The sequence below is a fragment of the Emys orbicularis genome, chromosome 1, assembly GCF_028017835.1.
Source record: "Emys orbicularis isolate rEmyOrb1 chromosome 1, rEmyOrb1.hap1, whole genome shotgun sequence".
NCBI classification, from domain to species: domain Eukaryota; kingdom Metazoa; phylum Chordata; order Testudines; family Emydidae; genus Emys; species Emys orbicularis.
In genome coordinates, this window is record NC_088683.1 from 167,961,590 (window position 1) to 168,538,305 (window position 576,716).

Genomic DNA, 576,716 nt, shown 5'->3' on the forward strand with positions numbered 1-576,716 from the left:
CAGCCGGTTTCAAGCGGAGTGCCCCAAGGGTCGGTCCTGGGGCCGGTTTTGTTTAATATCTTTATTAATGATCTGGAGGATGGTGTGGACTGCACTCTCAGCAAGTTTGCAGATGACACTAAACTAGGAGGCGTGGTAGATACACTAGAGGGTAGGGATCGGATACAGAGGGACCTAGACAAATTAGAGGATTGGGCCAAAAAAAAACCTGATGAGGTTCAACAAGGATAAGTGCAGAGTCCTGCACTTAGGACGGAAGAATCCCATGCACTGCTACAGACTAGGGACCGAATGGCTAGGTAGCAGTTCTGCAGAAAAGGACCTAGGGGTCACAGTGGACGAGAAGCTGGATATGAGTCAACAGTGTGCTCTTGTTGCCAAGAAGGCTAACGGCATTTTGGGCTGTATAAGTAGGGGCATTGCCAGCAGATCGAGGAACGTGATCGTTCCCCTTTATTCGACATTGGTGAGGCCTCATCTGGAATACTGTGTCCAATTTTGGGCCCCACACTACAAGAAGGATGTGGAAAAATTGGAAAAAGTCCAGCGGAGGGCAACAAAAATGATTAGGGGTCTGGAGCACCTGACTTATGAGGAGAGGCTGAGGGAACTGGGATTGTTTAGTCTCCAGAAGAGAAGAATGAGGGGGGATTTGATAGCAGCCTTCAACTACCTGAAGGGGGGTTCCAAAGAGGATGGAGCTCGGCTGTTCTCAGTGGTGGCAGATGACAGAACAAGGAGCAATGGTCTCAAGTTGCAGTGGGGGAGGTCCAGGTTGGATATTAGGAAACACTATTTCACTAGGAGGGTGGTGAAGCACTGGAATGCGTTACCTAGGGAGGTGGTGGAGTCTCCTTCCTTGGAGGTTTTTAAGGCCCGGCTTGACAAAGCCCTGGCTGGGATGATTTAGTTGGGAATTGGTCCTGCTTTGAGCAGGGGGTTGGACTAGATGACCTCTTGAGGTCCCTTCCAACCCTGATATTCTATGATTAACAAAATCACAAACATTCCAACCTAGCAAAGTAGATAGAGATAAAACAGAATGGTCAAAATGTCCGGCATTTAGAGCATTCATATACTCGCGTCACCTTTTGCAGAGACCTAGAACCGGGGAGACAGGTGGTCCACAAGTGGTCCTATTGCTGGCATACCAAAAAGATCCCAACGGCTTAGACCGGGGTAGGCAACCTATGGCATGGGTGTCGAAGGCGGCACGTGAGCTGATTTTCAGTGGCACTCACACTGCCCGGGTCCTGGCCACGGGTCCGGGGGGCTCTGCATTTTAATTTAATTTTAAATGAAGCTTCTTAAACATTTTTAAAACCTTATTTACTTTACATACAATAATAGTTTAGTTATATATTATAGACTTAGAGAAAGAGACCTTCTAAAAACATTAAAATGTATTACTGCACGCGAAACCTTAAATCAGAGTGAATAAATGAAGACTCGGCACACCACTTCTGAAAGGTTGCAGATCACTGGCTTAGACTGTGCTCAACCCTTTTATAGGGTTAGAGGGCCACCACAAATATTCATAAGGATGTTTGGCTTCTTCTGTCCTAAACCTCTAGTGCTTCTCCTCTTATAGGTTATTAAGCCATTTACCGCAAACTTATTAGCGTGCACGTGTGTGTGTGTGTGTGTGTGTGTGTGTGTATATATATATATATATATAAAAGAATGTTATGGTAACCAATTGTACATACATACATTAGATATATTTATATCTTAAAATATCCAAAGCTAGCATTGACTGGTATTCTGTATGACTAAACGGCTGATAGGTAAACCACTTATTACAATATTCTGTCTTTTATGATCTAAGGTTCCTCGTGTTTACCTAGTAACATTAAGGCTGGCTAGGCCTTATGCTTTAATTTGGCTAAACAGTTGTCTTACAGGCTAGAGGTCTGTAGGCTCACTGTGTTACTACCTTCAGTTTTACCTATGCTTCCCTAGCAAATACCTATTCTGATAGGCTACACATCTCATAGACTCATAGACTTTAAGGTCAGAAGGGACCATTATGATCATCTAGTCTGACCTCCCGCATGATGCAGGCCACAAAAGCTGACCCACCCACTCCTGGAATAATTCTCTCCCTTGACTCAGCTGTTGAAGTCCCCAAATCATGATTTAAAGACTTCAAGTCGCAGAGAATCCTCCAGCAAGCGACCCCTGCCCCATGCTGCGGAGGAAGGCGAAAAACCTCCAGGGCCTTAGCCAATCTACCCTGGAGGAAAATTCCTTCCCGACCCCAAATATGGCGATCAGCAGAACCCCAAGCATGTGGGCAAGATTCTCCAGCCAGACCCGCATTGACCATTGATACATCTGAGAGCACAAGTGACCTAAAACGCTACTGCAAAGCTCTGACTGTAATGGTATGCTAAAGACTCAAAGTGCTTTTGCTGGCCTTTCTCAAATCTTGGGAGCTACAATGTCTGACTAGAACTTTCAGTGGGCTAGCTCAATAGGAGCCTGCCAACTCTGCTGCAGATATGGGCTCGGTTGGATTAACAACCGGTCTGGCTCTCTGGTGGCAAATGTAAGGGGATTTGGTGGTCCGTCAATTTCCTAGCAAACATGTCATGTGACAATAGTAAATCGTTAATTGTTTGTTCAGTGTTAGAAGTGAGTTGAGTAAGGAAAATAGCATCCTTAAAGTCATTCTATCTCTCCGTTGGACTACAGTGACTCTGCTTATAGATTTCCTTGACCACCTCCTGCTTTTCCTGCTATAGTTTGAAACAGGTAGTATACATTCTTGTCAAGTATCTGTGTGACAAATACAGTCACAACTGCCACTCTTATTGTTTACACTCTTGAAGGATGGAAATTGATTTTTCTCCTTACTCCTAGCCCCACTGCCTCAACCCTAAGGAGAAGAGCCAGAATGCCAGGACAGTAGGAGAGTAAGGAAGGGGGAATGCCAATCAATGCATATAGTGGACTACTCAAGAAAAACCTCTATTCAGCGTACAGCGGTGGGCACAACCAGTGTTAGGATGTCTAAAGCAGGGTTTGCCAAACTTCTGAAAGCTGAGTACCCTCCACCTCCCCTTCAGGAAAATTAGAACCATGTGTTTTAAAGGCTTACCTATTTTAATTTCTCTCCTTTCTGTGCTCTGCCCCACCTTACCTCAAACACTGCAGAAATGCATAAAGAACAATGAAAAATGATTGGAAGCATGGAAAATTTCCATATGAAGAATGGGGGAAATTAAGCCTGTTTTGAGAGGAGACAAATAAGAAGGGATGGAATAGACGTACGCACCATTAATGAACAGTATAGTGAAGAGTAAGGAGTGGGCTTTCCTGCCCCTATATGTGCAAACAAAAGCCCTTTCAATCCAACAAAGGTAGCAATTTTTTAAACTCTGTGTTTTTGCCCACCCCTGCTAACCTGTGGAACTCTCTGCTAACATTAAGGCCAAAAGCTTAATGGAATTCCTAGAAGAATTGAACGCTTGTGTGCATGGGAACATCCAATTAACTAGAAAGAAAAGATCAGAACCTTCAGGCTTTGGCCAGCCTCTAACTGGGGTTAGGACGAAACATTATTGTTCACTTTAGGGTTTCTTGAATCTTCCTCTCAAACAGATAGTACTGGCCACTGTCATATGAGATACAGAACTGGATGGATCACTGGTCTGATATGGACAGTGGCAACACAAACTTTGATAGGAATTGCCATACCTACCCTGGTCTGTGGATAGATAAGTATTTCTGACTCTTCAGCTGTCAAGGCATGATGCACAAATCCACTTTAAAATTCTTTAAAATGCAAAGAGTATTAATGCTAAGCATAAGTGTGCAGGTGGGGGATTCAGAATAAAACTGTGGTGTTAGTTGCTGGGCAAGTGCTCCAGCTGATCTATTTCATTCATTCACTTTAAATTGATGATCACAGTATTTAATCCTTTTACTGACTGTCTGTTAATTTGAGGAGGTTCTACAAAATGCCTAGCAGTTGTGAACCTCTGCTGCTCTCTGCTGGCATGAAGCAAAGTAGATTACACAAAGTGAGGATTCTCAGAAGGGAGTACCTTTACTGTATAGGTGCTCAAAACAAAGTTTGGATCTGTTTTTCAAACATGCCAGTATTCAGTTGTCTTTCTGAGTATATAATGTTTCTGTTGGAAGGTCAGTGAGATTAGGTGTATTTATAATCTCTCCAGCACGCTATATTTATTCATACTACAAACCAAATATTTTTCTCCCTTTTATAGCAGTGTCAGAATGAGCAATATAACAAACATAACTAGAGCAATTCAAAAACTGAATTAGTGTCAGTTTTGGATAAGTATTCAGAATGATATAAATGGATGTATAGAATGCTACCGCCAAATTACAAAGCAGACCTCTTTCAAACAGGTGTACATTTAATCTAACAAACAAAAGCCTTTGTCCATTAGCCCTATGCATGCATGTATGTCAATCAATATAGGACATCGTATGAAGTGTACAATTCCACAAATTAAAAGCTAGTTCAGCTGTGCTGACCCAATAGAAAATAATCAAGCCACCGGAGCAATGGGGCAAACTAACCCTATTTTCCCCAAAGTCCCATTCTCCCCAAATGCTATGGGGGGTAAGCAGAACTTTGAGGCAAGCAGCAAGCCATCACAAGTCCAGGCGATTTTATCTCAAGATAGGGAAGGATATCCAAAATCTTGGGATCCTCACAGAAGACATCAAGCCAGCAGGAGCTTCCCATTTAACTCAAGGGGTTCCTGCTCTAGTTTCTGTGGTGCTCCCAGCTGTGGTAGTATTTGTCGTCAGATGTTCGGCTGCGTGTGTGTTTTCTCTGCTTGCTGCTCTGGCCAGATAGCCCGTACAGCAGGCTTCGATTGAACTGCCCAATGACCACAAGACTTGGTTTAGTAGCGAAGGCGCCCAGCCAGGTTTATTGCTAATGAATCATGGTCTTAGCTCCCCGGATCATTGTCTATAGTTACCCTAGCACATGTATGCCCATGACAATGGACGCAGCTCGGTCAGTGGCGGGACTTTCTGCTGCCCCCTAGGCTAGATGAAGGGTTAAGGCAAGGTATTCTAACGTTTATAGACTGAGACAAACAATCTAGGATAACCAGCTTATGTATCACCTTTACGCATTTCATGACATGTTTGTTACATCCCTTTGTACTTTCACTCCTGATGTTTCAGACAAAATATCACTATTCATCACCTTTGTCAAACCATTTCATTGTGTGCTAGGTTGGGGTGTTCTTGTGCTGGCCTGCTGGAATGTGTTTACGTATTCAGTGTGTTTTAGCAATGCTAGCAATACTAGTGCCGAGTTCATGTACTGGACACTGGCTTGCAGGCAAGCATCTGCTTTTGACAGGGCCTGACTGTTGCTCATAGCATAACTTTTGCTGACTTTGATTCAGGCTTGCACCAGGCCCATGCTTCAGGCTCTTTTGTTCTACTACAATCAGGGTGGATTTGATTTAAATCAATTTGATTTAAATCATGATTTAAATCACTAGTCAGGAAGACTCAATTTAATCATGGATTTCTACATAAAAGTGCATTCTTGTTGGTTGTTATAACCTTAATACATATTCTTCACAACTCAGAGATAGATGTAGGTTTCATTTTTAGAAGGTACACACTATACATTTTTAAGTGATTTATTTTTAAAACTTTTCAGATTAGTTGTACAGCTATATCAGAAAATGAATGATTGTTTGGTTATTTCATTTACCAAAGGTAATTGAAGCAAATATTTATGAAGTCATTGGGAGGTGAACTATCTCCAATTCAACAGGTTAATCATTAATATTTGGAGGATTTTCTTGCCATACTCTATTAGGAGGAGAACATCCCCAGACAGACATTTAAATTGTTTTATTTAACTAAAACAACAACATTATGTATTCTGGATTTTTTTCATCAACAGCAAACATATTTTAGCAAAATAAGCATATGAATTTTTTAATTTAGTTAAACATTCAATTTTTTTTAAATCAGGTTTTTGTTTAAATTGTTTAACTAAAATAGTTAAATGAAATATTTAAAAAACAAAAACAAAAATTCAATCGACTATGTCAGCCAGGTCAACACGAGAAACTTAAAATATTGGCTTCTGCAGCTAACTGAGTCGTCTTCACCTTCATTTTACTGTTTGTTCATAATCTGGAAAAGGAAAAACAAGCTTTCCTGCTTTTTCAGGACCCAAATGATTTTCTCAATTTGGAATGAATTAGTCCAAAGAAAGAAAATATTCTTTCTACACTGGCAGAAGAAGCTACTGCTGTTAAAAGTGAGATTATCACTTCAACAATCTCTGAATCCAGGTGCTTAAGTGACTTCCACCAGTTCACTGGTGTGACTTTCTTTAAAACATCATCAGCAAACATATATTTCTTGAATGGTTCTTATTCCCAAACTGGGTCTCTTTTACGGCCTGCTGCCATTATAGGTTTTCCCTTCTAGTGAGAGACTGGTATGGTAGATCTCAAATCAATGAAGGCTACACTCAGAAAGACCTCAAGACTTCTGGAATATGCTGCGCAAACAGTTTCAGTTTTGTTTCTACTGCCTGTCCCTTTCTTCTCACATTTATCTCCAGACTTCTTCTCCTTGTCCAGATCTATTCCACCCCCAACAATCTTCTATTCATTGAACTTTTTGAAACTTTGTACTTTTAGAGAGAGGTAAGGGATTGACTCTGTGTACACAAATTTGTAGAGGAACAACAGGGTTGAGGTATGTTATCTCACCTCTATATATTATTTATTTTAAAACATTTTTGCCGTTAACAAGCATGTTATCTCTGGAGACACAAATCCGCAGTTTGAGAACTGCAAAACTAAGCATCTCTGATAGTATCTTCTAGACTGAGCACTGAGACTCATTGGGTAGATAGAAAGATTAACTTAAATAATCTATACAGAAGCCCCTGGAACCCAATAAGATTGGGTCTCTAATCCATGAACTATTAGAACTCATTTACAAACTTTTCTTAAACATTACATGAATATATTGTCTCATACTATAGAATTAGAATTTATAATCCCTATTCTTTGAGCTATAATGTATCTTAATTAAAACTATCTTTAGATAGTTTTTTCCTCAAAAAGCGTTTTATAAAAAAAATCCGATTTTTTTTTTTTTTTTTAAACATTGAATTTTATCCACCCTGACTACAGTATTGCATGGTGAGAGGTGGTCTCTCAGGTAGTCACAGACTATATAAGACTTATTCTTCTTCGAGTGCTTTCTCATGTTGATTCCATTTTGGGTGTGTGTGTGCCCGTGTGCAAAGTTGCTGGAGATTTCTGCCTTAGCGGTATCCATAGGGCCGGCTGTGGCGCCCTCTGGAGTGATGCTCCCATGCAGCAGTGTATCTGGCACCGCCAGCCCTGAGCCTTCTCAGTCCTTCTTACTGCCCGTGACGGTTGGTTGGAGCGCCTTGTCTTGCATCGCAAGAGCAGTAGCGGTTTTCCTCGTAGACTTTGTTCTGTTGGTTGATGTATATAGTTTTTAGTTAGAGTCCCAGGGCTTCGAGTATATGTATACTCATCCCCCTGCAGCTTCACCGGTCGTGTCCGCAGTGAATGAGAGGGACGGACACAGCTACCCCAGGGAAAAATAAAGAGGCCAAAAGACTAGACTTGTTTGGCAGGAAAGTTGATTCCACGGCTAGCTTACAGTTTAGGGTCTCTAACCACCAGGCCCTGCTGGGATGTTATAACTTTAACTTGTGAGGCTCCCTTAATACGTTTATGGAGGCCCTCCCACGGGACCATGCCCAAGAGTTCGCCGCATCAGTGAGCGAAGGCATGGCAGTGGCCCGGGGAGTCCTCCAGATGGCCTGGGATGCAACGGACTCGGCTGCCAGGGTGGTTGCATCAGCAGTAGCCATGAGATGAAGCTCCTGGTTGCAAGCTTCTGGGCTGTCCCAGAAGATGCAGGCCTGAGACAGGACCTCCCATTTGAGAGTTCGGGGCTCTTTTCTGAGTTGACTGACTCTAGACTCCATGGGCTCAAGGATTCCCGAGCCACCCTCCGCTCCCTGGGTTTGCACACCCCTCAGCGGTCCAGGAAGGCATTCTGACCTTCACCGCTGCCACCTTGTCCATCACAGTCTAGGTCCTGGGGGGCTCCCAGGTCTGGCTCCTACAGAAGGAAGGATAAGGGGCCTAAGAGACACTACCTGTCCTCTTCCTGCCTGGCTGCCCAACCTGACCCTCCCAGAGGCCAGAAGCAGTCGTTTTGAGGGTGTGCTCAAGGACGGCGCCCAACCAAAGTACTGGATCCAACCCTCCCTTTCCTCAACCGCTTCCGGTCGGCCTGGTCCTGTGTCACCTTAGACTGCTGGGTGCTCGATTCAGTTTTGTTGGGCTACATCCTGCAGTTTATAGACGACCATCCCCCTTCCCTGTCCCTCTTCAGGGACCCTTCTCACCTCCAGCACCTGGGGGCAGTGAAAAAGGTTCCTCGGAACATGGAAGGGAGAGGATTTTACTCCCGCTAATTCCTAATCCCAAAGGCAAAGGGGGGGGCCTCAGACCCATCCTAGACCTGCGTCGCCTCAACAAGTCCCTCCCGAAGTTGTGTGTGGTCTCCCTGGCCTCCATCATCCCCTCCCTGCATCCGGGAGACTGGTACGCCACCCTCAATTTGAAGAATGCATACTTCCATATTTCCATCTTCCCAGGGCACCGGCACTTCCTTCGCTTCATGTGGGGCTGGTGCCATTTCCAGTTCACGGTGATGCCCTTTGGTCTCTCGTCAGCCCCGAGAGTGTTCACAAAGTGTATAGCGCCCATGGCAGCTTACCTGTGACATCGAGGAGTCCAAATACCTGTACCTCAGTGACTGGTTGATAAGGGGCCGGTCCCCGGATCAGGTGCGGCGACATCTCGACCTGGTATGTTCCACCTGTCAAGACCTGGGGTTGATAATAATTGAGAAAAAGTTAACCTTAATCCCAGTACAATGCATAGAATTCATCGGAGCGGTCCTCAACTCCACTCAGGCCAGGGCCTTCCTCGGTTCCAGGCCACGGTGGACCTTATCGTGGGCCCACCCGCTCACCACCGCCCACACATGCCTGAGGCTGCTGGGCCACATGGCAGCATGTACTTATGTGGTCTGGCACACACGACTCTGCCTCAGACCCCTTCAGGCATTGCTGGCATTGTTCTATGTCCCCAACCGTCACAGCATGGACTGGGTGATCAGGATCCCGGACAGCGTATTGTCATTCCTCCTCTGGTGGCAGGATCCCACGTTGGTGTTGGAAGGAGTTCCCTTCTTAGCCCCTGCCTTGTTGGTGACCCTTGTCTCTGATGCCTCGGACCTGGGATGGGGAGCCCACCTGGCGCTCTCAGCACTCACGGTTGTTGGTCAAGCAGCATTCGCTCGCTGCATATCAATGTCAGGGTACTCAGGGCGGTTTGACTAGCCTGCCAACCCTTTCTACCTCAGATTCAAGAAAGGGTGGTTCAGGTCCTGATGGACATCATAGCTACGGTCTTCTATATCAACAGGCAGGGCGGAGCCAAGTCATCTGCCCTCTGCCAGGAAGCCCTCTGGCTCTGGGACTTCTGTCTGCAGCACAACATCCATCTCGTAGCCGCTCACCTTCCAGGGACAAAGAACGCTTTGGTGGATCACCTCAGCAGGACGTTCTCATCTCTCCACAAGTGGTCCCTTCATCCAGAGGTGGTCAGTTCCATCTTTCACAAGTGGGTAACTCCCCGGGTGGACCTGTTCGAGTCCCGGCAGAACAGGAAATGCCACATCTTCTGCTCAATCTGGGACACAGGATCCCTGTCAGACGCCTTTCTGCTCCTGTGGTCAGGAGCTTTGATGTGCGCCTTCCCTCCGGTGCCATTGCTACCCAGAGTCCTCACGAAGATCAAACAGGAGAGGATGAGAGTCATCCTCATAGCGCTGGCGTGGCCGTGCCAACACTGGTTCAGCACTCTGCTGGACCTCTCAGTGGCAACCCTGTTCCAGCTACCGCTCAGGTCGGACCTGTTGTCCCAGTACCAGGGCCGTCTTTTGCATCCCAACCTGGCAGCATTACATCTGACGGCCTGGTTGCTGCGTGGCTAAACACGCAGGAGCAGCAGTGTTCAGCTGAGGTTCAGTGCATCCTGTTGGGAAGTAGGAAGCCCTCCACCAGAGCGACCTACCTGGTCAAGTGGAAACGGTTCACCTGCTGGATTGCGGACAAAAGTGTTCGTCCCGAGTGAACTTCGCTGCAGCTTATTCTGGACTATCTCCTGCATCTTAAGATCCAGGGTTTGTCCCTCTCATCGATCAAGGTCCATCTAGTGGCCATCTCAGTTCGAGGGCAGGTTGGTGTTTGCTCAGGATATAACAGCCAGTTTCTTTAAGGGCCTAGAGCACCTCTACCCGCAAGTCAGGGACCCCATCCCGCCGTGGGATTTGAATCTGGTGCTGTCGCAACTCATGGGTCCTCCTTTCGAGCCTCTGGCTTCCTGCTCTCTCCTTCTTCTTTCCTCTAAGGTCACGTTCCTGGTTGCAGTGACGTTGGCCTGCTGAGTATCTGAGATTTGGGCGCTCACCTCGGCAAGGACAAGGTCCAGCTAAGACTGCACCCAGCTTTTCTTCCCAAGGTAGTCTCTCAGTTTCATTCAAGCCAGGACATTTACATACCAGTCTTCTTTCCAAAGCGCAGGCTACATGCTCTGGACAGGACATCAGGAGAGCGCTGGCCTTCTATATTGACAGGACCAAACCGTTCCAGAAGTCGATGCAATTATTTGTCTCTGTGGCCTAGATCAAAGGTTGCCTGTATCTGCTCCAGAATTTCTTCTTGGATCACTGCCTGCATTCTCTTCTGCTATGACCAAGCGAAGGTGCCATCCCCAGAGATCGTCACCGCTCACTCTACCAGGGCACAGGCCTCTTTGGGGGCCAGGCATCTGTAAAGCGGCCAACTGGTCGTCCATACCTTTACGTCCCACTATGCGCTGACACAGCAGGCCCGGGACGATGCTGGCTTCGGTAGAGCAGTACTACAAGCTGCTAAGCTGTGAACTCCGAGCCCACTTCCGTGGATACTGCTTGTGAATCACCGAAATTGGAATCGACAAGCACTCGAAGAAGAAAAAACGGTTACATACCTTTTTGTAACTGTTGCTCTTCGAGATGTGTTGCTCATGTCCATTCCATTAGCCACCCTCCTGCCCCTCTGTCGGAGTTGCTGGCAAGAAGGAACCAAGAGGGCGCAGGGCCAGTGGTGCCTGATATACCGATGCATGAGCGCGGCTCTCCAGGGGGCACCACAGCTAGCCCTACTGATACCGCTAAGGCAGAAATCGCCAACAACTGTGCACATGGGCGCACGCACACCTAAAATGGAATGGACATGAGCAACACATCTCAAAGAACAACACTTACGAAAAGGTAGGTAACCATTTTTCAGTCAAAAGCAATAGGCAGTGAGTGCAGATCATAACTCACTAGTGTGATATGCCCCTGTCAAGATGTATTGCGTTAAAGCAGGCAGCTGCAGAAAGCTTCAATGCAAACTGCAACTCTGCACTCTGTGTGTGTGACCTGACTACCGGGGACTAGTTCTGCACTCCACGTAGAGTAGCTCATGTTCCTGTTTCTCAGATGTGTAACTTAAGTTTTAATTAAATATCTGTAGCATCTGCAGAGTTTGGGGCCAGGGGAAGAGAGGAGTGAGTAAGTAAACTTTTGCGGGGAACATTTTATGGTATGTCTGGTGGCAAAATGTTTCATAGACTGTCAAAAAGGCTAAGGTTGGCCAGCAGTGAGTGTATTGCTAAAAGCTAAGGGTGCACAAGATATCATGCTAGAAGGCATGAGAAAAATTGTCTAAAACAGTGGAGAGATCAAGGAGAATGAGGATTGAGTGAAGACTATGAGATAGATGCAGGAAGATGTTGTTAGACCAGGGTGATAACAGGTTGAGTGGAGAGGGCAGAAGGTTTGACCTGCTCACCCAGTGAACTTGCAGGTTAAGAGAAGGAAAGTGAGGTCAAGGATGGCTTCTGAGGATGTAGAGGCATGGTCGTGTTGTAATGTGAGGAGAGTGATCTTGTGGGCGGGGCTGCAGAGGGCAATGGAGAAAATAAGATCACTGGAGCAGGTGGAAGGATTGAGAATGAGTTTCCTCGCCTGTTGTGCATGCCTTCTTCGTACAAAAGCATAGGTCTTTCAAAAGCATTTGCTCTTAATTCTTTATGTTATCTAGTAAAATAGCTGGAACTGCATCAACGTTCAATTGGGCTCCATCTTTAAAGAGAGAGAATGTAGGGATTACCAGACTGGATTAAATCTGTGGTTCATCTAGTCCAGTATCCTGTCTCTGATACCAGTACCAGATGCTTCAGAGGAAGATTCAAGAAACCCACAGTGAGCAGAAGTGGGGGATAATCTGCCCTTCCTCCAAAGGCTGCATTCTAATCCCTAATAGTTGGGGATTGGGTTAAAACCTGAAAGATGAGGCTTTTATCCTTTCCAACACATTTCCCCCCCCCCCCCCAATAACCTGTTAACTCTGAATGTCTTTATTCATATAAACTCCAGACCCTCTTTGATTCTTACCAAATTCCTGGCCTTAGTGATAATTGTATGGCATGGAGTTCCACAATCTAATTACTCATTGATCAATTTTTAATTTGCTGCCTTTTAAATTTCATCAAATGTCCCCTGTTTTGTGTTGCGAGATGAGAACAAAAGCTGTCGCTCTACCTTATCTAAACCATTCATTATTCTATATGCTTTTATCATGTCTTCTCTTAATAATTTCATTTCTAAGATAAACAATCCCATTTTCATGTGAGGTTTTCCATACACCAATCATTCTCTGAACCCTCTCTAAGCCTGCAATGTCTTTTTTGAAATGGGATGACCAATACTGCATACACTATTCTAGGTGGGGGTGTATTATTGATTTATATAACATCCTTTATAACTTATACATTTATTGTATCTAAATTGCAAGTTCTGGTATAGTTATTTAACTGTTCTACAATCCTGAAAACTGGGTAGTAAGCTTCAAATATTAACCTAATCTAAATTAATTAATTAATTAATGGAGATATCCTATCTCCTAGAACTGGAAGGGACCTTGAAAGGTCATCGAGTCCAGCCCCCTGCCTTCACTAGAAGGACCAAGTACTGATTTTGCCCCAGATCCCTAAGTGGCCCCCCTCAAGTGGCCCCCTCCATCCACTGTTGCTACTGTGAAGCTATGATATGTTTAAAGTGGGTTATACTTCAAACAGACTAAAGATGGTATTGTGGTATCCTGTATTTGTTGCTGTCAGTTTTGCTCAGTTACCAATAGGTTTTAAATCTAACTGAAAACCCTCCCTTCTGGTTCTCGCATCAAGAAGAACAAGAATCTGGTCTGCAGAATCTTTTAGTGAGGTAGCATAGGTGTAACTGGGCTCAGAATCTGGTGTTGCAGTTGGAGCTTTGTTATCAAAACATGTTGCATGAGAGAGGGTGAACTAGATTCTAGTCCTATCACTGGGTTGGTTCTGCACTCACATATAATAAACACTTCTTTGCAACTAAAGCAAACAGGTAAACTTCCAGATACTCTCAGAGAGCAGAGCTGTTGATGTAATAAGGTATCATCTTTACTGTTTAGCTTTTTATACTAGAACTGCACCAAGTCACTTCCTGAGTAGTTTGTGGTAACCAATTACGTTTAATCTCAGAGTGAGTTAAAGAGCCTTCTCCCCAAAGGCAGACTGACACACACTTTAAGATTAATGAAGGTGGGCTTAAAGCCAACATGGCCAGTTGGCTAGAATCTAGAAGACTTGTGTTTGAGGTTTATATAGTGCCTCTATACTCTCACATTAAAGAAATGTAGTAAACTAAAGTGACAGCCACAACCCCACAGAAAGAACTCCCTCCACAGAGGACATCCCTCCCCCCATTCAACCCACCATGTGTGTGTATGTGTGAGAGAGAGAGACCCTGAAACTCACCATACTGACCTAGATCTTTAGGTATGGCTGAACTCTGCAGGACCCAAGGTGATCCTGGGGATAGCTGGGACTCCGTTTGGCCCCTGGTGTTACTTCTAGTAGTCCTGAGACTGCTCTAATTAGTACCCACATGCAACAGCCCAGGGGGCCATTTGGCATCTGCGGATGGATGCCATGCCCCAACCTGACCCTTGAGCTGGGGATTATAAAGAGGGTGTAGAGCTAGCTATGCAGGCTCTATATACCCCTAGAGGATTACCTTAGGCAAGGGGAATCTTCAGCTAGCCACTTAGGCCAGTTAAGACTGCTTTGCATTGCTGACGCAGCAAAGACTTGACCAGTTGTCAGGATAGTCAGCTCTGCTATGTTGGACCAAGGAGGTGGGAATTGGAGGTGTGATGAGAAAATGCCAGAGTAGAGGCATTCCGTTAAAATGCCCTGCCCTAGACTACTCTAGAGACTCATCTCAAGTGCCCAGCTAAGCTCAGTTGCTTCTTTAGAACACTGCAAAATGGCCTACCTCATGTACCTATGAGGCAGAGTTACTACCAGTAGAATGACTTCAAGACTATGAGTGGTGGGTGAGCATTTAGCTAAATAAGCCAGTCATGATCTGGTTTAGAAGTAAACGTGTTCACTAGTATTGATGCTTTGCTTGTCTTAAACAATTACCCTTGGGTCATTGTTAAAATTCTTAGCTTTGTCGCAATTAACAGAGACAAGGTAGGTGAGGTAATATCTTTTATTGGGTCAACTTATATTGGTGGAAGTGACAAGATTCTGTGAAGCTCAAAAGCTTGTCCCTTTCACCGACACAAGTTGACTCAATAAATGACATTACCTCACCTCCCTTGTGTCTCTCATATCCTGGGACCAACAGGGCTACAACAATGTTCCAAATAATTAGGACAAGTCTTTTTGCAAAAACTGTTATCTTGTCCCCATCTTTGAGATGGAAGCATTAGAAACTGATTTCAGAGCAAAATGGAAAAAATGAAAATTTCAACCCATAATTGTAATATAATCAAAGGAATGAGGGGATTTAGACACACCTTCAGTTAATTTTAATGAACCACACTGCTCTGCGAGCAAAACACTTAAAGTAATAGTAAGTTTTGGGATTTTTTTAACCTAGCCACATCATTTAACTGAAAAGTTGTATTTTAACTCCTGTGTTTTATAGTGCCTAGAATAATGGGGCCATTATCTCATCATCGTTGGGCATTTCTATCCAAATTAATCTAGATGATGTTAATTCCTTGCCCAGAACCTCCACTGTCAGAGCTACTATATTCCATCACTGATCACAAAATTAATATGGAAGTTGGGATACAAAAGGCTCGTTGTCAATCAGAGGCCTTTCCTACAATAGGAATTGTAGGAAAATCTCCAAGTAGTGTTCTAGCCTTAGTGCGGCTACACTGGTTCTAATAACAATGGTCTAAATAGCATGATGGCAACAATGCCAGTGGTCAGACTAGGGGTCTACCTTTGCTAGACCCACTGGGAGGCTTCTCCAAAATGTTCAGTGTAGGCAAGGTCAGATAAAACCCTCTTATTTGTCACCACTTGGTAGTATAGACTGATTAAGCGCCCTCTTTCCCCCACTGCACTCACACGGGTCTGAATATGATTGCCCCAAAGCCCAGTAATGCTGCTCCAATAGTTGGTCAGAAGGTAGAGTGAGGTTACTCAAAAGCAATGTGAGATGCTCTTCCCCTTGCTGCTTGGGGCAGAGCAGTATCTTAGCAGCTGATCCGCCCCTCTCCTGGCCCAGGATGATAGGACTTCTGATCCCAGCATTGCATTGCCACATTGGGCTATCCCAGTGGAGCTCGTATAACCAGCAGCAGTATCAGTGGAATTTGAGATGGGTAGCAGGGGCTGTATGTCAGCTTTACTTTTTCTCCTCTACCTTAAAGGCTCTTGTGTTCTACAGTTGTCTGGCCATGATTAGGCTACACGTTCATTTGAGCCTCATCAGCACAGATATAGTAATCTAGTTTGATTGCACGCAGCTCTGCAAATAGGATCAGTAGATCCTCATTGCACTTAATAGAAGGAACAGCATATGGACAAACAGCAGGTCTCAGGCTAGCGGAAAGTATGTACTACCCATGTCCTAAACTGTTCTTGTTCCTAACACATGTGAATTATAGCATCAGACTGGGAAGCAAGCAGCTCCTGTTTTCACTTGATCATCTTTCAGCTACAGATCTGTTTTTTACTTGTATACACTTGTCATTACAAATCCCCCAGAAGCAGCAAAATTTATATTTAGGAGGAAAATGATTAAAAAAAAAGAGACTCCTAAATATTGTTGAAGATCTCAGTTAACAAAATACATGTTTGGACAGAGCACTGCTTAGCAATTTTAAAAGTAAAGTAAGTTTCTCCTTCACCTAGCTGCCAAAACCTGAGTTCCGACGTTTTACATTTCCTCTGTTGCATAAAGCAGGACAGGGAATGCACTGTCATAAATTGTGCATCTGCAGCTTTCTGCAAGGGGGTTATTGCCACATCAGGATTTAGTCAATTCCATAGACCAATTCACAACTGGGAGGATATTCTGGTTAATTAACAAAACAAGTACCTTTCTACATGGTAGCAAAGAGGAAATGTAAAACAGTGCAGCTCCTCTCCAGGGCAAAATGGAAAAACATCCGGTTTCCCCTCCACAAGCAGCTGAAAACTCACCTGGTGTGTCTCAGTTCTCCACTCCTAGGTCTTCCTACCTGGTATTCTGGTGAAAAAGCAACTTTGCAAAAACTCTCAGCAGTCGTTCCTTTCAGCAGCCATTGTCACCTGGAGTCTACCATCCCTTCAGAGACTGTAATAAAGGATTGAGGCAGACACCTGGGGACTTTCCCTTGCCTCTGAAGAAGGATTTGACTTTCACCTCCCACTGTAGGGTGGGGTCTAGAGACTTTGTTGCACTCTCGCAGACTGGCTGCATAGTCTATACTTTGACAGCAGAGAATACTCTGTTCAGAGTACTAGGGCCAGATTCTCCTCCCATGTGTCTTCTGCCTGTGAAATGCCATTAGCTTCTGTGGAGTTACTCCCAATTTACACTCATAGGAGATGAAACTCTGTCCCTTAATGTATCCGAGTTGGTAAATTACTGATAGAAAAGAGATGGAGATAATACATTCCAAGTAATTTTGAATTGTTCAGAACGTCCAGAGGACCCAAGGGTGTAACTTGCTTTGATGATTCTGCTTTATATCTCGGCATGCACTGGACTTAGTCTAAAACTAGGGTGGATTCTCTGGGGCCAGTTGTTGCCCTGATTGCTCTTAAATTCAGATGACATCCAAAGGTTCCTGACCAGGATAGTATAATAGTAAGCGGGTGCTAGGATGTCTTTGGTAAAGGCTGGGACCTTAACTATCCACAGGAATTCTTTCTCAAAACCATTGGGGCATTAAGTGGTGTAAATGAACGAAACAGGCACCATTTCTCGGGCTCACTCTGGGAAGTCTGGCATTTTCCTCTGGGAAGTTATAACGCTCATTCAAATCCCTCTTGAAAATTCTTTCCACGGTAATCTGGACACCGCAATCCAGACAGTTAATGGGGTGTAGAAACAGAGATACCTACAGCTCCCTGAACTTGTACCCTCAGCCTGTGCATGATATGTCCAAACCATACTGTCCATATTTAATTAAATTACAGGTTCTTTGAAGGCACTGCATTCCCGTTTGGGAGGAAATTGTCTGTCACACGTTCAGTGCTTAGCAGTAAAAGCAACAATAATAAAACCTTGTGTCCATTAAAAAGGTAGTGTTACCTTCTTTGAGAATCAAGGGCATTAGATAATTGAAAGTGTAAAACAGATGCTCAGAGCATAAGTTACAGTAGAGACTTGTATATACTGTAGGTTACCTATCTATGTAAATATGACCAAGGGTTGAGGTCTCTTTCTATGGGCCATATCCTGTGGTCCTTAAACAGATCTTACTTAGGGTATGTTAACACTGCAATTAAAAACCTGTGGCTGGTTCGTGCCAGCCGACTTGGGCTAAGGGCCTGTTTAATTGCAGTGTAGATGTTCAGGCAGCAGCCCGAGCTCTGGGACTCTCCAACCTCGTAGAGTCCTACAGCCTGGGCTGCTGTCCAAGCCCAAACATCTACACTCCAATTACACAGTCCCTTAGACCAAGCCCCGCAAGCAGAGTCAGCTGGCACAGGCTAGCCGCAGGTTTTTAATTGCAGGGCAGACATACCCACAGACAAAACTGTAAGGACTGTAGGAATAGGTCCGGTCCCTGTCTGTATATACACTAAAACTTTCAGAGATTATGCTTTAAAAACACTGAAACAGGTCTGTGAACACTCACATTTTCTATAAAACTGTTTCAAAAAGGTTGAATGCTGCCTGGAGTGAGCAGACTGGATTCCAACGTTGAGACAGTGGAATTGCAGCCATTTAAACTACTTCTCACAAGTCTGGCCAATTCAAAGATGACGAAAGGGTAATACCTGTACGTTGATCAGAGAACTTGGGCCTACCATATCTCAGTTAATTGCTATCCTTACTAAATCTTCCCTTCTGCCCCTTTGGTATATAAGTTGCTCATTTGGCACATCCACTGAATGCCAGATATATGCAAACTAAGCTATGTTGCTTCCATTTTTTGACCAATTTACACTGCTATTCTCCATGCTCAGTCTGTTCCTCAGGATTGGGTCCATGAACTGGCCTAGTTGCACTCATGCATTAGAGCATATGTTTTAACCTAACTTACTTTATAAATGCGCTATGTGGCCGGCATTATGATTGGTGCGGCAATTCTGAATTTGCTGACTTTGACTCTATATATTCATTCAACCATAATGTCACATTTTTATAACTTTCTGTTCTGAATTTCCTTTTGCTCCTTCAGTGAAAATGGACCTAACCTAACTTTTATCCCAGGCTTCCCCCCCCCCCGCCTCCCCCCATATGCCTGCCTGAAGAGTTATCTACCCTTCTTGCAATGGAAGGAGGTGGGAAGCTGTGCTGAACCTAATATTGACTTGAACCCCTAAATCAGGGGTCTCAAACTCAATTTACCTTAGGGCCAGGGCCAGTCCTCACATCCTCCCAGTGGGCCAATAATGTCACTGAAGATGGTGTTCAGAAAAGAAAATGTTTATCTTGTATTTTTTATTTCGAATTTCTTAGAAATAATGAAACGGTCATACAGCTTTATACAATTCACCTGCCAGAGAGTTTTTAGTGTTTGCCAGACAACCGGCAACACTTCAGTTCTGTCAGTTTGTTGATGTTTGGCCTCAGTGACTGAGCAGTTGAAACCGTCAGGATTGCAGCAAGGTGTGCATCAGATAGTTGTGTTCGGTATTTTGACTTGTTTATATTCATTGTAGAAAAAAGTGACGCTGCCTCCATGGCTGACTCTGCCCAGCAACTAATGATTCTACCTCCATGGCTGACTCTGCCCGGTGACTAGTGATGGTATCTCTGTCCCTCTCCCCCAGCCAATGGGAGCTGCAGGGGGCAGCGCCTGCAGCAGACATTGCTGGCAGCGTGGCTGCATGCGTCTCTCCTCTGCGGGCCACAGTGGGGAGGTACTTGGGCCGCAGATGGCCTGCAGGCTGGGACTTTGAGACCCATGCCCTAAATTGTCCAAAGTGGGGATAAGGTGGCAGAAAGGTCACCTTGACCCATAAGTATGTTATGTAAAATAGCTGAAAGAAAACACAGGGCAAAGCCAAAGGAATGATGTAAACTGAGCTCTTCCTGAACTAAAAACTGTTCACTAGGGTTTTTTAAGGGTCTTGCTGAGTCTACAGAATTGTGAGTACCAGACTAAAAGGCCCGCTAGCTCTGGGACTGACTTTGCTCAGAGGAGTAAGAATATGTGTACAGCTCACCAGATGCTTCCTTTGATGGGACAGGGTATCTACCCTTTTTGGACACTGCAGTGATAGTTATATGGCTAGGCACTTTGCCAAACATAAGCAGTTGCCAAGTGCCACCTATTTATTTTTATATTTTAAAAAAAATCAGCCGCACATGTTAGAACTCAGGGATTTGCATTTGTGCCATTGGGCCTTCCCTTTTCTCATCCTCAAAGATTCCCAGACAAGGGGAAACCAAATGACAAGAATGAGATGTGAAGCTCCTGCTACATCTCCACCACTTGTCATTCCCATTCACTTTCTTCTTCCTACTTCATTCCTGACTTCTTCGCTTTGCCATTTGCCTAACAAGAACCCAGCTTAAACAGCCAGGAGAGGAAATAAAGAAAATTAATATTACAAACATTTTACCTTTTTTTTTTTTTTTTTTTTTAGTTTTTTAAACAGGTTTGTGTGTTTAATAAATGTTCGCATGTTAAGGCAAGGAGTTGTTTTAAACAAGCAAACCAAGACCTTGGCAACAAATCCCCAAACCAAAAATACTATCCATTTTCTGCTGTGGCAGTAAAACTTCCATGTTACCCCATCTAATATTCTCAGAATTCCTCCAGTCCTTGTAACAATGCCTGCGGGGCACTCCCTCAGTACCTGACTGCAAGCTTTTTACCTGTCCCTCAGGTCAGTTACCAGGTTAAATGAGGTGCCCAGTGCACAAATGGTTTTTCTGCCCACTCAGTCTGGGTTGTATCTGCTGATTGCCAGCTTCCCTCTGCTATGAGTAATGTGTTCTTGATGTTAAATTGGTGACCCTCTCTAGGAAAGGAACTTGCCTTCAGTGATAAAAATATCACTCGAATATCACTGACTCGATAACTTTGTGATAACTGGCGAAGACCCATCTGCCAAATATAGGCTGGTAGGGTGGGTGTTGCTTATGTCAATGTCTTGGGGGTCAAAAAAAAAAAGAGAAATTTTTTAGAAAGTCAGAAGCATGTGAAAAGGGGGGTTAGGTTAAAAATATTGCCTTGACAGAAGGGATGTTTGTAATATCAGTGGGAGGGGTTTGTTGTTTTCTTTTTAAAGGAGCTGGAGGTAAAGACAAATCTCCCATTTATTTTCTATGCTGTTGAAAGTATACTCCTGTCTCTTCCAAGCAGCAATGTCCGGCTGAAAAGTCATCAGCTGATTAACTGGTATTGAGATCAGTCCTTTCTGACATGTCTTTCAGTCTCACACTTCCTTTGTCAGATGGCAGTCTGAAGGGAGGCAGCCTATATTTAACAAAGGCTTGTCTGCCAAATGGGATAAAGAGGCTCATCTGACGGGAAAGCTTAAACTTTTCCAGGGCTCTTAGGGAAGTGTTCCTGTAAGAAGGGGAAACCTTGCAATAGACTGTTTCCCAATCACAAGGCAGAGACAAGGAGGAGAAATAAGGATTAGTTTAATGGATTAGTTTTGTTTACTCAGCAGTTATATGGGAATGTCACATAATACCATCTGTTCTCCTGTCTACCTTTAAAGTACATAAAAACTGAAGTGAAGTTTGGCCAATTTTCTCCTGTATCCCATCTAGCCCCACTCATCTGCTAGCCCTGGAGAGTAGGCACATGTGTAGGTGGAGTTTCAGGTTGCAGGTTTAAACCAAAGATCATTATTGACCCCCCCCCTCTCCAGGACACTAGGTGCTGACAGCACACCTAAAAAGGTAGAATTACAAGGTTAAATGTCTGGGCAGAAAGGAGAACAGCAGAGGTGAAAAGCATGAACTGTAGTATTTATTAGATAATGTTACATAAGAGTAAAGATCATGCATGTTCTAGGACTGACAAGATCTTTCACATATTCCCTGCCTCTCCATGTTTTAAACCTTTTAAGACTAAATGTATTTTATTTATAGGCATTTTACAGCACTTGTATACGCGCTTCTCAAATTTTAATTATGTTTTTCAACAATCATTATTATCCCCATATTATAGATGGAGAAACTGAAGAACACCGAGGGTAAGTCTGATTTTGCAGGAACGCTGAGTACTTATAGTTCCCAGAGATTTCATTTGGAGTTGCACATGCTCAGAATTCCTGAAAATCAGAAACTAAGTAACTTGTCCAAGATAACACAAGAAACCTGTGGCAGAACTGGGAATAGAGTCCAGATCTTTTGATCTTAACTGCAAGAATGTCCTTTATTCCCTTTTTGAAGTACAAGGATTTAAACTGGGTTGCAAAACAAATTGTACAACACCAAGGACAACTTCAGAATATACTAAAAATGAGAAATAGTTGTGTTTCTCAGTACTTTATCACAGGGAACTTTTAAAATTGATTTCCTTTTTCCCTCTTGTATTTTTCAGGCGCTAGTAAGCTCAATCAAAAATCAGAATGTTTCAGGAAAGCTGGATTCTAAGGGTATGTCTACACTGCCGCGCTAGTTCGGCGGCTGGGGATCGAAGTTCCGGGTTCGATTTATCGCGTCTGGTGTGGACGCGATAAATCGAACCAGGAAGTGCTCGCCGTCGACTGCGGTACTCCAGCTAGATGAGAGGAGTACCGTGGAGTCGACGGGGGAGCCTGCCTGCCGCGTGTGGACCGCGTCTGAACCGCGGTAAGTTCGAAGTAAGGTATGTCGAATTCAGCTACGTTATTCACGTAGCTGAATTTGCGTACCTTACTTCGACTTGGGGGGTAAGTGTAGACCAAGCCTAAGTGAATAGCCACAAATTTTCCCAGTTCTTATTTGTGGAAAGTTCCCATGTTGCCCACACCTTAGCCACTATCAGTTGGCCTCGTGGGAAAAATGCATCTTGACAACTGATTTGAAGGAGTACATGGTAGCCTCTTCACTGACTAGCTCAACCGAGGGCATTCTTTGTATGGGAGTGGCACAAAGGTGAATCAGACAACTGAGCAATGGAGACTGGCATTACTAATGGACTACAGGGGGCCAGGGTGATGGGGTAAGATGCAGAAGCAGATAAGCATATTCTCAGGGGAGTGGGGTGTGCTAACTTGAGCCTTGAAGGAACTCTGAGTGATGTGGTCAAAACTACAGGCCAGGAAAATTGTCTTAGTAGAACTGTATTGAACCCGAGGGGGTAAGATGAGTGTCAGGAGATCAATGATGAGCAGCTTGGAGCAGTCAAGATGAGCGTTAAGGGCCTTGATGAGTTTTTGGCTAGGAGGATAGAGAAGGCTGGGTCTTGAAAATATTGTGTAATAAGTAAATGCAAGATTCATACAAGGTCTAGTAAAGAGAGTCTGATGTCCCCATGGTTACAAGCCTGAGCATCTGGGAGGATGGTGTTAGTTGTAGTAGGGAGAAGAGGGGAGAAAAGAATAAAAGCTGACTTCTGGCCATATTGAATTTACTCCATGGCAGGTCGTAAATTAGGAGATGCCAAAGCGAGGCCAGGTTACAGGGTTGGATGGAGGGAGACGGAGCAGAAGTACACGGGTAAATTTGTGAGTCAAGGGCATCAAGGTATTTAAAACTATGGAAGTGGACAAAGGTGGTGGAGGGGAGGGAGGCGAGGAGGGAGCTCTGTAAGACTCCTACTAAAAGGGAGAGAGGAGGACTTTGAACTGCTGAAGAAACTTGCAGTATATGTACAGGCTAATATCCCTTTTTTAATTGTTTGTGAGCCCTCTGGAGACCCTGACTTCCTTCTGTGTTTTAGAAGTCGCCAGAACCCCATCAGAGCAGCTGTGTGTATGTGTAGGTAAGCCATGCGTGTTGTATATAGTTAGTAAACATAGTTATTTGAATACCTCTGTGCCTATATGGTTCACTTGCTGTGTAAAGAGCAAAGATACAATAGAACTGTCAGAGGTCGGAGAAAACCAAAGGAGGACCAGAAGTAGCCAAGAAGCTTGAGGATGGAGCACAGGCCCTGAAATTTAGCCAAGAAAAGGTCATTAGACTTCAGTGAGAGCAGGTTGTGTAGAGGAGAGGGTCTAGGGTGATGGTAGAGAAGAGGAACTCAAGACAACAGGTGTGCATGTGGCCTCCAATGAACTTCAAAGTAGAAAGGAGACAGGGCAGTATTGGCAGGGGTGACATCAAGTGCCATTTTTATGAAAGGAAAACGAAAGCATGCTTGCCCTGTGAGAGAGAGAAACCCTAAGGAGAGTGGTAGTTTGAGAAAGGTAAAGGAGGTCAAGAGGTGGGGTGGGGTCACTGGGGCAGGCAAAGTGAGTGCTGTGGGAAAAGAGGTCCCATGGTCATCCTGTCAAACTTTCTTCTCTGAAAAAGTCATTAAGATCCTTTTTGAAAAGGAATGGAGAGAATAGGAAGCAGTGAGGGTTATAGGAGAGAGTCAAATGTAGTGAATAAGCATGCAAAGACGGAGGGTGTGGGATTCAGTTTCGGTATAGAAGTAGTGCAGATTGGTTTGGAAGATGGCAAAACTGAGAGGATAGCGCAAACTTGCAGTGAAGGAAGTGTGTATAGTCACTGACTTTTTTTTCTCCTTGGGCACTCCAACGGTGTGAGAGCATAAACAGCAGAAGTGAGTGCTGAGTGAGGAAGGATTGGAGGCTGGCTGAACCTTGAGGTAGATGAGGCTGAGTGAGTGACCACCACGGTAAGTGGGAAATGTGCAATCTGGAGTTCAAGGTCAAACAAAGATGCCAGGGAAAGGACGGAAAGTGCGTGAAGCTCACTGACATGGAAGTTGATGTCCCCAAAGAAGAGGATGAGGGATTGTGATGAGGGGCGGGGGTCAGAGGAAGATGGAACAGGAGCAATCAAACCCATACATGTTCTGTAGTCCTCACTCAATTAGTCCCATTGACTTCATTGGGAAATATATGTGTGTTTCCTAATATAAACTGTACTGTTGTAAAGCCACCAAATTTTCTTCCTCTAAACAAAGTTTCCAGCCAATTAAGCAATGTTTGTCTTTAAATAAAGATGTGTTTCTGTGTCTTATTTATCATCCCAATCACTACCAAACTAGACTCTTACTTATTCAAGGACTGACTTTTTGGTGCTCTTATCATATATGAATTGTTGTTTCTCACACATAAGATAATAAGGAAAACTTGAAATATAAAACTTAAATAGTTTGTCTCCAATGTGTTTTATTGTGATATGTCAGCAAAACAGATGGAGGAAAGTCTATGACCTCTTCAATTTTATAACTGAGAGGACAGTTGCTTAAACTGATGATCCAAAATGATGTTCAGGTTGGCTTGACTTACTTGACCGTCCTCTATTGCCTTAAACAAAGAATGCTAGAAGTATTTTTAAAAAAACAACCTGAATTCCCAACACCTGGTATCCATCTGCTTTCAGTCTTGGAAATCAGCTTTTGAGTATAACCCAAACATCTTTCCAGTAAGGCTCAGATCCTTGTTAGTGTTAATTATCTTACCGATTTATGTTCAACCGTCTGTTTAAGAACGGATTAACAATTGCAACCAGAAGTAATTAGTAGCAAGTTTTCAGATCTTCTCACTCCAAGCAGTGTGGGGAGAAGGTTTTTTCTAATGAGTGATTTCTTGGTACAGGGTAGAGATGAACTGGGATGTGTGGTGGAGAGGGGCTGTCTGGAATGCTTTTTCGTGAGCATGACTATTCCAGCACAGGGCATGGATGCTCTGAGGTCACATAAAATTGTCAAGCCAAAATAGCTCCCAAGTGTTTTATAAGACTATCTTTTTAAATTCAGCAGCTCTCTTTGTGCTGCTGTCCATTAGGAAACACTTAAGTGGTATTGGTTCTGCATTGTACTTTCTATGATGCGTAACTCCTTTTGAAATGATAAATCAGAATTCACTGAATACTTTCTTTGTAGTTCAAATGCTGGAATATCAGGAGTGCACAGGAATTAGAAACAAGCGGAGGAATTGGTGTTCAGATCTGGATGCATATTAAGCTTAGACTAAATCTTGGGGTTTAAGGTTGAGGCCAAATCAGAACAATGGTTAAAAGTCAGTTTTGATCATGCTGAAATTTCATGAGCTTTCTTCACTGAAATTAATGGAATTACACTAGGGATGAAAATGACCCAGGGTGTTTAACGACTATTAACTGAAGGAATGCTGTACCTGATGTATGTTTGGTGCTGGATGACTTTTCAGTGGCAGCTGGAAAAGTCCAGTACATGCACACAAAGGAACATGAAGGACATCTACTGGGATTACATTAGACGCTGTTTGTAGGAAACCAAAATGGTTAGTCTGGGGAAGCAGTGTGGTTAGTCTATGAGAACAAGAAATGGGATCCGTAACATAATATTTCTGGAAAGATTTTACTGGTATTATCTAGCATCTCCTTATTCATACCCATGTTAGTGATACTGACCAAGGAGCCAATGGAGGCACAAATGGACAGTGAGACTTTTTAGACTCTGGACTACATTGTCAAACTTTTATCGGTATCTCTTCAAAGTGTGGGTGGGTGTGGTGAAACAAGAACACCTACAGCTTTTCAACCAATAGGCTTGCAAAAGACACAAATATATAATTTTAAAGAGACCAAACAAGTTATCTAGCAAGTGAGTGGTCCAAAATCTCTTCTTACTCAATGTGCCAATCTAACCGAGGGGGAAAACACACACACACCATGGTACATATAGGCTGGAATTCTATAGTCAGGCCAGCTAGATCTGAAGAGAAAATGAAGGGAGAGAACCTAGGATATTTGTACTTCAGCCATAAATTTTTCTTCAACATTTTTTTTTTTTAAACTAGCGATTAGCGGGCAGCTGTAGCAACTTGTGAGATGAGCTGCACACAGTTTTTGGCCGAAACTTCGTAGGGCAAAAAATGCAGATTTGGCAATACCAAAATGTTTTGCCTATTCATGTCAGTTTCACCAGCCTGTTAGTGTCCAAAAAAACCCCAAAATCTGAAACGTCTAAACATTTTGTTCCAACATTTTAAAAACATTTCAATATTTCAATGTGAAGTGACTTTTCATTTTAAAATTTTCTTCAATTTTATTTTTAACCAAGGTTTAAAAGATCTCAAAATCTAAATGAGACCTTTCATTTTGGATTGACTGAAACTTTGTTTGATCAAACAACATTTTTTTAAAAAATTCTGAACTACCGGTAAACCCAGAAAATCAGTTATTCACACAGCTGTACTTGAACTAAAACCTAAAAATATTACATTTTTTGTAATAAATTAGTTTGTCATGTCCTTGGAAGAGTAAGTTTTAAAATGAACCACTGAAACCAAACTTAAACTGTATTGTTGCATATAAAACTTTTAACTGATATGCAAAGTGAAATTCAGTGGGATTCGGGCACTTAACCACTTTAGGGTTTCTTGACAACCACAGTCTAGACAATGACAATTGTGAAATCTTCTAGATTAGAAGAACTTTAAGGTAAACTCCTGTCATTAATGAAAAGAGACTGAGGCTACATAAAGCTCTTACTGTAGTTTTCAGTGCTGACAGGGGTTACAGCATGGTTAGTAGTATGCTAAGTTCAATTTTTCTCATTTCTGACCTAGAGAGTTTGGGGGTGGGAGGAGGCAGCAGGATTTCAGCCTCTGGGGCCCATTTGGTCCTTGAACTCTCTACTGAGAGTACTGTCACGGACTCACAGATCGTGCCCACTCTTGGCCCCGTGCGGTCCGTGGGGGGTGCCCCTGTTAGTGAGACAGCCCTTCGCGGGGGTCCACTCTCTCCCAGGGTCAGGCCCCTCCACCTCCTGGAGCTGCACCTCTTGGAGCCTTAGCACACCTGTTTCTCGCCATGGGCCCCCTCAGGGAGTCCACTCGCTCTGGACCCCCCGGGCCTCCACCCCCGCAGGGGTTGATGCCACTCTGTTCTCTAGACTGGAGCGACTCTCAGCCAGCATAGAACAGGAGGGTTTATTGAGAGTTGAACACAGCACAGGAAACTCTCAGGGCCTCAGGCCTGGCCTCCCTCAGCCCAGCACACCACAGTCTCTCTGCCTCCAGGTGGGCTCTGCCTGCTCCCCCTCTCCAGCCCAGAGCCCCCCTGCTTCCCAGCTGGGCTTCTGAGATCACCAGCCCCAGGCCCCGCCTCTGTCCATTGTCTTCTCCTCTCCAGGTAAACAGGGTCGTAAACCGGGGCCTCCTCTCCCCTCTTCTGTCCTCTGGCTGGAACCGGCTGGTTAAGTCACTGGGTCCTCACTCTGCAACCCATTGTCCGCCCACTGGCCAGAACCAGCTGTGTCTCCTAAGCTGGGCCTCCGGGTTGCCAGGGGAGCCATCCGCCAGGCCATCGGCTGGGGCCCCAAGTTCTCTCTCCGGTCCTCTGCAAAAACAAACTCCCTCTCCCCTCACCTCGTTAAACCAGTAACACCCAGGGAAACTGAGTCCCACCCCCTCCACATGCAAACCATTGAAACGCCACAGAAAACAAGAAAACCCCCCACTTCGTCACAAGTACCAACAAGATTTCCAATTGTGATGATTTTGGGTGTGTTTTGTGATGTGAACAGGTGTTCACAGTAAACTGGGCTGGGACCACTGGTTCGTTTTGTATAAACTAGTAAATCACCAGATGGCAAAGACTTTCAGTCATGCTGCTCTAGCTGGATTTGAGCCAGTAATCAGGAGGTGAAAGGCACCATATGCTATTGTTAATCCCCAGAAGCATTCAGTACCCCTAAAATAATTATTTTTCAACAAGCTTTTAATGCCACCATCTTTCTGTTACTAATACCTGTGTGTCTTTATTCGTGTAGGCAACGTTCTAATCAAGCAAGGCTCTATGAGAACACTGCTTTTCATCTCTGGGGCTCCTGTTTAAAATCTAGTATTGGTCAGTGGTGACCAAAAGTCCTTACCATCTAATGGTGGATTGACGGCCTATGGAAATGAACTGGTGGCCTCAGGCCAGTTTCCAGTGGATAGGTGTCCACCCACCACAACTGGTACCCTGAGTGGCAATCTCAGCACAGAGAAACATGCTTGGGTAGGCATACCGGTCCAGAAGTGGTGCTTCCAGAAAAGGACTGAGTCATGTTAGTGTGACAGTGTGAGGGAAGGTTACATTGAAGCTGCCTGTGCTGTATTTGTTCTTGTGTGGCTCTTAGTACTGAATTCAGTGCTGCTGGCTGAAGTCTTCCATTGATCTGTAGCAATGGTTTTTTAAAGAAACCCATCAGTCAACAAAAGACTGTTCTGAAACAAATACATCTATTTTGCTTTTCTATCTCCAAAAACATTTTTGTGACTGTCCTTATCATGGAAAGACGCCAGTATTATAATTAGCAGCATGGTCCTTTAAATTGGTAGGTTCAGACATCTAAGTTCAAGATTTTCAAATTAGCAGTCAAAGAAAAGAATTTAGAGTAAAAGCAAGAAAAATGTAAGTGATGGAAAAACTTCCCAAGCTCATACTGATGAACAGGAGGCATTTATAATCATGACCATATGTTGTTGTTGTTTTTTGTTTTAAATCTCTCTCTTATGAGGAAAAGATCATACGAGCTGTTAACATCTTGTGAAGCAGGGTCAGGCCCTGGAACTGTTGTCTATAGAAAATGTTTAAGGAAAGCTATCTTCAGACTTCTAAAATGAACGAGACATTTAATGGAGCATTCGTTTATCTTTATCACTGAGTTTGAGCTTTATGGTGCTGTCCACACAAGGGACACTCTGGATACATTTCACAGCATTCCAAGCAGTGGTTCAGCTCCGTCAACCTTGGAAGCCCTACAGTATGCAGCCCACGGGCAGCAGCCACCACTGTTCTAAGCATTATCATCACAGATCTGCTCAGAGCAGGTGTTCAAAACAGCAGCCCACCTACGCTAGGGCACCTAAGCCGAACACTAGTGGAGCTGAACTAAGGTTAACAAAGGTGGGAAATACAGCACAGAGCCTCTTTGAACTCTGTAGTCTTAGCAGTCACTTACCTATTTAACAGATACCTTTATCAGGAGTTTGTCATTTATTGCAATGTGGAAGCTAAAACACCTTACAACAGAAGGAGCATAAGGCAGATGTTCTCACATGCGTTAGAAAATTCTGCATGAGCTAGAATAAGGAACTGTAATAGTTCTTCATATTTAGCCTAAGATACATTGCCCCTAAACCTGAAGTCCCTGCACAGTACTTACCAGACAAAACTCCAAGGCCAGTGGGAGTTATACCAGAACAAGGACTCAATCTCTTGGCTCATGTTCAGAATTCCAGTGTGTGTAGCCTGGGAAGAGCTTCAGATATGTTTGTATTAGTGATAATTGGATGCTTTAGGGGATTTTTATAATACCTCTAGGCCAAATGGCGTGAATTCAACCTACTTTGATAGTGACTGGCATTTATTTTTGCCTATTTATGGCCTATGTAAAATAGATTGGTCTTGCTCCACTCTAAACTGGAATGATACCTACTCCACAGGCTGCCATCACAGTTGGCTCCTTGTTGGTGCTCAGGAGAACCAATGAGTGACTCAGCCTAGAGACTGAACTATTCTCTTACCCACAGAGGGGGGTTCCTTCAAAACACGGTTGAACCTAGGGTTGCCACCTGTCTGGGTTTTACCCAGACAGTCCGGTTTTTGGTGTCTCTTTCCATGTGCCATTTAGAGTTGCCAGGTGCCCGGTTTTCAACTGAAAAGTCTGGTCGAAAAGGGGACCTAGCAACCCTAAATGGCACCTGAACCAAAAGTCCAGTCACCATGGGATGGGAGGAGGCACAAGGTCATTAACCCGCACCAGCCCCTGCTCAGCCAGGGCCGCCTCCTATCTGCAGGCAGGGCTCCTTGAGACAAATCCAGTGAGCTACAGGGGCAGGGCCTTGGGTGAAGAGGTGGAGCAGGGGCGGGGCCTTCGGGGTCCAGTTACCAGCAATTAGGAATGTGGCAACCCTAATTGAACCATGTAAGAGGAAGGAACTTTCAGTATCACTGTCCTGTGCTGCATCTGTAGATAAACGTCAATAAGCTCTAAGACTGTCAACCTAGAAGTACAAAAGATAGTTCTGTTTAGTTAGAAATATATTCATTGCCCAACAAAAAAAAAAAAAAAAGCCTTCCCCCACTACAGGTCCATTTGTCTTAGATTGCCATAAAAATCATCAAGAAAGTAATCCTATATTGTAGAGGTCCTTAGCTGTGCTTCTGATACAGTGCAACTTTGAACAAAACTCTCAAGCAAGCTCTCATAACATTTTTATGAAAGGAAAAATAGATAAGCTGTTTGGACAGAGGAGAGAGACGCACACACACACAGAGCTATTTTCTCAGTCTTTGAGTAAAGGAAGCGTAGAAACAGCAGTAGCTGGAAAGTTTCTCATGACCAAGGATTTGTCAGAGTGACCTGATTCTGTGCATTTGTGAGGGTGACTTGAGTTTGTGTTTATATTTCAAGGAGTAGGATTTTACGTTAGTTAATACAATGCTCTGTATAGTCTTGTTCGTCAGTGGTGCGATTATAAATAGAAATGCTTAATTATTAGAGCTGGTTAAGAAGGTAGACAACTAAGATTATTAAAACTGAAGGAATTTATGTTCTTCCTTTATTTTTTGGTAGCAGTGAGCCCAAGTAGTGAAAAAACAGACTTTTCAAAGTTTTGAATTTTGAAACCAATCTGAACCTGAACTCCACCTTTTCTCTTTCCCACACATCCCCAAGATCTGACTCTACTCTGGTTCAGCTCTTTATAGAGAGGTTTGGTTTTAACTTCTATTTTCCTCCATGCATAGTTCATTGTAACAGAACAGATGATTTTAAAGCACATGTTTGCTAATATGGATCTGAAACTGCTCTTCCTCAGAACCAGATTGGCACATTCTAGAGAGCTCCAGTCATGCAATTTAGATATGGATCTGAACTTCCCCAAAGTTCAGAGGCATTTTGGGTCTGGTATTTCTGTTTTAGGAACACATTTACCTTTTGCCCTTCACTCAGCAAGGAGTGGGAAAGTAGTGTTGGATTTAGGGCAGTGAACTAATCTAGGCTCCATCTGTTCTGAAATGAACAACTCAGTTTCTGAGAACAGTGGCTTCTGGCCAATCTAACACAGTACTAAATTTCTGGTTGCTATCACTGACACAAACTCCAGCCAAGTTTCTGGCTGTTGTCAGTTTCCCTCTCTAACAAAGTCCCCCTGCCCCCATACAGAGATTTTTACCAACGTGGGACAGACCCTAGCAGACCAGTTCACCCCATCCTATCTCTGCTTGTATGACTGCCAGCAGAGAGGGATGAGCCTTTTTTAAATTGAATTGTTCTACATTAGGGGCTTTAAAGTTAAACCCCTCTTAATATAGTTTCCCTAATAAGAAGGGAGAAAGTTCAAAGTGGTGGGGTTATGAGATAAGACTAATGCAGCTGAACTGATGCCATGTGCCTACTAAGTGACCCTAGTAAGGTGGGAAAGTCTAAGAACTGAAGCGATCCTTTAGAAAAGTAAAAGTGTAAGTATTGCTTGCATCTTAACTGTATTTCTTTAGAAGGAGTTACATCGTTTCCATTGAGGCAAGAGTACAGACTAGTATTGAAAATTGGACAGGTAAGGACTCTTGAGTTCTATCCCTGCCTGTGTCACTTACTTGCTGTGCGACTTTGGACAAGTCTTCTGTTCCTTTGTTTACCCATCTGCACAATGGGTAGTCTACATGCCTACCTCGACAGTGTAGTGAGGCTTAGTTAATTGGTTAATTTATCGTTTATCAGAAGCTCTGAAAACTCAGTGTGAAAGAAGATGTGTAAATGCAAATTATTTTATTATGGGAATTTTCTTTGACTTAACGTTACAATGTTAAATATTACTTTAGTTTTTCACATTGCCTGCCATTGCACTCTAGCTTTTCGCGTTATTAAATTATCCATTTTGGGAGTTCAGTAAGCCCAGAGAGGGATTTTGCTGCCCATTCATGGACCATGTCATCCAGCACAGCTGAGCAGTTTGTGTTTCATGGCAAAAGCTTCATGGAACATTGATTTCCTCCATTAGTGAACTTTTTGTGTAATTCAGTGCTGTTCCTAGAGTGGGCTATGTAATTACCAATTGGTCCCTAGTATTTCAAGACCCAATCAGACTGATCACTTAATAATACAGGAAATAAAATAAAGGCCGTTAGTTGACCATATGTTGGTTGTAGCCTCAATGGAGACATCTGGAACAATTTAGTAGGTCATCAGATTCTTGTATCCAGTTTTCAGTCTGAGGTATTCTGCTTAAGTGGTTTTGCTCAGACACCTCTAAGCAGGTCCTCCTCAGATGCCAAGAATGGCCCATTAAACATTGCACTGAGGAGGAGGAGCTGCAGGAATATTTGCAGTGGGTATAGATAAAAAGTATTCCTGTGAGCTTTTGAGGATTAATTGGGAGTGGTTAATGGTCAACACGTGAAATAAATTGAGAACCCTTGACATCGACTATTCATCAATTTACAGAGCAACAAGTGCTAAGCAGAGACGCTGCAAAACCCAGTCAGGATTCAGGTCTAGTACATTCCTTATCACTAACATCATAGGAGTCATAATTTGACCTAACCACCTTCTCCTTCATTCACCTGAACTAGACCCTCAAGTCATGCCTTCCCTTTTGCAATATGCAGATATGCAATATGGTCACTAAGGGCCTGCAAGGTGCCAAGTACTCCCTCTCAATAGGGTGACCAGATGTCCCGATTTTGGGGTCTTTTTCTTATATAGGCTCCTATTACCCCCCACCCCTGTCCCAATTTTTCACATTTGCTGTCTGGTCACCCTAATTCAAAATACTTGATGGTACTTTGAATTGAGCAGGGAATTGGGCTTAAATGCACATAGAACTACCAGCAACTTGTAAAGAATTGTGTGGAGTGCTCCCTTTCTCATCCTGTGAGGCAGAGTAAAGGGGAATGACTGACCAGTTAATACAGTGCACTTCATAAATCTTGTCTCCCTTCATTTAAGTTTACTGTTCTCCTTTCCAAGCTAAATAATCCCTCTTTAGAAAGTGAATTATTCTGCCTTCAGATTGTGGACTGATTCTCTACTCTGACAGCCATATCCGCAACTACTGTTTCTGTTCTTAGCAAGCATGCAAAGATGTTACACAGTTCACCCTTCAAAGTCAGTAGGATCCTAGGGAAGCTATGGGGCTCTGGGAGTAGTCCCGAACACTTAGACGACTCCTGGTGGAACTGAAATTATCTGCTGAGTCTGTTCTCATTTAGTTGTGTGTATCGAATATTAAACCTAGTGTCTGTCCATTAACTACTTCTATCTGTGATGTAAGCACATGAGGCCAGACTCTCCAAAGACCAAATTCTGCCCTTGGATGCACAGATGAGGTTCCCACTGATGTCATTGCGAACATGATGAACATGTCACGGGGGGCAGAAAATGTGGATGGTAAGCAGGAGATTGTACTTCCCGGCAGTAGTCATAAGGTGAAGAGAAAATCATCGAGCTCTGTAGGAACACCATAATCCACTGTTCCGCAGCAGGTGCTTATGGCAGAGTACTTAAAGAAACACATGGAAGATGAAGTCAAAAACAAGTAATCTGCAGCTAAGTTTTACTGGAAGTTTTATGGAACCTTAACAACCCCAAAACAGGCCTTTGATTTTTAAAGGTGCTGTAGAGAAACAGAGAGCTGAATTTTTTTTATTTTTTTTTTTTGAAACTATAGAAAACATTCCCTCTTATCTTTATATCCATCTTCCCTTCTGACAGAAATAGAAGGGAATAACGGAGCTGCTCACTTACTGAACAAACTAAAATGTAAAAAATACATCCAGCAAATGGTTACCTGCCAGTCACATTAGGGAACTCATCCATTAGCCCTTTACAGGGCTTGAGCCCCCTCCTTCTTTGTGAGAGGCCATTAATCATCTGCAATATGCTTTTCTGTAATCCTCTTTAAGCAAAGCCAAGTGAGTTTCCTTGTAGCTGTTTCTCTAAGACTGCACTGAGAGATGTATGTCCCTTTGACTGGATGGGATGTACGTTCATTCCTGGATGGCTCCCTCTTCCCTTTATCCTCTTTCACCCATCCTTGTCCTCACTTTTCTACTTGATCTTTTCATCACTGTTTAAAATGTTGGACCTGATTCTAAATCCATTTGATAATCTTGCTGCTGCTGCCTCAGTTCAGAACTGTCAAGCTTTCCAGAGGGACGGTGTTTCCCCTTCTGTGCTTGGGGTAACCAGTTGCTGATGTTTAAAGATGGAATTTAAAGTCAGTTTATTTAACTGAAGCAGAGGTGACCCTGTTCTAAATATCAACTGTCTATTGTGTCCTGCAGGCATCAAAACCATTACTAGCACTGTGTGGATCATTGCCATTATTCTAGAGATGGGCTGGCCCTAGACCATACAGAAAGCATACTAGCCTGTGTGGTTAAGAGCCTGAGCTACAAAACTGGGTGACTGGACAACAAAATGGCAGATGAAATTCAGTGTTGATAAATGCAAAGTAATGCACATTGGAAAACATAATCCCAACTATACATATAAACTGATGGGGTCTAAATTAGCTGTTACCACTCAAGAAAGAGATCTTGGAGTCATTGTGGATAGTTCTGTGAAAACATCCACTCAACATGCAGCAGCAGTCAAAAAATCGAACAGAATGTTGGGAATCATTAAGAAAGGGATAGATAACAAGATAGAAAATATTATATTGCCTCTATATAAATTCATGGTACACCCACATCTTGAATATTGTGTGCAGATGTGGTTGCCCCATCTCAAAAAAGATATATTGGAATTAGAAAAGTTTCAGAAAAGGGCAACAAAAATTATTAGGGATATGGAACAGCTTCTGTATGAGGAGATATTAATAAGACTGGGAAAAGAGACGACTAAAGGGGGATATGATAGAGGTCTACAAAATCTTAACTGGTATGGAGAAAGTAAATAGGGAAGTTTATTTACTCCTTTTCATAACACAAGAAGGTAGGGATCACCAAATGAAATTAATAGGCAGCAGGTTTAAAACAAACAAAAGGAAGTATTTCTTCACACAACACAGTCAGTCTTTGAAACTGTGCCAGAGGATGTTGTGAAGGCCAAGACTACAACAGGGTTCAAAAAATAACTAGATAAATTCATAGAGGATATGTCCATCAATGGCTATTAGCCAAGATGGACGGGGATGATGTTCCTAGCCTCTGTTTGCCAGAAGCTGGGAATGGGCAATGGGATGGATCACTTGATGATTACCTGTTCTGTACATTCCCTCTGGCTCACCTGGCATTGGTCACTGTCGGAAGACAGGATACTCAGCTATATGGACCTTTGGTCTGACCCAGTATGGCTGTTCTTATGTGCTGTTGTGGTAGGGCACGGTTTGGGTTCCGCAAAAGGCAGCTATGGTTTTTTAGAATGTCCATTTTCCCCTTGACCTTAGCAGTAGGTGAGGTCCCTCTGCCCAGGGCCACCCAGAGGATTCAGGGAGGGCCTGGGGCAAATTGCCCCATTCCCCCCCCGAGCGGCCCTGCCTCTGCCTTAGAGGCTAAGAGCATCTTGGGGGATGTAGCTCTTAGCTAGGTAGTGGCACTTAAGCAGGTGGTTGATGAAGAATCCCAAAGTGTGAGTGTGGGAGGTCCATTTTTGACTGAGGGTGGGAAGCAGGGGAATCTGGTTTGGATTCTTTGGAGTTAAGGAGAATGAACTAGTGCTGGGGACATACGTTGTGGCTTGGCTGAGAACTGCTTTTTCAGGTGGCCAGCATAGCAATGTAGCTATGTTAGGGTTGCCAAGAGTGTAGAAAAATGGAGGCTTGTGCTGGAGCTATGAAAGCTGAGGTGGGTGTTAGTTGTGAGAGATTCAGGTCCTTGACTCCTGTGGCTATGGGCAATGGAAGTCAGGCAGGGAAAAAATGTCGAATGGAAACCTAGTAAAAGATGTCACCTTGGCCCTGCTGCTTGTATCTGATATCTCAGGAGGATTGCATTCACTGAGAGCAACAGTCTTTGGTTCATGTTTAATGCAAGATATTTGGATAAAAAACTTCATCTGTCCATCCATTCATGATCTGATAAAGCCTCTGACTTCGCTTGTATAAACAAGACCCAGCTAAGTACCACGGCAGGACAAGTTTTACTGCAGATTGCCCTGTGAATCCAGTGCACTGAGACAAAGGAGCATTGTCCACAATCTGTTATGCCAGTGTTTTTTCACAATGGAGCTGGTCAAACATCAGGAAATTGGAATATATCAATCTGTCTTTGTCTCAAATCACAACGCACAGAGTAAAAATACCAAATTTTTTGCTGAATGAAAAATCTAGAAAAATTTCAATTTGGATACATGGAAATTTTCTTTTGGCCAAGTCTAAAATTAAACTGTCTCTACTTGAGCTACCACAGTTCCTCGTGGGAACTTGTGCCTTGTACCTCACTCTCCTCTGTGGGCTGGGGGCTCCAGCTGGGCTGAATCTCCCATGATGCACTGAATCAGTTCAATCAGAGGGGAGACTGTGGTGCATTATGAAGGATGTAATCTGGCCAGGGAGCCCCCCGAGTCCATAGAGGAGAATGGAGACATGAGGGACCCAAACTACAGCTCCCATGAGGCATAAGAGTATTACAGGCAGACACAAATTAATGTGGAGAGTGGACCTGAAATGAATTAATTTTGGTTTGACATAACCAGATTGTTTGATTTTTGGTTAACCCAACCTAAAATAAAATATTTCATTGAGATTTTCCTATGGAAAATTTTGATTTTGTAGAAATAGCATTTTCTGCTGGAAAACAGTGACAGAAAATTCCTCATTAACATAAGCTTTACATATTATCTAAATGTAGGGTGCCTGTCTTAAAACTAGGTCAGATCGCATCATCTACTAGGCAAGTGCTGGGTAAAGGAAAGATGGAATTGAGCTGGTCTACAGACAAACTTGCGGCACCATGATGCCTGCACGTTAGCAACTAACACTTTCACTATAGGAAACCCATTGTTATAGGTACTAGACAAACAAAGTCAGCGAGTCTCTCCTGGAGAGTTTACAGACTAAGGTGTGGTGCTATCACACAAACTTATGAATGTGGTGATGACTGGCACTCTTGTTGCATGTTTTGCTAGGTTTTTGATTGGATAAGTGAACAAAGTTCCTCAGTACTGTGGCAATGGAGGCACAGAACCTGTATAGAGGGTGAGCCACTTCAGTCTGCTTATGACTTCTTGGTTATAATCATGATCATGGCATTGGCAGGGGAGTTGCTTCTGCCCACTAACTGAAGCTGCATTTTGACCCATACCAGCCAAGAAATTTATAGTTGACCTGAAAAGGAATGTGAGTTGAAGTACAATCTTGAGCTTACAGTGTGTTGTCCTTTCTGCTTATGCTTTGGTATTTGTTCCCAGTTGTCTTTTTTTTTTTTTTTTTTTTGCAATTAATTTAGCAATTGATTTATAAACTGATTACTAAAGCCCAGGCTTTACCTATGTTTCCTAAAGTTGGGAGAAGAAACGTTGTTTGTTTTTCATCAGCCTCCACTAGGACACTTCAGGACTCTAGTCAAGAGGATGGTTTGTTTCAATTCTTTGTGTTCTGATCTCAGTATTAATAGGAGGAGTCAGGAAGTTCTACTCTGGCCAGCATGTTGACCGCACTGAATTGGGCCCCTACTGACTGGAAAACATGGGATGCATCTATTGCCCAATAAGGAGAATCTGTTGTCAAAAGACTGGGATGAAGAAGCCCTTTCTTGATCATAATCACTGAAGTCTGCCACAGATAGAGAATGTCTAAAAACTAAGATGTAGCTGAATGAGTTTTCTGCAGACCGGTTTGTAGGCAAAGATTCTGCCATCAGTGAGTGGCCCCAAATACATCGCTTGATGGAATGCCTGCAATCCCAGGTCTAGCTCTGAAATGTTAAGTGTGTGGGTGGTGGGAGAGGGACCCATTTGAGTATGCATCCGTGACTGTGATTGTAGAGATTCTATGAACGCTAACAGTCGCCTTGAGATGTAATAGTGGGGATCCATTGAGGCCTTTGGTGACCACAAACTAAGCTCCCAGTCAGCTTAATCCACACCCTTCAGTTTGTTGTGGCTGTAGCTGTGTTACATGATTCTTTGGGTATAGCTACAGTGCTAGCGCAAGTAACAGTAAAGCTGTGGCTGCATGAGCGCGTTGTGCCTACCCAGGACCCTGAGTCCATACTTGAGCTAGCTTTGATCCATTGAGCTCACGTATGTTTACATGGCTGTAGTCACACCTCCTGATTGCAGCGTAGACATACCATTTGTCTTTAAATTTCTATTAGTCTGATGTTTGCAGGGGAAGTTGACATTTTGTAAGGCAGCATTATACGGTTTAGCACATGCTGATCTTTCATGGACTGCCTGATTCTGATTTGACTTTTACTAGTGTAAGTCCGCAGAAATGCCTAGAATTACCAGTATAAACAGCTACTCTTGATTTACACCATTGTGAGACCAGAATGAGCCAGCTGCTTTTTTGGTTGTCTGTGTTTAATTAAAATTGTCATTCAGACTGGAAAAAAATAAGCTAGTCTGTGTGACAATATTCATATTATCACAGTATTTTATATATGTGATCCATAATATACCAGTTAGGGTTCTAAAAATTTACTTAGGCCAGGGATTTGGAGCTTTAGTATGTAAACTACATATTTTGCTACTAAATTTCCATATTTTTGCAAATTTAATCTCAGGTGCATACTTATCTATTAGTGTTTAATATTAAAGATAACACGGGGGAAAAGATCAGGTTATTTATTTATTTTCCTGTTTATTGGGTTTTAGAGTCACAGCCTCAGAAATTTTAACCCAGCCTCCCAACTCTTTCTTTGTGACAGCTAATTAAATGGTTGCATTAAAAAGGAACAAACCACGTGTGTTAAGTGAACTTCCTACTGATGACAGAAGCTCTAATAGAAGTCCGGGAGACTTGGGCCTAGAGCTGGATGGAAATTTTCCAATGCAACAGTTTTGTCAGAAAACGGGTCGGGTTTTGATGGCAACCTGCCTGGCAGGCTGCTAGGGCCCTGGGCTTCCCGGGTCTGTAGCAGTCTTGTCAAGCTCAGGTTTTCAGTCTCTCTGCTCCAGTTTGAGCCAGCCTCCCTGCTGCTGAGCCAGGAAACAGAAGGGCTGTCAGCTGGGAGTGTGGATGTCCTGGGATGTGCTTCGTGGGTGCGGACCCATCATACCTACTGCCCTGGCTCAGGGACTCCAGGGCTTCCATGCTCCTGGGCCAACTAGCCATCTGTATTGCCTGATTTCTGAACAGGGGAGCCCAGAAGTCCCCAGACAGTGCATGGAAGGGCTGCCCTAGAGTTGCAGACCTTAAGAGCTCCAGCCGCAGCTGACTGAAATAGACATTCCTGTCACTTTCACTGCTGCTATTGAATACTACTGAATAGCTGTATGAAATAAACAAGGTCAATTGCTGTCAGCCCCAGCTTGTCCTGGGGAGCCTATTTTCTTGCAGAAACACCATTCATTAGTGTTACTGAAACAAAACCTTTTGGGGATTTCTGGTTTGTGAGGAGTTTCAAAAAAAGTTTCATTCTGACTAAACTTGAAATTTCCCATAAATTGGAAATCACAAGTCTCAGCCAGCTCTAGTCGTGCTTTTGTTTTCTCTCCCACCCTCCCCCATCGAGGTGCTTACAGCCCACAGCTGCCGGAGCAACAGGAACACTGGCAGCTTTCTACTGGTGGCTTGAAGATCTTGGTCTCTACCCTCTCCTCTGGACATAGGAGCAGGAGGCTCGGACGTCCGTGGGGACTGAAATCTGAGAGGTTTTCATTGAATAGCACCTCAGTACTATAGTGGCTGACTCTGTAAATGATTGGATAGGCAAAAGCTAGTCAAACTGTTCATTATGAGTTTTTACGGGATAACAAATGCCTGAACTCCTCTTGACTTATTTTAATGACTCATTTGTCAAACTGAATGAATAATTTTCAGACTGTGTTTGTGGTCACCGAAGAAACACTTTTTTGCTCTGATTTCTCACAAACCAGAAATCCCCACAAGTTTTTGTTTGCTATTCTTCTGTTTTAAAGAATAAATCTGAAAGAGTTGTGCACTGGCCAGTATACATTTTCAGGCTAATATGGTGCCACAAATCGTTGAGAACTACACTTGGCATTTTTATTAACAAATGAGTTTAACAGTTCTACTAGATTTATTAAAAACCTGTTCCAAGTAGTGCAAATGTTCACTTACAACTTTATAAATTAAATACCTTTGGCATTCCATCCCATTATGTTTTCATAGTCTCCACATCAATTTTAAAAACTGGTCAAGATTTTAAGGTGGCAGGGGTGCGGGGGGGGGGGGGGGCGGGGGGAGATACAGACACATTTTTGAAACAAAAACGTTTATTGCAGTGAAGATAAGACACATTATATACAAAAAGAAAAATATTCCCTGTATGTACAATGAAATACCATGTTCAGTGTGACCAGGACCTCTTCTAGGCTACTGCTTATGGATGGGACCACTAGGCTAGTGTTTAGCTTTAACTAGAGATGGGCCCAAGATTCAGTTCCTAATCTCAACCCCCACCGATGCAATTTTGTTTCAGATTTACTATAGGGAAGGGATTAACAACCATGAAATTTAGATCCAGCTTTAGGTTCAAATTTCAACCCCCCTAATCCTAAACTTTAGTACTGTTCAGATCCTGGATTCAGACATGTCGCTCATTTAACCTGAACTTGCATCTGGATTGTGAAGTAAGATGCCAGTACAGCCATAGGAAGGCATGAATCCTCAAGGTTGAGGGGAGTGGTTTATTCCCCGGGCACCATATTGAAAATGCCCCTTTTTATATCAGAATAAGTTTTAGGGCCACATTCTTTTATAACCCAACCTCAAAGAAACATAAGTGCAGGGGTACTATGCAAAGGTATCTTAAAGTTTAATTTTGCACCCATGCTGATTCTGCTACTCTTAACTAGACTAGATTACAGGGGCCCAAAACAGGTGGTGAGGATTGGGGTAACATAGGGATATCCCAGCAGGTAGGGAAAGTGGTACATCTTTACAGTGCCAGAGGATCAGCTTTGCAGTAGGGCCACAAAAGTCATCTTTAAAAACAGATTATGCAGCCAGTGCAGCACCCAGGGATCACACTACTCCACAAAATCTGGCTCATTGACTACAACATTACTAAGCACCACCCAATTACTGTTCAGGGGCTGTTAAAAGTGGATTTCCAGCTTGACACTTAAGCCATGAGTCCTTACCCCTGGCATTGAAATTGAGGATAACCCACCAATCTGGTGAAATGTTCTCCCAGACCAGCTGAGGACCGCTAAAAACATTTGGAAGAAGTGTTTTTCTTCACAGGAGTCTCCCCCATCTTGTGCAGCCCGGCTGTCTAAGTTAGGAAGGCAAGTAGCTCGCACCATGACTAAACTGTAATATGCATTGGAAGTGGGGAGGAAGGGTTTGTTGGCACCAGTGGGCCTCTGGACTGCCACCTTGGTTAAAAAACTAGCTTCATTGTTCAGTGGGTATTAAATCAGGTGGGAAAATGTTACTGTTTAGTATTAAATACTAAAGATGTGAACATCCCTGAGCTTGGAATTCAAACCTGGATCCAGATCCAAATTTCATGCTGGCACCTTTCCTCTCACTAAGCCATACCAAACCCATAGGAACTTTTGAGGGTTCAAAATACAGGTCCAAATTTGCATTGGAAGCATATCTTTATATAATATCGGCTCTTAAAAACAAATTATTTTTATTTCTAAGTAATTAAATCTGGAAAGTAGTTTAAAGATTTAACATTAGGTTTCCCCTAAGCCAGAAGTGAGGTCACTTTTTTCCCCATTAGAGGTTGCTGACATCTGAAACTGGGGAGGCAAAACTATAAAATATATTGACAGGTAAATACTACAATATCTGACTCAAATGCGGAAGTAAACAGGGCCTGATTTTGAAATAAAGCTAGTGATTGACTAGTGTATTATTCAAATATGTCAGCTGAATTTTATCTGGTATTCAATTGACTTTAGTTTGAATGATTGATGTATACAATTCTAAGAAGAGCAATTCAGTGCCAAAGGAATAAATAACAAGAATGGTGTGATAAGTCTTTTTGTAGCACAATTAAGCCCTTATGAAAATAACCAATCATAGGGAACAAAATAACTGTACAGTAAATAATATATTCATTAACCTACAGAAGCAAAAATAAAAATTCTCTACATTTAAAATAATTTAGGATGATAGAGTTAGTAATGTAATATTCTAGAAATGTTCTGTAAAGATGGGGACGGGGTCTAGCCCTTGTTTGCCCCAGTCTGGAACTGGGAGAGAAGCAGAACAAACTCTCATTCTAGTACAGGTCTGTCGCATCTTACGCGCATTCAACATGCGTGATTTCAGCTTTACGCGGTCGGCAAAAACAAAAAAAAGAGAAATAACAATTTTAATACTGTACCTGTCGTGCGGGCAATTCTGCCCGCCCTTGAACTCAATGGAATTTTGGCTATACGCGGTTTTCGCTTTACGCACTAACTGCGGAACGGAACCCCCATGTAAGATGAGACAGACCTGTATTTCTTTTGGTGTAAGTACTGCACCAAGCTAACATGTGGCAGTTGAAAGCCAGCAACATTAATTGCTTTTAAGACAAAGAATTCAAAGAGACATGAGATTTGTCATGAGAGCTGCAAGCTGAACATTATGAAGTATGTGACTATTTATTTTAATCGGTGAGCAACAAACAAGGGTAAATCAGCCAGCCACACAAAACACATTTCTCTAGCTAGACAACAATACATTTTGTCTGGGATTAGTATTAGGCCATATCAAAATAATGCTAGGATCACTTGAGCAGAACCAGTATCATCCTACAAACCTCTCACCTGCAACCCAAATATTCCCCCCCACACTAATATTTTACTTTTGAAACCTCTAAACATCCATGGTGAGGGGGGGAAACACCAGAGTAACATTAAAAACTTGTATTTCATTTCAACTTTTTCTTTGCATACCAAGCAAAAAATCTTTGAGATTAGAAAATACATGCATAAACTTTCAATGTCCAGTTCAGGAAATGCTTTTTCCCTGATTAAAATAAGTAAAAGCGAATTTTCATGACCTCTGGTCACCTTCATAACTGTATTCAGAAAAGCCAGAGATAAACATTCTTACAGTTAATCATTCACTTAGAAAACATCTGCATCCAACCAGCAGTGTTTAAGATCCATACAACATAAAGACTATACGTAACTTTGCAGTTACGTCTGTGCCCTGTTACTAGGGCAACAAGGTCATCTTCCACAAGACTTCTTCTGGTTTCAATTTTTTTTTTTAAAGCAGCTTCCTGAAATGAAAAAAACAGACAAGTAGTGATTACATTTTTCTCTAGGCTTTGTTTCAAAGCTCTTCTTACTTTCCAGCTGTGGAAAATTTAAAAGATGTTCATTTTAAATACAGGCCATAGTTATTCCAAATTAAAGGAATTTCAGCATTTGAAATGCCTGACTTGTCGGTCCCACAACATTTTGCTTCTGTAGCTGACAGATCTTTACTTTTAATCTATTCCCCTGAAATATTTTACTCCAATATTCTTAAATTACAGCTGTTGTTTTAGACAAACATTCAGATAGCTAAAATAGCACTAATACAACAGGTAGAAATTCATAATCTATTAACTGATTGCATCAGTTCTCAATCATTGTAAGCCCTCTTATGTGTTTAACTACACTAATTAGAAATCTATTGTACCTTTATGAAGGTTAAAAACTCCTGCTGTAATAAGTTGAATTGCAAGTTTTAGGGTAGTAGTAGATTATCAGTGTAGTACTTGCCTTCCTGGAATTCCCATAGTTTTAGCAGATTTTGTGCGTCTTATCTACTAGTTTTTGTTGTGAACCAGAAAGTACTATTTAGAACACATTTATAGAAACCCTAAAATCTGATTATTAAAATACATTTAGCATGAGTTAGAGATAGGAATCAGTAGGTTGCTCTATACTAGAATCGGCTGAAAGTAATCTAATAGAATTTCCAGTAGCAGGCCTTGAGTCCCCAAAGCTGTGGAGACTAAGTTCAGATGTTAACATGACAGGTTTGTAATTTTATGGCACCCACGATTCCAGATAATACTCTCTACCAGTGACTACGAGTGAGTTCTTCAGATTCAGCACCGCAATGAACTAAAGGAGGACAAACTGGTAAGATTTGCTTGTCTGACAGTTTTCAAACTCCAATTTTGAAGAGAAACCACTGAATATTAAACAGAGATACTGAAAAGGCTCTGTTTGCCTGTGTTTTTTGAAACAGATTATTATTTCGTGTCACATGCCTCTCTGGTACCCATTTGCTTCTGGTACCTGATCTACTTTTTTTCAGAAATGACTAATGTTTTTGGATGCCCAACTTGACATCTCGGAGGGACTTAAATCTTGGGTGCTGCGCTCCCAAAATCACTAGCCAGTCCTGAAAATTTAGGCTTCTGTGCAGATACAGACAAAAGGCCTGGCTTCACCATTCCCTTTCCGTGAAGAATCTCTGCCTCTAACAGTTGTTTTTCTGGGCGTCTCATCCTTTGACATCTCTCAGGAAATTGCACTGGTCAGAGTAAACTGCTGAACTAGAGGGAAATTCTTCCTCTGATCCATATATGCAGATCAAATGTACATTTGCAACAAACCAGTTCAATGGGCATTATGCACAATATGATCTGTAGTGTGGCTCAATAACTAGTATTTTACCCTGGGACAGCAAGTATATTATTGATTTAATCATTTCTTCTTAGGAATAACAACAACCTTTTGAAGCTGTTTGTGTTTGTCAAGGACTATTCCCCCATTAGTACATTGTATTACTCACCTTAGATATAAGGTCTCACATACCCTGCTCTAGTACCCACTACTACTTGCAGGGGGGAATAGGCCAATGTTTATCTGTTTTGAGTATATTGTTAGTTCAAGGGCCAAGTAATAAAGCAAGCTCTATTTACAGTAAAACAATAGATTGCTGGTTACTGAAAGGTACTTGGGTGAAACATTATGAACATAACACAGAGCTGGTTATGCCTAATATGAATATGGCTTTTGGATTACAGTATTAGTATCCCTTTTAATGTTGTCTGTTTGCACCTTATAAGATGATGAATAATTAGAGTAACACAATTAGCTGCTAACAAAACACTGCAAGAGTTCAGTGCCAATGATTAATGACTAAATCTAAGAGGAATTAGGGCTAAATATTAGTATTTTCATACCGTGTACAGACTGTCTCGATCATGCCATCCTTATTCAGGTAAGATTCTCACTGAACTCAAGGGGAATCTAGCCTGAAAAGGGAGATTGGATCAAATCTAACTAGCTATGCCATTCGAATGGTGTATGGATTATCATCATCATCCCCACTTTTCAGATGAGGAAACTGGGACAGAAATGTGAAGTGCCCAACATCCCCAGGTACATCAGCAACCAAACTGTAATTCCCATCTCTCTCCCCCACAGAATAGCCTGCCTTGCTTTAGAAAGGAGACTGTCACAGAGAAAACTGCCAGAATGTTATTCAGAGAACACATTTCACTTACATTTGATGTTGTCTAACAAACTCTGCAAACTGCCGATCTTTGGCATAAAGCTCTATAATCCGTATTCTGTCCTGGATTTCCTGTAATACAAGACACACAATAATATTACAAGAACCAAAATAAAGTGCACAGCTCTAAATACTAAAAAACAACACTGAAAAGTTGGACCACGTTTACTCTGCATTACAGCTGACTAGAAGAAGAAGTGGGCTGTAGCCCATGAAAGCTTATGCTCAAATAAATTTGTTAGTCTCTAAGGTGCCACAAGTACTCCTGTTCTTTTAGCTGACTAGTATACTTTCCTAGTAAAGGAACAAACACTGGAATTGGGCACATTTTATAAATTATTGAGCATGTATAGCCTTCCGTTTAAATAATTTGCAGAACACTTTAAAAAGGGATTCTAGTCATTATTTTCTTATTAAAATTGGAGCAACTCTTCAAAATTAGTGTATGTCTGCTAATATCGATAGAAGCTATTAATACAATTTAGTAAAAATCAAGAGATTATGAATGGAGAAAATCTTTTACCCTTGTGCATGTACGCAAACAGAATGTCCAATAATGTGGGTCTGATTCTCATCTTTACCAGTAACTATACAGACTTCAATGTAATTATTCATAATTCACAGCAGTGAGAGTGAGAGAATATTATGCTCTACATTGATAGAGACTATAGGAATAACAACTGTCGTTTATACAGTACAATACTTATGACAGCCATACAAACCACTGATATACTACTGAAAATACAGCTTAAAAAAACCCTTCATGGCTGTGGGTCACTGAAAGTATATTCCATTAGATATGTTCTTTTAAACATGACAAAAACAGCTCTTTCTAGGGTGTGTATACATATGCTTAAATTGGTCAACACTACTGGTAATCCAAGATGCTAAAAATGGCTGTAGCTTTATCATTTTAGACTTCTGAAAGTTCTATATAGATTTAAAAACTGGGGGAAATTAAAGTAAAAATAATTTTACTCAATTAAACATAGAAAATCAGTATTTCAGCTCAAGGCCTCAACAATGAAATCAGACTCCACGATAACATCCTTCCTGGGACCTGCTCTCTCCCACATTTAATTATAACTATGACTGTTACAGAGCACCTTTGAGATCTGCAGATGAATATTGTACAGAAGGGCATTAGTAGCATTTCCATCATAGACCCCATTTCCCCATCTGTACAGTAGCGGCAATGTGACTTGCTCAAGGCTTCAGTGCCAGATTGCTGGCACAACTGAGACTAGAACCCTCATCTGCAGGCTCCCAGACCAGCATCATAGCTGCTGGTTTACACTTTGTCTGTCTCCATATAAATGTGGAAATGGGCCAACACTCCCAAACTTTGCAGAAGATTCTATTAAGAACTAAACATTTAAAAGCACGTGCGCATCCTTGGAGGAGATTCTAGCTATTTGACAGCTCTGAAAGAAGGCTCTGCTTCCTCCAGGGATGGAGCTGGCAGCCAAGACAAGTGGCTTTTTGGGAGGACACGAACTTAAAAAAAAAACTGTCCCGTTGTGTGCCTCGGCTAGGACAGGACTAGCTTTAACTGAAGCTCCATAAAAATATCCAAGTATTTAAAAGTGCAGCTGCTCAACCATGTGAAACTCCTTACAAGCCAGAATCTAGCTCTACCTGTATGTACACAAAGGAGGCAAGAAGCCATCTCCCTCTCAAACATCTGCACAGGGTGCAGCCACAAGTCTAGTATTTGTATTCTGAGCACAAGTGCTGGGAGGAGTTGTATAGTTACCAGCAGTTTTAAGATACCTCACAAGGCTCAGTCATAGTCCCATCACCTGGCACTGCAGGGAGCAAAGCTACAAAGTCACCCACCTCCTTTGTGAGCTCACTATGCTCATAAATGTGCCTTATCTCTTCACTGCTGTAGTCTGTGGATGTCTCTGCACTGGTAGAGCTGTATGAGGTGAGCTGTGGGTATCTCCGATAGTAGTGGCTGTACCCAGTGGTATCACTCTCATACATAGGGTTGTACTTCACTGCATTCTCAATGGAGGAGAGGCTATCGCCCTGCCTGTGAGAGAGAAAAACAAAATACAGAGGTCAAGTGTTGCAGTCTTTCAGAGTGCTCGTCAAAACATAGATCAAAAGATCTTCAGGGTATTTTAGGCAAGAGCTGTGGAGTTCAACTCGTCCCTCTGGATTAGTGAGGCCCTGGGAGAAGTGGGCTTGCTGTCTGTGTAGACTGCCACTGCCACTGCCTCCTTTTGGGGGTAGGCTGCTAGCTATCATTAACAAAGCTATTGTAAGGCCTCTGCTCAAAAAACAGTGTTTTGACAACTTTGTCAGCTAATGACCTGCATCCAATTTCCATTTGTGAAGGGAGCTTCAGAGGCTGTGATGAGGTAACTTGGAAGTCCTGGGATTTCTTTGACCTCAGTCAATCTAGTTTCAGGCCTGAAAGTAAAAAACCTATGCAGGAGGTGGCGATGGTTTAATCTTATTCTAGGAATGGATGAAGATCAGCTTTTCATGCTGTCTTTGGTGCGGTTGACACAGCTGCAGTCCCTAGCAGGAGCAGATAGGGTGATGGCCGTGAGTGGTTACATTTCCTTCTCTACAAGAAATCCCACAGAGTGGTTTTTGGACAGATGCTCAGAGGATCTTCGGGTTTGCTCATACAAGTTCAGGGCAAACCCATCCCTCTTATGCAGATGATGCAGTTAGAAGGGTAAGTGAGGCGACACAGGCTTTGGTTTCTGCAATATACTGATGACATCCAGCTCCATATCCTCTGCCTCATCTGACCTCACTGGTGCTTTGGACATACTTACCCAGTGTTTGCATGCAAACTGAGCTTGGAGGAAAGCTAGCTGGCTGAAGTTAAATCCTCACTTGTAGCAATGTTGGCAGGTTAGAAAATCAACTAGAAGGAGTGGTGATTATACCTGCAACCCTTGAGCACATCCACCTTTTGTTACTCAGGTTTGTAATTTGGGGTTCGCATTAGAGCTGTAGCTGCTGGCCAATAGTGCTCTACAACTTTAGATGCTCTACATACCCTAATGAGTCCTCAGTGTCACTTTTTGAGTACTGGTCTCGAAGGGTCCTGGCCAGGAAGAAAATGACAGCAGATGCCACAAGAAGGAAGCCAGCCACTGAAGCAATTGCGATACCCACAACCAATGGCTCCGAGACGTACTCTTCACAGTGCTCTCCTCTGTACCACCAGTTCTCACCTACACGACATCTGTAATCCCCCACACCAGCAAAAACACAAGGAAACAAGAAAGTTAAATACTAATACCAAGAGATCAATAGAAAAAAAAATCAGATACTTTACTACTATAGCTGCCTTGAATAATTACTAAGCATTAAACTTTCTGTTGGTAACATGCCAATTAAGGTTGTTTAAGAATTTTACGGGAGTGCCATTTAGCAAATACAGGGGGATATCTTTTGTAGGGAATTTTAAATGTTAATTATTATTTGACAAAAGTGTGGTATGTGCGTATATTACAGATGATCTCATTAAATCTATAATACACATCTATGGTTAAAAGATAGCTTTAAAACATCCCTTTTCGTAGTTTTAAAATGTATATTTAATTTCTCTGATGTTGGTTGTTGTAACGCTTATGTGAGTTAAGTATGGATCCTAATTCCTGAGACCTTAATACTTATTGCAGGTGATTTTTTTTCTAGTCAAATAATAATTAGTATGTTAATTTCCTTTTTCTTGCATCAGCTCTCCCTACCCAACCCCCTCCTTTGAAATCCGTGGGTTTTTTTTTAATATTATCATGGTTTCCCATAAGAAAATTACATATTTTTAATATTAGCAAGAACACTGGAATTTGGTTGAGGAGCAAAAATCATGATGGGCCTAGTTCTCCTCATACAGTTGTATAAATCAGAGTAATTCCACTAAAGTACTTAGACTTACACCAGAATCAGGCCTCAAGCCTCTGGTACCAAAAATGTACTAAATATCTAGCCTTCATCATCCTATTGTTCATTTTGCTAGTCACTCTCAATTACCTGGATAATGGTGTAGGTTATCATGCCAGCATAGACTGCTTGTCAGAGTAGGCCAGTGTCTTTCAAAAACTGAAAACAAACGGCTCTGTTTGTTCTGGTCTTTGATCATTTGTACAGGATTTCCCCCCCCCCCATTTTGATATTTGTTCATAATGGTTTCTCCTCAATTGGGAGTACCATTTTTAACTCAGGTATATTGGATTTGCCTTACAAATCTGAATTTTGTAAAAGAACCAACAAAGTGACCTTTTATGATGATTTGTAGCATTTTACCACATGAATACATCAAACAATGGATTGAGTGTTAATCATTAGGGACCTCTGTCATTACACTCAACATTATGCCTTTTTTTGTTTCAGTTTTTTGGGGGGACGGGGATATAGAATAGGGAAACAAGGCTGGTACTTCCTGTTTCTGAAAGCCACTAAGACAAAGGATAACATACCTACATATGGCCCCTTGTCCTGGGATTATGTCGCATTTCCCATCATTTTGGCAAAAGTCTGGTTGCAGGTCACAGATGCTATTACAGGGCAATCCTTCAATGCTTAGATAGCCAGGATAACACACACACTCTGCCTCACCACTCCAGCGATTTACTAAGCATTCGGAGAACTCATTGCAAGCCTGGAACTTGCAAGGATCCGCTTGATCTCCTGAAAACAGAGAGAGACAGAGAATGTAGATAACAGATTGGATAGTTTTTAGCTACCTGGTCTGCTCTACGTCAATGAGCATTGTTACCTACCACACTGAAAACCAACCAAGGAGATCATTCAAGACTCCTGGTCATTCTTAGTACAAATATAGCATTTCTAATGCATAGATCTGAAAGAGCTTTGCCAAAGAGCATACGTGGTGTTAACCTCTTTGTACCCCACTTTCCCATCTATAATATAGGGATAAGTGACTTGCCCAAGGCTAGACAGTGAATCAGTGGAAGAGCTGAGCACAGAACTTAGGTCTCCTGCCCCCCATTTTAGTTCTCTAGCCACTGGACTATGCTGCCTCTTTCATGCTTTCCATCATTGGAACTTTTGCCATTTCTCAAAGTTACTCTCTGCTTAAAATACAGCTGAACTCCAGCACTATCCATTATAGAAGAGCTGTATTACGTAGTGAGGTTTGTATGTATCCTTGCAGTACGCACAGTGTGCTAGACAATGTGTGCACACAGAGGAAGAGGCTGCACTTTCATTGATCCCTTATCTATCACCACATTCCACTGAAATCTGAACCATAAAATGACATTAATTATTAAGGACAGTTTAAAAATCAATACTGAAGATTTTTCTAACCAAATTAGATCTCTCCCCTTTCTGTTGGGAGACAAGCTACTTCAATGCAGTAATCACCATTTGCCAATACATATCGCAGTTATTTCCTGTTTTTAGTATAGGGGAAAATATTTCTCCGTTGCTAATCTATGCTAACTATTGGCAAATGCTGACTCCTTAATTGCAAGCATTGTATTACGGTGAGGTATCTCCTGGAGATCATGTTTTTGCACAAATATCTCTGGAAACAGAGTAAGAGAAATATAGAAAACAGATTTTTCCCCCCCTTAACCAGAGGAATTGATTAAGGAAAGGTCTTTTTCACTGTTACTGAGATCAGACCCAGAATTCCAGAGTAAAAATTCACCCTCTTTTGGGAATTAGATTAAAGACGCAAGAATGGCCAGAAGATAGAAGTCCAACTTGGAGTCAATCTACAGTGATAAGTTATGTAATATTAAAAAGTGACCTGAAGAGTCATGATAATTAACATGTTTGTTATAATGAACCAGGAGCAGCTGCTAGGACATTAACCCCTATTTACACAGTGTGTTAATGCCATGACTCAACGTTGTGTTCCAACGGGAAGCAATTTCCCAGTATATTTACACCCTTGAATGAGTTATTTCTGTGAGGAAGGATCTTCTTGCCTAGGAAGAACTGCATGGAAGAGTCCAGCCAAATGAGGGAGCCAGGAACATGAGCGTGCTGGAGTGGGAGGGAGGCTGGGAAAAACAGGGGCCAAATTCTATGTTCTAGCCTTCCCTCTGCCTGCAACCACAGTGAAGATGGTGGAGTCGCATAGGATGCAAGTCACCACCAAACATGGCCCCGAACTTCTCTAGGAGGCCGTAAAGTTTTGGTGGATATTGGTCCCACTTTGCCTTAATCTGCCCCGCTAAACAGATTGGTTTTCACAGTTTTAAAAACTCTGCTGACACCAAGACTGAGAAGAGTGATGGTGCTCTTCTCTAAGATGCTGAGATACTGAGAAAGTCTGCTCAGTTTTTGAACCCCAAGCATATTTGACTTAGCAGACGCTACTCACTGCACTGGCAGCACTCCCACACTGTCATTACCTGATTCCACGTCCAGGGAGTACTTGTCAATAGCCAGGTTCATGGTCTGGTAGGCAGTGTTGCAGAAGTCTTCCAGAATGATATAGACCGCATTCGTGACATTACGAGGCACAGGTTTTTCAAACTTCATGCGGCTGTTCACTACAATACTGCCATTCCTGAAGTTCAGGATTTCGAGATTCTGGAAACCTGTTAGATTGGACTGGAGGTAGGGAACCAGCTGCAATGTAGGAAACACAATATCTGTACTGATATATAAATACAATGATAGAAGATTTATTTCTGAATCTATTGTCTAGGCCAATTGTAATGCTATTACATCACACACAGAGACTAGATATTTCGTCCCAATCACATTCAAAAAAAGGTATCAAAACTTTACCCAGCTGAGGCCCTACTGGCAGCTTATCAGGAGCCTGAGAGATTCACATAATTTTCATAATATAGAGCAAATCACTGCACGCTTCCTGTTCTATAATAGAAGTGCATCCCACTGGATGCAGTGCTCCATCTTGATCCAAGCAAGCTCATACTGCATAACAGGACTTATCTCTTGGGTATCACCCTTCATACTCCAGACAAACTATTTGATTTTCAGTTTAAAATCTGATAATTACTCCTGTGGCATTCTGCTACCCATTGGCTATTTAAGAGATCAGTAGATCCATAGGCAGTTTAATTCACTGAGCTACAGATTTAATAAAATAGTTGCTCTAAATAAAAAAACATCTTAAAACAGGTGAGAGCATCCAGTAACATATCATTCTGCACTCCCAATTATTTTACCCATTGATAGATCAAATGAAGACACTGTTTGGAAATGCGTGAACACAAGGGGCCAGTGGAGCCGATTAAAATACATGATTTACAGCAGCCAAGCATCTGTCCCCGTATTACTAAGTATTTAAGAGACTTATTTTTGCCTTGGTAAATCTGTCCCCCACACAAGTGAAATGTCAAAATTTGAGAGACTAATATTCAAATAAAAGCGTTACATTTTCCAACCAAATTCTCCCACTACAGGATAAAAATAACATCCACTATCATAAATATGAGCTACTCTCAACCTGTGGGATGTAGTAGGCTGCTATAATTTTGTTGCAAACACTTTCTCTCTCTGTGTGTGTGTCTCTCTTTCCCCCCTTTAATCACATGCACTGTAAGAAAAGATTTTAACTTGGGGCTTATAGTAGCTGCTAGTAACAGATATTAATTATAAAGTGAATCTTACCAGTTCTAAGAATCGTTGCTCCAGTGCCTTATATTCTGGGGAATTTTTATTGAAAAGGTCCTCTGAAAACATCATGTTGGTAACACGGAGGCTAAAGAACACCACTAAAGCTCGTGAGGACGTGGTAGTGTTGCGATTTGCATGCGTGGGCCAAGCTACGCTGGCCATCTCTGTGGAGTGGACATTAGTAGATACCTCCATGCGACTATCAATCACACTTCTTTCTTCCAGGTTCATCTCGTGAGGATACAACATTGTGCCCACATGATCCAGATCCACTGAAGTATCCTGTACTCTCGTAGTCATGTCCTCCCCCAATTTTGTTGAGCTAACCGTAGGCTGAGATACTGTATATTGTGTAGTAGGGAAACTGGACAGAGAACCAATAGGATTCTTCGTTATAGTCACTGTTGCAAAAGAACCCACTGCCGTATTTAAGCTACTAGGGGTACTAGTATCATGGTCTGTACTAGACCGTCCAGTAAAATCCTCTGAACCAGTGGCCAGCTCCAGTAAATAAGGAGCTATGGTTGAAACTTCAACCCTAGTCGGTGCTTCAAATTGCATGTCTTCATCTGCAGGTTTCTCAGATGCCCTTTCAGTGTTGTGAGTAGGCCAAATATTTATTGGTTTCACAGCAAGTGATCCAGAAGCTTGTTGAGTTGTCAAGTGCAAATCTGGAGTTTGCTGCTCCTCCATTAAAACATCAGTGACTATTTTTTCCATCATAGGAGTTGCTGTCAGGACTATTTCTGGCTTGAGGAGCCCAGTCCATGAGGAATCCATGTCTTGATGTCCTATTGTAACAGCTACACCTGACTGGACCATTGTGGATGGTTCTTCTGGCTTTGTCCCTTCCCTGTTTTGGTTTCCTACTGCTTCATAAATGATTTGATGATCCTCACTGGAATCTTCAGCTTGTTTTACATTGAATGTCCCTGTAGATGTAAGGAGATGACCTTCTATAGAGCTATCTTTTTCATGTGGTGAGATGGAGGTCTGTTCATCTGCCATATCTAAAGAAGAATAGTCCACTGAGGGCTCATTTGCAAAGGATGAAGAATAATCAGACATGCCTGATGCCTCTGATGTTTGCATGGACAGTTCCACATTCAAGGTTTCTTGTGTCCATAACATAGGCACCTGCTGAGTTGCAGTTTCTGAAAGTCCAGGTACATTTGATTCAGAGTCATCAGTGAATTCTCCTCTTGCATTGGTCATGCCTCCATCCTCAGGATTACCATTTAATTTCTCTAAAGAATCAATGATATAATCTAGGATCTGTTCCTCAGGAGTATCCTGTGCTCTGATTAACAGAGAATCATTTTTATCTTTCAGCCAGCTTTCAGGAAGATGGTAGAAAACTGGCTCTAATGTTGCTATGCCCCACGGCCATGCCTCTTGACCTGAAGCATCAAATGCTGATCCAGATCCATCCTCATATATAATTTCTCCTCCTGGATACAGATCGGGTTGCAGAGGGTTCACCTCTAAATATACTTCTCCGTCCTCCAGACTGTCATGGGATATAGAGTCTATGTCAATGGGCGTGGCTTCTCTTGCCTTCTCTGTAGAGATCACTCCCTCATTATTAGGCTTTGTTTCTGATGTAGAGGCCATTGTTGGTATAGAAGTCGGAGAAACCACAGAAGTGTCTGTGGATGGCATTTCTTTTGGCGCAAGATGAGGGTGTAGACTGGAAGGCAGAAGAAAGCCTTCCGACACTCCAGCATCTTCAAACACAAAGTCAACAATTTTCATTTAGTTGCAGCTTATGCAATTTTAGCTTGTCAGACTCTATTTCTCTTATCTCCCCAAGGATCAGTAACTCTGTTTTTTCCCATTAAATACCTTGATCTCCTTACATGCCAAAGTTAGAAGTATCTATTGCCGATTTATCTACTGCTGTATCCAGCTAAAACTACTTGGCAGTGTTTCTGTGAAATGGAATAACGGGGATCATGCATACACCATTAATCTCTTTAGGGACAAACAGGTCTTATTAGTTGCTATAAACATTTCAATTTAGAAGTTGGTTCTTTTTAGTCACATGCACACTTTGAAGGTGAAGCTGACTGAATACACAGGAGTTTCTAGGAAGTTGTTTTGGAGGGCCCTGGCTCCTGAGCACAATGTAACATTGTCACCCAGACTTCAACTGTTGTAAATGAAGTGAAGTAACTTACCATCTTCTAAAGAAGCAGGGATAGACAGCCATTCCTCAGAGTCCACAGGGGAGCCATTTTCTAACATTGATGGGGTGCCAGAATGAAGAGTCTGGCCCCCTTCCTCTAGACTCATCCCACCAGGAGAAGAAGTGAGGACAGCCTTTGGTGTTGAATTCAAGTTGTTCTCAGAGTCCAGGTTTTCGGATCTTAACCAGATTTCATTGCCATTGGACTGTTCGCTATCAAAGGTGAAACCTGGTTTGGTGAAATCAAGTGGCAAGATATTGCTTGCAGTTGTTGCATCTGCAGAGGGCCACTCAGCTAAAAGGGCATTATCCTGAAAGATAAATCCATAATAACCTATTATGGTGGGACTTGTGTCTGCATAAGGACTGCACACAATATGCTAAGTAGTACAGTAATTGTTAACTAGTGGCAGCTTCTGCTTGATGGGCTTCTGTTTCCCTGATTAGGGGATAACATGCAGTATCCAGAGGTTCCAAACTGTAAGGATTAGCAATGAGTGCCTCTGTTAATAAGTTATAGGGGCAGGGCTGCATATGCCTCATCAAGCATGCGGCCTACATTTTAAGTCAGCCCATGTTCATTCCAAAGGATAGGATCATATACAGATTCTTTAGAGGAGAACAGCAGCATTCTTTGAAAATGATAGTCAATAGCAGTGGGATACTGTGGATTAGAACTACTTATTCCCATCTGTTTTCCTTTTACCAACTGAAAGAATTTACTGATGTGTTATAAATAAGGTTACGATTTTGTCACGGTTATTTTTAGTAGAAGTCAGGGACAGATCATGGGCAATAAACAAAAATTCACGGAAGCCCATGACCTCTCCCTGACTTTTACTAAAACTAATTGTGACAAAATGGGCCAGACAGGGGATGAGAGCCCAAGCCCTGCTGCGGGAGGGATGGGGGCCCCCTGCCACCAGTGGTAGATGGGAGCTGTGGGGGCCCTATGGCAGCTGGGAGCTCCAATCCCGCCGTCCCGAGGCTGAAGTGGAAAATGTCACAGAAGTCTCTGGAAGTCACAGAATCAATGACTTCCATGACATAATCTTATCCTTAGTTACAAACCAGTAATATTCAATTAAATTTTTCACAGGTCAGATAAAGGAACTTGCGTATCTTGGCAGGCTAAAAGGCTCTCTCTAGGGTCACAGGGCTTTCCGGGTGTTTGCTCTCTAGGGAGCCTGCCAGGGATCGCAGCCGTTCAAAAGTGGTGTGCCGGATTGTATTTATTTATCTCAAAATAAAAGTCTAAGCATGCCAGCCAGGGCCGGCTCTAGGCACCAGCAAAACAAGCTGGTGCTTGGGGCGGCACATTTTCAGGGGCGGCATGGGCGGCGCCAGAATGCCACCCCTAAAAATGTGCCCCGGCCGCCCTAGCTCACCTCCGCTGCCGTTCACGTGCCGCTACTCGCCCTCCCTCCCCCTGGGAGGGAGGGGGAGAAGCGGCGCCCGCGCCGCGGCCACTCGGAGTCTCCCCCTCCCTCCCAGGCTCTCAAACCTGGGAGGGAGGGGGAGATCCCGAGCGGCCGCGGCGCGCGAAACAGTTGTTTCGCGCGCCGCTGCTCCCCGTCCCTCCCTCCCAGGCTTGAGAGCCTGGGGGGAGGAGGCAGGGAAGGGGCGGAGTTGAGGCGGAGCCGGGGGTGGGGGGGGCGGCCAAAATTGTTTTTGCTTTGGGCGGCAAAAATCCTAGAGCGGGCCCTGATGCCAGCGTCTTGCAAAGAAATAATTATACAAATACACCACAATGCTATTAAAACAGCATGCTATTCATATTAATTCTATTAAAACTATTAAATTAAAACTGGAAATTAAACTTATGAGAAATTAAATGAATGGACATCTAATTTCCCTTTCTTATAGCCTGATATTTTGACAGCTGCTCTGTGGGGTTTTTCTTCTTTTTCTGAAAAACTACTGCGCTGGATGCAATCAAGTTAACTGATGAAAGCACGTCAATTAATGATTGCTTTACGTTACGTAAGCACCTGATTAAAAGTGTACCCCTGTAAATCAAAATGTATCAACAAAATCTAGCTTCAGTGTGTTTAAATATAAATTAAAAGTTTATAAATTAAATCCATAGCATGATTATAGAGGGAAAATAAATGGAAGTGCATCTGCCCAGCCCCCATTAGTTCTGCCCTCTAGCTCTTCCATCTGCCCAGCACTCTCACCCCTGAATCTGCCCGGCCCCCCCCATTAGTTCTCACCTCTAGCCCCACCCTGCTCTCAGCCCCCCTCCCCTTATCTGTGGCCTTCCCAGCTTCATCTCTGCTCTGACTGGGATTCTTCACCCAACCCTCACAGCCCAGGTTGGGTGGAGGTTGCAGTAGGGTCCCCCTCCCCCTTCTGAGGCCTGGTGGGAAAGCTCCAGGGGTTCTTCACCTCCCTCTTCCTTCTCACATTGGGCATTACAGGGAGTGGGGCTGCCCTGAGCTGCAAGGCTCTTTCTGCTCCCTCCTTCCCCTCCTGTGAGCTGGGAGGGCTCCCCTCCTCCTCCTCCCCCCACCCTTCCTACAAGAATAGGCTAGGCTGCTGAGGGGTGGGGAAGAAAGCTGTGCTGCTACTTCCCAGCAGGCATGAAGGATCAGCTGATGCTCAGTGGCGGGCCAAATGGGAGGTCCTCATGGGTTGGATGTGGCCCACGGGCCGCCAATTAAAGAACAATGTTATAAGCTACCCATCGGCTGACTCAAGAGCCCCTGACTCTAGTATAGAAACCCATCCATCTCCTTGTAGTTCATAGTCATATTTGGGTAACAACACACACTTTTTTAAAAAGCCTGTTAAAACAGTGGAATCTATAAGAGGAGGAAGAATGCTTAGAACTTACATAGTGCTTTTCATCTCCAAGCTAAATGAAATGCAGAAAGTAAACAAACAACATACATGGTGAAAAGCAAATTTGATTTCAAAGCTTTTCTTTTTCTTTCCTACACTATACTTGTGTGGACATCATAACAATCATAATGCTTAGCACTTTTCATCCTCAAACATTAATCTATCCACACAGTACCTCTGTAAGATAGGGTAGGTATTGTCTCCATTTTGCACATAGAGAAACCAATGCAGAGAGATTAATTTAACCAAGACCAAAGAGGGGGTCAGCATATCGTCTGTGACTAGAATTGAGGAGCCTGGCTTCCAGTCCTTGGCACAGAAAAATAAACCACGCGGGCAATGTGCACACCAGTGCTCATTCCCCTAGCATGAATACTCGTCAAAGACTCGTTTAAGCTCAAATTGTCAATGTCAGATTGCATCTTTGGTTGTAAAACTTGCTATCTGTGATGTGTGGGCCCCTATGCTGTAGTGTAATTCACTAGTGCAGGCCCTTGGACGCCACCAAGGAGAGGGGTCCATGCTAGCAAATTACACTGCAGGACACGTTAGTTATATAATTCATCCAATAAGGGAATAGAAACAATACCATACAATTTATGTAATGAATCTATAGGTGTGTGAATTGTGAACACTCACAATGGACTCTTCATAGTCTATACCTAAGAATTATTCTGAAGTAATTTGCAAATGATGACTAAATCTGAGAATTTAATTATCTGTGTTTGAACAATTTGTGAACAGGACAAAAAAAATGCGAATTTCACAGAATAAGCTGTGAATTATTTGTTCAACTCTTTAACAAGTATTTGCCTTTCCTGTTTTTATGACTAGCCATTATTCCACTCCTGATATCTTTGTAGGCTGTTTTCATTTTAGCAATTGCAAGCTATCAATGAATTGAAAATTAATATATACGAGTTATGTGCTTCAGAAGCAAAAATCATCAATGTGTGCAAAACTATCAGGGTTTGTTTTGTTTTTTTCCAAGATTAGCGAAATAAGTATTAAAAAGAACAAACACAAAAACTGATATCAATAACTTTTCAATGCAAATTTTTTAAATGTTAGCATGCAGGTGCCAGGAATTGCACTTCATCATTTATTTAATGTGGAGAGGTGTCCCTATGACAACTAATGCATTTCAAAGATTCTTGTTATGGTACAATGTTATATTAACAAGTTTAATATTAGAGTGGCAAGTTCTGTTTTTGCCAATATCATTTGAACGGCTTACTAATATGACAGATCACTGCAAAAACAAAAAAAATCCCAATTTTCCATTTCTTGCTGCCAGAAAGACATTACATTCAATAATCCAGCCTATTACAACCACCACCTCTGGTTCAAATCTTATCTGCAGGATTTGAGAGAGATACAGTGATGAGGATTTGTAAAATTTAAAGAGAGGTGGATCTAGAGTTAATTGATATCTGCTACTGATCAGTTTGTGAAGTCAGGATAGTCCCACAAAAATATGATGAAAGTAAAATAGAGTCCTTAAAATTTTAACTATTTCTACAGAGGGGCTAATACAAAATATAGCAGGACTCATTTTCTCACTGGCACTTAATTTCTCCCATATAGCTTTAGCTGTGTAGAACAGATATTGCAACTGAGCAATTAAAAAAATTCAGCCTTGTTTTCTGTTTGTAAACTGTCCATAAGCAATTTGATTTTCTTATTGAAATTGTTTCCTAAATAATTTCTGTATTGTTCATTGCACATAGCAGCTTGCTGCAAGTATTCATTATCTAAAATTGAAGCTCTTGATTGGAAATGTAGGTCACATGCTATTGTTTCTATTCCTTGACTGGATAAACAGAGCTATTGGAATCAGGTTTCTGGGTGCAAATACTTGCTTTTACAAGTTCATAATTCCCTTCCAGAAAATATTCTCAAAAATCCAGTTAAAGTGAATTGCTACAAACTTTCCTGTCAATAAATTCATTTGCTAGAATATCTGCAGAAAGTGAACATAGAAGGGATGTAAGCACAGCTAAAGTTATTTCTTTTATTAATGCATGTATGGAACATTTTTAAGCTATTCACTCATCTTTAGTAAGTATACAATATAGAAAACCAATCTCTACAAATTAGCCAATACATTCATGCTGTTCACCATAATCAATCTGTTATGGCAATTCCATGTAAATTTCTAGGTTGCATAGGTTTATTTCTGAAGTTTTTATTCAGCCAAAGATTCCCACTAAAGTCAGTGATACTACACATATTAATATACTGTATATTAATATAATGTACATCATAACATACATTCATATGAAGTCAATGGGAGTTTTACTTGAGTGAGGACTTCAGGGACTTGGCCTGAAATTAAATGTGCCCAGTCTCTCAAAACTATCTGCATAATGGGCCAGATAAAAACAGATTGGATCAGCACCAAATTTAGGGATGTTCAGAAGCTGTGTCTGAATTTTGTGGCTTAATTTCAATTTATCTCAATACATATATAGTCAGGTGTTGCCTTTAACGCCTTCAACTTTGGAGCAAGCTTGGACATATAAAAATGAAACTACTGGCCAATATTTTTCTAGATTTCCTTTGCTGTTACTGAGACATAGGTTTGTTTTTATAAAAACTGAGCCCTGCACTTCTCAGTGATAGCAGTACAGCTGGAAAGGAGGAACAGGAGTTATATTTTAATCTAATCTCTTCCATGGGCAAAATTTCCCCTCACATCTACCTCTTCTGTTCCAAGAAAAGGCTCAAATGATGCTCTTCAGTTGTGAGGACCAGCATTTCCCTATGAAGCCATCCATAATCAAAACATTACAAGAAACCAGAAGGGAATCCTAAAATGAAGAAGTGGTTAGACAGGCTATAACAAGTACACAGTACTGGCTTGTACTGAAAAGAACAGATCAGCTTCTATTGCAGGAGGCGTGCCACTCTCCTAAGACCAAATATTTCCCAAAAGGAAGACTTTCAAAACAGAGCTCTCTCATCAGACAGTATGTCTCTATATTGTGTGTATTTCTGAGCATTCATTCTGTATTTCAAACATGGCAGAGAGCTGTGTTTTTGGATTCTGACTATACTTCCACCTTTTAGAGTTAAACTGTTCGGTTGTGTTTGTAAGTAGGCAGCTGGAGGACAAATCAGAGTCATTAGAATGAGAATGCAGTGCAGAAATGTACTTACAACATCAGCTTCTGGAGACTCAAGAACAGTTGGATTTTCAGTAATCCTGGATGTGTCTTCAGGTGCAGGGGAGAGAACTTCTTTCACTGTGGAAATAAAAGATACGTTGTTAAATCACAGTTCATTTGGAATGGTTATTGTAGTTTATATGATGCCAATTGTGTTTTGTTGTCTTTTTTTCCTCCAAATGCTGTCACAGCTGGGGGTGCCTGAAAATAATTAAAAGCAGAGGATAAGAAAACATTCAGCATTTGAAGGTGTCCACTGTCCAATTTATCACCCCAATTTGCACTTAGAGAATCCTGTGAAAGGTTGCACTAGCACTGCAAGGACATTGTTTGTAGAAGCATCAGGGTACTCTGGATAAAACCCTCACTCATTTCTCCTCTCGCCATCTCATATTTGCTTCCAGGATCTTCTCAAAGTGCTCACCAGAATGATTGAGAGTCTGGAATGCCCTTTATCAGTCACACTTAAAGCAAGGATAGAGGAAGGATAACGACCTAGATAGATAACAATTTCCACTGGCAACAGGGAAGTCATCAAGAAGACAGCACTTACCAGGCACTGGTCTGTGCTGCCAGGGTCCAACTCAGCATTACTAGGCTGAAATTCATCCTAGTACAGAGGGCCCCTATGCTTCACTTGAGCTCCATTTAAGTGGCACATAGGGCCTTGTGCAGGCCTTCTGCACTGAGCTGAATTTCACTCTTACAGAATGTCATCAGCATCATCCTGCTGTAAGAGGACATACAATATCATACAAAGTATATATTTTGGGTGGAATTTGTATTTCCTTTTAGTTACTGACGTATGATTGAAACCATCAATGCACACCTTAAAAATTATACATCACAATGTTAAATTAATTTGAGAGTGGCTAATCTGGTGGGTTAGGGATAGGATCCTACCAGTATTGATCTGCTTTGATTTTGATAAAATCAGGAGAAAAGGAGGAGCCCTGTGGACCATACCACTACATATAACTTCCTCCTTTTGAGAGAATAGCTCCTAATCCCTCACACCACATCCTTCATCTTTTTTAAACATAAATTCTGATTAACAGACCACAGCATTTCTTAAGTAATACACACCATTAATGAGCTGGAGAGAGTCAGGGTCCAAGGTCAAAGAGATGTTTTCAAGCAAAGAGTTCTTTTGAAGGATTTCAGCAATATAAGTTCTGAAGTCACTGATTGTGTAAACAACAGTTGGGTTATCCTCAAGTTCTATGAAGGAGTTGTCCTCCACTTTGTTGGAATGAAGGTTAATAAGGTCCCAGGTGGCATTGCTGATGGCTTCCCCAACAAACGTGACAGCATAGTGAACCTCCACACCACTGTGGTTTTTTAAAGAAAAAAGGAATTCTAGATCAGAGCTAAACAGTTGGCCAGCTATATCATGCATTCTGGTTGTTTGAGGAGCCAGGTCTCACACTTAGAAAAGATACAACAGTTTAAAGGGGGTCTTTGGTAAAAATATATTTAATTATTTTTATGTTTATCTAGCTCTGTAAAATGTATCACAGTTCTAGCAAAATCTTCAGCGAGAGCGCCACCCAAACTCAAAATCTCATAGTTCCAACACCATGACAAGACTAAATATTTGACTTTATGTCATCGTCATTAATAGGGCCAACCAATATCCAGAAGTGGAAATATTATGTGTGAGGAGCCCAGGTTTTTACCAGATCTTGTCAACCCCATGAATGGCTTTGAGACATGGAATCAGCCTGGGAAAACGTAAACAAACAAATATAAAAATTTGAGAGTCCTTGATCATCCCTAGTGGACAGGTTGTGCAATTTAAACCTGCTTTAAATGGTGCTCTTGATAGATCTAAAGATGTGTTTATATTATATGCCCAGAAAAGTGCCTATTTATAAGAATGTAGTTGCTCTCATTTATTTTTATTAAGAAGCTTTTGTTTTGTAAATTTGTACAGCTGAATTATTTGTGCCAATCCTACTCTATTTTCTGAATTTTCTTCTCATGAGCACACTTGGATTTACTTCCCCACAAGACAATGCAGTAATCAGAGTTACCATACACAGAGCGTAAGCACCAGGGAGCTTTAGTTAGTGTTTCACACTTTGACTGTACAAAGTGCACAATGAGAAAATGGGGTTGTCTATGAAGTACCAGGAAACCCTGCTCCAAAGATAGGTTTTCCTCCTGCGGTAGACCTGGAATGCATTCCTAATCAATGGCTGGGCTTAGAGAGACCTGCAGAACTAAGCGCAGTTCAGATATAAGCAGCAAATGAAGCTGCACTAAAACCACAACTCTGCTGGAGTTTTGCTGTTGCCACCTTGGCTGAATTTCACCTCTTGTAGGCACATCATGGACACTAAGTATCACTGTGAGCAATGGAAACAGAGCACAACAATGAAAAGACAGGGCAAAAATCAGAACCCAATATGCTGGATGAGAATAATATCCGGATTTAATAAAGCCATGCTGTCAGTTGCAGCTATTAACTGCAATTAATAACTACTGTCATCCACCTGAAATGGACCCAAACATCTGTTCCTTGGAGCAGAGTTTCTCTGAATAGATTCTTGTGCATCCTTTCTTGCAGAAGTGCATGGGAGCAAGGGGATGGCTTTAATACTCTGCGGTTTTTAGAGATTTTTTCTTTTCAATCCCTTCTTCTAAAATCAAATGCTGCTTCTCTATAAGATTGTTTATGGAAACCAGCTTTTATGTTAAGATGTGTATTAGAGGGAATTTATATTTGACCTTTAATGGATTAGGAGCCCACAGTTCATTGACTTTTGGGAACTTAGCTGACATAAAAGGTATCAAAGAGAGCACTCTTTGAAGCCCGTATTAATTGGAAATTACTTCAAAATTCTTCAAATGAATAAGGGCTTCAAAGAGTGCTCCCTCTTTGATTGTATTTTAGGAAATCTCTAACAAAAGGTCAATAAACTGTGGGCTCCTAATCCATTAAAGGTCAAGTATTAACTCCCTCTAACGTGTGTGTCTCTCTCTCTCTCTCTAATATATATATAGCCCACAATTTATTATATATATAAATGTTTATTATATATATAAACATTCCCCAAACAGGCCCAGTCTGATCTCTCCTTCCAGCTGAAGAAGGTTGATTACAACTTCTACTCAGGTTCACATCCACACTGGCCTTCAAACAGCTAAATGGGGTTTGCTTGAGATGTACAATTGTCTTAATGTATTTGGCTTTATACAGTAATAAAAAAAGAGGTGCGGTACCTATCAATGGCTCTAGGTGCCCTGTCACAAATTGCAATGCAAAACCAGTAAACAGCAGTCAAGCTATTTTATTTGCTTTCCAACTAGAGAGTCCTACAAAAAACATAGTCACTAACTAATTCATGTTTAGGCAGAGTTTCCTATGTAACTCTTTCTGATTACCAGTTAAATAAGAAAATTGGATTAGACTATCTGAGGCCTAAAACAGATCAGCTACTTGTAGTTTAAAGTAAATCTACAGCAAGGGATACATTTTTACTGGATGTATCCTTAATTGTGAAGCCATAACCACACTGTCGTAATAACTGGTAGTCTCATGCAATTAGCAAGCCTGTCTAAATTTACACTACGACAATAAATATACATATGTTGCCTTTACCTGTCATCATCAGGAGACCTAAACATTAAAAAAGAAATAAATATGTTAAATGAGAAACAGTTTTGTCCTTCCATTTAAGTGGTTCTCAAACTGTGGGTCGGGACCCCAAAGTGGGTCACGACCCTATTTTAATGGGGTCGCCAAGGCTGGAGTTAGACGTGCCTGGGGCCGAAGCCCGAGCCACACCACCCAGGGCCAGGGCCAAAGCCAAAGTGCAAGGGCATCAGCCCTGGGTGGTGGGGCTCAGGTTGCAGGCCCTCGGCCTCAAGCCCCTGGGCTTTGGCACCGCCACCTGGGACAGTGGTGCTCGGGCAGGCTTAGGTTTTGGTCCCCCCTCTTGGGGTCGTGTAGTAATTTTTGTTGTCAGAAGGGGGTCACGGTGCAAGGAAGTTTCAGAACCCATGTTCTCGTTTACTCCTTACAGTGACCGCTCTGACATGATACAGAACAGGCAAATTTGAAAATAAATCAAATTAAATAGCTTACAAGTAAAAAATGTTATTCTGCAATAGAAGGGACCAAATTCTGGTTTCACTCAACTTAATGGGAGATTCACTACTGGCTTCAATGGGACTAAAAGTTGTTCTACTAAGTCAGTGCAGTTGTACTAGCATATATCAGGGGGAAAAACAGGCACAATAATGTTACTTAGGGCTACTTTACAAACATGTTTACTTATCAGAAATTAGTAGGATATCCTTGCTGGAATATTTTGCCAGAACCAGCAAGGCCTTCTCCACAGGTGCAGCCGCATGTAGTGCACGTGTAGCTACACATCACAGTGAAAGGCAAACTGTCTACAATGCGGCATTAGCTACATGCAGCAGTGAAAGTCTCTGGCAGGGGAAAGGCCCTGGCAGCTCCCCAAACCTTTCCCTGCTGCCTCCCCAGTGCCAGAGCCTTTCCTCAGTGCTGGAGTCTTTCGCTGCGATGGGGAAAGGCTCCAGCAGCAGGGAGGCAGTGGGACAGTGTAGACAGGGGAAGCACTGCTTGGGCATGAAACAGACAGCTGTGTAGGCAGGGCATATACTCTAGGCTTCTGGCATGTCTTTACTCTACATGCCTAAGCCGTACACACTGCTGCTTATACCCATGCTAGGGGTGTGTGCAGTGTACGTACTCTGCACACTGCTGGGGCTGATTGGAGGTAGGAGAATGGCATTAATGGAGATGGAAGCCATTTCTCTACAGAACTGGTATGACATACGCTGAGACCGTGCGGGCTTTTCTACGCCACCACATCTGTGTGTTTTAATTCTGACTTCTGCTAAAAGTGAGAACTGAAAGAGCTGTTTCCATGCTCCTGCAAAGCTTAGTTTCCCTTGCAGAGACTGCAAACAAGGATAAATATTAGGGAGAATGTGATGTGGCCATTTATCAACTACAATCCATTTTATGAGACCACCACTGCATTTTACACACCTAAAGATCAACTAATAGTTGCCAATTATTAACAAACCATCGCACACTGGGCTAGATTTGAATTTGTCACTACACAAATGGGCAAATCCTACCAAAACAGGCCCACAAATAACCTTTTGAATGTTTTATTATTTCATTCTGTAACAGCTTTTCTATGGCACTCATAACCATAGCATTTGAACCCCATCACAACCCCCCCTCCCCCAGTATTATCCGTGTACACAGGGAACTGAGGCACAGAGAGGGTGAGTGACTTGCTCAAGATAATCACAACAAGTCTGGCAGAGCTGAGAACTGAACCCAGATTTCCTGATTCCCAATCTGGTGCTTCAAACACAAAAGTATCCTTTGTCCCTTGCCATTTTTGCTTCTGGTGAGTATTGTAGCAACTGAGTTTACTGGCAGGAATATTCAGAGAAACGTTGACTTATAAATCAACAAGTGCAAAATGTTAATGGCGGATAAATTTCAGATTCATACTCCTGAGTATTCACATCAGAAACCTAATCCTAAAAATTATCTTCAATCCAATCAGGAAACAGAAACATGTCATGTGACCTGTGCATCCAATCAAATCAGCTCAAATCTCAATTTCAAGTACTTGCTACAAATCACTTGGAAATAATCTTTACAAAAAAATGACACTGTGAATCATTTTGAAGAACAAATAAATTGGAGAAACTCCATCTTTTCACAGAATATTCATGAACAGAAAGACAGGCATAATACATCAAATAAACAATTTGTTACAAATTATTCATCTAGTTCTCTTTGTGACTTAGAGGTGAAATGTTAGATATTTCATCATTAACCTTCTGAGCCACTCAATCTTCCCTAATAGACTGGATAAAAAGTTAAGTACACTCAACCTTTTCCCAAAAGTGTTTGGATTCCTCTGCATTTAATACTAACCTGTGTCAAATTATGAACATTTGAGAATCTTGGAGAATTATCAAATACATATCTTAAATGGCAAGAGATATGTTTATTGTATTTAAATCCCTAGAACAAAGAAACAGGGGCAGACATCATGAGAGAGGCTTTAACTGACTTCAGTGGCAGAAGAAAGAACAGCTGATCAAATTTGTCCTCTGTGGCAGTGATCAGTAAAAGCTGTGTAGGTCAATTATGAGAGCACTAGTGTTAGGTGCGTATGCCTTTATAAATCTATTTACCTGAATTCCAGCACATGGATATTATTGTATCCAGGTAATTCTTCAAATGCATTTTTTACCTATTTGGGAAAAATAGAGACATAAATATGATTTATGAAAAATAATACAGTTAATTTTTTTCCTATGGACTTATAGCATTAGATAGAAATGGAAAAACTGTTTAGGAAATATTTGCAGCATTGTATAAAATGATGAGTTATGTATTTATAATAGAAAAGGACATAGGACAGCATAGAATGTTTTATCTGTATATATAAAATGAGCTGAGATGGCATCTCTTTGTTGTTACAAAAACAGAAGGAAATTGTTAGTACACCCAGCACCGATAGGAAAGCTACAGACATTTGACTGTACACTGAGAAAAGGGAACTATAAATCTGCATGGTCACAATGGAGCTCTCTGGCATCTTAATTCTGTAGTGGCCTTTCAACAGACATGCATGAGGTTAAAACAAATAAACTAATAAATTGGCAGAAAAGGTGGGGGAGTTGCACTGTATGTAAGAGAGGAGTATGACTGCTCAGAGCTCCAGTATGAAACTGCAGAAAAACCTGAGTCTCTGGATAAAGTTAAGTAGTGTGAGCAACAAGGGTGATGCCGTGGTCGGAGTCTGCTATAGACCACCAGACCAGGGGGATGAGGTGGACGAGGCTTTCTTCCGGCAACTAACAGAAGTTGCTAGATCGCAGGCCCTGGTTCTCATGGGAGACTTTAATCACCCTGATATCTGCTGGGAGAGCAATACAGCGGTGCACAGACAATCCAGGAAGTTTTTGGAAAGTGTAGGGGACAATTTCCTGGTGCAAGTGCTGGAGGAACCAACTAGGGGCAGAGCTTTTCTTGACCTGCTGCTCACAAACAGGGAAGAATTAGTAGGGGAAGCAAAAGTGGATGGGAACCTGGGAGGCAGTGACCATGAGATGGTTGAGTTCAGGATCCTGACACAAGGAAGAAAGAAGAGCAGCTGAATACGGACCCTGGACTTCAGAAAAGCAGACTTTGACTCCCTCAGGGAACAGATGGGCAGGATCCCCTGGGAGAATAACATGAAGGGCAAAGCGGTCCGGGAGAGCTGGCTGTATTTTAAAGAATCCTTATTGCGGTTGCAGGAACAAACCATCCCGATGTGTAGAAAGAACAGTAAATATGGCAGGCAACCAGCTTGGCTTAACAGTGAAATCCTTGCTGACCTTAAACGCAAAAAAGAAGCTTACAAGAAGTGGAAGATTGGACAAATGACCAGGGAGGAGTATAAAAATATCGCTCAGGCATGCAAGAGTGAAATCAGGAAGGCCAAATCGCACTTGGAGTTGCAGCTAGCAAGAGATGTTAAGAGTAACAAGAAGGGTTTCTTCAGGTATGTTAGCAACAAGAAGAAAGTCAAGGAAAGTGTGGGCCCCTTACTGAATGAGGGAGGCAACCTAGTGACAGAGGATGTGGAAAAAGCTAATGTACTCAATGCTTTTTTTGCCTCTGTCTTCACAAACAAGGTCAGCTCCCAGACTGCTGGACTGGGCAGCACAGTATGTGGAGGAGGTGACCAGCCCTCAGTGGAGAAAGAAGTGGTTCGGGACTATTTAGAAAAACTGGATGAGCACAAATCCATGGGGCCGGATGCGCTGCATCCGAGGGTGCTAAAGGAGTTGGCGGATGTGATTGCGGAGCCATTGGCCATCATCTTTGAAAACTCATGGCGATCGGGGGAGGTCCCGGATGACTGGAAAAAGGCTAATGTAGTGCCCATCTTTAAAAAAGGGAAGGAGGAGGATCCGGTGAACTACAGGCCAGTCAGCCTCACCTCAGTCCCTGGAAAAATCATGGAGCAGGTCCTCAAGGAATCAATTATGAAACACTTAGAGGAGAGGAAAGTGATCAGGAACAGTCAGCATGGATTCACCAAGGGGAAGTCATGCCTGACTAACCTAATTGCCTTCTATGATGAGATAACTGGCTCTGTGGATGAGGGGAAAGCAGTGGATGTGTTATTCCTTGACTTTAGCAAAGCTTTTGATACGGTCTCCCACAGTATTCTTGCCGCCAAGTTAAAGAAGTATGGGCTGGATGAATGGACTGCAAGGTGGATAGAAAGCTGGCTAGATCGTCGGGCTCAACAGGTAGTGATCAATGGCTCCATGTCTAGTTGGCAGCTGGTTTCAAGCGGAGTGCCCCAAGGGTCGGTCCTGGGGCCGGTTTTGTTTAATATCTTTATTAATGATCTGCAGGATGGTGTGGACTGCACTCTCAGCAAGTTTGCAGATGACACTAAACTGGGAGGTGTGGTAGATACGCTGGAGGGTAGGGATCAGATACAGAGGGACCTAGACAAATTAGAGGATTGGGCCAGAAAAAACCTGATGAGGTTCAATAAGGACAAGTGCAGAGTCCTGCACTTAGGACGGAAGAATCCTATGCACTGCTACAGACTAGGGACCAAATGGCTAGGTAGCAGTTCAGCAGAAAAGGACCTAGGGGTCACAGTGGACGAGAAGCTAGATATGAGTCAACAGTGTGCGCTTGTTGCCAAGAAGGCTAACGGCATTTTGGGCTGTATAAGTAGGGGCATTGCCAGCAGATCGAGGAACGTGATCGTTCCCCTTTATTCGACATTGGTGAGGCCTCATCTGGAGTACTGTGTCCAGTTTTGGGCCCCACACTACAAGAAGGATGTGGAAATATTGGAAAGAGTCCAGCGGAGGGCAACAAAAATTATTAGGGGTCTGGAGCACATGACTTATGAGGAGAGGCTGAGGGAACTGGGATTGTTTAGTCTCCAGAAGAGAAGAATGAGGGGGGATTTGATAGCTGCTTTCAACTACTTGAGGGGGGGTTCCAAAGAGGATGGAGCTCGGCTGTTCTCAGTGGTGGCAGATGACAGAACAAGGAGCAATGGTCTCAAGTTGCAGTGGGGGAGGTCTAGGTTGGATATTAGGAAACACTATTTCACTAGGAGGGTGGTGAAGCACTGGAATGCGTTATCTAGGGAGGTGGTGGAATCTCCTTCCTTGGAGGTTTTTAAGGCCCGGCTTGACAAAGCCCTGGCTGGGATGATTTAGTCGGGAATTGGTCCTGCTTTTAGCAGGGGGTTGGACTAGATGACCTCCTGAGGTCCCTTCCAACCCTGATATTCTATGATTCTAAAACACAATCCGATTTATATGAGCCCATTTAACTGACAGTCTCCATGTCTCCTGACAGCAGTGCACCCATACACTACTATCCTGCTTATCCAACTCAAATCTTTTTTCCCCACCCAAAGGTTCTGACTGCCTCTAAAATTCTTTGGATTAAATGTAGGACAGATTAAGACAAAAGTCTTAGGCTCTAGGCCACATTGTAGCAGATCCCAAGACACAGCAATGAGTCAGCGTACCAGGTGCTAGTGCAGAACGCAGCCGATTGCTACTAGGCTAGCTAGGCTGCTTTACCTGGGTGGAATTATCAAGGGTTCAGGAGTGGGAGAAAGATAACAGTCCATTGGGTGAGGGTGCAGCTAGGAGGGGAAATGTGCAGGTGGTAAAGTGCTGGTGTATCCGGGCCTAATTAACTAGGGGACCGTCCTGCAATAGTGGGCCACAAATAGGAGAAACCACCAGTAATTGTGTTCATGTTGGAACAGAAAATCCCTGTGATCTGTCATCGCAAGATTTTTTACTCCCCAGATTCCACTCCCCAGGCCTGTTTTTAAATGGTCTCTGGTGAGACTTAAACTATCCCAAGTGCCGCTGATTTTCAAAGGCTTCTTTGTCCAAGCAGAGAGAGAAATAGGCAGTGAATCAAAGGAACGGAACATCCAGATGCCAGGTGGCCCCTATTCCATCTGACATTTCTTCCACATACACTAGGGCACTATTTGGCCACACAGCTAGGAAATTAAGACTCTGACCTAAACTGGCCATACATGACAGTTTGGTGACACCCTTTGGCTGAAGGATAGAGTATATCTATTTCCCACCTCACTCAGAATCTGGCATAGAGTTAGCCCCAGTATATTGGTTTCAACAGACTTTGCCAAGAAGAGCTCCAGCTAATAAGACTGAAAAGGGAATAAAGCTAGAGAAAAGAATGCCATTATTGTTTGTTATTTTATAGCACCCAACATTGTGCTGGGTGTCTTACCTAATACAAAAGAAAGACATGGTCCCTGCTCCAAAGGGCTTATGGTCAAAATGTGGACATGTCAATGAGTATGGGTGAGAAATGGAGATGGGACAAGGAATGTCCAGATTTACAGTGATGTGATCACACAGATGCTCAGTTTCAGTGCACACATATATATCAGTGGCCCAGAAACTATTTTTTCTTTAAAAAAAAAAAAAAATGATAAAAATACAGCTCTAGGACAGCAAATATTATGGACTCACTAGTTGTGGGAATTGCAGAAGAGGTGCATTTTCAGGAGGATTTAAGGCCCTGATTCAGCAAAACACTTTTGTGCTTAATTTCCATTTACTTCAATGGGATTTAAGCATGTGCTTGAGTACTTTGATGAATAGGAATAGATTTAGGCAGGTTCTTAAACGCTCTGCTGAGCTGGGGCCCAAGTGAGCAGTGAGTTTGGGCTTGGTGGCTCAGGTTACAAATGATGTATTACATGTAAGAGGTGTCCACGCATTCAGGAAATGTCACTGCTCCCAGATGGTACTGAGTAGTGCTCTGTTGTTTTGTGACCTTCATAAACTTTTCTAATGTATTATTCACTCTCTTTGGAAAAATTCACTGCACTGAAGGTAGTTGCTTTTACAGTCATCTGAAGGTTCATTCCACTTGTTAAGATTATTGAAATTAAGCTGGGAAGTCTTTCTGCTTTAGCAGTTGGGACTCAGTGTTGTCCTTCTCACATATTCTGGATCTTAAAACTGGCTAGGTTGTACAGGAGCTCAAACCTGGCCAAAAATTTAGAGAGCTCTGAGGTAAATTTAGGCAGGCCATTCACTAATAAGGAAGCATTAAAATTTTAAACAGCTTTTCCAAGCCCTGAAGTTTTATTAAGATCAAATGGAATTCCCTCACAAGACAATGAGAATCTTGACACTTCTTGAAGCCCTGTCTCCACAACCCGATCAGTGAGTCATTGAAATATTCAGGAAGAATAGGGCCAAACTTAGTCCTGGGATAAGCAGGTGTGTAAACTGGCAGAACAAAATGCAGTTGCTATCAGCCAAGCCTTTTCCACTAAGCAATAATGTTTTTATAATAATAAAGCAAAATACATTAGTAAAAGCAGAAAAGGAAACAGAGAACTTCCCAACTCAGGCTTGAACGGAGTCCCTTTGCCCCGATCAGGGGCGGCTCTATGTTTTTTGCCGCCCCAAGCACGGCAGTCAGGCGGCCTTTGGTGGCATGCCTGCGGGCGGTCCGCTGGTCACGGGGATTCGGCAGCATTTCTGCGGGTGATCTGCCGGTCCCGTGCCTTCGCTGTACCCGCTGCCGAGTTGCCGCCAAAGCCGCGGGACTGGCGGGCCTCCCGCAGGCATGCCGCCTAAGGCTGCCTGAATGCTGCCCTCACGGCAACCGGCGCGCCACCCCCTGCGGCTTGCCGCCCCGGGCACGCGCTTTGCTGCGCTGGTGCCTGGAGCCGCCCCTGGCCCCCATGTATGGAGCCCTGCCTTCCCAAAAGCACCCTCCCATCTCTACCTGCAAAAAAGACAAATTATAGTCCTGTACAAAGAGATGGAGAAGCTCAGCTACTCACTACTGCAGGAGCTGTTGAGCCGGCATTCTCTCAGGCATTTCATAAAGCATAATTTTGGGGAGTTCTAGTGTAAAGGGAAAATCCCACAGTGCTATGCTGACAAGATATGGTGAGTGTATGTCCCAGCATTCTCACTGAGTTAGAATCTGGATCTCAGAGCAGCAGCACTGGTTTACCATTCAAGGCAGAGCAGGCTGGCATAGATGAGGACAGCAAGGATATTTGAGGCATCAGATTTTTAATGACTGGACAGTGAGGAGATGGGCATTTCCCAGCATGCCTCAGGCAGCAAAATCCCTAGCTAGCTCAGGAGAACCACATAAGGAAAAGCTGTCCCTAACATGGTTTTCACGTTCTATCATTGCTACCGGGAGCTTGTGGGAAAAAGATTAGAGAAGGTAAATTACCTGGGAAATAAACTGTTCTGAGAGTAGCTGATGCTGCATGGTGGATGGGTCACTCAATTCTTCAGTGTATTTCTCTCCCAAAATAAGGATGCTGAACTCAACCATCTGGTCAGGAACAGGTTTCGTCAGCTTCCCATCCTCCTTCTTTATCTCATTGTTGATCTAGGAAAAAAGAAAACAATGGGATTTAGTGACCTGTATGATTTGCTCTTGGGTTATTTTTTACATGAAGATCAATCCTTGGGGCCATTCTACGCTTTGTGGGTTTTATCCATGCAGAGAGCAGGAAACACACAAGTTTCTTATTTGTTTATTGTGTCATTTTGGGGGCAAGTATCTCCCCTTTTCTCTCAGTGAAATAGGATGGGATTCAGCTTCTGTAACCAAAGGATCTTATGAGATATGCATGGATATAGGGTGATCTGCAGAGGCCTCTGCAGAACTACCCAATTATATCCCCTTTGATCTGGGGAGCTGCACTGTAATTTCTGAAGCAACCCTGGTGCCAATGGCTGATGCCTCAGAAGGCTGTGCAGCAGGGGAATTTGCACGCATTACTGCTGATTCAGGAAGCAAGCAATATCCAATCAAACCTCAACCTAAAATATGCAGGGTCAGCAGGGCAGTGTGCCCTGAAGAACAGTTGCTTCTTAGCTCTGCCTCACTGTGATCCTACCTACCAGCCCCAGCCTACACATTTTTGGTGTTGTAATGTCAGGCGTCCCACGGGATCCCAGGGGGAACATGCCACAGGATCAGTGCTCCCTCCCTTTCATGCTCCCCAGCCCAGGTCAACTTAGACTTTAAGGCCAGAAGGGACCATCATGATCACTCAGACTGACCTCCTGCCCATTGCAGGCCACAAGACTTCACCCACCCACTCCTGTAACAAACCCTTAACCTCTGGCTCAGTTACTGAAGTCCTCAAATCATGGTTTAAGATGTCAAGGTACAGAGAATGCACAGGTTATTCTAATTTAAACCTGTGAGTAACCCGTGTCCAATGCTGCAGAAGAAGGTCAAACTCCTCCCCAACCCCCCACGATCTCTGCCAATTTGACCCGGGGAAAATTCCTTATCAGCCCCAAATATGGGGATCAGTTAGACCTGAGCATGTGGGCAAGACCTTGCCAGCCAAACACCTGAGAAAGAATTCTCTATAGTAACTCAGAGTTCTCCCCATCTGGTGTCCCATCACCAGCCATTGGGGATCTTTGCTGCTAGCAGTCACAGATCAGTGATATACCATTGTAGGCAGTCTCATCATACCATCCCCTCCATAAACTTATTAAGCTCAGTCTTGAAGCTAGTTAGGTTTTTTGCCCCTAGTGCTCCCCTTGGAAGGCTGTTCCAGAACTTCACTCCTATGATGCTTAGAAACCTTCCTCTAATTTCAAGCCTAAACTTGCTGATGACCAGTTGATATCCATTTGTTCTTGTGTCCACATTGGTACTTATCTTAAATAACTCTTCTCCCTTCCTGTTATTTACACCTCTGATGTATTTATAGAGAACAATCATATCTCCCCTCAGTCTTCGCTTGGTTAGGCTGAACAAATCAAGCTCTTTGAGTCTCCTCTCCTAAGGTAGGTTTTCCAATCCTCTGATCATCCTCGTAGCCCATCTCTGCACCTGTTCCAGCTTCAATTCATCTTTCTTACACACAGAACTGCAGCCAGATGAGGTCTCACCAATGCCTTGAATAATGATACTAACACTTCCCTGTCTCTACTGGAAATACCTCGCCTGATGCATCCTAAGATTGCATTAGCCTGCTGTGGCTCCCCTCTGCTGACAGAAACAAAATGGAGAATATTGCCCTATACTAAGTGATAATCACAAGGGGGGGAAATTCATTGGATTTGGAGGCTTTTTTGTTTTTTATTTACAAACCTCTAGGATTACTTTTTTTAGGTTTGTATAACTTGAACATCTTTTTCCTGTTATTTAAACTATTTTTTCCCAAGGCAGATTAAAATAATAATAAAAAAACCAAAAGAGACTTTTGTTTAAACTAAAGAACAGCCTTTGCTATATCTGACATGAGGAACAGAAACCTTCCCCCATCACACCTTCTCCAAAAGCTTCACTGCCATCAGCGAGTGCCTTCTATACTGTTTAGAGCTTGTAATTATTTTTTAGTTTAATTCTCCCTCCCCCCCACAAACCCCCCTATTCACAGGCTGCTGGTGGTTAAAGAAAAAGAGAGAGAGAGAGAGAGACAGATCTTGTTAACTGGCTTGGGGTGTGTGGCTCCCTAGTGCTCTACAATGTCCTCCCTCCCGTCTCAATTTTGCAGATATCAGTGGTTACACCTTGAGGGGAGAGGATTTCCATTCCCCTGAGGCTCAGAGTTCTGAAGTCTGATCTTGGACTTATCCTGGTAAGAGGGGTTCTTGTATCACTGGGTAACCATCAGTGGTCAGGCTCATTGGTAATAAACCTAAAACTGGCTGGCATCCGAAGGCAAATTGACATGTAGTGGACGGCTATTACTACCCGATTGTTTGTGTTCTGTGCAGTTTGAACCACTGACCAGTCACCCAAAAATAAAGGTAAAGGCAGCGTGTGAATGTATAAGATGAGAAATGCTGGCTTTTGTTCTTGTAATTTACAATACAGTTTGGCTGCACTGAGTAGTGTTACTTTATAAAAAGAGAAAGCACTGTCGCAGCAATAATCTAATTTTACATAGCCCTCTGAATTACTGAGTAGTCCCCATCTCTGCTCAGCTACACGTCTAACACAACCCAGGCAATTCTTTTATAAAAAGAACAATGGTGAAGGTGGGACCAAACCAGAGGCACTGTCAGTCAGTAATTTAGAACTACAGCCATGATAAACTCAGGGGAACCAGGTTACAAGGGGTCACGTAAACTTCGTTGTCAGGGTTCCTTCCTCACTCTGAACTCTGGGGTACAGATGTGGGGACCTGCATGAAAGACCCCCTAAGCTTATTTTTACCAGCTTAGGTTAAAAGCTTTCCCAAGGCACAAATTCCACCTTGTCCTTGAACAGTATGCTGCCACCACCAAGTGATTTAGACAAAGAATCAGGGAAAGGACCACTTGGAGTCCTATTCCCCCAAAATATTCCCCCAAGCCCGACACCCCCTTTCCTGGGGAAGGCTTGAGAATAATATCCTCACCAATTGGTACAGGTGAACACAGACCCAAACCCTTGGAGCTTAAGAACAATGAAAAATCAATCAGGTTCTTAAAAAAATTTATTTAAAAAAAGATAAAAGAATCACCTCTATAAAATCAGGAGGGAGATAACTTTACAGGGCAACAAAAAGATTCAAAACACAGAGGATTTCCCCTCCAGGCAAAACTTTAAAGTTACAAAAACAGGGATAAACCTCCCTCTTAGCACAGGGAAAATTCACAAGCTACAACAAAAGATAATCTAACGCATTTCCTTACTATTACTTACTATTTCTGCAATATTAGATGCTTAGTTCAGATATGGCTTAGGGAGATGTATTTTCCCTGCCCTGGTTCCTTGCGGACTCCGAGAGAACAAAGGAACACAAAAACAAAAACCTTCCTCCACAGATCTGAAAGTATCTTCTCCCCTTATTGGTCCTTTTGGTCAGGTGCCAACCAGGTTATCTGAGCTTCTTAACCCTTTACAGGTATCTAACGTTAGGTATTCAAGTTTGGAGAGTTTTGCCTTAGATAGATACCAAGGTGATGGATGCTTATAAATACTACCATGTAAATGAAATCCATCTATTATATAGGGAGTAGGATTTTCAAAAGTACCCAGAGTGACTCTGGAGCACAAGTCACATTGTCTTCTATTAGGAATTGTGCTCCTAAGTCATACAGGTGCTTTTGAAAATCTCACCCAGTGTCCAGTCCTGCACTACTAGCAAAACACACATTGACTTCTGGGTTGAGTCCATGTTTAGCATTGTGTGGAAGCTTCGCTATGAGCCCTCTGTGACTGGGATAATCTCTTTCTGCAGTGAACTAACTAAACACTTTGCGTAATTCATCCCATTGGTTCAGACATTACCCTCATCAAGGCAGTGCTTTATCAAGTCCCTCCAGTAAATTCCTTAAATCCTGCCGACCCTCAGTCATTACTATCTTTTGTTTGAAACTATTGGAAATCCTGTGGCAGGATCAGAAAGAAGAGATGAAAGAGAGAGAGAGGCTGGATTAAGAAGCAATGCAAATCAAGGTAATAGCAGTTACGAAGGGCAAATGAAGAACTACTTACGCTAGCATCTGAGTCTTCATTCTTGTTGAAGGTATAATCTGATGGACTCTCAATGGAGACCTCATGAGGGGGTGGGACATTGGCAGCTGCATCTAAGAATGAGAAGAAACTTTTTTTTAAATAATACAAACACCTACACACACTTCCTGCTAGACTGTTCAACAACTAAAATATGTTTGCAATTATTCCTGCTCCCACCATCCAGAGAGGAACAAAGCAGATGACTCATCTGATGGGGCAGAGAAAAAATAAATCAAATATGTTATTCCCAGGACTACACAAAAATTTGGTCTGCCTAACAAGGATGTGATACTTTTGAAAGTATAAAATCAAAGATATTAAAAAGTGTCCCAAGCCAATTTTAAAATTAGGATCTTTCAAGATGCATGCATGTTAGGCATTGACAGCATCATTATTTGTATTACAGTAGCATCTACAGGAACCAATCAGGATCAGCATGACCTAGAGGTTAAAGGATCCATGTCTAATTACCAATCCCAAGCCATCAAGTTCCCCAAAGTTAATGTTGCAATAAATTTAAAACATCAGTTTATACAAGCATAAATGGATAGAGATAAATATAAGCAGATGAGAACAAGACCTCTTAATGTGGTAGCATCAGCAGCTGGAGAAGGTGTTGGAATTCCAGAGCTGAAAAACAAAATCAGAAACTGGATTAAAAATATGAAATTAAGGGTGAGAATGTGAGAGTTAGTTTTTTTTTTTTATCTAGTTACGGTTCTATCACCCTGTTTTACCTGAGTAACTATTACCAAATCAAAAGGCACATTTGCAGAATAAATTCTCCATGTATTACTTTACTGACAACTTCATAAAAAGCAGATTTTACATTTTAATTATCAGCAGCAATTTGGTAACGAGTCACTTGCATCTGCACAACACCTATCACACATCATCTTAGAAAGCTTAGCAACACAAACCTTGCTTTATATTATGGGCCAGTCCTCCTTGCCTTACTCAGTCTCGTTGTGTATGTTTACACTGCAGCTGGGAGGGGTGAGTCCCAGCACTCCAGCTAGCATGCTAAAGCCAGCAGTGAAAACATTGTGGCATAGGTGGTGGCTTGGACTAGACACCCAAACTTGGACCCAGGGGGTCAGGAAGGCTTGGAATTAGGCAGCTAGCCTGAGCTGCCACACACATGGCTATTTTTAACGTGCTAGCTCAAACAGAGCTAGTTCAAATCTGTTTACCTGCACTGGGAATCACACCTCCCAGCTGCAGTGTAGACGTACCTACTGACTTTAAAGCTAGATTTAGCCAAAGATGAGTGAATAAATATATCAGAAATCAAATCTGGCCGCAATTGCAAACCGCGCAACCTCACTACAGTCAGTTATGGTTGCAGGAGTCAAACTGTGCTCATACAGTGATGATGTTGAGTTGCAGCCTCAGCAATATTGCCTGACGAGAATACAACTGTTCTAACTTTCGGAAGAGCAGAACACCCGAAGTTCCCATTGATTTGAAATGGAGCTATGGGTCCTTAGGAGTCCTGAAAATCAAGTGACGTCTTATGTTATTCGGACTTTGAGCCTGATCCTGCAAGATGCAAAGTGCCTCCGGAAAGAAGTTAAATTCCCTTCATACCAACTGACTTGATTTACAAAATTAATTGCATCTAGCCTTTTAATGTCTTTGCAGGAGAAACAAATGAGAACAGCACACAGAGACAATGTGAAGACACCAGCGACAGCCTGTGAGGGTCTGCAAACTTAAAAAAATGCCTCTCACAAGGAAGTTAACACTGTGAGGCTCAGGAAAAGGTGTCACAGTCTGCTCTTTTCTACCACAGCTGAGGAAATAAATAGATGATTGAAATAACGTTGCACGTTTACTGTATGTTGAGTGCTGAAAAGTTCAAAGATGAAGATGTTGTCCATGCCCACAGGTCTTAGAATCTAAGGTCTCAGCTTGCAAGATGAAGAATGCACCATTGATGTCAGGGGGATTTGAGGGTACTCAAAACCTTTCAGGTATAGACATTAGAGACCAAAGAGATGCCAAAACCCAAGAGGTGCTGAGCACTAGCCACTCCCACTAAAGTCAATGGGAACAAGTACAAGACACTCAGCACCTCTCCATTTCATACATCCGTTATACATAAGACTGACAAAAGAGCAAACTTTAGGTAACCCATTGCAGTTAGGGAGCTGGGCGGGGGGAGGTGAGGGTTTGATTTATTTAATGAACAGATAAGTTATACAAATCAGCCAAAGACAGATGAATTCTGCTGGAGAGACCATGTTTAATTTAAAACACACTGAAGTTTATAACAAAGATCAGAACTGGATTAAAGTCATGCAGCAAAACGGAAGTTGCTCGTATGTCTTCTGTCCCAGTCATTTGCGGTCAAAATTATGTAAAATTCATCAGTTTCAGCTGAGTTTCATATTCAAATTACTAGGGGGGTTCAAAACCAAAACTTTGGCCAAACATGAAAAACAAAACCACCCCAAACAAAATGAGATGAAAATTTCTCAATGTGAAAGGGAACCAGCAAGTTTTGCACGGCTCTGGTTGTAAGCCGGAGCGATTTTGAGTCTAATCCTGCAAGCTGCTGGATCTGTACTGAAGCTAATGAGAGTTTAGGGTATGCTCAGCATCTCACAGGACCAGGCCCTTAGTGAATACAACAATACTTGATTTGCAGGTAAGGTACTTTTTTGGATAAATACAGCAAATCTTTAAGATTGGGCTATAAACTCTGAAGAGAGCTTCTAATTCAGTGATCAATTTAGGAAAATCATGAGTGTTTATTGGATTGCAATATTTCTTTCAACTGAAGGGAAAAATCTTATTTCATTGGTTGTAATATCTGTGCCATAAAATGAACATTGCAGCAGGAAGAGTTCATCCTGATATACTTCTAAGACATAAGACACTACCTGAGACATTTTTTCTTGATCATCTTGCTGTTTACAATTTTCAATTGAGAAAATTCCCTTCAACAAGAACATGCTAAGAGTTCAAAATTGTGAATTTTAATGCATTTTAATGTTTATTTTGAGAACATCCTTTTCCCCCCCCATATTGGTTTTAACCCCAAAGATTCTATGACTTACTTGGGGCTTTATCCTGCAGTCTTTACTCAGGCAAAATTCCCCCTGAAGTCAGTGGTTGTTTTGCCCGAATAAAGATAAAAAATTGGACCTTAGATCACTCCTCAAAGAATGGCAGGACTCTACACTAAGTCATGATTCCATATAGGCCCTTAATCAGCAAGGTTCTTAAGAACATGAGTAGTCATTAAGTGAAGTCATTAAGACTCCTCACATCCTTTAAGTTTATGTTAAATACGTATATTGAAGTATTTTGCTAACTTGAGGTCATAATGGACAATTGTAAAACCTGTGATTTTTCTCTATGCCAACCCTCTTCATTGTTCATCTTTCAAACATTTGACAAGAAAAAAATTGAGTTCCAATAGGTTTTTTTATTTAAATCAGAACTATAATATACTCTCTAAATTTAGGGGAATCAGAACTATAGTGGGGCTCAAGTAGTTGAAAAAGAATTGGTCTTCTTTGCAGCTGCCTGCCTGGAACACCATTTCCCATTTGTTCTATTTAATACCATTTCCATGGCTGGGGCATCTGCTGCCACTGAACTGGGAATAGTCCTGTGAGTTTGGAGACAATGCTGAAAATTCTCCTACACACACACACACACACAAAATGGAGCCTGACTAAATGCTTCAAATTATGCAGCTATACTCTAAGCTGAACTTTATCAAGATCAAACATGTCTTTGTTGCCAACACTGCTGACGTTTGGGACGTGAGAAGCCCCTGGGTCCACTCACACTAATAATGGAGGAACTAGAAAGTGAAAAATCCTTGGCTTTCTTCCTTTAATTTTTAATGTGTCTAATCCTTTTCCTGGAGAAGATAACCTTGAAAACATAAAACTGATGTGAACAGGTTGCTAATGTTAAAAAACACAAGCAGCTGGGCTTCACTTCTGCAGCAGGAGACTGGAATTACCTAAAGACAGACAGACAGACAGACACACACACAGTGTTGTAAAATGAGTACGTTGAGTTTGCTGTTTATCCCAAGGACTTATCTCGCTAAAGCTTCCCAGTATCCTTAGGCCAGCTCTGTGCAGTTGTTGTGATCATCTTAGCCCAGAAAACATTAAATTTGGGGTGTGGCAAAGTAACTGTTTCTCATGCCTGTTCAGTAACATCCAGGCTGTCTTTGGATGGCACTTCTTAAAAAAATCCTGGTTAGAAAAGCAAAAAATATTGATTAAACAAGACTTCAAAATATTTTCCTGAGCAGTAAGCCAATGAGTCGCAGAAAAACCCTCAAAAGTGCAGGTTACAGACATGAGATACAGCTGTTTATATTTGCTTCCAAGTCCTGGTATTTGTCACCTGTTTTCAGCAGCAGGCAGAGGAACCATTCCCACTAGCTACAAATACAGTAGACATTATCACTGAAATGATCATTAATCATATTATAGAAATATTGTGAAATGTTTAAGGGGATCAAATCAATGCACAGTCCAGAGCTATGGACACCAGCCCACAAAGTGATCTAACAAAGAGATGAAGTTTGTTGAAAGTAATATAGTCTGGTGATGAGAGCAGTAAGTACAGTCATTTGTGGATCTGTTGATTTTGACTGGTCTTTACATAAGGAAGAGTTGGACAGATGCCCAGACTAGAGATAACATTTCCTGGTAGTGTAGAAGAGGTGTTACTATAAATAGCCTGCAGGTAACAAAGGCAATGATTACAGACCGAATGCTCTTGTTCTTAACGTGGACAAAGTCCCAGGTCTACATAATCTATGGATTTTAAAGGACTTAAGGTCAGATAATTTGCGACTTCTTTTTGATACATTTAGAATTTCAAGAAAATAAGTGGCAAGATTCCTGAGATCTGGAAAGCTGCACCTGGTTAGCATACCAAAACTATTCAAACAAAGGCTATAAGATAAGTGGTGATTAGAGCTGAAAGAATAATATATAACGTAATTTAGTCAACAAATTTTGCTTCTTTTTCTGTTCATGCAATGTCAGTGAACAAATTGTGACTTTCTTAATTGCAATTGATAAATTTGAATCAATTTTGTTTATTTAGTTGCTTCCTATTCTAAATCTGAAATCGGAGCTATCTTGTTTCCTGATCAAATGCTTCTAATCTGTTCAGGTTCTGACTCCCAATGACTTCAAAGGGCATTAGATCAAGTCCACAATCAGGTTTCTTTCTAAGGCACCTGTCTCTATAGCATCTAAATGTCATATTTCTCATGCAGTGTTCACAGAAAGCAAATTTGAAATTAACTTTCCCAAAGTATTGGATGGAATGTGCAAACCAAAAATTCACTTCCCACAAGTGTTCAAGCCAGCGGTTCTCAAACTGTGGGTCGGGACCACAAAGTGGGTCGCCACCCCATTTTAGTGGGGTCGCCAGGGCTGGCTTAGACTTGTACTCTTGAGGGCATTCTGCGCCAAAAAAATAAAAATTCTGCTCACAAAATTTTAAAATTCTGAAAATTTTATTTGTCAAATAAATTTGAAGGCTCCAGTATGGCATTGGGGAGCACAGGCCACTGGCTGCACAGAGGTGGCAGATCACTGTGCAGCTTCCCCCCGGGACACGGACTGAGTGGTGAGGCTACACCCAACCCTGACACAGCGCAAGGACTGGGCTTGCCCCAGAAACACCTCAGGCCCTGCCCCTCCTTGCCAGGTGCACCAGGTGTGGGCAGGCAGGCTCAGCAAGGCAGGATCCAAGTGTGCAGGGGCTTATTGTGGGGGGGATCCAGGTGTGGGTTGAGAGGGTTGGGTGTGGGGCAATCTCGGTGTGGGCAGGTCAGTGGGAGGATCTGAATGCACAGGGGATTGTGGGGTTCTGACTGCAACAGTAATGGGACTCTGCAGAGGGGTCCAGATGAAGATGGTTGGGGCTCAGCGAGGGGGGAGGGGTCTGTGTGTGTGGGGATAGAGCTTGGCAAGGGGGTCTGGGTGTGTAGGGGGGGTCAGTGGGGAGTCCAGATGCTTGGGAGTCGGGCTCAGTGGGGTGGGGATCCAGATGCAGCTGGTTGGGGCTCGGTGGGGTGGGCCAGGTGCAGGGGAAGTTGGGCTCATCAGGTGGGGTTTCTGAGGGCAGAGGGGGGTGAGGCTCAGCAGGAGGGTCTGGGTATGAGGGAGTCTGGATGCACGGGGGTTGGGCGGATTGGGAAGCAGCTCCCTGTAGCTTCCTCCCCCCTGCAGCTGAGGAGTGATGGGTGCAGGAAGTGGGTGGGAGACAGAGTTTGCAGAGCTTCCTGCAACTGGAAGAGAAATCTGGGGGTGGGTCTGACCCAGCCCCAAATGCTGTGCAGGGGAAGAGGAAGTCCCGTCCTCCCCAGCCCAGCCGGGACTAGAAGCTGAGCCCAGTGCAGAGTAGGAGCCACCAGCTAGGTCTTCCCCAGTCCCACCCTCTGCCCCATAGTGATTTACCTCTCTGCTGGCTGCCCTGGGCACCCAAAACATACTGCTGGGGAGGGTCAGATGACCACTCTTGCGGCTTCCCTTTGGTTCCCCATCAGAAAGTCATTTTTCTGTGGGGAAGCAAAGAAATTTGTGGGGGACATAAATTCTGTGCATGCGCAGTGGCGCAGAATTCCCCCAGGAATAGACTTGCTGGGGCCCGAGGCTGAAGCCCAAGCCTAAACCTGAGCCCGAGCCCAAACCCCACTGCCTGGGTCACAGGGCTCAGGTTACAGACCTCCTGCCTGGGGCTGAAGCCCTTGGGCTTCAGCTTTGCCCCCCCCCCCCAGGGTGGTGGGGCTCAGGCTTTGCTCCCCACTCCACCCGGGGCAATGGGGCTCGAGCAGTCTCAGGCTTCAGGGTCATGAAGTAATTTTTGTTGTCAGCAGTGAGTCACAGTGCAATGAAGTTTGAGAAGCCCTGCTCTAAACCCTTTACAAATCTTAATTAAGCCTCACATCAACCTCGTTTTACATAAAGAAAGCAGGAGCACAGAGAGGTGAAGTGACTTGCATATGGTGACAAGGCAAGTCAGTGGCAGAGCAAGGAAATAAGACTATTTTATTACTTTAATCCCCATGATTTACTGGAAGATCATTTTTAGCTGATTTGCTGGAGTTTTTGAAGACATTTTTCTCAAGGGAGACCAGAAAAATGCAGAGAATGCTACACTATAAACTCTACTTTTATTTTTCAGTGGCCAACATTTCCAAATTGCAATTGCCTAAAATTAGGCTTCTAAATGCTTACACAGGCACCTAAATAAAAGTGGCCTGTTCTTCCTCTCAGTAGCAGCTTGTTCCAACTCTTGCTGCCACCTCCTCTCAACTCCAAGGAGCATGGGGGCAGATGGAGCCAGCTGCTGCTGAGAGAAAAAAGCATTGGGAGGGAGTGGAAGAGGGGACTACACGGTCAGAGGGGGAAGTCTCTGGTTTGCAGGCACAGGGAAGCAACCATGAGGGGAGAAAACAGGAAGAATGCTGGAAGCAGCCACGGTGGTGGTGGTAGTAGATGGGGAAGATGGCAGTAGCTCTTATTTGTAAAATGGTCACTGGAGGAAATTTTCAAATGACATCTAGGTACAGAGCCTGGTATTTTCAACTACAGAAGTTCCCCAAATTGTAACTCTGACCTTTGTCCCCTTGGTTAGAAATCATGTTGGTGCAAGCCAGAGTTTATACTGGAGCAGCACATCTACACAAGGTGCATGAGCTCATGAAGCTCCACCAGTGCAGAAAAGGCCTTTCTCTGTTAAAATATAGCCAATGAACTCTCATTAAACACTAACTGGACAACTCTCCTTCCAAGACTGCACAATTGATAACATGAGGACCAAACAGACTCTGTAATGTCAAGATCAACTTCTATAGCAACAACAACCTACTTTATGCTAAATTTTTAAATTAAAGTGCCCGTGACCCAGACATGCATATTGACAAGCAGAAAGATTTGATTATTATAATAGGAAATAAATGGTCTTGTTACACACACAAGTTTCACTCACAACTGGCTGAAAACGCAAGTCAGGGTCCAAGTATATCTCGGGTATGACCCTACTGAAATCAATGAAGTAACATCAGGGATGAATTTCGCCCAGCTAACTAATGCGGTTTTTCACATCAGAGGCCTACAACACTGGTTTTAAGAACAATGTTAACCAACCACATTGCATATGCAAATTTGTGTTTCCTGATTGATTTGCCAGTACTCAATATTTATTTCTGGACTCCTATCTTAAAATGTTAATTTAATAAAAATGGGTACTCGAGAAACTCCTGGCTACAGTGGAGATATTTCCAGATGCTTCTGATGAAGACATTTAGAATGTACATAACATTACATATATTGACTCAATGTTTTAGTGACCATCAAATGTATATTGCCCTTCATGGTAAATATAGATGCAAATTCTCCTTTACCCTTTTTCAATCATTGGATCAATACATGCTGAAGTTCACCCAAACCTGAAATCACTGGGACAAATTCTACCCTTAGTTATATTCAGGCAACCCTGTGACTTCAGTGGGAAGAATTTAGGCATTTGTTGGGCCATTGTGAACTTGAGAAAAGAACACATGACAAAAATGTAATTTCTGTTGTCCTACCTGCACAAGTGAAGCCCTGGACCAGCATGGCTGAGCATTAAGCAAAATATACAAATATATAATGTATGTATGGAGAAACAGGAAGGAGCACACAAACAGAAGTTTAAAATGAAGGATGAGCAATGCTGCACTATGGTGCCTTGGCAGAAATAACTGGTTTCAGACCATATAGTTCTGTTAACTACTTGATCCTAGACAGTGATGGTCCAAAGGCACAGCCCTGGGGGCATCCAAAAGCTGAACTGGGGCTAAAGAAAGTCCTTTTAAGCAAACAGTTCTCATGAAGAGTGTACCCCAAAATAGGTTCTTTTTCTTTTATGATACATCAGTCATGTCACAGATTTTCCCCCTGCCTTCTGAGAGGGTCTAAAGAGGTCTTCTGTGTATTTATAGGTCCCAAACCAGCAAAACACCTAAACATGTATAGACCCACTGAAGTCATGAGATGCACATACTTGAGTGCTTTGCTGGATCCAGGCCTCTAGTTAACGGCAAAGCAACACTTTGGATCTGTCATATGATGGTGCATCTGTGATACCATTGATGTCTTTTGTGTCATTTTAAAAATAAATTAGTACTTAAGATTTTTCTCTCTCTCTGGGTTTTTTTGCTTGTTTGATTGATTTAAGAATAATTAAGTGTCCCATGTCCCCAGCTCTCTAATATGAAATAAAATGATCCCAATAGCTCTGTAAAGGTCTCCGCTCAGGGTCTGGTTGGGAAGCGTGGCCTAGTGGTCACGGCCACAACCCTGGACTGCCAATGGGCTTGTGGGGAGGGGAGCCCGGGCCCTCCCCCTCTACCGGGCTCCGACCCAGGGCCCTTTTAGCTACCAGTAACCTGGCAACCAAGACTACTTAAGGCTGTCCTCTCTGGGCCTCTTCCTCTCATCTCCCCCCTGGGAGATCCCTTAATAGAATTATCACAAATTTTCTGACTCATTTTGAACCTCATAATTTTAAAAAGTTAAGAAAAAATGTGCATATTATGAACAATTGTTAAATATATATGAATGAATGAATGTTATGTATATGGCTTATGGTTGTTGCACAAGTTATATATATTTTACAGTTGTTCATACTATGCACTTTTTTTCTTTACTTTTTAAAATTATGAGGCTCAAAAGGAGTCCAAACATTTTTGATCGTTCTGCTAAGGGTTGCTGATCTAGACAGCAAAAAAGCTGAATGAACCACTAAAAATAAAAATACTTTCACATAAGAAAATAAAAATAATGTTTGAAAAGAGGAACAAAAGTTCCCGTCCGAGTTTCAATTTGGAAGGGTTACATATTTTTGTAATGGTGTATGGGATTTAACCACGGGACTTCCCATTAATAAATGTAGGAGTCATGCAGCTAAACACAGGGAAACAGCAATGGTGGAGTGTTAGTGTAGAAAGGACTTGGGCATTTTTACACCATGGTTACATGATAGGGTGGACTCAAGTCCTATTTATTCTATAGTGTGAACCATTGCTACCACCACTGATGGTTAATCTTACATGACTGCAAGTGGTAGTTTTACTGGAACCAACTTTCATCCTGGCATTACATAACTGTGTGTAATGCCAGACTGACTGCAAGCTATTCCTGGAAATAAGTTATGCAACAACCATAAGCTACCTTTTCTGTTGGCTCCACTAAACTACCCAAGCACTTAACTTGCTGAAACCAGTTTTTTTCCACCCATATACACTCACTTTTTTTTGCAACTACATGAGATTATACAAGGTATCTTAGGAAATTTAGTAAACTTCAATTTTACAGCTTTGTTTAAAATTTTCTATGAAAGTATGTGGTTTTTTATTATTATTGAATGCTGTTGGAGTTAGACTTATAGAAGATATTACTGTAGGATTAATGAGATTCTGATTTGAGCTCCATTTTTCTCCCGAAACATAAATATGAATGTAAAGCCACAAACACAGGAGCTTTTTGTTTAGTGGAGGGAAGATTGATCAAAATTCACAAAAATATAACACTGTTTTAGTTTCTTGTCCCCAGAACAATGCTTTGGAAGTCACAATCAGAAGAACGGGAACCAATAGAAAACCTCCTTACATTCTTAGCCATGAGTAAAAAAGACCAGATTGCAAAATCTAAGTGACACTATGTGACAAAGAAGAAGGATGGTCCAGTGATTAGAGCACTGGCACAGAACTCAAGAGACCCGGGGTCAATTCCCTGCTATGCTACAGATTTCCTATGTGACCCCAGGCAAGCCGCTTAGTGTCTCAGCTTCCCATCTGTAAAATGGGGATAATAGTATTTCCCAAACTCACAGGTGTTGTGAGATTAAATACTGCAAGATGCTCTGATACAACAGTAATGAAGGCCATGTAAGTATCAAGACAGATAGAGATCTGGGGTTAGGAAGGAATGTTCCCCCAGGTCATATTGGCAGAGATTCTTGGGAGGGGGGGTTCGCCTTCCTCTACAGCATGGGGCACTGGTGAATTGCAGGTTTAAACTAGAGTAAATGGTGAATTCTCTGTAACTTGAAGTCTTTAAACCATGATTTAAGAACTTGAGTAACTCAGCCAGAGGTTAGGGGGTCTATTACAGGAGGGGGTGGGTGAGGTTCTGTGACCTGCAATGTGCAGGAGGACAGACTAGATGATCATGTTGGTCCCTTTTGGCCTTAAAGTCTATGAGATCCTGGAGTAAAATCGAGCCAGGCACACTGAGCGGTTTATTAAAATACAGGATACTTGTTACACCACAGACCTTCAACCTAGACTACCCAGGTTGGTAAAGGAAGTGCACCGCCTATTCCTATACCAAAGATGATGTACATGGGGGCGGGGGGAGAGAGAGACAGTCATACAGGTTACAGAGGATGTCAGCCTGTCTGCTTCCCTTCTCCCCCCAGCCAAGAACAAAGTCCTATCAAAAGTCAACAGGGAGAATACCACCACTTCTTTTTCCCAAAGCTTCACGCAAAACGAGGTGCTACTTATGTCATAATATATACAAGTGTATCTTGGCAGGAAGCTGCATCCAAAAATCAAGCACACAAGGCAAGAAACCAAGCAAACCTCAGAGATATCCTGACACGTATGTCTGCCCAGAAACAGACTTAACACAATAAATATACATTTGTATCACAATGCAGGGACTTAGCAATATGATCCAGTAAAACTACATAGTGAACTCTCTATGGCTGCTCTGTAGGTTTACACTAGGTACACCTGACCTGAGGCGGGTTACTGGCCCCCCTATATGCATGAAAGTTACCTCAAAACATCAGCTGAGCCAGGGATCAATAGAGAGAAATGTGGGACAATAGCCAACAACATTGTGGCTGGTACCTCAACCACAGCACAAGACTTTTGAGCAGAAAACATTATGGATAGGGCCCTTCCAAATTCACATTCCAATTTGGTCCCTTTCAAGGTCATAGGATTTTTAAAATCGTAAATTTCATGATTTCAGCTATTTAAATCTGAAATTTCTTGGTACACCTCTACCTCGATATAACGCGATCCGATATAACGCGGTAAAGCAGTGCTTCGGGGGGGCGGGGCTGCGCACTCCGGTGGATCAAAGCAAGTTCGATATAACGCGGTTTCACCTATTACGCGGTAAGATGTTTTGGCTCCCGAGGACAGCGTTATATTGAGGTAGAGGTGTATTGTAACTGTAGGAGTCCTGACCCAAAAGGGAGTTGTGGGGGAGGGTGGTCGCAAGGTTATTGTAGGGGGTGTTGTGGTACTGCTACCCTTACTTCTGTGCTGCCTTCAGAGCTGGATAGCGGTGGCTGCAGGCCAGGAGCCAAGCTCTGAAGGCAGCTCCGCCACCAGCAGCAGCGCAGAAGTAAGGATGGCATAGTCTGGTATTGCAGAGCTGGGCCCTCAGTCAGCAGCCGCCACTCTCTGGCTGCCCAACTCCGAAGGCAGCAGCGCAGAAATAAGAATGGCATGGTATGGTATTTCCACCCTTACTTCTATGCTGCTGCTGGCAGGGAGCTGCCTTCAGATCTGGGCGCCTGGCCAAGAGCTGCTGCTCTCCAGCGGCCCAGCTCTGAAGGCAGCACAGAAGTAAGGGTGGCAATACCAAAATCCCCCCTAAAATAACCTTGCAACCCCCCCGCAACTCCCTTTTGGGTCAGGACTCCCAATCTGAGAAACGTTGGTCTCCTCCATGAAAACTGAAAGCACACAAAAGACCAGGTTTCACAGGGGGAGACCAGATTTCATGGTCCGTGACGCGTTTTTCATGCCGTGAATTTGGTAGGACCCTAGTTATGCACCAAAGTCCTTATGTGCACAAAGGACTTGAGTACAGAACAACAGTTCCCCTCAGCAGGCAAGATTGAGTCCGCCTGCTGACTCCTTCTGAAGGCTGGAGAGGGTTGGGGCATCTGCTCTTCCTAAAGGACCACTAAGGACTCCCAAGATAACCACTTAGCTCCTTATGTGCAGAAGTCATTAGGAGAGCCAGCCAGCTTGTGCCTTCAGTGGGAGACATCAGTGGAGGCATCCCATTTGTCTCTGCAGTGGGAGATGATCAGCTCTTCTTGTTAGATGCTTATGAGAGCTGGATACCATGCTATCCTGCCTCTTAATCTGAGTGTCCACATCAAATGTCAGTGAGTGTCCAGGCTAAATCATGGCCCACTTCAGAGGTCAACAGCAAAAGCCATTTTTTGTCTTGTGACCAACTGAAAGCTAACCAACATTGGTTGAAAATATCTACATGATTAATACAATACAATACAATAGACATATGGAGAATATGAAGAGAAATTGTGTGTTTTGAGATGGGATTGAATCACAAACCCCATTCCTAATTCAAGGGTATTTAGAATTGGTCTTCTGGTTCTGGCCCTTACAAAAGTAAGCCCACATCAAAATTCTGATCCAAAGTTCAATGAAGGCTTCAGGTGCCACATTCTGGACTTGGTTCTCTAATGCTTAATAAAGATTTTGTGTATTTTGAATATACTGAAGTACATTATAGTGAATCTCTTCCTGCTGACACCTGGTCCACAACAAATCTGTCTAAGACAAATTCCAAATGCAAATTCATATGACATGTGCCCCTTCACATTATCACCTAGTACAGTGGTTCCCAAACTTGTTCCGTCGCTTGTGCAGGGAAAGCCTCTGGCGGGCCGGGCCGCTTTGTTTACCTGCCACGTCTGCAGGTTCGGCCGATCGTGGCTCCGGTTCGCTGCTCCAGGCCAATGGGAGCTGCTGGCAGCAGCGGCCAGTACGTCCCTCGGCTCGTGCCGCTTCCAGCAGCTCCCACTGGCCTGGAGCAGCGAACCGCGGCCACTGGGAGCCGCGATCGGCCAAACCTGCGGACGCGGCAGGTAAACAAACCGGCCCGGCCCGCCAGAGGCTTTCCCTGCACAAGTGGCGGAACAAGTTTGGGAACCACTGACCTAGTAGTTAGTTGACTTAATTCTTACATCACATTTTTGTTCTGCCAGACTAAGTTTCAATACATTGCATCATCTCCAAATGCAAAGTAAACTACAAATTTGAGGGAGGGGTGAAATGTTGTAGAGTTAAAATGTTAAAAAAGAAAGTTAAATGAAAAAAGTACAAAAGGAGAACACTCCATTGATTCCAATAAGAGACATGAGAAAGCCAACTCTAATTTTCTGCTGTGAACAGCCTCAGAGTAAAAAGAACAGGAGTACTTGTGGCACCTAAGAGACTAACAAATGTATTTGAGCATAAGCTTTCGTGGGCTAAAACCCACTTCATCGGATGCATGCAGTGGAAAATACAGTAGGAAGATATATACACACAGAGAACATGAAACAATGGGTGTTACCATACACACTATAATGGGAGTGATCTGTTAAGGTGAGCTATTACCAGCAGGAGAGAAAAAAAACTTTTTGTAGTGGTAATCAAAATGGCCCATTTCCAGCAGTTGACAAGAAGGTGTGAGGAGCAGTAGGGGGGGAAAATAAACATGGGGAAATAGTTTTACTTTGTGTAATGACCCATCCACTCCCAGTCTTTATTCGAGCCTAATTTAATGGTGTCGTTTGCAAATTAATTCCAATTCAGCAGTCTCTTGTTGGAGTCTGTTTTTGAAGTTTTGTTTTTGTAATATTGCGACTTTTAGGTCTGTAATCGAGTGACCAGGGAGATTGAAGTGTTCTCCAACTGGTTTTTGAATGTTATAATTCTTGATGTCTGATTTGTGTCCATTTATTCTCAGAGTAATTTACACTGGGTTGACTGCAACATGTTTAGTACACCTACTTTAAAAGACAGGTTTCAGAGTAGCAGCCGTTTTAGTCTGTATCTGCAAAAAGAACAGGAGTACTTGTGGCACCTTAGAGACTAACAAATGTATTTGAGCAAGCTTTCGTGGGCTACAGCTAGCCCACGAAAGCTTGCTCAAATAAATTTGTTAGTCTCTAAGGTGCCACAAGTACTCCTGTTCTTTTTACTTTAAATGAGACACAGTAAATCCATCCGATGCACTCAATTGTATTAGCTAGCTAGCTGGTTATCAGTCTCCTTTACAATGCCTATGTCACAGAGTGCTACTTAAGGCAGCTGTTAGTGTAAAGTTCACATTAAACAAAACATTATGCACCCCCCTTTCTGCCCTCAGAAACAAGCAGTGTGAGGCAGAAGTCATCACCGTGCATGGATCCGTGTATCCCAGGGCAGCATTTAACCCTATTTCATTAGCAGTTATTTCTAGTCCTGTCACATTTCTCTGCTTTTAGTACAGTTTTGTAGAGCAATTATTATGAAGAGATTTTTAATTTCTTTTAAATCAAAGCTTCCCATGCAGATTTTATTTTTTCCCTAAAACTTCCAACCTTCAAATTGAGACAAATCCCATTACCTGATTCTGAACTCTTTCATGCATGTGTAAATCAGAAATAACTCCATTAATGTAAGAGCTACACTGGGATAAAACTGATGTCAGTGAGAGAAAAATCAGGCACACAAAGTTTAAGATGCCTAAAATGAATTAAATTGGCCAGAATATTTGTTTTACAAAAATGAAATCTTCAGTGGCACAAGGGAAAGCAGGATGGCAAGCCAATTCTGAACAGATTTACAGCTCCTGAAACATCACTGAAGTCAGTTGGTTTTTATGGGGTGTATGTCAGAGCAGCCAAGTGCGCGGGGGGGGGGGGGGGGGGGAGGGGGAGGTGTTCTTTGAATGTAGAGACTTTGATTTTTAGTTTAAGTCCTGCCATTATATTCACTTCTGTGTTATTACATTTTTGTGTGTGATATTGTGGTTATGCCATCGTTAGGAGAACAATTACCTTTGTTTTTTTAAAAAGTCTTTTCAGTGACTCATTTCCCCATCATGTGCACTATTTATATTTACCATAAAAATGTCATTAGCATTACACAGAGTTTTAAGTGAGAGATCCCCCCCCCTTAAAATCAACAGGAGCCATGCAGCTAATTTCCCTGTAATAACATGCTTAGAGCACACCTCTTATGGCATTTTAAACATATATAAAAATATTAAACAGAACGTTAATGGATCCAATTTTCAAGGGTGCCCAGAGCCATCTCTAGAGTTTCAAATCTCCCAGCATGAAGGGCTCACCAAGTACAAACTGGCTGAGTCACTGGCCAGAGTACTATGCTACAAAAACAGGCCACACTGACATGGCTCTTTCCCCAGTTCAGATCCCGCACTAATCTCTTCACCTCTCTGGTAAAGACACTATATTTGCCTGGCTGGACACAACTAAGTATTGTGCTCATTCGGCCCTTTACTAGGCAGGCTGAGATGCTCTGAGCATGCCAACTATGCTGGGACACTCTGCCTGTTGCTGTCACAAGCGATCCCCATACTACTTAAGTCCTTCTGAGTCCTCTGCACTAGGGTGAATTTCACCCTTTATCACTTAAGACTAAGAACAAAATCTGCAGTGTGTAAACTAAATTAAGCAGGGTCTGGCCACAAGCTTTAAAAAGTAAAAATGACTTACCCACAGGACCAATCGCTGCAGGCACTGGCGAGAAACCAGAACGAGAGAAAGATTTACAAAATGTCACGACTCAGCTTTATAGCTGTTACCTGATAGTATAAAGTGCAGGGCAGTGTAAATACTCACCTGTCCATTGCTTCTTTCATATAGGACAGTTTCTGAAAAAAAAAGAATATTCCAAGTAAGTTGAGGGAAGAATTAAAATGGAATTTATTTAATATCCAAAAATTTTAACATTGATAACATAGACAGCAAGTTGTATATTTATTATTAAAGCACCTGATGAAAATAAACTGGCCACATTTTTCAAGAGTGAATAGTGATTTTGGGTGCTCAACCTGAATCACCTTAAAGGGCACTGATTTTCAGATATATGCTCAGCGCTTTCTGAAAATCAGGACCTTTTAAGCACTCTCAAGGACCCAAAATTACTAGTCACTTTTGAAAATCTTGACCGGTATCTTTTCAACAATCTTGTAGAGATTTTTTTAATATACACACACTGAATACGACAAAAGTGAATCCAAAAAACATACATTAGATTCAATCTCTGCTATCCTACAGAGTCCATGCTAGAGATCAGATGAGGGTTATAACTAATTTTTCCTTTTCACTCTCACATCTCAGGAAATAAAGTGTTCATTCTGCTGAGTTTGTGAATTCAAAAATGCATGCGTCTTTTAAATACAATTAAAGATTAAATTCACTTGGTTCTGATTAGATTACAATTCTTGGCTGGTTTGTATGAGTGACTGACGTGGGACGGGGAGGAATCTTCTACTTGTATCATATTGGAGGCAAGGGAGTATCTGCACTCCACAAGCAGCTCCCCTGAGTATTTTTCAGATTTTTGAATGGAAAAATCACATGGCATTATCAACATTCGCTTCTGTGATGTAGTCACAGGAGTTTCTTCACTCAACGCTGCAGGTTTGTAGAAATGGAGAGCAAACCATGCTGCTAGCATAGCAGCGTGGTGGGACAAGCTGTCCATGTAGAAGTTCGAACAAGCAACACCAGACAGCAGTTTTGGAGCAATGCTGTATCCCAGTGGATCTGCTTGGTAAGGTATTTACCTGGGCACATTATAATGTAATTACCTATATAAGAGCACCACCTAGAAACGTGGAGTTTCTTCTTTCATTATCAGTGTAAATAGGAACAATTACACTTTTCAATTAAAAAGCTATGATATCATTCTTTACTGTGCAGTATTAGGATAGCATGAGACCTGTTTTAAGCAACCATCCAAGAGACCAACAAAAATAGGTTGCCTAGTACAAGCAGATCTAACTTAAGGTTAAAAAAAAAAGTACTGGAAACCTTAGGGATTCTTTAAGATGGTTCCTTAAGAGAGAGGGCTGGCCTAGAGGAGGTGGTACTCAGTACAGGTTACACTGTACAGTACAATGTACTAGGATGTGCAAGGGTTTCCAAGGTTGATTATAGCTAGGTTGTGAGTACTTGGAAATTTTATATTATAAAAAAATAGTTCATTTTATTATTAAAATGTATTACCAAACATGGCCAACTACCGCCATGACCATTTTACTTAGTGTGGGGCCCTTTGTCTGTTTGTCTTTTAGGACAGGGGGACTATGTCTTATTTCGTGTTTAGAGGTGTCTAGCACATTATGAGCATGACTGAAACCAAATACATCAATAATGATGATGGTCTATTGATTCTAATGGAATATTAATGAATGGCAGCATCACAGCAAGGGCAATGGCAGGCCAGCAAAGAAAGTGTTAAAATATGATGTACAATAAAGTACATTTATTACAAATAAAAATGATATAGGATCCAAACAAAATACTGTGCACCTTCCATGCAAAGGACTGGGGTTTCCCAGCAATGGATTTAATAAGGCTTTACCAATGCTACAGCATGACTACACAGAACGGATCCAATCCCAGTGCTAACCAATCCAATCCTAGCTCTATCCCCAATACGCAGAGCTTAACATGGTGCTGAGTAACGTGTGGGATACCAGAATTATACATTTTCTAGGTGTTAGCTTTACATTTGTAGGATCTTTTTACTAAATTACTTATTCACAAAAATATTAGGCAGACCAAATCTTTTCTGGTCTTTGTCAGTTTGTTTCACAGCCTTAGCCATTTCTTGTATTTAAACTGTGTTTATGGCATCTTTTAAAGTATCTTTGCGACCTTCTGTCATGCAAACATGAACGTTGGTAGTATTTTAAAGGTACAGAGAACATTTTAAAGATGCAAAATCTGCCATTCTGCAGTTGGTGCAGTACATTAGGAACCTTGTGCAAAGAAAATTGAGTTTTTACTAATGTCACTATGTATTGATCCAGTACATTTCATGTGTTTAAAAAGAGCCAGGTTTTGAAAAAGAAGAATTATAGTTCAGCCACAAAGAAGTGACAGCTCTAGAAACAGCTAAGTTAGAGAAAGGTTAGCTAGCTGTTTAAAAAGTCAATTTGCACTAGGTCATTGCAGCTATTTTGCTGTCCTCCTCCACCCTGCCCTCCATTTCTTCCTAGGGTTCAGAAGCCCTTAAGTGGGACCATCCCTTTAATTCTTTGAGCTAGTGCCGAGGGAGAAGCAGGGTCACAGCTCCCACCTTCACTTCCTGTACCTTTTGTAGCACCATGGAATGGCAGGTGTACACTGAAGAAGTAGCGCACGGGAGAAGCACAGCAGCTGCTAGCAAGGACAGCTTATACACTGCACACATGCCTCCCCATCACACCTACATAACTAATGCTAACTTCCTATTCCTACATGGACCATGTGTGCACACTGTGATGTGCGGAGATGGTCTGAAATCAGATAAGAAGACTCTGAACATTAATACTTCATAAATTCACAGAACAAATAATTTTCAGTAGCCTATTAATAATCCCTCTCCCCATTCCGAGTGGCTAGGCAGCAGTTCTGCAGAAAATGACCTAGGGGTTACAGTGGACAAGAAGCTGGATATGAGTCAGTGTGCCCTTGTTGCCAAGAAGGCTAACGGCATTTTGGGCTGTATAAGTAGGGGTATTGCCAGAAGATCAAGGGACGTGATCATTCCCCTCTATTTGGCATTGGTGAGGCCTCATCTGGAGTACTGTGTCCAGTTTTGGGCCCCACACTACAAGAAGGATGTGGAAAAATTGGAAAGAGTTCAGCGGAGGGCAACAAAAATTATTAGGGGGCTAGAGCACATGATTTATGAGGAGAGGCTGAGGGAACTAGGATTATTTAGTCTGCAGAAGAGAAGAATGAGGGGGGATTTGATAGCTGCTTTCAACTACCTGAAAGGGGGTTCCAAAGAGGATGGATCTAGACTGTTCTCAGTGGTACCAGGTGACAGAACAAGGAGTAATGGTCTCAAGTTGCAGTGGGGGATGTTTAGGAATGGGTTACCTAGAGAGGTGGTGGAATCTCTTTCCTTAGAGGTTTTTAAGGTCAGGCTTGACAAAGCCCTGGCTGGGATAATTTAGTTGGGGATTGGTCCTGCTTTGAGCAGGGGGTTGGACTAGATGACCTCCTGAGGTCCCTTCCAACCCTGATATTCTATGATTTAATCATTTATTATAAGGTGACACATGAATGCTGTATCGCAAAAACGTATTTTACCAAAATGCTTCTCTCGTTAGATCGCTTAAACCTGGTCAAGGCCAGCAGGCTTAAAATAAAACCTACCAGCAGTATTTTGATGTGATGGCACATGTACTATATGCTGTCACTCTGGATAGAGCGCGCACACACACACACACACACACACACTCTCTCTCTCTCTCTTTCTGATACAGGACTGTAAACAGGTGGCTTTCCCAACCTGCTCTAAAACATATTGCGTAGAGTCAAAAACTCAACCCTTTCCTGTGATATGGCTTTATGAACAAAACATTTAGGAATAAGATAATGAAGTTTAGTGCAAGCCCTCTCCACCCCCTCCCCACGCCCCCAAAGCTTAGCTGCTTAGAGCAGTGTTTTTCAACCGGGGTCTGCGGACCCCTTGGGGTCCACAGACTATGTCTAAGGGGTCCACGAAAGATTGTCATTACCATAGAACAGTGGTTTTCAACCTGTGGTCTGCAGACCTCTGAGGGTCCAGAGCTTATATCTAAGATTTCCAAAGGGGTCCGCACTTCCATTTACATCTGAAGAAGTGAGGTTTTTTACCCACGAAAGCTTAAAAAATCTGTTAGTCTTTAAGGTGACACCGGACTCCTTGTTACTTCCATTTGAAAATTTTTAGGGGTCTGCAAATGAAAAAAGGTTGAAAACCATTGGCGTAGAGAGACTGCCCAGCCCCATCCTATATCTTTGCTCCCTTTAATTTCTCTAGAAAGCCACTCACACTCCTCTTATATCCAGGTGGGGAAACAAGCCCCCTGTCTCAGTGAGTCAGCAGAACCCACTTAACTCTTTCCCAGCAGGATCAACACACGCTAACAAGGCGAAGCGTTTCAGAAAACCACTGCCAGCATGGTCAACACCCAACCCAATTGTGCAGCTAACACGCTGTTTAAGACACTATATATGTTTTCTAAATTTAGAACAGTAAATAACTGCAGCATGTCAGATACCACTGTGTAGTAACTACTGGCAAATGATGACTTTTGAATAGTAATCTCTCAGTAGTTTTTCTGGGCTTGCAATTTTAAAAATCTTTTCTACTTTACAAAATATAATCATCATCAACGGCTCATAAATGTCAAAATCTAAAATTAGAAGCATACCGTGCCATCCCCCACCTTCATGTTTACATTTTAAAATGCAATTTAAAGCCATCGACCTCTCATTCAATTTTGTAGCAAACTTGTGGAGCTTAATACTTCATGATTGGCTTTAAACTGGAATCTCAGTATGAAGCAGCTAGATTATCCCTTAATCCACCCTTGGTTAGGAGACCCACAGTAATACATACAGGAATATCGTCGTGTCATTACAAAGACATCTGCATATCCACATTTTTATTATGGAATACAGGCATTAAATAATTATTTAGGATCTGATCTTGCGGTCCTTATTTGGGCAAACCCTCCATTAGCTTCAATGGGAGGTTTGCCTGAGTAAGGATTGTAGATTGATGGCCTTAAATTAGGCTACAATATGCTCTGGATGGTTATTGTAAAAATAATAGATTGACCCAGTCAATGAATGAGTATATTCACTAATACTTAAATTGTAAAATTAGTGAGTTCTACTCACGGAGTTTATTACTACACTTGTAGCACATCTACTACAAAAAAAGAAAAAAAAGAAAAGCCTACATATTGCCTGTGTGGAGATCATTGATATCTTGGAACATTAAGGAGATAGATAAAATCTGAGATTTGATTGTAAATCCTAAGAAGAAATGACCTTCTAAATGATATATGGCCCAACCTTCAGCTCCTAAAAACCCATGGAAAGTTCAAGTACATTACTTCACAGTCATTTTGAAGGTCCACACATTATGTACAGAAAGTAAAGCGTATCAAAGGGCCAAGAAAAGTTGGTTGTTTAACAAAGATTATTGTCTACTTAAGGGCAAGCAGAACACTTATGATGTTTGGAATACTTTGGGGAGGGGTAGTCTTTTAAAACAGAGATTGACAGAGAAGAGTGATCTCTTAATACAGATTTTACAGGGTATAACGGGGTGGGCAAACTACTCCTCGGCTTCAAGCACCAGGTTTGAAGCGACCCTTTTTAAGAGCTCTTGATGAGTGTGGGTGTCATCCTGAGGGACTGGGTGAGAGGGCCCCGTAATCGCCTCGTCAGGCAAGCATGGAGAGGAGGCGGGCACCGGCGGTTCTGCCACCTCCGTCGTCTCCTGCATGGGCACCTCCACTGTGGCCGGGTAACTGTGGGGTTCTCTCTAGGGTTACATCTGTGTTGGGGGGCGGGTGGGAGACCATCACTGACTGCTTGTCTGATGCCCCTGAGACCAACCTATGCCCCTGCATGGGCTGTGGAACCCCCCAGGATGTTTACCAGAGGTGCCAGGGGGCAGGCCACTGGCCCTGAGGCCACACTGCACCAGGAGGAGTTGTGGGGGAAAACGGTGCCTCTGATGGGTGGCCTTGACCCGCTGGTAGGGACTCTTCCTCGCTATCGGAGCCCAAGGAGGAAGGTCCACGTCCGGGGGACCAGTATGATGTCGAGGCCGTCTGTCGATCCCGGTCCCGTCGGTGCCGACCCTGGAGCTCCGCTGAAGATTTCCATGAGAGTGGTGACCCTCGGCGCTGCAATTCTGGTGACCGATAGTGGCATTCGGCAGATCAGCGATGGTAACCTGGCGATCTATGCCTGACGCTTAGCGAGCAGTCCATCGAGTGGGAACAGGGGCGAGTAGGCCTCCGCACAGGGGAACGTCAGCACAGTGAACCATACTGGTGTTCCGGCAACCAGTAATGGGGCTCTCTGGACCGGCGAGTTGAACGTCTCGTCGGCCCTGTTTAACCAGTCCGCCCTTGCTGGGGGACCCGAAACATTTTTTTCACCAGGACCCGAACCCGCTCTCGGCGGCCCTGCTGACGAGTGGGCCAGCCCGTGTCCAGAGCGTGGTGGCTCTGTGCAGGTGAGCACTGGTGGGACACTCCCTGCGGTGAGGAGTGGTGCCGCACTGATGGGGACCATTGGAAGGGTCCCAAGGCAGGTTTTCCCCTGGAGCTGGGCACCTCTGTGGCCGGTGTGGGAGGCACTGGTAGGGACAAAATTTCCTTCGCGGCCTGAAAGGCCTCCGGGGTGGATGGCACCATCAGGTACTGAATGCCTCTGCTATTTCCCAGGGTGGGTCCTGGAGTGGGCTAGCCCGCTCAGCGGGAGATGAGGCCCAACCTCCATCCGGAGGTGAAGAGCTGCCCCTTATGGGTCTTTGCTCTCCTCCGGCCATTTCCTTCCCTTTACGAGATGCAGGAGAAGGTCCCCTCCCGGCCTTTCTTTGCTTTCTAGCCGGTACCGGGGAAGGGGATCGACGCCGGTCCAAAGTTGGCGCCAGCGGCACGCGCTGCACTGAGGCCACAGTGCTAGGAGCAGTGTCCGATCTGGATGGCTCGGGTGCCGCTTTAAGTGCCGACTCTATAAGGAGTGCTTGGAGGCGAATGTCCCGCTCCTTTTCGGTCCAAGGTTTAAAACTTTTACAAATGTGACACTTGTTGCTGAGGTGGATTTCCCCCAAGCACCTCAAACAGCTACTGTGGGGATCACTGCCTGGCATGGGTTTTCTGCAACAGTCACAGGGTTTGAAGCCTGGGGACTTGGACATGCCAAGTCCCGTCCAGGACTACAACTAACACTAAACTACACTAAAAGGGAACTAAAACTATTAACTTTTCAACGACTATATACAACCAAGTTCCCAACGAGCAGCTGAGAGGAGAAAGCTTGCCGAGGCAAGGAGACGTTCCAGCACCATCACTGGCGGTAAGAAGAAACTGAGGGGAGGAGGGGCCGGCGGTGCCCCTTATACCGCGCCTTACGGGCGCTACTCCAGAGGGTGCCAGAGCCAGTCCTCTATGGATACCACTGAGGGCAAAACTTCTGGCATTGGTGCATGTGGCAAGCACACACACCTACAATGGAATGGACATGAGCAAGCATTTGAAGAACCCATGGTGCACATGCTGTACAAACACAGAATAAAAACACAGTCCCTGCCCCAAGGAGCTTGCAATCTAAGAATAAGACAAGAGACAGACAGAGATACAGAACTAGACCAGGCAGCAAGAGGAAAGTTTCAGCATAATAGAGAGTGGTAACAGCACACCATCAGTCTTACCACTGATGTTGTAGGCAACATGGCAAAAGAGTTTTAAAGAGAGATTTGCAGGAAGATAAGGAGGTAGCTTTTCAAATGTTTATGGGGCGCTCCTTCCAACCAGGAAGGGCAGCCTGGGAGATAGCACAAAGGTGCTTGTTTTAAAATTTTAACAAGTGGGCAACGAAGGCTGACATCATTGGCCAATTGGAGGCATGAGTTGACATTTTGAGAGTCAATGAGAGCTGATAGCTAGGCAGTGAAGGGCCTTGAAAATGAAGACAATCAGCTTATATTTCATGAAGTAGGGAATGGGGAGCCAGTGAAGGGATGCAGCAAGAGGGGTGACGTGGTCAAAGTGACAGGCTAGGAAAATGATCTTTGCAGCAGCATTGTGAATGGATAGGAGCAGGGCAAGATGGCATTTGTCAAGACCAGAGAGAAGGAAGTTGCATTAACCAAGACGTGAGATGATAGAGCCAGGATGAGAGTTTTGGCTATGTGGAGGGGTAGGAAAGGCCGTATCTTGGACATGTTATGCAGAAAGAATCGGCAAGATTTAGACAGTCTGGATGCTGGAACCTAGAAACAGGTCTGAGTTGAAGATGATGCCCAGGACCTGAGTGACAGGTAGGGTGGTGATGGTGTCCACAAGTGATTGAGAGAAGGGGGGGCAGGGCTTGGGGGACTGATTAGGAACATTGTTTTAGCCATGTTGAGCTTGAGCTAATGGCTAGACATCCACAAGGAGATGTTTGAGATATAGGCCAAGATTGTAGATTGGACAGAAGGAGACAGATATGGAGTATGAAGGTATATCTGTGAGTCGTCAGCATAGAGATGGCAGTTGAATTTATGTTTACAGATGAGATTGCCCAGAGATAAGGGATAGAGGCAGAAGAGAAGGAGACCAAGGACAGAGTCCTGTGGAACCCTCGCAGAAAGTTGGAGGGCAGATGAGGAGGATTCCTCCAAAGGACACACTGAAGGAGCAATTAGAGAGGTGGGAGGGAAACCTGGAGAGACAGAGTCATGGAAGCCAATAGAGGACAAGATTTCAAGAAAAAGAGCATGGTCAACGGTGTCAGATGCAGTTGACCGGTCAAGGAGGATGAGGATGGAGTATGCGTCCTAGCCAAAGCTCAGACAAGGTCATTAGATACCTTGGCAAGAGCTGTTTCAGTGGAGTGCCAGGAATGGAAGCCAGATTGGAGAGGGTCTAAAGATGGAAATGGAGAAGAGGAATGCCAGGCAGAAACCGCAGACTGCATGTTCGATGAGCTTAAAGACGAAAGGGAGGAGGGATGGGAGTGGTAGTTGGAATGGCAAGTGAGGTCAAGGGTGGGTTTTTTAAGATGGGAAAGACTAAAGCATGCTTATTTTGTAATGGGAAAGAGCCAGAGGAGAGAAGTTTAATAAGGGAGGGAATCGGAATGGGTGCAAGGGAGACCAGAAGATGGGATGGGAGAGGGTAACTGGAGCAAGCAGAGGAGTTAGTGAAGGAGAGCAGACAAGCATCTGTGGCAGGGAAGGAGGAGAGAGTTGTAGGAGGGGAATGGGAAGGTCACTTTAAAAAAAAAAATTATTAAAAAAAAAAAAAAAAAAAAAAGAAACCAGCAAGATCCTGTGCAGAGAGAGAAATTGAGGCAGGAGAAGGGGAGGGTTTGAGGAGTGAGTCAAAGGTGGCAAAAAGGTAGCTGGGATTGCCGGCAAGAGATTCAATTGAGTTGGAGGAATAAAGTTGTTTAGCTAGGAAGATGGCAGCACTGAAGGAGAGAGAATAGTACTTCCCTGACTCTCACTAGAGTTGTGAGAATAAATTCATTAATGTTTGTGAGCGGGTCAGAAACGACAGTAAGGGGATAAGCTGTTAGATATCACCCTCATGGGATACTAAATCCTAAGTTTGAACACTGAGTTCACAATTTAGGCAACGTAAATGTACATTTAACATGTCTAAGTGTCTATTTTAGCACGTTAATGGGGACTCGGACACCCTATTAAAGCATCCTGTGGCATGTTGCTTACTTCACCAACTGCCTCCTCAGTTTCCCTCATTGTCAGGGTAGTTTATCCCTCTGACCAAACCAAAAAAGCTGCCACTTCTGGGGGTAATGGAAGCCAAAAAACAACTAAATGAACAGCCCTTTCAACAACAAGTTTAAGCCTTCACCACATGGTCCAGGGGCTCACACAAAGAGTCCTTTACCAGATAAAAAACTCTCCCCACTCTGGGATTCCTTGTTTTCCTTCCTGCCTCTTGGGCCTGTTCACACGTCTCCCTCAAACTTATACAGTCCTGCCTCCTTTCCTGACATGCCTTCCTACATTTACCTGACTCCCTGAAACTACAACTCCCAGAATGCCATCTTCCTGGAACAAAATCTGTAGGAAGGCCTGACCTGTTGTGCCAGGCCTGTTGCCTGTTTTTCAGGGCTAGCACACCATGTTACACACATCTACGTTTGAAAACTGTGCCCACAAAAAAATATTAAGATAGAGCTATTGCAATGCCCGTTACATTTGCATTATATTCTGAACTCAAAGTGGGACTTCAACCTCTGTTTTACAAAAAAAACAGAGTTTATCTATCCAAAATTTTCATCACAATCTCTGGATAAAGCTTGAATTTTGAATTTTGACACCAAGCTGAGTGGGGTTGCAAGCACTTTGGAGGTCAGGATTGGAATTTAAAATGACCTTGATAAATTGGAGAATTGGTCTGAAATCAACAAGATGAAATTCAGTAAGTTAGATGCTTTTAAGTTGGTAAGGCCTGATGGAAACAGCCCTCGGGTACTTAAGGAACTAACCAAAGCAATTTCAGAACCATTAGTGATTATCTTTGAGAACTCATGGAAGACAGGTGAAGTACCAGAGACTGGAGAAGAGCAATCATAGTACCGATCTTTAAAAAAGAGAACAAAGAGGACCCAGGGAATTATAGACCAGTCAGCCTAACTTTGATTCCTGGAAGGATACTGGGAAAAAATTTTAACAATCAACCTGTAATCACCTAAAGGAGAAGCAGGTGATAAGTAATAGCCAGCATAGATTTGTCAAAAAAACCCTCATTTCCTTCTTTGACAAGGTTGCCGGCCTTGTAGATAGAGAGGAAGCAGCAGATGTGTTATATCTTGATTTTAGGATTTTGTAAGGATTTTGACAGTCCCACATGACATTCTCAGAAGTAAACGATGAAATTACTATGAGTGCACAACTGGTTGAAAAAATTTACTCAAAGAGTAGTTATTAATGGTTTGCTGTCAAACTGGAAGGACACATCTAGTGGGGTCCCATAGGGATCTGTCTTGGTTTCAATGCTGTTCAGTATTTTCATTAACAACTTGGATAATGGAGTGAAAAAGATGCTTGAATTTTCTGAGTTAAAAAAAAAAAAATCAATTGGTTAGTTTCGGTTTCAATTAAAATTGGCCACAAAATAAATTCACATTCTGAGTCCCATGATATTTTGGTCCCCTCTAGCCCCAAAACTACAAAAAATGCAGCCGTTATGAGAGGTTTGGGGCCTTTCGTCAGTTCTGTAGCCTGTTTTGTTTTTAAAAGAATGCAAAAATGGTCAGCACTGTTCATCATATCTGAATCGTATGTGCTGGGAGAGCAGGAGGTTTACAACAACCAGGATCTTCTGTGAAGGAGCTGTTGGCTTTTGACAGAGACCAGGAACTGCATGAACTTCCCAAACCTGCTCACGTGACAAAACAGTGAAGTGAAGGAATAACAGCGGGACATTTGGTCTGTTTGTGATGGAGGTGGATGGATGGAATTTGGGGAAAGGGATGCTGGAAGGCTGGTGTCCTTACTGGGGCATAGTTAAGGTTGCGGTGCATTTTCTGTGGTGGATCGTGGTTGTGCTAGTTGTGAGGTGTTCATCTCTGGGTGGGGTAATAGAGGGTGTGTACTGTGGTAGACTTCATTTTTCATTGCTTTCCTTTTTAGGTTTTGTGTCAGGTACATTCCACAGAGATCACCGATACACAGCAGTGTTTTTGTGTACTGGTATTATATATACTTGCAGTGGGCCTCATCAAAAGCCCAGTGGAGGGTTCTAAACAAGAGATGCTGACAGCCCAGATGACAGTCCCAAAAATTAGGACTCTCAGTCAAGATTTAACATTAACAAGTCTTATGTACTAACAGAACTTAATACTTAGTCCTGCCTCAGTGCAGGGGACTGGACTAGATGACCTACTGAGGTCCCTTCCAGTCCTACATTTCTATGATTCCATGGCTGCTGATGATTGGTAACAAATGTTCTGAAATGTACATAATGCAATTTTCTTGGCCCCTGCAAGTCTGTGGGGCCACCACACACACATGCCATGCCAGCCCATGCCATACTATTTTAAAATTCCTGTCAGCTACCTATATTGTGGCAACTAACAGAGTGTACTATTGATTTATTTTTAATTGGACGTTAAAATTGTCCACATTCCTAAATTGTTGTGCTTCATCATGAGTGTGAGCAGAGACTCCACACAGACACAAGTACGGTTAAGTGCCAGGCTCCGCACTTCATGGAAATCAGACTCATGCCTCCTGTCCCTCCAGGTTTCTTACTCTGAAAAGATCAGGGCCGGGCATAGACAGTTAATGATCAGGTCTGAGAAGTCAAGGGCTTAAGAGATTCTCAGTCTGCTAATGAGGCATACCCTATCCAGCTACTCTATCCCATCCCATCTCCTGGTCTCCCTTGCAAATCTCATCTTGCAAATACCCTCTTTGGCCTGCTTCCTGCCACTGGGCAGCAGTGACTTGGCAGCTGCACAGAAGTGCTCTCATTAATGCAGGACCAGTCTCCCCTGTGCTCTGAGTCCTGCTCATCAATCTGCTTTAGCCTAGGTTTATATGTGCAACACTCCACATCTGTGCTTTGCTGGATCAAGCCTAATGTGTGTTATCGCAGGTCTGGCTCATGGGTGGGAGTGGGAGGATGAGAGAATTACAGATGAGAAGGGCAGAAGAGACACAGATTGGTTAACTGACCAAAGTGTACAGGCAACAAAATCCACACCTCACTAGCCAAATGCCACTTCCAATTTCAGATAAGTGAACATCATCTGGATGTTACAGCAACAAGTCTGGTGCCCATTTCATTACTCCTGCATTTCTCCACAGTAGTCATACATCTACCCCTTTCCACACTTGCCATGACACAATGTTGGACCAATGGGGAAAAAAAATGAAGAAGGTTACTGTCATAACTATAAAAGGAAGGGTAACAGCTCTCTGTGTAAAATCCCTCCTGGTCAGAGACTCCAAAATCCTTTTACCTGTAAAGGGTTAAGAAGCTCGGGTAACCTGGCTGACACCTGACCCAGAGGACCAATGAGGGGACAAGATACTTTCAAATCTTGGGGGGGGAAAGGCTTTTGTGTGTGTCCTTTGTTTAAGGGGTTGTTCGCTCTTGGGACTGAGAGGGACCAGACATCAATCCAGGTTTTCCCCATCTTTCTAAACAAGTTTCTCTTATTTCAAAATTGTAAGTAAAAGCCAGGCAAGGCGTCTTAGATTTACTTTGTTTTCTCAGCTTGTAAATGTACCTTTTACTAGAGTGCTTTATCTTGTTTGCTATACTTTGAACCTAAGACAGAGGGGATTCCTCTGAGCTCTTTAAGTTTGATTACCCTGTAAAGTTATTTTCCATACTGATTTTGCAGAGATGATTTTTACCTTTTGCTTTAATTAAAAGCCTTCTTTTTAAGAACCTGATTGATTTCTCCTTGTTTTAAGATCCAAAGGGGGTTTGGATCTGTATTCACCAGGAGTTGGTGAAAGGAAGGAGGGGGGAAGGGTCAATCTCTCCTTGTTTGAGATCCAAGCAGTTTGGATCTGTATTCACCAGGGAATTGGTGAAGGGTTTCTCGGGGCTTCCCAGGGAGGGAATCCATCGAGAATGGTGGCAGCGGGACCAGAGCTAAGCTGGTAGATAAGCTTAGCGGTTTTCATGCAGGCCCCTACATTTGTACCCTAAAGTTCAAAGTAGGGATACAGCCTTGACATGGTGGCAGAGGTGGGATCGTTTTAAACCCAAAAGCCAGTAAGAGATTTTTTTTTCCTTCTAGCTGCTTGGAGAGCAGAGCTGAAGGTAGATGCATATCTTATCTCTCCTTGCCTGAAGGCAGAGGTGTTAAGTTTTTTTAACAAGGTCCTTTGTTAAGAGAAGGGTTCAATTAATGAGCAAACAACTGGTAAAGATAATTTACAAGCTGAATTGTGTTTTTTTTCTTTTTTACATCCTCGGAAGTAGCTAGTTAGAAACTCTCTGTTAACTCAGCAGCACTCAGCAGGAGCCTGAGCTAAGTACATCCCAGTTTCAGTCAACTGCAGAGGGGTGTGTCCCAGCACAAAAAAATCAGTATGGAAAATAACTTTACAGGGTAATCAAACTTAAAGAGCTCAGAGGAATCCCCTCTGTCTTAGGTTCAAAGTATAGCAAACAAGATAAAGCACTCTAGTAAAAGGTACATTTACAAGCTGAGAAAACAAAGTAAATCTAAGACGCCTTGCCTGGCTTTTACTTACAATTTTGAAATAAGAGAAACTTGTTTAGAAAGATGGGGAGAACCTGGATTGATGTCTGGTCCCTCTCAGTCCCAAGAGCGAACAACCCCTTAAACAAAGGACACACACAAAAGCCTTTCCCCCCCCAAGATTTGAAAGTATCTTGTCCCCTCATTGGTCCTCTGGGTCAGGTGTCAGCCAGGTTACCCGAGCTTCTTAACCCTTTACAGGTAAAAGGATTTTGGAGTCTCTGACCAGGAGGGATTTTAGTACTGTACACAGAGAGCTGTTACCCTTCCTTTTATAGTTATGACAGTTACTTACTGGTTGCTGGAGTTCTTTGAGATGAACTCTGCATATTCACACTCCCAATCCACCTCCCTCTCTTTTACAGAATTGTAACTGACAAATACACTAAACTGCATTAGCGGTGGAAGGACCTGAGGTGACAACCAACACCATGCTCTCTTTTATAGACACACCCTCAGCACATGCTCGAGGAATGGGGAGAAGGGGTGTGTGAATGCTGTAACAGGCACTGCTAACAGAAGGTTCCACTATCCAAGCTGGTCCATCCCACAAGTGGGAATATGCAGAGGACACTCGAACTGAAGGTCACAAAATGTTTTATAAACATTATTTAAAACAAATTATTTCTTCTCCTGGAAGGCCAATTTTTTTTTAATCTAACCACCATATATTGATAGTCTGTCTTCTTGTGCCTAGAGCCAGTCATGTGATTCATGATATGATCATGGATGTAATATACCACTACTCATTCAGTGTCTGAGTCTGGAATGTGCAATCCTAAAGTGCCACCAAATATTAGACTTAGGTGATGGTTTGAAAAACTGATACTATACTGTAGTCATGAGGCTAGAATTTTTGCACCGATTTCGAGTGTTTATTCTATAGTTTTTACATGGCCTCGTCTTGTTGTCAAGCATTGTAAAGTAATTGTGGATATAATTGACTCTACATCTATTTTGAATCTCATCTGGAAACATATTTTTTCCCTTGCCTGTACTTTATTACATTTCTCTCCCTCTATGTTCTTTTAACTCTGTAACTATATACTTAACACTTCTGCAAAGCATCTTAGGATACAATTTGTACGAAAAGCCCCATTACAAAATATTGTATTAGTTGCACTGTGTATGCTACAGATGGGGGAGTCTCAAAATGTATGGATTTCAGTTCAGAAAAGCATCACAAAAGCCTATCCGTATTGCTTATCTGAACTCTCCACATCTCTTAAATAAGTGAACTTTGGTTGGCTATCTGACCAGTGTTGCAGCATTTCCAGTTCCAGTCCTAGCCAGAACATGAAAAAACAGGAGTCCATGAAGCTGAAAAATAATAGGATAACAGGACATTTCAGAGCCTTCAAAGAAGTTGCTCTTAAAGTGGGAAAAGGAGGTGGGAGAGGAGACATTTGGAAAAGGGGAGAAAGAAGAAAAAGCAAGAATGGAAAGAAAGAACATAGGAATTGCCACATGGGATCAGACCACTGATCGGTTCATCTAGTCCACTTTCTATCTCTGGCAATGGCCAGCATTAGTTGCTTCAAAGGAAGGAGCAAGAATCTCCATCAGGGACAATTACGGCAGCCAGCCCACAAAGGAAGTGCCTTCCTAACTTTTAGCTAGTACAGTAGAACCTCAGAGTTACAAACTGACCTGTCAACCACACACCTCATTTGGAACCAGAAGTACACAATCAAGCAGCAGCAGAGACCAAAAAAAAAGCAAATACAATACATACAGTGCTGTGTTAAACGTAAACTACTAAAAAAATAAGGCAAATTAAAAAAAAAGATTTGACAAGGTAGGGAACCTGTTTCTGTGCTTGTTTTATTTAAATTAAGATGGGTAAAGGCAACATTTTTCTTCTGCATAGTAAAGTTATAAAGCTGCATTAAGTCAATGTTCAGTTTTAAACTTTTGAAAGAACAACCATAATGTTTTGTTCAGAGTTACGAGCATTTCAGAGTTACAAACAAACAACCTCCATTCCCAAGGTGTTTGTAACTCTGAGGTTGTACTCTAATTAGCTTCTGGCCTGAAACATGGGGGTTTCCAGAGCCTATAAATGTTTTATAATACAAGCAAGGAGAGGAGGAGAGGGAAGTGTGTCATTTTTTCTGACCCGGTTCACTCAATCCTATACTATATCTATAAAATAAAGAATGTTGTGAATCTTATAAGTGTTGAGTGGGCACAGTTACAACTAGGGTTAGAATCATAGAATAGATATAGAATCATTGAACATCAGGGTTGGAAGGGACCTCAGGAGGTCATCTAGTCCAACCCTCTGCTCAAAGCAGGACCAATCCCCAGACAGATTTTTGCCCCAAATCCCTAAATGGCCCCCTCAAGAATTGAATTCATAACCCTGGGTTTAGCAGGCCAATGCTCAAACCACTGAGCTATCCCTCCCCAAGAGTCCCTTATTACAAGAGACGTCCCTTATTTTTTCATCTCTGTACAACAAGATCGGGAGTTGCTGAGTGCTGCAAAAAGCAGCAAGAAATACCCCTGGTGAATCTAGATAAGTACTGCTTATGTATTTATTATTATTATTTATTAAAATATGGAGTGGGGAAGGATGAAGGCTATTATTAAATCAGGAGGAGGAGTGGGTTGGGGGTGCTAAGAGAACAGTCCCTTATTTTTGAAATACAATGTTGGCAACCCTAATTCCAACCTAGTACCTAAATAGAAGTTAGTTCAGAAGCAGACTGCATATCTCCTGGTCTCCTAGTTGCATGGCATATAAGCATGTTCCAACAGTTAAAAGGAGAAACAAGGGAAGTACTGGCAATTAGCTCACCTCTAATCTTCTTAATATAGGACTAGAGAGAGGCCTGATGTTAATTCAGTGATCCAGGTTCCTTTGCATGTGATTAGCAAATTATAGGGAATTGAGGAATAAACGTAGAGGAGACACCACATCATCATATTTTTAGAATAAAAAACAATACTCTGAAGATTCCAAATTGCAGCGTTTATGTGAAATAAGAAATGTCACCTTTAAATGAGAAAAATGAGCCAGAAAGGTAAGGGTCGCAACAAGTGGCTAAACCAGCAGCTAATGCTTAGTTGTTTTGGTAATTTAAACAGCTAAAACAAGTCTCCAGGACAATGTCAACTATTCAGTACAATACAAGTCACCAAAAAGTTTAAGCAGACAACTTTAAATGTACAGCAACAAAGACTATGATGGCTTATTAGCAGTGTTGCAATTTTGGAGTAGTAAAAGTGTAATCCTCCTGTGGTACATTTAGGTGACCACAGCTATATTTCCTCTCTCATTCACTGCAAAAATGATCTGGTAAGAGAGTCAATACAGCAGTGAACATGTGTAGTGGCAAATTCTGGCAATCCAGGAGCTCTAGGCCTTCCTACTGAAATATGGGGAGATGAAGTGGGGAAGGATGAAGGCTGTATAGAGAGCTCAATGGAATTCAACTACAAAAGGTTAGCAAGGACCTAAAGGCAGATAATTTATTTAGAGTACAATGTGGATGGAATAGAGCTTTAGAAACTATATTGTAGGAAACTCTCCTGCTTTGGCAGAGGATGGATTAGATGAAATTTATTCCATTTCCAATTTTTATAATTCTATGAAAATTTAGAGGAGGAGGAAGAAAAGGAAAAGACGACATTTAAAATTTTGCAGGCTCTATAAGTAGTGGCATGGAGCTCCAGAGAAAACAAAATCTGACTGGAAGCCGGTTTTCAGCACACTGAATTGTGTATTTATTGAGCTGTGTGGTGGCACAGTCAAATACAGAAAGTGCCACTAAAGAACACAACAGTGATCTTGGGAAAATCAGCTGACAAATTAGGGCCAGATCCAGACCTGGTGTAAGTCTGTATAGCTCTGTTGACTTCAATGGAACTATGCAAATTTAAACTATCTGAGAATCTGACATGTGGTGTGCAATATAAACCTGATCAAAAGCCCTTTGAGATGAATAGAAAAACTCCCATTGACTTCAATAGGCTTTGGAGTGCGGGAGGGAACAATTAGGAGGAAAAATGTTCTTGAGAATCATAAAGCGTGTCTCTATGCAGACTAAAGGCCTCAGAGCTGCTTTAAAATGCATGCATTCTCTGAAAACCGATTGAAAATGGTAGGGTAGGGTTCCATGTTTATTTTATCCTAATGATTTCTAGATCAAATGCTCAGGGGGAGGCATTTGGATGTATTGGGAAGGTAGGAGGCAGTGAGGAGCCATGGGGAAATTTCAGAGTGGAGCAAAGTAGTCCAAGAGCTCAGAAGTAAGTGGTAGAAGGCAGCAATGGGAACAGAAACACTGTGTGAGTGCATGCACACGAGAGAGAGAGAGAAAGAATCATCCTTGTATAGGAGAATGGGCAACAAACAATTCAACCTACATTAATTGCTGGACTTAAAGCGCTTCATTCTTTAATGATTTCACATGTAATATTCAATACTCTATCCAAAACATTGAAGCAACATTGGGCATTAAGATGCATCAGAATGTGCCTGCCTTTATATGTAAAGGCTAGAAGACAACAACCTTCAACTCTCCACCGCCCATACCACTATAATACTTTAGGTAGCTCAACAATACACTCAAAATGTAAATAAAAAACTAACTCCCTTAAAATTTTCCATTAAAACTTCATTCATTATCTAGTTGCAGACTTTTCCAAGGATAACTGCAACACTACCAAATTTCTTACATGTTTATGAAGGTTAACAACAGGACTTTGCCAGCATCCATCTACAAAAACCAACACATGAGCACAGATAGAAGCACCATTAGCTGTAGTGCTGTTCAGGCTTATATCTCCTATGGGTCAGTCACTAGCAAGTGACCATGACAAATACTTGAGCCAGTCTCATATTCTGACCAGCAGAGGAACACACACACACTAACCAATACATTAAACATCCTATAGGCTTGTGTTCCTAAGCTTCCTCAAAGTCTACCCAACCATGAACTTACTCATTAGCACACACAAATCTCCAATCTTCAAAAGTAATGGAGATTTTTGGCTTTAAAAAGATCATAGAATCCACCATACATCTTAGAACAGCCTTCATCATTAATGAAAAACTGTTCTGTCTTAAAGAAAAATGGCCTCTTACATTCCACCATCAACTCCCTTCAAATAAGAAATGTAGTAAGAGGAGGCCCTGAGATATAAACCTTGGTATCAGAGGCCTGGTATGAGGCCTAAGGCCTGAACTAAAGTAATGGTCAAGACTTTGCTAACATAAAGCAAAGTTAAGCTGTGAGCCAGAGGCAGGCCCTGCTCACAGAAGCTGGCAAGGAAAGGGCTAATGCTGCAAAAATAGACATACCTAAAAGGTACTGGACACCAGATATCAGAACATACACTATACTGGAACGTTCCACAGATAACATGGAACAGGCAGACCCATCCCAATGACAGGGGCAAAAGGGTAAAATGATGGATAGAGTTGTTTTGATCGAACCAACATGTACAAGGTGAGAGGCAGCACCTTACTACGTAGAGGGGTTGTACCTTGCTACGTAGAGGGGTTGCACCTCAATACGTCAGGAGTGATGTGTAACTTGTTTGTACCTGTGTATAAAAATGTATCCCTGGGGTGGTGACTTTGTCCAGCCGAGGGGGCAGTGGAAAGTCCCGCCACTTACTAAGCTGAGTCCATTGCCGAGCGGCACTTTCTAGCAGTATGCCCAGTAGACTAAGTAATCTACGGGGAACTGAAATTGTGTCAGGGTCGCAATAAACCTGGCCGAGGTGCCTTCGTACCTTACTAGACTCTGTGGTTATTGGGGGTTCTCGTCAGGTTTGCTGTGTCAGCTATCTGCAGAGCTGGGACCGCACACAGAGGGAACACACGCACGCAGCCGAGTGATATCAACACAGGAGAAAGCAGAGCACCACACCGGTAGCATCTGACAACAAGAAATATGTGCCTGGACTGCAAAACCATTTTAAACAAATATTGTTACAGAGACAGATGTTGTATACATACAAACTTGCAATGGTTTAGTTAAACCAGTGCAAACCCTTGGGATGACATGCCAATTTGGCTTATTTCAGGTTAGTTTAAAGCTGTGCCAAACTGATTTCAGATAAAATAAACCTGGTTTAAACCAAAATAACGAGTGTTCACACAGGGGTTTGCACCAGTTTAGTTGAAGTGGTTTATAGTCACACCCCTTCGTTAAATCTGTGTAAACTCTCCATGTAGACAAGGCCACAGACTTTCTAGGCAGGATATTGAGTCTAATGTCTACAAACACACACATTTGCAAATCATGCACACGTGCATGTCTGTGTAGCAAATACGTGGTGACCGGAATGTCAGTGTTGTCATTGTGCTGTTCAGCTTGGTAAGAGCAAGAATTCAACTGAGGCTCCTGCTCTGAAGCCCCAGGTGCCTACCATTTGAGCTGAAATAAAACCTCTATTAGCTGTAGACAGCCTATGATGCGCAGCTGAACAAGTCTGATTCCATCCAGTAGAAGGCAATGGTCCCACATACACACTAGCCAGGTCATTGCAGTGAATGGCACTGAGGTACTCATTAAAGCAATAGCCTCTGCATCATAATGTTTTGCTCTCCCTCAAGGGAGCATAGTGCCTTATTTTCATAACACAGTACCTCTACATTAATAATCCAGGCACCACAAAACTCAGACATGTACTTTTAGAAAAAATCCATCTTTTTCATTGTCATTTGAAGTCGCACACTGGAGCATAACAATCCATACTGGTTTCCTGAAAAAAATTTGGTAACCAGACCCCATCTTACTGCACTTACCTTCTTAATCAGGCTCTGGTGCTCTTCAGACTGACTGAAGTTTGTGCCCATTTCAAATATGCTCATAGTTCCTTCCTCACACAAACTCATCCAGTACTGATATTCTTCACGTGCTGGAAGTCTATCCCAGAATGTCTTGAAGACCTCCCAGACTGCTTCCTGGCACACTAGAGAAGCAGAAATACACAATATAAATACAAGGTGGAGGGTCTCTGTGGGTGTAGATAGCTATAGTTCTATTTTCTGAGTAATATGTATGACGTCTGTCTGCCTGTATGTGAGTGGGCAGGGCTTTGAAGGGGATTCAGAATGGAAGATCTTATGTATTAAAAGACACACATTGTTGCCTCCCTAATAGAGACTTTATATTTGTTCTTACTTTGCTTGCTGTTCTCCTTAATCTAAAATAAAAGTCACATTGACATGCTATGTTCTGGAAAATATAAACATCTCCAGTATTGCCAACTCCAAGTATTTGAAAATCAAGAGTTAGACCCCAGAAACCATTAAATTGGCTTTAAAAAATCATTTATTTGCCTTCTGGTTTTTGAAACACTAAGGTTCACATTTGCAAGCTTTCACTGCAACCAAGAGAGCTAGAAACTTAAATTAAAGCTGAGATTTGCATGTATTCACATGACTTCAGGAGCCAGTGGGGCTTTAAGAAAAACACCAAGTTTCTCAAGAACAGGCAACACTGCATCTCACACGATTCAGGGCCTCTTTAAGTAAAGAGGTAGAACGTGAAGCAAATTGTCAGATTCCCAAAACATGCAGTGTCACATAGTCACTCCCATGACGTATTTTCCCTTCCAAAGTTCCAGAAAGAATGATACCTTTTCAGAAAAGCTGGTGGACCTTTTCCTTTGAAAACAAGCCCTATCAAAAATGAATATTTGAACATTTTGTAAAAAAGTAATTCAATGGAAATTATTGATGAAAAAGTTAGCTTGGTTAATTATTTTGCATTTTTGCCTTTCAGTTTTTGCATCACCAATTTTGATTGGTAGTTTAGTGTCATGGCAGAATTCCCCCCCTCACGCACCAAAAATTGAATTTTCAATAACAATTGCGAATTTAAAAATGGAAAAAAAACTTTCAATAGAAAAAATTCTGCAGAAAATTAAAATTTGGTCCATTTCTAAAAGAATGAGCAGGCATGGTGTTAGTGGGTGGCACTTTGTTGCTGGAGGCAATGCGTACTGGACAAGAGAGGGGAGAAAGGATGATCCAGTGGTTTGGGTGCTAATTTGGGACTCAGGGGACCCAGACTCAATTCCCTGATCTCCACAGTCTTCCTGTGTGACTTGGGCAACTTACTTAGTCTCTCTAGTCCTCAGTTCCCCATCTGTGAAATGGACAGAATGGCACTTCCCTACTTCACAGGGGTGTTGTGAGTATCATACATTAGAGGTTGTGAGGAACTCTCATACTATGGTAGTGTAAGCCATTTAAGTACTAGTACAACAGAGGTTCAGGTCACTTGAAGTCATGAAAGACTCCATATCTCTTTTCCCAATAATATGTTAACCCCAGTGTCCTATCCAAATTCCTACTGGGATAATTACATTCTACCTTCACCTTTCATCTGCATTTTCTCACCCATAAACTATTGTTCTGCTAAACAGCTGCCATGTTGCACCCCAGAAGCAGCTGCATTTCAACTGTGGGTAAAGTTATCTCACTGTGCTCCTAATTTTAAAAAGTGAGCACCTACACAGAAGATACACGTTAACTGCAGTATTGTGGTACCAAAGGTAAAGTGCAGCCAGCATTTAATTTTACCAGTATTATAGTTAGTTTGTACTGAAAAAGTTTCTAGAGGTTCAATTCTCAATACAATTCCTTTGAAGGCAATTGTGTGACTGACTTAAAATAAATATTGGAAGCTATCATTGTGTTAATGGCTACCGAAAATTAGGGCTAGAATCATGAGATGAAAATGTGATGTGCTTAAAAAAATAAAGAGCTATTCTAACATTACTGTATCTATGTATTTCCAAAGGGCTGACTCTGAGCTGTAAGCTGAGGTTTGTGACCACAAGGTTAAATTCTCTTCCTGTACTGTTCACGCTCTAATCTCTCTCTGTTTTCCAGTCAGAGCAGTTGGTCACATAATGCTCATGCAAGAACCTCTCTTTGACCCAGGATAAATGGAGGAGAGAGATTTATGGGATTTTCCTCCACCAGCTATATACAGTAGTTTGGCAGAGGAATGCTTTGCTTTCAGGGAAAGTCTGACATACTCAGCCAGACCCTATAGGGAACTGACCTTGAATCTTTCTTAAGAAAGTCGTTTTCTTCAAGCAGCTTAAAAAAAAAAAAAAAAAAACCTCTCTGTGCTGCCAAGATCCAAAACTCGATTACGATTACCTCTGGGTGTCAGATGCTCTTTGGGTTAAACACATTGCACTGGTTTAACCAAGAATTTAAAAAGTCTGGTGTCTTTCAGAAATACTGTTGGGAAATTTTTATATGCACGTTATGTCTCTCCATACATGCAAGGAATGGGCATTTCCTGGATGTACTGGGCTTATAAATTATAACTTTATGAAACTGTTTCACAATTTAATGGTGCTCTTAGACATCTGACTGATCATGGAGTCCCAGATGGCACTGGTAGGCAAGAACACCTTTTTCTGTTGCTGTCTGGTAAGGCACTTTTAAGTATTTCTCTCTGATGTGGAGCTTGCCAGTTATCCAGATCTTTGTGACTTCCAAGATGGATAGTTGCAGTACACTCTACAGAGTAGTAGTTTTGGAGATCGCTCAGAAGCTACAGCTAGTGCAAAATAAAGTACTGTATATACTGTATATGCAGTGTTAGCTGCATGAAGTATATACCAATTTTCTGGTACACCTCTACCCCGATATAACACAAATTCGGATATAACACAGTAAAGCAGTGCTCCAGGGGGGCGGGGCTGCGCACTCCGGTGGATCAAAGCAAGTTCAATATAACGCGGTTTCACCTATAACGCGGTAAGATTTTTTGGCTCCCGAGGACAGCGTTATATCGAGGTAGAGGTGTAGTTGCACTGAAATCTTACCAGCTTCCAGGTTGATTACTTTGGTCTGTAAAGCACTATAAAAACTGGGTAATGACTACTGAAGACTGCCTCATATCTGTTGTGATGTCTATGCAAAAATCAGTCAATTTTTGCTTAAGTTGAAGGGCAAATTGAGAGAAGTGGCACTTAATTTTATCTATTCATAAGTAAAAGTGGCAAATGTACATATATTTTTTGAAAAATGTATGCATTTGATTGTGTGTGTCACTTGCCTTCTTAGATAGCAAACTCTTTGGTAGGCAAAGACCATCATGGGGCCTGGATCCTGACTGGGACCTCTGGGCACTAACATAGTTCAAACCATCACCACTAACCTCTGCAATGTTTCCTCCCGCTCTCCCTCAGATGTGAGGGTTTAGGAAAGGCCTGAGATCAGCCTCAAATCCAGAACACTATTCTAATAGCACAAGATAGAAGTAACTCTAATTGATTTCATTGGGAGTTATTCGTATCCTATGGTGGAGTATAGGGCCCTCCCAGGTATCCAATGCAGTGTAGTATCTATCCTACTCCCATTCCAAATGACTGGGATGAGTTTCCAACAGGCTGTAATTGTGACATGAAACAGACAGAAGTTGAAGTGCAGACACACATCTCTTGCAAATCTTTGCAGAGGCTCTGGCTGACCCCACAAGGTTTTCAAACAGCAACAGACCAAGTATTGGCTGCCCAGATGCAAGTAATAACTAGTGGTAATAATCCCAGGCAGTTTTCTTTAACAGTCTTAAATATGTTTAAATCTCATTTTTAAAATTAATTTGATCAACAGTATTTCCCCTGACTACTACAAGCTGCTGCAGCATGGACATTTGCTCCCAATCAGCTCCTGTTAGATTAGGGATTTGTTGTGTCTCCTTTCAATTAGAATTAGTCGTCCCCCCCCCCCACCAACCCTGAATCCCAATCTCACAGGTGCTGCGCCATCTGTGGGTTCTGATGCCATTAACCAAACTTAGCTGGAAAAATATGGTCACATTTTTTCCGTGGAGGAGGGAAAGAGATGGGGAGTCAAATTCTCCCCTCATTTACACCTAGTCACCTCCAATGAAATCAATGATATATGGGGGTAACTGTGGGGTGGAATTTAGCCTGTTGTTGAAAAACGCTATTGCATATCTTGATTTGAAATACATTAACTAATACTTATCTAACGAAGCAGAGAAGAGCCTCACATTGCTGACACTATTAAGAAGCCGTACCTCTGTTGACAAGAAATTATTTCTGGCTCCTAAATAGTCTGATGAGAATTCACTCATGTGACCCTGTGGATTTGGGGAGGGATAAAAGTATTGGACAAATTTGTACTGTGATTTCCATTGGTGTTCATTCGAACACTACGACTGCATGTGCTGACTGCCAAACTAAACAAACTAGTCATTCTGCCAACCACGTTCCCACTGAGTAGTACCTTATTCTGCGAATTACCCTATTTATTTAAATGGGTCAAATTGCAAAATAAGGTGCTACTTTCTAATTCCTGGTAACTGGACCCCCAAGGCCCTGCCCCCTGCCTCGCCCCTCCCCAAGGCCATGCCCCTTGCCCCTCCCCCCAAAAAGTACAAAATCATTTTTATGTATAAGTATCCCTCCCTTCTGCCTTTCCCTCGCCTTAAGTATTCTATACACTGCACAACTTAATGAAAACAAATTAAAATACAATAAAACCTAAAAAAAACTACCCTTTTCAAATTCGAAGGTGATAAAAGCAAATGAGGTAGGAGACCAAAAAAGGAAAACAGGAGTTTAGGAAAAGATAAAGATATGGCCAACAGTCTTCATAATTAAAAACCCAACTTTAAAGCAAAAGACTTGGGCCCTGTCTACACTGCCAAGTTTCTGTGTAGTAAGGCAGCTTTCTGCGTTGTAACTCCTGAGGTGTACACACTGCCAAGCCACTTAGTGGGCAGAAACTGTGCAGTTGCAGCACTTTAAAAAAAAAAAACACCTCAACGAAAGGCGCAGAGCTTTCTGCGCCGGGGCTACAGCGCTGTAGTGCCAGTGTAGACACCCAGGTCGATTACAGCGCTGTGACTGGCCTCCGGGAGGTGTCCCACAATGCCTGTTCTCACCTCTGTGGTCATCGGTTTGAACTCTACTGCCCTGCCCTCAGGTGACCAACCTTCATCCCCACCCCGTACATTCCTTTGGAATTTTGCAAGTCCCCTTCCTGTTCGCTTGGTGACACGTGCAGTGGTCTCAGCGCATCTTTCCAGGTGGCGACGCCTGCTCCACGCACCAGGCGATCCCCCGCTTGGAGCAATGCCGAACTGCTGGACCTCATCAGCATTCGGGGAGAGGAGGCAGTGCAGTCACAGCTGCGCTCCAGCCGTAGGAATTATGATACCTCTGGACAAATTTCATGATGCATGACAGAAAGAGCCATGACTGGGATACACTGCAGTGCAGGGTCTAAGCGAAGGAGCTACAGAACGCCTACCACAAGGCATGGGAGGCAAACCACCACTCCAGTGCTGTGCCCACGTGCTGCCGGTTCTACAAAGAGCTGGACGCGATACTCGGTGGTGACCCCACCTCCACTGCGAAGACCACTGTGGATACTTCGGTGGCTAGCATGCCAGTCAAGAGTCGACTGAGCCAAGAGGAGGAAATCTTGGACGAGGATGTGGAGGGGGACCCAGAGGCAGAGGATGACTCGGAGGAGGCTAGCCAGTCACAGCTGTTGGATGTTGGCGAAGTGCAAACAGGAGAGGAGGCCCCTGGTAAGTGGATTTGATTTTGGGAATCGCTGAAGCGAGTTGTTGGGGATAGGAGGGTTGCAGAAAGCAGGCTTATCTCCCACTGCATGCCTAGTCTGAGCGGTGGAACAGGCTGTTGATTGACTCCCTCACTTCATGGGAGTCTCCCTCAGAGATCTCCAGGAAACTCTTGTGGAGATACTGGGCAATCCGCTGCCACAGGTTCTTCGGCAGAGCTGCTTTGTTTCTTGCCCCATTAATGGTAACTTTCCCGCGCCACTGTGCCATCACAGTGGTGGTGGTGGGGCACCATTGCTGCACACAGGTGAGCCGCATAAGGGTCAGGGCGGAAGCCGCAGTCTTGGAGAAGACCCTCCCTTGATTCCCTGCTCACCCTCAGCGGCAAGATATCTTCCATAATGATCACATCCTGTGGAAAGTCTGGGGACAGGAATGATTATCAGGCTCCCCCTACAGTGCTGGATCTCCCCAAGAGCCACGTGCCCAGTGTACAGCAGGTTCCAGGAAGAGTGATTTACCCTGCCTCTGCAGCTACTAACCATTTTGGGGGTCTTGTGGCTCTTATGTGCTTGCCTGGGGTCAGCCAGTTGGTGACAGGTATGTGAAGAGTGGCTGTGTTTTAAAACACTGAATCAGTGTTCTCTGTGTTGCAAACAATACTGCTTCTGTAAAATGTTGCATTTAAACTTCAGAGAGATGACCTTGGGAGCCCAGCCTTCCTCTTTGTTATCGGCAGCTGAATGGCTGAGCAGAATTAGAAAGCAGCCAAGAACCACCAAGGAGGACTTTCTCCGTGATGTTATGATGCACTCCGCCGCCAAGAAACAAGAATTGAAGGATTGGCGGGACTGCGAGACGAGGACCCGAAAGGAGAATGTGGCACGCAAGAATGAAGCCACGGAGCGGCTCTTAAACATTATGGAGCGCCAAGCGGACACGCTCCAGGCAATACTAGCTCTTCAAACCGAGCAGCTCTGCGCCCACCCTCCCCTGCACCTGCTGTTGCAAAACTCTTTCCCATGCTCTCCCCAGACACCGCCAACACACTCTTATCAACCTCCTGGCTCCAGTCTATACTTGCGGCATTCCACTCCTCCCCCCTCACAGTCCAACAGTGTGGACTCTCACTACCAACTGCACTCAACACCCATCCCTCTGCAATCTGGCCTTGCTGAAGTACAGCACCCACTGCATTGTACTCCAAAGGAGAAAGCTGGGTATGATCCCTGGACATACACAAATCTTTAGCCATCCCGGGATACCACCTCCTCCTGGGACCTTTCCTTCCCCCATCCCCCTCACTGCTGATGCTTTTTTGGTATGATTCTCTCCTCCGGTTATTATCTTTTAATAAAAGAACTGTGTTGGTTTGAAAGCAATCTTTATTCTATTAATTGAAAGCACAAACAGCCCTGCAAAGCAACATACAATTATGTTAAACCCACATATTGCATCATCTGCACTAATCACCTCCTAACATTACAAGCACTGCACTCCCGAGCACAGCAACAAATATTAGTGGCTTTCAGCTTCAAATTGCTGCCTCAGGGCATCCCTGATCCTTATGGCCCCATGCTACACCCCTCTAATAGCCCTGGTCTCTGGCTGTTCAAACTCAGCCTCCAGGTGCTGAGCCTCTGCGGTCCAGCCCTGAGTGAAGCTTTCACCCTTCCCTTCACAAATATTATGGAGTGTACAGCACGCGGCTATAAGTATAGGAATATTGTCATCGACCAGGTCCAGCTTCCCATAGAGGCAGCACCAGCAGGCCTTTAAATGCCAAAAGCACACTCAACAGTCATTCTGCACTTGCTCAACCTGTTGTTGAACCACTCCTTGCTGCTGTCAAGTTGCCCCGTGTATGGCTTCATAAGCCATGGCATTAAAGAGTAGGCAGGGTCTCCCAGGATCACAATGGGCATTTCGACTTCCCCTACGGTGATCTTCTGGTCCAGGAAGAAAGTTCCTGCTTGCAGCTTCCTGAACAGGCCAGTGTTCCGAAAGAACACCCATACTTTCCATCCTTTAAATGGTCATAGCCCATACTGGAGGGAAGGCAGAGAGGCTCTTCCCTCACCTCCTCTGGGTAGGTTACTTCCCCACGTCAACTATGACTGGCCCTTGCACAGGGATATAAGGTGGGGAGGCTCCTTGCTTCTCTATCTTTTTTTACTCAGTCTGACCCTGGGTCTCCACTTTGGGGTCCTTCAAAGCTATCAGGACAAAAGCCATTCTGAGCTATATTTTCAAAGCCATGCATAGCAATTCCCTTCCACAAACAGGAACATAATGCCTGGTTATTCAGCTTTCAGCTGTCAGGTGGCCTTGAGGAGACACACGTTAGTCAACAAGCATCATGCACTGTTCAGTCAGGTCCCACAACTTCATCTTGCTTCCTGAGCCTCATGATCCCACTGTGCTGTCAGTTTCCTATCAAAACTGATAACTCACTTAGGCCATGTGTACACTAGAGACCTTACACTGGTACAGCTATGCCGCTGCAGCTGCACCGCTGTAAGGTCTCCTGTGTAGCCGCTCTCTGCGGCGCAAGAGACCTCTCCTGTCAGCATAATGAAACCACCCACAATGAGCGGCGGTAGCTATGTTGGCAGGAGAGTGTCTCCCACCAACATAGTGCTGTCCACACCAGTGCTTCTGTTGGTATAACTTATGTCAATCACACCCCTGACTAACAAGAGCTTTACCAACAAAAGTGCTAGTGTACATATAGCCTTACCAAAGGTTTTGTCTCACTTATCGCTCTGTACCCAGGGCCACATTCTGCCCTCACATGTGCAAGCCCAACTCCAGATGGTTTCAGTGGGAGTTGCCCATGCATATCCTAGGGAAGAATTTGGTGCAAAGCAAACAAGGGTCGTGATCAAGCAATTGAATTAATTCAGGCCTTCAACAGGGAGATGTTAACTGCCACTCAAACACCACTGATTAAACTGTAAACTGAACAGAGGAACACAATGAAAGAAGATAACAGGAGTCAGTGTTTCTCAACCTTTTTGATACCAGGGACGGGCTTGCTGCCTTCCTAAACTGTGTCAGGTAGATCTCAGGGACCTGCGTTGGTCCATGGTCCAGTCTTGAGAAACTTTGCTCTAGGCTTCCAAACCAAGGCAGAAATTCGCTTACTCAATCAGAGGAGCATAACGAAGGGAAGCTTTCCTCTTTAAGTGTTTAAATTAACACTTAATGAGGAAGGCTTCTCTTCTTGTTCACTTAGGGCCAAACAGAGACAAGATCTGAGATGGGGTGAACCCAGATGGTTAGAAAAGGTATCAATCTAGTACACATTAGCAGAGCATTCTGTTTTAATTTCTTTACGTTTACAAAAGAGTTCACTCCCCCTCCCACCCCTTCTGGACACTGCTTACCCTGTACAAATCTTGAACTAAATCCTAACAGGTGCCAAGCTTCTGCAAATTCCCAGTGAAATCAATGGAAACTGCATATGCTGAGCACCTCTCCGAATTTAATCCTTTATGAAAAGCAGCCACCACTCAGGCATTGCAATCACTCTGCAAAATGCAGCATCACAACCATTTGATATTGTCCTCTTCCTGTATGTTCCATCTACCTAGGATACTGTATGGCCTACATTATCAGAGTATCTGAGCACCTCATAAACATTAATGTATTTATCCTCACACCACCATGAGCTAGGGAAGTGCTACCATCCCCATTTTACAGAAGGGGAACTGAGGCTCAGAGAGATTCAGTGACTTGCCCCAGGTCCCACAAGCAGTCTGTGGCAGAGCTGGGTACTGAACGCACTGCAAATCACAGTCCTGTGCCTTATCCCCAAGCTTCCTCCTTTCCATCCACATTCTCAAGACTTTCTGGGACAATATTATGCCATCATTCATATCGAAGTTCATTGTTGAAATCAAAGCCATTTTATAGATTTGAATGCAAAAAGCAGCTCAGATGGCTGAACTTCTTAGTTGAACTCCCATTGCCACGCCATATATAAAATGTGGAGTAAAATAAAGAAAGAGAAGTCTGCTCATACACCAAGGCCATGAATGAAAAGTTTAGTCGGGAATGAAGTTCTGCAAGCGAGTTGTGAATCCCTGAAAAACCATGGTATCAACAGAAATGCTGACACAGCTTCAGATGCAGTGACGCTGCCAGAAACCATTTGAGTACAAATGCTAGCCCTCAACACAAATGGAAAGAGCTCACCCATCTGGCTAGATCCTGCAGTCTTCATTAGTCCTTGCCCTGGAAAAACATTTACTGGACTTGTATGGGATTATACCTGGTGGTGTTTGCAGGATCAGCCCATGGAGGAGACAGGATTTCTGATCAACCCCCCATAATCCCTAGCAGATGATACTGATTAAAAACCATCACTAAATCAAGACCAGTCTTTCAAGGCAGTTAAAAAAAGAGGCTAGAAGTTGTATGTGGGTGGAAAGGGAAGCTTCTACTGGAAATGACTTCCATCCATACCTGGTGATGGTAATTCAGAACTCTTGAAAGAGAGAAAATATTAAAATAATAATACTTTGCACTTCTATAGCACCCTTCATCCAAAGAACTCAAAGCACTTTACAAACCTTAATGACTAAAGCCTTACACAATACTGCTAAGGAAGTATTACTCTCCCTATTTTACAGATGGGGAAAGTGAGGTACTGAGAGGATGTGTGACCCTAGTAAATCACACAGCAAATCAGTGGCAGAGCCAGGAATGGAAATCAGATAGCCCGTCCCATCCTCTCTCTCAAAATGGAGGTCTTACATTTACATAGCATCTTTCATCCACAAGGAGTGCTTCAAAAATCATTTAATGCACCACTACAGCCCAGCTTGAAGGGGAACAACCAGTTCGCTGTACTAAAGGCACAAGCAGGAATTTTTGCTCAGGACACTGGTGCAAACTCGCACTCTAATGAATAAAAGTTCCATGGGCTGTTAATGCCCACGCAGAGCCGACAGGGCCTTGGTTTTAAAGGTTGTATCAGAAAGCCCTATACACAGTAAAACCATGTGAAACTCAACTGATCTATTGTGAAAGGAAGAAACTGAAACTGCCAGGATTCTAACCTGGGGTGAAGGAGTGCAGGTGTTTCAAACCTGATGCTTACACCACTGTGCGTATGTGAATAATACTTAGCATTTTTACAATATGTTTCACCTGTAGAATTCAAAGCCCCTAACAAAGGCGGTTAAGTGTTACTATCTCCACTGAAGTTTTACATAGGGTGACCAGATGTCCCGATTTTATAGGGACAGTCCCGATTTTTGGGTCTTTTTCTCACATAGGCACCTATTACCCCCCACCTCCTGTCTTGATTTTTGACACTTGCTATCTGGTCAGTCTAGTTTTACATCCAGTTTGAGAGTGCACTGACATGGCCAAATCTTTCGGAGGGGAAAAAAGTCTTTGTTTAAAATTCCCTTCCCTGCAGGCTGCACTGTTCTTTTGAAAAATAACCATTTAAGACTTCCATGAGTTCCTCTGTCTGAAATCCTATGTTGAAACTTTGCCCGTAACATGCCCCTCACCCATCTGTATGGGACGCACTAATTCCCAAGGAACTGTGGTTTTGGCTCTGGTTTTAGCATTTAGCTTTCTGAAGAGAAAGAGTCACTTAGCCTATTACATCTCACTTGATATGAAGGGATTTGTGAGGTTAACAGGAGGGACAACATATGACAGTATTGGATACCTAGTAGGGGGTGGGGTAGCTTGCTGGTCATTTGTGTAAGTGGGCAGTGCTGAAGTTTTATCCCCATTTAATCCCATTAGTGCTTCTTAAGAGTTGAATCGTGTACGGTTGACTAGGAGTTCTGAATCAGGCAGGATAGTCTATTCTGAAGCAGCAGGATGTCAATAGCTTCTCTTGTTGCTTCTGCGGAACTGCATGGCTCAGTCTGTAATGATGTGAGACTCAGGGTCATAGTAATAAAAAGAATGATTGACACTTCTAAGGTACTTCTCATCCAAAGGTTTCATTAACGCTTGCCAAACAGATTATAATATATGTATATGCACACACACAGATCCCTTCCTCTGCTGTTGAAATGCATATGGGGTTGAACACGGCAACCTTTAGACAGCACACAGAAACAATTAAAGATAGAATTCACAACAACAGCACTAAGTCTTTAAACAGCACACAACCCACCTCCATACAGCACTGCAGTACAGACAGAAAAATCTCTCTGAAGAAAATGGAGCTTTTTAGCTGCACATGCTAACACCTAAGTTCTCAGATGAAGGAGAGGCTGAACCACTGCTTCCATCACAAACCCCAGAATGTGTTGTCTGTGTATTAAACCAGGCATGAAAATTTGCTTGGCTGAAAACAATGCAGAAAAGGGCAAGCAGAGAAAATGATGCACTGATTTACTAAATTAGCCCCTTTGTTTAATTAAAATGCCTTTTATCAGCTTTGGCCACTCAATAAAGTTGATTAATTTTGTTTTGTTTTTAAAGCTACTTCCGTTCACATTTAGTTAAGGTTTGAGTAACAAGTTGAAACTTCAGCCTTTCTGTTAGGGTCTTTCAATCAAACAGACACTTTGATTTATTTTTGTGGTTCAATACTAATAATTATTACTGAAACCATTTCATCATTAAAATCCTTTTATTTTAATAAGAGATAGTCCTGAATCAAAACTTGATCATCCCAAACTTTGAGGGGAGAAGGTTTTTCAAAATCCAAACTGTGATCCAAATTTTATAGCACCAATCCCAAATAACTTTGGATCTGAACCAACCCAAATTTTGGAAGAAGAGGATCAGAATCTTGATCCACACCTAAATGTGGATGGCTCAGTCCCACCTCTGGAATAACCAAAGCCATTGGCCATAAATATGGATAAAATCCCTAGGATTCATTCCCCTAAGAAACACTTTTCTTTCTCAAGTACAGCGTTGAAAATCACCTCCAACTCCTTCATTATTAACTGTTATACCCAATACATTGACTAATTCCCTCTTCTGTGATCAGTATTTTTAGATAATATATTTTAAGTACAGGCTGGCCAACACAGACCTGATAGGAAGAATGTATACCACTCCAGCCATCTGAAAGTTCACATTAAGAGAAGTGCTTTTGTCCTAAGGAATAAACTCTGAAATGTATACGAGCATACAGAGCCAGATTGTGTATGGCCCTACGTGGGAGAAGAATGCACAAGGAACTTTGGAGCCTGCATAGGAAAGGCAGCCACCATCACAGTGCTTAAGCTCAGACATCCCAAAGAGAGAGAAAGAATTTGGTACTGGTGAATGGTGCCAGGCTGACAGTGCTAGCAACCAGACTCTTATATTTACCCACTGTGCAGGTACAGCACAGGGCATAGCAGTGCAAGCTTCCCCATGCTGCCTTCACCCTAACTCCATTTACACCTCCCACTGGGAGGGTAGTTCAATTTGACTGATCCAATGCTTGGCCTCTCTACTGAGACCGGCCAACAGGACTGCCCATTTGCGCTGGTTGCAGTGAGTTTTGTGAGGAAGTGGAGAGAAACCATGCAACATCCAACAGATGGCAACAATTTTCAGTTAGCACTAACCTGGGTTCTCATTACCAATCCCCTGAACGATAAGCACTAACATTATTTTCAATATGTTTCACAGTGCATTCATGATTAGAACTTCTACACTCTTAGGCTTCCATCAAGTCAATCTTGTCAAGGTGCATCTCAGTGCTGCCCAGTGGACACTGTGACCTTTAAATAATAATTTGATTGCAAACTACTTTCAGCAGCAGCAAAGAAGTTAATCTTAAAAGAGCATGTGTTAATAATCCCACCCATATACTCATATAGGGCCTGATCCTGTGATATGCCAAGTGCCTTTAACGCCCAGGACAGCACCTGTTGCATTTAGATTTCACAAACACCCATTTAACCCTGTCTAGAAGCTCAGTAGTTGGCAGGATCAAACCCAAACTGTGTATCCATATCAACTCTACAGGTATTCATAGGTATCTACTAGACCATGAACCTAACTCTTCTGTTACATGTTCAGATATTACAGTGATTAACATGATATAAATGTCTAGATAGATTGGCTTCCATCTGTAAATACTCTTTTTAAAAAAAAGTCTCTTTATGACTATCACTACAAAGAGCACAGAGGGGTATAAAACACTAAGGAGTGTAGAGGCAGTGAGAACCCAAGATTGGTCAGATAGTGCTGCTAATGAAAGTAAAAATATGCTAACCCTATTCCAAGTAGTGGGTTGTTTTGCGATTTAGGTATGTGATTAGAGTGACTACGGCACTGGAATGAGACACAGAAGACCTGGCATGTATTTCTGGCTCTGCCACTGACCTGCTAGGATGACCTTGAACAAGTCACTTCCTCCCTGAACCTCGCTTTCCTCTCCCACGCTGTGCATCCTTCCTTTTTAGACTGTCAGCTCCTTGGTCTCTTACTATGGAGCGGTACAGCACAGTACAACGATGCCTGTAATCTTAGATGGACCTCTCGGTATTACTAGACTGCTAATAATAATAGATTTGAAAATGCAGACATAATTAAGTGTAGAGAATACTGATTTTCTATATGCCTCATTCAGTTTCACTGTGAATTTTTCATGTTTCATCATATATTTTTAATACCTCTTGTGTTGTTCTCTATGTGAATTACAGGCCGTCTAACACCAGGTGCCACATCATGCCTTTGATTTGTAAGTAGAATTTCCCCATAAAAAGTAATGGGGAAGTTCTGTTTAAAAATCTCCATGGAGTGATCTAGTCACAAGAGATGAGAACTCAGCTTGCAGCCTATAACAAAAACACCCAAGAGGCAGCATCTACTTCAAGCAGAGGCAACCTCAGCAGCTCTCACAACCTCCCAGAAGCCCGTAAAGCTGTCTTTAGTTGACGTGTGAGGCTCGTGTTGGGCTCAGATGAGCTTAGCTATAAAAGAAAACATGAAGTATTCAGTGGCTATGACTTCTGAAATGGTCGCTGTGAATTGATAACGAACTAGTAAGTTTCCCAGTTGTATACTTAGCAACTGGAGAGAGAGTGCTATGCAGAAACAGAGAAAATCAATGTATCAGATGGCAGCAATGCAAGAGGAGAGGGAGCTAAGGTGAAGAATGAAAAGAGAGAGCTTCCCAGAGAGCTTCCACATACCTCTCGACAGTCCCTTCTTAAAGGGGGACAACTGTCATTTTAGACCCAGATTTAAATAACAGGAACCTGACATGATCCAGCCTAATTTGCTTATATTGGCAATGCCGTAGCATGAATCTGAATGGACAGAGTATTTAATTTATGCTGCAGAAGTCATCCCATCATTGTTCCAACGCTTCCAGTGCTGGTTTTTTCGTGCTGGAAGTTTGGCACACATTTAGACCTCAGGAATTTTATTGAGAGAGAGTTTACATTACAGACTAGCACCACTACTGACTGTGTGAGAGAGGGATTCTGATTCCAATAGGGCTACACTACAGGAAGTCCTTCATCTGGCTACTACTTCAAAAATTGAGAGGGGGTAGGGTTGTGAGACTGTTGAGCATAGAAAAAAGAATGGTCCAGTGGTTAGAGAGCTAGCCTGAGACTGGGGAGACCCACGATCCAATGCCTCTTCTGCCACAGACTGTGTGTGACTTAGGCAAGTCACTTAGGACAGAATTTCCAGAAATGTCTATGGCCTTGTCTACAGTGAAGTGCTGCACCTGCACCACTGTAGCATTTTAAGTCAAGATACTATCTACACAGACAGGAAGGATTCTCCTGTCAGTTTGAGTTTTCCACTTCTTGAGAGGCAGGAGCTAGGTCGCTGGGGGAATTCGCCAGGGGTTAGCTTAGTTTAACTGTGTCGCTCAAGGGAATGGATTTTTCACACCCTGAGTGACATATAGATATACTAACCTAATTTCCCAGAGTGTAGACCAGGCCTACATAACTTAGGAGCCTAACTTTCCCTACATGGGTAAGTAATACCAGTTATACTGTTATAACTTCCCATATGGACCCTTATCCGGAAAAAAGTGTCTGTTTTTTTCCAGTTAAGTTGAAACCCCTGTCAAAGCAACATTAATTCAATTGAAAAAGCCCCTCCTATTCTGGAATAAGGATGTTCACATAGGAAGTCACACTGGTATAGTTGTCTTGGTTATTATGGAGGAGCTTTGATTGCGGGGACTGAGAGATCGCCAAGCCAAGTGTGGCTAGCCGGGGTTGTTAGCTCATATGTAATTATTATGAGTTATCAAGGAACAAAAGCAAAATTTCATAGGTAATGTACTTAACCTAGGGCCTCTTTGTATGATAAGTATTAATGTTTATAACAAATACCACACTTTTTAAAATCAATTATCTATTAAACATGCAATGGTTGCATCCTTACTTACCGTAACACTGCTATAAAGCACTGTGTCAGCTTCCCTGCGCTCACTTACCTCGGAGTTTGAAGTATTTCAGATGGTTGGCAATGGCCTGCTCACCAGTCTCATCTGGACAAATTTTAACTCCACTAGGAAACAGGATGGACCTCTTCCTTCGAAACAATACACGCCTGTTGAGGTGTTCCTTTCCTGTGAATTCAGTATGTTGTCTTGACTCAGGAGACAGGGAAGTGTTTACTAATTGCCAGCCACTGGGTTGAGTTGTTGGTCTAGCATCCTTACCTTTGATTTCCTCTGCAGCGGAGTAAGTTTCTGCTGTAAAATTAAACCATATGCAAGACTCAGCTGACAGAGTTACACCATCTATATATCCCAACACCACTGCCCTGGATTTCTGGGCAGTACGGTTATAGCTGATATCCTCCAGTCCTTAACTTGGGCAAACCTCTAGTTGACTTCAGTGGGAGTTTTGATTAAGAACCATAGAATTTGGCCAAAAGGGATTTGGTTTTTCATTAGTCATTTTAAAAGGGCCCAATTCTCCTCTCAGACGCATTGGTGCAAGTGGGCAAGGTAGCAGAGAATGAGCTGCATTTATCATAGGAAAGGTGTTTGTGATTTCCCCAGCTCCTCTGAATTTACCATGTTATCAAGGGAATGTATACCTTCTAGCTGAATTTTCATTTGTTTGGTTCATCGTGCAATTAGTTTCACATGATCACTTGGCAAAAGTTTAAATCAAGGTAAGCCCAGGGTTTTACCTCCTGAGGGAATGGTCTCAACTGAAAAACTGCTTACGAATTTGTATTTAAATGTGAATTTAGTGCTGGCATTGTGGAAAGTGCTATATTGACCACCATGGAAACTCAAGTACTCCATTTACACACAGCACAGGCAACAGCATAGGCCATAGCAGCAAAAGCCTCCCCAGCATTGCTGCTCCAAAAACCTTCACTCCTCACCGGGAGAGACCAGGTGGGGGGAGTTCGGTCTTTACAGCCCATTCTGTCCTTGGCCTCTCTCATGTTGCCAGTTAAGGTCGAAATCTAGTTCCAAATAGGTAGGCGTCCTCAAAAAAGCTACCACTAGAGCTGGCAACTTTTTATGCCCAGTGGTTTTCTGACACACTACAAGTCATCTACCCCAAATATTCTGTCCTGACGATGGCTGGCTGGACCTGTCTTTATTTTAAATAATTTTAACTTCTTTGCAGCATCTTGATAATGAATTATCAGCACTATCACCCTGATCCTGCAAACACCAATGCACATGTTTAACCTTTATATATATACACACACGAGTTGGCCCATTGAAGTCAGCGGAACTACCCCTCTGAGAAAACTGACGTGTGCTTAAAGGCTTGCTGATTCAGAGTCTAAATAAGGAAAGAGAACAATTAAGCTAAGGGGTAGAGATGTGCTCTCTATTGCATGCTCCCTTTCTACACAAATGTTGTTTGATCTTCATATCTCTGGATTGAATTGTGAAGCATATCAACAGTCAGCCATTATATCTCCTTCCCCCATGTAGTTCATCAACACATGGCACAGTAAACAAAGAAAAAGATTATCCTAAAGGCTTTAACTTGTTTTACTTTTATCTTTAATTAGCTCCCAAATACAAAAAGCCCACAACCTCATGGGGGGGGGGGGGGTGTTGGAAGAGACCTGTCTAGTGGTAACCATAGTCAGCAAAGTTCTCTATCATATAGTCAGATGACCCAAAACTATCCAATTCTACAAGTCCAGGGGAATATCGTTAGCAGACAAAGTGAGGTAGAGGAAGAATAATAAGGTATCAGAAGCATTCACTACAGGAATAGTGGTGATAGATAGAGTACTTTCAATCCAAAGTGCTGTTAAAACCACGGCCCTGACTCTGCACCATTAAAGTTAACAGGAACTTTGCTTTTTATTTCAGTGTATGTAGGAGTAAGCCCCATATGCTGTACATACCCACCAAAATTCAGCCTCCTCTGGGGTGGAAAGCCACAGCCAGATTGTGCATAACCATGAGAAAGAAAAGAAAATGTTGGCTAGGTTCACGGGGGTAAACCCCTATTCTTTCTAAAGTACAACAACATCTTAAACATCTATGCAAAGCTGCAGGATCTCCGATATTAAGACCTTCCATTGTAAGTTATTAAGAAAAAGCAACAAATAAAAAATGCTTTCATTGGAATTTCATGCCGGTCAAAACCTGGAAAGGGTCACATATCAAAATTTAACAGTCTGTAGCTACATGTACTCAGTTACCACAATGTAAATCTAGAGTAACTCCATGGAAGACAATGAAATTACTTCCGATTTACACTGTTATTACAGAGCAGAACCTGGTCACATGTAGTTCTCCATATTATCATACTTTAGTTAAACTAAAGAGCTGTTTTCATGTTCATATAGTGCTATCATTAAACCATTGAAAACAAGGACATGAGAATGAAGATAAGAGTTGTGTTACCTGTAAATACTGGAAGATCCCCTTCAATCAACACAAAAATCAAGACACCCAGATGGATTTTCCAAGGAAAGTTCAGCATATTTATTTTGGCTAAAAAACAAAGGCAAGGGGGGAAAAAAATCCCTTTTTAACACACAGTCAGTTGCCTTCCCTTCTCGAAAATTTACTGACGTCACATGTAATTGTCTTTGACAAAAGGATTATTATTATTAAACCACAACAAAAGTCAGCCAAAATGTCTCGGAGATTATTTTCTTTGCAAAGGAAGTACAGTATTCCACTTCATTTCAGAAATAACAAAAGGTGCTGAAAGCAAGCTCCTTGGAGTTAGCAGATGGATTGAGGAGACAATTTTTTAGTTTTAATCTGGCCAGCTAAGCTCTTTACCGGATCTTGTCATGTCGTTAACAAGGACAGTACCTTTCACACTTAATTAAGCACGTTTTTCATTGGCTCTTCAATTTCCTTCCATTTTACACACGCTAGCCAAACAACATCAATCCATATTAAGAACAGTTCCTCAGTGGAAGGTCTTCATCATTAACATCTTTGCTCCTCCTCCACTTGTATTAGTTACAAATATTTGGGAAGCTTTAAAAGAACATGCTAATTGACTTAGATCCTCACCCCCCGCATAGGTAGCAATGAAGCAATGTGTCTCTACTCACTTCTTTCTTCAGGTGACAGAGCTAGCAAAGTACTGCTACATCGGATTATAGCAATGCACAGACCTTACTCAGTAATATCCCTGTCCTTAGCATAGCAGAACGGCAGCTCAGTCCCTGATTCTCTCCTCTCTTTTTAAACATTAACCAACCTATGAATAGTATAAACAAGGCATCTGTACAGACACCAAGTCTAAACAGCTGTTTGGTTAACAAGTCAGCAACTTTAAATGTAATAAGGAACTAGAGTAGAGCAAATTGGGATGCTGCCATAGCATGGTGCAATGAGAGAGACCCAGCAACAGAAGCCATCTCAGACTGTTTTCTGGGAGAAATGTGTCATGGAGTGGCAAGGTTCACTATGAGGACTTACTAAATGGGCAAGACATCACCACCAATCCAAGTATCCTGACCACAATCTCAATTGCTCCTAACACATAAGCTCCCAAACTGTGGTCTGTGGAGTACTTGCTCCTGGTCCAAAGAGAGTTGGCTGGTCCTACTGTGTTGGTTCTTCTTGTTTATAGCTTCTACACTGCATTAAAGCCACTAAAAAAACATTACATAAGTTCCGAATGTTATTTTTTCATATAAGGAAATTGCTGTGATCATCACAAGGATGTTATGCAATCCTGAATGGAAGATCATCAGCATAATCACAAATGGGAAGGGAGTTGCCCATAAGACAATCTCATTGTTACAACATCGTCCACATTATGAACCAATTTGAGAAACCCTGTCCTAAGAACATATTCTACAGGCAGAAAGGGACCAAGAACAGCATATGGGGAGGGAAACAGATGGCTCCTACTAGGGATATGTGGACAACACACACCAAACACCACCAGAAAACAAAAAAGTAGGTCGGTTAGCCCTTCAATGCTTATTTTTATCAGGGCAGAGTGATTTTTGAGCCAAATTAACGTTAGGATATTGTAGTAAGTTCTTATGGGTCAAATAAGTCACTTTTGCTTTTGTACGTTCCTTATGCTAAGTAACAGAGGTCATGATATTACAAAGCAGTGAGATTTTCCTCATATCTTCCTTTAAAAGTGCAGATTAGAAATTTTCAAATTATAGATTCCTGAGTATATTAGACATTTTCTCTTTTTGCAACAACACTGGTGTTTGTTGGCTCCCATAAATACCTTATCTACACAAGCAAATGTTGTTCCCATTATCCACCACTGTGCAGTTGGTCCTAGACTATCAACGCTACAAACGCTAATGCAGACAATGGCTCAGGTACTCCCGCCACTATGACCATCCCAACAAAACCCAGTCTGAGCACATCTTTATGACACAGTGGTAAAAATGCCTGAGCACTGTCTATGTCTTAGAGCTTGCACTCTGGCTGGAAAACAGGTACAAAGTTTTCTCGCACAGATACGACGGCAGAGGGGCAAATTCTGAGTGGTGTTGAGGAGCGTCAGGTACTCAGCTCCACTCACAGAATTTGGATAATACAAAGCTTGCCTACCTTTAACCACAGCCTGCCTTAGCATTTCTGATGGCCATTTAAGTTCTAACACGTTTTTTATTTTCCTTTTAACTATCTTTGTGTCACTGCTAAGAAGCAAGTATATTACTTGTGTTACAATTTTTCTGCAGGGCAACAGAAACCTGTCGAATGCATAATTTTAACACACAGCGTTAAAATAATTTCTTTACTGGTATTTGTTGTGCATACAGAAAACAAACAAATATATTTTCTGAATTAAACAGACCATAGAAACATAGAAAAGTTTCAACCACAATTTTTGCTGAGCGTAACAGGGAAAATCATTTATCAGAAAATAAACAATGCAAAATAAAGATATGTCCAAGGCAACATGTCAACGATTAACAGTTCTAAGAAAGACTTAGGTGTCTGTAGAATCCTCCTGTCTTTTCCCTCTTCCATGGTTCAAATATTAAGCTTCTAAATTCTCTTGTGATTTGATTGCTAGGAGTCTGATTACACTTTAAACAACATCTTAATCATACGACAATCTCTCAGCAACATATTATTGTGCATTGAGTAAGCAGCAGCAACTCGGAAATGAAATAGTCAACTAAATTAATCTAACACTTCTAAATTTAATCTGCTCACAAGCTTTCCAGTGTAGTAGTCTTAGTCTTCCTCCTCTTTGGAGCGGTTGATCTAGAGCACACATTTTACCTTGCTCAGTAATTTGAGTGAAATCATGATGCCAGGATGCCTGCACTTATCCTTTCACAATATTTAAAGCCCATGAGGCCTTTTTCTTCTGACTCTAGGTTGCTGATCTTAAATCTGGAAACAGGAGGATTTGGATCCCTGGTTGCCTAATGCAGCATCCCCTGCCTCTGCCATTATCAAGGTAAGAGTGCTGCCTGTCTGATTTCCCCAATCTTTTTCACTTTTGGGGTGTAGCATGTGTCTCCTAAAATGAGTTAATTTCAGGGTCAAGACCTAGAAGTTCAGTCTCAGATAAGATAGGTGAATTACTAGAGGTCTATGCCTTCCATTCCAATGGACAAATCCAGGAGCCCACAAACACTTTTAAAACACACACTTGATGTATGACTACCTCAATCCTTTGATGCTTACTGATGACTAGTCATTTACACATTTTAATCAAGGATTTACTTCCTACAGCCTCTCATATCTTCATCTTTGTTTCTGCTGGGTTGCTCTTGTGGTGAGTTTCTGGAATTGACTTTTCTGTGACTTGGTACCAAAGCATTCTCTTGGTACTCAAGCAATCTTCTGAAACCTGCTTTCACTGCTGGCCTGGCACTGCCAGAGTCTGGCGACCTTCAGTTTAAATAGACCAATATTTTGTAAACTATAGGTTTTTAAATAGAGTAAAGCATCCTGATGCCAAAGTTGTACACGCAGTTATAAACTTTACTATGAACTGTAGCTTTTGAACTAGTGTTAAACTCTATGCCCTCAATCCCCTAGTCCACTATACTGTGCTTGACACAGGACCTGGAGGGTTAGGGAACATGTGGGCAAAGTTGGTTGTACCAGTTTGGCCCCTGATGCAAGTCAGAGCAGTCTCAGGGTGGTTCTAATTTATGTTGCCTTCAATGGCCCCCAAAGTGCCACTGCAGAAAGCAGGGATCTCCAGAGCTCAATGCTTTCCGGCCATACCCCCCCTCACTCACAGTACATCCATCACGCAGGGAAGACAAAGGGGGAGGCAATATGGTTGGTTGAACCCGGCAGAAAACAGACTTGTTGGGGTCAACAATCTGGTTCAAAAATAATTAAATGCTTTTCACTCAAGGAGTTGTGAACTATTAAAATGTCTTTTTAAGGGCTGAATAGCAACAACTAGAATAGCCGTGTTCAAAATTAATTAGGTAAGTTACAGTACTCAAAAAACAAAACAAAACCAAAAAACCCCACATGGGTTAACAACAGATATGGTAGGTAAGTGACAAGTTGATAAAATACTCCAGCTTATATTGAACTCATTGGTTATATAAAAAAAAAAAGGGAACAATCAAGTTCAACAACTTTTAAAGATTTTTAATATCAAACAGTGGCATTCTCAACACACATTTCCATCATCAATTTGTAAGGAAGGTCTCAATGTCATAAAAGTGATTTTAAAAGATTGCCCCTTCTTTTATGTTTTAAAATGTACAAACAAGCCCAACTAAAAGAGCACTAGTACTATTTTATGATGAAAACCAATTTTACTGTAGTAAAAAAAAACAATTTATAATACAACTTTACCAGGCTCACGAGAAAAAATATCCATCAACTGAAAAAGCTTAGTGTGACCATATACATTTATTTACTTCGTCTTTTATCCATGTCTACAATAAATACAAACACTTACGTCTATAATCATTCTGATGCTCTGGTTAAGGTAAGGAAAGCAACACATGTTCATGGAGGCTGAGACTGATGCTCTTAACTCATGCAAATAAGAAATGAAGTTGCTATAGTTTAAGCTTGAAAAGGTCAACTGAAAAATTAAAAAGGAAATGATGTGAAGCCCAGAAATGCATAATGACTGCTCCCACTAAGTTGGCTGAAGATAGGCAGAAGGTAATGGCACTCAGCAAAGAAACTTGGTTTAGAAATATTTTTCCTCGCCCCATAAAATCATCCAGCACTTCCTGGTTTGAGACAGAATGCATTTCTGTGCTGAGTGCACTCCTACAGTGAAGGCCAGATCCTCCCAATGATGTAAATTAAGTCAACTGAGTTGCACCGGTTTACACCAGCTGAGGATCTGGCCCTGAGCCTCGGTTCTAGGAGCATTCAACACATTTCTGGCCTTTTAGTTCTGCAATTCACTTTCAGCTTTGAAGGCTCCAACTTTTTCTGGTTCTCAGCTGAAATGCTGCTTTAAAACATAGAAGTGTTGTTGATTAATTGAAATACAATTCTTTCAAAGGCAGCTCTGAAACATGTACTGACTTACCACAGAGAACAGAAGAAAGCTCCTTCTCAACACAGCCACATAACTCCCATTAGTGACCATGGGAGAAATACACATATATTAAAGGGTCATTAAACCTTTCTGTGACTAATGTCTCTTTGAAAAACTGGCTAAATATATATACACTCACTTGTTCTAGCTTATCAAATAAAGGCCCAGTTCAAACTCGTAAACATCCAAGTATCTTTACTCAATAGGATTCAATAGGACCAACTCCCATCAGTAAAGTTATGTACAGACCTAATTGTTTGCAGGAATGGACACTGGAATATGTATGCAGTCTCTTAAGACGTATTACATATATGCATATAAGAAGTTTTTTTGAGTGAAGGTGTGTGCATATATTTCACATTAGAGCCCCTAAAACCAACATACTGGGCCAAACCTTGCTTGTCTTATACACATGCAAGTCATCCTATCAGAGTCAATAGGACAACCCACAAGAGTAAGATGAGTAGGATTTAATTTACTGTCTTTGCAACCAGCATGTATTTATATTTTAAAATCAAGACCATTTTCTAAAAATTTGGTTAAGGAAAAAAAGGATCTAAAAATATAGAAGAAAGTCCACTTTTCACCTTGCAAGGCTTCAAGCTTCACCCTGGAGCAAATGTTTTCAACTCCTTTGAAAATAAGTTTTATGATGGAAACACTTAAACAGCAATTTCAACTCTCAACAGGCTGATCTCCTGTTGGGTGCAGGTTACTCCTGATTCAGTTTATTACAAAATATACCACAAAAGGCATCTCTAAAGAGATTCAGTACTATATTCTCAAACTAAAAAATACATAGTATTCATACTATACACGAGAATTGCAAAATTGGGGAAACTTACAATAATAGGTCTGAGATCATATTATCAGTCGTCAAGTTAAACAAGGAGGCATCACATATGACACCTATATGCTTACTCAGCTCCCAGAGTTACATGAATGTAACAAATGGTGAGGAACACACTCCTTAGAATTAAAATATTTTCACATCTTTACGGCACATACCTGTATGCTGCTTCCAGATTCCAAGTGAAAATTCAGTTAGCCAACAAATATTAATTTTAAATTACATATTTACACTTTATCTACACCCACCCCTCCCTGCACCCACTAACCATACAATTCAAATATAAAGCCTCAGAATAAATTTACAACAAACGAACAAAAATACTATGTGGCATTTTTTCTTTCTCTTAAGGAAGAGGATAAATGCTCCTAAGCAGCTTTCCAGCAATTTTATTGTAAACGTTTGTGCCAGGTTTGGCTGAACAGATTCATTAGCTGCTGCTGCCGCTTTGCTGTTGCAAGTGCAGTTGCAAGATCAGGTCTCGAATTTCTTCCCGTTTGCTCCTCACCACCCGACGAGGGAACCACCGCTCCAATTGCATTGGTAGCTCAAAGTTAACAACAGGATCCTGGTGGCAAAAAAAGTAGTTTTTAAAAAGATATCTTTGCACTTCCAGCTTTTTCACTAACTTCCATGCACACTATTGCTGAGACTGGACAGCACTATCCTAGCTTATACGCCATACAATGTTAAAGACTGGAAATGTACAATAAGACATAAGCTACACAACGTAGCAGTTTGCCTTAGGAAACTGGATAAGACCCTTTTAAAGGTTCAGTTTTGGGAGATACATTCTGACATCTCTTGTGCCCAACACTCACATAGGCAGAGAAAGGGAGGAAGTCCCATCTGAAAGGATAGCATCTGTAGAACCATGGCCCTTTGGGAATGTATCTTAATTCATGGAGAGGGAGGAAACAACACTCTGCAATTAGCAAGGAGGGGGAAGAAAGCAGGATAGGAGGGGAAAAAAGTGTGACACTGGGGGGCGAGAGAGAGCACACATGCGCACATTATGCACACTAGCTAATTAGTCACACGTGGCCCTGAAAATTGTATGTTGCAGGATGAAGTTTTCTAACAGCATAACAGTCCCACCTGTCTCCCCTGCCAGATTGTCTGCTGGTGAAGAAATGACAAGCATGAAGAATGCCTTTACAGGGTTCAGCAGGACACCAGAGGGGGAGATTGCAGGTTAAGCCAGGACCTCTTTCCCTGTGGCATCAGACAAGATGGCTGGGACAGAATACTTGCTCTGGCACTGGGACCACTAAACGACATTAAGCTGGTGGAGAAGGACAATGGAGGTGGGGGCAGAGAATGTGCTTGTCCTAACTAAACCAGATGCTTGGATGCCAAAAATCAGCTTCCACAAGCCCAGCCTGTGGGCAGATAAAACGAGATTTTTTTAAAACCAACTTCTTTGAATTACTTATTTAAATGATCACACATTTAATCATTCAGAGGAAGAAAAATGTGAAATCTAAACATTAAGTTATAATGAAGAGAAAAAGGTAAGAATCAGAGTACCTCACCAGGTGGCTAGAAAGTGAGCTGTTCAGAAAGATCAGTGCTGAACTTTGGCTCACATCTACGGAGGAGCTTATCATGCTCTTCTGCACAGAGAAATTTGCCCATGGGCTGAGGCCCCTCACAAGACTGTCCATGCACAGGACTTTGGTTCAGGGAATGTAGAAAAGGGGCAGTAAAAATATGCCAGGGTTCCCTCTTCCCCTGCCCCCACATGCCAAAAAAGCATGCTCTGCACAGACGTCAAATACACCAGCAAGGTTGACAGGCTGAGGGTAGAAGCCACACTGGATCAAGTGGCCAGAAAACTCTACACAAGGGAGGTAGAAGGGGAGTTGCCTATACTCCAGCTGCAAAGGAAAACAGAGGGGGCTGCCCTGCAGCCCTGCCTCCAGGTTAAGGGTAGATCTTCTCTCCCTTTCCTCAAGTGGAACAATATATTATGCCTCACCATTAGGCGTTCAGAGGGATTTGAGGATTTCACCCAGAAGAAGGTTATAAGCAGACATTTGTAATATTTCTATACTGTACCTGGAAGAAGGTTTCCACATACTGCAGTAAATATACCCCACAATCACTGCTGTTATCCTGTTTCGGGACTCTGGGACAGAAATCCATCATCGTTGATTTGCTGAATTCCCGGTGTGTTTTTCGTTTAGCTTCCCACTCTATTTCCAGGTATCTGAAATAAAACAGAGTAAGTTAAATACTCAAGACATGGCCTCCTAAACTCTCACCTTTTTGGGGTATTGCCTGTTTTAGGACAGTACTGAGTAAACACCACAATTTTCTAACCAACTTGCTTCCACAACCTCTCACAAAAACTCACTTGAAAATGTACAGATAATTCCATGGTTCAGTACTGTGTTATACCCACACGTGTCCGTACCAAATAATTTATATCATGCATGAGATAGCCAAGGTAAGTTTTAATGGGAAGGCAATTCTGACCAGCCGTCTGTGCAGGGTTTCCTCAAGCCGTCAGAAAGACGCAACGGCCCTTCTTAAACTTGAACACTTGAAGGAGCTACAGTTATCCTGCACGATTATTGTGCAGAGTGTAAAATTTGTGAATTAGGTTCATGTTGTGAAATGATTCTCACACACAAAAATAAATAAAAAGCATCTTGTTCACGCTAAGCAAACCATAAAACTAACGTCATAATTTAAATTAGGAACAAACTGAACTACTTGCAGTTAGATTCCAGCAATTTCAACTCAACAGCGTACCCTATCTATGGTAAAGACTAAATGACAGTCTTCAGGAACAACCTTTGTAACATGATGATGCCAGGCATCCACTGGGCTTCGGGGACTGCTCTTACCATTCACTGGAATTTACAGGTGTTCGATTAGCCACCAGAAGGCTCCCCTATTGCCCTCTGACTGCAATAGCTACATATCGAGCCAAATGTTCAAAAGTGCCCACTAATTTTGGATTCCTTGAGACATGCTGGGTCTGATTTTCAGAAGTACCAACCACCCACAGCTTTTGCTGGACTTCAGCTAGAGCTGCAAGCATTCAATGCTTCTGAGGCCTCTCAGAAATGAACACCCAAAACCCATACTGCTCCTGAAAAGGTAGGCCACTGAGAAGTACAAGGTACACACCCAATTGAATGTAAGGCAGAGGTTCTCAAATTGGGGGTCGCGACCCCTCAGGGGGTCGCGAGGTTATTACATGGGGGGTCGTGAGCTGTCAGCCTCCATCCCAAACCCCGCTTTGCCTCCAGCATTTATAATGGTGTTAAATATATTTTTAAAAGTGTTTTTAATTTATAAGGGGGAGGGGGGTCGCACTCAGAGGCTTGCTATGTGAAAGGGGTCACCAGTACAAAAGTTTGAGAACCACTGATGTAAGGGCTTTAGAGTTCAAATGAAGCCCATTCCCTAGTTAACACAAAGATCTGTGCGCTCATATTTTCATCCAGTTTAGAGTTAATTTACCATGGGCACGACTGCCCTCTCCTATGGGAAAACCCATTAGAAAAAATGTGGGGGGAAGGGGAGAATCTGTAGAAAGAGAAGTTCACCAGGTTCCCCTATTGGAGATTCCTCCAAATTTTAACATTGGGTGTGAATATGATGAGCTTTGCCTCCCCTGACTGGAAAAAGTCATAGATGCAGCTCCCAAACCTCACAGATGGCAGGACTCCATAGGAGACCTCTTCCACTAAACCTATTTCCTGGTCCCATGCAGCCCTCCTCTGGCTTACTGTCTCTATGCTCCAGTAGAATCATACTTAGAAGATTTGTCCTGTCAGCAGCAAGCAACCCTTGGACTTCCTTGAACAGGAAAATTCCATGCACAGAGGGAGCTACACTGCCAGACTCATTCCTGCCAGGAGACTGACAGGATTGTAGGAGGATATTGCTACACCACCTTCTCCCTCCACACACAGATCCTTGGACCTAGGCAGAACTCTCCGCACAGCCCTCTGCATGTCCCAGGACAGGGAGAAGACGGAGAAGATAGTACTGCAAAATTCATGGACCCTGGACTGCTCTGAAGACACTGTGTGAACAGGGACAGATTTACACATGGAGGATGTCCTCTATGCTATTCTCAAATTTGTACTTTCCAAGGCCAGAAGGACCATTGTGATCATCTAGTCTGACCTCCTGTGTAAGGCAGGCCGTAAAACTACCCCGAAATAATGCCTAAAGCAGATCTTAGAAAACATCCAATCTTGATTTATAAAGGGTCAGTGATGGAGAATCCACCACAACCCTTCGTAAATTGTTCCAACAGTTAATTACTGTTTTTAACCACCCGAACAATTTACCACGGGTCATGGTGGAGTCTCCATCACTGACCATTTTTATTAGGTCTTCTGCATTTTGCTCTTTTAATTAAACACAATAAAAAACAAGAACCACATTCCAGTTGGCCCCAAGTACTTAATATTGTCAATAGGGCACTGATTCAAAAAAGATTTTTTGTATGCTATGTTAGTCATTTGCTCTGTGCAACACTACTCAAAGAATGACGCTGCAATTCTTGAAAGGGCGACACCAAGGATTCCTCATCGAGTTTTCTTCCCTACAGATACTTACAGTAGTGCTTTTGTTTTCACTGAGCTCAAGTTACTACTCCAACTCAAGACAACAACTTGAGAATATGATCATTTAAAAATTATATACATTTATATTTCCCCTAAGTACTTTTATATAAGGGCACTGAGTTTGCATACATTTCAGGGTTGTTCTTATTCTTGCCTTCTAAGACAGCTACTAATATTTTAATCTGACTAAATCAGTAATACCAAATTTTTAGCCACCTTCAACCAGGTATCATACTTAATCTGTGTGCAAAAATGCAGTAACTGCATGCTATTGAAATGTTGTAATTGTACACTCACAAAACTGAAGGCTACTCTTTGAAAAACTGGCCATTTAGAAAGAACACTTTCAGGTTTAAAAGAATTACACAGCAACATTCCTGACCTGCATTATCACAACACCTTGGATAACCGAAATGATTTTTTTTTTTTTTTTAAAGTCTAGCATACCTCTCACTTTTTTCCCACTATATTTAGTTAGAATATTGAAGCAGGCCTGTAATTGTGTCAATCCTGCAGAGAGATGTTTACAACTGAACAACAAACATTTGCATTGCAGGCTGTTGTTTTGTTTTTAAATAAATCATGGAAATTTTTCTTAGGTTTTGCACAATTTTTTGAAAGAATGTAAGTCATACATTTTGGGTCTAAAATCTGATTTGATAATGTCGCTGTCTAACACAAGAATAAAACTGTTACTTACTCTCTCAAGATCTGAACTGTGTTCTGCAGAGAACCTGCTTTCAAAGAATCCAAGATGAGTATACAAGGCCTGTTGACAGCAAAAACAAAAATCAGCTTAATCTTTCATTAGGCATATTAGTTGAGTGGAAAAAAGAGGTTTTTATTTTGTGACTTAATTTCAGTGGTAATATGAGTAGAAAGGTCAAGGAATCAATGGGGAAACGTGAACAAAGCACCCTTAAAGGTAACCCTTATTATGTGTAAAGCTGAATCAAGTGCTCCGTGTTGCTGCCAAATTGCTGAATATGGACACTTAAGTGTTGTTACATTATCATGAAAGCATAAACCTACCTTTTACAAAGTTTCTTTAATTTGGAATTACTTAAAGAGCTCTGAAAAACATAAAATACATTTTACAAGCTGTATCCAGAAAAAGCACAAAATGACTTCATATTTTTATTAGGTGACACCTGATGGGATAAATTAATATGTAACAAAGTGATCAAGAAAACTGAAATACCTACGATACATTCAAAGCAATCAAATATTAATGTATTTCACTGAGAGGTAAACAAAAAAGGGACTTCAACATGAACTTTGAAATGATAAAATTCTAACAGAGGACTCAAATAATATTTCTTGTTTTTAAAAAAATCCTTTAAAAAAAAAACAACAACAGTGTTTTTGCTGCTCCCCTGTTGATGTTTATAGCGATCATTTCATAAAGAGAGAAATTGACTAGCTAAGTAGTATACTGGGGAATCAATGAAACCCCACAAAGTGCTATCAAATGCACAAAGTACACACTGAAAAAATAGAGAAACTTTAGAGAAACGTTTTTTTCCACTAACTTCTTGTCTACTAATTTTAGGTACTGTAACAGGGAAATCTTTTTCAAATTAGTGAGATTTTCAAGGTAACTACATCCTTTTAAAATATTCTCTACTGTAACTGCCACCAACAAGAACTGGAGGTTCCTTATCTGTAACTGGAGGTTCTTCAAGATGTGTGGTCCCTATCCGTATTCTACACATGGGTACGCATGCGCACCATGCGCCTGACTCTGGACATTTTTAGTAAGCAGTATCCTTTGGTCTGCACCTGTGTAGTGGAACTCCTCATGTTCTGAACCGAGGGCATAAAGGGCAGTGTGGACCGATGCCTCTCCAGATCCTTTTCTTACCATGAATCGAGAGATGGTCTGTAGCAGCAGGAATGAAGGGCAGTAGTGGAATACAAATAGGGACCACACATCTCAAAGAACCTTCAGCTACAGGTAAGTACCTCCACAGATGGCAAATTCATTCCTCCCGAGTTCAGGGAGGGGCACAGAGGCAGATGCTGCACTTGATGGTGATATGAGGCAGAGCTGGTGGCTGTGGGTAGGGGAGACAGTTCTTGAACCCAGAAACTCTTGGCATAGTCCCTCTTTGGAGGAAGAAGCTCACTGGGTTGGGGAGTAACTAAACTAACTATAAAAACACTAAAATATTACGCCATTAAACAATTTACAAATCGTATTCACAGGTTTACAGAAGAGGAAGGTCGAAGCAGACATGGGATTCTGACTCAAGCCATGCAGCAGTAAGAAGGAACTGGAGAGGCATCAGTCCTCACTGGCCTTTATGCCCTTGGTTCAGAGCATGAGGAATTCCACTGGATGTGTGCAGACCAACGGACACTGCTTACTAAAATTTTCTGGACTCAGGTGCATGGTGCACATGTACACCCATATGTGGAATACACACAGGGACTCGAAGAAGCACTAAGGGCTAGATGGAGAGTTTACTCTCAAAGAGGGAGTGAATGGCCCAGAAGAAACTGCGGAAAGGAACCGTGACTCAGACGCACCTCTCTGGGTCAACTTCGCCAGAGCTCCTGTTTCAGGTTTGGGAGAATATACTGCATCAGCCCATTACTAGCCATACATTATATTACCGTCCCTTGCATCCAACCAGTTCTATTGGCTGGTGCCTGGGGGAGGTACTTCCCCTTCTCATCCAATTACTTTCAAAGAGGGAGTACCAGGCGCTCAGGCTCTGCTTTCCATCTTGTGCCCAGACTCTAGTTCTGACCAAGTCCTATGCAGTCACGTGGGGGGTGGGGATGGGAGGAGTTCACACCCTTTCAATTCTTTCTGCAGCTGCATTAGACTGAGCCACAATCTAGCCCATACCCTTTCTTAAAATCAACAAAAATCCGCCTGCCTGCATTTCCCCCCCTCATTTTGCTCTCCCTGCCAGTCCCAGAGGTGATAGCTCTGTAGAACCCAACCATCCTAAAGACACTTCTGATTCATAAAGAAGCTCATCTTCCATTACCCCTCTGTCAAGCTTTAAAAGAATAAGCAGAGCCCAGCAGCTTAAGATTGGGCTCAGAAGATGCAGAATCAAGAAGCTACAGGGAAACATGTCTCAGATACTATGAAAGCAATAACCCAGCCTAAAAACAATACTGATTCAGATACAGATTGTAAACCTTGCAAAACAGTCATGCAAATTTACCAGCCCAGATATAACACATACTCCTCTGCTCTTCACTAGACATTGATAATGAAACAAATCATTATATTTCATTCAATGTTCAAAAAAACTTGCTCTGAGAGAGTAAAATTTTACAAGGTTGAGCTGTTAAAAACATTAATGGAAATTATTACCCTCCTCACCACATGTAATTCACTTCTCTTGGAAGTCAACCTACTTTGCTAATGAAGAGCCTGATGGCAAATATCAAGTAGAATCATAGGAGTCAAGTCAATTTTATAAAAATGTAATTTTATTTTAAAGCAGTGACATTCAAGTAGTCTAGTTATGCCAAGCAAAAATAAAACCCAAGCATTTCCTTGTCCAATACAGCCAATATATACCGCTACTTGTTATTGTTTACCTAAAGGGACATTAGCAGATACTTTTGTCCTAAATTTTATTTTTAAATGCAATTTTTAATCTGACAGTGTCAGATTGTCACTAAAGACTTCACAGTTTCTTCCTTGTCAGTACAGAAAAGTACTTACTTCATAATGATTTGACTCCAAGTTTGGAGACGAAGCATGATGATCTTTACCTAGTGTGAGACAGTAAATTGAAAATAACAATTATTTTCTATTTTTTTGGCTGAAATATTTGCATTTCTTGATCAATGGCTCTATCCGCATTGTAAAGAAGACGGCATGAGCATAAGCTAGCTTTAGTTCCCTTTGGTACAAACATGTCTGAATGGCTGAATATTGCTGAAGGACTTCACTAGGGTTCTGATCCAACTCGCACTGAAATCAATGAGAGATTTTTCATTGACTTTCATGGGAGTTCGACCAGGATCCTAGTATGGAAACCTCACTTAGGACTATATCATGCGTGGATCTGCACATGCCACTTCCATTCGTGTCTAAGAAAGTTGCACACAGGCATCAAGAACACAATACAGCCCCTAATATATTAGGAAATTTTACTATATATGGTAACCTAAAAAATCCACTAAATCAGTCTTGCAAAGGATTAAGTTTTCTTTGATAAGTGCCTCATTAAAGCATTCAGGTATTACTGAAGCTAACCGTTTTTCATCATTCTCTCTTTAAAAAACCCACTACCTTCTGAGTGCAGATTGCTCTTTACATCCAGTTCTTCTTTATTCTTCCAATTATCATTGAAGACCAGCACTGTGTTGGTTCTAACTGTTTCTCTCTTCTTTTCGGACTGAAGTGGAGATTGCTGAGTCTGGGACCACAATGACCCCTGATTTGGACAGTCCTCATATACCACTTCTTCTAACCAAGGAAAGCAAATAACTGCAATGTACCAGTGAGACCTGTCATAGGGATGAGAGAAAAAATAAAAAAAGAGGTCAGCAATTCAGTATTCAAGAGTCCTTTAAAAGTTGTGGAAAGCCTTTGGTACTAGTGAGCTAATGGAACTAATGCATTGTTGCTCCACTGTAATGTCTATCAGTTCTGACCTTTACGATGCTCATTTAGAAAGACACAATGATACACATATCCTCCTACTCATTTTCACCTCTGCAGCAGGACACTGTTGCAAAGATAAGTCTCACTTTCCTAGTTCTCAAGTACTTCTCCTATCTGGTTCTCAACACACACTCTCTGCAAACAAAACAAAACAAACAACCAAAACAAAACCCTCAGGATACCCTAATCAACTGATCAGTGCCAGGTATGAAAACATGGAGATAGTCCACAATATATTCCGCCAACCTGAACACATTTAGATGACCTCACTCTGCAGCTGCTCTTTTGTATACACAGCTTCCACTGATGTCACTTATCAACTTCAACGGGACCTCCATGGTGCGGGGCAGTATAGAATCAGGCCCACATATTGGTTCCGGTACTGCAGTACTATGTATTGTTCTACAGGGAACTGCTTACAGGAAAGTACCCAAGTTCATAGGGTATATAATGACAACTAAAAAAAACTCGCCTAAAAATAAAACCCTTTCTGCAATAAAGACCCACAAAGCAAAGCTTACTGGAGGCAAGGAAATATCTTTCTTCAAACCAGATGCACATGAAATGCAAAATTTGGAGGAACTTTATTTTAACTAATTATATTTTCCGCACAACGAATAGGATTGATCTTTATTTTACTTTTAAACTCAGAGTCTATGTAATTATTTTCTTGCTGACCAACGAGCCAGTATCAGCACGTGGAAAAGCTTAACAGTCCTGGGAGTGTTTGTACTGATCAACCAAAGCATTTCTAACCCTGGTACATAATGAGAGCACACCCTAAAACTATTTAGATTACTATTTAGATTACTACCCCACTTCAGTTCTGACATTTTATCCAATCTCCTACGTTGCTAGAGTTAGAGACTAATCTGTTACACCACTGGAAATGCAGGCTCTTCATCTAGATCGGGGTGGGCAAACTACGGCCCAGGGGCCGGAGTCGTTTTAAATGGCCCGCGAGCTCCCACTGAGGAGCGGGATCTGGGGCTTGCCCTGCTCTGGTGCTCCAGCCGGGGCGCTGGGTCAGGGGGCGCACCATGCAGCTCAGCCCCGCTCTGGCACTCCAGCCGGGATGCTGGGTCAGGGGCTGCTCTGGCGCTCCAGCCGGGGTCCTGGGCCTCACCACGCGGCTCGGCCCCGCTCCGGTGCTCTAGCTGGGGCACAGGGTCAGGGGCCACTCCATGCGGCTCCCGGAAGCTGTGGCATGGCCTCCTCCAGCTCCTATGCACTCCAGTGGCCACCTCCGGCACTCCAATGGGAGCTGCAGGGGCGGTGCCTGTGGATGGGGCAGCGTGCAGAGCCGCCTGGCCACACCTCTGCGTAGGAGCCGGAGAAGGGACATGCCACTGCTTTCGGGAGCCGCTTGAAGTAAGCGCCGCTTAGAGCCTGTACTCCTGAGCCTCTCCTCACACCCCAACACTGTGCCCCAGCCCTGATCCCCCTCCCACTCTCTAAACGCCTCGATCCCAGCCCGGAGCACCCTCCTGCACCCCAAACCTCTCATCCCCAGCCCCACCCCAGAGCCCGCACCCCCACCCAGAGCCCTCACCCCCTCCCGCATCCCAACTTTGTGAGCATTCATGGCCCACCATACAATTTCTATTCCCCATGTGGCCCTCAGGCCAAAAAGTTTGCCCACCCCTGATCTAAATAGACAGCATGGTGTTTAGTGCTTTAAATCGATCTAGGATCAGGAATCCCTAGCTTTCTAGTGGCACTTATTTCTATTGCTGGTGGACCATAAAATATTGGACCATGGATATTTCACTGCTCCCTTCAAGAATAAATTTCAAATCTTTGAAATTTTAAGATTCAGAAAATGGCCCCACAAAAAACTGTTTCAAAAGTGTGTGTGTCATACTTACTCCTCATTAACAGGCACAAAGATGTAATCTTTATTAAAGATGTTTATATGTCGAGTCCATGTTCTTACTCTTTTATGTCTTCTTTGTGCCACTCTGTGAATACAAAAACAACAATTACCGTTGGTTTGTTTCTTTGGGTTTTTCTCCTGAAGGATTTCAGCGTTGCCAATGTTCATTAACTTATCGCAAGTCTTGCAATACGTGGTGTTCCTCTTAAAGCTGCAGGTACTGGAGCCATACAGTTATGTGAGACTCTCAGCTGACATTGAAAAAACGTTCCCAGACTTCCCTGTTGCAGAGAAAATTTTGAACATGTGACCTCCCACCCTCACTGTATGCTCAAGGTCAAAAACCACAATGTAAATAAAATGAACTCTAAATATCTTTTTTATGTATCATGATTTTTGGGGCCAGACTCATGATTTCTGAATGCTTAGGGTTGGCAATATAGCTGTGTTAACTTAAAACCAAATCAAAGCAAATATTTTGGAATAATTTCTTTTTCTGTGTCCGAAAAGAAGGGCTCTGCCAATTTAAACATCTTTAAAGGGAATGTATTTTAAATGCACTGAACATTAATGTGGCAGGCTGGAAATTAGCTCCCCAATAAACTCTACTGCTTCCCACCTTAAACAAGTCCATTTTTTAAAAAAAATCTCAAGAGCAGTTACAGAGGGGAGATGCAGAGGCTGGCAAAACACCTCATCAAGAATCTATGATAAGTCACTTACAGAACAGGTGGACTGATCTGTATACTGAGTAATTTTCTGAGTCTTTTCAGTTAAACTTTTTTGAGCTAGGTTATCCATAGATTTTAAGGCCAGAAAGGACCTTTATGATCTTCTAATCTGACCTCCCGCATAACACAGGCAATAGAACCTCATCCACTAACTCCTGCACCGAGCAATTGCCCATGGAACAATTTCTAACCAAGGATCTTTAATGATTTACAAACAAACATTCATGAACTAAACCTCACAACACCCCTTTTGAAGACCAGTATTATTGACTAACCCCATTTTATAGAGGCGAAAAATCTAAGCAACAGAATGTAAGTGCTTTGCCCAAGTTCACACATTGTGGAAGAGCCAGGAATAGAACACAGATCTTTCCTGGTTCTATGCTCGAACTACTAAACCATACTTCCTCTCCAATTTACAGTCAAAAAATAGAGTTCCATTTTTAAGGGAGACTGTCAAAAAATTTTCAGGTTTTCTAATTTAGCACAGGATGATGTGAAAACTACTGAATGATTTGTAAAGTGCTACATATTAGTCAACTTTGAGTGGAATACACCCCGTTCCAGAAGCCATCTGTATTACAACCTGAACTGTGGCAGTGTCTGTGCGAAGGTACGGACAAAGTGCTGAGGAGGGGGATGGAACAACTCTGCACCCCCTGCATGTTGCTGTGCTGGCTCTGCACAGACCAAAGTAAAGAGAAGGTTTGGGGGCAGGTTAGGGGAGGGGCTATAGGATCCACTACTGTGCAGCTCAAAACGAGCACAGGAAGCATGCAGTGGGAAGGGGTCCTACTGAAATCCGTAGGCAGGAATAGTACCTGTGAAGGGACTACACTGCAGCCTTCCAGTCACCCTAGGATCTGGGGAGAAAGGAAGTTACACAGCAACTTGGCTATTTTGGGTGGGTGTGTTAGGAGAGAGAAATTTCATTCTCAATGAACAAAGAGGGCAATTTCCTCAGCCAGGTACAGCAAATTTCAGAGAACTTGACTTCTCAGGAAAGAATCTGACTCCATATCAGAGAACTGCCCTTACACAATATGAAATCTTATCTCACAAAAAAACATGCGATTACCATGTGAACTTTATAAATAAAGGGAGTAGCTATATGTGCTACGCTTAAAAAGAACAATGAAAAAAACTGAGGTCCGTCCTGCAAAACTGCATGAATCTTCAACAGAGGGGTAATCAAACTAAGTGAAGGCATATTAAATTCCAGACTCAGAAAAATAATCTGGAGGAAGGCGAAAGCACTGTTCGTATTTATAATCAAATGTTCATCACAGACAAACTTTAATAAAATCCACCATTACCATCCTATGACTGCAAACCTAAACTGTGACTTGCAGCATATCTGGAAGATCTGAGAACACTCAGAATACTACATGCCAAGGACACTTTATTGAAGATTATGAGTGATCCATGGAGAACATTCATAACAGGAGAACACTGTATGTTACTAATTTGTTTCTTCCCCCTTCTAATTAAAACCATGACTGTCAGTACTTGTCTGTTAATGTACCAAATCCTTTACTTGTAAACAGTGACATTATGGCATCTGGAAGTGAACTTACGACAGTTTGGGATCTTCTTCGGAGTTTTTTCCTGTCCTGGTCAGGCACTTATAGAAGAAGCTGCTAAAAATATGCGACCGCTCAGCAAGCTGCTTTGGTGCTTTCTCCAACAAGAGATATCTACCAAAGAAACAACAAATGCAGCTTTTTATTTTATGTGGAAATTACCTTCCCCCTCAACAAAATAATCTTCATAAAAATATTAAGATACATCAGGGTTATCTTACATTTTGTAATCAGTTATCTTCATAGCTGCTAGCCATGTCAAAATTTTCTATTTAACCTATTTTAATTGTGTATGGATGATTATCACGTTAGTATCTAAGTGCCAAACACAGTTATTAAGAGCACAGCCCCACTGAATCCACCTTCTGCCTGAGATTTGTGCTCCAGAATCAATGCTTTCATATTTAAATAATTAAGTTTCTACTAAAATAAGCTTGAAAACATGAAGCAACTGTAAAACAAGCCTGCAAAGAGTATGAAATAACAGGTTACAGGTGTGTATTGTCCCATTCATTACAATTGTATTATTCAATTTCATAGTTAATTCATTAAGTAAAACCCTTCAGTTTTTTTAATTAAAATTAAGCTGCTGCAGAATCCAGGTACCCTGCTGCAGAATTTATTTTTAGTTTATCACAGAATACTATTCTTCAGCAAAGCTCCTGAAAGGTGGCAGGATGCATAAAAGCCCACACTCCCACTAGCAATTCCTGGAAGCTGGAACCTCCAGCTGGGGGTGTGGGCTATGGGGTGCAGGAGGGTGCTCCAGGCTGGGACCAAGGGGTTTGGAGGGCGAGAGAGGGATCAGGGCTGGGGCGGGGGGCACGGTTCCTGGCCAATGGGAGCTGCGGAGCTGACGCTTGGGGCAGGGGCAGCGTGCGGAGACCCCTGGCTGCTCCTATGCCTAGGAGCCAGAGGGGGGACATGCCGCTGCTTCCAAGAGTTGTGAAGAGCCAAGGCAGGCGGGGAGCCTGCCTTAGCCCTGCTGCGCCGCTGACCAGACTTTTAATGGCCTGGTCAGCAGTGCTGATCGGAGTCGCCAGGTCCCCTTTTCGACCAGACTTTCTGGTAACAAATCAGGCACCTGGCAACCCTACTTCACTCACCATTAAAGTACGTTCATTTCTGGAGTGGAAACACTGCAGGCATTCTGCTCTATCTAGAGATTACAACAGTATCTTTGGGGAGAAGTGAAGAATGAAATCCAGCCAACTTTAACTGCAGGGGAATATAGATAGGCTAAAAATAACAGCCAAAATTGGAACTAAGCCAAGTCTTTGCTCTATTGTAATCATCACAGACTGTTTAAAGATCACTATTTTAGGTTTCATTCAAAAATAGATTATCAAAACGATTCTTATTTCTCCCTTTTATTACTTACTTAAGATAGAAGTCAATGATGACATCATTGAGGAATTCTCCATACTCCAGACACTCTAGATCCTCTCTTGTGACACCTAGTCCTCCTTTTGTGGGTGGGGCAGGATAAACAATCAAACTAGAAAGCAAAAGTGATGTTATAACAAGATGAGCTGTGGTTTAACAAGCCACTTACAAAAAATTCCTAATGCCCATGAAATTATGGTTCAGAAGGTGGTGAAATAATGCGAGGGTGAATCATAGATGTACATTATCTAAACAAAAATCATTATGGACTGTTTTATGCTAGTTCAAGCAGATGTATTGACATGCTCCTAAGATATAAATGATTCTACTTGTCTAGTTATCCTCACTCCCATCTCTTCACACAGCTACTATGAAGTTCACACTTCATGAAGACCTGACAAATCTCCACCTTTTCTTCACTGTTTGAGCCTGACACATTAACCATTGCTATGGATTCCAATATATGCATCCAAGATCTTTTGTGATCAATACAAAGTGTGCAGCATTTGGCAGAAAATTACAAAGAACTTAAACTAATACATGTTTTGAAAGGGAATGATGAAATAATAGGAATAGGAAATGTGTCATTAGAATGACCACATCCATGGAAATGTTCTAAAAGAATGAGAGCACTTTTGCTCAATCTATGCTCAATCTCACAGTGACTCTAATTAAACACTTGGAATTATATCGGTACTCTGTTCCTAACACTATCATACATGTGTAAAATTGAGTATTTGCACTACTACAGTAATATTGCACATAATGTAACACTGCAAAACCTGAGTCAATAATATACAGAAATGACTGAAACTGACAGTTTCCAAAAATCAGGGGAAAAGAAGTATCGGTATTCTGGTTTTGTATGCAACTAAAGCCAGCTATAAAATCGTGTCCCTTATGTGTCCCATGTAAAAGCATATGGCAGGCAGACACACGTTTCTCAGATTTCAGCAGCTTTCTATAAAAGCTGGTAAAACAGTGGCTTTCTAAACTCGCCATAACCCAGATGTACAGTGTATGGTCAGTAACTTAGCACGGTTCTGAACTTGAAACATTTCACCATTACTCTCTCAAATAATAATAATAATAATAATAATTAGAGGATCTACATTTCTTCCACCTAAGGACATGGTACACTTATAGCCTAAGGCGTTATTTTTATGCGTCTGACGAAGTGGGTATTCACCCACGAAAGCTTATGCTCCAATACGTCTGTTAGTCTATAAGGTGCCACAGGACTCTCTGTTGCTTTTTGCAGATCCAGACTAACACGGCTACCCCTCTGATTTTTAAATAAATATTTGTTAAAAATATTTGATGATAATTGACTGTGTTAAGTGGGGAAAAGATACAACCAGCCAGATTCTCAGGTAATTTAAATCAGCGCTGATATCATTTACACCATCATTTACACCAGCTGAAGGTTTAGCTCTGCAGTTTACATTTACAATGTAAAAACTTGATTCCAGGCCAATACTCATGCTACCTGATTTGAACTGTGCACTGAGCATTTCCACTTTTAATCTCTCAGACAAAAACAAAACAGTGTTAAACTTTCAGCTAAAATGGAGTATATGTAGGAATACTGGCCCATGTTAGAAGGAGGTGAACTATGGTTTTAAATTGAGTTGGGATATTAGCATGAGTCACAGGCTGAAAGCCTGTGAAGAAAAGGATGAAATCATGAAAAAGAAGAGTTGTTGTGTTAAGACTTATAGTAACCCTTTGAAATGTTTAAGTATTTAATACCAGTATTTAAGCATTTAACCTTATTTAAGGTTTGGACTAAAGAAATCAAAATAAAATACTGTTAACTGGGTTCTACATGCAGTAAATAAATTGGTTATGTAAGAAACTCCTTCATCTGGCCTTAGCTAAGGTCCAATAATTTGCAATGACATCACTTGTTTGTTAAGGGTATAAGCGTAAATTCTTCAAGGTTCATTGCTAATATCTGCCTGACAAAGTTTGAGCTAACCAATATGGGTCTAAGCACCCCAGGGTTAGCCCAAATTTAAGTATCTTAATTAAATGCTTGTGAATGTTTTGTTACTATTTGGATGTAGTAAATTGCTTATTATTTAGGATTTTTTAGGCATGTTTAAAGCAATTGTATAAATACCATTTGGCCTTTGGATTTAATAAAGATATTTATGGTTGAATTAGTGCCATGGTAATAACCTGCATCAATATTAATAATTCCAACAGTGTGTAAAACATAAGGCCTTAAATGCAATTAACAAAAATCTGCCATTTAATATTGAGAGCAGACATAGATACAGCAGGAGCTCGGTGCTAGTTATCTTCTAATATATTGCTGCATCCTGTTCTATAATTGCTGTATTGACTGACAAAAAAGATCTTGTGATAAATAATGTGGCTTAAGACACTCAGAGAGCTAAGTAGCTCAAACATGACAGAAGGAACAGTGTTTTACAGTGAAACAACATTATTTAGAGTCAAATCCTGGTCCCATTGAAATCAATGGGGGTTTTACTGGGACAGGATTTAGCCCTTACTTCACGTATTAACTTTTAGTGAAATTATCTTAACTTTAATGCATGGAGCATAGACCCGCTTCTCTCCCATTGGTGATGAGAGCTGAGAGACTGAAGTAAAGTGCAGATCTGGTTAACTTACAATAGAAATACTTCACATGTAACACAGCACCTTTCACCCAAAAATCTCAAAGTGGTTTACAAACATTAAATAAGTCATTAATTTATTCCGTCTATTTACTTATGTAATTTGCAATCATGGGCTTTTTTCTTAACTGATAATTTAAATAAAGCATACATACTTCTGAACTGGTCCAGTTTCTCTTATTTCTTTCCACTCATCATCTGACTTAGATGACAGAGCAATGGAATAACAACCACCATTTTGCTTCTGCAATAGAGCATAACTTGGCTTGGTGACATTTGCTTTTGGTTCCTGCTGGTGGAGAGAAAAAGAAAAAATCTAAAGAAAAAAAATCATCTTTATACACAAGTGAACACACAGCAAAGGCCGCTAGACGTAAAACAAACCTAAGTAAATTTTGCTATCTACAATAAATCTTCATTTATTATTCAATGAATTCATTATTCATTAAATCTTCATATTTTGACCCTTTCTTCTCCTGCCAAAACCTACCTGCTGGCTAGCAAAAACAGAATTTAACACTTACATGCAACATAAGCAGTTCAGCGGTAAATGTACCTGCGAGCCAAAGCACACATACAGACAACAAAGACTAGGTGACACCTACATAGCCCTTTTCTCTTCAAAATGGTTTACAAACATTAGTCAGCCATGTGAGTTGGGCAGTATTATCCCCACCTTTTTGAAAAGGAAATAGAAGCAGAAAGGATAAGGCTAGAATGTCAGAGGTGCTGAGTACCCCATTGGCTTCAATGGGAGCTGCAGTTATTGGGCACATCAAGCCTTTAGTGACGTGGCAAAGGCTACAGAGCCATCACAAAAGCAGCGAGCAAAACAGATGAACTCTTGACTTCTAGTTTTGTACTCAGACCAACCCACCCTTCCTATACCAATATTGTTACTGAATAGAACAAATATGTCTGATTATGGAACTGACCAATCCCCCAAATGTCAGAACTTTCAGCTTCCAATTTTTCCCTCTAAGATGTGTATCAGGGCCAGACTGCGCAATAAACCCAGTGCCCTACAATGGCTTGCACACCTAGAAGCGGAAGGCAGGAATGGGATCCTTGTGCTTCTCTGAATGCAAGAAACATGGTCTGGCTGGCTCTTGCACAGGTTTTGTACCATGGCAAAGGGCCCCTTGAATCCTCCTCCTGTGCATCCTAACAGGGGACAATCTAGCACTTAATGCAGAATGTAACTATTGCCTCATTATGAAGGATAAACTAACAAAGGTTATCGATTCTTAAGTATGGAAACAGATACTTTTATTTTCTGTGGTTAACTGAAAATGGCTTGATTTCTCTACTGGCAGTAAGTGACTTGACTCCAATGAATCATCTGAGAGTCATTTATTAACCTGAGGTAGGGGGTTCACAAGAACTGGAGCGCTGTCCTTCTGCATCTGCTGCTGAAATGAAGCCTGGCAACAATTCATAAAGGAGCTTTCCTCAGGCGACAAGTCCTTAAACAAAGGTAATGCCTGCTTCCAAGACAAGAAGTCAGAGAGATCTGGTGACCTGTTTTTCTTGCTCACTTCCGCAATCATCTCATTCAGCTTAATCTGTTCTCTTTCCGTGAGCGGTTGGACGAGTTCAAGGAAAACGAATTCGCTAGATTTGGCTGTAAGAAGAAAAAAGGCAGCGCATTAACTGAGACTGATGAGATATGGCAGAACTTCAGCAATAGTTGCATGGACTATAATTGTCAGATCACAGCACTGATTTGTTGAAACAAGTTATTATTTACATTTAAAAGTTTTAAATTAAATTTAACAGGCACAAAACAGCCAAGCATAAAAAACCTAATAGTGCCTCCTTAAGGTTTCCTATTAAACAATAATGCAGGGGTCGGCAACCTCTGGCACGCGGCTTGCCAGGGTAAGCACCCTGGCAGGCCGAGCCAGTTTGTTTCCCTCCCGCGTCGGCAGGTTCGGCCGATCGCGGCTCCCACTGGCCACGGTTCGCCGTCCCAGGCCAACAGGGGCAGCGGGAAGCCGCGGCCAGCACATCCCTCGCCCGTGCCGCTTCCCGCAGCCCCCATTGGCCTGGGACGGCGAACCGCAGCCAGTGGGAGCCGCAATCAGCCGAACCTGCTGACGCAGCAGGTAAACAAACTGGCCTGACCGCCAGGGTTCTTAACCTGGCGAGCCGCGTGCCATAGGTTGCCAACCCCTGCAATAATGCCTCAAAATAATTTGGGCTGATAGTCACAACTGCCTACTGGATTAGATTTACAATTACCATTAATTTCAATGCACGTGAATTCCCTAAGCGATTTAGCCTTACTAGATCTGGGCATCATTAATGCCTAACTCAATTACAACCCGTACTCGATAGGGACTACATCCTGAAAGAAATCTTTCCTGAGTCCCCTCTTCTGGCCTTCAAACAACCCCCCTACCCTCATCATCAGAAGCAAGCTACCCACAGAACAGGATACACCAACTCAAAGCAGCACCAGACCTTGCCAGAACAAATGCAAAACCTGCAGACATATCTCCACTGTTACGATGATCAACACCCCCCATAACACATCCTTCAAGATCCCTGAGTCCTACACATGCCTATCATAACATGTGGTGTACACCTCATCCAGTACACTAAATGCCCCAACAACACCTATGTGGGTGAAACCAGACAATCACTATGCTCTCAAATGAATTCACACAGAAAAATGATGAGAGACAAGAACACCGTATCATCTACAGGTGAACACTTTTCACAAAGCGATCATTCTATATCTGACCTCTCAGTCCTCATTCTCAAAGGAAACCTACACATCACCTTCAAAAGATGAGCGTGGGGGCTTAAATTCATAACTTTACCGGACACTAAAAATCGAACTGAAGGGAGACACTGGATTTATGTCTTATTACAACAATCTATCCCACTAACAACCTCTACCCCCCATGGTGCTCCCTCCCCCCGCCCCCCCAATGACTGGAGGGATGTTATCGGGCCACTTCACCTTGAATGGCCCCTTGAAATGTGTGTTAATGACTTATGCTAAACAATCAGTTCCGCCTTCTATTAGCTGTGACACTATGTTTCCTAGAAGAGCTCTGTGTAGCTCGAAAGCTTGTCTCTCACCAAGACATTGATCCAGTAAAAGACATTACCTCACCCACCTTGTCTCTGTAAGGGTATGTCTACACTGCAATTAAAATCCGTGGCTGGCCCCTGCCAACTGACTCAGGCTCGGGGGACTTGGACTGCAGAGCTGTTTAACTGCAGTGTAGGCTTCTGGGCTTGGGCTGGAGCATGAACTCTGGGACCCTCCCACCTTGCAGGATCCCAGATCCCTCTGGGTACCTCTACACACAGAACACTACAGCGACACAGTGGCACTGCTGCAGCTGCGCTGCTGTAGCACTTCAGTTAACTCCTCCCGTCAGCATAGGTAATCCACCTCCCTAAGCGGTGGTAGTTAGGTCAAGGGGAGAATTCTACTGCTGTCTATGGCAGTGGTTAGGTCAGTTTAAAAAATGCGTCACTCAGGAGTATGGATTTTTCACACCTCCAAGTGACATAGCCCAGGTCTACACTAGCGGGGGGGAGGGGGTGGGTCAACCTAAGATACGCAACTTCAGCTACACAAATAGCGTAGCTGAAGTCAGCATATCTTAGGTCAACTTACCTGGCCGTGAGGACGGTGGCGAGTTGACCGCTGCCGCTCCCCCGTTGACTCCGCTTCCGCCTCTCGCGAGCTGGAGTTCCGGAGTCGACGGGGAGCGCAATCAGGGATCGATTTTATCGCGTCTACACTAGTAGACCTGCCCATAGTTAAACCAACCTAATTCCCTAGCGTAGACTAGGCCTCACTCAATTTCTCACTTTACAAAACTCCCATTCCATGCATAAAAGCTAATGCTTACCCTAAATTCTCTCTTTAAATAGAAGAAAGCACATTTATGGGTTAGAAGTACTACTGAATCTCAAGGACTACTGACACTACAGTTTTAATAATGGTCATGCGGTTGCTCATTAAAATATTGTGGGCTCAGACCAGTCGTGAGAGATTCTCCATGTCACTTCAATTATTGACTTTCATCCTGTTTCCTATTTTCTCTCTTTTAACAACAGTAATGTGGCTCATCATCTCCAAGTCAGAGCTGCTACATCAGACAAATTATTCCCTCATTCCTGCCTAATTTATAAGGTCTCTGAATGTATGAAGGAGAATTATATCCCCACATTATTTCTTGCATGGCATTATAGATGTGCTCGGTGCTTTACAAAACAAAGACAATCCCTGCCTAAAAGGCCATATAAACAAGTTAAATAATCTATCTGCATTTGACCTCTTGTGGGATTTTTCTATTTGATCCAACAAGACTGCACCACGGTGTTACATCACATTTTGGAAAAATCAAAATATCTCCTGCTGTCTTCCAAGATATTCTTGCACATTCACCACCAGAAGATAGAATCCCTGGAGAACACTATACCTGCTCTTAAAGAGATACTTATTATAGTCAGCCTGATTTTGAAAGCCATCTGTGATAGAGCAGAGAAACCTCCCACCAGCAGAAAAGGAGTTAAAGAGAGTGTATAGGTCCAGCTAGCCCCCACATACCTACAGCCAATGACAGGTCTAGAGGGAGAAGGAGAGAGAGAACCTGGCTCAGTTCAGGATTGACCAGCAAAGAGAGGCAGGGGGTAGCTTCAATACAAGCCTGACAACCGTGACAGCTGCTGGGGGAGAAGCACTGTATCCCAGATCAAGAGACTGTTGAGGAGACTGAGGACCATCTAGCAGTGAGTGAAAGGTTATGATTTGACTGTAAAAGATATTGTGGGACTAGGACACTCCAACCTTACTCAGAGGGACCTGATGCCACAAAAGGTCCACAAGGGGGTGCTACTCCAGGTGAGCCACTACAAATTGTTTGGACTAGAGAGGCCATGCCCCAAACTGAAGGGACATAAGTAGGAAGTAGCTCAAGGCAGCAGACTTGGACTCTGCCAGGAGGACCCTGCCGATGTTGCTTCACACACGGCCCAGGACCCCCTACCACACTCCCTTACAGACTGAGACCCAGATGCAAGTTGAGGCTAGAAGTTTTCCAGTCTAAGGTGAGAGAACCAGACACCTCTACAACCTGGTCAGAGAAGAAAGGGGCCAAAAATCAGGTTGCTAACCAGTTGGCTGCCTGGCCTTCTGAGCACACTATCACACCATCCATATGCAGAATTCAATGTTGCACAGTTCAAAGGGGCACATTTATTTCTGTACTTTTCACATGACTTCCCATCAACTTCACTGAGCTTTAGACTATGCCATTAATCTGTTGAAATTTTGCACTACATTAGATTAATTTTACTTCCCCTTTTAGGGAAAGCCAACTAAACAGATGAATTTTGAGAAAGCAAAACTGACCACTTTTTACCTTTAAATAATTAATGGTCTCCTGTTTCTCAAACATTTAAAATCTTTAATAGCCACCTGACTGCACGCTTATATATAGCAAGCAAATTTTTTTCATAATGTCTTAAAGGGGCCCGTGAATAGCCCTATCATATACTCACATGGCTTGCTTAAAACAGACTTTTCTAATTGGGTTTCAATCTTTTCTACGTAGTCTGCAGACAGCCAAAGGAAAATGAAAGTGCTACTCCTTGAAGAGTGACAATCTTCATTATTCCTCCACAGGCCAAACTTTCTTAGGTGTATGGTATCCACTGACAACTCTATGTTCTTATTAGGAGCCACTGTAGGAAACAGGGTTTAAAATAAGCAGATCTTACCACTGAGATACACACACAAATATATTGCATATTAAGACACACAAAATAAAAGTCAAATGCCATTGTATCAAACTTGTGTAGCATGAGTAGTATGTGAAGACACCTACTTTTCTAAGACTTGCACTCTAAACAGAAAGTTACAAAGTTGTAATACGAAAGCACAACTGCACAAAAGTGGGTTTATAAAAGTTCTAACTCATTTTCCCTAAGAATAGCTGTAGTTATATTAATTCTCTAGCTATTACATTTAAATTCAATTGTGTCAGAAACCCAACTCCCCTTCTTTCAGTCAATTCATCTGTCATCAATTAAAAATGGCAGAGTAACCCTTTCTATTGAGTAGTGGTTATATGCTCATTATGTTATAATACTCTGAACAGGTGACTTAACATTAAAATACTGGTTTATACTTCCTTATCTTTAGTTGATAAGGAATTTCCTTTAACACCAACATGTAACATTTCACTTGGACTGCAAAAATTTATATATCTGCTAAACTTCAAGTACATGACTAGTCCCTTTTACTTCAATGAAACTACTTGCTTTTACAATTAAGCACATGCTGCCAAGTCTTGGCAAGATCAAGGCCCGAGATAGAACAGTGATGGGCTCATTATAAATATCACAGATGCTACTGAAATAGTTGAAAGCTATTAAGCTATTAATTACTGTATCATAAGAACTCCCTCACTTTGGTCTAAATGCCATATTGAAAACAATTAAGGAGGGAAAGCGCTTGCAGAACAGTAAGTTATACAAAATGTTTTCATAGAAAATGTGTTAGTGTTTTGCACATGGTTTTGTTAAGAAGAGGCCATGATGCAATACAGTATCTTACCTTGAAATGGGATCTTAATATACCTTGTAGTAAACTTAAAGGAAAAATTAAAACAGTAAAAATTAGTTTATTTTTCAATATTATTGCTCAAAACAATTAAACAGCAAATATTTATTTTCTGTACATTCCTCTTTCTGCTCAGCTGAATAAGCTGAAAGAAAAAATATTTGATTTGAAAACTTAGGCAAAATTTTTTGACCAGGGTGCCTAATGTTAGGCTCCTAAATCCATAATAAGGCATCTAAATAACTCCGATCTGATTTTCAGAGATGCTTCAGCATCTCAAATCTCCATGGAGTCAATGGTAGCTAGCAAGAGGCCCAGCTCCCCTAAAAACCTCGTCACTTTTAAATAGGTGCCTAAATATGAATACAGGAGCCTAATGAAACTTAACAATTTTGGCAGTTGTTTTATACAGATAATTTAAGAACTTTTGTATTAGCAATCACATGGTGGTATAGTTCTGCATCTTACACGCATCTTAGGGCAAGAAGTCTTAAATCTACTGACAGAATTAAACTGTTAAACTGTTAGGATACAAATTTTAAATTCTGGCTGTTGATACTGATTCTACGAAAGTCACAAAGTACAGTTTGAATGATTTTGGCAAGTCTTTATTTCATTAGACTTTTACGATACATTTTATTACTGTATGAGAATCTTTTTCACAGGGCACACTAGCAATGGAAACAGCTGAAATTATTACTAAGGAATGTCCTGAAGTATGAATCTATAAACCAGAATTGAAAAATGTGTCCAAACAAAAACTTGGATTTTTTTTAATTGCAGTATGTACACCGAGTCTGGTCTGGGAATTGCAGAAATCCCAATACCTCGTAACATACCTGGGCTATGGTTTAATCTCTTTCTTGGTTTATATTTTTTTATAACATGATATGTATGTTGCCCCCTCTGTCCATATTAAGATTTTGGTGCTGTTTTAATGCTCTTTGTTTTAAAACTACGATATAAAGCGCATCTCTTTAAATGAGAAGTTTTGGCGCACACTGTCCATCTGGAATACAAACATTAAGGGTTACTTTGTTGTAAGATCGGCAGTATTCCAGTAAAACACCATTGCTCTTGGTTTCAAGAGATGTTACGTCCGATCAGGCCAGTTTTTGCTTTCCAGCTGTGATTTTAAAAAATTGTCCCAGTTTGATTTATGATTGAGAATGTAAGTACCCTGCCTACTCATATTAATCTTGCTTTCTGAAAACTTCAGAGCATGTATTCCTTGGAAAACATCAACAGCCTTCCAGCTACTGAATGGTACACATCTGTACAACAGATAGGAGGTGATGAGTTACATGGACACCTCTTGATCAAAACAACTGGTAGGAAGGGGGCAGGTCTAATTTCAGAGTTATCAGTCTTCTTTCAGGACTTTTCATCCTTTGAAGTCTATTTATAATATGTGGAACTTGGCAGAAGTTTTGTTTTTATTTTTAAAGCCAAAGACCCATCACAGTAATCAGAAGTCAACTTACCGTAACACAACCTGTTGACGTTCCTTTTATGTTTCCTATATACAGCGTAGTAATCTTAATATCTAATGCTGGCCCCATCTGTATACTGGATGTGTTACAGGAAGGTAAGTCTATGGAAGAGTTATCTTCAAGTGGTTCAGTTGAAATCTATACAATTAGAAATATTTTAATACAGTGCTTGAAATGAGTTTTTAGTCCTAACCTCAAGATATTTTCCCCCTGCAGTTGTGAGAGTTATTTATATGAGTTATTTTTCATACAGGTTTTCCATATTACAAGATACAAATGTTATTATTACTAAGGAACTAGTTCTGGTGTTTATCCTCTCAGGGGGTGAGAGGCAACTCACTCTTCCTAGTTTGTGTCACTTCGTCAAAATGTAACGGTGCTCTTTCAACTCCATCCCTTTGCAAACTGATCTAACCCAAAATAAGACCCATACAGAAGAGTAGCAGCAAATATCCCTTTTCCCACATCAAACCCACACAATCCAACTTAAAACCAATATTCATGGCATGTTGCAATACTTCATCTATAGGAAAAGACAGCAATGTCTCTTCTAACTCGATACAAGACTACATGCAGGGATGTTAGACTGAGTACAGCAACACAAAACCCAATGGTATAAAATTGGTCAGTGAGTTACTGAACTTGCTTTTACCATGAGCTTTAGATTCAAATCCCATTTTTAGGCATAAAGGAAATGAGCAGTTTTAGCCTATGTTATTGTAGCCGTGTCGGTCCCTGGATATTAGAGAGACAAGGTGGGTGCGGTAATATTGTTTATTGGACCATCCTGTGTTGGTGAGAGAGACAAGCTTTCGAGCTTACACAGAGCTGCTCTTCATCTTCAGTTACATCTTGCAATAGCTCTTCTGCCAAAGGTAACTCAGGCTCTTGCTCTGTTTCTTTATTATCAGTTGTGTCATCATACACAGGCTGCAGATCCAGCTTTTCTGGATCTTTTGGTTCAGAAGATCCTTCATCGTCGCTGGAAAGAACAACTAAAGAGGAAAATGCATTTTTATAAGACTCAGATTTAAGAATAAATTGTAACTCCTATCAAATCACAGATTTTTGGTAAGAAAAAAAAAAAAAGCCTGTCTGCAATTGACACTGGGGTTTAATTAAACCCCATTAAACAGGATGTTATGCTGACTTGGTAGACCTGGGGTTGAACTATGCACTACCATGTAAGCAATCAAGTTACATACATTCATACACACACAAACATACGTGTATGTATCTGTCTCTCTCATTGGCTTGGAAGGGGTAGAGAAGACTGCGAAGAAACTACTATAATGCAGACTGACCTCCATTGCTCTGCACAACCCCTACTGGCTAATTTAAGAGTGGCATTTACAGGCTCCTAAGAGTTCCCCCCAGTCTTCAGCTAAACAGATGTTAATGTACATCTGCAGGGATACTAGGGAGGCAGGAGAGTAAAACACCAAAAAGGACACTGAATAAAATAAGCTTAGGTTTAATGCAACACTATGGTTCTGACTTAAATGATCAAAAAAAGGAGATTCAAACTTAAGGTTGACACTGTATCCTTTACTCACTCCAATATAATTTTTTACATAGACATGCACACTTACTTTCAACAAGATTATTGGCCTAGTAGATGAGGCGAAGCTGTAGATGTGATATATCTTGATTTTAGTAAGGTTTCTGACACAGTCCCACATGACATTCTCAGAAGCAAACTAGCAAAATGGGGTCTAGATGAAAGTACTATAAGGTGGGTGCATAACTGACTGAAAAAAACATACTTAAAGAGTAGTTATCAGTGGTTCGCTGTCAAACTGGGAGGATTTATTTAGTGGAGCCTCACAGGGGTCTGTTCTGCATCTGGCACTATTCAATATTTTCATTAATGACTTGGCTAATGGAGTGGAAAGCATGCTTATAAAATTTGCGGATAATACCAAGCTGGGAGGCATTACAAGCTCTTTGGAGGAAAGGATTAGTATTCAAAATGACCTTGACAAATTGGAGAATTGGTGTGAAATTAACAAGATGAAAATAAATAAAGACAAGTGCAAAATACTACAGTTAGGAAGGAAAAATCAAATGAGGAATAACTGGCGAGGCAGTAGTACTGTTGAAAAGGATCTGGGTACAGGGGATCACAAACTTAATATGAGCCAACAATGTGATGTGAAAAAGGCGAATATAATTCTGAGGTGTATTAACAGAAATGTCAAAGCTAAGACACAGGAAGTAACTGTCTAGCTCTACGCAGCACTCGTTAGGACATAGCTGAAGTACTGTGTCCAATGCTGGGCACCACACTTCAGGAAAGGTGGATAAACTGGAGAGAGTACAGAGGAGAACTACAAAAAATGATAAGAGTTTTAGAAAACCTGACCTATGAGAAAAGGTTAAAAAACTGGGCATGCTTAATCTTGCGAAAGGAAGACTGATGGGGGACCTGATTATAATCTTCAAATATGTTAACGGCTGTAATAAAAAGGAAGGTGATCAATTGTTCTCCATGTCCTCTGAAGGTAGGACAAGAAGCAATGGGCGTAATCTGCATTAAGTGAGATTTAGGTAAAATAAAAATATTAAGAAGCTAAGATATTAGGTAAAGATGTTAGGAAAATCTTTGAAACTATAAGGATAGTTAAACGTTGGAAGAGGCTTTCAAGGGCACTGAGAAATACCCATCATTGGAGGTTTTTATTAACAGGTTAGACAAACACCTCTCAGGGATGGTTTACATATATTTGGTCTTGCCTCTGTGCAGGGGGCTAGAGTAGGTGACCTCTCGAGGTCCCTTCCAGTCTTACTTTATATGATTTTATATATTTATATAGAACCTTTTACCAAATGACAGGTTTCAGAGTAGCAGCCGTGTTAGTCTGTATCCGCAAAAAGAACAGGAGTACTTGTGGTACCTTAGAGACTAACAAATTTATTAGAACATTAGCTTTCGTGGGCTACAGCCCACTTCTTCGGATGCATATAGAGTGGAACATATATTGAGGAGATATATATACACACACATATCATGCTCTCTGTACGTGTGTATATATATCTCCTCAATATATGTTCCACTCTATATGCATCCGAAGAAGTGGGCTGTAGCCCACGAAAGCTTATGCTCTAATAAATTTGTTAGTCTCTAAGGTGCCACAAGTACTCCTGTTCCTTTTACCAAAGGATCTCAAATCAATTTTCAGGCATTAATGAATTAAGCCACAACACATCTCCTTAAGGTAGGTAAATATTTCTCTCATTTTAAAGATCAGAAACAAGCAGAGTAACTTGCCCAATGTCACACGAGTCAACTGCAGAACAAGGAACAGAACCCAGAAATTCTGTCTCCCCATTGCTGTTCTTTAACTACAAGACCATCCATTCCAATAGTACACATCATGCACTGTTCTGAGATTTGTGCAATGTTTTAGTGACAGTGTGATCTCTGATCCATACATTCTACTTCAAGTATTTACATTAGTAAGTCATGCCTGCCTCTTCTAAGTTTCTAAAAAAATCAATAAATATAACTATTGCCTACACAGATATATTACATACTTGGCTCAGCTGAAACAAATGACTGATTTCCCTTGCAGATTCTGTTGCGCAACTTGCTCAGATACTCTGACATGTCCATCTTTGGTTTACCAGCAGTGCCAACTAGTGGGGAAATCCTCACATCCTCACTGGTGGCAGAATACTGCTTCTGCAATGAACTCCTGGGAGGAGCCTCTGAGCAGTGTTCCTTTGCACAGCTGAGAGCTGGTTCCAAATGGTCATGGATGGATGTTTCTTTACATGCTGCCTCTACAACCAGGGAAATATTTTCCTGAATCAGGTCAGATCTGTGGCCCTGGGTTGAAATTATTCTTCGTTCTTTCTAGAAAACAAAAATCCAAGATTTAATCTTTTCTGGGGTGCAAAATATACATTTATTTCCTGACCTTGCTGAGAGATGCTGCTTAACATTTCAGATGGAGCTAAGTTTAGGACTCAGACTGGGGTTAATTCTTCTTCCCCCCCATCCTATGACGATGCAGAACATTTACCTGACATATAGTAAGCAGAGAACAACCTTTCAGACCATGATTATTTTCAAACTGAACAAGAAACCAGTGTCTAATCTTTTGGCAGCTGACCCATGGGCTGCCACAGATAAGCGATGAGCACTTCTAACTCCCATCAAAAGCAGAGTTGGGGGTACTGAACAGCTCTCAGATTCAGCCCATTGGGAGTTCAGGGCCTGATCCAAAGCCCACTGAAGTCAATGGGAGTCTACTCACTGACTGCAAGGGGCTTTGGATTAAGTGCTTACAGAGCACCTATCATTGGTGCATTCAGGTGCTTGAACACAGATGACTTGTATTGGACTCTGCTCTTACTTTCTGCAAGTTCAGTTTCTCAAACTTGGAATTCCCTTTACCCCTTTTTTTCCTTGCTTAACAACTGATCAGAATAAACTGTTTATCATCTCCAGGACTCTAATAACTGACTTGCAGTTCATAATTTTAAAATATGTGAAGGTTATGGTTTATTCTCTTCTATTAGTGAAGGAAGCTATGCTACTGAATTTATGCTATAATTAGCTTAGTGCTTTGAAATAAATTTTCTCCTCTGAAACGTTCATTTGCAGTGTAATAATAATTAATGGTTCCAAAGCGCACTTTAAGCCATGGTTTAGCACAGGCCTGCACAACTCATAAAGCGGCGAGGGCCATATTACTCCAAAGAAAACAGCTGAGGGCCGAAACCTCCCGGCCCCCGCGGAAACACCCCCCCCCCCCCCCAGCACCGCCCAGCCCCGCGGAAACAAACCCTCCTTCCCCAGCACCGCACCGCCGAAACAGCTAAGGTTTGCGGGGGAGGGTGTGTGATACTTTATTAAGAATTTTTCAATTAAATCAAACAATTTTTTAAATTCTTTTAAATTCTTTTATTAATCATGGAAAAATTAAAAACATCTGTTCCGTTGAAAGAAAACATTTGTACTTTTCATAATTACCTTGCAAGTTTAATGAGAAATATTACATCTCTTTTCGGCAACAAGCTTGTCGCATTTGGGGGTCATATTTGAAGTGGATATTTTCATAATGTCTTCCAAATGGTCGTCAGTCAGAGAAGAACGTTGCTTGTTTTTATTCATGTTCATGATGGAAAATGTTTGTTCACATATGTAAGTGCGTCCAAAAATGCTGAACGTTTTCAGTGCAACTTCATTGTCCAGACTTTTGTAGAAGTCCCGCAAGCTGCTTTCTCTGTGCTTATTTCGGTAAACTGCTGAACACTGAAGTTCAATAACCTCCAACTGCAAATCTAGTGGCACTTCCTCTGGATCCACAGAAAAGGGATCTTCAATCAGCTTCAACTGGACGTCTTCTTCTTTAGACAAAGTAAGTCTTCTGTCAAATTCTTCAATCAAAAGAATGATGTGCTTTGCGTATTTTTCTCCTAACTCGGCGTGTTTGTGCTGAGGGATACACTGTGCACAAGTGGGAAAGTGACACATTTCACCTTTTGACAGCTGACTTCTGAAAAGTTTCAATTTCATTTTGAAAGCTTTCACTGCTGCACACATTTGAAATATAAGTTGATTTTTTCCCTGAAGTTGAATGTTGAGATCATTCAGGTGTGCTCTAATATCACAAAAGAAAAAGAGATCTTGATTCCAGGACTCATTTTCAAGCTCTGGGAATTTTATTGGCCCATTTTCTAGGAATTTTGCTACCTCCTCTTTCAAAGCAACAAAACGCTGGAGCACTCTTCCTCGACTCAACCATCTCACTTCTGTATGGTAGATTAAGTCATTGCACTCGGTGTCTACCCCTTCAAGAAAGGCTCGAAATGTCCTATGTTTTAGTCCTCTAGAACGGATGTAGTTTACAATGGAAACTACCACTGACATTACATGCTCAAATTTTAAGACTTTGCTACACAAAACCTGCTGATGCATAATGAAGTGATGTTTGGTTATTTCTCTCCCGATAAATTCTTCAAGAAGAGTAACTGCTCCAACATTTTTTTGGCACATAGCTGGAGCACCATCAGTACAAATGGCCACCAAGTTTGTGAAATCTAATCCCGACTTATCATTCGTGCACTTTATCACTTCACTGGAAATTTCTTTTCCGGTTGTGCGACCCGTCATGGAGCACATGCCAGCAAGTTCTTCAGTAATTTCAAAGTTTTTATCAATACCTCTAATAAAAATAAGAAGTTGGGCGGTGTCTTTTAAATCGGTGCTTTCATCCATAGCTAGGGAGTAAAAGCAGAATTCACTGACTCTCTGCTTTAACTGATCACTTAAATTGGTAGAAATGTCAGCTATTCTTCTCCGTACAGTCATGTGTGATAGACTGACATTCTCAAATATTCCCCTCTTTTCTGGACATAACTCAGATACAGCAATCAACATACACTTTTTTAATAACTCGCCTTCTGTCAAGCATTTCCCAGCAGCAGCAATTTCCTTAGAAATTTTAAAGCTTACTTTAGTAACTGTATCGTTCTCAGTGCTCACTTTCTTGAAAATTTGCTGTTCTCTACTAAGGTTTTTCGCTAAACTGGCTGCTTTAATTATTTTTTCATTTGGGCTCAATTTGGCGAGATTGGGATGCTTAGTTTCAAAGTGCCACCAAAGGTTGTATTCTTTCAGAACGGCTAACGTTTCGCGACACACGAGGCACAGTATTTTGTCTTTGGAAATAGTATATAAGTATTTATTCGTCCATTCAGTGTTGAAAACTCTGTGCTCTGATTCTATTTTTCTCTTTTTCTTTTCACTCATGGTATCCATTATGAAGCTCAAGATTTTGTTGAATAAATTCACACACAAGGGAAACACTCACAGTCACACACAAAGAGAAGAGATATCTCACGGCGCATGGCACACTAGCAAGGCACTGACGGTGTGTGGAAGCCTGTAGGTCCAGGGGTCACTATATTACTGCACACAGCAGTCAATCAATGCAGTTGTAGATAAATCTCTGCATTATGCATTTTTGTATAACTTTTATATGACTTTGTATTGAACCTTGGTACTATGTTATAGCGGGCTCCTAAGATAGTATAATTAAGGTAAAAGAAAAATTTCTTCTGTGCAAATTTTTGAAGCAGAGTTCAAATTTGTGTGCCATGAGGCAAATGCGCCCAAGTGAGTAAAATGCTTATACATTTAAAAAGTTTTAATTTGCAATTTGTGTCAATTTATATGGGTTTTCAGATAGACATCATAAGTAAAAAAAGAAAAACAAAAGTTTGTGTTTTAAATTGAAAATTTTCCTAAAAAATATCAATAAATGATTATCAGCCAAGAATAAGATATGTAATTACAAATGCATTTTAATGTCCTTATTGGTCGAAATGTCAAAGGCGGCTAAACTAACCTTACTGTTTTTCCCTGCGATCTTTTTCATTTGCCCATTCAATATAAACTCTGTCCAGATCTATCAGTCCTCAATCCAGCTGGTAACTCTTAATACACATCAGCACCCCACATAGAACCCCCCACTCGCTAGTTTCCCAATACACACAGATTTCTCCTCCCTCCCTCCCAGTGCCCTTCCCCACAGCCCCACCACCACAACTAAACAATGCCCCACACAGACCCCCAGTGCCCTGACACACACAGATCTCCCTCACTGCCCAGCACCCCCCAACAGGCCCCCACTGCCTAGCACCCCAAAACACACAAACCTCCCCCACTGCCCAGCGCCCTCCACACCCTCACAGCCCAGCACCCCCCGCACATCTCCCAGACACTCACTCCACCACACCCTTCCCCCTTCCCTGGCCGTACTCACCAGCCCTGCTGGGAGGTCTCTGGCTCCTAGGGTGAGAGCGGCAAGGGGAGTCTCCAGTGGTGAGCGGGAGCCGGTTCGCGGGAACCAGTTGTTAAATTTAGAAGCCCTTTTAGAACCAGTTGTCCTGCGCGGGACAACCGGTTCTAAAAGGGCTTCTAAATTTAACAACTGGTAAGTTGAAGTGACCAGGACCGTAGCTGGGGGGGAGCAGAGGGAGCGGCTGCTCCCCCTGAGCACATTATCCAAAAGTGGCGCCTTAGGAGCCGACCCCATGGGTGCTCCAGCTCTCCGCCCCGCTCCCCAGCCCCAGCTCACCTCCGCTCCGCCTCTGCCTCTGAACACTCTGCCCCGCTTCTCCCCATCCCGCCCCCTGCTTCCCGCGAATCAGCTGTTCGCGTGGGAAGCCTGGGAGGGCAGAGAAGCAAGCGGTGGCTTCGCGCTCAAGCCCAGGGAGCCGGAGCGGAGGTGAGCTGGGGTGGGGGGAGCCGCCCGCGCCACAGCAGGTAACCCGGGGGGAGGGGCGCGGAGGGGAACCGCTCCCCGCCCCAGCTCACCTCTGCTCCGCCTCCCTGGGCCTGAGCGCGAAGCCGCTGCTTGCTTCTCAGCCCTCCCAGGCTTCCTGCGTGAACAGCTGATTCGCGGGAAGCAGGGGGGCTGCAAGCTCAGCCTGACCCAGTGCTCCAGGCACTGCACGGTGGCGGCGTGGCCCGGCTCCAGCCGAGCGGCGTGGCTGTAGCGCCGCCAGCCACCTCCAGGCAGCGCGGTAAGGGAGCAGGGAGGGGGTGTTGGATAGAGGACAGGGGAGTTCAGGGGGTGGGGTGGGGGGGTGGATAGGGGTCGGGGCAGTCAGATGGCAGGGAACAGGGGGATTGAATGGGGGCAAGGGTCCCAGGGGGCAGTCAGGAAGGAGCAGGGGTTGGATGGGGCGGTGGGAGGCAGTCAGGGGCAGGGGTTCCAAGGGTGGTCAGGGGACAGGGAGAAGGGGTGGTTGGATAGGGAATCAGGAGAGGAGTTGGATGGGGCGGCGGAGGGCAGTCAGGGGACAGGAAAGGGGGTGGATGGGGCAGGGGTCCCGGGGGGGGCATCAAGGAACGCGGGGGGGTGGATAGGGCAGGAGTCCCGGGGGGGGGGGCAAAAAGCGCTCAGGACGGGGGCGGTGGCTGAGCCCCGTGTCCCTGCTGGGGGCGGGGCGAGGGCTCCGTGCCCGTGTCCCGCTTGGGGCAGTGGGGAGGGGCAGCGGCGCGCGAGGGCTCCCTGTCCTGCTTGAGGCCTGCGGGGTGCGGCGCCGCGCGCGGGCTCCGTATCCCGCTTGGGGCGGGGGGGTGGAGGCGCGGCAGCGCACGAGGGCTCCCTGCCCGTGTCCCGCTTGGGGGGGGAGCGGAGGCGCGGCAGCGCACGAGGGCTCCCTGCCCGTGTCCCGCTTGGGGGGGGGCGCGGCAGCGCACGAGGGCTCCCTGCCCGTGTCCCGCTTGGGGGGGGGGGGCCGGTTTCGCGCGCCGCGGCCGCTGTGGATCTCCCCCCCTCCCTCCCAGGTTTGAGAGCCTGGGAGGGAGGGGGAGACTCCGAGTGGCCGCGGCGCGGGCGCCGCTTCTCCCCCTCCCTCCCAGGCTCTCAAACCTGGGAGGGAGGGGGAGCAGCGGCGCGTGAAACAGCGGCCGCTCAGGATCTCCCCCTCCCTCCCAGGTTTGAGAGCCTGGGAGGGAGGGGGAGACCCCGAGCGGCCGCGGCGCGCAAAACAGCTGATTCGCGCGCCGCTGCCCCCCCTCCCTCCCAGGCTTGAGAGTGAGCCCCCGCGGGCCGCACAGTGAGCCCCCGCGGGCCGCATGTTGTGCAGGCCTGGTTTAGCATTTTAGATTACAATAAAAAGGGTTAAAACTGAAATAAGTAAAAAAAAAAAGTAATTTTGGAAATGAAAAAAAAACAGTGAAAGAGGAAAATTAGCACACCAATACATTCTGCTACTTAAGCACCAATGCTGGAAACACTTACACAAGTAACTCTACATACCTGAGTAGTCACACAAGTTCAAACTGGATAATAAGGAGGTGATATTTAAAATACATCAGAAACATAAAAAAACCTAAGAGTATTGGGCCATTATGAGACAAAAATGGGGGAATTAATAATAATGCAGAAACGGCAAACGTGTTCAATAAATATTTCTGCTCTGTATTTGGGGAAAAACAAATGATGTAATCATATCATAACACTCTTTCCATTCCACTAATATCTAGTTAAATATCAGCTACTAAAAGTTAGACATTTTTTAAATCAGCAGTCCGGATAACTTGCATCTAAGAGTTAAAAGAGCTGGCTGCAGAGCTCCCTGGACCATTAATGTTGATTTTCAATTAGTCTTGAACATGGGGGCAGTCCCAGTGGACTGGAAAAAAACTAGGGTGGTGCCAATGTTTAAAAACAGTAAACAGGATGACTCAGGTAATTACAGGCCTGCCACTCTGACATCGATCTCAGGCAAGATTATGGAGTGGCTGATACAGGACTCGATTAATAAAGAATTCAGGGTAATATAATTAATATCAATCACCATGGGTTTATGGAAAACAGATCCTGTTAAACTAACTTGATAGCTTTTTTGATGAGATTACAAGTTTGATTGATAAAGACAGTAATACTGATTATAATATACTAGACTTTTGTAAGGCATTTGACTTGGTAGCACATGACACTGATTAAAAAACTAGAATGATATAAAATCAACATGGCACTATGATGGGGTGCTCACCCCATACCAGCCCTGAAGGGGTTAAGGTGGCCCCAAAAGGGCTAATTAACCTACACAGTTGCATCTCTTGGGAGGCACAGGGATTTATAAAGAGTAATTACTGATGAAGCCCAGCTGGGGGAGAAGCTGGGAAAGGATTATAAAAACAGGAAGTTAGTAGTAGCAGGAGGGCTGCCGGGAGAGAGACTGTAGTCATTCTCTAGGAGCAGAGAGGTAAGAAGGAGGAAACCCAGGATGGAGAATAAGTAGAGCCCTGCACGGATACAAAATATATATCCATGGATGCAGATATCCGAGGAGCTGCAGGAATTGCATGGTGAAAGCAGCAGCATGTCGGGCCACCTCTCCCAGGAGATAGCGCCCCACACTGGCAGCTCCTCCGGCATGGCTGTTCTGCCTCCAGCCCTGCCCACGGGGTGGGGAGAACCAGGCTCACTGGCAGCTGTCCTTGGTGCTGCTAGTGTGTGCAAGCAGCTCGCATGCCTCCAGAGAGGAGACGCAGAACGTTGTGTGGAAGGGACTCCTGTTCGGAAGCCTGTGAGCCGCTTGCACACACTAGCACGACCAGGAACAGCTGTTGGTGAGCCTGGTGCCCGCCCCAGTGGGCGGGGCTCAGGGTGGTACACCCATGCTGGATCTGCTGCCGGAGTGAGGCGCTGGCTCCTGGAAGCAGCGGCCTGACATGCTGCTGCTTTCGACGCTGTGGTTCCCAGTAGAGCCCTGCAGCTCCACAGATACCGATTTATATCCACAGATATAAATTTTGTATCCACGCAGAGCTCTAAGTCCTGGGATCCTAGCCCTGGAAGCAGGGTCAATCCCAGAGAAGTTGTGGGGAAAGACAGCCTGAGAAGCCCTGGTAGGAAGAAGCCCAGTGAAAATACCAGCAAGGATGGGGACTGTGTAGACCTTGGCTGATGTTCATAGGATTCCAGGGCTGGAACACGGTGTAGACGGAGGGCCTGGGTTCCTCTACCAGCAACAGGAAAGTGGCAGAGGACTGTTGGAGTTACCATCCAGACAGCTGGTCTGGTGAAACTTTAATACCCTGGAAAGGGGCATTATATAGTGACTAGTTGGAGGGGTGGGTCATGAAGAGAGAGCACTGTGAATTACGGGAAGAGGAATGACTACACCAATGGAGTGACCATCAGCAGGGGGTGCCTAACGGGAAGAAAACAGCTATACCATGCCTGGTCACAAGGAGGCGCTCTTACGGTGAGTGAACCCCATTACAGGCACACATTAGATGGACAAAAAACTGGCTAACTGATAGGTCTCAAAATGAGACTATAAACAAGAAATCATCATTCAGCACATGTATGTCTAATGTGGTGCCATAGGGATTAGTTCTTGGCCCTACCCTACAACATTATCATGAGTGAGGTGGAAGAAAACAAAAACTCATCACTGATAAAGATTGCAGACAACACAAAAATTGGGGGAGTGGCAAATAATGAATAGGACAGTTCACTGACAGAGCGATCTGAATCGCTTGGTAAGCTGGGTGCAAGCAAACAATATGCATTTTAATAAGTCTAAGTGTCAATTTATACATGGTGGGAACAAAGAATGTAGGCCATACATACAGGATGAGTGACTAACTTGGAAAGTAGTGAATAAGATTTGGGTGTGGTGGATAATCAACTGATCATGAGCTCCCAGCAGTCTGATGCTGTGGCGAAAAGGGCTAATGAAATCCTTGTATGCATAAATAGGGGAATCTCAAGTAGGAGCACAGACATTATTTTACCTCTGTATTTGGCACTGGTGTGACCTTTGCTGGAATATTGTATCCAGTATTCTGGTGTTCATAATTCAAGATGGATATAAATAAATTGGAGAGAATTCAGAGAAGAGCAACCAGAATGATTAAATGATTGGAAAACATGCCTTAAAGTGATAGAAGGATCTCAATCTTCTTAGCTAAACAACAAGAAGGTTAAAGGGGGCTCGATCACAGTTTATCAATATCTACACGGGGAACAAATATTTGATAATGGGATCATCAATCTAGCAGATAAAGGTATAACACAATCCAATTGCTGAAAGTTGATGTTAAACAAGTTCAGACTGCAAATAAGGCATACATTTTTAACAGCGAAAAATTAACCATTGAAACCATTTAACATGGGTCATGGTGGATTCTCCATCATTGGCATTGTTTAAATCAAAAGTGGATTTTTTTTTAAAAAGATACACTCTAGGAATTATTTTGGTGAAGTTCTATGGTTTGTGTTATATAGAAGATCAGACTAGATGATCACAATTGTCCCTTCCGGCCCTGGAATCTAAAAATCTACTCACATATGTAGAGTTACTCAGGTAAATGTTGCAGGGTCAAGGTCTTAGTGTGTTGCTATAAAGGAATGGAAGGAAAGCTATCAAGATTCAAAACATCACTACTTAGCCAACAGGTGGTACATAATGTCTTTTAAAGACAATTTACTAGCTACTGGTATAATCTTTGGATTTAGTTGCTGCTATTAAAGCGAGAAAATACGGTAACACAACAAAATTGTTACTTACATATGACGATGGTACTTTTCCAGGGGAACTTGCATTACACGGATCAGGAAAATGGCCACTAAATCTTCTTTTCCTCTTCTCAGAATTCAGACAACTTGCTTCCCTCAAACCAAAAGAGGTATAGTTCAAGATTTTGCTTTCTTTATCTTGTTGATCGCTTTCCTTGTTTTCTATACCAAAGATTTTAATAAAAACAACAACAAAAAAGAAGAGTGACTTAATAGGGCACAATACGGTAACATTTCTATTAAAATTGCTGCTAGTCATCCTTAAACATCTTCACTGTTTTCAAATTGTGGTCACAGTGACAAAAATTTAAAAAGTGCATCGATTACCATATTTGCATCCACACAAGATTTTTCTCTCTCTTTCTTGCATGTGTTTACTAGATAATTTCCCGCCCAGGGGAAATGGCGATATACAATGAAAAATTATTTTAATTTCAAAACCAATCTGAAATCTGAACAAATCTGCAATCTACAGGAGCAAGAAAAGGATGTAACTGAACTCATAGCTCACCTCAGAGTAGGAATGTTATCCTCAGTACCTAAGCCAGTTCTAGCCTTGGTAATTAACATTCTGCCTCCCTAAGTCCCTCCTGCAGTTTCAGGTGGATACATTATACTGCCCCTCTTGTAAATATTGCTAAGAAGTGTTAAAAAATGTGTGTAACCCACACACCTCCTGGGTGTGGTGCTCTGCCCCCTCTAGTGGCACCCGGACCACTTATAGATTAATGAGTCTGCTACAGCCTTAGCTAAGGTCCATGTGGCTCTTAGCTCATGCAGTACAGGCTCATGCCTTTAGCTTCAGAGGTCCTAAGTTCCATCCCACCTGCCAACAACTGGGGTCTGTTGGTGTTACACTTGCACATTACACCACTACTGCAAGACAGGCAAGCTGGTGAACAAAATCATTGTGTAGCATTTGTACAACAGTTAAGTTCATGTAACATTTTAACATCCTTTGAGACAAAAGGCTTTGTATAAAGTTGCGATATTATTGTTAGGGTTGTCAATTAATCACAGTTAATGCATGCGATTAATACAAAATTAATTAACTAGATTAAAAAAATAGTTGCGATTAATCACAGTTTTAATCACACTGTTAAACAATAATAGAATACCAATTTACATTTATTACAAATATTTTTGATGTTTTTCTACATTTTCAAACATTGATTTCAGTTACAAAGTTACAGAATATGAAGTGTTCAGTGCTCACTTTATATTATTTTTTATTACAAATATTTGCACTGTAAAAAAGATAAACAAAAGAAATATTATTTTTCAATTCACCTCATACAAGTCCACTTAGTCCTACTTCTTGTTCAGCCAATCATTAAGACAAACAAATGTATTTACATTTACAGGAGATAATGCTGCCCGCTTCTTATTTACAATGTTACCTGAAAGTGAGTACAGGCATTCGCATGGCACTGTTGTAACCAGCACTGCAAGGTATTTACATGCCAGATACGCTAAACATTCATATGCTCCTTCGTGCTTCGACCTGTAGGGTCTAAAGCAGGGATGGCCAACCTGAGCCTGAGAAGGAGCCAGAATTTACCAATGTACATTGCCAAAGAGCCACAGTAATACGTAGCAGCCCTCTATCAGCCCCCCCCCCCCAGCGCCTCCTGCCCACCGGCAGCCTTGCCAATCAGCGCCTCCCCCTCCCCTCTCTTCCTGATCTGCTGTTTTGTGGCATGCAGGAGGCTCGGAGGGGGAGGAGTGAGGGCATAGCAGGCTCAGGGGGAGGGCGAGAAGGGGTGGAGTGGGGGCAGGGCCTGTGGCAGAGCCAGGGGTTGGCCAGTGAGCACCCGCCGGCACATTGGAAAGCTGGCGCCTGTAGCTCCAGCCCCGGAGTCGGTGCCTATACAAGGAGCCACATATTAACTTCTGAAGAGCCGCATGTGGTTCCGGAGCAACAGGTTGGCCACCCCTGGTCTAAAGTTTTACATTCTTTTGTTTTTGAGTGCAGTTATGTAACAAAAAATTCTACATTTGTAAATTGCACTTTCACAATAAAGAGATTGCACTTCAGTACTTGTATGAGGTGAATTTACAAATATAATTTCTTTTGTTTATCTCTTTTACAGTGCAAATATTTGTAATAAAAATAATATAAAGTCAGCACTGTACACTTTGTATTCTCTGTTGTAATTGAAATCAATATATCTGAAAATGTAGAAAAACATCCAAAATATTTATAATAAACTTAAATTGGTATTCTATTATTAACAGTGCAATTAAAACTGCAATTAATCATGACTTTTTAAAAATCTCACGATTAATTGCAATTATTTTTTTAATCGTTTGACAGCCCTAATTATTATAACTGAAAGTAGAGCCTGAGGCTTCTCTCTCAATTTCCTTCTGTTTGTGGGTTTAAGTTATTGCCTTAACATTATTTAAAATTTAGCTTTGGATATTTGATACCATATGGATATTTTACCCCCACACACTTCTGACAAAATGTACATACTGTTCACAAAGCAAAACCTTTATATTACCTTCTTTTTCTTACACTCTGCTTGTAAATCTAAGGCAAATATCCAGTTATTCAACTGTAATATCCAAATATTTAAACGCAAAACAGAACTGCTCTTCATCACCAACCTTTCTTCTGCTGGTCATATCGTCTTACAGTAAACAGAGCATTATTGCTTTCTGCTTCTTTAGAAGGTTCAGACAATTTCAGAAGACTGTCATCTGTCTTCTTCTGGCGCCATTCATTCCTGTAAAACAGCAACTATGAATTCTCCTTAATTCTGCAAGAGTACTGACTAACCCTCTCTATGGATATCAGAGTAGGATCAGACTACAGAATCCTGCTTCACTAGTAAGTGTTGTGAAGCACAGCAAAATACAATGCAGACTAATTCAGTTTCCTCCATGGAAATACACTACTAGACGTACTGACATTAGCAGTGTTGATCGCTAGTGAAAAGGATGCTTCTAAGAAGGTGCACAACATGAGAATCTGATTCACTGGTAAAGGTCATTTAAATATTGTTCTGCCAGTGCTGCCTGTGAAGCACTGTTGAGACAATGATCAGAAGCACTGACTGCAAAGAGAAAAGCCATAGTCAATTAAATATCTCCTTCCCTTTGTCATTAACATCAGGTATAGGGGCAATATAGCACATTTCAAATTATTTGAGACTTTAAATGGGCACAAGATTCCAAAGTATGAGTTGTTCCCAAGAGAAAAGGTTTTAAACAGAGAATTCCAGCTAAAAGGGTCTTGAAAAGGATGTGCTTAGCACAGAGGGGCTGAGGGAAGATTACTGGAAACCGATAAAAGGAAAACTATGAGTCTTAGGCCTGGTCTACACTAGGCGTTTATGTCGAATTTAGCGCCGTTACATCGAATTAACCCTGCACCCGTCCACACCACGAGGCTATTTAGTTCGACATAGAGGTCTCTTAAATTCGACTTCTGTACTCCTCCCCAACGAGGGGAGTAGCGCTAAATTCGACATGGCCATATCGAATTAGGCTTGGTGTGGATGGAAATCGACGCTAATAGCTCCGGGAGCTATCCCACAGTGCACCACTCTGTTGACGCTCTGGACAGCAGTCCGAGCTCGGATGCTCTGACCAGCCACACAGGAAAAGCCCCGGGAAAATTTGAATTCCTTTTCCTGTCTGGGCAGTTTGAATCTCATTTCCTGTTTGGACAGCGTGGAGAGCTCAGCAGCACTGGCAACGATGCAGAGCTCTCCAGCAGAGATGGCCGTGCAATCCCAGAATAGAAAGAGGGCCCCAGCATGGACTGATAGGGAAGTCTTGGATCTGATCGCTGTGTGGGGCGATGAGTCCGTGCTTTCCGAGCTGCGCTCCAAAAGACGGAATGCAAAGATCTATGAGAAGATCTCTAAAGCCATGGCAGAGAGAGGATACAGCCGGGATGCAACGCAGTGCTGCGTGAAAATCAAGGAGCTGAGACAAGGCTACCAGAAGACCAAAGAGGCAAATGGACGATCCGGATCCCAGCCCCACACATCCCGTTTCTACGAGGCACTGCATTCCATCCTAGGTGCGGCCACCACCACTACCCCACCACTGACCGTGGACTCTGAGGATGGGATATTGTCCACGGCCGGTTCCTCAGACATGTTAGCGGACGGGGAAGATGAGGAAGGAGATGAGGAGGACGAGGCAGTCGACAGCGCTTACCAAGCTGATTTCCCCGACAGCCAGGATCTCTTCATCACCCTTACAGAGATCCCCTACCAACCGTCCCCAGCATTTAACCCGGACACAGATTCAGGGGAAGGATCAGTCAGTAAGTGTTTTAAACATCTAAACATTTATTTTTAACAGAACTGGAATATTAACAATAAGAACAATGTGTTTTTCATGATTTGTTTGCCCTAGGCGCTTAACTATTCAGTCCCAACTATTTAAAAAAAAATCTAACAGTGTCCGGTAGTGCATGATTCTGCTGCCAAAGACGCTCCACTCTTTAGTCCCTGCCAGTGCAGCTACATTAAAATGCGGTCTATGTGTCCGGGGATAGAGCTGAAATCCTCCAGGGACATCTCGAGGAAGCTCTCCTGGAGGTAATTGGAAAGCCTGTTCATCAGGTTCCTGGGGAGAGCGGCCTTATTGGGTCCTCCGAAGTAGGAGACGTTTCCGCGCCAGGAGATCCTCAAGTACTCCGGGATCATGGCTTGCACAGCATGGCGGCATACGGCCCTGGTCTTTGCAGGCTTTCCCGAAGCATCCTTTCTTTATCGCTGTCTGAGATCCTCATTATTGTGATGTCGCTCATGATGACCTGCTTTGAATTAGGTAGGGGACTGTTAGTATTGGGACTGCTTGCCCGTTCCTTTACAGAACTGTAACCGCCGGTTTACAGCCACGCGGTGGAGGCGGGAGAGGGGCAGCATACAGGGATCTTTCCCTGGGACAGCCGCGAGGGGGTGGGACAGGGGCAGAGTTCATGCTTGGCCAATTGCTGGCAGCAGAGACTGGCATTGCTTTCAATGTGAAAGGAGGCCAGTGCTACTATTAAAGTTTTAAGCAGCCACAAGTCTACAGCTTACCATGTCTGCCTGCTACAGAAATTCCGGTGTCCTGCCCCGTTTCCCAGATCGGCAGTGCAAGACCCCAGGCACTGAAAGCGAGGTCCGAAAATTCGACCTTGTCCTGAGTGCGCATGTGATAGGTGCAGTGCATGGTCTTGTTCACAGAGAAAGACTATGTTCTTTGTTCACAACTACATTTATCTTTTGGAGGAATTCACTACCTTTTTCTCTTTCCCACAGCCACATCTGCGACTGTCTCCCAACCCAGCCTGGCATCACACTCCCAGAGGCTAGCGCACATTAGGCGGAGGAAGAAGAAGACGCGAGAGAACATGTTCTCAGAACTAATGGGCTGCTCCCGAGCCCAGGCAGCACAGCAGAACCAGTGGAGGGAGAATTTGTCCCAAATGCACCGAACACACATGGAACGTGAGGAGAGGTGGCGGCAGGAAGACCAGCAGGCGACTCAAACGCTGCTTGGACTTATGAGGGAGCAAACGGACACGCTCCGGCGCCTTGTTGATGTTCTGCAGGAACGGAGGCAGGAGGACAGAGCCCCGCTGCAGTCTATCAGTAACCGCCCTCCCCCGCCACCAAGTCCCATACCCCCCTCGCCCAAAGTCCAAAGAAGGAGGGGCGGCAGAGTCCGTGAAAACTCTCACTCCACCCCTGCAGATTGCTCAAGCACCAGAAGGCTGTCATTCCCCAAAATTTGAAAAGTCCTTTCCTTCCCGCCTCACACAAGCCCCCGTCGAAGTTTCACCCCCCAGTTTCATGTGTGGTTGTTGTTAAAAAATACGTTTCTGTTCATTACTGTTTCCATCATGTTCTTTTGGAGGAGAGTCTGTCTGAAGGGGGGGAAGGAGCTTGGTAATTGGACAGGACAGTCACCTTTAGCAGGGTACAGAGGCGGGGGCAGTCCAGCAGCAGGGCACATACACAGTGCAGTGACTAGTTACCCTGGTCAGTCTGGGAGGTGGTTTTCATGTTCGGGGGGGGGGGGGGGGGTTGCTCTGTGACTTTGTGGCGGGGGAGGGCAGTTACAGATCTTATGCAGCGGTCCTTTTCCTGGATCAGAGCCACGCAGCAGGGGATCTGTAACCCTCCTCCCCCTGCCATACAGTCACATAGCCCCCACATAAACGCAGTCCCGCTCAGGAGGGCTGGCAGGCTCCGTTGAAACAACCAGTCCACCACTGCGAATCCTGTCATTCCTGGAGTTTAGAAGCATCATTTGCATCAGTACACTACACCCGCTCCCCACCACAGTCTGCGTCCCACGTTTAAAACATTCCCGCGAAAACAGTAATAAAGACAACGGTGTTCATTAACAAAATAAAACTGATTTTATTTTTTTGGAAGGGGGTGAAGGAGGTATGTAGCTGGATAGGATAGACAACATTAACCGGGTAAAGAAACGGGGGCAGGTTCAGCTTCTCTTTAAACAAACTTAAAAGTCACTGGTTACCCTGCTCACTGAGGAACCTAGCTTTCAAAGCCTCCCGGATGCACAGCGCGTCCCGCTGGGATCTTCTAATCGCCCGGCTGTCTGGCTGGGCATAATCAGAAGCCAGGCTATTTGCCTCAACCTCCCACCCCGCCATAAAGGTCTCCCCCTTGCTCTCACAGAGATTGTGGAGCACACAGCAAGCTGCTATAACAATGGGGATATTGGTTTCGCTGAGATCACAGCGAGTCAGTAAGCTTCTCCATCTCCCCTTGAGACGGCCAAAAGCACACTCCACCACCATTCTGCACTTGCTCAGCCGGTAGTTGAACAGTTCTTTTTCAGTGTCCAGGGCGCCAGTATAGGGCTTCATGAGCCAGGGCATTAGCGGGTAGGCTGGGTCCCCGAGGATCACTGTAGGCATCTCCACATCCCCAAGAGTTATTTTGTGGTCCGGGAAGTAAATACCTTCCTGCAGCCGTCTAAACAGACCAGAGTTCCTGAAGACGCGAGCGTCATGAACCTTGCCCGGCCATCCGACGTTGATGTTGGTAAAACGTCTCCTGTGGTCCACCAGTGCTTGCAGCACCATTGAAAAGTAGCCCTTTCGGTTGATGTACTGGCTGGCCTGGTGGTCCGGTCCCAGGATAGGGATGTGAGTTCCATCTATAGCCCCACCGCAGTTTGGGAATCCCATCGCGGCGAAGCCATCTATGATGACCTCCACGTTTCCCAGGGTCACTACCTTTGAGAGCAGTACCTTAACGATTGCGTTGGCCACTTGCATCACAACAACCCCCACGGTAGATTTGCCCACGCCAAAGTGGTTCGCGACTGACCGGTAGCTGTCTGGCGTTGCAAGCTTCCAGAGGGCTATGGCCACTTGCTTCTGGACAGTCAGGGCTGCTCGCATCCGGGTGTCATTGCGCTTCAGGGCAGGGGACAGCAACTCACAAAGTTCAAGGAAAGTCCCCTTCCACATGCGAAAGTTTCGCAGCCACTGGGATTCATCCCAGACCTGCAGCACTATGCGGTCCCACCAGTCCGTGCTTGTTTCCCGTGCCCAGAATTGCCGTTCCACAACATCCACATGACCCATTGTCACCGTGATGTCCTCGGCGCTGGGTCCCGTGCTTTCTGACAGGCCTGTGCTACTCTCAGACTTCAGGCCCTCACCGCGGTGCCGTAGCCTCCTCACCTGGTTTATCTGCATCTGCCTCTGGGAAAGGTGGATGATAAGCTGCGAGGCGTTGACAACGGCCACAACTGCAGCGATGGTCGCAGCGGGATCCATGCTCGCAGTGCTGTGGCGTCCGCGCTGTCACTGACCAGAAAAGTGCGTGAACTGATTTCCCGCCGGCGCTTTCAGGGAGGGAGGGAGGGCGGTAGTGACGGACGGATGACGACAATTACCCAAAAGCACCCTAGACACATTTTTTTTACCCAGAAGGCATTGGCGGCTCGACCCAGAATTCCAATGGGCAGCGGGGACTGCGGGAACTGTGGGATAGCTGCCCACAGTGCACCGCTTCCAATGTCGACGCTTTCCCCGTTAGTGTGGACTCACAAAGTCGAATTACTGTCCTTAGTGTGGACACACACGTTCGACTTTGCAATATCGATTCCACATATTCGATTTAAGTGAAATCGAACTACCCTCGTAGTGTAGACATACCCTTAGTCTGTGCCTATTTCTCAAGCTGTTGGTTTTATTTTAAAAATGGAAGCAACAATAGCAGAACCAAGGCGTTTACTCCCCTCTACAACTCTTTTTTCCTGTACAAAATGTACCGATAACAAATTGATGTCACACTTCAGTTTTGAGGGTCTGATCTTGTGAGCTGCTGATGGCCCTCAACTCCTATTGAAGTTAACGGGAGCTGACAAAGCTTAGTACTGTACCAAAAAAGGAGACACCACCTAGCAGGAATGGGACCTGCCAGATGTGGGTGCTTAAATGCATTTCCGACACCAGCAAAAAGGATGGTCACTTTGGACAATAAGCCATATTAATCTATTTTATATTTTCCATGCCAGTTGTTTGCTTCAACCTGAATTTTTTGGGAAAATTTCAGACAAAATAGTTCAACCATTTCAGAGAATGAAGTGAGGGGAAAATATGTTCATTTGCCTAGGTTAAAAAATTCTGGAGACCTTTTCTTTAAAAAGCATTCCCTTGATTTAGAGCAGTGGCTTGAAATTTGGCACAAGAGTTGCCTTCGAGTCAGGTAAGTGCCTTTTGCTGTCCTTGTGAAAATCCACCCAAATCTGGCCAAGTTAGAAGACCATGAAAAATTATAGTTTGCACATGCTCAGTAGAGACTTCTTATATTCTATCAGCTAAACTCCTCAAATTCCCTCCACACCAGTCCAAGGCTGAGCAGGACTGTCTCTGCAACTGCAGCTCTGGATTGCTGCAGGCTGCGCCAGGTCAGGGTCCAGGTACCTGAACTGAGAACAGGGAGACTATTTCTCTGGCTACGTCTACACTGCACACCACTTGCGGCAGCATGTAGGGGATGTGTAGCTACATGCCAGGCTGCGTTCACTGCAATGTGTAGCTACAAGTATCAGTGAAAGGCTCTGTCAAGGGGGAGGCAACGGGAAAGAGATCTGGCAGCGGGGAGCCAGAGTTTTTCTGTGTGGCAAGAAAAGGCTCAAGCAGCAAGGAGCCGCTGGAGCCTTTCCTCACTGCCTCCCCTCTGCCAGAGCCTTTCCCCACATTGGGGAAAGGCTCTGGCAGTAGGACATTACACTGCTAAAAACAGCATTGTAAATGGAGGAGGCATTGTTTGGGTGCGCAGAGAGCTGTGTAGGGTATATACCCACCGGATTCAGGCATGTCCTTACTTTAATCGCCTAAGCAGTGCTTCATTGTCAACACTTCTATTTATACCTGGGCCAGGGGGCAAACAGTGTATGTACTCTACATGCTGCTGTAAGAAGTGAGCAGTGTAGACGTACCCTCCCTGCTCTCAACGACCTTCCTCCTGGAAGGCAGCATTGAGGAGGAAGCTCCAATTCAAATATAGATAGGATACAATGTGGACAAAGTAGGTGTAGGGCAACATATTGGATGAGGAGCTGAGGGGTAGGGGAGAATTGGGATTTGCTCAAGAGACTGGGACAAGAAGACAGAGGAGACACAAACTGGATGAGAGCCCAGAGAGAGTGACTGGGCCTGGGAGCCAATGGGAACAGGAAACATCGGGGTCGCAGGGGTCACGACTAGAGGAAGGGGGAGAGAAAGATGGGATGAGGAGCCATGAAGTGGAGAGAACTGGGATGGGGAATCCAGAGAAGCAAGACATATTTCCTGGGCAAGGAGACTGGATCTGGCAAAGTGAGGAAAATAGGCCAGGGTGAGGAACAGACAGGACTGGAACAGGGACAGGTTGGAGGAGAGGAGGCAAAAGAGGTCACTTGTGTGGAATGGGTAGAAGAATCTGTGCCCACTGAAGAACACTGGCTCTCAAAGCCTAGAATGGAACCCAAGATTCCTGAGCTTCCCGACCTCAGCTGTTAGCAAATATCTATGATACCCACGGGCAAAGTGTATGTCTCATCCCCTCTAGTGCTGTGCCACAAAGAGGATAACAACTTACTACTGCTATCAGTTACTCCATCAGCTCAAGTGGCAGAAGTCTGCATGGTGGTCCGCATGCCAAGAAAGATGTGGAGAAACTGGAGAGGGTCCAGAGAAGAGCAACAAGAATGATTAAAGGTTTTGAGAACATGACCTATGAAGGAAGGCTGAAAGAACTGGGTTTGTTTAGTTTAGAAAAGAGAAGACTGAGAGGGGACATGATAGCAGTTTTCAGGTATCTAAAAGGGTGTCATAAGGTGGAGGGAGAAAACCTGTTCACCGTAGCCTCTAAGGATAGAACAAGAAGCAATGGGCTTAAATTGCAGCAAGGGAGGTTTAAGTTGGACATTAGGAAAAAGTTCCTAACTGTCAGGGTGGTTAAACACTGGAATAAATTGCCTAGGGAGGTTGTGGAATCTCCATCTCTGGAGATATTTAAGAGTAGGTTAGATAAATGTCTATCAGGGATGGTCTAGACAGTATTTGGTCCTCTCGAGGTCCCTTCTAGTCCTAGAATCTATGAATCTATGAAAAGGTTCTACCCCTGCTGATGAACCATACAGGTGTCAATATGATGCCACAATAGAACTTCTGTCTTTTCAGTTGGCTTTTTAAAAAGCCTATGAAATTATGCCCAGGTGCTACGTTAAAAGGACATTGATTTTACAATGTCAAACACTCAAAAGTTAGGGCCAATCTACACTAGAAGTTCTACGGCGGCACAGCTGAACCAATGCAGCTGCACCACTGTAGCATGTCTGATGAAGACGCTTTATGCCGACAGGAGAGAGCTCTCCCATCAGCATAATAAAACCACCTGCCCGAGAGGCGGCAGCTATGTCGGTGGGAGAAGCTCTCCCACCGATATAGCATTGTCCACACCGGCACTTAGGTAGGTGTAGCATGTGTTGCTCAGGCAGGTGGCTTATTCATACCCAGGTTAATACCAGAGTTAAGGCTCCCTGTGCAATCTTAATTCGCTCCCTTGTGCGCATGCATGATACTATCCTTTCATTACATGATCACAATGTTTTTTCCACCTCTGCCTCCTTTAGTGCACAGGATGGACCTGCTCTGGCAATGAATCAGGGTTGTGTAGCGAGGAACACTGCTGTCTGGAGGATCATTGCTTCATTTGCTGTAGATGCTGGAAGGTATGGCGTGAATGATGCAGTGCATTGCCAGAAAAGAGAGGAGGGACTCGTGGTTAAGGCACTTGAATGCTACCCTAGGGAATTGGATTCTATCCTTGGATCTGCCACAGAGTTCCTATGTGATTCTAGTCAAGTCACTTAAACCAAAGCTTTTACAAGTGGTCATAAGCTGCACATTCCTCATTTTGTGGGTGCCTGACCAGAGATCTTGGGGTCTGATTTGCAGAATTGCTGAGCACTCACAGCTGCAACTGAAGTCAATGGGAGCTGTGCTTTGAACATATAAATTACTCTATAATGCTAAGTACTCTAAAAACATCTGATCCTAGTTGTCTCAAACTGGGCACACAGAGTTAGTGGATACTTTTGACCTTAATCTCGCCATCTCTCTTCTCCATATCTGTAAAATGGGGATACAACTCCCTCATCTCACAGGTGTGTTGTGAAGATAAAGTAATGTTTGTGAAGCACTTTCATACTATATCAATGACTGCCATAAAAAAATCCCATGGAAAAAATAATTCTGTCTTCAGAGCAGAATTGGAATAGCACGCAGTAAGTAAGGCATGAGAGGGCTACACATTGAACTATCAGGATAAAACAAAATATTGAATAGCTGCTCATTGAATAAGTACTGTATGCTGAATGAAGCAGGGGGCCTGTGGAAAAAAATAGTATATGATCATATAATTGAAGACTATCATAATGCATACAAACAAAGGGGCCAAATTAAGGTTGCACAGGCAACTTTAATTCTGGCATTTCCTAACTTCTGAGTGCTTGACTTTCCCATCTTAAATAATGTTATTTTAACCTGTGTGGGTATGTTGTCTGTCTGTCTGTTTGTCAATCACACAGAGTTTCCCATTTTAAGAGACCCTGCAAAAGTCATCAGGAGTTTCTGGCATTTAGTTTAGTACCACTAATCAATCTTCCCCAGACATTTGACACATACCATAAACCAAACATTTATATGCAAACACAAACATTTCCCCTTTACATAAATACAGATAAACTCAGTTCATCTTATTTTCACTGATAGTACAGTACTGATAGTGAATATTACTTTAAAAGGTGACCTGCATGGATATAGGAATAATCAAACAGCTGTGAAAATGTGCTGAATCCTTCAAATAGCCAGGAGGGCTGGTATTCAACACACACAACTTACTTTCCCCAGGTTTCTATACAGCTATGATCTGCCCAGGATCACCATGGTGATGGGTCACCTCTGGAGATGGTCTCAAGGTGTAAGGTAATTCAAAGGGGAGGATTCATGGGTTTGTTTTTGAACACACTGCAAAGCTGTCTCAAGGAATATTTTTTAAAATATTCTTACACCCTGTGGAAAATAAATGAGATTCCTAATATAGTGTTAGAATTACAAATAAAACACAGTTACTTTCAAGGCAAATTGGTGGGTACTTATGGGGCTTAGTTTCTCACTTCTTTTTCCTGTTTACTAATTGTAAAATCTGATTAGCTAGTAGTTAGTAATAATTTTTCAAGTGTGGAAAACACTTAAAAATAAGATTTTCACACTGTTGGATGGGGATTAACACATGGAAAACAAACAAATTAGCAATTACCTTATCTATCTTTTATGGGAGTTCCAGAGACTTCATAATATGCTTGCAAATTTCCCACCCCTTATGTCCCTCTTCCCAAATTCTTTTGTATAACAAATGCTAAAATGAGGGAACAGTTAATTGTTCAGCTCTGGGCTATCAGATGATCTGGGAATATTGCAAGTGGCTCACAAAAGGAACTCTGTGATTTGATGAATTCTGGGTGCCTCTGCAGCACCCATCAGATCTCCAAGGGAATGTCTACACTGCACTCAGAGATGTGATTGAAGCACGTATAGACATATCCAAATCCAACCTAACTTTGATCTAGCTAGCTTGAGTACTAATACCAGTCAGTGCAGGCTAGCTGCTCCGGTAAGTACTTAGGGTCCTGGGTAGGCTTGTACAGCCCATGCTGAAGCATGTGATACTTCAGTGCTATTTGTGCTCTCACTGACTAAATTAAAGCTAGCTTGGGTATGTATTCAGGAGCTTCAGTCACAACTCTGACTGCAGTGTAGACATACTCTGAAGCAATTAAAAGGGCTCAACATCTAGCGCTATTTACTAATGTTTTCATCTTCTAGTCTAAATTTACTACTTTTAAAATCCCAACCACGGTTTTTTAGCTGGCTGAAATGGGAATAAGACAAGACAGACGGCTGTGATCAGACTATGATTAGAAGAAATATGTTTTTGTGGCGTGCTGGGTATGTCTATGTAATACTATTGTAGACGAGTTATTAATTCAGGTATAGTAAAACAGGAGGTTTGAGTTATTTTCCTTTAATTCTTAGCTGTATCTTCTTGTTAAGGTTACCTGCACATTTATAAACATCTTATTTTGTTATTGTAAATATTCGGTGAATAGATTTCCCATTCTTCATAAGAGTTTCAAATCTGTTTTTAGAATGGTGAGGTGTGTGTGTTAACATCTGAAGTAATGCTACTTACAACAATGACAGAGGTCTTATAAAAAGGTACCTCATAAAAATTCTGAGATGCATCTTACTGTAAAAGCATCTTACTGATATGAAAGATTCAAGGTGACAACCTTAAAGAGACAGGAAGACCATCCATTCTGGCGGGCAGATAGGCCAACTCAGAAAAATCAAATTAAAAATACAGTATCATGAATGCAAACAGACATGCAGGAAAGAATGGGGGTCATTCTGTATTCAAATTTACACCAAAATTTTCCTTGTTAAATTCATACATGGTCACAACACATCTAAAATAGGAAACAGAACTCTGAATAAGGCTTTACACACACACTGATGCATTCTGATTAAATAATAAGCCACTCTGGGTTTGCTCATCACCATGTGATACCTCTCCACATGGGAATGGGCCACTGGAGCCATGTGGTGGGCCTAGATATAGGGGTTGTTGCTGGGAGCTCAGCCTAACTCTCTCATCCCCCTTCACGGAGAGACTGTCCACTCATCGGGTTCCCAGTGCACAGTGAACTGCTGCAGCTGTGTCTCAAAAATGGGTTGCAAGAATATTTTATCATAGATATTATTATGAAACTAACATAAGGGTTGCTCCCAACTCCCCCGATAATACACACACATTTAGTTACCTATGTAATATCTTGTCTATTCAACTGACAAGAAGTTGCAGTTTAAATTACATGTCGGAACTGGAGTGAAAAGCATCACTAATCTGACACCAGAACCGCTAGATTACAAGGCTACTATATACACTGGGCTTAATTCTCCATTGCCTTGCACCTTAAAGCATTCACCCCGGACAGGTATCGAGACAAAATAAGTTATTTATACAGTATCAGTGTGGGGAAAGCGGTGTATTCAGAAGGTAAGAAGTGATTTAATACGAGTACCTCAGTTTCTGCTTTTTTCCCGAGTGCTACAAGCAATTCTCTAATACCAACCATTTGAAAAGTACTGATGCATTTTTCATCAAATGGGGCCTGATACTGCATCACCTACTCACATGAGAAATCCCATTAACTTCTCATGGGGTGCAGGATCAGGCTCTATCGCCACTTGCAATGGACATCTCTGGCCTTTCTACACGCAGTGGATTAAAATTTCTCCTGCCACTAAAAAATTATGCTTCCCTACTACAGACATTGGAGGGCAGATTTTCAGAAGATGGTATCAATTTCTACACCCACAATTTTAAGTCACTTGGACAAGTATATACCTGATTATACCCACAAATCAGTTATTTACATGTTCAAGTGAATTAAATGGCAGGCATAATAACTGACTGCCCTGTGGAGGCGCAAGAATGGAGAAGCCCAGCTAAGGCCTCCAACATGTATTATTATTATATAAATATTATAAATTAAAATATATATTTATTGGCCCTTTATATCCACAGTACAAAACTGGATACTTTTTCTACACCAAAGGCATGATTCTCATTCATACTGAGGCCCTTATTCACTGCTCTGGTTATGTCAAGGAACCTTAATGAGGATGTACATGTATTTGAACCCACTATAAAGGCCTTGTTACTCTGCCAGAGCTGTGTAAATGAAAATCAGATTCCAAAGGTATCCTGTACAAAACTACCAGGTAGAGTTTGAAGACTAGAAACAAACAGAGCTTGTCTAGAACAGTAACTTCACTAGCAAGATGTGCAAGATGTTTCAGCATTGCTACTTTTACATCACACATTTTAGACAGACTTCTCAGGTTTGTAAGCAGTCTTATCAGCATTTACTCATCACCATTAAAAGTAACATTTGATTCCAGAAAATTGGTTTCTCCTATTAACATGCCTCATCAAACAGGTCCAACATTTTTACTTAATGCCTGGGGTCAGAGAAGATTATTACAAAATAAACATGAGAAATTAATCCCTCAAGCAACAAAGAAACCCTGCTACAAAGCAAGCTGAGAGAACCAATTTCTGAAACACTTAGTTTCAGTGAATGTAACTGGAGAAGATATTGAAAAAACATGTTCATGCTTGGCTTGAATAAACTAATTTTTAAACATAGCGCCACCTTCATTCCCATCTAAAAACTTCAGTAGAGGGAGCCTAAAGTTCCTTCATCTCAGTTTAACACACTTCACCTGTCGCTCTGCAGTGTCTTCACAAAGCATGCACTTGCTCATGCTTATTGTGACAGATATGGCAAATTCCTGCAATATCCTAGGCAAACCTTACTGAATTAAGTTTAAGTAGTTTAAGAGTTAATTCCATTAAAAATGCAAATTTGATGTATTATTGTGGGATTGTATGTAATGTCTCTAGGGAGGAGACATGGTTAAGTAAATTCTGGGAAGTGTTACGAGAGCTTCAGAGAGTTATTTGAAACAAAATGACTTTTTAAATTAAGCGGGTTTCCCAGGAAATCTCTATGGAGAGATGTATGCCAATGTAACTCTGTTAGTTATGAAAGTACCTACCCAGACTTTTGAAGGAGAAACACATTGTCTACAAATTACCTATTTCCAGATCAAAGACCCTGGCTCTATAAAGGAGGGACTAATCTTTTCATGGGTGTGCTTGTTCTGATCTAATAGCTATTATGAACTTGTGAACACAGAAAATCCCCTCGGTGGGGTCTGAAAAACTGTATACCTGCCAGAGCCCTTGTTAAAATTGGGGTGATCTCTGGTATTCTTATTAGCATGCGTATAGGTTCTTTTATTATTTTAATATGTTTTCTCTGTAATGCGTTTGCCTTAAGAATAAACATGTATGTTTAGGAAAAGCTGTATGGTAATTTATACATATGGGCAACTACATTGTTTATAATCTTTGAAGAGAAGGCAAAGCAGCCCTGCTTAGTCAGTCTGATTTGCTGGGGAATTCACAGTGTAGGCTGGGAACTGTGCAGCCTGGAAAAAATCTGGTCAGGAGAGAGAGAGAGACACACACACACACACACACACACACACACACGTCTTTGCTCAAGAGATTTGATGGCTGGGAAGCTTGAGAGTGGGTGCTCTTGATGGACCACGAGGGGGGGGAAAATACAGGTGCAGTTGCCCTGCCTACACCGTGAACTGTAAAACTGATCAGAACTGGTTACATAATGCGAAGAAGCAAATCAGCTGTTTCAAAACTGAAATGTCTGTACTGCCTTTTCTAATATACTGCTTAAAGTGAAACCTATACAGCAGCTGCCCCTTAGATATTTATCAGTGAGTAGAGAGAGTCCATGCTCACTATTCCATGTATAATTTACCTGTCGTCTCTCAGTTCTAAATACAATGAACTATCTACACAATTTCACATACAGTCTGCTCTCTATGAACACTCGTAACTGTCATTCCAAAATTATATCCAGTCACAGCAGAATACAAATCCCACCATTTCCATGCTAAAGGTGCTGTTGTAAAACATGCATGAGCTGATTTATACAGCCAAGTATGTCACCTTCAAACTATGTGGTTAATATCCAACACACTGAGATTTTTCTTAAGTCTCATCCTGGGGTAAGTAGCGGCAAACTGGTTTCAGAGCCAAATACTAGCTTGTCAAGCCTCATCCGACTCAGCACTTCACATTGTTTCTTGAAATGATCCTGGTTATAAAGAGACAGTGAAGACTGAAAAAAAAGAAGCGCCTCGATAAAGGAATAATGGGATGCATCTGCCTAATACCATTACATATATGCCTTAAGCTCAAATCAAGTGTTTGTACTGCATGCTAACTTGCAAAATGCTCGTGTTCGCATCAGGATTTTAAGGATGGGGAGGAGGGTCATTAGTGTAACTGCAGTGGCACTGGTGGCGGCTTGAGCTAGCCACCCAAGTACATACTCGGGGGTTACGTAAGAATGTTTGCTGGTGGCTAGCCTGAGCTGCCGTCGCCACACTGCTATTTTCAGATGCTAACTTTTGTGGCGCTAGTGCATCTATGTCTAGCTGAGCTGGGAATCACACCTCCCAGCTGCTGTGTAGTCATAACCTTTATTTCATTATTTCCCCCTTCTCTTTTATTTTCCTTTGTTCTTGATGCTGTTTTTCTTTTAAGCAGAGAGACGAGCACAGAAAGAGGAGAGACGGAATAGTTCACTTTGCAAATGCAGAATGAAACTTACATTATGTCATCCTAGTCAGCTTCATTTCTACAGCTAATTCCATACATAAAGCATTTCTGTTGTACTGAAGTCTATATAAACATGGAAATAGGAAAAATAGAAAGCTAAAGCAATGAGAGAGGCAGTCCTTGCTGCACACTGATGATGGGGTTGAGACCAGTTGTGGATTTAGGAAGAAGAACAGGACTAGCATATACAAGTGCTTTGAGCATATGTCAAAGAAAACCTAGAACCAAGATAGCAAATATCACAGCAGCAGGCAAGTGACATAATGATTAGTTTTGGACATAATTTCAAACCAACATAGTCATATTAAAACCTTGTAATCATATCTACACATAAAACATTGATCTATTCCAAATCTAAGTTCTTTTATTAAAAAAAGGTGACCAAGTAATGTCAGTTGTAGCAAGAATGAGAATAATGTAATGTTAAAATGATGGGTTGTTGCAAATACTGTATGTTAGTTTGCACTCAGGAAATTCAACTATTGCTTCAAGTCAGATTCTCATAAAAACAGTTTCACAAAAGTTATCTTTTTCATGACAAGTTGTTTCAGAGAGAATAAGGCTAGCAAAATCAATAATGAAGAACATACCTTTTAGATATAAAAGGGCTTTGGTGAGGAGGACTTAATATGTGACATGTCTGCAAGTTGGCAACAGATGATGAGGGTGGTTGACCTGATAGCAACTTGTCAGCATCAGATAAATTAGCATCTGTTATAAGCGGTCTCTTTATGTATTTTCTTCCAATTTTCATCCTCAGGACATTCTTCAAAATAACTTTGGGTTGCCTGCCATACATATAACAATAAATGATAAATGCTGCACTGAAATCTAGATAAAGAAACTTTTAGTTGAATCCATGTAACTTAGTGGCTTGGAAACACCAAATATCATTACTACTAACAAAAGTACCATTTTGTTCATGGTCCTTTACTGACATAAGACAAGATCTCTCCACCAAGAAGCTTACAATCTACGTCAGGCAGCTAACACAAAGAACAATGACAACAGACCATGGGTAGGAAGTTGGGTAGTCAAGAGGAGACAAGGGGGAAAACCGACGTAACTTTAGTTCAGCGACAGTATGTTAGCATATTGTTGCACTTAGACTGCCTTTGACATCTCAACTGAGGATTTATCATTCCCTGTTCACATAAAATTTATCTCAGAATAACTTCCATGCAAAATCTCAACACTGATAGAATTGCAGAGTGATCTTAAAAATTCTCCTAGGAACCGGAAGTCTCCAATAAAACAAATCTTATTGTCAATCACTCTGATTCACTCGCACCTCTAGCCATCAGCTGGCAAACAGTATATATGTAAAGCATGTAACGGACTCTGTAATTAATTCTGGCCATTTGTCACAAATCCCAGGTGTCACTCTGACATATATCAGGAGATTGTGAGGCTGAGAAGAACATCTACATGTGTCAGAAGAGATGAGCACCAAAAATAGGTCAATCAAAAACATCAAGAGATGACAAAATGCATTTTATCAGTGGTTCAAATGTACAAGACTATCGAAGTATTTAACATGTGTGATCACAGTCAATTTGCTGTTTCAGGTTGCTAATAGCTCTCTTCCCTCAAACTCTGGTGCTTATGCTCTGCAGTTCCTATTGTGATTTCTTTCAGATGATTATGATGATGTACAGCCACAGCCTTTTCTGAATTTGGTATGAATGATGCTGCCTCCTAGCTATGCCCTGTAAACACCTCCCTCTGTCTTCTCTCTCTGTGAATTGATCCACCTGGGTCACTTTCCAGCATAGCATGTTGTGGTGTCTGATGTCTTTCTTTCCACTCCTGTTCTGCTGAGAGGTACAAAGTCCTTTTCAAGGGAGCCTTGGTGTTTGCAGAGCAGCTGTCAATTTGCCAGAGCTAGCACATAGGTGGTCTGTGATGAGAAGTATGACTTGGAAGAGAGTCAAAATCAGATCCAGAAGAACAATCAGAAGAGGAAAGAACTGTAGACAGTTAGATGTGAATGTGTTTTCTTTTCACCGGAGAGTCCAATAAGCTGGACCAGAATTAATCAAGCTCTAGACACCAGCTCATCAGAAATCCCACAAGACTGTGGTTGGTACAGGCACACTCAAATTATATGATCCAAAGTGAGTCACAAGAGTAAGGCTTGTGATCAAGACAACGGGTAATATCTACAATGTAATAAGGAATACTTTCCCATAAAAAACAATTGCAAGCAAATGATTATGATTTTTAGTCAAATGAAGCAAAGATCCAGGACGTTAAGACTTAATCAGTATTGAACAACATACCTTTTGGATATAAAAAGGCTTTGGAGAGGAGGATTTAATATTTGCAATAGCTCTAGGCTGGCAACGGAGGATGAGGGTGGTCGATCTGATTGCAACTTGTCAACATCAGATAAATTAGCATCAGTTATAAGCTGGCTCTGTGTGTATTTTCTTCCTATTTCTGTCCTCAGGACATTCGTCAACATAACTTTGGGTTGCCTGCCATACAGACAATAAGACACAATAAATATAGTGCTGAAGTCTAGAGAAGGTACATGAATTCAAAAAAGTTTCTTTAAGGACTCTGTAGTCCCTGCAATAACACTTTTCATCTTGGCTAGAGGTATATTTGCTCAGCTGATGACTTGCAAAACTGCTCTTTGTACAGATGGAGAGTCAAGACTGATTATCTTGGGTCACAGCATCCCTTTCAGGATTTTGCATTCTGGCATCAGTGACTAGCCCAAACACACGTGCATGTACGGGGGTAAATTTTTAGTGCAGCAAAATCTCCACACATGCTGTATCACCTCTATTAAAGTTCACAGAACTGGTGCTACCAGAGCCTCAAACTGCACTGAAACTGTAGATCTGAGCATCTTCAAGACAGACTGTACCAAAGGGCGAAAACAGGGGGTCATACTGTGGCAACACTTTAAGGACAATAAGGCATTTAGCGGCTCATGCACCGATTCAAAATGAGGTTTTGCAAGAAAATTATGCTATTACCATAGCCAAATATTTTGTCAGATTATCACCTTGATTTTTATGTCCCAACATTAAAAATTACTGGTCATCTACATTTGAGAAATTGTATGTAATTATAAATTACAAGGTCAGTTCAAGTTACTATTAAAGTTGCTTACATGAGGTGTGCTACATAACAAAGTTTCTTGACACCATAAATGACTGTTTCTTGGGAGCAACTAGTCCTGGAACCCACAGGAGGAGAGGCAATTATTGATTTAGTCCTAAGTGGAGCACAGTATCTGAATATGGGTGAATATAGCTGAACCACTTGGTAATAGCGACCATAATATAATAATTTTAAACAGCCCGGGGGGGAGGGGTGCACCACAGCAGCTCACCTCAATAGCATTTAATTTCAGAAAGGAGAACTACACAAAAATGAGGAAGCTAGTTAAACAGAAATTAAAAGGTACAGACCCAAAAGTGAAATGCCTGCAAGCTGCATGGAAACTTTTTAAAAACACCATAATAGAAGCTCAAATTAAATGTATACCCCCCAAATCAAAAAACACAGTGTAGTAAGAGGACCAAAAAAGTGCCACCATAGCTAAACAAATTAAAAGAAGCCATTGGGGGGGGGGGGGGGGGGGAAGCACCCTTTAAAAACTGGAAGTTAAATCCTATTGAGGAAAATAGAAAGGAGCATAAACTCTGGCAAAATCAAGTGTAAAAGTATAATTAGGCAGGCCGAAAATTTTTTTGAAGAGCAACTAGCCAAAGACTTAAAAAGTAACAGCAAAATTTTTTTAAAGTACATCAGAAGCAGGAAGCCTGCTAAACAATCAGTGGGGCCACTGGACAATCAAGGTGCTAAAGGAGCACTCAAAGATAAGGGCATTGTGGAGAAACTAAATGAATTCTGTGTATTAGTCTTCACTGCAGAGGATGTGTGAGAGATTCCCACACCTGAGACATTCTTTTTAGGTGACAAATATGAGCAACTGTCCCAGATTGAGGTGCCAATGGTTTTGGAACAAATTGATAAATTAAACAGTAATAAGTCTCCAGGCCCAGATGGTATTCACCCAAGAGTTCTGAAGGAACTCAAATATGAAATTGCAGAACTACTAACTGAGGTATGTAACGTATCACTTAAATCAACCTCTATGCCAGATGACTGGCGGATAGCTAATGTAACACCAATTTTTTTTTTAAAAAGGCTCCAGAGGCAATCATGCAATTACAGGCCAGAAAGCCTAACTTTAGTACCAGGCAAATTGGTTGAAACTATAGCAAAGAACAGAATTACCAGACACAGAGATGAACATGATATGTTGGGGAAGAGTCAACATGGCTTTTGCAAAGGGAAATCATGCCTCACTAATCTACTAGAATCTTTGAGGGGGACAAAAAACATATGGACAAGGGTGATCCAATGGATACAGTCTACTTAGACTTTCAGAAAGCCTTGGACAACGTCCCTAACCAAAGGCTCTTAAAGCAAAGTAAGCAGTCATGGGGTAAGAGGGAAGGTCATGGATCAATAACTGTTTAAATGATAGGAATAAATGGCCAGTTTCCACAATGGAGAGAGGTAAATAGTGGTGTCCCCCGGGTCTGTATTTGGACCAGTATTGTTCAACATAGTCATAAATGATCTCGAAAAATGGGTAAACAGTGAGGTGGCAAAATTTGCAGACGATACAAAACTACTCAAGATAGTTAAGTACAAAGAAGATTGTGAAGAGTTACAAAGGGATCTCACAAAACTGGGTGACTGGGCAACAAAATGGCAAATGAAAATCAATGTTGATAAATGCAAAGTAATGCACATTGGAAAACATAATCCCAACTATACAAACAAAATGATGGGGGTCTAAATTAGCTATTATGACTCAAGTAATGGATCTTGGAGTCACTGTGGATAGTTCTTTGAAAACATCCACTCAGTATGCAGCAGCAGTCAAAAAAAGTTAACAATGTTAGGAGCCATTAGGAAAGGGATAAATAAGACAGAAAATATTATAATGCCTCTATATAAATCCATGATACGCTCACATCTGGAATACTGTATGCAGATCCAGTCACCCCATCTCAAAAAAGATAGATTGGAATTGGAAAAGGTACAGAGTTCGGCAACAAAAATGATTAGAGGTATGGAACAGCTTCTGTATGAGGAGAGATTAAAAAGACTGGGACTTTTCAGCTTAGAAAAGAGGTGACTAAGGGGGGATATAATAGAGGTCTATAAAATCTTGACTGGTGTGAAGAAAGCAAATTTAGTGTTATTTACTTCTTCACATAACGCAAGAAATAGGAATCACTTAATTAAATTAATAGGCAGCAGGTTAAAAAAAAAAAAAAAAGGAAGGAAGTACTTCTTCACACAACGCACAGTCAACCTGTGGAACACTGTGTCAGGGGATGTCGTGAAGGCCAAACTATAACAGGGATCAAAAAAGAACAAGATAAGTTCATGGAGGATAGGTCCATCAATGGCTATTAGCCAGGATGGTCAGGGATGCAATGCCATGCTCTGAATGTCCCTAGTCTCTCTTTGCCAGAAGCTGGGAATGGATGACAGGGGATGGATCCCTTGATGATTACCTGTTCTGTTCATTCCCTCTGAAGCACCTGGCATCGGCCACTGTCGGAAGACAAGATACTGGGCTAGATGGACCATTGGTCTGACCCCAGTATGGCCATTCTTATGTGCTGCATTTGCTCTGCTAGATGAGACTGAAGTCTCTTTTGCACTGAATTGGTTCTGCAGCAAGGAATGCAAAACAGCAACTTCGCTTAAGCAACTTTGCTTCTATGGAGATTGTATATATAAAGTGAGAAAGATGAAGACTAAAGAATTATACAGACTATGGGAGGAATTGCTTTTATATAAAGAGAAACATCTTTGTGCAAGTGAGAGGTATGTGCCAGGCAGATACTATGAGGCTCAGAGAAGGTGTGAACATAAGAACCCATACGGAGTCAGACCAAAGGTCCATCTAGCCCAGTATCCTGTCTCTTGACAGTGGCCAATGCCAGGTGCTTCAGAGGGAATGAAAAAAAACAGGTAATCATCAAGTGATCCCTCCCCTGTTGCCCATTCCCAGCTTCTTGCAAACAGAGGCTCAGGACACCATCCTGCTGATATAAAAAGAGCCTATGTATTTCCTCCCCCTGCTCCAAGATAGGTGCCCTATATACCAGTTGAGGATGCAGATAACCAACACTGCATTCGTAAACTTTAGCAACAAACAAGCATCCACACTAATCTTGCCGACCAGGAGCAAGGAATCATTTCCCAGGTAAGCTTGTCAGTAACCGATTACAGGAGTTAAGTCTTTGTGATAAAGCAGTCACTACTTCACCCAATCCTGACATATATTTCAATGAAATGCTTACAATGCCAGGCTAACAGGAAAACATTACACACCTTTTTCAAGAAACTCAGGTATTTCTACAAAAAAATTTCCCAAAGAACTAAGTGGACAAGAATCAAAAGCTTGAAGAATAAAAGCACCCATCCTACATACTCCAGAGCAAGTGCTGCTAAATGGACGCCAGTGAAGTCTGGTTCCAGGTCCTGATACCTGCCTCTGAAAGAGTTGTATCCCTTCTGTAAAAAAACTATTTTTAAAAGCCTCATATATGCTTTAAGGAAAAATTAAGTTAATTGATCTGGTACACAAATAGTAAAGTGAATTTTACAGCACAGATAGTAATAATAAATTGTGCTATTTCATCACAGGATCTGAAAGTGGTTTATGCCAATTAATAACGAAAGAGGGGTAAGTGGTTTGAAAATGGGATTAGGAATGAAGAACTCCCTCTGTGGCCTTGGGCAAGTTGCTTGACCATATTCAGTCTTATTTTACCCATAAGTAAAATAGGAATACAATGTACTTGCTTCATTGGGGTATTGTGAAGATTACTTAGTGGTTGTGGTGCATTCTAAGTATTAAACCACAGCACTCTTATTAAATTCGTATTTTCAACATTTTATAGACGAATAGGCATAGGGAGGTTAAGTGAATTAATGAAGATCACACATGTTTGCTGGGAAGAAAAGCTAGGAATCTTTGTTTCATCCTGCTGCTCACATCTCTACACCAGAGTCCCTCCTGGATAACAGCAAAACCTTACAAGATACACACCTGCTTAATGATGAGTCCACATGTACAATTACATTTTGAGACCTAACAATTATCCAGTTTTTAATCCATTTAATGTGTGCCATGTTGATTTTTATTGTTCTAGTTCTCAATCAAAATGTCATGTAATATCAAGTCAAATGCCCTACATAAGTCTAATTATATTACATGAGCCAATCTTGTAAACTCACCAAAAAAAGATATCAAGTTAGTTTGACAGGATCAATTTCCCATAAACCCATGGTAATTGGTATTTATAATTACCCTCCTGAATTCTTTATTAATCAAGTCCCATATCAGCATTCCATTATTTTGTCTTGGATCGATGTCAGGCTGACAAGCTGATAGTTACCCAGGTCATCCCGCTTATCCTTTTTAAACATTGGACAGTATGTTTATTAGCTTTCTTCTAGTCTTCTGGAATTTCCCCAGTGTTCCAAGACTTATTGAAAAATCAACATTAAGAGCCTTGAAAGCTCCTTGGTCAGCTTTTAAAAAAATTGGACGCAAATTATCTGGATCTGCTGATTTAAAAATGTCTAACTTTAGTAGCTACTCTTTAACAGCCTCCTGAGTTACTACTGGAATGGAAAGCATTTCATTATCATCGTAAGACAGGACTACATTTTCTGGCTTTCTTCCCAAATACAATACAGGAATATTTATTGAACACTTCTGCCTTTTCTGCATAATTACTGACAATTCTGCCATTTCCATTTAACAATGGACCTATACCATTGTTAAGATTCCTTTTGTTTCTAACATACTTTAAAAACTGCTTACTGTCCTTAACTCTGCTAGCCATTAGCTTTCTCCTTGTGTTCTGTTGCTTCCCTTATCAAATTTCTACATTTCTAGCTACTAGTTTATATTCATTGCTATCAACTTCCCCTTTCTTCCATTTGTTTTATGTAAAATCTGCTTTCATTTCCTGTCATGGGTTGTACCTCAAGGGCTCCCCCCAGGGTGAGGGTGGGTCTCTCTCTCTCATCCCAGACATCCCTCTCTGGCTGTAGATATCACTGTAGCACCGGTTTGGAGTGAAGGATGCAGTCTCCCAGCTGTAAATCTTAGCGAGACAACTCCCCACCTTCTGGGTTTAACCGCACTCCAAAAAAAAGGAAAAGGCAAACAAAATAATCCTGCAACCTACACAACAGTCTGGGCTCACCCTGCTGTTCCTCGCAAGGAAAAAAGCAAACAGTCTGTATGAAGGAGGCTGGGTTCCTATCTTCTTGGGTATCTGAGCAGCCCAGGCTGAGCTTCCTGGGCTCTAATGAAAAGCAAAGCAAAGTTAAGTCTCTCTCTTTACCTCTCCAGAGGATCCAAGCAGCAGAGGATTTTCAGCAGCTTTCTGGGTAAGCAGCCTCTGTTCTGTGGGGCTACTTTAGCTCCACTTCCTTCTGAGTGCCACACTCGGCTGGGCTTGGTCCTCCCTTTTAAGGAGCCATTTCTCTCTGTGTGCAACAGGCCAGGTGCGCCAGGTCAGGGCTAACTGAGCCCAGAGGAGCTCTTTACCACAACGACCAGAGTGGGAACCTGTCCCACCAAACTTTTCCTTTAAGCCAGGTTGTTTTTTTGGTGGTTGTTTTTGTTTTTTATTGCCTTCTTTCTCAATTATGGCATTTTAGGCATTTAGTAAAATATTCCTAAACAGTTCCCAATTGACATTTACAACTTTCCATTTAAATGCTTTCTCCAGCTGATTTGGCCCATAATTGTTATCAGCTTTATGAAACTGGCCCTTTAAAGAACCAAATATGTGTTACTACCTTGGACTTTATTCTGTTTGCACACAACAAATGTAATTAAGTCATAAATCACTTGCATCACTAAGCAATCACCAATTCTGCGTTCAATGTCTGTCTGTCACGATGAGGTCTAATACAGAATTGCCCTGGGTTGGAGCAACTTGTCGAGTTAGGAAATTGTCCTCTATAATTTTTAAAAAGTCCCAGGACATGTTAGTATTGCCAGCATGCTGGAGGTCTGATATATCACTCAGGAAATAGACAACGCCATTTTTGACATGGAGTGCTAGTCCGCCTCCCCTTTTGCCTACTTCATCCTTCCTAAATTCCATTTATTTTAACATTTCAATTATAAGAATCTTCTCAATATATACCACCAACTAGGTCAAGATTATACTCTTAAATACGCAACTCCTCTCATTTATTATCCAGCCTCCTAGCACTGGTGAATATGCAATTAAAGAATTTCTTATTGTATCCCTTGATTAATTTTGTTCTCAACATCTCAATTTTCTATACCAGGGGTTGGCAACGTTCGGCATGCGGCTCGCCAGGGTAAGCACCCTAGCGGGCCGGGCCAGTTTATTTACCTGCTGACGCAGCAGGTTCGGCCGATCGCGGCCCCCACTCGCCGCAGTTCGCCGTCCCGGGCCAATGGGGGCGGCGGGAAGCCGCGGCCAGCACATCCCTCGGCCCGCGCCGCTTCCCGCCGCCCCCATTGGCACGGGACGGCGAACCGCGGCGAGTGGGGGCCGCGATCGGCCGAACCTGCCGCGTCAGCAGGTAAATAAACTGGCCCGGCCCGCTAGGGGGCTTACCCTGGCGAGCCGCATGCCGAACGTTGCCGACCCCTGTTCTATACAAATCCTGCCTTAAAAAAAAAATTCTTGAAAAGCATAAATTAACTTCTGAACATTTGATGCCCCACTATATTACTAATCACTCTTTTATTAATGTGTCTGCAATGAGTTTTTGGAAAAGTATTTAACCCTATGACGATGCACCTCTACCTCAAATATCAAGTGAAAGTAATTTGTGTAATGGATTCCAAAGGTATCTATTTTCTTTAAGTTTCCCAAAGTCACAATGGCCAGTTCAAGGTCTGCTGCAACACTCCAATAATGTTATCTGGCATCACAGAGAGAAGAAAGTAATCCCCACTGGAATACCAAATCACAACACAAGGGTTGCAATAACTCCAGTTTTTAAGTTGGATGTGGTGGAATAGAAAAGCTTCATTGCCTGCCAGTTGCTCCCTTGTATCTAATGTTAAAGAAGGATGCATTCTGGGGCATCAAAGCCAATGCAGACATTTATGCCTTTGGAGAAGCAGGAAAGTTAAGTTAGAATTTCTGTTAAGCATACCTCTTACCTACAACAGTTTGCAGCATTCAATATAGTAACTCCTCACTTAAAGTCGTCCCGGTTAACGTTGTTTCGTTGTTACATTGCTGATCAATTAGAGAACACGCTTGTTTAAAGTTGCGCCATGCTCCCTTATAACGCTGTTTGGCCGCCGCCTGCTTTGTCCACTGCTTGCAGGAAGAGCAGCCCTTTGGAGCTAGCTGGTGGGGGCTTGGAACCAGGGTGGACCGGCAACAACGCAATCAGCTCCCCTAAGTTCTCTGTGTGGCAGCCGCCCAACAGGCTATCAATTGCCCAGCAGTTCATCTGTCCCTCCCCGCACTGCCCTGTGCTGCTCCTGCCCTCTGCCTTGGAGCTGCTCCTGGGAGCCTCCTGCTTGCTGTGCAAGGGCGGGGGGAGGGGGGAAGGGAAGAGGGGTTCTAATGTCAGGGTGTCCCCCCCCCCACTCCTGCCCCCCATCTCCACAGAGTGGGGGGGAGGTTGGGGGACATAAGGCTCAGGACGGAAGGAGCTTGCTGGCAGCAGCTGCTGTCTCAACTTGCTGATCTACTTAAAAAGGCATTGTACTTAGAGAGGGGTCAGCGTCCTTAAAGGGGCAACACCTGTCTGTCTCTGTCTCTCTCTCTCACACACATAAAAGGTGTGTGTCTCTGTCTCTCTCTGCCATGCTGTCTCCCCTCCCTCCATTCCTGCTGCCTTGTAGAGTGTGAGGCTACATTAACAACGTGTTAACCCTTGAGGACTCAGCCGAGCGCTAGTTCATCATTTAGCAGTAAGGCATTCCCTGGGAAATATCGCACCCTCTTCCACCCTCTGACTCTACCAGCTCAACCAAGCTTCACAATCATCATTGCTGTGTACAGTATTAAATTGTTTGTTTAAAACTTATTGTGTGTGTGTGTATATGATGTCTTTTGTCTGGCGAAAAAAATTTCCCTGGAACCTCCCCCCCACACTGCCGCCCATTTACATTAATTCTTATGGGGAAATTGGATTCGCTTAACATCGTTTTGCTTAAAGTAGCATTTTTCAGGAACATAACTACAACATTAAGCAAGTAGTTACTGTACATAAATGCAGGGCTAACTGATCACCAAAGAAACCTTTGTGGTCACTTACACATTGAGTAAAAGGTGCAGAATCATCTGACATACTTTGACATTAAGCATTTCCTTAAACTGTAGCTTCTTCTTCAAAAGTTTGCACTTCTAGAACCTTTTCCTTCCAAGAAACTACTTCATAAATGAGTTTATTCTAAATACCAACCATGAGATAGAGAATTATCCTAATTCTGCAATTCACAAACTAGAAATAACTGGAATTATCTAATTGTTTAAATTATGTAGATTTAATCGCACCATGAAATCAAAATACTTAATTTCCGTCACCAACACTGAATCTAAGAATACTTAACATTTAGCTTTGTCAAATACTCTTATTCCTTCCGCATGTGATTTCTCAAACATGTTCTTTAACATACATAACTATCCAGTTGCTACAGAGTAGATGTTTTCTATGCAATTCACTATTAACCTCTGAGGCAAACCAAAACATACCAATGACAAAAAAGGTCATCAGTATAAAGCTTCCGTAAATCACACCACCTCCCACCACATCACACACTCACTTACTTAAGAGGTCTGAGAACATGCTTGTATCTAACTTCTCAGTACTTACTGCTAATCATGTTGGTTGGCTTTGTTTTCCTTTGATAGCTGACAAAAAACTTATTTATGATCTGTCAGAGATCCCATAGTGATGTATATATTTGAAAGGTGATCTGGAAACAGATTTGGAAAAAAACAAACCCACAAGAGCAGCAGGTGCTGAAATAATAATTTGTACTTAAAGAGTAACAGTCTTCATCTAAGGATCTCAAAGAATTTAACTGACACAGATTCACAGATTATAAAGCCAGAAAGAACCACTGTGATCATCTAGCCTAAGCTCCTGCATAACACAGGCCATAGAATGTCCTGACTTAGGCCATATCTACACTTACTGGGGATCTATGCTGCTGCGATCGATGCAGCGGGGGTCGATTTAGCAGATCCAGTGAAGACCAGCTAAATCAACTGCAGAGCGCTCTTCAGTTCACTCCAATACTCCACCGGAAGAAGAAGAGTAAGGCAAGTCGACGGGAGACTGTCTCCCATTGACGCAGCGCGGTGGTGACACCACAGCAAGTCAACCTAACCTACGTTGACTCCAGCTACAGCATTCACGTAGCTGGAGTGAAACTTAGGTTGACTTACCCTCATAGTGTAGACAAGGCCTCAATTACCTGTTAGATTTGTATTCCTAATTTGATGCTGCCATCCAATTTTGTGAGAAATCTTACAACAAAGTAAAGCTTGTAATTAAGACTGTTAGGCAATTAAAAAAATTGCAATTAATTGCACTGTTAAACAGTAATAGAATACCATTTATTTAAATCTTTTTGGATGTTTTCTACATTTTCAAATAAATTGATTTAATTACAACACAAAATACGTGTACAGTGCTCACTTTATATTTGTTTATTACAAATATTTGCACTGTAAAAAACAAAAGAAATAGTATTTTTCAATTCACATAATACAAGTACTGTAGTGTAACTCTTTATCATGAAAGTTGAACTTACAAATGTAGAATTATGAACAAAAAAACAACAGCATTCAAAAACAAAACAACATAAAACTTTAGAGCCTACAAGTCCACTCAGTCCTACTTCAGCAGATCGCTCAGACAAACAAGTTTGGTTACAATTTGCAGGAGATAATGCTGCCCACTTCTTGTTTACAATGTCACCTGAAAGTGAGAACAGGCGTTCACATGACACTGTTGTAGCCAGCGTCGCAAAATATTTACATGCCAGATGTGCTAAAGATTCATATGTCCCTTCATGCTTCAACCACCATTCCACAGGACATGCGTCCATGCTGATGACGGGTTCTGCTCAATAACAATCCAAAGCAGAGCGGACTGACGCATGTTCATTTTCATCATCTGAGTCAGATGCCCCCAGCAGAAGGTTGATTTTTTTTTTTTTTGGTGGTTCAGGTTCTGTAGTTTCCGCATCCAAGTGTGCTCTTTTAAGATTTCTGAAAGCATGCTCCACACCTCAGCCCTCTCAGATTTTGGACGGCACTTCAGATTCTTAAACCCTGGGTCGAATACTGCAGCTATCTTTAGCAATCTCACATTAGTACCTTCTTTATGTTTTGTCAAATCTGCTGTGAAAGTGTTCTTAAAACGAACGTGTGCTGGTTCATCATCCAAGACTGCTATAACATGAAATATAAGGCAGAACACGGGTAAAACAGAACAGGAGACATACAATTCTCCCCCAAGGAGTTCAGTCACAAATTTAATTTATGCATTTTTTTTTTTTTAAACGAGCATCATCAGCATGGAAGTATGTCCTCTGGAATAGTGGCCGAAACATGATGGAGCATATGAATGTTTAGCATATCTGGCATGTAAGGATCTTGCAACGCCAGCTACAGCAGTGCCATTTGAATGCCTGTTCTCACTTTCAGGTGACATTGTAAATAAGAAGCAGGCAGCACTATGTCCCGTAAATGTAAACAAACTTGTTTGTCTTAGCGATTGGCTGAACAAGAAGTAGGACTGAGTAGACTTGTAGGCTCTAAAGTTTTACACTGTTTTGTTTTTGAGTGCAGTTATGTAACAAACAAACAAAATCTACATTTATAAGTTACACTTTCACAATAGAGAGACTGCACTACAGTACTTGTATGAGTGAATTGAAAAATACTCTTTCTTTTATCATTTTTACAGTGCAAATATTTGTAATAAAAATAATATAAAGTGAACACTGTACACTTTGTATTGTGTAATTGAAATCAATATATTTGAAAATTTAGAAAAACATCAAAAAATATTTAATAAATTTCAGTTGATATTCTATTGTTTAACAGTGTGATTAATTGTGATTATTTTTTTAATCGCGATTCATTTTTTGAGTTAATTGTGAGAGTTAACTGCAATTAATTGACATCCCTACTTGTAATCTATTTGTGAATTTATAATACCATATGATTACTACATAAACACATCCCTAACCATTCATCTCTATTTGGGCTTTCTAAACAGCTATGAAAGTAGCATTTGTATTCCCCTAATAATTGTGTAGAAAATAAGGATACCGGTCTTCAAGAAAGGTTTATAACACTCAGAATATGTAAAACACTATAATGTAAAATGAGCTAGTTTTGATGTGAGACATCTTACCCAATTGTTGATCCTTCGCCAATGAAGCTGGGTCTGTCAAAGTCCCTTTGTCTTTTCCACTTTGGATAAGGCTCTTGATTTCTTGCCCTTAATTTCCACTGGAATTTAAAAAAAGGTCTAATAATGAAGAAGTTTTAAAAATTAAATGATGGCTAATGTATGGGGAAGAGGTAAGAATAGGTGGAAGAGTGAGGAGAAGGACAGAGCTTGAAAGAACATAACTGCTTACGCAGTATAAAAGGCCAGCAGCAAAGAAAAACTAGACATTCAGTTCAAAGAATATAAAGTATTGAAACCACTATGATTTCCAGCATTTTTATGAATACCACCAACCAGGTGTCAAATCTGCCCTTTCCCTAAGAAATTTGACTATTTGTGCAGGAAAACCGGATTGTGAACTTTTATTTAAGAAAAGAGCACATGTGCTTTTGCAGTGGGTTTGTTCAATATCAATCATGAGCCAGTAAGATACCTGCCTAGCTTAATTCCCTTAACAAGTGACTTAATTTGATGTATGTCAGTGATACTCAGACTGTGGCCCTCAAGCCACAAGTGGCTTTGCAGCACATGATATTAAAACACTGTGTGATTTAATTATTAACCAATCAGGATGCTTTTTACTATGCAATTAACCAATTAAGTTATCAACTTTCACCAAGTTATTAACTTATTTGCTCTGAGAATAATATATATAAAAACTAAAAATTTCCCTGTCATTCATACTACTGTGGCTCTTTTGGATAATGCTGATCGCTAAATTGGCTCCTGAACCACTGAGGTCTGAGTATCACTGATCTAAGTGAGTCAACCAAATCTTCACTTTAAGATCTGAATGCTCTGTAATGTTAAAAACTAAAGCTGTTAGACTGCCTCCATCTTGGGTGGCATGGCAGAACCCTGTTTCAGAACACAATGGTGAGACACAAGTGTTACTAATGTCTTAAACCATCAGTTCCTTTTTGACCAGTAATTAGTAACAAGAAACTATAGAAACACAATGAGCTCTCCAAAGCCAGAGACAGTCTTTATGTCCTTCCTGTCCCCTCCGTTTTTGGGAGAGCTGAAGATATAAAGGAGCATATATCAGCTTTCAGAGAGAGAGAGAGAGAGAGAGAGAGAGAGAGCGCACAGAACATATAAATTGATGCCAATGGATCAGCACGGTTGAAAGCACACAAGCAAACTGGGCCTCACTCACTTCTGCAGTAGAAGGCTTCGATGGGGAGACAAAGGGAAATCTGAAGATTACACACACACACACACACACACTCTCTCTCTCTAATTAATCAACTAAGTTTGGGTTGTGCCCCAAAGAAAGTATCCATCCCCACTCCAAAATCTTGAGGGCTTGCCTTATGCATAGTGGTGTGGATCATGGTGGACTGCCCCCAAAACTGTGAAAGGCTGGTGGCAAAAAATTGTTCTGCGGGCCCACCCAAAAATAGTAAGGCTGGCTCTGCCAACCACAGAAGGTAACTATGTCTCTACCACTGTCAGGGAACAATGGGACATTATTTGTTGCCAGTGTAGTACAGATCTGTCTAATGGAATTCCACTGAAAGCTTCAAGGATGATATCGCTTAAGGATGATATCTAATAAGGAAGAAAACTAGCAGGCAACACTATTAAGTATATCTCCAAGATGGACATTTGCTTGTACATGCAGATGAAACATAAATCTGTTTAATCATGAGAGCTGAATTTAAAAAAAAATAAAATAAGAAACAAGCAAAAAAAACCTGAGCGATCAGAAGGGGTCAAACACAAATAAAGGACTTAAAATATAGAGCCCTCAGTAAATAAGTAGCAGGTCAGAAATGAGGCAGGTGGAAACAGATGCTGTAATAGCAGGAAGCCAAACTTTAATTATTTTAAAGGACACTCGGTCCAAGCAATTTATTTTGTTAAAGTGTAGGGAACTGATCTGCTAATCTCCCTAGCAGGAAGAGAGGTGATGCTGGCTACCGCAGCTGACATGCTTCTGACTTAAGTCAGAACGTAACTTAAGGTTCAACTTAGTTGATGACTAATAATGCAAAATATGGTAGTTATGCAGCCTTCCAGATACACTGTGAATTAGTGTGCTTTAGTGTGATCCAATGGATGGAGCACTGGACTGAAGGTCAAGAAAGTTGAGTTCTATTCCCAGCTCCCGCACTGTGACCTGCCGTGTGACCTTGGACAACCCATTTTACAAATGCATCTCCGTTTCTATCTGTAGAATGGGTTGATATTTACACAGCTTTGTAAAACATTTTGAAGTAATCTTGTGCATTGCACTCCCTTAAGGTTAAACAGTGTTATTATTAAAGGGAGCAAACACCCAAGTGACTGCTAGGCCCAGAATGAAGCTCTCAGATGTATAGGCTGAACGGAACACGGGGAAGCTGCAGAAAGCTAAGAGCTGTCTAGATTAGAAGCTGAGGTGTTTCTTAAAGGTGGAGCTAGATGGACATCAACGAGGAGATAATCCAACACCCAAATTGCAATGACAGAGCAAGTCCTGCTACAACTACTTTCCACAATAACTGTGAGGGTATTGGGAAGTGGAGCCATGAGAGAGGGAGGTAGCTGGAGAGAACCACATGCCTTATTCCTAGCTTCTGAGCAGTGTTGAAACTCCCCAGAGAGAAGTACTGAATGGTGTTATGCACAGGGTAACAAGGATGTCAAAACCTAGGAGCAAGTAAATGCAGAAGTTATGCCTACAGCAACATAGCTGAAGATAATGGGGATCCAGAAACCATAAATACATACAACAACAAGCTGACAGATCAATGATGTTTAAAAATTGGTCCATAAGTGTATATATACTGCAACCTCAGACTCAGTAGCACTCAAAATTATATGGTAAGTACAGAGATCAAGGAGCCAAGGACGCTGATAAGAGTGTACCACAGAGTGACAAGGCAGTTTACTAGTGGAAAACCTGTTGCTTCCAAGCACTCTGATCCCAGTTACACACAGGAACACAGATCAAAGAGGGAGGAGAGGCTCTTCAAGATTTATTTTTAACTGCTACATAGATAAACATGTTAGCAACTAGAAGAAGGTTAGGTTTAGTATTCCCCACTTTATACATTCAGCAAGTGGGCTAAGAAACATCCGTCCAGAACTGGTCCGCAGACCACCACCCTCTTCATAGACAAATCCTTCCTGAACATACTCTTCTGACATGGAGCTTATAAAAAGCTAAGCAGCTGATTCTACAAGATTGTAGGTCACTGGAAGAGAATCTGTATTTTGCACCAAACCAAAAAAAAAAAAAAAAACAGATTTAGAATACTTTGTTAGGAAATAGACAGTCACCACCTGACCACCTAAACTGTATGTTCCCCTGTGCCTTCCCCTCCATCTGTGTTGTCTTTAACAGTGTAAAGGGCAGTTTTTTACAAGCACCTAAAGGATTCAGGAGCAGTGACTTTCAATGGGACTTGTGCTCAAAAGTCCTTTATGTTCTTCTGAAAGCTTCACCCTAAGCTCTTTGGGGCAGAGCCTGTGCCATCATTTCTGTTTGCACAGCAGCTAGCATACTGTGGGCATGATCAGAAAAAACGTTTCAGTGCGGAGTTAAAATACTACTTAATAGCACCACAATACACTCATGACATCGAGCATCTTTATATCTCATTTAATGAATTTTGAAAGTAAATTACTTGGTAATTATTTGTTTCTACAAATGACTGAGAAGATTAAGACAGTCTTTAATAAGGAATCTTTTCAGCAAAAGAGGACTATCTAGGCATGCGTGAGTCTTAATATCAAATTACAATGTTGCCAACTCTCACAATTTTATCTCAAGGCTCACAATATTTCATGTTTTTCTTTAAGTCCCATCTCTGGGAGTCCAGAATCTCAGTTTTCATTTATTTATTTTTTTGAAGTAAGTTTCTAACCCACATGGTTGCAGAGAAAAGCTTCACAACATGACATCAGTTTAACCCAGTGGTTCCCAAACTGGGGTTCGCAAAATGTTACAGGGGGTTCTCGGGAAAAAATTCCCTAATGGCGGACAGAGCTGTCCCTAGGGACTCTGGGCAGCACAGGGCCAGCAGCCCGGAGCCCCTGGACTTCCAAGAGCTAAGCAGATCAAAACAAGCATATCTATCACACTGAGGAGATTTAAACTTCAAGACTCCTTATAAGAAATGGAAAGGGAGGTAGATATTTTTTGCTGTTTTTTAAATTAAATAGGCAGCTAGTATTGTTTTTAAAATTATTATGAAGAACAAATTTAAGCTTTCTTGTAACGTCCGTTGTTTGCCTGGACTGCTCGAGACCTGAATGCTTGTGTACAAGGAACTCTTTGAGTTGGCTTCTTAAATACCTTCATGCTGTTTCACATCTGATACTCCTGGATGAAACTTAGGAGCCTTGTCTTATAACAGACTTATTCAAAGAGATACAAGCTACGAAAGTGAGATCTTGGAAGAGTGTTACCGTTTTCATAATGTAATAAAAATACTGTAATGATACATAATAATTAATAATAAATAGTGTGTAATAAGCATGTCATAAAAACAAATTTTATATTTCCAAGATCAATGCTTTTATAATTTATACTCAGGTAAAGGAGAAAATCCCTGGAAATATTCATTTTTAGGAGGGGGTTCGTGAGACTTGACATTTTTAGTGAAAGGGGTTCACAGGTTGTTAAAGTTTGGGAACCACTGGTTTAACCTGAAAATTCAGAAACCAGAAGACAAAATGAACCCCAAATGTATATTTTTAAATTTTTTTATTATTTTTAAGATAATCTCGGGTGGGGAGGGGTTTCAAGCCAGGCTCGTGATTTTTGAACATGTGGGGCTGGCAATATTAAAATCAGGTCCTCATACTGCAACCTGAGCCTCTGTCTAGTTAATGCCAGCCCCACCCATACTCCTGCAGTTGAAACCTCGTTTCGATAGATGGAAGACAGTGCTCAATTTCAGAACAAACAAGAAATGTATAATGTGTTTCTAACACATTTCATTTTGAAAAGTTTCAAATAAAACAGATTTTAAGTAGCTTCTACTTACCTCTTGTAAAGGGCAGTCCCATTGGTGGGAGTCTGTGAGCCTTGACAAAGGGGACTGAACATGGACATCCTCTGACTTTGTGTTTGGTTTCTTCTTTGGTATGCGAAACTGGAAGTAGAGAATGTTAGTTTTACATTAATTATCAGTTAAAATTAAATTATTCAGCTCTCCCCAGCACTGCAAATTCATGTATTCTCACCCTTCTCACCCCTCAGGCCAAGTTAAGAACATGGAAAAAGAGAAATACCGACTATAACTTGAACTTGAAGGTAGTATTTACGGTTCCCTATTCCTGGTTTGTCTTTCCTATCACACTGGGCACTGGAAACTTAATTTTATATCTCAATAAACTGGGCGGGGGGAGGTGGAGACAAAAAAAAATCCCGAGTTAAATTCATTAACTACTCCATGCATATGCCTTAAGGATAAAAATAGATCCACCCTCCACTTGTAACTTTCTCTTCTTTTCTGATTCACTTACATCCAATTCTAATCTTAGCATGCCAGTTTCATGGAAAGATAAAGAGAAAACAGAAAGAATACAACTTTCAAAGAAATTAACCTACATTTTCTCAAAAGAAAAAGTTTTTAAAATCCCCTCTCAAGAACAATTAAACCCCAAAACAATACTTCTGAGTTGACAACCAACATCTACATATCAAAAAGGACCATTGGCTGGGAATGGCGAACCATGGCCACAGGGAGCTGAGGGGCTCCATGCCTGCAGACGCTCCAAGTAAACAAAACGACAACGTATTAGATATTCAATTCAATGATTCCATAGAGTTTAAAATCATCAAATTTTGGTGTAGACCCATTTATAAGCCAACCCCCAATCTTCGATGCGTCACTTTTTTACCAAAAATATTCGGCTCATGGACGAGTATATACAGTATATTTGCAGTTTCTGGAATTTTTGCAAGTACATAATGCCAGGGCTGCAGAATTTTCTTATAAACAATACAAAACTTACTTTCGGATGACCTGATGCAGCAGTTTTTCCATTTCCTTCCATAACTGTCACTACTGTAAACAGATACAAAATCAACTTATTAATTTGCACTTTACTTGTTCAGAGTTTATAAACATTAACCAATTAATTCTCTGAACACCCTTGGGCCAGATGGAGGTAAGCATTCCTAGGACTTAAAATAACCTACTTGCTTCTAATGAGTTTAAAGCTTTCCCTGCCCACTAGTGGGGGAAAGTCAATGATATTAACTTCTCCAGAACCTGAGATTTCATTAAATACAAGTTTCTAGTCTTTAGAGTTGCAAATGTACATTTATTCAGTGCAGTTTTCCTAAGTGCTCACCACTTCTGCAGCTTAGAACCTTCTCAAGTTCAAAGTCTTATTTTCATGGCTGCTATTCTGCAACTCTGAAACTGATCAAAATCAGGTGTATCATTCTGCTGTTGCATGCAATTGCTTTGAGCAACAGAAGAAACAGGCACTGCACTTAATCACTGCAGACACCTATATGCTGAAAGAAGCTCTGGGAGGGCTAACAGAGAGAAAGCGCTTTCTCCATTCTAGACACCTACTAACCAAGGCAGATACGAGAGACAGGGCACCACTCAGGCAGGGTTCAAGGACTGTGCCCAAGCAGGAATTCTAGCAGCTCGTTGGGAACTGGAGTTCTCACCAGCATTTGGGCCCAGACAGCAAGGCATCCCGTTTTATACCTTCTAGCCAGAGGAGGAGATTTCATAAGCCTTTGAGTCCTGATTATCCCCATTTTACAAAACTGTGAAACTGAGGCACAGAAAGCAACCTACCCAAGACTATGAGGGAGTTGAGTGACAGAACTAAGATTGTTTCTTCTACAAAACTCTTCCTCATAGGGAAGAATATAGCTTAAGACCTCACTGAACTCAGTGGGAAATTATTCTTTTATACATATTCTGCACATCTTCTATATGACACCATAATGATTTATATCCAGCATGAAGCCTCCCCCCCAAAAAATTCTCCTGATCTAACCAGCTTTTTTTTTATGTGAAAGTTTGTCTAGCAAATGGCAGTTCTAACTGATGAGGAAACTACTCTGCTCACTAGAACTATAGTCTGAATTCCTCTCTATGAGAAGTGAGTTTATTTAAGACCCAGTTCTACTTAATAAATTAATTGTACTATAAGTCTATTGAGACCTTTCATATTCCATCTTTCTGTCTTTTAGAAGGGTATTACAACCTAAGAATTTTCTAATTGATTGTTGTTATTGTTGCTCATGTTTTCCTTGCAAGGACAATGTGGCCTAGTAGACTAAAAATAAGACTAGTAGCTCCAAAACTCTAATGCCCGCTCTGATATCTACTGTTTGGTCTTAGAAAAAGTCACTTAATCTGTATACCTCAGTTGCTCCAGATACAAAATGGGAGGGACTGCAAAGATTAGTGCATCTAAAACCCTTGGGGGGATGTAAAGTACTATATAGGCAATATGTGAAACAGACTTATGTTTTTAAAGGGTATTGAGATCCTCACTAATAAAAGTATTTTTGCTTAATGTATTGAGCTGGTGCACAAATTGAAGAATTAGACCATGAACATGTTGGGAAAACTCATGCCTAAAGCCCCAGAACAGCAAGATACTTAGATACATGCCTAACTTTAACAATGTGAATACTCCCATTGGGCCTACACATGCTTAAAGTTAGGCCCAGGCTTATGTACTTTGCTGAAATGGGAACTAATAGAGGAGCACAGCTTTGTAGTTAAGGCACTGCACTGAAACTCCAATTCTCACCAGACTCACTGCAAGACTTTGTCTACACACAAACTTGCACCAATTTAGGTGCTTTTGAACTTAGATAAACCACATTCTCATTTCAGTTTAAGAGTGGCTTCTGCTAATTCAACTTGTCAATAAGGAAGCTAACCTAATCTACACTAATATTACATATACAAAAATGATGCTAAAAAAACGTTATTAAAGTTGCAAAGTTAAGCATTCAAAAGTTAAGAAATGTCCTTTTATGAATATTCCTTATGATACAGTCTTTAATTACATGATTTCCACAGGATACCTGACTCAGTGCACAAAATTGATGGTGCTCTATTCAATATTTTGTTTTCTCCTCACTATTCAATGTGGCCAGCCCCATGCCTTATTTACTGCTCACTGTTCAGACCCTACTCTGAAGACAGAATTATTAATTTTCTCATGGACTTTTCTATAGAAGTCACGACAATAGCATCCGAGTGCTTCACAAATCTTATTTTCACAACACCCCTGTTTGATGGAGTAGTATTATCCCCATTCTACAGATGGGGAACAGAAGCACTGAGAGATTAAGGTAAAAAATATCCACTAATTATAGGTGCCGAATGAGGCTATGTCTTCACTAGAAACACTGCAGCAGCACAGCTATAGTGCTTCAGCGTATACTCTCACTAGAGTGACAGGAGGGGTTCTCCCATCATTGTAGTTAATCCACCTCCCCAAGAGGCAGTACAAGGTTGGTGGAAGAATTCTTCTATCGACCTAGCGCTATCTACACCAACGGCTAAGTTGACTTGGCTAAATTGCTCAGCAGTGTGAATTTTTCACACTCCTGAGGAATGTAGCTGGGTCAACCTAACTTTTTAGTACAGACCTGGCCTTAGAAAGAGAATTTTTCAGAGTACTTTGCAATATAACACTTTGTATGTTCAAAATACAGTTCCCATTGACTTCGGTTGCAGCTGTGACTGCTCAGCACTTCTGCAAATCAGACCCCAGTCTCAAGTCAGGCACCCAGAAAAAGATGAACACACATATAGTGATAAAGTATTCCTGAGGGAATTCTGCACCAATGCGCATGCGCAGAATTTGTGTCCCCTGCAGATTTCTTTGCTTCCTCCTCTTTGCTATCCCCACAACACCCAGACACCCCCCTGCTGAGTCCCAACCACCTTCACCTGGATTCCCCTGCAGAGTCCCATTACCGTTGTATCCAGATCCCCCCTGCACCCAGATCCCCCACTGAGCCACCCACACCCAGACTGTCCCACACAGAACCCTCTCAACCCACACCTGGATCCCCCCATACTAAGCCTCTCCACACTTGGATCCTGCCTTGCTGAGCCCGCCTGCCCATACCTGGTACGGAGGGGAAGGGCAGTAAGGTGTTTCTGGGGCAGACCCAGTCCTTGCGCTGTGTCAGGGTTGTGTGCAGCCTCACCGCTGAGTCCGTGTCCTCCCGTGATCTCCCACCTCTGTACAGCCAGTGGCCTGTGCTCCCCTGTGCCACGCTGGAGCCTCCACATTTATTTGACAAATAAAAGTTGCAGTATTTTGCAGAATTTTAAAATATTGAGCACAGAATTTTTAATTTTTTGGTGCAGAATGCCCTCAGGAGTACTTGTGAAATGCTTGGTTTCAGTGACTTTCCCAGCATCACATAAGGACTCTTAAGCAGAGCCAGGGATAGAACCCAGTTTCCCAAGGCAACACTGAACTGTCTTAACCATTAAATCATTGTGACCCAGGGACCTCCTGGTTCCAACTGTCTGAGGGCATAGGGGTACATAAAGATCTGGTATCTTCATACTAGTTTGTCAATGTGCGTCACGTAAGGTCTCTACTGACAGCCTGTGTCACACTGGTCATCATAATCCTTGCAAAATGTATGTATGGATAATATGTAAGGAGTTATGTATATATACTGCAAATTATGTTCTTGAGAATTGTGACTTGTCACCAGGTAACAAACAAGTTTCTTTCAGGCAAATGATGTTTATCTGACCGGCTATATGTAAATTGAGTATTGTATGATTCACAAAGGATGCCTATTTACACTCTGAGCCCAGTGCTAAGAAAGGAACCATAAAATCTTCAAGAGAGGGGATTTACAGGCAGAAATAAACCTAGGCAATTTCATTCTCCAGTCCTCAAGTTTGTAGTCCCAGTGAAAGTCTCTGTCCAGCCAAGCCCAGTTCCCTTCCCTATCTGATCTGTCTCTCGCCTTCCCACCTGGCCTTGGTTTACCCCCCATTTTCTCCCACCCCACTGTCTCCCAGTCCCAGTCTCCCTCCTTGGGCTCTTGCTCCAGTTTCATTGCTACCTCTGACCCAGTCTCTTTGCCCAGCCACTTAGGGTGTCCAGAGAGCAAATGTGAAAAATCGGGGGAGGGGGTTAATAGGAGCCTATATAAGAAAAAGACCCCAAAATCGGGACATCTGGTCACCCAACAGCCACTCCAAGTTCTTCCCCCATACCCTGGCTCCTTGTCAGATCTGTCTGACCTTCCTTTCCCTGTTACCCCCCGGCTCCCCAATCCCATCTGTGAAGTGGGAATAATAAAACTTCCTTCTCTCACAGGGGTGTCACAAGGATGAATGCACACATTTGCGAGGCACTCATATAGGGGGGACGGTAGCTCAGCATCAGAGAAAGGCTTAGCAGAGTTGCCAGCTCTCACCATACATTGAGCCCTTGCTCCCGGATTCATGAGATTCCATGGGTCTGGCTCTTATACCAGTATAACAATGTCCCTTAGAGATGTGATCTGGTTTTTAACTAGCACACCTCTATTAGCACCACGCCTCACCGGGACGGACGCGGTTATCCCGGTATTAAAGCACCTTACACCAGGCCAGCTCACCCCCCTAGCACGTTTATGGCGTGTCACTGCGACCACACTGGGCGGGTTGTGGCCCTGGCAACAGCACTGTGGTAGTTGATGCACCACAGCTGGGGCGTGTAGACAAGGCTTTCGCTTTGCTGCTAAGCAGTAAACGCCTAACCCCCCCCCCCCCCCCGCGGCACAGAAAACCCCGTGCCGGGGGGGCGCCTCCAGCCCAGCCCCCGAGACCCCGCCCCTCACGGTGCGCTTTAAACCCCGCCATGGGCAAGACAAACTGGGGCGGTTGCGGAGCGCAGGGGGGGCTCACAGGGCTCTTACCCCTTGGCCCTGCCGGCACGGCGCTGGGGGGCAGCAGCTGCCGCCCCCCTCCAGAGACCGCGTCTCTGCCCCGAAGCCGGGGGGGGTAGGGGGGCATCGGCCCTGGAATGGCGCCAGGGTCCCTGGGGCGCGGGGGGAGGCTGGGCTGGAGGGAGCAGGGGGCTAATAACCGGCTTGTGCTGCGCCCGCAGAGCCCGTGGCCTGGCCCCGCCCTGTCCCCCCGTGGTTAGGGTCCCCCCAGCTCACCCGGCCGGGCCTCGCCGCCGCCGCCGCCGCTACAGCTCCCCCCGGGTCCCCTCCGCTCGCTGGCGCCTGCGCAGCTTCCCCGGCTACTTCCGGGCCGGGGCCCGGCACCGCCCCCACCCAGTGGCCCAGGAGTCGCCGCTACTGCCCCCTCCCGGGTCGGTGCGCGCAGGGTCCTCACAGAGACCCGCTGCCCTCGGTTGTAGGACCTCCGCAACATCGCCCCACAGCCCCCCAAATCATATAACCCGCAAACCACCCCCACAGCCCCATCGGATTCTGCTCTCTCACTGCCCTACAGCCCCCAACCCCTCCTCCCACCAAACACCAACCTCTTGTTCCCCGGACCCCCTCCACAATCCCACAGCCCCACCGGATACCGTCTCCTCCTAGCTCCCCACCTTCCACGAAACGCTGGGTCTCACACCATACCATAGATCCACCAGATTCCACCTCCTCCCATCACCCTATAGCCCCACCAAATACTGCCCTCTCTCAGCACCTGGTGGCCCCACCAGATCATGCGCTTTGCCCCCAAGTGCTCTCACACCACCCAGTAGCTCCACTGAAGGCCACCTCCTGACACTGTTCCTGTACCCCATCATTGTTGCCCTGCAAGCTTGGCTTTACTACTGTCTCACTGGTCTTTCTTTCAGTGTCACACAATGGCCCCACGCTCTGTTCCGTGTCCTTCAATTAACTACCCTATTTCCCTCAGAATCTAACCCTCTTTTCATTTTAATCCCCAATATTACCAACGCACCGAAGAAATCAAACTTTGGTTTGGCTGGATTTCCAAACAAAAAAACCCAAAGCAAATACCCCACATGGCCTGAGGAAAGAGAGCAAATTTAAGGGTAACAGTTGGGCCTGCAACTTTCATACAAGTTTCCCTATGAAAGCAAATAATTCTCATTTAATTTTACTGAAATGTGGGCTGAGGAGGCATGTAGCATCAAGAACAAGTCCTCCAGTACAGGGAATTGATCAAGAAAACAAACACCTAAATATACAACCGCTATCAACATTTCTCACATCTTGCCCCATTGAGACTGAATCCTTGATCCTGGTCAAGATCAAGAGAGGTTGTAATGAGGTTGGGATCAGCGCTTAACTGTACTTGAATTCATAAAGTCTTTAGTTATCTGGTCCTCCAGTAGGATCGGTAAGTGCAGATACCTGCTTCTGTGTGGAGCCCTATTAAAGCCACTGGCAGAGGCGTAGCGAGCACCCTCCGTACCCTCCGACCGGAGGGGGCCCCGCAAGGAAGGGGGCCCCTAAAAGTGGCAAAATAAATACCGCATTCCAGTTTCTGCATTGTAAGGGGCCCTCCCCGGACATATGTTCGGAGGGGGCCACCGTTCGGAGGGGGCCACGTTCTTTGTTGCTACGGCCCTGGCCACTGGGGCAATTTGGAGACACAGGTGTTCCCCCTTATGGATCAGTATGCAGGATTAGGACCTAATAAATTGCATTTCTGGTGATAGCTTTCAGCAATTGCTCCTACTGTGAACTTTGTAAGTGTTAGTACAGATGAAAGATAGAAATGTTTTCAGTACTGTTTCAGAAAGCAAAGTTGCAAGCACCCTTTGATGTGGTATTGAAAATAGTTTTTTCTTCTCTTCAGTGGCACTTAAACCATTTTTGTATCAGGTCAGGGAAAGTACTTGCTGAAAACCAGTGTTGGCAACTCAACTCAGTATTGTAAAAAAGGCTTTAATCTTGACACTGTCAAGGAGTATAGTCAAAGTCTGAGAATGATACTTTAGATCATAACTTGCAGATTTTCAAACCCCAGCTGTATGACCTGATACAATAGTTTCTGACACCTTTTACAGCCCCCAAAGGAGGTACATAACAAATCAGTGAAGTTGAAAGCTTGAAATAACATAGGTTTCTTTTCTTTAAAAGAGTGAAGATTTCTCCAACCTCAGATTCAAGGTTTTGCTTTTCTGATAACGAAATTTACAAGAAGAAGCGGTGAGATAAGTGAGTCTTGCTGGGATGGAGGTAAACTTGGATTTTAAACCTCATAAAAGACAGTATTTTTTGGTAGTAGTAGTGCTCCAAACATGCTAAGTGCTGTACAAACACAAGATGACAAAATCTCAGCCCAGCAGGCCTTACAGTTGAGACTTATGTTATGTACATCAGGCGGAGAGTTAATTTTTCATTTGAATATATATTTTGACATGAATTTAGTATTTGTAAAAGGTACCAGATTGACAGCTCTGAATCCTGAACTCCTATTTATTTATATCCACAGAACAATTCAGCACAGACTGGAGTGCTTCACCATTTTAAAGTTTAATTCTAGCACCCAGGGGTTAATACAGTGAGACTGCACTAATAGCCATCTGAAGTCACTGCTTTTTAAATCTGGAGATGATACTGCTGCAAAAAAATCCCTCTTCCCAACTAATAGGGTTATAATTTATAATTTGCTTTTAATCAAAAAGGCTTAGGTATAAACGGTTGTAAATTGCTTCAAAACTTTATAGTTGTCACCCTGGCTGTACTTATTTTTTGGGGTAGGGGGCTTGTGGAGACGCGTAGCCACAACAAAAAAGACTCATTTACTACATTTACATTAATATGTTACTGTTTCATCCATAAAAACAGAATCCCAAGACAGAGCTGAATGAAATCACCATAAGACCTTCCCAGTGCCCTAAAGTAAACATGGATGTAAGTATATGTTTCTAGTTACATTTACGGGATTTAATTTGGTATCATATACATATTCTCTTTTTTGTGGAAATTTAAAGAATAATAATGTAGTCTGGAATAAGCGAGGTGAGGTGCTGTGTACTACTAGGCTATGATCTTGGGGATATTTTGGTTGGGTGGCAGTCTACTAGTGAATAGCTTCTTCCTTTTTCCAGACTGTCATCACCTTACTCTGTGTAGTCTCTTACCGTGACATTTGCCTTCAACCACCTCCCACTGTGTCGCTTTGAGGAACAGACATCCATATATGCAGCTCCTCCTATATGAAATGTTCTCTCCCCCCTATGAATTGTCCTCACTTCAGTGCTACATCCAACATACTGTGGTCCTTGTGTACTTCCCTTCCTGAAATACACATTAGTTCTCTTCTCTTCACCAACCTTCCCACAGATTGGGAGAATCATAGGTGACCATCTGTAGCTAATACTTTGTTTGTTTAATAAACCAGTTAATTTTAAATACAAAACATGTTTTGATAAACTTATTTTTCTCCCTCTTATGTATTCAGCAAAGTTAAGATTGCATTAAATAAAACTAAAAATTTAAAATGCTATTTTTGTGCATTTGTAATTGAATTCCAATTTTCCTCCAACTGCAGGTTGACACAAATCGCAAGTAAAACATTAATTATAATCTAGTAAATAATAAATGTAATTTACCATTTTAAAATATAATAAAAATGTAGAAGTTAAGACTCTTAATAAATATATGCTAAGCTATATAATTGCTTAAATAAATGTGTACAGATATAGTGAATCTATTTGACTAGCAATAAGGAGTACCAAATTTAGTGTAAAGGCTATATTTATGTGCAAATCAATATGTTTTAATGTTCACCAATCAATGAGAATCAACCTTTCCTTAGGAAAATAATTAAAAAATACAAATGTGAAACAAAATTAAAATCAATTATTTAAATCAAGGTATTGTTTGCTGATTTAAATCATAGTTAAAATTAGTGATTTATAGAATCATAGAAATGTAGCACTGGAAGAGATCTCAAGAGGTCATCTAGTCCATCCCTCCATGCTGACGCAGGACCAAGTATACCTAGACCAGTGATACTCAGACCTCAGTAGTTCAGAAGTCAAATTAGAGATCAACATTATCCAAAAGAGCCACAGTAGTGTGAATTCATTGTTTCATTTACTATATATATATATATATATATATATACACACACACTCACAGAAAAATGATTGACCAAGTATTTATTATTATTTTATCAACTACAATTGATAAATAACATAATAAAAGCATCCTGATTGGTTAATAACTTAGATTGGTTAATAATTAAATCACACAGTGTTTTAATATCATGTGCTGCAAAGAGCGGCAGGAGATATATTAACGAGCCAGTTGCAGCTGGCGAGCCTCAGTCTGAGTACCACTGACCGAGAGCATCTTGATTAAATTAGTGTGTTTTTAGCCTCTTTTTATGTAATTTAGCAATTAGAAGGCAGGGAGTAGCCAGCTTGGTGAAGACTAGCAAGTGTTCTGTGTTCCATGTGTAGTCCATATACCACAATTTCAGAATCAGTGGCCTGAGAAATTATGTTTAAAAAAATAAACCAAGTCTAGAATTGTAATGGCATCATCTGTTTTATTTGTTGCAGTTGCAAATGGAGCCGGAGTTAAGCTTCAGGAAATTAGTAGAGAGTTCAGAGTGTCCAGAACAACTGAAATACGACTTCAACAAAAATGGTGAACTGAAGCATCTAGATACCAATGAGCCCTTTGTCTTTAATTATTATAAAAATGCACATGAGAGTAACCATAAACGCTATCAAGTTCTGGGGCATCTCATTACACGGTATGTTTATGAGCTCCTGGAAAGAGTCTGCAAGCTTCAGAAAGTCCACATCCCAACAGATGCTACAGAAGATGAACCCAGGAGTTTATTTTTCATCAGTGAGAAAGCATTAACTAATTCCTCAAGCCTAATCGTGCTCCTACAAGACCGTGGAGTCTTTCGGGCTGGTCAATGGGGGCTGAAGACCATAATCCATGAGGGCCTGGACCCTGGAACTCAAATACCATTCATTAAAACAGCCCTTCAGTGCTATGGAGGAGTGATTGTTTTAAATCCCAATGACAATTTCATTGATCTGAAGATGGAAGATGAGTGGTTAAGTTTATCTACCAAGGAAGAATCTTCCACTGTAAATTCCTCCTGCTGGATCCCAAAGAGGTGCAGCAGCAGCCCTGAAGAGCACACCATTTACATTTGGGATCATTTTATTTCAAAGAGCGCAGCCAAGAATGTGGCCTTCATTGCTCATGGCTACGGAGGCTTGGTTTTCATCAACCTGCTCATGCAGAGAACATGGGAAGTGATGAATAAAGTGTATTCTGTGGCACTTATTGACTCCATGCACCACACATTACACCAGGTGAAAAATAATCCACAAGTGCAAGAATGGATACAGAAACATTGCCGTGAATGGATAACAAACAGTAAACCTCTAGATAGACCCACAGGTTCCCTTGTGAAAGTGGACTGTCCTACAGTCTCTGCTGGGACTGAAAAATACAGTTTAGCACCATCCTCCACCTTACAGGCCATTTTCAAGTACCTGAAGAGCACACTGAAAGCTAAGAACACAGTAGCTTTATCTCGTTCTCCTATTGTAACAAGGAGCAGCAAAAATAAGAAGAGAGGCAATACATGCTGAAGTATTTTTCAGGACTCTTCTCCCTCTTTAAAACCACTCCGTGGAAGCTTGAAACTGAAGCTGCCATGTTAGTTTCCTTGCATTGCAGAGTGATTTATAACCATAAGGGTGATATTGGGTTTCTGATTTTTATTGTTGTTGAAAAACTAATTGGGAGAACAAATAAAGTTATCACCAAACATTAGAAAAGTTTGGTCTTTTCTTTTTGGAAGCTAATTATTGCAGTTTCCAAAAAATAATTCATGGGAGCTTTAAACTTGAGCTCTGCTGTTATTCCTGCACTTTACAATGGTACATAGTAACGGTGTTAAGATGAGCCAGAGTTTACCTGTGTTGATTCTGGAAGCTTATGTTGTGAAGTTTGTGCATATCTGAGCTAAGTAGATTTTGTCAGCAAAAAATCCGTAAATTTCACTGTAAAGGGCAATTTGGCATATGACATTAATGCTAAAGACCCTACAAATCTAACATTAGCCTATCCACTCACCTGGCAGTCCCCAGCGGTTCCTTAAATATCCTCCAATATTTTTTCCAGTCTTGTTTTGGATGTCTCAAGCACGGGGGTTTCTACTGCTTCCCTTTGGACACTAGTCTGTCATCTAAAGATTCTTCACTGAACCACACATTACCACCTTCCTCCAGTCAGAGAAATGAGAGAGTCTAAACATAATATACAGTGGACCAAATTTATTATCAGTGTCATTCCAATGAAACCAGTGAGATTACTCTAGTAATTAATTTGGCCTCATTTAACTCCTTTTCAGACTGAATGATTGCAGCATGTTGGAAAGTAAATAACCCCCCGTTATTTGTATAGTAAATGGAAACAAAATGGCTATTCTTGGCTCCTATTCGCATCAGTGGGAGTTAAGGATGCTCAAGTCCTTGCAAGATTGAGCCTTAAAAGATGTCAGAACGTTAATGTTTAGTTGTGGCCTCACTTTCCATTTTGGCCAGGATCTTTTGAGGGTATGGTTGTGCCTGAAGAATGAGTAATAGTTTCCCTCTATCTTTTTGCTCAATGGTAGACTTAACCACGCTCTGCTGCTGCTTCTAGGAATTCCCACTCCGCTGCTAGCAATAAGGGACAGAATTATTTACTTACATAGGAAGGCAGTAATTGGTGAAATATGCAAAATGGAAGGGTTATTTTAAAACAAAAATGAAAAAACGGTCAATTGTTTGCATACTGTTCCTATTGAGAATAGTATTAAGTGATCACAAAGCAGTACACGCTCATGCTTTAATGTGATTTGTTCACTCATCGATGCCACATCAGAGATACTTTCACCCTCAAAGCACCATTTCATAACCATTAGATAGTGTGCATCTCAGAGAATAATTTATGTGACTCATACAAGTAAACATGTACCTTTATTTATAAGAAAGTGACAGAATGTCTGTCTTCAAAGGGTGACCAATATGATCTTCAAGATGAATACACAAGTTTTGCTCATCTCAAATCAATATTTTAAATTCCTTGATAGAGAAGGTCATATTTGGGAACATTTTTTGGATCAATAGGACTTTGTACGATGAGCTTTCCGCGCATTGCTCCACGGTAAATCACTTCAATCAAATCTATGAAGTCTTGCTTTGTTTTAAAGCTTCCCACAAATTTAGTGTGATCTGGAGACCTATGGAGCAGATAAAGACAGTAGAAATGTAAATGCCTGTTAAAGTGTATGAAACAAACTTTTTAAAGACATGAAAACTTATACAACAGAAAGGAGAATTTTGATTTAGTCATTCTTATGGCTTGAACTACTCTGGTATGGTATACATGAAGTAAAGAGACAAGGCAATATAGAAATTATTGTGACCAGACTTCAAAAACCTAGAAAAATTGGGTGGTATGACCAAGAATTTAACATGGAGAACAGAGTCAAGTGTAACATTATACTGCACATCATCTGTGAAATGTATCAAAGAGTTTTTTTACACAGTACTAAATGAGAGGGAATTTCAAAATGGAAGGCGTAGTTCAGCATCTCTGCCCATTCATTACTTGGCCTTCTCTCTTTCAATATTCATGCAACTACTGACAAAGGAAAGTACAGTTTTCTCAAGCCAGCTCATAAGATAACACAGGCAGAGACTATGCTACTTATGGTAAACAGAAGAGAACCTCATGCAAACTGACGTACCCATAATCCACTTTCATGTGCTGTCCATTGAAGAAAAAGACAGTAGATGGAATATAACTGATGTCAAAATACTGGGTGTACACTGGCACCTTGTTCACATCCACCAAGTAAATGGCTGCCATTTTACTTAAGTCATGAGATGTCTTTGCAAGCTTTAGAAATTGAGGAAGACATGATCAAAACAGATTCTAACATGAGTAGGCAAAACATGCCAAGTTTAAAAGCACAGCTGTAATTGCTAACCTTGTTTTTTAAATAAGGGAGAGTCAGAAGTAGTGAAAGACGGATCTTTATCTTTAACAAATTTATTTTATAATTAATTCATAATCGGGTTGCTGCTTTTTTCCAATATCATGTTTTGGTCACTGTAAAGAATCAGTTGTGCAAGCATAAGGAAGCAAAGATCTCTCTCATGGCAATTCATTATCAGATGGAGAAATGTTTGTCTTATGAGAAGACATCATGGATATTTTAACATTACTGAATTTTAAATATAAATATTAGTCCATCTTGTTTCAAACATAAGCAGCATGAACTAGTGATCATAGCATGAGACCTGGAAACAGAAATGCCTGATTTGTAAGACCACGTCTACCATTTGCTGGATGGCCAAGGGCAAGTATTTAACTTCCCTTTGTGTGCATTCACACTGGGGGAAAAAATCAATCCTGTAATTTTTCACCAGTGCACTTCCACCATTGGCAGCAATGGTGGAAGCTGTATTGTAGAAAGGGTACAGCTGTTTTTATTACTGTGTAGTCTAACTGCTCAGGTGAAAGAATCCGGAAGAAATCCTGGCTCCACTGAAGTCAATGGCAAAACTCCCACTGACTTCAGTGGGGCTAGGATATAACTCCATGTCTTTATTCTCTCTGTGAGGTGTCCTGCACCCCTAATTGTACTATATACAAATGCTATAAAGTAAAGTTTATATAGCACTTTTCAGTTTCAAAGTTCTTTGCAAACAATGATTAAGGCTATTTTTAGTAAAAGTTACAGACAGGTCCCACACAATAAACAAAAATTCACAGCCTGTGTGGGACCTGTCCATGACTTATACTAAAAATACCTGTGTTTAAATGGGGGAGGGGCATGCTGTGTGTATGTGGGGGGGCTGCTGCTGGAGGGCGCATGGGGCGGCGCGCTGCTGGGGAGGGTGTCTGCGGCCAGCGGCTCCAGCTGCCAGGGGCCACAGACTACAGCTGCTCCAACCGGCTGTCCAAGGACTCTTGCCCGGGGTTGTGGACGCTCCGGCCAGCTGGCTGGGGACCGGTGCCCAGGACTGCGGCTGCTCCGGCTTGCCAGCCAGGGACTGCTGCTCAGGGTCTCGGACTGCAGTAGCTGGCCCTGGAGCCAGCTGCTTGGGCGGCCCTGGGGTCAACCCCACTGGCCCATGCAGAAGTCACGGAAAGTCATGGAATCTGTGACCTCTGTGACAGACACGGAGCCCTAACAATGATTAATTTTCACCACACTCTTATGAAGGGAGTGAAGTATTCTCTAATTACTCCACTTTACATTTCATTCCCAGTACACTAATAACTTAATAGTAACCTGGCTCCTTCTATATTATGTGATAGTATCACGTCATTTCATTCTGTTGCACTAAATGTGTATGTAATGATTGGCATAGCATCAATAAAAGGTTTTTAAAAATTACTCTTACAATATCATCCAATTGCAGACAAACAGGATCATCATCTTTCCCAAATCGAAGAACCAAAACTTTCTCTGCTACACTTTTTATTGCCTGATCCACTTCCTTTTTACTGGTCAGTTTGGGCAGCAGGAAGCTCATCTTGATTGAAAATGGCTCCAGATATCAAACAATGTATCTAATTATTAAAAGAGACACTGTCAAAATTAGTAAACCTGCCTCCATACCACACACAAAAAAAGTAGTTGATTAGATAATGAGCCCATCTTTAAGTGTTTGCTCAAGGCAGTCTACTCTATTAGGATTTCTTTTTCTAAGGGGCAAGAGAAAAACATACTGCTCCAAATACTAAACATTAAATATTACTACACAGTGCAGCATTCTGCAACAGAAAGAACAGCTTACTTACATACCTGTCTGTTATATCATGGGCTTCAGAGAGAGTTGCACACACACATAAAGATTATCAATTTTAAAAACAACATTTAAAAAAGGCTGTGTGAATTATTTAAATATGGGGCTATTGTCAAAAAAGGTAATATATGGGATATAAAGATGTGAGAGGAAAAAAAGGATAGTGTTGTGAGCAGCTGGAGAAAAAGTAGATCCCTAAAGACAAGGGGGGAGCTATCAATTTACATTTTGTACAAACACTAGGTTGTCCAGCCACTGCAGTTCTATCTAGTTAGTTCAGTTATATCAAAAAGGTCTGGAAGGGTATAACACAGGGATTGGCAACCTTTGGCACATGGCCCGCCAGGGTAAGCACCCTGACGGGCCAGGGCGGGCCGGGCAGGTTTGTTTACCTGCCGCGTCCGCAGGTTCGGCCGATCGCAGCTCCCACTGGCTGCGGTTCACCGCTCCAGGCCAATGGAGGCGGCGGGAAGCGGCGGCCAGTACATCCCTCGGCCTGCGCCACTTCTCACCGTCCCCATTGGCCTGGGACAGCGAACCGCGGCCAGTGGGAGCCACGATTGGCTGAACCTGTGGACGCGGCAGGTAAAAAAAACGGCCCGGCCCGCCAGGGTGCTTACCCTGGCGGGCCGTGGGCCAGAGGTTGCCGATTCCTGGTATAACAGAAGACCCGCTGAAGAACATACATTGTTGACAGTAAATATAAGATATGATGCACTCAGAAAACCAAGTCTTCTATGCCACAGCATGTCCACTTAGGGTGACCAGATGTCCTGATATTAGGGGCTATGTTTTATATGGGCAACTATTACCACCCCCACCACCAAAAAAGTGTCTCAATTTTTCACCCTTGCTATCTGGTCACCCTATGTGCACTTTACATGCACAGCCTAAATCAGTGGTCCCCAATCTGGTGAAAGGCTGTCAACTTTCACCAGATTGAGACCTCAGCTGTACCAGCCACTAAATAAAATGTTTGAGATTTAAGAGAGACCTATTAGATCACTCAGTACAGCTCCCTGCCAAAGAATGACTGCCTCCTTCAGCACATTTTCTAGCACTTTGTCTAGTCTAAAATAACTTATGCAATGGAGTTGCAATCACTTCTTTGGGAGACTGTTCTACACCACAGTACAGCTCACTCTCCCAGGAAGTTATTTCCCCGGATAATCAGCTCGAAATTTCTTTTTCTTTATTTATCACATTATTATATCCCCATATACCACACTATGTAGTCCCTCTACATCACAGATGTTTACACCAGTCAATATTTCTTTACTGTTATTGTATCTTCTTCAACTTCCTCCCTAGTCTTCATCTAGCCAAGCTCTAATATTTTGCTCCTTTAACCTTTTCCTCATGTCAGGCTTTCCAGATAATTTCTGTTACCCTGCTCTGAACTCCTTCCAAGTTGTCAATGATGGACAACGGATGGACAGAGCAACGGATGGACTGATAGCCCAGCTGCAGACACCGCAGAGAAAGGTGCTGTGTCCATTGCCCTGTGGAGCATGAAGCCTTTTGAGGAGAGAACTGAGCCTAGGGGCTCCTCGGAGCCATAGAAAGAGGATCTGATACTAACACCCTTCCCCCACCTGGGGACATGAGGCCCCTGCATCTGCAGCCTCCCTCAATCACACGGACTTCTTCTGGCCGCCACATGCCATTGCAAACTCCTGCCCATCCCCCGCCACCACTGGGCTCCCCCGTCTCGTCCCAGTGTGAGCCCGGGAACCTGCCCCGATCTCCAGCTGCCTGCAGGCAGCGCAATAGGACCCTGGGGGAAGGAAGGAACCTAGATTTGCAGCTGCAGAACCCTGAGGACCAGGACGGGAGGACACCGCGCACCTGGGGGAAAATGGAGACATCGGACCCAAGGATCGAACCGCCACGCCAGTCTGTCGGACAGAACCACTCAGCACGCACGCGCAGATCCTACCCTCTGATTGGCCACAAACCGAAGCCAATCAGAGGGGTGACCTCTGATTGGCCACAAACCGAAGCCAAAAGCAGGCCAGCCCAGCGGCGCGGCTGCTAAAGCTTTTTCCCCTTCCGAGTGAGGGGGAGGTGGGTCCGGCACCGAGAACCCTCCGGCTGGAAGTGGAAGCGCAGCGAGTCGGAGGGTTCTCGAGGTGGGACTGGGTAGGTCGGGGCGAGAGGCACGTGGAGAGCGGTGCCCTGCAGGTGCGTGTTCGGGGTGGGCACAGGACGCCGAGTTTCAGCACAGCCGGAGCCGCCCCGGTGGAGGGGAGGGGGCCCCTGACTCCCCAGGGTCCTGCAGCGGGAGGCCCCCCCTCCATTGGGGTCCCCAGGCGCCGCCGGGGTGGTAGCCCAGGGCCATGGCAGTGCGGGGAGGGTAGACACCGACCTGGCCTCTCGTCTGCTGCGGGGCGGCCTGTAAAGCAGTTGCTCCTGATACCGGTCCCGGTGTCACGCGTGGGGCGGGGGAAGTCCCTGTCTGGATCACTGAGCCCCGTGGGCGTGCACGCCACCCACCCATCTGTGCAGTAGGGATAATAATGTTCACTGGAGACTGAACGATAATGTATGAAAAGTGCTTTGAAATGTAAAATGTATATGTACTGGCTAAGCATTACGGGTTAATTTTAAGATCGTTTTAAAAGCATCTACTTCTGCAGTTTTCAGTAAAAGGGACAAGCAAGTTATTTAACTCAAATGATCACCTCATCACAGACCTGCTTGCATATTTGAAGTATATAATTTGTTAAAGTCTCAGTGGTTTGTTTTTGTCCTCTTCCACAGAATGGAACATTTTTATTTCACTGTCCTGTAAATTGTATTCTCTTTTGTTTCAATGTTGATAATTCATATTAACAATTTTATTGTGAGTTGTCCATCAACTTTATACAGTCTATCTTTTTCGTTACATTAGTCAATTAACTTTTGCTGCAGTCATAGCATCTCAAAACAATGGCATATTTACAGAATATTTTGTTTTATTAATCTGTTGCCTGTTTATACTTTTTTTTTAATTAAAGAAACTAGGTTTAACTTGTTCTTTTTCAAATAAGGACACTTTATGTTCCAGGTGGCATAGTAAATAAAGATTATAGCATATTTTTTTTAATGTGTAACTTATTTTTGCTTTTAATTTGTTTAGAGTTCAGTTTAAAAATATTAATTTGTTCATTGGCTCTACTTAGGGTTGGCCATGGGGAGAAAAGATAAGAAAAAACAGCAGTTACTTCTGTTTTAGGCCCAGTTCTGCAAACACTTAAGCTTGTTTGCTTAACTTTGCTTGTGTGATGAGTCCTGTTGAAATTAATGGGACTACTCATATGAGTAAAGCTATATATGTGCTTTTGTGTTTATAGGATTGAGGCTTTAGGCTTAGATTTATTCACATGCATGACTTTACATATTGTGAGTAGTCCCATTAGCTTCAGTGACAGCATAAAATTAAGCTCATAAGCCTGCAGGAGTTTGTCAAGGGCGCTTCCCTGCTTACCTGTTACATTTCAAAAAGATAAGCATTAGTGATGTTAAAATTTTCTGGAAAAACTACTCAAAAATAAATCATCACCCACATTGTCACCCCACAAGTAGAATGAGTTGTGCTTCTGTGGTCTGCATCTATGAAAGCATTCATGGCATCTGTGTGCAATGGCATGCTTCCATCACAAAGCTTCCTATCTACAAATGACATACAAGAGTGATTGAAGTGGGAGGGTTGAAACATATTTAAGTATTGTTTGACTTGACATGGAATTATACACACAGCTGATTTAAGCAACAGTGCTAACCATTGTTTCCTCTAGTAGCAACATCAACTTTATTTTCTTTTAGAGACAGTAAAAATCCAATTAGAATGTTGATATCAAGTGCTAAGAAGTAACTTCCTGTTCATCTGAGGAGTTAAACTCAATCTGCTTCTAACCTTTTCTCACATCTGTGACTACTGATTTTGTTTTTCTTTTGTCTTGTTACCATTTTTGCAGATAACTGCTTGGACACAATACTCTCCTAAATATGAAGTTTTTTAATATCGTTCTGAGAAGCATTGTGAGACATTCTGTTTTTCCGTTTGCTATGCAAAATGGGACCAAAAAAGATTTGTTTTTAACAACTCCCCAGAGGTCATTTCCATGTAGAACACTGATTTTGTCTCCTGCCCTGAAGAAGCAGATTTCATCCAGCCCCACTGAGAAGCTAGATTTGGATGGGTGGAAAAATGTCATGAGATCTGGAAGGCAAGAGGAAGTCAGTGAGACATCTGAGAGTGAGGAGGATTCCACTTTAGCTGCCACAAGGGAACTTGTGGAGATGTGGAGGCTAGCTGGCAAAACTGTTCCAGAAAATATCAGTGAAGAAGAGTTAAAGACCCTTATGGAATGTTCCACTAAGTCATCCAAAAAGAAGTATTTAAAATACTTAGCTGTCAAAGAAAAAGTGAAGAAAGCTAGTAAAGTAAAGCAGGAAAAGCAAAAGGAAGCAAAGAAGGAAAGGCTGGAAAAGGCTAAAGAAAATGATACTGGTGAGCTGAAGAATACTTTCTTATTGCAGTTTTGGTCCAAGTCTATGGATAAGATGTATAACTGGAGGACTGCTCAGGCTATGATCTTTGGCCAGCCTCTAGTATTTGACATGGCTTATGAAAATTACATGTCACGTAGAGAAATGGAGAACACAGTGAATCAGCTAATGGAGACCGAAGGGTGCAATCGAAGAGCTATGGATCCTTTTCACTTACATTTCTGTAATCTCAAAGTAGATGGCCCATATCATAAAGAATTTGCTAAGCGCTATGGAGAGGCATGGAACAACTTACTTGTGACTGTGACAGAACAGTCTCACACAGATGTCTTTCCAAGAGACAAGCTCATCTATTTAACTGCTGACTCTCCCAGTGTAATGAAGACGTTTGAGCATGATAAAATTTATATAGTTGGATCAATGGTTGACAGGAATATACAGACTGGACTCTCTCTTGCACATGCAAAACGCTTGAAATTAACAACTGAACGTCTTCCACTCGAGAGGTACTTGAAGTGGGAAAGTGGTGCCAAAAATCTCACATTGGACCAAATGATTCGTATTTTATTAACTTTAAAAGACACTGGAGATTGGATGGAGGCGCTGAAATTTGTTCCAAAAAGAAAATACGAAGCTTTTGTAGATACATCTTTATATTCAAAGCATAAAACTGATACAGGGCGAAGAACAAAGGTGTTTGAATTTAGCAATAGTCAGGAAAAGGTAAAGAAGCCCTTTGTAGAGAATTCCTTCAGTAAGCAAACACAGAAAAAATGGTGGGTAGCTGAAGAATCTTAAGGGCAGATTATACTGTTAATAGGCTTAAATTTCCATTGACTTCTGTGGGAATTTGATGGAAAAACTGAAGGGTAAAAGAGTAACTAGAACTGCTGCCTGATATGGGTTTTTTATAACCTTTGTATTGCAGAAGCTTAATGGGGGGGGGGAGGGAATCCCTGTTAAGAAAAGCTGTGATAATCAAATCTACAAATAGCACCATAAGAAAGAATATAATTAAATTTAATAAAACTGTGGTGGATATAACTTCATTTAAACCCTTACTTGTTCAACACCAAATGCAGTAATGCACTTGATCAGTTCATGGACTGAAATATGGTAAATATAGGAATTGTAAGAGGCTAGTTGGATATCAGTAATGTAATGGATGTAATGCAACTGCCTCAGTAAATATTTGCAAATCTTAGCCTTTCTATCCATTTACAACTCTCATTACTAATGTCTTGAATACTGATCTTAGAATGTAGCTGATTTGCCCACTGGCTTATACCCCAGTGAATAAGTTGTGGTTTTGTTTTCCTAGGGTTTTCTTTGTTTGTTTTTAGAAAGTTCTCATTATGATGCTGCATGATTTATTCATTCAAAGTATTTTAGTATCTGATGTGATGCCTTGTGAATGTAAACATAAAACAATCAGACCTGTGGTTCTAAAATTTACTCATCTTGTGGAAGAGGTGGGCCAATGTAAGAATTTTTTTAATATATGTTTTTGTCCCTTTATCATATGGATTTTCTAATCCTCTACAACTTTTGAAAATAATAAACACTGATGCTTGGGGCAGAGAGTCTTTAAATGTGGCAGTACTGTACTGAAAATACACAACACTTCTCAGATATGCACTGAGTTTAAATTACTGATGTAGGTGGAAATGACTGTTCAAGCTGTAGAATAGTTTTTTCCCCCCACCTTTGAAAAAGCCTTTACATGTCACAGTTCTAGTTACCCTCTGCCTAAGAGCAGTGAGAATGGGACAATTTCCCTATCTTGCCTACAAAAATTTAAACAGAAATGTTATGACTTTAATGGGGGGCCGACTAGACTTTTTACAGAGGAACAAGGTGAAAAGTTAAATGTAGACCAGTTTACCTTCATATTTTAAACAGGATATCTTGCTAGATGTGACTGAAAAAAATATTGCTGATCAAAAGAATCTAACATCTCATTGGTCCCTGCATCTTTAAAAATACAAATTAGAATCGGTCTTCCTTTTGAGAAGCTACTTAGGATGGAATCTATGAAGTGTTATAAGTGTTGCAATGCTGAGCACCATGGTGCCCATCTTAGGCACCTAGAAAATCACAAGAATAATGCTGTGCTCCCCAAAGCTAAGTTGAGCATCTCGCTCCCTATACAATGAAGGGAGAGAGAGAGAGGCCTACAAGTGCAATCTGCAACAGGCTAAGGGAGGCCCCACCTAATCTAGCCAGTGGGAGATGCAGACTAGAGTGGTGTATGCTAAGCCCCACCCCTCTCTCGGAGAGGCACCCCTGTCAGTTTAGCAATCCACAAACAGAAATTTACTGCCTGGAGGTATGTGGCAGAGGCACCTAAACTGCTTCTTGAGGGAATGAGTTAGGCACAGGCTGAGGGTGGTCTACCAAGTAGGTAGATCACTTGCTTGGGATGTGAGAAACCTAAGTTCATTTCCCCACCTCTCTGCCAGCAACGGAGAAAGAATTCCCTCCTGTACAAATACTAACAACTGAGTTATGGGATATTCAGATGTGGGGTGCCCTCAATCTCTCCTATTGAAGCTATTGCACTCTGAATAAATAATGAAAGAGTGATTAGAGCAGGGGGATGCACTAGGGTCTCCAACATGGGTGCCCTAATCACTGGACTACACAATTATTCTCTTTTTCTTTCTCTGGCCCAAGGACTAAGTATTTATCCACAGCAGAACAGTCATTGGGCCAGAAAGCAGTGGGAGACCCTTTTTGAAATCCTTTCAAATTTTACCCTCCCCTCCCCCGCAAAAGAGCCGTGTGTAAGCTTGAAAGCTTGTTTCTTTCACCAACAAGAAGTTGGTCCAATAAAAGATACCTCACCCACCTTGTCTCTTTAATATCCTGTGACCAACACAACTACAATACTGCAAACATCAACTTAAGTGCACTTGTATCTAAAAGTGTATTTTTACAAATAATGTAAGATTATTTGATTCATCTTTTCCAGTTACAATAACTTCATTTTGTTTTCAGTGACTTTACTGTGTGCAGGAGAGCATTTGGTGTACAATCAACCTCACCTTTACTATTATCTATTCCCTTGCTTATCTTTTATACACTAACAGAAGAAAGAAAACCATTTTTTTAAAAATAGGAAAATATGATTTTAAAACCATAAACGTTGGTGGGGTGACCAGGCTAAGTGTGGAACCACAAACTAGTTTTTAAAGCTCTTAAAACTGACTAGATTTGAAGGTGATAGTCCTTTTAGTTTAGCTCCATATTTAAAAATGAAAACAGGAATAGAATATATACAAGAAGAAATGCTTCAACTGGCCTTACGATGACATCATCAGGGATCAAATCTGGGACCTCTGGATTGTGGACCTTCTGCCTGAGCTAAAAGATTCAGTTGTCAGCCAGCTCATGAAACTGTATATCTGGGTCCACCACCAGCAGTGGGATCTGGGTGGAGTGGGGATGGAAGCTTGTCCCAAGCTTCAAAGATTCATAGAGAGTCAAGGTGGATGAGGTAATATGAAGATTGTCTCTACTATCCTGGGACCAATGTAGCTACAACACCCAACTATAGTTCAGTTCCTCCTGTTTGCCATCCCTTGTTACAGTGTGATCCTGGCTGTGTCATTAGTAGCAGAGACTGAACCTGGGACATCTGGTTTTAAAGCTGTGAGCTGTTCCTGTCTGTCTGAGCGAAAGGACTCTCCTCTCTCAGGGCTCAGAGGTTCAGCATCAGATGGTGGGCCTGATCTCAAACCCATAGTCTGTCCATTGACTTCACTGGGCTTTGAGTCAGCTCACTCTGGAGCAGTGGCTGCTCAGGCCAGGCCCAGCCTGACCTGTGTCTGTACCAAGTGCAGGCGGATCTGTGGGTCCAGGAATGGACTCCTGAGATCTCTCAGCACCCATATGTAAATCTGTGGTAGAGATCAGCCTCCAATTGAGGGCTGATGATGGTGCAGCAGCCAGGCTCCCATATGACGTGTATTTGCTCCACTTTCTCCTGCCATTACGTGGGGCACCCTGTGTGTCACTCTTAGGGTTACCATTCGTCCGGATTCCCCCGGACATGTCTGGCTTTTTGAGCTAAAAATAGCGTCCGGGGGGAATTTGTAAATGTCCGGACTTTCCCCCCCCCCCCCATGCAGAGCGCGCGCGGCTAACAGGGCAGCCGGCCGGATGGTGCCACTTACATGGGGCTCCGACAGCCAGAGAGAGCCCCTCCTCCGCTTCCCCTGCAGCAGCGATCACTCCCTCCCTCCGTCCCTGCATTCGCAGATCGCCTCCTGCAGTCTGGAGCTCCTCCCCCGCTCCTCCTCCCCTGCTGCCCAGCGTGCCGGGACGAGCGGCTCAGGCCGTTCCTGAGCAAGTTCACAGAGACGTTAGGCGAAGGCCAACAACAAGGGAGTCAGGGGGTCGGAGAAGGGGCAGGGAGGTTTTGGAGGGGGCAGTCAAGAGACGGGGGGGTCGGGAGTTCGGGGGGGCCTTCTGGGGGGGTGGATAAGGTTTTGGGCAGTCAAGGTACAGGTAGGGGGTAGGGTCCTGGGGGGCAGTTAGGGTGGGGGGGGTCTTAGGAGGGAGCAGTTAGGGGACAAGGAACAGGGAGGCTTAGGTAGGGGGTGGGGTTCTGGAGGGCAGTTAGGAGCAGGGGTCCCAGGAGGGGGCAGTCAGGGGACAAGGAGCGGGGGGGAGTTCTGGGGGAGGGGCTGTCGGGGGCAGGAGTGGGAAGAGGGATCGGAGCAGAGGGGTTTAGATGGGTCGGGAGTTCTGGGGGGGGGGGCTGTCAGGGGGTGGGGAGTGGTTGGATGGGGCGTGGGAGTCCCAGGGGTCTGTCTGGGGGTGGATAAGGGTTGGGGCAGTTAGGGTACAGGTAGGGGGGTAGGGTCCTAGGGGGCCAGTTAGGATGGGGGGAGGGTCTCAGGAGGGTGCAGTCAGGGGACAAGAGGCAGGGAGGCTTAGGTGGGGGGTGGAGTCCTGGGGGCAGTTAGGGGCAGGGGTCCCAGGAGGGGGCAGTCAGGGGACAAGGAGCGGGGGGAGGGTTGGGGATTCTGAGGGGGGCGGGAAGTGGGGGGGCAGGGGTGGGGCTAGGGCAGGACGGGGGCGGGGCTAGAGCGGGGCTCCTCCCGTCCTCTTTTTTGCTTGCTGAAATATGGTAACCCTAGTCAATCTCTGTCTGTGCCCCACCTCCCAGCCCATTGGGGCAGGAAAACTTATGTTGAGGAGGATGAGAGATTAACTCCTGTCCTGGCCCTTTAAATGTCCACTGCTGATCACCAACCATGCCCAAGTGGCACCCTGATTGGTTAGGACGGAGCCATTCCTCCTGACCAATCAGAGAGCGGCTTATTGCCATCTTTGTTCTGCTGCGGCGCCGGCATACGCAGCGGAAGTCAGCTTGCCCTGAGTCTGTGCGCATCTGGCTGTTTAATCGGAAGTGCTGCTGCCCTGAGACATGTGACGCGCTGACCGTTTCCGCATTCGTCACTCCCAGCCACAGGGGGCGAGTACTTTCTAGAGGTTCTGGGGCCGCCTCCCCTCTATGGCAGGGAGGGAGCGGGAGAACTAAAGGAGGCTACCGCGCATGCTCAGAACCCGGGGGGAGGCGGTGGGGGAAAATGGCGGACAGCAAAGCGGGAGAGGAGAAGCCGAAGCAGCCGCAGACAGACGGAGGTGAACACGCAGCGCCGCTCACCCCATATCCTCCCTCCCCGCGCACGAGGGACCCGAGGGCGGGCAGCGGGAGGGACCTGGGCAGGGTACCCTGGGGGTGGCGGGCCCGGTGTGTGTCGGGGGAAAGGGCCCGGGGCGCGGTCTCCGGCTGCTCAGAGCCCGGCCGCTTGCCCCGCTGCTGGGCGCCCAGCCCGTGGGTGAGCCGGGGAGCAGCCTCTGGCTCCGGGTGGCTTCAGTGCGGCGGCCCGCGGGTGATTGGCCGCTTGGGGTGAGTCACGGGCCCGCCCTGGCTGGATGGTTTCATCCCCAGCGAGGCGGATCCGGGCCGGGGCGTGGCGGTCCCTGGGCTGCAGCAGCAGCGTGGGGGTGTCACCAGCGCTGACCGGGACCGACCCGCTGAGGCTTGGGGCTGTACGGCAGGGGAGCTGGGACATTTTATAGTGGGGATGCTGAGAGCTATTGAACCCAACCGTAAATCCTGTAAGTGATGGGAACCATTTCAAATCGGGGGTGCTCAGCCCTCCCCCCCGTGCCCCTAGTTCTAGCACCTATGCTGGGGAGAGGTACCAGGGGGAGGGGTCGTCCTCCTTTGATGTGTTAAGACCACTAGACCAGTCTGGTGGAGATCCGGATCTCAGTAAATTTGGTACCCACATCTTTGAAATTATGTCTCATGGCATAGGCTTTGGGGGCTTTTTTGCTACTTGAATCAGAGGGAAAATGGCAGTCTAGTCATTAACCCTGTGTGGTCTGCTCTTATTGGATTGTACCTAGTAGTTAAACTTGATCTTTAAAGTTAATGGACCTGATCCTGCTGTGCTTAGTTGGGTAAAGCTCCTGTCGTTCACTGGGGATCTTGTCTGAATGAAGACTGCAGGATTGGGCTTAGTATTGTCAAGGAATGTCATTTTTTGTCATATTCCCTGATTCTTATTTTTTTAAAATCTTTTTTTTTTAATTTCTAAGTTTTACATAAGGTATCCAGTAGATTAATTTGCATAAACAAATACATATATTTTGTTACCAAACTGCCCAATGAGCAGCTGTACCATATATTGAGAGAAATAATGGATATTGTCGATCCTTTGGAGCTACAATACCTCTACCTCTTAAGGATCAGCTTATTTAAAAAAATAAGCTATATGGTGCATCTACAGTTCTCAGTAAACTATCATTTTCCTTACACACTCCTACACTACTTCAGATAGTATACTCTTTTTTTGGGGGGAGGGGGGGGGTAGCAGTTCACAAGATTTGTTTGTTTGTTTATTTGTTTATTTATAGTGAAAATGAGGTTAATGTTACTTGAGTCTGGTATTAGCAACTACCAGCATCTCATTTATTGTCTGTTTTCTTGGAAAGCTGAGTGTTTCCCCCCCCCCCCCCCTCATCTTCCACCTGGTGGTAATGGTATCTTTGCCAAGCCAAAGGCTGACCCCTCCCCCCCTTTTTGTTTAAACATAACTCATTGGGACTTCAGATGGGGCCACTCTTTGGCAATTAAATGAAGGCTTTAAACTAATTAAAACAGACTTGACAAGTGAGAATGACTTCAGATAGGCACATAAGTACTGTCATTTTAGTCCTCTCTACAGATCGTTATCCGTACAAAAACATTTGGTTTTGTGTAGCTCCTTAAACCTCAGTGCTTTAGGAAACAGTAAATTAGATGCCAGTAATTCAGTGACCGAATAGTTTTGCAGACATGCAGTCTTCAGTGGCCCACAAACAACCTTGGACAGTAGAACATTATTTTAATTAGAAGTGGAAGGTTGGCCAAGACACTGGAGTTATTCCTTGCTCTTTGGAAACTGATGTGAAATCTTCAATTTTTTCCTGAGTTGGAAGGCCTTCCAAAATGAATATAGGTGGGAAGTGCTCTTGTTCTGATGTGACTCTTAATAGTCCTACACTGTGGTCCGGAACTCTCAACCTTGCCCAGAGGCAAGAGATCTATTGGATGAGCAATGCAGAAACTTGAGAAAGCTATAAAATTAGCATTGTTGCCAGTCCAGTTTATCAGATGCACAACCTACACAGAAAAGAAAGTGAAAATTGCTCACTTATATGTCTTTGTTGACTTGCAAGTGAGTAATTCTTCCTTGAAGTAACATTCCTCTATCTAGCTATGACCTAAATACAGAGCACAGGACTGGGTAGTTATGGAAATAGCAGTGATGCTTGTGGGAGGTAGAAAAGAGAGGTGGAATATGATCTGGCTGACAGAAAAAAGAATATGAAAGCACAAAAACCCAAATTCACTGTGGGGCTTAGAGAATGGTTGGTAAACCTACTTCAAGAACAGCTTTGCAAGGAGAAGACTAGTATCTAGATTTCTTATGTTACCTACAGAAACAGAGTACTTAAGGGAAATTTTCACTGGGCTGCTTTAAACATTTTGCAGCTCATCATGCAAGTGGCCTTTCTGTAGGGAAGCTCTTGCTGCTAGCAATCCACTACTGACTGGTCTTAAATGTAGCTAATAGAAGTAGCGTTCACACCACCTCGACAGGCTGTTTTGGAAGCCAATTTTGGGAAAAAGAAGACTCGGTATCAAATTATGTTGAAAGTAAAAAGAGGACAAAAAGACTCATTTGCTCCTTGAGTGCAGTAGTTAGAGTTCAGTTTTTAATTATCAGTATTCCAGGTTTGCCATTTATTTAATAAAAACAACAAGGAGTCTGGTGGCACCTTAAAGACTAACAGATTTATTTGGGCATAAGCTTTCGTGGGTAAAAACCTCACTTCTTCAGATGCATAGAGTGAAAGTTACAGATGCAGGCATTATTATACTGACACATGGAGAGCAGGGAGTTACTTCGCAAGTGGAGAACCAGTGTTGACAGGGCCAATTCAATCAGGGTGGATGTAGTCCACTCCCAATAATAGATGAGGAGGTGTCAATTCCAGGAGAGGAAAAGCTGCTTCTGTAATGAGCCAGCCACTCCCAGTCCCTATTCAAGCCCAGATTAATGGTGTTAAATTTGCAAATGAATTTTAGTTCTGCTGTTTCTCTTTGAAGTCTGTTTCTGAAGTTTTTTTTGTTCAAGTGACTTTTAAATCTGTAATAGAATGACCAGGGAGATTGAAGTGTTCACTTACTGGCTTTTGTATGTTACCATTCCTGATGTCCGATTTGTGTCCATTTATTCTTTTGCGAAGGGACTGTCCGGTTTGGCCAATGTACTATACTTCCTTCTTATAGTGTTTGGAGACCTAGAAAGGTTTAAATCTAGCCTTTAAAATAGATAATTTGGCTTTCTATGGCTTAATAGGGAAGTGCTTAGAAATTCTTGCAGAAGGAAGACTTCAGAAATGCAATACATCTGGGCTTCTATAGGAAGAAACATTAATTTCTTTAAAAATATAAACTTGATTAGCTCAGAGTGGCAGGGGAGTGAGAAGTACAAAGAATGGTGGTGAGAGAGGCTAGTGATTGTCAGAAGTAGAAGGGTGGGAGAGAGAATAGGAGAATGTGGATGACACACACAAGTGGCTTTAGAGTCCAGAAAATCATCATCATACACTTTTCCTGTTCAATACTAATGTTATGCATCACGTGTGTAATGTTATAGTGGTTCTAACCTTGAGATCCATTTATTGTCTAACCTCACTGCATATAGAATTTCAGTGCAGCACTTGCATATAAAGGGCTTTATCTTGTTCCTCTGATATTCAGCACATACTGCTGCATCTCTTGGAAAAATTGATTACTTTGCATGGTTATGCAAGCTCATCTTCTGATTTCTGCAAGATTTTCAGTAGAATCAAGTCCTACATTCTTAACAAAGGGAGGTGCACACAATTTCAGAACAGGAACTAAGCTCTAAACCCATCTCTACTTGCCCTATTTATAGTTACCTGAAACTTGTTACATATGGGCACCTGTGAGAAGGTCTCTTGAAATGGTTGAGATTCCAGTTCACTTGTAATTTCCTTGCCAACGAACAATCTATACTGTTCCAGGAATAAATTCAGAGAAGGCTTGTCAGTCTTGGCTAAACTTCCAGTTCAGGTAATTAATTTTTGGTTAATCTTGAAATATTAATAAAACTATAATCTGACATTGGCCAACTACTTAAATACTGCATTATCAATTCAAATACATAATTGCCAGAAATTAAATTCTCAGCCAGTCTGAGTGCAGGCATGTTGTACTCACTGATGCATAACTACATGTTTTTTTCTTAGCTGTGTGCTTCCCAGCACTCTTATTGAGGGTGTCTGATCTGCATAATCACTCTTCAGTTATTCCTCATACTCTTCCATGAATACACACATCACTCTGTTTTGCTCCTGTAGTCAAAATTTACAACCTGCTTGCCAGCAATAAACACACTGACTCAGTTTCTGTTCCTTTAGATAAAGCAAAAAAAAATTCCAAAATGAGGAATGAAAGAGAAGAAAATAAAATACCACGAAGTAGAGAATGAGTTGGCCAGACTGCTGACTGGGAAAATGTCTCTTTTTAAAAAAAAGCAATAATATAAAATCCTGCTGGCTCATTACACTCATTCCTTCCCTTTGTGATTCCCTAGCTTGCAAGCCAGCAAGGGTTTTCTCGCCAGAAGAACCCATTTTTGAGTTTGTTTTGAGATTCCCAGGCCTTCCCTTCCTTCCAATTCAGTTTGGACAGCTGAGTGTAGTTGCTAAAACTGGCTTCTGAACTTCCACACTTCACTGATTGAACTTAAACTTAATTATATAGTGGAGCTGTATAGTAAACTTTGTGACAAGATCATCTTGTTGCTGTGATCATTATTAGAGAGGGTTATTTATGTTCCATTGGCAAGGCAACATATTCCAAATACAATGGTGTTTCTCTGCCTGAAACATTTTTGATTAAATATGCCCTATCCTAAACTACCATGTTCTAAAGTTAGGAATAAAAACTTTGGTTGATTACATGTAAGACTAGTCTTGCACTTAGAGCTGCTTTAAGGCACACTTAGAAAAATTGCTCTGTAATGTGCATTCAGAAATGTCAGATGGAATACTAGCATTAGAACTAGGAACATTGCTGTTCCTAAGTAACTTTTTCATGTATCCTTCTTCCTCTTGATTCTGTCTCACTTGTCTGTAACTTTATTCTTTCCTCACCCTCCCCCCACCACATTTTTATTTCTCTCTTCCTACCTCAAGTTGGGTAGCAACACAGACTAGCATTGCTCATGGATAGTGAAACGAATTAGCATTGAGCTCCTAGTCAGTTTCACTGTCTATTATGCTCCCAAGGGTAAATAACTGTTCTAAGTGGCTTGCATCTGGTTATTGTTGTTTTGCTGACTGAAACAGTGAGCTAACAGTATATTTTGCTCCCCAGTTAAGAAACATCATGGACAGGCTGTTTGTATGACTTGGAAAACATGGCAGGAAATTATAGGTACAGTAACTCCTCACTTAAAGTCATCCCGGTTAACATTGTTACGTTGCTGATTAATTAAGAGAACATGCTCGTTTAAAGTTGCACAATGCTCCCATATAATGTTGTTTGGCAGCTGCCTGCTTTGTCCACTGCTTGCAGAAAGAGCAGCCAGTTGTAGCTAGCTGGTGGGGGCTTGGAACCAAGGTGGACCAGCAGCCCCCCCATCAGCTCCCCGCTCCCCTAAGTTCCCTGTGCAGCAGCCGCCCAGCAGGCTATCAATTGCCATGTGCTGCTCCTGCTCTCTGCCTTGGAGCTACTCCCCGGAGTCTCCTGCTTGCTGTGCGGAGGGTGGGGGTAAGGGGGATAAGAGGGAGGCTAATGTCAGGGTGTCCCCCTCCCCCCTGCTCCTGCCCCCGCCCGCTTACCCCATCTCTATGGGGGGGGGGGCATGACAGGGCTCAGGACAGAGGGAGTTTGCTGGGAGCAGCTGCTGTCTCAACTTGCTGATCTAATTAAAAAGGCAATGTACTTAAAGTGGGGTCAGCGTACTTAAAGGGGCAATGCGTGTCTCTCTCACACGGTGTGTGTGTGTGTCTCTATCTCTGTCTGCCTTGTTGTCTTCCCTCCCTCCATTTGTGCTGCCTTGTAGAGTGTGAGGCTACTTTAACAACAATGTGTTAACCCTTGAGGGCTCAGCCGAGTGCTAGTTCATCATTTAGCAGTAAGGCATTCCCTGGGAAATATCCCTCCCTCTTCCACCCTCTAACTTCACCACCTCAACCAAGCTTCACAATCATCATTGCTGTGTTTAGTATTAAATTGTTTAACTTGTACTGTGTGTGTGTGTGTGTATATGTATGTGTGTGTGTGTATGTATGTATGTGTATGTATATATATATATATATATATATATATATATATATATATATATATATATATATATATATATAATGTCTTTTGTCTGGTGAAAAATATTTCCCTGGAACCTAACCCCTCCCTATTTACATTAATTCTTATGGGGAAATTGGATTCGCTTAACATCGTTTCACTTAAAGTCGCATTTTTCAGGAGCATAACTACAATGTTAAGTGAGGAGTTACTGTAGATGGAGGATGAGGATGGGTAGAGAGGGCACCATGAATGAGCACTTAGGAAAAATAGTGGTGCTGTATTATGGAGGCATCATATTTAAGATCTAAATATGTATTTAAAGACTTATTTTATGCTAAAACAGAGTATGACTTCCCCTTTCACAGATTTCCCTGTTTCCCTAGCCCCTCTGTTTCTCCAAATTTTGTTTCTCTTTCCCCTAAGGTTACAATCTTGGTCATCATCCGCAGTTTTGAACTGCTGTTTTTTCCACATGGTTGCTGGCAGTTGCTAGTGAGCAGTGCAAGGCAGTCCCTTCGCTCAGGGTCTGAATTTGCTGCCTGTGTGGTGCTCCCATCCCCTGCTTTGGCTTGTAGCAAGAGACCTAGGTGGATCCCAAACATTATAATATTGTCCTCAGACCACTGATGTGAACTCCCTTCTTTTCTGTCCATTCTCCATTGTTTTTTCCTATTCCTCCTGCTCTTGCAGCAGCAGAGGAGCAAGCTGTGTCCATGTGTGTACTGTTCCAGGAGCATAGTGAAACTTCCAAGTACCATTTTTTCACTTGGTGTAGCTGAGGGAGCTCTGTATATGAGCACAGGTGTGATGGGAGTGTTTTGCTAGGTGGGTCATTTTCACAGGAAAAGGGCATTTCCCATGAGTTTGTGCAAACCCAGGCGTGATGCAAGCTTCTCAAAAGCACTTTGCTTCAGTTAGTGAGTCTGGTGCTGATCTCCCCCGAAACAGAATCTGTCAGTTATATTGAATTGAGGGATGTAGACAAGCAGTGATTAGCAGTTAGGTTAAGACTACCAGTCTCAACTACTTGTATAGTTTTAATGATCTGCCAAGGGAGCTTATAGACTGACATGGGCATTTTTATGTAAATAAATCTAATGTATGTAATCTTAAATTGTGTACACTAGGTTTGAAACTGGGACTCCAAATGTGAAATGTTAACTTGTGCAACCTAGACCCAAGAAGACTGTTTATAAAATTAAATGTAACTGTCTAGATAAAGTTTCAGTCCCATATTAATAGTGATCTGATGCTTCAATGCTTTTTCAGACTTTTGTGTATATAAAGACTTTTTTGTACTACTTTAGTTAAGTGCTTGCAGTTTCTTTCACTGTTTGTCTTTACGTGCTGTCTGCTGTATATGCAGCAGTGGCGGAGACTGCTGGCACTGTAACTACCCTCCCCATAACAATGCTTTATGAGGTTGCTGCTCCCAACAATCTGCTCAGTAAAAATAGCTCATCTTGGTAAGTTGTTTCGACTTCACCAGGACCTGAAGAAGAGGCAGAAAAACCTGTGAAAACTAAGACTGTTTCTTCCAGTAATGGAGGGGAAAGTTCGAGTCGCAGCGCAGAGAAACGGGTAGCTGATGAAGAAGCTGAAGATTTCACCACAAAGCCTGCTCCTGCCAAAATGTCCAAGTTTGGATTTGGCATAGGCAGTCAGACAACAAAGAAGGCACCTGTGATATCCATCAAACTTGGAGCAAATGTAAGTTGTTTCAACGTTTGGTTTATTTTTAAAGGAAACATAAGATCAAGAAAGTATTTTATTCTTGAGGGACTGACTTGGAGAGAAAGCTAATGAAACTTAATGTGGGTAGGTTGACTAAAAATATTGAAGTTGACGTGGGGAAGCGTTGTAGGGCCTATCCTTTTGTTCTAGTAAGTATTTCAAGGGTATAACACCAATGAGAATTGTTTAGCGTTGTCCAAGAGAGAGCAAGAGTAATGGGACAAAATTAACTCTAAATTGTCCTTGAATATATGAAATAATTCTCTAATAAGTTCTAAGCCTGGAATAGCTTCCTGAAGGAGTGCTGGAAGCTTCAATGCTCAGGACTCTTATAACTAGATACAGGGAAAAAGCACTATATCTTGCACTGACACCTGTGGGTGGACTAGTAATTCTTTGTCATTTTTAACTTCTAAGATATTACTTTTGCATTGGAAAATGTATCTTTCATTTTTGCTTCTTCTATCACAAGGCCAATTAGTCTAATTTATACAAATGCCTCTTCGGCGGTTTGATTTAAAGATACTAGAATGTAATACGTGCTGAGATCAGTATCTGCAGAATGTACAGGAAAGGGGCTCATTGCTATGCTACATTTCCAAGAATCCTAATCCTCTGTCCAGGCCAGATTTGATAATTCCTTCTCCTGCTTGTTTATGTGGATGTATTAAATTAAATTGAAGAGGTTTCCAGTTTACCAATCAAATGAATCTTTACTTTTCCCATTGACCAACCTGCTTCATTGTTCACTATTCTGGGACAGGCAAGCATCTGCTTGTTTATAAATGTAATTCTTACACAGTTCTTAAATACCACAGTGAAATGTGCATTATAAATCTCTTAAATAGGTTCAGTTCAATCTCTGTTCCTCAAGAACTCTGTAGGTGCAATGTCAGCACTTTACAAACCAGCAGAAGGTAAATAGATTGCTCAGTAGGATGTTTTTCTAAGAGCATGTTGCTTTCAAACCAGAAAAACAAAACAAAAAACATTGTAGAACATACACAATAGGGTAAACTCAGTCCTTGAAAAATTGACAAAGATGCCTTTTGAGCCACTAGCAAGTTCAATTGGCTCATAGGATTTCTAGTTCACTGATTCAACTACGTTGGCATTCAAATTTGGGATCATTATTTTTTACCTGCCCTCTGGCCTATCCTAGTGGTCTGTGCTGATGCCTCTAGGGAAGATAAACTTCTTAGTAGCAATTGTTCCTTACAGGTAGGATAATGAATAGATGTGGATGCATCTACACACTGAACCTAATCCTGTCCCTACCCAATACTTTATGTATGACTACAGAGTGTAAATGTACGCAGAATGTCTCCATAACACTACAGAAGTCAGGAAGCATTGTGCACTAGAGTAGGATGATTCTATGTAACTCAAAGTTATTACCAGCAGTTTAAATTTTCTCATCTTATTTTTCTTGGCAGTAATTAATTTTGATTCCTTTTGCATTACACAGAGTAAAAAAAAGTCTCAGATTTTGATAGCTGGATATGCTTTGAATAGAGGTGTCTGTTGGGAAGTGTAAATTGAACTTTTGCCAACAAAGACCCCATGTGAAACAGTCTGATGTTACCTTCTGCTTCTGAATTGGAAACATTCGTTAAAAAGCATTTGATTGTTCAATCAAGAAAAATACTAAGACCTATTAAAGTACAAAAAGACAAACATGCTCAGCCTCTTGCAGTTCACAGACTTAAATACTCCAGTGCAGCCTCAGGAATAAAGAACAGATGGGGATATGGCCAAATCCTGTGTGTGTTATTTTTGAGACATAGTTGTCACAAGCTGCTCAGATTCTGATTTAATTTCCCATGTCATGCACCAGTAGCCACATGCCCCTGTAATGTGCATGTTTGCAAGAAACTAATACATGCTTGTAGGGAATTGAAACCTGGGAGGATCGGACTAGTTCATCAGAAAACATCTTGCCCAAATGGACAGATGCTCCCTTGACCTGTTACTGGAAAACTATTTTCTGTCTGGTTCAGAGAACTATCTTGACTTTTAGTTTAGCCAGTTAGAAATCAATTTATGCATGTCTTAAAAAAATTGCTTCAATTTCAGTGAAGATGTTGAATGAATTCCATTTTTAAAAAGTCTTGAAAGGTTAAATGGATCCTAGTCAAGTAAGCAGACTTGTCTGATTTCATTTGGTGTGTTTTCAATCTATTTCAGAAACCTAAAGAGCCTGCTCCCACCCTTGCTCCAAAAACCCTTTCTGTAGCAGCAGTTTTCAATGAAGATGATGATGTAAGTAAATACCACTTGATGGCTGGCACTCACTAAAGAGGGGAACAGTTAGTGCTGGTTAGAGTTAGGCAGTGTGAGTAGGTACTCTGTAAGCTTCTCCACAAAAATGATAATGCGCTATAATTTAGAACTGATCCAGTGTTTCCCTTAAACACATTGTTGGAATTTATTATTATTATTTATTTTATCATCAGTAATACAGAATACCACCACAAAACCAATTCAACCATAAATTCCTTTATTAAAGCTAAAGGTTGAATGGTGTTTATAGGGACACTTCAAATGGGCCTTAAACGCCTAAGCAGTCATCACACCCATATAGTAACATGCAGTTATAAGCACTGGTCAGATACTTACAACAGGACTAGGCCTAGGGTTCTTGGCTGGCTCCAACACCGGACAGCAGATACTAGCAATGAAATTAATAATTTATCTTTTTAATTACATTATTTATCAGAACCTACATGACTTTAGCACTGCTCCATGCTAAAACCAGTTAGCACCATTCCTGATAATTGGGGTCTTTTCTTCAGACTTTTATAAGTTACCTTTCAGGACCAATCTTTCCAATTAAACCACATTCTTTCAAGGCTTTTCCACAACTGCTTAACCACCCACACTTTACACAAACTGCAAAGCATATACATAAAAATATATGAGCAGTTAACTGACAAAGGTCAATATGTGTGATGATTAGAAATGTTAATAAAATTTCACTAGAAAGGAGACCAGTAATCTCATTTTCTCTTATGGAACTTGAGCCCAGATCTCCAGATTGCCCTGCCAGAAACCAGTTCAAATTCTCAGTGCTGCTTTGTCTGTGGGTTTGATAATGGGGGGGCTAGAGTAACTGAAAATAAATGATGCTCCCTCCAGTGAAGAGCAATAATGTGGTGGTAAACAATTCAGCTAATTGGGAAAGGGCATGGAGAGGTTTGCCCTCAGCTGAGTTGGCAGAAACACAAGACTTCAAGTGTGAGATGCAAAAAGAGTTTCCATTCCTCAGCAGGACCAATGGGTTTCCGTAGTGTATTAAGGAAGAGGGGGTAGGGGACACATTTGAACAGGCATATTGGTCACACAAATTAAGACTTTAAAATGGAGTTAAGCAGACAGACAGGGCAATGTGGTTGCTTTAGAGCTGACTGTTCAGGAGGTCCTGACTCCTCAACACTTGTTTTCTGTAACTCACCAAGTGCTGTCAATGTTCCTTGGAGTGAGAGGGAGGAGAAAGGCAAATAGATGCTCCTCTTTTTGCGGTTTTAATGTAATTGTCTTCCTCCTGTTGTGTACTGAATCCAAATACTGCTGAGACATTCAGGTATGGGCTACATCTACAGTGTAGTGAGTGACGCATACTACTTTATTTAATGTGTTCCATTTTAAGTTTAATAAAAGATGGGTAATTTAGAATACTTGATGGTGCAGTTCTTCACTGATCTATACCATGGCCATGTATTCCTTTGAGGCAAACCCTAGTATACCTAGTATTTTGCTTGAGTGACTACCATCGATAAGCCTGACTACCACACTTCTGATTCAGTTGCATCTGCCATGCTTCTCTGTCACAAAATACCATTTTATACATAGAGCTGGATACAAAAGTTGGCTTGGCTTGTAAAGAGATTAATGAAGAAACTAAGTAGTTTATTTCTGCACACATTGCAAAAGTGCTTTTCAATTGCCAATCCATTTCCCATTGGGCCCTCTTCCATGTGTGAAATGCTAAATAACCTGTTTAATACAGATTGCTAATGTGATGGTATAGAAAAACCTTGGATGAATATGATGTGGTAATGGCTGTGATTGCTGCAGACCTTGTGAGCACAAAGGAGAAGGGAAAAGGGAAGGAAAATTGATAGGGTGGAGGTAGAAGAGGAGACACACAGGAAAGAAGTCCTTAGGGTTGACATCGGTACCATTCCTCTCCCAAGATTTTCCTGATGATAGTGTGGCATTGCCACTTGTTGGAGCCCTACGCTTACAGAATGTTAAAAGGTCATGAGACAGCTTCTGGGGTGTCATTGCAACATATTATGATACAATGGGCAAGTCTGCCCTAGAAGGCAAATGGCTGAAGGTGATTAACTCATGCTACCAAAACAGTAGCCACTGATAAGTCATACTGCATGTTTACTGGCATCTTACTGAATTTGAATATAAATGTCTTTCTCTACAGTGAAAACAACGAGGAGTCCTTGTGGCACCTTAGAGACTAACACATTTATTTGGGCATAAGCTTTTGACGAAGCTTATGCCCAAATAAATTTGTCAATCTCTAAGGTGCCACAAGGACTCCTCGTTGTTTTTGTTGATACAGACAAACACGGCTACCACTCTGAAACCTTTCTCTACAGTGTGGATCTACTTATCACATGCAAACTTCTTTACTCGTGTTTATGGCTTTATAGACTAGAGGCAGTGTGTGCTCTAAAACGTATTACTTTCCTGAGAGATTGCTAGCTCCATTCATGTCTGGCTTCTGAATGTTCAACAGAGAAGAATAAAATGTTTAACTGTACCCTAACATCCATGTTCTTTCTCTTTAACTAGAGTGAACCAGAAGAAATGCCTCCAGAAGCAAAGATGCGCATGAAGAATATTGGAAGGTAGATCAGCTTTAACCTCATTCTTCCAAAGGAGGGGTGGGAGGGAGTTGAATGGGTGAGGATGATGGACCTTCTACAGTTCAGATTAAGTCCTGCATATGGTCCAGAAATGTAGGAAGGGCAAACAGGTTAGTGTAGCTTTCTGTAGAAACAAGACAGTACAAATGGAATTCCTCTCATGTTTCAGCTGTGGCTAAATGCAGGCCTGTGGATATGCTCCCATTTAAATACCCCCTTAGCTTTGCCAGATTGGGAAGAGAGAGGTTCTACTTCCTCACACAAGATGGAAATTTGGGTGCAGTTTGTGGTTGTTACTAAAACAAGAAGCAAACTACTTCTGCTCTTCCTGGTTTTTTTTACTATCAAACTCCAGATTTTCCCAGCCCCAAACTGTCTGGTTTTACCCTTCACAGCATAAATATTCCTAGACTGGGTAGTCTGTTCAGAACTTGAATCTCTGCATATGGAAAAAAGGGCTTGGGTTAAATGAGGGTGTGTGGTTTTTTTTTTTTTGGTTTTTTTTTTTTTTTTTTTTTAAACGAATTTTGCCCCATAAGAAGTAGTTTGGTATGCTATTGTTAAGACACCAGCATAATCTCTCCATATGGGGACTTAACTCTTACTGAGAATAATATGAGTATATAATGGATTTTACATTCTCTGGACATAACTGTAAACTTATTTTTCTGGCTGCTACAACTTTGAGAGAGTGTGTGAGGGCCAAGTTAGGCTCTAATATAAACATAGGTGTCTTCAGTGAAGTTGCACCCAGAGATGAGGGCTGAGTTTGGGTCTCAGACTTTTAAAATGTTAAACTGCTTTTATTTTTTTTAAAAAATTAGTGTCTGTAGGCTTATTATTGAAAGATGCAAAATTGACAGGCCTGGATCCTGTGTTCTTTTTTTATCCATAGAGCCAGTATTCACAGGCAGCAGCAGTGCAGCTTACCTCTGCTGTGTCCCTCTCTCCTTCCCCCCCTTTGCCTGGGTGTCTCGGGCTGATTTTGGAGGGATCAGTTCTGGGGACAGGTGACAACACTGCCACTTGTGACAGACACCTATTCACTGGAAACCAAACTGGGGGAACTAAACTCATTTCACATAAGAAGCCCCTGAAGAGCCATACCAACAGTTGTAACTTTTGGCCACTCCTGACGCAAGCTGGATGTGAAATAGCAAAGTGAAGCTGAAACACTCGAGTCACACATCCAGTTCTCCCAACTATTTCATTAAACTAATCTCCACATCTAATTGTTATTTTTCAGAGATACACCAACCTCAGCAGGACCAAATTCTTTCAACAAAGGAAAGCATGGGTTTTCTGACAACCAGAAGTTGTGGGAACGGAACATAAAATCTCATCTTGGAAATGTCCCTGAGGATGATGATGACGACTAAATGATATCTGTTGAGATTTGGGTGTGGGGGGGAGGGCAGGGTGTGACATTAAAGGAACAGTTTCCTTTTTTAAGAATGGTCTGAGATTTACCTTTGGAGCCACTTTTTCTAAGGATTGAGTGGTACAATAATAACTGAGTTTGAAATTAGAGGTAATTTATGTTTTGTATACAGATTTCAAGGCATTTGCTAATTTTGTAGTTCTATGTGATTAGTTTCAAAAGGTTACAAATAATAAAGAAATTGGAAGTGGTACTTTTTTAATTTTTTTGGGGTCACAGCAACTCATACAACAAGGTGGACAAAAAAAGGTTACTGTCTCTTTAATCAGGTTAATGTTGAATGCTACTGCACTCTGGCTTCTAGCTCCCTCTTTATATCAGATGAAACATTTGGATCCTAAGATCACTGTTACAGAGAGGGAGCAGTGCCTTGTGCTTGAAGTGTTATTGGGCTATTCATCTGAACATAAATTTATACAGAGTAGAAATCTTAACAACCTGAATATTTTTCCTCCCCCTCTGGTCACTTTTTGTTCTTCACAAACTAAGAATTGTGTTGCTCTGAGTGCTATGGTAGCTTTAGCTCTAATCTTCCTTTGAAACTTTATGCAAAGTGTGTAATAGTCTATCTGTGGTCTAGTTCATCCTAAGGAAGGGGTCTTAGATACAGTCTCTAAAGAATATTCACTACAGCGTGCTCCTTAGTCAGTAGTACAAGTAGTGCTTGTTAGCATTTCCTTGTGAATTAAATGAATAAGCAAATATTAAGGTAATTATCAATATAGAAAAGCCACCACCAAAAAGATGAAAGTATGTAATTTATTTAAACATATTTGGTTTAAACGTCTTCCTTTATTATACCTAAAAGGAATAAAAGCCACACCAAAAATTCAGAAACTTAGTTTTTGTACTTATCAGCAGTAAGATGCACTTTTTATTTTGACATTTTTAAGTACTCCTCTAGATGCTAAAATATGTTGTGGCTGCAAAGAACACTATCAGGCTTAAAACATATTTTTGTTACCTGCACTACTATTATTTCTGACTAACAGTTCTTAAAAAAAAAAAAAAAAAAATTTTTTTTCACTGGGCTGTTAATTTTTTACACCTAGTTTGAGCAATGACATTAGTAATTGGTCAGCTTCATTTTCAGGATTTCATATACTAGTACAGTGCTCTGTTAGGATTTCAAACATGGTGAGGGTTGTCTAAATTCCATTAAGCTATTTTCATTTAATTTAAAAAATTGAGAACATTTGTCTTTAAAAAAAAAAAAAAAAAAATCTAAAAATACTGCATTTTTTGGGAGCCTAAACTACCTGATAGTGTCTGCTAGTAAAGTTATTCTTCATGTTTGCAATTGATTGTAAAACTTGTCTGTTATTGAATATTCATGAACAGAATCCACCTTAACTACTCTTCCCCTTAAATCCTTTCCATATGCTAAAGTTGAGTATAGTTGGTGGAGAGGAAAGTGCATCTTTATAGGTTAGAAAAGCACTGACCAATTAGACTCCTGAGTTTAAGTTCTAAATTTTTTGTATTGTGTAGTCTTTTCATTTAAAGTCTGATGCAATTGAATACATGTATCTATTATTTTCTGGAAAAGCTTTGTTATAAATGTAACATAAAAAGTATACTTTTTTCATAGCAAAAATTGTTTTATAAAACTCATTGAAGGCTGAATGCAAGGACTTAAAAAAAAAAAAAAAAAAAAAAGTGATGCTTCTAAACTACTTTTGCCTCTTACCCCTCATTGAAGTTAGTGACAACCTCTTGTTGACTGCAGTGGAGACATAATGGGACATTTAATTGTACCACCTACTTTATCCTTTTAATAGATTTAATGCATGGTTACACTTGTCTAGAATAACTCCCCTGCTAAAGCAATGGAAATGTGCATAGAACTGCTACCTTCTTAATGTTGTTACCCCTTTTGACCTGAGGGGTTAGTCAATATTTGGGGTTTTGTGCATTGTCTGTTAGGAGAAATTGATGGTGTCAGCTGCTACTCTGGTGCAATCCTGTTTGTTTACAAAGAATGTATATAAAATCCTGTTTCCCTGAACATGGGAGGAGACACTTCCTTTGCTCATGGTTGCAAGCCTCTTTCCAGCTAGCACTTTACCCAAAAGCTTTTCCCAAGCATCATGGAAGTTCTTCTGCCTGTCTCTAGACTTCCTGCTGCTGCTTCCTCAAACAATTCCTAGCTTCCTATATTTCCAGTCAGCCCTCCCCTCAAATCTCTTGGCCTTCATAGCTCAGATTGCTACCTGGACTTGCTTGTGGCTTATGCCCAACCAGAAAGGCTGTTGCTTGTGTCTGTCAGTTAGTGGAAGGTGTTTCATAATAGGCATGACTCAAACTTAGAGGGTTTAGGTTCAGTCTCTAGGCCACAGTGTATGTTGGCACTGAGTAGTAGTCACAAGAAATTAAAGGAGGTGTATACTTAATAGCTTCTGTAGGTAGAGCTTATTGTGCACACCAGGATTTTCTTGCATCCCTCTATTCTCTCCTCCCCCCACCACCTACCCATACACACATCCTCCCCCCCCCCCCCCTTCATGGCAAAGGTTTCTTTCCCCTTGCCCTATTCTTCCTACCATGCTCCTTTCCCCTAGAGCAGCTTTCTCTCTCCACCTTCCCCCCCCAAGTACCTTTCTCCACCTGAGCCCTACTTTGAAAAGTGGGATGGATAGGGCACTATCTTCCCCCACCTGGAGCAGGGTTTGACATAGACGCAACTTCTCTGTTCCACTCCCAGCAGAGAAAGCAGTTTTTTCTTCTTTGATGTAAGGTATCAACATGTAATAGTGCAAGGTGTTTATAGGTGCCATCAACAGAAGACAGCAGCTCCATGTGTCCCCCATTTCCAGCTTTTGAGGGTGCAGTTGTCCCCCAAAATCAATAGGGTTATGGTCACTGATGCCTAGACCATTTCTTGAAATTTTAGAATTGATCAGATGGTGTTCAAAAGTTGTTAGACAGAGAAAGGGGATGGAGCTGGGGGGGTCAGACCTTGCAAGGGCAGCTAAAAAAAAAATTTTAAAGCAAGAAAAAGGCTGCTATCAGCTTGTAGATTTTAATGGAGGTAGTTTACTTTATCAACAACCCTTCACAATTTGGTACTATTGGATACAACACAGGCCCAGTTGAATTCCATCTGTTTTGCCTAATAGCTTCCCCTACTTTAGTAAAATCTTTTATTTTCACATCCTAAAGAAAACTGACATTTACACTAACTAACTTGGCACATATGGATTTGTTAGTATAGACTTTCATCCTCCTACTGTAGCTTGAGTCTTTGTATAATCTCCATGGCAGATTTATCTGAAGCAACCTCACTCTAGAAAAAGGTCAAGGAGGAGGCAGTTAAACTCCTTGTTTCACCTTAGGTAAGAAATCTGTGATTAAATGTAGCAGATAAGCAGTCTTCTGGTGTGAAAGTTTCTTATTAGAGGGAAATTGGTTAGTTAGTATAGCATGCTGGGTGTAACTACTGATCTTCACTCAGGCTAAATGTGAAAAGAAATTGAGCTCTTTCATAGAACCACTAGCTGAAATAATAGGAACAGTCACCCCAGCGATAAGGGTGCATCCCACTGCTTTGTCTGATACTCCAGAGGCACTTGGCTAAAGCTCTACCTCCTAGAGCAATCCATGAGGGGTATGTCAGATTCAGAAAGATGTTCATTTCACGCAGCAGGGTGTCTCTTGCAAGAGATCCTGCTCTTTTAGCAGCTCTGAAAATAAAGACTCTGATCAAGGTTCCTGTCATTAGTACTCAGGCAGCTGTCCCCAGTCTTCAGACTGAGTTCGGCACTGAATGGGAGCATGGCCCTGAATCGCAGTACTACATTGAGACAGGCACCTACCAACTCTGCTCTAAGAGCAACTTGTACCACTGAGCCTTTCCCCTGCATGGAAGAGATCAAAGGATGTCATGGGCCACAGGGAATTCTTCTTAACCTCTTTTTAGCTAACTACTAAGGATTTATTCTTCATCCTCACTGGATGAGGCAGTGGCATCCTCTCCACTACAACTTCCTCCTAGTAGACTCCTTTCAGGACTTACAAGGAAAGGTAGACATGATGGACATTGGATTATTGGTGATAGAAGAGAAAGCACATAAAATTGAACATTCTGCATTCCAGTCTCCCAGGCAGATTGATAATACTGATAAGTGGAGTACCAGAGCCTGCAGACTCCAGCCTCTATCTTCAACACTAACAAAAGATACCAACTCCCTCAAAAAGGATTTCCAAATGAACAGGACCCCCTAAAGCTACTCAAAAGACAAAGATCCTTGACCTCTTAGGCAGAAAGGCCTATTTCTAGGTGTCTCTTAAACTGCACATAGCCAACTATCAAGCCGTATTTACTAAATATGACTGAGCTTGGATAGAATATCCCCATTCATTGACAAGCTTCCATAGGAAGTGAGGGTTGGCCTGAAAGCCATCATTTTGGCAGGACTAGTAAGCAGCTAGAACTTCCCTCAAACCGTCCTTGGAAACCTCTGATACAGCAGTCTATTCAATAGCCACATCCATCACCATGAGGGGGGCAGCTTTGTTACATCTGTTCAATCGAACCACCACTGAAGATCACCCTTCCAAGGGCCAGACCTATGGAGCTCTTGCACAGATGAACTATTATATAACTTGAGCATAGGCAACAGTGGGGACGCTGGGTATTGATACACTTCCCAGGAGGAGAAAGCCATTTAGATATCAGGGCCATTTCTGACAGAACTTCCTCCTATCAGCAAAAGACACCTGTTGATTACTCATCTAAGAAGTCTTGCTGCTTCTGCAAGAGAGCCCCATCCCTCTCTACCATCACGAGGTTTGATATTTAAGTCAAGAGCTGTGTGCCAATCCCACCATCCTTCTCCCAATCCCATTTTTTTCAGGCACGGGCTACAATTACCTCAGAACAATGGGCAATGGAGATTTTATTACCAGAACCTGCTCTATACGAGTCCATTTCTTGCTCCCCACCCCACTTCACTGTCCCTCTTCACAGATCCATCTCATGAAACAACTGAGGGAAGAAATGGATTTCTTATGTCAATTAAGAACCACAGTTTTACCACCTCAGGACTTCAGAGGGAGGGGTTCCTATGCTTGCTAATTCTTTATATCCCAAAGAGAAAGAGGAAATTAGTTTACTGGACTTGAGATGACTAAAGTTTATGTACCAATTCAAATTGATTAGCAACACTAGCCTCCATCAATTCTTTAAAAGTTTAGCATTGATTTGCAGCTCTCAATCTTCAGGACACATTTACAGTGAGCTACAACCACTACCCATACAGAGTACCCTTTCAGCTTGTCTACAGTCCTGCCGAGAGTATTCACAAAGTGCCTGGCAGTAGCAGCTGCCCACCTGAGATGGTAAGGAATACGTATTTACCTGCAATTGGATGAATGGCTTCTGAGAGGGGAATCTCCCAAGGACGTTTCCAGTACCTTATCCACAGTGCTTATTTCATTCCTTTGGACTTGTGGAAGGAGCCACAGTCCAGGTCCTCACAAAGAACAGCGCTGCACTATATTCTATCAAGAGGCAAAGGATGCCTCTCCCCCTCCCCGGTCAGGAAGGAATCAAACTGTTGAAATGGTGCCATCTTCTTGGTGTAACTCCCATGGCCCTTCACCTACTAGGAACAGATTATCTAGCAGGGATTTTTTGAATTATGCCTCACTTAAGTTGCTTTTAAAAAAAAATTGGATCCACCCTTCTACAATATTGCCAACTTGCAATGCCCCTTTCACTCAAATTTGGCCTGGATCGTCCTGGCTTCCTAGAAAGACCCCCAGGTTGAGAATCCCTCATCGAGCAGATTTCCTCAGCAGACAGTAGTTAGCCATCCATGAGTTAAGAACTTCATTCTCATGCCTAAATTCTGCAGATGGGGTTACCCCATGATTGGCTTGTTTGACACCACCGCATGCCTACTCTATTTTGCCCCAAAGCAGGCACCTGCTGAGGATCCTTGGCTCCTTTCCTGATCTCAAATACTTCTCTATGCATTTCCTCCTATCCTACCCCTGGATAACAATATCATAAGGAAGATAAGGCTGGATTATTTGTATTACTGTAGCACCTAGGAGCCCCAGTCATTGACCTGGACCCCATTGTGCTAGTTGCTGAACATACATCACAGATAGACAGTCCCTGCCTCAAAAAGCTTAGTCTAAGACAGGAGACATCAGTACAAGGAAACAATTCATAATTTCATATAGTCCAAGGCCAGAAGAGACCATTGTGGTCATCTAATCTGATCTGTATAACTCAGGCTGTAGACATCCCCATAAGAGTGTGTCTTTTAGAAAAACATCCAATTTTATTTTAAAATGGTCAGTGATGGAGAATTCACCATGACCCTTGGTAAGTCATTCCAGTGATTATTCTCACAATGTGACAATATTGTCTAAATAGACAAAACAGACCCCGGAGGAGAGAAGGCATAAAATACACAAGCAGAGTGAACAATGTAATGGTGGTAAACATCATGTTAGTTCCACAATTTTTAAATTTATTTTGGGTGGGTTTGCTTAAGAGGGGATCAGCTAAATAGGTAGGGGAACAAAGGGGCTGTTTCATTTGCAAAGAGTCTGTACCTTGCTTTGTGTAGTGCATTTAATATCCATGTGTAATCAAATCCCACTGTAGATGTTCTTTCAACTGCTGTTGTGCAAACAGTTGTATGAAAAGGCTACTGGCATCCTCGTGTTAAGGTAATTGTAAAACTAGCAAGTAATATTGATTGTAATCTGTAACTCAGTGTTCTGCTACTCAACGAACAAATTACACATTGATCTCTAAATGCTACTGCAATATAAACGTTTATTAATAATAATAATGGACAAACCATAAAAGAATGCAAGTCTATAGCAACTGTGAGTGCAAAGAAAACCAAAATATGAATTGCACATAAACTGATGCAGCAATGTCTGCCTGAGCCTGCAGGAAAACAAATAATGCAACAGGGAAGTGGGATCTCAATCGGGTGTTTGCTCTGTAGGTGATAATTTAAGTGTCAGTCTTAACTAGTTCATCACTGACCATTTTAACAAAATGATACGACTGTTCACTATTGTTGGACATACTGGCATATCAGGATGAGAGGGAGTGTGCAGCTAATTGGGGTCAAGGGTTAACAGGGCATGGAACAAAAGATTCAAACCTCCATTCACACACTTCCCTCCCCAGCACATTCCAAATCAGAAGTAATCTCCGCAGCTACCTAACAGATTGCTCCTCTCCGCCTCAGTACCAAAGCCCTTGAGTGCTTGCTGGATAGCAAAATTAACTGCCATTATTGCATCTTTTCTGGGGGGCCAGTTACCAACTGTGGAAACTTCCAGCTTTTACCCAGACAACTTCTACAATTTCAGTTACTGGTCAAAACAAAAATTATCAACACACTGAATGCGTATCAACATACATAAGAAACTGGGAAATCAACTGGGTGGGAGAGAGCAGCCTGTGGTCCTGCCTCAAATTATATAGCAGAAAGCCTGGAATTAAGTAAAATATGCAAAGGTCTTGAACATAAAGTAGTCCCCTTACTGCCCCCACCCTTCATTTGAAAGGGACCACCCATCATAGTAAAAAGCCAGTAATCTCAAGGTCTCATGAGACTTTAATGCAAATGCATGAGAAATTGCTATGATTAATGTTCTTCACATCTAACTCTCTAGGAAGGAGTTAATCTGGCCATCCAGAATTGTAAAACTGGAACTGTTCACTGCAATCCGGTAACTGAGCCCCTTCAGTAGTTTGCAATTAAACATGAATTCCGTGGCTACATACCACAAAAAATATAATTCTGGAGTGAGCTTTTCTGAAAAGAAAGTTGCTTAAAAGAATAATTAATGGCAAAGATCAGTTTATTTAATGACAGAAATAACCAGAACTTTATACATCTAACACCAAACAAAACAGCAGAATGTACAAACCAAAGACGTTTAATTCACTATGTCCAGGAATTTAGTAGGAATACTTCAGAAATAGACTGAGTTTCTCACGAGTTTTTATAAACAAAAAATCTAGCTTCAACAATCAAATGCTCATGTTTATGGCCTGATTTCACATAAATTGTGGTAGGGTAGTAACCTCTCAAACTAGTAATTTAAGAGGTGTATTTAAAAATAAATAAATAAAGGCAACCTCACAAATCCAGGAACAGCAAGGCTAAATGATACTCCCCTACTTACCGTATGCCATTCTGAAAAAAATTAAGGCACAACTGTACGCATTAAGGAAGAGGTGCCGTAGCCTTTAACTTTCATATTCTTGGCTTGATTTTTTGTTTATGTAACAACTTTTCTGTAATTTTATTGAGTGGCAGGTCATAAAGCCAATTAAAACAAATATTTTCGTTCTTACAGAAGACATTATACTTTTTTTCTTTTAAATTCAACTGACTCCTTTGTCTCCAGAGGAATGGATAAATAAAAGTGCCCAAGGATTAATTAAGATGCTAACAAGTATTGTGTTGTAAGGTAGTACACTGAATATACAATTGAAGTTCTAAACAATATTTACAAATAGTTATCCTGAACATGTTTCCTCACAACTTTATCAATATATACTTACGCATAAATTACTAGTACTCAGAAAATTTGGAAATTTATCTAACAATCTATTAAAATCTTTTCACATTATAATGGCTATAAGAACTGTTACACTTACCTCTGTTTTTAGTTTATATTATGATGGACTGATCTTTCCAGGGTGCTTGTCCATAATGTTTTTGGGTATACAAGTGTTCAGGAAAAAACAACTAGCACTATTTTTTCAAATGTATGTTTTGTGCAATTTTACTCCATTGCAATATTTAGAGACTAGCACAATTATAAGAGGTTACAAGGTAAATGTGAATAATATGAAATCACCATCATGTTTGGTTCTCACAGAAGACATTTTGATCTTTGGAATACAGTAACCTACAGCTCAGTTCAGACCCAAGGCAGTAACTCAATGTAATTGCATTAGTTATTGCTTTTTTAAAAGTAAGATTTTCAACAGCTTATCTACATGCATGCAAAATACACAGAAGTGGTTTGTTTTACAGCCTACTAAATTGAGATATTTCAGCTAAGTGATGGAACATTACAGAAATGTTAATTCAAATGAGTTAGACACCTTGTCAGGGATTTTGCCCCATATTTTGTTAATGTGTAAGGCAAGCCAGTTTCACAGGCTGCACAAGAAAACTGTAATATAACCAAATTTGTTAAGTTTATCTAGCAGGGACCAGTGGTCTTACCCCCCTTGAATACTTTTGCAGTACAAGCTTTTATGCTAGATCATTTCAGAACATGAACTCAAAACTACATCTACATCTTCTGTTTTAGTCCCTGAACTAAACACTCTCAGTATGCATATTACAGAATGAGAGTAGATTATATCACCACAAAGGCTGAAACTAATGTAAGGATACTAATTCAAAGGTGGTCTCAGCTATCCTCATGTACGTACGTGCTTAAGTCGTTCATTTTTCGCCTGTTGCGCATATAGGATTGGATGACACTGTCTCTCTCATTCATTGCTATAGGTCTGTTGCCTTCAATCTGGAGCTGTATCTTACTGAAAGATAATGAATTACAAATATGCCAAACATATATGTTGTTTTAATACACATGAAAGTGGATTGGCAGGTCTCTCAATACATGCACAGCAGTATGGCCATGATACAATGATTTTATCAAGTATGAGAGATTGGCAGGGCTGGGAGAGACAGAGACAGGGCTTCTGCTTCCAGCAAAAGCCAGGGGAATTATATATTCACTGAAAAAGATACTAGCAACTTCATTGCATAGGATTTCTTTAATATTAGAACAAATATTTCCACTTCATTTTATTTTAACACATTAACCTACAGAGACTGAAAGTTCTTCCACAAAGATGAGGAGATGCAACAGGGTTAACAGCCTGCCTTACACGTGTTTTCATGTAGCTGTGGTGTAATAAGCCTTTGGAGATTTCCAGCATATTTATCACAAATTTAGTTTTTAACATGATATTATGACATTCATATTATTCAATCCTAATGCTACTGTCTGTCCCTTTTGGAATTAACAACTCCCACCATCCCCGCTTCTCAATAACAATTCTCCATGATACAGTAATTGGAAAACCAGATGATTTCTACAGTGTCCCATTCCCAAAGAACTGCACCCAATTACACTTAACTTTTTTCATGTGGAAATTTCCACATAAATTTAATATAAAATTAGAAGAGTTCTACATCCATCATTAGTTTGCCTGCCTTGGGTAAGTACAACGAAGCAGTGTAAAGCTTTGTTTACACAATTGAACAATTAGCAAAATAAATTAAACAGGGTTGCACATATAGGGCCAGACTAAACCCCTTATTCACACTGAAGAGCAGTTACTTATTTGAGTAGCCCTATTGATCCCATTGTACTTATGGAAGTAACTGCTCGCCAGTGACAGAGTTTCCCCCCCAGATTCCAATGGACCTCACAGAGTAAATTTGGTTACAGTTACATGGTTATGCAAATCATTTTACATCGGTTTGCAGAATCCTTAAGTGTACTGACCTGCCACACAGTCCTGAGGAGTTTAAGCTAATTTTGCAAAATTTCTGGAGCACACTTTGTAGATTTATACACAATTAGCACATCTACCTAAAGGGAAAAGACCCCATACCACAGGTTTCCAGCCCCTCACAAGGCAACACACACTCCACAGCAGTCCAACATCCCCTGATTTGGGGAGTGAAAGAAAAGAGGACAGAACCCATCACTTAAACTTCATTCACTGACCCTGATGAAATACATATTAAAACAAAGGCAAAATTCTACTGAAACAGCTGTACAATTCTAGCACAGCTTCTTTGTAAAAGTTCATAAAAAAATTTCCAACATGATACTTACTGCCATTACACAGGAAATATTTTATTTTTAGACCGTTCTGTACTAATTGATTATGACTGATGCAGAAATCAGTCTTCCAAACTCTTGCTCAGTACTGAAGTATCTGCACTTTTACCTTTTTTTTTTTTTTTTTTTAAACCAGTGCATTGTGCGATATCATTCTGCAGCCAAGAAACTCAATACAGGAGATTCAGTATCAAAGTCAGTATTACTGTAAGCCTCAAATACTCACAGTTAATACTTAGCTTGTTACATGACAATACTACACTCTTCTTGCTCTCTGTTAGAGATGGTGTTCACTCTGTTTCTGAAATGTGGGCCACTTCTACTTTTACAGTTTCAATGGCTTGTGTAACCTCAGCTGTTTTCTGTCCTTGCTGTTGTGCCAATACGTAATTCACCACCTGCATGATGCTTTGGTCAGAAAGAGTGGATACTGATGTACATTCCTCAGTAGCTGCAACAGCTTCAATTGTTTCTCCTGTCACTACCACAGTCTCAATCTCCTCACTGCCAATGCTAATCTCTGCTTCTTGTTCTTGCATGTCTGCTGTTAAAATACTGATGGCATGTTCCACCTGCGTCCCCTGGTTATGAAACTGAAGGGTGTCCTTTTCCAGCATAATTTTGCAAGGTACATAATCCCTGTGGAACTTGGTCATATGCTTCCGTAGCGTCCGGGCATCTATGTAAGCTTCATTGCATACTGGACAGACATATGGTCGTTCTCCAGTATGTGTCCTCACATGACGCTTCAAGGAACGTGCATCAGCCCAGGCTACTCCGCAAGTCAGACATTCAAAAGGCTTAACACCTGATCACCAAAACAAGAGAAGGAAGATTATTAGTTTTTGTAAATCTGTGTAAATGAGAATGAGAAATTCCAGGCACAAAAGATAACATTCTAATACAGTGGTTTTCAAACTGTGGTCGGCGGACTCCTGGGGGTCCACAGACTATGTCTAAGGAGTCAGCGAAAGGTTGTTGTTACTATAGAACAGTGGCTTTCAACCTATGGTCCGTGGACCCCTAGGAGTCCACAGACTATGCCTAAGATTTCCAAAGGGGTCCGCACCTCCATTTGAAATTTTTTAGGCGTCCGCCAATGAAAAAAGGTTGAAAACCACTGTTCTCATAGGTAACCATGAGGTACAATTGCTATTCGCATATCACAGAGCAAAAGAGACGTGAATAAAATCTTATTTACAAATGTTGAGTGCATTATATAATATTTGAAGACTGCTGCAAAACCCCTCAGCCCAGAGCAAGAGTCTACTAGAGGGAAGGATACACAACTCTATCAGATACGTTAATCCAGACTGAGCTCTTGGAGGGAAGAGCCTCCTACTATATGTTTGTAGTGCACTGGGGCCTTTGGGTCCTATTGTAATACAAATGAATAATACATTACAGGGGCTATTTTCACAAGTACTCAGCATGGCCTTGTTCTTTGAAGGCCAATGCTGAGTGGGTTAGGAAATCCCATCCTAGAAGTACAGCTGAACCTCATAGATAGAGGTCAAGAGTTACAACATAATCATTACTAAATTGTGCTTTGCCTGTAAGTTACAGAACATCAGAAGAGGAGAGGCTTGACAAAAACCTTGTGGCCCATCTAAACTATTCCATCGCTGGACAGGATTTTCCCTTAAAAGGATCTTGCTTCTAGTCTGCTTTTGATCATCTCCAACAAACCATCTCCTAACCAAGTTATTTGATTTCAGAAAATGTTTTCTGATATAGTTACAAAGTTTCTTTTTATTTCATGCCATTATATATCATTCTGAAATGCCACCAGATCAGGTTTTAAAGCTTCTCTCTGTGTTTATAGTGCTTCTATTTCTTAAAACCATATTTCGTCTAACTATAATTTTCATTTAAATCTGTGAGGTAGAAGTACCAGGTTGGGTTAACTAGTAGAGAGGTATCAAAGGTAATGAAATGGGTCTGGAGAGACTACAATCGCTATTCATAGAGATGCAACAGACAGTTAATGGGGATCTGTGCAGGCATAGAAAAAGCCCTGAAACTTTACATGGGCACTTATATGGAGCATATCTCCATATTATGTGTGTAGCCTTAGGAGTGCCTGAGGCACAGAGTCTCACTGTTACATCCATGTCTCCCATTCTGCCTTTCCGTTTGGTGCCATCTCTCCTCCAAATGTACTGCGTGGCATCTTGCTAACCCAAATCCTACTCCACTGATTTTTGTTAATTTCTGCACAGTTGTGTGTCCATCTTCCACTGAGCCTGAAATCCCTAGTTTGATATTGGCCACAAATAATTTCTTCCTCCAGACTGTGTATAGCAAAATTATTATTATATATACACAATTATAAATTGTATATATATATATACACACACACACAATTATATATAATGTATGTATGATCGCTATTTGCACTGACGTACAAAAGAAACAATCTCAGCGCTAACTTCCTATATTACCGCTGCTACAGATTTATGGCAGAAAATTATGGGACATTATAGTTGCTTCTTTTTTTAATGTAAACACTTAAATTTCTACCCCAGCAGTGAATGAGATTTTAGACTTATTATTAACAGTTCTTTATCGGTAAGATGTTTAGAAAAAGTGATTTTTGCCACAATATAGCAACTTGTGTGTAGAAGTACATAGTCAGACTATTCAATTATTCCAAGTCACATGCTGAGCTTCCTTATGAAATGCTTATGCATATATTGGAAACTTTTTAATTACACCCGTCCTGTTCATATTGTCCCCAAAATGCTTAAAGGTTTTAGTCTCCACTGTAAACTAATGAACTGACAAATTTCAGTCGAAAAAAAATAAACTCTTAAAAATATTGTTTCCAAGTGTTTGAAACCAATCACTCACACTCTTGCTCTCTCGCTTTTTTTTTTTTTGGGGTGGAGGTGGGGGGCAAGAGGTGAGATAAAATATTTAGAAGTTGAATATTTTTTTATAATTTTTACACAATATTAATTCCCCACACACAAAACTTTAACGTAGTCTCACAGAAACTCCTGAAAATGTGTTTTTATTACAACCCTTCAGAGTACTGAGAATACACCTTTTGTGACCATTTGCATGACCGGTGCTATAAGGTTTTAGAAAGATTCTGTCTACTTTTGGAAGTCTCTAGAAACATGTTAAACAACAGGATGAGTGTAAATCTACTTTCTGTTGACTTGATGATCCATAACTACTTCCCTGTGGCTCCCCACTCATGGGGACCCTAAAACATATTATTTGTTAAAATACTAGTAGTTTTACAGAAAGGATACAAACACTTATTTTCTGCGTACCCTCATGATTATTCATGTGTCGTCTGTATTCTCGCAGTTGGGTGAATTTTCTTCCACAGTGCTCACACACACGTTCCAGATTTTGCTTTGCTCTCCCTTTCTTCCCATGAGTGGCTTTCTTTACATGTCTTCTATACAAAGCTTTCTCGTAGAATTCTTTGCCACACACATTACATCTAAAATGTGAAAAGAATACCTGTTAGATACAGAAAACATGCTTGAAATCATTATCCCATGCCTACTTTAGGTTAAGCTTTTAAAATGCCTTTTAACTCAAACAGGGGAAGTTTAAAGGGATGCCAGTTTTATAATTAAAGATGTTAGATTTTGATGCTCCAATGTAAGAGAGATGGTTTCAGATTTTAAAATATTATTGTGCCATGAGACTACACCCACATGCTTTCTTAATCCTGGACGCAAGCTTCCACTCACCGTTCCACATTAGCAAAACCACACAGATTAATAACCAAACTTTTCTAACTGTGCCCAAGATATACTAATCCCCCTAAAGTTTCACATGCATTAATACTTGTAGCTCATATTGTTATCTTTGAGGATGCATACTATGCAGGCATATGTGGAAAATGATGGAGGTGTGAGGGCAGAAGTAAGGTACCCCAAATAACTAAGTTTGTTGTATTACCCATCTTCCCTCATTCACTTTAGGGAATAGCCTACAGGATCCTCTCAATGCTATTTTCTAGATGATATTTGAATTTGGAAGTACTGGCTAAGTCAAACACTTTTATTTGTACATTATTAATGCAAAGAAAATGTTTTGACATAGTATAGCATATATTCTTCGTACTAATAAGTTTGCTTCTGGCCTTAGTGACCTAGTTTGTGCTATTTTCACATTAGGGGAAAATATGTTTTAAGAAATGCAAGAATTCAACCAATGAACATAACCATAACTCCTCCATGTACAATTATTAATTTGCCACCCACAGGAAAGGCCTAATGGACATGGACTAAAATGCTAACCATGTGCTGCATCTTTTATAAAAACCTAAACAAAGTTTACTGATGAACAGATGGGGCTCAGGATCCTGAAGTGTATGCTAGTGATGCCCAGTAATTCTGATGTATCCCCATTTTGTTTCCTGAAAGCATTCCATGGGGAACTTTATCAGCCTTCAGTTTTCCCGGAAGATACTGAAGGGAACTGGATGTAGTTCCAAATCCATCTGTTTCAGTGATCCATCCTCTTCATTACTTACCGCTCTCTGAATCTGTGTTGTTTGCAAACATCTGCTCGATGATCATTTCCCATTTACAATTACATTTTGAGACATATCAGTTAGCACATTTAATGTGTGCCATGTTAATTTTGTATAGTTCTAGTTTCTTAATCAAAATATTGTGCAGCACTATGCCAAATTCCTTACAGAAGTTTAAGTATATTACATCAACATTAGTATCTTCATAAATCAAAACTTGTAGGAATAAAGAGGTTATTTTACCTCTGTATTTGTTACTGGTGTGACTGCTGCTGGAATACTGTCTCCAGTTCTGTTGTCCACAATTCAAGAAGGATGTTGATAAATTGGAAAGGGATTGGAAGAGCCACGAGAACAATTAAAGGATTAGACAGCATGCCGTATAGTGATAGGCTACATTTACACTACAAGCGCTATAGCAGAAAAGCTGCAGCTATGCCGCTGTAGTGCAGATACTTCTACACTGACAGAAAGGGTGTTTCTATCAATGTAGTTAATACACCTCTCCAAGATGTGGTAGCTAGGTTGACAGTGGGGGTTAGGTCAACCTAACTACTGTGCTCAGGGAGCAAATTTTTTCGACAGCCCTGAGCAACACAACTTCGTTGATCTAATTTTTAAATGTAGACCAGGCCACAGACTCGAGGAGCTTGTTCTATTTAGCTTAACAAAGTGAAGGTTAAGGGGTGACTTGAACACAGTCTACAAGTTCTTAACATGGGAGTAAATATTTGATAACAAGCTCTTCAATCTAGGAGAGAAAGGTATAACAAGGTCCAGTGGTTGGAAGCTGAAGCTAGACAATTTCTCACTGGAAATAAGGCATACATTTTTAACAGTGAGGGTAATCAACAATCGGAACAATTTGCCAAAGGTTGTGGTGGATTTCTAAATCAAATGTGGATTTTTTCAAGAACATGTATTATTCTGGAGTAGTTCTATGGCCTGTGTTATGCAGGTCAGACTAGATGATCACAATGGTCTCTTCTGGCCTTAGAATCTAATCCCATCAGAAAAAGATGAAGTTAGTTTGACAGGATCTATTTTCCATAAATCCATTTTGATTGGCATTATACCACTCTCCTGTGATTTTTGATTATGAAATCATCTGACCTTTTCCCAAACACACAAGATATTTATTGAACACTGCCTTTTCTGCATTATTATTGAAAATTGTACTATTTCTGTCTAGCAATGGACCAATACCATTGTTAGGATTCCTTTTGTTCCTCACATATTTAAAAAACTCCTTATTGTCCTTAATTTTGCTGGTTATTGAATTTTCCTTGTGATTTTTTGCTTCTCTTATCAATTTTCTACAATTTCTAGCAATTAATATAAATAGGCTTTGCAGAATTTGACTTTTTTCCAGAATTTCAACAGATATTGATGTTTATTTTTAAGCATTATTTTAGATTTTTATCTATTTAAATGTTCACAGTTGCGGGAAATTATTGGAGGGTGGTCAGACAATTAAAGCTTTACAAACCATTAAAACACAAACTGTATATTTTGACCTGTCATGTTGACTGTAAATATCCTTAAACTCCAAATCACACCTGTTTATACTATTAATTCACTAGTCTGTCACAAGTCTAATTCAAAAGTCTAAATCACTGAATTTTGACTCTAGTAAGATCTCAAGCAGCATTTTTCTTACTTCGCCTATCTGTACATTTTGATTACCATCAATAGAAATATTTTTGTCAGTTTTTTGTGTGTACAGCGAAATTAACATTTACCAACATATACCGATAAAAATTTAATCATTCAACGAGAGAGAGAGACACAACACACAAAATCAACAGAAAAAAGGGGAAGTTGATCGCTTCTAATTTATATTTAGACTTGGAAGGATTACTTTTTTTAAAATCAGTAAATGTCTTAGAGGGGAAGTGAAACCAGATGTGTGTCACTACATTTAATCTTTCCAAGCCTCCCGCTCCCGCCCCCCGCATATATATTGATCACACAACTGAAATTTAATGGTTGCTTAGTGACACAAATGATCATGACTTGACTACATTTGTTGTATGCAAACAGAATAAAGTTAAGCCAGTAACACACACACACACACACACACACTGCTTTAAAAGTACCATTTTCACAAAGCTGATAAACAATAAGTCAAATCAGCTGGGGAAAGGAATTCTGCTAAAAAGAAACAATTCCGCAACTGAGCGAGAAAGCTAGCTTTCTTACACAAGAGAGAGTGAGAGAGCGCGATCTGCTTTCACTTCCCCTCTAAGCCACACTGTTTTTTTTAAGCCAACTAACCTCTCTCTGTGAATTCCGGGATTGTTGTTTTTGGGGCAAAAACACTCTCTCCTGGCTAATTTGACTCATAATTGTTTTCAGCTTTATGAAATTAGCTCTTTTAAAGCACCAAGTGTATGTTTGTGTGTGTGTGTATTACTGGCTTGCACTTCATTCTGTTTGCACACAACAAATGTAATCAAGTCATGATCACTTGTATCATGCAGCAACCACTAATTTTCAGTTGTGTGATCAATACCTTTATCTATCAAGATGAGGTCTAATATAGAATTCCCCCCCATGTTGGAAGCAACATTTGCTGAATTGGGAAATTGTCCTTTACCAGTTTTAGAAATTCCAAAGACTTTTTACTACTGGCAGCCTAGGAGCTCCAGCATGTCACTCAGATTGAAGTCCCCCAAGATCACGCAGCTTTCCCCCCCCTATATATTAAGGAGCCAGTTATCCTTTTCTCTAGTGTGATTTGGTGGTCTGTAGTAGACACCAACTAGCATCCCATCTTGTGCTTTATCTGTTAGGACACTGATCCATAAACATTCAAGATCCTCTTCTTCAATTGAGATCATCATATGTAGTTATTCTTTTATATCTGTTGCTGAAAGCTACATCCTTGTACCTATGGATAGCTCTTGGCAATGTCATTCGGGAACAGATCCTCATTGGTCTAATTAGAGCTGTGGGTCTGCAACACCTTAGTGTGCTCAGCTTACATTAGTTGTGAACTGACCCTCACTCACCTGTAAGGATCTGTGACAGAATGGGACTTCACATGGGAATACCAATCTTTCTTCCAACTGTAACACTTCCCACAGAACTCACACTGGAACGGCTTCACACCAAGATGCTTGTTCATGTGCTGCCGGAGATCCCGAGCTTCATAGAAACTTTTTTCACACCTGTAACAATAAAGGTTTCAGACTCCCACATAAGACAGGATCATAATGAGATGAAGATAACTATGGAGGGAGGATTGTTCAAAAATGAGGATCCTGGACCACGATGTCAATGGCACAAAAAAACTGTTGCCTAAAGCCTAGTATATATTGGTAATTTTAAAAGACTGGAATACTTCATGAAGTAGACAAGGTTTACAGTATCAACAATTATATTAGCTATGTAATCCTCTTCTACACTAAGGGAGATTAAAAGGAACAGCAGCTAATTTAAAGATCTGAAATTTATATTATGGGCTTCAGGCATATTTTCCCTTTATCGGTTATGGAAAGCTGATTTCCTTTAATTGCTCTGTTATAGGGGAAAAAAGTTTGTACAACTCCTATCCAGTACCCAAAAAAAGAGTTATGGAGAGTTAGGACATCACAAGTTACAGTACACAAAGTGTTGTTCTATAAGCTAGAAGAGCTATGCTTATGAAGGAACTGGCATCTCTTTTTCTGGAACCATGGAGGATTAACTCGGAAAGCAGACATTTAATTGCTTTACTGTTCAGATTGCTCAAGCACATTCAACACAACTGCTAGCTCTGCTTCTCAAAGACACTCCCCCCGCCAATCCCTCAACCCAAATTTCCCTAATCCCTCCCCACATCCATGCCCTCCCATAACAGCTCCATGGGAGGCCACAGTTCACCAGCTCCTCTTTAGCAAGCCACAGGAATATGCATGATCAAGAAGGTGCTTCTTCTACAGCGGATCAATAAACTCTGCTTCTCAGGCATCTTTGCCAGAAAGCCTCCTCCTCTCCCTGACATAATGCCCCATTATCCAAGTCACTTAACAACAGGGAATATATAGAAAAGAGAGAAGCTCTTAGGCAAAGTTGTCAGAGAAGACGATCTTCTAGGGAGAAGGTGCCTTCTTCATCTGGCAAACCTCCTAGGGTGTACCAGAGAGGATCCCCAGATGTGTAAAGGTTTGCCTGACTAAGACAAAAGCTCAGAAGAGAGGCTGGATGGAGATCTGAGGAACTGAGCCGAGCTACAGAGCCAGAGAAGAACAGAAGTTTGAGACAAAATGCTGACGACTGTCAGCTTTAGTTGGTCAAGATCAATTCTTTTATGACAAACATGAATTATACCATCCCCTCACACACACTTAGTAGAGGTCTTCATTGTGGAGGACGAAGCGTTATCCCAAGTCCTTCAGAATTGGTACATCTACATGTTTCTCAATCACCTAATCTAGATAGTGCAGTATAGTCATGGCTGAGAGAATGTAAACTGGTTTCAATTATTTCCCCTCCAAAAATACTTATTTTCTCCCCTCCAATATATTTAATTAGTCCATGTATAGTCCCCCTTTGGAAACCCAAAGGAAAAAAAAAATCAATTTCTGTCAATGTTACAAGCTATTAAAAAACCAATAAAATGCCATGGAGTTAAAGTGAGTTCTTGTCTACAGTTAGGAAAAACTTATATGCTTATTAATATACAATGATAGCACAACGTTAGACACTTTTCAAAAAGTGTTACAAATACATATTAATTCTCATTAAAACCATATCTGCAATGTAAGTAGTAAATAATTTTGCATGTGTATATAATAAAGGGAAGATTTTCAAAGGCATAAACTGCAATTAGGTGCCAATTGTCATTTGTGCTTTTGAAAATAAATTTGAAAGAATCTCCTCAAAACAAAATCTTTTTGTTTGGGGGAGATTTTCAATTGTTTGTTCTAACGCACCAGGAATTTAAATATACCTGTGAACCTAAATGTATTAAGGGAACGGTATTTTTCAAGTGATTGCATTTGACTATTTCCAAGTTAGGTCAATGCAACTCTCAGCTATGCAAGGGTAGCAAAGGAAGTTGTGGCTGCAAGGGCCGGGAGGCACCTGTCAGCTCTGAATTATCCCCTTCTGTGTATGTGCTGGGACCTCTGCAGGGATCTGGCCTCTTTCCTGCCCTTTCATGTGGGCAGGGATCTGGGGTGAAGGGAATGAAGGTAACAAATTTAAACACCAGCTGGGGGTGAATAGTGGTAGTGAAGAGCCCAGTTCAGTGTGCAGCTCGGGATACATAACCAAGGTAGCATATGGTCCTCCAGTAAACTGCTGCCTGTTATATGTGTACACAGCAACATAGGGCAGGATATAATATAGAGCAACTTCTTACATGTTTATGGCTTCTACAGTGCCAACTAATGGCTTAATGGGATGGAAACTGGGTGGACAAGGACACACACACACACACCCCAGTTTTCTTTCACATGCTTAAAGTTACTGTAGCTACCATGTAATAAAACGGTCAAGGATCTGGGTCACAGACCATGGATGAGATTTCTCTCATGAGCCTTGTTAGCAGCTAGAGACACAAGGTGTGCGAGGAAATATCTTTCATTGGACCTACTTCTGTTTGTGAGAGACATAAGCTTTTGGGGTTATACCGAGCTCTTCTTCACTGCAAACATTTCAAAGCAACAATTATCCCCACTCCACTATAACAAAATGTACAAGGGGGGAGGAGCACTGACAAATCCCACAGCAACTGTGAGACTTAATGGAAAGACCACTGGGCTGGGACTATTCCTAGCTCTGCCACTAGCCTCCTGGATGACCTTGGATAAATAACTTCACCCCTCTGAGACTCAGTTTCCTATCTGTAAAATGGGGCTACTGATATAAAAGTTATTTGAGATCAACTGATGAAAAGCACTATATACAAGCTAAGTCTTTTGACTATTATCTAGCCAAAGTAGCATATCAAATCTAGTGAGAACTAGAACAGTCTAATGAACACTAACTCCTACTAACAAACATTCGTCTGTTTAAAAACCTAGAAAATTAAATGGCAAAAAACTGTTAACGCAGAGTTATGGTTGCCCAGTGATAGCTCGTGTCCTGCCAGAATATTGAGCTCAGTAAAACTGAAATGTCTGAAACCCAGGAAATTCAGAGTTAAGGTAAACATCCATAACACACATACTCCCACCCTGCCTTTTCATTGTAATGGACAGGCACTACCTGCACTTGCTGTACGCTCAAACACTGAGCTTACTCCCCCCCCGAGAGAATACCACGCTTATAAAATGTAATAACCACTTCATACCCTTTTATAACCCCTTCACACTTGTACACAAGATATCTAAACATATACTTTTCCCTACACACCATTAAATCCACAGGCTACTCTCAGATCCCACCTCACTACTGACAATATCCATGGCATGAAGACCTCAGTGCCCTACTACTGACAGTCTACACAATTCTGTATTGAAATTATGCACATTGGAACCTCAAGATACACAGGCACCTCCTTCCTTTGACAACACACATGGAGAGTGGGTGTTGAGGGGACTCAGACCCATATCTACTCAGATTACAATCATAGCTCTAGAATGCTCCTCAAACTAATCCCAAGATCTCCTCACATCACAATCACAGATCTTGCAAGCCATTCCAACTTATTCCTCCACCATTCAATACACCTACACATAACACAGAGAATGAAGTTGGAATGCATACAGATCATTCCCAGTAGCTATTGCAAGTTCAAGGAGGAAGAGTTAAGGTTACATAGGTGTTTACCTTAACTCTTTTGGAAATTTCTGTTTTGCTGAACTCAACGTTCAAGAAAGACATAAGCTATCACCAGGCAGCCTTAAATTTGAGTTAATGAAATGTTTTTCCATTTAATCATTATAATTGTTGACTATATGCTAAGCACAGTGTACTCTGTACTGTATGAGGCTATTGCCATGTATACTATTATTCTACATTATGTAAAGTCATGTGCCAATTTAACTGAGATTAGTTACATAGTAAAATGAGACCAGAAGCAGGCAGAAGACCCTTCATTGCTGAAGAGCTTACCACTCTCCCAGCTCTACCCAATACAGTTTTAAAACTGCTTTTGAAACTGTTAGAGAAAAGTGTAACACACCCATGGGGGAAAAAAACAAAAAAACAAAAACAAAACCCCCAAACAACCTTATCTAAATCGAATCTGGGGTGGGGACAAGCATGATCAAGGTAATATTAATCAAGCCTTTCATCTCCAATATATAGAATCATAGGACTGGAAGGGACCTCGTGGCAGAACTAAGTATTATCTAGACCACCCCTGGCAAGCATTTGTCTAACCTGCTCTTAAAAATCTCCAATAATGGAGATTCCACAACCTACCTAGACAATTTATTTCAGTGCATAACCAATATGAGAGTTAGGAAGTTTTTCCTAATGTCCAACCTAAACTGCCCTTTCTGCAATTTTAGCTCATTGCTTCTTGTCTTATCCTCAGAGCTTAAAGAGAACATTTTTTTCTCTCTCTCCCTTGTAACTTTTATGTCAGCGGTCCCCAAACTGTGGGGGACACTCCACTAGGGGATCGCAGCAGGGCCCGGGCCAGCCCCAGCGCAGAGCAGGAAGGGAGCGCCATCCAGCCCCACTATGCCCCCAGCTCTGCTCCAACCCTGCCCCCAGCTTGGGCCCCAACCACGTGCTCCCGGCCCCTAGCTGCTGGCCATGGGCCCCCAGCTCCCAGAAATGGACATAATACTCCAGTAGAGGCATTATCGGTGCAGAGTAAAAAAAAATGAATGGAGATATCCTATCTCCTAGAACTGGAAGGGACCTTGAAAGGTCATCGAGTCCAGCCCCCTGCCTTCACTAGCAGGACCAAGTACTGATTTTGCCCCAGATCCCTAAGTGGCCCCCTCAAGGATTGAACTGACAACCCTGGATTTAGCAGGCCAATGCTTAAACCACTGAGCTATCCCTCCCCCCTTCTTCTCCTGCCTTACTTACAACACTCCTGTTGCAAAAAAAAAGCAAACATCATTCTGGGATGTAGTAACAGTGGTACACTGTTTACTCATATTTAGCTTGTGATCTATTATGACCCCAGACACCTTTCTGCAGTGTTCCTTCCTAGACAGTCATTTCCCATTTTGCATGTGTGCAAACTGATTATTCCTTCCTAAGAGGAGTACTTTGCATTTGTCCTTATATGAACTTCACAAGTGCATTTTTCACCCCAGTGTTTAACATATTTTATTCTAAATAATTCCATGTGACCAACTATAGCATGAGACACAAGTGAAACTGTCTTTAATAATCCCAGTGACTTAAAGGTCAATTTATACTCACTGAGTACACTGATATCCACGAATTTCAGGCTTTGGCTGGTGTTTCTTTATGTGCTTACTAAGTCCTGAGGCTCTATGAAAAGACTTCCCACAAATGGAGCAAAGATACTTGGATTCTCCTATAAACAGAACAACAACAACAAAAATACTTTACAAGGCCAGGTCTCCCATCTGAGCCCCAACTCCCTGCAGTGCGTTAAAGGGAGTATATAATTTTTACAGAATTCATCTGAAGTACTCAGAGCTTTATTACTACAGGAAGAGGGAAGTTTAATTATATACACTTGGAATCTAGTTGGAATTTTCAAGAATATTCTGTACATGCTGGTATAATCTTGGATAATATTGCTGTATATATTTGAAGAAGAATCTGAGTAGCAACTTTAAACTACTGTATCATAAGTTACTTAAAAAGTTCAGACAAAAATCTCATAGCCTTTAATTATAATTTGTTCTTATCTTAACTCTGAACAATCTTAAAAAACAAAAAAACAAAACAATTTACTGCTGAAGAAATAGATTGCAAACAGTCAGAGCACAGCATCTGCAGCAACTTTAGTAATTGTTCAGCATACATGAATGGGGGGTATGGGAAGAGAAATCAGACCTTGGATCTATGGGAGGCTACCTTAACTGGAAATTTCCAGATCCTATAAGGCTGTTCTTGAATACTGGACTGCCAAAAGGATATTTGTAAGAGGGTATGTAGAAACCCTTCTATTTTCTGGAACTTAAAACTGCATTGTAAAGGAAAACAATGTTTTGTACCCAATTCTTGATACGCCTCTACCCCAATATAACACTAATTCAGATATAACGCGGTAAAGCAGTGCTCCGGGGGGGCAGGGCTGTGCACTCCGGCGGATCAAAGCAAGTTCGATATAACACGGTTTCACCTATAATGCGGTAAGATTTTCTGGCTCCCGAGGACAGCGTTATATAGGGGTAGAGTGTACATCACACTCCAGGAAATAAAATACACAGGACTTCAATATATTAAGCTACCTTAAAATACCTAAAGTTCACACTAAACTATTATACTGTCATATCTCACATTCTCTTTTCACCCTCAAGCTTTCCTATCAGTTCCTTATATCTGAGAACTCATTAATTTCACAAGTTCTTATACAAGTCCTCTATTCCTCGGTTAAGGGGATGGCTATTGCAACGTGGCGGCTCCCTGTGAAGTGAGGCTGGAGAGAACATTTAAATTGGGGCAAAAGCCTCAGAACTCCAGTGGAATGAAGATGGCTTTTTTGAAAAGCCACGCAACTCCCAGATCATAAGCATAAAGTCACATGCAGACTGAAACAGTGTCGGAACATTGGGGAAACTAGTGTAAATCACAATGATTAAAGAGTGAAGTGCTAGAAAATAATTTACACTTCAATTAAGCCACTGAATCACATCAAATGAATGCATTTAAGAAAAACAGAACATCTTTCTACACAAATAGCAACCTAATTAGTGCAGCTACAAAGCATTTTTACAGTTACAACAAATCTAAATCTAGGATGCTTGAAATCCAAGAGGCAGGAGATTCAACTTAGTTTTCTCCCTCAAAAGGATAAATAGTAAGTGTAAAGCCTATTCCATCCTCTTCCCGGGCTTTCCAGAAACTTCCCCATTTCTGATATGCAAAAGCTACAGGTATAAATACAAAAAGTGGACTGACCATGTCTACCTATATTTAGATGGGTAGTTCAAGGCAAGGACCTGTTTTATTCTATGTCTGTAAAGAGGGCATCAAAAATAAAATAATAAATCTGTAGATTTATTTTGTCTTAGAGTCCAAACAGAAATTTAAAATGAATGTAAACGTCTTTCTTGAATGGGTGTCCAATGAACATAAAAACATTTTTACAAATTCCTTGGAGTGAAATCCCTGCAAGCTGCATGGACACTTTTCAAAGACACCATAAAAGAGGCCCAACTTAAATGTATACCCCAAATTAAAAAACACAGTAAAAGAACTAAAAAAGAGCCACCGTGGCTTGGCTTAACCATGTAAAAGAAGCAGTGAGAGATAAAAAGGCATCTTTTAAAAAGTGGAAGTCAAATCCTAGTGAGGTAAATAGAAAGGAGCATAAACACTTCCAAATTAAGTGTAAAATGTAATAAGAAAAGCCAAAAAGGAGTTTGAAGAACAGCTAGCCAAAAACTCCAAAGGTAATAACAAAATGTTTTTTAAGTACATCAGAAGCAGGAAGCCTGCTAAACAACCAGTGTGGCCCCTGGACGATCGAGATACAAAAGGAGCGCTTAAAGACAATAAAGTCATTGCGGAGAAACTAAATGAAGTCTTTGCTTCAGTCTTCCCGGCTGAGGATGTTAGGGAGATTCCCAAACATGAGCTGTCCTTTGTAGGTGACAAATCTGAGGAATTGTCACAGATTGAAGTGTAATTAGAAGAGGTTTTAGAATTAATTGATAAACTTAACAGTAACAAGTCACCGGGACCAGATGGCATTCACCCAAGAGTTCTGAAAGAATTCAAATGTGAAATTGCGGAACTATTAACTATGGTTTGTAACCTGTCCTTTAAATCAGCTTCTGTACCCAATGATTGGAAGATAGCTAATGTAACGCCAATATTTAAAAAGGGCTCAAAAGGTGATCCCGGCAATTACAGACCGGTAAGCCTAACGTCAGTACCGGGCAAATTAGTTGAAACAATAGTAAAGAATAAAATTGTCAGACACATAGAAGAACATAAATTGTTGGGCAAAAGTCAACCAGGTTTCTCTAAAGGGAAATCATGCCTTACTAATCTATCAGAGTTCTTTGAAGGGGTCAACAAACATGTGGACAAGGGGGATCCAGTGGACATAGTGTACTTAGATTTCCAGAAAGCCTTTGACAAGGTCCCTCACCAAAGGCTCTTACGTAAATTAAGCTGTCATGGGATAATAAGGAAGATCCTTTCATGGATTGAGAACTGGTTAAAAGACAGGGAACAAAGGGTAGGAATAAATGGTAAATTTTCAGAATGGAGAGGGGTAACTAGTGGTGTTCCCCAAGGGTCAGTCCTAGGACCAATCCTATTCAATTTATTCATACATGATCTGGAAAAAGGGGTAAACAGTGAAGTGGCAAAGTTTGCAGACGATACTAAATTGCTCAAGATAGTTAAGACCAAAGCAGACTGTGAAGAACTTCAAAAAGATCTCACAAAACTAAGTGATTGGGCAACAAAATGGCAAATGAAATTTAATGTGGATAAATGTAAAGTAATGCACATTGGAAAAAATAACCCCAACTATACATACAATATGATGGGGGCTACTTTGGCTACAACTAATCAGGAAAGAGATCTTGGAGTCATCATGGATAGTTCTCTGAAGACGTCCACGCAGTGTGCAGCGGCAGTCAAAAAAGCAAACAGGATGTTAGGAATCATTAAAAAAGGGGTAGAGAATAAGATGGAGAATATCTTATTGCCCTTATATAAATCCATAGTACACCGACATCTTGAATACTGCGTACAGATGTGGTCTCATCTCAAAAAAGATATACTGGCATTAGAAAAGGTTCAGAGAAGGGCAACTAAAATGATTAGGGGTTTGGAACGGGTCCCATATGAGGAGAGATTAAAGAGGCTAGGACTTTTCAGCTTGGAAAAGAGGAGACTAAGGGGGGATATGATAGAGGTATATAAAATCATGAGTGGTGTGGAGAAAGTGAATAAGGAAAAGTTATTTACTTGTTCCCATAATATAAGAACTAGGGGCCACCAAATGAAATTAATGGGCAGCAGGTTTAAAACAAATAAAAGGAAGTTCTTCTTCACACAGCATACAGTCAACCTGTGGAACTCCTTGCCTGAGGAGGTTGTGAAGGCTAGGACTATAACAGGGTTTAAAAGAGAACTAGATAAATTCATGGAGGTTAAGTCCATTAATGACTATTAGCCAGGATGGGTAAAGAATGGTGTCCCTAGCCTCTGTTTGTCAGAGGGTGGAGATGGATGGCAGGAGAGAGATCACTTGATCATTGCCTGTTGGGTTCACTCCCTCTGGGGCACCTGGCATTGGCCACTGTCGGCAGCCAGGATGCTGGGCTGGATGGACCCTTGGTCTGACCCAGTATAGCCGTTCTTATGACCCTATCTACAGAAGTCAACAGAATTAATGGATTAACTTTTATATTCCCCAAAGTATTTATCAACATACCGTGGTTCTCATTACTCCCACTCTTGCCCACCGTTTACCTGTGTGAATGCTCATATGTTCCTGAAGACTCCGTTTTGTGACAAAAGACTTTTCACACAAGTCACATTTGAATTGCTTCTGTGTCTCATGGAGAGCCAGGTGCATTTTTAATCCATGCTTGTAGGTAAATGCCTTTCCACAGACCTATGAAGAAAAAACTCAATTGGATAAAGTATATAAGATTAAATAAATCATACAATTTACAAGTCATTGAGACAAAGACAGTATTGCATCTCATCATAGATTTTTCAAAGCATAAATGTTACCTTCTCTTCAAATGTAATGTAAAAAAAAAGTACGCTACTTGGGAAACCTAGCTGATCACGCTTGTGGCTTCGTGTCGGCAGGAAAGCACTGTACAAACTGCAAAAAAATTTTCTGTCCTTAACATTCTGGTTATTTTGCCTTATTTCTTGTTGCAGAGGTAGCCATAGGCATATTTGGACAAAGGCCACTTTCCCAGATAAGTATGGAACATTGAGGTAGTTGTCATTCAAACCACCATCACACCATATGACATGTTTGTAACATGGCATGCTGTTCCATCAAAGCAGTCAGGCTGGGTTAGCGTATCAAAAGGAGAACAAAGGAAAACCCAAGACTAGTGCTAGTAAATCACTGGATGGGCACTCCTCCATTTGAATCAACACAGAACCAACTTCTGAGCCTGGGGTTGCAGGACATTATGCTGCTGGAGATGTCATCTTTGGATACATCATAAAAACAGAGATCCTGACCATTTGTAATGAAAAATCCCAAGACATCTTGGGAGAAGGGGCATTAACTCTAGTGTTCCAGCCAAATTCCAGTTTGGGAAATTATATTCCCTCTAATTCCCCTTCAATCTCAAAATATATTTAAATCAAAGTTCTTACATTAGTTATTTTTCACACAAGCACTGTGAAATGATTAAGATTAACCTAGGTTGTAAGGTGCAGGGTAGTTACTAGTCAATCAAGAAGTCATTACAAATTTCTAAGACATCAGGAAAGGATGTATTTTCTTTACCTTGCATGCATGTGGCTTTACACCTGTATGTTTGAGCATATGTATTCTGAGAGCGTAGAGCTTGGGTAGAGTTCTTCCACATATATCACATATAAACTCCCGCTTAGTTCTGCCTTTCACTACTGACGTCTCTTCTATACTAGCAGTTGCAGTGCTCACTTCATTTTTTCGGGTATGTCGAACAAGGTGGGCACGTAGAGAGGCACCATACTGGAACTCTTTTTTACATAGCTAGGAAAGAAAATACATGGAGCTATAATGTACATTATTTTCTTAAATTATTTCAAAACTGTTGAATTATCTTGTTTTAAGAAACCTTTGCATAAAAGCTTCACATTTATAAATAAACATGAAATCACAGTAATATGATTAACTACTCTATAAATGGGGCTATTAAAACTATAAATATGCATTACATCTCAACTTTCAGGTAAGGTTCTTAATTTATTAGTTGTAAATATTAAAATAGTGGCAGAGGCAACTACTGGCAGAAACAGCTTTGCATTGGATCAGTTCCCAATAACATTCACTTCCAGACTTTTCTAAATCCATAAGACAAAAATAAATGTTAAGGTTGCTGTTAGCACATAGAGCAATTACCAACTCAGAGGAATTTTTGAAAAATTTAAAAAGACAGACATACCGGGCATTTGTAATCTTTAGTTCTTTCATGTTTCAGTGTATGCATTATAAGCGAATAACGCCTCTGAAAAACCATCCCACATTCAGTGCATTTGATCTGAGCTTCCACCTCATTGTTTTCTGTGGTCTCTCTTTTGGGCTGCTTCATCTTCTTCCCTCTTTGCACTAACTTCATGGCAACCTAATTGGAAAACAATGATGGTTTCTAATAAAAAGTACTATGTTCTGTCTTATGCTTGCTTTTAAGCATCAACCTTCATTACTATATTACTTTTAATATTACTATATAAGAGCTAGATATTATTACATTGTCAGTAATTACTTTAGTGTTAACAAATTGCACTAAGTTTCTAGTAACCGTTTAAAAGAAAATTGAACCCACAATGACACTGCAGATCATATGTTAAGAACAATGTTTTACCATAAACTGGATGCCACCTTAGTAGCATCTAGATTGAAGGATCAATATCTGAGTTTTTAGTGCATATGCCTGCTTTGAAGCAGTGATTATTACAAATTGCAGATCTTTTGTTTTAGGAAAACTAAGTGACAGAGAACACAGCTTCCTCCACTTCTTCAAGTGACCACCGTCTCCTCTGTTTCAGACTGAGTCAGCTAAATTATGTTCTTCACTCATGTTCCCTTCTCAGAGTTTTTTGTTTCCTTTTCTAAAAATACAGCCAGCTAAACCAGATGGGCTAGTTTATTTTTACCATTCACTTAAAGAAAAGCTCTCAGTTTGAGAGATAGTAAGATATACAGGACAGCCCCTGAAATTATTCTTACTCTCACCCTCCCAGTAGTAGTAAAGTATCAAGTCTAGGTAAGTATAACAAGTAAACTAGCTGAGAGACTGTCTCAGGACAGACTGTGCTCCAGTTTCTTTTCCTGAACTCTTTGCTGTCTGTGCAAATCCACATCCCTACCTAAATATGGGGCACATTCCAGGGTTGAGAGCATCTATCCTCCCAGTTCAATTTCAGCCTGAAGCAGATTAGCACAGTTATCTCAATGGTGCAAACCCCTTCATGTCCATGTCTATACTTTAGGAGTCAGCCCAGTGCAGCTACACTATAGCTACCAATTGCTAAACAGGGACTATTACATTCTGTAGACAAGTCTCAGGAATGAAACTCCTGCATAGGCTGTGTCTTACGAGAAAGTGTGATTCAAGTCTATGTATTGTCTCCGGCTTTTGAGAAGAAGAGCAGTGTGACAAAGGTAGAACCTCTACAAGTTTTTCAGCTGGTTAGTTTTTGGGTGAGGACAGATTGCTTGATTCACAAATAGTTATATGAAATATATGTTTAATACTTATTAAGAATGCCTAGTATAATAGAACAGGCACTTTAAAAAAATCAAATGCATAAACTGCTGGACCATAGTGGATGCATGGACTGTCAGAGGGTCAGAATGAATTAAAAATATGGCAAGGCAATATGCTGATAATCTCCGGACAGCAAGAGACATGTGGAATGGAAGAAGTTGAGTCTATGCCTGCTATGTGATGGTTCACAAGTCAGTAGGTCAGGTGTACGAAGACAGTCTGTAGTCCATGACAAATGTATTTTGAGTAGTGAGGATAGAGCAAACTGGAGCGAGGTGGGTGGAGAAACTAGTACTGTCAATTAATCACCATTAACTCATGTGATTAACAAAAAAATTAATTGCAATTAATCGCAGTTTTAATTGCATTGTTAGATAATAGAACATCAATTAAAATTTATTAAATATTTTGGAGTTTTTCTACATTTTCAAATACATTGATTTCAATTACAACACAGAATAAAAAGTGTACAGTGCTCACTTTATATTATTTTTATTACAAATATTTGCACTGCAAAAATGAAATAGTATTTTTCAATTCACTGCACTTCAGTACCTGTATGAGATCTCTTTATCGTGAAAGTGGAACTTACAAATGTAGATTTTTTTTGTTACATAACTCAGAAACAATGTAAAACTTTAGAACCTACAAGTCCACTCAGTCCTACCTCTTGTTCAGCCAATTGCTAAGACAAACAAGTTTATTTATATTTACAGGAGATAATGCTGCCCATTTCTTATTTACAATGTCACCTGAAAGTGAGAACAGGTGTTTGCATTGCACTCTTGTAGCCGGCGTTGCAAGGTATTTACGTGCCGGGTATGCTAAACATTCGTATGTCCCTTCTGCTTTGGCCAACATTCCAGAGGATACTTCCATGCTGATGACACTCGTTAAAAAAATAATGCGTTAATTAAATTTGGGTCCTGAACTCCTGAATTGTGTCTCCTATTCTATTTTACCTTCATTCTGCCATTTATTTCATGTTATAGCAGTCTTGGATGATGACCCAGCACATGTTGTTCATTTTAAGAACACTTTAGTTGCAGATTTGCCAAAATGCAGATTTCCTTTCCTGTCAGTAAATATCTGTGAAACCCACTAGCAAAGTATGGCTGCTGCACAAGGATAACCACCTCCTACTGCTACCACCACAGTTATTCTACTAGCTCAAGTGGCAGAGGACTGGGCTGTGGATCTTAAGGTTTCAATCCTATTGATGACTCATGTGGGGGTAGACTATGGTTCCATCTGATGGAATTTTTTTTGTTTGCTCTTCTTAAACACTTAGGCACTCATGTACAAAAAAGTCTATATTAAAAGTATGTTTAAAAAGATGCAAATTAAAACACTCAAGTTAGGAAATACCAGAATTAAGGTTGCACATACCATCTTAAGTTGGCCCCTTGTGCATATGCATTTTTGATAGTATTTAATTAATTACATGATCACATACTATTTTTTTCACAAGACCTCTGTCTCATTCAGTGCACAGGACTGCTCAGAAAGAGAATCAGAACTGTGTAGTGAACGAAACTGTTGTCTGTATGACTCCCCATTTGTTGCAGAAGTTGCAGGACCGGCTCCAGGGTTTCTGCCGTCCCAAGCAGCGGGGGAAAAAAAAAAAAAAAAGAGCCGTGATCGCAATTGTGATCGGCGGCACTCTGGCAGCAGCTCCACCGCGCCGCTTTCTTCTTCAGCGGGAATTCGGCGGCAGGTGCTTCCCTCCGAGAGGGACCCGCCGCCAAATTGCCGCTCAAGAGCCCGACGTGCTGCCCCTTCCCCTTGGCCGCCCCACGCACCTGCTTGCTGGGCTGGTGCCTGGAGCCGGCCCTGAGAAGTTGGAAGGGTTGAATAGTGAACGTGGCATGGGACTGAAGGAAGAGAGAGGATGGTCTTATGATTAAGGCAACTGAATGTTGCCCAGGAAAACTGGAATCTATCCCTGCTTCTACTACAGTTTTTATGTGATGCTAGGTAAGTCACTTAAATCAAATGTGTCAGGTTTTCACTGTCTCATTTTCTGGGTGCTTAACACAAATGGGGCCAGATTTGCAAAAGAGCTTAGCACTCACAATTGCAACTGAAGTAAGTGGAAACTACACTTGAAAACTGAAAAGTTTGAAGAAAAAAAAAAAAAAAAAAAATCAGTCCCCAAGTGTCTCAAGGCATTCAAAATTAGGGGACACTTTTGATTGTGTAGGCTTTATCCTCTGTGCCTTAGTTTCTCAACTGTTATATGGGAATAATACCACCACTTCACAGAGATGTGAAGATAAATTCATTAGTGTTTGTGAAACACTTAGATACTAAAGTGAGAGCTTCTATAAAGGAGCCCCAAGAAGAATTATTAATTCTGTATCCAATGCAGATGGTGTGTAGTAAATAAGATATTGGGATGCAAATTTTATTAAAAGAAATATTGAATTCAGTGAAAGCTGTCCATCCTGTGCTCTTAAAGAGAGGCAGTGGGTCCTGTCTGGGGAAAAAATGCATGTGACTGTGTAATTAAAGTCTATCAAAATACATACACACAAAGGGGCTGAATTTAGGTTGCCCAAACAACCTTAACTTTGTCATTTCCGAATATGAGTGCTCAACTTTGCAACCTTAGATGTTCTTCACTCAAATCCTCATGTAATCTATAAGTAGAATTGTCTCAATCTGCAATCTTAATAGTGAGGTTGGCAATGCTCTGATTTAGGGCCACATTTAAGGAACTATATACAGTGATGTAACTAACAGTCTCAGACTTCGTAAAATATACTTCATTTTCAAGCTTCCAAAATTTGGAGACTTGTTGGTAAAATGGTCAGATATATTTAAATAGCTGGGTTTCCCCACCCATACATACACACCCCATCTAAAAATAATCTCAGTTTTGAAACTTTTAGGGGAGCACATACATCTTCAACTATAGCATAAAAAGGCATAAAAAATTACTCAAACTGAGCTGAATATTTTTAGCATATAAAATATCTATGTGCCGGACCAACAGTAAATCTAAGACAGGGATTCTCACAAGAAATTTTTTGGTGGGCTTAGAGTGCAGCCACCAACTCTTGCTGGTGGCTGCTCTGACAATTTTTCCTAAAACACTTAATTAACTTTGGGAAAAACAAATAAATATACACATATCCATGTCCAAATCATTGTAATTTATTTATGATGGGTTTTTTTCAGACTCAATAATAAAAATAAATGTACAATTGTCTCTATTCTTTACTGGACCTAAACAGAATAGAAACAAAATAAGGTGCTTTGAACATTTTTCTCTTTTTTTGTTGTTGTTTCTTTTGTTTTTAGACTTGCTAGCTAGTAAGTCTGCTCCTGTGAAAACTGATATTTGTAGGTTTGTTAATATCGCTTTTCACAGCAGACTTACTCAGCCCTGGCAAGCCAGGGGACAAATTAAGCTCTGACTGGAGAGGTGTGTAGGGAGGCAGCAGGGGGCCATGGGCGATAGGGGGTGGAGGGTGAGCCCAGGGCCGGAGCCTGAAGCCCCACGGCTCGGAGATGGAGCCCAAAGCCCCGTGGCCGGAACCCAAAGCCCCATGGCCAGAGCCTGCCGCCCAATGCCCCAGGGCTAAAGCCAAAAGCCCAAGCCCCATTGCTTCTGGGAAAGGGGGGAAACTCACACTGGCTGCCCGCTTCTCTGCCCGCTCCTCTGGTGTTCGTGGCTCCAGAGGGGGGCAGGGCCCAACCCCTGCTGGTGGCCCCAGGGAAGGGGTGAATGCTTTGCCCTCCTCCCCCTCAATCACTGCCCAGGAGGCTGTGGAAGCAAAAAAACAACAACCTGGTGGCTGCATTTGAGAAACGCTGACTAAGATCACCATACTGCAAGAAATTTGTATATTGGTTGTTTTCACACATATATCTGTCACATGTATTAGCGATTATTTTATCTGTACTAATGTTGTATTAACATTAATATTTATCTGTCCAAGGTGTTGCTTAGAAGTGAAATGAAAGTGGTCTTTTTACATTATTTTGAAAACAAAGGAGATTTTCTTCCGCTGAAAACTAGATTATGATACTAAGCAAAGATATTTCTCATACCTGCTGTATTGCTGATTTGGGGTTTGTCTTCCTATTTTGTAGCTTTTTCTCAATTCCCCTGTGCAATCTGATATATCCACCCTCACTAACAGAACGCTGACGAAGTTTGCTTTTATAAGTATCATCTTGGCTGCAGACGATGCTCTCAGGTTGTGACACTGGAGTTCCCTCTGCATTACATGGCCTGCCACGTTTTTGCTTAAGTGCTTCTAAAGACTCTTCGGAAGTGATTTCTGCATTTGCTGTGCTGCTCTCATTCTGATCGGCCTCAACTTCTGTCGGAGAGCATGTTTCCATGTCCTCTGCCACTGGAGGCTCAGACTGCATGACAGAAACAATGTTATTTGCAATGCTCTGTACCATTTCTATTTTTATTTCATTTCCAGTTGTTTCACTATAAACAGACTGTACTGTAGGCTCTGAAAGACTATCAGTTATATCCCCTGTAGGCTCTGAAGTCTGAGGGTCAGACTGCAGTGCTATTGCCTCCTCTTGTCCAGTACTGGGAGATGCTCCATTCATAGTTCCTACTACTTCACTGTTTACCACTTCTGTAGGTAAAGGCTGTTCAACACTATCCACAGGCTGTGTTTCAACTGCATTCTGCTCCGGTAAACTCTGTGTAGACTCTACAGTGTGAATATCTCCCTTTTGGTACACTGTGATTTGTTTGTCTTCCATCTGTTTGTGCACATTTTCACAGATTTCCAAGACCTCTGACATGAAGAGATGCCGGGCTAGCATGGCAACTTCTGCCATGCTACAGAAGTCAAAAGTTAACACTGAGGTATAAGCAAATTCCAGTAAAGGGAGGAAACTTGTCTTGCAAAAACCTGTATAGAGTAATACAAGAAGTGAGATTATAGAAAACAAATAGCAATCACCAAATTGTTCCAAGCTAATCCATAATCTCTTCCCCCCCCCCTTAATTTGGATGGGTCTCTGCTTTAGAGTAATGTCTATCAGCTAGCTGATGCAGCAGCTGCATATGGTTTCAATTAGTATCTCACTCATGAGCAGACGTGTTCTCCCAGCATGGAAGCCTGCAGATTCAAATACACTAGGATCACAATATTAAATACAACTAAGTTTTTTATTAAACTGCTTCTAAAAAAAGCTTGGTACCGCTACCCTTTCTGAAATAGAAATCCTGGCCCTAAATTAATTGGTATCTTTTTGCTTCTCTTGCATTAAGGAAAAAGTGTAGGAGGAGTAAGATTAAAATTGATAGAGGATGAGAGAAAGAGGAGAGAAAAGAGAGAGGAAAAAGTGACAGGGGTTCAAGAGACTTATACTGAATAACTTAATTTAAAATGTATATTTTTCTACCCACAATTATGAGAACCACTGAAACTTACCTTTGGGCAGCTTCTGGACTATCATGCTAAAAGTCAATTTGTTCATCCATCTAAACTACAGAAGGATAGGAATTGGAGAGGAAACAAGAAGAAAGGCCAGTACTAGTAGACCAACATACCAAGCATTCACCCATGTGCTATGTACAATAACTTCTGTCATGAAAACACAGTTTTTGAAGCTTTATTAATATTCTCCTGGCTTCAAGAGACTTGAAGGGTCAAGTTTTCTGTTGCCTATAGTTGTATAACATGCCACTTGACCAAAAGTGTTTGCTCGGGCAAAAGAACTCTTCCAGAAGATACGAACGTTCCTTTATATATTCAGGCATTTGCCTGCTTTTAAAGTCAATAAACCAATACGAAGCATGAACACAACTAAGCAGAGTAAAAAATAGTTATTCAAAGGCTACACAAGAATTACTGGCTGATATTCTATGGTCTGTGTTATGCATAAGGTCAGACTATATGATCACAATGGTTTCTTCTAGCATAAAATCCAAAAACCCCACAACATTTCTAAATCAAGAAGTGAGCTCAAATGCTCAGTCTCCTTACATATTCAGAAGCTACTACACCACATTCACTAAGCCTTACTTAACATTTTCTGCTTAAAATCTTTTGAAATTGGAGCCTATTTACCTGAAAGATCCACCACTGCTTCATGACTGGAGACAGCGCCCTTTTCGATGAAAAGCTCCCGGAAGTACTCACTGTTGGCTGCCAAGACAGATTTGTGCGCTTTGTACTCTTCTCCTTCAATCAACAGAGTAACATCACAGAACTGATTGGAAAGCCTTTGCTGGTTCAGTTGGTTTAAAACTGACAGAGAATGTTTTGAAGAAGACTGCTTCACAAGGCCTTTACTATCAACCTGCCATAAACAAATCCATTACAAAGAGCTGCTTTACATTTATCTTTTTAAGCATTCATACTGAGCACTAGACATTTCTTCTTTTCTGGAAAAAAGACAGGGTGGATAAAAATCAATGTGGTTTTTTTTTAATAAAAAAATCATATTTTTTTAATTTAAATCAGATTTTTTTGATAAAATGCTTTTTGAGGAAAACACATATCTAAAGATAGTTTTAATTAAGATACATTACAGCTCAAAGATATCTCATCATGGAATAAGCAACAGAGGGTCCTGTGGCACCTTTAAGACTAACAGAAGTATTGGGAGCATAAGCTTTCGTGGGTAAGAACCTCACTTCTTCAGATGCCAGTTACTGGCATCTGAAGAAGTGAGGTTCTTACCCACGAAAGCTTATGCTCCCAATACTTCTGTTAGTCTTAAAGGTGCCACAGGACCCTCTGTTGCTTTTTACAGATTCAGACTAACACGGCTACCCCTCTGATACTTGTCATCATGGAATAGGGATTATAAATTCTAATTCTATAGTATGAGACAATAGTCATGTAATGTTTAAGAAAAGTTTTGTAAATGAGTTCCAATAGTTCATGGGTTAGGGACCCAATCTTATGGGGTTCCACAGGCTTCTGTACAGATTATTTAGGTTAATCTTTCAATCTTATCTACCCAATGGGACTCAGTACTCAGTCTAGAAGATACCATCAGAGATGCTTAGTTTTGCAGTTCTCAAACTCTGGATTTGTCTCTCCAGAGATAACATGCTTGTTAACAGCAAAAATGTTTTTAAATAAATAAATATATAGAGGTGAGAAATAACAGACCTCAACTCTATTGTCCCTCTGCAAATTTGTGTACACAGAGACAATCCCTTACCTCTCTCTAAAAGTACAAAGTTTCAAAACTTCAATTAATAGAATAGAAGATTGTTGGGGGCAGAATAGATCTGGACAAGGAGAAGAAGTCTGGAGATAAATGTGAGAAGCGAGGGACATATAATATTTTAACAAAAAAAGCATATGTTTGCTGTTGAAGAAAAAAAAAATCCAGAATACTTAACGTTGTTGTTTTAGTTAAATAAAACAATTTAAATGTCTGTCTGGTGATGTTCTCCTCCTAATACAGCATGGCAAGAAAATCCTCCAAATATTAATGATTAACCTGTTGAATTGGAGATAGTTCACCTCCCAATGACTTCATAAATATCTGCTTCAATTACCTTTGGTAAATGAAATAACCAATCATTCGTTTTCTGATATAGCTGTAAAACTAATCTGAAAAGTTTTCAAAATAAATCACTGTTTAAAAACATATAGTGTGTACCTTCTAAAAATGAAACCTACATCTATCTCTGAGTTGTGACGAATATGTACAGTAACTCCTCACTTAACGTCCTCCAGTTTAATGTTGTTTCAAAGTTACGTCGCTGCTCCATTAGGGAACATGCTCGTTTAAAGTTGTGCAATGCTCCCTTATAACGTCGTTTGGCTGCCTGATCTGTCCAGTGCTTGGAAGAGCAGTGACTTTACAAGGGAGCGTTGCACAAGTTCCTCTTCTCCGTCTCCTCTCCCTCCTTCCCAGCGCTTCCCCCGCTGCCAAACAGCTGTTTGGCAGCGCTTAGGACTTTCTGGGAGGGAGGGGGAAGAGCGGGGACATGGTGTGCTCTGGAGAGGAGGTGGAGTGAGGGTGGGAAGAGGTGGGCCTGGAGTGGAGCAGGGATGGGAAGAGGCGGGCCTGGAGCATCCCCCAGCAAAGTCGGCGCCTGTTCTTCTGGGGGGAAGCTGCCGCTGCTGCTGCGCAAGGTGCTTCCTAGTGTCATTGCCTGTAGCGGGCTGTGCCTGTGTGCGGTAAGCCAGGGGCACCTCCCAACCACAGTACAGTACTGTACAGTATATAAAGCCTTTTGTCTGCCCCAAAAAATTTTTGTTGGAACCTAATCCCCTGTATTTACATTAAATCTTATGGGAAAATTGGATTTAACACCGTTTCACTTAAAGTTGCATTTTTCAGGAACATAACTACAACATTAAGTGAGGAGTTACTGTATTAAGAATGCACTTTTATGATAAAAATCAAGTCCACCCTGAAAAAAAAAAAGATCAGCTCATCTGAAAAAACAAGACTTTTAATGAATTGTTTCAATTTGCTACCACTGTCCCTTTTAGACATTTAAAATTATACTCGCACAATGCAAAAACAGACAAAACGAGAGAGAAAAAGAAAAATATATAGAAATAAAAAACCTGTGGAACTTTTTTTTTTTTTTTTTAATTCCTACACACACAATCATTTGTGAAACAAAAATGAAGAGTAGGGTGACAGAAAACCAGATATTTAGACACTCATTTGATCCAGTTTCTAAACATTGCAATATGCTCTATTCTACTTGAACATTCAGTGAAATTTAGTATCAGATCATATTGCACTAGTAAGAGCTATGATAAATAATTTGACTAAGACTGTTAAATTAACATCTTATAATTTTACAAGTAGATAAAATGCTACTTACAAATACAAGCTCATGTTTTGCTATTGGTTTCTTTTTCACGGGTTTTGGTGATGCAGCTGGGACTGATGCAGTGTTACTTAATTCATCATCTGTTTCATTACTGTCTTCATGAGATCTTGTGTCCAGTCCTAGCTCCTCCAGCATTTCAGAAGGATCTGACAGGGATCTAGAACGATCTAGCTTTTCCTGGCACTTGCTACATTCTTTAATGTAATCTTTAACTTGCTTAAGAACACCTAAGGAAAAGTATTAATGAAAGCGTCATTAGTTTATGTTAGTCATCTATTTTACATAACACACATGAGAAAGGGCAATCTGTCATTTTACTGATGTATTACATCCTTAGTATTCAGAGTAGCAGCCGTGTTAGTCTGTATCCGCAAAAAGAACAGGAGTACTTGTGGCACCTTAGAGACTAACAAATTTATTTGAGCATAAGCTTTCATGGGCTACAGCCCACTTCATCGGATGCATAGAATGGAACACACAGAAAGAAGATATTTATATATACAGAGAACATGAAAAGGTGGAAGTAACCATGCCAACTGTAAGAGGCAAAAAACGTTTGAAGTGATAATCGAGATGACCCATCCCACCATCAACCTCAGCCTAGACCAATCCACACAAGCGGTCCATTTCCTAGACACTACTGTGCTAATAAGCGATGGTCACATAAACACCACCCTATACCGGAAACCTACTGATCGCTATACTTACCTACATGCCTCCAGCTTCCATCCAGGACACACCACACGATCCATTGTCTACAGCCAAGCTCTAAGATACAACCGCATTTGCTCCAATCCCTCAGACAGAGATAAACACCTACAAGATCTCTATCAAGCAGTCTTAAAACTACAATACCCACCTGCTGAAGTGAAAAAACAGATTGACAGAGCCAGAAGAGTACCCAGAAGTCACCTACTACAGGACAGGCCCAACAAAGAAAATAACAGAACGCCACTAGCCGTCACCTTCAACCCAGTTTGTAAAGCCAGAAATAACCCAAGAATCAAAAAAACAATTATTTTTGTAATCTACAAGTCATTTAAATTCAACTTTCCCCAAGGGAAAATATATAAAGCTGGCCTAAAAATTGAGAAGTGGGGATGGGGATTCATGAAAATTTTGTCAGTTTTTTTGGTTGCAATTTTACATCAAAACTGAAATTGCAAAATTTCAGCCAGCTGTAATAAAATATCACAAACCATATGTAAAGACGTTTACTCCCTACCTCACATAGTTTTCACTGGGACAAGAACAGTCTTAGATACTTCTTCAGAACTCTAGCTTTTGTAGCCTTTATGTCAGATTAATTTAAAGAAAGAACGTCCATTGGTTAGAACAGCACACTAGCATTCAAAGATTCCTGGATTATACTTTCACCTGTCTGCAACTCACTATTCATCATACATCCCAAAGATAAAACACCACATTAGATAGTTCACAAGTATGCAGATGCCTCACAGACATGTATGTTGCTGATGTCAAAGTTAAGGTTTTATTACAGTGTGAGGGTAAAGAATATAGCGCCTGAATTGTATAACTGTCGAAATGTTGAAGGTATATGGGATTTATTTAGAAGTGGAGATGGTCAGTGAAATGATGAATGTGATGTGTGAGGTTCAAGGTATGTTAAAAGAGGATAACTATGTAAGTGGCCATTTTCATTGCTTTTAAGGGCTTGAGTGAGTGGATGTTCTTTTCATTTAATCAACTGATTATTAACAGCTCATTCTTGGTGGAAGTACTGAAGATTGTTAGACTTATTAGGTCAAACATCATTCCAGAAGGACTTGTGCATGACTGCTTCTTCCAATCTTACATTTATGTAGCATTTAATTCCAAAGGAACCTAGCTTTACAAACTATGACACTGATCCTGCAACTGGCTCTATGCATGTGGACCCATGTCCACATGGAGACTTGTTGAAATTAATGGGGCTCCATGTGAGTTTAGGGGGTCTGGGTGTAAGATATTCCCAATACTTCAACACCTGCAGCTGAGATTAGGCACCTGAATTAACAGTACTTAGATTTAAATGTCTTAGGGCAGCTCCCAAGGCATTCTCATTACTTAAGTTGACCTAGCTACATCGCTCAAGGCTCTGAAAAATGTTGTGCCCTGTGCGACATAGTTATGTTGACTTAGCCCCCCACTCCAGATGCAGCTAGGTTGACAGATGGACTCTTCTGTCGACCTAGCCACTGCCTTTAGAGGGGATGGATCTACTATGCAGTTGTGCCACTGTAGCACTCGTAGTGTAAACATACTCACAGTCTTCAATTCAAATTAATTTCTCCTGCTAGTGCAAAAAGAGAACCTGTGCCTGCTGACCTTCAGAAGATCATGATGCCAAACCCAACTGTTTATCACAGGCTCAAAACTTGGGTAACTCAGAGTCAGGGTTGATGGGCAATCCCTCATACCCTTCCAGAATGTCAAATGTATGTACACTTAAGCCTGTGAACCAGGAAATACAGATTTAAGGCACATCCCAGCCCTGCCCCTCAAGAGCTAGCAATAGCCACTGGAAATTAACTATAAGAATGCTTCATCCAAAGCTGTCCCATAATAAACAGATACGAGGAATGACTAAACATTATTATTTCTATGGTAGTACTACCTAGGAGACCTAGTCATGGACCAAAACCCCATTGTGCTAGGCAATGTACAACACAGAAAAACAGATGGACCAAGGGTTAACGGTGACCAGATATTCAACACAATTAATATTAATAACAAAGGGCGTAAGCCAAAATCGGGAAAGAACAGGTTAAAAACTATTTAGAGAAGTTGGATATATTTAAGCCAGAAGGGCTAGATGAAATTCATCCCAGAGTACTTAAGGAAGTAGTTGAAGCAATCTTGGAACCGTTAGCAATTATCTTCAAGAACTCACGGAGGACGGGTGAGGTCCCAAAGGCAAACATAATATCCATCTTTAAAAAGGGGAACAAAGAGGACCTGAGGAATTATAGATGAGTCAGCCTAACTTTCATACCTGGAAAGATACTGGAACAAGTTATCAAACAACCACTTTGTAAGCATCTAGACGATAATAGGGTTATAAGGAAGAGCCAACATGGATTTGTCAAGAACAAATCATGCCAACCAAACTAATTTCTTTCTAGGTCTTTCCTTCCTGGCCTACTGAAAGGGGGTGGGGGGCGAGAGAAGGGGAGGGAAGCAGTAGACATGACATATCTTAATTTTACTAATGTTTTAAACACATATGATACTCTCATAAGCAAACTAGGGAAACGCCATCTAATTGAAAGACTACTCAAACAGTATTTATCAATGGTTCACTGTCAAACTGGATAGGCATATATAGTGGGGTTCCACCGTGGTCAGTCCTGGATCTGGTACTATTCAATGTTTTCTTTAATGATGTGGAGAGTATGCCTATAAAATCTGTGGATGATACCAAACTGGGAGAGGTTACAACCACTTTGGAGGACAGGATTAGAATTCAAAACAACCTTGACAAACTGGAGAATTGGTCTGAATTCAACAAGAGGAAATTCAATAAGACAAGTGCAAAGTAGTTTACTTAAGAAGGAAAAATCAAATGTGTAAATACAAAATGGGGAATAAATAGCTAGGTTGTAGTACTGCTGAAAAGAATCGGGGGATTACAGTGGATCACAAATTGAATACGAGTCAATGTGCTGCAGTTGCAAACAGGCTAATATTCTTAGGTGTATTTAGAGGAGTGTTGTATGTAAGACACGGCAGGTACCTGTCCTGGTCTCCTCAGCATTGGTGAGGTCTCGGTTTGGAATACTGTGTCTGGTTCTGGGTGTCACAACTTAGGAAAGATGTAGACAAACTGGAGAGAGTCCAGAGAAGAGCAACAAAAATGATAAAAGATTTAGAAAACCTGACCTATGAGGAAAGGTTAAAAAACTGGGCAAGTTTAGTCTTGAGGGAAGGATTATAAACCACCCATGATGCTGCTACCTATAAATGAAGAAATCTGTAAGAGGGTGTCCATGGACGTTGAGGGGCCTTGGGTGATCCAAATGGGAAATAAATACATATTAGTGGTGGCTGACTATGCTACTCTCTAACCCAGGGGTGGGCAAACTACGGCTCGCGAGCCGTTTTAAGCCGGCAAGTAAGCTCCCACTCGGGAGCGGGATTGGGGGCTGCACCACATGGCGTGGTCCGCTCCGGCGCTCCTACTCCAAGATCTGTTTCTAGAGTGGTAACAGCTAATGTAGACTCCATCATTTTATATGTACAGTTGGGATTATGTTTTCTAATGTGCATTACTCTGCATTTATCCATATTGAATTTCATTTGCTGTTTTGTTGCTTAGTCACCCAGTTTTATGAGATCCCTTTGTAACTCTTCACAGTCAGCTTTGGATTTAGCTATCTTGAATAATTTGGTATTGTCTACAAACCTTGCCACCATCACGATTTACCCCTTTTTCCAGATTATTTATCACTGTCTGCTTTGCTTAAGAGCCTTTCGTGAGGGACTTTGTCAAAAGCCTTCAGAAAGTCCAGGTACACTATATCCAGTGGATTCCCCCTTGTTCACATTTGCTGACCCCCCTCAAAGAATTCTAAGAGATTGGTGAGGCATGATTTCCCTTCACAAAAGCTTTTTTGACTCTTCCCCAACATATCATGTTCATCTATGTGTCTGATAATTCTATTCTTCATTATAGATTCAACCAATTAGCCCTGTACTGAAGTTAAGCTTCCTGGCCTGTAATTGCCAGGATCACCTCTAGAACTTTTAAAAAAATTGGTGTTACATTACCTAGTCTCAGGTCATCTGGTGCAGAGGCTGATTTAAGTAATAGCTTATATACCACAGTTAATTGTTCTGCAATTTCATATGTGAGTTCCTTCAGAACTCTTTATTGAACACTATCGGGTTCGGGACCTATTACTATTTACCAATTTGTTCTAAAACCTTCTTTATTGACACCTCAATTCTAGGTCAATTCCTCAGCTCAGTCACCTAAAAAGAATGACACAGGCATGGGAATCTCCCTCACATCCACTGCAGTGAAATCCAATGCAAAAATGTGTTTTGCTTCTCAGCAAAGGCCTTGTCTTTCTTGAGTGCCCCTTTAATACCTCATCATCCATTGGCCCCACTGACTGTTTGACAAGAATCCTGCTTCTAAATGTACTTAACATGCTGGTAAAGGTGTAGCCAATTCCTAGGTCCCCTGCCTGACAGATGCCCAGGCTCTGTGACACAGCTCACCAGGACGCTAAGCTCGTGGGCTGGGGAGCACCACTGGGGTCCGCACACCCTCCAGGGATTGGCGAGCTCCCGACCGGAGCCCCGCCCAGACACGCTGGCTGGCTCCCGCAGGCAGCTGCATGTCGCGCCCGGCCCCACCTACCCCATTGGGCGGGCTCCACGTGCGGCGGCAGCGAGAGAGCCGCTCAGGACAGTCAGCAGGTGCTCTTCTCCCCTGCCCGTTATCCCCGAGCGGGCTCAGCGCGCCGCTGCGAGAGATCGGCCCCGTCCGGGCGCCTCCCACCACGCGACCCCGCTCCCCGCCTCCTGCTGCGGCTGAGCCCCGCCGCTCTCCCCGGGCGGCCTCTCCCGGCCAGGGCCCCGCCTCACCTCTCCACCAGTATCGCTGCGAGAGTCCCTGCCAGGTCTGCAGGCGGGTGCGGTGGGCGCCATCCGGGCCGAGGTGGGCGGCGCGGATGAGGCGGGCGCGGCGCTCGGCCTGCAGCACCACCTCGAGCTCGGCGAAGCGCTGCTGGTCCCGCTGCCGCCGCTGGTAGTAGAGGGTCCCGTCGCGCACCACGTAGCAGGCGGCCGCCTTGCGGATCTTGCGCTTGGCGTTACCCTCCGTGCCGGGCGCGTAGGGCTCCCGCTCGTTGGTCAGGTAGCGCAGGATGGCCAGGTAGCTCTCCTCGCTGGACATGGCGCCGCCGGGCTGGGCAGGACCGGCTCCGCGGCTGCCGGGGGCGGCGGGGCCCCTGCCGAGCCAGTCCCCCGCTTTCCTTCGCGGGGCGTCTCAGCCGCTCACCTCGGTAGGGGCAGCTGGGACCCGGCGCCCCCTCCGCACCCAGCCCCTAGGGAGCGTCTCGGGCGCTCAGCGTGGGGAGGGGGGCTGGGGCGTCGCCCCAAGAGCTGGGGGATCCCGTGGCCAGGCACTGAGGGGCGCCCCTAGGGTGGGGGGGGGGCTACCGGGGTGTCCGCGCGGGCGGGGGCCCGGCGGAGCATGCGCCGCTGGGGGGAGGGGGCGAGAGACGCCGATCCGCGGGTCCGAGGCAACCTGGCCAGCGGTTGGTCAGGAGGAGGGAGGCTGAGGGCAGCGGCCCCCCTGGGCAGCGGGTCCGGAGGGAGCTGGGCCCGGGGGGGGGAACTGGAGTTTCCCAGCCAGCGGCGGCGGGAGGGAGGGAGAAGCTCGGGCAGCAGCAACGGAAAGACAAAATGGCTGCTGCACAAGCGGAAGTGAGGTCAGAAGCCCGAGCGCAGGGGAGGGGCTCAGGGAGGTAGCTGGGGCGGGGAGCTTCGAGAGCGCAGCGTGTATTGCGGGGCGCCATCTTGGAATCGGTCGACAGCGTAAAGGGCTGAGGTCGGGACGTCGCCATCTTAAAACAGGGCAAGGAGTGCGGTGCTGAGTTCCGGTTGCTACTGTCTTGGAACACAACTAAAAGCGCCGAACTGAGGCCGGCCCGCCGCCATCTTGAAGTAGGGCAAAACTTCCCCTTAACCTGAGAGGCTTAAATTAAGGGAGCAGCCATCTTGAAATAGGGCAAAGCTAGTTCCGCCAAAACACTAAATTCCCCTTTATAGGCTCACTGAGTCCATCACTGACAGGTTTCAGAGTAGCAGCCGTGTTAATCTGTATCCGCAAAAAGAACAGGAGTACTTGTGGCACCTTAGAGAGTAACAAATTTATTAGAGCATAAGCTTTCGTGGGCATGGGTTGTAGCCCACGAAAGCTTATGCTCTAATAAATTTGTTAGTCTCTAAGGTGCCACAAGTACTCCTGTTCTTTTTGAGTCCATCACTGACTCTCGTTAGTAAGGGGAGTGGACCCTCTTCGCTGATCGCTGTGCGCAATTCATTTCCTCCCAGCCTTGCGGCTTTGCTGGGTTATCTTCAGAGCGGTTGAGATCATGAAGCAACGCAATACTTTGGCACAGTAACCTCACCTCGCATCTAAAAGCATCCCCTATTATGTTCAAACAGCACTTTAACCTTAAATGAGTGTTGTCAGTCAGCCCCAAGCAATCAAATACATGAGGCGGACCCCAGAAAAACGGACTTTAAAATCATGAGATTTTAGAAAATACATACTGTGTTCTTTATATTTGTCTTTTGGCTGCTGAGCCTTTGCAACCGCAATCTCTTGATTCCACAAGCAGGAGTTTAAAAGCACCAAATATTAAAGTAATAACAGTTGGCAATATCGCATGATCCCAAATGTGTATACCATCCCAAACACCATTGTGTCCCACTGCTCACCATCACACCACAATCTTTTTTTTTTTTTTTTTGGTTTGTTCTGAAAGTGATTTCAGGACCCATAACTATTCCACAAAGGAGCAATTGTAAACTGTAGGATCAGCTCTGTTAATATAATCCCAGCGGAATTAAGGATTGGTTACAATCCTTGACCAGGATGAAGGGATTTATATTATCAAATTATGTTACTGGTAATGGGAAGTCCAGTAAACTCCATAATTGTCTGTGGGGTTTTGTTGGTTTCAGCAGGAGAACCAGTAGCCTCGGTAACTAGCAGACCAACTATTTTCATGTTATCTGGGGTTATCTATTCTAAAATAAAGTCTGCAAATTAAAACAAGGGAGACAAGGAAAGTGCCCAGTTTCTTAAAATCATTTGTATCTATGAAAGCAGAATATACAGACAGTATATATGGTCCTGATCTTTCAATTGGATCCGCATTAATTGATCTTTGCTGCATTCTGGATGCAAACTAAAGAATCAAGATCTTTGTAAGAAACTCATTCAGGTGGAATACTTACTCAAATATAAATCCTTTCTGCATTCCCAAAAATTGATTTGAAAGAGAAATTATTTGCTGAATGGAGACTACAATCAAACTATTATCTGCATTTCTGAAATATCCATCATTTTCGTGTGTATGTAAAGGAATATATGCTAACCCTTTAAGGATCCTTTAATGTCAAATAATATTTTCGTTAAAACATGTAGAAAAGCACTTTAACTATTAGTATTGTTCTGATCAATGTCAATAGAAATATGTGAAACTGTGGACCTCTGTACAATGACAACATTTGAAGCATGGACTTTTTAACTTAAAATTGCTGCAGGTAACATAATAGGTCCAAGTATAATATCTTAAAATCTATTTCCTCATTAAACTTGTTCACTTTCAAGCTAACCCGTCCTCCAAATGAAAAGTGTACTGCTGACTCTGTCCTGAGTGTGACAGTATGCTCTGGACTGCAGATCTCCTCTGTTTAAAATACAGGTTTTGAAGTGGAATCTGATTGGCTAACACTGGTTCTTATTCTGCAGTTATCCAGTCTAATTGCACTGATCACAATTCATGAGCCAAATGTTGGGAAAAACATTTTAGGACCAATTTACATATCCATATTTCTCAGGTTCCAGCATTCAGACTGCAGCCAAGGAGTCTTATAGGTCTTAAAGTACCATCATCATTTCAGTACTGCAATTAAAGCCTGGATCTTACTAAATGCGTTTCTGCCACAGAATATGCAATAGTCCAATCTACACTGAAGAAATCCACCCTGGACACTTTAGTCCTAGCCAACTATCTCCCAGTGTCAAATCCGTCATTCCTGAGCAAGCTCATAGAGAAGCTAGTCAAAGGTTGACTACAAGCTCAATCTAACTAAAGCCAACATTCTAGAGCTGGCACAATCTGGATTTAGGCCAGGATACAGAACCGAAACTGCTTTAGTGGCACTGATGGATGATCTCCCATCTATGGGTAGAGGAAAGACTACCATTGTCATCCTCTTGGACCAGTCTGTAATCTTTGACACTGTTGACAATGAGATACTGTTGTCTTGCCTAAGAGCGGTAACAGAAGTCCAGGGTAATGTGCTACAGTTATTTGAGTCCTTCCTGGAGGGTGTACAAAAATAGTAATGATGGGAAATTGCACCTCTACCACTAGACCCCTCACTTGTGGGGTTCCACAAGCAGGGGTGCTGGAATAGTTTTTATAGTGGAGGTGCTGATCATGGAAACCATGTATTTGGTGTCTGTTATTTCTACTTCAAGTCAGGGGGTGCAGCAGCACCTCCAACATCCCTAGTTCCAGTACCACTGTCCATAAGGATCAATTCTCTCTCTGGTTCTTTTCAACATATATGTAAACACTAGATGAACTGGTCAGACAACAAATACTCAAGTGCCAGCAATATGCATATGACACACAGCTCTACCTATCTTTCACCACATCACTACCGCCAGGATGGTCAGTCTTTGAATGAGTTCAGCTCATGGATGAAGAACAACTGGCTGAAACTGAACAAAACAGAGGTGTTGCTGGTGGGCAGAGGAAAGTATTTTGAGCCATTTGCAGCCATGATGCAGTCTTCTTTGATTCAAGGGTCACATCCACAATTGGTCAATTCAGTCCACAGTCTAGGGGAACTCTTGGATTCCTCAATGATGCTGAGCTCTCACATTGCAACAGTTGAAGGTAATGCAAGACCTGGACTCAGTTATTCATGTTTTCATCATCTCTTTGCTGTACTACAGCAATGTGATATACCTGGACATGAAATCTTCAGCACTTAGGAAACTCCAGCTAATACAAAATGCTGCCGTACATCTCCTCCGCAACACAGGCTACCGTGAGTATATCATGCCTATCCTCTGTTCTCTACAGCGCTTCCGATAAAATGTCATGTGTGTCGATCAAATAACAAATCATCCACTCAATGTGCAGCAGCAGTCAAGAAAGCAAACAGAATGTTGGGAATTATTAAGAAAGGGATAGATAATAAGACAGAAAATATCATATAGCCTCTATATAAATCCATGGTTCGCCCACATCTTGAATACTGCATGCAGATGTGGTCGCCCCATCTCAAAAAAAGATATATTGGAATTGGAAAAGACTCAGAAAAGGGCAACAAAAATGATTAGGGGTATAGAACGGCTTCCATATGAAGAGAGATTAAGACTGGGATTTTTCAGCTTGGAAAAGAGATGACTAAGGGGGGATATGATTGAGGTCTATAAAATCATGACTGGTGTGGAGAAAGTAAATAAAGAAGTGTTATTTACTCCTTCTCATAACAGAAGAACTAGGGGTCACCAAATGAAATTAATAGGCAGCAGGTTTAAAACAAACAAAAGGAAGTATTTCTTCACACAACGCACAGTCAACCTGTGGAACTCCTTGCCAGAGGATGTTGTGAAGGCCGAGACTATAACAGGGTTCAAAAAAGAACTAGATAAATCATGGAGGATAGGTCCATCAATGGCTATTAGCCAGGATGGGCAGGTATGGTGTCCCTAGCCTCTGTTTGCCAGAAGTTGAGAATGAGCGACAGGGGATGGATCACTTGATTGATTACCTGTTCTGTTCATTCCCTCTGGGGCACCTGGTATTAGCCACTGTCGGAAGACAGGATACTGGGCTGGATGGACCTTGGGTCTGACCCAGTATGGCCGTTCTTATGTTCAAGATCTGTATAGGCAGCGGGGTATTACCTTTGCTTGGTAACTTGGAATTCTTTTTAGGCCTTGGCTACACTGGCGCTGTACAGCGCTGCAACTTGCTGCGCTCAGGGGTGTGAAAACGCACCCCCCTGAGCGCAGCGAGTACAGCGCTGTAAAGCGCCAGTGTAATCAGAGCCTGCAGCGCTGCACGCTCGCTCGCAGCGCTGCAAGCTATTCCCCTCGGAGACGTGGAGTACATACAGCGCTGCGAGAGAGCTCAGTATGTCGGCGCGGCGCGACTACACTCGTGCTTCACAGCGCTGCCGCGGCAGCGCTGGGAAGTCCCAAGTGTAGCCAAGGCCTTAGCTAGACTGGGAGGGAGAAAGAGGTTTGATTCATATGCAAATTATGAGAGATTCTTGCCCAGTTGATTAACAGTATCCTCATTTATCCATTTTAGTTTCTGTTCTTAGGGAGAGGAACTCTGACTTTGGCTATCTTTGGATCCTTAAACAAAGTATCACACATAATGTAAATCATTTTCATATTGTCATGTAATTATTAATCATTCAAGGAACATCTGTTCTCTATATCCCTTATATATCCCTCCTTGTGATGATGGCAGGACCTCTCCTAGGAAAATTCTGGCATCCGAGCATAAACTTCACAAATATACTCTTGAGTTGCATGTCTATCTAATAAACAAATTACTGCAGTAGGAAGGAAAGTCTGTATATTGCTCCATTTCTGTTCAGGAAAGATTATTATGACTATAGACTACAGCCACAGTTGATTGTGCAGTGACCCCTACCAGTACAGGCACATATAAGGTCTTATAGAAGCTTAGATGCCATTGGGCCCTTGAAGAATACAGGAAGTAGTTCATCATCCACATTTTCCTATCCATATTGCAATGATGATCCAATATCTGGTTTGCCTATGTGTAAAAACATCCAAATCTTTGTTTGCCAAGATGCTTTTTTGACATGCTTTTCAAAACTGTCCTCACATGGTGGGAGTTTGGCCAGTGACTTGCCCTTTTTGAGGGCTTGATTGAGGCACATGCATTGGGTCACCTTTTCTTTCTCGCTGTGGTCATACAGCACTGCTACCAACTTCCTTGCTGCAGATATTGTGGCTTGCCCCTCACTCTCCCCCAATTTGACAAGATCTCTGAAGTGGTAAGCTCCCTTTGCTTTGAAATTAAACACAGAGTCACATCATGTATATAGCAGGAAGTACATTGCAGAAGTCAGGAGTGAGTACGCCACAGATTTCATGCACAGGTGTGAAGCAAAACTTGTCAGTTGTTCTGGTAATGGTGCCTGTTTCAATCCACATGTTATCTATGTGTTCCATTTTTGAAAAAGAGTGAACAGCAAGGACCAAAACATTTGTATCAGGTGACCTTATTATGAGTCTTTTGACACCCGAGATCCAAAAGCCATATTGGCCCATACAGCATCCAGAAGCATCTTTGTGTCCGCTTTTCAGTACTATACAAGTCTTGGGCTTCTTCCACACATCTGCTGGTGATGGACTTTACTACTGCACAGTTGGAAAAGTCAGTGCTTAATTTGTGCCAGGGTTGAGTCCCGGCACCTCTACGCTTGGAGGTTCATAGCCCTGGCATTTCTGGACTTGCTGCTTCAGTTATGAAAGTAAAAAAATAGTTTGAGCCCTGGCACCTCTTTCATTACAAATTACGCACTGGGAAAAGCCTCCATCATGGAGTGCTTGTGTAGTATTTTAAACCATATATTACAAGTGACTGCTCATTGGATCCCATATTTAGAAACTTTTCCCTTTTGAGGCACAGGGCATCCACCAATCATCTGGAATTGTTTTAATCCAACCTTAGATCCTATCTGGTGCAATCTTTCACAGAGTTACTGTTTTCATATCTGTCAAAGACTTTAGTTACAGAATTAGCTTTGTCGAATCCTTTTAGGACCTGACTCAAGTCCTCAGCAGCCAATTCATCAAATGTGTGGAATTTGTCTCCAGCCATCATTTGTATGAATTGTGGTTTCTTTGTTGCATGCTTTTAGCTCATGGGATCTTTCAGCTTGAGCTTCCAGCTGATGCCCAATTCAGCTTTGTCTGCTCTTCTCATTGTTCTGTCAGCATGGAAGAGGGACATAGGCACAGGTTCTATTGAAACATAATTTCTGCATCTTACTAAGGACAGGGCTCTACAGAAAACAGTTTCTGGACTGATAACTGCTGTGACCTTCCTTGCCAGACTTAAACTTGGTCCTCTTGGCTATGTCACCAAATGTTTTGATATCAGATTTCTTGAGTGGGCTGAAGAAGCTGTCTCTCTTATCAGGATTGCATATACTTTTCACAAATCTCTCCATTTATTCTTCACCAATATCTGCTATTTTCAGTAGAGATTCTTGTACATCTGACATTGCATGCAGTAGATATATTGATAAGTACCCCTGGGCCTGATTCAGGGTCAAATGGGTTTGTGATATTGTTAAAGACATGTTTAGTAAAAACTGTAATGTGCTCTTCATCCCTCTTCAGTGCAGAGACAAGGACTTGTTTATGAACTTTGCTACGCGCATTGTGTGGAAGGTGGCAAAGACGTGGTACAGGCCAGGCTATAACTTTTATTAGTCAAATTACATCCAAAGTTCCTGACAGGGGACAGCCCCCCACAGTAACTTGCACCCCGTTGATCCTGTGTCAATTCTTGGGGGCCCTCACTGCAGGGGGAGCCAATCATCAAACTAGGAGGATCTCGGGCTGCCTCCATTTGCCTGCTAGCATCACGTCCCCTCTCATCTCAACTCCTGAAAGGGGAACTCAACCCCCAGCTAGTATTGCTATCAAGTGCATTGGTGGGGTGATGCCCCTGTGGTAGTGCTGTGGCTCGCATTTGCCAATAGGGGGTTAGACACGATGTCCCCATCTCTTAAGGAGGTGCCCTTGGGATGCCCACTATGTTACCTTTTTGGATCTGGAGCCTAAATCAGAGTTCTTGTACTAGGTACCTGCCAAAAGTTGCAACAACTAAATGATTCTCTCATAGGTCCAACTGTGCCCTCTGGGACAGGGAGAATCCCAGCTGTCCAGTTGACCAAAAGCCGACCCTTAGGTTTTGCTGCGAGGAAGGCAATTAAAAAAACAAAAAAACCTAACCAGCCACCACCAATCTGGTGGTATGGGAAAAAATTCCTTCCCAGCCTCAAAGTGGCAACTAGCATAGCTTGCAGCGACCTAGACAAAGGAGGGAGGGAGGGTTGACTTCTGGAAACAAGAAAATAGGAAGTGGCACTGTGTACCTATCATGGCTCCAAGTCTCATGCCAAATACCGAGAGACCATATGGTTCAAAACCTTGTGACAAATCCCACAAGCCCTCATGCCTACCCTGGAAGCACTGTAGGAGCTGATAATCTTGTTGAACCTAACTCATCCTGTCATCTCCCATCATAGGAGCCACCAAAACACACCCCTCGCTAGGCTCAGGGCCCATTTGTCTTCACTACTACTTGTTAGGCACTTCTTTCTCTCATAGCTTTTGCATACACCTCTACCCCAATATAACGCTGTCCTCGGGAGCCAAAATTTTTTACCGCGTTATAGGTGAAACCGCGTTATATCGAACTTGCTTTGATCCACAGGAGCGCGCAGCCCCCCCCCCCCCCCCCCCGGAGCACTGCTTTACCGCGTTATATCTGAATTCATGTTATATCGGGTCACGTTATATCGGGGTAGAGGTGTATTTATAATATGAAGCTATGTATTGTCATTTCTAACACTGCATAAGTATCACTGTTAAAAAAAATAGTTTCTCTAAATATTTCAAAGGCTAGTACTGCATGTGTATAGGCAATTACAAAATAAAACCTTCTACCAGGCAGACTATATGCTACATAATATGTACAAAAGCTTACAAATGGAGAAGTATGCATTAGGAACTCATATACATTTATATCTATCTGCTATCCAGTACAAACTATGGGCATGCAATCTACTGCTATTGGTGTACAGCTTTCAGTGTGAGACTAATCTGGTCAGCAAAGTTCAGTTGAAAATATAGAAAACTGTTATAACAACGTGAGATACTTTGACAATTAAGAATATGCGATGTGAAAAGATTTAATGTTAGTATACTTGCCTTTGCAACACCAGTAAAAATCTTTTAATACATTGTCTTTTGGTAGCTTTGACCAATAAACACATTAAGGTGTTGAAATTAACTTAAACAGTAAAAAGTGTAGCCAGTCATGCTGCATTGTAAAAAAAAAAGATACTTATGTTTGGTACCATTGTTTAACCTTGCTTACCATCTTACCCACTTGACAGCTTCCCATACCTCATCTAAATGTATATAAAATAAGCTTTTGAATGATGTGTGTATATATTAAATTCCAAAAATATAGCCATTTTTGGAGAATTGCTGCACACCTGAGTTATTTCTGAGTTTCTGTCTATAGCTGCAGGTTAAACCTGAGGCTTTCTACAGCAGAGAACTGAGCTAGTAGGATAGCACTAGTGTAAAATTCTAATAATGCAGCATGTCCACCCTAATTATGTTGTTTCGGTTGCAGTTTTGCCCCCTGTTCACACTTGCATTGACTACATAAAATTGCAGTGTTATTTGGATACCTATCTCAACGTTTCCTCGATAGAGTGGTTTCTGAAAGCCCAAAAGAACTGTGGAAAAAGGTGAAACTTCGGTGAAGGATCCTTGCCTGAAAATGGAGGCCAAGATAAACACGCAACTCTCACTCTACTCAGAAAGGAAGGGGTCTGCTAGTGTTTTTCCAAAGCACTTGACATGACTGCACTTAAGTGGCAAATATGCTGAGAGCCAAACCAATAGTTTACTGCATTTTTGATGTAAGGCCATGCACTTCAAAGCAGCAGAACCCATAGAACTTGATGTGGGCTTTTACTAGTTGGAGTACTATTTTTGGCCTTACCCCAGTCAAGCCAGAGACTACTGGGATGACATCTTGCAGCCTAGGCTGAACAGGAGGCTGCATAACCAGGTCCCACATATTTGTGCTGAGTTTTGCCACTCAACTGGTATGTGGGGAATATCTACTTACTGTGAAAGTCAGGGAGCAATCTGGCAAGTTCATGATGGACAGTGTTGCTATGAAGGGAGTGCATGGCAGTACATACTAAATGAAAGAGGTATGTAACTGAGGGATTTAAAGAATGGGAACTCCTTTACTGCTGCAGTTATTGAATGAACACATGGGTTCCAGCTTTTTCCTCCCGTCCCTCAAAACAAGCCCAGTTGTACATTAACAGGAAGTAATAATTAGCTACTGAAACTGTCATGGTGCAAGCCTCACTGGATCATTGTGGCACATAGATTTATATATATATAATCTAGAAAAGTGCACAACACATTAAGAATGCTGATTTCTCAGAACTAAATGACATTAAGGGTGTCAAGCCACTGATTCTGGACAACAACGCACAGCTGCTTTATCATTGGTAAGGAAATCATTCCATGATTACACATATTTGGAGAGATGCTGATTCAGTTACATGCAACAATGGCAGGACAGAGACAGTGTACTTTGGAGAAAGGGGGGGAAAAGATGTTGGTCATCCACAAGAGTTCAGCAACTAATATAGTCATTATGTTGAAATAAAGGTGAGGTAGTCATTGAAATTACACAGTGAGACTTGAAGTAAACTATGCCCGACAAGCTGTTGTACCCAAAGCTCGTTAGTAGTTCAATCCATTCAGTGCTGCAATTAGAAGTGCTCTGTGCACAGTTTGAAATGATGGGAAACAGGGCGGAAAGTGAACTAAATACCATCTTTGCATTACCCATCAGCTATTGTGGTAATGTTTCCCTGTTTATTTTTAACACAAATTATGTCCTTAAGCCTGTATTTCCATACTCTCCATTTTAAGTACAAATAACTTCTGGCTTTTGTATTTTTAATACTACAACATTCTAATGAGAATTCATAGCCTTAAAAACAGCTTAATACAGCTTTTGGTTTGGGAATAGTTAGCAATTGAAGTTGCCAACTAAATTTTAAGTACTCAATCCCAATAGCATATGTGTTTTGATCTTCCTTTCTGTATACCTGCAGGAAACATCTTGTAATTGGTGGAAATAGAGACTGAAGGTCTTAAATTTTAAACTGGGGCTGTCGATTAATCACAGTTAATGCATGCGATTAACTCAAAAAAAAAAAAGATAAAAAAAATGAATCACAATCGCACTGTTAAACAATAGAATACAATTGAAATTTATTAAATATGTTTGGATGTTTTTGTACATTTTAAAAAATATTGATTTATAGTACAACAGAATACAAAGTGTACAGTGTTCACTTTATATTATTTTTTATTACAAATATTTGCACTGTAAAAATGATAAAATTAGTATTTTTCAATTCACCTCATAAGTACTTAGTGCAATCTCTTTATCGTGAAAGTGTAACTTACAAATGTAGATTTTTTGCTACATAACTGTACTCAAAAACAAAACAATATAAAAAACTTTAGGGCCTACAAGTCTACTCAATCCTACTTCTTGTTCAGCCAATTGCTCAGACAAAGAAGTTTGTTTACATTTATGGGAGATACTGCGGACTGCTTATTTACAATGTCACCTGAAAGTGAGAGCAGGCGTTCGCATGGCACTTTTGTAGCTAGCGTTGCAAGGTATTTACGTGCCAGATATGCTAAACATTTGTATGCCCCTTCACGTTTTGGCCACCATTCCGAAGGACATGCTTCCATGCTGATGATGCTCGTTAAAAAAATGCGTTAATTACATTTATGACTGAACTCCTTGGGGAACAATTGTGTCTCCTGTTTTACCTGCATTCTGCCATATATTTCATCTTATAGCAATCTCGGATGATGACCCAGCACATGTTCGTTTTAAGAACATTTTTGTCAAATCTGCTGTGAAATACGAAGAAGGTACCAATGTGAGATTTCTAAGCATAGCTACAGCACTCGACCCAAAGTTTAAGAATCTGAAGTGCCGTCCAAAATCTGAAAGGGACAAGGTGTGGAGAATGCTTTCAGATGTCTTAAAAGAGTAACACTCCGATGCAGAACCCAAACCACCAAAAAAGAAAAAAAATCAACCTTCTGCTGGTGGCATCTGACTCAGATGATGAAAATGAACATGTGTTGGTCTGCTCTGTTTTGGATTGTTATCAAGCAGAACCCATCATCAGCCTGGATGCATGTATTTTGGAATGGTGGGTGAAGCATGAAGGGACATATGAATCTTTAGCACATCTGGCACGTAAATATCTTCCGATGCCAGCTACAAAAGTGACATGTGAATGCCTGTTCTCACTTTCAGGTGACATTGTAATCAAGATATGGGCAGCATGCTCTGCAACTTGTAACCAAACTTGTTTGTCTGAGGGTATGTCTACACTACGAAATTAGGTCGAATTTATAGAAGCCGGTTTTATAGAAATCGGTTGTATACAGCCAATTGTGTGTGTCCCCACATAAAATGCTCTAAGTGCTCTAGTCGGCGGACCGCGTCCACAGTACCGAGGCTAGCGTCGACTTCCGGAGCATTGCACTATGGGTAGCTAGCCCACAGTTCCTGCAGTCTCCGCCACCCATTGGAATTCTGGGTTGAGTTCCCAATGCCTGAATGATGCAAAACAGTGTCGCGGGGGGTTCTGGGTACATGTCGTCAGGCCCCTCCCCCTCCGTCAGAGCAATGGCAGACAATAGATTCGCGCCTTTTTACCTGGGTTACCTGTGCAGACAACATACCACGGCAAGCATGGAGCCCACTCAGCTCAGCTCACTGTCACCATATGTCATCTGGGTGCCGGCAGACGTGGTACTGCATTGCTACACAGCAGCAGCAGCTAACTGCCTTTTGGCGGTAGACGGTGCAGCATGACTGGTAGCTTTCATCGGCGATCTGGGTGCTAGCAGCCGTAGGGCTGCATTGCACCAGCCCCTTGCCTTTTGGCAGTAGATGGTGTATTACGACTAGTAACTGTCGTCGTCATACAGCAGTGGCTGGAACTCTGTATGTCCCCCAGTCCCCCAGTCATATTCTGCTGCCTTCACAATGACGATGATGGCTATCAGTCGTAGTATGCCATTTTCTGCCAAGCGCCCAGTATTTTCTGCTAAGCACCCAGAAGAGGCCGAGGGCGATCTGGGTGCTGGCAGATGTGGGGCTGCATTGCTACATAGCAGCAGCCCCTTGCCTTTTGGTAGAAGATGGTATATTACGATTGGTATTGTATTGCAGTGGCTGTCAATCATGGGCACCTGGGCAGACATGCTCAGTCCTAGCGAACAGTCTTGACGATGATGATGGCTATAAATCGTAGTATGCTATTTTCTGCCAAGCACCCAGAAGATGCCGAGGGCTATCAGTCATGCTGCACCGTCGTCTGCCAGCTTAAGATGTAAAAAATAGATTTGTTCTGTATTCATTTGCTTCCCCCTCCCTCCGTGAAATCAACGGCCTGCTAAACCCAGGCTTTTGAGTTAAATCTTTGGGGGGCCATTCTGTGTGACAGTTGTTTGTGTTTCTCCCTGATGCACAGCCACCTTTGTTGATTTTAATTCCCTGTACCTGTACGCCATGTCGTCACTTGCCCCTCCCTCCCTCCCTCCGTCAGATACTAGTTTCGCGCCTTTTTTCAGACCAGATGCCATAGCTAGCACTGGGATCATGGAGCCCGCTCAGATCACCGCGGCAATTATGAGCACTATGAACACCACGCGCATTGTCCTGGAGTATATGCCAAGCCAGGACATGCCAAAGCAAAACCAGGACCAGCCGAGGAGGCGATGGCAGCGCGGCGACGAGAGTGATGAGGAAATTGACATGGACATAGACCTCTCACAAGGTACAGGCCCCAGCAACGTGGAAATCATGGTGTTACTGGGGCAGGTTCATGCCGTGGAACGCCGATTCTGGGCCCGGGAAACAAGCACAGACTGGTGGGACCGCATCGTGCTGCAGGTGTGGGACAATTCCCAGTAGCTACGAAACTTTCGCATGCGTAAGGGCACTTTCATGGAACTTTGTGACTTGCTTTCCCCTGCCCTGAAGCACCAGAATACCAGGATGAGAGCAGCCCTCACAGTTGAGAAGCGAGTGGCGATAGCCCTGTGGAAGCTTGTAGCGCCAGACAGCTACTGGTCAGTCGGGAATCAATTTGGAGTGGGCAAATCTACTGTGGGGGCTGCTGTGATCCAAGTTGTCAGGGCAATGAAAGACTTGGTGATATCAAGGGTAGTGACTCTGGGAAACGTGCAGGCCATAGTGGATTTACTGCAATGGGATTCCCAAACTGGTGGGGCAATAGACGGAACCCATATCCCTATCTTGTCCCCGGAGCACCAAGCCACCGAGTACATAAACCAAAAAGGGTACTTTTCAATGCTGCTGCAAGCCCTGGTGGATCACAAGGGACGTTTCACCAACATCAATGTGGGATGGCCGGGAAAGGTACATGATGCTCGCGTCTTCAGGCACTCTGGTCTGTTTCGAAAGCTGGAGGAAGGGACTTTCTTCCCAGACCAGAAAATAACCGTTGGGGATGTTGAAATGCCTCTCGTGATCCTTGGGGACCCAGCCTACCCCTTAATGCCATGGCTCATGAAGCCGTACACAGGCAGCCTGGACAGTAGTCAGGACCTGTTCAACTACAGGCTGAGCAAGTGCCAAATGGTGGTGGAATGTGCATTTGGACGTTTAAAAGCGCGCTGGCGCAGCTTACTGACTCACTCAGACCTCAGCGAAAAGAATATCCCCATTGTTATTGCTGCTTGCTGTGCGCTCCACAATATCTGTGAGAGTAAGGGGGAGACATTTATGGCAGGGTGGGAGGTTGAGGCAAATCGCCTGGCCGCTGATTACGCGCAGCCAGACACCGGGGCGGTTAGAAGAGCACAGCAGGGCGCAGTGCCCATCAGAGAAGCTTTGAAAATGAGTTTTGTGACTGGCCAGGCCACAGTGTGAAACTTCTGTTTGTTTCTCCTTGATGAACCCTCCGCGCCCCCCCCCCCCCCATCCGGTTCACTCTACTTCCCTGTAAACCAACCACTCCCCCCTCCCCTTCGAGCACTGCTTGCAGAGGCAATAAAGTCATTGTTACTTCACATTCATGCATTCTTTATTAATTCATCACACAACTAGGGGGATAATTGCCAAGGTAGCCCGGGATGGGTGGGGGAGGAGGGAAGGAAAAGGACACACTGCAGTTTAAAACTTTAACTCTTATTGAAGGCCAGCCTTCTGATGCTCGGGCAATCATCTGGGGTGGAGTGACTGGGTGGCCGGAGGCCCCCCCATCGTGTTCTTGGGCATCTGGGTGAGGAGGCTATGGAACTTGGGGAGGGGGGCTGTTGGTTACACAGGGGCTGTAGCGGCGGTCTCTGCTCCTGCTGCCTTTCCTGCAGCTCAACCATACGCTGGAGCATATCAGTTTGATGCTCCAGCAGCCGGACTCTTGCCTTCTGTCTGCAAGCTGACGCCACCTATCCTCTTCAGCCCGCCACTTGCTCTGTTAATCCCACGATTCAGCCCGCCACCTCTCCTCTCGTTCATACTGTGCTTTTCTGTAGTCTGACATTGACTGCCTCCACGCATTCTGCTGTGCTCTGTCAGCGTGGGAGGACATCTGGAGCTCCGTGAACATATCATCCCGCGTCCGCCGTTTTCTCCTTCTAATCTTCACTAGCCTCTGTGAAGGAGAAACATTTGCAGCTGGTGGAGGAGAAGGGAGAGGTGGTTAAAAAAGACACAGTTTAGAGAACAATGGGTACACTCTTTCACGTTAAATTTTGCTGTTCACATTACACAGCACATGTGCTTTCGTTACAAGGTCACATTTTTCCTCTTATATGGAGGGCCTGCCGGTTTGGTGTGAGAGATCACTCACGCAGTGCCAGGCAACAGATTTCGGCTTGCAGGCAGCCATGGTAAGCCACAGTCTTTTGGCTTTTTTAACCTTCTTAACATGTGGGAATGGTTTCAAACAGCAGCGCCCTCATTTCCCATATCAAGCACCCATTGGGTTGGCCATTTAAAATGGGTTTGCAATGTAAAAGGAGGGGCTGCGGTTTCCGGGTTAACATGCAGCACAAACCCAACTAACCCCCCTTCCCCCCCACACCAAATTCTCGGGGATGATCACTTCACCCCCCCACCGCATGGCTAACAGCGGGGAACATTTCTGTTCAGCAGAGCAGGAAGGGGCACCTCTGAATAAAATGTCCCCTTAATAAAATCGCCCCATTTCAACCAGGTGACCGTGAATGATATCACTCTCCTGAGGATAACAAAGAGCGATAAGGAATGGATGTTGTCTGCATGCCAGCAAACACCAGGACCATACGCTGCCATGCTTTGTTATGCAATGATTCCAGACTACGTGCTACTGGCCTGGCGTGGTAAAGTGTCCTACCATGGCGGATGGGATAAGGCAGCCCTCCCCAGAAACCTTTTGCAAAGGCTTTGGGAGTACATGAAGGAAAGCTTTCTGGAGATGTCCCTGGAGGATTTCCGCTCCATCCCCATACACGTTAACAGACTTTTCCAGTAGCTGTACTGGCCGCGATTGCCAGGGCAAATTAATGATTAATCATTAAACACGCTTGCTTTTAAACCATGTGTAATATTTACAAAGGTACACTCACCAGAGGTCCCCTGTGTGCCCACAGGGTCTGGGAGCACGCCTTGGGTGAGTTCGGGGGTTACTGGTTCCAGGTCCAGGGTGATAAACATATCCTGGCTGTTGGGGAAACCGGTTTCTCCGCTTCCTTGCTGCTGTGAGCTATCTTCCTCGTACCCCGAACCCGCTTCCCTGTGTGTTTCTCCAGTGACGGAGTCATAGCACACGGTTGGGGTACTGGTGGCTGCACCCCCTAGAATGGCATGCAGCTCCGCATAGAAACGGCATGTTTGCGGCTCAGCCCCGGACCTTCCGTTTGCTTCTCTGGCTTTGTGGTAGGCTTGCCGTAGCTCCTTAATTTTCACGCGGCACTGCTGTGCGTCCCTGTTATGGCCTCTGTCCTTCATGGCCTTGGAGACCTTTTCTAATATTTTGCCATTTCGTTTACTGCTATGGAGTTCAGCTAGCACCGATTCATCTCCCCATATGGCGAGCAGATCCCGTACCTCCCGTTCGGTCCATGCTGGAGCTCTTTTGCGATCCTGGGACTCCATCACGGTTACCTGTGCTGATGAGCTCTGCGTGGTCACCTGTGCTCTCCACACTGAGCAAACAGGAAATGAAATTCAAACGTTCGCGGGGCTTTTCCTGTCTAACTGGTCAGTGCATCTGAGTTGAGAGTGCTGTTCAGAGCGGTCACAATGAAGCACTGTGGAATAGCTCCCGGAGGCCAATAACGTCGAATTCCGTCCACACTACCCCAATTTCGACCCGCTAAGGCCAATTTTATCGCTAATCCCCTCGTCGGAGGTGGAGTAAAGAAACCGGTTTAAAGGGCCCTTTAAGTCGAAAGAAAGGGCTTCGTCGTGTGGACGTGTCCAGGCTTAATTCGATTTAACCCTGCTAAAGTCGACCTAAACTCGTAGTGTAGACCAGGGCTGAGTGACTGGCTGAAGTAGGACTGAGTAGATTTGTAAGTTCTAAAGTTTTACATTGTTTTGTTTTTGAATGCAGTTATTTTTTGTACATAATTCTATTCTAATTCATTATAAAGATATCACTGTTTTTTACAGTGCAAATATTTGTAATAAAGATAAATATGAAGTGAGCACTGTACACTTTGTATTCTTTGTAACTGAAATCAATATATTTGAAAATGTAGAAAACATCAAAAATATTTAAATAAATGGTATTCTATTATTGTTTAACAGTGCGATTAGTCACAATTTTTTTAATCACTTGACAGCCCTATTTTAAATCCTAGACCAGGGGTTCTCAAACTTGGGGTCGGGACCCTTCAGGGGGTCACAAGGTTCTTATATGTGGGGTCACAAGGTGTCAGCCTCCACCCCAAACCCCACTTTGCTTCCAGCATTTATAATGGTGTTAAATATATAAAAAGTGTTTTTAAATTTATAAGGAGGGGTCACACTCAGAGGCTTTCCATGTGAAAGGGGTCACCAGTTCAAAAGTTTGAGAACCACTGCCCTAGACCCTTCTTAAAGGTCTCTCTTATGCCACTCACCTCACACCATTTGAGTGGGGTTTATACTTAGTGTGGTCCTATTTTGACCCTCCAGCAGACAGTCTCCTGAAAGAAATCAGCTTTACTCATACCACTGCACAGTGCAGACATAGCATCCTATTTAAAAGTCTAGAGGACCCTGCTGTAGGGCAGATCCCTCCAGCAACTGCAATCACCACCAACACAGAAAGCAAAGTATAATTTCTAAGGATATGTCCACACAGCAAAGAAAAACCCAGGGCTGGCCTGTGCCAGCTCCCTCAGGCTCAGGAGGCTCCAACTGTGGGGCTGTTTCATTGCTGTGTAGACTTCTGGGTTCAGACTGGGAGCCGAAGCTCTGGAACCCTCCTGCCTCACAGGGTCCAGCTGTGGTTGACAAGTTGCTGTTTAGACACACCCTAAAAGTGTCTTAGTGGAATCCCGTATGGTTAACAGTTACAGTAGTAACTGGCTGAGTTCAGGGTGTATGTAATTGTGGTTACATTTGATCCTGTTGCCTTCCAATAGCTAAGGTAAATTTTTGTACAGGGAGTAGGCATATTTTCATTACCTAGTCAGCCAAAGCAGACTTTAATCACTCTTTAAATGAGCCCATATATGTAAACCTAATAAAACACTGCACAAGTCATGAAGGTCAGTCAGATGTTTATTTAATGCAACCAACTACTGTTTGACAAGTTAGCGCTTTCCACCAACACGAGGAGCAGAAACTTTCACTGGCTTCATAATCTTTTGTTTAGGTGCAGCCTTTGTGGGAGCCTGTAAAGAGACATTAAACATGATTGAGGGAGGATGAAATTTAGTTCTCCAAACAAATGCTTCCATTTTTGGCTTTGAAAAGCTTTGCCAAATAATCATTTGATTAGGACATTTATGTCAAGTCTACTAGAGATAAGACACCAAAGAACTGACTGGCACTGCATAACATTGTCAACACTATATATATATATGCTGTATTACCATTACTCACTTCAGCATGGCCTTATCGCAGTTTAAGCTCAAGTATTCAAGCTGCTAATTACATGGAGGACAAAGTAGATGCTATTGCTTCCCAAAATAGGCATACATCAACACATTAATACAGAGTCACTTATGGGGCTACTGAACTAATTATCTAGCCAAAGTCTTCTCTCAGAGGCAGTTCACAACTGAGGAATCCTGATAAGATAGCAGTATTTTAAGTATAAGATTACTCTTTCAGATATTGTTCACCCTGAATAACCTGTGTTGAGCTTTAACACAAAGCCTGGGCAATGTGGTTTCGATAACCCAGAATGCTGAAGTTTCCAGTTAAAACATTTTGCACTACCATATACGACCATATTTCAGGATGCAATTAGACAGCACCTATTCATTGCCGAATGGATGTTACCTTTGTTGTAGAGGGTGTAGACTTCTTGGTTGCCTGCTTAGCCTTCTTGGCTTCTTTGGCAGCCCTGTTAATTTATAGCAAGAACTATAATGAACAAATTAACAGCTATTTATTTCTCCCACTCACCCAGATCGCTCCCTTTCAAAAGTGAAGCAAGTTCTATTAAAATAGGTGAAGTAATTAAAAAGTCCCCATGAGACAAACTTAAAAATAAGATATGTTGGCTCTCCTGTCTTCAGCCACATGAAGCATCCCAAAAGGTTCACCAAGGCCCTTAGATTAGTTATATAACAAGACGCTTGAGTATCATGACAAACTACATTTCCCATGCCCTGAACTGTATTTCCTCAGTATTTCAGAAATTATTTCCTCACCCACCTTGTCTCTCTATATTTCCTCACAAATTTTAATTAAATATTAGTAAAATGGCAAGTCTCGTTATGATACCCTGACATCATACCCAAGTATTGGGATAATGCTAAATTTTTAAAAGCTCAAGCAATATTAACAAATTTTATGTAATTTAGTATTTTACAGTCCCAAGCAATTAGTAGCGAATCTCTCTAAGTTTGTTTTCAACAGCCTGCAGCATGCAAAGCACAGAGCTCTTCCACAGCTTAGGGATTTGTAAAGGAAATCATAATCCATAATTTTGGAAATATTAAGGAAATTGCTGCAACTGACTAGAGATTCTCACCTAATGGCTTGTTCTCGCTGGGCCTTTCGCACTTCAGGCTTCTGATTTCTCTTGGCCATTATTTCAGCCAAAGATGCACCAGTGATAGCCCTCTGGAACTTGACTGCACGGCGTGTGCGCTTCTTTTGTATTTCTTCCTAAAATGGGAGAGGTTTAAAATAGATTAGTGCTACAAAAAATTAAATAAAAATACAAATGAACAAAAAACCCACAAGAGGCAATTAGCAAAGTGGTTGCTGTGAAGTCCAAATTTATCTGCAGCTATCAAACAGTAGTATACAGAATTACTGTAGTACCTCAGATACGTCAAACAGGAAATTACTCTGTCTTGGCAAATATTGACTAATGGTAACGACTATCTCTACTTTAAGTGCAGACAAATGAATCCAACAGTAATAGTCACTGAATTCACAGACTATTACAATGTATAGAAAATAGCTAGCTAAAAATTAAACTTTTTAAACATAAATTCCTTATGACTGACTAGAAACAGAATGCCAATTAGCTGTATCCAGCTTATTTATTATAATGGTCATGGAATGAACTTCAAAACATACGATGAATCTTTAGGAAACACTACAAAACCTTCCTCTTTGACAAAAGCTTTCCCTGCATAACCAGAGTATCAGCTACACTGCTCCTCCAGACCTCTTTCCAAAGTCCTACATTCAAGAACAACTTTCTATAACCCCAAAAGGAAGAAGAATCAGAGAGGCTGCTTGGACTCCGCAAGGGACTTCAACACTGCCAGCCTATTTTAAGTGGCAGATGCTCAGGTATCACAGTGAAGAGCAGCTGTACAAAACCATAAAATAACAGTTTTGTTCTTCCTCCTTGCCTGACATTCAGTGAAAAAAATTGGAATAAAAAGTGCATCTTGTTACAGGTTAACTGGGGCCCCAGGCAATTGCCCTGCTTGCTGGCCCTGGCTTTTATATGCAGAAAAATAGTTGTGGCAGATGGGCCATGGAGGGTTTTTTTGTTGTTGTTGTTTTTTTTAAAGCATGTTGGCAGGGGAGGGGGAGGAGGAAGAGGCTCAGAAAGAAAAAGGTTGATAACCCCTGGTTGTAGACATACCCTAGCTATAGTTCTCTGCGCCAATCAAACCAAATGCTAGAAACCCTCCTAACTTACTAGGATTTTACAGAACACTTTCCATTATATGACTAAGATCTTTAAAAGCCCATGCACCTGGAACATAAATAAGGCCACTGGAAATACACACAGAAGAAATGCCACACTGTAGCCCTGATGAAAATACTTTTGTATCTCATAAAATTTCAACTTCACAGCCAAAATTTTCAGACAGATGAGAGCATTTTTGATTTCGGCTGTTTGCAAAGATAACATTCTAAAACTAGTTTACCATACCACCACAAACAGTGCATTTATAAAATTTCCACTTTTAGAAAAACAAAACAATCAAAGTTACCACCTATGGATTAACCAAGCACCCCACTTTATACAGATCAATTTTTAAGTCATGAACAGTTAGTCAGTTTGTCAGTCCCTAGCCCTGCATGGCCTTGACTGAGGCCTCAAGGCACTACTGAAACATACATTAGTAGTTTGTGCTCAACAAACAGCCACCTTTCAAATGTGAACCAACATAATACTATCTCCCCAAGACTGCAGCCATGGTGTCAGATTAACCAGTCTTCATTTCAATGTGCTTGTCATTAGCAAAGCTATGAGTCTAAGCATTGGAACTACATGGAGATAGTGTCTGTGTGTGTGAATGTCTTCACAGTCATGAGGGCTTGAAAAACCTCTTTACAAACATGAAGGTTTACATTCTACAGAACTCAATAGTTTAGGCTCCCTATGATGTCCAGAGAAACCTTTCACTTACCTGCTTGGTAAACTAGATTAAACTTTCAAGTGAAGAATGGTTTCTAGTCAAAGCAGTGTTAGTCACAACACATGAAGTATACTTACAGACTGTCCTTTCTTGTGTTTGCGCCTGTACAGAACAGTCCAGTTGATCTGACGGGGGTTTCTCTTGGAAAGAAATGCAGACTCGCATTTTGCATTCAAAAACTGAAAAACCTGGGAAGTCGAACACATATTTTTAAGGCAACTTTGTTGCTAGTAAAATACCAACAGAAAACATAATTGTAGTTGTTAGGTAGCCTTTCCACATCACTGACGCATTAAAGCCTTCAACTCTCTCTTCTTCTTTTTTTTTTTTTTTTTTTTTTTTTTTTTTTAAGTACAGCCTCTTCTAAAGAAAAATTCAAATACATGTACCACATGACATCAGATTCAAAGCATCTTTTGAGATTAAAATAAATTAAACTATACATTGTTATTAAGAAAAGTGGTGTGTTATAGTACAGAAAGACATTCTTCTATGGACTGTAGCATCCTAGTGCAAATTAAGACTAATTTCTAGGTTTATGTTTGATAATCTGCATGCTAGTCTTTTCATGGCAAAAATAACAAGAAAATGCTACATGATATCTGAAAGTAAAGAAATTCAAACTCCAACTTATATCCCTGCTTTCCATCTAACCATCTGGGTGACCAATGAAAGCATAAACATTAAACACAAATTTCAAGACTTGAGTCAATGGTTATACTGTGTATCAGGCTAAATGTCTGACTACTCCAGTGAGTACAAACAATTTTCCAGTACACAGGAACTGGAAGCAGGCAGGTCTTTGATAAAACTAATGATTAATGCTTGAATACTGATCCCTGATCACACAATAAGGAGTGCCTGACATCAAAATCCCACCAAAATCCCAGCTCTCATAATGTTCACATGTCAAGCTATGCTTTCAACAGTAGACAAGCGAATGTGGCACCAATTGTGTAGTACAATCTATGCTTTTAAAAAAGCCATCCCCCACCTGGGGGGGGGGGGGGGAGAAAGATAATGCCAAGATAAAAAATGTCAGTACATTTAGACCAATGTTTGCTGAGATTCACTACACTACTACTCAAGGGGAGTCAAACCTTAATGCTTACAGGGGAACAAAAGAGCTTCTGTCTTCAAGGAAGGAGCATCTGTCTGAAGTTGAATCTTAGTGACCCAGACACAGTGAACTCCATTCCACTCAGCGTATTGGCTTTGGCAGCACAAACGGGTGAATCAATCTACCCGGGATTCTTTCTACAGGGCCTAGTGATTTCAGACCTGATGCTTAAAGCCACCCCTTTCCCAACCACGAATGAACTACTCTTTGCCCTCAGAACCGCAGCCCGCCAGACCCAGACGCACCACAGTCCCCTCGCCAGGGCGGCCGGGCTACGAGGCCCCAGCGCGCAGCCCCACCCGATAGGGGAGCCGGGGCCGGCCCGTTCACCCAGTGGCCTCGGGCCGCCCGCCGCTTCCATTCAGCAGCCGGGCGGGGTTCGAGCTCTGACTGGGGGGTCGCCGCTCGCAGGCCGGCTCAGCCGGTGCCACGATCCCGCATGGGGGTGCGCTTGACCCCGCCCCCAAGCCCGTGGACCCCGCTCCGAGCCCGGCCCCTCACCTTGCCGTCCGTGCGGGCGTAGCGGCGACCGTGACCCGGGTAGATCTTGTAGCCGCTGAAGCTGCACAGCTCGACCCTGCGGGGGAGAGTAAGCAGAGCGGGTTAGCGCCGCGGGGGAGCCCGGCCCGGACCCGCGGGGGGGCTCGGCCTGGAGGATGGGGCCGGATGGTCTCGCCGGTCGGCGGCACTTACTTCATGATGGCACCGGCAGCTCCAATGACTCCAGCGGCCAAGAGAAAGAGAGGATCATGGGAAACTGCCTTCTATACCCGGCGCAGCGCACGCTGGGAAACGCGCGCCGCGCAGTGCGTCACGGGAGGAAGCGCCCCGGTTTCAGTCCGAAAGGGACTTCCCCCCACACAAAACTCACTTAAAAAATGGCCGTTGGGGGCGACGCAGGGCCTCTGGTCTAGGGGGTCCGCAGATAAAATACCCAGAAATTATTTTTTTCCCGCGGCTTAAAGCAGCCAATCAGCGCGCGCGGCGCCCGGTTGCCTGGTGTCGTTAGCAAGCGGGAAGTATGGCGGCGGCAAGGAGCGAGGCGGCTCCGTTGGCTCTGGGAGCCAGGGAAGGTATCGGGGGCACTGGGGACCGGCCGGGTGGGTTACAGGGTTCCTGGGGAATCTTGGTAGCGGGGCTCAGGGGTTCATTTCGTGTCTTTTCTCCCACCGTTTATTAGGTTGGTCACGCGGTGCATCATGGGATATGTTGTTTTTTCCGCGGCACAGCCTGGCTGTTCGCTCAGGGAGTGGACTACAAATCCCAGAGGGCTTTGCGCTCTCCACTCAACACTGCTCGTGAATGGGGCGCAGAGAGATCAGCTAAGAGGGTGGGGGGCTGTAGTCGCTCGTGGAGCCGGCTCCGAGCCGGTTAATGGGGGTGCAGCTGGGGGAAGGTGAAGGGAGTCTGGGCGAGTTGGTCCCTTCCCCATTCAGGACATGTCAGAGAGAGGAGGGGGGGGGGGTTACCTGGCCTTTTCTCCTCTCCGCTCCCCCACAAAACAGAGAGACCATGAGACAATAGCACTGGTTGCCATCCACCTTCCCGCTGCCAGGGTAGCCCTCGCCCAGTGGTGCTGAAATCACCCCACGAGCTGTGGCTGGGTTTCGGGTGTGGGGGAGGCTCTGTTGCAAGTAAGCAGCTGATATCCAGTCCCACAGGTATATGTAAATAACAACTAACAGTCCTAAAATATCCTGTTCACTATTGGGGGGAGGGGCTTTCTTTCGTGAGTGAGAGAGCTTAAACAGAAGTTGTTTTATTTAAAAAAAATTAGGCCTTATTGCAAAGCTAACCTTATAAATAAGAGATATACCATGTTGTCCCCCTGAATTTCCAGACCGCTTTTATGTCTCTATTGCTATCATAGCTTTTTTAGTAGCATTGCCACTGCTGCTATTCAGAATTCTGTGGACAACTGTGAACTTAACAAAAGTAATGTGGGGTTAATTCTGATTCTGTTTGGGAAAGCGACCAGCTGTTAATTTTGTATTTAGCCGATCAGTTCAGTGATTGAAGACTGTTCTTTACCAACAGTCTCTTTTTAGCCTTAGCATGGTTCCAGCAGGAGTATAAGAATATAGATACAGAACCCATATTGATTGTCAGAACTGATTGTTTCCTACTACCACAGAGTTTGACACTAGAGGGCAGTGGTCTGCGACTGAGCTGATGGTGGGAGGGGAACCAGCAGTGGGTAGGAATGGGAGAGTGGTTTACATGTGCTGTAAATAGGATACAGTCAGTACCTCCTCCTAAGCTGGACTAATATCTGAAAGAGATCATTGGAAACTGTAGATTCTGAAGCTTTAGTGGTCTAAGTTTCACTTATTTTGGAGACTGCCCCTCCTTCTCAGCTCTGTTACAACAAGTGCTTTTGTCTGGAATGTTTTAACTCTGTCCCCAGATTTAAGTGGTGGGTCTCAACTTTAGAATTTTGTCTTGCCCAAAATATATCTGCACTCAAGCGTTGGATACTTTTAGTGTGTACTGTTTGCTCAGGCTTTCCACTAGAGGCAGTGCTGGAATCTGGAACATTTAGCCCATCAGTTAGAATTTCCCCATTTCTGGTCCTTATGGGAAAGTTAGTTTGATGCTGTGTAGAGTTGTAATATACATTACAGATGGCCAGAGAACAACTATTCTGTTTTGTGACAACTTTTAAGGTTTTGAAATTTGTTTTTGTTTCACATTGGAATGAAAACAAAACCTTTTGGACATTTTTGTGAAACAGAATTGTGTCAAAAAGGTCATGTTTCCACCAGAAAGTCCACTCGAAGATCATAAACCTTCCCATCAGAAACTTTGTTGAAATCTGTATCTCTCAAAACATTACAGCTTTGATGAAACAGCATTTTTCAAAAACAATCAAAAAAGATTTTGTCAAAAAAATCCCAACCAGTCTAGTATACATGCTCCCAGTTTAGGGGGTGGGGAGTGGGGAAAATCTTTCCAGCGACAAATGGGAAGATTTCTCTGTGTTGGTACTTAAGCCTTTTAAAAGAAAAAACTCCTTCCCAGAAGTTGGTGTAAATAGACAACCTTCCAGATAAAAAACAATGCAGTGTTATTTTCCTGAATGTGCAGACAGCCCCAGTACTTCTGCTGCTCATAGCTTTCCCAAGCAGCAGCAGCAGAATGAAAATAATAAGACTCTGGTCTATTTTGTTACTGCTATTCAGAGTAGTGTCATGAATCTCCTCGACTTCCTATTAATGGGATTGCTCGCTGAGAAAGAATTACAAGTCTTTGTTAGCTCCTATTCCCACTAAATATAGTGATCCCTTTTTTGCAGTATTTCTCTTATGACTACTACAACAAAGGTGATCAGATTTTTTGACAGACAAGGGATGTATTAAATTTTTCATTACGAGAATCATGGTAAAAGATGGTGAGATTTGGTGACTGGGATGGAAAATTTTCACAGCATTTTTTCAAGGCTGAAGCATTATAATATTGTTTGTAGAGCCATTATATCTACCTGTCAGTCTGAGATACTTATATGGCACCCATTACTTTATTATCGCAGTCTTGAATGTTTTACCTACCTCTACATACCTGTGAGGTAGAGAATTATTGCTGCTTTAGAAGGGGAACTGAGACGCATAGAACCTAAGTGACTTGCCGAAGGTCACACAGGAAAGTCTGTGGTGGAATATGGACTCCCAAGTCTCAAGGTAGTGTCCTAATCACTGGGTCATCCTTCTCATTTATTCAGTCTGAAATATTCATTTGACATAGTCTCAGAGATGCAAATGATAGAATTCAGTTATTTCTCTCTAGTCATGAATATAAGTCTGTTTATATTGCTTGCGAATTGGCAGCACACGTGCTTATACTCCTTTTTTCCCCTTTTCTCCAAGGTTCAGTAGTTAATTGGTCAGGCCAGGGGTTGCAAAAGTTGGATCCAACATTACCCTGTGATGCTGACATTCATACTCTAATTCTGGATAAAAACCAAATAATTAAACTGGAACACCTGGAGAAATGCAGGAACTTAATGCAGGTCGGTATTATATGATTCGAGTTGGCCATGAAATAACTTAACCGCACTGTGCTTGTTCAAATATTTCTATCACAACAATTAATTAAATGAGTTCTAAAAGTTCCTTTTTCATAGTAAACTAACTATGCAACTTCCTATATTTCTGAATGGAAAAGGAGATTTTTCAGTGCAGTCCAGTGCAGGTCTGCAGCTGATAGTAGCACAAATTGTTTCCCTGGTTACCTATATAATTCAGAGAAAATTTATTTCATTGTCTATTTAAAAAAAAAAAAAATGCTGGTGCCTGGTACTCAGATATTGAGTGAACCCAGTTCCAAATGAAGTCAAAAGTAATCTTAATTCTGGTATTTCCTTTCTTTTGAGTGCTTGACTCAACCATAATAACGTTCTTTTAACATAGATTTTCCATGTGTAATAAATAAGTATGTATATAGCACTTTCCATCCTTGGATTTCAGAGCTGTTTACAAAGAGAGTAACTATTATCCTTTTTTTTTACATGTGGTGTAGCTGAGGTGCTAGGAGGTTAAGTGACTCAAAAGGTCACACACAATGGCACAGCTAGATATAGATGCCTATCTCATGACTGTTAGTGCTATGCCCTGTCACCAGACCATGCAGTCCTCCTTTCATTTGCACGCTCTTAAACAGGACCCTTCTCCGTTTGACCTATAGTTCATCTTCATTGTTCCATTTTGTCAACAAACGTTTTATTGGTGCTTAAAAAGAAAAATACTACCAGTAGTTATAAAGGCATGAAAATAAATGATCACAAATTCCAATATCGCTTTTAGGGCAATCCATCTAATAGCCAGGCCTTTGCAACATAAAATGTAAGACTGTAGTCATAAGTGAGTCCTGTGCTAATGTATGTAAACTTCCAAGTTACAAATATACAACTGCTAAAATGAATTGAATGGTAAATAACCCCTGGAATACGATATAAAAATTTATTAACACAAGGAGAGGTGAAGAAAAAAATAAATGTAAAACAGGATAAAATACAAGAAGTAAAAGTGCTAACTGTAAAATTAAATGGCTTTACATTCTGACATTAATGCCGTGAGTCACTTAGGCCCTGATTGTGCAAATACTAATGTTCATGCTTAACTTTAGTCCCAGGAGTAGTCTATTGAAATGAATAGGGCTATTCATGGTAGTAAAGTTAAACACATGCATACGTGTTTGTAGGATCAGGGCATTGGTCTCCACAGGACATCTCTAACAAGTCCATCATTAACTATTATTGGAAGTGCCTCCAGCCAGACATGAATAACAGTCTTTTTTAGTCCCCTTATTAGCTTCCAGAGGAGAATCTAAACTAGGAAAGGAGTCTTTCAAGCCCAGCGCTCACAATATTGGCTTAGGATAACATTGTTTTAATTTGTGCTTTGACCATTTATGTAGGAATTTATCATTCCTAAAGCCCATATATTACATTTGGGATGGACTAGTATTTAGATTTATTATACCTGCTTGGAGCTACAAATGCACTGTGAGTTCACACAAGCAAATTTGAATTCAGGTTAAATTATAGTAGAAAAACAGAGTAGTTAATCCTTTTCACAGCTGAACCACAGGTCCTGTTGTATCAGAGTAACTATAACTAAGACATTATCGGTTTTACTACTTGGTGTTGACATATCAAAAATATGTACAGATGATGGGGTCAGTTTCTCATGACGCTTCATAATAAAACATATATTAGTATCAGTACATGGTAGCTTCACCAGGGTTAAAGGGCAGTAAGTGTATTTCCAATATGGATTCAAGTTTTCGGTGAGTTCTTGATTGTAGGATTAATATTTGCCTAGATCTTAAACCGTGCTGACAAATTCTTAGAGTAGAAAGTGGCCGTTATAAGTGGTCTGTATTTAAAACATAATTAAAAATTACTCTCTTTCTGGGGATAAAAACTGTTTTTTGACAGTTGTGTAAAATATTTTTTTTTTATCCTCCACTGTGGTGAGGATGAGCAAGTAGATTTTGATCCTGGAATAGTACATTTTCATGGTGACTTTGCAAAGCTGATTTAAAATACTGATTACCACCAGTTGCTAAATTCATTCCAGGTTTCAGTTCCTTTGGTTTCAGCAGGTAACAGCCCAGGAGAATTTGTCCCAGTTTGTTGTATGAGATTTTAAAAGAGTTTGATGAAGAAAGAGTCTGTACGGTTCTGCAGTTTGTCTTGTCCACGTTATTCTTTGTGTGAAAATGGAAAATCTAGATTGATGGTATTTTTGTTGGATTGGATATTTAGCTGTTAAATCAGAGCAAGGTCTCTGATAGGCTGTGTTGTTCATACACTTTGATAGTAAAAATAAAACGTTTCTTATATTCAACCTACAGCTGTCAGTAGCCAACAATCGACTTGTAAGGATGATGGGTGTGGCAAAACTGACTCAGCTCCGGGTACTAAACTTGCCTCACAACAGTATTGGTTATGTGGAGGGGCTGAAGGATCTGGTGCACTTGGAATGGCTAAACCTGGCAGGAAATAACCTTAAGGTGAAATATTTATTCTTTGTAAGTTTTCTGAAATCTGTAGTTCAGAATGTGGGTAAATTGGAAAATACTGAAAAAACATCACTACATAGTCTGATTTTGTTCCCATTAAAGTGAATGGGAATTTAATGGGAGCAAAAATGGATCGTTTGTGTCTTTCCAGTCTCTGAAGTGGAGAAAGGCTGTATTTGTGTAAGGGATCTCCTAGTAAAACTGACATAAATAACTGAATCCCAAAATATAAAGGGATTTGGGTAATCTTTTGAAATGCAGGTCATAAACTAAACTTAATAATCTTGTTTTTAATATAGTTATATTAATAATATAGTTTTGAAATGGTACAATTTGTCCAGTCTCATTAGCTTCAGAAAAGATTGCAGAATGTTGATATCAACTTTTATTTAATAGAAAAAGAAAGTCTTAGAGTAATTAATATGATTATTTCTCATGTTGTAGACCATAGATCAGATCAATAGCTGCTCATCTCTTCAACATCTTGATTTGTCAGACAACAATATACCTCAAATAGGAGATCTCTCCAAGCTTTTGTCTCTAAAGGTAAATGCTTCCTAACCTTTCTGTCTTTGGAATATTCTTGCAAAAACCAGTTGTGATAGTAACTCTAAGCAGATAGCATTTTTCATTATCCATTCACTTTTAAAAGAATTTTAATTAATCACCATAATCGCTGTACTACGGAGGTATGTAAAAAATTATTATCCCATTTTAAAGATGAGGAGATGGAGGTAGAGAATTTGTGATTCACTTGTGATCAATCTGTAATTTTGTCCCAGGCCACATAGTGAATTGGTATGAGTGTAGTGATGAGAACTTAAGTTCCTGGCTCCCAGTTCTCTTCTCAGACTATGTCTACACTACCACAGTAAGTCGACCTTCGCTACGCAACTCCAGCTACGTAAATAACGTAGCTGGAATCTATGTACCTTAGGTCGAGTTACCGCGGGGTCTACTACGCGAGGTGTCAACGGGAGAAAATCTTCCGTCGACTTACCTTACTCTTCTCGTCAGGGGTAGAGTACAGGGGTCGACTGGAGAGCATTCTGCAGTCAATTTGGCAGGTCTTTACTAGACTCGCTAAATCGACCGCCGGTGGATTGATCTCAGAGCGTCGATCCCCGCGGTAGTATAGATCTGCCCTCAGAATAAACTCCTCCTGCTCCTCTTAAGTACTGGATCAGGACAAAGCAATTTCTGCTACCTCTTTTGCACTGAACTATCTGCATAGGAAAAAGATACGTTTCCAAATGTACTTTTAAAAATATCAGTAGTTAGAAACTTTAAAACCATACATTTTATAAAGGGAAATTTTGCTTTTAAATATGAGACTCTTTCAAGGTATTACTATTTTCCCTGACTATAACAACCAATAATCTGTTTGCAAACACTGGCAAAGCTTTACATTGTCATTTCACTGTGTGTGTGTTCTGCACTGTTCACAAAATTCATGTTTTGACAAAAAAAGCATACATTTCATTACAATATTTTTGTTTCATAGACTCTGCTGCTGCATGGAAATATTATAACCTCACTTCGTATGGCACCTGTTTGCCTACCTCAAAGTCTGACTATTCTCTCTTTGGCAGAAAATGAAATCAGAGACTTAAATGAGGTAAGAAATGTGGAATATTTATCCCAAAATTTTTACTTACAGTAAAAAAGGATAGCTCTTTTGAGAGCAAAGTATCAGAATGTAAGTAAAACCAGCTTTGCTTTCTCAAAATATACTAGACTACTGGGGTTTGTTTGTACTAATTTGTTTCTGTAGTAAAGATTCATGCAGTGAACAACTACACAAACCAGCTGATCCTCTGGTTTGGATGTTTTCCTTAAAACCAAAAAGAAATGTGTTGGGATGGAAGTTTTAACTTTCAGCTGTCATTTTTCTTCTTCCTTGTTTAATTGCTCAAAGATACCCAAAGTCCACTCCAAGGGCCAGATGTTGCCTACAAATTGATAAAATACTTCTCCTGGTTTTTCTTCCTGTATCTACAGAGTGAGAACAAATCTGATCAGCTGGCTTTGACAGCTGAGAAATCCAACAAACAATTTTTGTTCTCAAAGGATAGGTTTGAAGTGCACATCCTGGACCCAAACTTTCCTAAAGTTTGTATTTGTAGTTTTGGTTTGGGCCCATCTCTGTTCTGTTCTTTTACCATGAAACACATGGCAAATATTTTGGCTATATTTCAGAGTAGTAGCCGTGTTAGTCTGTATCCGCAAAAAGAACAGGAGTACTTGTGGCACCTTAGAGACTAACAAATTTATTGTAGCATAAGCTTTCGTGGGCTATAGCTCACTTCATCGGATGCATGTAGTGGAAAATACAGAAGGAAGATATATAGATATATACACACACACACACAGGGAACATGAAACAATGGGTGTTACCCTACACATGGTAAGGAGAGTGATCAGTTAAGGTGAGCTGTTGTCAGCAGGAGAGAAAAATAACTGTTTCTAGTGGTAATGAAAATGGCCCATTTCTGGCTATAGTTGTTTATTATTTATTTATTTTTTATTTTATTTTAAAATAAGTAGTTGCTCCTGCCAAATTGTCAGCGTAGCCTTCGTGGTGGAGGGACACCTTAGTTTGGGCAGATGTACATTCCTCCGTCCTTTTCCTTAGAATCACATGGTCACAGTCCATCTTTTCTACTGATTGGCCTGACAGTGGTAAGACATTCTTCTCTCCTGTGCTGATAGAGAATAACACAAATATCTAATCGCTCCATACATACCCGGGCACTGAAAGGAGGTGGTTCTTTCCAAAGGCCATGGGGGTTGCTGTGTTACAGGAAAGTGGATGGTTAGATGGCAGTGGTGTTCACAGTATTGTTAGTACTTTTTTCTTTTTTGAAGTAGTGTATGTGTTGCAAGCAAAAGTTATCGCATCCATACTGCTGGTACTCTGCCCAAGATGTCTAACCAATGGAAATACATTACGTTTTCTAAACATGCAGTAGTTCTCTTCTGTCAACAAAGACGTCCTTTGTTACAGATTTCTTTCTTGGCTTCCTTTCCTGAGTTGGAGCAGTTGTCAATCATGAATAACCCTTGTGTGATGGCCACACCTTCTATTCCTGGATTTGACTATCGGCCATATATTGTCAGCTGGTGTCTGAATCTTAAAGTTCTGGATGGATATGTGATTTCTCAGAAAGAGAGGTGAAATAATTTTTTTAATTGCTCTTTTCAAATTGGTTAATATGTTTGGATAAAGTGAATTAGTATTTTATTTTTGCGTGAGTGGAAATGTATCTCCAGATCAACTGCACTTATCCATTCTGTCTTTGTTTGTTTGCTACTATATGTTTCAGTGTAGAGGAAAAAATACTCATGCTTTGTCATGATTCATTTCATTGTGAATAGATAGTGCACAAAATACAAGCTGTTCTGGACATGGTATGTTTCTGCTTAGTATATCGCTGCTCCCTGACTGGATGAGCATAACTCTTAAGGTTTACAGTGTGAATACTCACAATTTAAAATTCACTGTGTACTTTCTATGAAGATTCTGCAATATATGCTTATAAAGTTTGTTTCAGTGAACCTTTCTGCTAATAAACTCATTCATCCATATGTTTATAGAATACAAAAAAGGGGCATGAACACAAGTGAAGCAAATTCCTTTAAAAAAAATGAACAGAGACTGGATGGGTGAAGAGCTTGCCAGCCCATGGGCTAGAATATCAGTTGCAGAATAGATCTTCTGCTTTACGGCCCCTTTTTGTGAGGGATTCTTCATCAGCTCCTCTGAAGATCTCAGTTTCTCTGGCCTTTGTGCAGGGGACCATGATTTGCATTTATATAGCAAAGGCACACGGTAAAAGAAAAGTTACGAAGAGAGCTTAGCAATAAGAAAATGACTTGTATACAGCTATGATTTTATACCAAGACAATGACTGTGCGTTTCCCCCCCCCCCAGTTTGAAAGCAGAATGGCTTTACAGTCAAGGTAAAGGACGATCATATCGACCTGGCCAGCATGTTCAGTTAGTCCAGTATCTGGCCACTGTTTGTCCTCTTACCTCTACATTTGGTCTCCAGACTGAAGAGGATGCCAAACTGGAAAAAATACTGAGTAAGCAGAGGTGAGAACATTTTCGCTTGAACTATCGATGGCACTTAGTAAGTGCTATTCTATTCAACCGAGGGATTTTAAAGATAACCTAATTAATTTTGACAGTTTAGAACCAGGTCCTGCAAGCCCTAACTGTTGTAAGGTGGCTTCAGTTAAACTTCTTGTATGAGTAAGGATTTGTACAATCAGCCCCTTGTTTTAGAATAGTTTAACCAATTGTTTTTTCCACAGAATAGCTGGTAGTTATAGTTCCCTTATGCACCACTAGTTTAATTCTTATTTTAAAAGACAGTTTTTAAAATTACTTGGATTTTGTTTCTGTTTAGGCTCCACCAGAAGCAGTTGATGTACCAAAGCCAAAATGAAGGGCCGCCTACATCCTCTACTCCCAACAAAGTGGTGCCTGCTACATATGAACACAACAGTCCAACCCAAGGGCCCCAGATAATTCTTGAAAGTGGTAAGATCCAAATCTGCCACTGTTATCTAATCTGAGTTGGTGATGGGAGCTACTGTTCACTGTGGAAATTAACAAAATAGCTGTTTGCACACAAATAACTTTGTGAAGGGAAAATTAGCAATGTAGTCCTACTCTGGAACAGATCCTTCAGATCTTTGTATTTGTTTGGATTGTTTTTAACTTAAGTAATACAGGTATTGGTATACTTTGTTTTCTAATACCACTTTCATCACTTATTCAGATCTTGAAAATAGTCACTAATGAGATTAATAAGTAACTCATAATAATACCTTCTATTAGCTCGTTACTTCTGTTATGTGCCTACTACTTTTTGACTGTTCTGTCTAGTTAGACATTTCTTCTTGTGAGGGACAATTTCTTACTGTTTTTGTATAGTATATAGCACCCTGGTATATAGTGGGGTTCCCTGGGTGCTACTGCAATATCTATGTTAAATAATCATATGATTGCCATTGTTAGCACTTCAGATCCTATTACTACTCAGTAAATACTTGGGTTGATTTAAATAAATAAATTATATATTTAAATATTGTGTAGTCTAAATTTGGCTCTCTGTTCATCTAGAACCTGTTATCCAAAGGAATTCTTGGGTTGGGCCAGGCTCCAGTGATGACCATTCCTATGCAGTTAAGAATGTCTTTCCAGCTTCAGTGCAAGCTGAAAGAAGCTGTCGCAAGGAGCTGTACCTGGAGGACATACAGACTGACGAGGACAAATTGAACTGCAGCCTTCTGTCCTCAGAGTCTACTTTTATGCCAGTTGCTTCAGGACTGTCTCCAGTATCTCCCACTACAGAATTAAGGCTACATGGAATCAATTTGAACCTAGAAGATGATGATAATACGGTGATTGTATTTGTGAAAGAGGTCAATAAAGTTGAGGATGATAACAAGCAGGAAAAGACTTCTTGGATTACAAAAGAGTGTTCCATCAAAGCAGCAGAAACTGTGGAAACTCAAGAGAAAGATAATGAGGATGGAATATTGACTTCCCCTAGTCCAGCAACAGTCACTGCTAACCCAACTGCTAGTATTAATGACTGTTTAGCATCTTCTGTTGACCAAGTTCTGTGCAGCCACCTCAAGCCACCATTAACGGATGATGAACCATTAATTAAAAATCTTTATATTGACCAAACTATAGAGAGAAATTCTACTGATGCATCAGCTGCTGTTGACCAACATGCTGAACTTCAAAGAATGAACAAAGCGGCCACCAAGCTTCAGGCCTGCTGGAGGGGATTCCACACCAGAAACTACCATTCCAGAGCCAAGGAAGTGCGTTATGAAATTCGGCTAAGCAGAATGCAAGAGCATATTGTTTTCTTAACTGATGAAATAAGAAAGTAAGTCGAAAGTCTTATTTTATGTTCTTATTCTCAAAACTGAATTAATGTAATCAGAACAGAAAAAATAATTTGTTCTAATGCATTTCAGAATGAGTATAAACTTATCTTGGCTTATGGAACTATTTGTATGACTGTAACTCTATACACATTAGCTCTTGGTATGCTAACACAGAACTACTATGATCACAGCAGGAGTCAGCTTTCTCTTCTGTCTCCCTTATCAGCATGAATGTAACTCCCCTCTCTTCACTATAGCTCTATCTACACGTGTTTAGTTAAAGGGAAATTTTCTCTCTTCTTCATCCTCCCACATTCAGGGCAATAGACTCTAATATACAAGCAAAATAAGATATTCTCTTAGAGTTCAGCGAGAGCGTGAAAGGTGGTGTTCCAGGATCCTTGCTGAGATCACAGTAAATCAGTGTTGGGGGTATTTGGTTTTTTCATTTTGAATATGAGGGTTTTCTCTGAAAAGTGACTGTGTAACAAGGCATCATAGGAGTCTATGTTTGTATGATTTAATCTCAAAGTTGCTCAGTTTACAAGATTATTTTCTGACAGCCCTGTAAACTCAACCTGGGATCTGAGTGAGGCTCTAGGATCATTCCATCTCATCACAAGTAGTAAAGGTTCTGAGAGTCAAATTAAGCCCTCAGTGACACCTGTGAAATCCCATTGCTTTTGGATGATGCCTTTGGTTACATATGTGCAATCCATTAACCTATGGTTGGGTTTGAACAGATGCATGCAGAACCTTTATTACTGATGTTGATGCATGAAAAGGGAAACATCTCAGCTTGGCTCTTGGAGCTCAGTTTGAGTAATGGAGCTAGAAGTTAGAAAAGCATTGGCTAAAGTGAGAAAATTTTATACAAGACCAATGAGACACAATAAAATACAACCTCATAATGCCACTTTCACAGTGTTACTTTACAGAAGAGAACCACACTTCACAGTCATTTGTTTGTAATTACCCACATCTTAAAGCTGATGGGAAGCAAAATTGACCTGGCCTGGCCTGGCCTGGCAGATCCCTTACTAGAAAGTTGTCGGCTAATAGCTGATTTGTCTGTCACTAGCAATTTGAAAATGTGTGTAAAAACCCACAGTGGGTTTCACTTTTTTTTCCATGATTGACCAAAGTAATGGATGTATCTGTGAAAAGAGTTCCACAGAAGGAAGAGAGAGCTCTCTGATGGGGAGTTCTATAGAAACAGGTAAACAGTTAAACAGCATGAGGACCCTATGTCCTTCAGATACAGAGGATGTTCAGTAGACCATGGAGAATAGAGTACAAAAAGCTTTAACAGTGAGCAGGATAGTAGTTTTCTCCAACAGTATTTGAAGTCTGTTCAACAGCTAAAAGATGCTGATAAGTCAAGTTGCAATATTTAAATGTTTGCTCTGTAGTATCTTTCAAGAATAGCCTCATATAAAATTGTGCTTTTATACAAATGTACTGGTATTGTCAACCAAAAAAACCACTGCTTTATTTCAATATTTAAAACGAAGTATCTTGGGTGTGTGTGTAGATTAAAAAAAGAAAGAGAAGAAGAGAGGATTCAAAAACTTGTACAAGAGGAGGCTGTCAGATACCTTTGGAACCAGGTAAGCTTCTTTCTTTCTTTCTCTCTCATTTTCCTCTTTACAGATTAACTAAAAAGCATGCTTCTAAATACATATTCTTTTTAAGTATGCAAAGTGTAGCTCATCCTTGCAAAACTGACCTTGCACGCTAGATGCATTAGTAGAAGGTTATCTGCTAATTGGCTATAATGCCTGCCATTAGCACTCTAGAAAAAGTACGCAGAGCTGTCTGCAAAATTAGAAACCTATATGTTTTAATAACTAAAAATAAAATCAGTTTGGAATAAAAGTAAGGAGAAAATACAGGAGAAGGTAAATGAGTCAAGTGGAAGCAAATGGGAAGCAAAACTGACTTGGCATGGTGGATCACTTACTAGAAAGTTCTGTTAATGGCTATATTGTCTGCCACTAGCAGTTTGAAAATGTATGTAGAAACCCACAGTGGGTTTAGTGAAAGAATAACTGGCTATTGCCACTAGTATTCTCTGAATGACTTGAGAAGATTATGGAACCATACTAGTTCTGAAGGCTACACGTTGTTCTTTAACTAAATTCTAAAGCTAAAAGGTTGATGCTACATCTTATAGGTGGACCTCTTTCAAAGAGTTGAGTACTTCTGTAGTTGTAGTACCAAGACAGTGAAACCTTTATATTCTTTTAAACATGTGTTGTCCCTTCTTAAAATTTTCCTCAATGGTTTGGTTTAGTTCCTTTTTTCTTTTCCTTTCTTTTCCCGTTCCCTTTTCTCGCCTCCCCTTCCCTCCCCTCCTCTATTTAACAGTGGGAAATGAATCTTTCCCTTCTTTGAGACAAAGTGCACTTACTTTTTATTTAGTCCTTGTATCTTACATTGAATATTAGATTGACTGGCCAATTTACAAAACATTCCTAAGAAACAAAGTGCCTTTATTTCCCTTATTTAATCATGATTTCCCCCCCTATGGTTTACAGGTTAGATCCCTTCAGCAGTGGCAACTTTCAGTGAACCAAAACCTTAGTACTTGGCAGCATGGTGTTTCTGCATCAAGTACTTTGTGTCCATCCAAACTATCTGTCCAGTCATCCGGGCTCAATCAAGAAACCTCTCCTGTTGGTAGTTCTACCTGGTTGGTTTCAGCTACTGAAGATCTTCATGAGAAAACTTTACCTGAGTTCCCAGACTCTGGCTTTCACTCCTCCATAACTGACCAAACTCATGTTAATGACTCTCATGGCTCTGAAAAGAGTTCCACAGAAGGAAGTGAGAGCTCTCTGATTGGGAATTCTATAGAAACAGTCAAACAGTGTGGCGATTCTGTCTCAGAATGTATTTCAGATACAGAGGATGTCCAGGCAGACCATGAGGAATGGAGTAAAGAGAGCTCAAATAGTGAGCAGGACAGTAGTCTTCTCCAACAATACTTGATGTCAGTTCAGCAGCTAGAAGAGGCTGATGACCGGACAAGTTGCAGTGATGGGACAGAAAGGAGTAGGCCACAGACAGCTGCATCAGCAGAAAAACTGTATTCTTTGTCTGATGCTGTTTCTATAAATGTCTCTCAAGACGTACCTTCACCTGCACAAAATGAAATTAATCAGACACCAGAAAGTTGCAAATTGAATTCAGGAGTAGTGGAAGGGAAGCAAACAGAATGTGATGCTTCATTTCAGGTGCTGCCTGTTGGCATAGCTGTGTAGTAGGCTTAGCTCCATGGAAAATTAGGGAATACAGTTATAGTTGTTTTTTTGCGATTTATACAGAATTTGTATTCTTTTCATATATTCTATTCTGGATTCCTAGACCCATGTTACCAGAAAGGCTTAACTTTTAATAGCATCTTGCTAAATCTTCTAATTGAATGTTGATGCTAACTATGCTAAACTGAAATGAGCAAAGTTCTCTGGTGGACATTACGCACTTTATTTCTTAATGACTCTTGTATCTTAATAACTGGTTTTCATAAAATATAATTCAAAGGATTATGATTTTTTCCTATTGGCTCAATTCAGCTAAAGTAGATAAGTCTTAGTAAGTTTTTATTTTTCCTAAAAGTCAGAGCTTGAGTTTATGTTCTGTAAAAATAAGGAAACAGCATGGGGAAAGATAGAAATAGAGGAAGAATGAAGACTATCTGTGCATGTATCGGTATAAACTGACAGGAAAAAGGACAACAGAATCCCTTAATAGAGTTTCTGTGGACCCGAACTTAGGTATCTGTCAAGATTTTCAAAAGTAAGTGCTCTAAAACTAGAATCCCAAGTTACTGACAGGACAAGTTGCAAGTGATGGGGCGGTAGGCCAGAGACAGCTGCATCAGCAGAAAAACAAGATTCTTTTATGTTTTCTTTTTTAAAGACAATTGAAACTCCTGAGTGCTCTGCACCTTTGAAAATAGGCCATTTATTTAGAAGCTTAAGTATGGACTTAGGAGAGTCAAACTTTAGGGATGCATTTTTAAAACAAGTCTTGACCCTTGTCTCCCATACGGCCCAATCGTGCTGTCCTTTCTCAGGTAAGACTCATGCTAGAGTCAATGGCAGTATTTCGTGAGTAAGGGCTCCAAAAGGACCTAGTGACATAAGCATATACAGTGTCCCTCTCTGCCAAGTGAACCGCAGCAATGTGTGTAGGAACAAGATGAAAACATAGTTCTGGAGGGAGCCATACTGGTGTGGTTAAAGTGGGAGGCTTGATGACCTGATTAGAAGTATTGAACCTCCACAAGGATGGCCCTGTTATCTGCTGGTATCTCAGGTGTAAATATTAGGAGGAAATTCCATGGGTTGAAACAGTTTTCTGCCCCATGTTGTTTTTTTCCCCCCATGTAAAGGAGCATTAAACATTTGACACTAATTGGTTTTAAATATTAATTGTAAACCTGTGTGTGTCTGAATGTGCTGATTTAGTTTTGCTACACCTTCCTTTTAAACTCTGGGGAAGCAGTGACAGCAGATAAATTATAAATGGCAGTTAGGCATAATGCAGACCCCACTTTATCCTGTTATACCTCGTTCAGGGAAATAAAATAATCTTCAGTATGGCACAAAAGTAGCAATAGAAAATTATTGTGCCATGTAATCGGGAAAGGTCATCAGTAAAATAAAAAAAATCAGCAAACGCACTGTAAGGCTGAACCTCCAGATCACTAGTATTGCATTTTGCAACATGAGCGATCGATGCTTTTTGAATTATTTGTGTGAATTTCTCTGAGGTCAATGCAACTAATCACATGAACAAAGATAGTTTTCACAAGGTCCGCTATTGCTTCTTTAAATGTAAAGTGATTTTTCCAAACATGTCACCCTGTTAAATTCTGGAGATTATTATTTTTTAAAGGCCTTCATTCCCGGTCCCTATTAGGTCCTGAGGATGGAATTCATCCCTGTGCAGACAGCTGGCAGAAGGCCAGTGAACCACTTGAGGCCCCAAAATAGAGCTGAAGTGGAACTCAAGTAGTGTATGGGCCTTTTACCAGCCCTGTGCACAGGTGTGAAGTTCACCTTGAAAGAATAAAGTTTATCTTTATATATAGTACAACCTTCTTTTTTTCCAAAAGTCATGGGGGATGTTATATAAGTATTGGGTAATCTGGGAATTCTTGTTGTAATTAAGAAGCTAGGGCACTTGACTCTATTTTGAATGAGAACATTTAGATAATTGAGGTTGAAGTATATTAAATATACATCTTGCCACCTCATGCTAGTTAAAATATATCTGTAGTGTAATTGGGTTGGCATTTAGTTGATCTAAGGAGATGTGAGATCTTTACTTCCATTGAAATCAATGGCTGTTGGAGATCTCTGCCTCTTTCAGGATCGGGCCCTGGGGGGGGGGGGAGGGTTGTTTTTGTATCAATCTGGTGTGGAACTCTCATGTCTCTCTTTAAAGGGACTTGGAGTGTACCATTAAGTGTGAGAAGATTTCTCTCCTGTACACAAAACAGTTGCCAAATCTTGAAAGGAATCACTAAGTGGTGATTGGGTGGAAGTGTCAAGTTCTCTCTCTAGTGACACAATGTCAGTGTAATAGATCATATATTGAAAAATAGTTAGAGCTCTCTTAATTTCTTTGGATAAGAACAGTATCAATTACTGAAGACTTTAATTTTGCTATTTTATATAAAAGTGCCTCATTTGCTGCCAGGAACTAAGCTGAGAAGAGTCTACATATGTTGTGTAAGTGCCAAAAGGTAATACCTCCATAAAACTAATTTTCCATGGAAGCCATAGAAGTTCATAGTATTCCCTGTAGTAGTGGGACTTGCAAACACAAATGAATGAAGACTTTTATTTTACCCGATATCTGTATCAACTTTTACTTGTAACCTGTACATCCAACTCTCTATATAACATCCAAAAATCTTTCATTTGTGAAGTTATAGCAAAATATATACCAACTTATAATATTCAGCTGTATCTTGTTACTTTTTCAAAAGCTTTGAAGCACAAAATATCTCTTCTGTTATTGTGCGGTATATCTTGCATGTGTAGAAAATAAATTGCCTAAATTTAGCATATATAAACGTTAGAGAGAGAGAGAGATTTGGATTAATAGCTTTTGCAGGATTAAAAGTAATTAGTTGCACATAAGCAAAAATGTATTGTGTTGAACAGCATGAAATAAAAGGCTAAATAATACCATAAATATGGAAAGGAAAAGAGATAATGAAAGATAAAGCAGAAAAATAGCAAATAAAAACATTATGTATGCTAAAATAGGCTTAGCTGAGCTCACGTATTCTCAAATAAGCGATTTTTGTAGTTGTGTCATACTTTAATTTATGGCTCAATAATGACTTTTTCTTAGAGGGAATAAAATTTTAAAGAGTAATTCGGTCAATTCTGGGATATGTGTACACAAGTCCTAGTTGTGGTCTGTGTTGTTTTGGTTTCCTTACACTATTTCTACATTTTTATGATCGAAGAAGACAGTTTATTTTAATTTCCACTTCATGTAATAAGTGATAGACTGTGAATGTTCACAGGGAGACCATTTCAAAATCTATTTAGAGAACAATGGATTTATATACTGTATTAAGTAATCTCTTTCCTTCCTTGGGGTACGTCTATACTTACCTCCGGGTTCGGCAGTAAGCAATCGATCTTCTGGGATTGATTTATCGTGTCTTGTCTAGACACGATAAATCAATCCCGAAAGTGCTCGCCGTCGACCCCGGTACTCCTGCTCCGCGAGAGGAGTAGGTGGAGTCGACGGGGGAGCCTGCCTGCCGCGTGTGGACCTTTGGTAAGTACCTTTAAGTTCGAACTAAGGTACTTCGACTTCAGCTACGTTATTCATGTAGCTGAAGTTGTGTATCTTAGTTCAAACTGGGGGGTTAGTTTGGACCAGCCCTTAGAAAGGAAAGTGGGGAAATTCCCCATTGGAGAAGACAGATAGATCACCATTTCTCTTTTCTTGTATGAAACTTATGTAATGATTACTATAGTGCATTCCTCAGGTATCTAGAATTGTCATTGAAGTCAATGGGAGTTGTGAGTATATAAGGAATTTAGAATCTGTTGCTCTAGATACTTGGGTGGTGACTAATCTGTCCTCTACACCCTCCCTCCCCCTTTATGCTGTTTGGTAAACAAAATGAATGAGTGCTCTAAGGCCTTGGCTACACTGGCGCTGTACAGCGCTGCAACTTGCTGCGCTCAGGGGTGTGAAAATGCCCCCCCCGAGTGCAGCGCTGTAAAGCGCCAGTGTAATCAGCGCCTGCAGCGCTGCACGCTCGCTCGCAGCGCTGCAAGCTATTCCCCTCAGAGAGGTGGAGTACTTGCAGCGCTGCGAGAGAGCTCTCGCAGCGCTGGCGGCGCGACTACACTCGCGCTTCACAGTGCTGCCGCGGCAGCGCTGTGAATTCTCAAGTGTAGCCAAGGCCTAAGAGGGAGAGCTTTTCAAAAGCATGAAGCAGTGGTCTAATACTGCTCCCATTCACTTCAAAGGAAGCAGAGTTAGGCTTACACTGAGTGCTCTAGCAAATCCCATCTTTACAGAAATGCTTTTCCCACCGTGCAGGGAAAACATTAAAATTACAAGTTTGGTTTGATCATTCTAAAACACAAGTATCACTGAACAAATGGCTGTGGAAGCCTTTGATAGGTTAATTGGTGCAAGTGTAACAACTTTTATAGATTTATTTCTAGGAGACCCCTAACATGCATGCTACACCTAATAAGAAAATGTACCTATCAGCCAATCTGTGTGTGTGTGTGTAAATAAGCTCGTTTTTCTGAATAATGTAGAATGCCATTGAGCTTGCAAATTGTTCATGATTATATTATTTTAAAAGTATATTGACATTTTTATGACCTTTTTGTACATAATGTCTATAGAACTCCAAGACTTATTTCCACTTGTGGCAGATTGTTTGGAGAACTGGCCAAACTCAAGAAATGGAAGATGTATTCCTCTGAGTCTACTTTGGTTCATTTTATTTGAGTTGAATGTATAATATGTCTAATTTGAAATGGAGATGCCTTGAATGAAAATGCAGTATAAAGCTGATCAGTTCCTCTGCTTTTAACTAGTGGAAAGGAGACTTTTTTCTATTTATTTATTTTTTCTTGAGATTTGTGCCACTCAATTAAGTAAACTTAAAGTATAGTGAAGTCTTTCAAAAAGTCTCCTTCTTTTAATAATAGACCATTTTCCTACTGTAACTTTCTAGGAAGTATTTCACACAACATATTCTTTCTGGTCCCATGCTTTGTCTTGGTGGCCACGACTTGTGCTATCTTAAATGTTCACGTCACTTCAGCAAAAAGTAAAACCCAAGACACTTAACTCTTATAAACTATTTAATAGTATTTACAATGAGAGGTGCTTTAACTGTGAATAAGTGCCATACCAAATCTTAACTTACAGAACTAATAGGTGTAAATAATTATATAGGAGACCACTTTATGGCTTCATTACATTATAAATGTAGTGGGCTAAATTCACCCTTAGTGTAACTCCACTGAAGTCAATTTTGTTAAGTTTGAATCTTTCACAGTAGTAGTCTACCTCTAAACTAGAGTCTTAAAAAACAACAATTAGGCCTTGATTTGTCTTTATACTTCTCACTATTTTCTGTGAAGAATGTTGAGTGGTTAAACTGGTACAATTCGTATATTTTCTATGATTGTTTATACTTACAAATTTATTGGTTCTGATATTTAGTTTGTACCTCTGAGTTTTGATTTTTAAATAAATTATTTGTACACTTATTGGATATGTTTGAGCTTGGTGCTAAGTTTATAGAAATATGTCTGATAGTCACTTTCTTTCAGTTAAGAGTTTTCTGTAGTGCCTTTAATCTGAAGCTCTCCAAGTGATTTACAAATATGAAAATCAGTAAGTCATAATAGTCAGTAAGGTAAGTATTGGATTTTATGCTTGGATGCAGAGAGATAAAGAGGTTAAGGGCCCACCTTACCACTGATGAAAATTGGAGCAGGACTGGGTCTTAAGTGACTTGCCTAAAGTTATGAATCAAGTTGTTGAGAGTCATGATTTTGGGGGTCGTGACTCCCAGTCCCCTGTTTCAAACTCTTTTTGTTTTTCAGGTTGTCTTATGATCAGATTAAGAGGGCTTAGAGGTGTTCTGCACAAAACCGTGATTTTTGGGCAGAGGATACAACAACTTTGCTCCTCCATTTTTAGATCTTCTTTTGCCTCACATATTGCTTGATGCCCCTGCACAGTCTTCTTTCCTCCTAAAGGACTAAGGCAATGGATGACATCCTGGGGAAAAAAAGAACAGAGATCTTAAAGCAAGTAGCTGCTGAGCTGAATTAATTTAGAAGTGCAGAGAGCCAAAGAGTTGAAGCAACATGAGGCTTTGAAAAAAACAAAGTGAATATAAGGTGTGAAACGGCCATTGCACAGGGGCAAAGGGCACTGGGGTGGCTAGTGCCCAACCAAAGTCCTGGGGTACACAGCCAAGATTTCTTTGAAGTCCATCCTACCACCGTTCTAGAAATAAATTTAATGAAAAGGAGCAAGATCAACTCTGACTAGGTTGAAGAGCCAGACTGGCAGTTGAAAAATTATAATTCCAGTGTGGAGTTTTCACTTAGTGCAGTTAAGGAACCATTTCTAAGCTCTAAGAGTGCTGTACTCTGGGTGGCATAGGAGCATTAGCAGAGAAGTGTCTCTTGATTCACTACTGCAGGCTTTAGTGACTAAGAACCTTCAGAGATGGGGATTTCAGTCCTCCTTGAGCTAGAGAGCACAAGATCCAGGAATGAGAATCCTGCCAGGAAATCATCAAGAGGTACAGAATTACAGGGTAAATTAATCCCCCTCTAATTCTGTAGAACTGCCAGGTGGCTGCCATGCAATTAAAAAATAAATAAATTCTAAAGGTCATTTGGATTTTACCAAACCAGCCAACCCACCTCCTTCAAAATATTCTAGCAGCTCAGGACTGTGCAGAGCCATATAGAATTGCAGGTTGTTACAAAACCTCAGTTAAATAAAAAAGTGTCATGAAAAATATTTGTGAAAATGTGAGGTTTTTGTTTTGTTGGCAGACCCTGTAGGAAAACAACAAGGAGTCTGGTGGCACCTTAAAGACTAACAGATTTATTTGGGCATAAGCTTTCGTGGGTAAAAACCTCACTTCTTCGGATGCACAGAGTGAAAGTTACAGATGCAGGCATTATATACTGACACATGGAGAGCATTAACTCCCTGCTCTCCATGTGTCAGTATATAATGCCTGCATCTGTAACTTTCACTCTGTGCATCCGAAGAAGTGAGGTTTTTACCCACGAAAGCTTATGCCCAAATAAATCTGTTAGTCTTTAAGGTGCCACCAGACTCCTTGTTGTTTTTGTAGATACAGACTAACACGGCTACCCCCGATACTTGACACCTGTAGGAAAAATGATTCAGTCCTGACATCACAGCCCTTTTCTTAGCGCACAAGAGCCAGAAGGTGAAATGGATTAGAAAGTAAAATTACACTGGTTGGTTTAATTTCTATTGTCCGTTCTGCCTGAGATTCACAAAAGAAAGAGCATTGAGTGGTAAACATTTAGATCTTTAGATTAAAGTGAGAGAATTTTACATTAACATTTGTAAGGAAATTAGTTTTCATTTTTAAAATAAGATTATGTAGAAAGTGTCCTAACCAAATTATTTTGGGGGACAGGAGGGAGGTCAGGGGAATTAGGCCAGATCCTTATCAGGTCTAAATAGGCATAGTTCCATTGGCTTCAAAACTCTTTAAATCATAATGGGCTTCAATGGAGCTTTGCTAATTTACACCAGCCAGAGACCTGACCCTTTTGTCAATCCTGATACTGAAAAAATGAGTATTCCTAAAGCCTTTGCTGGGAGCCCCTGTTGGGTTCTTACAATGTGTATGGGGTGAGTTTGAATGCCCTATTTAATACAAAAAAATAACAGGAGTACTTGTGGCACCTTAGAGACTAACAAATTTATTAGAGCATAAGCTTTCGTGGGCTACAACCCACTTCTTCGGATGCATATAGAGTGAACCATATATTGAGGAGATATATATACACACACATACAGAGAGCATGAACAGGTGGGAGTTGTCTTACCAACTCTGAGAGGCCAATTAAGTAAGAGAAAAAAAAAAACTTTTGAAGTGATAATCAAGATGGCTCAGTACAGACAGTTTGATAAGAAGCAAGTGTGAAAATACTTACAAGGGGAGATAGATTCAATGTTTGTAATGGCTCAGCCATTCCCAATCCCTATTTAGCCCTGAGTTGATTGTGTCTAGTTTGCATATCAATTCCAGCTCAGCAGTCTCTCGTTGGAGTCTGTTTTTGAAGTTTTTCTGTTTTAAGATAGCCACCCGCAGGTCTGTCAAAGAATGGCCAGACAGGTTAAAGTGTTCTCCCACTGGTTTTTGAGTATTATGATTCCTGATGTCAGATTTGTGTCCATTAATTCTTTTGCGTAGAGACTGTCCGGTTTGGCCAATGTACATGGCAGAGGGGCATTGCTGGCACATGATGGCATATATCACATTGGTAGATGTGCAGGTGAACGAGCCACTGATGGTATGGCTGATGTGATTAGGCCCTATGATGGTGTCACTTGAATAGATATGTGGACAGAGTTGGCATCGGTGCGGGTGGCTATCTTAAAACAGAAAAACTTCAAAAACAGACTCCAACGAGAGACTGCTGAGCTGGAATTGATATGCAAACCCTGCAGCCGGTCCGGTTCCGAACTGTGCACAGAGACCACCTGTACAAGCTCGTGCTTCAGACACTGCATCTCCTCACCCTCGCGTCCCGCCCCGATACCAAGTGGCGGGACTACTTGCTGCCTGTGGAGGGTGAGGAGCCCCGGTGGGCCAGCCTTTATTCTACCTTAGTCCCACGGCCTGCCAGGGACATTGGTTGGCGGCTCCTTCACGGAGCCGTGAGCACAGGCGTGTACCTTGCGCGGTTCACCCCTATTCCCGAGGCCTGCCCCTTCTGCGGCGTGAGGGAGACCCTGGCGCACACCTACCTCGAGTGCGCCAGGTTGCAGCCCCTGTTCCGGCTCCTCCAGAACCTCTTGTTGAGGTTCTGGCTGCACTTTTCCCCACACCTGTTCATTTATGCAAACCCTATCCGTGGCCCCATGAAGTCGCGAGACCTCCTCGTCAACCTCCTCCTGGCCTTAGTCAAAGTCACCATCTACAATACCAGGAAGAGGATGTTGGACGAGGGGGTGCTCTGCGACTGTGGGGCCTATTTCCGTACCTCCCTGGTCTCACACCTCTGGGCAGAGTTCCACTGGGCAGCGTCTGCTGGCTCCCTTGACACCTTTGAGGAGCAGTGGGCGCTGTCTGGGGTTCTCTGCTTGGTGTCCCCATCCGGCACCCTTATTTTGAACCTTTGACCTTCACTCCACTCCCTGTTTTTTTCATTAGTTGTCCCAAGAGATTAGTTGGTTCCTGGGTCCTGTGGTCCCTCATGCTAGGCTGGGGGAGGGGCCTTAAGAAGTGGGCGGGCTTGCGTCCGCCCACCTCCCGGTTCTACCAATAAGGCCTCACTACAGAGCAGTAGTTTTTTCTTTTTCAAAGTCGCACTTTTCTGCTTTCTAAATATCTGGTAAATCAATAGAAACCTGAGCTAGGTTGCAAATTTCCTTCTCATGGGCCTTCCTTTATAGCAGTGGTTCCCAAACTTTAACAACCCGCAAAGCCCTTTCACTAAAATATTCCATGGATTTTCTCCCTTACCTCAGCATAAATTATAAAAGCAGTGATCTTGGCGATATAAAATTTGTTTTTATGACATGCTTATTACACACTATTAATTATTATTTATCATTACAGTATTTTTATTACATTATGCAAACACCAACACTCTTCCAAGATCTCACTTTTGTAGCTTGTATCACTTTTGATTAAGCCTGTTATAAGACAAGGCTCCTATCAGAGGTGCCAGTAGAAAAAAGGGGAGCAGGGGCAAAAGCCCTGAGGCCTGGGGGGGCACTGCCAGAAAAGTGGGGGGGCCCACGGAAAAACGGGGAGGGACCTGGGCAGGGGTGCGCCGACGGCACATGACCCTCATCCTCCCCCCCCTCCCCCCATACTGGCACCTCTGGCTCGTATGTTTCATCAAGGAATATCAGATGTGAAACAGCATGAAGATATTTAAGAAACCAACTTAGAGTTCCTCGTACACAAGCATTCAGGTCTTGAGCAGTCCAGGCAAACAATGCATGTTACAACAAAGCTTAAACTTGTTCTTCATAATAATTTTAAAACAACACTAGCAGCCTATTTAATTTTAAAAACAGCAAAAAATATCCGCCTCCCTTTCTATTTAGTAAAAGGAGGCTTGAAGTTTAAATCTCTTCAGTATGATAGATATGCTTGCTTTGATCTGCTTAGCTCTTGGAAGTCCCCAAGGCTGCGGGATGCTGGTCCCATGCTGCCTGGGGTCCCTATGGACAGCTCTGTCCGCCATTAGGGAATTTTTTCCTGAGAACCCCCTGTAACATTTTGTGAACCGCCAGGGCAGGGGTGACCAACCTGAGCCTGAGAAGACGCCAGAATTTACCAATGTACATTGCCAAAGAGCCACAGTAATACGTCAGCAGCCTGCCATCAGCTCCCCTCCATCGGCATCCCCGCCGATCTGTGCCTCTCCCTCCCGCCCTGCACCTCCTGATCAGCTGTTTCGTGGCATGCAGGAGGCTCTGGGGGAGAGGGGGGGAGGAGCGAGGGCACAGCAGGCTCAGGGGAGTGGGTGGGAAGGGGTTGAGTGGGGGCAGGGCCTGTGGCAGAGTCAGAGGTTGAGCAGTGAGCACCCCCTGGCACATTGGAAAGCTGGCACCTGTAGCTCCAGCCCCGGAGTCGGTGCCTATACAAGGAGCTGCATCTTAACTTCTGAAGAGCGGCATGTGGCTCCGGAGCCACAGGTTGGCCACCCCTGCCCCAGTGGTTCACTAACCCCAGTTTGGGAACCACTGCTCTATAGGGAAGCTCACATTGGTGTAACTACACAGATGTAAGTACTCCTATGTAGTTAGAACAGTGCACATCCCTAATAAATAAATAAAAATAAATAAAATTAATGGAGATATCCCATCTCCTAGAACTGGAAGGGACCTTGAAAGGTCATCAAGTCCAGCCCCCTGCCTTCACTAGCAGGACCAAGTACTGATTTTGCCCCAGATCCCCAAGTGGCCCCCTCAAGGATTGAACTCACAACCCTGGGTTTAGCAGGCCAATGCTCAAACCACTGAGCTATCCCTCTCCCCCCTAATGGTCCTTAGTTTACGTATGTTACTGATCTGAAGGTGTATCTACATTAGAGATTTGCAAAGTGTAGCTACATTGATTTAGTTGCAATAGATAGAGTGTGCACTCTGTAGGGCTCTGAGTATAGGGACAGTACTTCTTTTGTGTGGTTGGGAGACACAGAATGTTGTGATGATCAATGTGTAACATTGATAGGTAGCAGTTTTGTTGCTGTAAGGAAAAACCATGGATCTGCCAAGGAACATAAGAAGACTCGGTTAATAAAATATAGCAAATTTTGTGCTATTTCTAATACATGGATTCAATCTTTCTCTTTCCATTCCTTACTTCCCATCTCTGCATTCTGTAAAGTGTCCTGTGATGCGGTGTATGAAGGGGCTAAGGAGCAGTTGTGAGGCCATGTGACCCCCCCCACACACACACACACACACACCCCCGAGTGTGCTCCAGGTGGAGGAAGGAGCTTAAGTGGGAGCCAGATAATTCAAAAGGGTGCAGGCAGGATAGGAGGATAGATATCTCCTCAGAGCTCCTGAACAATGGCCATCTTTTCCACCCTTCCTCTCAGGAGTGAGGAAAGGATAGAGACACCAAGAGCCCCAGCCTGAAGGTGAGCCACCCATCAGGGTCCACAGGTGGGCTGCAGACCCTTCCTCTTGTGAGGATGTGGGATTCTTCCTATCACTTTGGACTTTGTTATCCTGGAAGGGGGTGAACCAAATTGGTGATCTGGCCCAAGAGCTGATTCGTCATCCACCCAAAGGCTGGCTGTCACATTATCAGAGAAGTTGCTGAAGAGAGGCACCTGGTGAAGTGGGGCCTGAATGTGGTGGACCGCCATTTCAGCACTTATATAGAAACAACATGGCATCCTTCACATGGCATTACCTCACAAGTAAGGTGTGTGTCAGGTCGTGCTGCATGAAGGATAACACTTTGTAGAGAAAAATGGCAAAGCCGGACTCTGTGTGCCCCATACTTGCAAGGTCATGCCAGCAGGTATGGGGGCAAGCTGTCAGGGGCAGGAAAACCTGTACTTAAAAAAAATCAGAACTGCACCCTGGAATGGATACCAGCGGTAAGCCCAGCCTGCTATCATATGGCCCCTTTACATGGATCAGCCTCTGTTCATGAAAAAGCGTGCAGGGAAAGGGAGTCAGTACTTCCATTGGTGCCCTGCACAAAGCCAGGATCTGTGCAAGGAAAGATAGGAGAGTGTGTACATGTGTGTGAGGTGGGGAGGTTAACATGCATCCTTACATACATGAGTTGTCCCAATTACTTATTTATTTGTAATGAGGTAGCATCAAAAAGCCCTAATTATGATCAAGGCTCTGTTGAGCATATCTGTACAAATACATAAAATACAGGCCTTGTCCTAACATGTTCACAATCTAGTGACTAGTCGCATGAATAATAGTTGCAGGTTTGTGCTCTCTAACCTTACGTCCTCACTAGGCACCAAGACAGCCTCTTTATATGTACATTTTTTGGGGGAAAACACATATAAAAATACATTCCTATAAATCCAATATTGTAGACAGTTTAGAATAAATTGATAAATGCTACAGGAATGATAATTGGGTAGTAAAATGTAATAGTGATAGCAAGCATTGTGCTTTAGTGTTATAATAGACTTTAATAAGTCATAAGAACATCAGAATGGCCATACTGGGTCAAACGAGAGGTCCATCTAGCTCAGTATCCAGTCTTCTGACAGTGGCAGTCTAGTATCCAAAGGCTGAATGGGTAAAACAACTTACAAAAGCTGCACAGCTTGAAAGATGCTTAATATTGATCCTTCGTGTCTCTCCATGTTGAATCGTCGATGACTTATCACATTAGCCCCTATCCCTGATTTATCCTTCCTCACCTCATCTGCTGTGAAATCCGTGTCAAATCTTCCCCTAAACTCTCTTAGCTAAATCTCTAACACCAAACCTAAAGAGAATCTAACAAGATTTAACCGTAACAAGAAGGATCTTTAATTTTGTGTAAAGTTCTATGTACGACTCCATTGCTATATAATAATAATTAGATCTTAAAATAGAGAACAAAAATAGACCTCTTTTCAGATTAAATCAACATGTATATCCTGTTCTATGCCCCATTCCACATTTCCTCATTGTTGGTGTGAGAGCTTTCTTTTCTGCATCAGCCTCCTGGTATTGTTACAGCTTGCCAACTCTTCCTTTCAAAATGTAATCTCTATTCTCTATTGTCTCTCTTTTTTTTTGGTTTAACTTTATTAAGGGCGTTGCAGTTCAGTCAGAGTGTGTTCCGAAGTTGTGCTGCACTGTCAACAAAACAAATGTTAATGCTTCCCTCAGTTTATTCTGGTGTGGTTTCATATTGTAAGCTGAATATGCTTATTACAGGGGAAAAAACTGGATGTGTGGAAATTAATAATAAAAATGCTTTTTTGAGGGGGAGAAAGAAGTGCTTGTTTACAATATCACTTCAACAGGAAATGGATACTGAGGACGGCACAATAGGGTGGTGGCTCTCAAATGTTCTCACACTACGGTTCTCTTTTATAATTCTCTCACAAGGCGAAATTTTCAAAAAGTGTTCAGTGTCAGTTGCAGTCAGATTTTCAGATGAGTTTTAGCTCCCATTTAGGCACCTAAATAAATGACTGTTTTAAAAATAATTCCTCACATTGATTCTTATGGCCAAGTTTTGAAGTGTCAGAATGCCAGCTACTGAGTGCTGAACAGTTTTGGAGAATCTGGCCTGAATTGTGAATGCTGAGAACCTGAAACTGTGGCTTTGAGCTCTTTTGAAAATCTGACCCTGAGACTTCAGCTCCTGCTTGGTTATTAAATGAAAAAAACAATTGAATGAGACTACTAGGGAGATAGAAAAGTTAAAATCAACTTGCCTTAAGAGGTCAAGTATCAGGGGGTAGCCGTGTTAGTCTGTATCCACAAAAACAAGGAGTCCGGTGGCACCTTCAAGACTAATAGATTTATTTGGGCATAAGCTTTCGTGGGTAAAAAACCTGAAGAAGTGAGGTTTTTTACCCATGAAAGCTTTCTGCCCAAATAAATCTGTTAGTCTTTAAGGTGCCACTGGACTCCTTGTTATTTTTGCCTTAAGAGGGTCGTTTTTAGCTGTTTACTTACATTCCTCTCCTGTTATGTAACTGTGTTCTTCATTTTCTATTCTAGCATGTAGGAATTCCCATTTACCAAACCTCCCTGCCTTAGTTACAGCTCCCCGCCCTCCCAGGTCACTTTGCAAATTTGGAACTACAAGTGTGGATGTATGTTAGCTAAACGTCATAGGAATATCCAGTTTCTGTTGCATCTGCGTATTTCATTGTAGTTGAATTCGCAGCACAGAAACATATGGGAAAGAAATACATGAAGCAGCCCTGCAGGGTTCAGAAATGGGCTTGTTTTTATTCCTGGTTGAGATTTAAAGAAATCCTAAAGGGCTGCACGTAGCGGCAGATGACAGTGATCTCTGATCCAGCCTACGCTCTTGTGACAGAAACAGCTTTCCAGGGCCCCTGAAAAGCGCTTTTCGTGGCTGTTGGAGAACCCTCGAAGGAAGGGCAGATGGAGCCAGGACTGGCAGCCAGGGGCTATGAATGCAATGTAGCGGAAAGAGGATGCCCGGTGCAGAACGCAAGCGGATGGGGACAGATGCACGACGCGGAGGGGAGAAGATTCAGCGGCGAGCGTGCAGCGGCGGGTGCAGCCATACCGAGCCCAGCGGCAGCGCGCGGATGCAAGTGGAAACCAACTATAGCCCGGCCCGTGCAACGCGCAGGAGCTGTCGGCGCGGGGGCGGAGGCGGAGCGATGCGCGAGGGAGCGCACTATGGTGGGCCCGGGGGCTGCACAAGGTGCGGGGGGCTGTGTGGCGCGGAGTAATACGAGGGGGAGAGGTGGGTTCAGGGGATGCTGACGCGCTTTCCGCAGCTGCCTCCTTCCCGGGGTCAGTCCCGCCCAGTTCCTTCCTCCGGCCGGCCCCAACCCATGTTTTTTTCCGCCGCGCAAGGGCCGGGCACGGGCAGTGGAGCGCGGGGGTGCGGGCAGGGGAAGGCGCTGGCTGGGACCCCGGGACTTGGGGCCGGTGAGTGAGCGGGGCAGGGGTCCAGCGCAGCCTCCCTTTGCGGCCGAGACTCTAGGAAGGGCCCCCCTGTTACCACTCTGCGTGCTGGGAGCGGGGATGTAGAGGTCTTGGGGTGAGGCTGTTGGGTGGCTTCAGGGCTTAGGGGGACTGGGCTAGTGGGGTTCAGGGGGGCTGGTGTTGGGATTAGCGGGCCGTCATGGGGGAGACTGGCTGGTATTGGGGAGACGAGCTGTGCTGGGAGGGCTGGGAGTGCAGGATAGGAGAGGTGTGTGGGGGTGACAGTGGGTGAGCTGGTAAGGTGCATGATGAGGTACCAGGAGAGTAGCAGGGTGCTGGAGTGAGTGGGGTTGGAGGTTGTGTGTTTAGGGTCCTTCTGGGTCTGTACCACTTCTGGAGCTCAGCTCTTGCTCAGCTCAGACTTGCCATTTATAAGCCTATGCATTTTAGCAGGTGCACTTGAGTGCCTGTCAGTTTCATCCCAGTTTCCCTTGCAAGGTGCTTCCAGCTATTGCAGATGTTGAGATTTACTTGCAGCGTCTTGCAGGGTTTTATTCTGTGTGCAAATGAGGAAACCTGCCAGCACACAAGATGTATGCAAATCTGTCTGTGTATCCTTATAACAACGAATATATATGCTTGTTCCTGGAATGATGAGTGGGATAGAACAGAAGATAAATCTTGAAGCCCTAATTAAATGGGTGGCAGCAGTGGCTTCTTCTTCCAATTCACACCCACTGCACATATGGACCTTGTCCTTATAAAATGGGATTAGACACTAGCTGAGTCATATTTGTGAAAGCTGTCATGCTTCCCTGAATAAAAGCTCAATGCAAGAGGCTGCAACCAAAACTTGGTCCCTTCAACGACTGGAAGTGGGTACTTTTTCATCCATCAGAATGTTGGAAATATCCTCTTTTCCGTGGTATAATAATGCATTTGTTTCTATCCCTCCGATGGTGAAAGGTATGGGACCTTATACATGTATTTATGTGTATAAAAGCCAGCATTGGCCCAGGGTTGAACGTTAACTGTATTGGGCCTCAAATGGCGACAACTTTTGGGGGGGACATTTCTCTAAGAGACTCTTTTTTTTTTTTAAAGCAGTCCTTTGAAGTTTCTCAGGTGGTTGGGATGGAAGAATACACTCAAAGGTGCATGATAAATATATAGAATCATAAATCTCTTATCAATTTATTGTATGACTATCATTTGTGTGTGCCTGCTATATATACCATTTCAATTATACATGTATGTGTATTATACCTTTGTATTTTTAAAAAAGATTTCAGGATCAAAGCAATCAAGTGTCTCTTTGTTTTGTTTAGAAAATATATAGAAAGCATCCTTCAGGAATGTTGCACAGTATTTACTTTTAAGCAAACTGTGGGATGTAGCTTGGAGCCTTGTTTGCTCATGTCCATTTAAATTGCTTTCTGCTACTGCACTGAAAGCATGTCAGAGTGCAGAGAGCAGGTGATGTAATTTAACTTAAAGTTACAGGCAAGAGATCATGCAATTCTCTTCCATGGGTAATGCTATTAAGAATAGGTGGCCAAATTTGATTTTATGGTAAGGTGGTGAGTCTAAACACTGAAGGGAGTAATGTAGTGACATAACTGTGAGTACTGTCTAGGTAAAATAATAGTGCCATAAAATATATTATCTAATCTATTTTTCCCTTTCTCCTTTCTTCCTAATTCAATGTTAAACCCAACTCTCTCGAATACATCTAGGGACTTATTAAAATCCTTGTAAATGCATTCACAGGAAGAGACTAATGAAGCAGAAGTCAACGGAATCTCTTGTGTAATACTGAAACACGATGATATTGGTGCCTGTGGGATATGGAAATCATGACAGTATCTAACATGATTGAGAAAGACATGAGTGGACAATGTGGCCCAGTTTCTGTAGACTACAGGTTTTCTGCATGATCCTGGCAGTGTTGGCTATTCTGGTGTTGGTCTACAACTTCCGTCAGTTAGAGGTGAGTCAAGCAGTTTTCTTTAACAGTGGAAGAGGTTGCGTAACAGGTTGAGTAACAGGTTTAGCTTATGCTACTCGTGGGAATTCTGCGGGAAAACGCCCCTTCTCCTGCTTCCTGTGCTTCCCTGCAGAAAACAGCAGGGAAGCAAAGGGAAACTGTGTGGGGGATGGGACACGACCATGTGTGCAGTTTTTTGGGGGGGATTGCCCCCCTGAAACAGAGGCGAGCCACATCTCTGCTCCACTGGCTTTGCAGCTGAACGCCGCCTCCTGGGTCCTAGTGCCAGTTGTGATCCCTTTTTGCGTGCTGGGAGCCTTCCTGTTTTCTGTGCAACAGTGACTGCTGGCTGTGGGGCTGGGTAAGGGGTGGGGGGGAATGAAGGAAGGGGGGTGGGGGGGAAGAGGCAGTGGGGAAGGTAGGGGGAGGAGAATGGGGGAGGAGAATGTGGAAGTGAAGGGAGGGGCATGGGGAAGTGGGGGAGGGGGATGAGATGGGGAAGACAAGGGGATAGGGGAATCGTGGGGGGAAGCAGGAGCCCGGTATGTGGTGTCCCCTCGGCAGCAGCTGGGGTTCCCCCATTAAGCAGTCCCATCAAACCTTCATCCTGACAAGCCTTATCCTCCTACATCTGGACCCCCCTGATCAGCCCCCCCCCCCCCGACCCCCACCCCACTAAGCCCCAACCAGCTGCACCTGGACCCCCACCCCATCAAGCCCACTCACCCAGCACCCAGACCTCCCCCACTGAGCCCCCAGCACCCAACCCCCCCACTGAACCCCATCTCTCCACACCCAGACCTCCTCCCCGCTGAACCCCAGCCACCTTCACCTGGATCCCCCGCAGAGTCCCATTGCCCCGGCACCCAAAACCCCCCAACGAGGCCCTGTACATCCAGATCTCCCACTGAGTCGCCTGCACCCAGATTACCCCACACAGAAACCTCTCCCCCCACACTAAGCCTCTTTTTTTGTGTGTGACCGATGTCCAAAAAGGTCCTTGTGTAGCTCATACTAAAATCATATTACCAGTGAAAGTTTGTGTTTTGCGTTGTTCTTGTTTAAGGTGTAGGTCAATGGAAAGACCAATGGGACAGTGGTTACGATGTAAACAGAAGAGTAGACCAATCTCCTTTCATCCAGAATTGCTTCATAGTAATGTTTATCAGTTATCCCCAGCAAGTTCAGTCCATCTCATCACCTCTTTCTCCCATCCTCCATTGTTCCATACACAGCTATCCAGATACATTAATTTCACTGAGTAGAACTGCTACAACAAAAGGGTTTGTGTGTGTGTGCGTTAGGGATAGAAAGTATTAATCATCCAGCAAATTGAAATTTAGGCTTCTGGCGCTGAAGAAAAATGAAATTTTTATATTAAATAACTGTTAGTCGGGTATAATTGGAAATGCTTATTCAACTTTTATTCAAATCTGCTGAATATGTAGTACTCTTCTAAGGAAACATAAACTGAACAGCGTCTTGCAATAAATGTTTGCTATATTTCTGAAGTTATATGTTCATTTTGTTTTACATTAGAATTTTTGTGTTGCAAACATTTTGTTGCTTGCCGCTTGGTGGATGCTTTTGAGCATCAAATCTTGGGAGACATTTTGTTACATATGGGGAATAAAAACAGCATCATAAAAAGTTTTTGAAGTATTCCAGCTTTGAAAGTCAGCACATATTAGAGCTCTCTTTGAGTAGACATGTTTAAAGTTTCTGGCTAGGGAGGCTGCACTGCCTTTCGTAATTAGATACTGTGCAGCCTAATCTTGACTCTGAACAAGGCAGATGTCTTCCTGTTTTCATAGATATTTCGATGATTGCATTTGGCAACTTCCCCAAAAACGGCTGGAAAAATAAAAAACGAGCCTTTCGGCTTGCATTCTGTGGATTCTGTAATGCTCTACTAAGCACTGCATATAGTGGGCAGTGACACACCTTTAAGAAGGGCTCTTAGAAATTAACACTGTTTCAGTTGATTGTGCTAAAGTCAAATCTTGTTGGAGAGATATACTAACAGCTGTTTCTAAATGCTGAATACATCTGTGACGGGTTGGATCCCAGAAACCCCCTTGGGAACTGCCAACTGATGTGCCAAGACTATTTCTGCCCAGTGGTGAGCTGGAGCTGGTTCCCACCGGTTCGCGGGAACCTGTTGTTAAATTTAGAAGCCCTTTTAGAACCGGTTGTCCCGGTTCTAAAAGGGCTTTTAAATTTAACAAAATCTCTGGCAGCTCCCTGCCCTGTCCCCGGCCCCAGCTCACCTAGCTCCGCCTCCTCCCCTGACGCTTCCCCCGGCTTCTCCTCTACCTCCCCTGCTTCGCGGGAAGCACGGCTTCCTGCAGGTGAGCTGGGGTGGGGGCGGGGTGCGAGGAGGGCTCCAGGCGCGGCGCTGCCCGGCTCCGGCCCAGCCCCGGCCCCGGCCCCGACTCCGGCTGTGCGGCGCTGCCTGGCTCCGGCCCGATCCCAGGCCCTGGCCCCGACTCCGGCCGCGCGGCCCGGGCCCCGGCCCCGACTCCGGCCGAGCGGCGCTGCCCAACCCCAGGCCCCGGCCGCGCGGCACTGGGCCAGGCCCTGACCCTGGATCCCAGCCGCGTGGCGCAGCTCCGGGCTGGGGCCCGGGCTGCGTAGCCGGAGTCAGGGCCAGGGCCTGGGGTCAGGCCGGAGCCGGGCAGCGCCGCACGGCTGGAGTCGGGGCCGGGGCGGTTTCTGAGGGGGGGCAGTCGGGGGCAGGACATGGGTGGGGGGTGTACTCACCGGGCGGTTCCCTACCGGGTCTTTGGCGGCGGGTCCTTCACCTGCTGGAGCCGTGCCGCCGAAGACCTGGTAGGGAACCGGTTCCTAAGATTTTGGCAGCTCATCACTGCTTCTGCCTCTGCTTTCCCTGCCAGCTTGGGACTCCAGCACCCAGTCTTGTTGAGCCAGACATGCCAGTCTGCTCCAACACAGACCCAGGGTCTGAACCATGTGCCCCAAAGCTGCAGACTTAACTGAAAGGCACTTAAGTCGTGTTCCTGTCTTTAACACTCAGATGCCCAACTCCCAATGGGGTCCAAACCCCAAACAAATCCATTTTACCCTGTATAAAGCTTATATAGGGTAAACTCATAAATTCTTCTTCCTCTATAGCACTGATAGAGAGATGTGCACAGCTGTTTGCTCCCCCCAGGTATTAATACATACTCTGGGTAAATTAATAAGTAAAAAGTGATTTTATTAAATACAGAAAGTAGGATTTAAGAGGTTCCAAGTATTAACAGACAGAACAAAGTGAATTACCAAGTAAAATTAAATTAAACATGCAAATCTAAGCCTAATACAGTAATAAAACTGAATTACAGATAAAATCTCACTGTCAGAGATGTTTTCAATAAGTTTCTTTCACAGACTAGACGCCTTCCTAGTCTGGGCACAGTCCTTTCCCCTGGTACAGCCCTTGTTCCAGCTCAGGTGGTAGCTAGGGGATTTCTCATGATGTCTGTCCCTTTGTTCTGTTCCACCCACTTGTATATTTTTTGCATAATGCGGGAATCCTTTGTCCCTCTGGGTTCCCATCCCTCCTTCTCAATGGAAAAGCACCAGGTTAAAGATGGATTCCAGTTCAGGTGACACACACGTATACAGGAAGACTTACAAGTAAAACAGAGCCATTTACAGTCAATTGTCCTCGTTGATGGGAACCATCAAGATTCCAAACCACCATTAATGGTCCACACCTTGCATAATTACAGTAGGCCCTCAAAGTTATATTTCATATTTCTAGTTTCAGATACAAGTGTTACATTTATAGAATAGGATGACCACACTCAGTAGATTATAAGCTTTGTAATGATACCTTACAAGAGATCTTTTTCATGAAGCATGTTTTAGTTACATTATGTTCACACTCATCAGCAGACTTTCATAAAGTCATATAGAGTACAACGTCACAACATCTAATTCAAGTATTATCTTTAACTGGACACTTAGTACCCAATCTGACATTGAGTAGGACACCATAGATTTCCTTTGTTGTTCTTCACAACTAGTTCTGTTACCTACCAAATAGGAATTTGACATCACCACTGATTTTTACAACATAGTGGGTTAGGCAGACTGTCTTGGGAGCGTAAAGTACCTTTCCTATGGCATTTGCTCTTAGTGAAAAGTGGTGATCCTTCTTTGTTTCTTCTTTTTGTTTCCTGTTGCTATCTCTTACCGATTTTTCATTTACAGTAGGATATTGGGGTGTTCTTGTCTCTGGCAACACATTTAATTTTTCATTACTTGTCCTAGAAATATATGCTCTGACTCTTATTTTTAGGGAGTCAAATTCACAAATATATTTTGGGGAGGAGGTATGTTCTCATATATAAATCACATTGTATAAATCCCACATTCCCCAACCAAGTTATATGTCGCTATTAAATTACTGCAATATCACATACATTCAAACGGTTCTGATTCTTTTATTGTCCTTGACTTCTCTAAATGCATGTGCTGCTGCATTGTTTCTTTTTTTGGGGCATAGCTTCCCAGTCAGTTTAGTACAGGTTTATATGTTGATATTCTTCAAATGACTAATGCTCTCAGAAACTATCTGGTTTGAGGGATCTTTTTGAGAATCAGATGTAGTCCAAATGCAGTTTATTCTGGAAGTCTCCTTTCCCACTGATTACTGTTTAAAATGTGGATGCAGATGCAAGCCACTTACTGTTTAATAGTCTCGTGCTAAGAAACGTCACTTCTCTTTGAACTCTTTCAGCTAGCTTTTTAGCGAAGTCCTTGAGCTGCCCATCAGGTGTTTGATAGACTATTTGTTTCTTAAGGCTGAGCTGCTCCCATATTGAGGTCCATGGTTGAGTGCTGCATTATAGTAACAGATGTGATGCGGTTCTTGAAGATATAACAGAATAACAGAATATTCTTAACGGTCTTCTGCGGAGCATTAGGCTGTTGCATCAACGAGGTGACTTGTTTATAGCAGGCAAACAAATATTTACATAACAAATTGTACTTGGACCAACAGTGCCACTTCAGGATTGGCTAGGCATGTCCTTGGGATCCACACATAGTGGGGCACCTATCTCCCAATTTCCTGTGTATCTATGAGAACACTTTTTGTAATGTCTTCCTGTTATATATTGCTTTCCTCAATGACCATCTGTGCTTCTCTGTCACTTGATCTGTTGGGCCAAGTATTGTATCTGTATGAATTAGATTGTGAAAGTTTTGATGCAGGGATTCTGCAATACGTTCTCTATTAAATCAAGTCCACCTGGGCACTATATATAAATTAATAACAAACCTTCCTACGCTTGTTGAAAAAGATTTTGTGGAGAATGGGGTGTCGGGGGGGCAGAACTCTTCTGCATGGACGAGAGATGACTGATTCCTTCTGGTAAACCTGATTCATTGGTATGTGGAGTGAGACAGAGCTGAAAACATAACAAGATAACTACATTAACATTCCTTTTTCATAGCTGGTGCAAATGCTAGGGAAGGATAATGGCTATTCCCACTCAGATAATTGGTGTTTTAGGGACATCTAATGCTGCTACTTTGTGGTGTGGTGAGGAGAGGAAAATATAAGCATTTGAGTCATCACTGTGGTCAGTTCAGGTTACTTGCCTTTGAAGAGCTCTTGCAGCAGAGGAGGAAAATTTTCTGTGGGATACTGATCTACTCTTGAGTCAGACTGGAGTTTCTCTGAAAGAAGTGTCTAACAAACCTGAAGTCTAAAAGTAGTGACTTAAAAACTGCGGTAAGGCATCCAGGACACTGCATACTAGAGGCTTATGGTGGTCCTTGGTGAACAAGGACAACATGCCTTTCTTCCGTGTGCAGTATTCTCAGCTTTAATGCATAGTGCACTGATTGTTACCACAGGCTGACTAATGCCAGTATGTATCTGCAACACTTAACGAATACCGTATTTAGTATTGTTGGCATACAGGAGGCTCAGTTGGCTGTACAGATGGCGCTTGTGTGCTGCAGCTCTTCTTCGTTACAATAGAAATGCCACCTGAGTAGTCACACAGCCACCTTGACAGATACACAAGAGCGTAGGCACTGATGAAAGCCCCATGGGTAGATCAGGTCACAGTGTTTCTGGTCGGGATTTCTCTCCAGGGATGCTAAAATGACACTGTGCAATGTGGTCATGCCTAAGCTTAAGGAGTTCTGCTGTCATTCCATTGATTCAGAGCTGAAATCCCTTTGAAAAATCCAAAATAGCTTCCTTAGCCCTATAAGCGGAATGTTTGGTGTGGAATCAGGTTTTCTATTTCATGGAGAGAGATATTAAAACAGAGTTTCGTCTTGCCCATTTGGAGATAAATGTGTACTTAGCCTAACTACTTCCAGGGATCTGGACAATCAAAGCTAGAATCTTTACCATAGTGTTGGGGCCATTGTACCATTTGGGTTAAATATTGTGCCAAGATATTAATATGATTCTGTCCAAAAGTGTTTTACTTTTCAAGAATAAGTGCATATCTCCTTTGGCATCAGTTTCTTTTGCAGACTTTTTGGTTTTGTTTGTGTGTAGGGAAATAATCATCCAATAGGACTAATGTAATGAAGCAGGTATTTCTTTATATAACACTTAATAATGTGCTAGCCGTTTTAGATATGTGCAAATCCCTGCCCTGGATGTGCAAAGTGAAACTTAAAGCATAATTAAACATAACAATTCTTGCAAGGATGAGAATAAAGTACAAAAGTTTCTGTTGTCTGAGTCCATTATATTGCAGTGCAGAGTCTTAAACAGTGCTGCTACTTATTTTCCTGCTCCTCGTTTTTAACATCTATCATAGTTCAGGGCAACTGCACCCATATTCCCCCTTTCTGCTCCAGCAAAGGCACCCACTCCCAGGCTTCCAGCATCCCCAGCCATCACCTCTCTCCCCCTCCTGACCAGGATTTTTCCAGGCTACACTGTTCCCTGCCTACACTGTGAATTCCCCAGCAAGTCAGACTGCCTTAGGAGGCCTGCTTTGCCTTCTTCTCAGAGACAGTAATTGCTCACAGTTATGTTACCACACAGCTCTTTCCAAGCAAGCAAATTTATTCTTAAGGTAAAAGCACTAGAGAGAAAACATATTAAAACAATGAAAGAACCTACATTCATGCTAATAAGCTTACCAGAGATCACTCCCAACTTCAACAAGAGTTGTAGCAGGTGATCAGTCCTTCAAACAACAAACTCCTAAGATACTTAAACGTAATTCAGTAAGGTTAGTCCAGGAAGTTGCCTTATCTATCATCACAAATTAGGCAAGTCTTTATGTGATGTTGTGACGGTCAACAGTATAACTGGGTTAGGAAAAAAATTTGATACGTTCATGGAGGCTAGGTGAAGGACATAAATCCACACCATGTAGAGATGAAGCATAGGAGTTTATTACACACAGCGCTGGCGGAGTGTCACCTGGCTTATTAGGCTCAGAGACACTGTCATCAATTGATTACAATAGAATATATAGATTTTCCATGGGCGGGGGAAAGTGACGGGGTAGGCAGTTCCACACCCCGGGATAGGCAGCAAGACAAGATAGCACGTTAGCCAATGGTTAACAGGTTACATAATGTCTCCGCCCATGGTCTCGAGTTAGCAAGTTAACATTTAATTAATACTTTGATAAAATAAATATATATGATGAATTCTGATTTGGGGTCCATAGGAATGGAGCAACTCCTTTGATTGTCCAACAGGTACATTCCTAGGGGTTAAAGCAAAGAAACAGTGAAAGTATATGACAATAAAGATTGTCTTCTGTGTGTCTTAAGGCAAGGCATTGGTCTCTGGGAAGGGGAGGTGGAAGGATGCCATATCTTATACTGACATGTTTTTATAAACTCAAGGTTGGATCTGTGAGAAGAATGTTTCCCTACAGGAGAAACAAACACAATAGGAACAGGGATCCTTTGTTCAATTTGAAACATTGGATGAAACATAATTATTCAGTTATTGCTTCAACATCTGGCATTTCTACTGACCAAGCATATCTTAGCAAAGACAATGTTATCTTGTTTATTCTGCTTTCTCTTAGCTAATCACTATTTGCTTGGCCTCTGGTCTCTTGACCATACTCTGGATTTTGGGTCTGGAAAAGAGCTGGCACAATCCATATATCAGGTTGTTATATAAAATGCACATGGATTTTAACCCTTCACTAGGTCTATCATTAGCTGTTAGCTCAGATAGTCAGGGATGCAACTCCCATGCTCCAAGTGTCCCTAAACCTCTGACTTCCAGAAGCTGGGACTGGACAACAGGGGATGGATAACTCAATATTGCTGTGTTCTGAAGCATCTGGCACTGGCCACTATCAGAAGCTAGATAGACCATTGGTTTGACCCAGTGTGGCAATTATGTTCTTTACATCAAGCCGTCAGTTGCCAAACATCCAAGACAGCCAACCAGCTCTAGAATGTTTGTTTTTTCTATCGGGTGTTAGTTTTTTAGCATTGTCTTCAACATTTAGAAAAACTTATTTACATAGCATCAACCATGCGCTGGATTGTCAGAAATGACCTGTTCCCTGTCTAAGCAAGCAGTGAGTAGGCACAAGGTACAAAGGATATGATACTATAAAAATAAGAAGACTGTGCTATAGGGTTGGACGTTCTTAGTTTCATATAGTGTCGTCTATATTTTCATGGGGATAAAATCTCTTGAAGGGAGGAGTAGAGTGTTTACTCTTCTTCACTGTTCTTCAGAATTGGTCTCTTCCATTTGGACCTTTTTTTTCCCCATTGCAATTTGTTGCTTTTAATGTTATAGTGATGAATGCTGGTTTGCAACAATGAAGCATCCAGATGCAGGGGCTGCAGGTTTATAGAAATTTTGGTGGTGCCCAGAACCTGCCTCCCCAAACTCCGCCACCCACCTGCCTAAGGCTCTGGGAGGGTATTTGGGTGGGGGAGGAGGTCTGGGGTGCAGGCTCTGGGATGGAGTTTGGGTGCTGGGTGCAGGCTCTGAGCTGTGGCAGGGGGTGGGGGTGCAGGAGGGGGTGAGGGGTGTAGGCTCTGGGAGGGAGTTTGGGTGTAGGCTCTGGGAGGGAGCCCAGAGGGCTGGGGTGCAGACTCTGGGAGGGAGTTTGGGGCAGGAGAGGGTGTGTGGGAAGGTGGTGGGGGTGCGGGCTCTGGGATGGAGTTTGGGTGCTGGATGCAGGGTCCTGGCATCAGACAGTGCTGGAGCCGGGCCCATGGTGCCTGGGCACCAGGAATTATAGTTGAAACAGGGTTATGAGCTTTAGAACAGAGCTGAAGTTTCATCTGCTTGGAAGCATACTGAAATTTTAAAGGATCTTTTTCAAACGTTTCTGTTCATCAGCCCTGTATTGGGTGTTTACCTGAGTAGTCAACTACAGATTTTCATTTGTACATGAGGGGATTTCTCCCACACTGTAATTCCTCCCCAACCCTTCCTTAAAGGCTCCACAGGAGGTCAACTAATCTTTCCTTCAAGTGGCCTATGTCTCAGGGCCTTTAGATACAGCTTTGGGACATTTATTCATGGAAACTGCGAAGCAACTCGCTGCCTTCACAGTGCTGTCATTATTGGCAAGTTTTTGGAGAGTTTAGCACCTGAAATTAACCATGCTTCTGAGAGCGGTGCTGGGCCCGCGGTGTCACGGGGGGCAATCCCGCGGGCCGCATTCAAAGCCCTGAGGGGCCGGATCCAGCCCGCGGGCCATAGTTTGCCCACCCCGACCTACACTATCCAACAACAAAGCACAGTTTTTATGGTTTTATATCCTGACAAGACATTGGTCACTTGTAATGTTAATAGCCCATTTTCTAATAGTCTTCTTCCTTTGCAGCATTTGGATCACAACACTGTCTCGGCGTTAAATTGGATAAAAGAGACCAGTGACCAACAGTCTTTGTCGCCAACAACTAAAACTACCCAAAAGCACTACTGTGATTATGAACATCAAACTTTGTCCAAAAGAGAACAAGCTGAAGAGGAATCCTTATTTGCTGCTATACAGTGGCCAAATCCCCCTGTAGGCAAAATCCCATTTATAAGAAGCACTGATCCTGCCCACAGCAATTTTGTGATCGTGAATTCCAATGTGCGCTTCAAGGTGGGAGATCAGTTAGAGGTGCGTGTCCACATGAAGGATTTTCAAGGCAAACCAAAACAGTATGGTGGAGACTACATACAGGCGAGAATTCACTCTCCTCTACTGAAAGCTGGAGCAACGGGAAGGGTTGTAGATGATCAGAACGGGTTTTACAAAGTCTTTTTCACTCTACTTTGGCCAGGGGAGGTCAGAGTATCTATGTCTCTGGTCCACCCTAGTGAAGGGATACAAGTCCTGCAGCGCTTACGGGAAGAAAGGCCAGACAGAGTCTACTTTAAAAGCTTATTCAGGTCTGGTAGTACTTCAGAAACCACTGTATGCAATGTGTGTTTGCCTGGAGATCTTCCTGTCTGTAACTTCACAGACCTCTACACTGGTGAGCCATGGTTCTGCTACAAGCCGAGAAAACTGTCCTGTGCCAGCAGAATCAACCATGCCAAGGGAGGATATCAAAAGGGCCTTCTGACACCTTCTGAGAGTCTCTTTTTCCAAACGTATGTATGTTCATAAATATATGCATAAGCGCGCACACTATTTTTTTTTAATGGTCGTTACTTAAGTTATATCTGTGTCTTTATGTTGACAAGAGATCAAGCAACAAGTTAGTTGTAATGTTGATGAAAGGTGCTGGATTGACGTTCCTGGAGATCGAAATCATCTCTTTATTTGCAGAAACACATACCGCTTAAGCAGTAGCAGCAAAGGTTTTCCCCACGCTGCCCAGCCCGCATGCTTCAGTCTTAAACTGAAGAAACTAGGAGAGAGGTAGTTGAGTCTCTGTGCCCTGAAATCAGTACTAGGCTTGTCTGCTGACACTGGAGTGTTACTGCCACCTGTGGTGGTGGTTGGTTTTATTTTTTATTTTTTGTGTGTGTGTGTGATTGCGCCATTTATTTCAGTCATCATTTCAGTTTGTTCATAACTCTAAATATGCATTTGGTACATACATTACACAAGAATATTGATGATCAGTGTTGTTAGTTTTCATATGATACCTCACAAAGCATATTTTGTATAAAAATTATTACAGTAGTGGGTGACTACAAGGGTGGTTTCAGTCACAGTAATTTTTCCTTAGAAAATCAGCATGTTATTGCTAAATTGATTGCCTGTTGTGCTCTTCACTCCTTCTCAATCACCATGCTCTGAAATGACAGAAAATGGGTGCATGACAGCCTTCAATTATGGATTATTCCTGTAGTAGAACTGGAGGTCACTGTGTAGCATCTATGGCTCTGCCTTCCCAATACAAGAATGTGTGCGTCTCAGCCAGGAAAAACCCATCATGGCTTAAGGACTCCATGGAATCTATGCGGTAGCTCCCCTAGTGTCTTGTACAGACTTCTGATTGCTACAAGTGATGTACCCCGCTGGCTTTGTGCAAGTAAAAATAGGTTTATAAAGTAAAATCTAATATCCTAGGACTACCAAAATGTTAAATCTTTGGCTAAGTGGGATTAAGAGAGTTGTCTCAAGAAGATTAATACTTATTGATTGGAGTGCTAGAAAGTAGAGTGCGCCTTAAAAATAAAAAACGTATCACATATGCAGTGTGTGCACATGAGTTAGGAGAAACTGATGCTAAAAATGAACTTGAAATATCCAGCATTGCTTTATTACATTTATATTTTTCTTATTGTTCTTCAAGTGATGTGAATATCAAAGTGCCAATACTTCCCAGTGGCCCCGATTCAGTGACTGTAGAACTCTTAGGATTTACAGGTAAAGTGTTTTTTTGTTTGTTTGTTTGTTTGTTTTTAATATTATTGTTTTGTAAATCATAGTGAAATCAATAGAAAGGAAAACAGGCATGATTAAATAATACTGGAGACTGTTTTCCCAGCTATTTGGCAAAAATATATATTTTTTAAATTTATTCATTGAATACAATTAGATGGTAAAGCTCTTTTTTAAAAAACTATTTATTTAGGAAGTATTAACAGGTTTACAAATCCTTGCCATATAAATGTAGAAACTAAACAACCATTACAACAGTGAGCTTTTGTTTAAAGAGGCGTTGTCTAGGAACAGAGTCATCAGTTGATCGTACACTCTTCTGTCACAAACTGTCTCTTACTAGGGTTTGTTCCTTCTGGGGGAATTCTGCACCACTGCGCACGTGCATATTTAATGTGCCGTGCATATTTTCATTGCCCCCCGCCCCCGAAAATAGTTTCTGCCAGTAAGTTGCTGCCGTTCTGCCTTTTGTCCACCAGAGGGCGCTATGGTGCTAGAACAGAGCAGCCACTCTCTGGCCAGCTAGGGAAAAGAGAGAGCCTGCAGTGCCTTCTTCACAGCACCTGTTGGGCCAGATCAGGAGATGGGGGATATGGAGACAGACCGCGTGGAGCTGCGGGGGGTCACAGACAGGGGCTCATAAGGTCTAATGGGGGAGGACAGACTGGGGCACCTCCTGTGGGGCTGAAGCCCTGAGACCTCCCTTCCTGCGGGCAGAAGCTCCCCCAAACAGGCTGGTAGGCAGAGAATGGGGAAGTTGGGGGGACGGAGGGCTCTGAGAGCTGCACTATAACTGTAAAAGAGCTGCATGCGGCTCATGAGCCACAGTTTGGCCACCCCTGAAATACGTTCCCTGCACAGCTCCCATTGACTTCAGTTGCAAATACTCAGACCCAGGGTCTCAAGCTGGGCACTAGAAAATGAGGAACACACAGTTAGTGACCATCTGTGAAAAATTTGGTTTAGGTGATATGATGAGCATCAAATTGGACCTCTGTGGCAAAGGCAGGGTTAGAAGCCTCCAGGGCAGGGATAAAACTGACTCAATCATGAGACCATCCTTCTCTTCCTGCAATTCCTTGCTTCATTCGCTGTGCATCTTCCAACTTCTGCAATGAATGAAGGAAATGTCACGCTGTCTGGAGTGGCTCACGACTGTGAGTGCCAACCTCAGGGCAGACTGTCAAGAGGCAGGGCAAAACCCCCAGTCTGGTTGTATGTTCTATAATTAGATTTCGCCAACCCATTAACAAGTATGAACTTGTATAACAGTCTTACCATGGTGTCACAGACAGTCCCCTTGGGCATTCCAGTCTATCTTGGCACCCAAGCAAGCTGGAATTTTGTGATAGATGGTCGCTTACACTACAAATCAAATCAGTAATCTGACTACTCCGAGTCCCAAAGAACCAGTCGTTTACCCCAGCTCAGCTGTATTTAGATTGCAAACCAAGGACAACACTTGTAGCCACCCCTGTAATAAACTCACTAAAGGCTTATTACTAGGGAAAATCATATGAGAGGTATTTACAAGATTAAAGTAGATTAACTCATTTGTCTGTGTGTAAGTTTATCTTAGATTTCAAAAGATAATAGAAACTTCTCTAATAAGTAACTCTGTGTCCTTTTGGGCTAACCCAAGCTAAACAGTTGGGGACTCCTTGCTTATGCTTAGAAATCCTCACCCTCAGAGTTCAAGCAGCATAGGCATAACAATTTATCCTTAACAGGCATTTTATTTCCTTCCTCCAGCATTCAAACTGTGATGGGATGTGGGCTTGTGCATGTACCCTCTTCAGGGGTGTGGGGAAGCAATCTACAAAGTCTTTTGTCCACAATGATTTGTCTGATGTCTGTAGACCATCTTTTGTCAGGGAGAAGATAACACCTCTTGTGGTGAACTAGCATTTCAAACTTGGTAATGCTTCTCCTTGGACTAATTTTACAATCTGAGGCTATGTCTACACTATGCAGCTTTTAGTGACACGGCTGTGCCGCTACAGCCGTGCCACTAAAAGGTGCGCAGTATAGTTGCTGTTTGTCGGCAGGAGAGAGCTCTCCTGACAACAAAAAAATTCCACCCCCAATGAGCAGCAGCAGCTTTGATGGCAGGAGAGCGCTCTTGCTGACAAAGCGCTCTTCACACCGGCGCTGTTCGTGAGTAACACTTTTGTTGTTTGGGGGTGTGTTTAACACCCCGAACAACAAACGTTTTGCCGACGAAGTTCCGGTGTAGACAAAGCCTTAGCAAACATTTTTATGGTTATAGAGCCAACATTTAAATGTTACTTTATAACGTGCAGATATTACAATTAATTGTAATACATGCAGCATCCTACAAGGATTCCATGAAGTCTAAACACATTCTTATAACTCTATCTATTTTAATAGCACTCACACACAGGTAAGCCAGATTGGTTTCCAGCTATATGTTTGTCAGTATTCAATGAGGCCTCGGGGCCTAGATATGAGCTGGCACCTGGTCTGCCAGCATCATACAGGGATCCTACAGACAACCTCTTCCTTCACTACACAACCTTTATTCATCTGGAAGTATAGTTCATCTTGTGTGCTGACTGAGGCAAGGGTCCTGTGGAAAGAATACTATGTGATCATGTAATTAAAGACTGCAACGTAATATATACACACATGAGGGCTGAATTAAGGTTGCCCTTGCAACTTTAATGTTAGTATTTCCTAACTTTTGAGTGCTTGACTTCACAACTTTAATGTTGTTTTAACAGTTTTTATATGTAACTTCCTAGTTTTTTGGAAAAAGCAAACTGAAAAAACAGTACTATCATGTGGCATAATATTGACACCTTCTTGGGTCTTCAGGTTTGGAACCTTATGTCCACTGCACAAGTGACCTCTGCCACTTAAACTAATGGAGTAACTGACAGCAATATTAGGTTGTCATCCTTTATATGGGCCAGCCACAAAGGTGCTTTGGGGTGAAAGGCAATTGGAATGAATTTGTGATCCAATCTGAGACCTCATGTACCAGGTTGCAGCACCTCTCAAATTTGGTGCGGGTGGGACAGTAATCTGGGCCCCCTCCTTAGCTGTGACCCTGCCAGCCAGTAATGGGGGATGAGAGAGAGACTTTGCCCAGTGGGTTTCACAGGTGTTTGTTGACAGCGGAGAAATGGTGAGACGGGGAATCTTCTGTTCCATTCCACTCTGGAGGGGAGTGTGCTGTAGTGGGCACAGACCTTTCTGCCCTTGTTCCCCCCTCCAATCTTGACCCTGTTTGCTCCTGTTCCCTTCAGTCTCTCCTTCCCCATCCCAGCAGCTCCTTGTCCCAGTCTCCCCGTCCATTTTGTATTTGAGTTAGGCTGCTTCCTTCTCCGTGCTAACTGGGAGCCAGCAGCGGGACCTCTGAGAACACAGGAGAGACAGGTTCCCTGCCCTCGGTTCTGATGCTTGGTACCACAGCGACCCACGACAGCTGGGAGGAGCAATTGCAGCTCCATCCCTGCAGCTCCAGGATGGGGCTTGCTCAGCGAGGAACGGTATCTTGGGAGAATTTAGCTGCCAAACTCAAACAAGTCTCTGCTGCACATGTGCAAATTTGAGATTTTTCAAAGGCTTATAACTTGGCCAGTTTTGGCCTGATAATTTTTAATGGCACATCTCTGACAAAGGTAACCCCCCTCATCCAGATTTTAGTTCCTTTCTCCAAAGCATGGAGATTCTAGAGCCTATCAACTAAATGGTTGTACGATTTTTTCTTTTTTTAAACATGGGGGAAACTATGTATTCTTCCCTAATCTTGGTCTCAGAAACAGCTGAACCATTTTTGCTGAAACATAAAAAAAAAATCCAGCCTCAGGCAGACAGCTTGCATGGGACATTTCATCCTGAACCATTAAAGGATGGCAAATTTTTTTGGAGATATCCTATCTCCTAGAACTGGAAGGGACCTTGAAAGGTCATCAAGTCCAGCCCCCTGCCTTCACTAGCAGGACCAAGTACTGATTTTGCCCCAGATCCCTAAGTGGCCCCCTCAAGGATTGAACTCACAACCCTGGGTTTAGCAGGCCAATGCTCAAACCACTGAGCTATCCCTCCCCCCAAAGTTACAAGCAATTTACAATGGGGTCTTATAATGTGAAGTATGCTTAAGTAACCTTAACTGTAGATGAAGCTGGTAGAGATGCCTATAACTGTCTTTTGTTGCAGAAGGAGGTAAAAAAAGTGTTAGATTGGGGTGTTTGCTTTGTCATGCTACTTTGCATTAGGATAAGGGTTGATGCTTTTGCTCGGTTGGATATACTTCCATGAAAATTACAGACATTATTTTTATAATTGTGTATTAATCTGGAATAATTTTCCTCTTCCAGAATCAGCCAATCTGGACAGATCTCAGGGCCCAGCTGTTTTCCCTTTGGGTTACTATTACCAAGACGAGTGGAGGCCAAGAACACGTTGGATCCGACATTTTAACAAGACAGCTGATATTAGTGAATGCTTACAAGGAAAAGTAGTCCACTTCTTTGGCGATTCTACAATAAGACAGTGGTTTGAATATCTGACCACATTTGTTCCCGGTAATTTATTTTTTTGCTTTGTGCAGATGGCTTTCAAAAAGTCTTTACGTCTCTCACTCCATAGTGATTTTATATCCTAATATCAAAATAATGGAAGAAATAAAGAAGGATGGATGGCAAATGGATTTTCAATAAATAGCCATTGACAGGAAGAGTCATCCAAATTCCTTAGTAAAGATTGGAAATATATGGGGCCAAATCCCAGTGAACAAATATATATGCAATACACCCTCAAAACTGGCACCGTGGAGTGTGTTCTGCTTACGTCAGTCAAGACCTTTCTATTACTTTGAGATAAGTGAGCATGTTAATATACAACCGCCAGGGGGCATGATGTAGTTTATATAAGACATGTTTCAGAGTAGCAGCCGTGTTAGTCTGTATCCGCAAAAAGAACAGGAGTACTTGTGGCACCTTAGAGACTAACAAATTTATTTGAGCATAAACTTTCGTGGACTACAGCCCACTTCATCAGATGCATAGAATGGAACATATAGTAAGAAATATATATACATATACATGGTAGCAATTGCAATGTCCCAGTAATACAGAGGTGGGCAAACTACAGCCCGCGGATCGGATCCTGCCTGGTCCCTGAGCTCCTGGCCGGGGAGGCTAGCTTCCGGCTCCTCCCCCGCTGTCCCTCCCTCCCCCGCAGAGCTACACCCCCGCACGGGCAGCGCTCTGGGCAGTGGAGCTGTGCGCTCCTGCCGAGCAGAGCAGCAGGGTGTCTGGCTCCGGCCGGCGCGGCAGCCAGACATGTTGCTCTGCATGCTCTGCTCGGCGTGGTAAGTGGGCTGGGGCCGGGGGGTTGTATAAGGGGCGGGGAGTCCTGGGGGGGGCACTCAGGGAGCAGGGGGCGGTTGAATGGGGCGGAGGTTCTGGGGCGGGGGGCAGTCGGGACGGGGAGGTTGGATAGGCGGGGGGCTCCAGGGGGCCTGTCAGGGGGTGGGGGTGTGGATGGGGTTGGGGCAGTCAGGGGAAAGGGAGCAGGGGGGTTGGATAGGGGGTGGGGTCCCAGGAAGGGGCAGTTAGGGGACAAGGGTTGGATGGGTCGGGGGCTCTGAGGGGGGCAGTCAGGGGGCGGGAAGTAGGAGGGGGCAGGGGCCAGGATGTTTGGGAAGGCACAGCCTTCCCTACCCGGCCCTCCATCCAGTTTTGCAACCCCAGTGTGGCCCTCAGGCCAAAAAGTTTGCCCACCCCTGCAGTAATGTAACTTTTTCGATTATTGTTGGTCAGTGTTGGACTCTTTCTTCTTTCATTTCACTCAGAATTTTGACCTTCCTTATTAGATGGCATAATTTAGTAGCCAGTAATTGAATTAACCATCATAACTGCATAAAGGAATCAATTTTATTTAGATAAAGGGTGAAAATCATTTTAATACAGTTGACTTAGCTTCTGAAGTGCTAATTAAATTAAGTGGAGGTTAAAAGTTGGCAGAGAAGGCTTTCTGCTGGCACTTTATGCGGTGGGGTATTTATGATGGAAAGAATCTGCTCAGAAAATCCCTTTATTTATAAGGTGGTGGGGGGAAAAGAATTTATCTGAAGTTAATCAAAGATTTTGCTTTTTGCATTTCAGCTTTAGAGAGATGCCAATCTTAGTAGGTATATGTTTCAGTGCTCAGGTAGCAAACATTTGAGTTTTTTAACTGCATTTAGTATTCTATTCAAACACTCTTTTCTAGCAGAACTTTCATACTGTCCAAATGATTTATGGATAGTAAAAGATGGCAGGAGAGGAAATCTTTATTCTTCTTGTGTTTCAGATCTAGTGGAATTTAACCTTGGGAGTCCTAAAAACGTAGGTCCTTTTATGTCCGTGGACCTGAAGCACAATGTCCTGCTGAAGTTCCGCTGTCATGGGCCACCCATTCGCTTTACCACTGTCTTCAGTAGCGAGCTACACTACATTGCCAATGAGCTAAATGGCATTGTAGGCGGAAGAAACACTGTGATAGCCATAACCATATGGTCCCACTTCAGCACCTTCCCTGTGGAGGTGTACATCCGAAGACTGAGGAACATTCGCAGGTCCATCATTCTACTGCTGGATCGCAGCCCCAAAACTCTGGTGGTCATCAGAACAGCCAATGTTCAGGAGCTTGGGCCAGAAGTGAGTCTCTTCAACAGTGACTGGTATTCCCTTCAGCTTGACACAATCATGAGGAAGATGTTCTCAGGAATTGCTGTGTTCTTTGTGGACGCCTGGGAGATGTCTCTGGCCCATTACTTGCCACACAACTTGCATCCACAGGATGTCATTATTAAGAATCAGATAGATGCATTCCTGTCTTTCGTTTGTCCTTCAGAAACTTAGCACAATCGGTGGAGAGGAGCCCCATGACATCTATATCGTGTTTTGCTGTAGCATAACCAAATCATTCTCTGTCAGAGCTATAAAATGAAGCTACAGGCAAACTGTATGGTTACTGTTCCCACATGTGATCTCAGTTGCTTGGCCATGGAGACAGATGACTGTGAGTGGCAGTAAGTTGGAATGGACTAATTCTGACCACTTTTATATCTTCCTGTAGGGATGGTTCCTCTTGACCTTGTAATTTGTCTCAGATTACTAGGGTGCTCCTTAAATCAAAACTACAAGACTCACTAGTACTTAAATTATTAGCTTTATTAATTGTCTGCACTGCATGAATATTCATACAGCACTGATTCAGTTCCCAAAGTCCTTTCTCACCATCCAGAGTACTGTGTGAAACCTGGGAAAGATTGTTTGGGAACAGCCTTTCTTTGGTTGTTCCAAAGTTGTATTGGGTATCTAGAACAACCAAATATGTTTCATATTGTGCTTCTTTGATTGAAGTAATCTGGGGATACCTCTTCCAAAGTCCTAATCAGGAATCTAAAGGGGATGTCCTAAAACCACTGGATCAGTCCAGGAAGCACAACCTAAAAAGCCTGCAGAATTATCAGAATATTTATTGGATGTGTCGGCATTGATACAGCATATTAATCAACCATCCACAATGTTTACAGAATGGCTTCTAAATAATACAAATAGCCAGCACCAGTAGTAGGTAGTTTCTTCAGCAGCAGCAGCAACATTGCAATAACTCACTGGAAGTTTGATATTAAAATGTTTGTTTTCCCCTCTTGTCATGTGCTCACTCTGTTTTACTATTTCATAGCTTCTTATGAGACCTGGGTTTCTGTTTATATTAAAGAATATATTTGTTTAGAGGGGGAGGAACATACAGAATTACATGGACTTCACAAACAGATAAGGTGAGGGAGAGAGTCAAATTTTGAGCCTACAATTCTTGACAGTGTCACTATAAATTCTTGCTCTGACTGATCTTTGTTCTTCCACTTTTATGTTGGGCATTCTTTGCACCATTTTCGTAGCTGCCAAATCTGCCAGCTATATGGGGTACAAAATACCTTCAGTGTTGCCCTGTGTACAGATACTTGGTAAATCCCTCCTGAATTTCCAGTGTTACAGCTGACAATTTATTGCTGAGTGGCACTTTTAGAGAAGGGGTTAATAGATTTGCACATTGTGCTTCCTGTTTTGACCGGACCTGGTTACAGTGTAAGTCCCACTTTGATTTATTGGCTTGATGAAGTTCAATTCCCAGATTAAACACTAGCGATGAGATCTTCAGAACTCTGCTCCCATTGAAACCAATGGAAATTCTACCATTGACTTCAGTGGGAACAGAGCATTGCCATCTTTCTCTTTTTGTAGTCCTTCTCTGCCACAGTCTTGCTCCCCTGTCGCTGTGCATCAGGTGTGAGCAGAGTCCTAAGTGGCATGTCCCCATCAGTGCATGTGCAACATGTCTGCAATGAGAGCATGCCCATGAATATACTGGAATGAGTCACACATGCAGCTGTGTTCTACTTGCTCCTCATCAAAAACCATAGAAAGGTAGGAGAAGATTCAGCTTTAGAGTTTGAGATGTGAAACTAGGTTGGCACTCATTGGCCTCTAAACCCTATAAATCAGATTAAATTCACCTAGCTGCCAGCATCAGATTTATGGCGAGGTAGGAAGCTATGCTAGCAGTGCTGTGGGAACCTCTCTGGTAGAGGTTGTGTGTTATCTGTGATCTGTAGGGATTTTGTTGCCTTTATTTATGGTAGTACAATGTTGTCAAGGCTGAATCCAACTGTCTCTGAGGATGCCAGTCCTCCTTGAGCCCACCAGAAAGAGTCTCCTTGTATAAGAGTCCTCCTTCTATAACAAATCTGGACCTGTTAGAAGAGCTGAGAGGCGGTGGGTTGCTCCGTGCCGCCGTCCAAGCTCCCTCTCTCATCCACTTCCTGGTCTGCCTGGAACTGTTCCCTTGATGCTGGAGACATTAGTTCCTCGCTGGGTTGTGGACTTGGGCTTGGTCCCACTGGATGCAGGTGATGGGGTTGTTTCCATTGACTCTGAACTGCTCTCCGCTGGTGCACTAGGTGGTATTTCAGGCTCCGGTTGAGCCTCTTGCACCGGTTTAGCTGCTGCTGCTGGTGCAGGCTCTGTGGCGCCCTTTGATGCTGGCTCCCTTGACTCTGGTGGGGTTGCAAGCATGGGCTCTGGTCCTGACTGCTTCACCAGTTCCGATCCTTGGGCTGGTTCTGGCTGGGTCCCAGGAACTGGATCTACAACTGCTGCCATAGACTCTGGTGTGGGTTCTGGTTCCACCACCTCTGGCTGGGTTCCTGTAGGAAGCTCAGGAATGGAGTTAGGTGTGGAGCCCTGTTTAGCCTGGCTGTGGGTGACCATCCCCACCCTTTTTGTAGCCTCACATGGTTGGCTAAGTCTTCTCCCAGCAGCATGGGAATGGGATAATCGTCATAGACTGCAAAAGTCCATATCCCTGACCAGCCCTTGTACTGGACAGGCAACTTGGCTGTAGGCAAGGTAAGAATTGGCCTTAAAGGGTTGCAGGGCTCTGGGGGCTATTTAAAGGGCCCGGGGTGTCCCTGCTTCTACCGCCCCGGTCCTTTAAATAGCCGCCAGAGCCCTGGGGTAGCAGCGGCGAGGCTCCAGCGGCTATTTAAAGAGCCGGGGCGGTAGAAGCAGTGGGAGCCCCGGACTTTTTAAATAGCCCTGAGAGCCCTGCAGCCCTACCCTGGGAGCCCCAGGCCCTTTAAATTGCCCCATGGGGAAGTCGGGCCACCCTAGTACGGCGCACCGGCTCTTGCCAGTATGCCATACGGGGGCATACCGGCTTACTTTCACCTCTGGGTAAGGGGGTGGGGCTGCAAGCTCCAGCAGCTGAGCGACATCCTTACACAGCAGCATGGTAAGGGGGCCAGCTGGGGCTGGAAGGAGGGGTTGGATAAGGGGCAGGGAGCAGTTGGAGGGGGCGGAGGTTCTAGGGGGGCAGTCAGGGGATGGGGAACGGGGGGGTTGGGTAGGCATGGGAGTCCCGGGGGTCTGGCGGGGTGGTGGTGGTGCTGGGGTTGGGGCAGTTAGGGGACAGGGACTGGGGCGAGTTGGGTAGGGGGTGGGGTTCTGGGGGGCAGTTAGGGTGGGGGGTCTTGGGAGGGGGTGGTCAGGGGACAAGGAGGGGGGGGTTGATGGGTTGCGGGTTCTGAGGGGGGCAGTCGGGGGCAGGACGTGGGCTGGGGTCGGATGGATGGGTGGTGGTGGTGGGGGGAGACAGGCACATGGGGCTTGTACTCACCGCACGGTTCCCTACCGGGTCTTCAGCGGCACTTCGGCGACGGGTCCTTCACTCACTCCGGGTGAAGGACCTGTCACCGAAAACCCGGAGTGAATGAAGACCCCCCTGCCGCCGAGGACCCGGTAGAGAACTGGTTCTTAGGATTTTGGGAGCTCATCACTGGCTGACCCTGATGGTGGGGTGCTGTCTCGGTTTGCCCCTTCTGGTATCCGCTCCAACTGCTACTAGCTTTTTTCTTCTCCGCCACCTCCACCCATTTGGTTCTGATCTCCCCCGCCTCAATTATAGTTTTGGGCTTCCCATCTAGGATGTACCTTTCTATTTCCTCAGGAACACCCTCTAAGAACTGCTCTATTTGTATTAGGAGAGACAGATTTTCCAGAGATTTAACACTTGCTCCTGATATCCAGGCATCCCAATTTTTTACAATATGGTAGACGTGTTGGGAAAATGCCACGTCTGGTTTCCACCTTAGGGCTCTGAACTGCCGATGGGCATGCTCGAGTGTTAGCCCCATTCTAATTCTGGCCTTCTGTTTAGGCATTTCAGCTGCCACCACTGAGTTGTGGCCTCAGCTCCACCATATACTGGTCTGTAGGGGTGTTGTACCCAAGGCAGGCCCTTTCAAATTTTTCTAAGAAGGCCTCTGTATCATCGCCTACCTTGTATGTGGGGAATTTCTTGGAATGGGGAGCGGTACCTGGAGAAGGACTGTTAGAGTTACCTGGTTGATCCAGCTTAGCCTTTTCCAGCTCTTAAGTGCTTCAGCTCCATTTCCAAGTGCTTTGCTTCTCTCCTCTCCTCTGCTTCCATCTCCAAATGCTTCATTTCCAAGCGCTTCTCCTCTCCCCCAAGTGCGTTGCCTCTAGGAAGAAATTCCTTTCTCCCTCAGTTAGAACTTGGCCTGGGTTAATGGCATCCCTCCGTCCTGGCACTGGGATCTCGGCTGGGGGAGGACTGACCCTTCCTTCCTGGGAAGTCCCATTCCCCCATCCCATCCCTGCATTTCTGTTATGGAGCTGGATGTCTGGGCTTGATTTGGGTCTGTCTTCTTCGTGGCGTGCCGCTTTGGTAAGACTGGTTTCTCTAGGGTTTCGGTGCCTGATCTCAACCTCATGCACAGGCTGCCCTACTCTAGCCTAACCATTTCATTGCCACGAAGCTAGAAAATAAAAAAAAATAAACTGCTTGTTGGACTCCCTGGCTTTGCAGGCTAATCCTTTGGCGTGCCTGTTCCCCCCCAGGCAGCAGAGAAAAGACTCCTTGGCTTTCAGGCGCCAAAAGGAAAAATGTGTCCTTTTAAAATCCTGAGGTCTGTGCTTCTGGTTCAAAATGATCCCACCGCACTGCCACCTTGTCAAGGCTGAATTCCCCACTCTGTCACTTCGAGTGCAGATGGTGCGGGCCCGCAAGGATTCTAAAAATTACTACTTGCCACTCCGGGCTTGTATTAAAGTCCCAAGGTTACAGCTTTTCTCTGACCTTGGCTTGGTAAACACTGGCACCACCCAAATGCAGAAAAAACCCTTGGACCCAGGAAGGAGCACTTGGAATTCCTCCCTCCTCAAGCCCTTTTCACCCTCCTCCCTCCCCCCCCCCCGCCCCCCCCGCTGCTGGAGAAGAGCTGAGAAAGAAAACAGAAGAAATTAGCTATTGCCACCAGCTAATCAAACAGCATATGCACAAACCGCTTAGGACACCAAAAATCCAATCCTGTTCTTAAAAAAGGTAAATTTTATTAAAAACAAAAAGGAAGAAAATACATCTGTAACTTAGGCTTTTGCTAGGTTTTAAAAGAGCAATTCCAAAAAATTAAGACCCCCAAATAGCTTTCTTGGGGGTTCAGCTTAAAAGTTACAAGCAAACAAAAGCATCTGGGGTTAGCACAGAGGAGTCCACAAGCCTTAAAAAATAAACAGAAATAAACCTAATCGCGTCTTCCTAAACATTCCTAATTTACTTACATATTTGGGTTGTTAAAAGTAGTTCTAGATATGATCTGATGATTTTCATATCTGGTTCAAACTTTACACAGCATTCCTGCTGCCCCATCTCTTCAGCCCACAGAGAACAACCACCGACAAAGGGAATGTCCTCCCCCCCCCCATTTTAAAAGTTCTAGCCTTCCCATTGGCTCTTTTGGTCAGGTGCCCACTTTCTTTTCTTTACCTTGGGGACTTTTTAACCCTTGGGTAAAGCAAGTAGAGAACAGCTACCAAGAGGGATTTTACAGCTAACTGGCTGGCTGGGTGTCCATCAAAGGGAGCTACCCCCCGCCCCTTCATTTATCACAAATGTATACACGTGTCAAAGTTAGACTCAGTTTGTCAGACCACTCTGTTTTATTAGCACAGCACTCTGCTAATACATTCAGATAATGTGAGCCCCCCATGCAAGATTCAAATAGTCTTATTTATACAGATAAAAGGACGTGAACTAAACAAAGGGACAGAGAGCAAAATTGTAAAATTTGCCTAGGGCACAATATGCATATCCTGCTTCCTTATTAACTCTTATCGATCTAAGGCTAATGTTTCACCAATGCCCTTAAATGGAGCAATTGATTAACAGTTAATGTCTGCTTTCCTGACACCTGGATTGCAGCATTTCATATTTCTACTTAAAGGTACATACAGCATTCTTTAATTCATTCTATTTCTTTAATATAATTCATTTCACTTTCACAATCCCTCCTTTTGGTCAAGCTTACGCAAAGACCAACAATTACTGGGTTCCACATATTAATCATTTTTTATCTCTTCGTTCATCAGTGATATTCAAAATCATCATATTAGCACTCTGTTTTGGGGCAGTCACCTGGGTGGCATACCTTACACAATTCTGTATACAACAGGAGATTAGCTAAAAACATACAAAAATCATTAGGATTTCAAACAGGATAGTCAGGGCTCCCTGAAACAACCAGTTTCCTATGCCAGAGAAATTGAACAGGTTACTTAGCCACTTCCATAAAGAACTCGGCACTTCATGGGGAAGATATGCGATTTGTTTTAAGTGGTCAGTGCAATCTATTACCTCATTGGTGTTGTCAGGTATATACAAACAATATTTTTTTCTTTTTCCATTGAGAGCACAGGTCCCTCCTTTGGCCGCCAGCACTATGTCCAATGCCTGATGGTTTTGGAGGGCCATCTGTCGGATTGCCCCTGTTTCTTTGGCCAGGGCTCTTAAACTTTCTTCAGTTTTATTTGCCATTATTTTAACTACTGCTTGTAACCTTAGGAGCCTTTTTGCATGATGTTGAAAGATTGTATTGTTTTCACTAAGGTTACTGTAGGGGGAACATGAAATTGATTTTTCTGTTTGATCCTCAGGTCAAGAAAAAATTCATATCCTCATACCCAGCCCGCCACTTTTTAGTTTTATTCAAATAATCCCATACACTATTGGTCACAATATGCTGAAGGCAACGGCTTTTTCCCAGATCCAGCCCTGTCCCATTACACACCCAACACCAATGACCTTTCCCCTCCACCACACTTATCCATTTAGATACATTTATTCCCACTGCTTCCCAAGTGTCATTGCTGTTCCATGTTTTGTTAAACGGACAAGGTCCTCCAGTGAGGTCTGGGGGAATTGAGTGGGATTGCCAGGACAGGAACACCTGTTTGAGAGTGGACTGGGATGTGGCTGCAGACCCAGCAATTAGAAATATTAAGGGTCTGAATTATCCACACTTGCTGCTGGATAAAATAATTGTCATTGTGGACTCCCCAGACCTTAAGACACCAGCAGCCGAGGAACAGGCGCCACCAGAGGCGCATGTTGGAGTCAAGGCCCTTCTGGTTCTGACAACCTCAACTGAGGGAACCGCAGTCACGGTTCTATGTCCGCCAGGCAGCAGGCCCTAGGCTCACTACTGCTTTTTCTTGGGCCTTGCTTTAGGTCGTCGTCTACTTCTGGCAACCCTTATGAGAGCATAGATTGTAAGGTATTGCAGGCTATTCCTCTATGTCTTCTTCTGGAGTCAAAATTGACTCTGCGTGGTCCTGAGGTGATGATTGGTTTGCAGGGGGTGGTGCCTTCTTACACTGCGAAGCATGTATCCATGCTGCGATGCCAGACAGTTTAACAGCCGTCTGGGTAGTAAGCAGTACCTGATGATTCTTTTATGTCCTTTAAGTCTCTTTACTTCTTCTTCCTTGACTCTGGCTATAACAATGGCCTTCACACCTTATCTTTTCTTGATGCATACATTCCTTATTCACACAGATTGAGAATACAAAACAGTAGTATTTTATATCGAGCAAAAAGGCATTGCAAATTAAACCTTGCTAAGTTTTACAATCAATAACCAAGACAATTTACATTGAGACCCAGGCCTTCAATGTTCCTCTAATCTACTTAACATAGACATAATAGAGAATCCTGTCTCTTACTTCCTAATTTGTAATACATATAGGAAACCATAGTAGACATTATAACTTATCCTAAAACAAAAGGGTGACCATAATCAGTCATAAGGATTGTTCTGGTCTGTCATTCCTTTCTGCTATTCAAAAAGGGTGGCTGACAGGATGAAATCAAATCATATAATATACTATGAGAATTAATGTAAAATCCATCTCCTACATATCCCCCTTTTGACACTAAGATTATTAATCGCCAGTGTCACTTCTTATTTAGTCCACGTAATAGAAAATATTGGGAGGTGATTTGGGCCTGTGGCTCTAGTTTTGCATACATTTGTCTTATGCAACAGCACATTTCAAACATTACAATTAAACACATACAATTTAAAACCAAACACAATTAGGGTTAGTAACATTAGTATGCCAGTAGTTGTGGGAGACCATTCAGAAAATATGTTATACCAATGGTAAGCTGTTAAGTCTTTCTGCAGTGGCAATTCTTAACATGTTCCCATTTGCATGTATAATATGAATGGTTCGGTTTCCCACATTGCCTTTTAACAGATGATTGGTAACTTTCTGCCATTCAATGCCAAGATTGATAGAGAACTCAGCTAAATCAGTGTTTACAGTAAGCTGAGACTTTTTTTTTTTGGTTTCTGTATTAGGTTGTCCTGTAGCTGGTATTAGCTTTTTCTGAAAGACAAAAATAACATTTTTCTACCCCTTTTGGGGTGGCATTTATTATTGCTTAAAATATTCCTTTCTTTTACAAATACCCTTGCTGATTGCAGGCAAAACAAGAGGAATTACCTCCATATTTTCCTGTGTTTTTGTTTTATAGGCAGGCCAGGTTTTAATGGCTTCTATCTTTTAAGGGTTATGGGGAAATTATTTTACTGTTCAGTCATTAAATCCATGAGGTGGTGTACCTCAGTTTTTCCTTTACAGCAGACCAAGTTTACAATGTCTTTCCTGCGGTGTTAAGCTTTAAGTTTGTTCACAGGTAATAGCTGAAAAGCATCATTACCATAAAGGATTTTTCCAAAAATCATATACACTATACATTGTTACAGGGGTACTTATTAACATTAAATTTATTTTAATTAAAGGTATCTTGTTTTACCATGCCTTTTATTTAGAAAATTTGTTTGCTGATGAGGTATGTCCTTTATTTGCAGTTTCTTTGTGCTGGCAGTTCTCTCCTTCCTTTACCAGTTAGGTAATTTGCATCAACACAGGCTTGGCTTTTGGATTCAAAGCCATCAGCAGAGCTCAGAGACTCTGTCTTAAAAGGAACGCAGTTAACTTTTACCAGAGTTTTGATTACTTTTAACTTTTTCTTCCAAAACACAGAGATCTGAAAAAGAAAACAATCTATTTTGGCTCCTTTGGAGTCCTAATAGGATTTTAATTAAGTAGCATGTTTTGTTTGCATTTCTTTTACCCCCTCTATAATAATAGACTGCACATTTCTTCTATACTTTAACTTTTAAAACATTAGCCATATTAATTTTACATAAGGTGTAACTGTTTCTTTTGCTCTTACAGAGTTTTTATGTACCCTTATCAAAGTGACAGTCTGATTACACAGAGCCATTTTAAGGCTTAGTGTTTCTAACGTTGCTTCTTTTTGTTTTGTGCACCTCACCCCTGCTGTTGCTTCAGAGGGGCACTGTCTTTATTCTTTTCCTACAGCTTTCATCTGCTATTTTGTTACAAAAGCAAACAAACAAACAAACAGAATCCAGAATCTCTCCCTATTCTTCTGATTTTGACTGCCCTGCTGCAGCCATGACTTGGTCTTTATTTAAAAAGATTTAAATTTTGTAAAGAATCAAGTTACCCCTTAAGTGTTAAATACCAAATCTCAAAAGGCAACCAACACTGATTACCTGTGTCTGGCAAAAAGGTCGGTCAGTTTTGCAACTTTGAATTAAAGAGTCAAATGGATTTTCAGTGGCATTATAAACAAAACCAATTTATCTTAAACCTACAAAACAGGAGTTTTACAAACCTCACATATTTCCACAGATAGACAGATACATACACATTTTCTTTTCCTTAACATCCCTTTTACACTGTTTTGTTTTTACATAGCTATACATAGATTACATTACCTTTATACATTTGGGGCAGTTAAGTTCCAATAGAACCTCCCCCCGCCCTTATGTTCTTTTAGCAAATTTGACTAAATTGTTCATAGTCAAATGATTTTAATTAGATAGTCTCTTTACCTGGATTATTTACAGACATTCCTCTGGAAAAGGGCCCATTTTCCCTTTAGAATGGCTGCAAAGAAACCAAGAATTCTTTTAACAAGGTCCTTTTTAACATTTTCACAAAGTTTAACTGTTTAATTCTCTCCAGCCTCTGTAGAGTTAACTTTTCACTCTTTCCTTAAATCACTTGTTTATCTCCCAAAATGACACCTTTATCAACTCAGATTTCACCATTTTAAGTATTGTTCCAGGGGTTCATGCTTGCACTTACTCTTGACACTATGCCCTTAGGGCTTCCAACCTGTTTTTCAGTTTCTTTATCTGTTGCTTGCCTGCTTGTCTGGGCCCAATCCCCTTTTTCCAATGAACCGTTTTTTTTTTTGTTTTTTTTTGTGAGTGATATTGTGGTCATTTCACAATTTTGAAAGAAATGTTTAAGGAAAGGGACCAGGAAGGGTGGGGGCTAGTTGAGGAGCCCACCCTCCTTGCTGAATTGGTAGTGGAACACTAAAGAATCAGTTTCTCGAGGCAAACAATGAAGGGGAACAGAACAAGGGGCGTTTTATCCTTTTTACAATGAGAGGGGAGTATGAAGGGGGTTGGGATCTATCCGGGGTTGTGGTATTTTTTTTTCTTCTTCCTTTCGGAGAATGGGGTAAAGAGGAGCGCTCGGTCTGGTTGTGGGAGAGGAGGCTTTTAATAAAGCTTTTAACTTATTATTTGAATATTTGAGAGAGGCGAGTTTTGATTTTGTCCACCTACGATTTGCCTCTTCCCACCACTGCATGAAACAATTAACCTCTCCTTTAGCCAATTTAGTTTTAGGTTGGCCGAGTTTGTCTTTTAAGACGTCCACTCGGTCTTTGTTCCAAGATTTGAACAGTGGCCCCTGAGTTTTGGGATTCCCCTGAGTTAGCCTAGACCATTTTTCCAGAAATTTACAGGAGTCCGGACCCTTCATAAAATACAGAAAATACAGAGCCAGCATTCCTTTAGGGAACTGTCCCGACTTAGACGTCTGGTTACCCATACAGGAGGACTTTACACACACCAATCACACAAGAAGGAAATTCGGGTTCGTCAGAGCGATGCCCGGTGCAACACACAAAAGGAGCCCACAGGCTACTGCCTCAGTCGCCCTTGCTTTCACACCAAGGGTTTTACCCAAGGTGCGGTGCGGCTGCGATTGTGCAGATTTCACTCACTCAGACCGCGGGGACAGGAACCCCTTGGTCGGCCGATCCCCGGACAGAGACGGCACCCAGACTCAAACACTGCACAGGAGGACGGATAGACACAGAGATAGGACAGTCCTCAGTCCGGACAAAACACAGAAATAATTACCTGAACAGATACCTGATGTCAGATCCCGGGATCCCTACCAGAACAGAATGGGAACCAACAGGTTCGATGGCGTAGACTTCACTGTGGTCATGCGCCATTCCGTTCAGGAGGAGGACCACTTGGGCCAAATGCCCAGGTGCCAGCTGCCACGGTCATCCTACAAAAACGGTCAGGAATCACACGGCCCCAGTGAAGACGGTTGCCATCTCGGTGGAACCTCTAAATTGTCAAAGTTAGACTCAGGACTCAGTTTGTCAGACCACTCTGTTTTATTAGCACAGCGCTCTGCTAATAACACCCAGATAATATGAGCACCATGCAAGATTCAAACAGTCTTATTTATACAGATAAAAGGGTGCGAACTAAACAAAGGGACAGAGAGCAAAATTGTAAAATTTGCCTGGGGCACAATATGCATATCCTGCTTCCTTATTAACTCTTATCGATCTAAGGCTAATGCTTCACCAATCGCCCTTAAATGGAGCAACTGATTAACAGTTAATGTCTGCTTTCCTGACACCTGGATTGCAGCATTTCTTATTTCTACTTAAAGGTACTGTGACAAAGTTCCTCCTCTATCTTGGTGGGTCCTGCGCTTATTGGCGGATTTTCTTGCCTCAGAGATTCACCATGTGGGTTGGGGAACAGCCCAGAGACCTTCCCCTCTGGAAGAACCCACAGTCCCAGTCAATTGGGAGGTTTGGGGGGAACTTGGGCCCACCCTCTACTCCGGGTTCCAGCCCAGGGCCCTGTGGACTGCAGCTGTCTATAGTGCCTCCTGTAACAGCTGCATGACAACTACAACTCCCTGGGCTACTTCCCCATGGCCTCCTCCAAACACCTTCCTCATTCTCACCACAGGACCTTCCTCCTGGTGTCTGATAACACTTGTGCTCCTCAGTCCTCCAGCAGCACAGCACACCCTCACTCTCAGCTCCTTGTGCCTCTTGCTCCCAGCTCCTCACACTCGCACCACAAACTGAAGTGAGCTCCTTTTTAAAACCCAGGTGCCCTGATTAGCCTGCCTTAATTGATTCTAGCAGCTTCTTCTTAATTGGCTCCAGGTGTCCTAATTAGCCTGCCTGCCTTAACTGGTTCTAGCAGGTTCCTGATTACTCTAGTGCAGCCCCTGCTCTGGTCACTCAGGGAACAGACAACTACTCATCCAGTGACCAGTATATTTGTCCTCTACCAGACTCCTGTACCCCACTGGCCTGGGTCTGTCACAGTACATACAGCATTCTTTAATTCATTCTATTTCCTTAATATAATTCATTTCACTTTCACACACGTGTACCATAACCATTGTATTGTCAGATAACTGACCTATGGCATGGGAGCTTAACCTGGGCCTTTGTTGTTGGTGTCGTTATTTCTCTTGTATCAGACATAAGCATGTGCAAACCAGCAAAGAGGAGCATCTGCCCCTTTGCAAGTTATTGTGGTGACACAGATAGTTTTGGTTTGGGAGCAACAGTAATTGAAAAATTAAATCCCTTTATGGGTCCAGTATGCAATTGTTCCTATCTTAGCAGTTTCAAAAGGGGGTGAAAGACTGCCACAAGGGGATTTTCTGCTTTATAAAAATCTAATTGAAATTGGTTTCAATCACATTTATGACCAACTTCTTTTAGGGAATGACTTTTAAAATAAGAAAGTTGCCAGTTTACTCAAGTTAAGGACCAATGTTTTATTACTTTGGGAATGGGGATTGAGAGGAAAGTAAAAAAACTGGAGTTTCCAGTGTTCAACATTTTTAACAATGGTGACGGTATACTTCTAAATCAGTAAAATTTAATTGCAATGCTGTTTTCATCTCTATATTTGTCAATGATCTCACCTGTTGTATATTGACAGTATCGATAGAATTACAACAATAAGTAATAAAATATTTTTAAATCAATTACTTAATGGTTTCTGTCTTTATTAGCTAAATAAACTGCTTTAAGCCTTGAGAAGCGGTTATATAAACTTCCTGATAAAATGTAAGTGGCCACAATCTTCTCTTCCAGCCCCTTAACACTCACCTCTGCCATGCCAACAAAACCCAGCCTACTGATCATGGCTAGCCAATTGAGAAGCTGTGACTATTTATCTTTCCCCTATTTGCCTACTCCCTGCCTGTATCCACAACTAAAGGAACAAAAAATACAATACATAGCGGAGACAATTCTTCACCATTCTCATGCTTGTGTGTATTATTCTCATCCCCGATCTATTTACATCTTTAAATTGTAAACCCTTCGGGGCAGGCACTGTTTTGTTTTGTTTTTTTGTACTGTTTCCAACACCCTAAGCCCCAATCCTGATTGTAAATATCTAAAAATAACAAGGATTTTTAAAATTAAAAATACCTAGCACTCTCGTGGTGGTCTTCATCTGAAGATTTCGAAATGCTTTACAAAAGGGGGATAAGAATCATTTCCCTCAAGTTATAGACAAGGAGATGGAGGCACAGTGGAGTTAAGTGATTTGCTGCTACTCCTCAAGGTCATACAGTGGGTCAGTGGCAGATGGTTCTAGAACTCTGGTCTCCTCCTTATTTCAGCTGAGGCTGTTTTTTAGAACTTGTGATGAAAAATTCTAGTTGAAATTTTTTGACCAAGAAAAGGAAAAATCTGAAAACTTTTTAGTTCTTTGTCCAGTAATGTCTCTATGGGCATGTCACTTCAGGTGTGCTTGTACCCCGTGCACCTTTGATTGGAGACTTTTTGTAATTGTGCCTCTTTGACCTGTGCACGTGCCCTACACATCCTTGTGCCCTGCAAAACTGAGCTTGATAAGCTTATGGAGGGGATGGTATGATGAGACTGCCTACAATGGCATGTAGCTGATCTGCAACTGCTAGCAACCAGTATCTCCAATGGCTGGAGATGGGACACTAGCTGGGGAGGGTTCTGAGTTACTACAGAGAATTCTTTCCTAGGTGTCTGGCTGGTGGGTCTTGCCCACATGCTCAGCTCTAACTGATCACCATATTTGGGGTCGGGAAGGAATTTCCCCCCAGGTCAGATTGGCAGAGACCCTGGAGGTTTTTCACCTTCCTCTGCAGCATGGGACACGGGTCACTTGCAGGTTTAAACTAGTGTAAATGGTGGATTCGCTGTAACTTTGAAGTCTTTAAATCATGATTTGAAGATTTGAGTAACTCAGCCAGTGATGGGGGTGGCAGGGGTGTCCATTACAGGAGTGGGTGGGTGAGGTTCTGTAGTCTGCAATGTGCAGGAGGTCAGACTAGATGATCACAATAGTCCCTTCTGACCTTAAAGTCTATGCGTCTATGTATACAGCTGCGTGGGCAAACTGCTCTCAGTTCCTTCTCAATGGCCGTGCTTTTAGTTTAATTATCCTTTTCTTTGTTTTATTTAATTCATATTTATTTTATAGAATGGTTTGTTTTACAATCCCTTTTCCCCTTTACGGAAGCACTTTCCTTTCAAGATCGCTGTTGTTCCAGGGTCTCCAGGCTTCAAAAGTTGCCTCTCTTGACCGACAGCTATCTGGGACAGTGATGGATATTCCCAGTATATCTTCTTGTTTGGAGGGAGACATCCTTCAAGTGTTCCATTTGCTCAGCATTCAAAAGCAGGGTTGGAAAGAATTAAGAAATACAACATAGTATTTTAATGATGAAGTATTCTCTCCATCTGGCTTCGGATTCAGACCAGGAAACCACTCCTGGGCAATGATTTCTGAGGGAGCATAGGGCCCCATCAACTTCAGTATGCTCACCTGGATCTACTTGGGAAAATCCTCAGAGACGACCCATAGAAAGAGGACTCATTCTCCTCATAAACCGTCTACCTCCAAGAAGTCTCCATCTCCTCAAAGTAAGACTGCATTGGAGACCTCAAATCCTGCTATGGGTACCATTGAGGCTCCAGGCTCCATTGGTACTGATCCGGTGCCCAGGGATCCGAGCTGCTCTAAGAACAAGGACACCAGACATGCCTCTGTACCACAGAAACAGGGCACTGCAGCAAGGGAGTCTAAGAACTCCACTTCTAAGAGGGCAGTACCTACAACTCTTTTAGTACCTCCCTCTGTGGGACGTGTGTCTCCCTCTGTACCTAAGCCAACCCCTCGGTACCAGGAAGACACCATGCTTCTCATGTGATCTTGGCTCTTCCCAAGACCGCCTCATCATTAGAATCATAGAAATGTAGGACTAGAAGAGACATCAGTAGGTTAGCTAATCCAGTCTCCTGCACTGAGGCAGGGCTAAGTATTCTAGACCATCACCCTCCACTTCTGTCAGGAGAGACTTGCTGGAGCAGTCTATGCCCTTGATACCAACGGCAGAACCTTGCCACATGTGATCTCAAGCCACCCAATATCGCAGGAATTCAGAGACTCTAGGGACTTATTCATTTCAGATTGGCTGGAGTCTCCCCTGCTAGTGGGTACCGAATGTTTTGCCATACCGAGAGAGACATGGTCACCAAGATTGGACCTTTTCCCAGTACCATTTGATTCTCCACCAGCTTCTGAACTTGGTAGTGCTCTCCCTTTGGATGAGGAGTTATCCAACTCTCACATCTCAGCACAGTCCCCCTATTCATCAGCCAAGGGACTTCCTTCCTGATACTTCTGAGGGGAGAGAGGAGTTACATCCAAGATGAGCTCCTCCTCTCCTCCTCCCCCTCTACCCCCCCCCCAAAAAAACCTGGATCAAGCACCAATGGAGTCATATCTGATGCCTTATGGACCACCTCAGTAGCCATACTGGGATCCTTGGGCTGCATATTGGCAGCAATTCTCTCAAGCCCTTAATCTTTTTTGAGGGGACCACAGAAGAAGTTATTCCCCAACTCCATCTATACCTCAAGTACAGGAATAGTTTGGTGAGCAGGAGGCCAGAGCAGATAAGGAGGCTACTCCATAGACAAATATTTCCTCGTCTTCTCCAGATGAGGTGATTATGCCTCACTGACCTTCTCTGGTTGATGATTTCAGACAGTTCCAGAATGAACACATTGCAGACTCCTTACAGATCCCCTTAGAGGAGATCAGAAAGTCACAACATAAGCTCCTGAATATTCTTTAATGGACACCCTCTGCTTGAGTTGCGCTTCCAATCAATGAAGCCCTGTTGGACTCTGCCGTGACCATCTGGCAGACTGTAGCAACGATACAACCAACAAACATGCCAATAAACAAAATATTACATCCCAGCTAAGGACTTTGAATTTTTATTTACTTATCCTGTACCTAACTCCCTGGTTGTGGAAGCAGTGAATGAATGTGGCAGGCAACACAATGCAAAATCCACTCCCTACGATAAGAATCAGAAATGTCTTGATCTATTCAGCCGTAAGACCTACTTATCTGTGACACTTTGCTTTAGGATAACCATCTCTCCCATTTTCAGTCCTTATGGGAGCAGATTATATGAGACAAATGGGTGTTGGAGGTTATAGGTTTGGGGTACTGCATCCATTTACGTCCCTTTTCAAGGATCCCTCTTGGGAGCACTAGCTGACTCAGGAGATCAACTCCCTTTCTGTGCATCGGAGCCATAGAACTAGTACCAGCTCAACACGGGGAGGGGCTTTTATTCCAACTGTTTTCTAATCCTGAAAAAGAATGGGCGGGGGGGGGGGGGAAGGGGAAGGAGACAAATTCTGGAAATCCTTCACCACAAGGCTTGGTCAGTCAAAGGTCCACAGGAATAGAGACCATCTGTTCTGCAGAGGTACAGCAGGTGTTATTGAATAGTAAAAAAAAGTCTACACAAGATACCTACTTTCAAAAATTGAAAAAGTTTCACCATCAGTGTGCCCTGTGGTGTCTTTCATCTGTTCATTATCCACTCTCTGCTGTTCTTGATAGCTATTGGAAATAAAGTAAGGATTATCTATGACTAAGGCTGCGATTTGGTCATGGATTCCGTGACTTCCAAAGACCTCTATGACTTCAGCCAGTGCCGGCTGGGAGCTGCAGGGTCCTCTGCTGCCTGCAGAGGCAGGGAGTTGGGTGGTATCTCACCAGGCAGCGGGAGCCCCCCGCAGCTCCCGGCCAACGGCGGCAGCAGGAGAGACCCCCGCAGCTCCCTGCCGCCATGGGATCCCAGGAGCTCCTGGCCGCTGCAGGTGGCAGGGGGGAGCCCCACCACTCTCCACCTCTGTGTGTGGCAGGGGGGACCCCTGGAGCTCCCACGGGGGACAGGAGAGACTCCCGTATTTCCCGCCACCGTGGGTGGCAGGGGGGACCCCCGGGGCTCCCGCCACCATGGGGGGCAGGGGGAACCCCCCCGGAGTTCCTGGCAGCAGGGGGGACCCCTGCAGCTCTCCGCCTCTGCGGGCAGCAGGGGGGACCGTGTGTGACCGGAGACTGGGGGGCGCCAGCTGAGGTCACTCAATTAGAGTGAACTGCAAAGAATGGGGTAGACAACCCCAAAGCTGGTGGATATTCTAATACAGTACTTAGATTTACCAAGCCAGCACTAAACAGCTTCTGTAATTTACTCAGAAGTCCAAAACATAGTTCCCTTAAAGTAACCCAGCCTCAGGCCTCCACCTAGTTACCCAGGTCAGATATGATGAAGATTAATTAAAATCTTATATCATCATATACAAAAGTTCTACCAATCCCAAAGGATCGAACACATTACCTCCCAAGTTAATGAATATTCCAGATCTTACCCAAATACACACTTACAGCCAATTCTTATTAACTAAACTAAAATTTATTAAAAAAGAAAAGAGAGAGTAGGGTTAAAAGATCAATATACAGACATGAGTTCAATTCTTGAGGTACAGATTTATAACAGAGATGGTGAGCTTTGTAGTTGCAAAGAGTTCTTTTAGAATTTAGTCCATAGGTTATAGTCCAATGTCCAATATCATATCCAGGGTGTACCAGCTTAACTGGGATCTCATCTTGCGACTCAAACTTCCCCAATGAAGCTTAAGCAGATCTGAGATGACAGGATCAGGACCCAAGGATCTCTTATACAACTCCAAGCCTTCTTTGACAGGTCGCAATTCTTAGGTGAATAATATGCAATCCGGGAGACTTTGAAGTAGGCCCATCACTGGTAATTAGCTACATGAATTAGCATAAGGCAATTGCCTGTTTTCCACCATTCGCAGATGATTGGCTATACATTTCAAAGAGAGATAAATACAGTGACATCCTGTGTTTGCAGTTCATTTAAATGCTATGATGTTCTTTTGATCTCTGAATTAACAGAATACAGCATAGACAGGGATTGTTGATTACATTGTTGACCACTACCAATATATATGTAAATACACAAAAACACAAACATTATCTCCCCATATGCCTGAAGGGTTGAATTTGAGTCATTCGTCCTGCAGGACACGTAACCCTTTCTGGTCATGCGTCACACCCCTGCAGCTCTCCACCTCCACAGGTGGCAGGGGGACCCCTGGAGCTCCTGGCAGCTGTGGGAGGCAGGGTGGACCCCCGCAGCTCAGAGCCACCAGCAGAGGGGGACCCTGGAGCTCCAAGTCCCCATGGGTGGTGGGGGCCCCTGGAGCTCCCAGCCCGCAGTGCCCAGGCTCCTTATTTTGTCATGGTTATTTTTAGTAAAAGTCAGGGACACGTCACAGGCTTCTGTGAATTTTTCATTATTGCCCGTGACCTGTCCGTGACCTGTCCATGACCTTTACTAAAAATATCGGTGACAAAATCTTAGCTTTAACCAGGAGTTCCATCAGGGTCCACTTGGCATCTATAACAGCCTTTCATTCCCGGGTTGAGGGATTCTCAGTATTCGATCATCCCACCACAATGAGATTCATTAAAGAATTGAGAAATCATTTCCCTCACATTAGAAAACCCACCTCATATGGGATTTAAACTTTATACCCAGATGTCTTATGAACTCCCCTTTTCAAACTGATAGCCACATATTCCCTCCTTCACCTATCCATGAAAATAGCCCTTATTGGTGACTATCACTTTTGGTAGAAGAGTTGGGGAACTAGGTGCTTTAATGGCGGACACCCTCACCCTCTTTACAGTATTTTTCAAGGACAAAGTCTCATTATGTCTGGATACAAATTTTTTACCTAAGATATTATCTGAATTTCATATCCAATCAGGTCATCCATCTCTCAATTTTCTTCCCGAAACCGCATCAGACATGGGAAAGTGCTGCCTTCCATACCCTGGATGTCACAAGGGCACTAACCTTTGAGTTGGACAGAACCAGATCATTCAGAAAATCTGTAAGACTGTTAGGCCTTGTCTACACTACGAGAGTACTTCGATTTTAGTTAATTCGACTATGTGGAATCGATATTACTAAGTCAAACGTGTGTGTCCACACTAAGGACAGTAATTCGACTTTGTGAGACTTTGTGAGTCCACACTAACGGGGCAAGCGTCGACATTGGAAGCGGTGCACTGTGGGCAGCTATCCCACAGTTCCCGCAGTCCCCCCTGCCCATTGGAATTCTGGGTCGAGCCCCAAATGCCTTCTGGGTAAAAAAATGTGTCGAGGGTGCTTTTGGGCGCCTGTCGTCATCCGTCCGTCACTCAAGCCCTCCCTCCCTCCCTCCCTGAAAGTGCCGGCGGGAAATCAGTTCGCGCGCTTTTCTGATTACTGACAGCGCGGACGCCACAGCATTGCGAGCATGGATCCCGCTGCGACCATCGCTGCAGTTGTGGCAGTTCTCAACGCCTCGCAGCTTCTCCTCCACCTGTACCAGAGGCAGCTGCAGATCAATCATGAGAGGAGGCTACGGCACTACCGTGACGGCATGAAGTCGGACACTAGCTCCGACCTCTCTGAGAACATGAGACCCAGCGCCCAGGACATCTCGCTGTCACTGGGTCTTGTTGATACTGTTGAACGGCGATTCTGGGCCCGTGAAACCAGCACGGAATGGTGGGACCGCATAGTGCTGCAGGTCTGGGATGAATCCCAGTGGCTGCGCAACTTTCGCATGCGGAAGGGGACTTTCCTCGAACTGTGTGAGTTGCTGTCCCCTGCCCTGAAGCGAAAGGACACCCGGATGCGGGCAGCCCTGACTGTCCAGAAGCGAGTGGCCATAGCCCTCTGGAAGCTCGCAACGCCAGACAGCTACCGGTCCGTCACTAACCAGTTTGGCGTGGGCAAGTCTACCGTGGGGGTTGCTGTTATGCAAGTAGCCAGGGCAATCGTCAAGCTACTGCTATCTAAGGTAGTGACCCTGGGAAACGTGGAGCTCATCAGAGATGGCTTTGCCGAGATGGGATTCCCAAACTGCGGTGGGGCTATAGATGGGACTCACATCCCTATCCTGGCACCGGACCACCAGGCTAGCCAGTACATCAACCGGAAGGGCTACTTTTCCATGGTGCTGCAAGCACTGGTGGACCATCGGGGACGTTTTACCAATATCTACGTTGGATGGCCTGGCAAGGTTCATGACGCTAGGGTGTTCAGGAACTCTGGTCTGTGTAGACGGCTGCAGGAAGGTCTTTACTTCCCGGACCACAAAGTAACTGTTGGGGATGTGGAGATGCCTACAGTCATCCTCGGGGACCCTGCATACCCGCTAATGCCCTGGCTCATGAAGCCCTACACTGGCGCACTGGACTCAGGGAAAGAACTATTCAACTACCGGCTCAGCAAGTGCAGAATGGTGGTGGAGTGTGCTTTTGGCCGTCTCAAGGGGAGATGGAGAAGCCTACTCACTCGCTGTGATCTCAGCGAGACCAGTATCCCGATTGTGATAGCTGCTTGCTGTGTGCTCCACAATTTGTGTGAGAGCAAGGGGGAGACCTATATGTCGGGGTGGGAGGTTGAGGCAAATAGCCTGGCTTCTGATTACGTCCAGCCAGACAGCAGGGCGATTAGAAGATCACAGCGGGACGCGCTGTGCATCAGGGAGGCTTTGAAAGCCAGGTTCCTGACTGAACAGGGTCTCCAGTGACTTTTTACTTTGTGGACACAGATGCTGAACCTGCCCCCGTTTCTTTACCCAGTTACTGTTGACTATCCTTCCAAGTTACATACCCCCTTCCCCACCTTCCCAACAAATAAAATCTGTTCTGTTCTGTTAATGAACAAGGTTCTCTTTTTTACTGTTTTCGCGGGAATGTTTTAAACCGGGGACGCAGACTGTGGCGGGGGGCGGGCTTAGTGTTTTGATGCAAATGATGCTTCTAAAGTCCGGGAATGACAGGCTCCGCAGTGCTGGACTGGTTGTTTCAACGCAGCCTGCCAGCAGTCCTGGGCGGGACTGGATGTATGTGTCGGCCAAGTGACTTTCTGGCAGGGGGCGGAGGGTAACAGATCCCCTGCTGCGTGGCTCTGTGATCCAGGATAAGGACCGCGGCATAGGATCTCTAACTGCCCTCCCCCGACACAAAGTCACAGATCAACCCCCTCGCACCCCAGAACAAGAAAACCGCCTCCCAGACTGACCAGGGTAACTGGTGACTGTGCTGTGTATGTGTCCTGATGCTGGACCTGCCCCCGCCTCTGTAGGTGACTCTGTAGGACCTGCTACAGGTGACTGTCCTGTCCAAGTAACAAACCCCTTCCCCCCCTTCAGACAGAATCCCCTCCAAAAGACACTCTCGGAAACAGTACTTAACAGAAACAGATGTTTTATTATGAACCGCACATGAAAAGGGGGGGGGGGGGAGGAAACTTGGACATGGGCTAGTGTGAGATGGGTAGGAAAGGACTTTTCAAACTTAGGAACGAGAGCCTTCCATTGCTGCAGCAGTGTGCAGTGGCCGACTGACAGTTTTAACGGCCCTTGCCGCCCCTCCTTCTTTGTACTTTTGGTGAGGGGGGTGTGGGACTTGGTGGCGGGGGAGGGCGGTTAGAGATAGACAGCAGCAGTGCTCTGTCCTCCTGCCTCCGGTCTTGCAGAACATCCACTAGGCGCCGGAGCGTCTCCGTTTGCTCCCTCATTAGTCCAAGCAGGGTTTGAGTAGTCTGCTGGTCCTCCTGGCGCCACCTCTCCTCCCGTTCCATGACTGCTCTGTGCATTTGTGACAAGTTCTCCCTCCACTGTGTCGTCTGGGCTGCCTGCTCTCGTGAGCACTCCATAAGTTCATAAAACATGTCTTCCCGCGTTTTTCTCTTCCTTCTTCTAATCTGCGCTAGCCTCTGGGAGGGTGATGCCAGGCTGGGTTGGGAGACAGTCGCAGATGTGTCTGTGGGAATGGGAAAAAGGGAGTAAATTCCTGAGACAGATAAATGAAGTTGCTAACAAAGAGCATAGTCTTTCTCTGTGAACAACACCATGCACTGCACCTTTCACATGCGCACTCAGGACAAGGTCGAATTTTCGGCCCTCGCCTTATGTGTCTGGGGTCCTGCAGTTGCGATCACAGAAGCGTTGCAGGACACCTCTACTTCTGCTGCAGGAAAACATGGTAAGCCGTAGACTTGTGGCAGCTTAAACATGTAATAGTAGCACTGGGCTCCTTTCGCACTGAATGCAAGGCCACTCTCTGCTGGCAGCAATCAGGGAAGCATGAGCTCTGCCCCTGTCCCACCACCTCGCGGCTGTCCCCGGGAAAGATCCCTGTATGCTGCCCCTCTGCCGCCTCCACCGCGTGGCTGTAAAGCAGTCCCAATACTAACATTCCCCTCCCTAATTTAAAGCAGGGCGTCATGTGTGACATTACACTCATGAGGATCTCGGAGACCGAGAGGGGAAGGATGCTGCGTGAGAGCATGCAGAGGCCTGGGCCGTATGCCGCCATGCTGTGCCGCGCACTGATCCCCGACTACCTGATGGACTAATGGCGTGGGAACGTGTCTTACCACGGGGGACCGAACAAGATCGCCCTGCCGTGGAACCTCATGCGCATGCTGGAGCGGTACCTCCAGGAGAGCTATGCCGAGCTATCCCAGGAGGACTGTCTGTCCATTCCCGGGCACATTGACCGCCTTTTCATTTAAGTTCAGCATAACGGACTACAGAGTGGAGCGTCCTGTGGTGGACTAATCATGAATATCCGGACAGTACTTGATTTTCTATACATAGTTAGGATTAAATAGTTCAGTAAGCCAACTAAATCATGAACAACAAATTACTAATATAGTTAATATTCCTGTTTTGTTATAAATAAAAGTTTCTATGTTTAAATGAGTGACTGAAAAGCCCATTCTTAACAATATAAATATTCCACTTATGTTAAAATGAAATGTTTAGATGTTTAAAGCACTCACTGCTTGATCCTTCCCCTGATTCGGTGTCCGGGGTAAGGGCTGTGGACGGTTGGTAGGGGATCTCGGTAAGGGTGATGAAGAGCTCCTGGCTGTCGGGGAAATCAGCGGTGCAAGCGCTGTCGACTGCCTCGTCCTCCTCATCTCCTTCCTCATCTTCCCCGTCACCTAACATTTCCGAGGAGGAACCGGCCGTGGACAATATCCCATCCTCGGAGTCCACGGTCAGTGGTGGGGTAGTGGTGGCGGCCGCACCTAGGATGGAATGCAGTGCCTCGTAGAAACGTGATGTGTGGGGCTGGGATCCGGAGCGTTGGTTTGCCTCTTTGGTTTTTTGGTAGCATTGTCTCAGCTCCTTGATTTTCACGCGGCACTGCGTTGCATCCCGGCTGTATCCTCTCTCTGCCATGGCTTTAGAGATCTTCTCGTAGATCTTTGCGTTCCTTCTTTTGGAGCGCAGCTCTGAAAGCACGGACTCATCGCCCCACACAGCGATGAGATCCAAGACTTCCCGATCAGTCCATGCTGGGGCCCTCTTTCTATTAGATTGCACGGCCAACTCTGCTGGAGAGCTCTGCATCGTTGCCAGTGCTGCTGAGCTCTCCACGCTGTCCAAACAGAAAATGAGATTCAAACTGGCCAGACAGGAAAAGGAATTCAAATTTTCCCGGGGCTTTTCCTGTGTGGCTGGTCAGAGCATCCGAGCTCGAAGTGCTGTCCAGAGCGTCAACAGAGTGGTGCACTGTGGGATAGCTCCCGGAGCTATTACCGTCGATTTCCATCCACACCTAGCCTAATTCGATATGGCCATTTCGAATTTAGCGCTACTCCTCTCGTTTTCGAGGATTACAGAAGTCGAATTTAAAAGAGCTCTATTTCGAACTAAGTAGCTTCCTGGTGTGGACGGGTGCAGGGTTAATTCGATGTAACGGCGCTAAATTCGATATAAGCTCCTAGTGTAGACCAGGCCTTAGTGTTCATCACTGACAGGTCCACAGGGTCCACAATCTCCACCCAGAGGCACTCTAAGTGATTTCTGAATGTATTATTTCTTGCTATGAATCTCCAGTTTACAACTTCCTCCTAGGGTACTGGCCCACTCTACAAGGTCTCTTTCTACCTCTAGAGCAACTTGGTCTTCAACACATACATTCTCTAAGCACTACACGGTGGTTCATTCTTCTCGATCAGATGCTGCCGGTGGGAATGCAGTCTTGTCTCCAGTATTGGACTTGGGCCCAAAGCTCCCTTCTCCTGTTGAATATACTGCTTGGGAGTCTTCTGAAATGGAACATGCACAGGGACACTACTTGAGGAAGGAGAGGTTACCCATCTTGTGTGGTATCAATCTTGTGGAGTTCTTCAAAATGTGTCCCTCATGGGTGCTCCACTACCTGCCTGTGATGCTTTGTACCTCGGGGGAACACCCTACACCCCCATGTTCATCCTTATAAAATGATGGTGTGGTGTCCAATGCAAAACTTGTCATGTTGGGTGTCTTTGGAAGGCTCATAATGCACTGAGTACGGTTGTTATAGTGATGTTATAGTAATTGTTATAGTAAGATTATAGATTATAATTTCATGTGTATATAGTTATGAGGCTGAAAATGTGTCCTCATGGCTTAAAGCAAGCCCATGCAAAAACTCTCCAAGAACAGAGAGGCAGTTCACACCTCGTCAGGGCATGGATGGGACAAGCCCAGCCCAGCCTCACAGGAACAATGGACACTGGTTTAGGCAGCAACAAAAGAATCTGTTAGACCCTCGAGGGAGTCACCAGCTTCCTTTGGGCAGTTTGGGACTGCGATGAGGTAATGCTCACCTGACTCGGGTGGGGGAGGGGGAGGGGGAGGGGGGGAGGCCAAAGCCAAGAGGAAGGAAAGGACATGATGAAAGGGAGAGACGTTTGCCATGCTCTCTCTCTTCTACCTACATCTACAGACACCACCACCACCACCACCACCAAGTGACTGAAGTGCTGATCAAAGGAGAGAGCCTGACCGAAAAGTAACCAGCCAGCCTGTGGTGAGAAGCATCTAAGTTTGTAATGACATTGAAAGTGTTAAGATCAGCTTAGAATGCATTTTGCTTTTATTTCATTTGACTAAATCTGACATGTTAGGTTTTGACTTATAATCACTTAAGATTTATCTTTATAGTTAATAAATTTGTTTGTTTACTCTACCTGAAGCAGTGCATTTGGTTTGAAGTGTGTCAGAGGCTCCCCTTGGGATAACAAGCCTGGTACATATCAATGTCTTTGTTAAATTGACAAACTTTATATAAGTTTGCAGCATCCAGCGGACATAACTGACACTGCAAGATGGAGGTTCCCAGGGTCATGTCTGGGACCGGAGATATTGGCTAGAAGATCACTGGTCCAGACAACATCAGAGGGGAACGTCACACCGCCCTCCTTCCCCTCTGCTTTGGTGTTTCCTCTGTGAGACTCTCTGCAGTGGAGAAGGGGGTGGTTTGCCCACAAAGCCATATATATCCTCAGTGCAGGGCATGAGGATGTGTAGGGTGCATGCATGGGTCAAACAGGCACTACTACCAAAAATCTCCAATCAAAAGTGTAAGCATGCCAGCAGTGGCGCACCCATAGGGGGACACCTCTCAAAGAACTCCATTTACTGCACAAGGTAAGTAACCTCTTTCCCTCTCCCACCCACGTTTTCAACCACCTCTAGTTCAAGCCACTGTACTGCACTCTGACATTCTTCCCTTATTAGATTAAAGTAACAATTTTGTAGGGTTTTAAAAAAAATGTCTGCAGCACTTCAACAATAGCATCTTCAAGCACTCGTTACCCTCTATACGCAAAATTCTCCTATAAATTATTTGAAGCTTCAGTTTTATTTAAAAGTTTTGTTGTTGTTTTTGTTTTGCCTAGGAAGGTATTTGTCTTTTTGTTTGTTTTATGATGTAGTAACGTCAAAGAGTTTAGGGAATGAAGTTATGTCCCTTTTAATTGAGCCACACTACGTACTTAATTTTGTTTATAAACAAGGCCACTGCACTAAAATAAAACCACAACCCTGGCTGGTACTTTTAAAAGTGTTGTTTGTCTATATTTCTAGCCTATTAGGATACTTCTAAGCTTGTTGCTTATCTGTTGGTTGGTAGCAGTGAAATACCTCATGGCTGCACATTGGTGGGGAAAAAAAGTTACTTGGTTTAAATGGGTTTAAAATACATATGTTACGGAAAAGCTTACAAAGAATACAAACAAGGGGAGCTCAGCTATTTCCTGTTTGTGAGATATGAGCAAAATAATACCTTAGACCAGCAAAAGACCAGAGAAGTATATTTTTTAATGATAGAAGTGTAATCTTAAACATTATTAAAACTCCTACTTTCCTTTTAAATTATCTTGTTTGCTGTAACCCACATATTTTTCTTTTGTGTTCTTATAGCCTCTCTGTAAGTAAGTGTGTCATATTTCCTGTTCCTGGAAAGTAATTTATTTAAAACACCGTGTTGTGTAGACATCTTACAGAAGGCATTAAAATGGAAAAAGCAGCTAGGGAAAAGTGTTTACAGTTTAGTTTTTGTTATTGGTAAGGGGGGGATCTGTCTGCAGGGTGTAAACTTAACACTCACGTTCAAGTGCCAATACTCTCATATGGTGCTTGGTGTCTAAATGTGAATACCAGTTGGGATGCGTCCTCAGAGGGCTTTGAATAGAACATAGGACTCTAGTATTGAAGACTTTAAAAACGTACACATCCAGCTTAAAGCCCGCTTGCCATATTATAGGCATCCAGTGTGAAGAAGATAGGGAAGGCACAGTATGGTCCTAGCTGCTCTGCCCTGTAAGCAGGTGTGTTGCTGTATTCTGCAGTGCTGGGGATGCTGTGCTTGGAGCTCCCACAGAACTGCTGCTGTCTGCAGTGCCTCCCGGCAGTCACTAGGTGACAGGCAGCAACCAGCCTCCCTAAGGCCTGGCTCTTGCCCAGGAAGCTGAAGCCAGTAGATACCAGCTTATGCAGACGGGAGCTCAGCACCAGCAGTTCCTGACTTAGCCTAAAAGGGCTGCAGAGCAAGAGGCCCTTCAAGTGTGTTGGAAAGATGGGACAGGGAAAGGGGGTGGAGGAAGGAAGAGATTGCAGATGTCTGAGACCTGGGTCCTGCTTTATATCACAGGACAAGAGGAGGGCTGATTGATTTGGGCAACGCTGTTAGCGACTGGATGAGACAGGGTGTCCTTGTGGGAAACGGCAGCCCCAAAACATTTTTTTAATATCAAATGCCTTAAAATATGAAGCACAGGCTCTTCCCCTGTCTGTCCCACTCCCCTACCTCAGACACGCCTCCCTCCATGGCAGGGTTGATACAGCAATATTTTACAAGGGTCGCTTACAGAAGTGTTCACATTTAATCTGTGAACCAGGGCTTCACATGTCTGCAGAGGTGAGGGGTAAGAGAGGAGGGGAATCATTTATTAAACAACTCCCTGAAACACTTTCTCACAACCAGCGTGGGAGGTGGCACAAATTGCCAAACTTTTTCAATTCGTGCCATCTGCTGTCAGTCTTTTCCCTTGGGAATGCTCTTGTATCTCTGGTGCTTAGATCCCATCACCATTACCCATCACCGTAGTAGCACGAGTGTCTTGTATTTCTCCTCACTACACCCTGTGGGGTAGGGAAGAGCTATTATCCCCATTTCACAGAGAGGAAGTGAGGCATAGAGAAGCAAAGTGACTAGCCCATGGTCATACAAGAAGTATGCGGTAGATGAACCCAGGTCATTCAAGTCCTAGGCTAGCACCCTCATCACAGGCATATCCTTCCTCTCTCTGCCCTGCCTCTCCCACCCCAGAGCCAACGTAGCCTGAATTTGTCAATTTTCTGGCCAAATGGCTAAATAGCCTATGTATTTAAGCAGGAATTGACAGAGGCGATGCAGTTAAGAGTGGGATTTCTGTCTGGTGGGAAAGTGAGGTGGGACTTCAGTTGTTCTGGTCATGTGAGTGGTGATTAAGGTGCCAATTCAGCAAGGTATTTTCCTATTTTTGAGCACGTGAGCAGCCCCACTGACTCTACTGGGGCTGCTCTACTACTTAAAATTAGGCACGTGTTTAAATACCTTGCTGAATGGTGACCTCGGTGGGCTAACTCAGGTGATTGGCACCTAGGTTAGCCTAGCCCAGGTGAGAGCAGCTATGCTGCAAAGCCCTACCCCAGTTACTGCCTTCACCCGTGTGTGCTGCTGCTTGCCAGGACTGGTGGGAGCACATCCCATGGTTCTGTGTGCCGCAGTGCAGTAAACTGATTTGCTCTATGATTCTTTCCCAGTGAATTGTGGGAGAATTTCTCGGTCCGTCTAGACCAGAGGTTCTCAAACTGTGGTTCGTGGACCACCAGTGGTCCGCGAGCTCCATTCAGGTGGTCTGCAGATAGTTCCCTCTAAGGTGCGCGCCTGGGCGGCTGCACACAAGAAAATGAAGGGCCACCCACCTAATTAGTGGAGCCGTGCAGGTGTAGCTCCACTAATTAGGTGCCTGGACCCTGGAGAAGTAAGGTGAGGTGGTGGCCTTGGGGAGAATAGGGAGTAGTTGGGAGGGGGCAGTGGGGTGAGAAGAGGGGGTGGGGGGAATTTGGGACATGCAGGGCTGCGGCGGCCAGAGAACGAGGCGACTTTCCCCAGCTCCAGGGGAGAGACCCTCCCCCTCCTTCCCAGCCCCAGCTCGGGGGCTGCTGCGGCGGGGGAGAGAGAGAGACCCCTCTCCTTCCCAGCCATAGCTTGGGGGCTGCCGCAGCGGGGGGGAGAAGCCACATCCATCACATTAGAAAGGTAAGACTACTGATATTAAAATATGAGTTGTGTGCTTTTATTTGTAGAACAAAAAAAGTTACTACTTATTAATTTTTTTTATATAGCGCTTTTATCCAAAGCGCTTTACAATAGTTAGCTAATGGTACACACAACATTTGGAAAGATCTTTAGGTGGTCCGCCAAGACTCTCAGCAATTTTCAAGTGATCTGTGAAAAAAAAAGTTTGAGAACCACTGGTCTAGACACATGGGGGAATTGTGGGAAGGCATTTGAGTATAATCAGTGCTTCAGTGAGTCAGTCTGTGCCCTCAGTGAAAAGTGGGTGAGTTTACAAGCCCCAGTGAAAGTGGCAGCCAAATTCTAACCTGCATCCCCAACCTTGCCAGCGAACTTGGCTTGAAAGCAACACCAAATTCAGGTAAGAGGGCTCTGTGTGGGGGCAGGATTGATGTTAAAGACAACGCCTGAGAAAGAGTCCAGGCTAACTCTGCCGTGAAGACATACCCTATGATGCATAGCAGAGTGGGAGGGGGAAAAAGCTGGGCTGCAGCTGACTTATGTTTTGTAATGCCTCTGTGGTTGTGTTTTGAAATGTATGTCAAGAATACCCAGAGTTTTGGGTAGGCACTCTCTGCTGGGAAGCTTCTTTTAGAGGTGAAACCTTTAATAAATAAATAGAATATTTAGACTTTGTTAATTTTTTTTAAAAAATGCTGGGCCTAGATACTGCAGTGAAGACTGCATTGTAGAAACATGTGACTAGATTTTGAGGGGTGTCGTACTGTGTTCCCATTGTGTAATTTGACATGGGGCTGGGGTCAAATCCTGGTAGAAGTTATCCGGGATTATCCTCATCTGGGATTTTGTTGAATCTGGCCCATTCTGAGGGCAAAATGGTAAGTATTTTTTTGAGCCACAGGATGTTTAGCAGCACCATTTCACAGAGGGGAAGTAAGGCATAGAGAAGCAAAGTGATTTGCCCATGGTCATACAAGAAGTATGCGGTAGATGAACCCAGTTCATTCAAGTCTTAGGCTAGCACCCTAACCACTGGCACATCCTTCCTCTCTCTGCCCTGTCTCTCCCACCCCAGAGCCAACATACCCTAAGGTAAGTGGGGGAAGGTTACTTCATCAGGGCAAAGAAAGCAACTCAAAATTCCTCCACCACATGGGAAAACAGTTTAACAGGTAGTGTGTTTAGGCCTGACTTGACATAAGTAATAAAATATGGGGAAGGCCTCATTTCTTGGAAGACAGGATTAGAGAGGTAACTAGATGAGCAGGCTGAAAACAGAATGTTTGTGCTAAGATAAGTAAATAGGTCAGTAAACTGAAAGACACAGAATTTCCAGCTAGCTGAAATAGGAGGAACAACCAGGGAACCATTTACTAAGAACACGGTAACAAGGGATAAAAGAAGTTGGGATCATAAAGTTGAGGTAAAGAGTAAAGTCAAACATGGACAGAGCATGCTGTACAGGCATTGGTTCCTGCAAAGTAACTAAGCCAGTCCCAAAATGTGATGCAATGTATAGTGAATATAATGTAAGTACCAAGTATGCAAAGGAAGAGGGGTTCTGTGTAACTTTGGATGTGTGGTATACCCTGTACCCGTCCCCTATGCCTGTGTCTGATCAACTCAGCATAACTTTGCTGTATGCCGTATAAAGGAACCTGAGTAATGAGACCGGAGTTGAATCGGGCTCATGGGAAACCCAATGGAACAGGTCTCGGAGGCTACCCCAACAGCGTGGTGTGTCCAGGATAGGAGGAGCCCTCACTAGCATCTCACTGCTCCATGATTCATCCACCCCGTGTGCATTTCTCCTTGCCCTTTCTTTCCACCTTCTGTCCTTTTTCCTCCTCCTTAGCCCTAAAAATATGTAAGTATGTTTCATCCAACACCCTCATGACTGGGTCCTCTGCCTATCAGTCTGCATCCTGTATTGTCTGATCAGCTCGGTGAAATGCGTCTCTGGTTTGCCTGATCCTGCACTGCAGCTTGTCTATCCACCACTCCTGTACATCTATACCTGGTAGAGCAGGGGGCGGACCAGTTATTAGTGACATGGTCTGGCTGTGGGAAGTGCATGAACAATGCTCCAATACCACAATATGATAGTCTGTTCCAAGTTAACTAGCCCATAAAACAGGGAGCACAGCAGAATGTCGAGGACTGGATCCTAGGGTCAAAAACTGGGCAGGTGATTCAGAATTCTATAGGGGAGATGAAGCAATGAGGATGCCGAAGAAAGTAGCTGAATTTGCCGGAAGTGTGGAATGTCAGAACTAGGCGGAGTTCAGGGCTCCTTTCTCCTCCTGCCACCCTGTCTTCTTTATCTCTATTCTTCCCTGTCCCCTCCACCCCCAGTTTTCCTGCCTTCAGCTGGCTGAGTCATACCTCCAATCTCTTCTGCCACATTTGTCTGCTTGACTCAGCTTTCCTCAGGGAGGCGTCTCTTGCCAATAGTGAGAAGATATTTTTGTCTTAGCTGTCTTTTACCATCCATCTTTTCTTCAGTTTCACTCCCCACTTTTTTTTTTTAAGTTTCTCCTTTTGTCTCTTGGCTTGTCTCTGGTTTTCTGTTCCCAATGTGTCTCATTTTTGCCTTTGACTTAGTAAAGAACAGTACAAAGTGGCAGTTACTTTACCGAAAGAGAAGACTGGCTCAAAATAGGTATAGATCTTTTAAAGAAAAATATCAGTAGAGTCAGAATCATGCAAATATTAGGTTTTCTCATAGAAAAAGACATGTAAAATAGGCATGTAGATTAGCTATGCACCTCTCACTCCTGATAAGTTTGTAACTTCTATTTGAAATGTAGTCATGTGTCTCTGTTTAGGTGCCTCCTATCCTACTGAGTTCCCATCATGTCTCCATAGACAGTTGCAGTTCCTCTAATTGTGGTGGACTCCTAGTGTGGTCTAGGTCTGGGGAGGCATGGGTTTTATTCTCTGTTCTGCCACTGACCTACTGTATGTCCCTGGTCAAGTTGCATCACTTCTCTGTGAGTGTTTCGCCTCCCACTCTTTTGCCCATCATACCTACGTAGATTGTACGCTCTTGTGGAAGGGACTGTCTCTTATTGTGTGTTTGGCACCCTGTTGTTCTGGGTGCTGCACAATCTCAGTTGTAGGTTACAAATGATCATTTAATTCCCTAGATGGCTTGAGTGGTGTGGGAAAAAATCCCAGTTCCTAGAAACCTTTCACAGCGGAGGCAAGATTTATAATGACTTGTTTTCACAGGTTGGGGAAGGCATAGAGTTTTCTGACACAGAATTTGCAGGGGTACTTTATATAATCTCAGGATTTATCCTGGTCTCTTCTCTCTATCTAACCTGGCAATGAGTTGGAGGCAGGCCCGTGGTCGATGGATGCCCTGTCTCATCGAACAGGAAGTGTTGTCTCTGGAATCAGGGCAGAGCTTCCTCTCACTAACAAGAGATGCTGTGTACAACAGAGCCCCATCATTAGGGAACATCACCAAGCTAGGCAGGCATTCTAGATGTATTCATTTGGTTCAGAAAAGGCACAAGCACGTGAGCCCTTTCACATGAAGTCGTGAAACAGATCCTAAAATATGTAGGCAGAAGCCAGGGCTAGTGGTAAGAACGGATGTCTGGGGGCCAGCAGATCTGAGTGCTGTTCCTTCTTCTGCCACAGACTCCTTATCTGTGAACTTGGGCAAGTCTGCCATGCTCTTTGCTGCAGCTGTCCCCGCTTGCAAAGAGAACTTATGTACATCATAGGTGTATTGAGAGGCCTATTGTAATTCATGTTTGGAAAGTGCCTCACGATCCTCCCTGGAAAGGTACTGTAGGAGTGAAAAGGATTATAATTTGGGCAGGGATGCATTTTTCTGTGATTTATACAGGCCTGAGCCTACCATCACCACCATTCAGCTAATAAATAATAAAATACTAGAACCTTCTTGAAACAAATAGCTCCTATTTCAAAGAAAAATGTTTGAGTGCGTCAAGATTATCTGTTGACCGTTTTCCAGTGATAGAATATCTCTGAGAACAGCAAAAACAGAACCCACGCAGCACTTCCTGGCTGCAGGGGGAGCGGTTTCAAAATGATCACCTTTGGGAAGGGAAGGTAATCTCGTACATCTTTCAGCTTGTTCAGACAGGCGGGGGCGGAGGTTACTGCTATGTTCTTCTCATCCACGTTACAGTGCAATAGGCGGCAATGATACCAAATGCACAGAGAGGGGCTAAGGGAAGGTTGTTCAGTGCATTTACCTTTTTGGTGCTGGCAACCAGCATTGATATTCATCATAAGCATGCTTGGGCGGGGTTAATGACGGGATGCTACCTCTATGATGTTTAAGATTCAGGTTCCACTGGCCTGCTTGCTGTGTTTGATAGGTATAGCAAGTCCTGGCATATATCACCAGAGGAAGGATAGATTGTCTGCTTGTGTCTGTGCGAGTTTATAGATTGATCCAATCTGCTCTTAGGATACTCCGGAGACCAACAGTGTGCTGAAGATCACAGTCATCTCTTTTGGTGGGTGATATTTTACATTGGATTAAAATTGTTATGGTTAATGAAGGGGACCTACCTTTTCATTCTGTAGAACATTTAGCAAGTTGCTCCTCATGCAAAGCCTTCATTTGCTGAGAATTACAGATCTCAGTTAAACCTAAACTACCCTACTGAAGCCAGTGGGATGGATAGGTGGAACAGAAGGTAGGCTGTGACCCACTGAGGCAGATTCATCCCTGGTGTAATTTCTCTGCAGTCAAAGGAATTACCATAAGGATGCATTTGGCCAATGTGTCTCATTGCTGTACACTTAGTTAATGTGTACAGAGCAGTATGTGGTGGTGGTGTAAGCCAGTGTTTTTCAACCTTTTTTTGGGCAAAGGCACACTTGTTTCATGAAAAAAATCACGAGGCACACCACCATTAGAAAATGTTAAAAAATTTAACTCTGTGCCTATATTGACTATATATAAAGTAATTCGATGTCTCCTCCTGTCCTCCTCCTGTTAGTGTAACAGTGACACTGGAGCTATTTATAGTCCTTAACATCAGTGGTGGGATTCAAAAATTTTAGTAACCAGTTCCGACATTCAAGCATGGTTTAATATTTTTTTCCCACGGCACACCAGGCAACATCTCGCGGCACACTAGTGTGCCGCGGAACAGTGGTTGAAAAACACTGGTGTAAGCCTTAGTAGTAGTGTTGCCAAAAGGCAGGTGACTATGCAGTAGTAACACATTTGCAACAGAGACGCAAAGTGTCTTGTAAGAAAAGGAAAGAAAGTAAAACGTTTCTTGATTACTTAAATGCTGAAGAAGCAACATTAAAAACAAAGCGTGGCCTACGGAGCTGACTTTAATTTGCACCAGGAAAGAAATCCTGCTCTCTGAGTTGCAATGTTTTGAATTGACCTTTTAAAATAATATTTCCCAGTGAAGTGGAATCTGATCCTGCAGTAACAATAAACAATGACCTAGGCTCTGCTGCGATCCTCTTCAGCAGCAACGTGCCAGTCCGGGTTTTTCAGCATGCCCTTCAGGCAGGGGAATGTCCCTGAGATGCTCACTCTGCTTGGGAATTTCCACAGTGCAGAAAAAGTCCAAGTAGCCACTCTCGTCCCTCTCCACCCCAACTTCCTCTCGCGTGTCACATCATTCCCCCATCTCCCACCTCCTGTTAACCATTGCAAAAGATAACAGGGGTCTGAATCACTGCAATAAAAAGACCCTCGTAGGTTACACCAGATCTGTTTGTAAATAGAGTCAGGTCTCTTCTCTTTAGACTGCAGAGTTAGCGGGAGTAGAGCCTGTGTGTGTGTGTGTGTGTGGAGGGGGGAGTTTCCTTGCTGCTGCTTCTCATTATTACATCTCGGAGGAAACTGCTCTATCCTTTTCTCTCTCTCACAGACGTGGTAATTATTGAGGATCGGTTACCAGTGGGGAACAAAGTACTTTGCTTATTTTGTATATATCTAAATCGCTCTACAGACATGAAGGTACACTATTATTTTATTATTTACTTTTATAATTTAAAAATTGTAATAGAAGGCATATAACTATTTTTCTCCCCTTGAACCGCCTTGGAAATTGCTTGTGCTATCATTGTCCAGTTATTTCTGTAGTGGAATACCAGGTATATTAAAAAAAATTATTTTGGCTAATGTTAACAGATGACAATCAGGAGTGAAGGAGCTTAAGTGAAGAGTGGGATTTTAAAGAGCACCTAAATAATTTAGGAGCACAATCCCATTGATTTTCACTGGGACTCATGTTCCTAAAATACTTGGGTGCTTTTGAAAATCCTACCCGAAATCCCCTTTGGTAACTATCATGGCTTGTGTAAAAATGGATGAAGCAGAGAAGCTTAGAGTATTAGATGAGGCATCTGTTTTAGGAAGCAGGTGTTTCAAGTAGCTTTGGCTACACTACAATTTATTTTCGTTTGTGATTTATTAATGAACTGCAGGAGGATAGAGTGGAAGCAACACAGCTGCAATCTAAAGTGAGTAGCAAGTCATAATACATAATACAGAATGTAGACAAATACATATAAAGAAGGGAAATAAATATTTATCATGAATGGGAACTTACTGATTATTTGGAGGACTGAAACAAAGTTTATTGGCCAGTAGGAGCTTCTCTGGCTTATCACTTAATGTCAATTATTGACTCTTACATAGCATCCTATTCCATTGTATCACACATCTTATCAGAAGGTGAGGGAATGTGTTACAGAATTGGGCAAAGTGACTCTTGTAAAGGACAAAACATGGTCTGGATGCTGGAGAGAGCTGATACCTCTTTGGACATAGTTCTGCTACCTGGAGTAGTTGTTCGGGGGTTGGATACCTTGGTGATAGGCATGGATAGGATATATTCTTCCTGTATGTCACAGCTTACTTGTCATTGTGTGGCAGAGCAAACCAAGCATGATGTCCTGAGGTCTTAGGTTACCATTTCATAAAGCCAAATAACAAAGGGCAAAAGTCACCTAGGAACACTTAGAATTAGGGCATCTTTCTGCTCAAATTGAAACTCATAAAGCAAGACAGACACCCTTTTCCTTTTTGGTTATTAGTTTACCAGTTTTCTTTGCAGAAGGCGTTGCGTTTTGCTTCATGCTTACAGGAAGTGCACAAAAGGAGGAGTGTTACTCTTGATTCTGTGTTCCTATCAGTCCCCCGCACCTCCCTGAATTCCTGAGACTAACCTCAGCATATCACTGCTGTGTGAGCAAGTGTAAGTGGTGGAGGTTAAAATTGTGTGGGTCCCGAGCCCCTTTTTAAGGGACTGTAATGAAAAGGGCAATCGTAGTGAGCAGGAGATGTGAATCCAACTTTGCCCATGGCCTGGCTCCTGCAAAGCAAAATTCTGCAATCACATCTGCATGATGGATCTGGATTTAGATATTTTGTATTCCCAGCTCAGTTTTCTTGCCTGTAGGAAGAACAGAATGCTGGAACTGAGAGCTCTTCCCCCCGCAAGCCAGCCCCCTCCTCCCCCCCAATTATTTGAGAACAGAATTTTGTTAGCTATTAACCTGGGTCATGTGGCTTATTTCCAAGAGTCCTGAAATTGTAAGCTGAATTATATAGGGTTGATATATTGCTGTAATTTGTTGTTATCCATGACTATGATGACTCCTTTTAAATATGTAACACTTGTTCTTTAAGTGTTCTTATTGTTCTCATAAAACAAGAGAAGCAAAAGAGGGCAGAGATACTGTTAATATCTTTTGTGATGGCCTACCTATGAAGCTGACTATCATAACTGTATGTATGGGTCAAATTGTGCTCTCAGATAGACTGGTGCTGTCCAGTGGATGAGGATTGCACAAATTTAATTGAGGGCAAAATCGGTCCCAAGACATGCAGTTTATACCAGTACTATGTAACTTTTAACCACGCTGTTTGACACTTTCCTTGCTATGGCAAAATTTTGTCTGCTCACTGGCATTGGTTTAGGATAGGGGTCTCAAACACGCGGCCTGTGGGCCGCATGCGGCCCACGGAGCTCCCCCCTGCAGCCCGCCAAGCTCCCCGTGCACCCCCCCGGATTTTTTATGTAGCAGCTAAGCTCCCAGCTTGCTGCTCCCCAATGTTTGGGGCCGGGTCTCTCCCCCGGCCCCGCCTGCCACCCCCACGCGCCTCCCCCGGGCTCACTTGCTGCCCCTTCACCTCCCCGGAGCCTGCAGCTCATGCTGACTCCACTCTGCTCTGCTGGCTTCTGGCATCACCTGCTGCCGTAGGGTCCTAGTGCCCCCCTCCACTCTGGCCAGGGCAGGCTGCCCTTCCCTTCTGCCCTAGTTCTGAGCCTCTCCAATGCCCCGAGCCTCTCCAGTGCCCCAAATCCCTCATCCCCAGCCCCACAGCCCTCACCCCTGCACCCTCTCCTATCCCCAAACTCCATCCCAGAGCCTGCACCCCCTACCCCCTGCCCGGAGCCTGCACCCAGCACCCAAACTCCATCCCAGAGCCTGCACCCCAGACCCCCTCCCTCACCCAAACTCCATCCCAGAGCCTTAGGCAGGTGGGGGTGGAGTTTGGGGGAGGGCAGGTTCTGGGCACCACCAAAATTTCTACAAACCTGCCACCCCTGGAGGAGGCAGAGCAGGGGTGGAGTGGTGGTGCAGCCCAGTGCAGTGGGGGGCTTTAACAGAAGTAAATCTAACTAAGTGTGTGTTTTGTCCTTTGAGTGAGGTGCATTACTGTTGGTGGAGCTTAGCACTTTCCAGGAGGGAGGGGGGAGGAGCAGGGAGCCACGCACTCAGGGGAGGAGTTGGAGAAGAGATGGGGCAGGGGCAGGGCCTCATGGAAGGAGTGGAGTGGGGGCGGGAGCAGCGAGGGGGGGTGTCAGTGATGTGGCCCTTGGGCCAATGCACTAGTCCTCATGTGGCCCTCGTGGTCATTTGAGTTTGAGACCCCTGGTTTTGGAGCTTTGTTATGATCAAATTTCCTGCTTCTTGAATTTCATGCAGACTAATAGATGAAAGCTGGCCAACTGAATCTCAGGAGCTCCCTTAATTCAGTAGGCTTTGGATCAGGTCCATAGAAGAAAGACTTCCTCCTCAACTTACCCTTCACCCATTACACCAAGGCAATGCAGTGCATATGGGTTGTGAGACTGGAAACCTAGGGTCCTCGCCATATTCCAATTTGAGTAGCTAATTCTGCCTATCTAAATTCTCCATGTCGTTTCAATTGGATAAAGACTTTTTCTCCTCTTCCAGTCCTAGCCAGTTGAATGGTGATACTGTGCTTTGTTAAACAGCTGCTGCAGCCCACTCCATAAGGTGACTTAATTTCATTGGTGAGTGAAGTGTTTGTGTGTTCCTAAGACACTATCTAGATGTAACAAGTTAAAATGTGTGTTCTGGAACACCAAGGCAGTGTTTACAAATCCTAGCCTTAATGTTAATTCCAAGTGGAATGCTATGGTAAAAATTGGTGAGCAAAACATTCAGCCACGTGTGGTATGTATCCCACACTAGTGAACAAGATATCCGTTCCGGGTGATGTGACATTGCTCTTTGTCATGGGGAAATCTGCGTTTTGCTTATTAATTATCTATACATTATGGTGTCACTGCTGTGCGTGTTGCTTTAGAGACCAGTCCCTGCCCCGAGGCCCTTACAGTAGAAATGAGAGCGGGAACCTAATGAAAAATGATGATCACCTACAGCAGTTTGTGTGTGGAGGAGGAGCGCTAGCAGCAAATAAGGGGTATGGAGAAATTGCTTATGGGAAAGCATTACTTATAAAGAATTCAGATCAGCTGCATGGCAGTTGCATAATGCACGGGAGCTCTGATGTTTCTCCTCCCTACTGATCTTGGCTCTGTTTTGCCCACAGTCTGAGAGGCCAACCTTATTTCATTTTTGCCCTTAGTAGGGGCCTGATCCCACAAGGTGCTGAGCACCCTTAGCTCCCAATGAAGAAAAAAGGAGTATTAAGGGCATTCTGTACCCAACAGGTTTGGACCCTAAAATATTTACTGTGTATGAGCACTCCCAGTTTTCCTTTTTACATGAAGAATTATGTATGAGCATACAACACACACAAACACAATCTTTTTTGAAGTCAATTTAGTTCTAGGCTGACACCCGTGGAAACCACCATCCACAAAAAAGGGATCAGAACAACTATAATGAAGTCAGAAGCAATACAAGGTTCCCTACGCTGGATTTTAGAGGTAAAAGGTGTCACATCCCATTTCCAATCCAGTGAGCTGTTCAGTCTCCTTGTTCAAACTTAAAGCAAACTTATCTACTGCTTCTGAGTAGTCTCTGAAGAGAAAATAATCATATGCTTTAGCCTCCAAATGCTGTGATACTATTCAAAAGACAAGTACAATGTTATGTTTGACTATATTTTGGAGTGCTATTTAGAAATCCTTCCGGCACACAAGGGTGTGGCAGCTATATTTGTATAAATTGGCCCAAGAGCTTGCTGCGCCAGGCTAAATATACTTATTCTAGTGTAAAGAGCATTTACATCAGGAGCCTTAGTACAGCAAATATTTGCCTAGATAATGGAATACGTTTGTCAATTGTAACATTTGTATTTCCACTTTAGACAACTTAGGCAATGTTCTGGTGATCCCATCCCAGAAATATGTTGATAAAGGAATCTTATCACTAACAGTTCATAGTTTACTGGTGTATGTGAATCTAAAGTTTATAAGCTCTTGGGAGGTAAAGCACAGAGCATGATGGCCAGGAGGGACAGGGAAAAGGTTCCTCGATTCTGTTTTTGTGCCTCTTGGATTCTGGGGTCTGGGGCAGTTTCCAGTGTGAGTTAGAGCAACCCCAGACACTGCTCTAACTTCCAGGAGTCTTGCACAGCCACTTACGTGCTGCTCTGCAGCCCAGATTTGCCAGACCAAAGAGCACTCCCTCCAGCCACTCCCCCATGAATCCCTACCATAACTCCTGTACTTCTTGCTGTGGGCAGCATAGGCCCATATACATCAGTGCTATGTCATTCCTTGCAGAGGATATTCAGCTAATGGTGGTTGTGGCCTCTTTACATTCCCTTTCTGGGAGCAGGGGCCAGATTCTGGCTCTACATTGTTGCTCTATAGTGTTTCAAAGGTTTTTGAATCTGTGTTATGAAGAGTAAAAACTGGTTCAAAGCTGGCTGGCAAAATCATGTCTCTTAAACTGAATTCATACTGTCATTATTAAAGAGTGCTGTGGTGCTGAGACATGTAACTATGATTAAGCTAACTGGTTAATTGTTACATGTCTAAGTAGTTTCAGTGATCAGGAACATCTAGTCAAGGTAAAACCAGGTTGATCTACCTTATGTCCACCAATATTTGACCAGTATAAGACAGCAGTTTAAAGTGAGAGAAGGGAGAAGAGTTATATATTTTAAAGGACATAATAATGCACTGCTTCATTTTGTACAGTGCCCAAATATTATAGAAGTAAGTGTAGGTATTTACTTGTGAATTTGTTTATTAAAGCAATGTTTCAGTAAAATGTTTGTTTCCAACTTTGGCCACTAGCTGGCATGAATGGTACACTGCATAACTGCATGACTTGTTCAGAAAAACAACATTGGCCCTTGCTGTCCTGGGTCAGTGGTATTTTTTTTGACCAGAACCTCATATTGACAGCCTATAACTGATGAGTATATGAGCCCATTTGAGGTTCTGTAATAGGGAAGCTATCCACTGCCTGAGAGTTTGTTGCACACAGTAACAGAAAATGAAGGTGGTACAATTCTATTTGATTGTATTTAAGCTGGGTCTAATATTCTGACCCTAATTTATACCTGCCCTGTGGAGCTGTGTTGCATTAATGTGCTGTTAGAGCCCCACCAGGGGAGGCTGGTAGTGGCATGTGCTGAATTATTGCATCGACTGGACCTCATGCTCCTGCCAGTGCCTCTCCCATTTTTGGCTGTGCTTGCTCTATGTTGGTCCCTCAGAGGAGTAGATATTCCAGCCTCTTTGTGCCACTATCATGTCCTCTATCCGAGGAGAACTTTCCAATACTGGACACGTTTATTGGGGTCTTCGCCAGTGGAGCCACCAGAGATCCTGCTTGGTGTTCAAGACCTTTAGCATGATGGTTTTAATACATATATGTGGCAACATAACAGTCATTTTATGTATGTGGAAGTTACTGGGAAATGACAACACCCTTTATAAGGTTGCTGTGAGCCAGCGAGCGGATCCTGTGCAATAAATGGGGGTATGTGTTACAGAAAGGGTTTTTGTTTACAGAGCTCAGTGGAGTTAGAAAGACCTTAATCTACCTTAGCTGAATATAGGCTTTTATCAGAGGGCCTAATAAATAAGATGTCCCTGTAGAAATAGCTACTAATAAACATAGTGTGGTGCCTTGAGTGGATTTTGGATGCTAGGACAGCAACAGGGATTTAGACCTCAAATACCTTTACGGAATAGAGCGGAGAAGAAAAGCTTAGAAATAGAATAGAAAAATCAGTAAACCCTAGTTAAATCAAAACAAAAACCATATTAAACTGAAGCTAGATTTTATGCAACATTCTTCATGGGACATAAAGCTCCACTTAAGTTCACCCAAAGGTCATCACTCTAAGGTAGTGGTATCTTATTTACTATTGTGGGTTGCATCTGCAGCTCTGTATGTGTTATGTGGGCCAAACCCACACCATATATATACAACCTGTATGGCGCTGAGGATGTCACGTGGGCTGTAGCAGTGTGCTGATTGGGCCACAAGCGGCCCGTGGGTTGAGAACCACTTCCCCAAGGTAATATTCAGGGAGTATTCTCTTTTCTTCTCTTATGTGTTTTTATAGTGCTTAGCAAAATGGGGCCATGATCTTGACTGGAACCATTGGGAGCGTCCACAATACAAATAACATAATGAATTTGATTTTGTGTGAAAGGTTTTTTTAATTAATCTTGACATTTTAATGAGAATGTTATTGATAATTGCAACATGGTCTAATTATTTGGATTATATTCTCTTCACATGTAAACTACTGTGTGTTTGTTAAGAGAAGGGAACCCCATTTGCAACAATAGTTAAAACAAAACACCCACCCACACCTAACCACTAAAGAACTAGGTAACACTCCAGTACTATGTACAATATTGACCTTTTGGTGTAGGGCAGCTATAGATATGTAAAGTCTGAGCAGTTTTCAGAAAATTACTTTAGGGAGTCATTCATCAATTACCAAGTGTGCAAAGAGTATTTTGGGGTGAAAGGATCTCACACGCTTTTGTAGTAAAGTCATGTCTATGCTATGGGGACTATAGGGGCATAGCTGCGGCGCTGTAGATGCAGCCTATGGAAACAGGGCTTTTCCATTGCTGTAGGAACACTACCTCCCTGAGCTATGGTAACTAGGTCAAGCAAAGCATTCTTCCATTGAACAAGCTGTGTCTACACTGAGAGTTAGGTTGACATAGCTACAGCCTTCAAGTCTGTGGATTTTTCACATCTCTAAGCACAATAGCTATGTTGACCTAAAGATGAAGTGTTGACCAGACCTAAGAAATAGTGACAATAGCTACTTGCTATCAGTGCAGCATTATTGAGTGTGCTGTTGAATTGTACATGGTTCAGGAAAGGAGAAAAATCATTTTGCTGCATCTATAAAATCTATGACCTGATTTTGCAAACCTAAGGCCTACTGCCGTCAACAAGAATGCTCACACATGCTAAGACTGCTCGTGGAAATATGTGAATTTTAAGCTTTATTTGACTACTGTGTTTCTGACATTGGTGTGAAAAAATTGTATGGTAGCTGCTTTTGTTTTGTAGTTTACACTGCAAATTCTTCTCCAGTTGGTCAGATTTGAGTGTATAGATTAAATACATGGTTCATTCCAAACAACCCTCTTTCACCTGATAGCGAAAAGAAAATTTGGGTAATGAAAAGTAATTCCTCTTCCTCCTTCCCAGTTTGTTTATGTATCGTTATGTGATACCCAGTACCATGTCAGCTGGTCAAAAGTCGAAGTTCCCTCAAGCCAATGACTCAGTGGGTTGATGCGGTTATGATCAGCGGTCCACAGGAGAGGGATGTGGCTATCGTCACTCTCTGACTGCCTCGACTCAGCAGCCCGGAGCGTCTCCACCCAGCACGAAATGTACCGAGAGGGACAAACACTTGCTGTAGGAGCGGTGGGCTGTGCTGCTTCTGGCTAATGATTCACCCACCAAAGCGCTGAAACCAGGCAGGCCGCGCTAACCAAGCGAGGCCCCGGAGCCAGCGGGGTATTGCCCAATCCTGGGCATTTACTGGCACTCCCGCCCTCGGCAGCGCCTCACGCCCGGCCGCGGCCAATGGCCTGCGCGCCTGCTGCTTCCCCGCCGCCCGCTCCCCGCCGGGGCGGGGCTGCTATTAGAGCCGCTGCCTCCCCCTCCGCCTCCCACTCCTCGGCGCCCTTGCTCAGCCCGCGGTGGCTGCTGCTGCTTCCCGCCAGTCTCCCCGAGGAATATGATCGTGGACAGCAACCGGGAGGCGCCGGCCGACGGCGACTCCGGCTCCATGAGCAGCCCCCTCAACCTGGCCTATTTCTATAGCGCCTCCCCCTACTCCAGCGATGGCAGCTGCTCGCCGGCTCACTCCGCCCCGGGGTCGCCCGGCTCCGACTCCGAGCTGTCCGTCAGCAGCGGCAGCAGTGGCGGCCGGAGGAGAGACTCCCTGGACGGCATCCGCCAAGCCCTGCAAGGTACGCGCCAGCCAGCCAGCCGGCCCCCGCCGCCCTGCCAGGGGGAGAGACGCGCTGGCGCAGCGCTCCCCGGTGTTTTGCTCTCCTGGGGGTTATTTATTAGCCGCAGACGCTGCGAGCCTGGGTATTTAGAGCCAGCCCATAACACGGGCCCCTCGAAGGCAAAGCCGAGTCTCAGCCTTCACCCGGGCACTGCAGGGGCACGTCCGCAGTCAGCCGAGCCGGCTGCGGTGCCGCCAGCGCCGTGCCGTCCTGTGCCCTCCTCCGCCCCAGAGGTGGCTGCATTGCAAGGGCGCTGGATTGGCCACAGGGCTGTGTTGATCTTCCGAGGGGAAAAGTGCTGCTTCAAAGTCAATCGTGCAACTGACGCTTGCGTACCTCCCAGGCGTCTTCTGCGGCTTATTTTCTCTTCTGAGGAAAGAGGCTCATGCTCACTTAAAATCCCTTGTGTTTATATAGCACCTAGATCCCAAAGATGTAAGAAGCTGTGATGGGTAGAAGATCATGTGTAAATAGTTGCAAGGGTGGCCTTGTGCTGTTGTTGCCTTTTTCCTTTGCTGCCCCCTTAATAATTTTTAAATTTTATATTGAAGTGAGGTGGGGAGGGGTATGTACAACCACTGTATAAAGCAAGGTTTCAGAGTAGCAGCCGTGTTAGTCTGTATCCGCAAAAATAACAGGAGTACTTGTGGCACCTTAGAGACTAACAAATTTATTAGAGCATAAGCTTTCGTGGGCTACAACCCACGAAAGCTTATGCTCTAATAAATTTGTTAGTCTCTAAGGTGCCACAAGTACTCCTGTTATTTTTGTATAAAGCAAGTTGGTTACAACAAGGGATACTTTGAAAACGAACCGCTGCAAATTCATAACAGTTCGAGAACTGAAAGTAGGCTAGGAAGAAAGTTCTTTAGAAGAACTGTCATTTTGAAAACATCCTTTAAATGGGGGAAGAAACTATTGTATATTTTGCACTGGATGATTCATCCTCTAGTCTAGTGCATCTTTTATAGGACAAAATCCCGTGAGCTCAGCAGAGCACCCTCAACAGCCTTTGTTCAGTAGGTGGGGAGGGCACTTGGCACTTCATAGTAGGATGAGGCCCGTAGGGCCAGACTCTAATACCCTTTACTCCTGGTAAGTAGCACCTTACTCCACAAGTAATCCCATTGACTTCAGTGGAATTCTGCATGTGGAGTAAGGGTATCAAAAGCTAGCCCTAGGAGATTTGTGTGCGTATCGCTGTATGTATTGGGATGTCAGTACAATCTAGAAACAGCCTTTTATCTACAGTGGTTTGTTTAAAACAAGTCCTTGAAAATGTTTGCTCCTCCATTTTAATGTAGCACACTCTAACTATTTGATATATTTGCATTATGTCCTTCCTCCCTCCCCAAATAATCTTTGATTTGTATCTGGTTGGATTTATTTTCCATAAGATTTTTGTTTGTTGAAAACATTTTTAACCATATAAGCACAATCTTAATAATCTTGTTTATATTGTCTTTTTAAAAACGAAAAATCTTCTTTGTGGGTAGGAGTGACCTGTCAGCCTGTTTTCCTCTTCATACCTCCACTCAAAGGCCCTGCTTCTGGCTAAGGAAAGCTGGGGCTCTTGGACTGTTCGCTGGGATGGGGTGCTTTGAAGACCATAGAGAGACTCCTACTTGACATCAGTGGTCTTTGACTCAAGCCCTTTATTTCCTCTTTCCCAGAGAGAAATCCCAGCTCCTGCTGGCCAGGGAAATTTGGAACCTGAACTCTGATCTCCAGTTAAGACTTCAGTATATAGATTTTTATAGACTAGATTCTGTACTTTCCTTATCAGGTCACATAACTTCCTTTTGCAAGTCGAATGCCTTAGGTCATCATTTCCTGTCTTCCACTTCTGTTTTTGTAGCTTCAAAACTGATTTAATTTGAAAGAGGATGTGAGACAAAAGAGGTCAGGCCGGGAGTGTCACAGTTGTATTGTACTTCTAACAAAGCAAGTTTTCTTTCTTAAAGCTTCAGTTTCAGTCACTATGGAGATAACAAACACAAGTAATTCTGAAAATTATTATACAAACTCCTGTAGCATTTTGACATCTAATATTTTTTTATATGTAATAGATTGTGGCAGGGGACAGTTTTTTGGTTTTTTTTGTTCCTGTGTTTGTACAGTGCCTATGAGTGGGGTCCTGCTCTGTGGCTGGGGCTTCTAGCCACTATGATGCTGATGTGCTATGTTCTTTCCAGCTTGTTAACCAATAAGAGTTGGGGTTTGGAAGACTACAGAGAAATAAAATTCAGACAGGTTATATTCTTCTGAAACACTGGCTGGCAAGGTTCTGTGCAATATATTTTTATGTCAAAGGACTGTCTGCATTTTCAGTTGAAAGCAGAGTTTCAAGTTATTTTCCACAGTTGTTTCTTGATTTGCCTCCTTGGGTCAGGATTGTGCCGATGCATTAATTTTGTTTTTGTTTTGTTTCTCAACAGCTGAACACCACATGGGGGGAGGAAAGCAGCACAGAGGACCTTTCCAAGGGGTTCGTGTAAAAAATTCAGTGAAGGAGCTCCTATTGCACATTAGAAGCAACAAACAGATGTCCTCAGGCCATGTTGCCGATGAATTCAAGGTAATTCAGTATTTTTGATGGTATGGGTCAAATTCAACGCTGGCGTAAGTGAGTTCAGCTCTGAATGAACAGATGTACCACCTGATAACACTAAAACCAAATTTGGCTCCTTGCTGATGTCCATATGAGCAGAGGTATTTTTCTCTCCCAAAATAGGAGGAGGGAAGAGGTTGTGGTTGGGAGGTAATTGAGAAGAAGCCAGCAGGTGGTTTCACTGTGCTTGCTAAAAGAAACACATTTTGAAAGTCTTTTTTGCTTACAAAACTTTATTTTCCAAATGGAGCGCACATAAACACACACTTACATTTGAAACTATGAAAACTCACTGTGCAGTCTGATAGAATTCTGGAAAGGGTTGAGGGGCGTGGCATTCTGAGAAGGGAACTATTATTTAATTGCTTGTCAGAGCTGATGGCCTGCTCAGTGCTATACAGGACTCAAGAGTGAAGGTGGGTGGGTGGTGTGTTCCCTGAGGAGCCTGCAATCCAATAGACAGAAACAGGAAATGAGACGTGTTGGGAAGCCCAGAGAGAGGAATATCTTAGAAGGGTGTCTTGATTTTGATTTTGTTTGTTTGTTATGGACATCCCATAAGAATCTTCAGGAGCGATTCTCTTATGGAAAAGCCCTATGGAAATTAATAGGGATGAAGCTGATGGGTTTCAACGGAATTTTCTCTATGATCCTATGGAATTTAATAGAATGTATAGGTTTTTTTGAACCACTGTATCAGATTCTATAGCCTGGATATAATTCTGGTACATTCTATAAGATGGTTCAAAAAGCCTATAGAAAGGTTACAATTTTCTCTAAAATTCCGTAGAACTCTTTCATAAGAGTAGGCTTAAAAATAAAGGATTTTTTTTCTTCATCCAATCTGATGGAGATTAAAAAATGAAAATATGGTCAGGCCATCACCTGTTAGGGCTGCTTTAAGGGACAGGGGGATAGTTAGTGTTTGCATTTTTCTCTTTTTTTTATTATTTAAAGAGCTGCTTTTAAATTGGTTTTGGCTTTTTAAAAATAATGTACTTATTTTCTACATAGGCACAAGCAGGATTGATGAACTACGAACAGTTTACAGGTACAAGTGTTCTTACTTTTGTATGCCTCTGTGCAATACCTGTATAAATATTTTAGAATATTTGCAAAGTAGATTGCAAGAGTAACCTAAAAACTGATTGTAAATGCATTTTCTTTGAACAGAGTTGAAGAACATACTCGCTCATAGTGGTAAAAGAAAGGCTCATGAGTCTCTCTGTGATGGACCCAGTTACAAAAGACCAGCTACTTTCCATTCTCACCTCTTGGTAAATACTTCTCTAATATTTAACATTAAATTATTTTTCCACTTGGTTTGTGTAATAGGAAATGGTCAGCTAAATAAATTTTTACATTTCTTTTGTTTTAATTTTTCTCCAGACACCACCACAAACACCAACCTCTATGGATAACATGGAGGATGCCCATAAAAATGAACCAAAACACGATAACGGTTCTGATATGCTTCAAAACATTATAAATATTAAGAATGAGTCAAATCCTGTTTCTCTGAACACAGTGCAGGTCAGCTGGCAGCACAGCATATGTAACCATAACTCACCAGGGGAACGATATCAGGATATCCAAGGGGCACAGGCTTTCTCCCCATCTGAGAAGTACCAAGCCTTCCAAGCGAATAGTCCACAACAAATGCTGGATCCACCCCAGAATTACCAGTTTTCTTCCTCACAGACCCAGGATTTGCCACAGAAATATACTCAGGATTCATTACTGGAATACAGGCCATTTTCTGGCGATGACCAGTCCCCTACCTACCAACAGAATGTCTTTGAAAGCCACGAACTGCCGTATTGCCCAACCCAAAGTTTTGCATCTCTCTTGAATGATTCTGAACACTCAGAGAATATACTCCAGCCTCTAGCCACTGCCCCTCAGCAGTCCGATGTCAGTGCCCACGCTCAGAATTTCAGCCTAGTACCAAATAATAGCTGTAGTACACTTGATGGACACAATTCATCTCTGGCTACTCTGAATGTCTCTCTACAACACCGAGGTATTGTCAGAAACACGACACAACTGGGCAAGTCATTCTTTCAGTGGCAAGTGGAACAGGAAGAGAACAAACTGGCCAACATCTCTCGAGAGCAGATCCTTGCAAAAGACTCAGATGGGGACACGTGAGTATTGCTTATTTTACCACTGCTAAATTAGAAGTGTGTGGATTGTTTATGCTTGACTGTCTGTGGATTGTTCAGTTGGAATGGGATTCCTTTCACGTATTAGCAGTGGGTGCATATTGAGAATGTGATGGCTTCTCCTATTAAATAAAGGTGGTACAGTAATATTGCCGGTACCCAGTATTCCATATGATTTCACTGTTCTAGAGTCTGGTGTAGATCAGTGCTTACATGAATTAAAACGAAAGCACAAATTGCATGCCATCATTGAATGTGGAATGCTTGTAGCATATATATCCTGCACTTGTATTTCTCTAATGCTACATCCCCCATTTGCACAGTTAAATTGTAACTCTCTGTATTTGTGCCCCTCCCTGCAGGTTCCTTCACATTGCTGTTGCCCAGGGCCGACGGGCTCTTTCCTATGTTCTTGCTAGAAAGATGGCTGCTCTGCACATGTTGGATATTAAAGAACACAATGGCCAGGTGAGGTTCTCCATGTCCCAGCCTCTTGCTTTACATTTCCAAGCCCTAAGCCAAATGCGGTGGAATGCTTGTTAGTATTAAACCTGAGGTTGAGCCTGCATGCCACCTTGGGCTGTCACCAGTTCAGTGGATTACCCAGAACCAGTAACATTATGTTCTTGGAGTTTTGTCCAAGCTTCCCAGTGTCCATAAGCATTGTTTTATTAATAGTTTTGTATTTGGGGATATTTTTAGTCCCCATTTCCTGGTAGCTAACAGCTGACTAATATGTTAACTTTGTTTCTCAATATTTGCAGAGTGCCTTTCAGGTGGCCGTGGCGGCCAATCAGCATCTTATTGTCCAGGACCTGGTTAGCTTGGGGGCCCAAGTGAACACCACAGACTGCTGGGGTAGAACGCCATTGCATGTTTGTGCTGAGAAGGGGCATTCCCAAGTCCTTCAGGTAAGAGTCAGAAAGGCTGTGAAGCTTTTCCCTTTGCCTTCCTCCCGATCCCTAATGGCTTTACATTCTTGTATGACCCTTCCCAGAAGATTCTGAAAACAGTCCTCTGCGCTGCCAAAGTATTATCAACAAGCTTTTATAAATATACCCCTTACGCTAATGGCCTAAAACCTGCAGCTTACACTGTAGATCATCTTAGAGCATTAGGCCATTATTGTGGAATCCTGTAGTACCTTTTATTTAAAAAAAAAAAAAAAGGGCCGGGGGGAGTATTCTCCTTTAATATTATCGTTTCCTTTTTTTATTCCCAACACACTGTTGTAGCAAGGTGTCATAAATGCTTTAATTACCAATATGTCTTTTGGATTGAACTAATGAGTACTTCATCCCCACTTTTGCAGGCAATCCAGAAGGGAGCTGTTGGAAGTAGTCAGTATGTGGCCCTTGAGGCGACAAACTATGATGGTGAGCAGCTATGAGGTTTTTTTGTTTGTTTGTTTGTTTTTTTTTTAAATCCAGAGTTGCTGGGTATTGTGTTTCGTAGCCGCTGACACACATGCTATACTGGGCAAAAAGCAATACAACTAGGGGTGTCAAATGTTTCTTTCCCACCTGAAGATAATTGTGATTGGCACATCAGCTAGGTTTTCCTAAGCAAGTAGAAACTGTTAGTTTCTATGAACTTACTTTCTTGGATTCTGCATGACTTCCACATTAACTCTGGTGGATAAATGTTTAAAACGTACATCTATCTAGTTCTAATCTAATAACTGGTGTGGCTGAATATCGAGGAAAGAATAAGGAATATAGAGCAAAGGAATTAACCATCAATTCAGCTGAAAGCTGTTTAAATTGAAACTTGCTCTGTTAACAGTTTAGTCTAAAGTACATGTTATAATGCAGTCTTCTGAAAATCAGTTCTTCCATTAGTCACCTGCTGAGAACTGGTTACTGTTTAACCCCTGACATCACAAACACAGAGCAGCACAAGGACATCTGGTGTTAGTCAGAAAAGTGGAACCACAGAAGGGAGCCCGTTTTGAAACAAGCCGCCTGTCCAGTGGTTCTTTACTGTTTGCTCATTGAATTTTTTTTAATTTTTAAGGGTTCACAGCTTTGCACTGTGCAGTGCTGGCCCATAACGCTGTGGTGCACGAACTCCGGAACAGTCAGCAGCCGCACTCTCCTGAAGTCCAGGAGCTTCTGTTGAAAAACAAGAGCCTGGTGGACACCATCAAAGCTCTGATCCAAATGGGAGCCTCTGTCGAAGCAAAAGTAAGAGCAATAATTCCTTAACTGGGGACTGACTGGTCTCGAGAGAACTCTCCAAGTGAAAAGAATCACTTATTACAAATAAAGCAGAGCTAATAAAAAAAAAAAAAGCATCAAAGCACAGTAGGATCTAATTTATGTGATTGGAATAGGAACGTTACATTTATTCAGGCCAGACAGTGCAAACGATACATATTAGGAGAGGGGAGTGACAGCTTAATTTTTAGATGAACTAATTTTTGCTGTGCTGGTAATTCTGTCTTATGAAAAGGGAAAGTCATTGGAAGCAGTGTGATATATCCATAATAACTAGGCACTAGTTTTGCACCGTTCTTGACATTTGAATTTGAGTTAAATGCTGATCCTGTGTCCAGTTCAAGTGTATAGTGGGCCAGTTTGTCAGCTGGTGAAAATTTGGCATATCTCCTTTGCCTTCAGTAGAACTATGCCAATGTTAACACCAGCTGAGGGTCTGGAATATTTACTTTTAAGAAGAATTAACTCTGCTTTAATTTTGGATTAATTTTCAGTGTGTTCATGGAATTACAATACCAGTGGGGTGGGAAAGGCAGGTATTTTTTCCCATGAAAATGTTTTCCCCTTTGTTTTAAATATCCAGGTATGTTTGTGTTCTCACAGTGGAACCACCAAATGTCCAGCATGTAATACTGAAAGTTTTTGCTTTCCTTTTTGGATAGGATGGCAAAAGTGGTCGCTCGGCTCTGCATTTGGCAGCAGAAGAAGCCAATCTGGAGCTTATTCGTTTCTTTTTGGATCTACCCAACTGCCTCTCTTTCGTTAACGCAAAGGTATGGTATCTTTCTTGAATTCAGCAGTAGAGTAGAATGTTGTTGTATGGTAATGGCATTGTGTGTACACTGTGGTTCATAAACCTTCCTATCCTTAATAGTGTTACTCTCTTGATTCACTAGGCTTACAATGGCAACACAGCACTCCATGTGGCTGCCAGCCTGCAGTATCGGGTGACTCAGTTGGATGCAGTTCGTCTGCTGATGCGAAAGGGAGCTGATCCAAGTGCTAGAAACTTGGAGAATGAGCAACCAGTTCACCTGGTTCCTGATGGCCCTGTAGGAGAACAGGTAAAAAAAAAACCAAACAAACAAACAAAAAAAACCCTTCAAATTCTTTCAATCCTTTCCCTGGGATTGCTGGCAACTGATACAAATCAATGACTGTTCCTTAGAAGCCCTCACTCTCTGGAGGTCCTGGATGGGAGACCTAGCTATCAACACATTTCTGAGTTGACATTAAGATGAGACCCTCCCTGTCTTCTTTCCTAAGAGAGCAGAATAGTGTGACCATTCTGAATAGGACAATTGAGTATTCCAATAGCCCTTTCCCCTCATTGCAATGCTCTTCTAATTGCTACATGCTAAATGTAAAGCTTGAAGCAATTAAAAGTTTAAGTTGCTCGGGGAGTCACAAGGCTAGTAGTGTAGATAGTGATAGGTCAGGAATGGTCGTTGGCTCTTCAGAAACGTGAATTGAATTTTTTTGAGTCTAGCAGTTGTTTGCTTATCTCTGAATCATATAGCAGATTTGCTATACCCAATTTGTACAACTCTAGACTCTTCAATACAGTCGGACAGTGGTTTTTGTAGGACCAGGATTTGGCCCAATCCAATTACCCTGAGCATTCCCTTAAATAATAATCTTTAAAAAAGATATTAAAAATACCGTTTCCTTTAAAATCTAAATTTTTAGGTTCAGGATCATGTGTAGTTTTAACATGTCAGATGCACAGAATTCTAGAAGGTACTTGTAGCATTTATTTTGTCTCTCAATCGCTTTTTATTGTAGAACCAATGTTTAGCTTTTTTTTTTCTCCCCAGTGTCATAACTTCATAGCATATAAGGCCCAAACTTATGAATATGGACTAGTTCTTGATTTATTATTTGTATTGTGGTGGCACCAAGAAGCCCCAGCCAGGACTAGGGCCCTACTATGCTAGATGCTCATAATAAATACAAGCTTCTAATCTAAGCAAGTAAGCAAAGCAAATCTGATCTAATCTAAGCAAATCTGACCTCATTTACAGTGGCATAAATCATTTAATGTTCGGGCAAGCCACTGAAACGAATGGGCTCAGACTCTAAGCTATTAGCAAAAAAAAGGGATACAGGTTTGGGTTTGTTAGATATTTTTTCTGACTTTAGAATGATTCAGTATGGGAGGGTGCATATTAATCTTTGTCTCTCTCTCTTTTCTTCAGATACGACGTATCCTGAAGGGGAAGGCAGTTCAGCAAAGAGCTTCACCATATTAAACTCCATGTGTCTTGGAGTTCAGTAGACTCACTGTCAGTTAGGCAGTCCTAATGTATCTGTAAATAGACCATTTGCCCTGTGGAGGCAAATGTGAGTTGTTTCTATGAAACAAAAGTATTTAGTTCACTATCATATAGTGGGTTATGTTAACAATTCAAATTCCTCTGAACAGATGGGAATGTTCCATACCCAGGTGTCTGAATACCTGGATTTAATAGCTGTGGCAAGCTGACTTATTTAAACAGTTTAACTGGTTTTGAGGCAAAGACGATTGTATTGAAGGTTTCTTTTTGTATTTAGATAGGTATGAGATAAATGGCAACAATGTTAAGTTTGTTCTTTTTTAATCACACAAATATTAACTTATGGAGAAAAACTAATATTAATTTTAGAGGCCAGCAGAATATTTATATTTCTCAGTAGCTTTTTTCCAGTGTCTTATGCTGTACTGTGTATAAATCAGTAGCATTATCATGTTATTCCGTAGTTCTTTGTAATTTGCTTGAAGTGAACTAAAAAGACATAAGTGTTTCAAATGTAGAACTTTGTATTGTGGATTGCACATTGAATTTTAATATTATGCTTGTACAAATAGATGAATTTCATTTATATGTATGATTGTGGGGGCAAAGAGTACAGTGAAGATGAATTGTCACTGACACTTGTATACATCCATCAGAGTTATTAACAGGAAATGAAATGCCATAACTAAATGACTATAAGCTTGATCCTACTCCCAGTGAAATCTGTGGGGACAGTATCAGACCCTGTGTGCATGCACCAGCACAGGACTCTTTCATCTTAACAGTGGATTATGTGGGAGAAATATCCCTATCTATTCAGTGTATATATTTTCCTCAGCATGCTTTAATGAATATGGCCCTGATTCAGGCAAGTACTTAAGCACATATTGCTTAACTCCCTCCCTAGTCAGTGAAATACTTAAATATCAGCTTAAACCCCTCATTGATTTCAATTTAAATACTTTTGCTATGTATTTACCGCTAAAGGCGAATACTTTCAACAGTTAAGTCCTGTGTTTTTACCTTATAAGCATAGTGGATAGCCAAGTTATATTTGAAGCTAACATTGTTTTGTTTTAAGAATAATTCTGACTATTATTGCAAAATGTTTACTAATGATGCTGTATAGACATGCTCTGTCGGAAAGAATTTCATGTTTCCAAAGTGATCCAGTGTGTACAATAATCCAGTTTGTTCTTACACTCTCTTTGCTCTAACTGTTCTTGCATCACATGTGATTCTCTTCCATAGTCATGTAACTAACTTGGGATAATCTGATCACATTGTTTGACAAAGTATGTCTTGTAGACAAGTTAATTGGAGAAATCTGGTATCCTCAAATGTAGCTGTGATGCATATCCCCTAAATTCTCATGTACAGTTTCAAATAAATCTGTTAATCCAAAAATGATGGGTTGTGGTGTATTTGTTACGAATAACTTCGTTTTGATGAAATATTTTGACTTCTTCCTGGTACACTCTATTGTTACTGCTGGGATCGGGGAGGGCTACCCATTTAGCAGGTTGTTTGAACACAATACTGCAATCGTTACGTGACCAATCCTTCCTCACATGCAAAGAGCCCCCTCTCCTTCAACATTTATACTCCGTGATGCATGGCACCTTAGCCAACCTCCTATCTCCTTCCCTGGACCTTTCCTCCTGATACTCCATCCTTTCTTCCCTATGGCTCCTGTAGTCCGTTTGGTTCAACAGTTTGATTTCGTTCCCCTGGCATCAGTTGTGCTCTCCATAATGAGAAGTTATAGCAGATTTGTCCCAATTATGTCAGGGTGCTGTTTGGGGCAAGATACTCTGCCAGTGCCTTCTTCAGGAATTGGGGCCTCTTAAGGACTACTTCTGCAAGGCAGATGCTGCTTCACTCGATGGGAGCGAGGGTGGGAGGAGGCCAAGTATCAACCAGTGGAAAAGGAAATCTCAAATGGTAATGGAGACTTGAAGCAGGGTAAAATTCACAGCTAGTGTAGGTGGACATAATTGCCGAAGTCCATGAAGTTGCACCTGGATAAGCCAATGAATTTAGCCTAGTGTCTCCTGGTCACAAGTGTTTGTAGGGGAAGTATGTGTGTCTTGAGAAGCTCTGCTCTATAGACACACTGAAGTCAAAAGGTGTGTCCGCATCTACCAGTAGTGTATCTAAAGTTTCTCAGCTGATCTCTTGATCTGGGAGAGAAAGATGGCGCTCATTTCTGTGAGGATACTGCTCATGTTCTGTCCCACTCCAGTGCCACTTTATTAATTAATCTGTGGTTTAAGACAACGTATTGGAATGCCTTCTCTGAGGGCATTACTAGCTAGTTCACCCAGCAAGTGAGCAAAGTACTTTTTGAGGGTGATAGAATGTAGCTATAATATAGTAAGTGCTTGGGTATAAGGTCAGTACTACAGATGGCCCAGTGAGAGCCTTATTCAGTTCCATATCAATGATACTTGCATTAGAGGGATACTTTTTTGGAATTAAGGTTTTGGCCAGAAAACCCTCAGGGAGAAATTCAGTATTTGATAAAACTTTATTTTGTACCCAGAATTATTTCATTATCTCCAAGGCTAAGTATACAATTTAACAAAAAAGAACCTAGCCCCAAATAGAACTAACTTATTTTTTCTTACATAAAATTGGAAGGTGATTAGTGTGTGTGTGTGTGATATACTATGGAATAGGCAAAGGTTAGAGGTTATCCTTTTTATTAAAGTAAGAAACTTTAGGAATTGACTTGGATAGCAGGTGGGCAACATTTGCCTGAAACCTTGCACTCCATTAGCAGGTGTTTGATACTGCTGGGAAAGGGTTAAGGTAGGTTTTACTGATTCATTGGTACAAATGCCTTGTTATCTCACCTGGATATAATGGAGGTGGGAAAGAGGATCTAGGTTGGGGCTTGAGCAGTATTGAGAAAGGAATGCTAGTAAACCTGGAGAGAAGGATTGAGCTAAACTTTATCCCCAGATTGTTGACTTCTTTGGCTAACAAAGCCAAATCCTGGAAAGGAGTGAGTTTGGACTTGTGGACCATGTGGTAGGTACAGGTTGGGAAAGGTGCCTGCTCATAATGTTCTAGAAATATGGCTCTGCTTTGAAGCATTTCCCACATCTGTCATTTATTTTGTGTTTGTATCAAGAAACCATAGACTGGGTGTACACCCTTTGGGTGGCTGGGTATGGCAGCAGCAACTTCAAAATGTGCAACATGGATGTTTTGTTTCTCTGGCAACAGCAGCATGCTTATCTGGTTGCCTTTGTTTATGCTAACAAATACAATCCTGGAGAAGGGAAGAGCTGATGATGGGTAGAGCAGTACTGGAAATGAGGGGTCAGAACTGGAAGAGCTCCTGAATTTAAATATCTAGCAAATTGCCTTGGCCTGTCAGGTTATTCAAACCGTCATCACTTTTCACCTTCTTTAGGAGTTTTAGTGGCAGACTTGGTCCGAAGTAATATTAAAACCTTTCCTGCTTGGACAAACTTTGTTGCCTTTATGTACAAACTGTTTCCAATATCCCTAACTCCCACCTTTATTTTATGATTTGGGTAAATTGAAAGAAGAATATATCCTAATGGTTGATTCTCTGCAGAGCATCCTGCTTCTCTTTAGAGAGTGTGGCTTGATTGGTATCTGAGCCTAGCTTTGAGTGGGTATGTTTATCCATAAGGTTAGCCATCTGGGACACTTTGGGACTCTTTACTGATCCAGGATTATCAAGAGGTACTGATGTCTAGAAGCCACACTTTTCATCTGCATTTTACCAAGTGGTAATGGTTTGTCATCCTGGGTGGGGAATTCACAAATGCCTGGGTAGCTGTGGTGACCTTCATGTAGTTAGTCCTCTTCAGCGTTTTCTGCTGGTTCAAAACATGATTGCCAAATTATTCAGCAGTGTTAGCTGTAAAAAGAATATTGCTTCTACTCTCTGCAATGGCTCCCATTTCCTTTCTGGGGACAATTGAAGGTGGTGACTGTAATATATAGTTTAGTTTGGGCCATTGCTACCTTAGAGTGACTTTTCCAAATGACACATGTCCCCTGACAGTTATTCAGCTGTGGCCCTTTTTCTAATTAGATTGTCCTTGTTCTGGTGCCCATTCTCACTAGCGGGCCTTCCTCTCTGGAATTAACCCCTTCCTTTTGGCCTGAAACACCCATTGTTTGCTGACTGACTCCAAGGCTCATTAACTTAGGCTTTTTTGCCCACAAAGCATGTGATGCATTGAGCTGGTGTTTTGGAGGCGTTAACGTCGCTTGATGTTGGTCAGTCTGCTCTGTTATAACTGCCACTTGGTAATGGCTGAATATTAATTTTAAAATAAGGAGTAGTTCTCAGTATCTCACTTCTCAGGTGCTCAAAAAATGAACTGCTAGTATTGCTATTTCAAGGCTAATTTCTGAGTGGCACTCTAGCATACCTCTCTTCATATAGTCTATAGGACATTCTCTGAGAGTCAGCTCTGGTGTTTGGGGAGTTAGTTTGCTTACAGAGACTATAGGGTCAAACACTTCCTTTCCTGACAGACTCACCCAACTTACAGCACCTCTGGCTTTCATATTATTTTGGACCCTCACATTTTTATTAATATTAAACATTTATTTTGTAGTAGCACTGAGATGCCAATCAAGTCAGGGTCCCATTGTGCGAGGACCTGTACACACACTGAGTAAACCTATAGTTGCTTTTATGTGATGTCTTTCACAAAGCTGGATCCTGACCTTTGATTTGTTTGTGTCCCTGTTTGTCATCTGCTTATCCCAGCCCTACAATAACAAGGGGAGAATAATGTCTTTTTGGATGGGGTGAGTAAAGTGTCACTAGTTTCTTCTTTACTGTAATACATTGATAAAGGGTGGCAGAGTAGGTTTTTGTGTGTGTCTGGGCTGGTTAATTTTCATGGCTGTTTTGTAAAGCTGCTCTTTGAAGTTTGCCTTTCAAGGAGGTGGGTGTTGCATTACCCCATACTTCACACTTGGCTTTCCTTTTAGTTTCTGGTGAGTTTTTTCTGTTTCCCTTTGCTCACTGGGTAGCCTGAGGAAGGATGAATAAGATGGTGCAGTTGAAGCATTTGATTTAGGAGTGGGAGCATATGGTTGAAAAAAGTTGCCCTGTTGCTACTGTAGCTTTGCTCTGGCTGTGATTCCAACCTGTTTTTAGTGTCTGAGTGAAATGGTCTTTCACCAGGATACAGTGGTGGGATGCTTTTAGGGAGTGGAATAGGAAAACACGTTTTGAGGGAAGTTCTATGCAACTATGTTTGCTCATCCTGCCATGCCTACATTTTAGGGGTTGGGTTTGGTTTGTTTGGCTTCTTCCGAAACGTACAGAACTTTTTTTTTCTTTTTCTGGTCTATAGTTCCCAGGGTACCAAACACCCTTCTAAGTAAAACAGGAGAAGATGCAGAAAAGTCTTCAGTTGTATACTGTAAACTTTAACTCAGCCTCACAATAGAAATAATAGCAAAGCATATATCATTCTCACTTGCACAGGACACTAAGTGTGCAGGGAGAGAAATATAAAGCTTAAATATAAAACTCCCTGCCCCAAAGAGTTTCTAATCTAAACGGAAGGCCATCTAACAAGTGACATCAATAAATCATGGACGGTGTCTGGAGAACAAAAGTTACAACAGTGAAAGATCATGAGAGATGCTTATTGTTGCTTTTGCATCTTATTACTCTTTACTGTATTACAATGTAGGCAAAATGTCTAGAATGAAGAGCTGGGTGGATGTTACTGACAGCAAGCTGCCTGAAAAGCATGAGTGTGAGGACGGATGGGGTCGGGGAGGAAACTCCAAGTACAGATGGTAGCATCATACTAATACCTAGTTCTCTTCACCAGTAGTTCTCAAAGCTTCTTACAAAGGAGATCAGGATCATTATCCCCATTTTACCGATGGGGAAACTGAGGCACTGAGACAAAGTGACTTGTCCAAGGTCATCCAGTAGGTCAGTGGAGGAGCTGGAAACAGAATCCATGTCTGCTGAGCCCCAGTCCAGTGCTCTATCGAGTCCCCCCCCAGGTTTGGTCAGAGGGCCGCTTGTGAGAGGGAAGAGACACAAAGGGCTGGATCCAATGTCCACTGAAGTCTGAATGGCTTGCAATTGACTCTCAGTTATTTGCTATTCTCAACTATTTGCAGAATAATTTCCATGGTCAATTCCTGGTCTGCAGGTCATTAATGAGGAGTTCTTTGAAATTATTAAAATATTCAAGATGAGTGTTTTCGATTGACTGTCCCCTACTTGGATGGGCTACTGTTTAGATTACATTTCTGGTGCAAAAACTTACAAGTGAGCTTAAAAACTCACTTTCCATGAAAGATTTTTTTTCTGATCCTGGCTTGCTAAAACAGTAGCAGACAAGCAAACACAGAATGGGCCCAAATGTAGGCAAAGTGAATTCAATTTGTTATTCAAGTGATTATTTATGGGAAAACTCTTTGAGGTATTGCCCATCTCTAATGGGAGTATGTCATGAACACTTGCAGCAAAGTAATGGAAGCCTATTTACTGTAGAGAGTGAGAGGGGACATATTAAAGCACAGTATGATATGTTGCAAAGAGCATGAGATAAAACACACTGTATTGCTAATAGAATCCTCAAGCCAAAGATACTATTCAAAGAGCCAGAATAAGCATCTGTCTGATTGGCTGGGACTATTAAAGGAGCCTAACCCATCATCCTTAGCAACTTGACACCATTATATAAAGTAATGCTCCTGTGGGAGCAAGATGCAGCTGAGCTACCTACCTTGAAAATTGTTGCTTTAAATGGTAGTAGATAAGGGAGGATTATTTACTGTCTAAATTTGGAATATAGCTTTGGCCCGATTTTGTGTCCTAGCTTCTTAAAGTCAAAAGCCGATGCATTTCTCTCTCAGACTTTCTCCCTTCCTTTTACTTGCTGCCATATAGACAAGCATAGAAGCCTAATAAGTTTATATAGGGGGTTGATTGTCTTTTTGCAATTAGAAGAATTGGCAAATATGTAAAATGTATTGTTACCCTATATACACCCATACAACACTTTCCTTTTTCTAGAAATACTGTAAAGGAAATCAGTACTTTACAAATGGTCTAGGAGAAAATATAGCTAGCATGCTCTATGCCTTCAGAATTTTTGGTTCTCTCATATTAAAAATAAAATAGGGACAGTCCTGGACACACAAACCAAACTTAAGGTTGTAAACTGATATTTAAGACACTAGTAGAAAACTGTAGTTGCAAAAATAATCAGATGTGTGAATGTTGGGAATTAAAGATGAGAGACTCTTGAACAGAAATAATCCAGGTTCCAGTGTCACTCTTACAGGCAGATCTTCAGTTGGTGCAAACTGTCATAGCTCCGTTGACTTCAATAGAGCAATGACAATGTACAGCGGCTGAGGATCTGTCGCTCTGCCCTCAAAGTTCTAGCCACTGCAGACAGGGCCCCCTTTAGGTGAAATCTTGCCCCCCTCAGTGTCCCAAGTTACTGAGATTTTTGCCACTGACTTCAATAGGGCTAGGATTTCACCCCTTGTCTTCCTCCTGTCCAGCTCTGAGGAATGTTGGAGTGGTAAGCAAACAGCCTGAAGCTGTAAAAACAAACACTTGCAAGGCTCTGATGCAGAGAAACTTTTACACTCTATGACTTTCTAATAATTTTGGGGATTTACTGGATTTACTGTGTATGGATATTCCAGGCAGTCAGTTTATTTATTTTTTTAACAAATGTATCAACTGTTTGTGGGCTGGGACACAGCATTTGCATGTGTCTTTGATTACTGTAATGCAGTGAAGAGATAGGGAGAAGCTCAGTGAAGGCCCAGATTCAACATGTTAAAGTTAAGCATGTGCTTTATGTAGTCAGGGCCCCAGTTTAGTAAAGAAGTCCGAGGATTCCATTGAAGAGGTGTTTACAGCACAACACACAGATCCATTTTCTCAGAATAATGGGTTAGCTCACTGTAGAGGCAGATGACTGGCTTGGGGTTAAGGGAACTCAAAGAGAACTTGGAGCCTGAAAAGTAAAACTTATCTAGATTTAGAAGCTACCCTGGAGCAGACTGAATTGGAGGCTGAGTTGCACAGAGTGGGGAAAGCCGAGTCAACTTTGTGACGGGGTAGCGCTGTGTTGATCAGGATGCCGAGAGGCAGCACCTACTGCTACTTAGAACTCCCATTTGGTATCCATAAGCCCTGTCGAACCCTTGCACCAAGATACCTTTGTACAAAAAAGCTCCTTTTAGAGAAATAGCATTGGAAACGGAATGTCTAGTTCTTCCTTTTTAAACCGCCAAATGAAGTTTCATTAGCAAAGTGTTTCTATATTTATACTGTGAACTGCGGAACACTCTCTTCTTTCTCAAGTTCTTCCCTGCGATTTTCGAGTTTCTCAAGACAGCCCACAGGCCACTATTGGCTTTATGCAATTTGGTGCTTTTGACATCTGTGCCTGTAAATTCAGTCATGTCACTCTGAGACAACTTCAGAAGTGCTCAATACCCAGTAGTCCACACTAAGAACACTTGCAGCATGGAGTGCAAGGGGAGCTGCTGTGTGCTCCTTAACTTAATTAGGTGCCTAAATGGGAACAGAGCTCTCTTGAAAATCCAGCCCAAGGCTAACTTCCCTCCAAGCTTGGATGTAGGCTTCATACACCATATGATCCATGGAGTACAATATTTCTCCTAGTCACTGCAAGGCTGCCTTGAATCTTTTCATTTTCCATTATTCCCTTGGTTCAACAGCGCTAGGTATATTATTAATGATCAGTGTGAGTATTGTACAGCATGCTCCAGTGACTATTAAAGTCAACTACCTGTAATTTGGAATGGAATTGGGAAAAGAGCTATTTATACAGTTTTGGCCCCCGATTTCAAACCTCTCCCTATAGTCTGCAAATGTGTCCTCTAGTCTTGTCTCTCTGAAACTGCTTTACTGGGAATCTTCTTCTTTCTATCAGTATCCATGCCTCTTCTGGACAGATCATGCCTCCCCAAATACCTGCCTATTTTCAAATGGCCAGGGCTGTGGGCAAAAGGCAAGAGATCATCCAGCATGTATTAAGACATGAACCTTGGCCTCTGTTCATAGCCCAGGCATCTCATGCCGCACCTGAATTTTACCAAGTCTCCCAGGTAGGGAAGGAAGTCATCCGAAAACAACAGTAATACCCCAGTATTACTGCCAAGCTAATGAGCCATGGGGGTTGTACAGATGCCAAAAGGCATGCTCTAGGCCGCAGAATCTTTATTAGGGGCAATGGCGAATGAGAATAAAAGAGCCCTGCTTGACTCTCAGCTCTCAGGAGATGGGATAAGGTGATTTTAGTCAATAGGTCAATAACGTGCCATTGCTGGTAATTAGTAACAATGGTCAATGATGGGATATTAAAAGTTACTACAGAGAACATTTTCCAGAGGGTCTGGCTGCAGAATCTTGCCCGCATGCTCGGGGTTCAGCTGATCGCCATATTTGGGGAAGGAATTTTCCTCCAGGGTAGATTGGCAGAGGCCCTGGAGGTTTTTCGCCTTCCTCCGCAGCATGGGGCAGGGGTCGCTTGCTGGAGGATTCTCTGTGACTTGAAGTCTTTAAATCATGATTTGGGGACTTCAACAGCTGAGTCAAGGGAGAGAATTATTCCAGGAGTGGGTGGGTCAGCTTTTGTGGCCTGCATCATGCAGGAGGTCAGACAAGATGATCATAATGGTCCCTTCTGACCTTAAAGTCTATGAGTCTATGAGTCTGAGTGTTTTCAGAGCTGGTCACTTAGAGGCGACCCTCCCCCCAGTTTTTTAATCTGAGTTCATTTGAACTGGAAATCATGGAGACACAATAAACATGGAAACCCATAATGTGATTTTACAGCATCACTTTTCAGAACAGAAGCATTCCGTTGGTCTAATTACTCAAATGAGGTTAGAGTCTCAGGAAATCCCATAGGGGCAGCGCCTCGAAGGGTAGGTCTACACTGCAATGAAGCCACCGCTGGCCTGTGTCAGCTGACTTGGACTCGGGGGGGAGGGGGCAGAGGCTTGGGCTGTAAAATTGTGGTGTAAACATTTGGGCTCAGGCTGGAGCCTGGGCTCTGAGACCCTGTGAGGGGGGAGGGTTGCAGAACCAGAGCTCCAGCCCGAGCCTGAACGTGTGCACTGCTATTTTACAGCCCCACAGCCTGGGCCCTGCAAGCCTGAGTAAGCTGACCCAGGCCAGCTGTGGGTGTCATGGGCAGTGTAGACATATCCTATGAGTAGCTCTGATAGTATTTTGCTAACTTACTGGAAAAGCAGTATTACTGAAGCAGTGTCACTTTGCTCTGTTTTTCCTAAGAATCCTGCTCTTACAAAGGGGGGAGAAGGGAACTGCCAGGTCAGAAAGAATCACTTGTTTCCTGCTTGTTGACCAACAAAAAAGTTGTTCCCTTTCCGCTTTTAGGTGAATTTTTCACGAACAGCGGAGCTGCTGCTGCTGCTCCCCACCTGGGCTCCAGGTTGAGTCCTGAACCCCCATCCCTCCACCTTTTGCCCGTGTTCCAAGTTATTCTATTTGAGGCATACACACAGAGAACTTAGATAAAAACATCAAATACTTTCTGGAAGGGTGCAAGTCCACGCTACTTTCTTTCTTCAAATCCAGAACCCTAACACGCAAGAGTCACAAAGCAGGCTGCTCCCTAAGGCAGAGAGGCACAACTCAGCTAGGATGGCTCTTTGCAAACAGCCTGCTGAGGATGCAGATCACGTAGGTTCCCTGTGAGGCCCCTTGCCTGCCAGCAAGACCAGGAAACCCTTTCCACTGTGAAGTGACAGCTTGTAACTTTAACACAGTTTCTGGTACACCACACAAGTTACTGTGCCAAACAGCAGAGCCTCAGCCACCTGGGATGAGGCTTGAAAGCCCCCTGCTCTTTTGAAAGCCCCCAGCTCCTCCCCAGTCAGAGCTCTGGAGGAGAGAGTCTGCCCCTGTTGCCCTTGATTCCCCACCCCCAAAGTCTGCACCAAATTGCTGGACCATGCAGGGCTACCAGCTACCCCAGCTCTTCAGAAAGCCACTAGCTGTCACTTCTACCAAGGGTTCTGAGGGAGCATGTCTGGGTAGGGTGACCAGACAGCAAGTGTGAAAAATCGGGATGGGGTGGTGGGTAATAGGAGCCTATATAAGAAAAAAAAACCCAAAATTGGGACTGTCCCTATAAAATTGGGACATCTGGTCATCCTTTGTCTGGGCCTGCTGGGCCTTCCCCTTGCTCCCAACAGGTACACCATGTTCCAGGGCAATTGGTTCCAAGGGTGGGTTATAAAAGCCCCTGGCTCTTTAGGATGTTGCCAGCTGCTTTGGCCCTTTGCCCAGGGTCCCAGGGAACCACCTATGTATCTTACACCTTACCGTGCACCTCTCAGTATCTCCTGCTGTTGTCAACTGGCACCTATGCTCAGCCCTTCACAGAACACGCATCCAGCCAGTCCCTGCCCCTGAAGAGCTTACAGTATAAATAACAGATGGACAGGGAAATCAGGACAAGCAGGGAGCCACTTTAAAAATGTACAAACTCTCCGTCCTCCCCCGAATCGCCCATTTAATTTGGTAATTTTTTATTTATGGCATGCAAAGGCCTCAAGAGACAGGAACCTTCAGGAAAGATGTAGATAAAGGGGGTAGCTGGAGGGCTTGGCCAACTGGGATTAGAGCTCAGTCTCTTGCTGAGCCTGCATATGCTTTGCACGCTGCAGCATTGTTTTCCCTGTTATCACGCTGATGGCTCTGGCTCCGGCTATATTTATTGATGTCATATTGTTTCATTTATTGCTCCTGGGCTCTTCCTAGTTGCTGCCTCCCTTTAATGCTGTAAACCACCTTCACCTTTGTAGGCTCCTGATTAACTCCTGACTCTTCTAAACCTTGAATTCCTTGATGCCGTTTTATTCAGTACCAGGCCTCTTAATTAGCACTCCCACAGTGCTGCGGCCTCCTCTCTGCCTTTGTTAATTCCAATGCTAACACGTTTACCTCCCGCTTTTGCTCAGTGGGGCCACTCTCTCTTTTTGCCCTGTCGCCCTCATCCAACACTTCCCCTCTCTTAAACATGTCCCCACACTGATACTTTGGATCCTTGTCTCCATGCTTTTTCTTGTCTATTTCCACTCTTATCTCAGCCCTTTACCATCTCCCAGGCCCACTGTCTCCGTCACTGTTCTGCTCTGCTGCCACTTTCATTTTATTTCCACTGGTACCTCCTTTCCTAACTCTGGCTTCCTACCTTTGTTGCTTCCCACTCCTTCCTCCACCCTGGCCAACCTTTCTCCCATACCCTGCCCCTTTCTCTCCTGCTGCTTCTGTCATCAACTCAACTTCTGCTCTCCACTCTGACTGAGACCTGGGTTTCTCCCTCTGTCTCTGCCATCTCCTATAACGGCTTATCCTTTTCTCACTCTCTTCACCCTGAAGAGCACCCTTGGGCTCTTCCCATCTCCCTTCCTGCCCATTCTAGTCCAGCCTAGTTTCCCTTCCCACATCTTCTCTTCTTTTGAAATCTACTCCATCTGTCTCTTCTTTCCCCTCTGGCTCTAACTGCTTATCACCTCCACTCACCCCCTCATCCTAAGTGACTTTGAATTGGGGCTTTGCCTCTCCTTCACAGGCACTACCTCTGTCCAGGATCATTTCAGGCTATAGATTGTCTGGATGGCCCTCCCTGCATCTTGAAAGAGGACATAGAGAGAGAGAAATCATGTCACTTTCTTAGTACTTTCTTTCTGCTCATCACTTTTAAAGCTGCCCATTTCCTCCCCCCATCACTTGCCCTGTTACCAGGTCTTACTGCAACTTCCAATCTACCAACATCTTACTCCTCCAAGACTATTTTTTTTTTTTTTTTTTTGGGTGGTGGGAAGAAGAGGGGAAAAGTTAGGAATTATTCTCCTTTGGTCCCTTTCCTGCTTCTTTCATGAATGTTCTGGTATCCTCTCCTTGCCTATCCAGTTTGTCTATTCCCATTTCCTTGTCTTTTCCAATCCCCTGTTGCACCCTCTTCATGAGGGTTTCTGTTAGAGCTGGTTGGAAATTTTTCCCAACCCCTTGTTTCCTTTTGTCTCCAAAGCGTAATTTTCTGACCAGTGCTTCCATTCAAGGGTGACTGCTTTTATCAAGGGTCATCCGTGAGTCCCTCCTGGCAAATCTGAGAGCCTCTTCTCTTTTGTATTCAATCTACTGGCTTTGACTCTAATCACTTGCTTCTCAAACTACCTCTCTCTCTCTCTCTCTCTCTCTGGACTTTCATGACTCTGTACTCTCATGATTCTACTCTTACCTCTCCAGCTGCTCCATCAGTGTTTCCCTTGACAGCACCACCTCCCTCCCGTTCTTTGTTGGCCTCCCTCAGGGATATGTCCTCCATTTCCTGGTCTGCCTCTACACCCAGTCCTTGACTAACCCCCTAATGGCCTCCAATTTCCACCTCTATGCTGAACAAACCTCTCTTTCCACACCTGACTTCCTCCTCTCTATGCAGTCTGGCACCTCTGCCTCCCTATGTAACATCTCACCTTGGATATTTTATAATCAGTTCACGCTTAATATGCTGATACAGCATTCAGTTTTCAATCTTTTCTCTCCCTTGCATTGTTGCCACTCTGGCAACATCCTCACTCTGTGTCTTCTGCTCCCCACTATGTCCAAGCCCTGACACTGATGTATTTTTCCTTTCTAGCATCCCTTTCCTCGCCATCTCTGCTGCTGAAACATTTGTCCAAGTCTTGGTCATTTTCAGCCTTAACTACTGCTGCATCTTCCTCACTACTCTTCCCGATTCTCTTGCCCTCTCCCTCCTGCACCAATCTGTTCAGAATTCACCTTCTTTGCTGTTTGGACCACGTTGCTCCCCCTCTTCAAATCCCTTCAGTGGCTGCCCATCACTCAAATTCAAATACCCAGTTCTCATTTTCAGTGCCTTGCCCAACTCCACGCCTCATTGGATCTAGTTCACTTAATTCTACTGTCCTCGTGCATTTTGTTCCACCCAAGCCTCTCCCTAGCCACACCCTTCAGCATATCCTCCCCACTCTTGCCTTCACACCCTCTTCCATTACTGGTCTCTATGTCTAGTGTAGCCTCTCAGCCGCCGGGGCGCAAGCCCATTCATTCACATCTCCTCAAAACTCACTTCCTCCATGTAGCCTGTCATCACCTGGCCTGGCTGGCTTCTACATGCAGATGGTGTGGGAGCGGGAGTGCTCTCTTTGATCTACAAAGTCTTCATTGTTTGGGTCATGTGTTATTTAGAGGCCATCTCTCCACTTATGTTTTCAGCCAGCAGTAGAGGCTTCTGGGACACTTCAGTTGACAACACCTAGATTTGTACCTCTGAGGCCTGGGCATTCTCAGTGGCGGGGGCTCAGCTCTGGAATCTGCTGTCCCCCTTGCTCAAACTACAGTGTAGTTCTATTGTCCTTCAAGGTGCCTACACAGCCTATCTGTTTACCCAGCCCTGTATGAAGGGGTTGAGGGCGTTTCTGTTTGTGTTCATTATCATTGGTTTAGCAGACACAGTGTCCCTCATTTTATTGCTTATTGCAAATGTGCCTTGAGGCTGGTGCGTGAAAATCATAAATTAGGGAAGGGCTGTCCAATAAGCTCTGTTTCCACAGCTGAAACGTGCGTCAGTGATTTATAACAAAATACTTTAACTTCAAAAAAACCAACCACAACAAAAGCCACTCACAATAAATCTCTCCTGTTAACTGTGGGGAAATTCTATATTTCCCCCTCCTCTCCTTTATCATGTCTTTCCCATACCCTCTATATCTGTCTCTCTAGATTGTTACCCCCATGGGGCCTTGTATGCTTGTAAACATGCTAATAGCACTGCATGAAGAATAAAAATAGAGACGGTGATATCTTTGAGTGGGCTAAAAAGAGTCTTCCTGACTCTTTTCATGGCATATCTGCTATAAAACTTGTGTCTCTCATGACACATCACAGCGCCTCTTGCACAACACGTTGTCTTAGATACAGATGTTCAGAGCTTAGGGAGCTCTAAAAGTACTGGTATGGAAGTGGCTGCCTCGATAAGAAGTGCAATTGAAAATGAAGGCAGTAGGGGATGACTGGGGACTCATTACAGAGGTATCCATCAATCGGTAAATTGGCTTACTTCTGCCCAGGCTGAGAGACACATCAGATGGTTTGTTTTGAAATGACTAGTGGTCTTGGTTCAGTTCCTAGTATGGGTGGCTACAGCCCAATTGGCACCCATGTTGGCAGAGAGCTCGAAGACTGAATAAGCATGAAAACCATCTCTCCTGGATATGGTTCTTGAAGGTCAGGCCCTTATCAGACTCTTGTGGGGGAAATCTGAACTGAACCTATTCTCCTGATAAATAGTCCTGGAGAATGATGTTCTATCCAACCAGGATATTCCTTTCTCGGCCCCCTCCCCTGCCAAAAAAAAGACAAGGAACTATAGCCCAGATCCTCAAAGGTCCTCAGGTGCCTAAAACCCTTTTGTCACTGAAGACCTTACAGTTAGTTCCTGTCACCAACAATGTGCTCTGGTCATGGATTGCCTACTGGTAATGTGTTGACAATATACTTGGTGGCTGTAGCGGAGATTTCTTATATTCAATCTCCTTTAATGTAGCTTGCATCCCTTCTGTACCTCACTATGCACTGATCAGAAACCTGAGGGCTCTGAAGTATTTTTGGAGACATCTGTTCACATTCCCCTGTAAGAGGATGTGCCATTTGATTACAAACCTGGCATTCAATGTAATCCAGGGTGGCTGAGAATCACCAATTACTCCTTTTGTGGCATGCGGAGGTGGAAGAGAGAGAATCTGGTGTGATTCAGAGACCCAGCAACATTAATCAGTGAGGTGGAGTGCTGGCTGCAGATCAAAAGATAGATGAGTCAGGTGAGAAGTCTGCATTTGGCTTGAACCTAATGCCTGTTTGCCTTGGCACGCTCTGAGTGCATGTGGGCCAAAGACAAGAAGAGTTGAGGGAATCCTGTCTGCTTTGCAGCGCTGGCTCCCCATGGGTGCAGAACCCTTGTGGAGTGTGTGCTGTCAGCAGAGTCATGTGGGAGGCAATCTAATCCCCGACAGTCCTCTATAGAGTTTTTTCCCAAGTCCCTGGCTTTTCACGTCACACCTCTCCATTTGCGCCCCTCCCCCCCGACTGGCTCCATACAGAGTGTTTAGTTTTTCAGGATACAAAATGGTGTAAAGCTGGGCTTGAAAAATTGGTCTAAGTGAAATGAATGGGGGGCGATGGGGGGTAGGGTTGGGGAATTGTCCTAAAAGTACTGGCCTCGGTACTCAATTCTTCCACTACTGCACTTGGAGACAGAGAGGCAAAGGTGGGCTTTCTGCCTCCTGTGTTCTGGGGCTGTACAGGAACTTGCCAATATACATTAGACATTGCGAGGCTGCTCTAACTCCATGCACAGGTTGCCCTAGCCTCCTGTGGGAAACTGAGAATAGCTAGAATGCAGCAGCAGTCTGGCCTTGCCTCTGGAATGCCCTCTGTCCAGAAGGGGTGAGGTGGGTCAGGCTCAGAAACAGCCTTCTGCCATCTCGATGGCCTTTGGGGAAACCCTTTATGCCAGGGATGGGGAAAATCTGCTACCTTTTGATGTTCTTTTGTGCTGGTAGCATAAAGGAGATGAAAGTAATGGACAACCAGGTTGACCAAACTGGAGATGTGTGGGTTATTTGTGTGTAAGTAACACAGTCTAAGGGCCTGAGCCTGCACGACTGACGTCAATGAAAGTTCTGCCATTAATCACAATGGCGCAGGATTGGGCCCTAAGTGCATCTCTTCTGCAAATGTCTAGGAACCTTTATCCCTGTAATTACAACAACAAGACATGCAAATGCATGCAGAGCCAGCTCATACCTATGGTACAGAACAAGTGTTCCCTAAAGGTAGGATTGGGTGGGCCCGTGAAGTTTGGGCCTGAGAGCTAGGAAACATCCCCAAAGCCATGCTGACTCAAGAACTAGACAATAGAAGTTATTCATTGGGGAAAGTGGTGAGGGGACCTTTGACAGCGCCAAACACATTCATCCTCTTCTGGAAGGAACAAGAAATCTTTCTGCCCCGGAGCAGGGCTGGAAAGGATGTGAAGACAACTTAATTGAACACGGGAAGTTTACTTTAAGGGGAGAGCAGTGTTGAGAATAATCTTTCATTACGGAGTAAGACATAATGAGGCCTGGCCCAGTCATCCACTGGCAGCATGTCACACTGCCACAGATAGGGTCAGAGATGGGGGGTCCCAAGGCTCAACTCCTGTTGTCTTGCCACACCTCTCAGGCACAACGGCTCCTGGAGAGCATCCTGTAACCCTCCAGTCATACCTTTTGGCTGATCTAGTGCTGTTGGCTTTACTCCAGGTGACTTCTACCAGTCCTCTGGCCCGTGCCCATGGACTTTCCAGGCCCCAAATGCCTCCCCAGTGCCTGTGCTTAAGCAATTATTTTTTTTCTTCAGAGGTGGGGAATGAGAAAACATTATGGCAAATTTTCAGCCCTGTTGCTTATACTTAAATGAAAAGAGTTAGAGAAAGCCAACATTGGCACCGATGCTCCATAGGCTCCTAACATCAGTGCCTGCATTTTAGAGGTGAAGAAACTGAGATGGTGGGCTACATTCCTTCCTACTGTAACTCCACTGAAGTCATTGCAGAGATGACTTTGTCCACTCACTAAGTGAAATGTACCTGAAGCACTATGGCCTATTGGATTATGTAGGCAGCTTATTTAGGCAATCTCAGTTTTGATTCTGACCTTTGGACAAGTTATGTGTCTCCTCTCTGTAGAATGGGGGATTAGGCTATTTACCTGCTTCAGAGGGACTGGTGAAGGGATATCTTGCCTAGTGTTTATAAAGTGCTGTATAAGTTCAACATGTTAATGAAGCCAGTCTGTTGGAGCAATGTGTTCCCAAGGCTAATTTTTTCTATGTAAGACCCAACTTTCCTCCCACTCACACTAGCATAAATCAGGAGTAGAGCTCCTAGACTCAGATGCATGGGTGTAAAACTAGTGTGACAGCAGAGTTGGACTCCATGGGCACTCAGCCTTCAACTTCCTTGACACTGCCCACGTCTGAATTGTCAAGGGCTTTTTCTTATGCTTCACTGCCAAAAACATTGAGTTTCCCTGAACTTTTACCTAAACAAACCTCCTGCCAAGAACTGTGGAGGGTACAAAAATCACACAACACAAAGAGGTGGAAAATTCTCCATTGGTTTAACTCCACTCTACTAATGATCCATAGACTGTCCTTATACTGTGCTTGGGCTGCTTTGGTTTTCTTTCCAACAGCAACTCTTGCCCTACCTACATACACAAACCTGTTCCTCATTCCTTTCCCTTGGTCTCTTTTCCACCTTCTGAAAAAGTGAATATATAAAACCAAGCAGCCATAAGCACTCAAATTCCTATTCTGGAATCAGTGCCTGCCCCGAAGCACTGTCACTTATATTTGTACAGTACCTAGCACAGTGGGGGCCAACCCTGTTGTGGCATTTAGGTGCAACCACAACATAATATTTTAATGATCAAGACACTGTGGTGCTGCATATGGTTTCTCAGTGTGCTGCTTGCCATGGGAACCTATGGTGACAGCTTCTTCTGCAGACCTGGCCAATTTGTACAGCAGGATTAGACACTTGTAGGAGCAACAATAGCATCTACGGTTATACAAATATAAAAACAGTATGGCGGCTAGGCCAAATAAATGAACAAATAAAACTGTCAAATTCAATAACTTGACAGAGTGTATAATCCAAAGTTCACTTTGCTTAGGATTTTATTACTCTTTCAAAGCAATCATTCCGGTAACTTGCTGCTGTTGTTCCAATACTGGAAATACTCTTTTTAAACAGGTAATAAAATGTCAACAACTGGACTCTGGCTTACACTGATTGTGTGGGTTTGGGAAATGAAACTTTTGCAAAAGAATCTTAAGCACCTGGAGTGTGTGTGTGTGTGTGTGAGAGAGAACTTTGCATAGCTATAGCACCTTTTTAATTTTAACATTATTTCTAAGAGCTATTAAAGTGCTGTGCTTTGCATATGATTATACTGAACTCCTTACTAATGGTGTTAAGGAGCCACACAGCAGCTTTTTTTTTTTTTTTTAATCAATTTTCTTTTTTATTTATGTACATCTGTTATGTCAGATTTACTCCCGAGCCATAAGTTTTTGTGTCTTCAGCTTCTTTTGAGAGATCTTTTTCTTCTGAGCAACTTCCTCTTCTGGCTTTGGAACAATCTGCTCCTTCTCAGTGAGGATCATTTCAATATGACAGGGGGAGCTCATGTAGGGGTTGATACGACCATGAGCTCTGTAGGTACGCCGGCGCATTTTGGGGGCCTTGTTGACCTGGATGTGCTCAATTACCAGAGAATCCACATCAAGACCCTTAAGTTCAGCATTACTCTCAGCATTTTTGAGCATGTGCAGTAGGAACTCTGCACTCTTTTTAGGCCAACGCCACTGCTTGGCCTGAGCACATCTGCCAACTCCACCATTGTAACGACGGAAGGGAACACACTGCTTTTTTAGGGTCACATCCTTTAAATATTTAGTGGCGTTCCGGATATGCATGTCCTTGATAGCTTGAGCTGTCTCACGAGTGTTCTTGAAGTGGACTCGAAGGGTAGAACCCCTTGACTTGCATGATTTGGGGGGGTTCTCTGGATCAAGTGAGTACCGGACCATTTTCAGAGCTTAACTCAGGGGCCGGTAAATGAAGCACAGAGCAGTTAAGTGATTTGCTCAAGGTCTCACTGCAAGTCAGTGATAGAAATGGAGACAGAACCCAGGTCTCATGTTTCCCAGGATATTACACCATAATTTCATAGAAAAAATGGCTTCCTAAAATGATGGAACAATATCTGGGCACACTTTTTCTTCTTCTCAGACAGAATGCAAGCTGTAATCAAACTGTAACTATAGCACTCATTACCTGCGAATGGTAGAACCTTCTCCCTCTTTTCATATTTTCTCTACTCTACCTAAACTTCTCTCTTTCACCCACTCCTAACTTTATCCCTGCTCTCATCTTGCCTGTTATGCGTGGAAAAGCCTCCCAGTTCATTTTTGCCAAGTGCCTTCAAACCTGAAGAACAAACCTGTTCTGTGAAGTGTTCCAGCTACCCACACCATTCCCCACTCTGGTATTTTTTGGTGTTGTCTTGTAAACTCTTTGGGGCAGGGAATGTATTTGCTGTGGAGCCTTTGCCGGCACTTAGGGGACAGTGGGCCAGACTTCCAGCCTAGCATGCAACCCAGTTCTTTTCTTTTTGGGGGTGCACCTTTACACCGGCATATTTTACTTTTCAGTGACATGTGGTGCCTAACTATTACTTGCATCCAGAATTCATGCTGAGCTCGAGTGTTTGTGAGCACAAAATTGCATCCACAAAAATGGATGCTGTCACTGAAAATCTGGCCTTGACGTTAAACTTTATCAGCGAGGAGAGGGACCTGCCCTTTGCTGTGTACTGTAGGAACAAGCACTGGACAGATCACCTCATCTTCAAAAACATCCAAACGATCTCCTGAGTTCAAATGCTCTACGTTATTTTTGTCAATCATATCTAGTAAGTTAGAAAACTGACTAATTTCCCCAGACACCTATGAACAGAGCAATAATACCCATAAAACCGGGATCTTATTTTGGTCCTAGTCCAGTGTACATAACAAGCTGTCGAGCTTCATTAGGCAATTCTGTTCTATCACTTTTAATAACCAAATGTTTGTCTCCCAGCTACTCAGGTAGGCTATTACTGACATTACTGGCAATATTGTTTTCCACCTTCTTTTAACTTTCGCATTTTGTGCTAGAACACATTAACACTCTTAAAGAAGTAGTGGGTGACTCTGCCAGTTAATATAACTGCAAAAGAGTTCTGTTGCAACATGAGAACATATATCACTAAGAATATCTGCCACAGGTGGCTTTGCCAACATCATCCGTACATATGCCTTGATGCTTTTCTCTTTCATCTTTTAAGAGAAGGACTTGTTCTATCAAGAACTTCACAGCATCAGCTACTAAACTAATATCAGGCGAGTGACTCTATCCACTAGGATTCTTCTATGCTAGCTTTGGCTCAGATCATGAGATGTGGCCACTGTGCATTGGTCACCATGAGTGTGGGAGGGAAATGAATGACAATGGGAACAGACTACTGGTGCTCTGCACCCACCGAGGACTGGGTATTACCAACACTTACTTCCGTGGTGGTCACCGCTGGAAGGTCTTGTGAAGACACCCCAGATCTGGACACAGGTGTCAACTGGATTTGTCACCCACAGAAAACACCTACAGGATATTTCCATACTCCGACTTTTCACACTGCAGATTGTGACACCAACTGTGAGCTTGTATGTTGCAAAATAAGGCTTTCATTATGGAAATCCTGTTGTACCAAACAAAGCTGTTGTCCACGCATTAACGTCAACATCACAAAAGACCAAGAAAGATGCCTCCAATTCACTACGAATCTCAGGGAAGCTATCTGTGTCATCGACTGCACCTCCCCTGAATGCTGATGCACACTCAGGATGAATACTCCTATAGCTGCAACCTTAGCGTCTGGTGAAAAGACTGGACAAGATGAAGACTGGGTTGCAGCATGCTCTGAAGAAATGCTTCCAGTTATTGAAGCAAAATGCCCAGCATATCTCTGCCACAACCTGAACCCCTCTCCCAAGCTACCTCAGAGTGGCCAAGAGTGCATTGCATTGAACAGCAAGGCAGTGTGCTCAATCATACTGGCTTGATATGTGAGAGAAGAGACAAACATCTTTTGAGGATGGGTGGGTTTGGCAGGATTTGATTTAAATCAGTAGTCATTGTTAAATATTGATTTCTCCTCACACTCACACAGAAATTTTCCACTGAGTACAGTAAGGCAAGCATAGCCTCTCCTGCACCTACTACCCGCAAGGATCCGCCATCACTGGCCCCATGGCCATGCAGGAAGTCCTCTGCAGGCCTGCTCTCCCGGCCTCACTCACTTATGGCCAGGAGTGCAGGGGCCATCCCCAGGCAGGAGCAGTTCAGCATTGGGGTGGCCTCCCCTGCAGCCATGGGCACATCCTCCTCTTTGCGCCTCTGAGTGGGGTGGTTTCTGTTTCACTGGGCCAGGACTGCAGCCTCCCCTGTACCTTGTGTTTGGATGCCTTGGGCCCCTGGGCTGTGCATGGAGCCCCTGCAGCCCTGCTGTTAGCGCTGCCTTAACCCTAACTTCCCGCTTAAGTTCCTGTGAAAGTTAAAATGGTTAAGAACTGAAAAAAAGTAAAAATAAAAAAGCAGTATTAATCATCAAAATGAAAAATAAATATATTAAACTAAATGCTGCCACTCCTAAGAATGGAGATCTAAGAAGTCTGTGTGATGGAAGCAAGAAATAAATATGTCCTTCTGTCGAGAAGACTGCCCTGCTCGAATCTCTTAATGGAGACATCATCATTGACAGAAGCAAACAGATGCAATGCTGGCTGTAACCCTATTACAAATTCTATGCATGTGAAATCCCTGTTTCTGAAGTAGTGCTAAATGTGATCTCCAGACTATCAAAAAGCTTGATATAGGACCCTCTATAAATGAGCTTGAAAAGACAATCACCTCTCTAGCACCAGGAAGTGCTACAAGAAAAGATGGAATTCCAGTTAACATACTGAACCAAGGAGGTCAGCTCGTGCTTAAACATCTGCACAATGTCTTGCTTGCCTGCTGGAGGAAAGAAGGGATACCACAAGACATGAAGGATGCCAACATCCTTACATTGTATAAAGGAAGAGGATATTGGAGTGATTTCAACAACTACAGAGGAATCTCTCTCCTTAGTGTTGCTGGCAAGGCTTTCACACAGATCATTCTTAAGACTGCATGTTCTTGCTGAACATGTATATCCAGATAGTCAGTGCAACTTCCATGATGGTAGATTGATTACTGACATGGTCTTCGCACTAAGGACTTTGCAAGAAAAGTGTCAAGAACAAGGGAAACCTCTCTACATGACCTTCATAGACAGGGCCGGCTCTAGGTTTTTTGCCGCCCCAAGCAAAAAAATTTTTGGCTGCCCCCTGTCCCAGCCCTGGACTCCTCGCCGGACCCCCCTGCTGCCCCAGCCCTGGGCTCTTCCCCGGGCTCTTCCCCCCCCACCCACACCCCCTGCCGCCCCAGCTCTGGGCTCCCTCATTCCCCCCCACCATTGCCCCACACACACACCTCCTGCCGCCCCAGCCCTGGGCTCTCTTCCCCCCCACCCCCCACCTGCACCCTCCTTCTGCCACAGCCCTGGGTCACTGGTAACTCGCTCCCACGGCAGGTCATTCAACAGGAATTTTAGATGTGCACAGAACACAGACAGGATTGGTTCCCATATGGTTACAGAACTGCAGTAAAGTGGAACAATTTTCAGCTTGTGTGACTGGAGGATATCTGGATGCATATTATAAGACTGTCCTACATAAATGAAGAAAAGTTGAGGTGCCTTTATTATTCTTTTGTTCCTCTCTTTCTTTCTATGGGGAATTTGCCAATGCAATATCACTGTCTTTCTTTTAAACAAACAAACAAAAAAGGCAATGGCTGTTGAAAATAGCAATTCCAGTCCTAATAACCCCTGGGAAGCTTTCTTGCTCAATTTTATCCTACTTTTTCTACAGCAAGTTACAGTGGATCAGTATATTTGATTTGGGAGAAATGAAGTAACAGCTGCCCAAACTGAGCTTGAGCACTTCTGAGGTGTTCAAATCTGGAAGGCAGGTGCTGGGGGGGAGGGGGCTGTGGCTCTGCGGGGGAGCACGGCAGCATGTATGCAGCAGTGTGTCTGGCGCTGCGTGGAGCCAGACACGCTGGTCTGAGTGGCACAGTAAGGGGGCTGGGGGGTTGGATGGGGTGGAAGTTTGGGGGGGGGCAGTCAGGGGCAGGGAGAGGGGGGGTTAGATGGGTCAGGGGTTGGCGGGGGCAGTCAGGGGACAGGCAGCGGTTGGATAGGCATGGGAGTCCCGGGGGTTTGTCAGGGGACAGGTGGGGGGAGTCCTAGGGGGGAAGTTGGGGGGGGTCTCAGGAGGGGCAGTTGGGGACAAGGAACAGGGAGGCTTAGATAGGGGGTGGGATCTTGGGGGGCAGTTAGGGGCAGGGGTCCCGGGAGGGGGTGATCAGGGGACAGGGAGCAGGGGAGGTTGGATGGGTTGGGGTTTCTGTGGGGGGCAGTCGGAGGGAGTGGATGGGGGCAGGGTGGGCTACCCTCCCTCCCCGTGGAGTGTCCTATTTTTTGAATGTTTAAATATGGTATCCCTACCTTCCCAGTGCAGCTCTCCACTCACTGCAGCATGAGGTCTCAGCTACCTCACTCCCTCCCCCTCTTTCCTGTTGGTAGTGGCCAAGGGAATGCTGGGAAATGTAGTTCTTTCCCTGCTCCAGGGTTGGCTCTATAGGCAGGGAGCTAACCAAGGAACTACAGCTCCCAGGGCCCCCTGTTGGTTCTCAGCTCCCATGCTGGATCCCTGCCGCCCCTGCAAATGGGCTGCCCCAAGCACGTGCTTGCTTTGCTAGTGCCTAGAGCCGCCCCTGTTCATAGATCTTTTTCCAAAGGCTTTTGACCTGGTCAGCAGAAAGGTCGCTTTCCAACTGCTAGAGAGAATTGATTGTCCCCCAGTCTGCAGCAGTCTGATTCAATCCTTCCATGATGGCATGAAGGCTACAGTCCACTGTGATGGTGATCAATCTGACAGCTTTGAAATCTGCAGTGGTGTCAAACAGGGATGTGTTTTGGCATCAACACTCTTTGGTATATTCTTCTCTCTGCTGCTTTGTCATGCTTTCTTATCTAGCACCAAGAGTCAGATGGAAAACTCAACTTTGCTTGTCTAAGAGCAAACAGCAAAGTCACACACCTACTGATAAAAGAACTTCTTTTCAATAATAATGCAGTGCTCATCACGTGCGGTGAAGAGGAGCGACTTTGCAATAACTTTGTGCTTGTTTGTGACAAATTTGGACTAACCATCAGTCTAAAGAAGACAGTGATTATAGCACAAGGCGTGTTGACTACATCAGAAGTTCTAATAGGTAATGCCAAACTAGAAGTTGTGTACAAGTTCTGCTATGATCAACTACACTGCACAATTTATCTCTAGATGACTAGCTTAATTCTCGCATCAGAAAGGCCAACTGACCAAGCATATAATAGAAATGTAGGGTTGAAATGACCTCAAGAAGTCATCAAATCCAGTCCCCTGCACTGGGGCAGGACCAAATAAACCCAGACCATCCCTGACAGGTGTTTGTCCAAACTATTTTTAAAAACCTCCAATGATGAGGATTCCACAGCCTTCATTGGAAGACTATTCCAGAGTTTAACTACCTTTATAGTTAGAAAGTTTGTCCTACTATCTCACCAAAATTTTTCTTGTTGCAAATTAAGGCCATTACTTCTTGCCCTACCTTCAGAGGACATGGAGAATATGTGAGTGTGATGGGGTGGACTAGGCCCTGAGGCCCCCTGCTGGAGGCCTTGCCACACCCTGCCCCAGAAAAGGGCAGTAGAGAGGTCCTCCAAGCTGCCTAGAGTGGCTGATTCCCACACAGCCAATCAGGGCCCAGCAGGTCAGTATAAGAAGAGCTGCAGGGCCAGAGTGAGTGGATGGACAAAGGACATATTCAAAAATATCTCTTGAATAGAGAACTTGTGGATGCTCTGAGGCTACTGGGCTGACCTAGGCTCAAGTTGAAGGACATTTGAAAGGGAGACTTAAACTTTCAACGTCAATACTGCAAGCTGAGAAGATGCAGCTAATAGGCTACCCTAGAGGGCTGCGCCAGGGAGTCAGAGGATGGTTAAGGGAGGGAAAGTGAAGAGAGCAAAAAGGAAAGCACAGCAGGCCTCAAGCACTAGTAGTGCACCAGCTTCATTCTCTGGCCCTGTGCCTTAGACCTGCATTATCTGGGGCAAGGACTATCACTCAAGAACTGGCTGCCTTAGCCACTCGTGCTGCTGCAGTGTGACCCACAGTAACCAAATTGTATAGCCTTCTCCTGTGCCTGCTTTGGTGTGGACACCAGAGTTTTCTGAGATGGTCAGTTGCCATAATTAGGATTATCTGGTAATCTCTTGGTTATGACTATGAATTTCAGAAGTGACACAATGTACTGTGTAATTATTGACGTTGCTCAGTAATAAAGCCCACCAAACCTCCAGGGTGCCACTAGCATTCTAGGTGTACCGTGACTGGGAAGCAAGCACCACAGGTGCTTCAGCAGCCAGGACTCATAAGTGCTAGCCCTGGTGGGGCCCAATAACCACACAGACACATGGCTAAGGGAAAGGGCATTTTACTAGGGATGGCAGGAAAGGTTGCAAATACCCTAGGTACAGAGGCTTAAATAGTTACAGTTCAAAGTGAGTAATAGTAATTCTTCTTTGGGTCCCTGGGGCAGGCCAATCGAGACTCAGGGCTGTTCAGGCCTAGTGCCTGGGGTGCCCTCTCCTGTCCAGCCTCTATAAAAGTAAGGGCCCCTCTGCACTGACTCCCTGCCTGCCTGCAGCTGCTCCCCCATAAGTCCCATGCAGACCCACACCCAGCTGTAACATCTGTCAGTCACTCTCTTGTCTGTTCCACTCGCAGCTCTGCATACTGTTCCTGCCTCCTGTTTGCCTCCAGCTCCTTGCTTGCAATGCAGCTGCTGGCTTGCCATGTAGCTGCTGGTCCCAGTTCCCAAACAGAACCCAGCCACTTCCTGGTTCAGGATTGAAATGGCACAGGAAAAGCGATGTTCATTGGGTAGGGGATTGATGGGAGTTGTAGTCCCCTGCTTAGCAAATCCCTCACAACTACATGATTAAATGCCAGGTGCTGAAAAAAGTGGATTCTGAAAGATGACAAATAGTAGAGCTGTGTGAATGTTCTCTGAAAATTTATTTTATTAATTTTACCCCTTTTTGTGTTGTCATATTTTTGGAGAAGAAACTTTTGATGTTTGTATACTTTTTATTAACTGGTCAAAATTATCTGCGTGATTTTGATTTTATGAGTTTGTTTTTCCAAACATATTTCAGTTTATGGATTTCACATGAACTGTTCGTGACTGATTCAAGTATTTACTCTTTGTGGTTCACTGTTTAAACTGTGACTGATCACTGGGGCCACAGGGTACTGTTTCCCCTCCCAGTCCAGATTAATGACTTTGAAACCACAGAGAGCTTTCAAAATAAGCATGTAAATATACCTCATGTAAACACATTTCAATGAACAGTCACAATATTTTCTTTGTCCAACCATTATTTTTCTTTGATCAGGATAGCAAACAAGAGGACTGTCAATACTGTGAAAGTGAATTAATGGGAATTTTATTCCAGTGAACACCAGCTCTAATAACCAGCTAAACTCTAATAATCAGGAAGCAGAGATTTTTGCATGTTTGATTTAGCTCCTCCAAAGTGAATAGCAGGCTATTCCCATCTGACTGGTTATTGCTATGCACAGAGTTCGGTAAAAATTTACTATCTACTTGGATATTTATTACACCAGTCTTTGATAGTATTGACCTTTTAGGAGGTGAACAATAGACATTGTTTGACCGGGCATTCAATCAGAAGTCAAGTTTAATTGTTGTATTCCACAGGGCTGCTTGGAAAACACCCCAAATTTTTTCCAGTGGGGGAAAATCCCATAGTGATGAAAAATGGCAGGTTGTCTGCAGAATGTTTTTTCCAGGCACAAAATGAAATTTCTTTTCATTTTTTTGTTTTGAAACAACAAAAAAGTGTTGAAATAACTTTTGTTTGGTGTTGTCTTAAAATGTTTGGTTTTGAGAAACAAAAAAAATGTTGTTTTCCCAGTTTTGGATTTTCAGAGTTCATCGCCTCCTTTTTTTTACTCCCCCTCCTTTTCTACTAGACACTGGTTAAAATTAGAAAAGTGGGTGGAAACCCACTTTTTACATTATTTTTGTTTTCCAACTGGAAAAAGTTGGAAAACACAGAGACTGTTCCAGTTGGGGTAAAAGTGTGTGTGTGTGTGTGTGTGTGTGTGTGTGAGTGAGAGAGAGAGAGATGAAAAAGAAAAGGGAGTAGCAGAAACAACACCAAACATCCAAAAACTGAAAATGGAAAACCAAAATGTTTTTGTTTCCAAAAACCAATATGAAATGACATTTTAAGATGATATAAAAATTCATTTAGTTTCAAACTGTCAATTCAAATTTTCCGATGGGGAAAATTTAAAAACATGTTTAAATCAACATTTTTTCATGAGAGCATGTCAACTTTGATGAAACCACATTCTCTGATGGGGCGAAGGGTTACTTTTCTTTTTTGGTTAACAAAATATTTCGACCAGCTCTAATATTCAGTGATAGAAGAGGGGGGGAAAAGAATCTTTCAGGTATAGACAAGGAAGTAAAACAGTGTTCAGGTGAGAATCGAACTTTATCATGATTGCAACAAGAGTAACAAGATTGTTGGGAAGGACTAGATAGGAGACCAGTGCTTAGATGGGCAAGGAAGGGAAGAGGCTAATATGAGGCTGTCTGACCAAATTCATGGAAAATTTTTAAGGAGAAAGGGCAGGTTTAACCTGGATTCTAAATTGAGGCCCCAGTTCATTCATGTTTAAAGCTAAGCATATTAGACCCAATAGGTCTGAATAAGGGTCTGAACAGGAATAGGCTTCAGCCCACGTTTAAGTCCTATTGAAGTTAAGCATATATCTAAATGGTGTCCTGCATGGGTATTTTTCTTTGAATCAGGCCCTCAGTAGGGAGAGAGTGGAGGCATTTGAGGATGAAGATGCTACAGTTGTGCTTTTTGACAACTATGGCCATTCTCTGTCTAGCAAGTAAGGTTACATTTTGGTCTACTTAGTAAATGCTACAATAACACTTTTTGCCAAAATACCAAATTGTAATAACGTCAATATCCCCTGTCTGGGAAAGGAATGAGAAGTTCTATTAGAGATGCAAATTTCCAGAGAAGCCCTAGGGAAAGCACAGTTCATGATTCACTTGGGTTTCCCCATGACTGCAACACACAAAATATGAATGAGCCAAATGCAGGAACTTCTTGTTCTTGCTGTGGTGTAAATTCAGTCTAACTCTGATCTGTATGTACAACAGCCTTGTCTGGCTCTGCTGCGGAGTCTGTTTACTCTGATTCACACACAGCGTGGATATAGTAAATACTGCATCTCTCATCTCAAGAGTCACAGGTGTGGATGATGCAGTCGCTCCCACCCCTCCCAAGAAAACACAAGAAAATGCATCTGTAAAACTCATCTTTTTAAATGACCTGGGAAATGGTCCCTTTTTGCCTCTTTCTGGTGTATAAAGCGAGTCTGAAAGGTGTCTTTTTTTTCTGTTTTGTTTGCTATGTGTTTGTTTAACCTGAGAGATATTGAGGAGAATTGCGAAACCCAAGGATTCAAAAATCCTTATACTTGCTTAAAAATCATGAAATTTAAAAGACAAACAAGCAACACATTTGAGGTTCTTTTTATATGCCTTCTGGAATTGGAACTTGGAGGGTTCACATTTTCAATGTGGTTCCCCCTGCCCTCAGTAATTATGAGAACTTTTTTTTTAAAATGAAAGCTGAAATTTTCAAATAGTAACCTGATTTCAGCAGCTGGAGCTTTAAGAAAAACACCAAACACTGTGAGAACTGCAATAAAATAGAGAGAATTGTTAATGGTATATCCATATTCCCTAGTTCTACTCAAAGACATCTTGGAGACCTAAAATGAATGGTGAGCTTTCCAAGAGCTTTGGCGATAGGAGTAGGGAGAGAGAGTGTGTTGGGAAATACAATATTTTTTTTAAACAAGATCTTTCTCTACATTTTCCGGGGTGCAGAGTTAAATAGTAAAAATAAGACCTTAAATGGCCTGAATAAAAATCGCCTTTCCGCTCAGTTGATCAGGTTTCACTTGCATGATGTTTTTGATACCTACTAATTCTCCAGTCATCCAGAGTTTTTCAGGGGAAAGCAGGGCAGACAAGAGCTGAATTTCTAATAGGAAAAAAGAAGCTAGGACAAAAACTTTTGTTTTGGGAAGAGAAGAAAAACCTTTCAGGTCACCTTCATAGAGAAGCAAAAAAGGGAGACAAACCCATATTTTCCCCCTTGCCGGTGATTTTTAACATGTAGTGATTTTTTTTTGGATAGGAATATACTGCTTCAGACCACAGTCCATATTATTAATAATAATTATTTATTTGTATAACCATAGCGCCTAGGAGCACCAGTCATGGACCAGGATTCCATCATGCTAGATACTGCACATACGCAGAACAACAAACAGTCCCTGCTCTAAAGAGCTAACAGTGACTAAAACCTGATGTTTCAGAAGAAGGTACGTACCTCACAATAGCCTTGTTTTGCAATATTATATATGCAGGGGGAAGGGGATGAGAGACCTTCCTCCCAAGCTCACCTGGCAATAGTTGGTTGATGGCTCTAGTTGGAGGACTTAGCATTTGTGTTGTCAGTATATAGTGGTAATATATATCACAGTTAACTACCAGTGGTGTGTGAGGTGAAAATGTGGGCCTAACATGGGTGACACCATCCAGAAAGGGTGGGTTTCGGTATGGTTTTGGGGGGGTTAGTTGTGCAAATGAAAAAGTATAATTTAAAATGGATGTGCTTTTTCACGAATTGATAATTCCAGTGCCTTTGCGTAATGTAAACATAAGGAAGTGATTCAAACACAAAGGTGACTGAAAATGAATGGATCCTTATGTGATATGACATCTTGACATTCAGCTTGGAAGATGATAGATCATTAAAGTACATGAGACATGATCTAATGCATAGGGCACTGGGACTTGGGAGACTTGAGCATCATTTCTCTGCTCTGCCTGTGATCTTAGGGAAATCCCCCTCCTTTGGTTTCCACCTCTTTCCTCCCCTCCCCCCCCCCGCCCCACTTTTGTCTGTCTCACCTACTTAGATTGTGAGATCTTCGGGGCTGGAACTGTTTCTTACTACTGTGCTTGGCACAAGGGCCTGTGGCCTCTAAGTGCTACTGCAACATAAAAATAATAGAGGTGAAATTCTTGTTCTCTGCTTCGGAAAGGGCAATTTAATTGCATTAGTCAGTCTGGCAGAGGTACTTGCGTGCGATGAGGTTTACTGCTGTCAAAGTTTCCATTTCTGACCAGTGTCTGCTTCTCATTCATTTGGCAGGCTGTGAAGGTAGTACACTTTGAGCAAAAATGACTCCAGATTCTCAGACGTTTTTGTGAAAATAACTTTAAAATAAAAGGAAATTGCCTTCAACTTCTAATTACTGTATTAGTACAAACACCCTCCCCCCTTGTAAGCATGGGGTTAGGCATGATTTCTTTACTGCTGTATTTGATGTTACTAATTTTGAGAGTGTTTTTGAAGATAATCTACCTTTCCAGCTGTAGGCATATTTTTTCCAGTCCTGATTTGATACAGAAAATGGAATAATTGATCTAGTCACTGAAGCAATGATAACATAAAATATCTGTTCTTTTGTCATCTGATATCACCTCTCACTCTGCCACATCCTCTTTAACTACTTCCTGGATCTCTCTCTCTCTGTTGTGTGCCTTCTTTCCAGTCATTTCCTATGACTGCAGCCTTCCATTTACTCTAAACCCAGTGTCCTCTTTCAGACCCTTCCTTAATGGGTGGGCCTACTCCGAAAAGAGACATTGTAGGAAAATAAAGTGCTGTAGGGTCCCATTTTTTTTTTATTTTTTTTTGTCTGTCTGTTGGGTCAGATGTGCTCAGTTTAAAAGTAGAAAAGTTTTCTCAAACTGCCAGCCCTGCAAACTCTGCCTGAGCTCTGAGAGTCAAGCTGGCTTCCTTACATTTCATGCATCATCACCAGTAATAAAGGATATTGAGACAAAATTATGACACCTGTGAAATCAGAGGGCCTTCAAATGGTTTGCACAGATGCATCAGACTAGAAAGCCGTAAACAATTCCGTTGATGATCTAAAGTACGTATGGACTCCAGCTCACTTCCTGTCAACTGTGCCGGCTCTACAAGGCCTAGAGGACTAAAAACAGTAAAAGCGTATCTCAGTCATTGAAGCCAGCAGTTAGAAAGTGCCTTTTTTATAGTCGCTATTCAGAGTAGAACATCACTTTAAAACCCATTTCTGGCCGAAGAAACATTGCTCTCCTCACTAGCTATGGCTTGGTTCCTCCCTGCTTTGCAACTATTGTCCCATGTATTTGTCTGATCACATGGTAAGGTAAGAGCTGGGACCCCATACAGCACTAAATATGTTTACAGTACTTTATGAAAACTAAAGGATTATTTTTTTAGAAAAGGGGTGTGGAGTGATTCATACTTTTGTCATGGAGGTGGGGCTGTCCCTTTGGGAATCCCTGATATTTTCTTCCCCTCCTCCCACACTCCTTACATTTTGGCCATTAGTCTTGTGTCTAAGGACTCTCTTTGCCCCCCACCTTTACAAGCTTCTGTCTAGTACAGGGTAGGGAGCTGGGACGTCCTAAATGACAGCAACTTGGGTTCTGGAACTGGTCATGGGGAACAACTCCTCACCGTGATCTGAAAACAGTGTGCAATGAAATATCCAATAAGACTGTCTAAGGATACCAGATTTTTTTGTTTTGTTACTCTAGTACTTGGTTGGAGAGTGTGTATGTGTGTAAAAGCTTTCTGCATGGTCAGTATTACTTACTCTCCTCTTTCCCTCTCTTCCAAAAGGCTGCTGCCAGGTAAGGTCCTCCAAACAATGTATCAGAAATAACAAGCCTATCAAAAAATGACTCAACATTTCATCACGTTGCAAAGTTGGTTCTGCCAGTAACTCTGCCTCATGGTTTCATTTGTTCTCTTCTCATGCTATTTCAAGACAGCAAAGATCTGAGTAGTTGGGCTGAGTCATGGATGCTAAAGCTTCCCCCAAGGCTAAACTATGTTTTGAGCGTGTTGAGCATGATATTCATCCATGCTCCTTGAGCCACTATTAAAATCAAAGTTGTTGGACACTCTGGAGAAGGTTGGGGGGAGGAGGTTCAAAAGTCTCAGCATTGGCAAAACTCTGCTTCCATTAGAAATCAATGGTTTACCTCACGTGGACTTCAATGGGAGAGGCAGCAGAATTAGGCCGATGCCTTTTGAAAATCCCATCCATAATGTTTGCCTTGGTTTCGTAGCTTTCTAGCCACTCAGAAAACTCCTACACTAGATTCAGGAGTCTACTTGAACTGTGTTTGTTGCACGCCTACTTGCAAAATGAATATCCTGTGTCTTAACACTGAGTCGGATTCCTCCTGGGAAAGGCTCGGATAAGGAGTATGGCTGAAGCCTACCTCTGTTTGCTGTAGACGTTCCTAACCGCTGTTAATACGGAGTGCAGTGCAACCACTGAAATATCTGAATTACACCACAAGGTTATCCCACAACTCCAAGACCATGAAATGGCAATGCCTTCTAGGAACCTTCTAAGTGACGCTCATCACCTGTTGACTCGTAGCAGCTGTTCACTAGCAGCCCTTTTTGACATGCAAAGCGAGGGTAAACAAAAGGTACCCTTCATTACTGGTGTAGCAGAATGGCCTTAGAGTTTGTTAAACAATTCATGTCTGATAGTTTTTTCAAGGTCTTGACTCCCATATTTTTGCTAGAGGACTCTCAGTAGGCTTGTGACATTCCAAGAGGCTGCACTCTGAGTTCCATCTTTCCCAGCTTTCAGTAGAGAGGAAATGGGTTAGTCAAACAGTTTAAGACTCTCTTGTGGAAACCTGTTTAAACTGAGCAAGTGATTGGGCAAAAAGCTCTCTTAAAAAAAAAAAAAAAAAAGGCTCGGTCTCTCTCTCTCTCTCTCTCTCTGGATGCTGATCACCAAAACCCCTTTCCATTCAGCTGAGGGCTGAGAAAGCTACAGTTCAGGATTCTCCTTAATCTGTATTCTCCCCCCCACACCCATCTCTCATCCTCCATCAAATCTTTAGGAAGAGCAGCACTATGTGGATTTCTGTATGCATCATAAAGAAGCAAGGAAAAGATATGATTGTTCCTTTCCCCCCACACTTTTTCTTTATAGTTCACATGCTATAAGCCAATAATCTACAATAAATGGTAGCAGACGTGACTTTCTGTTCACACAGCGGGTGTTCCAACACAGGAGTAAAATGTCAAGCTCTGCCTTCCCTAAGGCCTAGTCTACATTCAAAAGCTTTACTATTAGAACTATTTTGGTTGGGAGGATGTGTGTGTATGTTTTTAACTGAGATAGTTATATTAGTACAAGCCTGAGTGTAGATGCAGTTTTACTTATATAAATGTGACTTGTACAGATCTAGTTATTCCCCATTCCATGTGGGACCAGCTATATTGATGTAAAGCTGCTTTATACTGAGATAAGTGTGTCCACATGAAAGGGTTTGTACCACTGTAACTATACCAGTATAGTTAGAGCAGCAAAACCTTCTCGTGGAGATCAGGAACTTAGTCTGACACATGGAGATAGACGAGAACTTTGCTTTCTATTGTTAAAATGGTGGAAGAACCTCTCAAAGTTTACAGATTTAGTTCAGATAAAATAGCAAGAAAATGCAGCCTGTTAGAGGAATCTATGGACTTTCTTCCATTCTTTGCCTCTTCTGGGGGTTGTTAGAGGTGGAGGGGGTGGCGAATAACAGTTGGGAGGGAAGGGGAATTTGTTAGGAAGGAAGGATTGTGAGTGGATGTTTGGGACTTGGTGAAGAAGCAGCAAGGAGGGAGACGGGATAGAAAACTAGTGGACATGGATAGGGAAGGATTACATCTGGTGCTGTATTTTATCCAAATAGTTACACATCTTTGAAATATTCCGTTTCTCCCCCCCCCCTTCCCCTCCCCCCTCCCGAACTGTGTTCAGAACTTGAAGGTTGATTTTTTTCCGGTTTAAAAAGTGTACCAGTCTGCCCATCCCTAATTAAGTCAACAAAAGTACCAAATTTCCCTATTAATAAAGGTCACAGTTCCAGCTGGAAACTTTTTGCAATACTTGATGACTTTCATAGTTTAGCCCCGTGATCTGCAATCCAAAGTTTAGGAAGTGATGATGATAAGTGATGATGATAAGTTGGGAAAGGCGAGGAATGGAAATGGGACATTAGCAGCTGAAGCCCCTGCTTATCAGTGTCTGAAGAGCTCAGTTATAACACTGAAAGGTGTCATGACAAAGGCAAGAGCTAAAGTGTCTCCACTCAGTCTTCATCATCCAGTGTTATGTGACCTGACATAAGTAAAAATGGATGTGACTCAAGCCTATAACCTGTGTGAACTCTAAACACATCTTTCAAATAGAAACTAGTAGTTAAAACCAAACTTCTGGCAATGACAATCATTTAGGTTAGTGCTAGAGATGGGTTAGAATCAGAACCGTGGCGCCAAATAACTCTGTGCTTTCAGAAAGCTTAGGTTTGGATCTAGATCTGGAGCCAAATTTTACAGCATAAGCCTAAATCTAATTATGGCTAGTCTTGAAAGGATTAGATTTGTTGACAGATGCTGGTAATCTTCTATTTTCCCTTCCACCAGACGTGGGAGTGCAGGGGTTTTTTTTTAATACAATATGTAATTCACATATGGAACTCATTGCCTCAAGATATTGCTGAGCCCAAGAACTTAGTAACATTTTAAAAAGGAGTAGACATTTATATAGCTAATGAGAACATCCCCACTTACATTAGACAGAAAACAATATTTTAGAAGGAATGCAAATCTTCATGCTTCATTGCATAAGAACACCACTAACTGCCTGGAGTTAGGAAGAAACTTTTCTTATAACACTTTCCATTATATGGTTTCTTCTACCTTCCTCTGACGCATTTGTTGTGGGACACCGTTTAGAGACCGTAGAGCAGGGGTGGGCAAACTATGGCTCGGGGGCCGCATCCGGCCCTTCAGACATTTTAATCCGACCCTCAAGCTCCCGCCGGGGAGCAGGGTCTGGGGCTTGCCCCACTCTGGCGCTCCAGCCGGGGAGTGGGGTTGGGGGTTGGCCCCACTCTGCGCATGCCATGGCTCTGCCCGACTCCCAGAAGCAGCAGCATGTCCCCCCTCTGGTTCCTATGCTTAGGGGCAGCCAGGGGGCTCCACACGCTGCCCATGGCCCAAGCGCAGCCCCCGCAGCGCCTGTTGGCCAGGAACCACGGCCAATGGGAGCTGCAGGGGTGGTGCCTGCGGACGGGACAATGCGCAGAGCAGCCTGGCCGCACCTCCGCGTAGGAGCCAGAGGGGGGACATGCCACTGCTTCCGGGAGCTGCTTGAGGTAAGCACTGCCTGGAGCCTGCCCCCCTCCTGGGCGCCAAGCCCCTGCCCCGATCACTCTCCCACCCTCCAAACCCCTCGGTTCCAGCCTGGAGCACCCTCCTGCACCCCCCAACCCCTCATCCCCAGCCCCACCCCAGAGCCCGCACCCCCAGCTGGAGCCCTCATCCCCCCCACCCCTACCCCATCCCAGAGCCCCACCCTGAACTCCTAATTTCTGGCCCCACCCCAGAGCCTGCACCCCCTCCCACACCCCAACCCCCAATTTTGTGAGCATTCATGGCCCGCCATACAATTTCCATACCCAGATGTGGCCCTCGGGCCAAAAAGTTTGCCCACCCCTGCCGTAGAGGAACCATTGGTCTGATGTGGTGTGGCAATTTCTCTTTTGTGAATAATGAGAATAAAGTTGGGCCTCTAGCACTTGCAACAAAATAATGATCTAGCAAATTTATTGGCAAATGGCAGGAAGGGTTGGGAGCGACGAGCTATAGGGCACCCACAACACATCAGGCTCAGTAATTACTTTGTCTGGACAGTCACACCCCTTTGGTCAACCGGGCCTTAATAGGGACCATGTACGTGACAGCAGAGTGAAGTGAGAAATGACAGATAAGTCAAAAGCATGCCTAAGGTGTCTCTCTCTTTCCCCCCCCGACCCCTCCTTTTTTCACTTCTACCTTCTCTAGAACAGATGTTAAGTTTAAAAAAAAAAAAAAGTCAAATGTTCCTAACCAACGTTTAAATGCCTACTACACTGGTAACAGTACCTTGTGGCAAATTTGCCCTTGTTTGCCTCGTACAGAGGACGCATTGGGTGCTTTGTTGGTTCTTTTCAAATTTTTTATATCCCCCCTCTACCCTCCCCCCCCAGGTTAAACTTTTTTTTGGTCTAACCAATTGCTCATTCTTTGCTTTTAATTCCCTTTGGGAACTTTTTCCTCTCATGACACTTCCTCTTCTCAGAGTTCCCAACACTCTCCCCTTCACTAGCTCCCTTCCCCCCAACTTCACTCCCAATTAAGAAAAGGACCGTTACAAACTGCATCTATATGTGTGGAAAATGAACATGGCCCAGAGTGACCTTAACCACTAAGTGATTGGGCAACAAAATGGCAAATGAAATTTAATGTGGATAAATGTAAAGTAATGCACATTGGAAAAAATAACCCCAACTATACATACAACATGATGGGGGCTAATTTAGCTACAACGAGTCAGGAAAAAGATCTTGGCGTCATCGTGGATAGTTCTCTAAAGATGTCCACGCAGTGTGCAGAGGCGGTCAAAAAAGCAAACAGGATGTTAGGAATCATTAAAAAGGGGATAGAGAATAAGACTGAGAATATATTATTGCCCTTATATAAATCCATGGTTCGCCCACATCTCGAATACTGTGTACAGATGTGGTCTCCTCACCTCAAAAAAGATATTCTAGCACTAGAAAAGGTTCAGAAAAGAGCAACTAAAATGATTAAGGGTTTAGAGAGGGTCCCATATGAGGAAAGATTAAAGAGGCTAGGACTCTTCAGTTTGGAAAAGAGAAGACTAAGGGGGGACATGATAGAGGTATATAAAATCATGAGTGATGTTGAGAAAGTGGATAAGGAAAAGTTATTTACTTATTCCCATAATACAAGAACTAGGGGTCACCAAAAGAAATTAATAGGCAGCAGGTTTAAAACAAATAAAAGGAAGTTCTTCTTCACGCAGCGCACAGTCAACTTGTGGAACTCCTTACCTGAGGAGGTTGTGAAGGCTAGGACTATAACAATGTTTAAAAGGGGACTGGATAAATTCATGGTGGCTAAGTCCATAAATGGCTATTAGCCAGGATGGGTAAGAATGGTGTCCCTAGCCTCTGTTCGTCAGAGGATGGAGATGGATGGCAGGAGAGAGATCACTTGATCATTGCCTGTTAGGTTCACTCCCTCTGGGGCACCTGGCATTGGCCACTGTCGGTAGACAGATACTGGGCTAGATGGACCTTTGGTCTGACCCTGTACGGCCTTTCTTATGTTCTTATGTTCTTAGAGACCAATCAGAGAAAATACAAAAGTAAAGTCATCCTGAGAGAGCACAAAGGGGTGTGTCTGGGCTCCTCTGATAACCTGAACTGAACAAGAAATGGCTATTTGTCCTTGTCCTGCCCGGCCCCCGAGCTCCTGGCCTGGGAGGCTCGCCCCCGGCCCCTCCCGTGCTGTTCCCCCTCCCCCGCAGCCTCAGCTCCTTTGCTCCGCTGCTGGCGCAATGCTCTGGGCGGCGGGGCTGTGAGCTCCTGGGGCAGCACAGCTGCAGAGCCCGGCCTGACCTGGTCTCTGTGCTGCGCAGTGGCGGTGGCAGCGGCAGCGTGGCCCGGTACTCCAGGCAGCGCGGTAGGGGGGCAGGAGAGTTCGGGGTGGTGGTCAGGGGGCGGGAGTGTGGATGGTGGTCGGGGGGGGAACAGGAGGTTGAATGGGGGCAGGGGTACTGGGGAGGGCAGTCAGGAAGGAGGGGGGGTTGGATGGGGTGGTTAGGGGGCAGTCGGGGCAGGAGTTCTGGGGGTAGTCAGGGGACAGGGAGAGGGGGTGGTTGGATGGGGCAGGGGTCCCGGGGGGGACATCAGGAATGAGAGGAGGGGTTGGATGGGGCGGCGGGGGTCCGGGGGCGGTCAGGGGACAGGGAGCGGGGTGTGTGTGGATGGGGCAGGGGTCCCAGAGGGGCCGTCAGGGAACAGGGGGGTTGGATGGGGCAGGAGTCCCCCGGGGTGGGGGACGGGACGGGACACAAATAGGAGGTGGGGGCTGGGCCATGACCGGCCCTCCATACAATTTACAAAACCCGATGCGGCCCTCAAGCCGAAAAGTTTGCCCACCTCTGTTCTAGACTAATACATGTAGCCTTATTTCAACAGCCAGCTTTACATATACACACAGACTAATGTATTATCCTAATACATATATCTCATGCAATGTGTTGTATTTTCCAAATAAAACAAGTTATTTTTATATATTTGAATGATACAAAAGTAGGGTGAAAATCGGGGGGGAAAATACTTTTTGTAAAACCTGGGATTTTTTTCAGTAAAAATTGGTTTAAACTGAAAATGAAGGGGCTGAACTATATGATAATTGAATATTTGGGTTATCCATATAAATTAGGTCTAGCAAAGAAATTTAGACTCTCCATTGACAACACAAACATCTGGAAACTGAAAAGTTTGGATTCAGAAATGGTCTGTGGTGCCTCATAGGAGCTGTAATGCTCCCATTCTCCTTTATGGGCTGGATTCCCCAGGGGACTGTCTCTCCTATGATGCACCATAGACAAGTTCTCCCATCATGTGCCACAGCAGCTAAGAAAGAGAGAAGATCATGGTGCCTCATGGAAGATATAGTTTGGGTGCTTCCATACTCTCCCATAGGCTAGACCTCTGACCAAACTACATCTCTCATGATGCGCTACAGTGGCATTTCCAAATCAAAACCTTCTGTTTTCAGATAAAAATTTGTGTTTTGATATTTTCTGACAATCTAAATTTTCTTTTTTTGGGGGGGCGGGGAAGAAGGAATTTTCTGACCAGCTACTTTATCAATATCCAATCTCTTTTTGAATCTAGCTAAGTTTTTGCCCTCAGCAACATCTTGTGGCAATCAATTCCAGTGCACTAAAATGCTCAAATTCTCTAGACCACTTCTCATTCTACACTCCATAGTGTGTGTGGTGTTCTTTAACACCCGAAATGCTTTGGAAGATACTTGATTAATTATTAGAGTTTTTGACTGTTCATTACCTCAATTGAGGAACACTTTTCATAACTCCCTTTCATCACTTATGTAGACACGCATGCCTGTGCAAAGTGAATCTAAAACACTACCAAGAGTGGAAGGTTGCAAGATTGGATCCTGCTGGTGCAAGTGAGTAGAGAATTTGGATTTGGTAGCATTTTGTATTTACTTGGCACACATGTAAATGGCTTGCATTGGGCTAGAGACATTTCCATTTTTTGTGGAGTAGGAGACAAAATTTCATTTTTTAAATTGGTCTAAAATTTCACCTTTTTATGTATTTCTTATAAAAAGTGTAACTTGAAAAATAGGTCTCCTTGCAGAAGGCTGAAGGTCTTGTAAAATACAAAGAGGAGCATTATATGATGCCCACTATGCCATGGCAGGATTGACTGGGACTATATGACTGAATAGGTCTTTTCTGTTTCTAGCTTCCGAGGTAACAAGTAGTTTGGCATGGCTGTCCAATGTTGGCAATAAAGAGTTTGAGGCCATCCTTTCTGGATTCATGCATCTCAGGATGCTAGAGGCTGGTGGCCTTGTTGAAAGGAAGAGTTAAGCCCTTGATTTTAGTGGAAATTCCAGTTGGCAACGAGGTTTGGGAACAGAACACTTAGAATGCTTTTGGGCAAGAGGTTTTGCAAGAGGAACCAGCCCAAGGAAGGTATACATCCTTCATAGCTACAAAGCTTGTACTGTGTGATAGCTGCTGCTTATGTGTAGAGAAGAGCAACAAATCTGTGGTCCAAAATAGAGCGGATGTGCTGGGGGTGAGCCTGGAAACACTAAGAGGTTTGGAGAACCTTTTGGAAGTTCAAAATATGTTGGATGCTCTTTGGTTTAGAAATCAGGCTGGAGACCTCATGAGAAAGAAATGCTGCAAGGATGCCAATATATTTGGAAACAATCCTGCAACACTTGCTAGCACAGATGGTCAACTCCATGGGACTGCTAATGTGAGTAAGGAGTGCTTGTGTGACTTAGGAACGGCCTAGTTACAGCCTGAAGTGGAAGTGCAGAGGTGTGTGGAAATAAACATAAATTATATTTATATCAAGCGTCCCTCCTCCACCCCAAATGCCACAAAGATTCCATTTCAGTTCATAGTTTAGGCCTGTTCTTGTCTTCTCCAACCTGGTTCACCTATCCTTAAACTGCAATGCACACACTTTGACCAGCCTAAACTCTCAGTAATTCCCCTCAGGTGAAACGTTACCTGGAGCTGCCTGCATCTAAGCAGAGGCACCGTTTGCCTCTTGAGTAGGAGACAGTGGTGAGATCTTTAGCTTTCAGTGATGAGGGCGCAACTGCCCCATCTAGAACTGCCATGATTAAAGAGGAGCTGTGTGTGGCCCAAAAGCCTGTCTCTTTAATCAACAGAAGTTGGCCCCATAAAAGATATATTTCCTCCCTCACCTTGTCTCTCGTGGTTAAATTTTGATGCACTTGCTTAGTGCAGAGGATGGAAGAACTGCGGAAGTACTGAGCCAGCTGAAAAGAGAATTAGTGTATTCCAGACCCCCAGAAGAAATTGTCTGAATCAGTCTGTCTGCACTATGTAAGAAAGTGTACCACTCTAAATTCCGGATGATCAAATCTTCTTTATTACTGGAGCCACTTTAGTCATGTGATTTCCCCCCCCCCCCCCCACTCTCTGCACTTCCTGAAATGGGAGGTTAACTTTTCTCTTTTGTCTGTCAGTTCTGCTGCTATCTCTTCTGTAAAGTTACATTTGCTTTCAGCCAGTTTAATCAACAAGGCCCTAAAAACAAATCCCACTGCTCCCACTGACCAGTGTTAGCATCAGTGAGGTTGTGTTTTGTGTGTGTGTGGTGTTGTAAATTTCCCAAATCTAGAAGAAAAAAAAAATCCAACAAATCCAATGCAATCTAATCTATGTGCATATGACTCAACACAATGTGTTCTGCTGTCCAGTCAAGCATCAGTCCTTTTATGGATACTATAAACTATTTTATAAACTGCATTTTTCTTTATCAGTCCTGCTGCTGGCATCTCTTGCGTACTGCTGTAGAGGTCACTGAGTATTGACACCAGGCACGTGACAGACACTTTCATGATAGGCCAGTGCGTTTGAGATTGATTCTATGGGCTGAACTAGCTGACGTACTTACTAATTGTTTAATGATGACGTAAATAGTGGAGTCCAATTTCATTCCTATGTGTCAGCTCCCAGGGAAGAATTACTTGCTCTTTTTTTTCTGTTATATATGCTTGAGGCAGAAGGGGCTGACCATTCCCAAGGCTCCGATGCTCATGCCAGAGATGGGGGTTATCACTGAGGCATGTGTATTACATACATTTTCTCCTGTTCTTCCTGTTGAAGTAGATTTTCTCTTCCCTGGGTTTTGAGTTATGGTTTCCCTTGTGTCTCTCTTTTTTTGGTCCTTTTTTAATGTATATTTAAACATTGTCTTTGGGACCTACCTAAATGCTGTTGCACACTGGCTTACTCTATTCTCTTTCCTTATGATCCTAAACTCAGTTAAACTCATGCTCACGGGCTCAAGGATTCCACTTTAGCTCCAGGTACCTGTCTAATCCATTTACAGTAGACAGGCAGTCCAAAATTGCCTTTTAACTGTGTGTTCAGTGTATTGAACCAGAATGTTACCTACCACAGCATTCATGAAGTTCCTGGATAATGCTATAAATGTTACTACCCAATAGCTGTCTCTAATTAAAATCTGCCATGAGCACCGCACCATATCTTAGGACTTTTGATCTCTTTTACAAATGCTTTCATTTAACTTCCCCTCTGATTTCAGGCATCTATAGTAAATGCCAGCTGTCATTATTACTCAATGATCAAAGCATAAAATACAGCCTGTGTATCAAATGCCGATTGGAAAGAGCAGATAATTCTAAACTGCAACCCTGGCCACTTATCCCATGCAGTCCTGTAATCTTGAGCAAGTCACTTAACCACTCTACTTCAGTTTCCCCATATGTCATGTATGATAATGATACATGCGTACTGAGAAGTTTAAAAAGATGCTGTTAACGTAAAAATCACCCTTCTGTCTGCAACATTATAACAATGGTGTGTAATAAATTAACACCTATGATTAGTGTAACTGAAAGTCTATAGAAAATATTTTTCTGTTTGTATATTTGAGAGCATTTTGTGTATTGTTAGTGTCACTCTTTCCCCTGTAGGGTTAGTTGTTTTGCTGGGGTCATTCATTCAGCAAGAGGAGAGACAAACACTGGGGCCCAGATCCACAAAGGTACTTAGGAGCCTAAGTCTTGTGTTTAGGAACCTACATCCTAGTTTTGGCTCTGCAATCCACAAAACTCCCGCCAAACCCTGTAGGTGCCTAAACTCACTTGGCACCTAAGTTTTCAGGGAAAACTTTCTTTGGCACCTAAATTTCTGCCTCTCAGCATGTGCACTGCTTCCTCCCTCTTGGTGTGATTAAATAATGAAAGAGTGGTTGGTGCAGGGGGACTGGACTGGGGTTTCCCATCTCTCAGGTTTCAGAGTCATATTTTCTCTCATGCTCACACTCACACACAATTCATTAGAAATAGCTTTCTCTTTCACTTTTCCACTGGGAAAAATACTTAAATAGTCATTGGGCCAGAGAGACAGAGAGTGAAAATGACTTTGTAGTTCAATGTTTTGAAGCAGTGGTGGAGGCTACATCCAGGGCAAGTTATCAGTCACTTTGACTTTGCAGACGATATTGTAATGCTACAAGGAATACAACAAAGAAGCAACAACTAACCTATACACACACCAGCTAGAGAACTGGGATTAAAAATAAATGAACAAAAGACCAAACTAATGGTAACATCAAAAATCAAGAAACAGGCGAAAGTAGTCATTAACAGTGTAGACATCAACGAAGTAGACAGTTTCTGCTACTTGGATTCTATCATAATAGATGACAACTGCAATGAAGATGACATTGACCAGGGGATAGTTACTGCCAGCAGAATGTTCACATGCCTGAATAAAATGTTTGGAACCCTAAATCAGTGTACATGACAACTAAACCAGATTATACACAACGTTCACTTTAACCACACTTCTATGTGGTTGTGAAATGTGGGTACTGACAAAGTAGCTGGTGCAAAAGCCACAAATGTTTGAAATGAGGTGCCTGTGCTGTATCCTAGGTGTGATGACAGAATAAGAAACAACAGCTGTAGAAGACTGAACAGTGCAGTGTGTGACTGCAGTCATTAAAAGGTGTTAACTATAATGATTTGGTCACATGGCTAGCATGACCTCCTACTGACTCACTGAAACTGTTCTCTATGGATGAGTGCATGGAGAGAGTGGCATAACATAGTACACCTCTACCCCGATATAACGCTGTCCTCGGGAGCCAAAAAATCTTACTGCGTTTTAGGTGAAACCGCGTTATATGGAACTTGCTTTGATCCACCGGAGTGTGCAGCCTCACCCCCCCCCGGAGCACTGCTTTACTGCGTTATATCCGAATTCATGTTATATCGGGTCGCGTTATATCGGGGTAGAGGTGTATATAAAGCCATCTAGGCAATGCCCCAAGAGGTTCAAATGGGGCCTCAAAACAGACATTGCTGGGACCTGTGCATAACCTTGACCCTACCCTACCTTGGTGTTGGAAAAGGGAGATGGTGAATGCTCTGGGCCATAATGTAACCCCTGCTGGTAGACTTTTATAGGAGCCTTCTGCTGGCATTAACGTTGTCCCTTCTGCTAAGCAAGTGGCTCAGCAGGCACAAGGATGTTTAATTTCCATCTCTCTGTGGCTGCTGTAGTGAATCTGGCTCCAATCCATCAAAACTACTAAGTATGTGCCTAACTTGGAGTGTGTGAGTTGTCCTATTGTCTTTAATGAGACTACTTCATGTGCTTAATTAGGCATATAGTTAAGTGCTTTGCTGAATCAGGGCTTCTGTCTCTACAGCTGTAATAGCCTCTGTGCTTGAGGTTAGAACATGGATGACTTCAGCCATTCCTAGTACGATAAACTTAACCTCTGTCCTACAGAAAACTAGAGTAGGGCAATCTGTTGGCGGGTTGTTGTTGAAACACAGAAAGAATGCAGACAGGCTTGATCTGAATGTCAGCAGTCCTGTCACTCACCCCAGCTTGCGTGCGTGTGTGTGTGTGAATGCAGCATTTATTACTCTATTTTGTAATACTCCTTGCACCCCCGTTGTTGGACCAACCTGACTGTAAGATCGTAACCTGGAGTTAAAAACAAAAACAAAAAACCAAGATAATTTAAGGTTGGCCAAATCAATTCAAAATATAGTCTTTCACCATTTCTATTTCCTATAATAATGAACAGTGAAAACAAATACAGTATTGAAATGATTGACCTGCTATATAGTAGAACACAGCTCTTCCCCCCCCCCCCCCCGAACCCTTCAAAACAGCACAAAATATTTGGGGCTTGATCCTGTGCACTATAGCAATTGGGAGGAGCCCACCTTCCCTGCCCTTGGGGTGTGGGAGGCCCCATGTGGGGCTGTTGGTGAGTGAGCCCATCCTGTACTTACCCCCACAGCAGCTCCTGTCCTCTAGGGCTGGCCTGGCTCCCTGCTCTGGCATGTTGGCTCTGCCCCCTTCCTGGCCCTGGGTTGGCTTTTGGGGTGTGTGTGAGCGGGAGGCTCCCCCCACCAGCCACAGTGGTTGGGGCCTCGTGAAAGTGCACTGGTTAATCTGGGTCTGAATGGGGAATCTTGAAAGAGAAATTAGCGTTGATTCTAGTGTTCCTAATTATTAGTGCATCACAAAATGTCCCCACTCTATCCAGTTTAGTTGCCTATGTAGAGCAATACATTCTTATTCAAAGAACAACTGTGTAAGAAAAGCGTGGAGGAAAATATGCCAGGACACCTTGTGCTACAATTATTATTAGTAGTAAGCATTTTTATTCTAGCACCCCAAAGCCCTAGCTGGGATTGGGGACCCCATTGGGCTAAGTGCTATACAAACACAGAAAAGAGACAGTCTGTCCTTGGGGCTTACCATCTAGATTAGACCTGCACGCACAGTAGGAAAAATGTTTTAGAATTCTTAACAGTGCTGAGCAGGCTTTTTTTAAACTTTACTACATTCACACCCCCTTTTTGTTTGTTTTTCCACAAATAGCCTTTTGAGCAGTGTTTTGTTCACACAGATGTTGGGCAATGACTGTTCACCATGCAAATACCTGTGTGTGCATGGAAACATCATGATGTGCACCTGCTATTTCTGACTCCTTGACTGCCTGTTTATTAAGTTTCAATCAAACAATGATCAGAAACACTACCATGTGAGTGAGGTGACCACTTTTACAACAGAGAGCAAGCAGCCAAAAAGTGAACAGTTCATGACCAACCAAGCTTTTCTTTAATAAGCTGTCATAGGATTGCTGATTTTTTTCCTCCTTCTAACTGTGCTGGAAATCTGATAGCAGCACTCATAGTATCTTAATGCTTCTGGTGCGGCTGAAACCTGGAAGTGGAGTGTTGTTTGAAAATAAGAAAGGAGAAAAACATTAGTCACTCTTTTAAAATGAACTTTGACATTACGACTAAGTTATAAGCAAGTGAATACAGGAGTTTATAATGGGAAGCATTGGGCAACCTTAACGATCGGCATTGCAATCTGCATCACCTATAATACACAATCTCCTATGCCCCATGACGCATAGGCAATATTTATGTACTGTTAGCTTTGTTTGTCTTTGGATTTTATTGCCTATTTTGCATTTAAACAAAGAACTTAGGAAAAACAGATGCACAAAACCATTTAAAATCTACGCAAGATCTTCCTTTCAATGCTGCATCCGGTGCCGCCCTCGTAAAAAAAACAAACACATTCTTTGCTCCCTTATTTGTGAATCAGGTTTTATCAATTTAAATGATCTGTCTCTCTGCTGATGGTGTATTGATCTAACTGATACAAACCTGGTTTGGGCACTTCCTTGTTGTGCAATTAACGAAACAGCCCTGCTATATTGCAGCTAGAGCTGGGTGAATTTTTCATTCAGTTAATTTAACCCCCTCCCCCTTTTCCTGATCATGAGTTAACCCAGAGTAGATGAGTGGGTGCCTCACAGCATCTTGTGGTGGTGTCAGGGCAGCTCTGCACATAGCCCCTCACCTCAAGTTGGTTGATAGGATAAGGCCCCTCAGTGAGAGTGGGAGAAGTCTGCATTTTTGTGGAAAACTCACATGTGTTGTCCTGAGTAGTCTTGCATCTCCCTGTTCCCTTTAAGGCCAGTTCATCCCTCTGCCACCCTCAGACGTTTCCTCCATTCTCTTTTCCCAGCCGTTAGTCCTACGTCTGACATCAGCTGAAAGGGCAGGAAGCATAGCCTGTATGGGTAACGAAAAGCTGAATATCTGGAAACTCCAAATGGGGATGTGTGTGTTGGTATCAGGTGAAGGTTGGCAGAGGGAGAGGGGGGGCTACGACTTTAAAACACATTGGACTAAACTATGCGGAGGGACAGGATGTGTATGTGAGATTGAATAATAGGCGGCTCAGAGGTGCAGCTCTTGTTAAAGTCCCTCATCTGTTATGGATGCTGGCTCTCCTTTCTGGTCTGGTGGCAGCAGGCCCAAAGGTTGATGAATCTGAGGATGTCGTATGGCAGGACCTTCCCCATGTTTTTTGGCTTCAATGTAAAGACATTTCATAGTGCTTTCTTGTATACCAGAGCACATTGTATGTTGAGTCAACTCTTGATAGGAAGCTAACAATGGACACGGGAATGTCAGATGGAGATTTGGTTCTGTGCAAGTTCTCGCAAGGAATTGGTGGTTCTGTCATATTTGGCCAGTGGGTTTTACTTCCATCACTGGAGATCATGCTTCTGACATTTAAGTCAAGGACCATAATCAAGGAGGGAGGAAAACAAACAAAAGAACTAGCTTTTGCGCTGTGCTAGCTCATGTATGCTGTGGAAAGAATATAAATGAGGCTGAAAAACATGACCATACATTATATACCGGTGCAAATGCAAGTGTTCAGTAAAGATCTGGTGTGTAGATAACATAGTGATGGACCCCACAGAAATGACTAAAGTAGATAGAAAACCGAGATAAAACAAATGTGTGTGAGATTTGGGAGATATTCTAAAGCTAACATATCTTTGAGAGAATGACAGCAAATATATATCTTGCATGCTCACCAGCTCTCCCATGGGAACATATGCAACAAAGTATTTGTCCACGGGGCTATTCGTGTACGTGGCATAGCATGTTATTGTAGAACTGAAAATGTTAGTAATGAGACAATACTGGTTAGACATGCCTAGAGCACGCACTAGCCTTTTCATGCAGCAAACGGCTTTATCTCCTGAGAGTCAAGAGACCCCAGCCAAGCTGGCATAAAAACCATACAGGACCAAACTTGACGAGGAATCTGGAATCTTGAAGTGCTCTGACTGCTAAACTGTGGAATTATATTTTCATTTTTTGTACTGATCTAATCACCGTAATTTCAGATTTGAACGTGTGCTATTATGAAGAAATTTATGGCTAAAATTGTATTGTTTTTTAATTCTCTCTGTCTTTCATATTGAAGAAACTAAATATAAAGTTAACTTATTAAGCCTTTTAGAAGTGACTAATGATTTGGGTTCCCTCAATTTTTAGATGCCCAACTTTAAAGAAATTTTAGAAAGGGCCGAGCACCCTATTTTGGAAATTCAGGCTCCCTTTAGACTGTCTAAATTGGGCACCCCAAAATGGAAGCACCCAAAACCATTAGCCCCTGTTGAATTATCTTGATATTAAATCTTTAGGCCTAGTCGACATTGGAATGTTGTACCAGTATATTTGTGTTAGGTAGAGTTCTGATTTATATTTACCCAATATAGTTATAGTGGTGCAAGCTTTAGTGTGAATGCAGTTATACTGGTATAAAGGTGACTTACACCAATCTAGTTATTTCCATATGGGAAAGGGAATGACTCTACCAGTAAAAAGCCCTTTTATACTGCTATAATTGCATCCACTCTAGGGTTTTGTTCCACTTGAATTATACTGTTACAGTTAAAGCAATACAATTTTGTTGGGTAGCCAAGTTCCTGTTGAATTCAGAGAACAATAGTAAAGCCCTCCTCCACCTTACCGCACTCTTGCAAATTGTGATGTTGGGTGCCCAAAGATTGTGAATCCTAGTAGTTAAAGGGGCTGTATTACATTGCAGAAGTAGCTAGTTCAGCTCTTAGGGGGATGGCATTTTTTAAATGATTAATTCTTCATAAATTTTATTCTGGAAGAGACTCAATTCTACAGTCTTTCAAAAATTTCTTTTTATTGAAAACAACATAGGAGAAATAAGCAAATGCAAAACCTCCCTGCCCCCCCAAACCCACAAATGTATCACATTTTCCTTGCATGTGTTTCATCAAGAAACTAAGGGCTAGTCTACACTTACCCGGTAGTTCGACGGCTGCGGATCGAAGTTCCAAGTTCGATTTATCTCGTCTGGTGTGGACGCGATAAATCGAACCAGGAAGTGATCCCCGTCGACTGCGGTACTCCAGCTCGGCGAGAGGAGTACCGCGAAGTCGACGGGGGAGCCTGCCTGCCGCGTGTGGACCGCGGTAAGTTCGAAGTAAGGTATGTCGAATTCAGCTACGTTATTCACGTAGCTGAATTTGCGTACCTTACTTCGACTTGAGGGGTAAGTGTAGACCAGGCCTAAGTGTTTGTTGAGGACCATAAATGTGCTTGGCACTGTGAGATACCTGAGTCTAAGCCTGATGAGTCATCCCTAATCCAGAGAGAGTAATGAATCATCAGAGGTAATTGTCTGCAGGTGTTGTGATAGGCCCCACACTATTCAACCAGGGTTCAGCCAGTCCACAGGTGAGGACTCATCCAGGTGATCCCAAGCTGGGTATATAGGCTCCTCAGGGAAGTAGCCTCTTTAATCTACTCAATATCACTACTTGTCTGGGAACACTCCCATTGTTAGTAGTTTCAACTGATTGCCCTTGCTCCTATTCTAGCTGTGCCTGCTTCCATGTTAGCCAGCTTTCATCTGCTCCTCGTTTTGCTGGCCACCCGGTAACTCTGACACCGTGCAGTCCTAGAAGGGAACTTGTACCCTGTCATATGGGACTTTGTTTAAATTAGGTAGGCAATAGAGTTTCAATTATTTAGACAGCAACCTCTGTTCATACTGAGAAGTCTTTCTTCACAACTATAAAGGCTACTTTTCTTTTTAAATTAAATTTTTAGCTTACGTTCTACCAAATCACAATCTGTTAAGAGAGCCAGGTATATTAAGTGGGCCGGATTCCCTCCTTTGAGTCTGATATTTAAAAGTGCCTGAAAAGCTTTTTAGATGCCTGTCAGATGATTATTATCTTGGATGTCATTTTTCCTAGTGTCTGCTCTTCTTCTCTTAGTAGCTGAACTTGTATTTATTTGTGTGTGTGTGTGTGTGTGTGTGTGTGTGTGTATGTATATATATGTATATATATATATATATGTGTATATATATATATGTGTATATATATATATATATATATACATACACACACACACACACACACACACACATATATATGCTTACATTTGTTTCTGGTTATTAACTGTCCCCATCTGCCCTAAACCTAGCTATCATTAATTGACTTTCTTATAGGTGTTGTAATAGATGTAGTTTTTGCGGAGAGATTGAAGGAGCATGTAATGGGCTGATGGATCCCAAATTAGGTTATTATGCTGTATTTATGAGACAAACAGAGTAGTTTTGGCAGGTGATAAACATGTTGGACATAGCTTCCCTTATGTACTTACCATCACCTTGTTAATTTTCACAACACAATTGTCCAGAATTTTCAGCTGTCATTTTGTTGTGTCTTATAAATCTTATTCGATTGCCTTAAGGGATAAAAAATAATGAAGAGACTCTGCGGTCTGTCATGTTTGCTATGTAGCTCGTTAGCAGCTTTATCATGCATCGCAATCAGGTCAGAACAACATTCTAGTAATTCAGCCAAAGCCTCAGCTGGGGTACATCAACACAGCTCCATTTACTTGAATGGAGTCTTCACTGCTTTACGCCAGCTGAGGATCTGGGCCCTTTTGCCAGGACTTTCTCATACTATTTCAGAAACACTTCAAACACACGGCGAGTGCCTGAATTAACATAAATTTTAAAGCAGGTGTGGTGAGGGAATGATGCAGATTCATTGGCGTTACACTTCATGTTTGACTATGGGATCTACTCTTTGGAATGGCATGTGTCTGTCATGTGCATAATCCAGATGTCACGACCTGATCATTGTGGGGGTTTCCAGCTCTTTTTGGAAGCCAAAGATGGTGTGAATTTGGCCTTCATGCACACATAACACAGACTAAAAAAGCAACTCCGACAAAGTAGCATAATTTGGACAACTAGTGATGAACCTTTCACTTGCAGGCAGCTGGCTCAAATCCAGCTAAGGTCCATATGGGATAACACTTGATGGCTATTCTGCACAGCTTGTGAAATGGTTCCGTGGGTTCAGCCCAGTTTCCAATGGACAAGGCTCTAACTCACAAAATTGTAATTGGCACTTTATTGGCATTCTCAGGGATAGAGAGACTGAGGGCTGAATGAATATGGAGCGCTATCTACCCTCCCACCACCTAGAGGTGGTCCCTGTAAGATAGGAATGATACATGCTGTACCTGCTTTGTGAATGGAGTCTCCAGGGCTGTCAAGCTGATGCCTTACAGGAGCATTGAAGTTTTTTAGAAAAGAAGAAAAATCCATGAATACACACATCAGAGAACATCAGCTGTGTTGATAGCTTGACAGCTCCTGGATGCAAGACGTGGTAACCAATGTAACTGATCCAAGCTGATTGGGATGCTGTGAATGCTGTTGTGCTGCAAACCCGTCCAGATACTTGCTAATACATATCAGGTATTTCATATACTCTAGGGCAAAGATTGAGTGTTTCAGACACCAGGCACTATAGGATCTGATTCTCAAAAAATAGCTCTAACGTTGATTACAGTTTTGTGATGTGAGCACCTGTCTCTTCAGGATTGGACTGATATTGAACAAACTAATATGGGCTCCTGAACAGTTGTAAAGGTGGTGACAACTTTGCCATTACCAACCTGGGTCTGAATCAGTGGAGCTAGAGATGAAAGCATTTAGAACATACATACTGGGTCAGATCAAAGGCGCATCTAGCCCAGTATCCTGTCTTTCGACAGTGGCTAAAATGCCAGGTGCCCCAGAGGTAATGAACAGAACAGGTAATCAAGTGATCCAACCCGTCACCCATTCTCAGCTTCTGGCAAACAGAGGCTGGGGACACCATCCCCGTCCATCCTGCCTAATAGCCATTGATGGACCTATCCTCCATGAACTTATCTAGTTCTTTTTTGAACCCTGTTATAGTCTTGGCCTTCACAACGTCCTCTGGCAAGGAGTTCCACAGACTGACTGTGCGTTGTGTGAAGAAATACTTCCTTTTGTTTGTTTTAAATCGGAGGCCTATTAATTTCATTTGGTGACCCGTACTTCTTGTGTTATGAGAAGGAGTAAATAACACTTTCTTATTTACTTTCTCCACACCAGTCATGATTTTATAAACTTCTATTGTATCTCCCCTTAGTTGTCTCTTTTCCAAGCTGAAAAGTCCCAGTCTTATTAATCTCTCCTCATAAGGAAGCCTTTCCATACCCCTAATCATTTTTGTTGCCCTTTTCTGAACCTTTTCCAATTCCAATATATCATTTTTGAGATGGGGTGACCACATCTGCATGCAGTATTCAAGATTTGGGCGTACCATGGATCTATATAGAGGCAATATGATATTTTCTGTCTTATATCTATGCCCCATTACCCTAGAGCTGGCCAAAATTTTTGAGACAAAATGGCTTTTTGATCAAAGTGAAAAATTTAATTTTAAATTTTAATTGTAAATGAAATTTTCTGGATTTTTGACAAAACAAAACTTTCAGTTTCCATGTTGTGTTTTTATTTTTATTTTTTTTTAAAAAAGGAAATTTTAAAAAATTTCTTGTGGAAAGTAATTGCCATTTTAGCTCTACGTATCTAAGCCCAAGCTTCCCAGGTGTGTTTGTGTGTAATGCCAGTCTGGTTCACTAAGTAATGAGAGCATTTGCATTTGGTAAAAAATGCAGGATTAATTGTGAACCACTCTTTAGTCTAGTACCACCCAAGTGCTCTTCAATGGACTTTGTGCCATGTATATGAGAGTGAAGAAATCACAACATCATACAAGCTGTCCCAAGCTGGCGGATGCTGGAGGTGGGGGCACAACCTGGTCCAAGCTCTGCTCTGTAGTGAAGTTACCTCACCCCCTTGTGCTTTTACGTCCCCTCCCACCATGTGTTTACCTAAACCGTCAGATCTTTGGGGCAAGGTCATATATTCTCTTACTTTAGCACGATGGGGCCCTGATCTTGTTGGGGGCCTTTTTAGATGCTACTGCTATACTAACAATTAACGTTAAATGTAGCTTACACCTGCTGTACAGCCCCTTTACATAATGAGACTGGTGTAAGGGACCTTGGTGTAAAATGAAAATCAGGCCTTATAGGCACTACAGTTCCCACTTATGGAAAATATTTCTAAGAGTCTCTTTTAGTTCTAGCAGTAATACATAACATACAATGTTACGTCTAATTTTTGTTAAGCATTGCATGCCCACAGCTTGTGGTATGATGACCTTACTTCTAACTTAATAGACTGTAGCGTTCATTTAAAAAAAATTGTAGACCTTTCAAGAATGTTGCTATTGCATCAGTGGAAAAATATAACAACTTTTTGGTGGCTAAAAAAATCTCTCTAAATCACTCCAAGATATGTCAGAACCTTGTGTAGCTTAGATAAAGTGCCTGCTTCATAGTTCAAAGGTTTCATCGTATTAGAACTGAACTTCCCAATCTGAATCTCGCATGAGGCATGTTCTCAGTGCTGCAAAGTTAGGACCAAATTAGTCACTTTGACACTAGCTGACTCTTTTCTAGTCATGCTATTTTTCCAGCTATAGCACATCTTTTATGTGGCTGAACTGAAACTCATGAAATATATTGAACCAGATCAATAACGTACAGCTATAAGCAGTAAAATAAAGCCAGGTTACCTTGGGTAGGAAGTACTGAACAAGAGACACCTCTTGTAATGAAGGCCAGTTGAGAGGTGTTGAACAAGAAGAATTACTCCTAAATTAGTTGCAATCGAAAAGAATGACAAAGATTTGTGTGTGCACTCTGTCTGAACTAGGCCCAGAGTACCTTCTAGCGATAAACTGTCACAGGAACAAAAACACAGTTGACGTTGCACATTGTGATAGACAATGCTAGATTCAATATTTAGACATAAATTGGCCCCGTGACAAGGGTATGTTTAAAAGTTCTACAAAACATTTTGAAATGCTTGATAAAGATCAAAGTTATACAGTGTATGCATGCAGATATGAAAGTCAGCTTGTCTCATTAAGCAAAAAGAGAGATCCTTTCCCCTTGAGATAATTAATATAAAACTGGCCTGCATCAGCTGTGATGAATTGCTCTTCTTTTCCTTAGGCTTAATTCTCTTTTCTCTTAACTCTAGATTTACTCCATTGTAAATCAGAAGAGAATTGGACCCCTTTTCCTGCATGTTGCCTATTTGGACTGTAAGCTCATTGGGTCTCTTATTAAATGTATGTAAAAAACCGACCACACTTTGAAAATCAGGTCCTATATAACATGAACCTATCCTTCCTCGCAAAATGTGCCAGGAAAGCAATACAGAAAAGTGGGAGCAGCTCCCACTTATTGTGGCAGGTTGAACAAACGTCAGCTTGTAGTTCACAGTCCATTATGCATTCTAGAGTCTCCTTGTTTTTGTGCCAAAACAAAATATTCCAGAGAGCAGACAACATTCTTTATCTGTTCACACGGAAAAAGAAAATGTTTAGGACAAACTGGAAAGCAGCCACTCTGCAGCTGAAGATGGGAAGTGGCAGTTCTCTCTTTTCAATATCATTTTTGGGCTGCTCTTTGAACCTGGATTCAAGTGGACTTAGAAACGCTACTTTTCTAAAGAGCACAGGAGCTGCTGAAACATAATGACGCTAGCAATTTTCCATGGTAACTGATTTCTTATATTGGCTGCCTATCTGGACGGAGACACTTCATAGGGGAAATTACTGGGATTTTCCTCTGCAAGCAGCATCTGTGCCCCCTCCTGCCTGTTGTCAAAAAATCTTCAGGTGGGAGGCTCCCAGGCCCCTTTGCAAAGTAGTGGGAGATAACTGATGCTGAAGTCTGTTACTGTTTATTTTAAATGTCACATTCCTTGGGGTTTCCCCTCAAGTGGCCCTGGAGTGTGCACAAAGTTGATGCTTTTGACGCATTCTGTACCTCTCCTTGGGATGCCTGAAAGCTGATTACAGTCCTTGCAGAAAAATATTCCACTAGCCAAATATAGGGAAGATGGAGACGTTAACATGAAAAATTTTCAGGTTCAGCTCTGTCCATCAAGTAGGCTAAGGTGCAGGCTGACTTTTCTGGTGAAAGCAGTTTTCCCACACATCATAATAATTAAGTTGGCCCAATTACTGTCCTAGGCCCATGCACAGGCATTGGAGGTGTAGAGACTGCACTAGAACATACTGCTTCAGTTCTGGACCTCTGGGTCAAGTCAGCAGATCTGGAGCCTGATTCTGTTTTCACATCACTTTTATATCTGTTTAAGTCTTGATGCTCACTGGGGAAAGTCAGAAAAGAATCAGGCTGCAGATGAGGAGAGGCAGGCAAGGAGCATGGCTAGATGGGAACCAGACTGGTCTATCCATTCCTAATAAGGAAGATGATGCCACTGATGTAAAAGGAAACTACATCTCTGTACAATAGAGAGAGCAGAATAGGAGGTTCAAGAGATGATGTGCAAATGTGAGAGGAAATGTTATCCCTCAATCAGGAAATAACTACTCTAACTTTCTGCTTGCCTCATAATTAGACAATATCATTCTTTCTTAGGTTGATGAGACCAGGATAAGGTCTTACAAGCTACTTTTTTTGTTGCATTCAAAGAGACAAGTTAATAGATCAGCTATGTTTATGTTCTAAGTTGCACTATTGATGTGACTGGAGAGAGAGAGAAATACAAAGCAGAAGTTTAAAAACAGATGTCCCCGAAAGAGTGAAACAAGACCACTGGAGGCAAATATGGCTGTCAGCAGTGGAGATACGCCATGCTTGTGAAACATGAAACGAAAGTACCACAAATTGTTTTTTTTATGTAATTTCCTCTTTTTGATTTATTTTAGTAGCAGACCAGTGGGTTCTGCATGGCTGAGGGGTATGTCTCCCTGAGTGACTCACCCAGGGGCACGTGTAATAGTGTAACAAATGCATCATTGAAATTTCAGGTGAGAAGACCATCTGTTTTGCTTCTTGCCAACTAGTCTAGCCCCCGATTAGTGGCAGGAGTGACGTTGGAACTTCCTGGGGACGGGCATTTTGTGGGATTTGCCCTCAGTCGTGGCTTCATTCTTTTGTTCAAGTAGACCTGCCTGGGGCTCCTTTCCTGATGATTTTGTCAGAGTCAGAAAGGAATTCCCTCCCTGCCCCCCTTGTAAACAGCATTGGCCAGATGCATTATGGGAAGTTTCTATCTTCCTTTGAGGCTTTAGGTATTAGCCATTTCCAGCGACAAAATACTAATTAATAGTCTGATCAGTTATGGCAAATCCAATTTTACTATGTTCATTCACAGCCCCTGTTCCTAAACTGGCTTTGGAGATGATTGATGCTGAGAAATAAGAGGTGCTTCCTTACTCACCCTGTGGAGCTGCGCAAGCTGTCCATCTGAGTAGAGAGAGATTGGACTTGGCAATTGAATCTGGGTCTGTTTTCATGTGGGTCCCCATTCTGGTTTCACATGTTCTGCAGAGCTCCTTCGGTAGGAAGGATTTGGTCTTGAAGGCACAGTGCATAATTTCTCACACCATCCTGGCCTTCCTTGGAGAACAAAGTGAATACAATCCCAAGTCATGCTAGAGTGTAGATTTGATTTTTTTTTTTTTTTAATTTCATGGCTCCACCTCTGTAGAGGTTGCTTGGATGCTGAATAAAACCAGCATTCAGTAGTTCTCCAGCCAGCTGTAAACCAGACTCCTGCACTAATAATACAGGCAGACTTTGGGGCTGGGTCATCATTGTGTCAGCCCTCTCAGCACCATCTTATCATCACCAAACCATGCCCCAACACTACCTTAAACTCGCTACATTCAAAAGCCTGGCTCTGAAGTCACTGGGAGTTTTGTCACTTGACCGGGTCAGGACAGGGCGTACATTCTGTTAGGGCAGCTCTCTGTGTTGCTCCCACCTTTTATTTGTTAGACCTGATGTATGTGATCCACTTATACTATTTCAGTAATAATCTACAAGTCAAGAGCAGCTAATGCTACTATGTCTGGGCCCAAGAGTGCCCTATTGTAAGAGGTAGTGTTTTGGACTGTTTCTCACAGGGTTCCCCTCTCGTGCCAGGGAATGGGAGAACAATAACTTAAACACCTGAGTGGTGTGTGTGGGGGGGTAGACCCATGGATTGGCCCCTACTTAGCTCCTTGCATCGGAGGGTACTGGAGCATCTCCTATGCTGCCACAAGCTGCAAGAGCCACATGAAGACTGTGTCTACATTGCACATCACTTGCGGCGGCATGTAGCATATGTGTAGCTATGCGCCCCTGTAAAAAGCAGGCTGCGTCCACACTGTGGTGTGTAGCTACATGCATCAGTGAAAGGCTATGGTAAGGGGAGGCAATGAGGAGCTGCTCGAGCCTTCCCCATCTGCTTTCCCTGCAGCTGGAGTCTTTCCCTGCAGCTGGAGTCTTTCCCTGCAGCCGGAGTCTTTCCCTGCAGCCGACAAAAACTCTAGCAGTGGAGAGGCAGCAGGACACTACACTGTTAAAAATAGCAATGTAGACGGGGAAGGCACTGCTTGGGCATGTAGAGAGCCATGTAGGGCACATACCGACAGGGTTAAGGTGTGTCTTTCCTCTACTCACCTAAGCAGTGCACCCTCCCCCTGACTACACTGCTATTTATACCCGTGCTAGGGAGGCTAGCTGTGTAAGTACTCTATGCACTGCCAAAAGGAGCGTGCAGTGTACAGGTACCTAAAGTGGGGAAATCTTTTGCTTTCCTGCTGTGTCACATCAGGATAGGGACAACCCTCTGAGAGGTGAGGAAGTTCCATTATCCCCAGAACAAAATACAGGTTTTTTGCTGTCTCTTTTTTTAAGTCTCCCTTGGAGTGGGGAAAATAACACTCGGGGTTGCAATTGCAGGGCAGATAAAAGGTTCATAAACGTTAATGAACTCTGTAAACCCCCAAATAGTTTTGCAAGGTTCATGGACCTTTAAATTCTGAGAGGTTGGATCTTTCCTGCGGATGGACGGGAACTTGTAAGCTCACCATGTCTGGCATTCTCCACTGACATTGATGGGAGTTCTGCACACAAAGGGCCAGTGAGCTTCCCCAGCTCAGCACATAAACGGCTTGTTGATTTTCTGTTTGATAGTTTTGTCTGTAGCGGTATTTGATATTTGCTGGCAGCCACTATGGTTTAAAAAAAAAAAAGCAGCAGCAGCAACACCAAAAAAACCTCTGGGCTTTTAAAAAAATGGATACTGCACTACATTTTAAAAATTAGACGTAAGAAATGTCACCAAAAGAGGAAGTGACTACAGGAAGGGGAAGCTAGCGAATGCCAAAATGCATGGCTCAGCAATCTCCCGCAACCTGCCTTTCTAAAGTTAGCTTCCAAAATTGCTGATAGCACTTGCGGAACAAAAAATAAAAATAAGAGAGATCCTCAGGGCTTCTTCCCGCTGACAAAAATGGAAAGTGCTTTTAAATTTGGGGATAACCTCATACTATGACATGATGTGGGTGGATCCATGAGGGTATTTTACTGTAAACTAGCCGCAAAAGAATTTCTCAGCAGAAGTTGAATTCTTAAAATAGGTGAATATTCATGCACATTTAATTGCTTCCTAAAGCTAAAATAAAGTCCCAACATAATTTTTAAAAGTTACTGCATATTAATATAATCCTAACTGTTGACCATTTTGGGTCCCAGGGATTCATATCAGAAAGTTATTTTGATTGCCTGGATTTTGCACTGCCTGGACCAGGTTCACTAGCACTTGCATAAACTTGGACAGATTTTACGGTAGCAAAAAGAGCTCTTTTGGGCAGGGGTTCTCTCTTTTTGTTTGTTTGTACACTGCCTAGCACACTAGGGTCATGGTCTGTGACTGGGGTGCCTAATTGCTATGCAATATAAGAAATAATAAGAACCTCTCACCTATGGTGGGATGTAAGAAACTGATAGTGTCTCAGAAATGGGTTGTACTGGCCAGGTAATGGGTGTCGCCAGAGAGGCTGAGAAATCCCTTATGGATAGGCTTGAAAAGATTAGCTTTTTATTGGTAAATGTTGATCAACTCAGAACACACACACACACACACACACACACACACACACACACACACACACACACACACACACACACACACACACACACACAAATATTTTCATCGATAATCAACATTTACGAATAGTCAAAGTAAGAAGAATGGACCGTAAGAATTTATTAGTTTGATTTTAAGGCTCAAATTTTGACATGACATTGACAGTGTGTATTTTATGGTTATAAAGCTTTAACTTTTTAAATCTCAGCCTCTATTGTCATTAGATATTTGTCTGACTCCCCCAATAATGTCCCATAACTGTGAAAATTTAAATAGATAAACATTTAAAAATGCTTAAAAAGATCCTTGAAATTATACAAAAAAATCTTTCTGCCAAGTCTGCTTGTGGAAACGTTCTATAGAATTTAAGAGGGATGAAGCCAGTCTGGTTCTATAGAATTATCTTCTAAACCTATAGGATTTAATAGTGATTCTTTCTGAACAATCCTATGGGATTCTGTAGCAGGGATATAATTCCCTATGAAATTCCTTATAAAGTGAGCCTGCACTGAAGTTTTTTCATAACAAAAGCCTGAACTAGTTTTTGTTTTGCTTGGTTTTGAGTTTCATCTAGAACATTGTTCACAGATCTGTTTCTGATATGAACCTAGAGAAACAAGGTCACATAGAGATAAGTCTGCTGCTGATTATTACCTTAGCCTAATTACCTCTATGTTGTGCTAGAGCTATAGCATACAAGACCCTGACTGCAGGACTCTGCATGGCTTTAACTGCCCAGCACTGCAGTCCTTGCACACATAATTAACTCCGTTTGAAGTCCTTTCTGGACACAGTGAGTGTGGGGTCTGGCCCTATGTAAACTGAGTAATTCCACATATCTTTGGTTTGTTATGCAGCATAGATCAGAACCTTACTGGTACATCCAGTTAGTCTATTTGTGTTCAATATATCCTTTTCCTTTAATGGCAGTATAATTTGCAGTTACTATTTTGGCATTACAATTAGAGCTGTTGGGAGTGTAATTTTCCTTTGTGAACCAAGCTAAAGAAAAGGAAACTTTCCACAGTTGCTGGTGTCTGTGAACTAGCATATCTTTATAAACACGAATGAATCAGCTTCTGAATCACTGTCCACAAAGTCAGATTCCTCCCAATTTAAGGAGTCTGTTTCATTTAATTGGTTTCCAGCAAAGCAACAAGTTAACACTCAGCCTCCATTGAATATGCTGGATGGAGGTGATGAAGGAAGTGCCCTGCCCTCCTGTAAAATTTAAAACCAAAAAAGTATTTAAGTGATCAAACAGAAACTGAAGAGTGTCCTGGGCTTAAAGATGTACAGAAAACACTTATGACTAGGCTTGGAAGGACTCGATTTTTATCGGTGAATGTTGGTAAACATTGATTTCACCATATGCGCACACACTTACCAAAAAAAATTTCCATCAGTAATAATAATAAAAATGTACAGATAGGCAAAGAAAGAAAAATGCTGTTTGAGAACTTATTACAGTCAAAATTCTAGTGATTTAGACTTCTGAATTAGGCTTGTTACAAATGGCGTAGGGAATGAATGGAGATTGGGGAGGCTGATTTAAAGATATTTGATTTAAAGATTTTGACAGTGATATTGACAATTTGTGTTCTAATAGTTTATAAAGCTTTAACTTTTTGAATCTCAGTGGCTACTGTCACTAATTATCTGATGCTTATAATTTCCCTCAACTGTGAGAATTTAATTAAATAAAAATTGAAAAAAATGCTTAAACCTCATAATTTTGTGCAACTGTGAACATTTAAATATAAATCAAAAAAAATTCTTAAAAATAAACATCAATATTTGTTGAAATTATAAATAAATAAAAATCAAAATCTGCCAGGCTTACTTATTACACTTTAGACAGAGGTATGAGCAATCAATTTATAGCAGAAGTAGCTCAAAACTACTCAGGGTGCTTTTCAGATACTTCTTTTAAATTATACAATTGATACAATGGGATAGCTAACTGAATAATTTATTAAAAATTACTTAATAGTAGTATTAAATATGGGAACTAAGGGCTTGATCCAAACCCACAGAATCATAGAACTGGAAGGGATCTCGAGAGGTCATCTAGTCCAGTCCCCTGCACTCAAGGCAGGCCCAAGTATTATGTAGACCATTCCTGACAGGTGTTTGTCCAACCTGCTCTTAAAAATCTCCAATGATGGAGATTCCACAACCTCCCCCTACGCAATTTGTTCCAGTTTTTCCTAATGTCCAACCTAAACCTCCCTTGCTGCAATTTAAACCCATTGCTTCTTGTCCTATCCTCAGAGGTTAGTTAAGAACAACAATTTTTCTCCCTCCTCCTTGTAACAACCTTTTATGTACTTGAAAACTGTTATCATGTCCCCTCTGTCTTCTCTTTTCCAGACTAAACAAACCCAATTTTTTCAATCTTCTCTCATAGGTCATGGTTTCTAGATCTTTAATCATTTTTTGTTGCTCTTCTCTGGACTTTCTCCAATTTGTCCACATCTTTCGTGAAATGTGGTGCTCAGAACTGGACACAATACTCCAGTCGAGGCCTAATCAGTGCGGAGTAATTACTTCTTGTGTCTTGTTTATAACGCTCCTGCTAATACATCCCAGAATGATGTTTGCGTTTTTTTGTTTTTTTTGGCAACAGTGTTACACTGTTTAGCTTGTGGTCCACTATGACCCCCAGATCCCTTTCCACAGTACTCCTTCATAGGCAGACATTTCCCATTTTGTATGTGTGCAACTGATTGTTCCTCCATCATGAATAGGTCGGAATCTGAACAAGAGGCTGCTAAACAACTCTCTGACACCACATTCTACAGGCCATTACCTTCTAACCCCACTGAGGATTATACCATCTGCTCAAGAAACTCCCTAAAGAAGCACAGGAACAAATCTACAGTGACACACCCCTAGAACCCCGACCAGGGGTATTCTACCTGCTACCCAAAATCCATAAACCTGGGAATCCTGGATGCCCCATCATCTCAGGCATTGGCACCCTGACAGCAGGATTATCTGGCTATGTAGACTCTCTCCTCAGGCCCTATGCTACCAGCACTCCCAGCTATCTTCAAGACACCACTGACTTCCTGAGGAAACTACAATCCTTTGATATTCCAGAAAACACCATCCGAGCCACTCTGGATGTAGAAGCCCTCTATACCAACATTCCACACAAAGATGGACTACAAGCCATCAGGAATAGCATCCACGATACCATCATGGCAAATCTGGTTGCTGAACTTTGTGACTTTGTCCTCACCCACAACTATTTCAGATTTGGGGACAATTTATACTTCAAGTCAGTGGGACTGTTATGGGTACCCGCATGGCCCCTCAATATGCCAACATTTTTATGGCTGACTTAGAACGACGCTTCCTCAGCTCTCGTCCCCTAGCGCCCCGACTCTACTTTCGCTACATTGATGACATCTTCATCATCTGGACTCATGGGAAGGAGGCCCTTGAGGAATTCCACCAAGATTTCAATGATTTCCATCCTACCATCAACCTCAGCCTGGACCAGTCCACACAAGAGGTCCACTTCCTAGACACTACAGTGCTAATAAGCGATGGTCACATAAACACCACCCTATACTGGAAACCTACTGACCACTATACTTACCTACATGCCTCCAACTTTCATCCAGACCACATCACACGATCCATTGTCTATAGCCAAGCTCTAAGATACAACTGCATTTGCTCCGATCCCTCAGACAGAGACAAACACCTACAGAATCTCTATCAAGCATTCTTAAAACTGCAATACCCACCTGCTGAAGTGAAGAAACAGATTGACAGAGCCAGAAGGGTACAGAGAAGTCACCTACTACAAGACAGGCCCAACAAAGAAAGTAACAGAACGCCACTAGCCGTCACCTACAGCCCCCAACTGAAACCTCTTCAGCACATCATCAAGGATCTACAACCTATCCTGAAGGACGATCCCTCACTCTCACAGACCTTGGGAGACAGGCCAGTCCTCGCTTACAGACAGCCCCCCAACCTGAAGCAAATACTCACCAGCAACAACACACCACACCACAAAAATACCAACCCAGGAACCAAACCCTGCTACAAACCCCAGTGCCAACTCTGTCCACATATCTATTCAAGGGATACCATCATAGGACATAATCACATCAACCACACCATCCGGGGCTTGTTCACTTGCACATTTACCAATGTGATATATGCTATCATGTGCCAGCAATGCCCCCTGCCATGTACATTGGCCAAACTGGACAGTCTCTATGCAAAAGAATAAATGGACACAAATCTGACATCAGGAATCATAATATTCAAAAACTAGTAGGAGAACACTTCAATCTCTCTGGTCACTCAATAACAGACCTCAAAGTGGCAATTCTTCAACAAAAAAACTTCGAAAACAGACTCCAACGTGAAGCTGCAGAACTGGAATTAATTTGCAAACTAGATACCATCAGATTAGGCCTGAATAAAGACTGGGAGTGGTAGGATCATTACAAAACCTAAACTTAATTTCCACAATACTAATTTCTCCCTACTGTTATTCATACCTTCTTGTCAACTGTCTGTAATGGGCCACTCTCTTACCACTTCATAAGTTATTTTTCCTCCTTTGGTATCATGCTGTTAATTGTTTTATCTTGTAAGACTGACCTAACATTTGGTAAAGCAACCCCCATCCTTTCATGTATTTATACCTGCTCCTGTATCTTTTACTTCATACATCTGATGAAGTGGGTTCTAGCCCACGAAAGCTTATGCCCAAATAAATTTTTTAGTCTCTAAGGTGCCACAAGGACTCCTCGTTTTTTGTTTTTGTTTTTTGTTTTTTTTGCTGATACAGACTAACACGGCTACTACTGAAACCTTCCTAAGTGGAGTACTTTGCATTTGTCCTTATTGAATTTCATCCTATTTACTTCAGACCATTTCTCCAATTTGTCCAGTTCATTTTGAATTATAATCCTATCCTCCAAAGCACTTGCAACCCCTCCCAGCTTGGTATCATCCACAAACTTTATAAGTGTACTCTGTATGCCATTATCTAAATCCTTGATGAAGATATTGAACAGAACCGGACCCAGAACTGATCCCTGCGGGACCCCACTTGTTATGCTCTTCCAGCATGATGGATAACCAGGGCCTGATTAAGGTTATGGGGGGGTCTAAGGCTAATAAGAGGGAAGGGACTAAGTATAAATTACGTATTGATGACTTCAAAATTTTTTTTGCAAACATTTATCTACATACTTATTTACATATTATTTATTTATGTAAAGTTGACAAGTTTATTCTACTCTCACTACACTCAAATCTTCAAATGAAGTATTTCCCTCCCTGCTTTAGCTGTGGCAAAGTCATGAATGATGTCATCGTAATTCAGAGACCTGACGATTTCATTCTCAATGCTCAAGAGGGACAAAACACTGAGATGCTCTTGAGTCATGGTGGATCGGAGGCCATTTTTGATCCTTGTTAGAAGAGAGAAAGAACGTTCTCCACTAGACTTAGTGATCATTAGTGACAAATACAGCTGAAATTCAGTTTCAACATTTGGGAAACATTTTATCACATTGAACTCAGTGATAACTCGGTACATCCAAATAGATTTGCTTTCATCATCTTTTCTCTCTATATCTGAGAGTAATGTGAATTCAACAAATTGAAGAAATTATTTTCTAAAATCTACTGGGAAAGCATCTGGGTACTTCTGATACAGACATTTGATACCTTCACTGAGGTCGGAACTTGAAATGTTAGGTGAAAAATTTGTCAGTACACTAAAGGTTTTGTCAATATTTTTGTAAGCCTTGATCTGATGTTCTAATGAACTCTGTAGTTTGTTGATGATTGTGATGAAGGTATTAACTCTGAAGGCCTCCTTGTCACTGAATGAGTTGGCAGTTGCATCGTCACATGTCTTCTGTCTTTTGCGGCATTTGGCTGACTTATACTCATGGTTAGCAGTCCTCGCAGCCCCCTGAATTTCATACTCATCAAAACTATTCCGCATTTGTTGAAGAACAGTTACAAGACTACTCATTAAGTTTACAGCGGTTCAAGGTCAACTTGAGCACTTTGCAAGCTTAGACTGCACCTGCTGAATGGCTGAAGTATATCATTCCAGACCTCTCACAAAATACCAGTTTCCAAAGTGCGCATTGCATCACTCAGGATCTTCGTATCTTTTCTTGTTGCTGATTTTTGAGATTCATCATCCTTGATGCTCTCTAGTGCTTCAAGGATGTTGGGGCATCCCAGAACAACTGCATTCACAGTTTCAACATTGGCACTCCGTGTCCTTGAGCATAATTTGGGCACTGGGCATCCCTTTGCTAGTGAATCTCTAAGAATCATCCAGAGAAAAAATTGTACAATTGTTGGACAAATCCAAAAAAAGAAACTGCTTCAACACAACAATCCATGGCAGACTGGCCAACAAGGTTGAGTGTGCAGCACGTGGTATGTAATCAACCAAAGCATTGTGCTCTTTTATCTTTGCCGGAATCCCTGAATATTTGCCACTCATATTACTTGCATTGTCATAGCTTTGGCCACGACAAAGGCTGATGTCAATCCCATTTTCAGTGAGGAAATCAAGTAGGTACGAGGCAAGTTTCTCTCCTGTGTGGCTGGTGATGTTTATGAAGGTCATGAAACATTCAACTGGTCTACTGGGTAGCACATTACGCAAGATAGCAGTCAGCTGATCTACATGTGACACATCCAGTGTTGAGTCGACGGACACTGAAAAATATCCCACATTTTTTATCTCATCTACAATGGCTGATAGTGTCATCTTTGCCAGCAGTGCAATGAATTCATTACAAATAGTCTTTGATAGACATGATGTATGGCTTTTTCCATGATTTGCATGTTCATTGATGTGCTGAGTTAAGAAAGGGTTGAACGTAGTGATTACCTTGGCGTTCTAGAGCTAATTACCATTGTGTTTCTATCCAACAGTTTCATCTGAGCCACGGAATGGCAGACCACGCTCAGCAAGAAAAACTATGGTTTCAACGATCTATGTATCTGAGAACGTTCTTCCAATAAGCACAAGCTTCCAAAAACTGTTTTTCCATTTGGGTATCAATTCTGCCACTAACTTTCTTTCGGGCATGGTAGCTACTAACTGACAATGTATGCTGCTCACTCATTTCATGATTGGTAATGTATGCAGTATTCTTCCAATCACTAAAGCCTTCAGAGAACATTCCCCACTTTTTGGTATCAAAACAGGCACCGATAAAAACAGTAAACGTTCTTCTTAGAAGGCGAATATATAAGCCATTCTTGCTTGCCAATCTGTTAGGCTTCACATATTCAAACATGGATTTGGTCAGACAACGATTCTGATTGGTGTACTCTCGCTTTGTCAATGAAAAGTCAGCATCTAGATTCTGGCATGTCTGTGAGCCCTTCTCAGTCCAATATGCAATGAGATCTTGAAGTCATGTCCCACTCACCTGGATGGTTGGAGAAGGATATTTTTGTATTACTATCACTGGGAAAGTCTTCAGAGGAGTGGGATGAGATTGCAGCTAGAGAAGCACAGGAAGCTGCTCCTTTACACCAGGTGCAGTCGCAGCAGGTTCACTTGGGCTGGTATTTGCCTGGACTTCCTCACCCCCAGACTTAGTAGGAGGAAAATACATGAGGATGAAAGAAGTACCTTTCAGCACTACATCTTGTCTTTGCCATCTTTCTTTGGCCTTCTTTAATTTCTGCTATCCTCCATTCTTCGACGTGGTTTCTATTGTCCAGTGTAGGCCTACTGTGTACAAAGTTCAGTATTGCTTGGGCTACAAACACCTACTTAGCCCACAAAGACAAAATCACAGCCACCATAAATTGAATTCACAATCTTGATGGATTAATTTGTACAAAGCAATATCTAATGAGACAAAAAATTTCTGATGGCCCCGCTACCCTTGCTCAGCTGTTACTTCAATATGGAATGAAGGGCCTAAAGTAGGGCCTAAGACTATAGCTTTATTAGCCTATGGGTTAATCCGGCTCTTCTGATAACTACTCTCTGGGAACAGTTTTCCAACCAGTTATGCACCCACCTTATAGTATCTCCATCAAGGTTGCATTTCCCTAGTTTGTTTATGAGAAGGTCATGCGAGACAGTATCAAAAGCCTTACTAAAGTCAAGATGAAGTCAATTATTTTTGATTGTGCTTGTATAGCACCTAACACAATGCGGATCTGGTCCATGACTAGGGTTCCTAGCCTCTACAGTAATACAAATAATGAATAACTAATAAAAATGGGAATCTTTCCATTGAAGTCAATGGGCTTTAGATCAGGCTCCAAGTCCACTAGGTGTAGAAAGGGATCATATTTCTACACCAAAATAGGTGTGAGATTCGGTGAGCAAAAATCACTTACAGCTGGAGTTGAGTAAATCATTCATTTTCATTGCATTTTGCTTTTTTCCTATGAATAAAATATTTGGAAGCAGATAAAAAATTGTGGTTTTTTAAAAGTATTTCACTCCCACCTCTATTTGAATAACTTGTGAACAGTTTCTAGTGAATAGTCTATATTCAGAATTCTAGCTAGTCTCACAGTTCAACGGAGCTGCAAATGTATAAATGAGAGTAGAACTTGACCCTCTGTCTAGCACAGAAGAACTGGAAATAGGACTTTCTCAGGCTCTTTCCATCTCTCAACTGACGTCATTTTCGTTTGATATTTATTTGATAATCTAACTATGAGAGCCTGTAAACTTCCTGTACCTGACATTTTGGAAACAGAAATGGTGAAGCAAAGGAAATTAGTATTTTCTAATTCATTTACTTTTATCACAGTGATTCAGCCTTGAATGTTAGTTGGACTCTCAGCCGGAAATATACTTTTACCCAGGCAGTTCCATTTGCTCCACGTACATTCATATACTGACTCATACATACATTTTCCCCACTCCTTCATTTTTGCAAGCGCTGTGGTTTTTTTTTTTTTTTTTTTTTTTTTTTTTTTAAGGTGGAATAAAACCAGATGCTCAGATACCACCATGATGGGTGCAGAATAGAAACATGAATAGATAAAATAGAAAGCCTGATACTTTTGTGATGTCTTCTTAATCATGTTCAATAACTCATTTTGGGGCAGGAAAGCAACTGCTTGAAATGGGGAACTACCAAAAAAAACCATTTATTTTTAGCATGAATAAATTATAAGCCATTTACACTTGAGACACAAAACTGAACTGTCAAACATCCAGGTACTGGAATGAGATAAAACTGCATACATAATAAAGCAATAACAAAACCATACACTCATCCTATGATCAGCCAACTCTTAATGTGATACTTTTGATTGGATCGCTGTTTAATAATGGTTCACACTTTTTTCAGAAGCCAGAGAATTAACCATACTTGACATTTTTAAACAATGTTACTATGTCCAAATATCTCTCTAATCTGAAGCTTGTGTATCTGCATTCATGAACCTAACTTGAAATCTTTCATTTGATAGCTGTCCGTGTTATCAAGCCCCAGCTGGTAGTTTTGGGCATGGCCAGTCCTAGGGCATAGCTTTGAAATTGGCCTCTATCCTGTCTCCTGTTCTGTGCCTACAACTAAACTCAGCCATACTTTTGAAAATTTACCATAGATGTCAGTGAAATTTAGATGTCCAATTACCTGTAAATAAGGTACGATTCTGAGGAATTTACAATGCACCCATGGGGATAGCGCCTCAGCTGGTATAAATTGGCATAGCCCCTTTGAAGCCAATGGAGCCCTACTGGTCTACATGAGGCCCATACATTTCTGAGTCTGCAGGACTTCAACTCAGGTTTGTGAGCTCAGTAAAGAGGGGCAGCAACTGAAACTTTAAGCACAGCATCGGCTGGTCACACTCCCTTTAACCGGATTCGACCTGTGTTTTCCCCCACATCAGACTGACTTTGGTGTGTGAGGGGTGGACAGGCTCATAACTTCCTCTGTGTCTTCTAGTGCTACCAGCACCACTCTCCCAGTTCTTGTGCTCTGGGAGGCTGCAGACTGTAATCACATTGGATCTGTGGAAGAAGGATCCTTGTGCTTTTGCAGAGCCAACCACAATCCTGCTCCTAGCGCAAGGATAGCAGAGTCTCCCACACAGAGCGTTGGCTTATTTGCCAGATGTGGCAATTTCCTGGCCAAACCTTATTGAACTAAGTTAAACCATATTGAATTAAGTTTATGTATCATTGTGGGCTGGGGACTATATGGGGAGCCCCAGTCCTTCGGGAAGGGTTGGAAGGCTTATGGCTACCGAGTCCCAGGAGACTGAATGTGCTTGTTCCGAGAGAGAGCTGTTAGGAACTTGTGACCATAGGAAAAACCCCTGGATGGATCTGAAGGACTGTTCTGCCAGACCCCTCCTTGGAGTCAGGGGATGATCTCTGGTCAGCTTATTAGCATGTGGGTTTTTAATGTTGTCTTTGTAATATCTTCACCTTGTGCTTGATTAGAAGAAGCCCCATGGTAGCTTAACAATTCCCCTGTTTACCATCTCTGAGGAGAGAAGTCAAACAGGCCTGCTTTGCTGGGGAATTCACAGTACAGCAGGGATCTGTGCAATCTGGAAATATCCCGGGTGGGTGGGAGAGAGAGACACATCTCCGCCCAAGAGAAGTGATGGGTGCATTGTGTGGGTGCCCTTGCTGGAAATACAGGTGCAGTTGCCCTAGACTGTAATAGTTTATTTAAACTAAAGGGAAATGAACAAAAGCGGTCTCGTTGATATGGCTTCCATCACCATCATATATGAACACATCACAAACAACATATTTATCATCACAACAGCCATGTCAGCTAGAAGAGTGCGGCTATCCCCCTTCTTACAGATGGGGAAAGGAGGCACTGAGAGAGTAAGGGCCTGCTTTTCAGAGATACTAAGTACATGCACTCCAATGGATTTCAATGGGAATGGCCAGTGCTCAGCACTTCTGCAAATCAGGCCCAAGACGTCTCGCCCAAGATCACTTACATTTATCCACATTAAATTTCATTTGACATTTTGTTGCCCAATCACTTAGTTTTGTGAGATCTTTTTGAAGTTCTTCACAGTCTGCTTTGGTCTTAACTATCTTGAGCAGTTTAGTATCATCTGCAAACTTTGCCACCTCACTGTTTACCCCTTTCTCCAGCTCATTTATCAATCCTATTCAACTTATTCACAAATGATCTGGAGAAAGGGGTAAAAAGTGAGGTGGCAAAGTTTGCAGATGATACTAAACTGCTCAAGATAGTTAAGACCAAAGCAGACTGTGAAGAACTTCAAAAAGATCTCACAAAACTAAGTGATTGGGCAACAAAATGTCAAATGAAATTTAATGTGGATAAATGTAAAGTAATGCACATTGGAAAAAATAACCCCAACTATACATACAATATGATGGGGGCTAATTTAGCTACAACGAATCAGGAAAAAGATCTTGGAGTCATCGTGGATAATTCTCTGAAGATGTCCATGCAGTGTGCAGAGGCGGTCAAAAAAGCAAACAGGATGTTAGGAATCATTAAAAAAGGGATAGAGAATAAGACGGAGAATATATTATTGCCCTTATATAAATCGATGGTACGCTCACATCTTGAATACTGCGTACAGATGTGGTCTCCTCATCTCAAAAAAGATATACTGGCACTAGAAAAGGTTCAGAGAAGGGCAACTAAAATGATTAGGGGTTTGGAACGGGTCCCATATGAGGAGAGATTAAAGAGGCTAAGACTTTTCAGCTTGGAAAAGAGGAGACTAAGGGGGGATATGATAGAGGTATATAAAATCATGAGTGATGTGGAGAAAGTAGATAAGGCAAAGTTATTTACTTATTTCCATAATACAAGAACTAGGGGTCACCAAATGAAATTAATAGGCAGCAGGTTTAAAACAAATAAAAGGAAATTCTTCTTCACACAGCGCACAGTCAACTTGTGGAACTCCTTACCTGAGGAGGTTCTGAAGGCTAGGACTATTACAGCGTTTAAAAGAGAACTGGATAAATTCATGGAGGTTAAGTCTATTAATGGCTATTAGCCAGGATGGGTAAGGAATGGTGTCCCTAGACTCTGTTTGTCAGAGGGTGCAGATGGATGGCAGGAGAGAGATCACTTGATCATTACCTGTTAGGTTCACTCCCTCTGGGGCACCTGGCATTGGCTACTGTCAGTAGACAGGTTCCTGGGCTAGCTGGACCTTTGGTCTGACCCAGTACGGCTGTTCTTATGTTCTTATCAAACAGTAGGTCTGTGGCAGAGACTTCAAGGACCATGTTAGTGCCCTATCCACTAGACTAGTGTTTCTCAACCTTTTTGATACCAGGGAGTGTCTTGCTGCCTTTGTAAACTGTGTCAGGGAGATTCAGGGACCGGTGCTGGTCCACTGCCTGGTCATTGAGAAATACTGCTCTAGACCATCTTTCCTTGGCTTGTTGATCTCACTTCCTGTTATGCAGTGTGTTTTGAAACGTCCTGCATAAGAACGTTTTGTTCTATATTGAGCTTTTGAAATGCCCTTGTGGGAGAGAAGTCATATAGAATAGAAAGTGAGTTCTGACCTAAGTGTAGGAAGTTGTGAATATCTCTGTTCCTTTCCAAGTTTAATAGAAATGTGTGTCCCATGAAGGATATGAAGCTTGCAAGCTTTGCTTTGTGGACATTTCATGGTGGTACTGAAAAAATATTTTTAGTAAATTTTTCAAATATCTCTCCCACTTCCAAATATTCAAAATATAGTGGTTGAAATTCACCAATGTTCTCATCTGATTAATTTTATTGTGCTTAGTTTTTATACTTTGGGTGGAGGGGGAGGCAACATTAGTTGCATCCAAGGGCCTTATTGTTAGGTGTGTATTAGTGTGTCTACACTGAAAAAAAAAAAAGAAAGCTAATCTGAGTTAAGAACGCACTAACTTGGGTTAAAACAGGCAATTTGGCTTTTAACTTGGGTTAGAAGCTTGAGCTCAAGCCTATAGGAGAGTCAGGGGTGGAACTCCAACTGTTAGCGCCTCCCCCCAACCCCCCCCTTTTTTTTCTTTTTTTTTTTTGCAGTGAAGACATACCCTAAGAGGGAGACAGAGTAGCAGTGTTCCCCATACTACCTGCCAGAGGAAACTCTGCTCAGACTGGGGCAAGGCATGAGGGCAGCAAGAGTGCTGTGGACCCCTTTTGAGGAGTTAGGGCAGCGGAAGAGAGATGGGTTCCATCATGCCCCAGACGATCAGGATTATGGTTGATCTTAAGGTGCTACAAAGTCAGCTTTTAACTCGGGTTAGCAGCAACTCAACCAAATTTAGAAGGAGAGAAAAGTTGGGGCAGGAAACCTCCCCTAGCTCAGCTGTATGTCAAAGTCTGAACTAGGGGACATTTGGCAGGTCATGCTGGTAGGTGCTTTTCTAGCACCAGTTATGCCTCTCCATCACACTCCCCAGAACAAAGAGCATTGTCCGTATTTTTCAGCAATCAGAATATCTGTAGTGACACACCACTGAGATCACTCTCCAAGCCTAAATTCCCCTAAATTCCCCCCATTCCCTTTTCCCACCCCACCATGGCTTCCCTAGGTAGGTTCCCCTTGAGAACAGGGCCATCCTTGTGCCATCCACCTCACTATGTCCCTTTCTTCCTCTTCACTTCATTGCACTGCAGTGACAAAGAAGCCCCTGCTTCTCCCTTTGGGCTTTGTGGTAGACCTCAGACTTACCCAGTGTCTGTCTTGCCTGATGTGATGAAGTGGGAATGTTCTTAATGTGTTCTTTGAATGCTGAGTGGGGACTATTGACCTGGGAAGGTTGCAGGGGAGTTTTGCTGGGACTGTCTGCATTGGGGATGGGAGACTCTCCTTGAGGGAGGATACCTGAGCATGTAATATGAGAACCCAGGAAGGGGGTTGGAGGCCAGGTAACACCTCTGCCCAGGAAACTGGACAAAGGCTGGGGGGAGGAGCAGGAGGGAGGCGGAGTGAGATGGCTGGAGGGAGTTTTCAGTTTGGAGCTGGCTGAAAAAATGGAGGGGAGCCCAGATGGGTCTCTGGCCTCCCCCCAAGATGGACCTAACTGAGGGGGTCCTGTTTGTACCTGCAAGACCTGTCTTGGACTGTGTTCCTGTCGTCTAAATAAATCTTCTGTTTTACTGGCTGGCTGAGAGTCATGGTGAATCGCAGGAAGCTGGGGGTGCAGGGCCTTGACTCCCCCACACTCTGTGACACCTGCGATGCTAGCTCAGTGCTAACTAACAGCGGGCCTGAGTCACCGTCCTTAATCGTGTTGAGAAGTATCCATGGACTCCCCAGGGTCACCCAGTGTGAGGAAAAGTGGCAGAACTGGGCCCAGTGTGAGTCAGTGTAGTGCAACTTGCAAGAGTTGGTTGCAGCAGGACACCACCCTTTTCTAAATGAGTCACTTAGAAACCAATGAAATGAAAACTCGAAGACAATGAAAACGAAGAGAGAGAGAAAACACTACGGCCTGATACAAAAACACGTGTTCAGGGGGCCTACTATTGTGGAGCTAGTGTAAGGGATCTATGCTGCCCACAGTCATTAGGAGGTGTATTGGGGCATTGCCACAGTGCCCTGAAGTATCGGTAGGCACTGCTTCACAGGTCCCAGAGGGGTCTGTAGGAAATGGAGCATAATTTAGAGCAGCCTCAAGGCTGCTATAACTTGCACCAGGGACTGAGCAGGCCCTTGCATGACCTTGAATATGTGGAGTGCAAAGATGATCTCAAGCCACTTTTGTGCTGCACTTCCCTCCCTTTTCATACCTGCCCCCAGTAGAGGAATTGAGTAATCGAGAATCAGGTCCAAAGAACCCAGATCCCCGCATACTTATGCTAGTTGTCAATGGAATTACTCCTGATTTGCATTGGTCGAAGTGAAGGACAATCAGGCTGCAGAATCAGGTTGAAGAGTTTCTAGTCATGTATTAGAAAATGGGGGGAAGAGTTATTTCAGGGACATAGCTCTGAACTACTACCACTTATAGTGTTTACATCACACCATGCTATGTTAGAGGGGTAGTGCTGAAATTACAGAGATGTGTTCAGAATCTTTGCCACTGCAGCTAATAGATTTACAGTTACAGTAAATCAGCCTTAGGGTTCAAAGCTAAATGCCCACTACAGTAATGTGTTTGACTAGAATACAAGAAATATAATAACTTGTTGCCAGTATTAAGCTTGGCTACACTTGAGAAACTTGACACATTTCCTACACTGGCTGACATCAGTTCAGCTGTACTGGTGTTACTGATGGCGGGAGATGACGTTGTGTGTGTGTGTTTTGTACAGAGCCCAGCACAATGGGAGTCCTGGTCCTTGACAAATGACTAATAACAATAACAAACAGGGGCTTGTCTGTTGACACTACTTTTAATAAGCATAGGCCAGATTTTCCAAAGAGCTCAGCACCCAACATGCTTTGGTAAATCTGACCGCTTATTTGGGTGCCTGTTTGGGAGTGGAAGTCTTCTGAGAATCTGGGGGGATTGTGGGTGTTGAGCCCTTCCAAATATTCCAGCTCAGACTATGGCATCTAATCAGACGTCCGGCAAAAGGTAAGTGACTTAGTCCTAATTGTTGGAATGCCTCAGCGTGAGAGAGAGTGCCCAGCACACACCTTCACCCTGCATGTCGATCCCACTCCCTCCCTGTCCCTCCATACCCCTTTTAGGGGCACTGTGAGTCTTCAGTTTAGTGCAGTGGGCAGTTCCTGCACTTGCCAATGCACATCTGCAGTTGTGTGCACAACATAAGGGGCAGGTGGAGGGTGGCGGGGGGGTCTCCTCCTACCATGGCTTACCACTATGCATAAGGTCAGGAAGAATCTGGCCCACAATGTCCCGGGCTGCTGCTTCAGAACACCGTGTGTTTCCTTTTAATACGGGAAACCATATTCTTCCTCACTGCACCGATACCAAGAAAAACCACAGTGATGAAACGAGATCATAGGACAAAACCCGTCATCTAAAAACGATACTAACTCTGCTTCTCCTTTTGCATGAAATTGGGGGCTTCATATTTTCACTTCCCCCCCCCCCCAAGGCAGGAGAGGGGAATTCAGTGGCACAGGCGGCATTCATGGATGGTGTTTCTGACTCCGTGTCCTATGATCAGATCACTAGATTGGGCCCTTCTCTATGCCCCTGCATCTTGGCAATGTTCCCTGCACCTGTGGAGGACTGGATTTTGTTCTCTTCAGAGCTCATCAATGTCACGCATCAATTGTCTCTAAAGCACTCAGCTGGCCCATTCTATTTTTCTATTTGTTTTATCAGTCTTATCATCCATATTTTCTTTATTGTGATTTTTGGATATTGTAGTTGCGGTGGATAAATAATACGAGGATTCTTTGATCCAAGCTATGAAAGAACCATGTATTAATAAAGATTTTCTCTTGGCCCACCTTCTCCTCTAACACTGCTAAAGCAATCTGTATTGGTGCTGAAGCTTCATGGGGTAGTTTTTGTCTCCGCTGCAGTTTCTGATGGAGTTTTTTATGTTAATGACCCCAAACATCTGCAGAAAAGTAGAGAGAGAGAGCCCTCCTACGCATTTTGTAGAGGCTGCTGAGCCACCACTATCATGTGGCAATAGGTTTCAGAGACAATTTAGCTTATGATGGCCTAACATGTCATTAATTCCACTTGACTTGCTGCTGCACATTTGCTGTTTCCCTAAATAATATTCAATTTTACTTAGCTTTTAAACTAAACCACTTATTTTAAAGAGGTGACTACAAAAGAGAGTTTCAGTACAGGTTCTGATCAATGCTGAGTGCAACTGAGTGGGACACCGCATCAGGGCGGCTTTATTGGGGGTCCGTGGGCACCATTGCACCCACAGAAATCAGGCCAGGATTAACCAATGTGCACTTGTACAGGTCTGGATCTCTGGTTTGACTCAGCTGCCCCTCCGTTCTGAGTGAGTGGTGCTGCAACCAGGCGCATGGGGTCATAACGCCACTCAGGTTTTGCTCCTGCCATCGATAACATGGGGAGTGACTCACATGCCTTGGCCAGGCCCAGATGACCTATCAGGCGGTGAGCCCAGAGGTAGGAGTGAGGTTTCGGGATACCACTTCCATAAGCAGCCGGGGTGGAGCTCAAGGAGAGACAGGACCAGGAGTGTTCCGCTGGCTGCATATAGGCCAGACTCCCCTTATCCCAATGGGGAGGGCAGTGACCCCATAGGCCTGGGCCCTGACCCCTCTCTCTGGCCCCTAATAGTGCATCTATTGAAGTGAGAGACTATATCTGCCCAGCACTGTATGCATTAGTCTGTGTTAGAAGATCTATTTATCTTAGGTTCTCACCATCTTCAGTGTATTTATTAGAGCTGGGCAGAGAATGGATGTTCCGTTTTGCAGAGGATCCTGAAATTTCAAAATTCTCCACCAAACATAATGTCTGAAAATGTATTAATTTTGGATTTATTGAAATATCTTGGTTTTTTTTGTTAAGGAGAGAGTCTATGGGATGGAGCATAGATTCAAGGGCAATCATTTGAATTATCAAAAGATGTTTGGGAAATGGTGATAACAGTATTCAGTTTAAACATTGAAAATTATCTTTAATAACATACTGCATAAACAGAAGAGCACCACACATCAGTATAAATAAAAAAGTGTGATAGTGAAAAGTAGTAACAAAATGAAGCTTATTTAATTGGAATGAAGTAACTGGATTAGAGCTGGCTGAACAGTAACGTAATTGATTGCCAGTATTTTTTTCAGATAATATACTAAATGTGGCTCACTGTGATTCATGATATCATTTTTATTCATCAGTAGAAACGGTGGAAAAATCAGAATTTCCATCCTGTGGGAAATTCTAATTATGTGACATTGGTTTTTGTCCTGAACTGGGACAAAAAAGTTGAAATCTTGAAATTTTTCACAGAACAAAATGTTCTGAACGATTTTGAAGTGAAACATTGGGATTCAGATCAGTTCAACATTGAATGGCATCTGCCTGAGATGTTGTGATGCATTGTGGGAATTGTAGTTTTGGTGCCTTGTGTTCCCATTCTTCTCAAAGAACCAATCTTCCCTGCTCAGACTACATCTCCCACAGTGCACCACACTCTACCATGGTACTACCAGGAGGCACCCATGCAGGGCCGGCTTTAGGCCGATTCGCCTGATTCTCCGGAATCGGACCCCGCGCCTTAGGTGCCTTTTTAATTTCTTTTACTCACCCCGGCAGGCGGCGGCGGTCCGCTCCGGCGTCTTCGGCAGCCCCGCTCCCCTGGCCAGAGCTCCGGCCGGAGCGCGGCAGCCCTGTGGCCCCGCGACCCCGGCCGGAGCACGGCTGCCCCACGACCCCGCGACCCTGGCCGGAGCGCCGCAAGCCCCGCGGCCCCGCTCTCCCGGCTGGAGCTCCGGCCGGAGCGCGACAGCCCCGCGGCCCTGCAACTCCGGCCGGAGTGCCGCGGCCCCATGACCCCGGCCGGAGTGCTGCAAGCCCTGCAGCCCCGCTGTCCTGGCTGGAGCTCCGGCCGGAGCGCGGCAAGCCCCATGACCCCCCTCCCCCGGCCGGCAATCTGAAGTGCCGCCCTGTGAGTACAAGCCCCAGGAATCAGGCCCCGCACTTGCTAAAGCCGGCCCTGCACCCGTGGCATGTCAGACAAACACAAATTAAAGTTGAACTGACACACAATGTTTTGATTCAGTTCAACAAAATTAAATCTTTCGATTTGGGTTGATCAGACCCAAGACAAAATACACATTTTTGATAATTGATGTGAAAATTTGGGAAACAAGTGAGATTCACAAGCATCTTTGTTATGCAAATCCCTCTGCAGACTGAATAGTCATGAATAGAGCTGGTCGAAAGTTTTCTCTTTCTTTTTTTTTTAAATGCAGTTTCTGGGAAAATATCCATTTTGCTGAAAAATTTCCATTTTTAAACCACATTTTTTTTTTAAAAGAAAATTCTCGACCAGCTGTGTTCATGGCTATTCAGTCTGTGGAGGAATTTGCATAACAAAAGTGCTTGTGAATCACACCTGTTTCCCAAAATTTCACATAAATTATCAAAAATGTGTCCCAGCACTGCATTAGACATTATTTGTTGTTTTATTGTTTGCTCAACTGAACATTTTAATCAGGAGTGTGACTTGTGACAGTTAACCAACCCATAGGTGGAAATTTATTTGACAACACTCTTCACCAAATGCTTGCAACTAACAAATATGCTTGAAGAAAATCAGGATCAAGTTGCAGGGCGGGGAGGCTAAATTTGTGAAGATTATTCATTAGACTTGATTCTTCACTGCCTTACACCCTATGTCAGAATTTTCAGCTGTTCAAAACAGGTATAAAATGCTACAGTGTCAGAACAATATCATTTTACTCTCACTTTACAGAGGTATAAATAATGGCACAAAGCAGGGTAGAATTAGGCTCGTTATTTGTAAGGAGCAGTCCTAGAAACAAGAAACCAGGTAAGCTCATATTTACAGTAGTAGTTATGTGATGATTCACATTTACACAAAGGTCCTTGTATACTGCTTTGTCATTACAGTTACATTCACTGTAAGGCCCCTCTACGCTGCCAGTGTAATGTAGAGGGGTGTTAACGTCAGTGAGAACGGGGCCTTAGTTGGGGCATACAGAGAGAATGACCATTCATAAAAAGTTATAATTTGAGGGTTTGTTTAACTCCTCTAAGATGCTGTCAATTGGGTAATGTAATCTGTGCATTATGTTATTGATCTTTATGCAATCATAGTGGTTTCACTTGCTGTGCATCTCCTTTTCAGGGATTCTAGTTATTATACTTGTAGTCCATCTATTGTGCTTATTTATATTTAATTACAAACACTAAGATACAGTATCTGAAGGAGGCAATATAGAGCATGTGAAATGAAAGGAAGGGTTTAAAAAAAGGGGAGGGGCACTAAAGCCAGAATATTGAATATCTGAACCCTATTGAATTTTGGGGAAGGGTGCAGATTTTAAACCCCTAGATCTGAAATCCAACCCCCCCAAGAGCATTTTTTTTCTGGGTCAGGTGTGGCTGAAATACCATGAGAACATACCTACTTGATAGGTGACAGGAATTGGATGAAAACAGCTGATTTTGTGAGATTTGTGCCATTCATGGTATTAACATATAAAGCAACATCAGAAAGACACACAGGGATTATGACTGCACTTTTCAGAAGGGCGCAGCACCCACAATTGAGGCCAGATTTTCAATAGGCTCAGCATGCTGGATGCTGAGCTCATTTAAAAATTTGGCCCTTTTATGGTGCCTAAATGGGAGCTGAGTTCTTTGAAAAAATCAGGGCCCATGTGTGGGTGTTGAGTGCTTGAAAATCTGGCCTGTGTGTCTTGCTGTGATTCCACTTCTCAAAGCCTGTCACTCACTCTTCCTTCACCTTTGCTTCCTGGCTGCTCAAAGAGGGTGCTTCTGTTCTCTTGTTTGGTTTCAGGCTTCAGAACTCAGGTCAGACTCTTCAAAAGCTTTCCTGAGGCTCAGGAACATTTGAAGTGAATCTGGGTCTGTTTTCATGCAAATCTGAATAAGTTTATGGTTTTGCATTAAAACTCTGTGGAACTTGACATTTTGATTTGGGGTTTGTTCAGACTTACAGTTTTAAGCGAAACCCAGAGGATGTGAACTTACATGAACTGAAGTGAAAAAATGTTCACAGGAACCACTGAGAACAGAAACTGACTAGGTTCCCACGACACTACTTAAAGAACCTCCCGTTTTTCTTTGTTATATTATGGAGCAGGGGCAGCTGCTATTCCATAGCTAAGGATGCACCCCGGCCCCACTGTAAGCTCTATTTTTCACCTCCTTATGTTTATGGGTATTAAATTAATATGCACGAGAGCAGTAATGTAGTGGTAAAAAAAGTAGATAAATTAATCTTATCTAAACTCCATATTCCCCACATGAGAAGTGGGTAAACTTGATTTACCCTTGACTACATTGCTGCAGGGGTATTGCAGGAGTCAGCAGGAGTTTACACTCTCTTCTAATTGGAAAGCTCATCAAAAGAGATACCTCTCATTGTATGAGCATGATGCTAACAATATCGATTCCCCACCCCCTTCACCTGATGCATTGACAAGAATATTGCAAGGCATCTGCTCTGGAGCAGGGCATTTGTTTATTGTTCCCACAAAAATTTCTAAACTTCATTCCATTGTAGCGAGTCTCGTGGAAGATCTAGAACAAGATTCGATGCAGGCCACTTTTCATCAGGCTTTCTGAAGTATCCAGAAAGGTGAGCAGTGACCAAACTATAGCTGATTTTTTTTCAAGGCGAAGGCTTTAGTGAGACTGTTCCAGTTTATCTGGTACTCTGTGTAAAATGCTTCCATGTGATCAATCTCAGAACAACAGTGTCCAGTAGTAACTCCAAGGATACAAGGCATCCCTCTGAAATTTTTCTGGAGAAGATGGTAAAAATAGCCTAGGGGCTACAGCATAGGTAAAGGGCTGTCCTATGCACAAACCTCCATGCATGCCTCCATTAAAAGAGAAATATTCATATATTTCTGAATCTGTTGGTGTCCTCTATAAAGAGCCAAATCCTCGTGCCACTTCTCAACGCCAATGGCTGAGTGGGGTACCGGACAGAGTCACGGGGCTTGGAAGGGGGGAAGGAATCCTCCTTCACAGGTTATGGAGCAGATGCAGCTACTTCAGAGACTACTTCTGCCCCATTGTTGAAGTGGTCTCCACACGCATGTTTTCTTGTTGAGGGAGCAGGGACAGGTTGGGCATCCAAAATGCATGTTGGATGCCCAGTATTGCCAACCCCAAGTATTCAAAAAAATCCTAAGTCAGGTGCCAAAACATCATGAGATTTTTAAGAGGTTTTTTTACTTGCCTTCCGGCTTTTGCACCATTAACTTTCTTGTTTTCCTGCTTTTCTCTACAGCCTGGGGGGCTAGAAAGTTATTTTATTTATTTTTTTAAAAAGAAAGTAGAGATTCTGGTGCATTCACATGACTCTAGGACTGGGTGGCCAACCTGAGCCTGAGAAGGAGCCAGAATTTCCCAATGTACATTGCCAAAGAGCCACAGTAATACATCAGCAGCCCCCCCTCAGTCTCCCTCCCCACCCGCTCCCAGTGCCTCCCATCCCCCGGCAGCCACACCAATCAGCACCTCCCTCTCCCTCCCTCACCTCCTGATCAGCTGTTTTGTGGCATGCAGGAGGCTGGGGTGGGGAGGAAGAAGGGAGGAGCGAGGGTATGGGAAACTCAGGGGAGGGAATGGGAAGGGGTGGAGTGGGGGCAGAGCCTGTGGCAGAGCCAGGGGATGAGCAGTGAGCACCCCCCGGCACATTGGAAAGTTGGTGCCTGTAGCTCCAGCCCCGGAGTTGGTGCCTATACAAGGAGCTGCATATTAACTTCTGAAGAGCCGCATGTGGCTCCGGAGCCACAGGTTGGCCACCCCTGCTTTAGGGCCTAGAGTTTTCAGAAACCCCCCAAATGTTGCAAAAGTTGGTAACACTGTCAGCCCCAAAATTTTGCTCTGTCCTTTCACTGGGCCTGTGTCAACAAAAGGTAGGATTTACTCATGATAGAGTATCAATGAATTGACTTTGAGCAGTCAGGGCAGATCTTTTTTCATAGCACCTCAAAGCCACTATGCTTTTCAGCAATTTAACGTTGTGATGTCGTCTTTTTTTCCTACAGTGTGATTTTTCCAAGTCACCTTCCCACTCTGCTCAGAATCAAAAGCCGTGCTCTACTCTGTAGAAGGAATAGAAACCCAAACATAGTTGCACACACAATAGCTATATGCCTAGATGGCTATCTTCGTTTCCTGATTACCAGGGACTTTCTGGAGCCCATTTTTTAAAGAACAAAAGAACACGAATAAGCCACACTTAAAAACAATTGGAACAACTGCTAATGTTGAGTGTTTTTGAAATCTTGGTTTTGCAGCTGTCTTTAACCCCTAAGGGAAACTCCCACAGTCAGTGACACTTCCATGTGCACACAGAAGATATATCAGTATGTGACCTTTTGTTACAGCATTCCCCCAGGAAACTAGAGACCAGAGAAATCGCATTGATGTAATTAGGTCTAATCATCTCTTTGATCTTTTGTTTTCTCCTCCTTGGGGAAGCTGCATGCCTGTAATCACAGACCAGCCACTTTACAAGCATAATTGAGGCCATGTCTACAAGACAGCGTTTACAGTGGCACAGCTGTACCGATGCAGCTGCGCCACTGTAAGATTGCTCGTGTAGCTGCTCTCTGCCAGCGACAGAAGCTCCCCCACTGACATAGCTCTGTCCACACTGGTGTGTCTGTTGGTGTAACTTATGTCGTTCAGAGGTGTGTTTTTTCACACCCCCTAAGTGACATAAGTTATACTGACAAAAGTGGTAGTGTAGACAAGCCCTTAGTTCTGTTTAATCCTGTTCATGGGAGCAATGGACTAATCCAGATTCATGAAAATTGTGCTGCCATGTAAACTGAAGCTGCTGCCAAAACAAGTATCTAAGGCTTTTATCTTCACTATCAAAAAGGTGCATTTTGATGGTGGGGTGGCTAAGGTAACCCGCTGTAAAATCCTACTGGAGACAAGGCACTGTATTTTTACTGTGAGGTAAATGTGGTCAGGTCAGCCACAGGCAGGAGGTATAATGCTGATCTTGCCTCATGGTAAAAACTACAAGTGTCTTGCCTCTGCTAGGATTTTACAGCGGGACAGCAAACGTTTGGTTTATTTGCAGTGGGATAACTAATGCAAACCTTTTTTGCAGTGAAGACATAGCCTTAGGATACGTCTACACTGCAATATAAGCCTGGGCTCAGACTCAAGCTTAGGCCCAAACCCCTCTTCTGTTTACACACACCTCTCTCAGACCGAGGGTCCTAAGACTCTGCAGGCGTGGTGGGTTCAAGCCTGAGTCAAGCCGGGACGCAGGGTTTGAATTTTGCAGTGTAGATGCAGCCCCCTCCCAAATCAACTCCTAGGAGTCCGCCAAAAGTATCCCACAATCCAATGGGCAACTTCCTTTGTCCTCTCTATCCCAAGAATCTGCAGTTGATTCCAGGGAAAATGGAAGCAACCCCCATTGGTGTAATGCAGCTGCTCAGTGAGTCAGCATTTAACCCTTCCCTTGTCTTCTGACCACCAAGGTGCAAACACACCATCAGAGACTGAGAGCCTTCTGTGTTTGCAATGGACACTGACCACAAGAAACCCTTTGCAAAGTGCGCTGCTTCATGGTCACATGCCAATTTTGGTAATTCTCTGGTGCGAGGCCAGCAAAACAGTGGACTTCAGTAAGAGAACAGGAATGATCATTCATACCAGCAAACGGTGAAGACTGGCAGCATTGAAAATTTACCTGACAAGCGCAGGGAGCAGATTAAGTGGCTCAAGGCTGAGTACAGGAAAACCAGGGAGAAGAACCACAACTCACTGACATTATGTCTGTTTTATGAGGCGTTTGAGTGGGTGCTGGGCACGGTGCTGAGCACGGAGCCAATGGTGGTGCTTGATCCAGTGAGTCTGGATGGTGCCTTGCCAACAGCACATTTCAACAACCATTCTACACCTGCTGAGAATGTCATTAAGCCATCTTTTGCCAGGGCCTCTGAAATCAGGGTATGGTTTCATAAGCCAAACCAAAAGAGTTATGTGGGGTCCCTCAGGCTAATGGTGGGAACAGTAACTCCATTTATGGTGATGTCGTTTGGTGGGAATAGTGTCCCAGCCAGTCTATGAATGTAGACTCCCATCAGTGAAAACCCCTGGCAGCGTGAACTTTTCCAGTGCAGCCCACGTTGACATTCATAGATTGACCTCTGTGGTCAACAAGGGCCTGTATAACAATGGCATAGTACCCTTTGCAGTTTACGTAGACATGTGCTCCTTGAGGAGGGTAAACTATGGGCAGCTGAGTCCCATCAATGGCCCTGGTGCAGTTTGGAAATCCCATTCTCTCAAAACCAGCAGTTACCTCAGGAATATCTCTTATGCCCTCACACCCGATTGCCTCAGAAATCTCGGCCACCATTTTACCTCCATTCAACGTTCCAACACCACACTGGTTGGCAATGGACTCATGGCAGTCTGGGGGTAGCCAGCTTCCAGAGGGGTATAGCAACCTACTTCCGGACTGGCAACGGTGACCTCATTCATGTATCTGTACATGAGAAGCTTGCCCCAATCCTCCAGCGAAGCTCCAGAAATGTAGCTTTCTTCATGTGAAAGTTCTGGACCTACCGTTGGTCATCCCAGGTCTGCATGACGATGTGATGCCTCTGTGCCTGGGGCCCTGCTCCAGAAATGCCAGCTTATATAGAGGGCATCAGTGGCTGTACCGTGTGTCATGAACAGTATCAGTGAGTTTGTCTGCCATGTCTGTCCTCTTTCCTCTTCACTTTACTCCACCATAAGCTCTGTCTGGTGCCTTTGGTGGGTGAGAAAATGCTGCCAAAGTGTCCACCAGCATCTCATGGGAGATCTGCCTCCTTCCTGACACAAGAGTGAAGGATCAAGCAAAAAGAGTTCTTCAAAAGGCACCATCTCCATGTTGCTGGCTCCAGTAAGTGGGAGTGCACAGACCAAAATACTGCCTGGCAGGTTGTACAGCCCTGTGTTGGCGGGCTGTAAAACCTTCCTGTAATGTGCAGAGTGGAGGGTCAAGTTTTCCCACAGTGCACCATCGTCAAAGAGTGATAGTGGCCACATTTTGGGAGGGTAGTAGGGAGTCTGAGATATAGTTGGTTTGACCAGGATCTGCATGCTGCAGTGTATGCCAGAACCTCAGGGTCAAATATGGGTTAGAAAATTCTTAATGTAGGGTTAACAATCAGTGTAGACACTCAAGCCCTGCGTTCTCTAACCCGTGGTCAGCTGACTGGAGTCACACTAACCCTGGGCTTACATTGCTGTGTAGACAAACCCTTAGGGTATAGTGGCACTACAGTAAAACACCTAGAGCTGGCCTGTGTCCGCTGACTCTGGCTTGCTGGGCTCAGGCTATGAGGCTATAAAATTGCAGTGTAGATGTCCAGACTTGGGCCAGCTGCAGGTGTTTTATTGCAGTTTTCTGCTGTGTAGACTTCCCCACCTCACAGGGTCCTTGGATTCTGGGCTCCAGCCTGAGCCCAAACATCTACACAGCAATGAAACAGGCCCAAGCCCAAGTCAGATGACACAGGCCAGATGCAGGTGTCTAGTTGCTGTGTGTAGACATACCCTTTGTGTCTACAAATTATATGGCTTCCATGACTCTAGTACCTGAGCACCTCAAACATCAGTGAAAGTGTCATTGCAACACCCCTGCGTGGTAAAGAAGTTGTCACTTGCATTTTACAGCAGAGGAACTGATACAGAGATTAAGTCACTTGCCCAACATCACACAGGAAGTCTGTGGCAGAGCTAGAAATTGAACCTCTTTTCATATATGCAACTCATATTACGTAAATAGTTTTCTTTCTGAAGAATGAATTCTTTGTCCACTGGGGAGCGTAGATAATTTAATGGGACTTGGCAGATGGTTATCAATACTTCTCCTTTCAAGCTTTGCCTTTACCTGCAGAAAAAACTGTTAATCTAAGGGCACGTCTTCATTACCCGCCGGATCGGCGGGTAGCAATCGATCTATTGGGGATCGACTTATCACGTCTAGTGAAGATGTGATAAAATCGATCCCTGATCGCTCTGCCGTCGACTCCGGAAATCCACCGTGGCAAGAGGCGGAAGCAGAGTCGACGGCGGCGCGGCAGTGGTCGACTCACCGCCGTCCTCACAGCCAGGTAAGTTGACCTAAAATACGCAACTTCAGCTACGCTATTCACGTAGCTGAAGTTGCGTATCTTAGGTTGACCCCCCTCATAGTGTAGACCTAGCCTTACTGTCTGTTCCTTCTCCTGCAAATACCAACCTGCCAGTTAACAGTTTGATGCCATATAGCAGAAGAGCTGAGCACCTTACATAGCCTCATCTAGAGGTTTTGCAAAGGATCTGTGCCACTGTGGACAATCTGGAATGTTATTGTAGCCATGTTAGTCCTAGGATATTAGAGAGACAAGATGGGTGAGGTAATATCTTGTATTGGACCGACTGCTGCTGGTGAAAGAGACACGCTTTTGAGCAACACTGAGCTTTTCTTCAGGTCTGAGAAAGGTACTCAGAGCATCACAGCTAAATACAAGGTGAAACAGATGGTTTAGCATATGTCGTTAACACACATTCTAGAGGACCCACTCAAGGTGAAATGGCCCGTTAACACCCCTGCAGTCATAGGGCAAAAAACAGGGGTCAGTGGGCTACAGATTGTTGTAATAAGCCATAAATCCAGTGTCTCCCTTCAGTCCTTGATTTTTAGTGTCTAGCAAAGTTAAGAATTTAAGCTTCCAGGCTTGTCTTTTGAAGGTGTTGTGCAGGTTTTCTTTGAGAATGAGGACTGAGAGGTCAGATATAGAGTGATCACTTTGTGAAAAGTGTTCACCCGCAGGTGATATAGTGTTCTTGTCTCTTATCATTTTCCTGTGTGAATTCAGTCAAAAGTGTAGTGATTGTCTGGTTTGGGGCATTTAGTGCACTGGATGAAGTGTACACCACATGTTGTGATAGGCAGGTGTAGGACCATGGATCTTGAAAGGTGTGTAGGGGAGGTATTGATTATCATAGCAGTGGAGATATCTCTACAGGTTTTGCATCTGTTCTTATGGCAAGGTCTGGTGCTGCTTTGAGTTAGTGGGTCCTGGTCTGTGAAGAGCTTACTTCGGATGATGAGCTTGGGTGGTTGTGTGAAGGCCAGAGGGGATTTGGGAGAGATTCCTTTCAGGATGTGGTCCCCAGGGAGTAGGGGGTTGTAATTGTTTAATGATACCCCGTATGGGTTCCAGTGCGGGGTCGTAGGTGACAACCAGGGGTGTGCCGCTGAAGGGGTTTTTTTCTATATTGAAGCAAGTTTTTTGGCGGGGGAGGGAGGGAGGGGTTGGTGGGTGGCCCATTCCAGGATGCAATCTACTTCTGTGGTGGAGTGTCCTTGTTTGGTGAAGGTGGTTTTAAGTGTATTAAGGTGGCCAATGTTTAGTTTCCTGGGGACAGTAGCTCATATGGGGTACTGACTGGCAGGTTTGTATGTAGACCTATGCAAAACTTTAATCACAAAACCTCCTCAGAGCCCTGAAAAGTACCCTATTATTAGTTATACCATGGTAATGTCTAGGAACACCAACTGAGGAAAAAGTCACATGTTGGCCAGGATGTGCCAGATGAACAACATAGACAACGCTTCTGTGGGTTTTGTTAAAAACCTCAAATTAATTTTGTTTCCTAAAGGTTCCTGAGCTGGACAGATCTCTGATTTTTTTGGTGGGGGGAGGAAACATGAATCTCACCTTTACTTTCATCTTAACTACAAATCAAAGTTAATTTCACATGGTGAGAACCCCTCTCAAATCAAAACTAGAAGAAAAACTGAAGGAAGCGTGTGTGCGTGTGTGTGTGTCTGAGAGCGAGAGAGTGAGATAAGGAACATACAGTGAGGTGGTGGATGGATGTAGATCCATTTTGTTTCCTTCTCAAAGTAAAAGCGCCAAAGAATAATTAGTAATTACATACAGGAAAAAAGTGAAACCAAGATTGAAACAAGCCTGACCAGTGCTCTGCCCGTTTTTTTTTTTTTTAATTTCCTCTGTCCAGAGCTTTGTTTTTAGATGCAAGGCCCTCTGCCTCTGGGGATAAATCACAGAGTCATCTTTTCTATTTAAAAAAGAAAAGATTCCTAACAGTAATAAATACTGGAAGTGAAGTTGCATTTATTGTGACCTTAGGAGAATTCCAGACCTGGATCCAGCTCTGAACTTTGCACCTCTGGACTTTCTCTACCCTAGCCTAAGTTGGAATGTCAAATCCAAGTACTAGAAAACTTTCAAGAACTTTAGATTTGGCTCCACATTCTTCTTCCACAGATTTAACAAGAAATTGGGCCATGTTTCACATGACTGTGAGCATGAACTGCTTATATCTTTTGAAGATTTCGCACATCCTGTGACAGCTAATAAGAGCTAGCTGGTCTTGTTATTTTCAGAAAAAATCAGAGGCAGTTGGAAAAAAAGCAAACCACTGAAACAGTTTCTAGGGTAAGAGATGGAAATCTGCAGCCTTCAGAAATTGAAAACATTCTCTATGATTCAGAAGCTAATGGAAACCATGCATCAACTGAAAAAGAAAAGAGCAAACATTCATAGACTTAAATAAGATCAACAGAGAAACCACTTACACGAGACACACATTGAGTGTGATTCTCCACACCACTACTCCAGTTTTCATTAGAGTAGCTGCATGGAAATGAATGGAGCTTCACTAGCTTAAAACTGGTGGAGCTCGATGACAATCAGACTCATTTACTTACCACCAACCATTGCCTGAATAACATCAATGCTTTGTTGGTTTCAGGTTTCAGTTTGAACATAAGATGTGGAGAAATTGGAGAAAGTCCAGAGGAGAGCAACAAAAATGATTAAAGGTCTAGAGAAAACATGACCTAGGAGGGAAGAGTGAAAAAATTGGGTTTCTTTTGTCTGGAGAAGAGAAGACTGAGAGGGGACATAACAGTTTTCAAGTACATAAAAGGTTGTTAAAAGGAGGAGGGAGAAAAATTGTTCTTAACCTCTGAGGATAGGACAAGAAGCAATGGGCTTAAATTGCAGCAAGGGCAGTTTAGGTTGGACATTAGGAAAACTTCCTAACTGTCAGGGTGGTTAAGCACTGGAATAAATTGCCTAGGGAGGTTGTGGAGTCTCCATCATCGGAGATTTTTTAAAGAACAGGTTAGACAAACACCTGTCAGGGATAGTCTAGAGAATACTTATTCCTGCCTTGAGTGCAGGGGATTGGACTAGATGACCTCTCGAGGTCTCTTCCAGTCCTGTAATTCTATGATAATCACAAGTTTGGAAAGTCACATTGGAAGGACAGAATTTTGCCAATTCCCCAGGCTTTTTGTAGTAATAGAAGAGTGCTCAGTGTTACAGTGACTAGGCTAACTGCTCCTCTGACCCCTCCTGGTCTCTTTGGGTACGTCTGCACCACAGTAAAAATCCTGTGGTACTGAGTCTCAGAACCCAGGTCAATTGACACAGGTTCATGGGGCTAAAAATTGCAGTGTAGGCATTCGGGCTTGGATTGGAGCCCAAGTTTTGAGACCCACCCCCCTCGCAGGGTTTCAGAGCCTGGGCTCCAGTCTGAGCCCAAATGTCTACACTGCAATTTTTAGTCATGCAGCCTGAGCCCCAGTCAGCTGACGTGGGCCAGCCCTCACCATGCCACGAGTCTTTTATTGCAATGTAGACGTGCCCTTTGAGCACATCTCAACTCAGGTTTCATCTCTCAAACTGTCACCTCTCTTGAGGACGGGTGGGGCAGAAATCACATGATTCTCCCACTCTCAGATTCAGTCCTGGGCTGCAGTCCCCAGGTGTTAACCATGATTACCCCAGCAGCATAGGCGCCAACTCCGCGGGTGCTGTGGGGCTGCAGCACCCACGGGGAAAAATTAGCAGGTGCTCCGCACCCACTGGCAGCCAAGCTCCCCCTGTCCCCACCCCCTCCTCGCCGCCTCCTCCTCCTCCTCCCCGAGCGCGGCGTCCCTGCTCCTCCCCCTCCCAGTGTGTCTGTCCGCCGCCTAACAGCTGTTTGGCGGCACTTAGGACTTTCCTGAGGGAGGGTGAGGAGTGGCGATGCGGTGCGTTCTGGGGAGGAGGCGGTAAAGAGGCGGGGTAGAGGCAGGGACTTGGGGAAAGGAGGTGGAATTGGGGTGGGGCGTGGGTGGTGCAGGGGTGGTGCCAGGGGCGGGGGAGGGGTTGAGCACCCACGGGGCAGAGGGGAAGTCGGCGCCTATGCCCAGCAGGCCTGAGTTTTGATCAGTACCTGCAGTTCTGTTCCCTTCAGGAGCTAAGACAGGTAGCATGCAATCAGTAGTCAACCTTCTTAAAGCAAAGGACTGTATTTAGAACTAAAGCATTTCAGAAAAAACAGATCTTTAAACAATAAATAGTCTATACCAGGGGTCGGCAATGTTTGGCATGCGGCTCGCCAGGGTAAGCACCCTGGCGGGCCAGGCCAGTTTTATTTACCTGCTGACAGGGCAGGTTTGGCCGATCGCGGCCCCCACTGGCCGCGGTTCACCGTCCCGGGCCAATGGCGGCGGGAAGTGGCGCGGGCGAGCGATGTGCTGGCTGCGGCTTCTCGCTGCCCCCATTGGCCTGGGACGGCGAACCGCGGCCAGTGGGGGCCGCGATCGGCCGAACCTGCCACGTCAGCAGGTAAATAAAACTGGCCCGGCCCGCCAGGGTGCTTACCCTGGCGAGCCGCGTGCCAAACGTTGCCGACCCCGGTCTATACTCATACCGTTCTTTCCTTAAAGTTGACCGTTCCCCAGAAGACAGGAAATATCGGAAGACAGCTGCTTCAGACGCTGCCACAGGATCTGTCTCTGTTCCATCTCAGTTCCTCAGAAACAGCTCATGGATTACTCCTTCCCCACTTCTTTCCAGAGAATCCTCTTAACCATTCAGTGACCATTTGATCTCTAGGGTCCCTGCCTTGCCAAAACAGCTGTGTACATTTGGACTGGAGCCTGGAAGTATTTAGCAGTATATTCACTGCTAAAAGTTCAGCCACTGTCTTGTAATTGCCTCTCAAGTGTTTGTTGGGAGGTAGCTTATCTATAGCCATTGTGTTGCTTTCCTACTTGTTTTTTCCGGCAGCCCCTTATTAAGCCCCTATATATTCATACAAGAAAGTCTCATAACACAGTATAACTGTATAGTAACTTTACCTCACTGACCAGGTTTCTCACACTATTTATAAAATTATTACAGCTCAGTATTCTTAGATTATGCTATAGCTGCTCCATATTCACCACCCTCAACACTTCACAGGAGCAGGCCCTATAATTTTTGCTTATTATCCTGGCAAACTTTTGTGATAAAACTTCTTAGAAGTGTAAACACAGATGTGGCAATCACATTGGCTTTCTGTTTTCTTCAATGCAGGATTGCCCTTTCATATGAACTTTTTCCCCAGAATGCCTTTTTGGGGCGGCCCTTTAAATTTGACAGAGGCAAACAGTTTCAGACCTAAAATGGCTACTTAGTAACTGCTTTCTGTTTGCTGCATCTTCTACTCTTTCCAGCTGGTAAGTAGCTGTTACATTTACTCCTAAGTTTTCTTCTTGCTAAAACAGTATATTCTTTCATAGTGTAACGATCGGATGGTCTATTGAAAAAAGTGCTTGAGACAAATCTTGTTTGTGAGATCTATCTATTGTGTTTGGTTCATTGGATTAAGAAAACACATGGCAATGAAATAAAGCTAGTATTTCTTGCAATGGGGTCTGGCACAGTGTGACTGGCCTTTTTAAAAGGAAATGGGACCAGCCTCATCTGTGTCATATTTAATTAGCTGCTTCCCAGCCAGGGGGAGGAAGGGGGTGCAAATAAGGAGGGTCAGGTGCTGTCTCGCACAGGGCCGGCTTTAGCAAGCCCCGCCCCCAGGAATCGAGCCGCGCTCCGGCCGGGGTCGCCGGGCTTGGGAATCGAGCCGCGCCATGGGGGCCGGGCCAGGCTGGACCCGAGCCGCGCCACGCTGCGGGGGCCGGGCCGGACCCGAGCCGTGCCGAGCCACGCCGCGGGGGCCGGGCCCGAGCCCGAGCCGCGGGGGCCGGCCCGAGCCGGGCTGGACCCGAGCCGTGCCGTGGGGGCCGGGCTGGAGCCGAGCCGGGCCGGAGCCGCTGGGGACGGCATGCTCAGCCGGAACCGGGGCCGGACTGGGCCGTGCCTCCCCAGAGCCCTTTTCGCGCCCCCCGCCACCCCAGCTTACCTGGTGCTGCCTGCCCGCCCCTGCTTCTTTTCAGACTTCCCACGAACCTCTGATTCGCGGGAAGCAGGGGAGGGGGAGGAGCAGGGGGCGGAGCGTTCAGGGGAGGGGAGGGGAGGAGGGGGAAGTGAGCTAGGGGCGGGGTGGAGAGCTGTGGCGCGGGGCCCTCTTAGCGCGGGGCCCAATTCGGCCGAATCGGCTGAATCGGCCTAAAGCCGGCCCTGGTCTCGCATGACCTTCTCATAAACAAACTAGGGAAATGCAACCTAGCTGGAGCTACTATAAGGTGGGTGCAAAACTGGATGGAAAACCATTCCCAAAGAGTAGTTATCAGTGGTTCACAGTCATGCTGGAAGGGCAGAATGAGTGGGGTCCCGCAGGGATCGGTTCTGGGTCCGGTTCTGTTCAATATCTTCATCAAGGATTTAGATAATGGCATAGAGAGCACACTTATAAAGTGTGCGGACAATACCAAGCTGGGAAGGGTTGCAAGTGTTTAGGAGGATAGGATTAAAATTCAAAATGATCTGGAGAAATTGGAGAAATGGTATGAAGTAAATAGGATGAAATTCAATAAGGACAAATGCAAAGTACTCCACTTGGGAAGGAACAATCAGTTGCACACATACAAAATGGGAAATGATTGCCTAGGAAGGAGTACTGCGGAAAGGGGTCTGAGGGACCACAAGCTAAATATGAGTCAACAGTGTAACACTGTTGCAAAAAAAGCAAACATTCTGGGATGTATTAGCAGGAGTGATGTAAGCAAGAAACGTGAAATAATTCTTCCTCTCTGCTCCACGCTGATTAGGCCTCGACTGGAGTATTGTGTCCATCTGGGCACCACATTTCAGGAAAGATGTGGACAAATTGGAGAAAGTCCAGAGGAGAGCAACAAAAATGATTAAAGATCTAGAAAACATGACCTAGGAGGGAAGAGTGAAAAAATTGGGTTTGTTTAGTCTGGAAAAGAGAAGACTGAGAGGGGACATAACAGTTTTCAAGTATGTAAAAGGTTGTTACAAGGAGGAGGAAGAAAAATTGTTTTTCTTAACCTCTGAGAATAGGACAAAAAGCAATGGGCTTAAATTGCAGCAAGGGAGGTTTAGGTTGGACATTAGGAAAAACTTCCTAACTGTCAAGGTGGTTAAGCACTGGAATAAATTGCCTAGGGAGATTGTGGAATCTCCATCATTGGAGATTTTTAAGGGCAGGTTGGACAAACACCTGTCAGGGATGGTCTAGATAATACTTAGTCCTGCCACGAGTGCAGGGCACTGGACTAGATGACCTCTCAAGGTCCCTTCCAGTTCTGATTCTATGATAGGGTCCTTATAACCTTCTCTGCTGCGCTCACAAGAGCTTCATCACTTAGGCCCTGTCTATCCTACAAGCACTAATCATATTTTTTTGTAACCAGGCCACGATGCTCTCCTCTAACTCAGAACAAACACAGTGGAGTTGTGTCCATATGGTATCTTTATCACAACATGTCTGAGTAATTGCCCATATCAGGGTGCCTGACCTTGCTTGTATCATTGCATTCTCAGAAATTCTAGGCCGCTAACCCACACTTCTTCAACAGGGGGCAGAATGCCTGACGGACATGTCCACAGACCAGCACCTGGGGCAATGAACTCTGTGTTCCACAGAAGGGACCATTGGTTAAATATCAAGCATGGTTAGAGATTCCTGCCTCCCTTGCAAAACAACAGTGTGCCAGATGGGTTACGGAATGACAACCAGGTGTCAGTTTCTCTGCCAAGGGAAAAACACTGCTAGCTGCCATGGTTACTAACTAGGGTTTCCAACATTGTATTTCAAAAATAATGGACTGTTCTCTTAGCACCCCTGCCCCACCCCCCCTCCAGATATTATTATTATTGTTATTAATTAATTACTTTATTAATAATAAGCAGTACTCACCTACATTCGCCAAAGGTATTTCTTGCTGCTTTTTTGCAGCACTTAGCAACTCCCGATCTTGTACAGAGATGAGAAAAAACAAGGAACACGCCATGTAATACGGCACGGTTGGCAACCTTGTTGCTAACAGAATACTAATAGGGTGTGTGGGTACAAATGAAGTTCAGATGGCAGATACCATCATTCATAATAATGACTAGATGATGCTGAAAAGTCTGATACTGCAATTTTTGCACAAGTCTGGCATGAGGTTGTTCTATCCCATGGTAGAATTGTGCTTTGTAATTGCTCTCCCGTCGGCATAAAAAACCCACCTCCATGAGCGGCACAAGCTATGTCAGCGGGAGAAGCTCTCCTACCGACATAGTGCTGTTCACACGAGTGCTTATGTCAATGTAATTTATATCGCTCAGGGGGTGGAATATTCACACTCCTGAGTGACATAAGTTATACCGACATAAGTGGTAGTGTAGACATAGCCTAAGTTTGAAATGGCTGTATTGCATTATGGTACAGGGCAGAGCATGCTGTCAGCACTCAGATAATAAATACAACCAATATTAATGACAGGTTTCAGAGTAGCAGCCATGTTAGTCTGTATCCGCAAAAAGAACAGGAGTACTTGTGGCACCTTAGAGACTAACAAATTTATTAGAGCATAAGCTTTCGTGGGCTACAACCCACTTCTTATATATGCATCCGAAGAAGTGGGTTGTAGCCCACGAAAGCTTATGCTCTAATAAATTTGTTAGTCTCTAAGGTGCCACAAGTACTCCTTTAACCAATATTAATGTAGTTAAGACTGTCATTACTACTATATTAAACAGTGCTCTTTGGGTGCATCTGTTAAAACCCCCAACGGGTGATGTAGATATGCATCCTCCACCAATAGACGTCTTAGTGCAATTTGCACTGTCTAACCTCCAGGACTGTATTTGGTACTGGACAGGGAACTATCCTCACTGTAGTACATTCAGTAAAAAACAAACAAAGGGTATGTCTACACTACGGGATTAATCCGAATTTATATAATTCGAATTTAGGAAACCGATTTTATAAATTCGAATGTATTCGGCCACACTAGGCACATTATTTCGGTGGTGTGCGTCCAAGCTACCGTACTAGCATCGATTTCCAGAGCGTTGCATTGTGGGTAGCTTTCCCATAGCTATCCCATAGTTCCCGCAGTCTCCACCCCCGTTGGAATTCTGGGTTGAGACCCCAGTGCATGATGGGGCAAAAAACATTGTCGCAGGTGGTTCTGGGTACAGCCTCCCCCTCCCTCCCTGAAAGCAACTGCAGACAACCATTTCGCGCCTTTTTTCCTGAGTGAACTCTGCAGACTCCATACCGCAGCAAGCATGGATCCCGCTCAGCTCCAGAACGCAGTCATGAACATTGTAAACACCTCGCGCGTTCTCGTGGAGTTTATGCTTACCCAGGACCAGAAAAAAGAGGCGAGCAGGAGGAGGCGGCGACTGCAGCGCAGCGACAAGCGTGATGAGGACATGGACAGGACCGTGAATTCTCTCAGACCGCGGGCCCCGGTGCTTTGGAGATTATGATGTTAATGGGGCAGGTTCTATCCATGGAACGCCGATTCTGGGCCCGGGAAACAAGCGCAGACTGGTGGACTGCATAGTGTTGCAGGTGTGGGACGATTCCCAGTGGCTGAGAAACTTTTGCATGCGTAAGGGCACTTTCATGGAACTTTGTGAATTGCTTTCCCCTGCCCTGAAGCGCCAGAATACCAAGATGAGAGCAGCCCTCACAGTTGAGAAGCGAGTGGCGATAGCCCTGTGGAAGCTTGCAATGCCAGACAGCTACCGGTCAGTCGGTAATCAATTTGGAGTGGGCAAATCTACTGTGGGGGCTGCTGTGATGCAAGTAGCCAAAGCAATCACGGAGGTGCTGCTACGAAAGGTAGTGACTCTGGGAAATGTGCAGGTCATAGTGGATGGCTTTGCTGCAATGGGATTCCCTAACTGTGGTGGGGCGATAGATGGAACCCATATTCCTATCTTGGCACCGGAGCACCAGGGTACCCACTACATAAACCGCAAGGGGTACTTTTCAATGGTGCTGCAAGCACTTGTGGATCACAAGGGACGTTTCACCAACATCCATGTGGGCTGGCCGGGAAGGGTTCATGACGCTCGCGTCTTCAGGAACACCAATCTGTTTAAACGGCTGCAGCAAGGGACTTACTTTCCGGACCAGAAAATAACCGTTGGGGATGTTGAAATACCAATTGTTATTCTTGGGGACCCAGCCTACCCCTTAATGCCATGGCTCATGAAGCCATACACAGGCAGCCTGGACAGGAGTCAGGAGTTGTTCAACTACAGGCTGAGCAAGTGCAGAATGGTGGTAGAATGTGCATTTGGCCGTTTAAAAGGTCGCTGGCGATCCTTACTGACTCGCTCAGACCTCAGCCAAACCAATATCCCCATTGTTATTACTGCTTGCTGTGTGCTCCACAATCTCTGTGAGAGCAAGGGGGAGACCTTTATGGCAGGGTGGGAGGCTGAGGCAAATCGCCTGGCTGCTGATTACGCGCAGCCAGACACCAGGGCGATTAGAAGAGCACACCAGGAAGCGCTGCGCATTAGGGAAGCTTTGAAAACCAGTTTCATGACTGGCCAGGCTACAGTGTGAAATTTCTGTTTGTTTATCCTTCATGAAAACCCGCCCCCTTTATTGACTCATTCTCTGTAAGGAACCCACGCTCCCCCTTCCCCCAGCTTGCTTTCAAAGGAAATAAAGTCACTATTGTTTAAAAATCATTTATTCTTTATTAATTGATTATAAAAAGAGGGAGAGAACCTGAGTGGGGTTTGGGAGGAGGATCAGCGGGACTATTGTTTAAAAATCATTTATTCTTTATTAATTGATTATAAAAAGAGGGAGAGAACCTGAGTGGGGTTTGGGAGGAGGATCAGTGGGAAGGAAAAGCCCACTAAAAAAAGGTTAAAAAAATGGCAGCCTTTTGCTTGGGCTGTCCACTGGGGTGGAATGGGAGGGTGTACGGAGCCTCCCCCCCCGTGTTCTTACACGTCTGGGTGAGGAGGCTATGGAACATGGTGAGGAGGTAGGGGGGTTATACAGGGGATGTAGCGGCACTCTGTTCTCCAGCAGCCGTTCCTGAAGCTCCACCAGACGCCGGAGCATGTCTGTTTGCTCACGCAGCAGCCCCAGCGTTGCATCCTGCCTCCTCTGATCTTCCTGACGCCACCTCTCATCTCGAGCGTCTCTCCTCTCCTCACGTTGGTCCCTTCTGTCCTCACGTTGGTCCCTCATGTCCTCACGTTGGTCCCTCCTGTCCTCACGTTCACTGGCTTCTTTCCTATACTTGCAAACCGTGTCCTTCCACTCATTCAGATGAGCTCTTTCACTCCTGGTGGATTGCAAGATTTCTGCAAACATCTCGTCTCGCGTCTTCTTTTTCCGACGCCTTATCTGGGATAGCCTTCGGGAAGGAGGAGGGAGGCTTGAAACATTTGCAGCTGCTGGAGGGAGTGAAAAAAGGAGAGAATTTTTTTAAAAGATACATTTTTCAGAACAATGCTTATACTCTTTCACGGTGAATACTATTCACATTACATAGCACATGTGATTTCTGTGCAAGGTCGCATTTTGCCTCTTAATATTGAGTGCCTGTGGCTTTGCTGCTAGAGATCACAGACGCAGGTCCGGGCAACAGAATTCAGCTTGCATGCTGCCATGGTAAGCCACTGTCTTTAGGCTTCTGCGCCCTGCTTTCCCACATACCAAGCAAAACCCGTTGTGCTGCAGTTTCCCTGTTAACCTTCAGCAGCAGAAAACAAGCTAACACCCCCCACCATCCAATTCTCTGGGATGAGTGCTTTATCCCTCCCCCCACTGCGTGGCTGGTATCAGGGAAGATCCCTGCAGGAACCAAACTAACACCCCCCCAACCCACCATGAATTCTCTGGGATGAGTGCTTTATCCCTCCCCCCACCGCGTGGCTGGTATCAGGGAAGATCCCTGCTAGCAAAACGCGAAAAGCTCTGGGCCAATCCTCCCCCCCCTTTGCACTTGGCTAAATGCAGGGAAGGATTTCTTTTCAACCACAGGCAAACAGCCCAGTAGGAACGGCCACCTCTGTCCCCTTAATTAAATTCCCGTATTTCAACCAGGTTACCCTAAGCGATATCACTCTCCTGAGGATTACACAGCAAGATAAAGAACGGATGTTGCTTGAATGCCAGCAAACACCGGGACCATACGCTGCCAGGCTTTGTCATGCAATGATACCAGATTACTTGCTACTAGCATGGCGTGGTCAAGTGTCCTACCATGGAGGACGGAATAAGGCTGCACTGCCCAGAAACCTTGTGGCAAGGCTTTTGGAGTACCTCCAGGAGAGCTTCATGGAGATGTCCCTGGAGGATTTCCGCTCCATCCCCAGACATGTTAACAGACTTTTCCAGTAGCTGTACTGGCTGCGAATGCATCCCAAGTGCTCAGGGCAAATTAATCATTAAAAATGCTTGCTTTTAAACCATGTTTTGTATTTTAAAAGGTAAACTCACCTGAGGTCCCTTCCATGGGGTCATGGTCTTGGGTACTGGCTTGGGAGGGTACTTCAGTCAGGGTGAGAAACAGATCCTGGCTGTTGGGGAGAACGGAGAGCTGGGTGCTCTCTGCCAGCTCGCCCTCCTCCTCCTCCTCTTCCCCTTCCGCGGAATCATCAGGTGTACCTGATGAGATTATCCCCATCTCGGAATCCACAGTCAGAGGTGGGGTAGTGGTGGCGGCCCCCCCTAGAAATGCATTTAGCTCGGCGTAGAAGCGGCATGTCCGCGGCTCTGACCCGGAGCGACCGTTTGCCTCCTTTGCTTTTTGATAGGCTTGTCTGAGCTCCTTGACTTTCACGCAGCACTGATCTGAGTCCCTATTGTGGCCTCTCTCCATCATGCCCTTGGAAATTTTTTCAAAAGTTTTGGCATTTCGTCTTTTCGAACGAAGTTCTGCTAGCACTGAATCCTCTCCCCATATAGCGATCAAATCCAGTACCTCCCGTACGGTCCATGCTGGTGCTCTTTTTTGATTATCAGCCTGCATGGTTACCCGTGCTGATGAGCTCTCTGTGGTCACCTGTGCTCTCCACGCTGTGCAAACAGGAAATGAAATTCAAATGTTCCCGGGGCTTTTCCTGTCCACCTGGCCAGCGCATCCGAGTTCAGATTGCTGTCCAGAGCGGTCACAATGGTGCACTGTGGGATAGCTCCTGGAGGCCAATAACATCGAATTGCGGCCACACTCACCTTAATTCGGATTGACAAAACCGATTTAGACGCTACTCCTCTCGTCGAGGAGGAGTACAGAAATCGAATTAAAGGGCTCTTTAATTCGAATTAAATGGCTTCGTTGTGTGGACGGGTCCAGCGTTAATTTGATTTAAAGCAGCTAAATCCGAATTAAAGTCGTAGTGTAGACCAGGCCAAACAAACATTGGCACTTCGATTTCCTTATTTTCAACCCAAGAGATTAGGATAAAAAAGCCACTTTCATTTAAATGACTCAGAACCTACCAGCAGTACAGTGATATAAAGTTCTGTGGAGGTGGAATGGTGCATTCTAACTGAAAAGTATTCCCTTGATCAGCAAAGCTCTTAAGCATGTGTTGATGGGGATATTCAAATGCTTAAAGTTAAGCACCCTTTTAAGTGCTTTGTTGAATCCAGGCCATATCCTGCAATAATGGATTTAACAGTCATAACATAAAATAATTGTTTCGTTGCCACCTACCATTATGATTTCTTTGCTTATTAAGGAGCAAAACAAACAAAATAGCTCTAAGTGACACAGCCCCTTTGAAGTTCATTCCTCCTTAAATGGGATTATTTCTCAGAAGTTCTTGATCTAACATAAATGAAAGGCAATAAAATGATGAATGTAGATTCATCATCTGAAAAGCGAGACTGTAAAAATGACACCCTTTTACTCAATAAATCTGCTCCTGGGTCCTGATTCTCTTCTCACTTATGCCACTGAATCTCTATGGACTTCAATGGAGTTACTCCTGATTTACACCAATGTATATCAGAATCTGCATATAATTGGTCAGGTCAGCGCAGTTTAGTAGCAAAATACATGTTGACAGATATTTACTCCTGTTAGCCCTGCAGACAGACATGCCAAACCAGTGAAAAAAATGCAGAAATTGGGCATGTTTTTGGCTAAATTGGCTTGTGAGTTGCTTGTTGGCTAGTTTATGGCTTGTAGCGTGTTTGGCTTGTAGCTTGTTGTAGCTCATTGCTTCTTTTTTTGATCAGCTCCCAGCAAGCAGGGGCAAGGGGGGGAGAGAGTCAGGGGTGCACAGCGGGCCCACCACAGTCCCAGACTGCACACCAGGGGGTTCTAGAGTGTTGGGGTTCTTAGGGATTGGCTTGTTTTGGCCTTGTTTTGAAATAGGACTAGCTTGTTTTTTGGCTTATTGTGAAAGTCGGGGTGCTTATTTACCACGTGAAAGTTGGCAACTGTGCCTGCAGAGCCACCGTTGCTAAGAGAGAACGAGTTGGATTCTATTCCATCCATGGAATTATTTACTAAATTCCAGTAAATGATGCCTGTCTGAAACCACTGAAGACAATGGGATTATACTGGCGTCACTGAAGACATATTTTGACCTTTCTTCCTGGTAATCGTATCTAAGATAAGAAGAACCAAGCTTGAATCTCAGATCCCAGGCTGAGTTTAGAAGTAAAAGGATCATATTCAAATGACAATCCTGCACACTGAGCACATTCTATATGAAGTCATTAGGAGTCAATAAACATGGAATCCCATACAGTCACTTGGGTCACTTTTTGAAGTAAAACCCCAATGTAAAGTTACCTGAAATACTGACCTTCTGGATATCAAGATGTGGAATTGTATTATGTGCTATTGTCATGATGTGAAACCAGGTTCAGTGATTTCATTCAAAGTGGCCCCTCTGTACTTTTATTGAGATATAATGGTTGGTTATGTTCCATTTATTCCAAGCAATCTAAAATAATTCAGGAGATTGTTGAAGTGTCCATAATATATTGGGGGGAAATAAACATAATCCAGTTACTTTAATCCTTCTAAACTGTATTGATATAACCCCATGAAAATGATCAAAGGGATTGGTGGGTATGTGTGGGTGAAGGGAGTAAAAATATGGGGACTTCAGATTTTTCTTATCTTTCTCTGCAGCTTCCTCTATGAATAGAAACAATTTATATCTGATTAGCAATGTAAGGAATAAAAGCAAGTTCTGTTAAGAAATAAGGGAATACATAAGCAAAATTCTGAACAGAAGAAACAGGGCCTAGTCCTGCACTACTGAAGCAATGGGAATTTGGTAGAGCTGGTCAGAAATTTTCTGACAGAATGTTTTTTCATTAGAAAATGCTGATTTGTTGAAATAGACGTGTTCCACCTCTCACCCAGTGGTGCAGTTCTCAACTGCCATGTCTCCCTGCCAGCGTGGCCCCCTAGCCCCACCCTCAGGCTGCTTTCTAACCCTACCCCCATGCTGTGTGTGTGCGGGGCACAGTGGTGGAGTGGAGCCAGAATGCCATTCCAGCATGCTCTGACTCCATTACGTCACTGCCCCCATCTCCTTGGCTCCTAGCAAGCTGCCATTGAGCCAGGATCCCAGGGCTTACAGATTCCCTGGTTCATCAGCAGCCTGCCTAGCAGGATGATAAATGTTTCATGTACCATATGCTGGATAATAACATGCAAAGGCTCTGTGCTTGGAATACTAAACTGAGAGCCATTTACAGAAATGTTGCAACTTCAGCCAGCATTCTAGCCATATGCACACAGACTGCCTCCTCCGAAGTCTTCCCTCTTGTAAACTGTTCCTTCCAAGTTCCTTGCAGGTTGCTACAATAGCTTCCCCAAAAAAACTCTTTGGTAAGCGTCTTCATTGTGGCAGCTGGGTGCTCATTTTGGGCCTGATCCAAAGCCCACAAAATGGAAAGACTCCAATTGATTTCAATGGGGTTTGGATCAGGCCCTTTTCTGCAAATATATCTATGCTATTTTAGGAAATGAGAAGTCAGAGCCCCCTTTGATACTAGTTCCTTAGTGACTTGGCTGATAGTACAGCAACCTATGTGACTCTCTAATCCTGGGCAAGCCACTTTACACCTCTCTGCTTCTTCAGTTTTCCCATCTATAACCAGAAAATAATACTTACCTGCCTCCTCTGCATATTAAGAGATTTAATGCATTAATATTTGTAAAAGTACTTTTTAGATGCTCAGATGGAAAGCCGTATGTGAGTGCATAGTATTCTTGTTCCCTTTATTCCCTTTCCTGCTACAAGCTATCTGCCCAATATACCAAATACGTGTGTTTTATTTTAGGATCAAGCTGCCTTTTACTAATTAATGAGGTGGAACTATAATCAGTATCAGGTATGTAGAAGCTGGAAGAAAAGACATATCTTGCTGCTAAATATTGCCTTCTCTAGTTGTTTATTGTATCAAAACAAACTACAAAAAGTAAATATGTCTCAGACAGACATAGTGAGGGCCAAATCCTCACCTACTATTACTCAGTGTAGCTCTGTTGACTTCCGTGGAGCCATGTTGATTTAGACTAGCTAAAGATCTGACTAAGGACACTTTCCGGGGGGAATAATATTGGATATTCCCATTTTGCATATTTCCCATTAGTTATGACTTTGATTTGTATTTGTATAACTGTATCAGGATGCCTGTATTGTACTTTTTGCCTGTGTGGTTTCCTTTAGCTTCACAAAATTCACACCTTTTTTTTTTTTTCATTTACAGAAATTGACTGGACATAGGCTGGTGAGTAGCAAGAAAAATATTTAGCTCTTACACAGGAAAATGAATGAATATGGAAAACCCCTAATAAGAATAACTCTAGCTGGAACTAAAATATTCTCCAAAATATTTAGTGCCCAGGCTTTTATTCCCTTTTCATTCATACCAACAGAAACTTTGTGTCAGTGAGGACTGTAAGAAGGGGCCCTGCATGTAAAAATACTGACAAGCCTATATTTCTTTCCATAAAATTAATAAAATAATACTGTCAAAAAAGTACTTTTTGTGCTCTGAATAAACAGAAATTCCGGGAGGACCAATGAAACATCTTGTAAACTTGCATTTGTTTTGATCACATCCTGGTGGAAAGTACAGTGTGAAAGTGATGGAACCACATCGGAATTTATAATTGATGTTGGCGTGTGTTTATATATTGGCTAATGCAGAAACATCTCTGTTGTTGGAGACTGTACGGTTCCAAGATTATAACCATAAACACAGCATAAAAAGCACCATGTATTGGCCTGTATGTTCATGATTAGGGAATGGAGTCTTGGCTCTCTCACTTGATGAGCTGGCCTGTGCATCTGAGCTGGCTCAGCAGGTGTTGTTGTTTGCTGTTGGTATAGGCCAACAAATTGTTACTTGGGAGATGACTGAGCCTCAGAGGGGTGTGTCTGAGGACCATGCCTCTTGGGAACAAAGCAACTTACTCACCACCCCGTGTTGAGGGCTAAGCTAGCCCTGTTTTGTTTTGTTTTTCTACAGAGGAGCCACTCTTTCAATTAGTCCTCCTTCCTTCCTTTAACCTTTTATATTGGGATGGAATGAGCACTGCCACATGCAGACAATTATTATTTTATAGTACTTGAGAATGAAAATCTTCAGAAGCCACCCCTCCGCCATTATAATGGCCTGGTCCAGTGATGTGCTGAGCTCCCTCAGCTCCCATTTGAAGACATTGAGGGCTTTGCAGAATTTACATTTGGTACTTGGGGGCGGGGGTGTGTGTGTGTGAGGGAGCATCACTAAACTGTTGAAGATAATATGGCTGATTTTCAAGATGCCATGCATTCTAAATTGTCCAGGGGGTGGAGATTTCATCCTGCTTGCCCTATGTAAAGCTGTTTGAAGGGGTGAGAGAGAGGTGAGATGGAAACTTCTAGGAGCACCACTAAAAGACAATTCATGGTTCTGATTTCATTCTTGAAGCTTTACTTTTCTAATGAAGGGCCTGTTCTGATGAGATCCTGAGCACCCTCAGTGTGCTAAGTGAAATGCAATATGATCTACTGGAACAAGCCTGTGGGTGGATGACAAGGGCCTGTTGCATTTTAATCCTATCTCTGCTACTGACTTGCTGTGTGGAGAGTTAATAATAGGGTTACCATTCGTCCAGATTCTCTCGGACATGTCTGGCTTTTTGAGTTTAAAAATAGCGTCCGGGGGGAATTTGTAAATGTCCGGATTTTCCCCCCGCCCCCCCCGTGCAGAGTGTGGCACGGCTGACAGGGCAGCCAGCCGGATCGAGCCACTCGCACGGGGCTCCGGGAGCCAGAGCCCCTCCTCCGCTTCCTCTCTCCTCTCCCCTGCAGCTTCAGATCACTCCCCTCCTCTCTCTCCCCCCTCCCCCTCCCTGCATTCGCAGATCACCGGCCATTCGCAACGGGCCTCCAGCAGTCTGGAGCTCCTCCTCCTGCTCCCCCTCCCCTGCTGCCCAGCGCGCCGCTCAGCAGCACTCTGTGAGGGCGGGAACCGGGCTATGCGTTCCGTGGGGGAGCGCGGCAGCGTGTCGGGCTTCGCATGGAGCCCGACATGCTGTTCTGAGCGGCACGGTAATGGAGCCAGGGGGTCAGAGAAGGGGCAGGGGGGTTCTGGAGGGGGCAGTCAAGAGACAGGGAGCAGGGGGAGGGTTGGATGGGTCAGGAGTTCTGGGGGGGCTGTCAGGGGGCGGGGGTGTGGATAAGGTTTTGGGCAGTCAGGGGACAGGTAGGGGGTAGAGTCATAGGGGGGCAGTTAGGATGGGGGGTCTCAGGAGGGGGCAGTCAGGGGACAAGGAGCAGGGGGTTGGGAGTTCTGGGGGGGGCTGTCAGGGGGCAGGGGTGGGGAGAGGGATCGGAGCAGTCAGGGGTCAGGGAGCAGGGGGGTTTAGATGGGTCGGGAGTTCTGGGGAGGGGGTCTGTCAGGGGGCGGGGAGTGGTTGGATGGGGTGTGGGACTCCTGAGGGTCTGTCAGGGGGTGAGGGTGTGGATAAGGTTTTGGGCAGACAGGGACAGGTAGGGAGTAGAGTCCTAGGGGGCCAGTTAGGATGTGGGGGTCTCAGGAGGGGGAAGTCAGGGGACAAGGAGCAGGGAGGCTTAGGTAGAGGGTGGGGTCCTGGGGGGCAGTTAGGGGCAGGGGTCCCAGGAGGGGGCAGTCAGGGGACAAGGAGCGGGGGGGGGGGGGTTGGAGGTTCTGAGGGGGGCAGTCAGGGGATGGGAAGTGGGAGGGGCAGGGGCGGGGCTAGGGCGGGACTCCCACCGTCCTCTTTTTTGATTGTTGAAATATGGTAACCCTAGTTAATAATGTCTTTGTTTCCCCATCTGTAGGAATAGGAATAGACATAATAATGTGTCTGTCTGCCTCACAAGGGTGAAGCGAAGGTAAAGGTTTGGAGCACTTCATAGATGTTAACCATTTTTATTTTATTAAAGGGATCCCAGGAGAGGCTACCTCAGTCTGCTAATTGTTGCTGATTCAGCACTCCCTTCCAAAGGCATCAGGCCTGCAATGGCACTGTAGGAGTACAAGGGAAGGCACACTTTGCTATACTCACTCAAGAGATTTAGATTACTCTCCTTCCAGGGTAACCAACTCTTCCAGACATTTTGGCTCAGGGGGACCCTGCAAGGGGGAGAGTCCCAGAGGCCTGGTCTACACTAGGAGTTTATGTCGAATTTAGCACCGTTACATCGAATTAACTCTGCACCCGTCCACACAACGAAGCTATTTAGTTCGACATAGAGGTCTCTTAAATTCGACTTCTGTACCCCTCCCCAACGAGGGGAGTAGCGCTAAATTCGACATGGCCATGTCGAATTAGGCTAGGTGTGGATGGAAATCGACGGTAATAGCTCCGGGAGCTATCCCACAGTGCACCACTCTGTTGACGCTCTGGACAGCAGTCCGAGCTCGGATGCTCTGACCAGCCACACAGGAAAAGCCCCGGGAAAATTTGAATTTCTTTTCCTGTCTGGGCAGTTTGAATCTCATTTCCTGTTTGGACATCGTGGCGAGCTCAGCAGCACTGGCAACGATGCAGAGCTCTCCAGCAGAGATGGCCATGCAATCTCAGAATAGAAAGGGGGCCCCAGCATGGACTGATCGGGAAGTCTTGGATCTGATCGCTGTGTGGGGCGATGAGTCCGTGCTTTCTGAGCTGCGATCGAAACGACGGAATGCAAAGATCTACGAGAAGATCTCAAAAGCCATGGCAGAGAGAGGATACAGCCGGGATGCAACGCAGTGCTGCGTGAAAATCAAGGAGCTGAGACAAGGCTACCAGAAGACCAAAGAGGCAAACGGACGCTCCGGATCCCAGCCCCAGACATCCCGTTTCTACGAGGCACTGCATTCCATCCTAGGTGCGGCCGACACCAGTATCCCATCACTGACCGTGGATGGGATATTGTCGACGGCCGGTTCCTCGGAGATGTTAGCGGACGGGGAAGATGAGGAAGGAGATGAGGAGGACGAGGCAGTCGACAGCGCTTACAACGCTGATTTCCCCGACAGCCAGGATCTCTTCATCACCCTTACAGAGATCCCCTACCAACCGTCCCCAGGCATTAACCCGGACACAGAATCAGGGGAAGGATCAGTCAGTAAGTGTTTTAAACATGTAAACATTTATTTTTAACAGAACAGGAATATTAACAATATTAACAATGGGTTTTTCATGATTAGTTTGCCCTAGGCGCTTAACGTTTCAGTCCTTGGCAGTGCAACTACAGAAAAAAAATCTAACAATGTCCGGTTTAGCATGATTGGTTTGCCCTAGGCGCTCTATTGTTTAGTCCCTGCCAGTGCAGCTACAGTAAAATCCGGTCTATATGTCCGGGGATAGAGCAGAAATCCTCCTGGGACATCTCCACGAAGCTCTCCTGGAGGTAATTGGAAAGCCTTTGCATCAAGTTCCTGGGGAGAGCGGCCTTATTGGGTCCTCCGTGGTAGGAAATGTTTCCGCGCCAGGAGACAATCAAGTACTCGGGTATCATTGCCTTGCAGAGCATGGCGGCATACGGCCCTGGTCTTTGCAGGCTTTCCCGAAGCATCCTTTCTTTCTCCATCTCTGAAATCCTCATCAGAGTGATGTCGCTCATGGTGACCTGCTTTGAATTAGGTAGGGGAATGTTAGTATTGGGACTGCTTGCCTGTTCCTTTACAGAACTGTAACCGGCGGTTTACAGCCACGCGGTGGAGGCGGGAGAGGAGCAGCATACAGGGATCTTTCCCTGGGACAGCCACGAGGGGGTGGGACAGGGGCAGAGTTCATGCTTGCCGGACTGCTGGCAGCAGGGACTGGCATTGCTTTGAACGTGAAAGGAGGCCAGTGCTATTATTAAAGTTTTAAGCAGCCACAAGTCTACGGCTTACCATGTCAGCCTGTTACCCAAATTCCGCTGTCCTGCCCCGCTTGTCTGATCTGCACTGCAAGACCCCAGGCACTGAATGCGAAGGCCGAAAATTCGACCTTGTCCTGAGTGCGCATGTGATAGGTGCTGTGCATGGTCTTGTTCACAGAGAAAGACTATGTTCTTTGTTCACCAAAAAATTTATCTTTCTGAGGAATTCACTCCCTTTTTCCCATCCCACAGCTGCGACTGTCTCCCGACCTACCCTAGCATCACACTCCCAGAGGCTAGCGCACATTAGGCGTAGGAAGAAGAGGACACGGGAGGACATGTTCTCGGAACTTATGGGCTGCTCCCGAGCCCAGGCAGCCCAGCAGACCCAGTGGAGGGAGAACTTGTCCCAAATCCACCGATCACACATGGAATGGGAGGAGAGGTGGCGGCAGGAAGACCAGCAGGCGACTGAAACGCTGCTTGGACTACTGAGGGAGCAAACGGACACGCTCCGGCGCCTTGTGGATGTTCTGCAGGACCGGAGGCAGGAGGACAGAGCCCCGCTGCAGTCTCTCTCTAACCGCCCTCCCCCGCCACAAAGTCCCATACCCCCCTCACCCAAAGTCCCAAGAAGGAGGGGCGGCAGAGTCCGTGAAAACTCTCACTCCACCCCTGCAGACTGCTCAAGTACCAGAAGGCTCTCATTCCCCAAAATTTGATAAGTCCTTTTCTTCCCGCCTCACCCAAGCCCCCGTCCCAGTTTCATCCCCCAGTTTCATGTGTAGTTGCTAATAAAAAATACGTTTCTGTTAATTACTGTTTCCATCATGTTCTTTTAGAGGAGAGTCTGTTTGAAGGGGGAGAAGGGGGTTGGTAATTGGACAGGACAGTCACCTTTACCAGGGTACAGACGCGGGGGCAGGTTCAGCAGCAGGGCACACACACATTGCAGTCACTAGTTACCTGGTCAGTCTGGGAGGTGGTTTTCATGTTCTGTGTGTGTGGGGGGGGGCTATGTGACTTTGTGGCGGGGGAGGGCGGTTAGAGATCATATGCAGCGGTCCTTATCCTGGATCACAGAGCCACACAGCAGGGGATCTGTAACCGTCCTCCCCCTGCCACAAAGTCACATAGCCCCCACACACAGAGTCCTGAACAGGAGGGGTGGCAGGCTCCGTTGAAACAACCAGTCCACCAGTGCGGAGCCTGTCATTCCTCGAGTTTAGAAGCGTCATTTGCATCACTACACTACACCTGCTCCCCACCACAGTCTGCGTCCCAGGTTCAACACTGTACCGCGAAAACAGTAATAAAGAAAACGGTGTTCATTAACAAATTTCAAGTGATTTTATTTTTAAACGTGTGTTGGAAGGGGGTGAACGGGGTGAATGGGGTATGTAGCTGGAGAGGATAGTGAACATTCACTGGGTAAAGAAACGGGGCCAGGTTCAGCTTCTCTGTAAACAAACTTAATAGTCACAGGTTACCCTGCTCACTCAGGAACCTAGCTTTCAAAGCCTCCCGGATGCACAGCGCGTCCCGCTGGGCTCTTCTAATCGCACGGCTGTCTGGCTGGGCGTAATCAGCAGCCAGGCTATTTGCCTCAACCTCCCACCCCGCCATAAAGGTCTCCCCCTTGCTCTCACACAGATTGTGGAGCACACAGCAAGCTGCAATAACAATGGGGATATTGGTTTCGCTGAGATCAGAGCGAGTCAGTAAGGTTCTCCATCTCCCCTTGAGACGTCCAAAAGCACACTCCACCACCATTCTGCACTTGCTCAGCCGGTAGTTGAAGAGTTCTTTTTCACTGTCCAGGGTGCCTGTATAGGGCTTCATGAGCCAGGGCATTAGCGGGTAGGCTGGGTCCCCGAGGATCACTATAGGCATCTCCACATCCCCAAGAGTTATTTTGTGGTCCGGGAAGTAAATACCTTCCTGCAGCCGTCTAAACAGACCAGAGTTCCTGAAAACACGAGCCTCATGAACCTTGCCCAGCCATCCGACGTTGATGTTTGTAAAATGTCCCCTATGGTCCACCAGTGCTTGCAGCACCATTGAAAAGTAGCCCTTTTGGTTAATGTACTGGCTGACCTGGTGGTCCGGTCCCAGGATAGGGATGTGAGTTCCATCTATAGCCCCACCGCAGTTTGGGAATCCCATCGCGGCGAAACCATCTATGATGACCTCCACGTTTCCCAGGGTCACTACCTTTGAGAGCAGTAGCTCAACGATTGCGTTGGCTACTTGCATCACAACAACCCCCACGGTAGATTTGCCCACGCCAAAGTGGTTCACGACTGACCGGTAGCTGTCTGGCGTTGCAAGCTTCCAGAGGGCTATGGCCACTCGCTTCTGGACACTCAGGGCTGCTCGCATACAGGTGTCCTTGCGCTTCAGGGCAGGGGACAGCAACTCACAAAGTTCCAGGAAAGTCCCCTTCCGCATGCGAAAGTTTCGCAGCCACTGTGATTCATCCCAGACCTGCAGCACTATGCGGTCCCACCAGTCCGTGCTTGTTTCCCGGGCCCAGAATCGCCGTTCCACAACATCAACATGACCCATTGCCACCGTGATGTCCTCGGCGCGGGGTCCCGTGCTTTGTGACAGGTCTGTTTCACTCTCAGACTTCAGGTCCTCACCGCGCTGCCGTAGCCTCCTCGCCCGATTTCTCAGCATCTGCCTCTGGGAAAGGTGGATGATAAGGTGCGAGGTGTTGACAACGGCCATAACTGCAGCGATCGTTGCAGCGGGCTCCATGCTCGCAGTGCTGTGGCGTCCGCGCTGTCACTGACCAGAAAAGTGCGCGAACTGATTTCCCGCCGGCGCTTTCAGGGAGGGAGGGCGGGAGTATATATAATAATAATAATAATAATTAATGGAGATATCCCATCTCCTAGAACTGGAAGGGACCTTGAAAGGTCATCAAGTCCAGCCCCCTGCCTTCACTAGCAGGGCCAAGTACTGATTTTGCCCCAGATCCCCAAGTGGCCCCCTCAAGGATTGAACTCACAACCCTGGGTTTAGCAGGCCAATGCTCAAACCATTGAGCTATCCCTCCCCCCAGTGACGGTTGGATGACGACAGTTACCCAAAACCACCCTCGACACATTTTTTTACCCAGAAGGCATTGGCGGCTCGACCCAGAATTCCAATGGGCAGCGGGGACTGCGGGAACTGTGGGATAGCTGCCCACAGTGCACCGCTTCCAATGTCGACGCTTGCCCCATTAGTGTGGACTCACAAAGTCGAATTACTGTCCTTAGTGTGGACACACACGTTCGACTTTGTAATATCGATTCCACATATTCGATTTAAGTAAAATCGAACTACTCTCGTAGTATAGACATACCCAGAGTCTGGGCTCTAGGCTGAGCCTGAATGTTTACACTGCAATTTTGCAGCCTGAGCCCTGGGAGCCTGAGCCAGCTGCTGGGGGCTGCTGCAGGTGTGTAATTGCTGTGGACGTCCCCTAACTGACCCTGTGTTTAGACCATGACAATAGATCTCAACAGCAACAATATAAAAGGCATAAACGCAGCAAAGTGGCAGTAAGTGGCCTATTGCTTTGAACAAAGGAAGCAAATAGGTGAGGGATTTCTTTTCCCAAGTGAGTCTTTGCCCCAGCAACAGCATCTGTCAAGTGTGGGCTTGCCAGAAAATATAGCTTCACAATTGTGGCTTCCCTAGAAACCATTCCTAGGCTTCCCAGAAAATCAGTTTGACATTGTTCTCTTCAAAGAAACTCAATTTGCTGGACAACTACTGATGATACACAAGGCAAATGTTATCTGGATCCCCAAGACCCTTTTGGTACGTATTTTGAGAAAACAGAAACCACTGAATAAAAAAGAAAAAGATTCATATAAATAATGATATAACTGCTGCCTCAAATAAAACTATCTGATGCTGGAATACCTGCATAATTAAGATGGGGTCTTATTGACCCAATGCCTTTTGAGCGACTTTTTTCGCTACACTAAAACCACAAAAGGTATGCAGACACAACCAATGCTCACAGGTTGTCATCATCATAGTCTGAGAATAATTAAAGAAAGAAGAGGATTTGGTTGGCCTATCATGTTCTATTTACATTTTTGTACGTGTTTGGCTCGTGCCAAGTGGGAAGTGTTTACAGGTTCCAAAGGGGGACAAAAACCCATTGCCTTTTTAGTGACTTTTTTTTTTGCTACACAAAGCCCTTCACAGTTAGGATGATAAAACCTGTGCGGAAAGATTGACCTCATTCTAGGTTAAGAATATGTAATGTATGAAGAGGCACAGATTTGGCACGGACATTTTTTTACATTTTTGTGCATGTTGGGGTCAAATAGACCCCAAAACATAAGGTTTAGGTTTTTAAATCTTTTTTAAAAATCTAGGTGTTGGTTCCAAACTAGCTAAGAGTGTCCTGGAGTGTGCCTTTAAATGACTTCTGTAATATTTGGGGAAGGAGGCCTAACAATGTAGTGGGCTAAGGTTGCAACAATTTTTAAAATGTGGGAAAGAATGTGGCTTGCACAACAGACTGAGTCAGGACCTGTGCTTTGTTTATATCTACTGGTTTAAAAGGCTTCAGGTAAACTATTAACTACACAAAGGGTCTAATCATCAGCTCTTAATCACCTGAGTTAAAACAGGAGGCTCAAGCATTAAATAAGTAAACTGTTTTATGCATAGGCGTAGTTTGGGGGACAAGGAGGGGGGGCATTGCCCCCCAACTATGAGCCTCGGGGCAGGTGTGGAATTTGCCCCCCACTGGCCTGAATGGAGCTGCCTCCCCAAATATAGAAGTCAAATTATGCCTATGGTTTTATGCAATGGAGGCTCTTCAGGGTTTTTTTTTTTTTAATTGGTTTGTGTCATCTCTTCCCAAGAGAAAATCCAGGGGAAAGCATCTGGGAAACATTTCTTTGGTATCATCCTGCCAAGTGGGAAGTGCTTACAGGTTCCAATAGGGGATAAGGAGTGTCTCCCTTCAACTGCATGGATGTCCTGAGGTTTGTGAGGCAATCCTGCTGAGGACTGAGGAATGGGATGGAGGGCAAACCAGTCTGTGCTATTCATTAGCTTCCCTGTCCTTTGCAAACATCTCTGTCTTTCAGGAGCGAAGTTGCCACTGTGTGTCTGCCCGGGCTTTGGCTGTATATATGCAAAGGTGCAAGAAGGAATTCTAAAGATGCAGCCACAAGAACCTGCTGCTGCTGCGGTTTGAGAGGTTGGGGATCAGGAATGAAAATGACTCCTAGAAATGTATTGAGGGAGAGACGACAGTACATGCTGGAGAGTCTGTTAGTGGTTGCACCTCTGCGTAAATGCTGATGCCCCACTGACTCCTTCTTCTCTTCTTTAGGGCCTTTGAGTTGAATTTCCACTCCATTTGTCTCTTTAGCACCGGGAAGGGTAAAGAATAACAATGTCCCTCTGTGTCTCGGAAACAGTGTGTTAAAGATTTGTTTTTGTTTCCACAAGAGCTGACATCTTATGTGGCATGGAACAGGTTGATTTCATGGACAAGGCTCCTTTCTCTGGTGCCAACAGAAACAAGTTTTCACACCAGCTACTCTCCTCTCAGTGCCACAAATAGTGTGAGCCTGTTGAATTTAGTCCTAAGTGGAGCACAGGATCTGGTCCAAGAGGTGAATATAGCTGGACCACTTGGTAATAGTGACCATAATATAATTAAATTTAACATCCCTGTGGCGGGGAAAACACCACAGCAGCCCAACACTGTAGCATTTAATTTCAGAAAGGGGAATTACACAAAAATGAGGAGATTCGTTGAACAGAAATTAAAAGGTACAGTGCCAAAAGTGAAATTCCCTGCAAGCAGCATGGAAACTTTTTAAAGACACCAAAATAGAGGCTCAACTTAAATGTATACCCCAAATTAAAAAACATAGCAAGAGAACCAAAAAAGAGCCACTGTTGCTAAACAACAAAGTAAAAGAAGCAGTGAGAGGCAAAAAGGCATCCTTTAAAAAGTTAAATCCTAGTGAGGAAAATAGAAAGGAGCATAAATTCTAGTAAATGAAGTGTGAAAATATAATTAGGAAGGCCAAAAAAGGATTTGAAGAACAGCTAACCAAAGACTCAAAATGTAATAGCAATTATTTTTTAAAGTACATCAGAAGCAGGAAGCCTGCTAAACCTGTGGTTTTCAAAAAAAAATTCTGGCGACCCAGTTGAAGAAAATTGTTGATGCCCATGACCCAACGGAGCTGGGGATGAGGGGTTTGTGGTGTTGAAGGGGGCTCAGGGCTGGGGCAGAGGATTGGAGTGCAGGGGTGAGGGCTGTGGTGTGGGGCTGGGAATGAGGAGTTCAGGGTGTGGGAGGGAACTCTGGGCTGGGGCAGGGGGTTCGGGTGAGGGAGGGGGGTCAGGTCTCTGGCTGGGGGTACAGGCTCTGGGCTGGGGCTGGGAATGAGGGGTTTGGGGTGCAGAAGGGGGCTCTGGGTTTGGGGTGACACAGGGCTGGGGCAGGGGATTGGGGTGCAAGGCTCTGGGCTAGGGGTGTGGGCTCTGGGATGGGGCCGGGGATGAGGGGGTTGGGGTGCAGGAAGGGGCTCCATGTTTGGGGGGGGCTGAGGCAGGGAATTGTGGCGTGGGCTTACTTCCAGCAGCTCCTGGTCAGTGGTGCAGCCGGGGTGGAGAAGCAGGCTTCCTGCCTGTCCTGGCACCGTGGACCACTCTGCGCCCCGGAAGCGGCCAGCAGGTCTGGCTCCTAGGCAGAGGCACGCAAATGGCTCTGTGTGGCTCTCACCCATAGGCAATGCCCTTCCCAGCTCCCATTGGCTGGTTCTCAGCCAATGGGAGTGCGGAGCTGGTGCTTGGGGCAGGGGCAGCATGTGGAGCCCCGTGGCCCCCCTGCCTATGAGCCAGACCAGTTGCCGGCTGCTTCCGGGGCACAGAGCGGTGTCAGAACAGGTAAGGACTACTAGTTTTTACTGGCTGGCTGCCAGGGTCCCTTGGTGCTGAGCAAGGCAACCCAGTGCCTTCCCGAACTTGGAAAACCACAGTGCTAAACAACTAGTGGGGCCGCTGGATGATCGAGATGCTAAAGGAGCACTCAAGGACCATGAGGCCATTAGGGAGAAACAAAATGAATTCTTTGCATTGGTCTTCACAGCTGAGGATGTGAGGGAGATTCCCAAACCTGAGCCGTTCAGGAACTTTTCATCTTGGAAAAGAGACGACTAAGGGGGGATATGATTGAGGTCTATAAAATCATGACTGGTGTGGAGAAAGTAAATAAGGAAGTGTTATTTATTCCCTCTCATAACACAAGAACTGGGGTCACCAAATGAAATTAATAGGCAGCAGGTTTAAAACAAACAAAAGGAAGTATTTCTTCACACAATGCACAGTCAACCTGTGGAACTCCTTGCCAGAAGATGTTGTGAAGGCCAGGACTGTAACAGGGTTCAAAAAATAATTAGATAAATTCATGGAGGATAGGGCCATCTGTGGCTATTCGCCAGGATGGGCAGGGATGGTGTCGCTAGCCTCTGTTTGCCAGAAGCTGGGAATGGGTGACAGGGGATGGATCACTTGATGATTGCCTGTTCTGTTCATTCCGTCTGGGGCATTGGCCACTGTCAGAAGACAGGATACTTGGCTAGATGGACCTTTGGTCTGACCCAGTATGGCTGTTCTTATGAGTATGATGGGGGTAGATCCTGCTCCCATTGAAATCAATGGGAGCTTGCCCCAGATTGCAAGGGGGCAGGAGCAGGCCTAATGGCCACAGAGGAAATGAAACACTTATTTAATAGTGTCAGAAATATCACACGCTGAGTAGTAAAATCTATTGAATAAATCTGATTGAATGCCACAATGGAAAATTCCAGGCAAGATAGAAATTGCCAGACTGGATCAGAACCTTGGTCCATCAAAGCCAGTATATCTGCCTCCGACATTGGTCAGCACCAGATGCTTTAGAAGAGGGTGCAAGAAACTCCACAGAAGCTAAAACATGTTTAAACTGGGTTCTGATGAACCAATGTAAAATTGTTTTTTAAACCAGCTTGGCAATATTGATTTTTATCCCAGTGTAAAGAGGGAGCAAACGAAGCAGGGGAAATCTCCAATCTTAACTCAACAGGTCAGAACTCTTAAACCAAAACTACAGCAGTGCTCTTGGCTGCCCTGTGTTGGTCTGAAAGACCCTCTTGGAGTTAACTAAACAACTGTCTGCCCAAAGATAACTCAATAGCAGGTGTTTAAATTTAGTAACTCTACTTCCAAACTCTCCTAAGCATGCACTGAATATTAGTTATGCTACGACAATGATTTACAGTGTTTTCCCCAGGAATTGCAGTTAGGGGGGTGTTTAAATTTATGGAAGAGGGGTGCAGGCTAATGAGGGGTGAGACCGTGAGGGTGAAGGTGGGCTGTATGGCACCAGAGTAAAAACTGAAAAATGTTTCACGACCATTTTAGTAGATTTAACTCATGTTTTAAAATCATCACACAAATTAAAGTTGGCTACTCAAGCCTTCTGTGAAGCACTACATCTACATCCTTCTTGGTTTCTTGTTATAATTTTGCACAACTCTGTTAATGAATTTCTTGAATGCAGTGCATTCATTTTTGGTGACTTCTCGTTTGTCTGGTACTTCCATTCCTTCAACTGATATGCTCATTAGTTCATTCACATGATCAGGCAGAAGGTGACTTCTTTCAGAACACAAAATTCTATTCAATAATGAAAAAGAATGCTCAACTGTAGCTGTGGTGACTGGGAGTAGCAAGAGATGAATTCCTACTTCTTTCATCCCAGGAAACATAGCACAAAAATCATGGGAGACGGGAGAGTTTCCAGAAGACTGGAAAAGGGCAAATATAGTGCCCATCTATAAAAAGGGAAATAAAAACAACCCAGGAAACTACAGACCAGTTAGTTTAACTTCTGTGCCAGGGAAGATAATGGAGCAAGTAATTAAGGAAATCATCTGCAAACACTTGGAAGGTGGTAGGGAATTGCCAGCATGGATTTGTAAAGAACAAATCGTGTCAAACCAATCTGATAGCTTTCTTTGATAGGATAACGAGTCTTGTGGATAAGGGAGAAGCTGTGGATGTGGTATACCTAGACTTTAGTAAGGCATTTGATACGGTCTCGCATGATATTCTTATCGATAAACTAGGCAAATACAATTTAGATGGGGCTACTATAAGGTGGGTGCATAACTGGCTGGATAACCGTACTCAGAGAGTTGTTATTAATGGTTCCCAATCCTGCTGGAAAGGCATAACAAGTGGGGTTCCGCAGGGGTCTGTTTTGGGACCGGCTTTGTTCAATATCTTCATTAACGACTTAGATATTGGCATAGAAAGTACGCTTATTAAGTTTGCGGATGATACCAAACTGGGAGGGATTGCAACTGCTTTGGAGGACAGGGTCATAATTCAAAATGATCTGGACAAATTGGAAAAATGGTCTGAGTTAAACAGGATGAAGTTTAACAAAGACAAATGCAAAGTGCTCCACTTAGGAAAAAAAATCAGTTTCACACATACAGAATGGGAAGAGACTGTCTAGGAAGGAGTACGGCAGAAAGGGATCTAGGGGTTATAGTGGACCACAAGCTAAATATGAGTCAACAGTGTGATGCTGTTGCAAAAAAAGCAAACATGTTTCTGGGATGTATTAACAGGTGTGTTGTGAGCAAGACACGAGACGTCATTCTTCCGCTCTACTCTGCTCTGGTTAGGCCTCAGCTGGAGTATTGTGTCCAGTTCTGGGCACCGCATTTCAAGAAAGATGTGGAGAAATTGGAGAGGGTCCAGAGAAGAGCAACAAGAATGATTAAAGGTCTTGAGAACATGACCTATGAAGGAAGACTGAAAGAATTGGGTTTGTTTAGTTTGGAAAAGAGAAGACTGAGAGGGGACATGATAGCAGTTTTCAGGTATCTAAAAGGGTGTCATAAGGAGGAGGGAGAAAACTTGTTCACCTTAGCCTCTAAGGATAGAACAAGAAGCAATGGGGTTAAACTGCAGCAAGGGAGGTCTAGGTTGGACATTAGGAAAAAGTTCCTAACTGTCAGGGTGGTTAAACACTGGAATAAATTGCCTAGGGAGGTTGTGGAATCTCCATCTCTGGAGATATTTAAGAGTAGGTTAGATAAATGTCTATCAGGGATGGTCTAGACAGTATTTGGTCCTGCCATGTGGGCAGGGGACTGGACTCGATGACCTCTCGAGGTCCCTTCCAGTCCTGGAATCTATGAATCTATGAAGATCAGGTCGAGTCACTAGTGATGATTAAAAAAGAAGTTGATGTCAAATCTTTATTCATTTGTCATATGTTATTCCACTCTGTGTTCAAATTCTATATTCTATCCTGATGACATGGCAGCTGCATTGCTGGTAGTGCCTCACTCCACTCAACTGTTGGTGTTTTATAGGACAAGCATCTGTAAAAACTCTGTAGAGGTTGAGTAGAATCCAAAAGTCACTGTTGTAGATTTATAAGAACCAAGTCTGTGTACTTTTTCAGCTGTCTTAACAAACACTTCTTGTTCTCTTCACTTAAGAAGTCAACATAAGTGCCTTCATTAGTCAACTTCTGGACTGAAGTCTTTGCTTCTTTCAGTACGTTTTCAATCGATATCTCTCTGATTGATCCAAGGGTAGCTTCTATTGCTGGACAAAGATCTACTACTGCTGTAGCAGATGCCTGGATGGCATTGTATAATGACCCAAGTGGTTTCAATAGTAGACTTACAACAGAGAGAATGGCGATAATAATCTCTGAAGGTAGTAGCAAAAGTAGTCCACCAGCCTCACTACTTAGATCTGTCCCATCTCGGTAGATACTTCCCAAAGCCAGTAATAATAGTTGTACTAATTGTAAGACAACAGCCAAGGATCGCTCATGAGCAAGCCAGTGGGTTCTTCCAGGTTGGACTAATTTGAACTTCAGTCCCAGTGTATCTTCTATTTTTTCCAAGATGTTCAGTCTTTTTGGACTCTTGCTGAAAAAAAAAAAGAGTATAATGAAGTCATTACATTTATGACTTTTTAAATGTCTTTTGAAGAGTCTGCAGCTCGTACTAGTGCTAGATAAAGTAGATGGCCTCTGCAGTGTGTATAGGAGAGATTAGGGTTACACTTTTCTCTGTGCAAAGCTTGTACTCCATCATGTCTTCCAGAGAAGTTTGCAACTCCATCAAATGCACAAGCAGCCATTTGTTTGGGGTACAATTTACAAGCATTTAACTCTTCTAAGATGTGGGTTGTCACAGATGCAGCCGACGTGTCTTCTATAGCCTGAATATCTAGAAATGTATCTACTGGCCTACCACTAACATCAAGATAACGTACACAGTGACTTACTACTTGATGCCTATTTGCATCAGTGCATTCATCAGCCATATATGCAATTTTTTTGAATGTGATGAGAGAGTTCTTTACTTTTTCAACTGCTGAATCTTTCACTGTTGCACCATGTGCTTCTAACCAGTCAGTTGAGTTTCTTGCAGAAAGATAGTGAGCATTTGCTGGTCTTGTTTGGAACCAGTGTCCTACTTCAGGATTAGCAAGTGACAATGCACTTAACATTGGCCTCCAGTTTGGAGTGTGTGGTATCTCTTGCTTAAATAGAAAATATGATGCAACAGCCATGTTTGTTCGCATAAACTGTGTGTTGTCTCCAGCATTCTTAACAGTCTCATTAAGTATTTGTAAAATTGTCCTTGACAGTGACTGACTTATAAGGCTTTTTGCATTTATATGTTTCCCAATCACAAATCTAGCATTCTTGAGCAAAGTCACTACAACATAGTCCAACAAACAAATGTTCCTTTAATGCCCCCCCCCCCTTCTCTCTGCCCCACACCCCGCTCACTGTTGTTGTCCTTGGTCAATGGAGACCCAGAGTTCAGAGGTGCTTTTGCATGAGTTCACCTTCTCATAGGAGGAGGAGTGAGAAGACACCTTGCTCATTCCTCTATCCGCTTGCTCTGGCCACTGTTGGTTGTACCGCTCCATCGCCGATGGCTCTGTGCTGTCACCGTCTGCTGCCACCTGCCACTGTGACCTCTGTGAGTTGGTCTCTTGAGATTCCACCCAGCTCTCAGTGATTTCAGCTCTAGTGGTCACTTAACAAAACAAAGGACTCTTTATGGAGCTGAATCAGCTCTGTCGTTTAACAGGGGAGAGGGGCAGGTCAATTAGTGCTTGTGAGTCTTAGGCAGAGCCCACCCCACCAAGCAAAACACCTGTCCCCACCCTCTTTCTCTCCACTGGGATCTGGCATCTGAACTCCCTGCTTAACCAGTGCAGTGCAGTTCAGTTGAGGGTGACCCCCTCAATCAGGACAGGCTAAGCACAGTTCTGCTGCCCTTTACTCATACAATAAGGATAACAACATTCCATTGCATTCAATACTAAAGTGATTTGTAACCCAACACCAGCCAAAATTGATCACTTTGGCAACACAGCTCTGTCTGCTGGATACCTAGGCAGAATAAGTGTGTTCATATAAATACAGTCTGGTCCTGAAGCCTTTCCCCCTTACCTGCAATTCATCACTAGCTGTCAGGGGAGCGCTCATTCAGACCTTGCTTACAAATCATAATTTAAATTATTAGGTTGGCCAAAATCCCGAAAATGAATGGGCTGACATTGTCATAAAAAACACAGCTGTGTGAGAAACTAGTTTTTGTTCATATTTTTCAAACCTATTATGCTTTTTCAGGTACAATTATTTTATCATATACTGTATATGCTTTTAAAGTGTGTATTAATGTTTCAGTTTCAATTCAAATTTCCAACCAATGACTAAATTGGCCACACTGCATGTAACTAGTTGACCATGAAGGTGGGGGGTGCTGGAAAAATTCTGGGGCAGTGTAGGGAAATCCCTGTACCCATGAAATATGTCTGGTGGTGTTGGGGTTTTTTGTTTTTGATTAAAAGTTATTTTGAATAAACTAAATTGATTTTGTTAATTTAGATTTATATAAAATATGCCTGTTGCTCCAGGGGTGAAATTCACCCTGAGCAGAAGAGTTGAGGGTTTAAATAGGCTGTAAGTACTACATAGGCCTTCTTTACAGGGGTGAATTCTGCACTACGAGCATATACGAATTTTTTTAGAAAAAAAAATACATGTACAATTGGATCAATGCCTATAATTAAAAATCCTCCACCCTACCTAAACTAAACCATTCCATCCATTTCTACCCACTCAAACAGCCCTTCCCTTTCCTCCTCCCACACACACTGAGGAAAAGCATAGGAAAGTGAACAGATCATGCAATATACCCTGAAGGTCAGGAAATTCAGGCTGTCTGACCCAGGGTGAAGTGAATTCCGGATTCTAGAACTCCTCATAGAATGTACGCTGTCTTCATACCCCTCCACTTTAAACCATGGGGGCTGGTAGCTTGAGAACCTCAGCTAACCTCAATTGCTTCAATATAGCCCATAAAGTGTGAGGTTAAAACAAATGCTTTAAATGTATGTTATCTGGAAATAATATGGAAGCCAGTGCACATCAATGGGGAACAGCTGTAACATGCTTTTTGTGGAAAGCACTGCTAAGTAAGGCGGTGCCACATTATGCACCAATTCTAAAACTGTGTTCCATGGACCACCACTTGCTGGTGATCTGCAGTGAGCTGCCTGCTTACATGGTGTGATCTCCTCCTTTTTCTCAACTGTTAACCATCCATTAAGAGAAGCTACAAATTCATTAGCTTCCTAATGTGATTGCTGTAGCTTTGATGGGTATGTTATTTGATCATGAGTGGGAAGAGGAGTTGGTTCATGTAATTTTGAATGGAGGAGAAGGTGGTCCAGGAGAAAATCTTTGTTAATATGTGATCCAGGCTATGAAAAATGGAGGAATCCTTGAATTGGGTGAAGCTTCTGAGCTATCTTAAGATGTAGCCCCAAGTAGAATGTGTTACACTAACCAAGTCTGGAGAAAACAAAAGCATGAATAACTATGACAAGGAGAAGATGTAAAAGAAAAGAACCTGGTAACATCCTGGTCAAGTGCAGTGGGAAAATAGCACTGGTCACTACTCCCATTGGGGCTTTTACAACCTGGTCTAGTCCCCCTCTCTGGACAGGTACCAGTCTGTTTGTAAATGGACCCAATGCCTGGATCCACATACTTCTGAGCTTCTTTGGGCCTGGCTAGTGGCAGTTCATGGTTCCTAGATCTCATATACATTCCCAGATGCAGATCCCATGTATCATACCCTTCTTGAGCAGTGGGACCCTGCAGTCTGGCCACCTTAGGCCCTGAAACCAGTGCCCCAGCTCTTCCAAGCCCCCAGTTGCTTGGACACATTCCACCCCACCTCCTCCAGAGTTCACCTGGCTGTGGGAACTCCAGGTGCTAGTTAAACCCTTCAGCGACAATGTGGCAGCAATGCAAGGAACACAGCTTAGCAAAGGAAATTCTTAACCACAGGTACTTTTGCTCTTGAAAGCACTAGAGAATTACAGAACTGTGAAAAACAACAAAATCGTCAACTCAGCCCCCTGGTCTGATCTTATGCCTCCTGTGAGTCTTGTCTTTGGTCAGCATCAGCCCTTCCTGCCTTCTTGGTTTGGTTGTCTTTCATGTGGCAGTGGTCGGCCTCCTGCCTAGAGAAGCAGCCACTTTTAAAAACTATCTCTCTGTCCTTCTTACCCATGCTCTCTAGGCTGTGAAACTCCAATCCCTTCTCCCAGCCAGCTTTCCGTGTAGAGTTCATGGTTCTTGTGAACTGGCGGGTAACTGAGATACAATCAGAGTTGATGGCTCTCTCATTGTTAGCCCTCATCACAGAGCCCCACCCTCTGGCATGAGCAGTGACCAGTGTCCAGAATAGACTGACCTTTTCAGGATTAGACTGGTTTTCAATGCCACCTGGAAGTTACAATTCAAAGTGAAGGTTCCATCACAAAAAGTTGCTCACAAAACAAAATGGAGTTTACAGTTTGACACAGACATACCCCCAATTTGTCACAGGGGATCCAAGCTTTTCCTTCTACCTATAATAGAGTCAAATTGATTTATTCACTATGAATGCAGTATGACAACTCATCCGTTGTGCAATAATGAGGATGTGTGAGAACCAATTCTCCTTGAGGCCTGGAGGCAGGGAGTGGAAGAAGGGAGGGCATTGTAAACTGCACCAGTGAGGCCTTCTGTGGTTTAGATACTGTAGCTGCATGTTGCGAACGGTGAGCTACAGAGTAAAACTTCTTCAGGAATCTTTATTTTAATATGCAACTTGGCAGAATGGCATATAAAAAACCAGGGTGTTTTCTATACCTGGCATGAAAATTAATATCTCAGGAACCAATTATTGCTTCAGAATGCAGTAGCTTCTTTTTAAATTAAGTTAATTTAGTGCTGGTGAAAGGTGCCAGATTAACACCCCTGGGGATTGAAATTTCCTATCCAGAGAACAGGATTAGCCAGGCAAGCTTCCTCACGCAGTCCTGCCAACTTGCCTCAACTCTGACCTGAGGTGGGGAACACCTTGGAGGAGTGAGTGGATAGTTCAATTAATCCTAGAGCTCTCCACTGACACCACCAACTAAAGGCGCAAAGTAGCGATGATTGTGGTGGTGATTTTAGTGATGTGGATACTAGACACTGGACTGAGATCAATGGTTTGCTTCACATTATCCACCAAAAAAGCCAGCAAACCTTCATTGGCTTTATGGGGAATGGATAGGACCCTTAAGGGAATAATTGACTAATTACTAAAAGGCCAGATTAGTTGGCACTCTCCCGCTACTCAAGTGAAAGCAGCTGTAACCTTGGTTTAACTTGCCAGTTACGTACATACAGTACAGATGGCAGCTGGGGAAGTTGGAATTGCAAACATTTTGTTCTGGTGCAGGCCATGTGTTCTCGCTGTATCTGAACAACCTATTTTCAATATTCTGACATTTTTAACGCCTGCAGCATTGCCAACTCTCATTATTTTATTGCAAGTCTCAGGATATTTTGTTTTTCTTAAATCCCCAGATCCTGGAATCATGGGTTTAAACAAGAAACTCAGATTTCATTTAAAAAGAAAAAAGAGCTGCTGGGAAAAGTTTGAAATCATGACCCCAGTGCACCTTGCACCCTCAAAAAGAAAAAGAATATATACATATTTTAAAAAATGCTCATGATTCTAAAGCCAATCTCATATTTTTTTCAGAGGCGTAGCCGTGTTAGTCTGTATCAGTAAAAACAGTAAAAACAACGAGGAGTCCTTGTGGCACCTGAGAGACTAACAAATTTATTTGGGCATAAGCTTTCATGGCCTATAACCCACTTCATCAGATGCATGGAGTGCATCAGCCATACCATCAGGGGCTTGTTCACCTGCACATCTACCAATGTGATATATGCCATCGTGTGCCAGCAATGCCCCTCTGCCATGTACAGTGGCCAAACCGGACAGTCTCTATGCAAAAGAATAAATGGACACAAATCAGACATCAAGAACTGTAACATTCAAAAACCAGTAGGAGAGCACTTCAATCTCCCTTGACACTCAATAACAGACTTAAAAGTGGCCATTATTCAACAAAAAAACTTCAAAAACAGACTTCATCGAGAAACTGCAGAACTAGAATTAATTTGCAAACTTAACACCATCAAATTAGGCCTGAATAAAGACTGGGAGTGGCTGGATCACTACAAAAAATAATTTCCCCTCTGTTGATATTCACCCCTTCTTGTCAACTGTTGGGAATGGGCCACATCCACCCTAATGGAATTGGCCTTGTTAGCACTGACCCCCCACTTGGTAAGGCAACTCCCATCTTTTCATGTGCTGTATATTTATACCTGCCTACTGTATTTTCCACTCCATGCATCTGATGAAGTGAGTTTTAGCCCATGAAAGCTTATGCCCAAATAAATTTGATAGTCTCTAAGGTACCACAAGGACTCCTCATTGTTTTCACATTTTTTGAGGCCATAACTCATGTCTTTTTAATGTTTTGGGTTGACAGTACTGTGATAGGGCCAACCTCAATGAACATTATTTTCCTGAATGATGCTTTAGTGAAAGTATTTTAATTCTGAGTCATCTCGGATTACAGATGAATTGTAGACGTGGTCAGCTAGTGATAGGCCTGATTCATGAAGTCTAGGTCCAAAGCTGATTGCAAACTTTCCCAAATTCAGGCAGTGAGTGAGGATGTTGTAGTAGGGTGCAACATAGTCATAATCTTATTTCTTTTCAGTAGATTATTCCAGTGGTTTTCAACCTTTTCCATACAGGGATCCCCATCCCACTTAGCAATGTGGGAAAGGCAGGTTGGTATGACTCTCCAACACTTGTTTGTGACCACCAGATTGAGAACCTACAGATTAGTCAATAATGGCTTCACTGGTGTAGACCAAATAGTGTCCTGATGAAAAAGGGAACTGCTGCCAGCTTCAGTTAGCAAGTGGACATCAATAAGCAAGAGGGTATGTTTACAAAGGGGATTTTTACCTTGAGTTAGCTAGTTGATTGTTTTTTGTTTTTATCTTCAGTTAATAGATAGGGCTCAAGATAGGGTGAGCTTCAAAGGTTTATAATTTGCAACATATGTTTGTGGAGCGTTCAGATTAGCTTTAAGAAGCGGGTAAATGACCCAAATTAATTGGCACTAGATGTTAGTGAAGGGAAGTTCCATATAGTGGATCATTGACCATTAAGAAATCCTTTCATGACAATATGAAGATAATTTAAATGACCACCAGTGACTGAAGGAGAACTGGGGAGAACAACCAATCAGTGCAACAAAAGGGAAGGAGAATCAATTAACATCCATTACTGCTGGGGCTGAACTGTCATGCTAAATTGCTTACTTAACCTGCTATTTCTAGAATACAGTTAGTACAAACCCTATAAATCATTCAAGTGGATACAATCGTCCCCATGTGTTTTCCGCCTTTAACAAGGTGAAGCAAGTTTCTATTAATAACTGAAACACTTGGTAAACTCTATTGGCAAAGGCTCTGTATGTTTTTTCCTTGGGATTTCATTGTGATGGGTGTGAATTTGGTGTGATTAAAGTTCATGTTTTCTAGCTCTGTATTTGATCAGCGTCTGTAAAGGATTTTGGTCAGTTAGTTGTTGCTCAGTCCTGAAGTATGTCATCATCCTCAACTCTAGGGCATGATTCATAAAATCTTCTTCCTCCTTTTTTCATTAACCCAAATGTTTTGCCGTTCCTCTTTTAAATTTTTCTGTACCAGGCTTTTGAAATCCTGTGTACTCAAGACTATTTGTCATTTCTTACAATGCTTTGGATAGCTTTGTCCACCAGTTTGTTCCCTGCTATCTTGATAGGCTACTGCTGCAGGTATCCCCATCTGTACTAATTCTGTTATTAGAAATATAATTTCATTAATAAAATCACTTCTACATAGAGATACCCTTTGTTATTGCCATAAGGCCTGATTCAGAGTCTGAAACTGTGACTACTGCTGCTGGGCATATCCAGCATTATTGTAACTGTTTGGTTGTCATGACTGCTACAAAATGAGATATTATTTTAGATGAACTAATTCCGAATTTTGGTATACAATAAGGCATCCCTATTCTTCCTGTTTTTTTCTTTTTTGGATCCATCTGCATATATTTGACAAAAACTACTCCACTTTTTATCTGTATACTGTTGTGACGTTATTGATATAATCTGGGACCATATAGATCATTGTTGCAACCAAGGTCCTGTAGTGGCACCCAAATCTTGTATAAAGGGGGTCAAATGGGGTGTCTAAGACAAGGTTATGGATTACTGGTTATAATTATGCTGTCTATATGTGTGTATCAGTGTTATAGTTGAAGTTATGAATATTGGCTCTATACTGTCTGTGTTGCAAACTTATGCTATGCTTCTGGGTGACATCCCAGACAAGCTGGTGTTAGCTCTGCCTAGCCTGCTTGATGGCCCATTAAGAACCATCAGCTATACAATGGACTCATTGAGAAAAGGCAAATATGCCTTGAGACTCAGCAAAGTATGCAGGGACTGGCCCATGTGACTCCAGACTCCATTCTGCTGTAATTTTCCACAGTAAGAACAAAGGGGTGTTCTTACACCTGGAAAAGACTATATAAGGCTAATGCCTCATCTCCATTTGGTCTTCAATCCTGCTTCACACCTCTGGAGGAACTTTGCTACAAGCTGAAGCTTTGAACAAAGGACTGAGGACCCATCCCAGCGGGGGATGTACTCCAGAGACTTGATTGGAACCTGCAGTTTATTCTATCGCTGCTGCAAGCCTGAACCAAGAACTTTGCCATTACTGTATGTAATTGATTCCATTTAACCAATTCTAACTCCCATCCCTATCTTTTTCCTTTTATGAATAAACCTTTAGATTTTAGATTCTAAAGGATTGGCAACAGCGTGATTTGTGGGTAAGATCTGATTTGTATATTGACCTGGGTCTGGGGCTTGGTCCTTTGGGATCAGGAGAACCTTTTTCTTTTACTGGGGTCTTGGTTTTCATAACCATTTGTCCCCATAATGAATGGCACTGGTGGTAATCTGGGAAACTGGAGTGTCCAAGGAGATTGCTTATGAGACTTGCGGTTAGCCAGTGGGGTGAGACCGAAGTCCTCTTAGTCTGGTTGGTTTGGTTTGCCTTAGAGGTGGGAAAACCCCAGCCTTGGGCTGTAACTGCCCTGTTTGAGCAATTTGTCCTGAGTTGGCACTCTCAGTTGGGTTCCACCAGAACCGCATTGTCACAGTGGCGTAGTCGTGCTTGGATCCACAGAACCAGGTCAATTAAGCTTTGGGTCAGAACCCCACGCTATCCACATTTGAATTTTGGGATTGAGAGTTTTGTTGGTTAAAGAGCTGCTGCAATGGCTGAGCAAAGAGCATATGAGGGACTTGGCAAAAAAGCCCTGGAAAATTTGTGTTCAGAAAAGAGGATAAGCTTTAGAAAGAAAGCTACAAATCAAGAACTGAGAAATCTGTTAATAGCCAGTGATCAGGGGGCAAGAGCACAGCCCTTACCTGAGGCTACAGAAGATGCAGAAAAAATTAGGATGCAAAAGGTGACAAGTAAACTGCAATTTGAGCATGAACAGAAGCTAGCAGATCTTCGATTGCTGGAGAAGCAAAAAATAGCACAATTAGAGAAGGAGGCAGATGAGAGAGAAGAGAGAGCTCGTAAGGGGCGTCTAGAGCTGCTCGCTGCTGAACAGGAGACGGCCAGACTTCAGCTCCAAGTAATGGAAGAGCGGAGAAAGTCATCCCCACCTGGTACTCCACTTCCCCCCCGCCATGAGAAAAACTGGGAAAGGATGTGTCCCATTTACAACGATACTGAGGATATAGAGGAGTTTTTATCTACCTTTGAACGCCTCTGCAATCTGTACCAGATCCCCGAGGGTCAGCGAATGCCTGTCCTGCTGACCAGACTGACTGGAAAAGCCAGGGAGGTATTTAATGACTTGGGGGAACAAGAAGCCTTAGATTATGAGCGGTTTAAGGATTCTGTGTTAAGGCGGTTCAAGGTTACTCCTGAATCTTACAGAGTTAAGTTTAGAGAGTTTAAAATGTCTCAGGATTGTACTTTTGTAGAATGTGCTCATAAGCTGATGGGTTTTGTTAAAAAGTGGGTTGTGGGAGCCAAGGCGCATGGGAGTTTTGAAAAACTGCTGGATTTAATAACTTTGGAACAGTTCTTAGACATTGTGCCTGACAATGTGAGAGCAGCTGTGTGTGATAGGGACCCTGAGTCAGTCCTACGGGCAGCAGAGATTGCGGATGCCCATACCCAAAACAGGGCTCGAGAAGGGTGTAAAACCCCGGGGAGAACTAATCACCATTCTCCCCAGTTCAAGAGGAGGGAAGGATTTAAAAGTAAACCTGACTCTTCTAAAGGAGTTCAAGGGGGCCCGGAGGGTAGGAACTCACATCCCAGGACGGAACAGGTTACATGCTATCACTGTGGTATGCTGGGCCACGTGAGACCAGACTGCCCAACACTGAAGGGCAGCCCAAAACCAGCAACCCCCAATGCCACGGCAAATGCTAACCCTGTTGTTATAAACTCACAGGCAAGCTACACAGAGCCCAGCATTGGTGCCCTGTGTGCAAATGCTGTTTCTGTGGTCTCTGAAGAATTTGACCTTAAAACTCACATTAAAGCTAAATATGGGGGAAATAATGCAGAGTTTATTAGCAGTGCAGAAGTGAATGGAGTAAGGTGTATGGCATGGAGGGACACCGCAGCAGATATCACTTTGGTTAAAGCAAGTCTTGTCAGGAAGAAAGATTATTTGCCAGGTGAAGATGTGACTGTTGTAGCCTTTTCTGAGTATTTTGTCAGGGTGCCTTTGGCTAAAATCCACCTGAAATGGAAGGGATTTGAGGGCACCATGGTTGTGGGAGTAAAAGACACACTCCCTAAGGATATTATGATTGGAAATGATATTAAAGCTATGGTCAGTCAAGTTAACACAAACCAGGCACAGGAGAGGATTGATCCTAAGGTTGTGCCTATGGAGGGTTTCTCCAAAAGTTTGTCTTTGGAAAGTAGCTGTTTGGCTGGGAATGAAGTTTCTGAATGTCCATCTAATGTCTCAAAAGTAAATCTGGAATTAGATCAAGCGAAGGGAGAGGAGATTTTGGATGAGCCTAGGCAGTCTTGTGAGCTGATGGCTTTATCTAGTCAGCAGTTTGGGAAGGCAAGGAGAGTGGAAGATGAGTGTCCCCATACCTTACCTGTTTCCTGTGTAAAGAATAGTGACAGTGAAGGAAATGTGCCTGTGTCTGTCAGGGGTATTGACTTGCCTATGGAGGAAGCTACCCCAGTCTCCAAGCAGTTGTCTGTGAACAGCCCGGTGTGCTGGGACAAGGGAAATGAAATCCCAAACTGTGTGTCTAGTAAAGGAAAATGTGTCTCCAACTCTTTTTTGTCTGTGGAGCAGACAGAAGGTGCCTTTCAGCCTGTGATGGTTGAGAGTAATTCAGTTGCCTCAGATTTGGTTCTGGATTCAACTAAAGCCCAGGAAGGGAATGGTCCTAAGTTTGTGTCTGCTGGGGAGAATGGCACTGTAACTAGGTTGCATCCAGTTAGTGTCTTAGCAAAATCCCAGAGACCAGACAATTCTAGTGCTTGTATCTTGCCTGTTGCTCATGTGTGGTTGGAGAAGGGGGTAACAACTCTGTCTAATCAGAGTGATACCCTAGCCAGGGCACAAGGAGAGCAGAAAGGTAATTTGGTTGTGGTACCTACAGACAGTTTAACAACTTGTAGCAAAAAGGACAAAATGCCTAAGCTTGTGTGTGGCAAAGGAAAGGAGAATGCTTCTGACCTTTCATCTAATGAGTCTATGGGTTTGCCTGAAAGGGGATTGTGTAGAAATCTGCCTGATGGGCCAAAGGTGATCCTAAATGTAAGTAAGACCCAGACAGAGTCTGTGGTTGCTCAGGAAAGTGTTCCTTTAGAGCAAGCCCTAGGTGAAGAGGGTAAGGGCAGAATTTCTGTGAGGGGTGATTTGCTGCTTAGAAAAGCTCCTGGGGAAAGGAATCCTCATGGAAATCTGTGCAAGCAGTTCACTGCAACTGAAGGGTGTGAGAGTGATTTAATCAAGGAAGTTTCAGTTCCTAACAGCCAGAAATTTTCTGTTGTGAATGGATCCCCTGACTTTCCTTTTGAAAGATCCAGTGTGGGTAGCTTTGAGAAGGTCTCAGATGAAGTAAGAGCTGTTAAGAAAGTTAAGCAGCCCTATAACCAGGTGGCTGTGTGTGGCCAGCTTGTTGGGAAGACAATGGGGTTGGGACAGGACTGTCTCCATGCTAATTCGTTAAGTAAGCAGTTGGTGCTTCAGGGTCTGAGGACAGATTTGGTTACTGGTGTTTCAGAGCAGAACAGTTTTATGGCCAAATGCTTGAGGATGCAGGGGAGATCAAGCAAACTCTCACCCTCAGACTCTTTGGATTTGTGTGGTATCTCTTTAAGACAGAGTCCAGCCTTGGAAATGATAGCAGTTAAGAATATGAAAACTGGTGGACTGGCTCCTGTCTGTGGTAATGCAAATTACTTGCCTGGCTGGGAGAGGAAGGACTTGCTAATAGCGGTTAGCACAAAGAGCCCACCCCATCAGCCAGTGAATTCTGTTAAGCAAAAGAAATCAGGGTTTGATCCTGCAGGACAAGTAGGAAAGAGAAAACTAAATTTTGCAAAGGGAAGCCACAGGTTAACCCTAAATTGCCCAAACTCCAATGGTATTAAGCCAAAGGTGTGCCATGACAAACATGATTGTAAATGGACACTTGCAATGAATTTGTTATTATTGCTAATGGTAATTTTTGTAACAAATGTGTTGCTATTACCACAAACTGTAAAAATGTACCATGTGCCTAATCTTTTGGAAAATCCATTGAACAGGTTAAAAGGAATACATGAGAACACACTTTATGTTAAAAGGCCTTGTTATAATGGTGTTTCACAGTTAATGCCTGTAAACAGTATTGGAACTTTTTACAGGGGAAAAGACATTCCAGACCTAATGTGCTGTATAAAAAGGGAAACCGAGGCGCACTACCATATTGCTTTCATGGCTAAAGGCCAAAATTCCTGTACTGTAAACAACCTTAATATCTACATTGACTTGATGTTAATTGGGTTCCAAATATTTGCCAAAGCTTGTATGAGTAAAGTAGCTGTTTTCTTTAGCTCGTGGCAAAATCACATGAGACATTCAGGAACCATGCTGCAAGAGCAGATCCAATCCACTATTGTTCTAACTAAGTTTTACCTTGAGTTTGTAAAGAGGTTCAATCATGTTATTGAACATGACTTTGATAAACCATTTCTGTTATACATTGGTATAATTTCTAACCCACTGCTAGCTGTAGTGAGACAGACCCAAGGATGGGGAGCTCTTGGGATGCAGTCAGGGATGTTTGTGTCATCCCTTCCTGCATCAATTTTGCGTTGGGGGTGTGACGTTATTGATATAATCTGGGACCATATAGATCATTGTTGCAACCAAGGTCCTGTAGTGGCACCCAAATCTTGTATAAAGGGGGTCAAATGGGGTGTCTAAGACAAGGTTATGGATTACTGGTTATAATTATGCTGTCTATATGTGTGTATCAGTGTTATAGTTGAAGTTATGAATATTGGCTCTATACTGTCTGTGTTGCAAACTTATGCTATGCTTCTGGGTGACATCCCAGACAAGCTGGTGTTAGCTCTGCCTAGCCTGCTTGATGGCCCATTAAGAACCATCAGCTATACAATGGACTCATTGAGAAAAGGCAAATATGCCTTGAGACTCAGCAAAGTATGCAGGGACTGGCCCATGTGACTCCAGACTCCATTCTGCTGTAATTTTCCACAGTAAGAACAAAGGGGTGTTCTTACACCTGGAAAAGACTATATAAGGCTAATGCCTCATCTCCATTTGGTCTTCAATCCTGCTTCACACCTCTGGAGGAACTTTGCTACAAGCTGAAGCTTTGAACAAAGGACTGAGGACCCATCCCAGCGGGGGATGTACTCCAGAGACTTGATTGGAACCTGCAGTTTATTCTATCGCTGCTGCAAGCCTGAACCAAGAACTTTGCCATTACTGTATGTAATTGATTCCATTTAACCAGTTCTAACTCCCATCCCTATCTTTTTCCTTTTATGAATAAACCTTTAGATTTTAGATTCTAAAGGATTGGCAACAGCGTGATTTGTGGGTAAGATCTGATTTGTATATTGACCTGGGTCTGGGGCTTGGTCCTTTGGGATCAGGAGAACCTTTTTCTTTTACTGGGGTCTTGGTTTTCATAACCATTTGTCCCCATAATGAATGGCACTGGTGGTAATCTGGGAAACTGGAGTGTCCAAGGAGATTGCTTATGAGACTTGCGGTTAGCCAGTGGGGTGAGACCGAAGTCCTCTTAGTCTGGTTGGTTTGGTTTGCCTTAGAGGTGGGAAAACCCCAGCCTTGGGCTGTAACTGCCCTGTTTGAGCAATTTGTCCTGAGTTGGCACTCTCAGTTGGGTTCCACCAGAACCGCATTGTCACAACTGTACACTTCATATTTTTTTTATACCTATTTTCTCCTTTTTACCTTTAAATTTATAAAATAAATCTAAATCCACATTTGGACATGTGGCTTTCCATCCATAACTAATTATTCCATGACTAAAAGTTTTGACTTCATTTTGCTTTTCCGTGTCTTTCAATTCCTGCATCCACATTTTAACTTGAATGGCACATGGAGTTGTAACACCATGTGCTATAGTTCACCTATTGAATTCCCAGCAGTCCTCATATTTTTTGTTTGGTACTTTCATCATTGGAATTCCCATTAATTTTGGCCTAGAAAGTTAGGTCCAGTAGTTTCATTTGTAGCGTAATTAGCATTTCACTAGCAGCTATCTGTAGCACGCATATGGGTGTTGCAATAAATGCATAGCATGTAACTTGTAATGCCTGTGCTTATATAAAATTTAATTTTTTAAATTCTGATTTTGATGCTGACCCAAAAACTTGGCAGCCACAGTCAATAACTGGTCTGATTAAGGGTCTGTATACCATCAGCAGGGTTTTCTTATCCACCTCCCTTTTTCTCTGTTCTCCTTCCTTTATAGCTGGGCTTGTTTTCTTTATTGTTCCGTGTCTCCATGATTGGCAGTTCTGACAGCTGTGCTGAGGTGTGGTCAGCCACCTGGGTTGGCTGTAAGTGGGGAAGGATATCCTCTCTCTCCTGCCTGTGTTTCTGTATGGAGTTTGTAAACTCCATTACAAAGAACAGGAGAAAGGGCTAACTTTGTAACAAATAGTTTTCACAATAAATAACTTATCCAGCTCTAATAAGAAAAACAAAGACTCAAGGTCCATCTAGATAACTGGATAGCATCAAACAGATAGAAACACACCTCACTGCAGCATGAATGTCTTTCAGTGGGTGTATTTTAAATGAAGAGACTGAGGAGTCAAAGGGAAAGTGCTGGGGTGAGGGTAGGGCTAAGAAGAATACTTTCTTCTGTATCCTGTTAATGTGTTACTTTTGCCAGTATATAGCACTGCCTGTATATCTGACATTTTATATTAATGCTCATAGCTATGAAATTATGGAACCTAAAGTATTTCTACCCATTCAGTCCAATTATCCCCTGTGGATGAGATTTGTGAGGCATTTGCTGCCTGTACAGTGAAGTTATTTTGGTAATGTGTTATAGATGGTTATAAGCACATAGGAAGAAAGTGTTGCATATGATCAAAAGCAACCTATTGAGTTTTTGGACTCTCTAAAAATCTAGGACTTTGATTAATCATTTACTAAAACGTCTACTAATGATTTATTTACCCTTGATTTTACCCTTTACTATTGATAAATGGAATTTTAATGCTGAGTGTTTGAGCAATGCTTAACATATTGTTTCCAATGTGCTAGACATAGTTCATTACATGGGCAATGTAAGAATGATAATATACTTAAAATGCATTTTGTTGCCTTTGAGTACATGGCATTTCTACAGAACGTGTTAGGTTAATGATGTTGTCATCACTTACCAAGATTAACTGTGTTTAATGAAGTTTTCTTGGGGTTTCAAAATAGAAATGGGCCTGAGTCATAAAATTTCAATCTAGATACAAACTTCCTCTAAATTTGGGTGTGCTCAGCTGCAGTATTTTTGTTCCTGCATATTTAGTGTAAGGTTACTAAAATGCTTCATTGGTGAATTCTCCCTTTGACTTTCATCTGCAGACAACAGCCTGTTTAAATAATACAATGGCTTTGGTAACGTTTAAGTGTGCCTCTGCCCTTGTCCTTGATGTAGTTAAATCGACCTAAGTCTCCACGTACACAGCACTAGTTGACAGAAGAATTCTTCCCTCAACCTAGTTACTGTCTCTCAGGGAGGTGGATTACCTACACCATCAGTGTAGTTAGTGTCTACACTGACACGCTATGGTGGCACAGCTACTGCACTACAGTTGTACTGCTGTAGCATTTCAAGTGTAGACAAGCCCTGAACCAATTAATGATTATCTTTGAGAACTTGTGAAGGATGTGAGAGATCGCAGAGGACTGGAAAAGAGCAAATATTGTAGCCATCTATAAAAAGGGGGATAAAAACAAGCCAGGGAATTATAGACCAGTCAGTTTAACTTTGGTACCTGGAAAAGTAATGGAGCAAATATTCAAACAATCAGTTTGTAAGCACCTAGAAGATAAAGTGATAAGTAGCAGTCAACATGGATTTGTCAAGAACAAATCATGTCAAACCAATCTGATATCCTTCTTTGACAGGGTAACAAGCCTTGTGAATAGGGGGGAAGCAGTAGATGTGATGCATCTTGACTTTATTAAGACTTTTGACACTGTCTCAAATGATCATCTCATAAACAAACTAGGGAAATATAGCCTAGATGAACCTATTGTAAGATGGGTGCATAACCTCTTGGAAAACCATACTCAGAGAGTAGGTATCACTGGTTCACAGTCAAGCTGGAAGGGCATATCAAATGGGATCCCACAGAGATCTGTCCTGAGTCCAGTTCTATTCAATATCTTCATAAATGAGTTGGAAAATGGCATAAGGAGTACAGTTAAAGTTTGCGAATGGGGTTGCAAGCATTTTGGAGGACAAGATTAAAATTCAAAATTATCTTGACAAACTGGAGAAATGGTCTGAATTAAATAGGATGAAGTTCAATAAGGACAAATGCAAAGTACTACGCTTAAGACAGACTAGTCAGTTGCACAAATATAAAATGGGAAATGACTGCCTAGGAAGGAGTACTGCAGAAAAGGATCTGGGGGCTATAGTGGATCAAAAACTAAATATGAGTCAACAATGTAACACTGTGTACTCCTGGGGGAATTCTGCGTCACTGTGCATATGCAGAATTAATGTCTCCTGAAGATTTTTGTTTTGTTTCCCCTAAGAACAATAGATTCTGACTGGGAAGCAAAGGGAAGCCGCAAGAAGGTTATGCGCCCCCTCCCTGGCAGGGGTCCTGAGCTTGCACATCAGTTCGGACGTCGGGAGCAGCTGGGAGAGACATAAACCACTGCCTTGGGCAGGACTGGGCATGTGTGTGAGGCTCTGCCCCTCTTGCTTGTTATCGTGGTGCACCTGACATGGAGAAGCAGGGCCCCAAGGTGTTCCTTGGGCCGGCCTGGCCCTTTCGCTGTGTCAGGGTCAGGTACAGCCTCGCTGCTGAGTCCATGTCTGGGGGACAGGACGGGACTGAATGGGACTGCAGGGTGATCCTCCACCTCTGTGCAGCCCACTGGGAGGCAGCCCCAGTGTGTATTCCTTCCCTCTCGCTGTACCTGCCTTGCAGAGGCGTGGGACTGACACAAGCAGCTGTGAGAATGCTGTGGACAGCCTTGGCCTGGGGTGCCATTTAGGAAGGGTGTGGGGACACCTGCCCTCCTGAGTTTTGCACGAGAGGTCTGCTCCTGGTACACGCCCCAGCCCCAGGCAGACCTCTTACCTGCAGTGCAACACAGGCAGGTCGCCTCCTCCAGGAGCCGGGGTTCTCCGGCTGTGGCTCCCCTGTCAGTTTCCTCCACTGCGCTAGGGCCTCTGGGGTTGGGGCAGGCAAGGCAGGGGTCAGTCAGGGTGGAAGGGGGGAGCACAGGGTCCCCAATGGTAGTGGTGGTGGGAGCATAGGGTACCCTGTGGTGAGGGTGAGTAGTGGGGAGCACAGGGTCCCCTGTTGTGGGAGGAGGTGAAGAAGCAGAGGGTCCCCAATGGTGGTGGTGGTGGTGGGAGCAGAGGGAGCACAGGGACCCCAGTGGCAGAGGAGGGGGGTGTTGGAGCCTGCGGGGGGGGATAGTTGGGTGGGAAAGGGGAGGTAATCTCCAGGGGAGAGGTGAGGGCATAGGGCTGTGCCTTGGGAGAGGGGACAGTGAGTGTGGGAGGAGCAGCTGAGGGGGAGCAGTCCCTGGGGCAAGGATCCCAAGGGAGGGGGAACTGAAGAAGGGTGGGGGGCTGGGAGCAGCTAAGGGGGTCTTGGGGTTCGTTTGCCCTAAGAGAAGCAGGGAGCCCCCTCACCACTCTCGGGGAGGAGAGGGTCATGCTACAAGTCCTTCTCTAGCTGTCCTGGGCTTTTGGCTATCTTGTATGTGTGTTTGTGATGTTTCTCCCTCATGCACACACGGACACACAGCTGCAAACCAATCATTCCCCAAACTTGTGTTTATTATTAGACCCCCAGAAAACCCCTTGGGGCTCCTGGCTCAACTCCTACTTGTATTCAATATAAGTTTTTATACTGCCCTCATCACCATGGTATGTGAGTGCCTTTAAGTAATGCATTAAGCAATGTGACTATGCATCTGTCATGTGTTGCTTGTTCTCTCCTCCTCTCCCCAGAGGGAGAAGCATGTGGAATGTAGTGTCTTGTTTTGGTAGGGCTTTTTTAAGTATATGTGTTTATATTAGAGAAGGCAAGGTCAAAGAAATTCACCTGTCACTTCGAGCCGAAAGTGGTGAGGTTTGTGATAGTCCTTAGTTACTGGGGGAGTTCACTGCACTGTCTCAGACCACCCCCAGACTAAGTTCTGTCCCCTGCGTAGATGAGCCTTAGGCCTGGTATACACAAGAAAATTAGGTTGGCATAATTACATTGCTCAGGGGTGTGAAAAAATTCACCCCCGAGTGGCGTAGTTAAGATGACCTAAGTCCCCATATAAATAGCGCTAGGTCAATAGAAGAATTCTTCCATCAACCTAGCGACTGCCTCCTGGGGAGGTGGATTAACTCTGCGGATGGGAGAATCCCTCCTGTCGATGTAGGTAGTGTCTACACTGAAGCTCTACAGAGGGTCAGCTGCATTAGCTCAGCTGTGCCACTGCAGCTTTTTAAGCATAGACAGTCCCTTACTCCAGCCTTCACATGACCTGCGCTTGGGGGGAAGCTTCTAGTGTTTCAGCTTACTATACAGCAGCTCAGCTGCTTTTTACACTGACCCCTGTTAGCCCTCCAGCTTCAGTAAAGTTTTGCCCACCCCCAGCCTAACCACCTGCCAGATGGTGTCATTCAGGCAGCCCTCATGGAAGAGGAACGTATCTAAGGAGTTAATGGCAAAGGTTACACAGAGCAGGCAAAATAATTCCTGAGTTGCACAATGGATGTCACTTTCTTTACGTCAGCCTCAACTTTAGAGAGGAGGAAGAAGGGCTTAGCCACTTGTAGCTAGGGCTGCCTGATGGTTGAAGCTTAGCTGCAAGGCTGACCACTACTTCCTGTCTGTAATCAGCTGATGCGAAGACACTGGCTTTACTTGAGCTTTCACTATGAACCAAGCCGTTTTTCCTGAGGTGAATAATCCAGAGACTTGGAAAGCACCATCCCAATTCAGAATGACTTGCCTATTTGATGGGACTTTTTCTGTTTTTCCAGTGATGTGTGGGAATTAACGTAAAACAAACTGAAACACGAGGACACTCCTGGCCCAAATGAATAGGGATGGGGTGGGGATACTATTTATTCTGTGCTGCACCTTCTACTTTGAAACTGCAGGAGGAGGACTATACCCAGTCCCACGGTGGTGTCCTCATTTGTGATTTACTGAGGTAACTAGATTGGAACCAATGGTGATAATAACATGACAATACTTAAAAAGAAAATCACAATAGCAAATCTGCCATGGGGATCCCTTCCCCCAGCACAAGAGGAGTTATGTCAGGACAAAGCCTGCTGCCCAAAGGAAATAATAAAGATACCTTTTTTGGGGGACTTGAATTGGGAGGGATTACTGTCTGCCCCAGATTCTGTCATAGGCCCTGATTCAGGAAAGGAGCTAAGCATGTGCTTACGGCCCACAGAAGTCGATAGGACTTAAGCATATACATGCTTAAGCATGTGCTTTGGAGCTTTCCTGAAGAAGGCTGGACTCCGCATTGCCTGGAACTTCCACATTTGCTTGGACGACACACTAGAACCTGTCATATAGGGAGCAATCCTGCATTGCTGAGTTGGATTAATTTGTTCCTGTTGGAAGTTTAATTTTTAATGCTATTGGTATCCTGTGGTAAGAGTCAGTAAGTGTCAGGGTGCCCGCATCTTTTTTATAGGCATCTTTTTTTCCCCCTAGTAAATTTAAAATAAAATAAATTGGGCCTCAGCAGAATGGATTATATGACCGAATACCGCTGCTCTCAGCCTTTTTCTTTCAGAGGCCCCCCAACATGGCATAAACACTCCACGGCCCACCTGTACCACAACAGCTGGTTTTCTGCATATAAAAGCCAGGGCCGGCGTTAAGGGGTAGCAAGCCGGGCAATTGCCCTTGGCTCCCTGCCCTGCAAAGCTAAGTGGCTCAGGCTTTGGCTTTAGCCCAGGGTGGTGGGGCTCAGGGCCCCGGGCTGCAGTCCTGTGCGGCAGGACTTTGACTTTCTGCCCTGGGCCCTAGCAAGCCGGCCAGGTTTGGTGGACCCTCTGTAACCTGCTCGCAGCCCCCCAGGCAGGGCCGGCTTTAGGAAGTGCGGGGCCCAATTCGAACATTTTCGGCGGGGCCCCGGCAGGGATGACTAACAAAAAAAACAAACCTGTAAAAAAAAAAGCCTTTCATTTCTTCCACGTATTATTTACTTTCCATAACTATATAAATAATAAAATTATATATTATGTACATTGCGTCATATATGCTGTTGATCAGTTATTAATGAGCTCCGTTTCACATGTGTGGGTCCCTGCTACTCCCTGTGGGTGTGCTAAGGTGACCAGATGTCCCGATTTTATAGAGACAGCCCCGATTTTTGGGTCTTTTTCTTATATAGGATCCTATTACCCCCCACCTCCTGTCCCAATTTTTCACACTTGCTGTCTGGTCACCCTAGTGGTGTGCACATGTGTGGGTCCCAGCTGCTCCCTGCCCCCCTCATTGAAGCAGGTGTGTAGGGTTACTGCCCTGGGAACTGCAGGGCACCAGTGGACGTGGGGCTGGCTGGAGGCAGGGCAGGGGCTGACTGGAGGTAGGGTCTGGCTGCAGGCAGGGCTGCAGGGGGGTGCAGCAGGGGTTGGCAGGGCTGGCGACAGAGGAGTGCGGGACTGGCTGGCTTCAGGCAGGGGGATGCGGCAGGGGTTGGCTGGAGACAGGGCAGGGGGTGCGGGGCTGGCTGCAGGCAGGGCAGGGGGTGCAGGGCTGGTGTGGGCAGGGGGTGTGTGGGGCTGGCTGGCTTCGGGCAGGGCCGCAGGGGGGTGCGGCAGGGGTTGGCTGGAGACAGGGCAGAGGGTGCGGCAGGGGCTGGCTGTGGGCAGGGGGTGCAGGGCTGGCTGCAGGCAGGGCAGGGGGTGCAGGGCTGGTGCAGGCAGGGGGTGCAACAGGGGCTGGCTGCGGGCAGGGGATGCCGGGCTGGCTGGAGACAGGGGCTGGCTTCGGGCAGGGCAGGGAGTGCGGGGCTGGCTGCAGGCAGGGCAGGGGGTGCAGGGCTGGTGCAGGCAGGGGGTGCAGCAGGGGCTGGCTGCAGGCAGGGGATGCAGGGCTGGCTGGAGACAGGGGCTGGCTTCGGGCAGGGCAGGGAGTGCGGGGCTGGCTGCAGGCAGGGCAGGGGGTGCAGGGCTGGTGCAGGCAGGGGGTGCGGGGCTGCAGGCAGGGCAGGGGGTGCAGTGCTGGTGCAGGCAGGGGGTGTGGGGCTGGCTGGAGACGGGCTGGCTGCAGGCAGGGCAGGGGATGCGGGGCTGGAGGCAGGGCAGGAGGTGCAGCAGGGGCTGGCTGCGGGCAGGGGATGCAGGGCTGGCTGGAGACAGGGGCTGGCTGCGGGCAGGGCAAGGGGTGCAGGGCTGGAGGTAGGGCAGGGGGTGCAGCTGGGGCTGGCTGCGGGCAGGGGGTGCAGGGCTGGCTTCAGGCAGGGCGGGGGGGCGCGGGGCTGGTGCAGGCAGGACGGGGGTGTAGGGCTGGTGCGGGCAGGGCAGGGGGTGCAGGGCTGGAGACAGGGCAGGGGGTGCGGCAGGGGCTGGCTGCGGACAGGGGATGCAGGGCTGGCTGGAGACAGGGGCTGGCTGCGGGCAGGGCAGGGGGTGCGGAGCTGGTGCGGGCAGGGAGTGCAGCAGAGGCAGCTGGAGCCCCGGCCCTTTAAATAGCCCCCGGAGCCCCCCACTACCCCAGGGCTCTGGGGGCTATTTAAAGGGCCCAGGGCTCCCCTGCTTCTACCGCCCTGGCCCTTTAAATAGCCGAGGGAGCTCTGAGGAAGCGGCGGGGCTCCGGCGGCTATTTAAAGGGCCGGGGTGGTAGAGGCAGCGGGAGCCCCGGACTTTTTAAATAGCCCCCAGAACCCCGCAGCACTACCCAGGGCTCCAGCAGTGGGGCTCTGGTGGCAATTTAAAGGGCCTGGGGCTCCCAGCAGGGGCTGGAGCCCCAGGCCCTTTAAATTGACCTAAAGCCGGCCCTGCCCCCAGGGCTAATAGATATTTTCCATTTCTATCATCTATGACTATGTCATTGTTAGAGCTGGACAAAAAGAAGTTCCTAGTAAACGTGAAACCAATGAATCTTTGGCTTTTTGTCAATATCTCCTACCTGTCAATTTCTGGCATTTCCCCCTACCTGGACTGCCTCCTGGAAATAAGTATCATTTTTCTGTGTTTCTTGCAGAACTTGAAAGGGGCCATTGCTTCAGGAGTCTGGAGGTTTAGACAGGAGACTTGGGGATGGATGAGCACTTCTGAAACCCTTCAGTGTATAATTGAGGTCTGTTTCAGTGTTCTGGTGAGCTGTTCAGTGTATTTTACTTCTCATACGGCAGATGGTTAACTCTTCTGAAAAGAAAGGGCTGGGGCGTATACGCTCCCGCACATGGTAACTCTGTTGGAATGTCTGAGGCTTTAAAAAAGGAGTTATACTTGGATAACAGGGAATGTTCTGTTGTTATGACTTATTCAATGGGCAGAGCCAGCAGTATTAGAGGGATATGATCTACTGGTCTGAGCCGGGGCCCTGAATAACAACAACTCAGGAGACCCAGGATTGGAGTTTGGCCTCCTGGATTGTCATTTAGAGCCCAATCCCATAGCCCTATGGCTCATCTGATTTCACAGCAGCTTGGGTGCTCCCTGATTGGCTGCTTTGCTGCGCTGCAATAGCTGCGGCACCATGTACTCTGGCCTCAACTCCTGCCTTCCCCAACCTGCCTATGCCTATTCCTGCAATGCCCCGTCACCAGAGGTGGTGAGGGGTAGGAGCAGCATAGAGCTATCATGCCAGGGTTATGCTGCCTACCGTCCTGTGCTTCAGGTATTCCTTGGGGACTGGGAGGGGGAGGGGGGCTGGAGAAGCTGACTTTGCAGTCCCAATGCAGCAACTGATAACAGAATCAGGGCCTCTTTTTTTCAACAGGCATCTAGACACCCCAATCGAATTTATGCCCCTTTTATATATGGGTATCTTAGTGACAAGTACATTTCCAGTAACACTGTCACTGCCATTCCTCAATATTGCCAACCTCAAGCATTCAAAAATCATGAGTCAGATCCCCAGAAATCTTGAGACCAGAGGCGATGTGGGGAGGGGGCATGTGAGGTCACGTGCCCCCCAGATTTGCTGATTGGTTTATACTGAGCATGCTCACATGGACTGAGAAGGTTTAGTAATACTGCTGAAGCCAGCTGCCCTCACTCTGCCCCCTCCCACTATCGACAGGCAAGGCCGGCTTTAAGCTGATTCGGCCGATTCCCCGGAATGGGGCCCCGCACCTAAGAGGGCTCCGCAACATCCGGGGCTGCCGGCGGAGCGGGGAAAAAAAAAAAAGCTGCATCCTGCTTCTTCCCCCTCCCTACAGCGCTTGCGCCGCCATACAGCTGATCAGTGCAAGCCTGGGAGGGAGGGGTGAGGAGGAGGAATGCGGCATGCTTGGGGAAGACACGGGGCCAGGGCAGGGATTTGGGGAGGGATCCAATGGGGCAGTGAGGGGGCGGGGCTGGGAGCAGGGCCAGGGCGGGGATTTGGGGAGGGATCCAATGGGGCAGGGAGGGGGTGGGGCTGGGGGCGGGGCCAGGGCGGGGATTTGGGGAGGGATCCAATGGGGCAGGGAGGGGGCGGAGTCGGGGCGGGGGGGGGGGCGAGACAATTCGCGTCCCGGCGTGGGGCCCGGCACCTGCTAAAGCCGGCCCTGTCGACAGGCATGGGCCATCTCTGCTTGAGACTGTGTTAAGACATAAGAACATGAGGGCCTGACTCAAGTCTAACTGAAATCAATGGGAAGACATGCAGAGGAAGTGAAATCAGGACCTTGAACACTGGGTTGAGACTTTCAGAAGTGCTCAGCATTGGCTTAACTCTGTTCCCACTGAAGTAATTATTCCCGTCATTGGTAAGTCAGTGCTAAAAAACTCCCATTGACGTCAAAGGGAGCAGAGTTAGGTCAACACTATACATGTAGAGCCCTGCAAATCTGCTTTATATACACAGATAGCCACATATGCGGATGAGGATGTGGATATCCACGGATCATTTCTGCGGATCGTGGATTGGATATGGATACTAATTCTGTATCTGCACAGGGCTCTATATCTAAGTAAAATCTCTCTCCCACATTTTTGCCCATTAGCAAGCATTGATAATAATAATACCTAGCTCTTACATATAACTTTTCTGTTTCTTTCTGAATCACACAAGCCAACATTACTCTACAGTGTCTTTGGCTACATCTACACTACGGGGGGGGGGTCGATTTAAGATACGCAAATTCAGCTACGCGAATAGCGTAGCTGAATTCGACGTATCGCAGCCGACTTACCCCGCTGTGAGGACGGCGGCAAAATCGACCTCCGCGGCTTCCCGTCGACGGCTCTTACTCCCACCTTCGCTGGTGGAGTAAGAGCGTCGATTCGGGGATCGATTGTCGCGTCCTGACGGGACGCGATAAATCGATCCCTGAGAGGTCGATTTCTACCCGCCGATTCAGGCGGGTAGTGTAGACCAGGCCTTTGAGTTTAACTTCCTTGTTTCTCTAAACCACAATTTAGTTAATTTTACTGGTGAGGTTCTGAAAGTAGTGTTTGTTTATTAACTTGAGCTGCTTCTATTATTTGCTTGCTCCTCTAGGGGTGGCCGCAGCAGCAAACAGAGATGATATGTGCTACTCTAGGTTATTATTATTTTATATCCTTTATGAGACAAAGTGTTTTTTAAAAACAAAGCTATTTAGAATTTAGCGTTGTCTTCACTAGGGAAAAATGTGTGTTCTTAACTCAAGGTAAAATCCTAAAGAAGACAAGGCAATCTGTAGTTCTCATGTGAGTTAGCAGCTGGAGTTAAAGATTAGGTCCCCTCCCAGACTTTAACTTGACTTGCTAACTCATATGAAAGCTACAAATGACTATGTTTTCACAGAATGAAAACACCCAAACCAGCATTAAAGCTGTGAGATGAGAAAGCCACAAAGTACAGAGTTAAAACCACCTCCAGTAGTGCCCAGTTAACCAGTGTGATTGGGCTCTGCAGATGATGGTGCTGAATTGGAGGTCAGTATAGAAGCTGCTGTTTCACACATCTCCTCCAGCTTTCCATCTTGAGCCCCCTGTATTCTGAAGGAAAGGGGAAGCTCTATCCCTTGTGGCTGATTCTCCTAGGGGAAGCTCATAGTTTAGAGCACTGTGGGCCAGATCTTCAACTGGCATAAATGAGCATAGCTCCGTTGAAGTCAGTGAACCTTGCTCTTGGATCATGTGAGTCGTGAGCTGTAAGAGAACTTGTGTAGGGGGATCTGAGTTAAGAACACACCTTTTTCCCTAGTGAAGAAAAAGCCTGATCCTAACAACTTATACAAATACACATCACAAAGGATGGGAGTGGAAGCGCAGGCAGAGAGAGGTGATGTGATGTCCAAGGTCACACTGCAGGTCAGTTGCAAATTCCCGATTGGTACTCATGAGTCCTGACTCCCAGCCCAGTACAGTGTGGTGTACATGTCTCCCTAAATCATAGCACATTGATTTTCTTTTTGTCTGTAGTAAACATTTGAGTGGGAAGGTCGGTTTGACCACTGATGTGCTATAGGAGTTTCTCATCATGAACCTTAAAATTCCACCACCAAGCTGAAGGGAAGTCTGGGGGGCCTTTTCTCCCTCTAATGGAAATTCACTTGCTATCTGGTACTGCTAATTTTTCCTGGCCAGTGCCCTGGAGCTCAAAAATGCTGGTGAGGAGAAAATAGCTTATTTCTGGAATGTACCAGATTGCAGCAAGTGTTAGGTATTTTTTTAAAACTGTCCCAGGGAGAGGTTAGCCCTGGGGTGTGTGTGTGTGTCTTCACTGCAGAGTTAAAGTGGTAGCCGTGTTAGTCTGTATCAGCAAAAAGAATGAGGAGTACTTGTGGCACCTTAGAAACTAACAAATGTATTTGGGCATAAGCGTTTGTGGGCAGACTAACAAATTTATTTGGGCATAACCTTTTGTGGGCATCTGATGAAGTGGGTTTTAGCCCACGAAAGCTTATGCCCAAATAGATTTGTTAGTCTCTAAGGTGCCACAAGTATTCCTCGTTCTTCTTACTGCAGAATTAGTTCAAATTATCTATAGTAGAGACACTCCTCTCGAGTGTGCTGATTTCAAGAGCAGCCACACTGTGAAACACCATTCAAGCAGCTCTGTCCGCACACGCGCTGCGCTCACTTGTATGCGCACTTGCTCTTGAGATCTCTTTGCACTGCAGTATGCTGATCTGCACTCTGAATTCTTTCCCACTGAACTGTGAGAAAACTTGTCTGTCAGGGGGAATTGTGGGAAGGCATTGGAGGACTAGCAGTATTTGAGTGATGCTAGCCTGCATTCAGACTACAGTGTGGTTGTGTTATCAGTTGACGAGTTGTGTTCGCTTGATTTTTAGTTGGCTGTATCCAGTGATGGGACAGCCAACTTATGTTAAATGCACTACCACACTCGAGTTAATTGTTTGTGTGTGTGTGTGTGTGCAGGGGACTTGAGTGAGGGGCAATACTCAAGTTATAATGGAGTTAACTTTGGAGTGAATACAAGTCTCAAGGGACCTGATTCTCCATCATCTTGCACCCTATGTAACCACTTACACCTATGCAAAGTGGGTGTAAACACTACCAGAATGATAGCATTTTACAGCCCCTGAAAGCAAATGTGTACATGAGATGCAATGCAGTGCAAAATGAGGCCAAGATCTGCATTTCAAAGAATGCCAATTGAATACTGAGCGGTGCTATCAACACTTCAACTGATTAGCTGATACTTTCAAAACCATATAAGGTAGGGTTACCATACATCCGGATTTTCCCGGACATGTCCGGCTTTTTGGTAATCAAACCCCTGTCCGGGGGGAATTGCCAAAAAGCCGAACATGTCCGGGAAAATGCCGGCATTACTGAAGTGGCTGGGGAGGGGAGTGTTTGTCCCTTCATTCCCCAGGGGACATGTTTGTGTGTCTGCATTTTCAGAGGAGTTGCGGGGAGGATCGGAACTTTCAACAGGACGCAGGTCTGGGGAGGTGGCATATGATCATGGGAAAGCCAGGCGTGGGCAAAGGCAGAGATCGTGTATGCTCTGCTCGCCGGGACCTGGCTTGTCCAATTCCTCTGCACCTTTGGCACCAGCGGGGCCGAGATAACGTGCCGCGCCTGCCTGGCCCCGGGGAAGCCGCCTCAGCTGCAGTGGGGATTATTATTCATGCCCGGGTGGCCGGGCCGCGGGGGAAGAGGCGAGGTGGTTCCTGGCGGGGAAGTGACCTCCCCGGCTGCTCCCAGCCAGGAGAAACCGACCAGCCAGCCCGACCCCAGCGCATCCCCAGCATGCTCCGCTGGCCCCGGCCTGCCCCGAGCTCCCCCCCGGGGGACTGCGCCCGCCCTACCGGGCCGACGAGGCAAAGAGCGGACCCCGGCTGGGCGTGCGCCCCACGGCAGCCGGCTGAGAAGGAGCCAAGCGGAGCGGAGGAGAGCCAGGGGGGTCCCGGCGGAGCGGGACCAGCAGGGCAGGGAGGCGGCAGGAGCATCCCCCGAGCAGCCGCAGGGCAAAGCCGCCCACTTCAGGCTGGAGGAGCTGAAGCTGAGCAGCAGCACTTTTGCGCTGACCGGGGACTCGGCGCACAACCAAGCCATGGTGCACTGGTCGGGC

At 43.2% G+C, this 576,716-nt stretch overlaps 12 protein-coding genes across 16 annotated transcripts; 6 read left to right on the forward strand and 6 right to left on the reverse strand.

Annotated features, from left to right (window-relative positions):
• Positions 1 to 44,021: 44,021 nt before the first annotated feature.
• Positions 44,022 to 135,175, reverse strand: IMPG2 (interphotoreceptor matrix proteoglycan 2). Its single transcript, XM_065419283.1, has 20 exons — positions 135,163 to 135,175; positions 132,370 to 132,630; positions 116,192 to 116,358; positions 95,287 to 95,318; positions 95,161 to 95,184; positions 79,211 to 79,260; positions 78,610 to 78,701; positions 74,380 to 74,541; positions 68,280 to 68,338; positions 65,683 to 65,700; positions 63,162 to 63,406; positions 62,071 to 62,153; positions 56,053 to 56,369; positions 53,865 to 55,605; positions 52,634 to 52,853; positions 50,723 to 50,933; positions 49,297 to 49,485; positions 48,111 to 48,309; positions 46,264 to 46,343; positions 44,022 to 44,034 (listed from the first exon to the last, which is right to left on the reverse strand). The coding sequence occupies exons 1-20, from the start codon at positions 135,173 to 135,175 to the stop codon at positions 44,022 to 44,024; spliced, it is 4,176 nt and encodes a 1,391-aa protein (XP_065275355.1).
• A 5,963-nt stretch (positions 135,176 to 141,138) lies between these two features.
• Positions 141,139 to 222,803, reverse strand: SENP7 (SUMO specific peptidase 7). The gene is made up of 24 exons (XM_065401666.1): positions 222,756 to 222,803; positions 217,595 to 217,647; positions 216,622 to 216,729; positions 211,601 to 211,698; positions 199,429 to 199,626; positions 197,737 to 197,934; positions 181,932 to 182,050; positions 179,311 to 179,480; positions 169,795 to 170,116; positions 167,080 to 167,252; positions 166,249 to 166,395; positions 164,759 to 164,792; positions 163,702 to 163,884; positions 159,531 to 159,793; positions 158,325 to 158,461; positions 155,517 to 155,633; positions 154,130 to 154,249; positions 151,814 to 151,906; positions 149,571 to 149,788; positions 148,998 to 149,047; positions 146,336 to 146,376; positions 146,004 to 146,072; positions 142,770 to 142,920; positions 141,139 to 141,276 (listed from the first exon to the last, which is right to left on the reverse strand). The coding sequence occupies exons 2-24, from the start codon at positions 217,634 to 217,636 to the stop codon at positions 141,139 to 141,141; spliced, it is 3,189 nt and encodes a 1,062-aa protein (XP_065257738.1). The 5' UTR covers positions 217,637 to 217,647; positions 222,756 to 222,803.
• A 1,953-nt stretch (positions 222,804 to 224,756) lies between these two features.
• On the forward strand, positions 224,757 to 228,200 carry LOC135891725 (putative protein ARB2BP). Its single transcript, XM_065419407.1, has 3 exons — positions 224,757 to 224,762; positions 225,375 to 225,440; positions 227,099 to 228,200. The coding sequence occupies exons 1-3, from the start codon at positions 224,757 to 224,759 to the stop codon at positions 228,155 to 228,157; spliced, it is 1,131 nt and encodes a 376-aa protein (XP_065275479.1). The 3' UTR covers positions 228,158 to 228,200.
• Positions 228,201 to 229,514: 1,314 nt separating this feature from the next.
• TXNL4B (thioredoxin like 4B) lies at positions 229,515 to 234,435 on the reverse strand. The gene is made up of 4 exons (XM_065401108.1): positions 234,224 to 234,435; positions 231,971 to 232,139; positions 230,305 to 230,456; positions 229,515 to 229,794 (listed from the first exon to the last, which is right to left on the reverse strand). The coding sequence occupies exons 2-4, from the start codon at positions 232,100 to 232,102 to the stop codon at positions 229,629 to 229,631; spliced, it is 450 nt and encodes a 149-aa protein (XP_065257180.1). The 5' UTR covers positions 232,103 to 232,139; positions 234,224 to 234,435; the 3' UTR covers positions 229,515 to 229,628.
• A 58-nt stretch (positions 234,436 to 234,493) lies between these two features.
• On the forward strand, positions 234,494 to 238,439 carry TRMT10C (tRNA methyltransferase 10C, mitochondrial RNase P subunit). 2 transcript variants are annotated; one of them, XM_065401096.1, is made up of 2 exons: positions 234,494 to 234,517; positions 236,335 to 238,439. In XM_065401096.1, exon 2 carries the CDS (start codon positions 236,366 to 236,368, stop codon positions 237,665 to 237,667), a length of 1,302 nt encoding a protein of 433 aa, XP_065257168.1. In that variant the 5' UTR covers positions 234,494 to 234,517; positions 236,335 to 236,365; the 3' UTR covers positions 237,668 to 238,439. The 2 variants fall into 2 exon arrangements, with proteins under 2 accessions (XP_065257168.1, XP_065257160.1); XM_065401088.1 differs by having other exon boundaries at positions 234,505 to 234,559.
• Positions 238,440 to 242,379: 3,940 nt separating this feature from the next.
• On the forward strand, positions 242,380 to 257,035 carry PCNP (PEST proteolytic signal containing nuclear protein). 4 transcript variants are annotated; one of them, XM_065403568.1, is made up of 6 exons: positions 242,391 to 242,524; positions 247,848 to 247,907; positions 250,270 to 250,490; positions 252,702 to 252,776; positions 255,330 to 255,385; positions 256,650 to 257,035. In XM_065403568.1, exons 1-6 carry the CDS (start codon positions 242,470 to 242,472, stop codon positions 256,780 to 256,782), a joined length of 600 nt encoding a protein of 199 aa, XP_065259640.1. In that variant the 5' UTR covers positions 242,391 to 242,469; the 3' UTR covers positions 256,783 to 257,035. The 4 variants fall into 4 exon arrangements, with proteins under 4 accessions (XP_065259659.1, XP_065259640.1, XP_065259649.1 ...); XM_065403595.1 differs by having other exon boundaries at positions 242,442 to 242,524; positions 250,322 to 250,490; XM_065403587.1 differs by lacking the exon at positions 247,848 to 247,907 and having other exon boundaries at positions 242,380 to 242,524; positions 250,322 to 250,490.
• A 10,799-nt stretch (positions 257,036 to 267,834) lies between these two features.
• Positions 267,835 to 302,428, reverse strand: ZBTB11 (zinc finger and BTB domain containing 11). The gene is made up of 11 exons (XM_065405008.1): positions 302,119 to 302,428; positions 296,515 to 296,750; positions 293,777 to 294,008; positions 291,780 to 292,612; positions 286,395 to 286,574; positions 285,752 to 285,982; positions 284,743 to 284,887; positions 280,534 to 280,651; positions 275,226 to 275,384; positions 270,992 to 271,167; positions 267,835 to 268,515 (listed from the first exon to the last, which is right to left on the reverse strand). The coding sequence occupies exons 1-11, from the start codon at positions 302,426 to 302,428 to the stop codon at positions 267,998 to 268,000; spliced, it is 3,138 nt and encodes a 1,045-aa protein (XP_065261080.1). The 3' UTR covers positions 267,835 to 267,997.
• An 18,493-nt stretch (positions 302,429 to 320,921) lies between these two features.
• Positions 320,922 to 326,145, reverse strand: RPL24 (ribosomal protein L24). Its single transcript, XM_065403104.1, has 6 exons — positions 326,037 to 326,145; positions 325,845 to 325,920; positions 324,301 to 324,411; positions 322,363 to 322,499; positions 321,666 to 321,729; positions 320,922 to 321,052 (listed from the first exon to the last, which is right to left on the reverse strand). Exons 1-6 carry the CDS (start codon positions 326,039 to 326,041, stop codon positions 320,972 to 320,974), a joined length of 474 nt encoding a protein of 157 aa, XP_065259176.1. The 5' UTR covers positions 326,042 to 326,145; the 3' UTR covers positions 320,922 to 320,971.
• Positions 326,146 to 326,364: 219 nt separating this feature from the next.
• On the forward strand, positions 326,365 to 341,047 carry CEP97 (centrosomal protein 97). Its single transcript, XM_065421513.1, has 11 exons — positions 326,365 to 326,416; positions 329,207 to 329,349; positions 331,698 to 331,856; positions 332,310 to 332,411; positions 333,370 to 333,483; positions 334,873 to 335,039; positions 335,800 to 335,964; positions 336,281 to 336,414; positions 337,000 to 337,780; positions 339,316 to 339,391; positions 340,322 to 341,047. Exons 1-11 carry the CDS (start codon positions 326,365 to 326,367, stop codon positions 341,045 to 341,047), a joined length of 2,619 nt encoding a protein of 872 aa, XP_065277585.1.
• Positions 341,048 to 357,268: 16,221 nt separating this feature from the next.
• Positions 357,269 to 377,640, forward strand: NXPE3 (neurexophilin and PC-esterase domain family member 3). The gene is made up of 6 exons (XM_065400946.1): positions 357,269 to 357,319; positions 357,936 to 358,155; positions 367,968 to 368,728; positions 369,883 to 369,956; positions 374,318 to 374,524; positions 376,296 to 377,640. The coding sequence occupies exons 2-6, from the start codon at positions 358,063 to 358,065 to the stop codon at positions 376,844 to 376,846; spliced, it is 1,686 nt and encodes a 561-aa protein (XP_065257018.1). The 5' UTR covers positions 357,269 to 357,319; positions 357,936 to 358,062; the 3' UTR covers positions 376,847 to 377,640.
• Positions 377,641 to 420,632: 42,992 nt separating this feature from the next.
• Positions 420,633 to 431,434, forward strand: NFKBIZ (NFKB inhibitor zeta). The gene is made up of 12 exons (XM_065400936.1): positions 420,633 to 420,725; positions 423,206 to 423,345; positions 424,393 to 424,429; positions 424,552 to 424,655; positions 424,768 to 425,525; positions 425,906 to 426,011; positions 426,308 to 426,454; positions 426,856 to 426,919; positions 427,560 to 427,729; positions 428,425 to 428,535; positions 428,659 to 428,826; positions 429,961 to 431,434. Exons 2-12 carry the CDS (start codon positions 423,217 to 423,219, stop codon positions 430,012 to 430,014), a joined length of 1,848 nt encoding a protein of 615 aa, XP_065257008.1. The 5' UTR covers positions 420,633 to 420,725; positions 423,206 to 423,216; the 3' UTR covers positions 430,015 to 431,434.
• Positions 431,435 to 449,162: 17,728 nt separating this feature from the next.
• LOC135888716 (large ribosomal subunit protein uL22-like) lies at positions 449,163 to 449,778 on the reverse strand. Its single transcript, XM_065416485.1, has one exon. It carries the CDS (start codon positions 449,759 to 449,761, stop codon positions 449,222 to 449,224), a length of 540 nt encoding a protein of 179 aa, XP_065272557.1. The 5' UTR covers positions 449,762 to 449,778; the 3' UTR covers positions 449,163 to 449,221.
• Between the last annotated feature and the right edge of the window lie 126,938 nt (positions 449,779 to 576,716).

Bases quoted from the DNA above. Each gene is read 5' to 3' on its own strand.
- IMPG2 (XM_065419283.1), bottom strand. The intron at 55,606-56,052 runs TGGTAAGTTACT...TGTTGACTTTGT, and splicing joins ATCCCTGCTTCTTTAGAAGA to GTTTGAAGATGCTGGAGTGT. The intron at 46,344-48,110 runs GTGGGTGACTTT...CTTGTATTACAG, and splicing joins ATAGTGAGCTCACAAAGGAG to GAAATCCAGGACAGAATACG.
- SENP7 (XM_065401666.1), bottom strand. From the start codon at position 217,636: ATGGAAGGAAATGGAAAAACTGCTGCATCAGGTCATCCGAAA. The intron at 179,481-181,931 runs GTTGGTGATGAA...TCTTTGGTATAG, and splicing joins ATATGACCAGCAGAAGAAAG to AAAACAAGGAAAGCGATCAA. The intron at 163,885-164,758 runs GTAAGATACTGT...TGTTTCCTACAG, and splicing joins TATTAAGATCCCATTTCAAG to TGGCTCCTAATAAGAACATA.
- LOC135891725 (XM_065419407.1), top strand. The intron at 225,441-227,098 runs GTAAGTATATGT...TATTTGTTGCAG, and splicing joins GCCCTAAAGTAAACATGGAT to TTGCAAATGGAGCCGGAGTT.
- TXNL4B (XM_065401108.1), bottom strand. From the start codon at position 232,102: ATGAGCTTCCTGCTGCCCAAACTGACCAGTAAAAAGGAAGTGGATCAG. The intron at 230,457-231,970 runs GTAAGAGTAATT...CAATTTCTAAAG, and splicing joins GTCTGCAATTGGATGATATT to CTTGCAAAGACATCTCATGA. The intron at 229,795-230,304 runs GTACGTCAGTTT...TCTGCTCCATAG, and splicing joins CACATGAAAGTGGATTATGG to GTCTCCAGATCACACTAAAT.
- TRMT10C (XM_065401096.1), top strand. From the start codon at position 236,366: ATGAAGTTTTTTAATATCGTTCTGAGAAGCATTGTGAGACATTCTGTT.
- PCNP (XM_065403568.1), top strand. From the start codon at position 242,470: ATGGCGGACAGCAAAGCGGGAGAGGAGAAGCCGAAGCAGCCGCAGACA. The intron at 242,525-247,847 runs GTGAACACGCAG...TTTGCTCCCCAG, and splicing joins GCAGCCGCAGACAGACGGAG to TTAAGAAACATCATGGACAG. The intron at 255,386-256,649 runs GTAGATCAGCTT...GTTATTTTTCAG, and splicing joins CGCATGAAGAATATTGGAAG to AGATACACCAACCTCAGCAG.
- ZBTB11 (XM_065405008.1), bottom strand. From the start codon at position 302,428: ATGTCCAGCGAGGAGAGCTACCTGGCCATCCTGCGCTACCTGACCAAC. The intron at 280,652-284,742 runs GTAAACGGTGGG...TTCTGTTTATAG, and splicing joins ACATATGAGCATTCACACAG to GAGAATCCAAGTATCTTTGC. The intron at 271,168-275,225 runs GTGAGTGAGGGT...TTCACATTTTAG, and splicing joins TCTGTCACAGATCCTTACAG to ATGTAATGTGTGTGGCAAAG.
- RPL24 (XM_065403104.1), bottom strand. The intron at 322,500-324,300 runs GTAAGTATACTT...CTCCCATTTTAG, and splicing joins AACACAAGAAAGGACAGTCT to GAAGAAATACAAAAGAAGCG. The intron at 321,053-321,665 runs GTAACATCCATT...GTCTCTTTACAG, and splicing joins CTACACCCTCTACAACAAAG to GCTCCCACAAAGGCTGCACC.
- CEP97 (XM_065421513.1), top strand. From the start codon at position 326,365: ATGGCGGCGGCAAGGAGCGAGGCGGCTCCGTTGGCTCTGGGAGCCAGG. The intron at 331,857-332,309 runs GTGAAATATTTA...CTCATGTTGTAG, and splicing joins TGGCAGGAAATAACCTTAAG to ACCATAGATCAGATCAATAG. The intron at 337,781-339,315 runs GTAAGTCGAAAG...GTGTGTGTGTAG, and splicing joins TTAACTGATGAAATAAGAAA to ATTAAAAAAAGAAAGAGAAG.
- NXPE3 (XM_065400946.1), top strand. From the start codon at position 358,063: ATGTGGCCCAGTTTCTGTAGACTACAGGTTTTCTGCATGATCCTGGCA. The intron at 368,729-369,882 runs GTATGTATGTTC...TTGTTCTTCAAG, and splicing joins GAGAGTCTCTTTTTCCAAAC to TGATGTGAATATCAAAGTGC. The intron at 369,957-374,317 runs GTAAAGTGTTTT...TTCCTCTTCCAG, and splicing joins AGAACTCTTAGGATTTACAG to AATCAGCCAATCTGGACAGA.
- NFKBIZ (XM_065400936.1), top strand. From the start codon at position 423,217: ATGGGGGGAGGAAAGCAGCACAGAGGACCTTTCCAAGGGGTTCGTGTA. The intron at 423,346-424,392 runs GTAATTCAGTAT...TTTTCTACATAG, and splicing joins ATGTTGCCGATGAATTCAAG to GCACAAGCAGGATTGATGAA. The intron at 428,536-428,658 runs GTATGGTATCTT...TTGATTCACTAG, and splicing joins TCTCTTTCGTTAACGCAAAG to GCTTACAATGGCAACACAGC.
- LOC135888716 (XM_065416485.1), bottom strand. From the start codon at position 449,761: ATGGTCCGGTACTCACTTGATCCAGAGAACCCCCCCAAATCATGCAAG.